The following is a 507,831-nucleotide window of genomic DNA, read 5'->3' as shown; positions in this document are numbered from 1 at the left end:
TTATAACGGTTAGATACATTTGTATGAGAGGAGCTTATAACGGTTAGATACATTTGTATGGGAGGAGCATATAACAGTTAGATACATTTGTATGGTAGGAGTTTAAAACGGTTAGACACATTTGTATGGGAGGAGTTTGTAACGGTTAGATACATTTGTATGGGAGGAGCATATAACGGTTAGATACATTTGTATGGGAGGAGTTTATAACGGTTAGATACATTTGTATGGGAGGAGTTTGTAACGGTTAGATACATTTGTATGGGAGGAGCATATAACAGTTAGATACATTTGTATGGGAGGAGTTTATAACGGTTAGACACATTTGTATTGGAGGAACATATAACGGTTAGATACATTTGTATGGGAGGAGCATATAACGGTTAGATACATTTGTATGGGAGGAGTTTATAACGGTTAGACACATTTGTATGGGAGGAGCTTATAACGGTTAGATACATTTGTATGGGAGGAGCTTATAACGGTTAGATACATTTGTATGGGAGGAGCATATAACAGTTAGATACATTTGTATAAGAGGAACATATAACGGTTAGATACATTTGTATGGGAGGAGCATATAACAGTTAGATACATTTGTATGGGAGGAGTTTGTAACGGTTAGACACATTTGCATGGGAGGAGCTTATAACGGTTAGACACTTTTGCATTGGAGGAGTTTATAACGGTTAGACACATTTGTATGGGAGGAGTTTGTAACGGTTAGATACATTTGTATGGGAGGAGCATATAACAGTTAGATACATTTGTATGGGAGGAGTTTGTAACGGTTAGATACATTTGTATGGGAGGAGCATATAACAGTTAGATACATTTGTATGGGAGGAGTTTATAACGGTTACACACATTTGTATTGGAGGAGTTTGTAACGGTTAGATACATTTGTATGAGAGGAACATATAACAGTTAGATACATTTGTATGGGAGGAGCATATAACGGTTAGCTACATTTGTATAGGAGGATATTGTAACGGTTAGACACATTTGTGTCGCCGGAAGCCTTATTTCTACTTTTATCCATCGTAAGGCCGCCCCTCCATTGTCTGCATGTAATGAGTTGTACGTGCTACCCGTACCTGGCTTAACGCCTAATTCACCGGCTTACAACCTGTGACGTCACGGAAATTTGAACGCACAGTCAATTGTCACCTGTCAGCCTGGTAGGATTGGCCGACAGCACTCAACACTTTTCTCATGTTGACGTTTCATGGTACAGGTAAGCACTTCCCTTATATATGCCTTCTACATCTGTACTTTATTGCTTGTGTATCAATTATATCGAATATAGTACTTAATAACCAATCAATTAATGTAACTTCAAGATAGTGAAGAATCGATCGCGTATATTGTAAACATCGCGCTAATCGCTATTACTAACTTAATCACTGCACTAGCATAGCACGTAATACTTTATGTACATGTATGTTTCATATTTTAATAACATATTATACCAAAAACACAATTTTATGGATTTTATGGATAGGTGTGACGTCAGCATATTGTCTCATTATAAAAGCACTCTATGCATAGCCATTGCCTATTTCACTCCTATCATTATTATATATACACATGCACAAAAGTTAAGCGCCACCCACCATATTTGTGAGCTGTTACTTTTGGCACTTAATGATGACTATTATAACGAGATGTACGATTGTTATAAGCCGTATATGTAAACCTCATTGTCCCCAAGCAAGTTTATCATGTGTTCCAAAAGAATATGAGCAGAAAGGAATTTTACCGAAGACCAGAAATTGAAGGATTACAAAACATTGAAAAACTTTTTTTGTCATGTAGCATACCATATCAGGTGTCACATAGACACCCTAGGGAGTGCAGAGTCTATTGCAAGACAGAAACGTCAGTAACGTGTGTATGATCCACGGACATTGACCACAGCTTCAACCCTACGCCTCATACTCATTACAAGTCGTTGAATGCTTCTCTGAGGCAAACGGATCCATTCTTCATGAAGTGCGGCTTCAAGCCCAGCGAGATGATGAACTGGGGGATCACGATGTCTGATTTTCCGGCCAAGAATGTCCCAGAGATGCTCAATCGGATTAAGATCCGGACTACAGGCCGGCCAAGGAAGAGTGGCAATAGCTTCTTGACGCAAATAAGCCCAAACTGCCCGAGATCTGTGTGGTCTGGCATTGTCGTCCATGTAAACAGGTCTTGTCTGAAAAGGATGGTTATCAAAATGAGGGACTACCACTGGACGAAGAACGGCATCTTGGTATTGTTGGCCATTCAGGTTTCCACGAATTGTCACCAGCGGAAGTTTGCAGCCGAAGGAAACACAACCCCATATCATGACAGACCCCCCGCCACATGCTAAGGTCTTCTGGATGTTCCTTGGTGCAAAACGAGTGTTACGTTGCCTCCAAACGCGTAATCGACCATCAACAGTTCGTAGCAGCATTCGACACTCGTCAGACCAATGGATCCTTCTCCAGTTGGCCAAGTTCCATCGACTACGGGCACGACACCATATCAGACGATTCCGCATGTGCCTCTCAGTCAGTTGAGGACGTTTTACTGGTCTTCTGGCGTTATAACCAGCCGCTTTTACGGTCATTGTCGAGAGTCTGATGGGTAATCCACTGCAGTCTTAAATCTGTTGAAGTGGCAAATGGATTTCGTCTGACTATCCTGAAAAGACGTCTATCCTCTCTGTTAGAGGTCTTTCTTTGCCTACCAGACCTATGCCTGTCATTGTCATGGTTTGACCATGTTTGACAATCAAACGAGTGATAACACTGTGATGACGACCCATTTGTCTTGCAACGGTTAGACATATCTGTATGGGAGGAGTTTAAACGGTTAGATACATTTGTATGGGAGGAGCTTCTAACAATGTATGACACATTTGTATACTAGCCACATAAAGAAACTGTGCACGGAGAAAATATATTCTGGATTGAAATACAACACAGCAAGAACAAAATGATGCAGACGCTGTAGCAGCTGAATGATCGGACCATAAGAAAATGTCAACGGGACCTGAACAACATCTGTTACGATGACGTCAGAAGATCAAAATGGAGTAGGGGGTCAAACGACAAAGTCACAAAGTCAATAACGGGTATGACCACCCTGTGCGTGAATCACAGCAGTGCATCGGCGACGCATGGAGTCCACCAAATGGGCATGGAAGGCCTGGGGAATGGCCTGCCATATCCTCCTCAAATCCTGTGCCAAGTCACGGACGTTATCTGGAGGATGTGGAAGACGACGCAGACGGCGCTCCATTTCATCCCACACATGCTCTATTGGGGAGACATCGGGAGAATTTGCAGGCCATGGCAGTAACATGACATTGTTATGGTGAAGGAAATCCACTGCGACCCAAGCCGTGTGAAGACGAGCGTTGTCCTGTTGAAATGTCAATCCCGGTCCATGGGCAGGAAAGGAATGACCACAGGCCTCAGAATCTGATATCTGTAGCCAACACCGGTGAGATTGCCCTGAACAACCACTAAAGGGGTTCGGTGCCGTGCTGTTATCCTACCCCAAATCATCACAGAGCCACCTCTAAAACGATTCCTCTCCACAATACAGTTGCGTGCATAACGTTCTCCCAAATGCCGGTAGTCACGTTGGCGCCCGTCACTGTGGGAAATGTTGAACCTCGATTCGTCTGTAAAGACAACATTTCTCCACCATATTCGAGGTTGGCGAACATGATTTCGACACCATCTTAGACGGTTGACTCGATGACGGTGTGTCAGAATGGGACGTATGGCAGGGCGTCGTGGTCGAATCCCGTACTGACGTAAACAGTCCAGGAATTGTCTGGGATGTCGTTACGGCCGTTTGGAACCTGTGTCGGAGATGTGTAACTCGAATCCATCTGTCCTGTCTTGGCGTCGTTACTCGGGGACGTCCTGAACGTGGGTGGTCGGCAACGTCATTTGTGTTCTGATAACGCCTCAACAATGCCGATATCGTGTTACGATGGCATTGGAAATGTGTTGCCACCTGTTGTTGCCTCATTCCCGCTCGGATCATTCCAATGGCTTCATGACGCTGTGCAGCTGTCAATCTTGGCAAGATTTGCTTGTGATATGCTTGTGTCTGCGCCTGAGAAGTTTTGAATTTTTGAATGACCACAGATCATGCTTTCCAAAGTGACAGCGAATTTTGAGTTGCACATGCTGTGTACAGCTGTACAGGATGCACGTGCAGTAACACATTGCACGTCCATAGGCCCCCATCAATGACGTCATATCGCATGGCACGTGCATGAGCGTTTGAATGTCTCCAATAATTGCTGTGTTCAAACCTATATTTCATATATGAACGGTGTGCTCTTATATCTATATTTTCTCCGTGCACAGTTTCTTTATGTGGCTAGTATATAAGGGGTACTTATACCTGGCATATGGGATTGTTATGGATGAGCCTAAAGTTCACACGAGATTGTGTGGGAGGAGTTTACAAGTGCTGGACAAGATTGTGTGGGAGGAGTTTATTACTGACAGACGAGATTGTGTGGGAGGAGTTTACAAGTGCTGGACGAGATTGTGTGGGAAGAGTTTATTACTGACAGATGAGATGGTGTGGGAGGAGTTTACAAGTGATGAACGTTATTGTGCGGGAAGAGTTTATTACTGACAGACGAGATTGTGTGGGAGGAGAGTATTACTGACAGAGGAGACGGTGTGGGAGGAGTTTACAACTGCTGGACGTTATTGAGTGGGAGGAGTTTATTGCGAACAGACGAGATTGTGTGGGAGGAGTTTATTTCGGACAGACGAGATTGTGTGGGAGGAGTTTTTTTCGGACAGACGAGATTGTGAGGGAGGAGGAGTTTATTGCGAACAGACGAGATTGTGTGGGAGGAGTTTATTGCGAACAGACGAGATTGTGTGGGAGGAGTTTTTTTCGGACAGACGAGATTGTGTGGGAGGAGTTTTTTTCGGACAGACGAGATTGTGAGGGAGGAGTTTATTGCGAACAGACGAGATTGTGAGGGAGGAGTTTATTGCGAACAGACGAGATTGTGTGGGAGGAGTTTATTGCGAACAGACGAGATTGTGTGGGAGGAGTTTTTTTCGTACAGACGAGATTGTGTGGGAGGAGTTTATTGCGAACAGACGAGATTGTGAGGGAGGAGTTTATTGCGAACAGACGAGATTGTGTGGGAGGAGTTTATTGCGAACAGACGAGATTGTGTGGGAGGAGTTTTTTTCGGACAGACGAGATTGTGTGGGAGGAGTTTTTTTCGGACAGACGAGATTGTGAGGGAGGAGTTTATTGCGAACAGACGAGATTGTGAGGGAGGAGTTTATTTCGGACAGACGAGATTGTGTGGGAGGAGTTTTTTTCGGACAGACGAGATTGTGAGGGAGGAGTTTATTTCGGACAGACGAGATTGTGTGGGAGGAGTTTATTTCGGACAGAAGAGATTGTGTGGGAGGAGTTTATTTCGGACAGACGAGATTGTGTGGGAGGAGTTTTTTTCGGACAGACGAGATTGTGTGGGAGGAGTTTTTTTCGGACAGACGAGATTGTGAGGGAGGAGTTTATTGCGAACAGACGAGATTGTGAGGGAGGAGTTTATTGCGAACAGACGAGATTGTGTGGGAGGAGTTTATTGCGAACAGACGAGATTGTGTGGGAGGAGTTTTTTTCGTACAGACGAGATTGTGTGGGAGGAGTTTATTGCGAACAGACGAGATTGTGAGGGAGGAGTTTATTGCGAACAGACGAGATTGTGTGGGAGGAGTTTATTGCGAACAGACGAGATTGTGTGGGAGGAGTTTTTTTCGGACAGACGAGATTGTGTGGGAGGAGTTTTTTTCGGACAGACGAGATTGTGAGGGAGGAGTTTATTGCGAACAGACGAGATTGTGAGGGAGGAGTTTATTTCGGACAGACGAGATTGTGTGGGAGGAGTTTTTTTCGGACAGACGAGATTGTGAGGGAGGAGTTTATTTCGGACAGACGAGATTGTGTGGGAGGAGTTTATTTCGGACAGACGAGATTGTGTGGGAGGAGTTTATTTCGGACAGACGAGATTGTGTGGGAGGAGTTTTTTTCGGACAGACGAGATTGTGTGGGAGGAGTTTTTTTCGGACAGACGAGATTGTGAGGGAGGAGTTTATTGCGAACAGACGAGATTGTGAGGGAGGAGTTTATTGCGAACAGACGAGATTGTGTGGGAGGAGTTTATTGCGAACAGACGAGATTGTGTGGGAGGAGTATTTTTCGTACAGACGAGATTGTGTGGGAGGAGTTTATTGCGAACAGACGAGATTGTGAGGGAGGAGTTTATTGCGAACAGACGAGATTGTGTGGGAGGAGTGTATTGCGAACAGACGAGATTGTGTGGGAGGAGTTTTTTTCGGACAGACGAGATTGTGTGGGAGGAGTTTATTGCGAACAGACGAGATTGTGTGGGAGGAGTTTATTGCGAACAGACGAGATTGTGAGGGAGGAGTTTATTTCGGACAGACGAGATTGTGTGGGAGGAGTTTTTTTCGGACAGACGAGATTGTGAGGGAGGAGTTTTTTTACTTGAGATGGAATTGTGTTGGAGGAGGCTATTACGAACAGATAATATTTTAAGGGAGAAACACGTGAGGAATTTTACATATTACACAAATAGGAAGAGTGACAGATGGGAAGGCGTTTTATTCTGACGACTCTTTCTGGATCAGATGGACATGTTAACGGGCCCATTTCTACAGATTGAGATGCCTTTCGATCAGTTGTCCTACAAGTGCAGCTAGCGCCTTGACAATGAGCTCATGTGAGAACTAGCAGTTTCTATGAGAACATGTACCCGTCATATGTTGTCGACAACAGCACTCAGATGTGTTCTCCAGGGTACAGCTAAATGTTCATGTGTAAGTGAGTAGCTGGGTGTAACGCCGCTTTGAACAATTCCAGTTATATCACGGCGTCTCAAATGGAGGAAAGCCTGAAGTGATGCGGGTTACCACTTTGGTGAAAGACACCAGCATGGGTGAAAAGGGGCAATCACTGACAGATGGGAGTTCACTGCATCAATGACTGATGTAGTCACGAGATTGACAAGGCCAGATCTGCTACGTATAACCTCATGTCTATTTTACTCAACCATAATGAGAAAGGTGTGTCAACTTATCACAAATGTCTTCTGCAGATGTGTAGCAGTGTAGAGACACACAGAGAGAGGTCATCATGTTTGAACAGCCTGTCTGTGGTAAAGGTCGGAAACATAAATGAAGGTCATCTTGTTTGAACAGTTTTTACACTGTGGTGAAACAGAGAGAAAGTTCATCATGTTTGAACAGTCTTTACACCGTGGTGAAAGTCAGAAACAAATAGGAAGGTCATCATGTTTGAACAGTCTCTACACCGTGGTGAAGCTCAGAAACATCAATGAAGGTCATCATGTTTGAAAAGTCTTTACACCGTGGTGAAAGTCAGAAACAAATAGGAAGGTCATCATGTTTGAACAGTCTCTACACTGTGGTGAAGGTCAGAAACATCAATGAAGGTCATCATGTTTGAACAGTCTTTACACCGTGGTGAAAGTCAGAAACAAATAGGAAGGTCATCATGTTTGACCAGTCTTTACACTGTGGTGAAGGTCAGAAACAGAGAGAAAGTTCATCATGTTTGAACAGTCTCTACACCGTGGTGAAGCTCAGAAACAGAGAAGAAGGTCATCATGTTTGAACAGTCTCTACACTGTGGTGAAGGTCAGAAACAAATAGGAAGGTCATCATGTTTGAACAGTCTCTACACCGTGGTGAAGCTCAGAAACAGAGAGAAAGTTCATCATGTTTGAACAGTCTTTACACCGTGGTGAAACAGAGAGAAAGTTCATCATGTTTGAACAGTCTTTACACCATGGTGAAAGTCAGAAACACAGAGGAAGGTCATCATGTTTGAACAGTCTCTACACCGTGGTGAAAGTCAGAAACAAATAGGAAGGTCATCATGTTTGAACTGTCTTTACACTGTGGTGAAGGTCAGAAACAGAGAGAAAGTTCATCATGTTTGAACAGTCTTTACACTGTGGTGAAACAGAGAGAAAGGTCATCATGTTTGAACAGTCCCTACACCGTGATTTAGGTCAGAAACAAATAGGAAGGTCATCATGTTTGAACAGTCTCTACACTGTGGTGAAGGTCAGAAACAAATAGGAAGGTCATCATGTTTGAACTGTCTTTACACCGTGGTGAAGGTCAGAAACAAATAGGAAGGTCATCATGTTTGACCAGTCTTTACACTGTGGTGAAGGTCAGAAACAAATAGGAAGGTCATCATGTTTGACCAGTCTTTACACTGTGGTGAAGGTCAGAAACAAATAGGAAGGTCATCATGTTTGAACAGTCTTGACACTGTGGTGAAGGTCAGAAACAAATAGGAAGGTCATCATGTTTGAACAGTCTTTACACTGTGGTGAAGGTCAGAAACAAAGAGGAAGGTCATCATGTTTGAAAAGTCTTTACACCGTGGTGAAGCTCAGAAACAGAGAAGAAGGTTATCATGTTTGAACAGTCTTTACACTGTGGTAAAGGTCAGAAACAAATAGGAAGGTCATCATGTTTGAACAGTCTTGACACTGTGGTGAAGGTCAGAAACAAATAGGAAGGTCATCATGTTTGAACAGTCTTTACACTGTGGTGAAGGTCAGAAACAAAGAGGAAGGTCATCATGTTTGAAAAGTCTTTACACCGTGGTGAAGCTCAGAAACAGAGAAGAAGGTTATCATGTTTGAACAGTCTTTACACTGTGGTAAAGGTCAGAAACAGAGAAGAAGGTCATCATGTTTGAACAGTCTCTACACCGTGGTGAAGCTCAGAAACAAATATGAAGGTCATCATGTTTGAACTGTCTTTACACCGTGGTGAAGGTCAGAAAGAAAGAGGAAGGTCATCATGTTTGAAAAGTCTTTACACCGTGGTGAAGCTCAGAAACAGAGAAGAAGGTTATCATGTTTGAACAGTCTTTACACCGTGGTGAAGGTCAGAAACAAATAGGAAGGTTATCATGTTTGAACAGCCTGTACACCGTGGTTTAGGTCAGAAACATCAATGAAGGTTATCATGTTTGACCAGTCTTTACACTGTGGTGAAGGTCAGAAACAGAGAGGAAGGTCATCATGTTTGAACAGTCTTTCACCATGTTGAAGGTCAGAAACAGAGAAGAAGGTCATCATATTTGAACAGCCTGTACACCGTGGTGAAGGTCAGAAACAGCAATGAAGGTCATCATGTTTGAACAGTCTTTACACAATGTTGAAGGTCAGAAACAGAGACCTGCGAGGGTACAGGGTGAAGTACAACTCTGTGGCTGCGAGGCTATAGGTTGAAGTACAACTCTGTGGCTGTGAGGCTATAGGTTGAAGTACAACTATGTGGCTGCGAGGCTATAGGGCGAAGAACTACTCTGTGGCTGCAAGGCTATAGGTTGAAGTACAACTATGTGGCTGCGAGGCTATAGGTTGAAGAACTACTCTGTGGCTGCGAGGCTATAGGGCGAAGAACTACTATGTGGCTGCAAGGCTATAGGTTGAAGTACAACTCTGTGGCTGCGAGGCTAAAGGGTGAAGTACAACTCTGTGGCTGCGAGGCTATAGGTTGAAGTACAACTCTGTGGCTGCGAGGCTATAGGGCGAAGAACTACTCTGTGGCTGCAAGGCTATAGGGCGAAGTACAACTCTGTGGCTGCGAGGCTAAAGGGTGAAGTACAACTCTGTGGCTGCGAGGCTATAGGTTGAAGTACAACTCTGTGGCTGCGAGGCTATAGGGCGAAGAACTACTCTGTGGCTGCAAGGCTATAGGGCGAAGTACAACTCTGTGGCTGCGAGGCTAAAGGGTGAAGTACAACTCTGTGGCTGCGAGGCTATAGGTTGAAGTACAACTCTGTGGCTGCGAGGCTATAGGGCGAAGAACTACTCTGTGGCTGCGAGGCTATAGGGCGAAGTACAACTCTGTGGCTGCGAGGCTATAGGGCGAAGAACTACTATGTGGCTGCGAGGCTATAGGTTGAAGTACAACTCTGTGGCTGCGAGGCTATAGGTTGAAGTACAACTCTGTGGCTGCGAGGCTATACGGCGAAGAACTACTATTTGGCTGCGAGGCTATAGGTTGAAGTACAACTCTGTGGCTGCGTGGCTATAGGTTGAAGTACAACTCTGTGGCTGCGAGGCTATAGGGCAAAGTACAGCTCTGTGGCAGCGAGGCTATAGGGCGAAGTACAACTCTGTGGCTGTGAGGCTATAGTGCGAAGAACTACTATGTGGCTGCGAGGCTATAGGGTGAAGAACTACTCTGTGGCTGCGAGGCTATAGGTTGAAGTACAACTCTGTGGCTGCGAGGCTTTAGGTTGAAGTACAACTCTGTGGCTGTGAGGCTATACGTTGAAGTACAACTATGTGGCTGCGAGGCTATAGGGCGAAGAACTACTATGTGGCTGCGAGGCTATAGGTTGAAGTACAACTCTGTGGCTGCGAGGCTATAGGTTGAAGTACAACTCTGTGGCTGTGAGGCTATAGGGCGAAGAACTACTCTGTGGCTGCGAGGCTATAGGGCGAAGAACTACTCTGTGGCTGCGAGGCTATAGGGCGAAGAACTACTATGTGGCTGCGAGGCTATAGGGCGAAGCACAACTCTGTGGCTGCGAGGCTATAGGTTGAAGTACAACTCTGTGGCTGCGAGGCTATAGGTTGAAGTACAACTCTGTGGCTGCGAGGCTATAGGGCGAAGAACTACTCTGTGGCTGCGAGGCTATAGGGCGAAGAACAACTCTGTGGCTGCGAGGCTTTAGGGCGAAGAACTACTCTGTGGCTGCGAGGCTATAGGGCGAAGAACTACTCTGTGGCTGCGAGGCTATAGGGCGAAGTACAACTCTGTGGCTGCGAGGCTATAGGTTGAAGAACTACTCTGTGGCTGCGAGGCTATAGGGCGAAGTACAACTCTGTGGCTGCGAGGCTATAGGTTGAAGAACTACTCTGTGGCTGCGAGGCTACAGGGCTAACAACTACTATGTGGCTGCGAGGCTATAGGGCGAAGAACTACTCTGTGGCTGCGAGGCTATAGGTTGAAGTACAACTCTGTGGCTGCGAGGCTATAGGGCTAAGAACTACTATGTGGCTGCGAGGCTATAGGGCGAAGAACTACTCTGTGGCTGCGAGGCTATAGGTTGAAGTACAACTCTGTGGCTGCGAGGCTATAGGGTGAAGTACAACTCTGTGGCTGCGAGGCTATAGGGCGATGTACAACTCTGTGGCTGCGAGGCTATAGGGCTAAGAACTACTATGTGGCTGCGAGGCTATAGGGTGAAGAACTACTCTGTGGCTGCGAGGCTATAGGGCGAAGAACTACTATGTGGCTGCGAGGCTATAGGGCACAACTCAGGGGCTGCGAGGCTATAGGTTGAAGTACAACTCTGTGGCTGCGAGGCTATAGGGCGAAGAACTACTCTGTGGCTAGGAGGCTATAGGGCGAAGTACAACTCTGTGGCTGCAAGGCTATAGGGCGAAGAACTACTATGTGGCTGCGAGGCTATAGGGCGAAGCACAACTCTGTGGCTGCGAGGCTATAGGTTGAAGTACAACTATGTGGCTGCGAGGCTATAGGTTTAAGTACAACTCTGTGGCTGCGAGGCTATAGGGCGAAGTACAACTCTGTGGCTGCGAGGCTATAGGTTGAAGTACAACTCTGGCTGCGAGGCTATAGGGCGAAGAACTACTATGTGGCTGCGAGGCTATAGGTTGAAGTGCAACTCTGTGGCTGCGAGGCTATAGGTTGAAGTACAACTATGTGGCTGCGAGGCTATAGGTTGAAGTACAACTCTGTGGCTGCGAGGCTATAGGTTGAAGTACAACTCTGTGGCTGCGAGGCTATAGGTTGAAGTACAACTCTGTGGCTGCGAGGCTATAGGTTGAAGTACAACTCTGTGGCTGCGAGGCTATAGGTTGAAGTACAACTCTGTGGCTGCGAGGCTATAGGGCGAAGAACTACTCTGTGGCTGCGAGGCTATAGTGCGAAGAACTACTATGTGGCTGTGAGGCTATAGGGCAAAGTACAACTCTGTGGCTGCGAGGCTATAGGTTGAAGTACAACTCTGTGGCTACGAGGCTATAGGGCGAGGAACTACTCTGTGGCTGCGAGGCTATAGGGCGAAGAACTACTATGTGGCTGCGAGGCTATAGGGCGAAGTACAACTCTGTGGCTGCGAGGCTATAGGGCGAAGAATTACTCTGTGGCTGCGAGGCTATAGGTTGAAGTACAACTCTTTGGCTGCGAGGCTATAGGTTGAAGTACAACTCTGTGGCTGCGAGGCTATAGGTTGAAGTACAACTCTGTGGCTGCGAGGCTATAGGGCGAAGAACTACTCTGTGGCTGCGAGGCTATAGGGCGAAGAACAACTCTGTGGCTGCGAGGCTATAGGGCGAAGAACTACTCTGTGGCTGCGAGGCTATAGGGCGAAGAACTACTCTGTGGCTGCGAGGCTATAGGGCGAAGTACAACTCTGTGGCTGCGAGGCTATAGGTTGAAGAACTACTCTGTGGCTGCGAGGCTATAGGGCGAAGTACAACTCTGTGGCTGCGAGGCTATAGGTTGAAGAACAACTATGTGGCTGCGAGGCTATAGGGCTAAGAACTACTATGTGGCTGCGAGGCTATAGGGCGAAGAACTACTCTGTGGCTAGGAGGCTATAGGGCGAAGTACAACTCTGTGGCTGCAAGGCTATAGGGCGAAGAACTACTATGTGGCTGCGAGGCTATAGGGCGAAGCACAACTCTGTGGCTGCGAGGCTATAGGTTGAAGTACAACTATGTGGCTGCGAGGCTATAGGTTTAAGTACAACTCTGTGGCTGCGAGGCTATAGGGCGAAGTACAACTCTGTGGCTGCGAGGCTATAGGTTGAAGTACAACTCTGGCTGCGAGGCTATAGGGCGAAGAACTACTATGTGGCTGCGAGGCTATAGGTTGAAGTGCAACTCTGTGGCTGCGAGGCTATAGGTTGAAGTACAACTATGTGGCTGCGAGGCTATAGGTTGAAGTACAACTCTGTGGCTGCGAGGCTATAGGTTGAAGTACAACTCTGTGGCTGCGAGGCTATAGGTTGAAGTACAACTCTGTGGCTGCGAGGCTATAGGTTGAAGTACAACTCTGTGGCTGCGAGGCTATAGGTTGAAGTACAACTCTGTGGCTGCGAGGCTATAGGGCGAAGAACTACTCTGTGGCTGCGAGGCTATAGTGCGAAGAACTACTATGTGGCTGTGAGGCTATAGGGCAAAGTACAACTCTGTGGCTGCGAGGCTATAGGTTGAAGTACAACTCTGTGGCTACGAGGCTATAGGGCGAGGAACTACTCTGTGGCTGCGAGGCTATAGGGCGAAGAACTACTATGTGGCTGCGAGGCTATAGGGCGAAGTACAACTCTGTGGCTGCGAGGCTATAGGGCGAAGAATTACTCTGTGGCTGCGAGGCTATAGGTTGAAGTACAACTCTTTGGCTGCGAGGCTATAGGTTGAAGTACAACTCTGTGGCTGCGAGGCTATAGGTTGAAGTACAACTCTGTGGCTGCGAGGCTATAGGGCGAAGAACTACTCTGTGGCTGCGAGGCTATAGGGCGAAGAACAACTCTGTGGCTGCGAGGCTATAGGGCGAAGAACTACTCTGTGGCTGCGAGGCTATAGGGCGAAGAACTACTCTGTGGCTGCGAGGCTATAGGGCGAAGTACAACTCTGTGGCTGCGAGGCTATAGGTTGAAGAACTACTCTGTGGCTGCGAGGCTATAGGGCGAAGTACAACTCTGTGGCTGCGAGGCTATAGGTTGAAGAACAACTATGTGGCTGCGAGGCTATAGGGCTAAGAACTACTATGTGGCTGCGAGGCTATAGGGCGAAGAACTACTCTGTGGCTGCGAGGCTATAGGTTGAAGTACGACTCTGTGGCTGCGAGGCTATAGGGTGAAGTACAACTATGTGGCTGCGAGGCTATAGGGTGAAGTACAACTCTCTGGCTGCGAGGCTATAGGGCGAAGTACAGCTCTGGCTGCGAGGCTATAGGGTGAAGTACAACTCTGTGGCTGCGAGGCTATAGGGCGAAGAACTACTCTGTGGCAGCGAGGCTATAGGTTGAAGTACAACTCTGTGGCTGCGAGGCTATAGGGTGAAGTACAACTCTGTGGCTGCGAGGCTATAGGGTGAAGTACAACTCTGTGGCTGCGAGGCTATAGGGTGAAGTACAACTATGTGGCTACGAGGCTATAGGTTGAAGTACAACTCTGTGGCTGCGAGGCTATAGGGCGAAGAACTACTCTGTGGCTGCGAGGCTAAAGGGCGAAGAACTACTCTGTGGCTGCGAGGCTATAGGGCGAAGTACAACTCTGTGGCTGCGAGGCTATAGGGTGAAGTACAACTCTGTGGCTGCGAGGCTATAGGTTGAAGTACAACTCTGTGGCTGCGAGGCTATAGGTTGAAGTACAACTCTGTGGCTGCGAGGCTATAGGTTGAAGTACAACTCTGTGGCTGCGAGGCTATAGGGCGAAGAACTACTCTGTGGCTGCAAGGCTATAGGGCGAAGTACAACTCTGTGGCTGCGAGGCTATAGGGCGAAGAACTCCTATGTGGCTGCGAGGCTATAGGGCGAAGTACAACTCTCTGGCTGCGAGGCTATAGGTCGAAGTACAACTCTGTGGCTGCGAGGCTATAGGTTGAAGTACAACTATGTGGCTGCGAGGCTATAGGGCGAAGAACTACTCTGTGGCTGCGAGGCTATAGGGCGAAGAACTACTCTGTGGCTGGGAGGCTACAGGGCGAAGTACAACTCTGTGGCTGCGAGGCTATAGGGCGAAGAACTACTATGTGGCTGCGAGGCTATAGATGAAGTACAACTCTGTGGTTGCGAGGCTATAGGTTGAAGTACAACTATGTGGCTGCGAGGCTATAGGTTTAAGTACAACTCTGTGGCTGCGAGGCTATAGGGCGATGTAGAACTCTGTGGCTGCGAGGCTATAGGGCGAAGAACTACTATGTGGCTGCGAGGCTATAGGGCGAAGAACTACTCTGTGGCTGCGAGGCTATAGGGCGAAGAACTACTATGTGGCTGCGAGGCTATAGGGCACAACTCAGGGGCTGCGAGGCTATAGGTTGAAGTACAACTCTGTGGCTGCGAGGCTATAGGGTGAAGTACAACTATGTGGCTGCGAGGCTATAGGTTGAAGTACAACTCTGTGGCTGCGAGGCTATAGGTTGAAGTACAACTCAGGGGCTGCGAGGCTATAGGTTGAAGTACAACTCTGTGGCTGCGAGGCTATAGGTTGAAGTACAACTCTGTGGCTGCGAGGCTATAGGTTTAAGTACAACTCTGTGGCTGCGAGGCTATAGGTTGAAGTACAACTCTGTGGCTGCGAGGCTATAGGTTGAAGTACAACTATGTGGCTGCGAGGCTATAGGTTGAAGTACAACTCTGTGGCTGCGAGGCTATAGGGTGAAGTACAACTATGTGGCTGCGAGGCTATAGGTTGAAGTACAACTCTGTGGCTGCGAGGCTATAGGGTGAAGTAGAACTCTGTGGCTGCGAGGCTATAGGGTGAAGTAAGACCAATAATCGACAAGACAATTGGATTCGAACAACACACCTACGACATCGATTCCAGCCAGCAACAGTGACTGCAAGAAGCATCCCTGGCCTTCGACGAATATCTTCACAAACCGTACGTCGTCGCCTCAGACATGGGAGTATACAAAACGTAACTTTATATAAGTTTCACATTGCATCTCATCAAAGTGAAAGACACTCCATTCTTACAGATGGATCTTGTCGGTCCCCTTCAAGAGACCCCAAAAAGGTAAGCAAATACTAAGAATATGTTCTTTGTCCATATTACATAATTTAGTCTGGCGTGAGTACGAGAAGCCTTTTAATAGGTGATGTTTTGAAAGTCGAAAATATTTCACCACAAGCCTAAAATATGAAGTTAATGCTGAAAAGCTCCACACACGACGAGGACAGAGTGCGGTGCTGCAGCATGCCACCCTAAAAGTACCTAGTAGATTCTACAATTCCTCAAGCAGGCTTTCTCCTTGTAGTAAATCTTGCTACCGCGATATCATTCTTTTGAACTCACTCAAATATGGCAGTTGCATGTTAAATCTACATTTATTTAAATTCTTTGTTAAACTGTCACAGGTGCAAGACATTTATAATACATTAAAACTCAATTTAGCTCAACTGTCCGTCGGAAATGTGTCTGTGCGTATGGGACAAATTCCACGCAAGTAACATCTCCCAGTATTTCTGTTTTCAGTCCGATTTTGTAAGGAAACTATTACATTGGGCGTTTACTAGAACCTGGCCTCAAGGCGCAATAAATATTTAATTCCCACTGATAGGATCCTATAACGCACTTTATTGTATAAAACATGTTTCAAAAGAGATTATCATCCGGTTTTCCGTGAACCAGCGGGTCATAATATTTTTATCACTTAGGTCAAACCGGAGATTAATTAACCTTGTATATTTGTCCGTAATTTAAAAGAAAACATGATAACTTTAAGAGAATTATATTTCAAGTAAAAACAGCAGGTTTGGCGCGTGAAATGATTTTACTGGGACAAACGACAGTAATTGCTCTTCGATGCCTCTCTTCCTGTATCTTCTATTTCTTAAATATGTTTATATAATATATAAATCAGGTGTTATAGATATGAAACATGTCTGATATATATGTATGAAACATATTATATTTCGCATTTTCATTCAACCTAATTCTTTATTTCAGGCAACAAGTATATTGTTGTCATCACGAATATCTGACCAAATTGGCTAAAGCAGAAGCAGTGGAGAACATATCGGCCGACACTATCGTAGACATTCTGAAGCGCTTCATATGTCGAGTTGGGGTTCCAGAGACTTTTATTACTGACCAGGGTCGTGCATTCTGCAATACGCTGAATGATGGTCTGTGCGATCGTTTTGGAATTTTGGAATAGATCACAAGATATCATCCCCGTACCACCCACAGACAGGGGGCCGATCTGAACGTTACAACAGAACGCTATGTAATAGCCTTGTAAAGTACACAAATGAGGCACACGATGACTGGGACATGCATCTTCCTTATGTGCTTTTTGCCAACAGGTCATCACCACAGACATCAACTAAGAATGAACCATTCTTTCTGGTTTACGGTTGAAAGGCAAGGTTGCTTGTTGAGTTGGATAATCTTTGTGACATTGGATCAGTAGAAGCGGATGATGTCGCAGCAGATGTACTTAACAAAAGGATGTATCGTCTTCGTGAAAAGAAAACAATAATCAATGGTTGCAATTTGAAATTGTACAAAGAATCGGAACTAGCAAAGGACAAGTGAACTACAGCGGAAAGGAACAAACTCTTCCCCCAGGAATCACGCCAGAGTACAGAAATGCAATCGAAGCTCTCTTTCAAGAAAAGTGAGTGAGTGAGTTTGATTTTACGCCGCTTTTAGCAATATCCCAGCAATATCACGGCTGGGGACACCAGAAATGGGCTTCACACATTGTACCCATGTCGGGAATCAAACCCGGATCTTCGGCATGATGAGCCAACGCTTTAACCACTAGGGTACCCGACCGCATTCATTAGAATATTGAGGATGATATTCAGCAAGGTTGGCAGGTCGGGGAGCCTACTGATACACAAAGCTCCCCGGATGTCAGTACCACAACGTCTCGTGCATCAGCAAAACCCAATCACGTCGACTGCGGTCCAAACTCCCTCTTATCCAGTTGGCCCATACTCGCAAAGGGAAAAAGCAAGCTTGTTTGGCGTGAGTGTCAAAAACACTCCATAATGAAACCTCTCCAACTTTACTGCCTGCAAAAGCATCACCAAAGGATGTTGTTCGCATGCCAGGTGACGGAAACTGCCTCTTCGTTCATTAAGTTTTGCAGTTTTTGGACGCCAGAGTCTTCATGGCATTCTCCGAACTTCCGCTGTACAGTTTAAAGAGTCCTACGCACATCTTTCGGATGATACATCTATCACTCCAATAGAAGAGTATATTAAAGAAGTAACATGGTTCCGGGCCGGATACAACTATTTAATGTGATTGTGATCTTATTCCCATCATGCTGTTCCCCGTAAGCACTCCGTAAGAACTATAAAAACGTATTGCATGTGCGTTCATTACTTTTCATTCCAAATCATTCATTGACAACATCGTTTGACAGGTGGGACAGAGCGCTATTTTGTGAACCCCCTAGACTATCACACGTATTCTCTGACGAGTTCAACTATACTCACACGCAAAAGAAACGCAAGTGGTTTTAAGCAAATAGGTAACAAACACGGAACCATAAATTGATACGAATTTTAGCATGTAGTGAAGCCTGGTGGTGGTATCAATATTTTTGGTTGCATTTTGGAAGCACCGAGTAAAAACGCAACATAAAAAACGAATCGCCAAAACGCACTATTTCAATGAATATGTGGGTATCATGCACCCATTTCTCGCGAAATCGAAAATGCACGAACTGTCACGAAATGTAGTGGGTATATGCTGTGGCCGATTCTTGGACCTAACACTCCTTGGTCAACAATGCCACGCCTAACTCAAATTCAGAGAAACCAGGCTATCGGACGTTTGGAAGCTGGAGAGTCTGTCCAAGATGTTGCCCGTCATTTCAACGTTAACATAACCACAATTTACCGTCTCCTGCATCGATACAATGCTACACAGAGTCACAGACCACAGATGACCTTCCTCGGAGCGGTCGTCCTAGGGTCAACACACCTCGACAAGATCGGCAGATTACCCGTCAACACCAGCGACATCCTTTCCTAACTGCAAGTGAAAGTGCTCGACAGACCATTGGAACACATAATCGACACATTAGCCGGGACACTCTGATCCGACGTCTCCGTTCTAACAACCTCAGATGTTGCCGACCAGCACGTCGTCCTGTTCTCCAACCACGGCATCGACAAGCACGACTTCAGTGGGCACAGGGTCATCGCAATTGGCGTCATCGTGAGTGGAGGTCGCTTTTGTGTCTTCCATGCAGACGGAAGAGTCAGAATTTGGCGGCGTCGAGGTGATCGTTTCGCTGACAGAAACGTTGTGGAAAGGGATCTATGGGGTGGACCTAGCGTCATATATATATATATATATATATATATATATATATATATATATATATATATTCTTCATTCCTCCATAGGAGAGTAACAAACATATAAATACAGCATTTACAAGTGTACGAAAACAGGCATTCTTATGTTATGTCTATCCCTGCTCACATGTCAGAACATCAAATGTTTCTTCACAAGGTCTATATATTTCTTCAATTGGAAGAGACCTTTGATTGCAGCTTTTGCAAAGTTCTCTACCGTCTCTGGATTTGCTAGGATCGGGGGCATACATGCTAGGAGACAGCAAACTAACTCAATTTCCTGCTTGTTATGAAGAGCCACGCTGACTTCCACTGGACAAGTGTCGACTATGCTACACCACAAATTGTCTCTGAGTTGCTCTGTCTGTGGACATATACACACAACATGAACGAGCAAGTCCTGGTGGGCAAACTTACACATGTCACACACACCCTGGACTTTCCAAGGTCTCCAGAGTGCGCACAAGTGGATCACGAAGGTTGCAGCTTGTTTCAGATCTGGATTTCTTCTAGCAATTTCCCATGCTTTGTGAGGGGAGATAACCGGATGAATTTGTTTAAAATGCATTAGGTCTGGATCAGAGTTTATGCGTCTTTTCCAGGCTTCAAGATCATTCGCTTTAATGGCATCTTTCACAACTTTCTTCCAGGTATGACAGCTGGGGAATGTACCATGGGTACTAAAGCTGCTCAGGAATTGCTCAAGATTATATTTAGACATGATACGTTTAATGTCAGGAACATAACCCAGGGAAGCGGTAGAGCAATAGTAATTTGAGAGGGAAAGCCTAGTACTGAAAATTCTTCTCGGAAGGAACGTTATTCTGCTATTGCATAGGTTCCCTAGAAACAGAAGTTTTCTCTTGTCTATTTCAGATTCCAAGGGGGTCCAGCCAATCAGGGCATTACAAATATCAGACCGTGTGCTTCGAGGGAGACCTTGTGCAATTTTTAATGCAGCTCTCTGGGCACGCTCTAATGATAACAGTTCAGCTTTGCTTAAGCCACACCACAATTCACATCCATACAGGGCTCTTGGTACATAGACATTCTTTAAGATGTTGGAACTCACTAGAGGGTTCAGTCCTCTTACGTGGACTCCTGTTCTTAACAACGCCATTGTGGTAGACCTCATCTTTGAGCAGGCATCTAATGTCCGTTCCCAGGAGCTGTATTCCGAGTCAAGTAAAATTCCAATATGTTTAATTTCTCTTGTAGTAGTGATTTCTGTATACAATGTTATAATGATGTTAGCGGCACTTGATGGGCCAAAGGTCAATAATTTGCGCTTTGACGGAGAAAATGTAAACCTCCATTGCCCACTGTATGTTTCACAAATAGACACCATTTCTTGAACATCATCAACACTTTTTCCAGCAGGACAGCGCCCGTCCCCATGTTGCCAGAGCTACCATGGTCTTTCCGCAACAACACATCATCCGTGTTCTACTGTGGCCAGCCCTCAGCCCTGATCTGAACCCCATCGAACACTTGTGGGATCTTGTCAATCTTGCCCTATTAGTATTTCTTGTCTTTACTGTTGAAAATAAATAACATGTATACTTGCGTTTCTTTTGCGTGTGAGTATATAATTCCAATTGAATCCCTGACGTTCTGTTTTGAAAATATCAGAGACCGTACTGAGGTGAATTAACCATAAACTTGGTTGGCAATATTTAATAATCCCAACTTGTGACACGGCCCCAACGTGTATTGTGAGGGGAAAACGGTTCACATGCGAAAATCTTCCCGAAGTTTGTCGAAGATAAATTATATTCTCTTTGTCTCGAAAGGTCAACGCTCTATGGAGATGGACGGTTTACAAGTCCGTGAGACGGGGGATGTGTCTGAGGGGGGCGTATCCAAAGGTAGTCAGCTGAGGGAGCCGGGCCAGTGACTCAACTGCGAGTTCTGATTCAGAGTTTGAGTGGGAACGTGATGTTGCAAGACAATTTAACGTCCACAGAAACACCATTTGGTGTTTATGACAACGTTGGCAACAGACGAATTCAGTCAGAGGCCATCCTCGAAGTGGCAGGCCACGCGTAACCAATAATCGACAAGACAATTGGATTCGAACAACACACCTACGAAATCGATTCCAGCCAGCAACAGTGACTGCAAGAAGCATCCCTGGCCTTCGACGAATATCTTCATAAACCGTACGTCGTCGCCTCAGATGTGCAGGTATTGTCGCCAGAATACCCGCCAGACGTCCCATTTTGACAGGAAACCACCGTCACGCACGTCTACAGTGGTGCAGACAGCGTCTACGCTGGACGGCTATGCAGCGGGGACAAGTTCTATTCACTGACGAGTCTCGTTTTCACCTCAGCCACAGCGATGGACGGATTCGAGTATACCGACGTCGAGGTGAACGTTACGTCAATCATTGTGTCATGGAAGAAGATCGGTTCCGGGGCGGCAGCGTTATGGTATGGGGTCGGATTACAGCAAGACAGAGGACCCGTTTGGTAGAGGGAAATATCAGGACTTGTTCAGGATTCTCTTCAACAAAACAACGTGAATGTCATCCCCTGGCCGGCTCGCTCCCCTGATCTCTCACCAATCGAGCACATGTGGGAAGAGATGGATCGGCGCCTTCGACGTCAACCACGTGTTCCACAGACACTCCAGGAACTTCAAAATATGCTCCAGCAGATATGGACAGATATCCCACAGGACGCCTGGTCCCTTCCATGAGACGGAAGATGTGTTGCTTGCATCGCAACCAGAAGTGGACACACACGCTATTGTTTTGTAAATTGATATTTTGGCATGTTCATGTTTTTTATGAAATCACGCATTTTCTGAAGTCAGTATGGCAAATTAAACCATTTGAATACTTACAGGAGTCTTTTATCTGTTGCAAACCGAAATTGTTTCAGATTTGGTAAAAAACATAACATTGCATTAAATCTTATTCAATGTCACAGGAACTTTTGTTGAAATAACATGTACTTTTTGCGGCCAAATAAAGTTTTTAATAAAACTGTGCAGTTTTGTCGTGGCTTGATAAGGAGGGTGATTGTCATTTTCATAACAAAATTCAGGAGAATCACTTAGTGTCAACTACACTGGGTTCAGGTGCTCCGATTCTGGGACTTGGCTGAGTGGCTCTCATCGTGTCCCCATACTGCTGTTAATTGTTTTCAGCTACCTGTCTGATGTAGCTTGAAGTTCATGACAAACACACCCACCGGCATAGACAACCTGTGCAGTATCTAATCCTTGCACATGTTTGCGGTACACTTGACGGTGTGAAAGCCTAGTATATTTTTCTCTGCTGTCAGATCGCCTAGATGTCAGTGAAATGAACATCTTATAAATCTGCCACGTAACATCGCTACTTCTTAAGGAACAATGGCATCACTTCACTGACGTCATCAACCAATGAATGACATTACCTGCAGCAAATGGCCTAAAACTAAAAAAAGCGACAAACCCTTTCCATATTCCTAAGACATGATAGTAAGATTCCGACTATATCATGAGCATGTGTTTATGAATGACTATCATGATACCAGGTGTTGTTTGAGCAAATGCAGCAGTTAAACAGTGTGCCAAAACGCACCCAAACCAATTTTGAAATAAACATGAAAATATTGATTAAGTTCAGGCTGAACGTAAGTGTGATTCGACTGGTTGTGAGTAAGTTGTGTGGTATAATCATCAGGGGCATCTTGTGCTAATGTTTCGTCCAACGAGGGAATTTAGAATAGACTTGTGTTAAAACAACTTAGTTACGGGGTAATCAGAAATATATGTTCATATATAAAAGTGACCTTAAACCGCAATTGCTGGGAAAAGATGTTAAAATAGTAAATAGTGATACCTTAAAAGTTGTAACTTGTTTCCAGGGAGTTATGTTTTGATTTACGGGGTTGCCTTCACTCAATTTACACTTAAGGTAAAGTATCAGAAACAAATCTATTAATCTATCGATGCATCACATTCTTTAGAAATTCAACCTGTTTTTTGTAAGATGACATCACAAATCACTACCTCTCATACCAGTCAAAACAAAAATGGGAAAACACTCAAATTGTCTTTTTCTTTACCCTGTTCACAGAAGATTTAGTTCAAAACAGTATCCTTCTTGAGTTACAAGTCCTTTACACAAAACAAAGAAGACAAAATGCAATAAAAACGAAATTATTTTATTATTTTTTAAAGTAAAACGGACACACGATCCGCAGCAGAAGTTTCTTGTTAGAGCACTTCTTTCTTACCACAGACCAGTGATAAAGACAAACAGACGGTCCCCCTGACCTCTCCCCGGGTCAGTCTGACCACGGAGAGTGGGCACGGCCAGGGAAACCTGTGGCTAATGTTTTCTTCACATCTAAGCCTTGAAAATGTAAAAGTAACATATAGGACCATTCCAGGTAAAGGCCAGCAGACCACTGCCTCGATACAGTAGAGCTGATGTTCACACAATCAGGTGATCAGCTCCGAGGCCAGCAGACCACTGCCTCGATACAGTAGAGCTGATGTTCACACAATCAGGTGACCAACTCTGGGAGACTTACAAATCAGCCTAACCTCTCTGATACTTAAATTATCACAGACACAAACATTTATAATGATTCACAAAAAAGCATCTTAACAATATTAAAAAAAGGTAAAAACGCAACAATTACTTAGGAAAATATTCCAATCTAAAGCTTCCTCCTCCACTACAAGCACTGTGCTGTGGACTGTTGAGTGTCTGTCCGTCCGTCCGTCCGTCCATCCGGCGGCCATCTGCCTGCAAACTTGTGCTAACAACACCAACTACAACACCAACAGGAGAGGTGCTGAGGCCAAACAATAAAATATATATGTTCCCGGTAACCAGACCGACCAATCATGTCACTTGAAGCCTGAACTTGTCTGTAATTAGTTGTAAAGAAAATTTATGTCAAGTTGTACTTCTTAATTTTGCCTAAACACAGTATAACACACACTGTGCTGATCACACACAAAAATGGAAATAAATATTTTTCCTTTTTGACTGAAATGTAACTAAATGTTTTTTAAATGGCTTAAAAAGAAAGTTTTTCTTAAATAACTGACCAATGAAAGCAAGTGGGAGACTATACAAAGCTTATTTGAGGAGAGCACGTTCTATAGCTATACTCAATCACAAAATGAAGCCAACTACGTGACCCGAGCTGGGTACTGATATGTTACTCAATGCCACACCAGGCATTACAATCTAGTTCTCTAGTCAATAACAAAGTATTCATCAGTGTCAGTAAAATAGCATCATATTAAAACTTATCAGTTGTGTCCAACTCTAAGAACAGTTCACATACTGTTAAAGAAGTAGGACATATCATCTGTCCTGGTATTACAACACACCCATGGACTGAGGACATACCCTGCTGGTTTAACAGGGTAACTTGAGTATCAGAGAGGCTACAATGTACATACAACAAGCATCGGTCTCTGTAGGGACGTGTATGGGTCAGAGCTCACACTGTCTGCTGATGGAAGTGACACACTTCCAGTGAGAGAGTTGTACTCTTGTAAAGACAGCTGCATTCCTACTTCTAAAGAGCTCCATTCAAGCCTATGAATACAGGTCATTGTACATTCTTGTGTTGTAACAGAGTTGATGAAATTACAGAAAAATGTCTTTGCAAGAGACTTGGAGAAGCTGCAATAAAGGGTGTGACTTCTGTTGCTGCCTCAACTGTTCAGAAGTGGAGCTCTGATCCCACACACGCATGTCAATAGTTCAAGTCTTGTCTCCTCCTCCTCACCAGGTAGACAGGAGTAACTGTGTAGCATCCAGTGCATAAGAACATACAAATTCAAGAACTTCCTGGAATTGTATAATCGTGTAGTTTGTGTGACTGACAGTTACGACACAGAACAGACTGCTCTTCACATAACCTGCCTGTCTGGTGTGGGGGGTGAATGTCAAGGTCAAGGAGGCTCCGTCATCAACCCAAACAAGATGGGGATAACCAGGGGAGGCAACTCCTGTATCAGGTGATAGTCCCAGTGATGGTGAGCGTCGCTACAAATCGCATGACTTGCCTTCATAGTTGGGTGTCAAGATCCAGGGCCACAGTTGAGAGCCTGACTGGATATACAGATTGCAACTCCAGCTGGAGTTTCATACATGTCACACATATATTTCACATTGGGTAGCCTGGATCAGTTTCATCACAATGATCCTTCTCTGAAATCAGGTTGACACATCACACTCACATAGGGCATGATCACCAACAAATTATTTCTTATTATTCTGTAAAACACATAAGGATTTCAATGTTGTGCATGTGTGTGTGTATTCTGATCAAGGCCACCCGTTACAGTGTGTCTCTCAGGCACTGATAACCTTCTAAAACATCACACATGATAAATCATTACATAATTGTAACACAGTAGCAGTATGTTGAGCCATTCCACACCAATCATTCTGGAAAGCAGTTCAAAAGTATGACATCAGATTTCAACCTTAATTCCTCAGGGTGCATGCGTGCGTGCTCGCACTGGAGGGGTGAGTGGGGGAGAAAGATATATTTCCATTCACAACAAATCAACCTTGCAGGGCTCTCAAAGACCAAGTCAATACTTATAACAGCTCTATTTGTCCTATTCTCCCTCTGTCAGTGAATAGCGTTATGCCACGTTGTGCCGTGCTTCCAGAGACCCAGACACTAGGATTTGGGTGTTTTTTCTCTCTGATATTTACTTTGAGCACATCAACATATTCACGGAGGTGTGTGTGCATGAGTGCATGCATCTCTTCAATTTCAAATTAACTGACATCAAACTTTTGGACTGCTTTCAAACCAGACTGCACCACAAGACAGCGATGACTGCTGATCCACCTGTGTACACAACAACTGGAATTCATCAGGACTGCATCAGTGAAAGGTCGGTCAAATGTTTGAGCAGTATAATAAAAAAATAACTATGTTTCTCAAATCCATAACCCGAGGAACACCTTAGATATACTTGATTATCATGACCACTCCTCCTGTGAACAATCCTTCACAGATGCTAACATAGAGTGACCTCCCTTGAAAATTAAACATATATACAAACAGCACTAGTATAGTTGAACAAGCAGTATCTGGAGACATTCTGACTCTGACAAGACGATGAGGGAGCTACAGTTATGACACTTGCTACTGATAGATACACATCTATTCACTTAAAGCCAAAGCCACCTACACAGTCCACATTTCACTACAGCTAGAGACATGTCTCTTCACTCAACATCAGCGAGCTACAGTTCACATTTCCTTGTGTGGACATGAGATAACTATGCAATAACCTAGATACAAGTAGCACACATAAAGAAAACTACTGAGTCCTTAACACTGAACGATTGCTAATCATTCGAGTAGTTCCAATGAAATTCTAGGTGGGTTTTAAAGGAGGTATATCATACACTACACCACATGTTACAATATCTGTATTTAGGTGGTAGGATAATACACATGATAAGAGGGCAACAAAACAAACCAACAAACAGCAAACACTTGGTGGGGGAGTTCAAGTCTAGTTCTGAAGACAAAGGTAGCTTACTCTTGGTGATGCACTGCTCCGTATCACTGCTGCCGCCAGAGTGATAAAGGAAATGTTTGCTCCATGGCTCAAATTAAACTATACTGTAAAGTATTCCAAAGAACTGAAATTTTGTCTAGTTTTCCACCAGTGAGATTTAGCTAATGTCACAAGTTTGAAATCACTTATAATTTGATAATGGTCAAGGTATATTTGTCTGGTTCCATCAATTAAGCCTAGACAAAGTTATAGAACATATGTAATGTGGCAACAGATCTACACATTAGATTTTATCTCTCCTAACTTACTACCATAAATGTTGAAATAAACTTATTGGGTGAGATCTACACTGGGCTAAGTAAGTGTTGGCAGCAATGGTACAGAGAGCAAACAGAGCAGTGTAACACTCCGAGGAGCTGCTGGGAATGCTATAAAGGGAGGTCACTCTAAGTTGTGTTACAGTTTAGTTGTCAGTGTTCTTAGGGTTGTCTCCCTCTGGGGGGAGGAACTGGCCCCAACCTGTGCCGGCTGTGTTGGCTGTGGTGGCCTTGGGGCTCCAGATGGCCATGTCAACAGTCGGGCTGAACGGACTGAACGTTCCAGCGTTGGAGATCTGAACAATAAGGTGCATCAGTTCATATGTGTAAGTGCTCCATTAATTGAGTAATCAAGTCTGCATACAGTATTTAAGACATTTCAAGTCAGCATGTGGAATTTGAAAAGATTCAGATAAAATCAGTAATGGAGAACAAACTCATCTGAGCTGTTCATATTAGTGAGTGAGTATGATTTTACGCCGGTTTTAGCAATATTCCAGCAATATCACGGCGGGGGACACCAGAAATGGGCTTCACACATTGTACCCATGTCGGGAATCGAACCCGGGTCTTCGGCGTGACGAGCGAACGCTTTAACCACTATGCTACCCGACCGCCCCCTGTTCATATTAAACTGAAGTGGTTATATTATTTTCAAACACATAGTATTGGCAATCATTGACAATTGTTTGATCATAAGGCGACACTTTTTTAATTTCTTGGTTTACGGATGCGCCGCTCTTTCAAAGTCCAAATGTTAAAAAAAAAAAAAAATGAAAATTACCCTTTTTTTAATTACCGCCGATCTTTTCGACAAAAAGTTCAAACAAAAAAAGATTTATTTTCCTCGTCGAGCGTAAAGCAAAGGGAAGCCACTCTGATATTTATTGCTGGGATCCTTCTCTAATACCATCAAAGCTTGTCAACGCAAAGCGCAGTGGTGACCAGTTTAACTATTTCAACACTGTTGGCCGTTCAAAACCACAAGTCACACCGCACGGTAGACCGTCCAAGCCATGTCAAAATAGTTTATAATTATATTAACCTACTTGTCATATCATTCATTTATTAAATCTATCACATTTCACCATGTCTGAAATACGTATTCCATTTGATTTTATCATTTTTTTATCAATAGATTAAAAATATATTCACTTCATATCTTGACACTATTTCCCGCAATGTTATTGAAAATATAATTCTCGGACACACTTAGACAACGGGTCCTCATCGAACATGTCAAACAGCAAAATAAAGACGTTTCACGTTCTGAAACGTCTTTATTTACAAAATAATAAAATCATCAAAAATATATCTATAAAGTTGCCAAACTGACATCTTATTTATTATTTCCAACTTTTCGTGTGATCGCATATCGTAAGTCAAATGACATCTTGGCTCGGACACGATGTCTTAATGCCAAAATATATGCATAAGAAATCTTTGTCACAGCTCGTAACCTAGCTCTATGCATCCTTAAAGTTCCATATTTTTAATATAGATCGCGATTTCATGCTAAAACGTTCAGAAAACATGATTTAACCCAAACCTTTCGCCAAAGTCTGAAAATTACCGTTGCTGTAATTTGATTGGCTGCCTTAGGTCACATGCTTAAATTTGACCAATCACGAACCTTGTAGCAGATTTTGTCAGCGAAACAATATAAGTTTTTTTTAATGTATACTGACATGGCAGGACGTATGTGTTATTCATACGAAGCTTTGAAAACGGAGGTGTTTCCTCATGTTAGTGAGCGGACAGCCACTATCATCGGGAAATGGGTGATGACAGATATTATTTGAAATTCTTTTTAAAATAATGTTCCAACAACGTAAACAAATGAAAATAATAAAAGAAATAGGTAAGTGGATTTTATGACTTCTTAAATTTGCCGAAAAAATCGTTAAATTTGCGCTAAATTTGGATGATATGAATATTTTAGCTTACATTATTTTTTATTTAAAACAAACTTTATATAGTTGTTCATGAATTATTTAAATAATGTAATACACATAACTTTCATATTTATAAACAATAGGATTAATTAGACCTTTCAAATAGTGTATGGCCAAACATGTAGTAGTAAAGATGTTAATTTCAGAAGATAATTCCTTGATAAATGTTGGTTTCATCTATCACACAACAGTCTCTGGGAACTTGGTGTCACAGCAGTAATCTTCTGGTTGGCTGGTGTTGAAAGAGTTCAACGTTGCCCATGCATTTGCTGCCAAAATAGCAGCGTCTTTCATGCATTTCCATGAATATTGTTATGTTGCCATCCTTGCACAAGCTGAGTGCCAAATAAAAGGATCTTGAAAAATTGAGGTATTTTACTTTTATTACGCCAGGATATTTTTTTTCATACCTACCTAACTTTTTAGGACAAAATTTAGGTAAAAAAAAATGTGAGAGGCTTTTTTTTTTTTTTAAATTGGCCTTCCTCACTTTTGAAATGAGTTTGAAATCCGTAAACCAAGTAAAAAATCCGTAAAAAAAGTGTCGCCTAACACTCAGCAAAATTCCAGCTATATGACAGTGACCTATATATAATTGCATCTGGACCATACAGCATTGGTTGCTGGAGAACTATTCTAACCTGGAATCCCACGGGGAGACCAGCATTGGTTGATATCATGAGTAACATCACGTGTTGTTGGGTCATGATGACATGCAATCATGGAGCCTGACAACCCTATGCATTTTAGTTGTCTCTTACGACAAGCTACATAGTGCTGAGGATCTATCCTAACACCAGGGGTCCTGCTGGCTGAAGAGGGTGTGGTCCAGGCTGACAGACTAGTCTTACCTGTGGGCTGGAGTTTCCTGAGTATGTCGGCTCTGGGTACACCACCTCGTTCTCCATGGCAGACGAGGAGGATGTGCTGGGATTGTTGGACCAGATGGAGGTCAGGTTGTTCCAGCCGCTGGTGGCCGAACTGGTCAGCGCATTCCAGAAACCACCGGCCTGAAACAGCAGGAGGGATGATTGTAACACAGTACACCCACTAATCTGTTGTTGTGGCCATATTGAGGGGGTGTTCTAGTACTTACATTGGCACTGGGATGGAGGTGTTCTAAAAAACTGTCGGAAATGCTAGAAAACTGCTTTTTGCCTGTTTGAAAAGGGTATAATATTTCACAGATTGTTGTTATTGAAATATCGAGTAACTACCAATCGACCTGGGAGGGGGTGCTCTAGTTCTTACATTGTCACTGGGAGGGGATGTTCTAGTACTTACGTTGTCACTGGGAGGGGATGTTCTAGTACTTACGTTGTCACTGGGAGGGGGTGTTCTAGTACTTACATTGGCACTGGGAGGAGAGTCTGTGGCCACGGACCAGGCGTTCTCCAGTGGGTTGTACTCGGAGTCCCACAAGCTGTCACTCCTGACAGGAGGAACATCAAAGCCAGGCCAGTCTTCACCTACATTACACAGTAAGATGGACATGAGTGTTTCTCCATTGGTTGCTGTAACCACACTGTTTCTCAACACAGGCTCAACATGTGATAGACAGAATGCAAATAGGTGTCACAGATGCAGTTAAGGCTTAATAAACAGTTCTCAAACATGGTGACACAGGTGAGTGGCTGCACTGAAACTGCTTTGAACAGTGTGTTACTTATCATGGTTATATCAAATATTGTCAGACTAATGTTGGGAGCAAAAACGCTTGCTAGACTTGAGTGAAACCAGAGACAGGTGCCGACACTTGAGTGAAACCAGAGACAGGTGCTAGACTTGAGTGAAACCAGAGACAGGTGCTAGACTTGAGTGAAACCAGAGACAGGTGCTAGACTTGAGTGAAACCAGAGACAGGTGCCGACACTTGAGTGAAACCAGAGACAGGTGCTAGACTTGAGTGAAACCAGAGACAGGTGCTAGACTTGAGTGAAACCAGAGACAGGTGCCGACACTTGAGTGAAACCAGAGACAGGTGCCAACACTTGAGTGAAACCAGAGACAGGTGCCGACACTTGAGTGAAACCAGAGACAGGTGCCGACACTTGAGACTACCCAAGGTACGGTATTGCAGCGAATTGCGGAAAATCTGAAATTCAAACCCACAACCAGTGGCTCCCTGCCGGCTAAGACAACCAGTGGCTCCCTGCACGGTTAAGACAACCAGTGGCTCCCTGCACGGTTAAGACAACCAGTGGCTCCCTGCACGGTTAAGACAACCAGTGGCTCCCTGCACGGTAAAGACAACCAGTGGCTCCCTGCACGGTTAAGACAACCAGTGGCTCCCTGCACGGTTAAGACAACCAGTGGCTCCCTGCCGGCTAAGACAACCAGTGGCTCCCTGCACGGCTAAGATAAATATAGGCTCCCTGCAAGGTTAAGACAACCAGAGGCTCCCTGCACGGCTAAGGCAAAAAGAGGCTCCCTGCACGGTTAAGACAACCAGAGGCTCCCTGCAAGGTTAAGACAACCAGAGGCTCCCTGCACGGCTAAGGCAAAAAGAGGCTCCCTGCACGGTTAAGACAACCAGAGGCTCCCTGCACGGCTAAGACAACCAGTGGCTACCTGCATGGCTAAGACAACCAGTGACTACCTGCACGGCTAAGACAACCAGTGGCTCCCTGCACGGCTAAGACAACCAGTGGCTACCTGCACGGCTAAGACAACCAGTGACTACCTGCATGGCTAAGACAACCAGTGGCTCCCTGCACGGTTAAGACAACCAGTGGCTCCCTGCACGGCTAAGACAACCAGTGGCTCCTTGCACGGCTAAGACAACCAGTGGCTACCTGCACGGCTAAGACAACCAGTGGCTCCTTGCACGGCTAAGACAACCAGTGGCTCCCTGCATGGCTAAGACAACCAGTGGCTCCCTGCACGGCTAAGACAACCAGTGGCTCCTTGCACGGCTAAGACAACCAGTGGCTCCCTGCACGGCTAAGACAACCAGTGACTACCTGCATGGCTAAGACAACCAGTGGCTCCCTGCACGGCTAAGACAACCAGTGGCTACCTGCACGGCTAAGACAACCAGTGGCTCCCTGCACGGCTAAGACAACCAGTGGCTACCTGCACGGCTAAGACAACCAGTGGCTACCTGCATGGCTAAGACAACCAGTGGCTCCCTGCACGGCTAAGACAACCAGTGGCTACCTGCATGGCTAAGACAACCAGTGGCTACCTGCACGGCTAAGACAACCAGTGGCTCCTTGCACGGCTAAGACAACCAGTGACTACCTGCATGGCTAAGACAACCAGTGGCTCCTTGCACCGCTAAGAGAACCAGTGACTACCTGCATGGCTAAGACAACCAGTGGCTCCCTGCACGGCTAAGACAACCAGTGGCTCCTTGCACGGCTAAGACAACCAGTGGCTCCTTGCACGGCTAAGACAACCAGTGGCTCCCTGCACGGCTAAGACAACCAGTGGCTCCCTGCACGGCTAAGACAACCAGTGGCTACCTGCACGGCTAAGACAACCAGTGGCTCCCTGCACGGCTAAGACAACCAGTGGCTCCCTGCACGGCTAAGACAACCAGTGGCTAACTGCATGGCTAAGACAACCAGTGGCTACCTGCATGGCTAAGACAACCAGTGGCTCCTTGCACGGCTAAGACAACCAGTGGCTACCTGCACGGCTAAGACAACCAGTGGCTACCTGCACGGCTAAGACAACCAGTGGCTACCTGCACAGCTGAGACAACCAGTGGCTACCTGCATGGCTAAGACAACCAGTGGCTACCTGCATGGCTAAGACAACCAGTGGCTACCTGCACGGCTAAGACAACCAGTGACTACCTGCATGGCTAAGACAACCAGTGGCTCCTTGCACGGCTAAGACAACCAGTGGCTCCCTGCACGGCTAAGACAACCAGTGGCTCCCTGCACGGTTAAGACAACCAGTGGCTACCTGCATGGCTAAGACAACCAGTGGCTACCTGCATGGCTAAGACAACCAGTGGCTCCTTGCACGGCTAAGACAACCAGTGACTACCTGCACGGCTAAGACAACCAGTAGCTACCTGCATGGCTAAGACAACCAGTGGCTCCCTGCACGGCTAAGACAACCAGTGACTACCTGCACGGTTAAGACAACCAGTGGCTCCCTGCACGGTTAAGACAACCAGTGGCTCCCTGCACGGCTAAGACAACCAGTGACTACCTGCACGGCTAAGACAACCAGTGGCTCCCTGCACGGTTAAGACAACCAGTGGCTACCTGCACGGCTAAGACAACCAGTGGCTCCCTGCACGGCCAAGACAACCAGTGGCTACCTGCATGGCTAAGATACCCATTGGCTTCCTGCACGGCTAAGACAACCAGAGGCATCCTGCACGGCTGAGACAACCAGTGGCTCCCTGCACGGCTGAGACAACCAGTGGCTCCTTGCACGGCTAAGACAACCAGTGGCTACCTGCATGGCTAAGACAACCAGTGGCTCCTTGCACAGCTAAGACAACCAGTGGCTACCTGCACGGCTGAGGGAGGTAACGCAAATCCAACAACTTGGCCAAGCAGTCAGAGACTTACCCTTGTTGAGCATCTTGAGCTGATGTTCTCTGTATCGGCGGCGACGTTCTGCCATCAGCTGTTGCATCATGGATGGCTGCTTGGGAATCTGCTCCATTGGGTTTGTGTAGCCTGCAACCACACAATACAAACCTCACAAACAAACCTTGTGACAAAAATGTCATCTTTACCCCATACACTATGTTTAACTTTGCTCAAGTAGATCAAGGCCTAGTGAGGGCAACGTACTACATACCCTGTCCTGGCTTGTTAACAACACAGCAGTCTGCTACTTAGACACTTTTTAAAAGCAAGAGACTGGCAACCCATATTTTAGTTGTACAAGTTTAGCTGATACAAGTCCAGTCCAGTTGTTATTCTATGACAGCACAGCCTCCCATATTGTCTTCCTCAAGTCTTACCATTCCCTGTGAAGCCGTACTCTTGCTGGCCAAAGGAGTCGATGCTGGCCGACTGGGATGTGAAGGGTGCTGAGGAGTTCTCCTCAATGGTGGTCAGGCCAAAACTGCCACTGCAACACGAGGGGACGACATGACAACACATCATACATCTAGAGGAGAGGACCAGTTAACATCACACATCAAGGGGAGAGGATCAGTTACCATAACACATCACACACCTACATGAGAGGATCAGTTACCATAACACATCCCACATCTACATGAGAGGATCAGTTACCATAACACATCACACACCTACATGAGAGGATCAGTTACCACCACACATCACACATCTACATGAGAGGATCAGTTTCCACCACACATCACACATCTAGAGGAGAGGATCAGTTACCATAACACATCACACACCTAGAGGAGAGGATCAGTTACCACCACACATCACACATCTAGAGGAGAGGACCAGTTACCATAACACATCACACACCTAGAGGAGATGATCAGTTACCATAACACATCACACACATAGAAGAGAGGATCAGTTTCCATAACACATCACACACCTACATGAGAGGATCAGTTTCCATAACACATCCCACATCTACATGAGAGGATCAGTTACCATAACACATCACACACCTACATGAGAGGACCAGTTACCACCACACATCACACACCTACATGAGAGGATCAGTTACCATAACACATCACACACATAGAGGAGAGGATCAGTTTCCATAACACATCACACACCTACATGAGAGGATCAGTTACCACCACACATCACACACCTAGAGGAGAGGATCAGTTACCATAACACATCACACACATAGAGGAGAGGATCAGTTACCATAACACATCACACACATAGAGGAGAGGATCAGTTACCATAACACATCACACATCTACATGAGAGGATCAGTTACCATAACACATCACACACATAGAGGAGAGGATCAGTTACCATAACACATCACACACCTACATGAGAGGATCAGTTACCATAACACATCACACACATAGAGGAGAGGATCAGTTACCATAACACATCACACACCTACATGAGAGGATCAGTTACCATAACACATCACACACATAGAGGAGAGGATCAGTTACCATAACACATCACACACCTACATGAGAGGATCAGTTACCATAACACATCACACACATAGAGGAGAGGATCAGTTACCACCACACATCACACACATAGAGGAGAGGATCAGTTACCATAACACATCCCACATCTACATGAGAGGATCAGTTACCATAACACATCCCACATCTACATGAGAGGATCAGTTACCATAACACATCACACACATAGAGGAGAGGATCAGTTACCACCACACATCACACACATAGAGGAGAGGATCAGTTACCATAACACATCACACATCTACAGGAGAGGATCAGTTACCATAACACATCACACATCTACATGAGAGGATCAGTTACCACCACACATCACACATCTAGAGGAGAGGATCAGTTTCCATAACACATCACACACCTAGAGGAGAGGATCAGTTACCACCACACATCACACACATAGAGGAGAGGATCAGTTACCATAACACATCACACATCTACATGAGAGGATCAGTTACCATAACACATCCCACATCTAGAGGAGAGGATCAGTTTCCATAACACATCACACATCTACATGAGAGGATCAGTTACCATAACACATCCCACATCTAGAGGAGAGGATCAGTTTCCATAACACATCACACACCTAGAGGAGAGGATCAGTTACCACCACACATCACACACACAGAGGAGAGGATCAGTTACCATAACACATCACACATCTACATGAGAGGATCAGTTACCATAACACATCGCACATCTACATGAGAGGATCAGTTACCATAACACATCGCAAACCTACATGAGAAGATCAGTTACCATAACACATCACACACATAGTGGAGAGGATCAGTTACCATAACACATCGCACATCTAGAAGAGAGGATCAGTTACCATAACACATCACACACCTACATGAGAGGATCAGTTACCATCACACATCACATACCTACATGAGAGGATCAGTTACCATAACACATCACACACATAGAGGAGAGGATCAGTTTCCATAACACATCACACATCTAGAGGAGAGGATCAGTTACCACCACACATCACACACATAGAGGAGAGGATCAGTTACCATAACACATCCCACATCTACATGAGAGGATCAGTTACCACCACACATCACACATCTACATGAGAGGATCAGTTACCATAACACATCACACATCTACATGAGAGGATCAGTTACCATAACACATCACACACCTAGAGGAGAGGATCAGTTTCCATAACACATCACACACCTACATGAGAGGATCAGTTACCATAACACATCACACATCTAGAGGAGAGGATCAGTTACCACCACACATCACACACATAGAGGAGAGGATCAGTTACCATAACACATCACACATCTACATGAGAGGATCAGTTACCATAACACATCCCACATCTAGAGGAGAGGATCAGTTTCCATAACACATCACACATCTACATGAGAGGATCAGTTACCATAACACATCCCACATCTAGAGGAGAGGATCAGTTTCCATAACACATCACACACCTAGAGGAGAGGATCAGTTACCACCACACATCACACACACAGAGGAGAGGATCAGTTACCATAACACATCACACATCTACATGAGAGGATCAGTTACCACCACACATCACACATCTAGAAGAGAGGATCAGTTACCATAACACATCACACACCTAGAGGAGAGGACCAGTTACCATAACACATCACACACCTACATGAGAGGATCAGTTACCATAACACATCACACATCTACATGAGAGGATCAGTTACCATAACACATCACACATCTAGAGGAGAGGATCAGTTTCCATAACACATCACACATCTACATGAGAGGATCAGTTACCATAACACATCACACATCTACATGAGAGGATCAGTTACCATAACACATCGCACACCTACATGAGAGGATCAGTTTCCATAACACATCACACATCTACATGAGAGGATCAGTTACCATAACACATCACACATCTACATGAGAGGATCAGTTACCACCACACATCACACATCTACATGAGAGGATCAGTTTCCATAACACATCACACATCTACATGAGAGGATCAGTTACCACCACACATCACACATCTACATGAGAGGATCAGTTACCATAACACATCACACATCTACATGAGAGGATCAGTTTCCATAACACATCACACATCTACATGAGAGGATCAGTTACCATAACACATCGCACACCTACATGAGAGGATCAGTTTCCATAACACAGCACACATCTACATGAGAGGATCAGTTACCATAACACATCACACATCTACATGAGAGGATCAGTTACCACCACACATCACACACCTACATGAGAGGATCAGTTACCATAACACATCGCACACCTACATGAGAGGATCAGTTTCCATAACACATCACACATCTACAGGAGAGGATCAGTTACCATAACACATCACACATCTACATGAGAGGATCAGTTACCATAACACATCGCACATCTACATGAGAGGATCAGTTACCATAACACATCGCAAACCTACATGAGAAGATCAGTTACCATAACACATCACACACATAGTGGAGAGGATCAGTTACCATAACACATCGCACATCTACATGAGAGGATCAGTTACCATAACACATCACACACCTACATGAGAGGATCAGTTACCATCACACATCACATACCTACATGAGAGGATCAGTTACCATAACACATCACACACATAGAGGAGAGGATCAGTTTCCATAACACATCACACATCTAGAGGAGAGGATCAGTTACCACCACACATCACACACATAGAGGAGAGGATCAGTTACCATAACACATCCCACATCTACATGAGAGGATCAGTTACCACCACACATCACACATCTACATGAGAGGATCAGTTACCATAACACATCACACATCTACATGAGAGGATCAGTTACCATAACACATCACACATCTACATGAGAGGATCAGTTACCACCACACATCACACACCTACATGAGAGGATCAGTTACCATAACACATCGCACACCTACATGAGAGGATCAGTTTCCATAACACATCACACATCTACATGAGAGGATCAGTTACCATAACACATCACACATCTACATGAGAGGATCAGTTACCATAACACATCGCACATCTACATGAGAGGATCAGTTACCATAACACATCGCAAACCTACATGAGAAGATCAGTTACCATAACACATCACACACATAGTGGAGAGGATCAGTTACCATAACACATCGCACATCTAGAAGAGAGGATCAGTTACCATAACACATCACACACCTACATGAGAGGATCAGTTACCATCACACATCACATACCTACATGAGAGGATCAGTTACCATAACACATCACACACATAGAGGAGAGGATCAGTTTCCATAACACATCACACATCTAGAGGAGAGGATCAGTTACCACCACACATCACACACATAGAGGAGAGGATCAGTTACCATAACACATCCCACATCTACATGAGAGGATCAGTTACCACCACACATCACACATCTACATGAGAGGATCAGTTACCATAACACATCACACATCTACATGAGAGGATCAGTTACCATAACACATCACACACCTAGAGGAGAGGATCAGTTTCCATAACACATCACACACCTACATGAGAGGATCAGTTACCATAACACATCACACATCTAGAGGAGAGGATCAGTTACCATCACACATCACACACCTACATGAGAGGATCAGTTACCATAACACATCACACATCTACATGAGAGGATCAGTTTCCATAACACATCACACATCTACATGAGAGGATCAGTTACCATAACACATCACACACCTACATGAGAGGATCAGTTACCATAACACATCACACAACTACATGAGAGGATCAGTTTCCATAACACATCACACATCTACATGAGAGGATCAGTTTCCATAACACATCACACATCTACAGGAGAGGATCAGTTTCCATAACACATCACACATCTACATGAGATGATCAGTTTCCATAACACATCACACACCTACATGAGAGGATCAGTTTCCATAACACATCACACACCTACATGAGAGGATCAGTTACCATAACACATCACACATCTAGAGGAGAGGATCAGTTTCCATAACACATCACACATCTAGAGGAGAGGATCAGTTACCATAACACATCACACACCTACATGAGAGGATCAGTTACCATAACACATCCCACATCTACATGAGAGGATCAGTTACCATAACACATCACACACCTACATGAGAGGATCAGTTACCACCACACATCACACATCTACATGAGAGGATCAGTTTCCACCACACATCACACATCTAGAGGAGAGGATCAGTTACCATAACACATCACACATCTACATGAGAGGATCAGTTACCACCACACATCACACACCTAGAGGAGAGGACCAGTTACCATAACACATCACACACCTAGAGGAGAGGATCAGTTACCATAACACATCACACATCTACATGAGAGGATCAGTTACCATAACACATCACACACCTAGTGGAGAGGATCAGTTACCACCACACATCACACATCTAGAGGAGAGGACCAGTTACCATAACACATCACACACCTAGAGGAGAGGATCAGTTACCATAACACATCACACACATAGAAGAGAGGATCAGTTTCCATAACACATCACACACCTACATGAGAGGATCAGTTTCCATAACACATCCCACATCTACATGAGAGGATCAGTTACCATAACACATCACACATCTACATGAGAGGACCAGTTACCACCACACATCACACACCTACATGAGAGGATCAGTTACCATAACACATCACACACATAGAGGAGAGGATCAGTTTCCATAACACATCACACACATAGAGGAGAGGATCAGTTACCATAACACATCACACACATAGAGGAGAGGATCAGTTACCACCACACATCACACACCTACATGAGAGGATCAGTTACCACCACACATCACACACATAGAGGAGAGGACCAGTTACCACCACACATCACACACCTACATGAGAGGATCAGTTACCACCACACATCACACACCTAGAGGAGAGGATCAGTTACCACCACACATCACACACCTACATGAGAGGATCAGTTACCACCACACATCACACACATAGAGGAGAGGACCAGTTACCATAACACATCAACAGGAGAGGATCAATACCAATCACACATCACACACCTAGAGGAGAGGATCAGTTACCACCACACATCACACACCTACATGAGAGGATCAGTTACCACCACACATCACACACATAGAGGAGAGGACCAGTTACCATCACACATCTAGAGGAGAGGATCAATACCAATCACACATCACACACATAGAGGAGAGGACCAGTTACCATAACACATCAACAGGAGAGGATCAATACCAATCACACATCACACACCTACATGAGAGGATCAGTTACCACCACACATCACACACATAGAGGAGAGGATCAGTTTCCACCACACATCACACACATATAGGAGAGGATCAGTTACCATCACACATCACACATCTACAGGAGAGGATCAGTTACCACCACACATCACACACCTACATGAGAGGATCAGTTTCCACCACACATCACACACATAGAGGAGAGGATCAGTTACCATCACACATCACACATCTACAGGAGAGGATCAGTTACCATAACACATCACACACATAGAGGAGAGGATCAGTTACCATAACACATCACACACCTACAGGAGAGGATCAATACCAATCACACATCACACACCTACATGAGAGGATCAGTTACCACCACACATCACACACCTACATGAGAGGATCAGTTACCACCACACATCACACACATAGAGGAGAGGACCAGCTACCATAACACATCACACATCTAGAGGAGAGGATCAGTTTCCATCACACATCACACATCTAGAGGAGAGGATCAGTTACCATAACACATCACACATCTACATGAGAGGATCAGTTTCCATCACACATCACACATCTACAGGAGAGGATCAGTTTCCATCACACATCACACATCTACAGGAGAGGATCAATACCAATCACACATCACACATCTACAGGAGAGGATCAGTTACTACACATCTACAGGAGAGGATCAGATACCATCACACATCACACATTTAGAGGAGAGGATCAGATACCATCACACATCACACATCAAGGGGAACAACACATAAGCGATAATAATGCTGCTCATACTAGTAGTCCTTACTTTTACTGGGTCTGGAAACTGAGGACATTTTGTCATTATTGCTACCTCACTGTTCTGCCGAGGCTGCGACCTCGCAATTATGCCCCCATAAGGTAGAATTACTGTACTAAAAAGTCTTATTTTACCTAAACTAACCCACCTTTTCTCAACACTACCTAATCCAAGTGAAAGGTTTATAAAAGAACTCGAAACACTGTGTTTTCGTTTTATATGGTAAAATAAACCAATAAAATAAAACAAAATCAGTAGAAATAACATGATGAAACATTATGAAGAGTGAGGTTTAAGAGTGCCTGATATTAGAAATACAATCAGTGCTCAAAAGATATCTTGGATTAAATCCACATCCACACTCTAAACTTACAACTCTTTTGATTAATAACATAACTCCAACTCAAATTGATTTTCTGCAAAAATGCCAATTCTATATTTTGCAAAGGGTTATCAATGATAGGACAAATGCTTTCTGGAAAGATGTTCTGTATGCATGGGGACACTTAATAGAAAAAAGGAAACTCTTTCAAAGATTAAAAATATATATTATCACAACCTTTATGGCAAAATACGAATATAAGAATCGGGAACACTCCGGTATACTATAGTGAGTGAGTGAGTATGGTTTTACGCCGCTTTTAGCAATATTCCAGCAATATCACGGCGGGGGACACCAGAAATGGGCTTCACACATTGTACCCATGTCGGGAATCGAACCCGGGTCTTCGGCGTGACGAGCGAACGCTTTTAACCAGTAGGCTACCCGACCGCCCCCCGGTATACTATAAACATTACTTGGGAAAAGGCATTAATCTTGTAAATGATTTGATAGACGAGAACGGAAATTTTCTAGACCTTTTAGACCTAAAACATGTATAGGACTGTAAAACACATTTTCAGGAATATTCTAGTCTTATCCAAGCAATAAAACAATATCTAAAGTGTTAGAGTATAGCCCTAACATCTAAGTTACATCTGCCCTTAATACCATATTACCTTGAAAACTAGGGTATTTTATGATATATTAAATAAAGTATCCAACAATATGATATCCCAAAAATACATTCAGAGATAGGAACTAGATCTTGGCCTTAACATGACGGAAAAAGATTGGCAAACGATTAATCGTAGCCCCCACAGATGTAATTTGTCCTCAAAACAAAAATGGTTCCAATACAGTATTATTCATAGAATTATACCAACAAACAAGTTACTGTACAAAATGGGATATGAAGAATCATTTCTTTGCAATTTTTGTAAACAAGAAAAACAAACCTTAGTGAACATGTTCTTTGAGTGCAAAATTGTAAAACATATCTGGAACAACCTTACAAAATGGATCAAAGACAAAACTGGAATAGAACAAAAAAATTCAAAATTGACAATTTTATTAGGATATCAACAAAAACAAAATGATGCATTAAACCATATTATAACTGTAACAAAGCAAAACATATTCAAATCAATCATTTCCGACTCCATACCAAATTTCAACACATCAAACAAGAAATGACCGATTCATATTACATCGACAGAAATACATCATATTCACAATGTAAATACACACAGCTCATGACATTTTGGTCTCTCTGTCACCACCAATTCGTTTAAAACCACGAACTTGCACAATCCAACAATATGACACTGGAATAGTTTTTGTTTGTTATCATCTATATATATATACTTTGTAACTTGTATGTATTTAAGATTGCATGTGAACTATATTCTGTAAACATATTATTTGTGTACTCCAAAAAGAAATAAAATCATAAAAACACAAGGGCAAAAGTGAGCGTGGCTCACTAATACCCCCGACCCGCCTAGCGTGTCAGTAGTTTCAAATTAAATAGTGGATAGGGTTTGGGTTTGAAAATCTTTTTTTCCTAAAAAAAATGGAAAATTAATAAAAACAATTTTTTTCTTTTGACTGCACCCCTCCATATGACACAGATTATATGTACTAAGTTTGAGATGAATCCACTGAATAGTTTAAGAGAAATCAAGCGGACAAAGTTTTCGGACGGACGGAACCTTGGTATAAAAATAATGTTTTGATTGGCGCATAATATTTCCACTCAGTGGGACATTGGGCGATTCATGTAGCTAGGTTTATGTTATATGATTCATGTAGCTAGGTTTATTTTATATAATAATGGGGGCCACTGACTGTGTCAAAACATATTTTACATCACAGCTGTTTCAATTATTGAATGTAAAATGTTTCATTTTGCTGCCTGCGCTACTCTTTGGCTAAAAGTCTCAAATGGTCCAATTAGAATCAAGCATACACATTTGTGAAAATATAGTAGTCTATGGACGGTGTTTGGGTGTTCTTCACCGTAACTAATAAAACATGGCTGAACAGCAAAATCTGAGAGCAGACTCGGAAAATTGTTCAGAGAAAAATCAATAATAAATTTCTTTTCATTGTCAACACAGCCTAAAAACTATCATCTGATAATGTAAAAGATGTTTCTGCTTTGAATGAGAGCAGTATTGCAGAATCAACAACCACAGAGTGAGTGACAGTGACAGACTGAGAATGAGCCTCGCTTTGCAACTACACACAGTTACAGCATAACTCAGCAAGAAATACTATGACATGTTAAGAGATGGAGATATTTAGGGCTTACATGGTGTCCGGGGATGGGGGACCACCGCTCCAGGGGTTCCTGGTCTTGTTGGTCGGTGACTTGGAAGCTCCGTTCTTGATCCCAATAGGTCCTGAAGCAATAGGTCCTGAAACAGTCCAAATCAAGTCAGTCAAGTCAGGGCTGACAGTCACTATGGCTTACATAACCAGAAGGAATTGGCCCACTTCATCTGACACACAGACCTTTGGAAGGGATGTTTCCATCAATGTCATATTATTACAATAATACTCCTATTAAACGCCACTATTGATCAACTCCTCACACAAATTAGAAAATACATCAAAATTGTAGAGCGACAAACAATGGTAGTCTGGCAGTGAATTCACCTCGATAATGACGCACAAGACAGATACACACCTGGGAGGCCATTCTCACCAAACGGTGAGAACCCTGTAGCTCGCTTGTCACCAGCAGTGGATTGTTTGCCCTTGGCCTTGTTGGTGTTGGAGTCGCTACTGCTGTTGCTGACGATGCTGCTGTAGCTGCTGGAGCGACTGGAGCTGGTGAGTGCCTCGGGGGAGAAGCCGTTCAGTTGGCTGCTGGTGCCACCGTTACTGGCGCTACCATTACTACCCAGACTCTTGATGTGCTTCTGGGCAAAGTTCTCGGTCTGTATGGACAGCTCTGTGAGGTCACCTTACAGATTATCAAGAAATGTGTTACCATGGTTACTGGTACCACTGTGTAATCATAAATGAAAACGTTCATAATGGTGGTGGTTAAGGGAAAACAGTAATAAAGGGTTTAAACTTAATGCCAATAATAAGATACAGGTGATTCGGAAAAGAATCTGCAGAATTACAACATATACAAATGTGTGAGTGACACAGAGAGGGACAGAGTACTGTGCTTGGGGCGCCATGGAACAATGACACAACAGGACTGGTAGAGGCTGTCAGCCAAAACAGAAAGGGGTGAGGATAAAGTTATTCAACTCAATGTGTTAGTACAGCTAATGATTAAATATGTCAATGTTCATAGAATCTGTCACTCCCTGACATCACAGCTTGACAATCAACAGTTGGTGGGGAGGAAGTGTTTTGTGGGTGGAGGTGTGGTGAGAGTATTTTGGGAGGGTCCTCTCTCTGTGCGTGAGTGAGTGTGTGTGTGTGTGTGTGTGTGTGTGTGTGTGTGTGTGTGTGTGTGTGTGTGTGTGTGTGTGTGTGTGTGTGTGTGTGCATGTGTGTGCGAGTGTGTGTGCGCGAGTGTGTGTGCGTGTGTGTGTGTGTGTGTGTGTGCGAGTGTGTGTGCGCGAGTGTGTGTGCGTGAGTGTGTGTGCGTGAGTGTGTGTGTGTGCGTGCGTGAGTGTGCGTGCGTGCGTGCTAGCGTGTGTGTGTGTGTGCGAGAGTGTGTGTGTGTGTGTGTGTGTGTGTGTGTGTGTGTGTGTGTGTGTGTGTGTGTGTGTACACGGAGATGGTCGTGTTGTAAGGGTGTTGAAGGAGTGATCATGTGGTGCTGACTTAAGTGTGGTAGGTATGTGGTGCAGGCATGTGAGTATTTTAGAGGGGTTGTGTTGGTGTGGGGGGTATCGGGGTGTTGTGTTGGTGTGGGGGGTATCGGGGCGTTGTGTTGGTGTGGGGGGTATCGGGGTGTTGTGTTGGTGTGGGGGGTATCGGGGTGTTGTGTTGGTGTGGGGGGTATCGGGGTGTTGTGTTGGTGTGGGGGGTATCGGGGTGTTGTATTGGTGTGGGGGGTATCGGGGTGTTGTGTTGGTGTGGGGGGTATCGGGGTGTTGTGTGGGTGTGGGGGGTATTGGGGTGTTGTGTGGATGTGGGGGGTATCGGGGTGTTGTGTGGATGTGGGGGGTATCGGGGTGTTTGGTGGGTGTGGGGGGTATCGAGGTGTTGTGTGGGTGTGGGGGGTATCGAGGTGTTATGTGGATGTGGGGGGTATCAGGGTGATGTGTGGATGTGGGGGGTATCTGGGTGTTGTGTGGATGTGGGGGGTATTGGGGTGTTATGTGGATGTGGGGGGTATCAGGGTGATGTGTGGATGTGGGGGGTATCAGGGTGTTGTGTTGGTGTGGGGGGTATCTGGGTGTTGTGTGGATGTGGGGGGTATCAGGGTGTTGTGTGGATGTGGGGGGTATCAGGGTGTTGTGTGGATGTGGGGGGTATCGGGGTGTTGTGTGGATGTGGGGGGTATTGGGGTGTTGTGTGGATGTGGGGGGTATCAGGGTGATGTGTGGATGTGGGGGGTATCAGGGTGTTGTGTGGATGTGGGGGGTATCTGGGTGTTGTGTGGATGTGGGGGGTATCAGGGTGTTGTGTGGATGTGGGGGGTATCTGGGTGTTGTGTGGATGTGGGGGGTATCAGGGTGTTGTGTGGATGTGGGGGGTATCAGGGTGTTGTGTGGATGTGGGGGGTATCGGGGTGTTGTGTGGATGTGGGGGGTATTGGGGTGTTGTGTGGATGTGGGGGGTATCAGGGTGATGTGTGGATGTGGGGGGTATCGGGGTGTTGTGTTGGTGTGGGGGGTATCAGGGTGTTGTGTGGATGTGGGGGGTATCAGGGTGTTGTGTGGATGTGGGGGGTATTGGGGTGTTGTGTGGATGTGGGGGGTATCAGGGTGTTGTGTTGGTGTGGGGGGTATCAGGGTGATGTGTGGATGTTGGGGGTATCAGGGTGTTGTGTTGGTGTGGGGGGTATCGGGGTGTTGTGTGGATGTGGTGGGTATCGGGGTGTTGTGTGGATGTGGGGGGTATCAGGGTGTTGTGTTGGTGTGGGGGGTATCGGGGTGTTGTGTTGGTGTGGGGGGTATCAGGGTGTTGTGTGGATGTGGGGGGTATCGGGGTGTTGTGTGGATGTGGGGGGTATCAGGGTGTTGTGTTGGTGTGGGGGGTATCGGGGTGTTGTGTTGGTGTGGGGGGTATCAGGGTGTTGTGTGGATGTGGGGGGTATCAGGGTGTTGTGTTGGTGTGGGGGGTATCAGGGTGTTGTGTTGGTGTGGGGGGTATCGGGGTGTTGTGTTGGTGTGGGGGGTATCAGGGTGTTGTGTTGGTGTGGGGGGTATCAGGGTGTTGTGTGGATGTGGGGGGTATCAGGGTGTTGTGTTGGTGTGGGGGGTATTGGGGTGTTGTGTTGGTGTGGGGGGTATCAGGGTGTTGTGTTGGTGTGGGGGGTATCAGGGTGTTGTGTTGGTGTGGGGGGTATCAGGGTGTTGTGTTGGTGTGGGGGGTATCAGGGTGTTGTGTGGGTGTGGGGGGTATCAGGGTGTTGTGTTGGTGTGGGGGGTATTGGGGTGTTGTGTGGATGTGGGGGGTATCAGGGTGTTGTGTTGGTGTGGGGGGTATCAGGGTGTTGTGTGGATGTGGGGGGTATCAGGGTGTTGTGTTGGTGTGGGGGGTATCGGGGTGTTGTGTTGGTGTGGGGGGTATCAGGGTGTTGTGTTGGTGTGGGGGGTATCAGGGTGTTGTGTGGATGTGGGGGGTATCAGGGTGTTGTGTTGGTGTGGGGGGTATCAGGGTGTTGTGTTGGTGTGGGGGGTATCAGGGTGTTGTGTTGGTGTGGGGGGTATCAGGGTGTTGTGTGGATGTGGGGGGTATCAGGGTGTTGTGTGGATGTGGGGGGTATCGGGGTGTTGTGTTGGTGTGGGGGGTATCGGGGTGTTGTGTTGGTGTGGGGGGTATCGGGGTGTTGTGTTGGTGTGGGGGGTATCGGGGTGTTGTGTTGGTGTGGGGGGTATCGGGGTGTTGTGTTGGTGTGGGGGGTATCGGGGTGTTGTGTTGGTGTGGGGGGTATCAGGGTGTTGTGTTGGTGTGGGGGGTATTGGGGTGTTGTGTGGATGTGGGGGGTATCGGGGTGATGTGTTGGTGTGGGGGGTATTGGGGTGTTGTGTGGATGTGGGGGGTATCAGGGTGTTGTGTGGATGTGGGGGGTATCGGGGTGTTGTGTGGATGTGGGGGGTATCAGGGTGTTGTGTTGGTGTGGGGGGTATCGGGGTGTTGTGTGGATGTGGTGGGTATCGGGGTGTTGTGTTGGTGTGGGGGTTATCGGGGTGTTGTGTGGATGTGGGGGGTATCAGGGTGTTGTGTGGATGTGGGGGGTATCCGGGTGTTGTGTGGATGTGGGGGGTATCAGGGTGTTGTGTGGATGTGGGGGGTATCAGGGTGTTGTGTGGATGTGGGGGGTATTGGGGTGTTGTGTGGATGTGGGGGGTATCGGGGTGTTATGTGGATGTGGGGGGTATCGGGGTGTTGTGTGGATGTGGGGGGTATCGGGGTGTTGTGTGGATGTGGGGGGTATCAGGGTGTTGTGTGGATGTGGGGGGTATCGGGGTGTTGTGTGGGTGTGGGGGGTATCGGGGTGTTGTGTGGGTGTGGGGGGTATCAGGGTGTTGTGTGGATGTGGGGGGTATCGGGGTGTTGTGTGGATGTGGGGGGTATCGGGGTGTTGTGTGGATGTGGGGGGTATCGGGGTGTTGTGTGGATGTGGGGGGTATCGGGGTGTTGTGTGGGTGTGGGGGGTATCAGGGTGTTGTGTTGGTGTGGGGGGTATCTGGGTGTTGTGTGGATGTGGGGGGTATCAGGGTGTTGTGTGGATGTGGGGGGTATCCGGGTGTTGTGTGGATGTGGGGGGTATCGGGGTGTTGTGTGGATGTGGGGGGTATCAGGGTGTTGTGTTGGTGTGGGGGGTATTGGGGTGTTGTGTGGGTGTGGGGGGTATCGGGGTGTTGTGTGGATGTGGGGGGTATCGGGGTGTTGTGTGGATGTGGGGGGTATCGGGGTGTTGTGTTGGTGTGGGGGGTATTGGGGTGTTGTGTGGATGTGGGGGGTATCAGGGTGTTGTGTGGATGTGGGGGGTATCGGGGTGTTGTGTTGGTGTGGGGGGTATCGGGGTGTTGTGTTGGTGTGGGGGGTATCAGGGTGTTGTGTTGGTGTGGTGGGGATGTGATGCTTGTATGGTGTGAGTGTTGTGGTGTTTTGTGGACATGAGCGTGGGTGGTGGGTATGGAGGTACAGATATTATATGAGTGTTACGTGGGAGTAGGCGTAGTGGTGTGGGCATGGTGGGTAAGGGGGTGCGGTATGGGTGTGGGCATGGGTGTGGGCGTGGGTGTGGTAAGTATCAGGGTGTTGTGTGGGCGTGGGCATGGTGGGTAATGGAGTGTTGTGTGGGTGTGGGAATGGTGGTGCAGGTATGGTGTGAGTGTTGTAGTGGTGTTGTGTGGGTGTTGGCATGGTGGGTAACGGGGTGTGTTATGGGTGTGGGCGTGGGTGTGGTAGGTAACTGGGTGTTTTGTGGGGGTGGTGGGTAATGGGGTGTTGTGTGGGTGTGGGGATGTGGTGCAGGCATGGTGTGAGTGTTGTAGTGGTGTTGTGTGGTGGGTATTGGGGTTCTGTGGGTATCAGGCTGTTGTGTGGGTTTGGGGAAGAGGGATTGTAAAACGGTGGGCTTTAGAAGGTCTCTTTTGAGTGGAAGAAATTCAAAATAACATTTTTAAGATTTTAAAATAATACATTACTTTTAAAGTACATTTAAAATTGAAAGACTGATTTAGCTCCATATCTTAAACGTTTTCATTCAACATGTGCTATAAACCGGCCACAGGAAGGGATTTCAAAAATTGTTCTCTGGAGCATAATTCTGAATGTAGTTGTAACATGTCTACGAAGTGTAGTTATCTAACCAGGCGTGAGTGTGGCACTGGGGAAGTCCCACGATGGAGGCGCATGGAAATCTTTGTCAGGGTCACTGCTGTCGCTGGCCGTTGTGTGCAACAAAGTGTCACCTAGGTAACAACATAGCAACCAATCAACATGCAGAGCAGTACACAAAACTAGATCGGTATAAAGCATGCACAACACGGAGCAAGTGACAGTAACAACACACGCTGTCAACACGATTCATCAGTTAGCCACTACAGAAACAAGGTCAAGGCTATTCTATGAACTGGTCAGGGTTCAAAGGGCCACATGAACAATGTTAGAGCCATTTCACAAAAGGGGTGGCAAAGCAAACCAAATAGAAGGGGTTGACAGTGTTCAGACAAGCAACCCTTGAATTTTCATGCTTAATTTTGAAAACTGGCCTTTTTAATGGGATTATGTCTGCTTTAATGAAGAGAATAAATGCAATAATTCATTTTGAAAGGAAAAACAAATGTTTGGAAGACATTGTGCCAGTCCTGAGCAGATCCAGAATACTGTTGACCTAAGCAGGTACATCTCCTCACTATCATCATCCTGCCATATCTCAGTACAGAGAAACTCATGACCTGAATCTAGACATGCACTGGTGGACTGACTGGACAGAGTGGAACACCTAGACAGTACACAATAGTGTGTGTATCTCCTAGACAGTAGACAGTAGTGTGTGCAACTCCTAGACAGTAGACAGTAGTGTGTGTATCTCCTAGACAGAAGACAGTAGTGTGTGCAACTCCTAGATAGTAGACAATAGTGTGTGTATCTCCTAGACAGTAGACAATAGTGTGTGTATCTCCTAGACAGTAGTGTGTGTATCACCTAGACAGTAGACAGTAGTGTGTGCAACTCCTAGATAGTAGACAGTAGTGTGTGTATCTCCTAGACAGAAGACAGTAGTGTGTGCAACTCCTAGATAGTAGACAATAGTGTGTGTATCTCCTAGACAGTAGACAATAGTGTGTGTATCTCCTAGACAGTAGTGTGTGTATCACCTAGACAGTAGACAGTAGTGTGTGCAACTCCTAGATAGTAGACAATAGTGTGTGTATCTCCTAGACAGTAGGCAATAGTGTATGCAACTCCTAGACAGTAGACAGTAGTGTGTGTATCACCTAGACAGTAGTGTGTGTATCTCCTAGACAGTAGACAACAGTGTGTGTATCTCCTAGACAGAAGACAGTAGTGTGTGCAACTCCTAGACAGTAGACAGTAGTGTGTGTATCACCTAGACAGTAGTGTGTGCAACTCCTGGACAGTAGACAACAGTGTGTGTATCTCCTAGACAGTAGTGTGTGCAACTCCTAGACAGTAGACAGTAGTGTGTATCACCTAGACAGTAGATAGTAGTGTGTGTGACTCCTACACAGTAGACAATAGTGTGTGTATCACCTAGACAGTGATGTGTGCAACTCATAGATAGTAGACAATTGTGTGTGTATCTCCTAGACAGTAGACAACAGTGTGTGTATCTCCTAGACAGAAGACAGTAGTGTGTGCAACTCCTATACAGTAGACTGTGTATCACCTAGACAGTAGTGTGTGCAACTCCTAGACAGTAGACAACAGTGTGTGTATCTCCTAGACGGTAGTGTGTGTATCTCCTAGACAGTAGACAGTAGTGTGTATCACCTAGACAGTAGATAGTAGTGTGTGTAACTCCTAGACAGCAGACAGTAGTGTGTATCACCTAGACAGTAGATAGTAGTGTGCGTAACTCCTAGACAGTAGACAATAGTGTGTGTATCACCTAGACAGTGATGTGTGCAACTCCTAGATAGTAGACAATAGTGTGTGTATCACCTAGACAGTAGACAGTAGTGTATGCAACTCCTAGACAGTAGACAGCAGTGTTTGTATCTCCTAGACAGTAGTGTGTGTAACTCCTAGACAGTAGACAATAGTGTGTGTATCACCTAGACAGTGATGTGTGCAACTCCTAGATAGTAGACAATAGTGTGTGTATCACCTAGACAGTAGACAGTAGTGTATGCAACTCCTAGACAGTAGACAGTAGTGTGTGTATCACCTAGACAGTAGTGTGTGCAACTCCTAGACATTAGACAACAGTGTGTGTATCTCCTAGACAGTAGTGTGTGTATCTCCTAGACAGTAGACAACAGTGTGTGTATCTCCTAGACAGAAGACAGTAGTGTGTGCAACTCCTAGACAGTAGACAGTAGTGTGTGTATCACCTAGACAGTAGTGTGTGCAACTCCTGGACAGTAGACAACAGTGTGTGTATCTCCTAGACAGTAGTGTGTGCAACTCCTAGACAGTAGACAGTAGTGTGTATCACCTAGACAGTAGATAGTAGTGTGTGTAACTCCTACACAGTAGACAATAGTGTGTGTATCACCTAGACAGTGATGTGTGCAACTCCTAGATAGTAGACAATAGTGTGTATCTCCTAGACAGTAGACAACAGTGTGTGTATCTCCTAGACAGAAGACAGTAGTGTGTGCAACTCCTAGACAGTAGACTGTGTATCACCTAGACAGTAGTGTGTGCAACTCCTAGACAGTAGACAACAGTGTGTGTATCTCCTAGACAGTAGTGTGTGTATCTCCTAGACAGTAGACAGTAGTGTGTATCACCTAGACAGTAGATAGTAGTGTGTGTAACTCCTAGACAGCAGACAGTAGTGTGTATCACCTTGACAGTAGATAGTAGTGTGCGTAACTCCTACACAGTAGACAATAGTGTGTGTATCACCTAGACAGTGATGTGTGCAACTCCTAGATAGTAGACAATAGTGTGTGTATCACCTAGACAGTAGACAGTAGTGTATGCAACTCCTAGACAGTAGACAGTAGTGTTTGTATCTCCTAGACAGTAGTGTGTGTAACTCCTAGACAGTAGACAATAGTGTGTGTATCACCTAGACAGTGATGTGTGGAACTCCTAGATAGTAGACAATAGTGTGTGTATCACCTAGACAGTAGACAGTAGTGTATGCAACTCCTAGACAGTAGACAGTAGTGTGTGTACCACCTAGACAGTAGACAGTAGTGTATGCAACTCCTAGACAGTAGACAGTAGTGTGTGTATCACCTAGACAGTAGTGTGTGCAACTCCTAGACATTAGACAACAGTGTGTGTATCTCCTAGACAGTAGTGTGTGTATCTCCTAGACAGTAGACAGTAGTGTGTGCAACTCCTAGACAGTAGACAGTAGTGTGTATCACCTAGACAGTAGATAGTAGTGTGTGTAACTCCTAGACAGTAGACAATAATGTGTGTATCACCTAGACAGTGATGTGTGCAACTCCTAGATAGTAGACAATAGTGTGTGTATCACCTAGACAGTAGACAGTAGTGTATGCAACTCCTAGACAGTAGTGTGTGTATCTCCAAGACAGTAGACAGTATTGTGTGTATCACCTAGACATCAATGTGTGCAACTCCTATACAGTAGACAATAGTGTGTATCTCCTAGACAGTAGACAATAGTGTGTGTATCCCCTAGACAGTAGACAGTAGTGTGTGCATCTCCTAGACAGTAGACAGTAGTGTGTGCATCTCCTAGACAGTAGTGTATGTATCTCCTAGACAGTAGACAGTAGTGAGTGTATCACCTAGACAGTAGTGTGTGTATCACCTAGACAGTAGACAATAGTGTGTGTATCACCTAGATAGTAGACAATAGTGTGTGTATCACCTAGATAGTAGACAATAGTGTGTGTATCACCTAGACAGTAGACAGTAGTGTGTGCAACTCCTAGATAGTAGTGTGTGTATCACTTAGACAGTAGACAGTAGTGTGTGTATCTCCTAGACAGTAGACAATAGTGTGTGTATCTCCTAGACAGTAGACAATAGTGTGTGTATCACCTAGACAGTAGACAGTAGTGTGTGCAACTCCTAGACAGTAGACATTAGTGTGTGTATCTCCTAGACAGTAGACAATAGTGTGTGTATCTCCTAGACAGTAGACAGTAGTGTATGAATCATCAAGAAAGTAGGCAATCATATGTGTAAGTTCTAGACAGTAGATAATAGTGTATCTCCTAGACAGTAGACAATAGTGTATGTATCACCTAGAAAGTAGACTATCACATGTGTATCACCTAATCAGTAGACAATAGTGTGTGTATCACCTAGACAGTAGTGTGTATATCCTTAACAGTAGACAATAGTTTGTGCATCTCCTTGACAGTAGACAATAGTGTGTGTATCACCTAGACAGTAGATATATGTGTGTGTGTGTATCTCCTAGACAGTAGACAACAGTGTGTGTATCACCTAGACAGTAGTGTGTGTATCACCTAGACAGTAGACAAAAGTGTGTGTATCTCCTAGACAGCAGACAATAGTGTGTGCATCTCCTAACCTAACCATATCAGATAAACAGTAGACAATATTGTACTGTGTACTGTTGACAGATAATATGTGTAACTAATTTCCCATACATAAGCCCAGTCACTTTATTTCCCAAAATCAGCCCAGTCATTTTACTCCCCATATATATAAGCCCAGTGAAACATGATGTCAGGGTGACAATGTGTTCACTGAAGTCTTACAGTCACTGAACACACGGTTTGTTCCCAGTACTGAGGTGAGACAAGAAGCGGACAACATTGACAGTGTTAGTGAGATGGCAGTTCCTACCCTTCGAGCTGCTTCGTGTTGTCTTGGATGGCCGCTTGTTCTTGCCGACCGAGTCAGCTGATGCAGTCGAGTCCTTCGTCTTGCGGGTCTCCAGACTGTAGGGCAGCTCCAGGGTGCTGTGGGAGACAGAGGGAGATTGCTTAGACAGGGGTCCCTCCCAAATCTACACATCCCCTACATGATGAGATGTTGATCTATTCTGTTTAATGGAGTCTCTTTATTGTACAAATATAAAATTGCAGAACTGTAATGGTAAAGTCAAACAATCTTTCAGCAAATTGATAACAGGAAGAAGATAATAAACTCCTGAAAGGTTATTTTTTTATAATAGCAGCAGTATTTGAGACATAGTGGACGAGTAAAGTGAAGGGACATCAGGTATAGGCTTCACTAATCACAACCATGCAAACTAGTACCAGGATCTTCTGCATCACAAGCCCATGATTTACCCACTTGCTAGACCACTTGGCTAGACCACAAGGCTACACTGGACCACAAGACTACACTGGACCACTAGGCTAGACCACAAGGCTACATTGGAGCACATGGCTACACTAGACCACTAGGCTAGACCACAAGGCTAGACCACAAGGCTACATTGGAGCACATGGCTACACTAGACCACAAGGCTACACTAGACCACTAGGCTAGACCACAAGGCTACACTAGACCACAAGGCAACACTAGACCACAAGGCTAGATTACAAGGCTACAAATGACCACAAGGCTAGACCACTAGGCTACACCACAAGGCCCGGCCACAAGGGTAGCCAGCAAGGCTTACACTAGATCACAAGAATAGACCACAAGGGTAGACCACAAGGCTACACCGCTAGGCTAGATCACAAGGCTAGACCACAAGGCTAGGCCACAAGGGTAGACCACAAGGCTAGACCACAAGGCCCGGCCACAAGGGTAGACTACAAGGCTTACACTAGATCACAAGAATAGACCACAAGGCTACACCGCTAGGCTAGATCACAAGGCTAGATCACAAGGCTAGACCACAAGGCTACACCTCTAGGCTACACCTCTAAGCTAGACCACTGACCTTGGTCTCAGGATGTTTCCCCCAAAAGTCTCTTTTGGGTTGACACGAATCTTTCGATGACCTCTTGATTTGGAGGTCAACTCAAACTCCTCCTCCTCATTATAGTCATCGTCAAGGATAGCAGGAACTGCCCGATCCATGGGTCGGAGTTTAGTCTTGGATCTCTTCACTAGTGGTACAAGGGGCTCGGGCGTGGAGTCTCGAGCACTGGAATTCTGGAAATTAAGGAAGAAATACCATGAACATGATAATGAAAACAGCCGACACTCCAAACTCTCATGTGGATATCCTGTGTTGGGACGTTCTTGATCATTGCTATCAAACTGAAGTAGTATCTGGTATTGAAATTCTTTGTACATGATACACACATAATTATAGTAACTTTGGTCAAAGCATTGAACAGAAAAAAAATTACTGGTATAAATAATTTTTCCAAGTGGTTAAACCATTTGCTTGTCAAGCAGAAGATCCAGGTTCAATTCCCCACATGGGTAATATGTGTGAAGCCCATTTCTAGTGTCCCCCGCCATGATATTGCTGGAATATTACATAAAGCGGCACAAAACCGTACTCACTCACTCACTCCAGACAATCAAGCTGACCATCTGATGGCCAGGTTTCTGTACCAACAGGCTACAGGGGGTGTTCATGTGTTATCACTAATGGTGAATGTGTCAAGTCGACCTCTATCTGTGGTGTACACTGTGAACAGTATTCTGAGGCACAGATGGCCGGGGTTTGTCCTTATATGTTATCACTCTTTGGGCCAGAAAACATTTCTACCACAAGGGCAACAGGGTTGTGCTCCTACCTTCTCCTCAACATCTCCAGCGGAGGAGTCGGTGGTGGTGGAGGAGATCTCATCCCGGTCGTCTGTCAGGGAGTTCTCCCGCTGGGGCAGCAGGACTTTGTCCTTGAGAAGGTCCCGCTCCAGGCGAGTCCTGTTCTTCTTCTTATTCTTCATCTTACCGAGCTTTAGCTGGCTCACATCCTCTTTTATTTCTGTGATGTCATCAACAGCACGTTCTCCTTGGTCAGTGCTGGACGACCGGTCCCATCGGTATGACCCTTGGCGGATCTCCGCACTCGGGGGGTCACTAAGGTCGATATCGGTACGTTTCTGTTCTGGAATGGTCATATCTTTATTACGGTCTCCGGATCTAGTCGGCAGGTGCCCATCGGCCGAGTTCGAATCCTGATTCCGTCTGGATGTAGATCTGGATTTTTTCATTCTGTGTGGTGGTATGGATTTCTCTGGGGCCACAGCTTCCTGTGGTGGGGTTGGGGTTGGGGTCGGGGTTGGAGTGGGGGTTGGTGGTTTGTCTTTATCAATGGTCTGTGGCTTCGCACTGGTAATTACTGACACAGACTTTGCCTCTCGCTCACGTGAACTCTGTCTCTCAACATGAGATCGCCGTGAAAAGAGTGATATTTTTCGTGGAATGAGATTTCTGAGAACACTGAGAATGCTGCCGATGAAAGGTTCTCGCCGTGCCTGCTTGTACTCCAAGTGGCCGTTGATCTCGATCATCTGCCGTCCTCTCATGTCCGCCGTTAAGTGAGGTGGGGGTGGCTTGGGAGAGATCGACAAGCCAGCTACGTTACGTAAATCAAAAACCTTCCCTTTGTCGAATGACTGCGCCGTGTTGACCCGGAGCTTACGTTTGAGAATGTCTGCCACAATGATCCGATCTGCTTCAAAGTATGCTGCCACAAGGATGCAGACAAGAAGGAAGTTCATGACGCACACGATGGAGTAGTACAGCACTGGCTCCCAGTTGGGGCGGGGCAGCGCTGCAGAACACTTGGACAGGAGGTGGGGGGGTACTGTTGCCTGTAGCGTATAGTTAGCAGGGGGACCTAAACTTGTGTGAACTGTCAGGGACCTCCGGATTCGTGACATGGTAAAATCCGGGGTGAAGCTGCAAATAACAAACTACAGCAGTGAGAACAATGCCTGTTATGTATACAGTGCTAACACTAAGATTAAACACATGTCTCATGACAAAGGATAGGGAACTACACCATAAAAACCATGTGCATTTTTCATACCATACAATTTTTTCCCACTCTTTATGTTGACAGTGAGTGAGTGAGTGAATTACAATTACATGTCATACATGTGTGGTAGCAGCCACAAGTGATGCAGGTCTTAGATGTTTACTATTTGGAAAAGCCCATGAGCATGGGTATGGTGTTGACAAACCAAGGGTCACAATCATTGGGACGCTGAAACATAGCATACCGGAGGGATGCCTCTCTGCACATACGCCCCCCCCCTCACAAAGGAGAGAAAGATTGACATTTGGAATCTATCACTCATGATCAGCCGCTCCAAACACAAATGTGCCCCCTGTGCTCCCAGGTCAAACAACAATCTTGTGGACCGACATGGAGGATGACATTTGTCCTGCGTGCTACACAGGATCTTCAGCATTACGTTGTACTTACGCAATATCTATTTTTCTGCTAGTATTTGGAGGCATTTCAAATCCTTCACAGTCTAGAATTTTGAAGCCATAGCCTTCACAGGGTGAACCATTGATGCTGAATCCCTGGACGTAGAATGGCAGTTCTCCCGTGTTCCGCAACGTGAATGTCCGCCGTACTGTAAAATGTGGCACCATGCTCTTGCTGGGCTTTTTCTCTGAAACTGCAAGAACCATGGTCAGATGGTAAAGAAGAAAATTAATTCATATGCCACAGAAAAACAACTTAATCTTGGAACTCTACAATCAACTACAGAACTTTTTATTAAAAAAACAGTTCACCATTGTTTTCTGAAGAACAAAAAGTTTGAAATATTCTGCATGCTGAGGACTTGAGTCCAACTACTATGTTCTGACACTGTTCATGCTTGTATCACACTTACTGAGGACTTGAGTCCAACTACTATGTTCTGACACTGTTTATGCTTGTATCACACTTACTATCACAGTTTTTCAAATGTTTTTCATTCATGTCGAACATGAGGGGCGAGTGCGAGCCCGGCTTCCTGTTGCTGAATCTCATCTCCCCCCGACACCCCTGGCCCTGCACCACCACTGTGTCAATGATGGTCAGGTTGTTTCTGTAACACAATGTAGGACACAACTCAACACAACCTACATGGATACAGCACAACTCAACACAACCTACATGGATAGGAGACACAACTCAACACAACCTACATGGATAGGAGACACAACTCAACACAACCTACATGGATAGGAGACACAACTCAACACAACCTACATGGATAGGAGACACAACTCAACACAACATACATGGATAGGAGACACAACTCAACACAACCTACATGGATAGGAGACACAACTCAACACAACCTACATGGATAGGAGACACAACTCAACACAACCTACATGGATAGGAGACACAACTCAACACAACATACATGGATAGGAGACACAACTCAACACAACCTACATGTATAGGAGACACAACTCAACACAACATACATGGATAGGAGACACAACTCAACACAACCTACATGGATAGGAGACACAACTCAACACAACCTACATGGATAGGAGACACAACTCAACACAACATACATGGATAGGAGACACAACTCAACACAATATGAATGTATGGAGACACAACTCAACACAACCTACATGGATAGGAGACACAACTCAACACAACATACATGGATAGGAGACACAACTCAACACAACCTACATGGATAGGAGACACAACTCAACACAACATACATGGATAGGAGACACAACTCAACACAATATGAATGTATGGAGATACAACTCAACACAACCTACATGGATAGGAGACACAACTCAACACAACATACATGGATAGGAGACACAACTCAACACAACATACATGGATAGGAGACACAACTCAACACAACATACATGGATAGGAGACACAACTCAACACAACCTACATGGATAGGAGACACAACTCAACACAACCTACATGGATAGGAGACACAACTCAACACAACCTACATGGATAGGAGACACAACTCAACACAACATACATGGATAGGAGACACAACTCAACACAACATACATGGATAGGAGACACAACTCAACACAACATACATGGATAGGAGACACAACTCAACACAACCTACATGGATAGGAGACACAACTCAACACAACCTACATGGATAGGAGACACAACTCAACACAACATACATGGATAGGAGACACAACTCAACACAATATGAATGTATGGAGACACAACTCAACACAACATACATGGATAGGAGACACAACTCAACACAACATACATGGATAGGAGACACAACTCAACACAACATACATGGATAGGAGACACAACTCAACACAACCTACATGGATAGGAGACACAACTCAACACAATATGAATGTATGGAGACACAACTCAACACAACCTACATGGATAGGAGACACAACTCAACACAACCTACATGGATAGGAGACACAACTCAACACAACCTACATGGATAGGAGACACAACTCAACACAACATACATGGATAGGAGACACAACTCAACACAACATACATGGATAGGAGACACAACTCAACACAATATGAATGTATGGAGACACAACTCAACACAAAGTACATGTATAGGAGACACAACTCAACACAACATACATGGATAGGAGACACAACTCAACACAACATACATGGATAGGAGACACAACTCAACACAACATACATGGATAGGAGACACAACTCAACACAATATGAATGGTTGGAGACACAACTCAACACAAAGTACATGTATAGGAGACACAACTCAACACAACATACATGGATAGGAGACACAACTCAACACAACCTACATGTATAGGAGACACAACTCAACACAACATACATGGATAGGAGACACAACTCAACACAACCTACATGTATAGGAGACACAACTCAACACAACATACATGTATAGGAGACACAACTCAACTCAACCTACATGTATAGGAGACACAACTCAACACAACGTATTCTAATCAGGTGATCATGTGGATGCTCTATACCATTCAACATGTGTTCAGAGAAGCATATTTGTTTTCTGCTAAAAATCTGAATGTGAAAAGGCAGTTCTGAATGGAGAACAATAACAGCTGTAGTAGTGTTGTGAATATTTTACAACACGGTCTTTGAATCAGTTACAAAAGGATTTCACTTTAGCTGTGGCTTCATGTTATGTGTCTGACACCAAGCCTTACAGTAAAGCCTTCATGTTATGTGTCTGACACCAAGCCTTACAGTAAAGCCGCCTGTAAAGATCTGTCCAAGGTCACCAGTTTACTAATGGAGGATGAGTAGTACTGCAACGTAGTACTGACATTAACAGTACTTACCTTATTAGTATGATGGATGTTCTGGAGTAGTCATCCTTGGGCTGGAAACCCACTCTGACCTTCAACTTGGCCCCCGGTTGGAGTACAGAGGCTATGGAGTGTTTGTGTGCCTTCACTCCCAACAAGTTCTCCACCGACTTGCGTAGTCCAGGGATTGGATTCTGAGCATTATCCTGGAAAGGGACAAAGCCTCACACTTGCAGTAAGAGTAAGTGAGCATTGAGCAGTGACGTGTCCAGCCTACTAGTACATTATGAAGGGTATTCTGGCGGACAACATAGACATGTAGGTATCTCCATAAAGACAAACGTCTCATTGTTCATGTCTCATCAATACAACAAGAAGACGAAGTCGTTTATATTGCCCGCCCACTGTCCAGTCTTAAAGACCATGATATGCGCAATCAAATGTGTAAATTATCAGTTTGTCTGCCTGCTTGTGGAAGGGGTTGAATACAGGAGCTATTGTATAACACCTCCATAACACTTTGTACAACTATCTGCTTTAGTAAGACTGTAATAATATACAAAGGTCATAATCATCTTCCAGCATGTCATCATCCTTGATCACTGCACAATTCACTCATTTAGATATCATACATTGTATTGTAGAGCCTTGTTATACAGGCAGGTATTTTTGCAGCCCTACCCTTTAAAGGTAGTTACCAGAGTAAGATACACGGTACAGATAAGGTACTAAAGTTTTGAGCATGCTGACCCCTAAAACCTGGTGAATTTCTAACACATGAATCCTTTTACAGCCTTGTTTGTTGCAGTGTCTACTTGTGTGTCATTTAATTTAAATAAGAAAACTAGACATAATTTTAACATCTTTAGACCAAAGACTCTACAACAGCCATAGAATAGACTGATATTGTACAAAGTTTCAAGGAGAAGTACATAACAGAACTGAACTAAAATTGTTAAGATTGCTTCAATTCAAGTCTAGATTTATAAAATTTATATCAAAACAAATTAATTTGGGGAATCATAAATAGTAAAAAGCACATCTACACCATACGGTGAATGTGTTTACCAAGTTTCATAAATAATTTTCCAGTCCTGCTCTGGAAATGAAACCCACTGCTTTCATTCATTTCAGAGACGAAGTCCAAATTAATAAAATTTATATAAAATAAAAGTAAAATTTGAAGGAATCATAAATAGCAAAAGTCATATCCACACTATATGACATGATGACACACTATCAGCCACAGTAACCAGTCTGACAACCTGATACATTTATGACAAACTCAGGTTACCTGGGCCCAACAACCCACCCAGGGGTATTGTGAGGCAAGGACTGTGAGGCAAGGATTGTGAGGCAAGGACTGTGAGGCAAGGACTGTGAGGTAAGGATTGTGAGGCAAGGACTGTGAGGCAAGGAATGTGACGCAAAGACTGTGAGGCAAGGATTGTGAGGCAAGGATTGTGAGGCAAGGACTGTGAGGCAAAGACTGTGAGGCAAGGATTGTTAGGCAAGGATTGTGAGGCAAGGACTGTGAGGCAAAGACTGTGAGGTAAGGATTGTGAGGCAAGGATTGTGAGGTAAGGATTGTGAGGTAAGGACTGTGAGGCAAGGATTGTGAGGCAAGGATTGTGAGGTAAGGATATTGAGGCAAGGATTGTGAGGCAAGGATTGTGAGGCAAGGATTGTGAGGCAAGGATTGTGAGGCAAGGAATGTGAGGCAAGGATTGTGAGGCAAGGACTGTGAGGCAAGGATTGTGAGGCAAGGACTGTGAGGCAAAGATTGTGAGGCAAGGAATGTGAGGCAAGGGTGGTGAGGCAAGGAATGTGAGGCAAGGATGGTGAGGCAAGGATGGTGAGGCAAGGATGGTGAGGCAAAGACTGTGAGGCAAGGACTGTGAGGCAAGGAATGTGAGGCAAGGATGGTGAGGCAAGGATTGTGAGGCAAGGATTGTGAGGCAAGGATTGTGAGGCAAGGATTGTGAGGCAAAGACTGTGAGGCAAGGAATGTGAGGCAAGGATGGTGAGGCAAGGATGGTGAGGCAAGGATTGTGAGGCAAAGATTGTGAGGCAAGGATGGTGAGGCAAGGATGGTGAGGCAAAGACTGTGAGGCAAGGATGGCGAAGCAAGGATTGTGAGGCAAGGATTGTTAGGCAAGGATGGTGAGGCAAGGATTGTGAGGCAAAGACTGTGAGGCAAGGAATGTGAGGCAAGGATGGTGAGGCAAGGATGGTGAGGCAAGGATGGTGAGGCAAAGACTGTGAGGAAAGGATGGCGAAGCAAGGATTGTGAGGCAAGGACTGTGAGGCAAAGATTGTGAGGCAAGGAATGTGAGGCAAGGATGGTGAGGCAAGGATTGTGAGGCAAGGATGGTGAGGCAAAGACTGTGAGGCAAAAACTGTGAGGCAAGGATGGCAAAGCAAGGATTGTGAGGCAAGGATGGTGAGGCAAGGACTGTGAGGCAAGGATGGTGAGGCAAGGACTGTGAGGCAAGGATGGCAAAGCAAGGATTGTGAGGCAAGGATTGTTAGGCAAGGATGGTGAGGCAAGGACTGTGAGGCAAGGATGGTGAGGCAAAGACTGTGAGGCAAGGATGGCGAAGCAAGGATTGTGAGGCAAGGATTGTTAGGCAAGGATGGTGAGGCAAGGATTGTGAGGCAAAGACTGTGAGGCAAGGAATGTGAGGCAAGGATGGTGAGGCAAGGATGGTGAGGCAAGGATGGTGAGGCAAAGACTGTGAGGAAAGGATGGCGAAGCAAGGATTGTGAGGCAAGGACTGTGAGGCAAAGATTGTGAGGCAAGGAATGTGAGGCAAGGATGGTGAGGCAAGGATTGTGAGGCAAGGATGGTGAGGCAAAGACTGTGAGGCAAAAACTGTGAGGCAAGGATGGCAAAGCAAGGATTGTGAGGCAAGGATGGTGAGGCAAGGACTGTGAGGCAAGGATGGTGAGGCAAGGACTGTGAGGCAAGGATGGCAAAGCAAGGATTGTGAGGCAAGGATGGCGAAGCAAGGATTGTGAGGTAAGGATTGTGAGGCAAGGATTGTTAGGCAAGAACTGTGAGGCAAGGATGGTGAGGCAAGGATTGTGAGGTAAGGATGGTGAGGCAAGAACTGTGAGGCAAGGATTGTGAGGCAAGGATTGTGAGGCAAGGATTGTGAGGTAAGGATTGTGAGGCAAGGATGGTGAGGCAAGAACTGTGAGGCAAGGACTGTGAGGCAAGGATTGTGAGGCAAGGATTGTGAGGCAAGGATTGTGAGGCAAGGATTGTGAGGCAAGAACTGTGAGGCAAGAACTGTGAGGCAAGGATGGTGAGGCAAGGATGGTGAGGCAAAGACTGTGAGGCAAGGACTGTGAGGCAAGGATGGCGAAGCAAGGACTGTGAGGCAAGGATTGTGAGGCAAGGATTGTTAGGCAAGGATTGTGAGGTAAGGATGGTGAGGCAAGGATTGTTAGGCAAGAACTGTGAGGCAAGGATGGTGAGGCAAGGATTGTGAGGTAAGGATTGTGAGGCAAGGATTGTGAGGTAAGGATGGTGAGGCAAGAACTGTGAGGCAAGGATTGTGAGGCAAGGATGGTGAGGCAAGAACTGTGAGGTAAGGATCGTGAGGCAAGGATTGTGAGGCAAGGATGGTGAGGCAAGGATGGTGAGGCAAGGATGGTGAGGCAAAGACTGTGAGGCAAGGATTGTGAAGTAAAGATTGTGTAGCAAGGATTGTTAGGCAAGGATTGTGAAGTAAAGATTGTGTAGCAAGGATTGTTAGGCAAGGATTGTGAGGCAAAGATTGTGAGGCAAAGATTGTGAAGCAAGGATTGTGACGCGTTAGATCTGTACAGGATGACTTACATTATACTCCTCCAAGTCCTGGAGAGTGAAGGTGTCTAAGTCTTCTGTTTCTATAAAGTCTGTAAGGTCAGCTGATAATCTGGAATAGTCATGGTTACCATAGTTACACGTCACAGAAATGGTTACTATAGTTACACAGCAGAAAAGGTCATATATTGCAGACATTTCGTACAAAAAAAATATTGTTCACTTAAGTGTAACTTACTGGGCACACAACCGATGTCAGTGTGACACATTGCTGGTACACTGTTACCTTCATCAGTCTATCCTACTGATACTGCATCGAGTGATCACTTCAGATCAATATAAGGTAACTTTTAAAAAGAGTTTCCAAGAAAGTTGGAGCAGTAAGCAACAAAAGTAATAACCCAATTACTGTGACTGAGATGTTGCTGGCTCCACATGGTGAGACTTACTTGTAGTTGAGTAGATCCAGGATGGTGTGGGGGTTTGGGTACAGAGGAAGGGGCAGGATCTGCATTAAAACTGGCAGGTCTCCCGTGTTCTCCACTATAAAATCTGATACCTGGAAGACAAAACATCTCTGTAAGTTGAAGCAAATTGTGAATTTCAGTCTTTAAACAGCTCACAAGTAAAGGATAATGTCATTCAGGGCAGGTCAGTCTATTCTTTTCATATTGAAGATGACCCTTTGTAAACTCAATGATAAAGTTTATCATAAATGTCTCTGATGACATGATGAGAATTCAACAAAAATACGTCTGCTGATTCCAGACACGGATCAAATGATGATAAACTTGATCTTTAAAACGACTCCAATGTGATGCCCTAGGACACTGCCTAAGTGTAACTGCCATGTTGCTTAACTGTTTAAATCTCACGCTGCCTAACCTTGTATCTATCATGCTGCCTAACTGTGTATGTATCATGTTGCCTAACTGTGTATCTATCATGTTGCTTAACTGTTTAAATCTCATGCTGCCTAAAATTGTTTCTATCATGCTGCCTAACTGTGTATCTTTCATGCTGCCTAACTGTGTATCTATCATGTTGCCTAACTGTGTATCTATCAAGCTGCCTAACTGTGTATCTATCATGTTGCTTAACTGTTTAAATCTCATGCTGCCTAACTGTGTATCTATCATGCTGCCTAACTGTGTATCTATCAAGTTGCTTAACTGTTTAAATCTCATGCTGCCTAACTGTGTAGCTATCATGCTGCCTAACTGTGTATCTATCAAGTTGCTTAACTGTTTAAATCTCATGCTGCCTAACCTTGTATCTATCATGCTGCCTAACTGTGTATCTATCATGTTGCCTAACTGTGTATCTATCATGCTGCCTAACTGTGTATCTATCATGCTGCCTAACTGTGTATCTATCATGCTGCCTAACTGTGTATCTATCATGTTGCCTAACTGTGTATCTATCATGTCACCTAACTGGGTAACTGTCATGCTGCCTAACTGTGTATTTATCATGTTGCCTAAAACTGTGTATCTATCATGTTGCTTAACTGTTTAAATCTCATGCTGCCTAAAATTGTTTCTATCATGCTTCCTAACTGTGTATCTATCATGTTGCCTAACTGTGTATCTATCATGCTGCCTACCTGTGTATCTATCATGCTGCCTAACTGTGTATCTATCATTTTGCCTAACTGGGTAACTGTCATGCTGCCTAACTGTGTATCTATCATGTTACCTAACTGGGTAACTGTCATATTGCCTATGGGTGCTACTTACTGATATGTTGCCTATCTGCGTCAAGGGAAACTTGATCTTGCATTTCCGCACTAGGGATGGCCAGTGCAGATGTGCCTGAGCCGAGAATAAAAACCCCCGAACTTGGTTTGTGTCTAACTCTATTGTAACATTTGCTCTGAAAGAGAAACAAAACATCGTTATCACATTAGTGCATCAAACATTTCAACAAGATGAGGATCTGGTATCATGACATTGAAATGATCTCACATTTGAAACAAAATAATCCATTCCTTGGGGATTTTCCCTTCTGCATTTTGTAGTGAGGGTCGAAGAGGTGACTCTGGTGGAAAGTGGATTCTGTCTTGTGGGATTGAACTGGCAATAAGGTTTGTTTGTTTGTTTGTTGTTTTACGCTGCACTCAGCATTATTCAAGCGAAATGACAGCGGTCTGATATCATGAGCATCAATCTATGCAATCGAGATGCGATGACATCAACCAAAGCAGCGAGTCTGACCACCTGATCCTGTTAGTCCCCTCTTACGAAAGGAATAGTCACCTCTTACGGCAAGCATGGGTTGCTGAAGACAATCAGTTGCTGAAGCAGTACAAGAAACACTTTAACTTCTGCATTTCCAAGTTTCTCCAAGTCCCTACTCACGTATTTTCTTCTGAGAGTTCCAGTTCCTCCCACTTCTGCTGCAGTCGTGTGTATAGATACTGGTCTGTGTCCGCGACCTCCTTGTCCAGCGACAGGCCCAGCAGCCACTGGTGTCCAGCTGTAACACAACAGTCAGGTGTGTCTAGTCATATGGACGTATTGTGCAGCAACTGAGTGACAGTCACCAAGCCTAACCACCTGAAGAATCTCAGTCAACTTTTACATGCTTACTGTGGTACGTCAGTCAAGTTTAAAGCCACAATCGATCATATTACAGCTATATGATTGTTGCCTGTAAATAATCAGGTCTGGACCAGACAAACCAGTGATTGACATTCTGAGCAACAATCCACACTGTTTGGGTACAATTAGGAGATAAATCTACTGTGTTTTGAATTGATGTAGTCCCACTGTAGAGTAGATACCTCTTTATTTTAATTTTGAACCACGCACTAAAGTATCTACTCTACAATTGGACTACATCAAATTTCAAAACACAGAGGTTTATCTCCATTCTACCATGACGGCAACAGCACTTTGAAAACGGTGCTCTCTTGCAACGCGTAACAACACAGGTACACAGGTCCGCAATCTGAGATCATTCCGAAAAGTGGTCACACGTAGTTATAAATGTAACAATTATTACTAAAGTTCAAGATTAAAAATGCCATAATCGTGAGTAGTTCAAAATAAGTGTTCAAAACACATAGTTTTTCAAAAGAAGTTGACAAATAACACTCCAAACTTAGTCCAAAGGCAGATGTTTTAATTTCTACCAACCTGTGGTACACTGTTTCCGCTGACCCTGTCTTTTCTCGGAATTTAGCGAGAGAGGTTATTTCTTGGAAATCGAACATGCCATCATTTCTATTATAGGGGTGACAGGTTGTAGAAAAAGGTTTTAAAATGCTCAACGAATATATTTCTACAACAAACTTTATGAATTAACATTCTGTTATTTATTTAACATGTGTAAGTGTTATTAGTTAGTTAGCAATCACCCCCAGTAAACAATAATAAAATCAAAATAAATGCTTCTCCACCCCGAACTTGGATGTGGCAGAACTTGACCTACATCACGGTTACTCACACCTCACAGATGTCAATGGCTGACAATCTTGTATTTACATTCTCCGTAACTAGATCTAGTTAAATGAAGCAAGATGACAACCCCGATCTATGATGTGGTTCAACATTAACCTGTTTGATTTACAGGGATTGATCGAGCCTGCTGGCACAATATCATTACCAATGGAACTGAATATGACTGAACAGTCGCTTTTTAGGCTGCAGACGAGGCGGATATTTTGAAACGAGGAATCTGCATGGTGTGACCTGTCAATTTCAAGATTTCACGGATCCAAAGCCAGATAGTGACAGAACTTAGACATTTGTGGCCCAGAAATAGTACGTTGTGTATGATTTTCTGAATTGTGCGTGTTTTGAAATGAATTTCATCAAGTTTTGATAAGCTGTCACTTCAGTTGGGACATTGTTTTCGTGGACTTTCGAAGGGGAGTGTTTTCTGATGGACTTTCAAATCCCCTCCGGCCAAATTCTAACGGTGGTGGTTGACGGAGATGTCAATGGATATCGATCACAAAAAGGTTTGTTAACACCATGTTGTCATGATTAAAATATCTTCAAACACATTCTATTATGTTATATTTTACTGTCATTGTCGGTTGTTTCAATAATGAAATTACCTGTTCATGGGTTACAGAAAAAGTCACACAATTTTTTCTCAACAAACTTTATTAGATATCACTCTTTCACTTATTTTGAATGTGTGAATCTTTGAATTATACCTCCCCACCCTGAACTGAGAACCGTCCTAACGTATCCTGGTTGTCACTACACTGCACTCTCAGTTATGGCTGCCAAAGAAATTGTTAACCGTAACAGTGCTGTTAAAGTATGGCAGGAAACCAGAAGACAACCCAGTACTGTGAGTGTGATGCTGTTCAATATTAACATGTTGACTAACTATCCCTGCTGGTGTGATGTTGCTACCACCTTGGAGAAGGGCTGAATACCACCTTTTTTGAGCCGAAGAAGAGTCAATTATGACTGAAGTGACAATTATATGACACGAGGGACTGTTCGTTTCTGTGCCCTGTCAATTTCATTATTTCACGTTGTGGCCCTGACAAGTGATTAGTGTATGTTTTGCTCAACTTCGCCTCTTCTGAAACTGATTTCATCATTTTGGACAAACTGTTGTGGCCAAGTGCCTGTGCGGTGTACCAGTGAGTGTTTTTGAGTTTTCGTGGTCTTTGGAAGAGAGCAGTGTTTTCTGGATGTAATTTTGAAACATACTGTTTAAATGAAGCAACGGGACAGGAAAGGGTACCAGTGGCATATATGCGTGATTTTGACATCCATCCATTGACATCTCATCGTCAAACCAGTCAGGGTTAACCTCTTGCAAGTCAAAATCATCACCAAAAACATCCGTAAGCAATCCGAGATCGAATGATGGGTTATCGGCAGCCTTCTTTTATGGGTTGATATGTAGGCTATCGATATCGATGTATACATATGCACGATTTTTGTGTGAAAAGGCTTAATCTATTTGAAGGGGGTTTCTGAAGCAAAAAGGAAACCTCTTTTTAACCAATCAGAATCAAGCATTCAACAATGTCATGGTAGAATGACACCAAGTCAATGAATCTGATCACTTTTATTAAATTGACTCCTACTACAAGCATAGGTCTCCAGGGAACTAGTCTAAACAGGAGTCCTCTCTGCAGACCAGCCTGCATAAAGGGAACAATGACACCCCTACAACCAAGTCCCCTGACCACCTAACCCAATATAGTGTCTGGTCAACTAGCAATGGAGTGCTGGGGACCTGGTGTGACCCAGAGTGGACCAGTCGTCTAAGACGCCGCGATTCGCTGTGCAGAGTTGCGTCCCTTGGGCACACCAGAAACCTATGATTGTGGGTTTGAATCCCAGTTCGCCCCGATTATGCTTCTAGGTTTGTCAGCACAATACCCATGCTCATGGGTTTCACCGAAGTGGCAAATGTCAGAGACCTGCATCACTTCGGGCTTTCCTCCCACATTAAGCTGACACGCCTTGATATAACAGGAATACTGTTAAAAGCGGCTTTAAACCAAACTCACTCAAATACTGCTGGACTGTACAATAAACAGGAGACCTGGTTTGACCCAGGTTCTGAAAGACTGCTGGACCGTACAATCAACAGGGGACCTGGTTTGACCCAGGTTCTGAAAGACTGCTGGACCGTACAATCAACAGGAGGCCTAGTTTGACCCAGGTTCTGAAAGACTGCTGGACCGTACAATCAACAGGAGACCTGGTTTGACCCAGGTTCTGAAAGACTGCTGGACCGTACAATCAACAGGAGACCTGGTTTGACCCAGGTTCTGAAAGACTGCTGGACCGTACAATCAACAGGAGACCTAGTTTGACCCAGGTTCTGAAAGACTGCTGGACCGTACAATCAACAGGAGACCTAGTTTGACCCAGGTTCTGAAAGACTGCTGGACCGTACAATCAACAGGAGACCAATGCAAACACTGGTGAGGCTCAAACTCTCGACAACACTCGACACCTTGCAGCAACTTCCTACTTACCAGGTACGTATGTTGGTAAACCAACGTAACAATCTTCTTGGCAACCCCTTTTAGGGTCAAAATAAATTTTTCCAACCTGAAAAGACACAAAGCACAAAATCACAGCGACATATCAACTTTTCATAAACTATTGAACGCTACAGAAAAACAGGACTCAAGGGTCATTTACATTTATGAGGACATATTCCTTCCAACAGGGAAATTTCCAGGATATGAACGAGGGAGACTAATGGCACTCACAACATTATGCTCGTGGAGCTGAAGTAGAACTGTGTTGTGGTTCTAGGGAACAAGACTACTCACAACATTATGCTCGTGGAGCTGAAGTAGAACTGTGTTGTGGTTCTGGGGAACAAGACTACTCACAACATTATGCTTGTGGAGCTGAAGTAGAACTGTGTTGTGGTTCTGGGGAACAAGACTACTCACAACATTATGCTTGTGGAGCTGAAGTAGAACTGTGTTGTGGTTCTAGGGAACAAGACTACTCACAACATTATGCTCGTGGAGCTGAAGTAGAACTGTGTTGTGGTTCTGGGGAACAAGACTACTCACAACATTATGCTTGTGGAGCTGAAGTAGAACTGTGTTGTGGTTCTAGGGAACAAGACTACTCACAACATTATGCTCGTGGAGCTGAAGTAGAACTGTGTTGTGGTTCTGGGGAACAAGACTACTCACAACATTATGCTCGTGGGGCTGAAGTAGAACTGTGTTGTGGTTCTGGGGGACAAAGTAGAACCTCCTGTCTGCAGGCTGGAACATCACCTGGGTCACCTCCATGTACTCACTGAATGTACTGTGTATCTGTAGCACTTTGTAGGGAATTTTACCCTGCAACAAAAACACACATCAGAAGATGGCAAATCCTCCCAGCCCCAACAAGAGCAAAAGGTTAATATATGTTGTTTTCAAGTTATGCTCAAGAAATGAAATACAGATGGATACACAGCTAGACAATGACCCTATTCCTCCATTCCTCCTCATTATATGTCGTGGAGGGTGAGGAGAATTACATCCATGTTCAGTTTGTTTGCTGTTGAACTGCAGTCTGCAATATTCTAACTGAATGAGAAGATAATCTTTAACTTAGGAATACTTGGATTTAATCAAAGACTGAAAGACTTTCTACTTACAGGGTAAACCTTATCAAAAACAAATTTGTCTGGAATGGCATGAAGGCTCCCCTCAGCTGTACGCAGAGTCACTGGTATAAAAATATCCTGAAAAAAACCACAAGTAGTTCATGAATAGTGTCTTACACCCACAGTACACAGTGATGACAACACTGCCTTACACCAGCACAGTGATGATGACACTGCCTTACACCAGCACAGTGATGACAACACTGCCTTACACCAGCACAGTGATGACAACATTGCCTTTCACCAGCACAGTGATGACAACACTGCCTTACACCAGCACAGTGATGACAACACTGCCTTACACCAGCACAGTGATGATGACACTGCCTTACACCAGCACAGTGATGATGACACTGCCTTACACCAGCACAGTGATGACAACACTGCCTTACACCAGCACAGTGATGACAACACTGCCTTACACCAGCACAGTGATGACAACATTGCCTTTCACCAGCACAGTGATGACAACACTGCCTTACACCAGCACAGTGATGACAACACTGCCTTACACCAGCACAGTGATGACAACACTGCCTTTCACCAGCACAGTGATGACAACACTGCCTTACACCAGCACAGTGATGACAACACTGCCTTACACCAGCACAGTGATGACAACACTGCCTTACACCAACTCAGTGATGACAACACTGCCTTACACCAGCACAGTGATGACAACACTGCCTTACACCAGCACAGTGATGACAACACTGCCTTACACCAACACAGTGATGATGACACTGCCTTACACCAGCACAGTGATGACAACACTGCCTTACACCAGCACAGTGATGACAACACTGCCTTACACCAGCACAGTGATGATGACACTGCCTTACACCAGCACAGTGATGACAACACTGCCTTACACCAGCACAGTGATAACAACACTGCCTTACACCAGCACAGTGATGATGACACTGCCTTACACCAGCACAGTGATGATGACACTGCCTTACACCAGCACAGTGATGACAACACTGCCTTACACCAACACAGTGATGACAACACTGCCTTACACCAACTCAGTGATGACAACACTGCCTTACACAAGCACAGTGATGACAACACTGCCTTACACCAGCACAGTGATGACAACACTGCCTTAAACCAACTCAGTGATGACAACATTGCCTTACACCAACTAAGTGATGACAACATTGCCTTACACCAACTAAGTGATGACAACACTTCCTTACACCAACTAAGTGATGACAACATTGCCTTACACCAGCACAGTGATGACAACACTGCCTTACACCAGCACAGTGATGACAACACTGCCTTACACCAGCACAGTGATGACAACACTGCCTTACACCAGCACAGTGATGACAACACTGCCTTACACCAGCACAGTGATGACAACACTGCCTTACACCAACTAAGTGATGACACTGCCTTACACCAGCACAGTGATGACAACACTGCCTTAAACCAACTCAGTGATGACAACACTGCCTTACACCAACTAAGTGATGACAACATTGCCTTACACCAACTAAGTGATGACACTGCCTTACACCAGCACAGTGATGACAACACTGCCTTTCACCAACTAAGTGATGACACTGCCTTACACCAGCACAGTGATGACAACACTGCCTTAAACCAACTCAGTGATGACAACACTGCCTTACACCAACTAAGTGATGACAACATTGCCTTACACCAACTAAGTGATGACAACACTTCCTTACACCAACTAAGTGATGACAACATTGCCTTACACCAACTAAGTGATGACACTGCCTTACACCAGCACAGTGATGACAACACTGCCTTAAACCAACTCAGTGATGACAACACTGCCTTACACCAACTAAGTGATGACAACATTGCCTTACACCAACTAAGTGATGACAACACTGCCTTACACCAACTGAGTGATGACAACATTGCCTTACACCAACTAAGTGATGACACTGCCTTACACCAGCACAGTGATGACAACACTGCCTTAAGCCAACTCAGTGATGACAACACTGCCTTACACCAACTAAGTGATGACAACATTGCCTTACACAAACTAAGTGATGACAACATTGCCTTACACCAACTAAGTGATGACACTGCCTTACACCAGCACAGTGATGACAACACTGCCTTAAACCAACTCAGTGATGACAACACTGCCTTACACCAACTTAGTGATGACAACATTGCCTTACACCAACTAAGTGATGACAACACTGCCTTACACCAACTAAGTGATGACAACATTGCCTTACACCAACTAAGCGATGACAACATTGGCCTACACCAACTCAGTGATGACAACACTGCCTTACACCAGCTCAGTGATGACAACACTGCCTTACACCAGCTCAGTGATGACAACACTGCCTTTCACCAACAGGGCACACAGTGATGACAACACTGCCTGACACCAACTCAGTGATGACAACACTGCCTTTCACCAACACAGTGATGACAACACTGCCTTACACCAACTCAGTGATGACAACACTGCCTTTCACCAACACAGTGATGACAACACTGCCTTACACCAAGTCAGTGATGACAACACTGCCTGACACCAACACAGTGATGACAACATTGCCTTACACCAACTCAGTGATGACAACACTGCCTTACACCAACTCAGTGATGACAACACTGCCTTACACCAACTCAGTGATGACAACACTGCCTGACACCAGCACAGTGATGACAACACTGCCTTACACCAACTCAGTGATGACAACATTGCCTTACACCAACACAGTGATGACAACACTGCCTTACACCAACACAGTGATGACAACACTGCCTTACACCAACTCAGTGATGACAACACTGCCTTACACCAACACAGTGATGACAACACTGCCTTACACCAACACAGTGATGACAACACTGCCTTACACCAACTCAGTGATGACAACACTGCCTGACACCAGCACAGTGATGACAACACTGCCTTACACCAACTCAGTGATGACAACATTGCCTTACACCAACACAGTGATGACAACACTGCCTTACACCAGCTCAGTGATGACAACACTGCCTTTCACCAACAGGGCACACAGTGATGACAACACTGCCTGACACCAACTCAGTGATGACAACACTGCCTTTCACCAACACAGTGATGACAACACTGCCTTACACCAACTCAGTGATGACAACACTGCCTTTCACCAACACAGTGATGACAACACTGCCTTACACCAAGTCAGTGATGACAACACTGCCTGACACCAACACAGTGATGACAACATTGCCTTACACCAACTCAGTGATGACAACACTGCCTTACACCAACTCAGTGATGACAACACTGCCTTACACCAACTCAGTGATGACAACACTGCCTGACACCAGCACAGTGATGACAACACTGCCTTACACCAACTCAGTGATGACAACATTGCCTTACACCAACACAGTGATGACAACACTGCCTTACACCAACACAGTGATGACAACACTGCCTTACACCAACTCAGTGATGACAACACTGCCTTACACCAACACAGTGATGACAACACTGCCTTACACCAACACAGTGATGACAACACTGCCTTACACCAACTCAGTGATGACAACACTGCCTTACACCAACACAGTGATGACAACACTGCCTTACACCAGCACAGTGATGACAACACTGCCTTACACCAGCACAGTGATGACAACACTGCCTTACACCAGCACAGTGATGACAACACTGCCTTACACCAGCACAGTGATGACAACACTGCCTTACACCAACTAAGTGATGACACTGCCTTACACCAGCACAGTGATGACAACACTGCCTTACACCAGCACAGTGATGACAACACTGCCTTTCACCAACTAAGTGATGACACTGCCTTACACCAGCACAGTGATGACAACACTGCCTTAAACCAACTCAGTGATGACAACACTGCCTTACACCAACTAAGTGATGACAACATTGCCTTACACCAACTAAGTGATGACACTGCCTTACACCAGCACAGTGATGACAACACTGCCTTTCACCAACTAAGTGATGACACTGCCTTACACCAGCACAGTGATGACAACACTGCCTTAAACCAACTCAGTGATGACAACACTGCCTTACACCAACTAAGTGATGACAACATTGCCTTACACCAACTAAGTGATGACAACACTTCCTTACACCAACTAAGTGATGACAACATTGCCTTACACCAACTAAGTGATGACACTGCCTTACACCAGCACAGTGATGACAACACTGCCTTAAACCAACTCAGTGATGACAACACTGCCTTACACCAACTAAGTGATGACAACATTGCCTTACACCAACTAAGTGATGACAACACTGCCTTTCACCAACTAAGTGATGACACTGCCTTACACCAGCACAGTGATGACAACACTGCCTTAAACCAACTCAGTGATGACAACACTGCCTTACACCAACTAAGTGATGACAACATTGCCTTACACCAACTAAGTGATGACAACACTTCCTTACACCAACTAAGTGATGACAACATTGCCTTACACCAACTAAGTGATGACACTGCCTTACACCAGCACAGTGATGACAACACTGCCTTAAACCAACTCAGTGATGACAACACTGCCTTACACCAACTAAGTGATGACAACATTGCCTTACACCAACTAAGTGATGACAACACTGCCTTACACCAACTGAGTGATGACAACATTGCCTTACACCAACTAAGTGATGACACTGCCTTACACCAGCACAGTGATGACAACACTGCCTTAAACCAACTCAGTGATGACAACACTGCCTTACACCAACTAAGTGATGACAACATTGCCTTACACCAACTAAGTGATGACAACACTGCCTTACACCAACTGAGTGATGACAACATTGCCTTACACCAACTAAGTGATGACACTGCCTTACACCAGCAAAGTGATGACAACACTGCCTTAAGCCAACTCAGTGATGACAACACTGCCTTACACCAACTAAGTGATGACAACATTGCCTTACACCAACTAAGTGATGACAACATTGCCTTACACCAACTAAGTGATGACACTGCCTTACACCAGCACAGTGATGACAACACTGCCTTAAACCAACTCAGTGATGACAACACTGCCTTACACCAACTTAGTGATGACAACATTGCCTTACACCAACTAAGTGATGACAACATTGCCTTACACCAACTAAGCGATGACAACATTGGCCTACACCAACTCAGTGATGACAACACTGCCTTACACCAACTCAGTGATGACAACACTGCCTTACACCAGCTCAGTGATGACAACACTGCCTTACACCAGCTCAGTGATGACAACACTGCCTTTCACCAACAGGGCACACAGTGATGACAACACTGCCTGACACCAACTCAGTGATGACAACACTGCCTTTCACCAACACAGTGATGACAACACTGCCTTACACCAACTCAGTGATGACAACACTGCCTTTCACCAACACAGTGATGACAACACTGCCTTACACCAAGTCAGTGATGACAACACTGCCTGACACCAACACAGTGATGACAACATTGCCTTACACCAACTCAGTGATGACAACACTGCCTTACACCAACTCAGTGATGACAACACTGCCTTACACCAACTCAGTGATGACAACACTGCCTGACACCAGCACAGTGATGACAACACTGCCTTACACCAACTCAGTGATGACAACATTGCCTTACACCAACACAGTGATGACAACACTGCCTTACACCAACACAGTGATGACAACACTGCCTTACACCAACTCAGTGATGACAACACTGCCTTACACCAACACAGTGATGACAACACTGCCTTACACCAACACAGTGATGACAACACTGCCTTACACCAACTCAGTGATGACAACACTGCCTTACACCAACACAGTGATGACAACACTGCCTTACACCAACACAGTGATGACAACACTGCCTTTCACCAACACAGTGATGACAACACTGCCTTTCACCAAGTCAGTGATGACAACACTGCCTTACACCAGCACAGTGATGACAACACTGCCTTACACCAGCAGGGCACACAGTGATGACAACACTGCCTTTCACCAGCACAGTGATGACAACACTGCCTTACACCAACACAGTGATGACAACACTGCCTTACACCAGCAGGGCACACAGTGATGACAACACTGCCTTTCACCAAGTCAGTGATGACAACACTGCCTTACACCAACTCAATGATAACATGTTTTACACCCCAATTCAAGCACAATCATGTGAGATCAAGAATGGGATTCGCACATTGTAAGTATTCTTATCCGCCTCAATCGGTGATAATGAAGTTCCATCACAACAGTCCGGAAATATCAAAGTCTCAGCCAGACAAGCAGCAGTTGATGGCACAAGCAATGATCCACACCACACTTTGCAACCAATCGACCCTCATTATAATCAACTCTCAAGAGATGTCTTGATGAGAGCATGTTCCTACCTGAAATTGTGTGACTATCAACACCTCGGCTGCATACGCCCCCTCCTCGTTGGGCGCAACAACATTAACACTGAACACAGCAAAGTGGTAGGGCTTGATCACCAGCTGCAACAGACAAACATGGTCTCAGTTTGACTAGTCTTGACATCCCCTAGAGTAAGCAAGCTTACTGGACCAAGAGCCAAGTTACTCAGGCTCAATACAGGTGAGATGATAGGGATGTAATGTAACATTCAAGATTATTGTGAGTGTGTGTGCATGTGTGATAGTGCTGGCACATAGAGATCCATGCTGCAGTTTTACATGGCTTCCCCACTCAGACAGTCCGCTTCTTATCCCCTATTCCTTGTGCCAGGAGATGTAACAAATACAATCTGTTAACATCTCTTGGTATGACACCCTCTGAATGAAATGTTCAACCATAATTAATCAAAACAGCGTGATTGTGTTGTGTTCATTTTGAAAACATCAGTTAGGAACAGAAATAGTGGACATCCTGTTGGAAGATGTGACAGATTTCTGTACAGTCAGTGTGGATGCGCCTTGTGACTCACCGGATCTGTGTCTATCTCTGACTTGTTGTGTACCCGGGTGAGGGTCGTCCCGTTCCCTCGCTCCATACCAAGGATCTCGACGGTGGTACGGTTCATGTTGGAACTAAACTCACCCACCACAACCTGCACACAAACACAACGGGTGAACAAACTACACACTACATACTCTGTACAGCTAAATGTTTGCCAGCCATGCAGATGTTTACTTGCATTTCACACTGCGTGCAGAGATAACCCAGGTGATGCTGGCATCTTGATCAGCAGCCCCAACATTGTAATGTTTGTACCACAACTCCAGGAAATGTAGGTCACTGACAGTCTAATGAGGCTAACTCGGCATTTATAGTTCCCTGAAAATTCCTGACAGTCTACCATGCCCAGACATCTCCTGACAGTCTACATTTCCCTGACATCCCCCGACAGTCTACAATTCCCAGACACCTCCTGACAGTCTACATTTCCCAGACATCTCCTGACAGTCTACATTTCCCTGACATCCCCCGACAGTCTACAATTCCCAGACATCTCCTGACAGTCTACATTTCCCTGACATCCCCCTACAGTCTACATTTCCCTGACATCCCCCGACAGTCTACATTTCCCAGACATCTCCTGACAGTCTACATTTCCCAGACATCTCCTGACAGTCTACATTTCCCAGACATCTCCTGACAGTCTACATTTCCCTGACATCTCCTGAAAGTCTACATTTCCCAGACATCTCCTGACAGTCTACATTTCCCAGACATCTCCCGACAATCTACATTTCCCTGACATCTCCTGACAGTCTACATTTCCCTGACATCTCCCAACATTTCTACATTTCCCAGACATCTCTATATTTATTCCCCTGCTAATTTCTATACTCACATCCACTGGGTTGTCGTTGCGCACAGTAAAAATCATACTTCGACTTTCTCCTACTCCCATAGTACCGAAATCAAGTTGCCCTTTGAACTTCTCTGGCCGATGATGTATAACCTGAAAAGGACATCACATGCAGTAAACATCACATCAACAACAAAAACACAGTAAGTAGTATAGGTAATGGGGGTTCTGGACCACTTCCACTGTAGCTGGATTTATATACCTATACTGCTACTACAGATGGAATTTTTTATGTCAAAATGAATTATGTGATTTAATGATAGTCATGAGATTAAGTTAAATTGGCTCCAGTTCACCACCACCTGGGGCCAATGATATAAATTTTTATAGGTAATAAGGGTTCTAGCTCACTTCCACTGTAGCTGGATTTGTATTAAACGAAATATCAATATTAATTAATAATGGATAAAATTTACTATAGCCCACAAGGATATTGGAAAGGTGTAGGAGCAATAAAAAAATTAGCCACCGCGGCTAAGGTATCTAAAGATGTGGCCAAGGATTGGTTAAAGAAACAAGCGATGTGGCAAATATATTTACCAGCACCGCGTTATATACCGAGGAAGAAGTTTGATATTTTTACAACGAATGAAGTTCATCAGGCTGACCTCTTGTTTCTTCCCCACGATAAGGTAAAACGCAAAACGTATAAATACGCTTTAACAGTAGTGGATGTGGCTAGTCGATACAAAGAGGCTGAGCCATTAACATCGAAAGAATCAACAGAGGTAGCTAATGCACTGAGTCGCATATATAAACGCGGACCGCTAAAATGGCCTAAGCTATTTCAAGTAGATCCCGGTCGCGAGTTTATGGGATCGGTAACTAAACTGTTAACAAAGAACGATGTCAAAATCGTCCGTGGTGAAAGAGAGGCCCACCGCAGTCAAGCTATCGTCGAAAGATTTAACAGGACATTAGCGGAACGTTTGTTTGGCTATCAGTATGGGATCGAAATGAAATCCGAGCGATTGAGATCAACCGAATGGGTGACACGATTATCAGCTGTTGTATCAGCGCTGAATAATGAAGTAACGAGATTAATAGGGAAGAAACCATCCGATGCTATTAAAATGAAATCCGTGACTTCCAAATCTTCAGCACCGAGGAGAGGTAAAGAACGAAAACTTCCGGATAGAGTAAGGGTAAGATATTTATACCAGGCCGGTGAACTCGAAGGAGGCCTACGTCGCGCAACCGATCCCATATGGTCCCTTAAGACGTATAACATTAGTCAATTGGTTACGAAAGAAGGAGAGCCTATTCTTTATTATCTTCAAGATGGACCGGGTAGGGCATTTGTACGAGAAGAGTTGTTCATAGTTCCCGACGGTACGGTATTACCACCATAACCATAAGCATAGGTATTTACACCATCATTATCAATCCATCTCTTTGTATCTAAGGGGGATAATGATGTCTTGTTCATTCTTAATCCATCTATCCTATGATTGTAACTTCTTAAAGAGTTCATCTCGTGTTTGAACGTTCTACCGTTAAATAATGATTCTTTATACTGTTCGTGTTTGATATGCTTTTTTACAACATACTTCTTAATGCCCTTAGCTTTTCTTATCTCTCCATTATCGGACTTCTTTATAGAATACATCTTAGGTCTTAATCCCACATACTCCGCTATAGGGGTCCCAGCACATTCATCCTTCATCTTACCTAACACCTTTTTATTTACAACGCTGTGCAGTGGATTATCTTTTGGGTAATCGCTCGTGTCGTACATATCTATTTTTTCTGCCATATCTTTATACACATCCTCGGTTTGTATTTCCATCAACAAAGAATCTGTGTCGGTATATAACACCTCGCATCTATCGCCGTATTGCTTCTTAAGTTCGTTGTAATAAAAGTCATACATTAAGTGTTTTGACAAGTCAAGAATACTCATACCGACGTACACCGGTCTGTTGAATTTTATATTACTCTTCTGCATATGCAACGCGGCTAAGTCGTTATCGAATATCTTGCTTCTGTTAAAAGCCGGACTGGCTATAAGTTTCCTGAGTCTTTCTTCCTCATCAGATCTGACTAATTTAACATCAACACGCTTCCTTAGATTCTCCATAGTTTTACCAAATACCGAGTTATTCATGAGCTTATACAGATTCTTTTCGAAATCGCTGGTAGCTATCTTTCTTAAATCTGTGTTCAACCTTATATAGGGCTCCATCCAAGGGCTTTGATCAAACTTTAGAACTCTGTGTATTTTCTTAAGTTTCATACCTAACGATAGATACAACTGGAGATTTCTGTAGTGAACTATATATTTTGTTTTATCCATCAAATTTGGTATGAGTTTTTCTACGTTAGCTAACCTACTATTACCCATCAAGGAGCGTTGATATTCCGACATCCAATCTTTATTAACCATTAATCTTTCGGGAGCTAGCGGATAACTGTTATGATCTTTATGTAACGAACTTGGATATTCCAAGTCAACTTCTAGTATGTACCCTTTATTCGCTTCGATATTATGGATATCATCGACCCATTCAAAACCACCCATGGGTAAAGGTTGACTCATAGCCCATCCGTACAAATTGTTGGCGTCGAGATATAATATGTGTGTGTTGGGTTTACTGGGATCGTATCCTTCCACTAATTTATTATTAGCCTTAGAATACCTTTTAGCTGTCATCGATATACCACCTCTTAATCCTTTCTCAATAAACAAGTGCATATCGTAATCTGTGAGTAGTTTTAGTTCTACGCCGGTCTTCTTCAACAATGCATCCCACGATAGTCCTGGACTGGAATAGTACCATGCCAGGTCCAAGCCGTATTGTTTGAAACATGTCTTTCTAAATATCTCGAATATATCGGCTAGTAACAGTACATCAGTTTTTAAGTACAGATCGTGATAATCACCTAAATTCTTACAACCTAATTTATCCCAGACCGTCAGAGCGTGTTCATAATCAGCATCTGTTATTCTAGATTCTGTTAAGTTACTATAGAATGATTCGAGGGGTGGTAATTCAGTTTCTTCGAATCTAGACCAACCATCCATATATTCGTAAGGATATACACCTTTTCTCAGCAACAAATGACGAGTTATCTTATCGGTATATTTATTTGTTATCGTGAAGTCATCGGGATTGTTCGCATTAGCTAAATTGTCCAAGGAAGATAACAGAAATTGTACGGAGTCTATGAATCTAAGCCCATTACACGAGAACGATATGTATTTTTCCATATTATTAGGAATGCATGTTAAACCGCCGTCGGTCTTTGAGATAGCTTGCATAATGAGATGTGAATCGTATCCCCTAAGGTTATGAAACACAACGGGGATGGGTATTGTTTGAGAGTTCATTTTTAGTTTCAAGTTACACTCGTTATGAGCGGCTCCCCGATAATTACCCGTGACGTGACAATGATCTCTTACAGAATCCCCATCCAGGGGTTTATTACAAACGTGACAACTCGTTGACTTCTTATGGGTACTCCAATCATCCCTCGTCATACGCATGGGTATCTTACACGATAATTTTTCCCTGATTATTCTCTCTTCATTTTGTAGATATTCTAGGAACTTTCCCGCTGCATCGGGACCTCTGTAAATCACAGGAGTGTTTGTTTTCCCATCATACCTTACAACTATATATCCAAACCCACAAGGAGTATGTTCTTGAGTTTTGTACGTAAAACTACTATCTTGATTATTGTGTTCAGTATTTTCTATGGGTTTGATAAGCGCTTCGAAGTCGGCGTAAATTACGTACGGTACTGGCATTTGATTACAATAATGTTCAAATTTTAATATATTTTTTCCCTCTTTAGGCATATCGATCCTGATAGCAGTCTGTCCAACACCTCTACAGTCTTCTTTATGCGCTTCTAATAGATCTTGTCTGCTGTACCCATGTAGGCATCTTTCACAGAAATATTTCTTTTCTTTATGTTTTGTTTGATCGTATAGTAGCCTGTTTAAACTCTTTATCCACGTATAATGATATTTACCATCTTTTTCGATCAGAAATGAATTGATTCTGGGAATATTTTCCAGAGCGGAGCTTATCCTGTGTACAACAATTCCTTCAGAAGAATGTCCGAAAACATTTATAGCTAAATTATTTTGCTTTTCCACCTTATCAATTTGTGATATTGGTGTAGGTTCGTCTATACCATCGAAGTTGAGTCCATCGTTTTTGGGATAGCTAGAAGGTCTATCTGGATGCTTGTCTACGGGGAACAATGCAGATCTTATCATCATTCTTAAACAGTCATCGGATTTATTTTTTACGTTAATTATGGCTTTTTTCTTCTTATAATACGGGGGTAAATCTATATAAGATCCACCTTTGAAGGGCATATAATTTGCTATATCTAAATATAAACTATTGATTTTATCCACTCCCCAACCCGAACCTCTATTAGTCCAGCGTTCTAAAGTTTCCTGTATTCTCTGAATTGATGTATCTAATGATGTGTTTATAGCATCGGATTCGGTTAAAACTTCTTGATTGCTACGGAAATATGGTTCGGTATATTCGGTGCTATCATCTGTGTTACTTTTACTCAATGTCATTTTAATCGTCAGCTGGTATTTTATACTATGTAAATCATCTAATTCCTCGTTAATTTTACTCGATATGATGGGCTTAATATCGTTAACATCCATGTTGGAATTAATATCCATCTTCCAACCTCTTAGATATTTACCAACACCGGTGGATGTGGGTACAAATATTAATTCTTTTTGTTCCAGTAAAGCGATCAATTCATCTCTTCTCATTCGAGAATAACCTCTCAACCCACTGTTTCTCGCTCGAACTTTGAGTTCTCTAACAGTCTGAGGTTTGTTGTATTCCAAACCGAGTAAGGTAAACAATTCAGCTTTTCTCATTCGAGAATATCCACGTAGACCACGTTGCTTTGCCATAGCCTTCAACTTTCTGACAAAAACCATTGTGGTTGAATATACAAAATGATTCATTTGTCTAAATGGTTATACGTATTCTCCCCAACCTATTCCTCTCATTGATATAATCTCTCTTCCTAGCATAAATAATCTGCTTCCTGACCTTATCAGCACCGTGACTATTACATAAACTGTAACTACATTTGACTCCAATCCCACATACAGAACAAACGTAATTTTTAAACCCCTTTCTGATGTTATAAGCGTGAGTGCCACAGTAAACACCCACCGATGGCTTCTGACATTGAATCGATTTCCCCATGAGTGTATATTTGCATAGATTCATGATTATACACATATCATATCATTTGTCTAAATGTATGGTATAGCTGAAAATCAATACAGCAGTCAACCCCATAATCACAAATGTGACCTCGCGGTCTTTCTGAGCCTCTGACGGTGTATAAAACTGACTCATTGTTGGTCTAGGTATTGGGTCTAGTTTTTTCCCATAAACGAGGAAGTATTCGTGCATGGCAGATTCAACATCCTTAAACGTTTGAATTGATCATGAATGTCCTTCCTTTATCAGTTGTTCATGAATAAAGTCTAATCTCTTCATTCTCTGCTGTGTATATTGTAACTGAGCTGCTTGGTATTGCTCTAAAGCTTCATTATGTCGTTTACGCTCCTCTTCAACTTCTTTAGCGTTTGATTCCCTCATACTAGAAAATAAAAAATTACTCCCTGAAAAAGCTAGAGCATTAACAACAGCTCCACCGACCATCATCGCAATTGATGCCATATGTATAATAATATAAAATATTCAAATGTTTAATTACTTCATTATGTCTTCCGGGATAAGTCCTTGTTTGATTAGCATATCCTTTGTTGCCATAGCTAATCCAATATCCAGAATGGCCATACCAATGTCATATCCATTAAAATCTAGCTTGGGAGGTGTGGCTTTAGTAATCATTTTAGCCATACGGGCATATCCAATGGCCAAGCCGGTGACCACCGCTGAATGATACGTCGCGTTTACCAACATTTTACCGTCTGTAGCTGGAGTAGTCATGCTTCTTATAGCATTATATGAGGACTAACCTCTAATTGTTGCGGCGGGGGTGACGTTTTCTCTTCTCCAGACTTATAAAAGAACCATACAACCGCTATACCAACAACTCCTACTAGTGCCCATGTTTTAATCGGATTAATATTTGAATTATTTATTAATTTCGCTTTGCGCGCCAGCCCTCCCTTTCTTCCTGCGGCTATTTTCAAAGGATTCTTTGTCACTCTGGGTTGTTTTTTTGTATTCACATGTTGTGTTTTCTCATTCACTGGTGGTTCCTCATTCACTTGTTGTTGTGTTTCCACAATCTGTTGTTCCTCGTTCACAATCTGTGGTGTCACCTGTGTCTCCATTATTATTAAGTGGGCACGTATGTTTAAATTGACAATACCTAGCTGTTATTAAAGCTGTGGATGAATGGAGCTAAGAACATTCCATATCTATGATAAAACTCACAGCTCACTGGGCTTATAGCGTGTTCGATGAATGGGTCTTTCTCTAGAGATTCACATAAATACATGCGATGTTCTGCTGGGATGGGGAGAAATGTACTAGCTATGGTCGTGTATAGTTGTAATATAGAAGACCCTATCGTTTTAGTCATGGTAGCTCCCAATCTAGACTCGTAACGAGCGTACAGTTTTTTAATTTCTTCGTCTGTCATGTTATCAATTTTTTCGATGGTATAATTTTCTCCCAAATATTGGGAACATTTTCCACCGGCTACCAAAGCCGCGAGTCTTTCTCTATGTTTATCTGTAACTACTTCAGCATGTTGATGTGTTTTTTGATCTGCATCAGATTCTTTGAGCATTTGTTCGATGAGTTCGTCGCATTCCATAATGTAATACCTAAGGAGATATTTAAGTTTAACATAATGTAATATGACATATCCAATACAACCTGTAATAATGAACTGTTGCGAAAGAATGAGGATTTCGAACCACATTTTATGTAATATTAACCGCTAATGTTCAATTTGCTACATTTGCTATAATTTTGCTACATTTTGCTACATTTTGCTAAGCAATTGTATAAGCAGCTGGTTGATCGGTTTTTAATACGAGTTTACAGTGCTTCGTTGCCGCTAACACTTTTCTGACTTTATCTCGTTCGCCCTTGGTATAAATGACATCATTTTCGCGTAGACATTCCTCGAATGAATCTCGGTCTTTGCAATGAAAGAGTGCTACCCATTTGGTCTGCTCTCTGAGATCTTTCAGTACAGAGTTGTATTTTTGAGTAAGTACCCAAACGCTATGTTGAGTATGCCGACCGGAGAATGCTAAATACGAAAGCATATCTTTCTTTTTTGTGAGTTCTTTACTCGCGCTGCAGTCATCTATTACGAAAAGGGTCGATTCTCCTTTGTATTTTTCGTGACATACTCGGAGGCAGTCTTGTAATCGATCGCCTGGATCGACTCTGTGTACCCCATTGTCATTCATTACCCAATCTCTCGATAGGTATGTTTTATTAACGCTTATAGTCGGGCATAGAATAATGATATGATCGAAAACGTCCTGATAATGACTTTCTAAAATATCTAGAATAAAGGCTGTTTTTCCACAGCCCGTTTGCCCACATATGATGGCGCAGTGTGGATCTTTAGGTAAAAGATTATCAATAGATTGCTTGCACGAATCTCCCATTCTGTATATTAAGTTGCGCATCCATAATCACGTACAAATATATGTTTAATTTACCAGCTGATTCCTGAAGCTTTGTTATCTGTATGGTGGCACCCTCGCTAGCATTTTCTATTCTCCTCCCACTACCGTGTAGTTGGTCATCGTCCGTTGTTCGCATGTCTAGCCATAGCGCGTACTTCGTGGTGAGGTATTCACCCATCGATACACTCCCGAGAGACAGATCTTTCACGACCGCGTTAACTTCGGGAGAACGTTTTATAGAAGGAAGTTTTTTAATCTCATCCCACTGGTGATACGCTAGCATTCCTTGGCTATATAGTTGATTAGGAACTCCCTCGATAGTCAATTCTACTTTTGTAATCTTAGGATTGTAGAACTTCTCGGTATTTCTTTTAAACACATCGGAGGGGTCCTCGAACAACATTAAAATACCCTTCAACGACCTCGTGGGGACGTTTAGATTGATATTCCACATCGTATCTTTTTTATCCCTCGTGATCTTTCGGTGTCGCAGCACGCGATCGTACAAAATAGCTAAACTTCCCGAATACTGATTACGAATTTGTCTGGCTAATTCGGGATCCGTTATCATATCGTACTCCAGAGAGATATTATCAATGGAATATCTAGCATCTACATTAACAGATCTGATTACTCTACCATAATCATTAAAAGTGAGTTCGTATTCTAACCTATCACCTAGGGATGCTTGATAAAAGGGCATGTGGGAATCTAGTAATTCAAAGTCTAGGGGAACATAGAATCTGTTACCTAATGCGTCGGCAACAGCCTTATCTTTTTCGTTGGTATCAACACCATTTTCAGCACCCACGCGCAGTCTCAATGTGTTCTTATTACAAATACCTTGGTACTGTAAGTTTTCCCGCTCTTTATCCGTTCTCCAGAGATCCATGTAGCAATAGTATACATCACTATCGTCGATACTCAAAACCTCATTACCACTAATTTTAATGGCGATTTTCTTAACGATAGCACGACCTATGTTTTGAACGGGCTCCCTGTTAACGTCTGTAGAAGTCAAACTAATCGTAAATGCTAGTCGGACAGTTCCCGGAACTAACACATCGTGTGCGCCGAGATTAGGAAAGCGAACCAGAAGGGTTTGATTCTGATCTATGGTACTAGGGTTATTAGTTATAGTTACAGACTGACAAATTGCTTTGACCCCTAATGGATCTCGAAGTCTACGTTGTGGGTTTAACTTGCGTCCATATTGCGAAGACATTGTTTATATTGAAATTATGTACCTTATGTTTAATATAAAAATGGATAATTTTGAACATAATGACTTTGATCTAAGTACCTTTGATGACTTTGATAACCCAATCGAAGAGGGTACTGATGAAACCAACTTTGGTGCCACGAATCTTAACGATGAACTTTTACAATCGTCCGTCAATGATTATTATGATGCCTTAAAAGAAGATACCCCAATAGGTCGTGACTATTCAAAGTTTGAGATAGATAGTAAAGGAATATTGCGACTGCGTGGCGCTCTGGATATTGATCTTATGCATTCTCGTACTCGTAAGCCCCTAGCCTTGTCTACGATAGCTGCTAAACACGGCATCAGCACTGTTCGTGATAAATTAGGTTTTGTGGACTACCGACGACTTTCCGCGAAGACTACTAAGGTTCTTCGAACCGTGCGTACTGAACTCGTTAATACAGATGATTTGGAAGCTGCTTCGATGGTGGCCTCGGACAGACTCGGAGAAATCTTAGATACCTATTACGATAATTCCACGTTACAGGTACCATCCTCTGAGTTCAGTATTAGGGAATTACGAGGTCTTGACAAGGCAATGCGAACAATGCGGGGAGAACTCATCAATAATATAGCCAAGATATCCGAAATCGACAAGCATATAGCTCAAGAGAAAACAAAACTCAAACAGGCGGGCGATGAGTTCAGTAGACGCCGCGTAGCGGAAAGATTGCGTAACTTAGAAGACGAAAGATCGGCCCGCCTCGAAGCAGCTTCCAGTAATAGAAAGGCACTTCGTTCGCAAATCAGTCGTATTCGAGAAACTATCGATCAAGTCCTCAACGATGACACTACACTGGCCGATAAAATTAAAACATTGTTCAGAGAACAGGGAATAACCATTGCCAGTATTTTAACCGCGTTGGGTTTTATTATATCGACTTTGACTCTCTCGTTAACAGGTGGTGGTACAGGTGGAGGTACACCACCCAGCGATAAAAACGGTATAAAAGAGTGGATAAAAAAACATTTAAAAGCATTAGGTTCAGCACTGGGAAAGCTCGCTGAGAAAGCCGCGGCCGCACTTCCTGGTATAATAGGGAGTATAGTTTCCTGGCTATTGAATTTATTAGCTAAGACCACCACTTGGCTTAGTCAAAACTTGTGGGGGCTGATCGTGGCAATTGCAGGGCTGTTGTACGTATTCGCTAAGAACTATTTAACCAAATCATGAGTAAACCAACCGAGACTCCACCCACTACAAGCGCTGTTTTTTCATCGATATGTTGTTGATTTTTAGCCTCAATATGTGGTGGTACTTGTGCGTGTGCATTAGTAGATGGTTGTGCGATAGTTGGTGTTTGTGGCTTGACTATTCCCTTTTCGTCCGTGATCGTTTGCGTTATTAATTCGACGTTAATATCTGAATTAATACCTGGTTTTTGTTGATCGGTAGCGATAACAATTTTATTATTATAACCTATCACTTGACCGATCTTAAGTTCCATATTACTCGGAGACATGTATAGTCCCGGTGCATAAACAAAGTCCACTTTGGATTGAGCGTACTGTAATGCATCTTGAAAACGTTTTATAGACGATGGTATGTCAACTGGTGAATTAATGGCGTCCTCCACGTTTGCGACAAACTGTTTTTGCGCATCGAGCGCCGTCCCAGAACCGATAATGGATGTTCGTGTTTGCGATTGTGCACCGAGAATTGCCCATACATAAGTTCTTATTGATTCATTAAATCTTACAAATCCTGGGTTAGTAAAATTATTTTCCGTTTTATCATTAAGAAATTCATTCCAAGCGTCTCCAGGTGGTTGCTCAACCTTTTGGATGGTGAAAGCAACACCACCCTTAAAGTTAATACGATCATCTCTCCACTCGTTACTTGAGAGAGCAAAGCTCGGAAGGAGCCGACCCCTTTTCAGTAAATCATCGCTGACTTCTTTAACAGAGTGTGCACCAGCGTACGGAATACCTAGACCATGGTTTGCTCCTTTAATACGCCAATCTTTACTCGTAGAAACATTAAATTCATTACAAATACGTTCATACACCCCCCTATTATACGGATTATTTGATACATTCCACGCTCGATCTTGTGGTAATGGAGCATTAATTTCTTTAAGTATACGTCTAATCTGATAATACACATGAAATAATAAAACAGACTTATTTAGCATATATCCTGGAGCATTAACAGATACACCACATCCCGTTGTGGCACACCATATGGCAAAGTTTAACTGATTCTGCCAAAATTGCATCGGATTGTGAAACCAATCGTGCACCATTTTATCGCTAGTTGCCGTGACCCTGTACTTTTCAAAGATATCTGGGAATTTAACGAAAAATTCAGCACCGGAGGCAGTTACTATAATCGATTGATTAGTAATATATCTCGATTTCATATTTAAATTATGATATAGTATCATTGTATATTTAATATGTATGTTACACTCCCAGGAATAACAAATGGTCAGTCTATTGAACTGCTTCATACTATCGATAACTCGGATGGACAACTCGAAGTAGCTCTATGCGATGTAACGTATTACCCACGGTGGACCAATATAAATGCTGCGAAAGAAAATAATGAATTATTAATAGTTGAAAATGATATTCCTAAATTCATTACTATACCTGATGGGTATTACAGCGTATGCTCACTCAATGATGAATTTTTTAAACCTAATGGATCTAGTCTCACACAAAATGAGGCGAATGGGAGACTGAAATTATACCCTGGAGAAAAAAAAAGTGTATTTCCTTACAATAACTTAACAAATACACTTGGATTTACACAAATATTAAAAATATCCAATACATTAAAAGATGGAGAGACATTACCCGATTTAGTTCCCTATAAAGAGTTGTGCATCCATCTTGATCAAATCAGTACAACAAATAATATTCAACTAGAAAGTCCTTCAACTCTGCTTAGAAGTGTTCCAGTGAAAGATGAAAAATATAATAGCGGTAGAACGGAATCTTTCTCATCATTACAATATAAAAAATTGAAGCGGGGTATTATTTCAGACTTCAAAATTTCTGTATTAGATGTAAAACATCAACCTGTACATATAGGATACTTAAGCGTAACACTCCATATTATAAATAATGGTTGATGCATCAGGCCCTGGAACAGTAAGACAATGTAATACAATTGCGCTTTCCGATCTCGGAGACACGGAAGGATTTGGTAAACCTGGTACCAATGGTAAGTTATACGCTTTACACTTACACGATAATGTATACAAGCGGAAAGAAGTCACATTCACGGGTAATCTAGAAGATTTAAGCGATGTCGATGTAAGTAGACTCCTTAAAAACACTTCGTACAATATTACTCGCAACGATGATAATAAATGGACTATGATCGAAGCAAACATCGAGTGGCTACTGAATATCATCATTACCCCACCTTATGTGATGATGGGTAAGGGACATAATTTAACTAAGATAATAAATAGTGGCATCGTACTCGCGGCTTATATCCCATCAAAACGAAAAAGTGTGTTGGTTACTCCCCTGCCAGAAAACCCAGGTCATATGATATATAGTCGTCCGGCCTTAAAAAACATTAGTTTAAATTTGGTTACTGAATTCGAAGATATTAAAGTTAACCTGAGTGCAATACCTAATATTTCTACGCTTATTATTGAAGTCTTGTTCGGAGATGTACCGGTAGATGCCTTCGAAATATTACCAGGTCTATCAATTAAATGGCTTAAGAAACACCAACGTCAACGTTGCAGTATTATTCATATCGGAGCATCACCCGTTGCAACCCTCGAGGGGGTCCAAATTATTAAAAGTGGTAGTATTTCTCTTACTAAGATATTCTTGCCGTATAATATACATTTGATAAGATTGATGTATACTATCAAAACATTTAAGCAAGACCAATTAAAGACTATTATATGATCATAATATACACTATGAGTTTATATCCAGCGCTCGGTGAAGCATTTGAAAAGATGGAAACTGTTGATGGATTTCGATTACATCAAATAAAAGACATAAAACATCGAATAGGGAAGGATAGGGAGTTGAGACTTGGATTGTATAAAAAGTATCGCAAAGTCGTGAATGCTCTGGATGGAGTTGACACCGCGCTTGTAGTATCTGGTATGGGACTCGGTGTAGCGGGTATCGGTTTACTATCAACTATAATCGCCGCACCTATCGTGCTCGGCATGGAAATAACCGCTGGAGTCTCGGGACTGGCAGGAATAGCGATAAGATTCATTTCTCGTAGGTTACAAAAGAAAGCATTAAAACACGATAGTATTCGGATACTCGCCGAAGCAAAGTTGAACAGCATTGAGGATCATATTTCAACAGCAATGGCCGATTGTAAGATATCCGAGGATGAGTTTCGTTTAGTGCTGTCGGAACTCACCAAATACAATGCAATGAAGCAGGAGATTCGATCAAAATCTCGTAAGACCAGTGGTATTAGCGAAGACGAGAAAAAAAGGTTCATAGAACAGGGGAGGCAACAAGCGCGTCAGTTATTCCGTGTCAAAACCAAAGAACTGGTTGGAGATTAAAAATAGATTGCTTACTATCGTTTGATCACATTTAGACTCATCGTTGAATCACATTATCATTTTAACATAAAAAATTCCTCCTATAGTAGCAGTATAGGTAATAAATCCAGCTACAGTGGAAGTGAGCTAGAACCCTTATTACCTATAAAAATTTATATCATTGGCCCCAGGTGGTGGTGAACTGGAGCCAATTTAACTTAATCTCATGACTATCATTAAATCACATAATTCATTTTGACATAAAAAATTCCATCTGTAGTAGCAGTATAGGTATATAAATCCAGCTACAGTGGAAGTGGTCCAGAACCCCCATTACCTATACTACTCAGTAAGACAAACCCCCAACATACAGTGAGACAACCCCACAACATACAGTAAGACAAACCTCCCAGGATACCGTAAGACAAACACCCCCCCAAGGATACAGCACAACAAACCTTCCAGCATACAGTAAGACAACCCCCCCAGCTTACAGCACAACAAACCTTCCAGCATACAGTAAGACAACCCCCCCAGCTTACAGCACAACAAACCTTCCAGCAAACAGTAAGACAAACCCCCCAGGATACTGTAAGACAACCCCCCCCAGCATACAGTACAACAAACCTTCCAGCAAACAGTAAGACAAACCCCCAACATACAGTAAGACAACCCCCCCTCCAGTATACAGCACAACAAACCTTCCAGCAAACAGTAAGACAAACCCCCAACATACAGTGAGACAACCCCCCCCCCAGCATACAGTACAACAAACCTTCCAGCAAACAGTAAGACAAACCCCCAACATACAGTGAGACAACCCCTCCCCAGCATACAGTACAACAAACCTTCCAGCAAACAGTAAGACAAACCCCCAACATACAGTAAGACAACCCCCCCTCCAGTATACAGCACAACAAACCTTCCAGCAAACAGTGAGACAACACCCCAGGATACTGTAAGACAACCCCCCCAAGGATACAGCACAACAAACCTTCCAGCATACAGTAAGACAAACCCCCCAGGATACTGTAAGACAACCCCACCCCCCAGCATACAGCACAACAAACCTTCCAGCATACAGTGAGACAAACCCCCCAGGATACCGTAAGACAACTCCCCCAGGATACTGTAAGACAACCCCCCCCCCCCAGCATACAGCACAACAAACCTTCCAGTATACAGTAAGACAAACCCCCCAGGATACTGTAAGACAACCCCCCCCCCCCAGCACACAGCACAACAAACCTTCCAGCATACAGTGAGACAAACCCCCCAGGATACCGTAAGACAACCCCCCCAGGATACTGTAAGACAACCCCCCCCCCCCCAGCATACAGCACAACAAACCTTCCAGCAAACAGTAAGACAAACCCCCGAGGATACCGTAAGACAATCCTACAATCCTACAGTGAGACAAACCCCCCAGGACACCGTAAGACAATCCTACAATCCTACAGTAAGACAAACTCCCCAGGATACCGTAAGACAACCCCCCCCCAGCATACAGCACAACAAACCTTCCAGCAAACAGTGAGACAACCCCCCAGGATACCGTAAGACAATCCTACAATCCTACAGTAAGACAAACTCCCCAGGATACCGTAAGACAACCCCCCCCCCCCCCCCCCCCCCCAGCATACAGCACAACAAACCTTCCAGCAAACAGTGAGACAACCCCCCAGGATACTGTAAGACAACCCCCCCCCCCCCCCCCCAGCATACAGCACAACAAACCTTCCAGCATACAGTAAGACAACCCCCCAGGATACTGTAAGACAACCCCCCCCCCCCCAGCATACAGCACAACAAACCTTCCAGCAAACAGTAAGACAAACCCCTAACATACAGTGAGACAAAACCCACAGCATACAGCACAACAAACCTTCCAGCAAACAGTGAGACAAACCCCCAACATACAGTAAGACAACCCCCCCCCCCCAGCATACAGCACAACAAACCTTCCAGCAAACACTAAGACAAACCCCTAACATACAGTGAGACAAACCCACCAGGATACAGCACAACAAACCTTCCAGCAAACAGTGAGACAAACCCCCAACATACAGTAAGACAACCCCCCCCCAGGATACAGCACAACAAACCTTCCAGCAAACACTAAGACAAACCCCTAACATACAGTGAGACAAACCCCCCAGGATACAGCACAACAAACCTTCCAGCAAAGAGTGAGACAAACCCCTAACATACAGTAAGACAAACCCCCCAGGATACAGCACAACAAACCTTCCAGCAAACAGTGAGACAAACCCCCCAGCATACAGCACAACAAACCTTCCAGCAAACAGTAAGACAACCCCCCCCTCCAGTATACAGCACAACAAACCTTCCAGCAAACAGTAAGACAAACCCCTAACATACAGTAAGACAACCCCTCCTCCAGTATACAGCACAACAAACCTTCCAGCAAACAGTAAGACAAACCCCTAACATACAGTGAGACAAACCCCCCCCAGGATACAGCACAACAAACCTTCCAGCAAACAGTGAGACAAACCCCTAACATACAGTGAGACAAACCCCCCTCCAGTATACAGCACAACAAACCTTCCAGCAAACAGTAAGACAAACCCCTAACATACAGTAAGACAACCACCCCTCCAGTATACAGCACAACAAACCTTCCAGCAAACAGTAAGACAAACCCCTAACATACAGTGAGACAAACCCCCCCCAGGATACAGCACAACAAACCTTCCAGCAAACAGTGAGACAAACCCCTAACATACAGTGAGACAAACCCCCCAGGATACAGCACAACAAACCTTCCAGCAAACAGTAAGACAAACCCCCAAGCATACAGCACAACAAACCTTCCAGCAAACAGTAAGACAAACCCCTAACATACAGTGAGACAAACCCCCCTAGGATACAGCACAACAAACCTTCCAGCAAACAGTGAGACAAACCCCCAACATACAGTAAGACAACCCCCCCCCCAGGATACAGCACAACAAACCTTCCAGCAAACAGTGAGACAAACCCCCAACATACAGTAAGACAACCCCCCCCAGGATACAGCACAACAAACCTTCCAGCAAACAGTGAGACAAACCTCCCAGTATACAGCACAACAAACCTTCCAGCAAACAGTGAGACAAACCCCCCAGTATACAGCACAACAAACCTTCCAGCAAACAGTGAGACAAACCTCCCAGTACACAGCACAACAAACCTTCCAGCAAACAGTGAGACAAACCCCTAACATACAGTGAGACAAACCCCCCAGGATACAGCACAACAAACCTTCCAGCAAACAGTAAGACAAACCCCCCAGCATACAGCACAACAAACCTTCCAGCAAATAGTAAGACAAACCCCTAACATACAGTGAGACAAACCCCCCTAGGATACAGCACAACAAACCTTCCAGCAAACAGTGAGACAAACCCCCAACATACAGTAAGACAACCCCCCCCAGGATACAGCACAACAAACCTTCCAGCAAACAGTGAGACAAACCCCCCAGCATACAGCACAACAAACCTTCCAGCAAACAGTAAGACAAACCCCCAACATACAGTGAGACAAACCCCCCCAGGATACAGCACAACAAACCTTCCAGCAAACAGTGAGACAAACCCCCAACATACAGTAAGACAACCCCCCCCCCCCCCCCCCCCCCCCAGCATACAGCACAACAAACCTTCCAGCAAACAGTGAGACAAACCCCCAACATACAGTAAGACAACCCCCCCCAGGATACAGCACAACAAACCTTCCAGCAAACAGTGAGACAAACCTCCCAGTATACAGCACAACAAACCTTCCAGCAAACAGTGAGACAAACCCCCCAACATACAGTAAGACAACCCCCCCCCCAGGATACAGCACAACAAACCTTCCAGCAAACACTAAGACAAACCCCTAACATACAGTGAGACAAACCCCCCCAGGATACAGCACAACAAACCTTCCAGCAAACAGTGAGACAAACCCCCAACATACAGTAAGACAACCCCCCCCAGGATACAGCACAACAAACCTTCCAGCAAACAGTGAGACAAACCCCCAACATACAGTAAGACAATCCTACAAGCATACAGTAGGACAAACATCCTCTATGTTATACTGTCATCAATTCCAATTGAGTGGATTGATGCTCATGATGTCAATCAATGGATTGTCTGGTCCAGACTCGATAATTTACAGACCGCCTTCATATAGCTGGATTATTGCTGAGTGCGGTGTTAAACAACAAACAAACAAACAAACATGTTATACCCAACATAACATACTGGTATATATATATATATCGATGCTGTATAAAATGTAAGAACATGGTACATAATGATGTAGTGTTACATGTAACATCCTGTATATAGCAATGTTATAACACATGTAATATCCTCGCATAAACTGATGTTAAATCACATGTAATATTCCGGTTTAATGTGCCCCTACCTTGAACAGCCCGTTATAGACGATGATAGGAATCTGGAAAGTGGATGCATTTGAGTGTATAGTGAGCACTGTGTTGAAGTGCAGCTGCGTCTCGTTGGGATGGAACTTGACCAGGAAGGGCGTGGCCATTTGCTGGGGTTGCAGCAACACAGGCTGAGTAAAGTTGAAGATCTGCAACAGACACACCAAGTGTTGTCATGTATTGTCCTGTATTGTTGTGCATTGTCATGTATTGTCATGCATTATTGTGCATTGTTGTTCATTGTCATGTATTGCCGTGTATTGTCATGCATTGTCATGCATTGAAAATCTACTGATACACATGCTTTTGATTTCTTCATCATAACTTCAGATAATCAAGTGTATTATCAATGTTAACCAATAATATTTCAAATTCTAAATGATGTATTGTGATCGGTCCATAGATAACTGCAATGTATGATAGTCAAGAGTGAGTCAAGAGTTAAGATGTTTTTATGTACTTAAGGCCTCCGGCCTATATACAAAACAAGAGAACAAAAAGACAATATCAGTGTGTACAACACAGCTATAGAGTTGTGCTGCATACAATACATCTGTGCAGGTAATGTTACAAAGGGGGTACACAATAATATTACAAAGTGATGTCACAATACCATAAACTTCTTGTGCCGAGAGAGAGCATGATGAACAAGTATGATAGTCTGATCAAGCACTACATCCCAACTAGATTCACCTGTATGACATGTATGCACTTACAGAAAAGAACTGGGCTACGTCAGCAGGAAGTGTGACGTTGAAGATGACTATGGAGAAATTGAAGGTGTTTGTGAACATCATCGGCCGTGTGACGTTCTTCAGGGCTTTTGCACTAAAGTAGTAGGTGGTGTTGACATTGTATACCAGTGACCTGCAACACAACCACCCATGTAAGACTCATGCACAGGACTGACACATCAGGCGGACTCATTAGACTCACATGTAGTACTCACACATACCAGTGACCTGCAACACAACCACCCATGTAAGACTCATGCACAGGACTGACACATCAGGCGGACTCATTAGACTCACATGTAGTACTCACACATACCAGTGACCTGCAACACAACCACCCATGTAAGACTCATGCACAGGACTGACACATCAGGCGGACTCATTAGACTCACATGTAGTACTCACACATACCAGTGACCTGCAACACAACCACCCATGTAAGACTCATGCACAGGACTGACACATCAGGCGGACTCATTAGACTAACATGTAGTACTCACACATACCAGTGACCTGCAACACAACCACCCATGTAAGACTCATGCACAGGACTGACACATCAGGCGGACTCATTAGACTAACATGTAGTACTCACACATACCAGTGACCTGCAACACAACCACCCATGTAAGACTCATGCACAGGACTGACACATCAGGCGGACTCATTAGACTAACATGTAGTACTCACACATACCAGTGACCTGCAACACAACCACCCATGTAAGACTCATGCACAGGACTGACACATCAGGCGGACTCATTAGACTAACATGTAGTACTCACACATACCAGTGACCTGCAACACAACCACCCATGTAAGACTCATGCACAGGACTGACACATCAGGCGGACTCATTAGACTAACATGTAGTACTCACACATACCAGTGACCTGCAACACAACCACCCATGTAAGACTCATGCACAGGACTGACACATCAGGCGGACTCATTAGACTAACATGTAGTACTCACACATACCAGTGACCTGCAACACAACCACCCATGTAAGACTCATGCACAGGACTGACACATCAGGCGGACTCATTAGACTAACATGTAGTACTCACACATACCAGTGACCTGCAACACAACCACCCATGTAAGACTCATGCACAGGACTGACACATCAGGCGGACTCATTAGACTAACATGTAGTACTCACACATACCAGTGACCTGCAACACAACCACCCATGTAAGACTCATGCACAGGACTGACACATCAGGTGGACTCATTAGACTAACATGAAGGACTCACATGAAGGACTCACACACTGTACCCACACACAGGTCTCACATGTAGGTCTCACACGTAGTACTCACACGTAGTACTCACACATAGTACTCACACGTAGTACTCACACGTAGGTCTCACACGTAGTACTCACACATAGGTCTCACACGTAGTACTCACACATAGGTCTCACATGTAGTACTCACACATAGGTCTCACACGTAGTACTCACACATAGGTCACACACGTAGTACTCACACATAGGTCTCACATGTAATACTCACACGTAGTACTCACACATAGGTCACACATGTAGTACTCACACATAGGTCACACATGTAGTACTCACACGTAGTACTCACATATAGGTCTCACATGTAGTACTCACACATAGGTCTCACATGTAGTACTCACACATAGGTCTCACATGTAGTACTCACACGTAGTACTCACACATAGGTCTCACACGTAGTACTCACACATAGGTCTCACATGTAGTACTCACACATAGGTCTCACATGTAGTACTCACACATAGGTCTCACATGTAGTACTCACACGTAGTACTCACACATAGGTCTCACATGTAGTACTCACACATAGGTCTCACATGTAGTACTCACACATATTCAGCGATAGAAACTAACATTTTTACTCCAATAGTCCTTATATTGATAACATATAGCAAAAACCTTAAAAAAGGCAAATTTTAACTCGTAACTATTGGGCAGTTTTGGTAGGACAACAGGACTAGTGCCAATTTCTACTATTTCTATATTACTCACACATAGTACTCATATGCAGGTCTCATGTAGACCAACACAGCTGTTTCACGTACATAGTAGACCCACACAGCTGTTTCACATACATAGTAGACCCACACAGCTGTTTCACATACATAGTAGACCCACACAGCTGTTTCACATACATAGTAGACCCACACAGCTGTTTCACATACATAGTAGACCAACACAGCTGTTTCACATACATAGTAGACCAACACAGCTGTTTCACATACATAGTAGACCAACACAGCTGTTTCACATACATAGTAGACCCACACAGCTGTTTCACGTACATAGTAGACCAACACAGCTGTTTCACATACATAGTAGACCCACACAGCTGTTTCACATACATAGTAGACCCACACAGCTGTTTCACATACATAGTAGACCAACACAGCTGTTTCACATACATAGTAGACCAACACAGCTGTTTCACATACATAGTAGACCAACACAGCTGTTTCACATACATAGTAGACCCACACAGCTGTTTCACATACATAGTAGACCAACACAGCTGTTTCACATACATAGTAGACCAACACAGCTGTTTCACATACATAGTAGACCCACACAGCTGTTTCACGTACATAGTAGACCAACACAGCTGTTTCACATACATAGTAGACCAACACAGCTGTTTCACATACATAGTAGACCAACACAGCTGTTTCACGTACATAGTAGACCCACACAGCTGTTTCACCTACATAGTAGACCAACACAGCTGTTTCACGTACATAGTAGACCCACACAGCTGTTTCACATACATAGTAGACCAACACAGCTGTTTCACATACATAGTAGACCAACACAGCTGTTTCACATACATAGTAGACCCACACAGCTGTTTCACGTACATAGTAGACCCACACAGCTGTTTCACATACATAGTAGACCAACACAGCTGTTTCACATACATAGTAGACCAACACAGCTGTTTCACGTACATAGTAGACCCACACAGCTGTTTCACATACATAGTAGACCAACACAGCTGTTTCATATATAGAAGACCTACACAGCTGTTTCATGTATAGTAGACCTTCACAAATGTTTCATGTTGAGTAGACCAACACAGCTGTTTCATGTATAGCAGACCAACACAGCTGTTTCATGTATAGTTGACCAACACAACTGTTTCATGTATAGTAGACCAACACAACTGTTTCATGTATAGTAGACCAACACAGCTGTTTCATGTATAGTAGACCAACACAGCTGTTTCATGTATAGGAGACCAACACAACTGTTTCATGTATAGCAGACCAACACAGCTGTTTCATGTATAGTAGACCAACACAGCTGTTTCATGTATAGTAGACCAACACAACTGTTTCATGTATAGTAGACCAACACAGCTGTTTCATGTATAGTAGACAAACACAGCTGTTTCATGTTTAGTAGACCAACACAGTTTCATGTTTAGTAGACCAACACGGCTGTTTCTCATGTATAGTAGACAAAGACAGTTTCATGTTTAGTAGACAAACACAGTTTCATGTTTAGTAGACCAACACAGTTTCATGTTTAGTAGACAAACACAGCTGTTTCTCATGTATAGTAGACAAAGACAGTTTCATGTTTAGTAGACCAACACAGTTTCATGTTTAGTAGACAAACACAGCTGTTTCTCATGTATAGTAGACAAAGACAGTTTCATGTTTAGTAGACAAACACAGTTTCATGTTTAGTAGACCAACACAGTTTCATGTTTAGTAGACAAACACAGCTGTTTCTCATGTATAGTAGACAAAGACAGTTTCATGTTTAGTAGACAAACACAGTTTCATGTTTAGTAGACCAACACAGTTTCATGTTTAGTAGACAAACACAGCTGTTTCTCATGTATAGTAGACAAAGACAGTTTCATGTTCAGTAGACAAACACAGTTTCATGTTTAGTAGACCAACACAGTTTCATGTTTAGTAGACAAACACAGCTGTTTCTCATGTATAGTAGACAAAGACAGTTTCATGTTTAGTAGACAAACACAGTTTCATGTTTAGTAGACCAACACAGTTTCATGTTTAGTAGACAAACACAGTTTCATGTTTAGTAGACCAACACAGTTTCATGTTTAGTAGACCAACACAGTTTCATGTTAAGTAGACAAACAGTTTCATGTTACAAGAAGAGACTGGAAACGTTCCTACCCATGCAGGACATTTGCCCGGAAGGGGATTATCAGTTTGTGGAAGTTGTTCTTTGTTCTGATGACAAGTTTCCCAGACCACTGCTTCGGGTGAAATGCTTTGACAGCTGGAAAGAAAAAATGTTTATTCATAATACAGCTGTTTATCATAAGCCATAACAAGACCAGATTGATGTATTAGGACCATCATGTTCAATGTCAGGCACCTCTACTGACATTAGGATCACTTCAGTAGAGGCGACTACCTATGCTTTAAAGCAAGCCCTTGTGTGAGGTTTACTGCAGTATATAGATTAGTTTAGCCTGCTGAATTGTTTTCACACTTCTTACCCCTACCTGCTGCATTAATTTCAAGGGGGTGGGTGATTTCGAACAGTCGGTGCTTCATAAAACAAAGGCCAATTGAAGAATTACTTGACACATTTGTTCCTGATAGAAAACTACACATTACTATATAAAAATACCCCGATATTTTCAATCATACCAGGGTCAAGACCAAAGTGAACACAAACTTTGCAGAAATACGAACAAATTGATGTTAAGCATTGGCAGCGATCACGAAGAAATATAAAACATCAGAGTGGAGACTGCTACCCAGGTCAATCATAGTAAACAGTTGATGAAAGATATTAAATTATGTAATTTCTGATGAATCTTTTTCGGAATATATCGACGGTAGTTTGAGAAACTTTTGCATATTTTGCCTCAATGTGTGAGATGCGGTACGTGCTTCTGGTTTCAGCAACGACTGTTAAATTGTGAGTATTTTTGCATTATTTTTCTACTGAATGGTTTTCCTATAATGTATATAAGTTCAGATTTTGCGTATCATAAAATATTTTGTTTGTTGACTTTGTTCAACTGAACAAGTTGCGAGTTAGGCCACGCCCCAAACATGTTTCTTATGTTGGTCGGCTTGTCAACAACAGGCCAATGTCAGAAAGTTTATCAAACGAAATATTTTGCAAACTTGATAAAAATGAGATTTCTTTTACAAAGATATATACACCCATGTTACTAATGATAGAAAACTAGGTTATATAAAACTGAAATGGTTGTAATAGTATTACAGGATCTACGCCGCTTTTAGCAATATTCCTGCAATATCACGACGGTGGACACCAGAAATGGGCTTCACACATTGTACCCACGTCGGGAATCGAACCCGGGTCTTCGGCGTGACGAGCCAACGCTTAAACCACTACCCGACTGCCCTGTCGCTGATGAGCACCCAGATCACTGTTGGAAGCCGACACTGGCAGGAGGGTTCCACATAGGTAACCATGGTAACACACTATTGTGTGACGTGCTTCTAGTGTGACAACTCATCGTTGTGACGTGCTACTTGTGTGACAACTCATCGTGGTATGTGACAAGTGCTACTTGCGTGACAACTTATCGCTCTATGGACATGTGCTTCTTGTGTGACAACTTATCGTGGTATGTGACATGTGCTACTTGTGTGACAACTCCCCATTGTATGTGACAAGTGCTATATGTGTGACAACTTATTGCTCTATGGACATGTGCTACCTGTGTGACAACTCACCGTTGTATGTGATATGTGCTACCTGTGTGACAACTCACCGTTGTATGTGATATGTGCTACCTGTGTGACAACTCACAGTTGTATGTGATATGTGCTACCTGTGTGACAACTCACAGTTGTATGTGATATGTGCTACCTGTGTGACAACTCACCGTTGTATGTGATATGTGCTACCTGTGTGACAACTCACCGTTGTATGTGACAAGTGCTATATGTGTGACAACTCACCGTTGTATGTGATGTGCTACCTGTGTGACAACTCACAGTTGTATGTGACAAGTGCTATATGTGTGACAACTCCCCATTGTATGTGACAAGTGCTATATGTGTGACAACTCACCGTTGTATGTGATATGTGCTACCTGTGTGACAACTCACAGTTGTATGTGATATGTGCTACCTGTGTGACAACTCACAGTTGTATGTGACAAGTGCTATATGTGTGACAACTCACCGTTGTATGTGATATGTGCTACCTGTGTGACAACTCACCATTGTATGTGACAAGTGCTATATGTGTGACAACTCCCCATTGTATGTGACAAGTGCTATATGTGTGACAACTCACCGTTGTATGTGATATGTGCTACCTGTGTGACAACTCACCGTTGTATGTGATATGTGCTACCTGTGTGACAACTCACCGTTGTATGTGATATGTGCTACCTGTGTGACAACTCACCGTTGTATGTGATATGTGCTACCTGTGTGACAACTCACAGTTGTATGTGATATGTGCTACCTGTGTGACAACTCACAGTTGTATGTGACAAGTGCTATATGTGTGACAACTCACCGTTGTATGTGATATGTGCTACCTGTGTGACAACTAACAGTTGTATGTGACAAGTGCTATATGTGTGACAACTCACCGTTGTATGTGATATGTGCTACCTGTGTGACAACTCACCGTTGTATGTGATATGTGCTACCTGTGTGACAACTCACAGTTGTATGTGATATGTGCTACCTGTGTGACAACTCACAGTTGTATGTGATATGTGCTACCTGTGTGACAACTCACCGTTGTATGTGATATGTGCTACCTGTGTGACAACTCACCGTTGTATGTGACAAGTGCTATATGTGTGACAACTCACCGTTGTATGTGATGTGCTACCTGTGTGACAACTCACAGTTGTATGTGACAAGTGCTATATGTGTGACAACTCCCCATTGTATGTGACAAGTGCTATATGTGTGACAACTCACCGTTGTATGTGATATGTGCTACCTGTGTGACAACTCACAGTTGTATGTGATATGTGCTACCTGTGTGACAACTCACAGTTGTATGTGACAAGTGCTATATGTGTGACAACTCACCGTTGTATGTGATATGTGCTACCTGTGTGACAACTCACCATTGTATGTGACAAGTGCTATATGTGTGACAACTCCCCATTGTATGTGACAAGTGCTATATGTGTGACAACTCACCGTTGTATGTGATATGTGCTACCTGTGTGACAACTCACCGTTGTATGTGATATGTGCTACCTGTGTGACAACTCACCGTTGTATGTGATATGTGCTACCTGTGTGACAACTCACCGTTGTATGTGATATGTGCTACCTGTGTGACAACTCACAGTTGTATGTGATATGTGCTACCTGTGTGACAACTCACAGTTGTATGTGACAAGTGCTATATGTGTGACAACTCACCGTTGTATGTGATATGTGCTACCTGTGTGACAACTAACAGTTGTATGTGACAAGTGCTATATGTGTGACAACTCACCGTTGTATGTGATATGTGCTACCTGTGTGACAACTCACAGTTGTATGTGACAAGTGCTATATGTGTGACAACTCCCCATTGTATGTGACAAGTGCTATATGTGTGACAACTTATCGCTCTAAGGACATGTGCTACCTGTGTGACAACTCACCGTTGTATGTGATATGTGCTACCTGTGTGACAACTCACCGTTGTATGTGATATGTGCTACCTGTGTGACAACTCACAGTTGTATGTGACATGTGCTACCTGTGTGACAACTCACCGTTGTATGTGATATGTGCTACCTGTGTGACAACTCACCGTTGTATGTGATATGTGCTACCTGTGTGACAACTCACCGTTGTATGTGACAAGTGCTATATGTGTGACAACTCCCCATTGTATGTGACAAGTGCTATATGTGTGACAACTCACCGTTGTATCTGACAAGTGCTATATGTGTGACAACTCCCCATTGTATGTGACAAGTGCTATATGTGTGACAACTCACCGTTGTATGTGATATGTGCTACCTGTGTGACAACTCCCCATTGTATGTGACAAGTGCTATATGTGTGACAACTCACAGTTGTATGTGATATGTGCTACCTGTGTGACAACTCACAGTTGTATGTGACAAGTGCTATATGTGTGACAACTCACCGTTGTATGTGATATGTGCTACCTGTGTGACAACTCACCATTTTATGTGACATGTGCTACCTGTGTGACAACTCACCGTCGTATGTGATATGTGCTACCTGTGTGACAACTCACCGTTGTATGTGACAAGTGCTATATGTGTGACAACTCCCCATTGTGTGTGACAACTCACCGTTGTATGTGACATGTGATACCTGTGTGACAACTCACCATTGTATGTGACATGTGCTACCTGTGTGACAACTCACCGTTGTATGTGATATGTGCAACTGTGACCTGCCTCCCTGGGTCTGGCTGCAGCTTTATAGGTCGGAAGTCTATGCTAACAGCATCGTTGCTAGGCGACACATTCACACTCTGTGAGAGAGAAGACATTGAGAGTACAGGTGAAGGAGGGTACACAAGCTCAACCAACAGAACGAGTCATAAATAGATGATTCATCCAAACTGTGACGCAACATGGGAAATCTCAACCATTCTTTGTTTATAAGTATTTACCTTGGGCTAAGGGGTACAGAACATACTAATGCCCTTATGTCTTAACTGCTTCAGTTCAGTGATCCAACATGGCAGGACTAACCTGGACTACTTCAGGTACTCCCGGAGATACTACAGGTACTCCCGGAGATACTACAGGTACTCACGGGGACCTCTACTACAGGGATGCACGGAGATAAGGGGACCTCTACTACAGGGATGCACGGAGATATGGGGACTTCTACTACAGGGATGCACGGAGATATGGGGACTTCTACTACTGGTACTCATGGAGATATGGGGACCTCTACTGGAGGTACTCACAGAGATATGGGGACTTCTCCTGGAGGTACTCACAGAGATATGGGGACCTCTACTGGAGGAAATGGAGATATGGGGACTTCTACTACAGGGATGCACGGAGATATGGGGACTTCTACTGGAGGTACTCATGGAGATATGGGGACTTCTACTAAAGGTACTCATGGAGATATGGGGACTTCTACTGGAGGTACTCACAGAGATATGGGGACTTCTACTACAGGGATGCACGGAGATATGGGGACTTCTACTACAGGTATTCATGGAGATATGGGGACCTCTACTGGAGGTACTCACGGAGATATGGGGACGTCTACTGGAGGTACTCATGGAGATATGGGGACTTCTACTACAGGTACTCACGGAGGTATGGGGACTTCTACTACAGGTACTCACAGAGATATGGAGACTTCTACTGGAGGTACTCACGGAGATATGTATAGGTTTTGCTCCTGTATTGATGAGGTTCAACTTCACAACTTTGGGTTTGTCGAGCGTCCTCAAAATACCAAAATCTATCATCTCTATCGGTGAGTATATGCCTGGCTCTGGAAGGACAAACAGGATGTCATCACTCAAGATGTAGTAGAACTTGCCATTCATGGGTCACATGAGAAATGTTGTTGAACATTGCACTGAGCAATTTTCCAGTCACATCCTGATCTTGGCCTATCAAGATCTGGGCGTGGTCCAGTCAGTCCCATGACAGTATGAGGAACAGTATGAGGAACAGTATGAGGAACAGTATGAGCAACAGTATGAGCAACAGTATGAGTAAGTGAGTTTAGTTTTACGTTGCTTTTAGCAATATTCCAGCAATATCATGGCAGGGGATATCAGAAATGGTCTAAACACATTGTACCCATGTCGTAAATTGAATGAGCTACAGTATGAGCAATAGTATGAGCTACAGTATGAGCAATAGTATGAGCAATAGTATGAGCTACAGTATGAGCTACAGTATGAGCAATAGTATGAGCTACAGTATGAGCAATAGTATGAGCTACAGTATGAGCTACAGTATGAGCAATAGTATGAGCTACAGTATGAGCTACAGTATGAGCAACAGTATGAGCTACAGTATGAGCAATAGTATGAGCAATAGTATGAGCAATAGTATGAGCTACAGTATGAGCAATAGTATGAGCTACAGTATGAGCAATAGTATGAGCTACAGTATGAGCTACAGTATGAGCAATAGTATGAGCAATAGTATGAGCTACAGTATGAGCAATAGTATGAGCTACAGTATGAGCAATAGTATGAGCTACAGTATGAGCAAGAGTATAAGCTACAGTATGAGCCATAGTATGAGCTACAGAATGAGCAATAGTATGAGCTACAGTATGAGCCATAGTATGAGCTACAGTATGAGCAAGAGTATGAGCTACAGTATGAGCAATAGTATGAGCAAGAGTATGAGCTACAGTATGAGCAATAGTATGAGCTACAGTATGAGCTACAGTATGAGCAATGGTATGAGCTACAGTATGAGCAATAGTATGAGCTACAGTATGAGCTACAGTATGAGCCATAGTATGAGCTACAGTATGAGCTACAGTATGAGCTACAGTATGAGCAATAGTATGAGCTACAGTATGAGCAATAGTATGAGCTACAGTATGAGCAATAGTATGAGCTACAGTATGAGCTACAGTATGAGCAAAAGTATGAGCTACAGTATGAGCAATAGTATGAGCTACAGTATGAGCAATAGTATGAGCAATAGTATGAGCTACAGTATGAGCAATAGTATGAGCTACAGTATGAGCAATAGTATGAGCTACAGTATGAGCAATAGTATGAGCTACAGTATGAGCTACAGTATGAGCAATAGTATGAGCTACAGTATGAGCTACAGTATGAGCAATGGTATGAGCAATGGTATGAGCTACAGTATGAGCAATAGTATGAGCTACAGTATGAGCAATAGTATGAGCTACAGTATGAGCTACAGTATGAGCCATAGTATGAGCTACAGTATGAGCTACAGTATGAGCTACAGTATGAGCAATAGTATGAGCTACAGTATGAGCAATAGTATGAGCTACAGTATGAGCAATAGTATGAGCTACAGTATGAGCTACAGTATGAGCAAAAGTATGAGCTACAGTATGAGCAATAGTATGAGCAATAGTATGAGCTACAGTATGAGCAATAGTATGAGCTACAGTATGAGCAATAGTATGAGCTACAGTATGAGCAATAGTATGAGCTACAGTATGAGCAATAGTATGAGCAATAGTATGAGCTACAGTATGAGCTACAGTATGAGCAATAGTATGAGCTACAGTATGAGCTACAGTATGAGCAATAGTATGAGCTACAGTATGAGCAATAGTATGAGCTACAGTATGAGCAATAGTATGAGCTACAGTATGAGCTACAGTATGAGCAATAGTATGAGCAATAGTATGAGCTACAGTATGAGCAATAGTATGAGCAATAGTATGAGCTACAGTATGAGCAATAGTATGAGCTACAGTATGAGCAATAGTATGAGCTACAGTATGAGCAATAGTATGAGCAATAGTATGAGCTACAGTATGAGCTACAGTATGAGCAATAGTATGAGCTACAGTATGAGCTACAGTATGAGCAATAGTATGAGCAATAGTATGAGCTACAGTATGAGCTACAGTATGAGCAATAGTATGAGCTACAGTATGAGCTACAGTTTGTGCCATCAGGGCGACACAGAGATACATGACAAGCCATCACTTGATTAACTCCCCTTTATCTCACTTTTAACAAGATTCAAATTGCCACTGTTTCTAGACACAGAATTCAGAGTTGAACATGACTGGAGTGATGAAGTATAAATTGTGCTTTTTGTAATTTAAGATGTTATTGATTGAAATGACAGCATGGATCTATCGACAAAAGCATATCATCAGTATCAATTACGCTTACCATAGATAGAATTACAGACAGTTGTTCAAAGAACACAATACATTTAAGGCTTGTGAAAAAGTTAATGATTCTAATGATTATAATTTATCATCCTTGTTTATCATATTTTCTAAACCTCATGCAGTTAAAAAGCAAAATAATTTAGTCCTTCTGTGACTGTTGCTACTTGTCTTAAGCCAATGTCTAGTGAATTTACTCCATCTGCTCACAAAGATGGTAAACGACAATTTAGGGCAATAATAGTAAATAAACATGGTCAAATGAATTGAATGTCTCATTTATGGTGGAGAAACACCTTAAATTGTAGGACACCATACCAAGACGTCAAAAACTCATTTTGAGGCTCTATTTCATATCTGACAACACATATTAATATCGGACAATGAATGCATCAGGGTTCTAGTTTCTGTATCATTACATTTCTGATAATATTGCTGTATCAACATGTTTATATGTATATATGTTTATTTTCAACTTGACACTCTGTGTTGCAGACTTGACAGCGGACCTACCTGACGACACCTCCACCTCCACCGGCAGTATCAGCATCTCGGAGTCACTCTCCTGGTTTGTTTTTATCCTGATAAATGCTGTGTGGTTGTTTTCTACTCGACCCACAAAGTTGGCCCGCATCACAGGCTTAGTCTCAAATGGCTGTAATTCCTGTCAAGGTTATCAAAGGAGAGAACTATCAAGGTCAAATGGCTGTAATTCCTGTCAAGGTTATCAAAGGAGAGAACTATCAAGGTCTAATGGCTGTAATTCCTGTCAAGGTAAATAAGGGAGAGAACTATCAAGGTCAAATGGCTGTAATTCCTGTCAAGGTTATCAAAGGAGAGAACTATCAAGGTCAAATGGCTGTAATTCCTGTCAAGGTTATCAAAGGAGATAACTATCAAGGTCCAATGGCTGTAATTCCTGTCAAGGTAAATAAGGGAGAGAACTATCAAGGTCAAATGGCTGTAATTCCTGTCAAGGTAAATAAGGGAGAGAACTATCAAGGTCAAATGGCTGTAATTCCTGTCAAGGTAAATAAGGGAGAGAACTATCAAGGTCAAATGGCTGTAATTCCTGTCAAGGTAAATAAGGGAGAGAACTATCAAGGTCTAATGGCTGTAATTCCTGTCAAGGTTATCAAAGGAGAGAACTATCAAGGTCAAATGGCTGTAATTCCTGTCAAGGTAAATAAGGGAGAGAACTATCAAGGTCAAATGGCTGTAATTCCTGTCAAGCTTATCAAAGGAGAGAACCATCAAGGTCTAATGGCTGTAATTCCTGTCAAGGTAAATAAGGGAGAGAACTATCGAGGTCAAATGGCTGTAATTCCTGTCAAGGTTATCAAAGGAGAGAACTATCAAGGTCTAATGGCTGTAATTCCTGTCAAGGTAAATAAGGGAGAGAACTATCAAGGTCTAATGGCTGTAATTCCTGTCAAGGTTATCAAAGGAGAGAACTATCAAGGTCAAATGGCTGTAATTCCTGTCAAGGTTATCAAAGGAGAGAACTATCAAGGTCTAATGGCTGTAATTCCTGTCAAGGTAAATGAGGGAGAGAACTATCAAGGTCTAATGGCTGTAATTCCTGTCAAGGTAAATAAGGGAGAGAACTATCAAGGTCTAATGGCTGTAATTCCTGTCAAGGTAAATAAGGGAGAGAACTATCAAGGTCTAATGGCTGTAATTCCTGTCAAGGTAAATAAGGGAGAGAACTATCAAGATCAAATGGCTAAAATTCCTGTCATGACAATCAAGGGATAGAACTATCAAGGTCAAATGGATGTAATTTCTGTCAAGTTAATCAAGGAAGAAAACTATCAAGGTCAAATGGCGAAAATTCATTTTTAAACACACTTTTAAACATTTTGAAAGGATGAATCAGACTGCTTTTGGCAAATGCCTGAAATACTAAAACACATTTTTTTTTTAAATATCACAATTAAATTTTTTTTACCCATAATTCTTTTGATGCCTCTTTTGCTCCTGACGGGAGTTCTAGATGTAAGTCTCCTTCACTAGAAAACATCTCCAGCACCTGGGGACAGAGAGAGATGGAGACGATGAGCAGGTGCCCTGACCAGGTGCCACTGACAATAGGTCCTACTTGGCATTGGCCATACACCCTGTATTTAAGGGCTACCTTGGACCCTTAAAACTTCAGGACGCTGGCTTACTGTGTGAGGAAATGGGCCCCACTAGGACAAGGTTATGATTATCAGGTAACTGAAACTATCATAAGGAGTGAGTGAGTGAGTGAGTGGGTGATTTCTACTGCAGCATGTCAGTCTAATGAGGGGCGAAACCCCTGATGACATGTATGTCAAAGACACTACAAGGAACCCAAACATTTTGCTGACAAAACCTTGAAACATTATCTGGTTGAACTGGGATTCAAACCCACATGAAAATAGGTTTCTGTCATGCCCACGCTGCACAGCTAGTTGCGCGTATTAGACAACTGAGGCACTTCGTAAACTATCAAGGTTATCTATCGTCTAAAATAGGCGCCAAGTCTATTATTTCCATCTATTGCTACGTTTAAATATCAAAGTTAGGGGTGGATTTAGATTTGAACATTATTCAATCATATCACAGCGTGTCAGCTTAACGTGCGAGGAAAACCTGAAGTGATGCATGATTCAGACATTCAATACTTTGGTAAAACCAACGAGCAACTCTGCACAGTGAAATTGCGTTGCCTTATACGATAGGGCGCCCTGTCTCCCCATGCTGCATGAAAGTATAGATGATGTGGCATTGGCAACAAAACGATGTACCACTCACCTGTAGCCTTCTATTATGAGGATTATGCATTTGAATTAAAGGAGAAAAACTACTGTTGATGGGTACTCTGGCTCCGAGGTACGGCCTCAGGCGATACGGGTTGGGAATACCAACACCAAAAACCTGAAACATAGTGTGAGATCAATGTCAGAACATGGGTCAATCTGGAGTAACAAGTGTGAGATCAATGCGAGAACATGGGTCAATCTGGAGTTACAAGTGTGAGATCAATGCGGGAACGTGGGTCAATCTGGTGTACCAAGTGTGAGATCAATGTCAGAACGTGGGTCAATCTGGTGTACCAAGTGTGAGATCAATGCGAGAACATGGGTCAATCTGGAGTACCAAGTGTGAGATCAATGCAGGAACATGGGTCAATCTGGTGTAACAAGTGTGAGATCAATGCGGGAACGTGGGTCAATCTGGAGTAACAAGTGTGAGATCAATGTCAGAACATGGGTCAATCTGGAGTTACAAGTGTGAGATCAATGTCAGAACATGGGTCAATCTGGAGTACCAAGTGTGAGATCAATGCAGGAACATGGGTCAATCTGGTGTAACAAGTGTGAGATCAATGCGGGAACGTGGGTCAATCTGGAGTACCAAGTGTGAGATCAATGTCAGAACATGGGTCAATCTGGAGTACCAAGTGTGAGATCAATGTCAGAACATGGGTCAATCTGGAGTAACAAGTGTGAGATCAATGCGGGAACGTGGGTCAATCTGGTGTACCAAGTGTGAGATCAATGTCAGAACATGGGTCAATCTGGAGTAACAAGTGTGAGATCAATGTCAGAACATGGGTCAATCTGGAGTACCAAGTGTGAGATCAATGCAGGAACATGGGTCAATCTGGAGTTACAAGTGTGAGATCAATGTCAGAACATGGGTCAATCTGGTGTAACAAGTGTGAGATCAATGCGGGAACGTGGGTCAATCTGGAGTACCAAGTGTGAGATCAATGTCAGAACATGGGTCAATCTGGAGTACCAAGTGTGAGATCAATGCAGGAACATGTGTCAATCTGGTGTAACAAGTGTGAGATCAATGTCAGAACATGGGTCAATCTGGTGTAACAAGTGTGAGATCAATGCGGGAACGTGGGTCAATCTGGAGTACCAAGTGTGAGATCAATGCAGGAACATGGGTCAATCTGGAGTACCAAGTGTGAGATCAATGTCAGAACATGGGTCAATCTGGAGTAACAAGTGTGAGATCAATGCGGGAACGTGGGTCAATCTGGAGTACCAAGTGTGAGATCAATGTCAGAACATGGGTCAATCTGGAGTACCAAGTGTGAGATCATTGTCAGAACATGGGTCAATCTGGAGTTACAAGTGTGAGATCAATGCGGGAACGTGGGTCAATCTGGAGTACCAAGTGTGAGATCAATGTCAGAACATGGGTCAATCTGGAGTACCAAGTGTGAGATCAATGTCAGAACATGGGTCAATCTGGAGTACCAAGTGTGAGATCAATGTCAGAACATGGGTCAATCTGGTGTAACAAGTGTGAGATCAATGTCACAACATGGGTCAATCTGGAGTACCAAGTGTGAGATCAATGTCAGAACATGGGTCAATCTGGAGTACCAAGTGTGAGATCAATGTCAGAACATGGGTCAATCTGGAGTAACAAGTGTGAGATCAATGTCAGAACATGGGTCAATCTGGTGTACCAAGAGTGAGATCAATGCGAGAACGTGGGTCAATCTGGTGTACCAAGTGTGAGATCAATGTCAGAACATGGGTCAATCTGGAGTAACAAGTGTGAGATCAATGTCACAACATGGGTCAATCTGGAGTTACAAGTGTGAGATCAATGTCAGAACATGGGTCAATCTGGAGTACCAAGTGTGAGATCAATGTCAGAACATGGGTCAATCTGGAGTACCAAGTGTGAGATCAATGCGGGAACGTGGGTCAATCTGGTGTACCAAGTGTGAGATCAATGTCAGAACATGGATCAATGTCAGAACATGGGTCAATCTGGTGTACCAAGTGTGAGATCAATGCAGGAACATGGGTCAATCTGGTGTAACAAGTGTGAGATCAATGCGGGAACGTGGGTCAATCTGGAGTACCAAGTGTGAGATCAATGTCACAACATGGGTCAATCTGGAGTTACAAGTGTGAGATCAATGTCAGAACATGGGTCAATCTGGAGTAACAAGTGTGAGATCAATGTCAGAACATGGGTCAATCTGGAGTACCAAGTGTGAGATCAATGTCAGAACATGGGTCAATCTGGAGTACCAAGTGTGAGATCAATGCGGGAACGTGGGTCAATCTGGAGTTACAAGTGTGAGATCAATGTCAGAACATGGGTCAATCTGGAGTACCAAGTGTGAGATCAATGCAGGAACATGGGTCAATCTGGTGTAACAAGTGTGAGATCAATGTGGGAACGTGGGTCAATCTGGAGTACCAAGTGTGAGATCAATGTCAGAACATGGGTCAATCTGGAGTAACAAGTGTGAGATCAATGTCAGAACATGGGTCAATCTGGAGTACCAAGTGTGAGATCAATGTCAGAACATGGGTCAATCTGGAGTACCAAGTGTGAGATCAATGTCAGAACATGGGTCAATCTGGTGTAACAAGTGTGAGATCAATGTCAGAACATGGGTCAATCTGGTGTACCAAGTGTGAGATCAATGTCAGAACATGGGTCAATCTGGTGTACCAAGTGTGAGATCAATGTCAGAACATGGGTCAATCTGGTGTACCAAGTGTGAGATCAATGTCAGAACATGGGTCAATCTGGAGTAACAAGTGTGAGATCAATGTCAGAACATGGGTCAATCTGGTGTACCAAGTGTGAGATCAATGCGAGAACGTGGGTCAATCTGGTGTACCAAGTGTGAGATCAATGTCAGAACATGGGTCAATCTGGAGTACCAAGTGTGAGATCAATGTCAGAACATGGGTCAATCTGGAGTTACAAGTGTGAGATCAATGTCAGAACATGGGTCAATCTGGAGTACCAAGTGTGAGATCAATGTCAGAACATGGGTCAATCTGGAGTACCAAGTGTGAGATCAATGCGGGAACGTGGGTCAATCTGGTGTACCAAGTGTGAGATCAATGTCAGAACATGGGTCAATCTGGAGTAACAAGTGTGAGATCAATGTCAGAACATGGGTCAATCTGGTGTACCAAGTGTGAGATCAATGTCAGAACATGGGTCAATCTGGAGTACCAAGTGTGAGATCAATGTCAGAACATGGGTCAATCTGGAGTACCAAGTGTGAGATCAATGCGGGAACGTGGGTCAATCTGGAGTACCAAGTGTGAGATCAATGTCAGAACATGGGTCAATCTGGTGTACCAAGTGTGAGATCAATGCGGGAACGTGGGTCAATCTGGAGTTACAAGTGTGAGATCAATGTCAGAACATGGGTCAATCTGGAGTACCAAGTGTGAGATCAATGTCAGAACATGGGTCAATATGGAGTACCAAGTGTGAGATCAATGCGGGAACGTGGGTCAATCTGGAGTAACAAGTGTGAGATCAATGCGGGAACATGGGTCAATCTGGTGTACCAAGTGTGAGATCAATGTCAGAACATGGGTCAATCTGGTGTACCAAGTGTGAGATCAATGTCAGAACATGGGTCAATCTGGTGTACCAAGTGTGAGATCAATGTCAGAACATGGGTCAATCTGGAGTACCAAGTGTGAGATCAATGTCAGAACATGGGTCAATCTGGAGTACCAAGTGTGAGATCAATGTCAGAACATGGGTCAATCTGGAGTACCAAGTGTGAGATCAATGCGGGAACGTGGGTCAATCTGGAGTTACAAGTGTGAGATCAATGTCAGAACATGGGTCAATCTGGTGTACCAAGTGTGAGATCAATGTCAGAACATGGGTCAATCTGGAGTACCAAGTGTGAGATCAATGTCAGAACATGGGTCAATCTGGAGTACCAAGTGTGAGATCAATGTCAGAACATGGGTCAATCTGGAGTACCAAGTGTGAGATCAATGTCAGAACATGGGTCAATCTGGTGTACCAAGTGTACCAACACATATTATTTATAAGCCTTTGAGGTGTGGATATGTCAAATATACCCATCTGATATGTTCGGTGTGTATGAGTGAGTGAGTGAGTATGGTTTTAAGCCGCTTTTAGCAATATTCCAGCAATATCACAGCGGGGGACACCACAAATGGGCTTCACACATTGTACCCATGTCGGGAATCGAACCCGGGTCTTCGGCGTGACGAGCGAACGCTTTAACCACTAGGCTACCCGACCGCCCCTCGGTGTGTATGAATGTATCTTAGTGAACCTATGGAGGTGTGGATATATTGTCACCTTCAACCTGTACTTCAACGAGCCTATGGAGGTTGGATAGTTAGATATTATGGACTTATATCAGGGTGGGGATATCTGGGTTAGAACAAAATTCAAAAGCATAACTAACCTGGATAAAGATAAAATGCCTTGCTTGGAAAAGTTAAACAGTGGGGAAATTTGTACTAGTCCCAGGCTAGTGGGCTCCCACCTGTTATTCTAATGAGCCTATGAAGATGTGGATACATAAAGTGTTCTCACCTGGTATTTTAATGAGCCTATGGAGGTGTTGATACATAAGGTATTCTCACCTGGTATTTTAACGAGCCTATGGAGGTGTGGATATGTAAAGTGTTCTCACCTGTTATTCTAATGAGCCCATGGAGGTGTGGATATGTAAAGTATTCTCACCTGGTATTTTAACAAGCCTATGGAGGTGTGGATATGTAAAGTATTCTCACCTGTTATTCTAATGAGCCTATGGAGGTGTGGATATGTAAAGTGTTCTCACCTGTTATTCTAATGAGCCTATGGAGGTGTGGATATGTAAAGTATTCTCACCTGGTATTTTAACAAGCCTATGGAGGTGTGGATATGTAAAGTATTCTCACCTGGTATTTTAACAAGCCTATGGAGGTGTGGATATGTAAAGTATTCTCACCTGGTATTTTAACGAGCCTATGGAGGTGTGGATATGTAAAGTATTCTCACCTGTTATTCTAATGAGCCTATGGAGGTGTGGATATGTAAAGTGTTCTCACCTGTTATTCTAATGAGCCCATGGAGGTGTGGATATGTAAAGTATTCTCACCTGGTATTTTAACAAGCCTATGGAGGTGTGGATATGTAAAGTATTCTCACCTGGTATTTTAACAAGCCTATGGAGGTGTGGATATGTAAAGTATTCTCACCTGGTATTTTAACGAGCCTATGGAGGTGTGGATATGTAAAGTATTCTCACCTGGTATTTTAACGAGCCTATGGAGGTGTGGATATATAAAGTATTCTCACCTGGTATTTTAACAAGCCTATGGAGGTGTGGATATGTAAAGTATTCTCACCTGGTATTTTAACGAGCCTATGGAGGTGTGGATATATAAGGTATTCTCCACATTCCCTTCCTGTCTGGCCAGAAATACGACATCAAATGTAGTGTTTCCCCCAGGGGGAACAATCTGAAAACAACACTTGTGACATTACACACATCTGACAGAACACCAGTAGAAACTTACTGCTTTGGTCTACCGTATATGACCGCGTATAAGCCGAATTTTGAGGACCAGAAAAATGATTCTGTAGAAAGGGGTCGGCTTATCCACGGGATACACTTTCATGATAGTATTTTTCAGATCGTATTTTTAGATCCGTCAGAAACATCGCCTGAATGACGGTCCGAAGAATACAACTTCCCGAAAGTTTGGAAGTTGCCACGACCAGAGCCGCCATTATTGTTATAAATTATCAATAAAGTCATTATTATACACCAATGTTGTCATTATTAAAAAAATGTTATGCATGTATCTACTTCCGATGATAAGTTTTCAATTGAATGTTCAAAGTTTATCGTTCTTTATAAACTCCACAATCTTTACATGTAACAATATATGTAATTCACAGCTATAATATTTAATCCCCAGATGAAATTGCCAATAGCTATTATGTACGTTTTGCCAAGTTCATAAATTGATAGTTAACAAGTGTCTACCTTTATTGAAAGAGGCAAATAAACAACTGTAATGGCGAGTTATTCCGTTCGCCATTTGCAAAAAACATGTGATCAGCTGTTTCCTGTGACGTCACAAACGGTGACCACTGTGATTGCTTCCTGTTGTTTAAAAAGCAACACGGTACACAAGGAAATGAGCACTGATAATAATGGGCCGATTGGTATTGTCATGTTGTTTACACAAACATTTTCAAGTTGTAGGTGCTTAGCGATCGTGTTGGGAGTAGGGACTTAATTCCTTTGTTTTCGAGAGATTAGTTTAATAAACTGGAGAAGCCTGTGAGTAAGTGATGTTCATTCAATGTGTTCATAGTTTATTTAATTCAATTGGATTAACATACAATAGTGGTATAAAGGGGGTATAAAAGTTGGTATATTTTTACTAACTGACATTCTCATCATGAGTTTGAAATGAAAACGCCATGCTTACGATGCTGAATTCAAACTGCAAGTCTTCGCTCTAGCTGATATATTTTCTCACGGATTCATAATTCTATATACACCGATTCACAAAATGGCGCTTCGTTGTTGATGGCAACATATATCGATCATTATGAGATTAAGAAAGACAAGAGAACCAGCTTCCCACATTATGAAAGTGGATGACTGGTTTGTTAAATCTTTATTAGAAATAATAATGATTTTTTCAATATAATAACAACTTTTTTTCATCTTATATTTTTGAATATCTGCGAGAATCAGCACATGTCTTGCAGTCCGACTTCGCAGTGTTTTTTGCCTTTCACTTCCTGGTTCGGCTTATCTGCGGGTCATATCATTTTCTTTCGTATTTCAATGGTCAAGTTAACACCTCGGCTTATCTACGGGGTCGGCTCATTTGCGGTCATATACGGTACTAGTTCTTATCATGACAACATATAGCAAAACCCTCAGTAATGGCAAATTGCTACTAGTCTGTAAGATGCCAGTTTGGCAAGGACTATAGGACTAGTGCCAATTTCTAATGCTGTACACACACTTGACATTAAACACACTGGATATAACATACACCTGACATTAAACACACTGGATATAACACACACCTGACATTAAACACACTGGATATAACATACACCTGACATTAAACACACTGGATATAACACACACCTGACATTAAACACACTGGATATAACATACACCTGACATTAAACACACTGGATATAACATACACCTGACATTAAACACACTGGATATAACATACACCTGACATTAAACACACTGGATATAACACACACCTGACATTAAACACACTGGATATAACACACACCTGACATTAAACACACTGGATATAACATACACCTGACATTAAACACACTGGATATAACATACACCTGACATTAAACACACTGGATATAACATACACCTGACATTAAACACACTGGATATAACATACACCTGACATTAAACACACTGGATATAACACACACCTGACATTAAACACACTGGATATAACATACACCTGACATTAAACACACTGGATATAACATACACCTGACATTAAACACACTGGATATAACACACACCTGACATTAAACACACTGGATATAACATAGACCTGACATTAAACACACTGGATATAACATACACCTGACATTAAACACACTGGATATAACATACACCTGACATTAAACACACTGGATATAACATACACCTGACATTAAACACACTGGATATAACATACACCTGACATTAAACACACTGGATATAACACACACCTGACATTAAACACACTGGATATAACACACACCTGACATTAAACACACTGGATATAACATACACCTGACATTAAACACACTGGATATAACATACACCTGACATTAAACACACTGGATATAACATACACCTGACATTAAACACACTGGATATAACACACACCTGACATTAAACACACTGGATATAACACACACCTGACATTAAACACACTGGATATAACATACACCTGACATTAAACACACTGGATATAACATACACCTGACATTAAACACACTGGATATAACATACACCTGACATTAAACACACTGGATATAACATACACCTGACATTAAACACACTGGATATAACATACACCTGACATTAAACACACTGGATATAACACACACCTGACATTAAACACACTGGATATAACACACACCTGACATTAAACACACTGGATATAACATACACCTGACATTAAACACACTGGATATAACATACACCTGACATTAAACACACTGGATATAACATACACCTGACATTAAACACACTGGATATAACACACACCTGACATTAAACACACTGGATATAACACACACCTGACATTAAACACACTGGATATAACATACACCTGACATTAAACACACTGGATATAACACACACCTGACATTAAACACACTGGATATAACATACACCTGACATTAAACACACTGGATATAACATACACCTGACATTAAACACACTGGATATAACACACACCTGACATTAAACACACTGGATATAACACACACCTGACATTAAACACACTGGATATAACACACACCTGACATTAAACACACTGGATATAACATACACCTGACATTACATAACGTGTCATAGGTTAACCATTGACTTAAACCATACAGCTGTTTTAAGACTGATATAGTTCTGGTAGAGTAGTTCCAATTAATTGCAATTCACTATATAAACTTGTATCAAAAACAAGAGAATATCAGACTTCTATCAGTAGGAGTGTAACTTGCTTTCAAACATATAATCAAGAAATAAAGTGAAGGAAACACACTTACTTTATCTTGAAAAAATGAGCAATGAAAATGCACTGTACTGCCTGATATTGACACTAAGTGTAAACTATTTTTAGGGTCATTATTTTGAACTATGACTCTTTCCATACGCGGCATTCCAACTGGCCTGAAAAAAATAGAACATCAGTCTGTAGAGCATTGTCATGTTGTCCAGAGAGTTAGCATACAATACATCAGCAAGTCTGGCCCGTGATGGGGAAACCATAAAGGGACATAGGGCACATGCTACAATGTTTATCATGGTGTCAAAACAATTGAACTCAAAACATGATATCTGTCCATTCTATGCTACATAATATATAATACTCATACCTGACCAAGGATGCGATGGCACCCCATATGATAGTATTGATACATATGACAAGACATAGCACCCCATATGATAGTATTGATACATATGACAAGACATAGCACCCCATATGATAGTATTGATACATATGACAAGACATAGGCCCCCATATGATAGTATTGATACATATGACAAGACATAGCACCCCATATGATAGTATTGATACATATGACAAGACATAGCACCCCATATGATAGTATTGATACATATGACAAGACATAGCCCCCCATATGATAGTATTGATACATGTGACAAGACATAGCTCCCCATATGATAGTATTGATACATATGACAAGACATAGCACCCCATATGATAGTATTGATACATATGACAAGACATAGCTCCCCATATGATAGTATTGATACATGTGACAAGAAATAGCTCCCCATATGATAGTATTGATACATGTGACAAGATATAGAACCCCATATGATAAACATTAAAAGATATAGCCCCTATATGTTACATTTGACAAGATATAGCCCAGCATGATACATATAACAAGTATAGACCCTGATATGATTCATATGACACCATATAGAGCCTCATATGATAAACATGACAATATATAGCCCTGCAGGGAGGGGGGAGGGGCGTGGGGGGAAAGAAGAAGAGACTTCTTATGAGTGAGTACAATCTTTCTTCCCCCAGCTACTTCCAACAACTTATTTCTTCACTAATCAGTGTAATCACCATGAAACAGTCTATTTATTGTAAATCAAACTAATAACAGACACTTTTTGACATATGGTTTTTTTCCACAAACTATTTTGCACCTATTGACATTTCACACAGACACAGCGGTCCTTTTTTAAACTGAAAATCTAAACAAACTATTCATTTTTTTCCTCCACTGCCATAAAACTATTCATTTTGGTCATATTTCTGATCAAACTTTTCATATAAAAACAAAATCACCCTCACACCCCCTGAAATCCAATGGGTGCTCCCTAAATGACAGCTGATGAAGGAACTGTACAAATATGTGAGGAAGTCAACTCACTGTTGTTGAAAGTCCAGCATAGCAGGATCCAATCTAATGCTACTGGAAAAAAGTTTATCATCTTGAATTCTGAAACAAAAATACAAATTATTTACTTCTACAATTTCAACATTAAACACAAACTTGGAGAGTGAGAGTGAGTGATTGTATCTTCAGGCTTATCTCATTATATCTTCAGGTATATCTTAGTATATCTTCAGGTATATATGGTATATCTTAGTCAAGCCTCAAAGTTTAAATTTTTAACAAGTAGCCATATGGCTCAGGCATTTTTTTTCCAGGTAGCCAGTGGCAAAACCAAGAAGTCAAGCCAATATTATAGGTAGCCAAAAGCATTTGGAATTATCTTTTATCAAATAACTTTTTATAATATGTACAAGTCATTGTGCTAGTCTTGGAATTGTATATTAGTTGAAATTGTACTTGATTTGTGTTATTTGTGACTCGAACAATGATGCAATTTATGCAACTAGATTATGTAGGTATATCTTTGCTTATCAAATGAGCACTTCCATGTATATCTTAGTGTACTTTCAGGTACATCTTAGTGTTCAGGTATATCTTAGTATATCTTCAGGTACATCTTAGTGTTCAGGTATATCTTAGTATATCTTCAGGTACATCTTAGTGTTCAGGTTTACCTTAGTATATCTTCAGGTACATCTTAGTGTTCAGATACATCTTAGTGTACCTTCAGGTATATCTTAGTGTACCTTCAGGTATATCTTAGTGTATCTTCAGGTACATCTTAGTGTTCAGGTACATCTTAGTGTACCTTCAGGTATATCTTAGTGTTCAGATACATCTTAGTGTATCTTCAGGTACGTCTCAGTGTTCAGGTTTACCTTAGTATATCTTCAGGTATATCTTAGTGTTCAGATACATCTTAGTGTACCTTCAGGTTTACCTTAGTATATCTTCAGGTACATCTTAGTGTTCAGATACATCTTAGTGTACCTTCAGGTATATCTTAGTGTATCTTCAGGTATATCTCAGTGTTCAGGTACATCTTAGTGGACCTTCAGGTACATCTTAGTGTTCAGGTTTACCTTAGTATATCTTCAGGTACATCTTAGTGTTCAGATACATCTTAGTGTACCTTCAGGTATATCTTAGTGTATCTTCAGGTACATCTCAGTGTTCAGGTACATCTTAGTGTTCAGATACATCTTAGTGTACCTTCAGGTATATCTTAGTGTTCAGGTATATCTTAGCGTTCAGGTACATCTTAGTGTTCAGGTATATCTTAGTGTACATTCAGGTACATCTTAGTGTTCAGGTATATCTTAGTGTACATTCAGGTATATCTTAGTGTTCAGGTATATCTTAGTGTTCAGATACATCTTAGTGTACCTTCAGGTATATCTTAGTGTTCAGGTATATCTTAGTGTACATTCAGGTATATCTTAGTGTTCAGGTATATCTTAGTGGACCTTCAGGTATGCATGGTACATCTTAGTGTTCAGGTATATCTTAGTGTACTTTCAGGTACATATTTCCATGTATTACACACTAATTATTGAGGTGGGGACAAACTAAAATACTGTTGTGTTTCTCAGGTAATCATACCTTATGACCTGCATTGTCCCACCAAGAAACATCATCACAACGTTTAACCCCTGCCCCCAAAACATACCAAACCATACAATAAATATTGACAAAAATCCACACAAACCAGTAACAGAAATAACTATTGACATGTAATTCCTTTCTGATTTTCACAGACCATCTCTACCTGTCAGCGACATCTGCGCAGTGTAAAACAGTATTGAACATGGCGAAGGTGCCGACATATCCCCGTCTGCAGGTTTACAGCACTTGATCCCCGCAGAGAGTAGCTGTGCAGCCAGGAATTAGCACTACTCCTGCTGAGAGAGATATGACATCCACTTGACTTGTCATAAAATACAAAACAGACGTTCTTTCCCGACACTAGACGAGGCACACTCCTGAACATGTCTACAGATCACTGGACTGGTAGAGAGAGACATATTCTCTTACTGGGATTGACATTCCTTGTTTGACATTTAAAATATTGCAATTCAAAATGTCAGCAAGAAAAGAAATATTAATTACCTATACAAAATCACTATTTCCATCCATTTGTCGAGAGCTAACAAACAAAGAACATTTTTCCATCATATACAGAGTTACCTAGAGAGGCATTGCAAGTTTGTGAAATAGTGCAATGTCTGTACAGAGGCACTGTGAGGCAAGTGTCTGTACAGAGAAACTGTGAGGCAAGTGTCTGTACAGAGAAACTGTGAGGCAAGTGTCTGTACAGAGAATCTGTGAGGCAAGTGTCTGTACAGAGAAACCGTGAGGCAAGTGTCTGTACAGAGAATCTGTGAGGCAAGTGTCTGTACAGAGAAACTGTGAGGCAAGTGTCTGTACAGAGGCACTGTGAGGCAAGTCTGTACAGAGAAACTGTGAGGCAAGTGTCTGTACAGAGAAACTGTGAGGCAAGTGTCTGTACAGAGAAAGTGTGAGGCAAGTGTCTGTACAGAGAAACTGTGAGGCAAGTGTCTGTACAGAGAAACTGTGAGGCAAGTGTCTGTACAGAGGCACTGTGAGGCAAGTCTGTACAGAGAAACTGTGAGGCAAGTGTCTGTACAGAGGCACTGTGAGGCAAGTCTGTACAGAGAAACTGTGAGGCAAGTGTCTGTACAGAGAAACTGTGAGGCAAGTGTCTGTACAGAGGCACTGTGAGGCAAGTGTCTGTACAGAGAAACTGAGGCAAGTGTCTGTACAGAGAAACTGTGAGGCAAGTGTCTGTACAGAGAAACTGTGAAGGCAAGTGTCTGTACAGAGAAACTGTGAGGCAAGTGTCTGTACAGAGAAACTGTGAGGCAAGTGTCTGTACAGAGAATCTGTGAGGCAAGTGTCTGTACAGAGAAACCGTGAGGCAAGTGTCTGTACAGAGAATCTGTGAGGCAAGTGTCTATACAGAGAAACTGTGAGGCAAGTGTCTGTACAGAGGCACTGTGAGGCAAGTCTGTACAGAGAAACTGTGAGGCAAGTGTCTGTACAGAGAAACTGTGAGGCAAGTGTCTGTACAGAGGCACTGTGAGGCAAGTGTCTGTACAGAGAAACTGTGAGGCAAGTGTCTGTACAGAGGCACTGTGAGGCAAGTGTCTGTACAGAGAAACTGTGAGGCAAGTGTCTGTACAGAGAAAGTGTGAGGCAAGTGTCTGTACAGAGAAACTGAGGCAAGTGTCTGTACAGAGAAACTGTGAGGCAAGTGTCTGTACAGAGAAACTGTGAAGGCAAGTGTCTGTACAGAGAAACTGTGAGGCAAGTGTCTGTACAGAGAAACTGTGAGGCAAGTGTCTGTACAGAGAAAGTGTGAGGCAAGTGTCTGTACAGAGAAACTGTGAGGCAAGTGTCTGTACAGAGAAACTGTGAGGCAAGTGTCTGTACAGAGGCACTGTGAGGCAAGTCTGTACAGAGAAACTGTGAGGCAAGTGTCTGTACAGAGGCACTGTGAGGCAAGTCTGTACAGAGAAACTGTGAGGCAAGTGTCTGTACAGAGAAACTGTGAGGCAAGTGTCTGTACAGAGAAACTGAGGCAAGTGTCTGTACAGAGAAACTGTGAGGCAAGTGTCTGTACAGAGAAACTGTGAAGGCAAGTGTCTGTACAGAGAAACTGTGAGGCAAGTGTCTGTACAGAGAAAGTGTGAGGCAAGTGTCTGTACAGAGAAACTGTGAGGCAAGTGTCTGTACAGAGAAACTGTGAGGCAAGTGTCTGTACAGAGGCACTGTGAGGCAAGTCTGTACAGAGAAACTGTGAGGCAAGTGTCTGTACAGAGGCACTGTGAGGCAAGTCTGTACAGAGAAACTGTGAGGCAAGTGTCTGTACAGAGAAACTGTGAGGCAAGTGTCTGTACAGAGAAACTGAGGCAAGTGTCTGTACAGAGGCACTGTGAGGCAAGTGTCTGTACAGAGAAACTGTGAGGCAAGTGTCTGTACAGAGAAAGTGTGAGGCAAGTGTCTGTACAGAGAAACTGTGAGGCAAGTGTCTGTACAGAGAAACTGTGAGGCAAGTGTCTGTACAGAGAAACTGTGAAGGCAAGTGTCTGTACAGAGAAACTGTGAGGCAAGTGTCTGTACAGAGAAACTGTGAGGCAAGTGTCTGTACAGAGAAAGTGTGAGGCAAGTGTCTGTACAGAGAAACTGTGAGGCAAGTGTCTGTACAGAGAAACTGTGAGGCAAGTGTCTGTACAGAGGCACTGTGAGGCAAGTCTGTACAGAGAAACTGTGAGGCAAGTGTCTGTACAGAGGCACTGTGAGGCAAGTCTGTACAGAGAAACTGTGAGGCAAGTGTCTGTACAGAGAAACTGTGAGGCAAGTGTCTGTACAGAGAAACTGAGGCAAGTGTCTGTACAGAGAAACTGTGAGGCAAGTGTCTGTACAGAGAAACTGTGAAGGCAAGTGTCTGTACAGAGAAACTGTGAGGCAAGTGTCTGTACAGAGAAAGTGTGAGGCAAGTGTCTGTACAGAGAAACTGTGAGGCAAGTGTCTGTACAGAGAAACTGTGAGGCAAGTGTCTGTACAGAGGCACTGTGAGGCAAGTCTGTACAGAGAAACTGTGAGGCAAGTGTCTGTACAGAGGCACTGTGAGGCAAGTCTGTACAGAGAAACTGTGAGGCAAGTGTCTGTACAGAGAAACTGTGAGGCAAGTGTCTGTACAGAGAAACTGAGGCAAGTGTCTGTACAGAGAAACTGTGAGGCAAGTGTCTGTACAGAGAAACTGTGAAGGCAAGTGTCTGTACAGAGAAACTGTGAGGCAAGTGTCTGTACAGAGGCACTGTGAGGCAAGTGTCTGTACAGAGAAAGTGTGAAGGCAAGTGTCTGTACAGAGGCACTGTTTGGCACAGTGAGGTACACACACACCCAGTCATGTTGCCCAGTCTGTGGTGTACATGAGGAGATACCCTAGAGAGCAAGTGTCTGACATTCAGAGCTAACCATGCAGGTCACTCATTACTTCCAATAACAGTGCTATCAGTCTCCCCTGACAGATATTCGACAGCAATTGTATCACAAAATCTTATCACTCAAATATCAATGATGCCCTGTTTGCCATGTCGGATCAAATTTCAATATACTTATTGTATTAACAGGCATCATTATCCCCGTCAGTACAGCTCTACACCAGCACTGTCAGTATTACACTGTCAGTACAGCTCTACGCCAGCACTGTCAGTATTACACTGTCAGTACAGCTCTACACCAGCACTGTCAGTATCCCCCTGTCAGTACAGCTCTACACAAGCACTGTCAGTATTACACTGTCAGTACAGCTCTACACCAGCATTGTCAGTATTACACTGTCAGTACAGCTCTACACAAGCACTGTCAGTATTACACTGTCAGTATTACACTGTCAGTACAGCTCTACACCAGCACTGTCAGTATCCCCCTGTCAGTACAGCTCTACACAAGCACTTTCAGTATTACACTGTCAGTACAGCTCTACACCAGCACTGTCAGTATCCCCCTGTCAGTACAGCTCTACACCAGCACTGTCAGTATTACACTGTCAGTACAGCTCTACACAAGCACTGTCAGTATTACACTGTCAGTACAGCTCTACACAAGCACTGTCAGTATTACACTGTAAGTACAGCTCTACACTAGCACTGTCAGTATTACACTGTCAGTATCCCCCTGTCAGTACAGGTCTACACCAGCACTGTCAGTATCCCCCTGTCAGTACAGCTCTACACCAGCACTGTCAGTATTACACTGTCAGTACAGCTCTACACTACCACTTTCAGTATTACACTGTCAGTACAGCTCTACACCAGCACTGTCAGTATCCCCCTGTCAGTACAGCTCTACACTACCACTTTCAGTATTACACTGTCAGTACAGCTCTACACCAGCACTGTCAGTATTACACTGTCAGTACAGCTCTACACTACCACTTTCAGTATTACACTGTCAGTACAGCTCTACACCAGCACTGTCAGTATCCCCCTGTCAGTACAGCTCTACACTACCACTTTCAGTATTACACTGTCAGTACAGCTCTACACCAGCACTGTCAGTATTACACTGTCAGTACAACTCTACACCAGCATTGTCAGTATTACACTGTCAGAACAGCTCTACACAAGCACTGTCAGTATTACACTGTCAGTACAGCTCTACACCAGCATTGTCAGAATTACACTGTCAGTACAGCTCTACACTAGCACTTTCAGTATTACACTGTCAGTATCCCCCTGTCAGTACAGCTCTACACTAGCACTGTCAGTATCCCCCTGTCAGTACAGCTCTACACTACCACTTTCAGTATTACACTGTCAGTACAGCTTTACACCAGCACTGTCAGTATTACACTGTCAGTACAGCTCTACACTACCACTTTCAGTATTACACTGTCAGTACAGCTCTACACCAGCACTGTCAGTATCCCCCTGTCAGTACAGCTCTACACTACCACTTTCAGTATTACACTGTCAGTACAGCTCTACACCAGCACTGTCAGTATTACACTGTCAGTACAACTCTACACCAGCATTGTCAGTATTACACTGTCAGAACAGCTCTACACAAGCACTGTCAGTATTACACTGTCAGTACAGCTCTACACCAGCATTGTCAGAATTACACTGTCAGTACAGCTCTACACTAGCACTTTCAGTATTACACTGTCAGTATCCCCCTGTCAGTACAGCTCTACACTAGCACTGTCAGTATCCCCCTGTCAGTACAGCTCTACACTACCACTTTCAGTATTACACTGTCAGTACAGCTCTACACCAGCACTGTCAGTATTACACTGTCAGTACAGCTCTACACAAGCACTGTCAGTATTACACTGTCAGTACAGCTCTACACCAGCATTGTCGTATTACACTGTCAGTACAGCTCTACACTAGCACTGTCATTATCCCCCTGTCAGTACAGCTCTACACTAGCAGTCAGTATTACACTGTCAGTACAGCTCTACACCAGCACTGTCAGCATCCCCCTGTCAGTACAGCTCTACACCAGCATTATCAGTATTACACTGTCAGTATTACACTGTCAGTACAGCTCTACACTAGCACTGTCAGTATTACACTGTCAGTACAGCTCTACACAAGCATTGTCAGTATTACACTGTCAGTACAGCTCTACACTAGCACTGTCAGTATTACACTGCCAGTACAGCTCTACTCTAGCACTGTCAGTATTACACTGTCAGTACAGCTCTACACCAGCATTGTCAGTATTACACTGTCAGTACAGCTCTACACAAGCATTGTCAGTATTACACTGTCAGTACAGCTCTACACCAGCATTGTCAGTATTACACTGTCAGTACAGCTCTACACAAGCACTGTCAGTATTACACTGTCAGTATTACACTGTCAGTACAGCTCTACACCAGCACTGTCAGTATTACACTGTCAGTATTACACTGTCAGTATTACACTGTCAGTATTACACTGTCAGTATTACACTGTCAGTATTACACTGTCAGTATTACACTGTCAGTACAGCTCTACACCAGCACTGTCAGTATCCCCCTGTCAGTACAGCTCTACACAAGCACTGTCAGTATTACACTGTCAGTACAGCTCTACACAAGCACTGTCAGTATAACACTGTCAGTACAGCTCTACACAAGCACTGTCAGTATTACACTGTCAGTACAGCTCTACACAAGCAGTCAGTATTACACTGTCAGTACAGCTCTACACTAGCACTGTCAGTATTACACTGTCAGTACAGCTCTACACCAGCACTGCCATTATCCCCCCATCAGTACACCTCTACACCAGCACTGTCAGTATTACACTAACTTGTGTTGGAGATCAGTGGTTGTAATTGGTTTGTCCTTATCACTAAAATAAACATTTAATTCTTTCAGCTCTTCATATGTTAAGTAAATGTTTAGGTGGACAGATTCAGAAAAGAAAAATATTTACTTGATTGTGGGGTGCAACAATTGTCTGAACACTCAGCCAGCTTCTAGGACATATTGATATTTGAAATCACTTGGACAATACTCTGCATGCTCAGTGCAAATGGGTCATTTGAGACAGTAGATGGGGTGACTGCCGCTTACAGCATCACCCTCAACTGTCATAATCTGAGATCACAATCCTCTATATTTCCATATCATGTTTGTTACTTGACATTGAATCACATTAAAGGTAACTTGCAGCCTTAAAATATAACACAACCACACTCACTCACTCACAACAACTGGGAGTGGGCCACACAGAGGCTAGGTGTTCCAGGTGTTCCAGGTGTTGTGATGTCAGGGAGTGTGGTTGTGATGTCAGGGAGTGTGGTTGTGATGTCAGGGAGTGTGGTTGTGATGTCAGGGAGTGAGCCTCACAGAGGCTAGGTGTTCCAGGTGTTGTGATGTCAGGGAGTGTGGTTGTGATGTCAGGGAGTGTGGTTGTGATGTCAGGGAGTGTGGTTGTGATGTCAGGGAGTGAGCCTCACAGAGGCTAGGTGTTCCAGGTGTTGTGATGTCAGGGAGTGTGGTTGTGATGTCAGGGAGTGTGGTTGTGATGTCAGGGAGTGTGGTTGTGATGTCAGGGAGTGAGCCTCACAGAGGCTAGGTGTTCCAGGTGTTGTGATGTCAGGGAGTGTGGTTGTGATGTCAGGGAGTGTGGTTGTGATGTCAGGGAGTGTGGTTGTGATGTCAGGGAGTGAGCCTCACAGAGGCTAGGTGTTCCAGGTGTTCCAGGTGTTGTGATGTCAGGGAGTGTGGTTGTGATGTCAGGGAGTGTGGTTGTGATGTCAGGGAGTGAGCCTCACAGAGGCTAGGTGTTCCAGGTGTTGTGATGTCAGGGAGTGTGGTTGTGATGTCAGGGAGTGAGCCTCACAGAGGCTAGGTGTTCCAGGTGTTGTGATGTCAGGGAGTGTGGTTGTGATGTCAGGGAGTGTGGTTGTGATGTCAGGGAGTGAGCCTCACAGAGGCTAGGTGTTCCAGGTGTTGTGATGTCAGGGAGTGTGGTTGTGATGTCAGGGAGTGTGGTTGTGATGTCAGGGAGCGTGGTTGTGATGTCAGGGAGTGAGCCTCACAGAGGCTAGGTGTTCCAGGTGTTGTGATGTCAGGGAGTGTGGTTGTGATGTCAGGGAGTGTGGTTGTGATGTCAGGGAGTGAGCCTCACAGAGGCTAGGTGTTCCAGGTGTTGTGATGTCAGGGAGTGTGGTTGTGATGTCAGGGAGTGTGGTTGTGATGTCAGGGAGTGTGGTTGTGATGTCAGGGAGTGAGCCTCACAGAGGCTAGGTGTTCCAGGTGTTGTGATGTCAGGGAGTGGAAAGTCCATGATGAGCATCTGTTGCCGACTCCCAACATGCAGGACGCCCTCTGGCTGACCTCTGAACCTTCATGGCAACATCTGGCTACAGTGTGCAGAAAACAACTGTCCTCAAGCTGAGTCATCAGTTCTCCATAACAATGTCTCTCCATAGTCGCTCAGGCACATGCTAACTCACGCCAGGAGAGTTTTCAATAATCTCTATCAATATAGGAGATAAAAATGTTACGTTTGTTTGATGTCTAATGCCCAACTCAGGCATATTTCAGCTGTATGACGGCAGCATGTGAGTCTATAAGAGAGTCTGCATGGACAATCCAATGATTGTCATAGCAAGAAATGATTGATAATGCTGTGGCACGATGACACTCAATCAACCATGAGTGAGTGAGTGAGTGAGTGAGTGAGTGAGGAGTGAGTGAGTGATTGAGTGAGTGAAGTTTGACACTGCTTTTGGCAATATACCAGCAATATCATGGCAGGGGACACCAGACAACGGGACCCGTGAAGATTCTGGGGTAGAATAGGTCTTCAGCAACCCATGCTTGCCGTAAAAGGCGACTAACGGGATCGCGTGGTCAAGCTCGCTGACTTGGTTGATGCATGTCATTGATCCCAATTGCGTGGATCGATGCTCATGATATTAATCACTGGATTGTCTGGTCCAGACTTGATTATTTACAGACCGACGCCATATAGCTGGAATATTGTTGAGTGCGGCGTTACCAACACACCAACCACCAACCAACCAGACATGGGTGTCGGGAATCGAATGCCGGCCAAGTGCCAGCTGTTTTTTCTGTATTAGTGAGTGAGGAGTGAATGGCCGTGAGGGGCTTCACTTGACACAGTACTTCAGTTACATCACAGCATGTCAGGTAAAAACTGCAGGTGTATACCACTTTGGTGAACATGGGGAACATGGTGAAACAGATGATCATGGGTATGGCTAATTGAGCATGGTTTTATCAGTACACTACAACATGAAATACTAACGATTACGCATCACTTTATGTTTGGAAAATACCTGTACATTGCGTTTTTCAAAATCATGCATATTGTCATCTTGTTGGCAGTCTACAAACCGTGATAAGTCGAATTATGAAATTCAGAAATTATCAACGGGGCCCTGTTCCACAAAGCGATCTTAGTGCTACGTCCATCGTTAGCCAGTGTTAAAGTATGGGAGTTACGATCACCTTAGCGCTAAGATGGCTTTGTGGAACGGGGCCCTGATTCCTGTGATAGAGAAAGAGAAACGATTCTCAACCAGCTCCCTGCATAAAATCTGTCTATATTGCATGAGTTGTGATCATAGCAACATCCAACCAAATGTCAGAGGACTATGAAGTTGTCAACAATGTGCAGGGTGTGTATGATGTATGTGTCCATCTCGGACTTCATAACAGAAAACATGATGAGAAAATTGAACATTGTGAAAGAGGTGGTGGAAACCAGACACTTAATGGCGCACAAATGGTGACAGCATCCACCGAAAATGCAATCTAATGCAAAGTTTTCACAAAGATCCACAGCCGACAGAGCAACACGAAAAACCTCAACCTCAACCCAAATTATGATTGGAAGTTTCCTTGAATATGACTGGTGAATCTTGTACACCTGAGTTAAACACTACTTGGTGAATCTTGTACACCTGAGTTACACACTACTTGGTGTATCTTGTACACCTGAGTTAAACACTACTTGGTGTATCTTGTACACCTGAGTTACACACTACTTGGTGTATCTTGTACACCTGAGTTACACACTACTTGGTGTATCTTGTACACCTGAGTTACACACTACTTGGTGTATCTTGTACACCTGAGTTAAATACTACTTGGTGTATCTTGTACACCTGAGTTACACACTACTTGGTGTATCTTGTACACCTGAGTTAAATACTACTTGGTGTATCTTGTACACCTGAGTTACACACTACTTGGTGTATCTTGTACACCTGAGTTACACACTACTTGGTGTATCTTGTACACCTGAGTTACACACTACTTGGTGTATCTTGTACACCTGAGTTAAATACTACTTGGTGTATCTTGTACACCTGAGTTAAACACTACTTGGTGAATCTTGTACACCTGAGTTACACACTACTTGGTGTATCTTGTACACCTGAGTTACACACTACTTGGTGTATCTTGTACTCCTGAGTTAAACACTACTTGGTGTATCTTGTACACCTGAGTTACACACTACTTGGTGTATCTTGTACACCTGAGTTACACACTACTTGGTGTATCTTGTACACCTGAGTTACACACTACTTGGTGTATCTTGTACACCTGAGTTACACACTACTTGGTGTATCTTGTACACCTGAGTTAAACACTACTTGGTGTATCTTGTACACCTGAGTTAAACACTACTTGGTGTATCTTGTACACCTGAGTTACACACTACTTGGTGTATCTTGTACACCTGAGTTACACACTACTTGGTGTATCTTGTACACCTGAGTTACACACTACTTGGTGTATCTTGTACACCTGAGTTACACACTACTTGGTGTATCTTGTACACCTGAGTTAAACACTACTTGGTGTATCTTGTACACCTGAGTTAAACACTACTTGGTGCATCTTGTACACCTGAGTTACACACTACTTGGTGTATCTTGTACACCTGAGTTAAATACTACTTGGTGTATCTTGTACACCTGAGTTAAACACTACTTGGTGAATCTTGTACACCTGAGTTACACACTACTTGGTGTATCTTGTACACCTGAGTTACACACTACTTGGTGTATCTTGTACACCTGAGTTAAATACTACTTGGTGAATCTTGTACACCTGAGTTACACACTACTTGGTGTATCTTGTACACCTGAGTTACACACTACTTGGTGTATCTTGTACACCTGAGTTAAATACTACTTGGTGTATCTTGTACACCTGAGTTAAACACTACTTGGTGAATCTTGTACACCTGAGTTACACACTACTTGGTGTATCTTGTACACCTGAGTTACACACTACTTGGTGTATCTTGTACACCTGAGTTACACACTACTTGGTGTATCTTGTACACCTGAGTTAAATACTACTTGGTGTATCTTGTACACCTGAGTTACACACTACTTGGTGTATCTTGTACACCTGAGTTACACACTACTTGGTGTATCTTGTACACCTGAGTTACACACTACTTGGTGTATCTTGTACACCTGAGTTAAATACTACTTGGTGTATCTTGTACACCTGAGTTACACACTACTTGGTGTATCTTGTACACCTGAGTTAAATACTACTTGGTGTATCTTGTACACCTGAGTTACACACTACTTGGTGTATCTTGTACACCTGAGTTACACACTACTTGGTGTATCTTGTACACCTGAGTTAAATACTACTTGGTGTATCTTGTACACCTGAGTTACACACTACTTGGTGTATCTTGTACACCTGAGTTACACACTACTTGGTGTATCTTGTACACCTGAGTTACACACTACTTGGTGTATCTTGTACACCTGAGTTAAATACTACTTGGTGTATCTTGTACACCTGAGTTACACACTACTTGGTGTATCTTGTACACCTGAGTTAAATACTACTTGGTGTATCTTGTACACCTGAGTTACACACTACTTGGTGTATCTTGTACACCTGAGTTAAATACTACTTGGTGTATCTTGTACACCTGAGTTACACACTACTTGGTGTATCTTGTACACCTGAGTTAAACACTACTTGGTGTATCTTGTACACCTGATTTAAACACTACTTGGTGCATCTTGTACACCTGAGTTACACACTACTTGGTGTATCTTGTACACCTGAGTTACACACTACTTGGTGTATCTTGTACACCTGAGTTACACACTACTTGGTGTATCTTGTACACCTGAGTTACACACTACTTGGTGAATCTTGTACACCTGAGTTACACACTACTTGGTGTATCTTGTACACCTGAGTTAAACACTACTTGGTGTATCTTGTACACCTGAGTTACACACTACTTGGTGCATCTTGTACACCTGAGTTAAACACTACTTGGTGAATCTTGTACACCTGAGTTAAACACTACTTGGTGTATCTTGTACACCTGAGTTACACACTACTTGGTGTATCTTGTACACCTGAGTTACACACTACTTGGTGTATCTTGTACACCTGAGTTACACACTACTTGGTGTATCTTGTACACCTGAGTTACACACTACTTGGTGTATCTTGTACACCTGAGTTAAATACTACTTGGTGTATCTTGTACACCTGAGTTACACACTACTTGGTGTATCTTGTACACCTGAGTTACACACTACTTGGTGTATCTTGTACACCTGAGTTACACACTACTTGGTGTATCTTGTGAACCTGAGTTACACACTACTTGGTGTATCTTGTACACCTGAGTTACACACTACTTGGTGTATCTTGTACACCTGAGTTACACACTACTTGGTGTATCTTGTACACCTGAGTTAAACTCTACTTGGTGTATCTTGGGCTACATACAGCACGTCCTTTTTGAGCTTGTTATAAGGAAGCAATGCTGTTGCATCATACCCCTGCTTGGATGGCTGGATTCACTTCCTTGTTGCAACTCCACCGCCCCCATCAACTCAGTTCCTGGTATTCCTGCTTATGAAGTGTTTTGTCAAGCCTGTCAGTCCTATTGATGCAGGGAGAAGGATGAGGTACAGGCTGACTGCACAGTATGTATGTCAATGCACATAGACAGGGTGTATTTTCTGTAGTATGACCGCAAAAGTGAAACAGTGTCCCCCGATAATGTTGAAACTGTGCACCTAGGTCATAGTGACATCAGATGACGACATAAAGAAAGTGGCCCTGGTTCTATAACATTTGTATATCCATGTTGACACTGTACCCTGAACCTGTTGTTGTCTGTATGATATATAACATTGTATATCAATGTTGACACTGTACCCTGAACCTGTTGTTGTCCGTATTTATAACATTTGTATATCCATGTTGACACTGTACCCTGAACCTGTTGTTGTCCGTATTTATAACATTTGTATATCCATGTTGACACTGTACGTTGAACCTGTTGTTGTCCGTATTTATAACATTGTATATCCATGTTGACACTGTACGTTGAACCTGTTGTTGTCCGTATTTATAACATTGTATATCCATGTTGAAGCTGTACCCTGAACCTGTTGTTGTCTGTATGATATATAACATTGTATATCCATGTTGACACTGTACCTTGAACCTGTTGTTGTCCGTATGTTATAACATTGTATATCTTTGTTGATGTTGTACCCTAAACCTGTTGTTGTCCGAATTTTTATAACTATGCATATCATTGTTGACGCTGTACCCTGAACCTGTTGTTGTCCGAATTTTTATAACTATGCATATCCATGTTGACGCTGTACCCTGAACCTGTTGTTGTCTGTATGATATATAACATTGTATATCTTTGTTGACGCTGTACCCTGAACCTGTTGTCTGTATGATATATAACATTGTACATGTGTATATCCATGTTGACACTGTACCTTGAACCTGTTGTTGTCCGTATGTTATAACATTGTATATCCATGTTGATGCTGTACCCTGAACCTGTTGTTGTCTGTATGATATATAACATTGTATATCCATGTTGACGCTGTACCCTGAACCTGTTGTTGTCTGTATGATATATAACATTGTATATCCATGTTGATGCTGTTCCTCAAACCTATTGCTTTGGGCCTCATAAAACACTGGGCTACCCCTTCAAGAAGGTTTTCTTTCTGCCTTGAACTTAATTTGTATTTTAAATATATCTACGCCCATAACAAACATGTGTACAATGAAAATGTCCTGCTTGAAGACAGGATATATATATTGTTCCCATACAAGTTGTTGAAAAGAATGTATACCAGAATGAAACCAAGCAATTCATAAATTTCACAAGCATCAAAAGAACATTTCTCATAAAATCTATATTTTAATTCAATTTGGGTGGAATATTTCTTATCAAGTGCCAAAGGCTATACAAGTTTGAAGTTATTTGAGGTTATCCTGGTAAATGAAAGTAAAGAATCTCAAAATTATATAATTAAAATTGTTGCACAAATCAGTTTTGAAAGCCTATCAGAGTTAAGTTAATAACAATGAAAAGGTGAATGTACATGGTGTGTACATTCTCCCCGCAAGATCCCGACATCTGAGGCAGCTGGGGTGCATGCCTGGGTCCTTCCTATACACAGTACTCTGCACACCTCACTACACATGGCCTGACACCTGAGGCAGCCCTACTACAGCACCTGCTGTCTGTCTCCCTGTGTAACACACCCTCTCCTGTGTCTGTCTCCCTGTGTAACACACCCTGTCCCGTGTCTGTCTACCTCTGTAACACACCCTCTCCTGAGTCTGTCTACCTCTGTAACACACCCTCTCCTGAGTCTGTCTCCCTGTGTAACACACCCTCTCCTGTGTCTGTCTACCTCTGTAACACACCCTCTCCTGTGTCTGTCTACCTCTGTAACACACCCTGTCCTGTGTCTGTCTACCTCTGTAACACACCCTGTCCCGTGTCTGTCTCCCTCTGTAACACACCCTCTCCTGTGTCTGTCTACCTCTGTAACACACCCTGTCCTGTGTCTGTCTCCCTCTGTAACACACCCTGTCCTGTGTCTGTCTCCCTCTGTAACACACCCTCTCCTGTGTCTGTCTCCCTCTGTAACTCACCCTGTCCTGTGTCTGTCTACCTCTGTAACACACCCTCTCCTGTGTCTGTCTCCCTCTGTAACTCACCCTGTCCTGTGTCTGTCTACCTCTGTAACACACCCTCTCCTGTGTCTGTCTACCTCTGTAACACACCCTCTCCTGTGTCTGTCTACCTCTGTAACACACCCTGTCCTGTGTCTGTCTACCTCTGTAACACACCCTGTCCTGTGTCTGTCTACCTCTGTAACACACCCTGTCCCGTGTCTGTCTACCTCTGTAACACACCCTGTCCTGTGTCTGTCTCCCTCTGTAACTCACCCTGTCCTGTGTCTGTCTACCTCTGTAACACACCCTGTCCTGTGTCTGTCTACCTCTGTAACACACCCTGTCCTGTGTCTGTCTCCCTCTGTAACTCACCCTGTCCTGTGTCTGTCTACCTCTGTAACACACCCTGTCCTGTGTCTGTCTACCTCTGTAACACACCCTGTCCTGTGTCTGTCTCCCTCTGTAACACACCCTGTCCTGTGTCTGTCTCCCTCTGTAACACACCCTATCCTGTGTCTGTCTACCTCTGTAACACACCCTGTCCTGTGTCTGTCTCCCTCTGTAACACACCCTGTCCTGTGTCTGTCTCCCTCTGTAACACACCCTGTCCTGTGTCTGTCTACCTCTGTAACACACCCTGTCCTGTGCCCATCTCCCCCTCTGCTCTTGTCAACACTGACAGTTGGTTGGTAAATAGACCAACACAATGATATCGTTGTCCTCACACCTCAGTCTGCAGTAACTGTGCAGTAACACTACAGCCCATTGTAGCAGTGCAGCCTTCTTTCGACTATGAATCATTTTGTCTACAGCCAGTTCGGATACAGTAATAGTGGTAAGGTGGGGTTATTCCACTACACTACAATCCCATCCCTCACTTGATAATGGACAGGTTCAACCTCAACAAGACTAGAGAACATCCTTAATACAATCAACATGATCAAAACTTGAAACAAAGACGAATAATTTAAAGTATCCTGCTTGTAAGACTAAGTACTCCTTGACTTAAACATCATTTATTAAGAAGCTTAGCTACGCCTTCTCTTGGGTAGATTTCAGAAAAACGCTGGTGAGTCAAGAAACTATCAGATGTGTTGTTATTAGATATATAAGTGCTTTATTTATTCACAGTTTGCACAATCTGTAAGAATGGCCAACCCTCAGTATGTTGCATCGTCGGCGCCGGAAAACAACACCTGCCAGACCTGCCAGAAATGTGGATGAACACTGCAGATGGTCAATGCTTCCATACATAACAGAGTGGATGACAAGATCTCCCCACAGTTGACAACCTTATGCACATGCTTCAGTTGGATGAACTGCTCTCTGGACTCACCATAACACACAGGGACCAAGAACCAGTGCTACAGAACTTAGAAAGAGCTGAAAGGAACAAAACATGCCCAGTATCTACACAGTGCAAGACCTCCTCCTCACAAGAGACAGGACAGGGAAATTGACCAAAGGTTGCAGAGGCTGAAAGGCCACTTTGAGGGAGGTGTGAAGTCCCCTTTGGAATTCCTAGATGCTGCAGGACATTCATTGAAACTTGGTTGAACTGTGATTCATCTACTGCTGCAGTACAGAACTAGTATAAGTGTTATTACTGTTATGTGTATTACTATGTATTACTATGTATTACTATTATCAGTACACAACTCTAGTATTCTTGTTGCTTGTTAGTTATACAATGTTAAATTTGGGCATTGTATCTCATCTTTCATGAGCTGTTCTACTATGTTTCCAAAGGGGTTAGCTTATTACCCCTCTTATCACTGGTGCATAACATTGTTGTAATAACTCTGTACACAAATGAACCATGGATGAAAGTGGGTGCCCCCATTGAAGCCAACAGTGTGGAAATTTCCAGTTACTGCTACATAAAGCAGTGAAACAGACACAACAAATCTAACAACATTTAACAGTGTTGAGTGTCAAACCTGTCAAAATGAATAGCTCAAAATACAAAGAAAGCCTTAGCAGTATCATTTTCAAAAATCTGTATACACATGATACATGAAGTATATGTTTAAGAGTTTTTAATTTTTTATGTTGCAAACTTAGATACTGCAGTTGTGGCCTCCTTTCTGTCACGCCTTGTCTGATGAGTTAGTTAGTGAAAGAGTCTGGGTAACTTTTGACAGTTTTACATATAAAGATACTGTGGTGAAACCCTCAATTTGAGAGGGGGGGGGGGGGGGAGACGAGGCCAACGACAACACATACTGACAGTGATAAGGTACGGCCCCGGTTTGAAGAGCTGTGGAACACATACTGATATGTTTCATGCATTTGTCACGCCCTAAAGTCAATAACTGCTTCACAGATATCCACAGCTAAAGTCCAAGTAAAGAAGAATGTCAACTGGTCTAAATCTAAGGAAACACATTTGTGATGTGTATCTTTGTTGAATGTAGTGACCTATGTTCATCACATCCACCCACCTACATCACGAAACAAAGGCCAATATTTTCTCAGCTACGGTAATGGCAATCACTGGTTTAGGATGCATTCCATGTTTAACAGTAACCCGGATCAGATCAGTGGGTAAAACTGCATCCCATCCTGTTGCAGATCATAGCCTGATATGAAACACTTGTCTAGTGTGAGCACCAGTCGGTAGAAATTGTGTATAACACTATCTGTAGACAGATGGGCCTATTGGCTGCTAATCACAAGTCACGTCCGTAAATGGAATTACCACTGCAGGCATATTGTATGAATCTGTGGGGTTTAATTGAAGTAGTTACTCTGACCAGTGCTGTGTATCCACCAGCAAGCGGTCAATCAGGGGAGACAATCAGTGGCTATAAATACTGCTGATTGCACTCAAACTAATGGCCTAGATGCTGACCAGGAGGACGAGAGAACGTGTAATGAACCAGTCCACTACAAGGCATCTGATTGGTCTACAGAGATACCCATCAAGCAAAGACTTGCTGCACTGTGTCAATGTGCGCAGTTGACACGCTACGACAATTTATTGATGTCAAGGAGTGATAAGACCAGTACCGTAGCAGAATGAAAATGGTTCGGGTCGCCTATCCTCACGCCAGGCACTGAATCAATACACTGTTACGGCAAGAGTAAATCAATCTACACAAAACAATTTGCACATCAATGTCTCCCAAGACAAACAATGGAAACAGTATAACACAGTATGGGCAGTGGTCATTGCTGCTTCACAACCCCCTCACTCACTCACAGCGTCACTCAGCTGTACAAAAACTATCTCCTTAATGGAGGGGATCGTCAGTCGACTGATACCAAAGTGAAACTTGTTAATATTGAAAACTATTGATGTTTGCTCTGTAAAACACACAGGCAATATGGTGATCAGGGAAAATGGCACCAGTAAATAATCATAAATACATGATCATATTGTTATAATTACAGTTTAAGATGCAGGGATCAGAAAGGATATTTTCCTCTCCAGCTGAAACATCTTTGCAATGGAGCGTGGTCCATAATTAGGGGGTGTTTATGGGGGAAGCCATCAGATCATAACAAATTTGAAGTCACTAAAATTCGCAGATATTCGCCGATCCGCGGAAAGTTCTCATCCCTGCAGATGGTTGTCGGTTACCAGTCACTGACTGATAAATTTCAATTCAACAGATGGTTTGTTTAAATAGTCTGACTTTTCTTGTCAGATAGAAATGCTGAGCAAGGCGTCACATGTTTCGCAATTTCATAATTAAAAAGTAAATTAAGGATTAGTCCTACTTACAGATTTAACAAAACAATGCACAGCCATCAAAAAGAGCAGAGCGTGTCTTTGCATGATACTTTCTATATAACATAGGGAAACTGTCAGGAAGTGTCAGGTAATAATAGTGACTTAGTCAAGTGCATTTCTCATCACGACACTCATTGCCAGATTATATATATTCATCCAATCACGAACGGTATTGCATTGATTTGTTGTTATGGTTCATCCACCATTTTTGTTGATTTGACTTTATGACTTTTGCCAATGACTTATCATATTTCTAGGGTCAAAGTCATTGACCAATATACAGTTTTTTGTGTCAAAATCACTGTAATTAAGTGAAAAAGACTGACAACACAGTATTTACACTGCCACTAGCCTGATGGCCAAGACTTGTGAAAGTAGATAATGTACATGATGTATGTAGACAAGCCAAGCCACTCTCTCCATGTCGTCATGTCCCATGTATCTTAATGAGTTGTGGACTAGTACCTGTGGTGTTGACCCAGCTAACTCAGGAGATTCCCTGTAACAATTGTATGACTTCACGCTTGAGTCAGTGAAACACATGGTTTACATTCAACAAGTGTCAACTTGTGCTACATCTAACTTTGGACTCCATACTGGCAGGTATCATGGATCGGCAGAGGGAGATATTACCTCCTCTGCCAATATCCATTCAGGTTGTAATTTTCATTTCCCATGAATATTCAAAGGTAGCTAATTTTTAAAAGAAATTCATGAAAAAATACGAAAGCCAATGTAATATCACTGGTAAATATTTCACTGCTGTCAATAAAATGTACAAACACAAAATATCATGAATTTTTCATAATGACACTAAGTTTTATCCTTGTAACAGTGAAGTAAGGCAAGGCCAAACATGCTGCCATTTCTCTTTGCCCTTTACCTAAATGACCTTGAGTCATTGAGGTCAGATAATGACATTATTTGTCTGTAAAAAGTAAACGATAATGTTTTAAAAGAAATTCGTAGGTGTATTAAGATTTTGGTAATTCTCTTTGCCAATGATATTTTCCTTATGTCTGAGACACCTTCTGATTTGAAACTTTGTTCAAAAGCCTTTGAAAATTTTTATCATTGGAAACTGAAGGTGAATAATGCAAAAACTAAAATTATTGCTTTCGCTAAATGATCTTTTTAAAAAAAAAAAAAAAAAAAAAATATTGAAAAAAAATATGCCTTTTTTTTTGCATTCCATTTTCAAGCCATTAATCTGACTAATCTGCCAGTGCAATGTTTGATAATTTTAGAACAATATGGTTGTAAGGAGTACCAAATCACTGTGAAACTGGTTCAACCCATATTGTTGTCTGGTTCTGAAGTCTGGGGCTTTGAAAATTCTGTTACATTGGAATCTATCAGGAATGAATTCTCACACCATCAGGACACACTGCAGTGTTGCCCAGAGCAGACATCTGATTGTAAGCAATGGCCCAAGCCATCAGGACACACTACAGTGTTGCCTTCAGCAGACATCTGATTGTGATCAATGGCCCAAGCCACCAGGACACACTACAGTGTGGCCCAGAGCACACATCTGATTGTGATCAATGGCCCAAACCTTCAGGACACACTACAGTGTTGCCCAGAGCAGACATCTGTTTGTGCTCAATGGCCCAAGCCATCAGGACACACTACAGTGTAGCATTCAGCACACATCTGATTGTGATCAATGGCCCAAGCCATCAGGACACACTACAGTGTGGCCCAGAGCACACATCTGATTGTGATCAATGGCCCAAGCCATCAGGACACACTATAGTGTAGCCTTCAGCACACATCTGATTGTGATCAATGGCCCAAGCCATCAGGACACACTACAGTGTAGCCTTTAGCACACATCTGATTGTGATCAATGGCCAAAGCCATCAGGACACACTACAGTGTTGCCTTCAGCACACATCTGATTGTGATCAATGGCCCAAGCCATCAGGACACACTACAGTGTAGCCTTCAGCACACATCTGATTGTGATCAATGGCCAAAGCCATCAGGACACACTGCAGTGTTGCCTAGAGCAGACATCTGATTGTAAGCAATGGCCCAAGCCATCAGGACACACTACAGTGTTGCCTAGAGCAGACATCTGATTGTGATCAATGGCCCAAGCCATCAGGACACACTACAGTGTTGCCTAGAGCGGACATGTGTTTGTGATCAATGGCCAAAGCCATCAGGACACACTGCAGTGTTGCCTAGAGCAGACATGTGTTTGTGATCAATGGCCAAAGCCATCAGGACACACTACAGTGTTGCCTAGAGCAGACATGTGTTTGTGATCAATGGCCAAAGCCATCAAGACACACTACAGTGTTGCCTAGAGCAGACATCTGATTGTGATCAATGGCCAAAGCCATCAAGACACACTACAGTGTTGCAGGCCCCCCAGAGCCGCCATCTGTGTGTGAGCAATGACCCATACCATGTCTGTCTGATGTAAGACAATGATAATCGGACATGATGATTACAAGGTCCTATCCTGATATGGTGATATCATGTGTACATAAAAATGTGATAAAATAGATACTGTAAATATTGTAAAGAAAATCATGCACATTTGTCAGATAAGTTCAGCACTTTTCTGCTCTGTTGGAAATCACCTTGTCTAATGGAAGAAGACAATCAGAAGGAATATCTCAAGGGGTTGTGACAGTGGCTACTTCCTGTGACCGTCCAAGTGCTGAATGGCAACACAGCCAGTTTGAAGACATCACCTGAGGTCCCTAGCCAGGAGTTGTTTAGACAACATAGGCCGTGTTCTGCTGAGTCTCACCAGATTAAGGCTATAACTTATTGATTGACACATAAAACTTACTGTCAGTGTGTCAATGGATGTGTTCATGTAGCTGGGTGTTTTTATATCAATACAGGGGTCACTGTCTCAAACATGTTTTACATCACTCACACACGGATGTTTCAGTTATTGAAAGAAAACTTCCTGTTTTTCATTGCATTATGTGTCTCACTCTTCCAGTAGAGGACGTACTGTGTACGTGAGATGGGTCAGTGAGCAATGGATTTCTGCATGTAGCACAAAAATGTCTACAAGTATTATTTAAGAAAACAATAAAACAAAATTAAGTCCAGTTATTGATTATTATACCAGTTATTAAATGACATGAAATGTCAGGAAAAATATTAAATGGTCAAATTGGGAGAAAAATGTGCGTAATTTGAGCAAAATGTTCTGTTTTTGACATTGATTTTCTCCTATGTACATATTTTTCAGAAACTTACATGTAGTATTTTTGAAAAGCTTATTTATTGTACTTGTAGAGTTACAAAATATATGTCATGTTTCAAGCACACCAACGCACACCTGTTTGCCATCACGTTGAAACATGTTTACTTTCTTCGAAACTGTGCGTACCTTCTCACGTACAAGTGACTGGTTGACAAGCCAATAAAGGGAGGTAACCGATGCCTACTACTATCAGCATCTTTCATTGGCGAATAGTCTCACATGGTCCAAATGGAATTTTGTTAACACATTTTTGCAAATATAGTAGTCAAAAGAATGATTTTTATCAGTTCCTTAGTGTTAACTAATCGACCCTGGCTGAATAGGAAAATCTGAGAGCAGACAGATGGAAAAAGTTCAGAGATAGACTGATCTTAAAATTCTTTTCGTTGTAACAACTATTGCAGAATCAACGAACACAAGTAACTTTAGTGATACACAGAATGATTAACGTGGTGCAGAAATGACAGATATCGCAGAAATCTGAGTTTACAGAAATTAGCTTTATAGTGGCTCTTTGTTGTGTTAACCTGGACAAGTGACACTCTAATGATCGGAGTTGAGAGTTGTTAATAACAGTGCACAGTATAACTTAATTTGTTAAAGTCATACCCAAACTTGTACTAGTTCAAGGACTCGAGAATGGTGACACTTGAACCCTCCGCATTGTCTGAGGTGTGATAAACCCACAAGTAGTCGTAACTGTAGATAAACCAGGACAACTTGGTCACAGCGTTTCATTGTCACATAACAGCATGCAACATGAGTCCTAGTGATGTACAGTCATCCCGGACAATGGTAATGCACACCTGGACATGGTCCCGGTCCTAGAGATGTACAGTCATCCCGGACAATGGCAATGTACACCTGGACATGGTCCCGGCCCTAGAGATGTACAGTCATCCCGGACAACGGCAATGTACACCTGGACATGGTCCCGGTCCTAGTGATGTACAGTCATCCCGGACAACGGTAATGTACACCTGGACATGGTCCCGGTCCTAGTGATGTACAGTCATCCCGGACAATGGTAATGTACACCTGGACATGGTCCCGGTCCTAGTGATGTACAGTCATCCCGGACGATGGTAATGTACACCTGGACATGGTCCCGGTCCTAGTGATGTACAGTCATCCCGGACGATGGTAATGTACACCTGGACATGGTCCCGGTCCTAGTGATGTACAGTCATCCCGGACAATGGCAATGTACACCTGGACATGGTCCCGGTCCTAGTGATGTACAGTCATCCCGGACAATGGTAATGTACACCTGGACATGGTCCCGGTCCTAGTGATGTACAGTCATCCCGGACAACGGTAATGCACACCTGGACATGGTCCCGGTCCTAGTGATGTACAGTCATCCCGGACAATGGTAATGTACACCTGGACATGGTCCCGGTCCTAGTGATGTACAGTCATCCCGGACAATGGTAATGTACACCTGGACATGGTCCCGGTCCTAGTGATGTACAGTCATCCCGGACAATGGTAATGCACACCTGGACATGGTCCCGGTCCTAGTGATGTACAGTCATCCCGGACAATGGCAATGTACACCTGGACATGGTCCCGGTCCTAGTGATGTACAGTCATCCCGGACAATGGCAATGTACACCTGGACATGGTCCCGGTCCTAGTGATGTACAGTCATCCCGGACAATGGCAATGTACACCTGGACATGGTCCCGGTCCTAGTGATGTACAGTCATCCCGGACAATGGCAATGTACACCTGGACATGGTCCCGGTCCTAGTGATGTACAGTCATCCCGGACAATGGTAATGTACACCTGGACATGGTCCCGGTCCTAGTGATGTACAGTCATCCCGGACAATGGCAATGTACACCTGGACATGGTCCCGGTCCTAGTGATGTACAGTCATCCCGGACAATGGTAATGTACACCTGGACATGGTCCCGGTCCTAGTGATGTACAGTCATCCCGGACAATGGCAATGTACACCTGGACATGGTCCCGGTCCTAGTGATGTACAGTCATCCCGGACAATGGCAATGTACACCTGGACATGGTCCCGGTCCTAGTGATGTACAGTCATCCCGGACAATGGTAATGTACACCTGGACATGGTCCCGGTCCTAGTGATGTACAGTCATCCCGGACAATGGCAATGTACACCTGGACATGGTCCCGGTCCTAGTGATGTACAGTCATCCCGGACAATGGTAATGTACACCTGGACATGGTCCCGGTCCTAGTGATGTACAGTCATCCCGGACAATGGCAATGTACACCTGGACATGGTCCCGGTCCTAGTGATGTACAGTCATCCCGGACAATGGTAATGTACACCTGGACATGGTCCCGGTCCTAGTGATGTACAGTCATCCCGGACAATGGCAATGTACACCTGGACATGGTCCCGGTCCTAGTGATGTACAGTCATCCCGGACAATGGCAATGTACACCTGGACATGGTCCCGGTCCTAGTGATGTACAGTCATCCCGGACAATGGTAATGTACACCTGGACATGGTCCCGGTCCTAGTGATGTACAGTCATCCCGGACAATGGCAATGTACACCTGGACATGGTCCCGGTCCTAGCGATGTACAGTCATCCCGGACAATGGCAATGTACACCTGGACATGGTCCCGGTCCTAGTGATGTACAGTCATCCCGGACAATGGTAATGTACACCTGGACATGGTCCCGGTCCTAGTGATGTACAGTCATCCCGGACAATGGCAATGTACACCTGGACATGGTCCCGGTCCTAGTGATGTACAGTCATCCCGGACAATGGTAATGTACACCTGGACATGGTCCCGGTCCTAGTGATGTACAGTCATCCCGGACAATGGCAATGTACACCTGGACATGGTCCCGGTCCTAGTGATGTACAGTCATCCCGGACAATGGCAATGTACACCTGGACATGGTCCCGGTCCTAGTGATGTACAGTCATCCCGGACAATGGTAATGTACACCTGGACATGGTCCCGGTCCTAGTGATGTACAGTCATCCCGGACAATGGCAATGTACACCTGGACATGGTCCCGGTCCTAGCGATGTACAGTCATCCCGGACAATGGCAATGTACACCTGGACATGGTCCCGGTCCTAGTGATGTACAGTCATCCCGGACAATGGCAATGTACACCTGGACATGGTCCCGGTCCTAGTGATGTACAGTCATCCCGGACAATGGCAATGTACACCTGGACATGGTCCCGGTCCTAGTGATGTACAGTCATCCCGGACAATGGTAATGTACACCTGGACATGGTCCCGGTCCTAGTGATGTACAGTCATCCCGGACAATGGCAATGTACACCTGGACATGGTCCCGGTCCTAGTGATGTACAGTCATCCCGGACAATGGCAATGTACACCTGGACATGGTCCCGGTCCTAGTGATGTACAGTCATCCCGGACAATGGTAATGTACACCTGGACATGGTCCCGGTCGGCTTCAACTCAAACCTGCATGGCAATTAGCATAACCCCACACAGGCTGTTGCTTGGGATTATAGGAAGTAGAACATTGTTGCTGCAGAGGAAGAAGCCATGCAAAATGTGTGGTGCTAACATCATATCAGTTTTGATCTTTCAGAGTGTGGCTCATGAGTTTTGAAAATGACCCAATCTTTATATTCTACCAATCAAAAGTTTAGACTCACCAGTGTAAATGTAGCCACTCACTATACTCAACTGTTCCAAACCAGATAATGCCAAATATTCTAAACTGTTTTACAGGTACTGTTAACACATGAACTGATGTGGCGTAAAACCAAATCTGTAACGGTGAAAAGATTAGAGTTTTGAGTTCATTAATTGATAAAACTCAGTGAAATGTCGCAAATTTTTAAACAAAACTTCGCACCAAAACGCAGCTGTTCACATGCACGATAATGCACGTGTTTTAGCAGCAATTTGACGCGGGTTACTCGTGCAATTCATCTTTATAAGGATTGCAGTTTGCTCCTCTGAGTTAGTGGAGAAATTCTTCTGTGATGCAAGCATGGGTAGAGGGAGAAGTCTCCGTATTGAGCAACGACATCAAGCCTTGGCACTGATACAAGATGGCAGATCACAACGGTATGTTGCCAGACGTCTTGGCATCTCCCAAAAGGCAGTTTCCAACTTCTGGGTACGCTTTCAACAGACCAACTCCGTCCAGGATCGACCTAGGTCGGGTAGGCCCAGGGTAACATCACAGCAAGATGACCGATACGTCTGTTTGCTGGTTCTCAGGGGCAGACACATTACAGCCACAGCAGCCAATAAGGCTTTCCTACAGGACAATGTGTATCTGTATCAACAATACGCCGCCGATTAAGTCACTACGGACTGTGGGCACGTCGTCCAGCTGTAACACCACCTCTTACACCACGCCACCGTCAGAACAGACTGAATTGGGCAAATGGACATTTACGCTGGGGTCCCCGCAGATGGGCAAGGGTACTTTTCTCCGACAAATCAAGGTTCAATCTGCATTTCAACGATGGTTTGGATCCCAGTCTACAGACGTCAGGGAGAGCGGTACGCTGACGTTGCTGTTGTGGAGCACGATCGGTTTGGAGGTGGATCCGTTATGGTCTGGGGAGGTATCACCATGACTGGAAGAACTGATTTACTGGAACTGGAAGGACATCTGACTGGGCAGAGATACAGGGACGAGATCATCATTCCCATTGTGCTTCCATTCTTAAGGGCCATGCCAGGTCACACGGTTTTCCAAGATGATAATGCCAGGCCTCACAGAGCTCGCATCGTGACAGCTTGTTTACAACAAAATGGGGTGAATCGAATGGATTGGCCAGCATTATCGCCCGATATGAACCCCATTGAGCATGTTTGGGATCTGCTGGGACGGCATGTTTATGCCAGAGTTCCTCCCCCTGCTAACCTTCGCCAACTTCGCAATGCATTGTTAGAGGAGTGGCAAAACATTCCCCAGCGGCAGATTGGACTGTTCATTCGTGGTATGCAACGTCGATGCAATGCCTGTGTTAGAGCCAGGGGTGGTCATACCTGTTATTAACTTTTGAAATTTCAGTTTTGTATGGTACTAGCCAATACTGCATTCAGGTTCACTAATCATCACTGAAGACCTAAATGTATGATTTTGTTATTTTTTATTGTTAGCTTTCACAAATATGATTTTCCTACGAGATGTAGTGAGTGGTTTCAGTGAGTCTAAACTTTTGATGGGTAGTATATGTTGAAGGGGCCTCTCTCCCAACTTGTTCACAGATCACTCCTCCAGTAGACACTACCATGCTTGGTACTTTATTGTCTGGATGAGACAAATAAACAGTTCTCCCATGAATTTCATCGTAACCATGGCAACTTAGTATTTCAGTCATATCTAACACTTGAAACGATCATTAATGAACATGATAAAAACATGAGTATTTAAAAAGATGTGAAAGTGAAGCCGGAAGTATTGTCTGAGTACAATCCAGGAAACTCCCTGCCCTGGCGCCGCACAATGACTGGCGAACTGGGCTGACACTTGCCACCAGTTTCCTGTCTAGTCCAAGCTAAAGTACATAATAGATGGTCAATGTCTACTTACTATGCTTACATCGTGTAACAAACAATAAATGAAGAGAACATCAACACCAATGTATTATGAAATAATATGTAATTTGATTCAAATGAAAAAAATTCTAAACTTACTAACTTTGTTCAAAAGTCTTAGCATGTCTGCAGTATGCTCAGTCAACAGCCACTTCCACAAAAGAATGACAAAGTTTGCAGCCTGAACAGACAATACAAGCACCCCAAGTACATTTAGCATGTTGGAAATTTAGCTAGTGGTCATGTGGTCAGCAGACAGGTCACAAATCAGGTGAAGTTAAGCAATGTGGGTCTCGGAGAGCAGTTGGACAGGTGACCGCATTCAGCAGCTTGACTCCTAAGAGTTTCTAGGACTTCAGTCATGCACCACTCTGAAGCATATGTAGCAGATGTGGTGTCTCCTTGGGCAAGTGACTTTTCGAAATGTGCCTCTGTTCACCATGCAGCGAATGGGTACCAGGTAGGATGATATGGTAATGTGGCTGTTATTTACCTTCTAGCCCCTTAGAGATAGCTTAACATGATGAAAACAAGTTTGTATGAGGAAAACCACTGTTACCAGTTGATATGATATGAGTTGAGCTGAGTAGCTGAGACTCCCTGCAGCCGTGCAATCAATCAGGACCTGGCAAACTAATGGTTGACAACTACAATGAGTAGTGACTCCTGGGAGTGGGGTACGATGACAAACCTTCTATGACCATCTGATCCTCTCTGGTGACAAAAAGCTGATATCCATCTGATTCTCACGAGTCGGCTCTCAGGACGCACATCATTGCTGATGAAATAGAGATTATCACCGCGTTTAAGATTAGTGCACTTATATAGCAATGTGCATGCATGCACTTGTCACAAACTACTGGTTTTATAGAGCTAATTCTTTGAGATACCATGCCAGGTAGGGTGATTTAAAGTACTCCAGTAGTCTTTTGCTTCAACTCAGCCAGGATCCAACCACAGGCCTTTCTCTGTCCACGTAGATGCTCTATCCACTACACTATGAAGGGGTCTCAATCGATTAAGACAATCTGGCATGCACCAGTTCCATTGAACTTTAACAGGTATCCGTTGTCAGGCTGTCAGTTGTGATATCAGCAAGCAGGATAGTCGCAGTGATTGGGCAGAGCATGGACAGTTTACAGTAGCCTTGTATGGCTAATCCATGATTGGACTGAACGGTTCAGTGACGGAGCAGTTCTGTAGCCCTGTATGGCTGATCCATGATTGGACTGAACGGTTCAGTGATGGGGCAGTTCTGTAGCCCTGTATGGCTGATCCATGATTGGACTGAACGGTTCAGTGACGGAGCAGTTCTGTAGCCCTGTATGGCCAAATCATGATTGGACTGAATGGTTCAGTGATGGGGCAGTTCTGTAGCCCTGTATGGCCAAATCATGATTGGACTGAATGGTTCAGTGATGGGGCAGTTCTGTAATCCTGTATGGCTGATACATGATTGGACTGAATGGTTCAGTGATGGGGCAGTTCTGTAGCCCTGTATGGCTGATCCATGATTGGACTGAATGGTTCAGTGATGGGGCAGTTCTGTAGCCCTGTATGGCTGATCCATGATTGGACTGAACGGTTCAATGATGGCGCAGTTCTGTGGCCCTGCGTGGCCAAAACATGATTGGACTGAACGGTTCAATGATGGGGCAGTTCTGTAGCCCTGTGTGGCCAAAACATGATTGGACTAAATGGTTCAGTGATGGGGCAGTTCTGTAGCCCTGTATGGCTGATCCATGATTGGACTGAACGGTTCAATGATTGGGCAGTTCTGTGGCCCTGTATGGCTGATACATGAATGGACTGAACGGTTCAGTGATGGGGCAGTTCTGTAGCCCTGTATGGCTGATCCATGATTGGACTGAACGGTTCAATGATTGGGCAGTTCTGTGGCCCTGTATGGCCAAAACATGATTGGACTGAATCGTTCAGTGATTGGGCAGTTCTGTAGCCCTGTATGGCCAAAACATGAATGGACTGAACGGTTCAGGGATGGGGCAGTTCTGTAGCCCTGAGTGGCTGATACATGAATGGACTGAACTGTTCAGTGATGGGGCAGTTCTGTAGCCCTGTGTGGCCAAAACATGATTGGACTGAACAGTTCAGTGATGGGGCAGTTCTGTAGCCCTGAGTGGCTGATACATGAATGGACTGAACTGTTCAGTGATGGGGCAGTTCTGTAGCCCTGTATGCCTGATACATGAATGGACTGAACGGTTCAGTGACAGGGCAGTTCTGTGGCCCTGTATGCCTGATACATGAATGGACTGAACGGTTCAGTGACAGGGCAGTTCTGTGGCCCTGTATGCCTGATACATGAATGGACTGAACTGTTCAGTGACAGGGCAGTTCTGTGGCCCTGTATGGCTGATACATGAATGGACTGAACATTTCAGTGATAGGGCAGTTCTGTAGCCATGTATGCCTGATACATGAATGGACTGAACTGTTCAGTGACAGGGCAGTTCTGTGGCCCTGTATGGCTGATACATGAATGGACTGAACGGTTCAGTGATGGGGCAGTTCTGGGTATCGAGAGTTTGTTAGCATGGTGTAGGTGTTCCAGGAAGGCAGCTTGATTTCTCTTGTTTGACAACACTAGACATTACAACAGCAGGTCTGACAAGTCTTTCCTCTTGAGTGAGACTAACTGACTATCCCACGATAAACCCAATGATCATATCAGTGTCCAAGTGACCAATCAGAACAGCCCAGGGCTGCAGATAGCTCATATCTTACACAGTTCACAATCTATTGGCAAACTTCGGCCAGTCACACTGATAACAGTGAAAACTGTTATCAATAGTCCCCCTACCCTGATACACACAATGTAGCTAACATACAATACAGCAATGAATATGTTCCCCACAATCTGTCCGTGTCCTGCTGCTCTGTGACAGTGTGGCCTGTTTCTTGTTCCTTGTTGACTTACTCCTGTATATTGTTTGTTGTTTCATGTGCAATGTTACTGGTTCACTGGACTGCTCGCACTCGAACATACTGGTACAATCAGTCTTATGGTCCCATAGGTCTAAATTTAGTTGGTACATAAGCTATTTTACCAGTAAATTACTGGCAATTACTGACAAATGGAAACACTTTGTGTGTCATGATGCGTATTGTTCAATGTTGTGTCATGTGTCATGCTCTGTATTGTTCAATGTTTTGTCATGCTGTGTATTGTTCAATGTTGTGCCATGTGTATTATTCAATGGTGTGTTGTGTCATGCTGTGTATTGTTCAATGTTGTGCCATGTGTCAAGCTGTGTATTGATCAATGTTGTGTCATGCTGTGTACTGTTCAATGATATGCTGTGTCATGCTGTGTATTGTTCATTGTTGTGCCATGTGTCATGCTGTGTACTGTTCAATGTTGTGTCATGTGTCATGCTGTGTATTTTCAATGTTTTGTCATGCTGTGTATTGTTCAATGTTGTGTCATGTGTCATGCTGTGTATTGTTCAATGTTTTGTCATGCCGTGTATCGTTCAATGTTGTGCCATGTGTATTATTCAATGGTGTGTTGTGTCATGCTGTGTATTGTTCAATGTTGTGCCATGTGTCATGCTGTGTATTGATCGATGTTGTGTCATGCTGTGTACTGTTCAATGATATGCTGTGTCATGCTGTGTATTGTTCATTGTTGTGCCATGTGTCATGCTGTGTACTGTTCAATGTTGTGTCATGTGTCATGCTGTGTATTTTCAATGTTTTGTCATGCTGTGTATTGTTCAATGTTGTGTCATGTGTCATGCTGTGTATTGTTCAATGTTGTGTCATGTGTCATGCTGTGTACTGTTCAATGTTGTGCTGTGTACTGTTCAATGTTGTGCCATGTGTTGTGCGGTGTATTGTTTAACGTTGTGTCAAATAACTACTTCATTAGTCTGAGTCTCATTGCTGTTTCATAGGTGATATCAACACAACTGAAACATTGGTGGGAGATAAGTGCTTCCACCATGTCATGTGCAACAGGAGAAATAGTACTGGGTGGGATATAGTGGTCAAGCCCAGGTCATTCAGTGACCAGTAATTGCAAGTGCGTCTGTGCAGTGAAGCGTGCCAGGCTCCATCAGCTCCTGGGATGAGCAAACAGATTCCTGCCAGCCAGCCAGCATGCTGTCAGTTATGATGGAGCTGTCAGATACCTATGTACTCTCTCAGCCTTGGCCCGCCATCACATAAACCCTTGTGTTACTATTAATACAAGTAAATCCCATCACATGAACCCTCGTGTTACTATTAATACAAGTAAATCCCATCACATGAACCCTCGTGTTACTATTAATATAAGTAAATCCCATCACATGAACCCTCGTGTTACTATTAATACAAGTAAATCCCATCACATGAACCCTCGTGTTACTATTAATACAAGTAAATCCCATCACATGAACCCTCGTGTTACTATTAATACAAGTAAATCCCATCACATGAACCCTCGTGTTACTATTAATACAAGTAAATCCCATCACATGAACCCTCATGTTACTATTAATACAAGTAAATCCCATCACATGAACCCTCGTGTTACTATTAATACAAGTAAATCCCATCACATGAACCCTCGTGTTACTATTAATACAAGTAAATCCCATCACATGAACCCTCGTGTTACTATTAATACAAGTAAATCCCATCACATGAACCCTCATGTTACTATTAATACAAGTAAATCCCATCACATGAACCCTCGTGTTACTATTAATAAAGTAAATCCCATCACAAGAACCCTCGTGTTACTATTAATAAAGTAAATCCCATCACAAGAACCCTCGTGTTACTATTAATACAAGTAAATCCCATCACATGAACCCTCATGTTACTATTAATACAAGTAAATCCTTTCACATGAACCTTCGTGTTACTATTAATACAAGTAAATCCCAACACATGAACCCTCGTGTTACTATTAATACAAGTAAATCCCATCACACGAACCCTCATGTTACTATTAATCTCATTCTCAAGAACAGCAGAATTAGACGGACTCCCTACGATAAACTTATGCGCAATGTCCACAAATCAAATAGAAAAGAATGACACCGCCATCATGTTCTGGGGCTGTAAGTGGGATTCAAATGGGTTGCCAGAACTGAGACGAAGGGGATGAATGATATTATACACTGTATTTGCAGACACTTGACAAAGGGGGAAGAGTTCTTATTAAAAGCACACACAAGTTAAATCTGTTCTTAGAGATGTCAATGACGTCAATGAAGCTAAAGAAATTGACAACAGTAGCACAAGGATGTTATATACCCCTTGTACACTGCTGAATTACACATTGGTCAAGGAAGACATCAATATATGCTTGATGGTTTGTAGGTGGAAGATAGAGTGATGAGACAATACATTTCCTACACAAGCTCCCTGAAGCATGACGTTGCTACACCAGCTGTACACAGGCCATCTCAAACAAATATTGGTACACATCAAGGTCAGGGTCATAAATTTGCTCGTGGGGTTGCACGAACACAACTTCCCCTGAAAGTAGTCGACTGCTCTCAAAAGTATTTCAGGCATATCATCTTAATGTAGGAAGCAATACATGTGACCACATTGGTGATACGCATTCATGAGCACATTTGTAACCTGGATCCAATCAGGTTTCAGCTCATCTGTGTATTGAGATTGGTTCAATGTTTGCAACAAGGGTTTCAGCTCATCTGTGTATTGAGGTTGGTTAAGTGTATATATGCAACAAGGGTTTCATCTCATCTGTGTATTGAGATTGGTTAAGTGTATATATGCAACAAGGATTTCAGCTCATCTGCGTATTGAGATTGGTTAAGTGTATATATGCAACAAGGGTTTCATCTCATCTGTGTATTGAGATTGGTTAAGTTTATATGCAACAAGGGTTTCAGCTAATCTGTGTATTGAGATTGGTTCAGTGTTTGCAACAAGGATTTCACACCATCTGTGTATTGAGATTGGTTAAGTTTATATGCAACAAGGGTTTCATCTCATCTGTGTATTGTGATTGTTCCGCACACTACATACAGTACATATCAACAACATTTGACATTGTATGCACCAATGTGTTGCTAACAGATCTATATTAGCCAACTGATGTATGTTTCAATTCATGGACAAATATTACAAACATCATTAAGAGAAACTACTTACGAAAGCGGGTCTGGAAACCCATGACCTGGTTTTATCTGAAATGGAAAAAATCCTGTTCATCATCCTGCTCATCACGGTTGAATCCTAGGGCATATGTCAACCTACGTCTACATGTACACAAGGATGTCTTAGTACTGCTATGGACTGAAAAAAATCTCGCAATTTCTTTGCTATTTCTGGTGGATACGGGTCAAAGGAGCACCAGTGAGGTGGACACCTATCATGCAACATGTTAAGAGGGTGATCACCAGGTGGAAACAGCTGGCTGATCATCTGGGTCAATCATGTCAATACACACACTTGTATGTTTGGATAGAAAATAATTAATACAAGATACATGTATATCAACATGTATTTTCTAGAGATGAATATTGCATGGTATCTTGCGATACGATTTATATCATGATACAGAATGGTGATACTACTGGTATCACGATACACCACATCAAAAAGTAAGAAATGATGAAATCACTGAGATACAGCTCTAAAACATCTCTCTTCATACATATATTTATTATTATCTCAAAAACATTAACAAAGAAAGCCACAAGAACTAAACAGTTTTAAATGAAGGGATGGTTATTCAGTGTAACAATTATTCGGCATGTCCTCAGCCACCATGTTCTCAGTATCTGCCATGATTACTAGTGGCACTGTGCTGCTTTTGCCATTATAGGAGCTAACTCTATTCTTTCTGTTCTATTTATAGAGTATCGCAATCTCACAAGTATCATCTGTACCTGAGTATCGAAGATATCGTAGATATCTGTGAATTGTTACACTCACTTACAGCCCTAGTGTATCGTAGATATCTGTGAATTGTTACACTCACTTACAGCCCTAGTGTATCGTAGATATCTGTGAATTGTTACACTAACTTACAGCCCCAGTATTTTCAATACAACACTGGAGGGCAAGGTCTTCCTTTCATCTGGAGACAATCAATGTTCTCCTGCAAATTGTTGCAACATAGGTTTTCAAAACATGATAAATTCTTACTTTTATATCAAGACTGCAGTGTCAGAATTTAACACAAGCCCACTAGCCTGGGGCTAGTACAAATGCTTGCAGGTAAGTACAAATTTCCCAATTTCTCCATTGTTTTAACATAACAAGGGCATTTTATCTTTACCCTTGCTAGCAAACCTTCTGAGTTTAGTTCTAACCCTGAAACAGCGGGCTTTCTTTCCAAATACCACTCTTAATAGTCTTATTTATACATGATTGAAAAGACCACTATAACAGTTGACACTAATGTTAACAGTAATAGCAAATGTTAAGATTCAAATACATGGAGACTAGTATTGGGAAGTTAGAATTACAAGGAAACAAATGAAAAGATAAAAGTGTGTCCTGTAGCCCACAACCAGGATGTAACTGCATTACGAGTAACACCACTTTCCTGATAACTACTCACTACTATCAGCCTAGGGGCACTGCTTCCTGAGATGCCGAGGGGGAAATAGAAATGAAAGCATCTGGCGATCTCACTTTCAACATTACAATTCAGACGTAAAGAATCCACATGGATATGAAACCACAGCAGGCTGATACACCGATAGGGAAAGAGAAACAACTCAGAGGCCATAACAACAGTGGTGGTCAACATGGTCATTCTAACAATAAAATCTTTCAAAACATGTACAGGTTACAATGACCCTAACTATTAATTTGTTGTGTTTTTTTCCTGGATAAATCCCTGGAATGACACAGGTTATGTTCATGGTGTTGTTGTTACTGAGCTGTTGTAATGACCCCGAGTTAACACAGAGCCACTATGCTGACACCTTCACTGCAAAAACGGGACATTTTACTTTCAATGGTCATAAAAGAGAAGGTCATTCTACTGAGCTTGCAATACTCCCAAATACAAATTTATTTATGAGAATAACAATTAAAAATCCAACCAGATTTGTGTGATTAATGAAATGTTACCATGGTTACCATCTAGTATGTATTGTATCAAGGCACGAGTACAAATACGGACATTCATAATGATAAATACTACCTTTGAGTACCTGAAAAATGACTAACATACCTGGGAAAATAACAAACCCTGACCACTAGCCAAACTCAATGGCACTATATTACAAATATCCTAGAGGCAAAAAGGAAATATGATATTTCAAATATTTTATTCATATTTTCATCATTTGGATGAGCATTGTGAAAATATAGCTGTTTTCCAAGTAAATTAGAGCAGTGTGCAGCAATAAACACAAGAAGTAAACAAAATTGGGAGAGTATTTAAAGTGTCAAGTGACACATACAGGATTTGGATTGTGAATCGTCCTGCTCCTTGTCTCGCTTCGTAAGTCATCTATTGTAGCCCAGACAAAGAGCCTCTATACAACAAGTAGTGGCGGAGAACACAATGTCTGTATTCTTCAACAGAGAAACACTACTTCCTCTCATTTCTCCCTGAATGCAAGTGACAATCAAGGCCAAACATTTTCTCTTTCCAAATTCAGTCAGTATGACGGATATCATGATAAACAATAATGTTATCCATTGCAAGACTTGATGGGGATTTCATCATGGTGATCTCATCTCACCTCGTCTACATCCCAAACTGGGTTTACTACGTACAATCACCCCTAAATCTCTTAACTGGATCTTGAGATCCACATAATGTATTCCACAGCTTACAACACATGTACAATGCTAAATTAAACTGTTCTGAGTGTTTATGATGACATTTCTACATTCCTGAAAATGTTCAATCATTGATAGTCTAGGCATGAAAGATAGTTGGAGACCATAAGTTTAAACTGTTTCAAAGTTACCAACAAAAAGCAAGTGCTGCAACATGAGATCAAGCAAGCATCTATGTCAGATGAATAAGTTGGAAGTGAAGAATGAAAAGAAGTGACCAGCGTGAGCTATGAATGGATCCGACGCGTGAACACCAGTGCACAGAGACACAAGACACCATTTAAACTACTTGATCTGTTTCAGTTATGAAAGGTCAATAAGTGACAAACAAGCTATCTGTTTTCAATTCAGGACATAGAAACAAACGAGTCAAGGGCAGTGAATGACACACACTTGAACCGTATAAGGAAGTATTTCTCCAACATTCCCAGTAGACAAATTAACTCTTTGTAATGCTTTACAAAATATTCTTGCAACAATTTTCCCCCTAACAGTATCAAATTTTGTGAAATTAGACCAGATTCAGACCTACACAGAACACAGAACAAAATTTAAAACAATCCAAAACAGATCTAAATTGAAAGGGAAATCAACTGGATCTATCAAATTTGGTGCATACAGAACATTCCGTTCAAGGCAATAGAGTCAGTGAGTTGTGTGTAACTGTAACCGCGCTTTTAACAGTATCCCAGTTATATCACGGTGTGTCAGCTTAATGTGGGAGGAGCATGAGGAAAGCCCGAAGTGATGAGGATCATAGACGTTCACCACTTCTGTGAAACCCACGAGCACGGGTTTGGTGCTGACAAACCTAGAAACATAATCAGGGCGAACCGGGATTTGAACCCACAATCATAGGTTTCTGGCGTGCCCAAGGGACGCAACTCTGCACAGCGAATTGCGGCACCTTAGATGACTGGGCCTGTTACACAAAATGTTTGCGCACATCTTTCCAAACAAAAAATCCACTGAGATCTAGCATTCATTTTGTCAGCATGGCTTGTGTCCATGTTTATTATCAATATTATCTTTAGTCACAGTACTCTTGTCATCCAAAATTGGGTCAGACAATTGCACCAGGAAAAGGCTGAAACTCTCCATGAGAATCTATCTATTTTTAGCTACACAATATACTGACTTCAGATCAAGTTCAAACATTATGCATCCAAACGTTGAAATACACTCATGACAGTAGATGATAGTGATACTCACTTCTAAAGGTATTCCACTAATATCACCCACAATGTAGGTCAAATGTTTGTCTGTTTGGATGAACGCTGGGGAGAAAGAAAAAGTCCATTATTTATGGCAAAAGGGGTATACATGTAAACGACAATGTTAATGAGAACACTGGAATATACGGTGAACTGTCAGTGTACGGAGATGTCATTGCAGTAGCGTAAGTGACCGTTCTTTATAGACAAGCTGTTCTGCTCGAACGCGTTGTAGAATCTATTTCCGGCATGGTCACATTAACAATAAACACATCAAAATATGGCAATATCACCACAGATTTTGCTTCATCGATCAGTCAGTGTGAAACCTGACACATTATTGTCATAAACTCAAATTCATGTTTCACATATGTCATCACAATCAATGTCATTTTTGGGACAAACACATTGTTGTGTTCGCGACAGTCCCGCATGTAAACACAAGCGCAACCTCACAGCATTAATACCCTGTTTTCACCATCCAGACATAATGTTTCGGGTTTTATTCTGTGTCTTACCTTGGCTGTGACTTTCTACTGCATCTACATATGTTGAAGAAGGTTGTAAAGTTTGTAATAGAAGAAAAAAATGTAAAAAATCTAGCACTTTGTCTGTAACGTGAATATCCAACCGCGCCATGCTTGCCTAACTCAGCTCTCGAATGTCAATATCTGACGTTTTCAAAGAACGACACCAACAGGGCCTCAAATGTCATTATGATATCTCTAGAAATCACAATAATATTTGTGCAATCATAATACAATGTCTCCGACGCTGCGTTTTATAGTTATACAGTCATCCTCAGAGCTACCTGGATACGAAACTAAGCGATACATAGCACATTATAACAAGTGTGAGGCGTATTATGATTGGTCGTTCTCTTGGTTACACGACCTGAGTCACTTCCGGTGAATGGCGATACGTATAGGCTACATACGTAAGATTTCAGCTCATTTGGCAGTCGGTGTACAGTCAGTTATTTCCTTGTTGACAGTACTGGTAGAGAACATTGCCTATTTCATGTTCACATAAAATATTATTGTACGTGTTGAATAATTACCACCTCAAAGGCTTAACATAAATGAAACATTGAAAACTGATATATTCTTTACCATTTTCCAGGAACCACGCATGATGGAACATGGGTGTGCATGATATCTATGAAACCAAGATTAGTGCGTGCAGACATACATATATACATGGTCAATATTGAATAGCATTTTTTCATATTTAGTTTCAAGTTCATTAATTGCCCCGAAAAGTAAAAAGTAGTCAAGTTACCAAATAAGGAACATAACATAATTAGATTTTGGCTTTCAGCTCATATTGATATCCACCGTGTTATCGGTTTTCGGACACAAGAAACATTCGTAGTTTTCTCTCTAAACACATGAACAAGTGTAAAACCTCCGCCCCACATGTTGCTATGCTACACCCCACATTATAGTGTGAGTAATCGTTGCGATAAACATGGCCATCTGAAAACATGTCTTCTGAAAACCTTTGATCTGACAAAATTCAGTGTTGGCTTATGCAGATTATGCCACTTGTCTTTATCCATCCATCCATCCATCTGTCCCTCCATCCATCCATCTATCCATTCATCTGTCCTTCCTTCCATCCATCCTTCCATCCATCAATCCATCCACTACTACTGAATAAATAGCTCTTTTCAAAATAAATTGAGCATATCCATGTCATTTTCACATATTAGCAAAACTGAAGCAAACATTTTGTAATTAACAAAGGTCCCAACTGTATGAACAGGAAGAGTCCCTCTTGTTTTCGTCATTCTCCCAACTTTGCATCAAACATGATGGATAGCATTTAAACATTTTGTTTTTTCAAGATCAGTTTTCTTCCATTTGTGTCAAAACATTTCTGACAGCAATTACCTCTTCTGAATTTACAACATGGCATTGCATTGATAGGCCTACCTTTAGAATACAGTACCACAAACATTTTTAAAACATGACAATTCCCTGTGAAGTAATTTGTAGTATTTTGTTGCCAGTCACACTGGCGAAACAATGCCATGTGACGTCAGGGGTTATTAAGTGTGCATAAGCTCCTCCCAGTGATCTATCATCTCTACATGCAATGTCATTGAATACACCCAGCGATGTTGAGAGTTTTCAATATTTGTTTACTAAATATAGCCTGCACATCTTATAGGAATCGCAAATTTATGAAAGCCTGGTTTGTTTGTTGTTTAACGCCCCGATCAGCAATCAGCAATGTTCCATTGACTGATCAGACAGTCCAGTGACTGACATCATGAGTATCTATCTATGCAATTGGGATACGATGACATGCATCGACTAAGTCAGCGACCCTGACCACCTGATCCTGTTAGTTGCCCCTTATGAAAAGCATGGTTGCCTCTTATGGCAAGCATGGGTTGCTGAAGACCTGTTTTACCCCGGATCATCACAGTGTTCATATCAAGTACCCTATTACGGTCATTATGATTGGGTACCCCTTTCCGATCAAACACCCCTTCAAGATCCTCAGGGTTGGGCACGCTTTTGCGATACTCAATTAGTTGTGAGGTTGGGTATGGGTCAGCTATCACTTTTAACAAATTAAGCCCCTCTAAATTGTGGAAACTTCAAACAATTTGTAGCAAGTTTCGACTTTAACAGAGGAAATGGTCACTTTGCATGCATGTAAACAATCAGGTCTGATGACTTGGTGCTCGAGCACTAGCTATTTGTGATAGCATTCATTGTCCCAGTGTAAAGTGTTGACCAATGAGATTAATTCATTAGTCGGCTTTGAAGCTTCAAGGTGGCAGCGCAAGTTTAAGCCTCTAAGCAATGCTAATGGAAATCCAAAAAAGTACGCCAGATAAAGTGCACTACTCCTTAAAATGATGTTGTTATTATTTTACATCCTGTTTGTTAAAACAGTTAAATGTTATGAAGTAAGGATGCATGTGTGTATTTTCTCATATATGAAATAGAAAGTATCTAGAAGTACAACAGGAAACTTCCCAAGGGCTTTGGGGCATTTTGACTTTATGTATGGAAGTAGATGCAAATGTGTTCTGGCAACTTGTCAGGGGGTGTTATTCTGTCCATGGTTCTTTTTACAATAAAGAGGAATTATGTTCTAATGGCTGAAATGGCAGTGAAAATGATATTCTGGTACTCTATACTCTAATGTGCTGTACTGGGCATCATGGACATGGGCACAACAGTTTCCTCCATTGGTTGAAAGTTTGACAACGTCCAACCATGTGACACAGAGCAACAACCAATCATATTACCACGATCGGACCATGGAGGATCCACTGGAATGTATCAATGTATGAATGGAGGGGTTGTAAATGACAACAAAGAACAAACTGTTGCGTGAATGAAAGATGTTATTTATAAATGTACGAAATATGATAACTTTGTGCAGAATTGCACAGCTCAACTGTGTCATGAAGAAAAGAAAATGACAACATCTAACAAACTAGAGTGACCTCCCTTTGGTATTACTTCTCCATGCTCCTCACAGCCATACCCTGTTCGCGGAGCTCTCTATACTATCGCTGCCACCAGTCAAAACTCCCCACAGCCATACCCCGTTCGCGGAGCTCTCTATACTATCGCTGCCACCAGTCAGAACTCCTCACAGCCATACCCTGTTCGCGGAGCTCTCTATACTATCGCTGCCACCAGTCAGAACTCCCCACAGCCATACCCCGTTCGCGGAGCTCTCTATACTATCGCTGCCACCAGTCAGAACTCCTCACAGCCATATCCTGTTCGCGGAGCTCTCTATACTATCGCTGCCACCAGTCAAAACTCCCCACAGCCATACCCCGTTCGCGGAGCTCTCTATACTATCGCTGCCACCAGTCAGAACTCCTCACAGCCATACCCTGTTCGCGGAGCTCTCTATACTATCGCTGCCACCAGTCAGAACTCCTCACAGCCATACCCTGTTCGCGGAGCTCTCTATACTATCGCTGCCACCAGTCAGAACTCCCCACTGTGATAGGAGGCACTACAACCATGCTTGGAGTTGAGCCCACAGCCGACTGACCGTTATGTTTACAAATAAGTGATGACTGCCATGACCCCAAATACTCTACTCCCTGCTAAATGATTTTCTTTCTTTGTCAATTTGAATTTCTGATATAGTAAGAATGTAAGTGGAAAGATTTTTTTGTTCGTCTGCAACCTCGAACAAATCTGATCAAACTAACAAGTAGGTAAATTCATCTAGGAAATATGGTCAGTCATAAATCTTTTAAAAATTCACTGATTGCATTACCAATTACATAGCTTGGTATTGTACATGTACACCTCAACAATAGCTTGGTATTGTACATGTACACCTCAACAATAGCTTGGTATTGTAAATGTACGCCTCAACAATAGCTTGGTATTGTAAATGTATGCCTCAACGATAGCTTGGTATTGTAAATGTACACCTCAATGATAGCTTGGTGTTGTAAATGTACACCTCAACGATAGCTTGGTATTGTACATGTACATCTCAACAATAGCTTGGTATTGTAAATGTACGCCTCAACAATAGCTTGGTATTGTAAATGTACACCTCATCGATAGCTTGGTGTTGTAAATGTACACCTCAACGATAGCTTGGTATTGTAAATGTACACCTCAATGATAGCTTGGTATTGTAAATGTACACCTCAATGATAGCTTGGTGTTGTAAATGTACGCCTCAACAATAGTTTGGTATTGTAAATGTACACCTCAACGATAGCTCAGTATTGTAAATGTACACCTCAATGATAGCTTGGTATTGTAAATGTACACCTCAATGATAGCTTGGTATTGTAAATGTACACCTCAATAATAGCTTGGTATTGTAAATGTACACCTCAACGATAGCTCTGTATTGTAAATGTACACCTCAACGATAGCTTGGTATTGTAAATGTACACCTCATCGATAGCTTGGTATTGTAAATGTACACCTCAATGATAGCTTGGTGTTGTAAATGTACGCCTCAACAATAGTTTGGTATTGTAAATGTACACCTCAACGATAGCTCAGTATTGTAAATGTACACCTCAATGATAGCTTGGTATTGTAAATGTACACCTCAATGATAGCTTGGTATTGTAAATGTACACCTCAATGATAGCTTGGTGTTGTAAATGTACACCTCAACGATAGCTTGGTATTGTACATGTACATCTCAACAATAGCTTGGTATTGTAAATGTACGCCTCAACAATAGCTTGGTATTGTAAATGTACACCTCATCGATAGCTTGGTGTTGTAAATGTACACCTCAACGATAGCTTGGTATTGTAAATGTACACCTCAATGATAGCTTGGTATTGTAAATGTACACCTCAATGATAGCTTGGTGTTGTAAATGTACGCCTCAACAATAGTTTGGTATTGTAAATGTACACCTCAACGATAGCTCAGTATTGTAAATGTACACATCAATGATAGCTTGGTATTGTAAATGTACACCTCAATGATAGCTTGGTATTGTAAATGTACACCTCAATAATAGCTTGGTATTGTAAATGTACACCTCAACGATAGCTCTGTATTGTAAATGTACACCTCAACGATAGCTTGGTATTGTAAATGTACACCTCATCGATAGCTTGGTATTGTAAATGTACACCTCAATGATAGCTTGGTGTTGTAAATGTACGCCTCAACAATAGTTTGGTATTGTAAATGTACACCTCAACGATAGCTCAGTATTGTAAATGTACACCTCAATGATAGCTTGGTATTGTAAATGTACACCTCAATGATAGCTTGGTATTGTAAATGTACACCTCAATAATAGCTTGGTATTGTAAATGTACACCTCAACGATAGCTCTGTATTGTAAATGTACACCTCAACGATAGCTTGGTATTGTAAATGTACACCTCATCGATAGCTTGGTGTTGTAAATGTACACCTCAACCATAGCTTGGTATTGTAAATGTACACCTCATCGATAGCTTTGTGTTGTATATGTACGCCTCAATGATAGCTTGGTATTGTAAATGTACACCTCAACGATAGCTTGGTATTGTAAATGTACACCTCAATGATAGCTTGGTATTGTAAATGTACACCTCAATGATAGCTTGGTGTTGTAAATGTACGCCTCTGATAGCTTGGTATTGTAAATGTACGCCTCTGATAGCTTGGTATTGTAAATGTACACCTCATCGATAGCTTGGTGTTGTAAATGTACACCTCAACGATAGCTTGGTATTGTAAATGTACACCTCATCGATAGCTTTGTGTTGTAAATGTACGCCTCAATGATAGCTTGGTATTGTAAATGTACACCTCAATGATAGCTTGGTGTTGTAAATGTACGCCTCTGATAGCTTGGTATTGTAAATGTACACCTCAACGATAGCTCGGTATTGTAAATGTACACCTGAATGATAGCTTGTATTGTAAATGTACACCTCAATGATAGCTTGGTATTGTAAATGTACACCTCAATGATAGCTTGGTATTGTACATGTACACCTCAACAATAGCTTGGTATTGTAAATGTCCGCCTCAACAATAGCTTGGTATTGTAAATGTACACCTCATCGATAGCTTGGTGTTGTAAATGTACACCTCATCGATAGCTTGGTATTGTAAATGTACACCTCAATGATAGCTTTGTGTTGTAAATGTACACCTCAACGATAGCTTGTTATTGTAAATGTACACCTCAATAATAGCTTGGTATTGTAAATGTACGCCTCAACAATAGCTTGGTATTGTAAATGTACACCTCAATGATAGCTTGGTATTGTAAATGTACACCTCATCGATAGCTTTGTGTTGTAAATGTACACCTCAATGATAGCTTGGTATTGTAAATGTACACCTTCAATGATAGCTTGGTATTGTAAATGTACACCTCAATGATAGCTTGGTATTGTAAATGTACACCTCAACAATAGCTTGGTATTGTAAATGTACACCTCAATGATAGCTTGGTATTGTACATGTACACCTCAATGATAGCTTGGTATTGTAAATGTACACCTCAATGATAGCTTGGTATCGTAAATGTACACCTCAATGATAGCTTGGTATTGTAAATGTACACCTTCAATGATAGCTTGGTATTGTAAATGTACACCTCAGTGATAGCTTGGTATTGTAAATGTACGCCTCAAAAATAGCTTGGTATTGTAAATGTACACCTCAATGATAGCTTTGTGTTGTAAATGTACGCCTCAACAATAGCTTGGTATTGTAAATGTACACCTGAATGATAGCTTTGTGTTGTAAATGTACACCTCATCGATAGCTTTGTGTTGTAAATGTACACCTCAATGATAGCTTGGTATTGTAAATGTACATCTCAACGATAGCTTGGTATTGTAAATGTACACCTCAATGATAGCTTGGTATTGTAAATGTACACCTCAATGATAGCTTGGTATTGTAAATGTACACCTTCAATGATAGCTTGGTATTGTAAATGTACACCTCAGTGATAGCTTGGTATTGTAAATGTACGCCTCAAAAATAGCTTGGTATTGTAAATGTACACCTCAATGATAGCTTTGTGTTGTAAATGTACGCCTCAACAATAGCTTGGTATTGTAAATGTACACCTGAATGATAGCTTTGTGTTGTAAATGTACACCTCATCGATAGCTTTGTGTTGTAAATGTACACCTCAATGATAGCTTGTATTGTAAATGTACACCTCAATGATAGCTTGGTATTGTAAATGTACACCTCAATGATAGCTTGGTATTGTACATGTACACCTCAACAATAGCTTGGTATTGTAAATGTCCGCCTCAACAATAGCTTGGTATTGTAAATGTACACCTCATCGATAGCTTGGTGTTGTAAATGTACACCTCATCGATAGCTTGGTATTGTAAATGTACACCTCAATGATAGCTTTGTGTTGTAAATGTACACCTCAACGATAGCTTGTTATTGTAAATGTACACCTCAATAATAGCTTGGTATTGTAAATGTACGCCTCAACAATAGCTTGGTATTGTAAATGTACACCTCAATGATAGCTTGGTATTGTAAATGTACACCTCATCGATAGCTTTGTGTTGTAAATGTACACCTCAATGATAGCTTGGTATTGTAAATGTACACCTTCAATGATAGCTTGGTATTGTAAATGTACACCTCAATGATAGCTTGGTATTGTAAATGTACACCTCAACAATAGCTTGGTATTGTAAATGTACACCTCAATGATAGCTTGGTATTGTACATGTACACCTCAATGATAGCTTGGTATTGTAAATGTACACCTCAATGATAGCTTGGTATTGTAAATGTACACCTCAATGATAGCTTGGTATTGTAAATGTACACCTTCAATGATAGCTTGGTATTGTAAATGTACACCTCAGTGATAGCTTGGTATTGTAAATGTACGCCTCAAAAATAGCTTGGTATTGTAAATGTACACCTCAATGATAGCTTTGTGTTGTAAATGTACGCCTCAACAATAGCTTGGTATTGTAAATGTACACCTGAATGATAGCTTTGTGTTGTAAATGTACACCTCATCGATAGCTTTGTGTTGTAAATGTACACCTCAATGATAGCTTGGTATTGTAAATGTACATCTCAACGATAGCTTGGTATTGTAAATGTACACCTCAATGATAGCTTGGTATTGTAAATGTACACCTCAATGATAGCTTGGTGTTGTAAATGTACACCTCAACGATAGCTCGGTATTGTAAATGTACACCTCAACAATAGCTTGGTATTGTAAATGTACACCTCAATGATAGCTTGGTATTGTAAATGTACACCTTCAATGATAGCTTGTATTGTAAATGTGCACCTCAACAATAGCTTGGTATTGTAAATGTACACCTCATCGATAGCTTGGTGTTGTAAATGTACACCTCAATGATAGCTTGGTATTGTAAATGTACACCTCAACAATAGCTTGGTATTGTAAATGTACACCTCAACAATAGCTTGGTATTGTAAATGTACACCTCAACAATAGCTTGGTATTGTAAATGTACACCTCAACAATAGCTTGGTATTGTAAATGTACACCTTCAATGATAGCTTGTATTGTAAATGTACACCTCAACAATAGCTTGGTATTGTAAATGTACACCTCAACAATATCTTCATTCAAATCATTAGTTCCCTTATATTTTGTTGGTGGTAAGTTACAGAGCATTATCAGTTGCAGAAGCCCTAAGTCTGGTCAAATGCTCTCCTTCAAAGGGCAGTTAAAAGCAGACATTTAATAGGCTTCTGCCGATGATAAGGCTCTGAAAAACAACATTACCCTCATAGTACAAGAATAATAGAGGACCCCACGTTTTAGATCTCTTCTCATTGAAATACGAACATTTTCTTTATTGTAACAATTTCTTGAATTAAAAAGAAGTAGCTATAAAAAATATGGTCATGTACATTTGGAAGTTTCCTCTGTGTGAGTGGAGAGACCGACTCGTGCCCATCCTCCTGCAGCATCTGATGGACATTAATTACAACAAACGTGGGGAATGTTGACAAGAGAGCCAAATGTAACGCACAAACACTTGTATTTAGTTATTTTTCTGCATAGATAATCAAAGTTATGGGAAAAATCTTCGCCAGTAGCCCCTGCCTGGAAGTTAAAAACATCTTTACTCCAGGCTACATTTAGGTAGCGTTAGTGTCGGGTTGCCCTCACATGGGTAAAACTTGAGCCCGGGGTCACAGGTGAGAATCTCTCCTGTTTAGGATTACATACTGGCTGTCACTGGAGATACCGCTTGTGTGAAAGTAAACAACATCTCTAAGGACATACTGCTTTCCTGACCACCGATGACATAAGTGTTGGATTGGGGTTTAAAAGTTCAAATTTAAGATTAGTCATTCTATTTGAAGAACCTTTTTCTTCGAAAACATTTATTTCATTTCATGTCCTCAGTGTCATGTCATTGCATTCTTTGCTTGGTGAGAGTGTGACTGAGTGAGTGCAAGGTCAAACTAGGACATCACTTTGGACAGACTGGTGGTATTTCTCAACACATTTCGGTCTTGCCAACTTTTATTCAATTTTCCATTTTGTACCCCAAAAATTGCCAGTCCGTTCGACTTTGTGTTTTGAACTTAGAAATGCACATAATTCACTTTTTATGCAGTGATTTCTATAAATTAACTCGGCCACAAGGGTTTCTGTCAAATAGGAAAAGAGTGTTTTGATCTTTTGTTGCGAGGTGACTCAACTCTACATGTAAACTGGTCTCTAACATTAAATGGTCTTTTGTGCATAATGCTTGACAAGGATATCAATTAATAAAATGAACATCACCCGCATCTTTTGGTATCAATTGTCTGGGATGCAGGCCCAAATAATGATAACATAGAAGGACATCGCCTACAAGCCCCACATTATTCTCGCCTTCAGGATACCCTTAGTATTAGACAAATTAAATTTCATTGTTTTAAAGTTTTAAGTATTAATTGGTGATATAATATTCTGAAATGTAATTCAGTTGTGTGTTTGTGTGCCCAGTGCTTGTTTCTGTTGCACTTTCCATGTCCTGGATTCCGGTTAACCCTTTCAGTGCTGACCTTGTTTCTCTGTGAGTCTTTCAGTATAAGTTTCCCATTAACCAGTCCAAGACAAATTCTGCGGTAAAATTATCAACTTTCTGTGGCTTAACTTACACATTTTTTTACTTATCCTGCATTAGTCCTTAATGCATATTACTGCTTGTTTGTGACAGAGTAAAGAGCTGTGTGAGGGTCTTTGCTTGAAGAAGTTGCTCCAACTAGCTGAGAGGCCAACCCATCACGCAGCTCCCACGTGACCAAAGGAAGTGACGTCACGGATCCTCACATTACTCTTGTCACTTGATGAATGAAGACCTGTTTTTTTGCTGTAGCATAAACTGATTCAAACCCTCACATGTTTGCTATTTGAGTTAATGTTTTTTGTCTTTGTGTTGTGCCTACGGTTTGTATTTTGTACATTCTATGTTTGATAAACATGCGCATAACGTTATTAGACACTTACTGGCGTTTTCACAAAAGAAAACATATTGCCAGGTGTCTTGTTGTTCCCAGTGGCCATCTTGAATATTTTACGTGGCCAGCAGTTAATGAACTGGTTTGCGTTCTATATTCTTTTTGCTTGGTACCCCACAATTGGCGTATCCTCGCAAGTATTGTTTGTTTTGTTGTATGTTATGTTACATTTGTCGTAATATTTGTTTCTTAAACCCACACAGTGGGATAAACAAATTATAGCATACATACTCGGGCGGGGACGCATTGTGATTTTACACTGCTTCATTGCAGATATCATGCTCTCCTGCACAAAGTGCCAGCGTAATATGTCGGCGTGGGATCCTCACCCCCTGTGCCTTAATTGTACATCTCAATGCCTCCAGGGTCACCAATGTAAAGACTGTTTACTGCTTTCACCCACAACTTTCAGTCAGTACCTCCGTGTGTGTAAAAAATGCAGAACACAGCAGGCCAGGAAACACCGGCGCACGATGTCAGACCTCTCCAAGAATTCGCCTACAAGATCGGCCATCTCAGATGACTACCCACCGACCTCTACCTTGATGTCGGACCCCACGGTCGCAGTCTCCACCCAGAGCATTCTGACGACCACAACAGCGTCTATCTTTACAGCAGCGACTACCTTGATGCCCCACGTGGCGCTCACATACCAGACGGCGCTTATGCTATCCTCCGGACAGACGCTCGGTCTCCCACAGGTGCCCCCGCCTACGGCAGAGACGCCCATGATAGACGCCTCTCTCCTTCAGTACATTCAGTACTTACAGGCCAGACAGCCATCGATGCTATATCATCCCATAGCGCCTCTGCAGACACCTCCTCAAGCGCCCTTTCAGCTGGTGCCCATCTACACAGCGCCTATACAGACGCCCACGCCTCTACGTCCACCGTGGCGGCCGACCTCACAGAAGCCTACCTCTCGTCACTCAGCGGACTTAGCTTCCCCAAGTATGTCTTCACGTCGGAGTGACAGCAGTGACAGCAGATCTTATCGACAGGGTCCACCTGGCGTGTCCACCTTATTTCAGGATGACCACGCTCAGGCTACTGCGATCCCTAATCCAGGCACAGGAGGCGCTCAGCAGCCTGGATATCCAGGACGCCTACCTACATGTCCCTATACATCCCGAAGACTGGAAATTCCTCTGCTTCTTCCTCATGGGAGTCAATTATCAATGGGCGGTCCTCCCATTTGGAATTTCTTCAGCCCCGTGGCTATTCACACGGCTTACCAAGCTGATAGCCTCGTACCTCCATCACTGGGACATCCAGTTCGAGGCGTACATAGACGACTGCCTACTGGACCATCGGGACACTGTCACTCTACTCCGCCACAGGGACTTCATCCTCTGGCTGGGGTGGAAGATCAACCCCAGAAAGTCAGAGTTGACACCCTCCAAGCTCCTTCAGTTCATCGGGGGCCTCTTCCAGACGGATCTCGATCTCATCTCTGTACCCAAAGAATGGTGGGAGCGCATGCAGGCGCACCAGCTCTCCACCTACCACGCACTCTGGGCTAATGGCAAGTCCTCCTGGGCCTCCTAACCTCAGCGCAGAGGAAGGCTCCAACTGCACCCAGTTCAGATGTTCCTGGCGCCCTACATCAGGCGCCAGGACCCCTCCGTATCCATCGTCCTCCAGGATCATCTCAAGCAGCCGGTGGTGGACGATGGAATCGAATGTCTTAGGCGGCGTCTCCTTGACAGGGCTTACAACCTCTCTGCACCTATTCGTAGACGCGTCCCTACAGGGATGGGGCACACACCTGGAGGGACAGCGTCTATCAGCGTCTATGGCACATCAACAACCTCAAACTGCAGGCGCTTATCTTGACCACCGCTCACTGCAACCAGGCCCTCAGACACGCCTGGCTCTCCATCTCGATGGACAACATCACCGTCGTATGGTGCCTTCTGAACCAAGGAACAACTCATTCAACTTCGCTCCTTCAACAGACGTTCCGATTGTTTCACCTGGTGGATCATCTGGGGATTCAGTTCCAGGTCCAACACATCCCGGGCTGCCAAAACAGCCTAGCTGATGCTCTATCTCGGCCAGGCAGAGTGGCTGCCACTGAGTGGAAACTTCACCCAGACGCCTTCGCTCTTGTTTGTCGAGACCACGGTCTCCCTAACATAGACCTATTCGCCACCAGCCAGAACTACCAGATCCCGACCTACATATCTCCAGTCCTGGATCCACTGGCTTGGGCCTGGGAAGGACTAAAAGCGTACGCTTTTCGCCACCTGTACTCTTTCCCAAAGTCGTCCAGAAGATCAGATCGACACGGAACCTCGATCTGACTTTGGTTGCCCGCTGGTGGCCAGCGAGGGCTTGGTTTGTCGACCTCAGAGAGCTGTCCAACGCCAACCAACTGCCACTCCCAGATTGGCAGAATCTGCTGATCCACCCTCACAGCAGACAGCCATACCCAGGACCAGACAGGTTATGTCTTCACGTCTGGTCCATTTACAGAGAGCACTGAACGCCAAAGGCTACTCCGCCAGAGCAGCTAGGGCCATCACGATGGCACATCGCCCAACCACCAGGAGCCTCTATGATGACAAGTGGCAATCCTTCAAGGGCTTTTTGCAGGGGCAAGCAACAAGACCCCACATCTGTATCGCCTCAATTCCTGGCCAAGTTCATGCTCCATCTATGTCACAAGCGTAAGCTCAAGGGCAGTACCATCATGACCTACCTTGTGGCGCTCAACTCCGTCCTGGCAGTTCCAAAAGATTGACGCATGACGAAAATCCCAAAACTCCAGGCACTGCTCCGCTCATTCAGGCTGGAAGACCAAAAGGCGAAGTTCTGTCCCCCAGCTTGGGACTTTCAAGCCACTCGAAACGTCCTCATTCTACAATCTGACGAATAAGACGGTCTTCCTACTGGTGCTCGCCACATCAGCCCGTGTCAGTGAGCTACATGCCCTGGACGTCACACGGGTCCGCTTTGAGCCGGGAGCACACGGAGCCGTGCATCTGGGCCTGTGCTAGGACTTCATTGCAAAAAATTGGCTCCCAGGCCAGCCCGATAGATTGTTCCTCATCCCCCCTTTCATCGATTGTGGGCGCGGAAGATGAACTAGGGACCCATGCTACATCTGTAGACAACGACGACACCTCTTCATACTGGTATCTGCGACCTCGCGAGCGGAAGTCAGCTGCAACACTATCACCCTCTGGCTACGAGCCATCATCCTCCAGGCCTACGAGGCTGTGGGATCCAACAACCTGCATGAGATCCGGGTGGTCACCTCCACCATGGCGCTACACAGCAACTGCTCTCTACACGCCATCATGGAGGGATGTTTCTGGCGATCCAACACGGTCTTCGCCAGTCTCTACCTGCAAGACGTCGCATTGGAGGATGTGCAAGGCACGCACAGCTTTGGTCCGTTAGTAGTGGCCCAGCAGGTCACCACTACTACACGTCATTGACCACGCCTCCAAGTCCAGAGCCGGCTTCTCGACCATCCCTGGCGTGAGCCCTGGACTAGAAGGCTCATGCCTCATTTGCATACGGCTCGGTGCTCCAGTCTTGACCTAACCGAGCCGTTTTGTCAGGCTGCTCAGTACAAGGACACAACGCATACCTGACTCTTCCCTTCCATGTAATGGTCATCCAGGCCGACCATGCAGCTGAAGACGGGGTTTCCCATGCATGGAGTGGTCACCTGATGCCGACCACACAGCCGAGGACGGGCTCAGGGAATGGGAGGTTCCCATACATGGAGTGGTCACCCGAAGCTGACCATACAGTCAAGTATTGGCTAGGGAACAGTCTCTGGAAATAAAGATGAAAGTCCACATCTGAAGGTATTCCCTCCTTCGGTTCCGTCCGATAAAGATGCATTAAGGATAACATGCAACTATGGAGACCTCGCTTGTAAAAGCCCTCATTTTGCGTCTCAAAACAGGACTTGACTTCAGAAATCAGTGTTTCATCATCTGTGAAATGTTTTCCCTTCTAAAAGGACTTCATGGTTGGAAAGAGGTAGAAGTCAGATGGTGCAAGGTCAGGAGAGTAAAGAGGATGTGGAAGGATTTCATAGCCACAGAACCGCGCTTCTGTCTGGGCATATGAGAGTTGTGTACTGGAGCATTGTCTTGCAGGAGACGGACACCCTTGGTCAGCATGCCACGCCTCTTAAGCTTGATAGCGTCCCGCAATTTCCGCAGCAGTGAAGCATAATAAGCTCCTGTAATTGTGGTACCCTTTGCCAAGAAATCCATCATCACTAGTCCGTGCTGGTCCCAAAACACCGTGAGCATGACCTTGCCTGCAGAGGGTTGGACACGTGCCTTCTTTGGGGGTGGTGACTCCACATGCTTCCATTGCATCAGCTGAACTTTAGTCTCAGGATCATAGTGATGGACCCATGTTTCATCCTGTGTGATAAGTCTGTCAAAAAAGTTTGCCTGTTTTTTTTGGCACATGTCCAAAAGATTCTTTGAGCAATTGACTCGTTCCTGCTTTTGGAAATGTGTGAGCAACCTGGGACTCCCATCGTGCAGACACCTTATGCATGTTCAAATTGTCATGGATGATTTTTTCCACAGACCCTACACTGATCTTGACATCTTGTGCTAACTGGCGAACAGTTATACGTCAGTCTGCCAAAATGGCGGTCTCCACTTGATGGATAGTGTCCTCATCAATGGCTGAATGGGGGCGACTAGGAATGGCAGCTGTTTCCACAGACGTCCGACCACACTTGAACTGGCGATGCCAGTGCTTAACAACGTCATATGATGGGGCATCTTCCCCATAAGTTGCTTTCATTTCATCGAAAGTTTCTTTTGGTGTGCGACCTTACAAATATAAAAACCTAATCACTGCTCGGTATTCTACTGGCTCCATTGTCACACCCTACTCGATCATAACACCTGTAAAAGTGGTAAGATTAATAGTTCGGTGCTGCAAATTCAGACATAACCCATAGATACATGTATCAATACACATGTGAAATTTCAACCAAATATGAAAACCCAAAGTGGTTTAGGGGAAATCTTTAATGAACACCTCCTGCATTACTGCGTCTAAAGGGACCCACGCATCGCAGATCTACCTCCCCCCGATGCCTTCCGATGTTTGGGACTCCAGAGTAATGTGAGGATCCGTGACGTCACTTCCTTTGGTCACGTGGGAGCTGCGTGATGGGTTGGCCTCTCAGCTAGTTGGAGCAACTTCTTCAAGCAAAGACCCTCACACAGCTTTTTTCTCTGTCAAGAACAAGCAGTAACATGCATTAAGGTGTAATGCAGGATAAGGATACAAATGTTAAAAATATCTCGGATTTACTAGATTTCTACTGTAAATTCTGTGGTAAAACAACTAACTCGCCCTCAAAAATATCTATGAACTCATTTTTCAAAAACTCAAAATGAAATGCCACAAACTGTCATTATAAACCGTTATCATTGGAAAAGACATACAATATGCATAGTGTCCCTGATATCTATTTCTTGTTAGGTGTAAGGATGGTTTGTGTTGTCATTATACCACAGGAACATTTAAACGTGACAATTATTCATTTCAAATTGTATTGCAGGATTCATAGTTTGTATTATTTAATCACTTCTTAACTCTTTGGGCAGTATTTGAGCAAAATTTGATTGAAAATCTTGAAAATAGTTAAAATTAGTGTATTGATTGATTAAGAAAAGTAAAATTCCATGATTTTTCTGTAATTCTGCAGTGAGTTACATTTTCTGCAAATCTTTCCTTGATCTTGGAATCGCAGAGTTTGTTTGGGACTAATTAACCCTTACACAGCTGATCTAGTTTCACTTTGACTCTTCCAGTTCAAGTTTCCATTAACCCTTACACAGCTGATCCAGTTCAACTTTGACTCTTTCAGTGCTCAGCATCGCGCCTGTCGTCTGCTTCCAATGTTGGCTGAACTATGGACTAGCTTGTGGTGTCACTTGTATTTTCTGGCCAGACCCATGATCAAGTGGATCCTGCGGAAAGTGACAGGGAAATGTGAACTGTTAAGAATAACATATGGCGAGAGCGCGGGAGCAGGGAGGACCAAAAGAATAGGTGATGGACGGACGCTTACCTTTGTGATTAGAACATACAGAAAACAGATGATGGACGGACACTTACCTTTGTGATTAGAACATACAGAAAACAGGTGATGGACGGACGCTTACCTTTATGATTAGAACATACAGAAAACAGGTGATGGACGGACACTTACCTTTGTGATTAGAACATAGAGAAAACAGGTGATGGACGGACACTTACCTTTGTGATTAGAACATAGAGAAAACAGGTGATAGACGTACGCTTACCTCTATGATTAGAACATAGAGAAAACAGGTGATGGACGGACCCTTGCCTTTGTGATTAGAAGATACAGAAAACAGGTGATAGACGTACGCTTACCTTTATGATTAGAACATACAGAAAACAGGTGATGGACGGACGCTTACCTTTGTGATTAGAACATACAGAAAACAGGTGATGGACGGACGCTTGCCTTTGTGATTAGAACATACAGAAAACAGGTGATGGACGGACGCTTGCCTTTGTGATTAGAACATACAGAAAACAGGTGATGGAAGGACGCTTACCTTTGTGATTAGAACATACAGAAAACAGGTGATGGAAGGACGCTTGCCTTGTGATTAGAACATACAGAAAACAGGTGATGGAAGGACGCTTACCTTTATGATTAGAACATACAGAAAACAGGTGATGGACGGACACTTACCTTTGTGATTAGAACATACAGAAAACAGGTGATGGAAGGACGCTTACCCTTATGATTAGAACATACAGAAAACAGGTGATGGACGGACGTTTACCTTTGTGATTAGAACATACAGAAAACAGGTGATGGACAGACACTTACCTTTGTGATTAGAACATACAGAAAACAGGTGATGGACGGACGCTTGCCTTTGTGATTAGAACATACAGAAAACAGGTGATGGACGGACGCTTGCCTTTGTGATTAGAACATACAGAAAACAGGTGATAGACGTACGCTTGCCTTTGTGATTAGAACATACAGAAAACAGGTGATGGAAGGACGCTTACCTTTATGATTAGAACATACAGAAAGGCACATGCAGAAACCCTGAATCAATTATTATAGAATTGAATGTTGTCATTTGATGGATATGTTTAATGACATATAGTCATTATGTGAGAAAACCTTTATTTTCTGATCTGTGTTCTAATGATGCCTCCATTCTATGACATACTGTTTATGGCACACCGTGGCTGTCTGACAGTGATTTTATTTGTTACAGAAAAGTCACTCAAGCAATCCCATCAGCCAGCACTGAAACAAATCCTGAGTGATGGCAGCCTGGACATCACTGAAGCCGTGAAGGAGGTGCTTAGACTGAAGTCCATTGTACCCGAGGTACATCCCAAGTAAGTCTGATATACCTTTGGTACACCCAGATTAAATGTATGGACTGTGGGCTGTGTGTGTCTTCAGGTACAGTAGTGATGTATTGACAATGGGCTGTGTGTGTCTTCATGTACAGTAGTGAAGTATTGACAATGGGCTGTGTGTGTCTTTAGGTACAGTAGTGAAGTATTGACAATGGGCTGTGTGTGTCTTCAGGTACAGTAGTGAAGTATTGACAATGGGCTGTGTGTGTCTTCAGGTACATTAGTGAAGTATGGACAATGGGCTGTGTGTGTCTTCAGGTACATTAGTGAAGTATGGACAATGGGCTGTGCGGTCTTCAGGTACAGTAGTGAAGTATGGACAATGGGCTGTGTGTGTCTTCAGGTACAGTAGTGAAGTATTGACAATGGGCTGTGTGTGTCTTCATGTACAGTAGTGAAGTATTGACAATGGGCTGTGTGTGTCTTCAGGTACAGTAGTGAAGTATGGACAATGGGCTGTGTGTGTCTTCATGTACAGTAGTGAAGTATTGACAATGGGCTGTGTGTGTCTTCATGTACAGTAGTGAAGTATTGACAATGGGCTGTGTGTGTCTTCAGGTACAGTAGTGAAGTATGGACAATGGGCTGTGTGTGTCTTCAGGTACAGTAGTGAAGTATTGACAATGGGCTGTGTGTGTCTTCAGGTACAGTAGTGAAGTATGGACAATGGGCTGTGTGTGTCTTCAGGTACAGTAGTGAAGTATTGACAATGGGCTGTGTGTGTCTTCAGGTACAGTAGTGAAGTATGGACAATGGGCTGTGTGTGTCTTCAGGTACAGTAGTGAAGTATTGACAATGGGCTGTGTGTGTCTTCAGGTACAGTAGTGAAGTATTGACAATGGGCTGTGTGTGTCTTCAGGTACAGTAGTGAAGTATTGACAATGGGATGTCTTCAGGTACAGTAGTGATGTATTGACAATGGGCTGTCTTCATGTACACTAGTGAAGTATTGACAATGAGCTGTGTGTGTCTTCATGTACAGTAGTGAAATATTGACAATGGGCTGTGTGTGTCTTCAGGTACAGTAGTGAAGTATTGACAATGGGCTGTGTGTGTCTTCAGGTACAGTAGTGAAGTATTGACAATGAGCTGTGTGTGTCTTCAGGTACAGTATTGAAGTATGGACAATGGGCTGTGTGTGTCTTCAGGTACACTAGTGAAGTATTGACAATGGGCTGTGTGTGTCTTCAGGTACAGAAGTGAAGTATGGACAATGGGCTGTGTGTGTCTTCAGGTACAGTAGTGAAGTATTGACAATGGGCTGTGTGTGTCTTCAGGTACAGTAGTGAAGTATGGACAATGGGCTGTGTGTGTCTTCAGGTACAGTAGTGAAGTATGGACAATGGGCTGTGTGTGTCTTCAGGTACAGTAGTGAAGTATTGACAATGGGCTGTGTGTGTCTTCAGGTACAGTAGTGAAGTATTGACAATGGGATGTCTTCAGGTACAGTAGTGATGTATTGACAATGGGCTGTCTTCATGTACACTAGTGAAGTATTGACAATGAGCTGTGTGTGTCTTCATGTACAGTAGTGAAATATTGACAATGGGCTGTGTGTGTCTTCAGGTACAGTAGTGAAGTATGGACAATGGGCTGTGTGTGTCTTCAGGTACAGTAGTGAAGTATTGACAATGAGCTGTGTGTGTCTTCAGGTACAGTATTGAAGTATGGACAATGGGCTGTGTGTGTCTTCAGGTACACAAGTGAAGTATTGACAATGGGCTGTGTGTGTCTTCAGGTACAGTAGTGAAGTATGGACAATGGGCTGTGTGTGTCTTCAGGTACACAAGTGAAGTATTGACAATGGGCTGTGTGTGTCTTCAGGTACAGTAGTGAAGTATTGACAATGGGCTGTGTGTGTCTTCAGGTACAGTATTGAAGTATGGACAATGGGCTGTGTGTGTCTTCAGGTACAGTAGTGAAGTATGGACAATGGGCTGTGTGTGTCTTCAGGTACAGTAGTGAAGTATTGACAATGAGCTGTGTGTGTCTTCAGGTACAGTAGTGAAGTATTGACAATGGGCTGTGTGTGTCTTCATGTACAGTAGTGAAGTATTGACAATGGGCTGTGTGTGTCTTCAGGTACAGTAGTGAAGTATGGACAATGGGCTGTGTGTGTCTTCAGGTACAGTAGTGAAGTATTGACAATGGGCTGTGTGTGTCTTCAGGTACACAAGTGAAGTATTGACAATGGGCTGTGTGTGTCTTCAGGTACAGTAGTGAAGTATGGAAAATGGGCTGTGTGTGTCTTCAGGTACAGTAGTGAAGTATTGACAATGAGCTGTGTGTGTCTTCAGGTACAGTAGTGAAGTATTGACAATGGGCTGTGCGGTCTTCAGGTACAGTAGTGAAGTATTGACAATGGGCTGTGTGTGTCTTCAGGTACAGTAGTGAAGTATTGACAATGGGCTGTGTGTGTCTTCAGGTACAGTAGTGAAGTATTGACAATGAGCTGTGTGTGTCTTCAGGTACAGTAGTGAAGTATTGACAATGGGCTGTGTGTGTCTTCAGGTACAGTAGTGAAGTATTGACAATGGGCTGTGTGTGTCTTCAGGTACAGTAGTGAAGTATGGACAATGGGCTGTGTGTGTCTTCATGTACAGTAGTGAAGTATTGACAATGGGCTGTGTGTGTCTTCAGGTACAGCAGTGAAGTATTGACAATGGGCTGTGTGTGTCTTCAGGTACAGTAGTGAAGTATTGACAATGAGCTGTCTTCATGTACAGTAGTGAAGTATTGACAATGGGCTGTGTGTGTCTTCAGGTACAGTAGTGAAGTATGGACAATGGGCTGTGTGTGTCTTCAGGTACAGTAGTGAAGTATTGACAATGGGCTGTGTGTGTCTTCAGGTACAGTAGTGAAGTATGGACAATGGGCTGTGTGTGTCTTCAGGTACAGTAGTGAAGTATGGACAATGAGCTGTCTTCATGTACAGTAGTGAAGTATTGACAATGGGCTGTGTGTGTCTTCAGGTACAGTAGTGAAGTATGGACAATGGGCTGTGTGTGTCTTCAGGTACAGTAGTGAAGTATTGACAATGGGCTGTGTGTGTCTTCAGGTACACAAGTGAAGTATTGACAATGGGCTGTGTGTGTCTTCAGGTACAGTAGTGAAGTATGGAAAATGGGCTGTGTGTGTCTTCAGGTACAGTAGTGAAGTATTGACAATGAGCTGTGTGTGTCTTCAGGTACAGTAGTGAAGTATTGACAATGGGCTGTGCGGTCTTCAGGTACAGTAGTGAAGTATTGACAATGGGCTGTGTGTGTCTTCATGTACAGTAGTGAAGTATTGACAATGGGCTGTGTGTGTCTTCAGGTACAGTAGTGAAGTATTGACAATGAGCTGTGTGTGTCTTCAGGTACAGTAGTGAAGTATTGACAATGGGCTGTGTGTGTCTTCAGGTACAGTAGTGAAGTATTGACAATGGGCTGTGTGTGTCTTCAGGTACAGTAGTGAAGTATGGACAATGGGCTGTGTGTGTCTTCATGTACAGTAGTGAAGTATTGACAATGGGCTGTGTGTGTCTTCAGGTACAGTAGTGAAGTATTGACAATGGGCTGTGTGTGTCTTCAGGTACAGTAGTGAAGTATTGACAATGAGCTGTCTTCATGTACAGTAGTGAAGTATTGACAATGGGCTGTGTGTGTCTTCAGGTACAGTAGTGAAGTATGGACAATGGGCTGTGTGTGTCTTCAGGTACAGTAGTGAAGTATGGACAATGAGCTGTGTGTGTCTTCAGGTACAGTAGTGAAGTATTGACAATGGGCTGTGTGTGTCTTCATGTACAGTAGTGAAGTATTGACAATGGGCTGTGTGTGTCTTCAGGTACAGTAGTGAAGTATTGACAATGGGCTGTGTGTGTCTTCAGGTACAGTAGTGAAGTATTGACAATGAGCTGTCTTCATGTACAGTAGTGAAGTATTGACAATGGGCTGTGTGTGTCTTCAGGTACAGTAGTGAAGTATAGACAATGGGCTGTGTGTGTCTTCAGGTACAGTAGTGAAGTATGGACAATGAGCTGTGTGTGTCTTCAGGTACAGTAGTGAAGTATTGACAATGAGCTGTCTTCATGTACACTAGTGAAGTATTGACAATGGGCTGTGTGTGTCTTCAGGTACAGTAGTGAAGTATTGACAATGGGCTGTGTGTGTCTTCAGGTACAGTAGTGAAGTATGGACAATGGGCTGTGTGTGTCTTCAGGTACAGTAGTGAAGTATTGACAATGGGCTGTGTGTGTCTTCAGGTACAGTAGTGAAGTATTGACAATGGGCTGTGTGTGTCTTCAGGTACAGTAGTGAAGTATGGACAATGGGCTGTGTGTGTCTTCAGGTACAGTAGTGAAGTATTGACAATGGGCTGTGTGTGTCTTCAGGTACAGTAGTGAAGTATTGACAATGGGCTGTGTGTGTCTTCAGGTACAGTAGTGAAGTATTGACAATGAGCTGTGTGTGTCTTCAGGTACACAAGTGAAGTATTGACAATGGGCTGTGTGTGTCTTCAGGTACAGTAGTGAAGTATTGACAATGGGCTGTGTGTGTCTTCAGGTACACAAGTGAAGTATTGACAATGGGCTGTGTGTGTCTTCAGGTACAGTAGTGAAGTATTGACAATGGGCTGTGTGTGTCTTCAGGTACAGTAGTGAAGTATTGACAATGGGCTGTGTGTGTCTTCAGGTACAGTATTGAAGTATGGAGAATGGGCTGTGTGTGTCTTCAGTAACAGTAGTGAAGTATGGACAATGGGCTGTGTGTGTCTTCAGGTACAGTAGTGAAGTATTGACAATGGGCTGTGTGTGTCTTCAGGTACAGTAGTGAAGTATTGACAATGGGCTGTGTGTGTCTTCAGGTACAGTAGTGAAGTATTGACAATGAGCTGTGTGTGTCTTCAGGTACACAAGTGAAGTATTGACAATGGGCTGTGTGTGTCTTCATGTACAGTAGTGAAGTATTGACAATGGGCTGTGTGTGTCTTCAGGTACAGTAGTGAAGTATTGACAATGGGATGTCTTCAGGTACAGTAGTGATGTATTGACAATGGGCTGTCTTCATGTACACTAGTGAAGTATTGACAATGGGCTGAGTGTGTCTTCAGGTATAGAAGTGAAGTATTGACAATGGGCTGTCGTCATGTACAGTGTTGAAGTTCCTGAGTGAGCACCATGGATTGAGACCAGACATTTAGATTGCCTCTCAAGACCAGCTTCTGTACCTAGGGTTAAGTTTTAATTCTGTCTGACCATCACAAGAGGAGACTGGATAAGCAATGGGGAGGGCCACCATGTTTGTTTGTTTGTTTGTTGTTTAACGCCGCACTCAGCTATATTCCAGCTATATGACGGCGGTCTGTAAATAATTGAGTCTGGACCAGACAATCCAGTGATTGACATCATGAGCATCGATCCACGCAATTGGGATACGATGATATGCATCAACCAAGTCAGCGAGCATGACCACCCGATCCCGTTAGTCTTACACACATTTTTGTTTAAATGTGTATTGTTTATTAAAGGACTGCCACAGAAATGGGACAAAAAGTGTAGATAAAGCTCAAAGAGTTATCCCCCTTGAAGCTGTCAGATGATTTTACTGGTCATCGTACAACAGACACAAGGAGAACATGTAACCCCTAACCCTAACCCTAACCCCTAGCAAGTTGCATAGTGTGTCTATGTACAGCTTGTCTGTGTGTGTTTCAGCTTCCAGCGATGTTTCAGCGTGTGTGTGTGTCAGATCTGTGGCTACAGGAGGCTGCTGCAGCAGGTCGAGCATCACAGGAAGACCAAGTACAGCACCACAGACAAACAGCACGAAGACAAACTCATGCTGGTAACTGACTCACTGATTGTGTGTGTGTGCAATTACCTGACCAGATTGTAACCATGTGATAAATGATGATCTTTATCAATAGCAAAACAGATATTTTAGGTAAAGGACACGTTGTAATTTTTGCAACATGCAACTATCTTTGTTCAGTAATCATCACATTATTTAAGTCTATAGCAACCTAAGTTGGTCATTAGAGGTGACTTTGTTGACTGTGTTGTCAGGCTTGGTGACTGTGTGGTCAGGCTTGGTGACTGTGTGGTCAGGCTTGGTGACTTGTGTGGTCAGGCTTGGTGACTGTGTGGTCAGGCTTGGTGACTGTGTGGTCAGGCTTGGTAACTGTGTGGTCAGGCTGGGTGACTTGTGTGGTCAGGCTTGGTGACTGTGTGGTCAGGCTTGGTGACTTGTGTGGTCAGGCTTGGTGACTGTGTGGTCAGGCTTGGTGACTGTGTGGTCAGGCTTGGTGACTTGTGTGGTCAGGCTTGGTGACTGTGTGGTCAGGCTTGGTGACTTGTGTGGTCAGGCTTGGTGACTTGTGTGGTCAGGCTTGGTGACTGTGTGGTCAGGCTTGGTGACTGTGTGGTCAGGCTTGGTGACTGTGTGGTCAGGCTTGGTGACTGTGTGGTCAGGCTTGGTGACTGTGTGGTCAGGCTTGGTGACTTGTGTGGTCAGGCTTGGTGACTTGTGTGGTCAGGCTTGGTGACTGTGTGGTCAGGCTTGGTGACTGTGTGGTCAGGCTTGGTGACTTGTGTGGTCAGGCTTGGTGACTGTGTGGTCAGGCTTGGTGACTTGTGTGGTCAGGCTTGGTGACTTGTGTGGTCAGGCTTGGTGACTGTGTGGTCAGGCTTGGTGACTTGTGTGGTCAGGCTTGGTGACTGTGTGGTCAGGCTTGATGACTTGTGTGGTCAGGCTTGGTGACTGTGTGGTCAGGCTTGGTGACTGTGTGGTCAGGCTTGGTGACTTGTGTAGTCAGGCTTGGTGACTGTGTGGTCAGGCTTGGTGACTGTGTGGTCAGGCTTGGTGGTTTGTGCAGTCAGGCTTGGTGAGGTCAGGCTTGGTGACTGTGTGGTCAGGCTTGGTGAGGTCAGGCTTGGTGACTGTGTGGTCAGGCTTGGTGAGGTCAGGCTTGGTGACTTGTGTGGTCAGGCTTGGTGAGGTCAGGCTTGGTGACTGTGTGGTCAGGCTTGGTGACTGTGTGGTCAGGCTTGGTGACTGTGTGGTCAGACTTGGTGACTGTGTGGTCAGGCTTGGTGACTGTGTGGTCAGGCTTGATGACTGTGTGGTCAGGCTTGGTGACTGTGTGGTCAGGCTTGGTGACTGTGTGGTCAGGCTTGGTGACTGTGTGGTCAGGCTTGGTGACTGTGTGGTCAGGCTTGGTGACTTGTGTGGTCAGGCTTGGTGACTGTGTGGTCAGGCTTGGTGACTGTGTGGTCAGGCTTGGTGACTGTGTGGTCAGGCTTGGTGACTTGTGTGGTCAGGCTTGGTGAGGTCAGGCTTGGTGACTGTGTGGTCAGGCTTGGTGACTGTGTGGTCAGGCTTGGTGACTGTGTGGTCAGACTTGGTGACTGTGTCGTCAGGCTTGGTGACTGTGTGGTCAGGCTTGATGACTGTGTGGTCAGGCTTGGTGACTGTGTGGTCAGGCTTGGTGACTGTGTGGTCAGGCTTGATGACTGTGTGGTCAGGCTGGGTGACTGTGAGGTCAGGTTTGGTGATTTGGTGAATGTGGATCATGCTCATGGAGTTTCTGGTCAAGATTTGAATATTTTCAGGTTGCCATCATAGAGCTGAAATATTGAGTGTGTCAAATGTTGAATGAGTTACGTCTTCTCCCGACAGCTGTGGACGTCGCTAATGCCGACCACCAAGCTTGAGTCCCGGGTCAGCAAACAGTGGACTGATATCGGCTTCCAGGGGGAGGATCCTGCCACGGACTTCAGGGGGATGGGCCTGCTTGGTCTGGACCAGCTTCTGTGAGTAAGATGCAGTCAAGTCCATCAGCACTGGATAAAGAATGCTGTGTGACACATTGGAGTGTGTTCTTTGGAAAATGTTGTTGAATGTGAAATCTACTTTACTTTTCACTAGATATCTGTTCTTGAGGTATTGCACCATGATGTTTTTAGTTGATTTTATTCAATTTTATGAGCTGAATTGTCTGCATTCTGCTGATCAAGTTGGTTCAGTTGTTGTGGCAGCTGAGCATGTGATGTCATCCAGCGTATTGTGACAACGAAGGCCCTAATCACCCAAGACTGTCATTGCTGTGAAGTTTGGCTGTAACTACTGATCCTTCTCAACTCTGAAGTGATACCATTAGTGTTTATAACTTTGTTATTAAGGTAGCTAAGAGGCATAGGAATATCTGCATTGGGCATGTTGTCACCCCTTTCTAGATCTCTACCTACTTGTTGATATGCCTCATCATGTACTTTACTTTCAGGTATTTCATCAAGGAATATCCTGACATTGCACAAAGTCTTCTCTCCCAGTCTCACCATCCACAATATGGGTAGGTTGTCTCCCCTCTCTGTTCCACCATCTACAGTATAGGTAAGTTGTCTCCCCTCTCAGTCTCTCCAAACACAGCCGGAAAACTAGAGGCCCATTTCACAAAGCAGTCTTACTTCTTGGGACTGTTGATACTCTCATACTGTATGCAAGACATGACCTCTACGACTGCCTTTTGGAATGGTGCCCACGGGCTGCACACCATGACTGGAGAGAAGAAGAATGTTTAATCAGCTTGTCGCAACCAATCAGATACTGACTGTGGGGTTATAATGAGAAGCACTGGGTGTGGTTCTTTGCACACCTGGTCAGTAGTTAAAAGGTTTGACATGCATCACTTCTGGCTTTCATAATGCAGAATGAAAGCCAACCCTCTCCATATGTTGCTTGTAGGCATTTCTTCATGTGTTGCCTCTAGTGATTAACATTGGTGTTTTGTGTTTCAGCTTCTCCTTTGCAATACTCGGCATCAACTTCACGGGGATGTGTTACGACCTGCTCAAATCTCGCAAACTGAGGACACATTTCTACAACCTGACTGAGGAGGCTGCCACTATGAAACAGTTCAATGAAATCTACTGTAAGTCAGCATTTGGGGAGGAAGGGAGGGAACTATTAGCAAATTTAAAGGGGGACCATGCTCCCCAGTCTGTATGGAGTTTATCATTAACCACATAACACTCACTCACTCACTCACTCACTCACTCACTCAAATCACCCACCCACCCACCCACCCACCCACCCACCCACTCACTCACTCACTCACTCACTCACTCACTCACTCACTCAAATCACCCACCCACCCACCCACCCACCCACCCACTCACTCACTCACTCACTCACTCCTGAATATTTATCTTCAAATTGCTTATGTTAAGAAGATAGATATACATAGACTCCATCCTCCACAGGTTGCCTGTTTCACGACTTCATCCAGTTCTGGTTCAAGGAGAAGCCGAGGGACATCATGGAGTTCGGTCGACTTCGCGACATGTTCCAGAAGCTGTTGGTCCGACAACTGAGAGACAAACATTTTGTGTTGAGGGCCACATTTCAGTCCCCTGGGGAGGAGGCGTCATGATGTTGCCTGGGGAGGAGGCGTCATGATGTCCCCTGGGGAGGAGGCGTCATGATGTTGCCTGGGGAGGAGGCGTCATGATGTTGCCTGGGGAGGAGGCGTCATGATGTCGCCTGGGGAGGAGGCGTCATGATGTCGCCTGGGGAGGAGGCGTCATGATGTCGCCTGGGGAGGAGGCGTCATGATGTCGCCTGGGGAGGAGGCGTCATGATGTTGCCTGGGGAGGAGGCGTCATGATGTTGCCTGTTGGAACATTAGGAACATAACATTTTCATATTTCCATATTTCCAGCATATTTTTACTTGAATTAAACTTTTGATAAGAATATATTTAAGTAGATTTGGTATTACATGTTTTGTCTATAGGAATCGTCTTTTGTTTATGAACTGAGACACATGACACCGTGACATTATTGTGAGGAAGATTCACTTTGTAGAAGTCAATAGATGTCGAAACAAATATGTGATGGAGACAAAGGAGACAATACCTGCATGATTTCTGCACTTATGATCGTCATATGTTCAATGGCATGAGAGCCATCACAAAGCTGGAATATTTTGAGTGCAGTGTTAAACAACAAGCTGGCAAACAATGGCTTAATTCAGATGTTTCGATTTTGTGAGTCATTTTTATCTTTGCATGTCAAAGCAAATGTCTCAAATAGCCACTGTGCACAATGAAACATCATGTGATCTGTGACATGACAGACTTGTGGACAAGTTTAACTGCGCCAGTCAGGCCACAACAAATTAAATATTATCATATGGCCACGTTGTTCATAGTTTGTCATCAGGTTCTATTTTCTTGGTGCTTTAATGTTTCCATATAATTTCTAGAATATATTTTGTCAGAATAATTAGGGTTGCAGGAATGGTGTCCTGTTTCCCTGAGTAAAGGGAGTAAAGTGAGTAAAGGGAGTAAAGTGAGTAAAGGGAGATGAGATGTATGTGCAGTATGATCATAATGGTTTGCTACTGTGAGCTGTACGATGTACCATGTTGCCATAGTGAGAATATTTATGTGCAATATGATCATAATGGTTTGCTACTGTGAGCTGTACCATGTACCATGTTGCCATATTGAGAATATTTATGTGCAATATGATCATAATGGTTTGCTACTGTGAGCTGTACGATGTACCATGTTGCCATATTGAGAATATTTATGTGCAATATGATCATAATGGTTTGCTACTGTGAGCTGTACGATGTACCATGTTGCCATAGTGAGAATATTTATGTGCAATATGATCATAATGGTTTGCTACTGTGAGCTGTACGATGTACCATGTTGCCATAGTGAGAATATTTATGTGCAATATGATCATAATGGTTTGCTACTGTGAGCTGTACGATGTACCATGTTGCCATAGTGAGAATATTTATGTGCAATATGATCATAATGGTTTGCTACTGTGAGCTGTACCATGTACCATGTTGCCATAGTGAGAATATTTATGTGCAATATGATCATAATGGTTTGCTACTGTGAGCTGTACGATGTACCATGTTGCCATATTGAGAATATTTATGTGCAATATGATCATAATGGTTTGCTACTGTGAGCTGTACGATGTACCATGTTGCCATATTGAGAATATTTATGTGCAATATGATCATAATGGTTTGCTACTGTGAGCTGTACGATGTACCATGTTGCCATAGTGAGAATATTTATGTGCAATATGATCATAATGGTTTGCTACTGTGAGCTGTACGATGTACCATGTTGCCATAGTGAGAATATTTATGTGCAATATGATCATAATGGTTTGCTACTGTGAGCTGTACGATGTACCATGTTGCCATAGTGAGAATATTTATGTGCAATATGATCATAATGGTTTGCTACTGTGAGCTGTACCATGTACCATGTTGCCATAGTGAGAATATTTATGTGCAATATGATCATAATGGTTTGCTACTGTGAGCTGTACGATGTACCATGTTGCCATAGTGAGAATATTTATGTGCAATATGATCATAATGGTTTGCTACTGTGAGCTGTACGATGTACCATGTTGCCATAGTGAGAATATTTATGTGCAATATGATCATAATGGTTTGCTACTGTGAGCTGTACCATGTACCATGTTGCCATAGTGAGAATATTTATGTGCAATATGATCATAATGGTTTGCTACTGTGAGCTGTACCATGTACCATGTTGCCATAGTGAGAATATTTATGTGCAATATGATCATAATGGTTTGCTACTGTGAGCTGTACGATGTACCATGTTGCCATAGTGAGAATATTTATGTGCAATATGATCATAATGGTTTGCTACTGTGAGCTGTACGATGTACCATGTTGCCATAGTGAGAATATATATGTGCAATATGATCATAATGGTTTGCTACTGTGAGCTGTACGATGTACCATGTTGCCATAGTGAGAATATTTATAGAAGTGAATTTACCAGTAAGTTGGGAAAGTGATCAGTGATCTCACCATCTTCCCGAGGGAAGAGAGTTGACTGACTTTAAAAGTCCAGTTTCCACCCTTGCCGAACTAGGCTGGAATTCCTGGGCTTGATCATAGTGTCACCAGTGGCTATTACGAGTTATGTTCCTTCTAGGCCGTCATATAGCTGGAATATTGCTGAGTGCGGCGTTAAACAACAAATAAACAAACAAACAAATCTATGCCTCTCCTATGGACCATTTAGATTCCACCTTTCGTATCACTTGCATTTGCTTCAAACAAAATGTCGGTGCACAGTCAAGATGATTTAATCTATGTTGTGATAAAATGGGTCTTACATCGCGAAGTGCATCAAAAAACATGAAAAGATTTGGAAAATATCTGTTGACAACGAGTTGGCGGTGCACAAACTTTGCAAATCCTGCAGTCGAGCGAAATCTGCGTGACAGTTCACCAAGCGGATTTTTGATTTCGTTGCGAGATTTTGATTGGACTATGCATAGACTCGTTAGTCCAGCCAAAATGTATCTCCATAATACCAGCCTAGTTAGGCAAGGGTGGAAACTGGACTTTTATAGTCAGTTTACTCTCTTGCCTCGGGAAGATGGTATCTCACATTCTGGAGTATACGCTGTGTGTCCTTCTTGCATCTCCAAGGTTAAAAGAATTGATTATTTGAGCTGTTATAGGAGGGGATATATCTTCAGAACACAATGTGCTGAAAGAAATGTGGAAGTTGTTACTATTATTTTAATATTGTAGTTGTCAGAATAGTAATGTTAGATGATTTTAGGAGAGACAAACTCAGAAAGTGCTTCAACCTTGTAATGTCACCTTATGAATGTTGTCAGCTTGGAAGGGGATATAATCTATGTGAACATCATCACATATCTGTCTACAAAGGGGAGATAATCCCTGTGAATTTCTTCATATGACCCTGTCTAGAAGGGGAGATAATCCATGTGAATATCGTGATGTAAGTTTAGCCTGCACTCCACCATCCTATACCAGTGCACTATAAAATGGTCATCAGCATGTTCATTGCCATCTGATGAAACTCATATCAGCTATATGGCTGTTATAATGCCGATGTGACGTTAAATGTTAACTCACTCATTCAAAGATCAGCATTTAGTGGTGGGAACATCATGGTGAAGGGAGGCATCACTTCCCATCACAGGACTCTAGTGGTCATTGATGGCAATGTGATGGAACATGACAGGAACATGACAGGAACATGACAAAGTAATTTGTCCTTCAAACCCGTGAATGTCACATCACTGTACAGCAGGACAGTGCTCACCTCACGCTGTTCGTGTAGTCGCAAACTGCATTGGACAACAGAACATCGCCACACTCCCTAGGTCTGGTGTTTCGCGAGATCTGTCTGCCATCAAACTTGGGATGAAATGAAGTGTCGTTTATGACGACTTCCAAACCAACCCATGCTGGTCCAGCTGTGACAGTCCTTGGTCCAGATCGGGAATGACATCCTACTAGCCTTCCTCAACCATCCTGTGTGGTCAATGAGCCGCATTGTCCAGCTTGTGTCAATGCTAATGGTTGGTATAAGCTATACTAACTTGTGAACTGACAACTGACCCCACGCCACTTTCAGCCTGAGATGACGTTACAGAGGACATGTGTTGACACTGTCAGGATGAAGTCATGGTTCAGGGACATCAGCGTGTTGTACTGTTGCAAATTCCTTCCTTGTTTACATTTATTCATTATTTCCCATGACAGTCGGTGATCCACAGAAACCTTTTTCTGCAAGTATATTTCCATTCTATTGTGATATAGCAGTACCAATTTACGACCATACCTTGGTTTGGGAAGTGACGTCACCATCTCATCTCCATCTTGCTTGTCAGTATGTTTCCACGTGAGTTTAACTCCTCCATTGCATGTCTATTTGTTGTGTGTGTTGTGTTTGAATCATACTCCCAATGAAGCCATGGTAGTGAATGTAGGTTATTTAGTCAGGGATGGCATTCCACTTGAGGCTCAGTTCCAGTAATGGTCATTCCACAGGCTCCAATTGCTCCTTCAATATGTTTCTCTGTTGCATGTGTTTTTGTTAAGTTCATTGTTACTTCGTGAAGAACTTGGCTAGGAGATACTTCACAACTCTACTGGGTGCCGTGATAGAGTACATGTTTGTGTTCTAGACTGCCAGAGGCATTTGTAAACTTAGGTTATAGTGTTGACTGCAAGTCTAACAGTCACACGACAGTGAGGCTTGCAGCTGGGTGAGAGGAAACATCGTTGTGGACTAAGCCCTACCATGACTGTTGTACTTGACAGGTAGAGAAGATTTCAGGTAACGTCAGAACTGATGAATCATATGTGAAGGAGTACTGAGTGACGCAGCAAGATGGTGTAAGGAAGTCAACACAGACAGCTTATCATGGCGCCCTGAAAATAATTACGAGTAAATGGTTGATGGCTTGCGCTTGATCCCACACTTTCAAAGTGTAGGTGTGGGTGATCCATTTCTCATCCATGTTGCCCGAGATGTAGCTGGGTAAAGATTCCCAACTCTGGCACCTTCTTGGAGATTCAATGTTGGACCGTGTAGATGTTTGATGGTATTTAGATGGAAGCTACCATTAACTCCTTGTTTTGCTTCATGTCTTACCGGCAGGTTTCTATGATGGATTTTGTCATATTTTGCTGACTTGTTACTTGGCCCGGTGTGGAGTTTACTATGTTGCCCCACACATACACTGTATAGCCAGTCTAGTACTACTGACTATAAACGTCATCATACAGTCTTTCAATAAAAATGTTTAAATAGTTTTTTGGCGTTGTTTATTTTATGTTGGTTAAAATTATGTATCCTAAAAACAGCCGGGGATTACAAAATATTTTTTTTTAATAAGGGTCGTATCAGAAGTTCCAGATGAATCCCTTGAAATAGGAAAAATGACTAGATTCTAGTATGCAGCCACAGAGGTAATACCCTAAGCATTTCAAATATACATTTGCAACTTGGGGAAACATTCTGCGCACACTTAGGCCAGCTTAAATGTATGTTCTAGGACTTGTTTTTTCTTTCTCTTTAACCCATTTCTCGCCCTTGGCCTTTCTTTTTGTGTATTAAGATTACTGCCCAGGCTCTGCTCCTCCCGCAGATACCATACTGTCAGTAGTTTCTGACATTATTCTTGAAGTATAAGGGGATATGGATAAAGTGAAACATCACTCAAAATTGGGATTTTTTCATAACTTCAAATGACTATAAAATCATTATTTTGTTGGTTTTGATTTAGTTTAAAGATACCGTCGAATACAAATTTCCAAGACCCTTCCAAATATTTATACCACATGGTATGGTTTCCTAAAGGTGTCACGTGACCAGTCCCTAATGCATAATGGTCGGAAATTACGTTTGAATCCTGTTAGGACAATATGTCCAAAATATTTGAAAATAAGAGTCATGTGAAAAGGAATAATTCATTAGCGAGTCTTGTGGCATGGAGTGAGTGTAGGCAACCTCATACAGGACAACTGTAAGGACATCTCATTCTCGCCTTAAATAATAGTTGATCACAGCTTGAATAGGCCACACCTGAAGCAATCTGAACTTGGAAGACTAACTAGATATCACTAACCTGCTGTGACATACCAGCCGACGGTGGCATCACTTGTCAGCTGTGGCATTACTATTCAACAGACTGTGACATCACCAGTCAGCTGTGGCATTACTATTCAACAGACTGTGACATCACCAGTCAACTGTGGCATTACTATTCAACAGACGGTGGCATCACCAGTCAACTGTGGCATTACTATTCAACAGACTGTGACATCACCAGTCAGCTGTGGCATTACTATTCAACAGACTGTGACATCACCAGTCAACTATGGCATTACTATTCAACAGACTGTGACGCAACTCAGCACAGCAAATACAGCAAGGTATAGGACTAGATGACCCCAGTAGGACCCCTGTTGACCCATAAAGATCTGGGGTCGGTCTTCAGCAATCCATTCTTGCTGTTAAAGTCGACTATGCTTGTCCAAAGAGGCGACTAACGGGATCGGGTGGTCAGGCTCGCTGACTTGGTTGATGCAGTTGCGAAGATGCTCATGATGTCAATCACTGGATTGTCTGGTTCAGACTTGATTATGTACAGACCGCCGTCATATAGCTAGAATATTGCTGACTGCGGCGTTTATTAACAAAAAAACAAAGAAAGGGCCCCGGCAGGGGCGTCAAGACGAGTTAAGGCCATCGAGTTAAGGCGTTCTGAATCACTTGAACATTGTCTGTCTCCTACTATGTCACAGCTAGAACGGCTTGGAGTGATGAGTGATTCAATCCGACCTTAGCAATATTCCAGCCATATTGCGGCTGAGAGACAACAACAATTTCGCAGATTATAACCATGTAGGGGTTCGAACCCGGACTTTCAGGAGCCAGACCGTCAAGCACAAGGCAAAAAGTCTCAAGGAGAGGCATGGTCCTGCATACTTCATTCTTTGTGTCTACCTGTGTGTGGGATGCAGTCATGCTACTTGCCTCACGACGTTTAAACTGCCCACACAAACGCCCTTATTCAAATCTATTTATAGTGTGTACACCCTTTGTACAGAATATGGGAGAGACAGCAGTCTCACATGATCAACCAACCAATAGATGTTTGTGTTTTAATAGTAACTGTTTAGTGGACAACATTCCAACAAGTCGAATCCTAGTCTATGTCAGAATGACAGCTAGTCAAGGACTACGCTTGCTCCGCGGCCGGAACTGATGCACCATGGAAATATTTATGAGGGGAGTGACTCTTTGTAATAGAATATTTAATCTGTTGAACATACCAAGGTGAAGGTCAGTCAATAAGCTGTCACGAGTAGAACAGGGTAGAGTGGGGCAACACTGTCAACCAGCTGGTAGGTATATATTTTCTGTGAAACGACAGAGTAGGTGTAACTCTTCCACAGTCTCACAAGACAGACATTGTGTCCTTGTGTGTGGTGTAGCTAGAGGGAAACATCACATGTACATGTAATACTGAACGTTGTTTATAGTTGGGCAGTAATCGTGTGATCGAGACATGGATCGATCAGCGTTACCTCGAATATCGATCTCCTCAGTCACGCTTGGGTGAATGTAAACAGCGCGCTAGGCCCACAACTCCACTGGAGTACAACAGTCGCAGTGTAACGCGGTTCAGTGTGTATAAGAACATCGGACATTTTGCCAGAATAGAGATAAGCTACACACACTGAAGCAGGAAGCTGTGAAGCTCGGACGAACGTCCCTGATGTAGGAATCTAGGTCATGCTAATTTCATCAATTTATCACACACATATACACCACAGGACCATGTAATAATAAACTGTGAGTTTTGTTGTTATTATTATTAGTTACATAGTCCTGTGCGCACACATACACACTAATACACACAGACACGCACACACACACACACACACACACACACACACACACACACACACACACACACACACACACTAATACACACATACTAATACACACACACACACGCACTAATATATACACACACCCACTCTCTAACGCCCACACTAAAACACACATACATACACACAAACTAATACACACACACACCAACACACATACACACACCAACTAACACACACACAAATACACTCACATACACACATAAACACTAATACACACACACTAATACACACATGCACACACTCACTAACACATACACATACACACACGACCCGTGAAGATTCCGGGGTAGAACAGGTCTTCAGCAACCCATGCTTGCCGTAAAAGGTGAGTATGCTTGTCGTAAAAGGCGATTAACGGGATCGGTTGGTCAGGCTCGATGACTTAGTTGATGCATGTCATCGATCTAAATTGCGTGGATCGATGCTCATGATATTAATCACTGGATTGTCTGGTCCAGACTCGATTATTTACAAACCGCCGTCATATAACTGGAATATTGCTGAGTGTGGCGTTAAACAACAAACCAAACCAAAAAAACTAATATGCACATACACATACACACACTAATATACACATACATACACGTCATCAGAATACTACACGATGACATACAACACTGAAACCTCTCTATAGTTAACATGTCACATACCAACACACTACACAACAGTGAACAATCTCTCTACAGTTAACATGTCACATACCAACATACTACACAACATTGAACCATCTCTCTATAGTTAACATGTTATAAACCAACACACTACACAACAGTGAAACATCTCTCTATAGTTAACATGTCACATACCAACACTCTACACAACAGTGAACAATCTCTCTATAGTTAACATGTCACATACCAACACACTACACAACAGTGAAACATCTCTCTATAGTTAACATGTCACATACCAACACACTACACGACAGTGAAACATCTCTCTATAGTTAACATGCCATATACCAACACACTACACGACAGTGAAACATCTCTCTATAGTTAACATGCCACATACCAACACACTACACGACAGTGAAACATCTCTCTATAGTTAACATGTCACATACCAACACACTACACAACAGTGAAACATCTCTCTATAGTTAACATGTCACATACCAACACACTACACAACAGTGAACAATCTCTCTACAGTTAACATGTCACATACCAACATACTACACAACATTGAACCATCTCTCTATAGTTAACATGTTATAAACCAACACACTACACAACAGTGAAACATCTCTCTATAGTTAACATGTCACATACCAACACACTACACAACAGTGAACCATCTCTCTATAGTTAACATGTCACATACCAACACACTACACAACAGTGAAACATCTCTCTATAGTTAACATGCCACATACCAACACACTACACGACAGTGAAACATCTCTCTATAGTTAACATGTCACATACCAACACACTACACGACAGTGAAACATCTCTCTATAGTTAACATGTCACATACCAACACACTACACGACAGTGAAACATCTCTCTATAGTTAACATGTCACATAGCAACACACTACACGACAGTGAAACATCTCTCTATAGTTAACATGCCACATACCAACACACTACACAACATTGACACATCTCTCTATAGTTAACATGTCACATACCAACACACTACACAACAGTGAAACATCTCTCTATAGTTAACATGTCACATACCAACACACTACACGACAGTGAAACATCTCTCTATAGTTAACATGCAACATACCAACACACTACACAACAGTGAAACATCTCTCTATAGTTAACATGTCACAAACCAACACACTACACAACAGTGAAACATCTCTCTATAGTTAACATGCCATATACCAACACACTACACGACAGTGAAACATCTCTCTATAGTTAACATGCCACATACCAACACACTACACGACAGTGAAACATCTCTCTATAGTTAACATGTCACATACCAACACACTACACAACAGTGAAACATCTCTCTATAGTTAACATGTCACATACCAACACACTACACGACAGTTAAACATATCTCTATAGTTAACATGCCACATACCAACACACTACACAACAGTGAAACATCTCTCTATAGTTAACATGTCACATACCAACACACTACACGACAGTGAAACATCTCTCTATAGTTAACATGTCACATACCAACACACTACACAATAGTGAACCATCTCTCTATAGTTAACATGTCACATACCAACACACTACACAACAGTGAAACATCTCTCTATAGTTAACATGTCACATACCATGTTAATGTTAAATTGATCTACACATATTGCTGTTACAATGGCAATGTTACACTGTTTTACACATATTGTTGTTGCAATGAGAATGTTACACTGTTCTACACATATTGTTGTTACAATGGCAATGTTGCACTGTTCTACACATATTGTTGTTACAATGGCAATGTTGCACTGTTCTACACATATTGTTGTTACAATGGCAATGTTACACTGTTCTACACATATTGTTGTTACAATGGCAATGTTACACTGTTCTACACATATTGTTGTTGCAATGAGAATGTTACACTGTTCTACACATATTGTTGTTTCAATGGCAATGTTGCACTGTTCTACACATATTGTTTTTACAATGGCAATGTTGCACTGTTCTACACATATTGTTGTTACAATGACAATGTTACACTGTTCTGCACATATTGCTGTTACAATGGCAATGTTGCACTGTTCTACACATATTGTTGTTACAATGGCAATGTTGCACTGTTCTACACATATTGTTTTTACAATGGCAATGTTGCACTGTTCTACACATATTGTTGTAACAATGGCAATGTTACACTGTTCTACACACATTTTTGTTACAATGGCAATGTTACACTATTCTACACATATTGTTGTTACAATGTTAATGTTAATTTGTTCTACACATATTGTTACAATGTTAATGTTAATTTGTTCTACACATATTGTTACAATGGAAATGTTTTACTGTTCTGCACATATTGTTGTAACAATGGAAATGTTACACTGTTCTTCACATGCTGAAAGTAATGTTTAAGTTACAATACCATCATTTACTAGAATAGGTCAGTATATGTTCCGGTTACCAAGGCAATGTTACATTCTACAGTTACTATGGCAACAAACAGACTCCTGAGTCCCAGCCAGGCAAGCGAGTAGACACACCTGGCATCCCAGGACATTCTTCTGTGGGGCAGGTCGGTGATGAGTGGAGCCACCCCAACAACAGGTAGTACACACCATGGTGATTTCATCGTTAAAATTGCCTCATCATAGATGATCTATTGTTTTCATTTATGGTATTATGTAAGGGTATATTAGTTTGTTTAAATAATTATTTACTAGTTCGAAAGGATGCATTTATTGAAGTGTCATCCATACAACGTGTGGGACAGATGGTCGAGTACTTCTCTGTGCGTCCCTCAGGCGTGAAGACACCTAAGATCGCGGGTTCGAATCCCATATTCGCCCTGACAGTGTTTCCACTTTTGTCATAACTATTTCTGTGTTCGTGTCTTTTTACAAAACTGGCTAACGTCTAAGATCTGCATCATTTCGGCCTTTCATCCCACATAAAGCAGACACGCCGTGGTATAACTGGAATACTGTTCAAAGCGGCGTTAAAACCAACTCACTCACTTACCCGCTTCATCTATTATCCACAGTGATAGTAAGTGGCGACTTGGTCGCTTTGTTCGTTGGCTTGTCATGCTGAGGACCTTGGCTCGATGTCCGACATAAGTGCAGCCATGAGAAGCCGTGACATGGCTGGAATATTGCTGAAAGCTTCAGTGAGACAAACTCATCGATACGTCCGTGCGCTATTGTGTCACTATTGTGTCTCTAGATTGTCTGATTCATCAGTTGATTGTCTGGTCAGGACTCGATTGTTAACAGGCCACCGTCGTATCGCAGGAGCACTGTCCGGCGCCAGTCAAGAAACAAACACCTACGTTTTTATGCAAATTGAAGCGAGTGCTTCCGATAGGGCAAGACATGTTTAGCCTTATTACTGACTTTCAGTGACCCATTCATGTATCTTTCACAGCTATTTGCCTTTTACGCCCCATTGAAACGGTTTCGTCGGATAATCGAGACTGGTTATTTTCTGACGTTGACGTGTCATGTCTATATTTTCTTGCGCCAGGTACATGCCGAGCCTGTTTCTCCGTGGAGAAGAAATACAAGGAGAGGAGTGGAGACCCTAACTTCTTCCTACTGCATGCTGAGCGTGACGTCATCACCGCGCCCAAGTCTGACAAGGAGAAGAAGAAGAGGAAGAAACTGCTGCAGGATCAGCTGGAGAAGAGAGTGGCCGCCTTGAGGAACACAGTTGGAGGAGTTGTCATTGTCCACCTACACGGCCAGGCCAGCACTGACAGATACCTCGAGTACTTTGATGAGTTCATTGGTAACCCGTTCTCCGAACTTCTTGAAGATGGTAGACTCTTTGTTGAAACATACGTGCGCCACTGGCTGTCCACTCTTCCCGGATTTGAAGATTTCTATGATTTCGTGCATATAAACGTGTGCAAGACAGCAGGTGTTGCTACTGTCGATTTCTGCACAAAGACCTGCAACGATTTTGAAAAGAAGAATCCGTCAGTTTTAAATATTCTATCGATTCTGTCGCGAACGTTTTATACAAAAGTGCACCAGCCTCAGATCCGAGGTATTCCACTTCCGGCGGAAGTCGACAGTCTGCACGAGAACAGAGCAATTGAGTTGAAAACCTTTATGAACCCAGAAGCTGAAAAGGACGTGGTTCAGTTTGTTGATCATGTTTGGTTCGACCTGAAACTGCGAGAAAACCTCACATCTCTGACGAAGGTGGAACACGGAGGGTCATTCTACGTTGGGATTACAGAGGAAAAGAACAAGGATACTACATACAAAACAAAGACACCTAAAATACTTGGCTTTCATGTCAGTTTTCCACATGAGAACATCACAGAACATATACAGCAGAAAATAGCAGAACATGTTACAGTTTTACAGTTGAATGGACTGTTTGAAGATGCTCCCTCTGATCTGATTAATATTGCGTTTCATGAAGTTCGTGACAGCCATCCTCGGAAGTTTGTGTTGGAGATTGCAGTGAGGCACTTTGACGGTATTGTGTTCTATGACAAAGAGGGACCCCGGACCTACCTCATAGATCACGGGAACATCGTCAGGATGACTCGGATGGAGTGGCTGCACAGGGTCAGGTGTCGCCTGCCGCCATGGATCATATAAAGAATTCTCACTGAAAATAGTGGCTATTTTTAACATCTTCTTTCTTCCAACAATATTTTTACGCTTCTCTCAAAGTGTAATATTAATACTTATTGACAGACAGGACTTCACCGTACGTTTAATTCACGAACGAGACAGGTTTAGTCTACAGTAACTGATACTACCAAAGCTACTAGGCAAGCCCAATGATGTCGACCTCGACCGAGAGCTCTGAGCATCCGTATCAGTCCGACGGAGAGATTCCCTGCTGCTTCACGAAGAGTTATGACTCCACGTGTTCCGAGGACAGCGAGAAGAACACCCCAGGTCAGTTGGTGTTCTCTGTACTTATAACTAGTATTTTAGCAATTTCCTTTCACAAGTGTGATTTCTTTTGATTTGAACTGGTTCAAAAAGTGAAAAGAATAATCGTCGCACAGTACCAACTGGACCATTTTGTAATTTGATATGAAGTCAGTGCTCCCTCTGTTCATTGATTGTTGATTTGGTTCAGATACCCGGGATGCATGGCACCACCTGCCTCCAGATTCCTTCAGTGAGACGGACATCAGCTGCATCATCAACCAGATACACAGCAATGAGGAACCGGAAGGTAGGAGTCAGTTATGTTTAACGCCGCTTTTAACAGTATTCCAGTTATATCACTGCGTGTCAGCTTAATGTGGGAGGAAAGATCAAAGTGATAGGGTATGGTGTTGACAAACCTAGAAACATAATTGGGGCGAACCCACAATCGTAGGTTTTCGAGTCCCCCGGAAGGAAGACGACATGATAACACATATGAAAGTTCACATTAGTTGGTTAAGTCAACCAGTCAATCTCCCTCAGAAACCTCAGTTGGTTTCAAGTTACAAACAAGCGGCAATGGTGAAATTTGATTTTACGTCGCGTAATGATTATTGCACTTATATAGCGACTTGCATGCACGCGCGCTCGCGTGCATGTGTATAGCTGCCTGTAATAGTCCAAACGTATGCCGGTTTTATAGTGGAGACGGCCAGTTGCAAACAATGGTAATTATGTTCATTGCAATGTTATGTATGGAACATACCACTTGAGGTGTTGCTATAGATACATCACTATATGCGTGATCATCAGTACTGGCACCATCTATACAGAGAACCGGATACTATATTCATAAAACTACTTTACTTTGTTTCAGATTGGGTACATGTGTACCCAAAGGGGGCTGAACTTTACTTGGAGCCCATGATATTCAACAACATTAAAAATCTAGCACGTGGTAAAGGGAATTTCGTATACATCAGTTCTGGGTTGATGAAAGATTTGAGGATCTTGGACAAAACTCGAGTCCCACACAGCGTCATATGTGACATCTGTGTTTTCATACCAGAGAAACCAGTCACATTGTTGACATTTGTTGCCACGGACAACAGACTTAGTGACGTGTACAGCTACACTTCCTGTCTGGCGAGGGCCATGACTACAACAGTGAGGAGGGGGAGTCTGGCCTCCTTCCAGATGGTGCATGGCGTGGTCGCACCACAGACATGGCGGTCAAGCAGCACATTCAGTGACAGCATAGAGGAACTGGTGTCAGCCGCCAGAAGGACAGCAATTCCACACTCCATGGACAACAGTCAGTCTCACTGCATTACTGCACTCAAGCAGTTCCTTGAAATGATCAAAGACAACACAGCTGTGAGGGTGGGCAGCAGTCCACCTGGGAGTCCAGTGCAGGATGGTATGTATGTGATAGTCAGTGAATATATTCCATAGGGAGTGAGGGTAGTTGGCGTGACGCTGCTCTGGGCTGCGTATCGTTTATATCACAGTGTGTCAGCTTGTTGTCAAAGTGTAATCGATGGGGATTACAGATAACAATGCCTGTCGTACGAGATCACCTATGGATCGGGTTGTTGTGTGTCATTGTACACTGATAACGTTGGTTGATAATCATAATATCAATCAGCGGATTGTCTGTCCAGATTCGACCCAAAAACAGGTGTGATGCCAACAGCCCAGGGCCCTAATGTGGGGCTGATCGGTGATCATGACATTGCCTCAGAACAACTGGTCGCGCTTGTCCCTTAAATAGTGAAAATAATTTGATAAACATTTACATATTTTGTAACTTATTCGGCATTAAAACGTGATTACATAAAGTCTGATATTTACTAAGTTACCAATGGCCAAGGACTTGTTTCCCATCCACTTAATAAACTTTAGTCACTCTTGCCAGTGATTTATTATTTCTAGTTCTTAATAATATTGTATCTTCATTTCATGCACAGAGTCTTCATGTTTGAGCCCAGTCGTAACCCGAGCCTACGAGATGACCATTGATGTCCTACAGAAACAACGCCATGCTGTAGTGACAGGCGGACCAGGCGAAGGAAAGACAACAGTAGCCCATATGCTCTGCAGGCTGTATCAACAGCAAGGATATCAAACCTTCTTCTTCCAAGACTTTGAAGAAGCTGATTTAACTATCATATCTGAAGTTAAAGTACCATTTCTGTTGGTAATTGATGACATGTTCAAAAGCGAAAATTCAGTTGAACATCAGAGCTTTCTGAAAAGTTTTGAAAAGCATATTGAGGATAATGATGTTATTCTAGTGATGGTGTGTCAATTGTACTACTTTAAGAAGGCACAGACAATGTTTCAGACGTACTTGCTCGGGGATGGCTGTGCCATTGACATCACAGATATCAACTCCACCGGCCACAGAAGCACATGTGTTGAACGCTACCAGCTCCTGCAAAGTATGGGTGTTAATGTTACTTCCTCTGAGCTGATAAAAATATCCAATATCAAAACCTACACACCTGGATTCCCTGCTATTAGCAACGACTTTCCAACAGAGACAAGATCAGACCCAATTCATTACTTTTCCTATCCCCATAGATACATCAGAGGTCAGATCTGCTGTCTGCTCCACCAATCGCCTTGTGTAGCAGCAGCATTAATATTGCTGATCATCAATGGAGGGGCAATTAGAAGGAACTCAAAGATTCGTGAAGAGCTCCTTGAAGCCATCAAGACCGTATGCCAAGGCTCATCTGAAGAAACTATCTTTGATGAACTTCAGTTCCTATCAGGATCATTTCTTACCACCAGTGATGGGTTTATAACCTTCCAGAACCATGTCGTATATGATGCGTGTGTATTTGCTGCAGCTTTACAGTATCCAGAGGTTTTGTGGAACAATTGTAGCATTCAGTATTTGTCCCAAGTAAATTGGCCTCTAACTGAACTGAATACTGATATTCTGATATCAAAGCAGAACTTACACCATTTCATACATGATTTAGGTGACAGATTACGGAAAAGACAGTTTGAAATGGTTTTGAAAAGTCCGTTACTGGCATCAGAAGAAAATGTTGATTTTCTCATTGCTTGCATTGGAACAAACATAGAAGAGGTACTTTACTCGGTCGATGTGAGTAGGAAGGGAAACCTCCTCTACTGGACTGGTCACTCACTGAATCATTACATGACACAACTTCTCCTGCGTCATTCTGAGATGTCATCAGACATAGTACAACATGCTCTTTCCACCTGTATTTGTTTACAGAAAACACATGTCTTCTCATATCTCTGGAACATGTTAAAACACAATTTAAAAAACTTTGACCAAAGTGACATTGATCGTCAAGACGGCAATGGTCAGACCCTACTGTACTCCTCTGTGAGGACAGCTGAAAATGATATGGTCAAGTTCATATTGAAGGAAGGTGCAAGTCCAATGGTGCAAGATAACATGGGCAGCAACTCTCTCCATGAGGCATGTAGGCTTGGTAAATCTGATATCTTAAGAAGTCTTGTAGCTGTCAAAGGCACCAACATTAATGTGAAAGACAGACACTCAAGGACGCCTTTGATGATTGCAGCCTTGCATGGACACTATGAGACCTTCAGGATACTTTCATGTATGGAAGGTTGCGACAAAGCATGTGTCGATCATGACGGAAACCATGTCCTACACTTGGCCTGTTTGTCTGGGAATAAAAAAATTGTTCAATCTATTATAGCCTCTGTTGATGTGGATGTCAACCAGAGAGGCCAAGATGGGAAAACACCACTGATGATTGCAACAAGTGAAGGGCATGGTGATATATTTGATGTCCTGATCAACGCAGGCTGTCAGACAGACATAGACATGAGTTTAGTGCCCACTGAACAAGGAATTGCAAAATATAGGCACAATGCTGTCTCAAAGCACCAAGGGAAGGATGGACCTGTCATCAGCAAACTTGCCGATCATCAGCATGCTCAGGGGATATTGCACAGGTTAGCAAACAATGGACACTATCAACTTCTGCAATTTCTGCTGTCAAAAGATACATTTAATCTAGATTGTACAAACTCCATCGGAAGAACACCAGTCATGACAGCAGTCGTGGCTGGTCACCAAGCAGTGTATGACCTCTTTGTTAGCAAGGGGTGTTCTCTTGATGTGACAGACAAGGATGGTTGCAATATCCTTCATCTAGCATGCAAGACAGGTAGCCATGTTCTTATTGAGATAATCATGAAATGTCACGCTATTGATGTCAATTGTAAGGATGAGACTAACAAGAGTGCAGTGATGCATGCAGTTGAAGGAGGACATCTGGAAGCCTTTAAGCTATTAAGAGACAAATGTGACCTCCTTTGCATAGATAATGATGGCAACAGTTTGCTACATCTCGCCTGCATCGGTGGGTGTGTAGATATTGTTGAGCTTCTGATGACATCTGGTAGATTTGACATAGACTCCAGGAATCAGCGTGGTAGGACCCCTGCAATGGTTGCTGCATACGCTGGCCATAGTGAAATATATAGCGATTTGAAGAGGAGAGGATGTGACTTGGATAAATTAGATACCAAGGGTCTTTCATGTTTTTGCTGTGCTTGCATGGGTGGTAACATTGACATCGTTTCAGATATGTTGTATCACAACAGATTGTTTATGCATCACCGAGATACTCAAGGCCGCACGCCAACTATGCACGCTGCAGAACATGGGCATGTGAAGGTGATGGTCTTTCTACTGGATAATGGGGGAGATGTTTCAGAACAAGACGATAATGGCAACACACTTCTCCACATTGCGTGTTGTACAGGTAATGAGGGGATTGTGAAAGCTTTTTTGAGTGGGAATACTGACATCAACCGACGAGGTCACTTGGGGAGGACACCAATCATGATGGCAGCTATGAAGGGTCACAAGAGGGTGTTCAACCTCTGCCTGAAACAATCTTGTGCCTTATCCACAAAGGATTACAGTGGCAACAACCTTCTACATGCGGCATGTATTGGAGGACATGTTCAGATTGTTCAATGGCTTTTGTTACAAAACATGTTTGACATAAATTCGAGAGGTGAATCAGGAAAGACACCACTGATGATGGCAGCTGAACGTGGGTATGTTGAAGTCTTCAATCTGCTGGTAAAGGAAGGATGTGATCACAACCTTTTGGATGAAAGAAGTAACACGACCCTTCATGTGGCATGCGCAAGCGGTAATGTTATAATAGTGAAATACCTCCTCTCACAGTGTGGCCTGGAGGGGGACTGCAGAGGGGAGACAGGGAGAACGCCAGCCATGTGTTCAGCGATTGGTGGTCATAAGCAGTTGTTGACACATCTGGTACAAACAGGGGCGAACCTGTCTCTCACAGATGATGACAATAATAACAGCTTTCATCTTGCATGCCTTGGGGGAAGTGTGGAGGTATGTAACCTTCTTCTACATCTAGCCGTTGATGTGTGTGATCTTGCATCAAGGGGACGAAATGGCAGAACGCCAGTTATGATGGCAGCATCCAAAGGTCATTCGGGAGTTTTCGAGCTACTTATAAGTAAAGGGTGCAAACTTTCAGAACTAGATGATAACCATGACAGCATCCTCCATTTGGCGTGCCTGGGTGGCAACGTAGCAATTGTCCAGTACCTGCTGCTGCAAGGAATCGTTAACCTAAACAGTAAAGGACGGCACGGAAGAACCCCATTGATGCTTGCAGCATGGAAGGGGTTTACCCAAGTGTACTTCTTGCTTGTAAGTAGAGGGTGTGATCTTACAGGTGAAGATGAATATGGAGACAACATCCTACATCTGGCATGTCGAGGTGGTAGAGCAGACATAGTGGAGCATCTGATCTCTCACCGACATGGGGACCTTGAGAGCAGGGGCCAATATGGAAGAACGCCCGTGATGATGGCAGCAGGGAAAGGATGCAAACAGGTGGTAGATTTACTCATTGACAACATATGCGACCTCACTGCCGTGGACAGTAATGGAAACACTGTTCTTCATCTCGCTTGCCTCAGTGGTAAAGCTTGGTTTGTCAAATATCTCCTCTCTAAGGCCACGGTGGATGTGTTACAGGAAAACGATTCTCAACTCTCCCCAGACAGCTTTGCGAGGTACTGCGGTCAGAAGGGGGTGTTCACGATGCTTTTGAGATGCTCCCATTCGGCCTAGTGATGTAAGTGCTGCAAACCGATAACATGGCGTGGAGCAGAATGCTAACAGACGGTTTGCACGTGTGTTTTGTAGTGTATTTATTTAAAATAGATTGGCAATTGGTCTGCATGTTGGCAGATATATGCTGTCTCCTTTTGGACTGTGAGTAATACCACATTTGCTCGCATTTGACTAGCCGTTGCAAGATGTATGATTTCTCTGTTAGAAGGTATTAAACGTTACAACGTTCATGGAATCCGGCATCCTGCTACTTCGACGTGGCAACTGAGACGAGGCAACTGTCACGTGGCAACTGAGACGTGGCAACTGTAACGTGGCAACTGAGACGTGGCAACTGTCACGTGGCAACTGAGACGTGGCAACTGAGGCGTGGCAACTGTCACGAGCAACTGAGACGTGGCAACTGAGACGTGGCAACTGAGACGTGGCAACTGTCACGTGGCAACTGAGACGTGGCAACTGTGACGTGGCAACTGTGACGTCAGTGTGCACCCATAATCAACATCAAACATTGATGTCATGTTTTTGTTTTCTTGTACAATATGTCCGCGTGTTTTGTTCATGTAAAGAATTGACTTACCTTGGGACGGGTGCCGCTGGTGAGGAAGGAGACATTCATCTTTTCGCGAACACCTGGTGTCATCACTTATACCAGGATACTCTAAATAGTGATTCATAAACTGTTATAATACAATCGGAATTCCACAGCAGTTGCAATGTTACAATACAGTCGGAATCCCACAGCAGCTGCAATGTTACAATACAGTCAGAATCCCACAGCAGCTGCAATGTTACAATACAGTCGGAATCCCACGGCAGCTGCAGTGTTACAATACAGTCAGAATCCCACAGCAGCTGCAATGTTACAATACAGTCGGAATCCCACAGCAGCTGCAGTGTTACAATAAAGTCAGAATCCCACAGCAGCTGCAATGTTACAATACAGTCGGAATCCCACAGCAGCTCCAATGTTACAATACATTCAGAATCCCACAGCAGCTGCAATGTTACAATACAGTCGGAATCCCACAGCAGCTGCAATGTTACAATACAGTCGGAATCCCACGGCAGCTGCAGTGTTACAATACAGTCGGAATCCCACAGCAGCTGCAATGTTACAATACAGTCAGAATCCCACAGCAGCTGCAATGTTACAATACAGTCGGAATCCCACAGCAGCTGCAGTGTTACAATACAGTCGGAATCCCACAGCAGCTGCAATGTTACAATACAGTCGGAATCCCAAAGCAGCTGCAATGTTACAATACAGTCGGAATACCACAGCAGCTGCAATGTTACAATACAGTCGGAATCCCACAGCAGCTGCAATGTTACAATACAGTCGGAATCCCACAGCAGCTGCAGTGTTACAATACAGTCGGAATCCCACAGCAGCTGCAATGTTACAATACAGTCGGAATACCACAGCAGCTGCAATGTTACAATACAGTCGGAATCCCACAGCAGCTGCACTGTTACAATACAGTCGGAATCCCACAGCAGCTGCAATGTTACAATACAGTCGGAATCCCACAGCAGCTGCAATGTTACAATACAGTCGGAATCCCACAGCAGCTGCAATGTCACAATACAGTCGGAATCCCACAGCAGCTGCAGTGTTACAATACAGTCGGAATCCCACAGCAGCTGCAATGTTACAATACAGTCGGAATCCCACAGCAGCTGCAATGTTACAATACAGTCGGAATCCCACAGCAGCTGCAGTGTTACAATACAGTCGGAATCCCACAGCAGCTGCAATGTTACAATACAGTCGGAATCCCACAGCAGCTGCAATGTTACAATACAGTCGGAATCCCACAGCAGCTGCAATGTCACAATACAGTCGGAATCCCACAGCAGCTGCAATGTTACAATACAGTCGGAATCCCACAGCAGCTGCAGTGTTACAATACAGTCGGAATCCCACAGCAGCTGCAGTGTTACAATGGCATGACATAAGGCTGGCTTGATTGTGTATATTTCCGCCAATGCTGAAGATATCAAATTTAGGTGTGTTATCATCAGGAGTTACATGTGGACCCACAGAAGAACTCGTATATTTAAAGATGCTCGATCATTTAGTGAAATAAGTGAACTTTATCAAGCTGAGATATGAGGGTAATCATTATTTGATAATGTATCACTATAATGAATTTGCAGATTTTTCTGATTTTATCGGTTACCATGACGTCACAATCAAAATTAATGACATCACTAATCCCTCTGCATCTGAAGCTGGTTGGCTGATTCTGCACTCAAGACACTGCATATTACTGTATGCAAACTAAAAAACTGGGGAACTGATTCTGGGTGATAGAATAGAATAAAATAGAATAGTATAGAATCCTGGAGAAGCTGCTCAGTTACGTCTCCCCAGGTCCCTGATATGGTGGCCTGACTTTGGTTGCTGGTTACCTACAGCCCGTTTTCATATTTTGTTGCTGAATAATAATTTATTCTTTGAAATGTTCTCAAACTAGTTTTAAGTAAAATCTGTGATAATATAATTATTGTACTCTACTTCGGCGTCATTTTTTATAATTCTGTATATTTGTTATTAATGTATTTAACTTTCTCTCGTCACGATATGGTTGGAATATTGCCGATATGACGTTATATTCTAACTCACTCACTTACTTTTCAGTGACGTAAGCTTGTTCGTACTTTTGTTTAACATTTATTTCACATTAAGTGGCAGGATTTTACAACAGCCCCTACAGGACCAGGTGGCTGGTCTGACAAGTCGCAGTATGTGCAGACTTGGTACACAATACAAATTACAACATTTAAAAAAACTGACACAAAATGGAAGGGCAGTTGGACAGTTTAACAAATAATGTATTGGTTCCGGCACTTCACATCTGTCACATTTATTACTGGTCTTGATACTAAGTTCATGTAAACATATGCTAAAGGGTCTTGATACTAGGTTCATGTAAACATATGCTACAGGGTCTTGATACTAGGTTCATGTAAACATATGCTACAGGGTCTTGATACTAGGTTCATGTAAACATATGCTACAGGGTCTTGATACTAGGTTCATGTAAACATATGCTAAAGGGTCTTGATACTAGGTTCATGTAAACATATGCTACAGGGTCTTGATACTAGGTTCATGTAAACATATGCTACAGGGTCTTGATACTAGGTTCATGTAAACATACGCTACAGGGTCTTGATACTAGGTTCATGTAAACATACGCTACAGGGTCTTGATACTAGGTTCATGTAAACATATGCTACAGGGTCTTGATACTAGGTTCATGTAAACATATGCTAAAGGGTCTTGATACTAGGTTCATGTAAACATATGCTACAGGGTCTTGATACTAAGTTCATGTAAACATATGCTAAAGGGTCTTGATACTAGGTTCATGTAAACATATGCTACAGGGTCTTGATACTAGGTTCATGTAAACATATGCTACAGGGTCTTGATACTAGGTTCATGTAAACATATTCTACAGGGTCTTGATACTAGGTTCATGTAAACATATGCTACAGGGTCTTGATACTAGGTTCATGTAAACATATGCTACGGGGTCTTGATACTAAGTTCATGTAAACATATGCTACAGGGTCTTGATACTAGGTTCATGTAAACATATGCTAAAGGGTCTTGATACTAGGTTCATGTAAACATATGCTACAGGGTCTTGATACTAGGTTCATGTAAACATATGCTAAAGGGTCTTGATACTAGGTTCATGTAAACATATGCTACAGGGTCTTGATACTAAGTTCATGTAAACATATGCTAAAGGGTCTTGATACTAGGTTCATGTAAACATATGCTACAGGGTCTTGATACTAAGTTCATGTAAACATATGCTACAGGGTCTTGATACTAGGTTCATGTAAACATATGCTACAGGGTCTTGATACTAAGTTCATGTAAACATATGCTACAGGGTCTTGATACTAGGTTCATGTAAACATATGCTACAGGGTCTTGATACTAGGTTCATGTAAACATATGCTACAGGGTCTTGATACTAGGTTCATGTAAACATATGCTACAGGGTCTTGATACTAGGTTCATGTAAACATATGCTACAGGGTCTTGATACTAGGTTCATGTAAACATATGCTAAAGGGTCTTGATACTAGGTTCATGTAAACATATGCTAAAGGGTCTTGATACTTGGTTCATGTAAACATATGCTACAGGGTCTTGATACTAGGTTCATGTAAACATATGCTAAAGGGTCTTGATACTAGGTTCATGTAAACATATGCTACAGGGTCTTGATACTAGGTTCATGTAAACATATGCTACAGGGTCTTGATACTAGGTTCATGTAAACATATGCTAAAGGGTCTTGATACTAGGTTCATGTAAACATATGCTACAGGGTCTTGATACTAGGTTCATGTAAACATATGCTACAGGGTCTTGATACTAAGTTCATGTAAACATATGCTAAAGGGTCTTGATACTAGGTTCATGTAAACATATGCTACAGGGTCTTGATACTAAGTTCATGTAAACATATGCTACAGGGTCTTGATACTAGGTTCATGTAAACATATGCTACAGGGTCTTGATACTAAGTTCATGTAAACATATGCTAAAGGGTCTTGATACTAAGTTCATGTAAACATATGCTACAGGGTCTTGATACTAGGTTCATGTAAACATATGCTAAAGGGTCTTGATACTAGGTTCATGTAAACATATGCTACAGGGTCTTGATACTAGGTTCATGTAAACATATGCTACAGGGTCTTGATACTAGGTTCATGTAAACATATGCTACAGGGTCTTGATACTAGGTTCATGTAAACATATGCTACAGGGTCTTGATACTAGGTTCATGTAAACATATGCTACAGGGTCTTGATACTAGGTTCATGTAAACATATGCTACAGGGTCTTGATACTAGGTTCATGTAAACATATGCTAAAGGGTCTTGATACTAGGTTCATGTAAACATATGCTAAAGGGTCTTGATACTTGGTTCATGTAAACATATGCTACAGGGTCTTGATACTAAGTTCATGTAAACATATGCTACAGGGTCTTGATACTAGGTTCATGTAAACATATGCTACAGGGTCTTGATACTAAGTTCATGTAAACATATGCTACAGGGTCTTGATACTAGGTTCATGTAAACTAAGCTACATGGAAATATCCTGTGAAGATTATTTAATTGAAGTTGTCTATTTGTTTTCGATTACCAAACCGCTAATATTTTCAAATATATACAAATCAATATCTACACTGATTTGGCTGACTAAATACGAATACCAATACTTTGCTTTTACCGGTACGTCAAATATAGCTACTCCATTATTTTTGGAGCGTCATCAACATCATCTTGATAAGATAATTTTCTTTAAAATAATATTCTGTCCAACTGCCCGTAGTACAGCGTCTCTATACATCCTGTATTTATGATTACTGATGACAATATTATATCTGTGAAGCAGGTATTCCTTGGTATGGAAGTGACCGGCACTGTCAACTAATTGTCTGATTAAAGTAATTATTTGTCAAAAACACTCTTTTTTTAACAATTATCTTCTTCTTATTCCATATGATATTAATATAAAGATTTTTTTCTTTCATATTGACACTGTTCCATGTATGCAAGATGTCGGTATAGAAATTGTGAATTTTTATAGGAAGATTTGATAGTTACAATGTAGCAGGAACGGGAGAGAGCCGACGGCATCAAACTTTTGCTTAATAAGGAAATTCCAAAAGCTGCCATTTCTTAAATATCTTGTCAGCCAAACTAATTTCAATGCTTTATTAAACAATTCAAAGTTAACTCTTCCATTATTACATTCTTGAATCAATTTTATTCTTGCTTTCTTTTTCTACTGTACTATTCCAAATAAACTTTAAAATCTTCCTATTGATTAATTGATTAAAAATTTCTTTTGGAAAACTTTCTTTTGCTTGATGTATAAGACAATAGATGCCTTTGGATTTACTTAAGAGATCCTGCCGTACAGGGTAAGATTTGTAGTTTGCTAGCGTGTAAACCGTTCCTGAATTATTTTAAGAGGATTATCAATATTTTCCTCCTTACAAAAAATGCTGTTTTTATGAAGCATTATCCAGAGATATTTATACCGACTGAACTTCTTGACACCATATGGAACATTGAACACAGATTCAGATACACGTAACAATTCATTCTTTTTCCAAGTTCAGTTTAAGACCAGCATGACAAGTTTGTGTTTAATAAAACGCAATTGCATGTCTCACTGAACGTATATCTTTTAGCAGCGGTGTCGAGCCAATCCCCATATTAACCTTATTACCAGATTTAAGTCCCTTGATTCCCCTTAACTTCCTGAATTATTCGCTGATTACTTCTATACATAAAATAAAGATATGGGGACTGAACGGGCAGCCTTGTCGGGCTCCTCTATAATTTGGAAAACCTTTTGTTCTTTTGTACCTTTATAATACACACGAGTTTGAGTTTTGATAACACAGAAAACCCAAGTTTATATACCTATCTGGAAATCATAAGAGAATGTGTGATGAACTGATATTCTATGGAATCGAAAGCTTTTTCAAAGTCTAGAAAAACATGTAGCCTTCGTCTTCATAGGTGGCAATCACATCAGACACTAATCTGATATTGTCATGTATAACCCGTCCGTCTTCATAGGTGGCAATCAGATCAGACACTAATCTGATATTGTCATGTATAACCCGTCCGTCTTCATAGGTGGCAATCAGATCAGACACTAATCTGATATTGTCCGTCTTCATCAAGGCAGACTGAGACTCGTCTATCAAATTTGGAAGAATAGCTTTTTGCGAATATTTTATAATCCAGATTCCTACGTCACGATTTGGCTGAAATATTGCCGACGTTAAATATTAACTCGCTCATTATAATCCAGATTCAAAAGCTGTGAACAACTCTCTTTCATCTATGTCTATACTTAGCTTGTATATGTCGGACTGCTGAATGGTAGGAAGTTCTTGATAAAGTTATTGATAAAGAATTTTATAAAAAAGGTTACATGAAGTTCTTGATAAAGAATTTTATAAAAAAGGTTAGAGAAACGTCAGTTTCAGACTGCTGTAATTTTGAAATCACTTTCTTACATTGTCTCCGTGGATTTCACTCAACTCGCCCTTGCCCTGATGAATTCACCCCCAGCTTTGTAGTGTATACAAGTTCTAACTCCTTTTTACATTCCTCGTATGCAATGAAACATCAGCGTTTTTATCAGTCTGCAAACGATGATCAAGCATAGCTTTATCAGTTCGGATACTTGCAGTAACACTGCAGTCTTCTGTATCTTTCATCACCTGGTGAAACTAACCAAAAGTCTGTTCGGGAGTGGGTCTGATTGTCTTGTTTCCATGATTAGGATCTTTTCTCTAATAATTGCATATATCTGTTATATCAAATTGTTCAATATTATCATGTAAAACCAGGCTGCTTCGATTCGACCTGCTTTACCTTTCACTGGGTGGGAACAGAACAGTGTTAAAGTCTTCTTTAAAACTGGTTTAATAATCTGCTTAATAAACACAGCTTCATGATCTGATACAACTTGTTATATACTTGGCACTTGAGGTAGATAAAACGTCCTTCAGTATCTGTTTCCTTGTCTGTTATTTGTATTAAAGATTTATTGATGAACATGGCGAATCCACAGCTGACACTTTTTCCATGAGAAAATAAACTGTCACTGTCCTCAATGATACTATGTGTTCCCTGTAGCAGGATAACATCGGCACGTTGTTCTTTAAGGCACATAAGCATTTCTTTTCGTTTTCGCTGCACCAAATACCTCTTACATTTAAGGTGAAAGTTTCAGCTTAGGCGTCAAAGACTATCAGTAACAATAAAACTACAGAGTAAAACTGAATTACATAGAACTCGACACTCTAAATATCACAGTGATAGGGACAAAAACCAAAGTGAGTGAACCGCTCGTAAAAGAAATATCTAGCGCTGCCTACTAAATCATCATGTAAAAGAAACCTTGTTGCTTATAGAATCACATTGGTTTGATCTAACTGAAAGGGCGAACTGCAACAGCCATACACGAGGACATTGTGTCAACGTGTGGGACTGATGCTCCTTCCTTTGCCACTGTTAAGACGTGGGCAGCGGAGTTAAAGAGTGGAAGAGAGAGACTCGAACATGATCCAGGACCAGGAAGACCTTCAACTGTCGCCATGGAGGAAAGTGTTGACAAAATACAGGATATGATCATGCATGATCGACGACTCACAACACGTCACATGGCCAATACATTAGGCATCTCCCACGAGCAAGTTGAGAACATTCTGTGGGATGACCTGGGCTCCAGGCTTCAGACACGCTCATCCCATCTCGTGAGACTTAACACCGTTTTGAGGCAAACTCAACTGACTTTGTTAGGAGTCACTATAATTGAGCCTCGGATTCACAACTATCGGCCCCCGACTAAACTACACCAGCGGAAACATACTTCTCCTCCTCGAAGAAGGCACAGTTTGTTCCATCAGTTTGCAAGGTGATGGCTTCGGTTTTCTGGGATTCCAAAGAAATCCTGTTATGGACTACCTTCCGAAAGGTCAGACTATTAGTGTCCAATATAATGCTAACCCGCTTAGGCACATGTGCGTGAACAATCAAGGCTAAACGTCGTGGAAAACTTACTAAATGTGTGTTGTTCCTCCAGGACAATGGAACAATGGAACAAGTCTGTTGTCGACGACTGAACTTCCTCTGTGCTCACCAGGCACCCTCATATTTCCACCTCTTCACAAGCTTGAAAAAAGAACTGCCTGCCAAGCATTTTGCAAATGATGATGTTTCTACTGTGGAGGCCTTTTGACATCACAAGGATAAGGCCTTGTACATCACCAAGAGGAAGCCTTGTACATCACCAGGGGGAAACCTTGTACATCACCAAGAGGAAGCCTTGTACATCACCAGGGGGAAACCTTGTACATCACCAAGAGGAAGCCTTGTACATCACCAAGAGGAAGCCTTGTACATCACCAGGGGGAAACCTTGTACATCACAAAGAGGAAGCCTTGTACATCACCAAGAGGAAGCCTTGTACATCACCAGGGGGAAACCTTGTACATCACAAAGAGGAAGCCTTGTACATCACCAAGAGGAAGCCTTGTACATCACCAAGAGGAAGCCTTGTACATCACCAGGGGGAAGCCTTGTACATCACCAAGAGGAAGCCTTGTACATCACCAGGGGGAAGCCTTGTACATCACCAGGGGGAAGCCTTGTACATCACCAGGGGGAAGCCTTGATCATCACCAAGAGGAAGCCTTGTACATCACCAGGGGGAAGCCTTGTACATCACCAGGGGGAAGCCTTGTACATCACCAAGAGGAAGCATTGTACATCACCAGGGGGAAACCATCTACTAAACCAGGAGGAAGCCTTCTACACCACTAGAATGAAGCCTTCTACACCACCAGAAGAAAGCCTTCTACACCACTAGAAGGAAGCCTTCTACACCACCAGAAGGAAGCCTTCTACACCACCAGAAGGAAGCCTTCTACACCACTAGAAGAAAGCCTTCTACACCACCAGAAGGAAGCCTTCTACACCACCAGAAGGAAGCCTTCTACACCACTAGAAGAAAGCCTACTACACCACCAGAAGAAAGCCTTCTGCACCACCAGGAGGAAGCCTTCTACAACACCAGAAGAAAGCCTTCTACACCACCAGAGGGAAGCCTTTTACACCACCAGAAGAAAGCATTCTTCACCACCAGGAGGAAGCATTCTACACCACCAGAAGGAAGCCTTCTACACCACCAGGGGAAGCCTTCTACACCACCAGAAGGAAGCCTTCTACACCACCAGAAGGAGGCCTTCTACACCAACAGAAGAAAGCTTTCTACACCACTAGAAGAAAGCCTCCTACACCACCAGAAGAAAGCATTTTACACCACCAGAAGGAAGCCTTCTACACCACAAGGAGTAGGCCTGCTACACCACCAGGGGAAGCCTTCTACACCACCAGAAGGAACCCTTCTACACCACCAGAAGGAAGCCTTCTACACCACCAGAAGAAAGCATTCTACACCACAAGAAAGAAGCCTTCTACATAAGCAGAAGAAAGCATTTTACACCACTAGAAGAAAGCCTTCTACACCACCAGAAGGAGGCCTTCTACACCACCAGAAGAAAGCATTCTACACCACTAGAAGAAAGCCTTCTACACCACCAGAAGGAAGCCTTCTACACCACCAGAAGGAAGCCTTCTACACCACTAGAAGAAAGCCTTCTACACCACCAGAAGGAAGCCTTCTACACCACCAGAAGGAAGCCTTCTACACCACTAGAAGAAAGCCTTCTACACCACAAGAGGAAAGCCTTCTACACCACCAGGAGGAAGCCTTCTACAACACCAGAAGAAAGCCTTCTACACCACCAGAGGGAAGCCTTTTACACCACCAGAAGAAAGCATTCTTCACCACCAGGAGGAAGCATTCTACACCACCAGAAGGAAGCCTTCTACACCACCAGGGGAAGCCTTCTACACCACCAGAAGGAAGCCTTCTACACCACCAGAAGGAGGCCTTCTACACCAACAGAAGAAAGCTTTCTACACCACTTGAAGAAAGCCTCCTACACCACCAGAAGAAAGCATTTTACACCACCAGAAGGAAGCCTTCTACACCACAAGGAGTAGGCCTGCTACACCACCAGGGGAAGCCTTCTACACCACAAGAAGGAAGTCTTCTACACCACCAGGAGGAAGCCTTCTACACCACCAGAAGGAAGCCTTCTACACCACCAGAAGAAAGCATTCTACACCACAAGAAAGAAGCCTTCTACATAAGCAGAAGAAAGCATTTTACACCACTAGAAGAAAGCCTTCTACACCACCAGAAGGAGGCCTTCTACACCACCAGAAGAAAGCATTCTACACCATCAGAACGAGGCCTTCTACACCACGAGAACGAAGCCTTCTACACCACCAGAAGGAAGCCTTCTACACCACAAGAAGAAAGCCTTCTACACCACGAGAAGAAAGCCTTCTACACAGCCAGAAGAAAGCCTTCTACACCACTAGAAGAAATCCTTCTTCACCACCAGGGGAGCCTTCTACACCACCAGAAGGAAGCCTTCTACACCAACAGAAGAAAGCTTTCTTCACCACCAGGAGGAAGCATTCTAAACCACCAGAAGGAAGCCTTCTACACCACCAGGGGAAGCCTTCTACACCACCAGAAGGAAGCCTTCTACACCACCAGAAGGAGGCCTTCTACACCAACAGAAGAAAGCTTTCTACACCACTAGAAGAAAGCCTTCTACACCACCAGAAGAAAGCATTTTACACCACCAGAAAGAAGCCTTCTACACCACCAGAAGGAAGCCTTCTACACCACAAGGAGTAGGCCTGCTACACCACCAGGGGAAGCCTTCTACACCACAAGAAGGAAGTCTTCTACACCACCAGGAGGAAGCCTTCTACACCACCAGAAGGAAGCCTTCTACACCACCAGAAGGAAGCCTTCTACACCACCAGAAGAAAGCATTCTACACCACAAGACAGAAGCCTTCTACATAAGCAGAAGAAAGCATTTTACACCACTAGAAGAAAGCCTTCTACACCACCAGAAGGAGGCCTTCTACACCACCAGAAGAAAGCATTCTACACCATCAGAACGAGGCCTTCTACACCACGAGAACGAAGCCTTCTACACCACCAGAAGGAAGCCTTCTACACCACAAGAAGAAAGCCTTCTACACCACGAGAAGAAAGCCTTCTACACAGCCAGAAGAAAGCCTTCTACACAACTAGAAGAAATCCTTCTTCACCACCAGGGGAGCCTTCTACACCACCAGAAGGAAGCCTTCTACACCACCAGAAGAAAGCATTCTACACCACCAGAAGAAAGCGTTCTACACCACCAGAACGAAGCCTTCTACGTCACCAGGAGGAGGCCTTCTACACAAGCAGAAGAAAGCCTTCTACACCACTAGAAGAAAGCATTCTGCACCATCAGAAGAAAGCCTTCTACACCACTAGAAGAAAGCCTTCAACACCACCAGAAGAAAGCCTTCTACACCACTAGAAGAAAGCCTTCTACACCACTAGAAGATATCCTTCTACACCACCAGGGGAGCCTTCTACACCACCAGAAGGAGGCCTTTTACACCAGCAGAAGAAAGCATTCTACACCACCAGAAGAAAGCCTTCTACACCACCAGAAGGAGGCCTTTTACACCAGCAGAAGAAAGCATTCTACACCACCAGAAGAAAGCATTCTTCACCACCAGGAGGAAGCCTTCTACACCACCAGAAGGAAGCCTTCTACACAACCAGAAGGAAGCCTTCTACACCACCAGGAGGAAGCCTTCTACACCACCAGAAGGAAGCCTTTTACACGACCAGGAGGAAGCCTTCTAGAACACCAGAAGGAAGCCCTGTACACCACCAGAAGGAAGCCGTCTACACCACCAGAAGGAAGACTTCTACACCACCAGGAGTAGGCCTTCTACACCACCAGAAGGAAGCCGTCTACACCACCAGGAGGAAGACTTCTACACCTCCAGGAGTAGGCCTTCTACACCACCAGAAGGAAGCCGTCTACACCACCAGAAGGAAGCCGTCTACACCACCAGAAGGAAGCCGTCTACACCACCAGGAGTAGGCCTTCTACACCACCAGAAGGAAGACTTCTACACCACCAGGAGTAGGCCTTCTACACCACCAGAAGGAAGCCGTCTACACCACCAGGAGGAAGACTTCTACACCTCCAGGAGTAGGCCTTCTACACCACCAGGAGGAAGACTTCTACACCTCCAGGAGTAGGCCTTCTACACCACCAGGAGGAAGACTTCTACACCACCAGGAGTAGGCCTTCTACACCACCAGGAGTAGGCCCTGTACACCAACAGAAGGAAGCCGTCTACACCACCAGGAGGAAGACTTCTACATCTCCAGGAGTAGGCCTTCTACACCACCAGAAGGAAGCCGTCTACACCACCAGGAGGAAGACTTCTACACCACCAGGAGTAGGCCTTCTACACCACCAGAAGGAAGACTTCTACACCACCAGGAGTAGGCCTTCTACACCACCAGAAGGAAGACTTCTACACCACCAGGAGGAAGATAATTAGAATGGTCAATGATACAGGACAGATTACGTGTGCAGACTGCGTGTGAAAGGAAGGTGAGGGAGATAATACTTTATGGGGGAAAAGAAACAAAAGGATGATTTATTATGATGTTGAAACATCAACACTGCTTGTTCTTTGCATGGAGAAGGCAACGAGCGAGGAGATAATGAAACCGAACACCTCTATTCTGTACTAAAGGTTGGTGAGTTTGTTTGAGACTGTTTCAGACAGCGCTACTAGACATACTATATATTTTCTTCGAAAGGGCGAGCAAAACAACTTATGTTGGACCCGAACACGTGATTGTAAAGACCATCCAGCATGCCTCGTTAACGATGTCGTCCGTGTATAAACCATTTGTTTCAACATGGTCGCCCCTTCCCACACTCAGTACAGAGATAACCATGTGTTCCATGAGGTGGCGGGCCACCATCTCACACCATCATCGCGTGTGGGGGGTCCCAGGCGCTCAACTGATACCTGTCAGGCAATGCGAGCAGTGCACAGATGGGTGGATACACGCTATTGTATAACATGCAGCTGAGTCTCTTGTATATCTGCCCACAGGTGACGGTGTGGCTTTTTATTATTTCACAATATCAATTTTCAAGTAGTGTACGCGATGGTTCATTTTATAGATTATCCATATGAGTTCGGAGAGATACAATCGTTATATTGATTATTTTCACCTCGTGCTTAGTGTTTATTCCAGTATAACGTTTCCTAAAGAAGGCAAACAAAACATGCGTTAATATCAGCTCTATGTGTTGCCTTCCATCCCCACATTGTCCCGTCACCACCTGTGTTGCAAACCGTTATTCACAGGTGTAATGATAAAGACGTGTGATCTTATTTATGTACATGAACATATAACTTAGCATTGTCATTATTAATGTTATATACTGAACCGCAAAAGAAACGTCACCCCAAGTAACATTGCATGAAAAGTTGTCATTTTAAATATCTGGGTAATTTTTGTCAAAGTTTCTAAAATTTAACATTACCTTGTCCGGAAAAATGAAATTTGATGAAAAAAACAAACAAAGCAGATGACAAGAAAACCGATCGTCGAAATGCATCACGGCAACGGCCATGGTAACCCGATGCACGTGACCTTTAAAAACCCACCCAGATCGGATAACATTCATTCGTTATTGAATTGCTACCACATGCCAAGATTGACAAGCAATCAGGAACAAGCCCTTGGACGATTGCAAGCAGGACAAACCGCCCGGAAAGTAGCCAATGCATTTCAAGTCCACCTAAGGACCATATACAGGCTCCAGCAACGATACCAGACCACTAACACTATAGAAGACCAACCACATAGTGGAAGACCAGGGATCACCACCCAACGTCAGAATCGTCAGATTGTGAGACAGCATCTTCAAGATCGCTTTGTTACTGCTGCGGAAACTGCTCGATAGACCATGGGGACACACCAGCGACACATTAGCGCGGACACCGTGCGTCGACGATTGACGAGCAGACATCTCCACTGTCACAGACCACACCCAGGAACCATTCTAAAACCACGTCATCGCCCGGACCGTCTTCAGTGGGCAACGCAACACCAGCATTGGCGCCACCAGCACAGGTGACGAGTCCTCTTCTCAGACAACAGCCGCTACTGTATCTCAACAGCAGATGGCAGAGAGAGAGAGAGAGAGAGAGAGAGAGAGAGAGAGAGAGAGAGAGTCTGGCGACGCCTTGGGGAACGTTACTCGAATGCTTGTGTTGTTGAGAGAGACTCGTGGGTAGATCCAAGCATCATGGTCTGGGGTGGAAATGATCTTGCACAGAGGTTCGGCCCTGTGGTCTTCCAGAACATCGGTCCTGGGAGAGGCAATGGTGTCACAGCAGCTCAGTACATTGATCAAGTCTTGAAACCACACGCCATACCTCATTTGGCACGTCGCCGCAACCACGAGTTTCAACATGATAACGCCCGTGCCCACACTGCGAGAGCAACAAGAGACTTCCTCCAGCAGAATGGCATCCGAACCATGCAGGAGCCTGCCCTCAGTCCCGATTTAAATCCCATTGAGCACCTGTGGGAAGAGATCCAAAGACGGTTGAATGATGTCCGACCAAGGCAGACAACTGCAGCTGAACTGCGTCAGGCGTTCCTCAGAGTGTGGGCTCAAGTGCCTATGGCCTTCATCAACCGCCTCATCCATTCCATGTATCGACGTTGCACGGCAGTCATCAATGCAGATGGCGGACACACGAGATACTGACTTGTGATGTCATTTTCTCAGAGACTAGTGTTGTGTTTCTCTAAAAGAACATTTGACACATAAATTTCAACCTTGATGATCAGTTTTGCCAAGTTACATCTTTTTAATATGTCTCAAAATATGTTTACTGTATTTGGACAAATAAACTTTCTCATATATCTATCCATGGAGACGTTTCTTTTGTGGTTCAGTATATAAACTGAGGGGCAAAAGAAACTATACCTCTCACTTCATTTTATCATAATTTTGATTTTCAATTGAAAATATCTTAAGTTCGCAATAGTCCAGGGAGCTTTGACACAAAGAAACTTCTATGTGGTATTAAATTTATGGTTCTATATTAAAACAAAAAAAGTTCGCTTAATACACAACCACTGATTGGTTTCTTAGACTTGTTATCTTTGATAATCATTACACCTACTCTTTTTTCAGCACAAAATAACATTTCAAGCAGGGTAGAGTCACGTGGTTGCAAATTCATTTCTTACCCCAGTCTTCATTGGACCAATTTATTTTTACCCAATATTACCCTGATTACCTTTTAGAAACTGTCGCAGGATTGAGTGACTTTAAATAGACACATAATCATATTTAACAACACTTCTTTCTTTCGACCCTCAGTTTGTTTATTTATGGGATAGGGTTTAGGGGGCATTTTGGCTTCGTTAAATACAAAACAAATACTGGTCGATGTCCTGTCACCATAATAATGAATATAATATTATAAAATGATATTCCAGTTTGTCTCTGTTCCCAGATCAACGTGTTGGTGTAGAAAAGGATACTTTGATAAGTTGTCCGGCTGTTGCTTCATGCTGTAACTGTAGACGACGTGGAGATAGAGAGGTACTACTGTTATACAGGAGCTTATATAGACCGGCTCACTGAGCGCCGTGTTGCTGGACTGGCAAGACCCGTGGTGAGTACAAACTCCTGGTTTTGAAACTCTCTGACAATAAGGGGGTGGTGGGGTAGCCTAGTGGTAAAAGCGTTCGTTCGTCACGCCGAATACCCGGGTTCGATTCCCCACATGGGTACATTATGTGAAGCCCATTTCTGGTGTGATATTACTGGAATATTACTAAAACGCGGCGTAAACTCATACTCATTTACTCTCACAATAACATGTTGGTTGGCACGTGCTATATACACTTTCAGTTTGCCCAATTTCAGTTGAGAGAGTGAGTGAGTTAAAATTTAGAGATACATCGACAGTGTTTCAGCCATATTGTGACTAGAATACGTTATACGTTGATATAATATAATAGCATATTAAAACCTGTCAACGATCCACAGTATGACATCTAGCATATCACACTTTTGTTTTTGAACTAGTATCAGTGCATTAACTAGTTTGGACTTATTATTGGATATTACAACATAAAACCGGGCTGATGATCGTCAGCAACTGAGGGTAGATCACCACACCAAGGACAATGGGGATCTACTCTGCTACCTGCATTGTACCTAATCTCAGTTGAAGAAGTAAGCACTCTTTTCAGAATTCTTGAAACATTTAGGATATTTCGATTCAGTCAGACATGAGGTCGGGCGTGGAGGTGCGAGGAATCTTGGAAGGAATGAGATGTAAAGTTTTCAGCTGGCCAAATACTGTGTGCATGTTATCACGTAAACGTAAATCGAACCTGTGATATCTTTTATGAGTGAGTGAGTGAGTGAATGAGTCGGGTATTACGCCGATATTGACAATATTCCTGTTATGTCACGGCGTGTCAGCTTAACTTGGGAGGAAAGCCCGAAGTGATGTCTCAGACGTTTAACATTTTGGTGAAACCCACGAAAACCTAGAAACACAATTGGGACAAACCTGGAATCTTTTAAGAGATAAATATAGATAGACATATCCTATTCGCACTGTACTTTGTTTCGGCATAGTCCTAGACTGGAGTCAACCTCTCCCACGGTGACTGCCTGTGTCGGCGTGATACTGACTGTAGCTGATAGAAGCCCTCTGGTAGACTAGGTCATCGCTGCAATCATAGTTTATTAATGATGTTCTGTTTAAACATAAGCAGTATCATATATTATTTCCTATTTCAGATCAGAATGATGTACTTGATTGTGATCAGTGTGTTAGTAGCCCCTCTCTGTGCAGTGAATATAGGTAAGTCAGATCAGAATGATGTACTTGGTTGTGGTCAGTGTGTTAGCCCCTCTCTGGGCAGTGAATATAGGTAAGTCAGATCAGTATGATGTACTTGGTTGTGGTCAGTGTGTTAGCCCCTCTCTGTGCAGTGAATATAGGTAAAACAGATCAGTATGATGTACTTGGTTGTGGTCATTGTGTTAGCCCCTCTCTGGGCAGTGAATATAGGTAAAACAGATCAGTATGATGTACTTGGTTGTGGTCATTGTGTTAGCCCCTCTCTGGGCAGTGAATATAGGTAAAACAGATCAGTATGATGTACTTGGTTGTGGTCAGTGTGTTAGCCCCTCTCTGGGCAGTGAATATAGGTAAGTCAGATCAGTATGATGTACTTGGTTGTGGTCAGTGTGTTAGTAGCCCCTCTCTGTGCAGTGAATATAGGTAAAACAGATCAGTATGATGTACTTGGTTGTGGTCAGTGTGTGAGTAGCCCCTCTCTGTGCAGTGAATATAGGTAAAACAGATCAGTATGATGTACTTGGTTGTGGTCAGTGCGTTAGCCCCTCTCTGTGCAGTGAATATAGGTAAGTCAGATCAGTATGATGTACTTGGTTGTGGTCAGTGTGTTAGCCCCTCTCTGTGCAGTGTATATAGGTAAAACAGATCAGTATGATGTACTTGGTTGTGGTCAGTGTGTTAGCCCCTCTCTGGGCAGTGAATATAGGTAAGACAGATCAGAATGATGTACTTGGTTGTGGTCAGTGTGTGAGTAGCCCCTCTCTGGGCAGTGAATATAGGTAAAACAGATCAGTATGATGTACTTGGTTGTGGTCAGTGTGTTAGCCCCTCTCTGGGCAGTGAATATAGGTAAAACAGATCAGTATGATGTACTTGGTTGTGGTCATTGTGTTAGCCCCTCTCTGGGCAGTGAATATAGGTAAAACAGATCAGTATGATGTACTTGGTTGTGGTCAGTGTGTTAGCCCCTCTCTGGGCAGTGAATATAGGTAAAAGCAGATCAGTATGATGTACTTGGTTGTGGTCAGTGTGTTAGCCCCTCTCTGGGCAGTGAATATAGGTAAAACAGATCAGTATGATGTACTTGGTTGTGGTCAGAGTGTTAGCCCCTCTCTGGGCAGTGAATATAGGTAAAACAGATCAGTATGATGTACTTGGTTGTGGTCAGTGTGTTAGTAGCCCCTCTCTGTGCAGTGAATATAGGTAAAACAGATCAGTATGATGTACTTGGTTGTGGTCAGTGTGTTAGCCCCTCTCTGGGCAGTGAATATAGGTAAAAGCAGATCAGTATGATGTACTTGGTTGTGGTCAGTGTGTTGGCCCCTCTCTGGGCAGTGAATATAGGTAAAACAGATCAGTATGATGTACTTGGTTGTGGTCAGTGTGTTAGCCCCTCTCTGTGCAGGGAATATAGGTAAAACAGATCAGTAAGATGTAGTTGGTTGTGGTCAGTGTGTTAGCCCCTCTCTGGGCAGTGAATATAGGTAAAACAGATCAGTATGATGTACTTGGTTGTGGTCAGAGTGTTAGCCCCTCTCTGGGCAGTGAATATAGGTAAAACAGATCAGTATGATGTACTTGGTTGTGGTCAGTGTGTTAGTAGCCCCTCTCTGTGCAGTGAATATAGGTAAAACAGATCAGTATGATGTACTTGGTTGTGGTCAGTGTGTTAGCCCCTCTCTGGGCAGTGAATATAGGTAAAAGCAGATCAGTATGATGTACTTGGTTGTGGTCAGTGTGTTGGCCCCTCTCTGGGCAGTGAATATAGGTAAAACAGATCAGTATGATGTACTTGGTTGTGGTCAGTGTGTTAGCCCCTCTCTGTGCAGGGAATATAGGTAAAACAGATCAGTAAGATGTAGTTGGTTGTGGTCAGTGTGTTAGCCCCTCTCTGTGCAGTGAATATAGGTAAAACAGATCAGTATGATGTACTTGGTTGTGGTCAGTGTGTTAGCCCCTCTCTGGGCAGTGAATATAGGTAAAACAGATCAGTATGATGTACTTGGTTGTTGTCAGTGTGTTAGTAGCCCCTCTCTGGGCAGTGAATATAGGTAAAACAGATCAGTATGATGTACTTGGTTGTGGTCAGTGTGTTAGCCCCTCTCTGGGCAGTGAATATAGGTAAAACAGATCAGTATGATGTACTTGGTTGTGGTCAGTGTGTTAGTAGCCCCTCTCTGTGCAGTGAATATAGGTAAAACAGATCAGTATGATGTACTTGGTTGTGGTCAGTGTGTTAGCCCCTCTCTGGGCAGTGAATATAGGTAAAACAGATCAGTATGATGTACTTGGTTGTGGTCAGTGTGTTAGTAGCCCCTCTCTGTGCAGTGAATATAGGTAAAACAGATCAGTATGATGAACTTGGTTGTGGTCAGTGTGTTAGTAGCCCCTCTCTGTGCAGTGAATATAGGTAAAACAGATCAGTATGATGTACTTGGTTGTGGTCAGTGTGTTAGTAGCCCCTCTCTGTGCAGTGAATATAGGTAAAACAGATCAGTATGATGTACTTGGTTGTGGTCAGTGTGTTAGTAGCCCCTCTCTGTGCAGTGAATATAGGTAAAACAGATCAGTATGATGTACTTGGTTGTGGTCAGTGTGTTAGCCCCTCTCTGTGCAGTGAATATAGGTAAAACAGATCAGTATGATGTACTTGGTTGTGGTCAGTGTGTTAGTAGCCCCTCTCTGTGCAGTGAATATAGGTAAAACAGATCAGTATGATGAACTTGGTTGTGGTCAGTGTGTTAGTAGCCCCTCTCTGTGCAGTGAATATAGGTAAAACAGATCAGTATGATGTACTTGGTTGTAGTCAGTGTGTTAGTAGCCCCTCTCTGTGCAGTGAATATAGGTAAAACAGATCAGTATGATGTACTTGGTTGTGGTCAGTGTGTTAGCCCCTCTCTGTGCAATGAATATAGGTAAAACAGATCAGTATGATGTACTTGGTTGTGGTCAGTGTGTTAGCCCCTCTCTGGGCAGTGAATATAGGTAAAAACAGATCAGTATGATGTACTTGGTTGTGGTCAGTGTGTTAGTAGCCCCTCTCTGTGCAGTGAATATAGGTAAAACAGATCAGTATGATGTACTTGGTTGTGGTCAGTGTGTTAGCCCCTCTCTGAGCAGTGAATATAGGTAAAACAGATCAGTATGATGTACTTGGTTGTGGTCAGTGTGTTAGCCCCTCTCTGGGCAGTGAATATAGGTAAAACAGATCAGTATGATGTACTTGGTTGTGGTCAGTGTGTTAGTAGCCCCTCTCTGTGCAGTGAATATAGGTAAAACAGATCAGTATGATGTACTTGGTTGTGGTCAGTGTGTTAGTAGCCCCTCTCTGTGCAGTGAATATAGGTAAAACAGATCAGTATGATGTACTTGGTTGTGGTCAGTGTGTTAGCCCCTCTCTGTGCAGTGAATATAGGTAAAACAGATCAGTATGATGTACTTGGTTGTGGTCAGTGTGTTAGCCCCTCTCTGTGCAGTGAATATAGGTAAAACAGATCAGTATGATGTACTTGGTTGTGGTCAGTGTGTTAGCCCCTCTCTGTGCAGTGAATATAGGTAAAACAGATCAGTATGATGTACTTGGTTGTGGTCAGTGTGTTAGCCCCTCTCTGGGCAGTGAATATAGGTAAAACAGATCAGTATGATGTACTTGGTTGTGGTCAGTGTGTTAGCCCCTCTCTGGGCAGTGAATATAGGTAAAACAGATCAGTATGATGTACTTGGTTGTGGTCAGTGTGTTAGTAGCCCCTCTCTGTGCAGTGAATATAGGTAAAACAGATCAGTATGATGTACTTGGTTGTGGTCAGTGTGTTGGCCCCTCTCTGGGCAGTGAATATAGGTAAAACAGATCAGTATGATGTACTTGGTTGTGGTCAGTGTGTTAGCCCCTCTCTGTGCAGTGAATATAGGTAAAACAGATCAGTATGATGTACTTGGTTGTGGTCAGTGTGTTAGCCCCTCTCTGGGCAGTGAATATAGGTAAAACAGATCAGTATGATGTACTTGGTTGTGGTCAGTGTGTTAGCCCCTCTCTGAGCAGTGAATATAGGTAAAACAGATCAGTATGATGTACTTGGTTGTGGTCAGTGTGTTAGTAGCCCCTCTCTGGGCAGTGAATATAGGTAAAACAGATCAGTATGATGTACTTGGTTGTGGTCAGTGTGTTAGTAGCCCCTCTCTGGGCAGTGAATATAGGTAAAACAGATCAGTATGATGTACTTGGTTGTGGTCAGTGTGTTATCCCCTCTCTGTGCAGTGAATATAGGTAAAACAGATCAGTATGATGTACTTGGTTGTGGTCAGTGTGTTAGTAGCCCCTCTCTGTGCAGTGAATATAGGTAAAACAGATCAGTATGATGTACTTGGTTGTGGTCAGTGTGTTAGTAGCCCCTCTCTGTGCAGTGAATATAGGTAAAACAGATCAGTATGATGTACTTGGTTGTGGTCAGTGTGTTAGCCCCTCTCTGGGCAGTGAATATAGGTAAAACAGATCAGTATGATGTACTTGGTTGTGGTCAGTGTGTTAGCCCCTCTCTGGGCAGTGAATATAGGTAAAGCAGATCAGTATGATGTACTTGGTTGTGGTCAGTGTGTTAGTAGCCCCTCTCTGTGCAGTGAATATAGGTAAAACAGATCAGTATGATGTACTTGGTTGTGGTCAGTGTGTTAGCCCCTCTCTGAGCAGTGAATATAGGTAAAACAGATCAGTATGATGTACTTGGTTGTGGTCAGTGTGTTAGTAGCCCCTCTCTGGGCAGTGAATATAGGTAAAACAGATCAGTATGATGTACTTGGTTGTGGTCAGTGTGTTAGTAGCCCCTCTCTGTGCAGTGAATATAGGTAAAACAGATCAGTATGATGAACTTGGTTGTGGTCAGTGTGTTGGCCCCTCTCTGGGCAGTGAATATAGGTAAAACAGATCAGTATGATGTACTTGGTTGTGGTCAGTGTGTTAGCCCCTCTCTGAGCAGTGAATATAGGTAAAACAGATCAGTATGATGTACTTGGTTGTGGTCAGTGTGTTAGTAGCCCCTCTCTGGGCAGTGAATATAGGTAAAACAGATCAGTATGATGTACTTGGTTGTGGTCAGTGTGTTAGTAGCCCCTCTCTGGGCAGTGAATATAGGTAAAACAGATCAGTATGATGTACTTGGTTGTGGTCAGTGTGTTATCCCCTCTCTGGGCAGTGAATATAGGTAAAACAGATCAGTATGATGTACTTGGTTGTGGTCAGTGTGTTAGTAGCCCCTCTCTGTGCAGTGAATATAGGTAAAACAGATCAGTATGATGTACTTGGTTGTGGTCAGTGTGTTAGTAGCCCCTCTCTGTGCAGTGAATATAGGTAAAACAGATCAGTATGATGTACTTGGTTGTGGTCAGTGTGTTAGCCCCTCTCTGGGCAGTGAATATAGGTAAAACAGATCAGTATGATGTACTTGGTTGTGGTCAGTGTGTTAGCCCCTCTCTGGGCAGTGAATATAGGTAAAACAGATCAGTATGATGTACTTGGTTGTGGTCAGTGTGTTAGTAGCCCCTCTCTGTGCAGTGAATATAGGTAAAACAGATCAGTATGATGTACTTGGTTGTGGTCAGTGTGTTAGCCCCTCTCTGAGCAGTGAATATAGGTAAAACAGATCAGTATGATGTACTTGGTTGTGGTCAGTGTGTTAGTAGCCCCTCTCTGGGCAGTGAATATAGGTAAAACAGATCAGTATGATGTACTTGGTTGTGGTCAGTGTGTTAGTAGCCCCTCTCTGTGCAGTGAATATAGGTAAAACAGATCAGTATGATGTACTTGGTTGTGGTCAGTGTGTTAGCCCCTCTCTGGGCAGTGAATATAGGTAAAACAGATCAGTATGATGTACTTGGTTGTGGTCAGTGTGTTAGTAGCCCCTCTCTGGGCAGTGAATATAGGTAAAACAGATCAGTATGATGAACTTGGTTGTGGTCAGTGTGTTAGTAGCCCCTCTCTGTGCAGTGAATATAGGTAAAACAGATCAGTATGATGTACTTGGTTGTGGTCAGTGTGTTAGTAGCCCCTCTCTGTGCAGTGAATATAGGTAAAACAGATCAGTATGATGTACTTGGTTGTGGTCAGTGTGTTAGTAGCCCCTCTCTGTGCAGTGAATATAGGTAAAACAGATCAGTATGATGAACTTGGTTGTGGTCAGTGTGTTAGTAGCCCCTCTCTGTGCAGTGAATATAGGTAAAACAGATCAGTATGATGTACTTGGTTGTGGTCAGTGTGTTAGTAGCCCCTCTCTGTGCAGTGAATATAGGTAAAACAGATCAGTATGATGTACTTGGTTGTGGTCAGTGTGTTAGCCCCTCTCTGGGCAGTGAATATAGGTAAAACAGATCAGTATGATGTACTTGGTTGTGGTCAGTGTGTTAGCCCCTCTCTGGGCAGTGAATATAGGTAAAAACAGATCAGTATGATGTACTTGGTTGTGGTCAGTGTGTTAGCCCCTCTCTGGGCAGTGAATATAGGTAAAACAGATCAGTATGATGTACTTGGTTGTGGTCGGTGTGTTAGTAGCCCCTCTCTGTGCAGTGAATATAGGTAAAACAGATCAGTATGATGTACTTGGTTGTGGTCAGTGTGTTAGCCCCTCTCTGAGCAGTGAATATAGGTAAAACAGATCAGTATGATGTACTTGGTTGTGGTCAGTGTGTTAGCCCCTCTCTGGGCAGTGAATATAGGTAAAACAGATCAGTATGATGTACTTGGTTGTGGTCAGTGTGTTAGTAGCCCCTCTCTGGGCAGTGAATATAGGTAAAACAGATCAGTATGATGTACTTGGTTGTGGTCAGTGTGTTAGTAGCCCCTCTCTGTGCAGTGAATATAGGTAAAACAGATCAGTATGATGTACTTGGTTGTGGTCAGTGTGTTAGCCCCTCTCTGTGCAGTGAATATAGGTAAAACAGATCAGTATGATGTACTTGGTTGTGGTCAGTGTGTTAGCCCCTCTCTGGGCAGTGAATATAGGTAAAACAGATCAGTATGATGTACTTGGTTGTGGTCGGTGTGTTAGTAGCCCCTCTCTGTGCAGTGAATATAGGTAAAACAGATCAGTATGATGTACTTGGTTGTGGTAAGTGTGTTAGCCCCTCTCTGAGCAGTGAATATAGGTAAAACAGATCAGTATGATGTACTTGTTTGTGGTCATTGTGTTAGCCCCTCTCTGGGCAGTGAATATAGGTAAAACAGATCAGTATGATGTACTTGGTTGTTGTCAGTGTGTTAGTAGCCCCTCTCTGTACAGTGAATATAGGTAAAACAGATCAGTATGATGTACTTGGTTGTGGTCAGTGTGTGAGTAGCCCCTCTCTGTGCAGTGAGTATAGGTAAAACAGATCAGTATGATGTACTTGGTTGTGGTCAGTGTGTTAGCCCCTCTCTGGGCAGTGAATATAGGTAAAACAGATCAGTATGATGTACTTGGTTGTGGTCAGTGTGTTAGCCCCTCTCTGGGCAGTGAATATAGGTAAAACAGATCAGTATGATGTACTTGGTTGTGGTCAGTGTGTTAGTAGCCCCTCTCTGGGCAGTGAATATAGGTAAAACAGATCAGTATGATGTACTTGGTTGTGGTCAGTGTGTTAGTAGCCCCTCTCTGTGCAGTGAATATAGGTAAAACAGATCAGTATGATGTACTTGGTTGTGGTCAGTGTGTTAGCCCCTCTCTGTGCAGGGAATATAGGTAAAACAGATCAGTAAGATGTAGTTGGTTGTGGTCAGTGTGTTGGCCCCTCTCTGGGCAGTGAATATAGGTAAAACAGATCAGTATGATGTACTTGGTTGTGGTCAGTGTGTTAGCCCCTCTCTGGGCAGTGAATATAGGTAAAACAGATCAGTATGATGTACTTGGTTGTGGTCAGTGTGTTAGCCCCTCTCTGTGCAGTGAATATAGGTAAAACAGATCAGAATGATGTACTTGGTTGTGGTCGGTGTGTTAGTAGCCCCTCTCTGTGCAGTGAATATAGGTAAAACAGATCAGTATGATGTACTTGGTTGTGGTCAGTGTGTTAGCCCCTCTCTGTGCAGTGAATATAGGTAAAACAGATCAGTAAGATGTAGTTGGTTGTGGTCAGTGTGTTGGCCCCTCTCTGGGCAGTGAATATAGGTAAAACAGATCAGTATGATGTACTTGGTTGTGGTCAGTGTGTTAGCCCCTCTCTGTGCAGTGAATATAGGTAAAACAGATCAGTATGATGTACTTGGTTGTGGTCAGTGTGTTAGCCCCTCTCTGGGCAGTGAATATAGGTAAAACAGATCAGTATGATGTACTTGGTTGTGGTCAGTGTGTTAGTAGCCCCTCTCTGTGCAGTGAATATAGGTAAAACAGATCAGTATGATGTACTTGGTTGTGGTCAGTGTGTTAGTAGCCCCTCTCTGTGCAGTGAATATAGGTAAAACAGATCAGTATGATGTACTTGGTTGTGGTCAGTGTGTTAGCCCCTCTCTGTGCAGTGAATATAGGTAAAACAGATCAGTATGATGTACTTGGTTGTGGTCAGTGTGTTAGCCCCTCTCTGGGCAGTGAATATAGGTAAAAACAGATCAGTATGATGTACTTGGTTGTGGTCAGTGTGTTAGCCCCTCTCTGGGCAGTGAATATAGGTAAAACAGATCAGTATGATGTACTTGGTTGTGGTCGGTGTGTTAGTAGCCCCTCTCTGTGCAGTGAATATAGGTAAAACAGATCAGTATGATGTACTTGGTTGTGGTAAGTGTGTTAGCCCCTCTCTGAGCAGTGAATATAGGTAAAACAGATCAGTATGATGTACTTGTTTGTGGTCATTGTGTTAGCCCCTCTCTGGGCAGTGAATATAGGTAAAACAGATCAGTATGATGTACTTGGTTGTTGTCAGTGTGTTAGTAGCCCCTCTCTGTGCAGTGAATATAGGTAAAACAGATCAGTATGATGTACTTGGTTGTGGTCAGTGTGTGAGTAGCCCCTCTCTGTGCAGTGAGTATAGGTAAAACAGATCAGTATGATGTACTTGGTTGTGGTCAGTGTGTTAGCCCCTCTCTGGGCAGTGAATATAGGTAAAACAGATCAGTATGATGTACTTGGTTGTGGTCAGTGTGTTAGCCCCTCTCTGGGCAGTGAATATAGGTAAAACAGATCAGTATGATGTACTTGGTTGTGGTCAGTGTGTTAGTAGCCCCTCTCTGGGCAGTGAATATAGGTAAAACAGATCAGTATGATGTACTTGGTTGTGGTCAGTGTGTTAGTAGCCCCTCTCTGTGCAGTGAATATAGGTAAAACAGATCAGTATGATGTACTTGGTTGTGGTCAGTGTGTTAGCCCCTCTCTGTGCAGGGAATATAGGTAAAACAGATCAGTAAGATGTAGTTGGTTGTGGTCAGTGTGTTGGCCCCTCTCTGGGCAGTGAATATAGGTAAAACAGATCAGTATGATGTACTTGGTTGTGGTCAGTGTGTTAGCCCCTCTCTGGGCAGTGAATATAGGTAAAACAGATCAGTATGATGTACTTGGTTGTGGTCAGTGTGTTAGCCCCTCTCTGTGCAGTGAATATAGGTAAAACAGATCAGAATGATGTACTTGGTTGTGGTCGGTGTGTTAGTAGCCCCTCTCTGTGCAGTGAATATAGGTAAAACAGATCAGTATGATGTACTTGGTTGTGGTCAGTGTGTTAGCCCCTCTCTGTGCAGTGAATATAGGTAAAACAGATCAGTAAGATGTAGTTGGTTGTGGTCAGTGTGTTGGCCCCTCTCTGGGCAGTGAATATAGGTAAAACAGATCAGTATGATGTACTTGGTTGTGGTCAGTGTGTTAGCCCCTCTCTGTGCAGTGAATATAGGTAAAACAGATCAGTATGATGTACTTGGTTGTGGTCAGTGTGTTAGCCCCTCTCTGGGCAGTGAATATAGGTAAAACAGATCAGTATGATGTACTTGGTTGTGGTCAGTGTGTTAGTAGCCCCTCTCTGTGCAGTGAATATAGGTAAAACAGATCAGTATGATGTACTTGGTTGTGGTCAGTGTGTTAGTAGCCCCTCTCTGTGCAGTGAATATAGGTAAAACAGATCAGTATGATGTACTTGGTTGTGGTCAGTGTGTTAGCCCCTCTCTGTGCAGTGAATATAGGTAAAACAGATCAGTATGATGTACTTGGTTGTGGTCAGTGTGTTAGCCCCTCTCTGGGCAGTGAATATAGGTAAAAACAGATCAGTATGATGTACTTGGTTGTGGTCAGTGTGTTAGCCCCTCTCTGGGCAGTGAATATAGGTAAAACAGATCAGTATGATGTACTTGGTTGTGGTCGGTGTGTTAGTAGCCCCTCTCTGTGCAGTGAATATAGGTAAAACAGATCAGTATGATGTACTTGGTTGTGGTAAGTGTGTTAGCCCCTCTCTGAGCAGTGAATATAGGTAAAACAGATCAGTATGATGTACTTGTTTGTGGTCATTGTGTTAGCCCCTCTCTGGGCAGTGAATATAGGTAAAACAGATCAGTATGATGTACTTGGTTGTTGTCAGTGTGTTAGTAGCCCCTCTCTGTGCAGTGAATATAGGTAAAACAGATCAGTATGATGTACTTGGTTGTGGTCAGTGTGTGAGTAGCCCCTCTCTGTGCAGTGAGTATAGGTAAAACAGATCAGTATGATGTACTTGGTTGTGGTCAGTGTGTTAGCCCCTCTCTGGGCAGTGAATATAGGTAAAACAGATCAGTATGATGTACTTGGTTGTGGTCAGTGTGTTAGCCCCTCTCTGGGCAGTGAATATAGGTAAAACAGATCAGTATGATGTACTTGGTTGTGGTCAGTGTGTTAGTAGCCCCTCTCTGGGCAGTGAATATAGGTAAAACAGATCAGTATGATGTACTTGGTTGTGGTCAGTGTGTTAGTAGCCCCTCTCTGTGCAGTGAATATAGGTAAAACAGATCAGTATGATGTACTTGGTTGTGGTCAGTGTGTTAGCCCCTCTCTGTGCAGGGAATATAGGTAAAACAGATCAGTAAGATGTACTTGGTTGTGGTAAGTGTGTTAGCCCCTCTCTGGGCAGTGAATATAGGTAAAACAGATCAGTATGATGTACTTGGTTGTGGTCAGTGTGTTAGCCCCTCTCTGTGCAGTGAATATAGGTAAAACAGATCAGTATGATGTACTTGGTTGTGGTCGGTGTGTTAGTAGCCCCTCTCTGTGCAGTGAATATAGGTAAAACAGATCAGTATGATGTACTTGGTTGTGGTCAGTGTGTTAGCCCCTCTCTGAGCAGTGAATATAGGTAAAACAGATCAGTATGATGTACTTGGTTGTGGTCAGTGTGTTAGCCCCTCTCTGGGCAGTGAATATAGGTAAAACAGATCAGTATGATGTACTTGGTTGTGGTCAGTGTGTTAGTAGCCCCTCTCTGGGCAGTGAATATAGGTAAAACAGATCAGTATGATGTACTTGGTTGTGGTAAGTGTGTTAGCCCCTCTCTGGGCAGTGAATATAGGTAAAACAGATCAGTATGATGTACTTGGTTTTGGTCAGTGTGTTAGTAGCCCCTCTCTGTGCAGTGAATATAGGTAAAACAGATCAGTATGATGTACTTGGTTGTGGTCAGTGTGTTAGCCCCTCTCTGGGCAGTGAATATAGGTAAAACAGATCAGTATGATGTACTTGGTTGTGGTCAGTGTGTTAGCCCCTCTCTGTGCAGTGAATATAGGTAAAACAGATCAGTATGATGTACTTGGTTGTGGTCAGTGTGTTAGTAGCCCCTCTCTGGGCAGTGAATATAGGTAAAACAGATCAGTATGATGTACTTGGTTGTGGTAAGTGTGTTAGCCCCTCTCTGGGCAGTGAATATAGGTAAAACAGATCAGTATGATGTACTTGGTTTTGGTCAGTGTGTTAGTAGCCCCTCTCTGGGCAGTGAATATAGGTAAAACAGATCAGTATGATGTACTTGGTTGTGGTCAGTGTGTTAGTAGCCCCTCTCTGTGCAGTGAATATAGGTAAAACAGATCAGTATGATGTACTTGGTTGTGGTCAGTGTGTTAGCCCCTCTCTGAGCAGTGAATATAGGTAAAACAGATCAGTATGATGTACTTGGTTGTGGTCAGTGTGTTAGTAGCCCCTCTCTGGGCAGTGAATATAGGTAAAACAGATCAGTATGATGTACTTGGTTGTGGTCAGTGTGTTAGTAGCCCCTCTCTGTGCAGTGAATATAGGTAAAACAGATCAGTATGATGTACTTGGTTGTGGTCAGTGTGTTAGCCCCTCTCTGGGCAGTGAATATAGGTAAAACAGATCAGTATGATGTACTTGGTTGTGGTCAGTGTGTTAGTAGCCCCTCTCTGGGCAGTGAATATAGGTAAAACAGATCAGTATGATGTACTTGGTTGTGGTCAGTGTGTTAGCCCCTCTCTGGGCAGTGAATATAGGTAAAACAGATCAGTATGATGTACTTGGTTGTGGTCAGTGTGTTAGTAGCCCCTCTCTGTGCAGTGAATATAGGTAAAACAGATCAGTATGATGTACTTGGTTGTGGTCAGTGTGTTAGCCCCTCTCTGAGCAGTGAATATAGGTAAAACAGATCAGTATGATGTACTTGGTTGTGGTCAGTGTGTTAGTAGCCCCTCTCTGGGCAGTGAATATAGGTAAAACAGATCAGTATGATGTACTTGGTTGTGGTCAGTGTGTTAGTAGCCCCTCTCTGTGCAGTGAATATAGGTAAAACAGATCAGTATGATGTACTTGGTTGTGGTCAGTGTGTTAGCCCCTCTCTGGGCAGTGAATATAGGTAAAACAGATCAGTATGATGTACTTGGTTGTGGTCAGTGTGTTAGTAGCCCCTCTCTGGGCAGTGAATATAGGTAAAACAGATCAGTATGATGAACTTGGTTGTGGTCAGTGTGTTAGTAGCCCCTCTCTGTGCAGTGAATATAGGTAAAACAGATCAGTATGATGTACTTGGTTGTGGTCAGTGTGTTAGTAGCCCCTCTCTGTGCAGTGAATATAGGTAAAACAGATCAGTATGATGTACTTGGTTGTGGTCAGTGTGTTAGTAGCCCCTCTCTGTGCAGTGAATATAGGTAAAACAGATCAGTATGATGAACTTGGTTGTGGTCAGTGTGTTAGTAGCCCCTCTCTGTGCAGTGAATATAGGTAAAACAGATCAGTATGATGTACTTGGTTGTGGTCAGTGTGTTAGTAGCCCCTCTCTGTGCAGTGAATATAGGTAAAACAGATCAGTATGATGTACTTGGTTGTGGTCAGTGTGTTAGCCCCTCTCTGGGCAGTGAATATAGGTAAAACAGATCAGTATGATGTACTTGGTTGTGGTCAGTGTGTTAGCCCCTCTCTGGGCAGTGAATATAGGTAAAAACAGATCAGTATGATGTACTTGGTTGTGGTCAGTGTGTTAGCCCCTCTCTGGGCAGTGAATATAGGTAAAACAGATCAGTATGATGTACTTGGTTGTGGTCGGTGTGTTAGTAGCCCCTCTCTGTGCAGTGAATATAGGTAAAACAGATCAGTATGATGTACTTGGTTGTGGTCAGTGTGTTAGCCCCTCTCTGAGCAGTGAATATAGGTAAAACAGATCAGTATGATGTACTTGGTTGTGGTCAGTGTGTTAGCCCCTCTCTGGGCAGTGAATATAGGTAAAACAGATCAGTATGATGTACTTGGTTGTGGTCAGTGTGTTAGTAGCCCCTCTCTGTGCAGTGAATATAGGTAAAACAGATCAGTATGATGTACTTGGTTGTGGTCAGTGTGTTAGTAGCCCCTCTCTGTGCAGTGAATATAGGTAAAACAGATCAGTATGATGTACTTGGTTGTGGTCAGTGTGTTAGCCCCTCTCTGTGCAGTGAATATAGGTAAAACAGATCAGTATGATGTACTTGGTTGTGGTCAGTGTGTTAGCCCCTCTCTGGGCAGTGAATATAGGTAAAAACAGATCAGTATGATGTACTTGGTTGTGGTCAGTGTGTTAGCCCCTCTCTGGGCAGTGAATATAGGTAAAACAGATCAGTATGATGTACTTGGTTGTGGTCGGTGTGTTAGTAGCCCCTCTCTGTGCAGTGAATATAGGTAAAACAGATCAGTATGATGTACTTGGTTGTGGTAAGTGTGTTAGCCCCTCTCTGAGCAGTGAATATAGGTAAAACAGATCAGTATGATGTACTTGTTTGTGGTCATTGTGTTAGCCCCTCTCTGGGCAGTGAATATAGGTAAAACAGATCAGTATGATGTACTTGGTTGTTGTCAGTGTGTTAGTAGCCCCTCTCTGTACAGTGAATATAGGTAAAACAGATCAGTATGATGTACTTGGTTGTGGTCAGTGTGTGAGTAGCCCCTCTCTGTGCAGTGAGTATAGGTAAAACAGATCAGTATGATGTACTTGGTTGTGGTCAGTGTGTTAGCCCCTCTCTGGGCAGTGAATATAGGTAAAACAGATCAGTATGATGTACTTGGTTGTGGTCAGTGTGTTAGCCCCTCTCTGGGCAGTGAATATAGGTAAAACAGATCAGTATGATGTACTTGGTTGTGGTCAGTGTGTTAGTAGCCCCTCTCTGGGCAGTGAATATAGGTAAAACAGATCAGTATGATGTACTTGGTTGTGGTCAGTGTGTTAGTAGCCCCTCTCTGTGCAGTGAATATAGGTAAAACAGATCAGTATGATGTACTTGGTTGTGGTCAGTGTGTTAGCCCCTCTCTGTGCAGGGAATATAGGTAAAACAGATCAGTAAGATGTAGTTGGTTGTGGTCAGTGTGTTGGCCCCTCTCTGGGCAGTGAATATAGGTAAAACAGATCAGTATGATGTACTTGGTTGTGGTCAGTGTGTTAGCCCCTCTCTGGGCAGTGAATATAGGTAAAACAGATCAGTATGATGTACTTGGTTGTGGTCAGTGTGTTAGCCCCTCTCTGTGCAGTGAATATAGGTAAAACAGATCAGAATGATGTACTTGGTTGTGGTCGGTGTGTTAGTAGCCCCTCTCTGTGCAGTGAATATAGGTAAAACAGATCAGTATGATGTACTTGGTTGTGGTCAGTGTGTTAGCCCCTCTCTGTGCAGTGAATATAGGTAAAACAGATCAGTAAGATGTAGTTGGTTGTGGTCAGTGTGTTGGCCCCTCTCTGGGCAGTGAATATAGGTAAAACAGATCAGTATGATGTACTTGGTTGTGGTCAGTGTGTTAGCCCCTCTCTGTGCAGTGAATATAGGTAAAACAGATCAGTATGATGTACTTGGTTGTGGTCAGTGTGTTAGCCCCTCTCTGGGCAGTGAATATAGGTAAAACAGATCAGTATGATGTACTTGGTTGTGGTCAGTGTGTTAGTAGCCCCTCTCTGTGCAGTGAATATAGGTAAAACAGATCAGTATGATGTACTTGGTTGTGGTCAGTGTGTTAGTAGCCCCTCTCTGTGCAGTGAATATAGGTAAAACAGATCAGTATGATGTACTTGGTTGTGGTCAGTGTGTTAGCCCCTCTCTGTGCAGTGAATATAGGTAAAACAGATCAGTATGATGTACTTGGTTGTGGTCAGTGTGTTAGCCCCTCTCTGGGCAGTGAATATAGGTAAAAACAGATCAGTATGATGTACTTGGTTGTGGTCAGTGTGTTAGCCCCTCTCTGGGCAGTGAATATAGGTAAAACAGATCAGTATGATGTACTTGGTTGTGGTCGGTGTGTTAGTAGCCCCTCTCTGTGCAGTGAATATAGGTAAAACAGATCAGTATGATGTACTTGGTTGTGGTAAGTGTGTTAGCCCCTCTCTGAGCAGTGAATATAGGTAAAACAGATCAGTATGATGTACTTGTTTGTGGTCATTGTGTTAGCCCCTCTCTGGGCAGTGAATATAGGTAAAACAGATCAGTATGATGTACTTGGTTGTTGTCAGTGTGTTAGTAGCCCCTCTCTGTGCAGTGAATATAGGTAAAACAGATCAGTATGATGTACTTGGTTGTGGTCAGTGTGTGAGTAGCCCCTCTCTGTGCAGTGAGTATAGGTAAAACAGATCAGTATGATGTACTTGGTTGTGGTCAGTGTGTTAGCCCCTCTCTGGGCAGTGAATATAGGTAAAACAGATCAGTATGATGTACTTGGTTGTGGTCAGTGTGTTAGCCCCTCTCTGGGCAGTGAATATAGGTAAAACAGATCAGTATGATGTACTTGGTTGTGGTCAGTGTGTTAGTAGCCCCTCTCTGGGCAGTGAATATAGGTAAAACAGATCAGTATGATGTACTTGGTTGTGGTCAGTGTGTTAGTAGCCCCTCTCTGTGCAGTGAATATAGGTAAAACAGATCAGTATGATGTACTTGGTTGTGGTCAGTGTGTTAGCCCCTCTCTGTGCAGGGAATATAGGTAAAACAGATCAGTAAGATGTACTTGGTTGTGGTAAGTGTGTTAGCCCCTCTCTGGGCAGTGAATATAGGTAAAACAGATCAGTATGATGTACTTGGTTGTGGTCAGTGTGTTAGCCCCTCTCTGTGCAGTGAATATAGGTAAAACAGATCAGTATGATGTACTTGGTTGTGGTCGGTGTGTTAGTAGCCCCTCTCTGTGCAGTGAATATAGGTAAAACAGATCAGTATGATGTACTTGGTTGTGGTCAGTGTGTTAGCCCCTCTCTGAGCAGTGAATATAGGTAAAACAGATCAGTATGATGTACTTGGTTGTGGTCAGTGTGTTAGCCCCTCTCTGGGCAGTGAATATAGGTAAAACAGATCAGTATGATGTACTTGGTTGTGGTCAGTGTGTTAGTAGCCCCTCTCTGGGCAGTGAATATAGGTAAAACAGATCAGTATGATGTACTTGGTTGTGGTAAGTGTGTTAGCCCCTCTCTGGGCAGTGAATATAGGTAAAACAGATCAGTATGATGTACTTGGTTTTGGTCAGTGTGTTAGTAGCCCCTCTCTGGGCAGTGAATATAGGTAAAACAGATCAGTATGATGTACTTGGTTGTGGTCAGTGTGTTAGCCCCTCTCTGGGCAGTGAATATAGGTAAAACAGATCAGTATGATGTACTTGGTTGTGGTCAGTGTGTTAGCCCCTCTCTGTGCAGTGAATATAGGTAAAACAGATCAGTATGATGTACTTGGTTGTGGTCAGTGTGTTAGTAGCCCCTCTCTGGGCAGTGAATATAGGTAAAACAGATCAGTATGATGTACTTGGTTGTGGTAAGTGTGTTAGCCCCTCTCTGGGCAGTGAATATAGGTAAAACAGATCAGTATGATGTACTTGGTTTTGGTCAGTGTGTTAGTAGCCCCTCTCTGGGCAGTGAATATAGGTAAAACAGATCAGTATGATGTACTTGGTTGTGGTCAGTGTGTTAGTAGCCCCTCTCTGTGCAGTGAATATAGGTAAAACAGATCAGTATGATGTACTTGGTTGTGGTCAGTGTGTTAGCCCCTCTCTGAGCAGTGAATATAGGTAAAACAGATCAGTATGATGTACTTGGTTGTGGTCAGTGTGTTAGTAGCCCCTCTCTGGGCAGTGAATATAGGTAAAACAGATCAGTATGATGTACTTGGTTGTGGTCAGTGTGTTAGTAGCCCCTCTCTGTGCAGTGAATATAGGTAAAACAGATCAGTATGATGTACTTGGTTGTGGTCAGTGTGTTAGCCCCTCTCTGGGCAGTGAATATAGGTAAAACAGATCAGTATGATGTACTTGGTTGTGGTCAGTGTGTTAGTAGCCCCTCTCTGGGCAGTGAATATAGGTAAAACAGATCAGTATGATGAACTTGGTTGTGGTCAGTGTGTTAGTAGCCCCTCTCTGTGCAGTGAATATAGGTAAAACAGATCAGTATGATGTACTTGGTTGTGGTCAGTGTGTTAGTAGCCCCTCTCTGTGCAGTGAATATAGGTAAAACAGATCAGTATGATGTACTTGGTTGTGGTCAGTGTGTTAGTAGCCCCTCTCTGTGCAGTGAATATAGGTAAAACAGATCAGTATGATGAACTTGGTTGTGGTCAGTGTGTTAGTAGCCCCTCTCTGTGCAGTGAATATAGGTAAAACAGATCAGTATGATGTACTTGGTTGTGGTCAGTGTGTTAGTAGCCCCTCTCTGTGCAGTGAATATAGGTAAAACAGATCAGTATGATGTACTTGGTTGTGGTCAGTGTGTTAGCCCCTCTCTGGGCAGTGAATATAGGTAAAACAGATCAGTATGATGTACTTGGTTGTGGTCAGTGTGTTAGCCCCTCTCTGGGCAGTGAATATAGGTAAAAACAGATCAGTATGATGTACTTGGTTGTGGTCAGTGTGTTAGCCCCTCTCTGTGCAGTGAATATAGGTAAAACAGATCAGTATGATGTACTTGGTTGTGGTCGGTGTGTTAGTAGCCCCTCTCTGTGCAGTGAATATAGGTAAAACAGATCAGTATGATGTACTTGGTTGTGGTCAGTGTGTTAGCCCCTCTCTGAGCAGTGAATATAGGTAAAACAGATCAGTATGATGTACTTGGTTGTGGTCAGTGTGTTAGCCCCTCTCTGGGCAGTGAATATAGGTAAAACAGATCAGTATGATGTACTTGGTTGTGGTCAGTGTGTTAGTAGCCCCTCTCTGTGCAGTGAATATAGGTAAAACAGATCAGTATGATGTACTTGGTTGTGGTCAGTGTGTTAGTAGCCCCTCTCTGTGCAGTGAATATAGGTAAAACAGATCAGTATGATGTACTTGGTTGTGGTCAGTGTGTTAGCCCCTCTCTGTGCAGTGAATATAGGTAAAACAGATCAGTATGATGTACTTGGTTGTGGTCAGTGTGTTAGCCCCTCTCTGGGCAGTGAATATAGGTAAAAACAGATCAGTATGATGTACTTGGTTGTGGTCAGTGTGTTAGCCCCTCTCTGGGCAGTGAATATAGGTAAAACAGATCAGTATGATGTACTTGGTTGTGGTCGGTGTGTTAGTAGCCCCTCTCTGTGCAGTGAATATAGGTAAAACAGATCAGTTTGATGTACTTGGTTGTGGTAAGTGTGTTAGCCCCTCTCTGAGCAGTGAATATAGGTAAAACAGATCAGTATGATGTACTTGTTTGTGGTCATTGTGTTAGCCCCTCTCTGGGCAGTGAATATAGGTAAAACAGATCAGTATGATGTACTTGGTTGTGGTCAGTGTGTTAGTAGCCCCTCTCTGGGCAGTGAATATAGGTAAAACAGATCAGTATGATGTACTTGGTTGTGGTCAGTGTGTGAGTAGCCCCTCTCTGTGCAGTGAGTATAGGTAAAACAGATCAGTATGATGTACTTGGTTGTTGTCAGTGTGTTAGCCCCTCTCTGGGCAGTGAATATAGGTAAAACAGATCAGTATGATGTACTTGGTTGTGGTCAGTGTGTTAGCCCCTCTCTGGGCAGTGAATATAGGTAAAACAGATCAGTATGATGTACTTGGTTGTGGTCAGTGTGTTAGTAGCCCCTCTCTGGGCAGTGAATATAGGTAAAACAGATCAGTATGATGTACTTGGTTGTGGTCAGTGTGTTAGTAGCCCCTCTCTGTGCAGTGAATATAGGTAAAACAGATCAGTATGATGTACTTGGTTGTGGTCAGTGTGTTAGCCCCTCTCTGTGCAGGGAATATAGGTAAAACAGATCAGTAAGATGTACTTGGTTGTGGTAAGTGTGTTAGCCCCTCTCTGGGCAGTGAATATAGGTAAAACAGATCAGTATGATGTACTTGGTTGTGGTCAGTGTGTTAGCCCCTCTCTGTGCAGTGAATATAGGTAAAACAGATCAGTATGATGTACTTGGTTGTGGTCAGTGTGTTAGTAGCCCCTCTCTGGGCAGTGAATATAGGTAAAACAGATCAGTATGATGTACTTGGTTGTGGTAAGTGTGTTAGCCCCTCTCTGAGCAGTGAATATAGGTAAAACAGATCAGTATGATGTACTTGTTTGTGGTCATTGTGTTAGCCCCTCTCTGGGCAGTGAATATAGGTAAAACAGATCAGTATGATGTACTTGGTTGTTCTCAGTGTGTTAGTAGCCCCTCTCTGTGCAGTGAATATAGGTAAGACAGATCAGAATGATGTACTTGGTTGTGGTCAGTGTGTGAGTAGCCCCTCTCTGTGCAGTGAATATAGGTAAAACAGATCAGTATGATGTACTTGGTTGTGGTCAGTGTGTTAGCCCCTCTCTGGGCAGTGAATATAGGTAAAACAGATCAGTATGATGTACTTGGTTGTGGTCAGTGTGTTAGTAGCCCCTCTCTGTGCAGTGAATATAGGTAAAACAGATCAGTATGATGTACTTGGTTGTGGTCAGTGTGTTAGTAGCCCCTCTCTGGGCAGTGAATATAGGTAAAACAGATCAGTATGATGTACTTGGTTGTGGTCAGTGTGTTAGCCCCTCTCTGTGCAGGGAATATAGGTAAAACAGATCAGTAAGATGTAGTTGGTTGTGGTCAGTGTGTTGGCCCCTCTCTGGGCAGTGAATATAGGTAAAACAGATCAGTATGATGTACTTGGTTGTGGTCAGTGTGTTAGCCCCTCTCTGTGCAGTGAATATAGGTAAAACAGATCAGTATGATGTACTTGGTTGTGGTCAGTGTGTTAGCCCCTCTCTGTGCAGTGAATATAGGTAAAACAGATCAGAATGATGTACTTGGTTGTGGTCGGTGTGTTAGTAGCCCCTCTCTGTGCAGTGAATATAGGTAAAACAGATCAGTATGATGTACTTGGTTGTGGTCAGTGTGTTAGCCCCTCTCTGTGCAGTTAATATAGGTAAAACAGATCAGTAAGATGTAGTTGGTTGTGGTCAGTGTGTTGGCCCCTCTCTGGGCAGTGAATATAGGTAAAACAGATCAGTATGATGTACTTGGTTGTGGTCAGTGTGTTAGCCCCTCTCTGTGCAGTGAATATAGGTAAAACAGATCAGTATGATGTACTTGGTTGTGGTCAGTGTGTTAGCCCCTCTCTGGGCAGTGAATATAGGTAAAACAGATCAGTATGATGTACTTGGTTGTGGTCAGTGTGTTAGTAGCCCCTCTCTGTGCAGTGAATATAGGTAAAACAGATCAGTATGATGTACTTGGTTGTGGTCAGTGTGTTAGTAGCCCCTCTCTGTGCAGTGAATATAGGTAAAACAGATCAGTATGATGTACTTGGTTGTGGTCAGTGTGTTAGCCCCTCTCTGTGCAGTGAATATAGGTAAAACAGATCAGTATGATGTACTTGGTTGTGGTCAGTGTGTTAGCCCCTCTCTGGGCAGTGAATATAGGTAAAAACAGATCAGTATGATGTACTTGGTTGTGGTCAGTGTGTTAGCCCCTCTCTGGGCAGTGAATATAGGTAAAACAGATCAGTATGATGTACTTGGTTGTGGTCAGTGTGTTAGCCCCTCTCTGGGCAGTGAATATAGGTAAAACAGATCAGTATGATGTACTTGGTTGTGGTCAGTGTGTTAGTAGCCCCTCTCTGTGCAGTGAATATAGGTAAAACAGATCAGTATGATGTACTTGGTTGTGGTCAGTGTGTTAGTAGCCCCTCTCTGTGCAGTGAATATAGGTAAAACAGATCAGTATGATGTACTTGGTTGTGGTCAGTGTGTTAGCCCCTCTCTGTGCAGTGAATATAGGTAAAACAGATCAGTATGATGTACTTGGTTGTGGTCAGTGTGTTAGCCCCTCTCTTGGCAGTGAATATAGGTAAAAACAGATCAGTATGATGTACTTGGTTGTGGTCAGTGTGTTAGCCCCTCTCTGGGCAGTGAATATAGGTAAAACAGATCAGTATGATGTACTTGGTTGTGGTCGGTGTGTTAGTAGCCCCTCTCTGTGCAGTGAATATAGGTAAAACAGATCAGTATGATGTACTTGGTTGTGGTAAGTGTGTTAGCCCCTCTCTGAGCAGTGAATATAGGTAAAACAGATCAGTATGATGTACTTGTTTGTGGTCATTGTGTTAGCCCCTCTCTGGGCAGTGAATATAGGTAAAACAGATCAGTATGATGTACTTGGTTGTTGTCAGTGTGTTAGTAGCCCCTCTCTGGGCAGTGAATATAGGTAAAACAGATCAGTATGATGTACTTGGTTGTGGTCAGTGTGTTAGTAGCCCCTCTCTGTGCAGTGAGTATAGGTAAAACAGATCAGTATGATGTACTTGGTTGTTGTCAGTGTGTTAGCCCCTCTCTGGGCAGTGAATATAGGTAAAACAGATCAGTATGATGTACTTGGTTGTGGTCAGTGTGTTAGCCCCTCTCTGGGCAGTGAATATAGGTAAAACAGATCAGTATGATGTACTTGGTTGTGGTCAGTGTGTTAGTAGCCCCTCTCTGGGCAGTGAATATAGGTAAAACAGATCAGTGTGATGTACTTGGTTGTGGTCAGTGTGTTAGTAGCCCCTCTCTGTGCAGTGAATATAGGTAAAACAGATCAGTATGATGTACTTGGTTGTGGTCAGTGTGTTAGCCCCTCTCTGTGCAGGGAATATAGGTAAAACAGATCAGTAAGATGTAGTTGGTTGTGGTAAGTGTGTTAGCCCCTCTCTGGGCAGTGAATATAGGTAAAACAGATCAGTATGATGTACTTGGTTGTGGTCAGTGTGTTAGCCCCTCTCTGGGCAGTGAATATAGGTAAAACAGATCAGTATGATGTACTTGGTTGTGGTCGGTGTGTTAGTAGCCCCTCTCTGTGCAGTGAATATAGGTAAAACAGATCAGTATGATGTACTTGGTTGTGGTAAGTGTGTTAGCCCCTCTCTGAGCAGTGAATATAGGTAAAACAGATCAGTATGATGTACTTGTTTGTGGTCATTGTGTTAGCCCCTCTCTGGGCAGTGAATATAGGTAAAACAGATCAGTATGATGTACTTGGTTGTTGTCAGTGTGTTAGTAGCCCCTCTCTGGGCAGTGAATATAGGTAAAACAGATCAGTATGATGTACTTGGTTGTGGTCAGTGTGTTAGTAGCCCCTCTCTGTGCAGTGAATATAGGTAAAACAGATCAGTATGATGTACTTGGTTGTGGTCAGTGTGTTAGTAGCCCCTCTCTGGGCAGTGAATATAGGTAAAACAGATCAGTATGATGTACTTGGTTGTGGTCAGTGTGTTAGCCCCTCTCTGTGCAGGGAATATAGGTAAAACAGATCAGTATGATGTACTTGGTTGTGGTCAGTGTGTTAGCCCCTCTCTGTGCAGTGAATATAGGTAAAACAGATCAGTATGATGTACTTGGTTGTGGTCAGTGTGTTAGCCCCTCTCTGGGCAGTGAATATAGGTAAAACAGATCAGAATGATGTACTTGGTTGTGGTCAGTGTGTTAGTAGCCCCTCTCTGTGCAGTGAATATAGGTAAAACAGATCAGTATGATGTACTTGGTTGTGGTCAGTGTGTTAGCCCCTCTCTGTGCAGGGAATATAGGTAAAACAGATCAGTAAGATGTAGTTGGTTGTGGTCAGTGTGTTAGTAGCCCCTCTCTGGGCAGTGAATATAGGTAAAACAGATCAGTATGATGTACTTGGTTGTGGTCATTGTGTTAGCCCCTCTCTGTGCAGTGAATATAGGTAAAACAGATCAGTATGATGTACTTGGTTGTGGTCAGTGTGTTAGCCCCTCTCTGGGCAGTGAATATAGGTAAAACAGATCAGTATGATGTACTTGGTTGTGGTCAGTGTGTTAGTAGCCCCTCTCTGTGCAGTGAATATAGGTAAGACAGATCAGAATGTTGTACTTGGTTGTGGTCAGTGTAAAGACATGTAAATACATGTTAAGACATGTAAGGACATGTAAGGACATGTAAAAACATGTAAGGACATGTCAAGACATGTAAGGACATGTAAAGACATGTTAAGACATGTAAGGACATGAAAAGACGTGAAGACATTTTACCAAATTCATTTCACACAGCGAAGTGACGAGGTATGGTGTTTTTTATTTCAAATTTAATGTAATATATTCTGCTAAATTGGGAGAACACGATTAAAGATGTCATAACAATATCTTGAACATAGAAATGCCATTCGAGACGAAAATGCCTAATTTTTAAAATGACAATCAATTTGTGTTTTAGTTGTTTTGAGATTGCTTTTTCTGCCCAGGCCTACCGGGAAAGTTTGCTCCTCCTGTGATGAAGCCTGGTTTTGGAAACAAGGCCAAGCCCGTCATCCGGCCCTTCTTTGCCCCCATCTCCATCAGCGGCACCGAGTAGTAAGTACAGACTCACGTCACCTTGGATACATCATCAGTATCTGTAAGTTATATCCGCTTGCTAGACTGCCTGTCATTCGTCACCACTCGCCCCTTTCCGTAACCCGCAAGAAGACTCGTCCCCCTAACGATGAATGTCATGTGCGAAAATACAACAAATCCATCAGAACGCGCGTATGACTTCAATTACTTAGGTCAAAGAATCTCTCAGGAATAATTTTTGAATTTATATATATCTTGCATTTAAAAATATACCCAAGATGCATTCCAATGTTTCCAACTATACTATATGATAACGTAAGTCCCGATGTGTTTTCAATAGCATCTGGAATAAATATGATATATGGAGGAAATAAACGTGAATCATTGAGGCAACGGGTTTACAAATCTTTTAGCAATGTCCGTTTGCGCTTAGACGGAACCCAGTGGACTAGACAGGCACGAGTCGCTATTCGGCTTGTCCCGGAATAACACGAGTTGGTCACGAATGGAGACAGGCACGAGTCGCTATTCGGCGTGTCCCGGAATAACACGAGTTGGTCACGAATGGAGACAGGCACGAGTCGCTATTCGGCGTGTCCCGGAATAACATGGGTTTGTCACGAACGGGGCCTGCCCGTGTGACCAGTACATGGCATTCGGGTCTACTCGGTGCATTCCGTTACGTTCTTTACCCCGGCAGCAATGGAGTAGTGATAGTGCAAGATTTCGTTGTAAACCTCGAACCGATTGAAAACTCCTTACATAGTTCATTCAACATAACTGCCGAATTCAAGACAAAAAAACTCTATGGGTAAGAGAAATTAGGAATTGTATACCGATGGATGTCAAAGAACATTTAGCTCCAAGTCCAGACTGGCCCCAGATTGTGTTGCGTGATGTGTGATGTACACGACAAGTAGTGAAACTAGCGAGTCCTGCTTTACTATGGACTCCCCCAATGAAACGTTTGTTTGTTTGTTGTTTACCGCCGCACTCAGTGGTAGTCCCGCCTGTAAGTAATAGAGCCTGGACCAGACAATCCAGTGACTGACATCCTGATCGTTGATCTGTATGAACCAAGTCACCGCCCGATCTCGCCAGTCGCCTCCTACTACAAGCATGGACTGCTGAAGGAAAGCTATTCTAACCCGGCTTCCCTATCACGTGGTGCAGGTGCGCTGATGTAGAGTTTCATTATACAAGGAAGTGTGGCGGTTTTCAAAGCCCATTCATGTTTCCCCTCTGTGACTTGACTGGAGTAGGTTTAATCTCACTCACTCACTCACTCACTCACTCACTCACTCACTCACTCACTCACTCACTCACCCACTGTCAAGCAACCCATGCTTGTCGTAAGAGGCGAATAACGGGATTGGGTGGTCAGTCTCGCTGACTTGGTTGATCCACATCACTTGGTTGTCCAATTGCGTTGATTAATGCTCATGATGTCAATCACTGGATTCTCTGGTCCAGATTCGCCGTCATATAGCTGAGTGCTGCGTTAAATTCTCACCCCAAAAGCCATCCATTCACCCACCCTCTCACTAACTCACTCCACAACAGTGTCGGGGGATGATGATACGGTGGTGTATATGTCATATCTGTCACTACTGTCACGTGACTGTCCACACAGCAAACTGAGCGGTGCGACCCTCATCTCCAAGCTGGCCTTCTTCACCAAGTTTGACACAAACAAGAACTACGTTTTGAGTGATGAGGAGGTCAATGTCGCCTTCAGCACAGTAGACGCCAATGGTGAGTACAGTACCTGTTTCCATTCGCTATCGTCATGATTGTGTTCCGAATGCATAAAACATCGGAGGTAAAACTAATGATATTTCAGGAACATTTTCAATTTATATTTGTTTTGATGCAATCTGTTTATTGCTTGTGAAGACATTACTTATATGACCCTAATATAGCAGGGGGGTTCGCCCCGATTATGTTGCTAGGTTTGTCAGCACCATACCCGTGCTCGTGGGTTTCACCGATGTGGTAAACGTCTGAGACCTGAATCACTTCGGGACTTCCTCCCACATTTATATTTGTTTTGATGCAAATTGTTTATTGCTTGTGAAAGATATTTGAGACATTACTTATGTGATCCTAACATAGCGGAGACAGGTCCTCTCTGGGGGAACCGGCGTGGACCATCATGCCTTGCACGTGCTACATCTCCTGATGATGGTGTCGTTGTTTAGTCATGACCTACAACACATCGACGTCATCCTCACGTGCATGTTGCTGTTGGTTGTTCAGTGTAAGGTGACGCGATAGCCATCGTTTGTCTGAACACTCGGGTCGAACGTCTTTGAATTGTCTCCGCCATCATGTGCAGGGGTTTCGTCTAGCCTTTCATTCAGAAATGATAAACCCATGAAATGTGTACATGGTGTTTTTATTAATTTAACAAGTAGTTGACTTGTTTATTGGTATCAAGATTACTTTTATGGGTCAAAATCTCACAGCATTGCTAAAGCTAGATACACCTTAGTGTGATGCTATTGCTACAGCGAGTCAGTGATACACCTCTGTATGATGCGATTGCTACCGCTAGTCAGTGATACACCTCTGTATAATGCGATTGCTACAGCAAGCCAATGCTACAGCGAGTCAATGATACACCTCTGTATGATGCGATTGCTACAGCTAGTCAGTAATACACCTCTGTATGAAGCGATTGCTACAGCTAGTCAATGGTACACCTCTGTATGATGCGAATACCGTCATCAATGTCATAGACTCATGTACTGCCTGAACAGAAATCTCAGATAAATGAGCCACGTGGCACTCTATAAACAGGCGATGGTGTTCTGGATGCTGGCGAAATGAGCGGCTTCAACTTGAACACCCTGATGGTGGCTGCCGACGCCGACAACGACGACAAGGTTACACCAGAGGAGTTTAATGGCCTCTTCAGCAACATGGATATTGATGGTAAGTTCTTGGCTATTGTGTGTTACCTGAAACACATGTGGATCTGTCCTCTGTCGTACATATTGGGGACGTCACTGTGGATCTGTCCTCTGTCGTACATGATGGGGACATCACTGTGGATCTGTCCTCTGTCGTACATGTTCAGGACACCACTGTGGACCTGTCCTCTGTCGTACATGTTCGGGACGTCACTGTGGATCTGTGAGTGATGTTACCATCGACTGTCTGTGGCGATGTTACCATAGACTGTCTGTGAGTGATGTTACAAGAGACTGTCTGTGAGTGATGTTACCACAGACTGTCTGTGAGTGATGTCACCAAAGACTAAGCGAGAGTGACGTTACCACAGACTAAGCGAGAGTGATGTACCACAGACATAGTGTGAGAGTGATGTTACCATAGACGGAGAGTGAGTGATGTTACCATAGACTAAGCGAGAGTGATGTTACGACAGACTGTGTGTGAGTGATGTTACTGAAACAGAGTTAGTTTTTACACTAAAACTGATCAAAACCTAGAATGCTTTCGGGGGGAATTAGCCACGGGATCAACACACCTTCAAAGACAAACAGAGAGAGGTTCTCAGGCAAAGCAGGAAATCTTTATTAAATGTTTTCATCATCATCAAGCATATAGACATAGTCAGACAATCTCCTTCATCATCAAACACAAAGACATAATCAGACAAATAATGAAGCAGTGATACAAAAACTGTTAAGATATTCTTTGTCATATAATAGACATGCGTTAATAAACAATTGCTTGTTATGTGATCTCACTTTGAGAACAATGCATTAACTTCAGAGACGTCTCAGTACCTATTCAAGTTACAGCCTAATATAACATTGCATAAGATTACGTAACACATTTATAATTAAAATACCATTTGTAAAATAATAACAAAGTGTAAAGTGTAAGCTCAACTCATTGGATATTCATTTATATTATAGCAGTAAACATTTGATATAATGCAGACCTTATAATCAATTCACATTAAATTACTCATTGATAATTACTCATAATGTTTGGTCTATATATTTAAGGTGCTCATAAATAACATCTGAACAATGTTTACAAAAGCATTCATATGAAAGATTATAACAACACCTTTCTTGAACAAAGACATGTCTGATAACTTATTTTACATTAAATACGGTACATGTGTCGTCATGAACTATAGCTGATTCAGGTGTACACTTCAGAGATAATAGCGAATACAAGATTTAATACGGTAAATAATACTGGGACCTGCATTCAATGACTGAATACATTATACTAAACTCAGATAACAGCTATGCGCAAAAATGATTAAATACGGTACGTGACGTCACTGCCGAGCGCTGGTGAGTGTGCCGTTATATAACAATGAGCGGTGCCGCCTGTGCATGCCGCGCTATGCGGGCCGAGCTTATACAAATCACACATGAATGAACACCGTATTTGAAACTTGAAATATATATGAATTAAAACTGATTATTAGTGAACGTATATTCTATTGTGAATGTTTATGAACCTTATTGGAGATTTCGCCAAACAGAGAAATTGCTTGTGAACTGTAATTTAGAAATGGATATAAACACTGCTATAGGAAAGCCTGTTTCATTATAACTATTCTACAACATAAAACTACTACGTTATCTGTAGCGTCCAAATTATGCTAAAAGTATAGCATCTGAGATATTCTATACAGCGTCCATTCATCTTACCGAATGGAAGTAATATGCATAAATTGGAAAACATAAATTTATCAGGCATTGCTTAATTTGTGTGCATTTATCTAGAACAGAAGTTACGTTCGAGTATTGTGGTCTAGTGCTATGCCCTCACAAAGTAGTTACCTAATAAGAAATATTTTGGGCTACAGATAAGAATAATATACTTTGCTGTACTTGCACTGATCTGGTTTTGTATATAAAGAATATATTTGATGCATGAACATCGGATATAAGTTATATTCTTGAACCGTATTTATCAGGCATAAGAACGCAAACAAATATACATAACGTAAATTATATCGAGTAACTGGATCATGTTAATGCATATTGACGCATTTAACGTTGTTGCATTATAAAACCACTCTACTAACGATACAGCATACAATAAGGTAAATAACACGACACACATATGAATAGTGGTCCTACCGATACATGGACAAATAATTCATACATTATTATAATGCACGCTGTTCACATTAAAACATGATAATTATGAAGCATCCACGACACCTGTGATTACTAATTACAAATGTATTTGCCTAGTAGTTTTAACCCGATAAGTAAACATGTGGGATACGAACGCTGATTGTGGAATAGTAATATTTCTACATGCGACGCACGCATATAAAGTACTGTAGTTAATTTGTGTCAGTAAAACTTGAATAATATGCAGCTTAGATTCGCACGGCATTTCGAATACATAGAGTATAAGTTCATTGTTCAAGCAAGATATTCATACAAAATTAAAGACAATTTTAAAAGACAATTTTAAGCAAAGTTCAACCTAAATGCCAAAGTAACAAGTAAAAGTGACTTACCTTCAAAGACAAACAGAGAGAGGTTCTCAGGCAAAGCAGGAATGACTAACAGTCGATTTCCCCCTATATTTATACCTGAGACCTCCTTTGTTAATCTGAAGGCAAGTCTACACGAGCATGTCCAGTTTGAAATTTGAGACTTTGGACTAATAAAGACTGGACATGTTATACAATTTTGTATGATGGGTTTGGTCTGTTAATAGCCAAAGCCCACGGTCAGTTTGGAAAGTTGCGTAATAGAAGATTATAAATGCCGATAGAATCACTCAGCTCGTGTTTGGTTTCGCGTTTTCAATTTTCTAGTTTGGTCAGTTGACGCTAAATAGCTGATAACGGTACACTGGTAAGTGCCGAACGCGCTGACCACTACTAGTTGTTATTCAACATGTAATTAAAGCCTCGCCCGCCGACCTGATCGTGGCGGCGTAAATCTGAAGTGCCAGATGTTGTTATGCAATTTCTTATCGCTAGTATGTACCAACAGGTCTTAAATGGTTAACCGACAACTTATGAATTGAAGGCGAATTTCACAAAAAGTTGAATAAAATATAGCAATTTTAGCACTGTTACATTACCACAGACTGTTTTTGAGTGATGTTACCATAGACTTAGCGAGAGAGATGTTACCACAGGCTTAGCGAGATTGATGTTACAACAGACTGTATATGAGTGATGTCATCAAAGACTAAGCGAGAGTGACGTTACCACAGACATAGTGTGAGAGTGATGTTACCATAGACTTAGCTAGAGAGATGTTACCACAGGCTTAGCGAGATTGATGTTACAACAGACTGTATATGAGTGATGTCACCAAAGACTAAGCGAGAGTGACGTTACCATAGACTGTCTGTGAGTGATGTCACCATAGACTGTCTGTGAGTGACGTTACCATAGCCTGTCTGTGGGTGATGTTACCATAGACTGTCTGTGGGTGATGTTACCATAGACTGTCTGTGAGTGAGGTTACCACAGACTGTCTGTGGGTGATGTTACCATAGACTGTCTGTGAGTGACGTTACCACAGACTGTCTGTGAGTGACGTTGCCACAGACTAAGCGAGAGTGATGTTACCACAGACATAGTGTGAGAGTGATGTTACCATAGACTGTTTTTGAGTGATGTTACCATAGACTTAGCGAGAGAGATGTTACCACAGGCTTAGCGAGATTGATGTTACAACAGACTGTATATGAGTGATGTCACCAAAGACTAAGCGAGAGTGATGTTACCACAGACATAGTGTGAGAGTGATGTTACCATAGACGGACAGTGAGTGATGTTACCATAGACTAAGCGAGAGTGATGTTACGACAGACTGTGTGTGAGTGATGTTACCACAGACTGTTTTTGAGTGATGTTACCATAGACTTAGCGAGAGAGATGTTACCACAGGCTTAGCGAGATTGATGTTACAACAGACTGTATATGAGTGATGTCACCAAAGACTAAGCGAGAGTGATGTCACCATAGACTGTCTGTGAGTGACGTTACCACAGTCTGTCTGTGAGTGACGTTACCATAGACTGTCTGTGAGTGATGTCACCAAAGACTAAGCGAGAGTGACGTTACCACAGACTAAGCGAGAGTGATGTTACCACAGACATAGTGTGAGAGTGATGTTACCATAGACGGACAGTGAGTGATGTTACCATAGACTAAGCGAGAGTGATGTTACGACAGACTGTGTGTGAGTGATGTTACAACAGACATAGTGTGAGAGTGATGTTACGATAGACGGACAGTGAGTGATGTTACCATAGACTAAGCGAGAGTGATGTTACGACAGACTGTGTGTGAGTGATGTTACCACAGACTGTTTTTGAGTGATGTTACCATAGACTTAGCGAGAGAGATGTTACCACAGGCTTAGCGAGATTGATGTTACAACAGACTGTATATGAGTGATGTCACCAAAGACTAAACGAGAGTGATGTCACCATAGACTGTCTGTGAGTGACGTTACCACAGACTTAGTGTGAGAGTGATGTCACCATAGACTGTCTGTGAGTGATGTCACCAAAGACTAAGCGAGAGTGACGTTACCACAGACCAAGCGAGAGTGATGTAACCACAGACTTAGTGAGAGTGATGTTACCATAGACTGTATATGAGTGATGTCACCAAGTGTCTGTGAGTGACGTTACCACAGACTTAGTGTGAGAGTGATGTCACCATAGACTGTCTGTGAGTGATGTCACCAAAGACTAAGCGAGAGTGACGTTACCACAGACCAAGCGAGAGTGATGTAACCACAGACTTAGTGTGAGAGTGATGTTACCATAGACTGTATATGAGTGATGTCACCAAAGACTCAGCGACAGTGACGTTACCACAGACTAAGCGAGAGTGATGTTACCACAGACTTAGTGTGAGAGTGACGTCACCATAGACGGAGAGTGAGTGATGTTACCATAGACTAAGCGAGAGTGATGTCACCATAGACTGTCTGTGAGTGATGTCACCAAAGACTAAGCGAGAGTGATGTTACCATAGACGGAGAGTGAGTGATGTTACCATAGACTAAGCGAGTGTGATGTTACCACAGACTGAGTGCGAGTAATGTTACCACAGACTGTGTTTGTGATGTTACCACAGACTGAGTGCGAGTGCTGTTACCACAGACTGAGTGCGAGTGATGTTACCACAGACTGTGTGTGTGATGTTACCACAGACTGAGTGCGAGTGATGTTACCATAGACTGAGTGCGAGTTATGTTACCACAGACTGCGTATGTGATGTTACCACAGACTGTGTGTGTGATGTTACCATAGACCGTGTTTGTGTGATGTTACCACAGACAGAGTGCGAGTGATGTTACCACAGACTGAGTGCGAGTGATGTTACCAAAGACTGAGTGCGAGTGATGTTACCATAGACTGTGTGTGTGATGTTACCACATACTGTGTGTGTGATGTTACCACAGACTGTTTTTGAGTGATGTTACCATAGACTTAGCGAGAGAGATGTTACCACAGGCTTAGCGAGATTGATGTCACAACAGACTGTATATGAGTGATGTCACTTAAGACTAAGCGAGAGTGATGTTACCATAGACTGTCTGTGAGTGACGTTACCACAGACTGTCTGTGAGTGACGTTACCACAGACTAAGCGAGAGTGATGTTACCACAGACTGTCTGTGAGTGACGTTTCCACAGACTGTCTGTGAGTGATGTTACCACAGACTAAGCGAGAGTGATGTTACCACAGACTTAGTGTGAGAGTGATGTTACCATAGTCTGTTTTTGAGTGATGTTACCATAGACTTAGCGAGAGAGATGTTACCACAGGCTTAGCGAGATTGATGTTACAACAGACTGTATATGAGTGATGTCACCAAAGACTAAGCGAGAGTGACGTTACCATAGACTGTCTGTGAGTGACGTTACCACAGACTTAGTGTGAGAGTGATGTCCCCATAGACTGTCTGTGAGTGATGATACAACAGACTGTATATGATTGATGTCACCAAAGACTAAGCGAGAGTGACGTTACCATAGACTGTCTGTGAGTGATGTCACCATAGACTGTCTGTGAATGACGTTACCATAGACTGTCTGTGGGTGATGTTACCATAGACTGTCTGTGGGTGATGTTACCATAGACTGTCTGTGAGTGACGTTACCACAGACTGTCTGTGGGTAATGTTACCATAGACTGTCTGTGAGTGACGTTACCACAGACTAAGCGAGAGTGATGTTACCACAGACATAGTGTGAGAGTGATGTTACCATAGACTGTTTTTGAGTGATGTTACCATAGACTTAGCGAGAGAGATGTTACCACAGGCTTAGCGAGATTGATGTTACAACAGACTGTATATGAGTGATTTCATCAAAGACTAAGCGAGAGTGACGTTACCATAGACTGTCTGTGAGTGACGTTACCACAGACTTAGTGTGAGAGTGATGTCCCCATAGACTGTCTGTGAGTGATGTCACCAAAGACTAAGCGAGAGTGACGTTAGCACAGACATAGTGTGAGAGTGATGTTACAATAGACCTAGCGAGAGAGATGTTACCACAGGCTAAGCGAGATTGATGTTACAACAGACTGTATATGAGTGATGTCACCAAAGACTAAGCGAGAGTGATGTTACCACAGACATAGTGTGAGAGTGATGTTACCATAGACTTAGCGAGAGAGGTGTTACCACAGGCTTAGCGAGATTGATGTTACAACAGACTGTATATGAGTGATGTCACCAAAGACTAAGCGAGAGTGATGTTACCACAGACATAGTGTGAGAGTGATGTTACCATAGACGGAGAGTGAGTGATGTTACCGTAGACTAAGCGAGAGTGATGTTACGACAGACTGTGTGTGAGTGATGTTACCACAGACTGTTTTTGAGTGATGTTACCATAGACTTAGCGAGAGAGATGTTACCACAGGCTTAGCGAGATTGATGTTACAACAGACTGTATATGAGTGATGTCACTTAAGACTAAGCGAGAGTGATGTTACCATAGACTGTCTGTGAGTGACGTTACCACAGACTGTCTGTGAGTGACGTTACCACAGACTAAGCGAGAGTGATGTTACCACAGACTGTCTGTGAGTGACGTTTCCACAGACTGTCTGTGAGTGATGTTACCACAGACTAAGCGAGAGTGATGTAACCACAGACTTAGTGTGAGAGTGATGTTACCATACTCTGTTTTTGAGTGATGTTACCATAGACTTAGCGAGAGAGATGTTACCACAGGCTTAGCGAGATTGATGTTACAACAGACTGTATATGAGTGATGTCACCAAAGACTAAGCGAGAGTGACGTTACCATAGACTGTCTGTGAGTGACGTTACCACAGACTTAGTGTGAGAGTGATGTCCCCATAGACTGTCTGTGAGTGATGATACAACAGACTGTATATGAGTGATGTCACCAAAGACTAAGCGAGAGTGACGTTACCATAGACTGTCTGTGAGTGATGTCACCATAGACTGTCTGTGAATGACGTTACCATAGACTGTCTGTGGGTGATGTTACCATAGACTGTCTGTGGGTGATGTTACCATAGACTGTCTGTGAGTGACGTTACCACAGACTGTCTGTGGGTAATGTTACCATAGACTGTCTGTGAGTGACGTTACCACAGACTGTCTGTGAGTGACGTTACCACAGACTAAGCGAGAGTGATGTTACCACAGACATAGTGTGAGAGTGATGTTACCATAGACTGTTTTTGATTGATGTTACCATAGACTTAGCGAGAGAGATGTTACCACAGGCTTAGCGAGATTGATGTTACAACAGACTGTATATGTGTGATTTCATCAAAGACTAAGCGAGAGTGACGTTACCATAGACTGTCTGTGAGTGACGTTACCACAGACTTAGTGTGAGAGTGATGTCCCCATAGACTGTCTGTGAGTGATGTCACCAAAGACTAAGCGAGAGTGACGTTAGCACAGACATAGTGTGAGAGTGATGTTACAATAGACTTAGCGAGAGAGATGTTACCACAGGCTTAGCGAGATTGATGTTACAACAGACTGTATATGAGTGATGTCACCAAAGACTAAGCGAGAGTGATGTTACCACAGACATAGTGTGAGAGTGATGTTACCATAGACTTAGCGAGAGAGATGTTACCACAGGCTTAGCGAGATTGATGTTACAACAGACTGTATATGAGTGATGTCACCAAAGACTAAGCGAGAGTGACGTTACCATAGACTGTCTGTGAGTGACGTTACCACAGACATAGTGTGAGAGTGATGTCCCCATAGACTGTCTGTGAGTGATGATACAACAGACTGTATATGAGTGATGTCACCAAAGACTAAGCGAGAGTGACGTTACCATAGACTGTCTATGAGTGATGTCACCATAGACTGTCTGTGAGTGACGTTACCACAGACTTAGTGTGAGAGTGATGTCCCCATAGACTGTCTGTGAGTGATGTCACCAAAGACTAAGCGAGAGTGACGTTACCACAGACATAGTGTGAGAATGATGTTACCATAGACTTAGCGAGAGAGATGTTACCACAGGCTTAGCGAGATTGATGTTACAACAGACTGTATATGAGTGATGTCACCAAAGACTAAGCGAGAGTGACGTTACCACAGACATAGTGTGAGAGTGATGTTACCATAGACTTAGCGAGAGAGATGTTACCACAGGCTTAGCGAGATTGATGTTACAACAGACTGTATATGAGTGATGTCACCAAAGACTAAGCGAGAGTGATGTTACCACAGACATAGTGTGAGAGTGATGTTACCATAGACGGACAGTGAGTGATGTTACCATAGACTAAGCGAGAGTGATGTTACGACAGACTGTGTGTGAGTGATGTTACCACAGACTGTTTTTGAGTGATGTTACCATAGACTTAGCGAGAGAGATGTTACCACAGGCTTAGCGAGATTGATGTGACAACAGACTGTATATGAGTGATGTCACCAAAGACTAAGCGAGAGTGATGTCACCATAGACTGTCTGTGAGTGACGTTACCACAGTCTGTCTGTGAGTGACGTTACCATAGACTGTCTGTGAGTGATGTCACCAAAGACTAAGCGAGAGTGACGTTACCACAGACTAAGCGAGAGTGATGTTACCACAGACATAGTGTGAGAGTGATGTTACCATAGACGGACAGTGAGTGATGTTACCATAGACTAAGCGAGAGTGATGTTACGACAGACTGTGTGTGAGTGATGTTACCACAGACATAGTGTGAGAGTAATGTTACGATAGACGGACAGTGAGTGATGTTACCATAGACTAAGCGAGAGTGATGTTACGACAGACTGTGTGTGAGTGATGTTACCACAGACTGTTTTTGAGTGATGTTACCATAGACTTAGCGAGAGAGATGTTACCACAGGCTTAGCGAGATTGATGTTACAACAGACTGTATATGAGTGATGTCACCAAAGACTAAGCGAGAGTGATGTCACCATAGACTGTCTCTGAGTGACGTTACCACAGTCTGTCTGTGAGTGACGTTACCATAGACTGTCTGTGAGTGATGTCACCAAAGACTAAGCGAGAGTGACGTTAGCACAGACTAAGCGAGAGTGATGTTACCACAGACTTAGTGTGAGAGTGATGTCACCATAGACTGTCTGTGAGTGATGTCACCAAAGACTAAGCGAGAGTGATGTTACCACAGACATAGTGTGAGAGTGATGTTACCATAGACGGACAGTGAGTGATGTTACCATAGACTAAGCGAGAGTGATGTTACGACAGACTGTGTGTGAGTGATGTTACCACAGACTGTTTTTGAGTGATGTTACCATAGACTTAGCGAGAGAGATGTTACCACAGGCTTAGCGAGATTGATGTGACAACAGACTGTATATGAGTGATGTCACCAAAGACTAAGCGAGAGTGATGTCACCATAGACTGTCTGTGAGTGACGTTACCACAGTCTGTCTGTGAGTGACGTTACCATAGACTGTCTGTGAGTGATGTCACCAAAGACTAAGCGAGAGTGACCTTACCACAGACTAAGCGAGAGTGATGTTACCACAGACATAGTGTGAGAGTGATGTTACCATAGACGGACAGTGAGTGATGTTACCATAGACTAAGCGAGAGTGATGTTACGACAGACTGTGTGTGAGTGATGTTACCACAGACATAGTGTGAGAGTGATGTTACGATAGACGGACAGTGAGTGATGTTACCATAGACTAAGCGAGAGTGATGTTACGACAGACTGTGTGTGAGTGATGTTACCACAGACTGTTTTTGAGTGATGTTACCATAGACTTAGCGAGAGAGATGTTACCACAGGCTTAGCGAGATTGATGTTACAACAGACTGTATATGAGTGATGTCACCAAAGACTAAGCGAGAGTGATGTCACCATAGACTGTCTGTGAGTGACGTTACCACAGTCTGTCTGTGAGTGACGTTACCATAGACTGTCTGTGAGTGATGTCACCAAAGACTAAGCGAGAGTGACGTTACCACAGACTAAGCGAGAGTGACGTTACCACAGACTTAGTGTGAGAGTGATGTCACCATAGACTGTCTGTGAGTGATGTCACCAAAGACTAAGCCAGAGTGACGTTACCACAGACCAAGCGAGAGTGATGTAACCACAGACTTAGTGTGAGAGTGATGTTACCATAGACTGTATATGAGTGATGTCACCAAAGACTAAGCGACAGTGACGTTACCACAGACTAAGCGAGAGTGATGTTACCACAGACTTAGTATGAGAGTGACGTCACCATAGACGGAGAGTGAGTGATGTTACCATAGACTAAGCGAGAGTGATGTTACCACAGACTGTTTTTGAGTGATGTTACCATAGACTTAGCGAGAGAGTGAAGTCACCATAGACTGTCTGTGAGTGATGTCACCAAAGACTAAGCGAGAGTGATGTCACCATAGACGGAGAGTGAGTGATGTTACCATAGACTAAGCGAATGTGATGTTACCACAGACTGAGTGCGAGTGATGTTACCATAGACTGTGTTTGTGATGTTACCATAGACCCAGTGCGAGTGATGTTACCACAGACTGAGTGCGAGTGATGTTACCACAGACTGAGTGCGAGTGATGTTACCACAGACTGTGTGTGTGATGTTACCACAGACTGAGTGCGAGTGATGTTACCACAGACTGTGTGTGTGATGTTACCATAGACCGTGTGTGTGTGATGTTACCACAGACAGAGTGCGAGTGATGTTACCACAGACTGAGTGCGAGTGATGTTACCAAAGACTGAGTGCGAGTGATGTTACCATAGACTGTGTGTGTGTGATGTTACCACAGACTGTGTGTGTGATGTTACCACAGACTGTGTGTGTGATGTTACCACAGACTGAGTGCGAGTGATGTTACCATAGACTGTGTGTGTGATGTTACCACAGACTGTGTGTGTGATGTTACCACAGACTGAGTGCGAGTGATGTTACCACAGACTGAGTATGAGTGATGTTACCACAGACCGAGTGCGAGTGATTTTACCATAGACCGAGTGCGAGTGATGTTACCACAGACTGAGTGCTTGTGATGTTACCACAGACTGTGTGTGTGATGTCACAAAAGACTAAGCGACAGTGACGTTACCACAGACTAAGCGAGAGTGATGTTACCACAGACTTAGTGTGAGAGTGATGTTACCATAGACTGTATATGAGTGATGTCACCAAAGACTCAGCGACAGTGACGTTACCACAGACTAAGCGAGAGTGATGTTACCACAGACTTAGTGTGAGAGTGATGTTACCATAGACGGAGAGTGAATGATGTTACCACAGACTGAATGCGAGTGATGTTACCACAGACTGAGTGCGAGTGATGTTACCATAGACCGAGTGCGAGTGATGTTACCACAGACTGAGTGCGTGTGATGTTACCACAGACTGTGTGTGTGATGTTACCACAGACTGTGTTTGTGATGTTACCACACAATGAGTGCGAGTGATGTTACCAAAGACTGAGTGCGAATGATGTTACCACAGACTAAGTGCGAGTGATGTTACCTTAGATTGTGTGTGTGATGCTACCACAGACTGAGTGCGAGTGATGTTACCACAGACTATGTGTGTGATGTTACCATAGACCCAGTGCGAGTGATGTTACCACAGACTGAGTGCGAGTGATGTTACCACAGACTGTGTGTGTGATGTTACCACAGACTGTGTGTGTGATGTTACCACAGACTGAGTGCGAGTGATGTTACCACAGACTGTGTGTGTAATGTTACCATAGACCGAGTGCGAGTGATGTTACCACAGACTGAGTGCGAGTGATGTTACCACAGACTGAGTGCGAGTGATGTTACCACAGACTAAGTGCGAGTGATGTTACCATAGACTGTGTGTGTGATGTTACCACAGACTGAGTGCGAGTGATGTTACCACAGACTGTGTGTGTGATGTTACCATAGACCCAGTGCGAGTGATGTTACCACAGACTGAGTGCGAGTGATATTACCACAGACTGTGTGTGTGATGTTACCACAGACTGTGTGTGTGATGTTACCATAGACCGAGTGCGAGTGATGTTACCTCAGACTGAGTGCGAGTGATGTTACCACAGAGTGTGTGAGTGATGTTACCACAGACTGTATGTGCGATGTTACCACAGACTGAGTGCGAGTGATGTTACCACAGACTGAGTGCGAGTGATGTTACCACAGACTGTGTTTGTGATGTTACCATACACCGAGCGCGAGTGATGTTACCACAGACTGAGTGCGAGTGATGTTACCACAGACTGAGTGCGAGTGATGTTACCATAGACTGTGTGTGATGTTACCACAGACTGAGTGCGAGTGATGTTACCACAGACTGTGTGTGTGATGTTACCATAGACCGAGTGCGAGTGATGTTACCACAGACTGTGTGTGTGATGTTACCACAGACTGAGTGTTAGATGTTACCACAGACTGAGTGCGAGTGATGTTAACACAGACTGAGTGCGAGTGATGTTACCACAGACTGAGTGCGAGTGATGTTACCACAGACTGAGTGCGAGTGATGTTACCATAGACTGTGTGTGTGATGTTACCACGGACTGTGTGTTTGATGTAACCATAGGCTGTGTGTGTGATGTTACCACAGACTGTGTGTGTGATGTTACCACAGACTGAGTGCGAGTGATGTTACCACAGACTGAGTGCGAGTGATGTTACCACAGACTGTGTGTGTGATGTTACCATAGACCCAGTGCGAGTGATGTTACCACAGACTGAGTGCGAGTGATGTTACCACAGACTTAGTGTGAGAGTGATGTTACCATAGACGGAGAGTGAATGATGTTGCCACAGACTGAATGCGAGTGATGTTACAACAGACTGTGTGTGTGATGTTACCATAGACCGAGTGCGAGTGATGTTACCACAGACTGTGTGTGTGATGTTACCACAGACTGAGTGTTAGATGTTACCATAGACTGAGTGCGAGTGATGTTAACACAGACTGAGTGCGAGTGATGTTACCACAGACTGAGTGCGAGTGATGTTACCATAGACTGTGTGTGTGATGTTACCACAGACTGTGTGTTTGATGTAACCATAGGCTGTGTGTGTGATGTTACCACAGACTGTGTGTGTGATGTTACCACAGACTGAGTGCGAGTGATGTTACCACAGACTGTGTGTGTGATGTTACCATAGACCCAGTGCGAGTGATGTTACCACAGACTGAGTGCGAGTGATGTTACCACAGACTGTGTGTGTGATGTTACCACAGACTGAGTGCGAGTGATGTTACCACAGACCGAGTGCGAGTAATGTTACCTCAGACAGCGTGTGAGTGATGTTACCACAGACTGAGTGCGAGTGATGTTACTATAGACCGAGTGCGAGTGATGTTACCACAGACTGAGTGCGTGTGATGTTACCGCAGACTGTGTGTGTGATGTTACCACAGACTGTGTGTGTGATGTTACCACAGACTGAGTGCGAGTGATGTTACCAAAGACTGAGTGCGAGTGATGTTACCACAGACTGAGTGCGAGTGATGTTACCACCGACTGTGTGTGTGATGTTACCATAGACCCAGTGCGAGTGATGTTACCACAGACTGTGTGTGTAATGTTACCATAGAACGAGTGCGAGTGATATTACCACAGACTGAGTGCGAGTGATGTTACCACAGAGTGTGTGAGTGATGTTACCACAGACTGTGTGTGCGATGTTACCACAGACTGAGTGCGAGTGATGTTGCCACAGACTGTGTGTGTGATGTTACCATAGACTGAGTGCGAGTGAAGATACCACAGACTGTGTGAGTGATGTTACCACAGACTGTGTGAGTGATGTTAACACCGACTGTGTGTGTGATGTTACCACAGACTGAGTGTGTGATGTCACCATTGACTGTGTGTGATGTTACCACAGGCTGAGTGAGAGTTATGTTACCACAGACGGAGTGTGAGTGATTATACCACAGACTGTGTGAGTGATGTTACCCAAGACTGAGTGAGAGTTATGTTACCACAGACTGAGTGTGAGTGATGTTACCTCAGACTGGGTGAGAGTTATGTTACCACACTGTTGGTGAGTTCCTCTGTGTGAGTTGTATTAGCTCTGTGTTAGTTGTATTACCGCTGTGTGAGTTGTATTACCGCTCTGTTAGTTGTATTACCGCTGTGTGAGTTGTATTACCGCTATGTGGGTTGTATTACCGCTGTGTGAGTTGTATTGTCACTGTGTGAGTTGTATTACCGCTGTGTGATATGTATTACTGCTGTGTGGGTTGCATTACCGCTGTGTGAGTTGTATTACCGCTCTGTTAGTTGTATTACCGCTGTGTGAGTTGTATTACCGCTGTGTGGGTTGTATTACCGCTGTGTGAGTTGTATTGTCACTGTGTGAGTTGTATTACCGCTGTGTGAGATGTATTACTGCTGTGTGGGTTGCATTACCGCTGTGTGAGTTGTATTGTCACTGTGTGAGTTGTATTACCGCTGTGAGTTGTATTACCGCTGTGTGAGTTGTATTACCGCTGTGTGAGTTGTATTACCGCTGTGTGAGTTGTATTACCGCTGTGTGAGTTGTATTACCGCTGTGTGAGTTGTATTGTCACTGTGTGAGTTGTATTACCGCTGTGAGTTGTATTGTCACTGTGTTAGTTGTATTACCGCTGTGTGAGTTGTATTACCGCTGTGTGAGTTGTATTACCGGTGTGTGAGTTGTATTACCGCTCTGTTAGTTGTATTACCGCTGTGTGAGTTGTATTACCGCTGTGTGGGTTGTATTACCGCTGTGTGAGTTGTATTACCGCTGTGTGGGTTGTATTACCGCTCTGTTAGTTGTATTACCGCTGTGTGAGTTGTATTACCGCTGTGTGGGTTGTATTACCGCTGTGTGAGTTGTATTGTCACTGTGTGAGTTGTATTACCGCTGTGTGAGATGTATTACTGCTGTGTGGGTTGCATTACCGCTGTGTGAGTTGTATTGTCACTGTGTGAGTTGTATTACCGCTGTGAGTTGTATTACCGCTGTGTGAGTTGTATTACCGCTGTGTGAGTTGTATTACCGCTGTGTGAGTTGTATTACCGCTGTGTGAGTTGTATTACCGCTGTGTGAGTTGTATTGTCACTGTGTGAGTTGTATTACCGCTGTGAGTTGTATTGTCACTGTGTTAGTTGTATTACCGCTTCGTAAGTTGTATTACCGCTGTGTGGGTTGTATTACCGCTGTGTGAGTTGTATTGTCACTGTGTGAGTTGTATTACCGCTGTGTGAGTTGTATTACCGCTGTGTGAGTTGTATTACCGCTGTGTGAGTTGTATTACCGCTGTGTGAGTTGTATTACCGTTCTGTGAGTTGTATTACCGCTGTGTGAGTTGTATTGTCACTGTGTGAGTTGTATTACCGCTGTGTGAGTTGTATTACCGCTGTATGAGTTGTATTACCGCTGTGTGAGTTGTATTACCGCTGTGTGAGTTGTATTACCGGTATGTGAGTTGTATTACCGCTGTGTGAGTTGTATTGTCACTGTGTGAGTTGTATTACCGGTGTGTGAGTTGTATTGTCACAGTGTGAGTTGTATTACCGCTGTGTGAGTTGTATTACCGCTCTGTTAGTTGTATTACCTCTGTTCGAGTTGTATTACCGCTGTGTGAGTTGTATTACCGCTGTGTGAGTTGTATTACCACTGTGTGAGTTGTATTACCGCTGTGTGAGTTGTATTACCGCTGTGTGAGTTGTATTACCACTGTGTGAGTTGTATTACCACTGTGTGAGTTGTATTACCACTGTGTGAGTTGTATTACCGCTGTGTGAGTTGTTTTGTCACTGTGTGAGTTGTATTACCGCTGTGTGAGTTGTATTACCGCTGTGTGAGTTGTATTACCGCTGTGTGAGTTGTATTACCGCTGTGTGAGGTGTATTACCGCTGTGTGAGTTGTATTACCGCTCTGTTAGTTGTATTACCGCTGTGTGAGTTGTATTACCGCTGTGTGGGTTGTATTACCGCTGTGTGAGTTGTATTACCGCTGTGTGAGTTGTATTACCGGTGTGTGAGTTGTAATACCACTGTGTGAGTTGTATTACCACTGTGTGAGTTGTATTACCGCTGTGTGAGTTGTATTACCGGTGTGTGAGTTGTATTACCGCTGTGTGAGTTGTATTACCGCTCTGTTAGTTGTATTACCGCTGTGTGGGTTGTATTACCGCTGTGTGAGTTGTATTACCGCTGTGTGAGTTGTATTACCGGTGTGTGAGTTGTAATACCACTGTGTGAGTTGTATTACCACTGTGTGAGTTGTATTACCGCTGTGTGAGTTGTATTGTCACTGTGTGAGTTGTATTGTCACTGTGTGAGTTGTATTACCGCTCTGTTAGTTGTATTACCGCTGTGTGAGTTGTATTACCGCTGTGTGAGTTGTATTACCGGTGTGTGAGTTGTATTACCGCTCTGTTAGTTGTATTACCGCTGTGTGAGTTGTATTACCGCTGTGTGGGTTGTATTACCGCTGTGTGAGTTGTATTGTCACTGTGTGAGTTGTATTACCGCTGTGTGAGTTGTAATCCCGCTTTGTGGGTTGCATTACCGCTGTGTGAGTTGTATTGTCACTGTGTGAGTTGTATTACCGCTGTGTGAGTTGTATTACCGCTGTGTGAGTTGTATTACCGGTGTGTGAGTTGTATTACCGCTGTGTGGGTTGCATTACCGCTGTGTGAGTTGTATTGTCACTGTGTGAGTTGTATTACCGCTGTGTGAGTTGTATTACCGCTGTGTGAGTTGTATTACCGCTGTGTGAGTTGTATTTTCACTGTGTGAGTTGTATTACCGCTGTGTGAGTTGTATTACCGCTGTGTGAGTTGTATTACCGCTGTGTGAGTTGTATCACCGGTATGTGAGTTGTATTACCGCTCTGTTAGTTGTATTACCGCTGTGTGAGTTGTATTGTCACTGTGTGAGTTGTAATACCGCTGTGTGAGTTGTATTACCGGTGTGTGAGTTGTATTACCGCTGTGTGAGTTGTATTACCGCTGTGTGAGTTGTATTACCGGTGTGTGAGTTGTATTACCGGTGTGTGAGTTGTATTACCGGTGTGTGAGTTGTATTGTCACTGTGTGAGTTGTATTATCGTTGTGTGAGTTGTATTACCGCTGTGTGAGTTGTATTACCGCTGTGTGAGTTGTATTACCGCTGTGTGAGTTGTATTACCGCTGTGTGAGTTGTATTACCAGTGTGATTCAGTAACGTTTGGCCTGGTGGTTGTTGGTGTAAGCTATTGGTGTAAGTGTAAGGTTATTACCTTCCAGGTAACGGGAGTCTGTACGTCGGGGAGGTGTACGCCTATCTCAAACACAGTGAGTACTTACTACCATACTTCAATACATGTCCTCAGCAATTGTCCCCTGTCTAACGTACAGGGGACACAACGTCAGATATAGCCATCAGGCTCTACAGACTTTAAACGAATCACAAAAATACAGGAAACTACTCCATGGTGATAATAATGTGTTCTTAAACTGTTTAGGGGATGAAGATATCCACGGGATTGTTGATTATGCGATCAATCTTTCGCTGTGGAAGTTTTCATTGATTGATTGTTGAATTACATTGATATATAGCTTCGATGTTTATTCACCAAAATATTCAATACCAATCAGGCATGCATTTTTTTCTTCTTCATTTGAGCTTTATGTACATATTACACAATGCAATGCTATCAGTTATATCGAACACACACGTGGGATTGGTAGCCGGCAAAATGTCCGTGTACCTTATCTTTATCGTATTTCTGTTTTATTGTAGAGAACTTCCTTTAATCCTTCACCTTTAAACCAACATCTACACGATGTCAGCAATCAGCTTGGCTAGAAACCGTCTTCATATGGTGATACATGACGAAGACATTTCCCAGCACCATATATTACCAAATACCATGTATTACCCAGCACCATGTATAACAACCCATATATAATAGGACAATAAATGCACTACAAGATGTTACTTTTGTTCTCTTTTTAATAAAAACATAAGCAACAAAACTCGTTCCATTCTCAGGAGAAATCTCTGCTTAACGCAGAGTCCTTTGAAGGATTCCGACATCCCGAGCACAACTGCTGCAGTCCTCAATATCACACACACAACTGTCAGCCATCGCATCCAACAATAACCTGCAGCCACCCTAAACACCAGAAACACCTGGTGTCAACCCATTCACAGAATCCTACAAAAACTGCTGCCGTTATAAAACACCACGCAAACATCTGGTGTCAACCCATCCACAGAATCCTACAAAAACTGCTGCCATTATAAAACACCACGCAAACATCTGGTGTCAACCCATCCACAGAATCCTACAAAAACTGCTGCCATTATAAAACACCACGCAAACATCTGGTGTCAACCCATTCACAGAATCCTACAAAAACTGCTGCCATTATAAAACACCACGCAAACATCTGGTGTCAACCCATCCACAGAATCCTACAAAAACTGCTGCCGTTATAAAACACCACGCAAACATCTGGTGTCAACCCATCCACAGAATCCTACAAAAACTGCTGCCGTTATAAAACACCACGCAAACATCTGGTGTCAACACATCACAGAATCCTACAAAAACTGCTGCCGTTATAAAACACCACGCAAACATCTGGTGTCAACACATCCACAGAATCCTACAAAAACTGCTGCCGTTATAAAACACCACGCAAACATCTGGTGTCAACACATCCACAGAATCCTACAAAAACTGCTGCCGTTATAAAACACCACGCAAACATCTGGTGTCAACCCATCCACAGAATCCTACAAAAACTGCTGCCGTTATAAAACACCACGCAAACATCTGGTGTCAACCCATCCACAGAATCCTACAAAAACTGCTGCCATTATAAAACACCACGCAAACATCTGGTGTCAACCCATCCACAGAATCCTACAAAAACTGCTGCCATTATAAAACACCACGCAAACATCTGGTGTCGACCCATCCACAGAATCCTACAAAAACTGCTGCCGTTATAAAACACCACGCAAACATCTGGTGTCAACCCATCCACAGAATCCTACAAAAACTCCTGCCATTATAAAACACCAGAAACATCTGGTGTCATCCCATCCACAGAATCCTACAAAAACTGCTCCCATTATAAAACACCACGCAAACATCTGGTGTCATCCCATCCACAGAAACCTACAAAAACTGCTGCCATTATAAAACACCACGCAAACATCTGGTGTCAACCCATCCGCAGAATCCTACAAAAACTGCTGCCGTTATAAAACACCACGCAAACATCTGGTGTCATCCCATCCACAGAATCCTACAAAAACTACTGCCATTATAAAACACCACGCAAACATCTGGTGTCATCCCATCCATAGAATCCTACAAAAACTACTGCCGTTATAAAACACCACGCAAACATCTGGTGTCATCCCATCCACAGAATCCTACAAAAACTGCTGCCGTTATTAAACACCACGCAAACATCTGGTGTCATCCATAACGTCACTCAAATAACCGATATCTTTCAAAACATCCCATAAATAACTAATTCCATCCAAAAATCCAGAACCAATGGCATCAAAAATGTCATTCAAATAACTGGTGTCACCGAAAAGGTGACTCTAATAACCGATGTCATCCGAAACATTTCTCAAATAACCAACGTTATCCAAAACATCACTCAAATTACTGGTGTTTTCCAAAATACCACTCAAATAACCAACAATATCCAATGGGTGGTTCAAATGATCAGCGTTATCCTAAACATCACTTAGATAACCAGCGTTATCCTAAACATCACTCAGACAACTGGCGTTATCCAAAACATCACTCAGATAACCGGTGTCAGAAAAAAGGTGACTTTCATAATCGGCGTTATCCAAAACATCACTCAAATAACCAGCATTATCCAAAATATCACTCAGACAACTGGCGTTATCCAAAACATCACTCAGATAACCGGTGTCATAAAAAAGGTGACTTTCATATTCGGCGTTATCCAAAATACCACTCAAATAACCAGCATTATCCAAAATATCACTCAGACAACTGGCGTTATCCAAAACATCACTCAGAGAACCGGTGTCATAAAAAAGGTGACTTTCATATTCGGCGTTATCCAAAATACCACTCAAATAACCAAGGTTATCCAACGGGTGGCTCAAATGACAGGTGTCATCCAAAACATCATTTCAATAACGGCCTTATCCAAAACATCACTTAAAAAAACGGTGTTATCCAAAAGGTGAGTTTAATAACGGGTGTTATCCAAAACATCACTTTAAAAACCGGTGTTATCCAAAAGGTGAGTTTAATAACGGGTGTTATCCAAAAGGTGAGTTTAATAACGGGTGTTATCCAAAACATCACTTTAAAACCGGTGTCATCCAAAAGGTGAGTTTAATAACGGGTGTTATCCAAAACATCACTTTAAAAACCGGCGTTATCCAAAAGGTGAGTTTAATAACGGGTGTTATCCAAAAGGTGAGTTTAATAACGGGTGTTATCCAAAACATCACTTTAAAAACCGGTGTTATCCAAAAGGTGGGTTTAATATTGGGTGTTATCCAAAACATCACTTTAAAAACCGGTGTCATCCAAATGGTGAGTTAAATAACGGGTGTTATCCAAAACATCACTTTAAAAACCGGTGTCATCAAAAAGGTGAGTTTAATAACGGGTGTTATCCAAAACATCACTTTGAAAACCGGTGTTATCCAAAAGGTGAGTTAAATAACGGGTGTTATCCAAAACATCACTTTAAAAACCGGTGTCATCCAAACGGTGAGTTTAATAACGGGTGTTATCCAAAACATCACTTTGAAAACCGGTGTTATCCAAAAGGTGAGTTAAATAACGGGTGTTATCCAAAAGGTGAGTTTAATAACGGGTGTTATCCAAAACATCACTTTAAAAAACGGTGTCATCCAAAAGGTGAGTTTAATAACGGGTGTTATCCAAAACATCACTTTTAAAACCGGTGTTATCCAAAAGGTGAGTTTAATAACGGGTGTTATCCAAAAGGTGAGTTTAATAACGGGTGTTATCCAAAACATCACTTTAAAAACCGGTGTCATCCAAAAGGTGAGTTTAATAACGGGTGTTATCCAAAACATCACTTTTAAAACCGGTGTTATCCAAAAGGTGAGTTTAATAACGGGTGTTATCCAAAACATCACTTTAAAAATCGGTGTCATCCAAAAGGTGAGTTTAATAACGGGTGTTATCCAAAACATCACTTTAAAAACCGGTGTCATCCAAAAGGTGAGTTTAATAACGGGTGTTACCCAAAACATCACTTTAAAAACCGGTGTCATCCAAAAGGTGAGTTTAATAACGGGTGTTATCCAAAACATCACTTTAAAAACCGATGTTATCCAAAAGGTGAGTTTAATAACGGGTGTTATCCAAAACATCACTTTAAAAACCGGTGTCATCCAAAAGGTGAGTTTAATAACGGGTGTTATCCAAAACATCACTTTTAAAACCGGTGTTATCCAAAAGGTGAGTTTAATAACGGGTGTTATCCAAAACATCACTTTAAAAATCGGTGTCATCCAAAAGGTGAGTTTAATAACGGGTGTTACCCAAAACATCACTTTAAAAACTGGTGTTATCCAAAAGGTGAGTTTAATAACGGGTGTTATCCAAAACATCACTTTAAAAACCGATGTTATCCAAAAGGTGAGTTTAATAACGGGTGTTATCCAAAACATAACTCGAATAACCGGCGTTATCCTAAACATCACTCAAATAACCAGTGTTGTCCAAAACATCCCCCAAATAATCGGCGCTATGCAATGGGTGGCTCAATTGACTGGCGTTATCAATAACACCATTCCAATAACCAACATTTTCCAAAACATCACTCAAATACCCAGCATTTTCCAAAATATTATTCAAATAAGCAGTGTTATCCAAAATACCACTCAAACAAACAGCGTTATACAATGTGTGTCTCAAATGACTGGCGTTATCCAAAACACCACACAAATAACCGGCCTTATCCAAAACATCACACATATAACCGGCCTTATCCAAAACACCACACAAATAACCGGCCTTATCCAAAACATCACTCAAATAACCGGCCTTATCCAAAACATCACACAAATGTGTTAAACCAAATACCACACAAAAAACCAGCGTTAACCAGATCAACAAGAAGGGGGCACAAGTGGTGCCCATGGGGATGTCTGCTTGTTGCCAAATGTCTGACCCTCAATATTACACAGATGTTATCAATGAGGACGTCCAGTATTTTTCACACATTGTTTCCTTATTTAGCTTGCCTTGGACCTTTGAAGATAGCCCTGTACCTGTGTGTGTGTCTACACGTTTTGATGAGACAATTATTCTTCAATTACGTATCTTTTATTATTCAAAGTATAATGTTTTTAACGAAGAGAAGTATGCGAACAATATCCATTAACGACTAATGACGTCACTGTTCCCAAGCACCTCCTGTATCCAATCACTGGTGATGGGAGGATGTTATCGTACAGCACGACACAGACACGTTACTGAGGCCGCAATTAGGGGAGACTCCTAGAGCTCAGTCGACTGGCAGGAAGGACTCTCAGTATGCTGATTGTAGGCTTGGCCATGCTGCAGACCCTCCTGGCGGGTCAAGGTAAGGCCGACGTGGTGCTGGAGGAGTACCCGGGTTTTATATTTACAGTTGGCCTGTTGGGATAATCAAATAGAAGAGACAAAACTCATGTCCACAACCATAAGAGCTCTCTGAAAGCAGAGTCCATTGAACGATTCTGACTATATCTTTGTGTTTAGACATGTTTTTGAGCTTAGAGTTTTTAACCGAACATCCAGTGAAGGTTATGGATTGGAACGTTGTCCATTGTCGGTCCCTCTGTATTTTGGCTTTCATTAACGTGAAATAACAGGATGATGGCTAGCACCGTGAAAGGGTTACGTTTAAATACATTGCGTTAAATAGCCATCAAATCTGTTGTCAGAAATTATAAAATGGTGACATCTTGGACAAATCTTGGTCAATGAGGATAATGAGAAGCAAAATGAGAAATTAAAACGTAAACTATTTTAAAAGTGGTTGTACAAAACGATTATCACAGTGAGTCATCTATTGTTCACTTATTGTTGTGTTGATGCTACAGTTTCGTGCTCTTTAGGCGTCACTCTCTGCACTCAAATTTGGTCATCCTTGAAAATGTTATGAAAACACTGGCATATTAGATACTGTTGTTCTACATGTAATGACTCCACAACTGGCAACCCAGCATCCAGGTCATACTGTACATACTTGATATATAACTACTATGAGTGCTGTGAGTGAGTGTAGGTGTACCACGCCTTTAGCCATATTGCACTAATATCACGGCGGGGGACACCAACACGGTACCTCGGTGGGGATTCGAACCCGTGCCTTCGGCGCAACGAGCAAACGCTTTAAACGCTAGGCTACCCTACCTTCCCTCAGTTATTATGATACACATTTTGCATTTAATGGTTCACATCATACAAAGGTTAGCTCACAAGAAATTCACCTGGTAAGCAACAATCGATATGAATTTCAATGTTTATATATTTTCAATTTGTTTGAGCCCAGTTATATAAATACTCGGCAACAAAAGTTCAAGTGACACCCTTTCCAATCGATGGCATACAAGAAAAAACTTCCTGGTGTTCAAATCGGATACGAAAATATGAAAACATACAGCACAAACGCAACCTCAGCAGGTTGTTGATGGCAAAACGTGTCTTCCATGCAGCAACCATGCACCATATACAAACCAGGGTTGAGATTCGGTATGCTTTGTTTCTGCTTCTCTTGACAACTGTAACATGGAAAAACATTAAATTTCAATCATTATTTGAAGTTTGGAGATGACACGTCTATCTGAAAATGACGCTTGAGAGCCACTGATATGCTCGTCAGGAACGTCGCAGCGTCGTCCGCCAAGATCGTTGGATTCGAATCACTCATCTGCGAAATCGGTTCCAGCCTGCAACAATCACCGTGAGAACCATCCCTGGCCACTGACTATACATCGCCGTCTTTGGCGTTACGGGATTGTAGAGAGGAGACCAGCCAGACGCCCTGTTCTCACCAACAATCACCGTGAGAACCATCCCTGGCCACTGACTATACATGGCCGTCATTGGCGATACGGGATTGTTGCGAGGCAGACGCCCAGTTCTCACCAACAATAACCGCTGATTGCGTCTGCAGTGGTGTAGACAGCGACTGCGTTGGACGGCGTTTCAGTGGAGACAGGTTCTGTTCACCGACGAGTCTCGTTTTCACCTCTCCCACGGCGATGGCCGAATACGAGTATACCGGCGTCGCGGTGAACGTTACGCTCAGAACTGTGTTGTGGAGGTAGACCGTTTGGGAAGAGGCAGTGTTATGGTGTGGAGAGGAATCACCGAGAGACTGAGAAGACGTTTGAAAGAGATCAATGGCAATTTGAACGAGCATCGAAACCGTGACGAGGTCATCCAGCCTATCGTTGTGCCGTTTTTGAATCAACATGGACCTGGCATGATTGTTCATCTTTTCAGTACATTGTTTGAGTAGTTCATTGCAAGTGTATTTGGTATGTTTGGGCTGTTTGTATACTAGCCACAACTAGTTGAACGTGATAGGGGTCCAAATGGAAACAGAAATGGAACAGGAGGAGTACCGAGCTGTCATCAAGTTCTTGACTTTAGAGAAATGTACTCCCCAAGAAATTCATGACCGCATGTCACAAGTGTATGGGGAAAAGTGCCCTAGCTATTCCGGGAACAAGCCTTGATGATGACCCGAGGTCTGGACATCCCTCAACTTCCATCAATAAAGATTCAACCAAGGAGATAGAAAGGCTTATACTGTCAGATAGACGTATTACCATTGCTGAACTTGAGGAAGACACTGGTCTAAGCCATGGATCCATTGAAACCATTATCCATGAACATTTACAGAGGAAAAAGATATCTGCTCGTTTGGTGCTAACGTTTCTAAATTCTCATCTTAAGGAAAAACAACCTGACATTGCCAGGGACAATTTAGAGCTGATTGAGGATGATTTCTTTAAATTCAAAAACTGATTGGTAAGGGGTGATGAAACATGGGTCTACCACTAAGATCCCGAGTCAGATTGGTAACGGGTGATAAAACATGGGTCTACTACTAAGATCCCGAGTCAAAACGTCAATCCATGGAATGGCACCATTCCACTTCTCCGGCATCAAAGAAATTTAAGTCTTCAAGATCAGTGAAGAAAGTTATGGCCACTGTATTCTGGGATGCAAAGGGTGTGGTCCTTGTTGATTACTTAAACAGTCAAAAGACTTACCGGTGCCTACTATGCTGATTAGCTTTGTCGCCTGAGAGATTCTATCAGCAAAGCGGCGAGGAATACTGACAGCTGGGGTTCTACCCCTTTATGACAATGTCTCTTCTCACATTTCTTGACTTGCAAAGGCTGCTGTGCGACAATGTTGGTTCGAAGAGCTTCATCCATACCTGACAGACCTTGCACCAAGTGATTTCCCCCTGTTTCACAGAAAGCGCTGTGACGACAAAGATGACCTCAAAGCTGCCTTGAATGTTTTTTTGCAGGGTAGCTTCAGAAAACTTCTTACTGACTGGAATTAAAAAACTCCACTATCGACATTAAGTGTATTGAAAAGCAGGGAGATTATGTTAATAAACAAATACAATAAAAAACACTTTCACAAATGTTGGTTTGGTTTGTTAGGCTTATAACTTTTTGTCCAGCCCTCGTATCACTCCATCAATTCCTGTTTCTGAGAACATGGACGAAAGTTTAGGTTTATATCTTCTTTAAGCCACTGGGAACACCTGTATGTTCCCTTTCAGGAGATACCTACCGATACATCAGTAAGAAAGGCAACTACACCCAGGGACGGCAATACTGTCAGGCTTATTCCCTTGACCTTGCCACGGTGGCGTCGAAGCACGACCTGAAGTTCATTAAGACCACGTACTTCCCGACAAGGTAAGCAGAAACTGTTTGTCCTATCAAGTCATCTTCCATACTGACATTTAAAAGATGAAAAACTCATAAGTTAAATTTCACTCCCGTCAGCCCGCTTTACAAATATGCTTTAGTTAGAAAATGTTAATAAAAGCGTAACACCCTTTCTACATTCAAGGGATTGTTCGATTCCGACTATATGGAACATATATGAATGGATCACTATCAAGTAGTGACACCAGGTGTTCGCGAAATGCTGAGTGTATCCTGCCCCTCTGGTGGCACAAAGTATAAAACGTCAATGCCAGAGAATAACCAGTCTCGATTATCCGCCGAAACAGATTCCTTTGGGCCAAATAATTTTGAAAATTATATGAATGGACCACTGAAAATCAGTGATGATTCCAGGTGTTCGGGAAAAGGGTAGGCCTGAAACACATGCAAAGGCAAGTCAATTACTGGAACTCTTATCAAACGTTAAACGAATTGTTTAATAGGCATTACTTAGAAGTTAAGGGATGACAAAGTAGACACAATTTATGGATAACAACTTCTTTAATTTCTTAAAGGCGACGTTTCGATATAGATCCTTATACCGTTGACAACAGTCTTACTTGACAACGATATGAGGATCTATATCGAAACGTGGTTGCCTCAGCATAAACAATGCAAAAGAATGAAGAATCTGAAACCTGGTGGCGCGTTCAATGTGTGCAGTGATGTATTAAGAATACATTACGGCTGTAAGTTACCAAATGGCACAGGTGTCATTAGTTAGTCTTGCAAAACCAGGAATGTGAAACTGAATCCAGCTACAGCAGTTGATCGAAAATGTCAAAATGCATTTGTCCTACATATTAATTTTTGTCAAATATTAATTTTATCAGAACATGACAGCTCATGTCTGTATCAAATGATACATATTTGCTAAAATTGTAAGCAATTATTCTTATAATGTGAGATCGAGGCGACAATTAGGCAAGAAGTAGGGATTGTGCTTCCCTCCTTGCTGACATATTTTTCATGAATATATGAATCAGTTTCCTGCGGATTGGCAAAGTCAAAACAAAGGAATCTTGCCAAGATGTTTAACTTAAGCTTCATGTATATCGATGATCTGATATCGTTCAGTAACCGTCCAATAGCCAATTCCCTTCCACTGATTTACCCACTCTGAACTGGAAATAAAGGAGACCAGTGAGACCGCCTCATCTGATTCATATTTAGGGCGATATCACACAACAACAGTACACAGCAACAGTATACAACAACAGTTTAAAGAAACATCATCAAGCAACAGTACACAGCAACAGTACACAGCAACAGTACACAGCAACACTACACAGCAACACTACACAGCAACAGTACACAACAACAGTACACAGCAACAGTATACAGCAACACTACACAGCAACACTACACAGCAACAGTACACAACAACAGTACACAGCAACACTACACAGCAACAGAACACAGCAACACTACACAGCAACAGTACACAGCAACACTACACAGCAACAGTACACAGCAACAGTACACAGCAACACTACACAGCAACAGTACACAGCAACACTACACAGCAACAGTACACAGCAACACTACACAGCAACAGTACACAGCAATAGTAAGCAGCAACACTACACAGCAACACTACACAGCAACACTACACAGCAACAGTAAGCAGCAACAGTACACAACAACAGTAAGCAGCAACAGTACACAGCAACAGTATACAGCAACACTACACAGCAACACTACACAGCAACAGTACACAGCAACACTACACAACAACAGTACACAGCAACAGTATACAGCAACAGTACACAACAACAGTAAGCAGCAACAGTACACAACAACACTACACAGCAACAGTACACAGCAACAGTACACAGCAACACTACACAGCAACAGTACACAGCAACAGTACACAGCAACACTACACAGCAACAGTACACAGCAACAGTACACAGCAACAGTACACAGCAACATCACACAGCAACAGTACATAGCAACATCACACAACAACAGTACATAGCAACATCACACAACAACAGTACATAGCAACATCACACAACAACAGTACATAGCAACATCACACAACAACAGTATATAGCAACATTACACAGCAACAGTACATAGCAACATCACACAGCAACAGTATACAACAACAGTTTAAAGAAACATCATGAAGCCACAGTACACAGCAACAGTACACAGCAACACTACACAGCAACAGAACACAGCAACAGTACACAGCAACAGTACACAGCAACATCACACAGCAACAGTACATAGCAACATCACACAACAACAGTACATAGCAACATCACACAACAACAGTACATAACAACATCACACAACAACAGTATATAGCAACATTACACAGCAACAGTACATAGCAACATCACACAGCAACAGTACATAGCAACATCACACAGCAACAGTACATACCAACATCACACAGCAACAGTAAATAGCAACATCACACAATAACAGTACATAGCAACATCACACAGCAACAGTACATACCAACATCATATAGCAACAGTACATACCAACATCATATAGGAACACTGCATAACAACATTCTTTAGCAACAGTACATAGCAACATCATATAGCATCGGTGCGAGTATAGCATCAGTCCAGAGCAACAAATTCACGTTTTTCACAGAATACCCGTGTGTTTATACTGTACGCCAACTAATTGGCCAGAACATGTCTCACCCATGGACTTCTGTACCGTGTTGTAGAACGTCTCTTTTTTGGTTGGGCGCACATTACAATGGCACCTCGTTCATCTGGCCTGGTGGAGCACCAGTGCTTCACGCGAACTGGGGACACAATGAACCAAACGACCTGGAGACTGACCATTGTGTTGCCGTCAGTAGTGGAATGCTCACCTTGTACACTCGCAAATGTGAAGAATCTCACCCCTCGATGTGCGGAAAAAACGGTAATATTTGCAACAATATCTCCTAAGTCAACGCTTCCAGACAAATATTTATTTGAGAACAAACTTATTTTCTAGTGTTTTGGAAAAGATTTGTTTCTTCAAAATGATACCTGTCAGCCCTAGGGAAAGGAAATGGTAGGCCTCTTCGGGAAGTTGGACCGATACCAGGGCAGGAATTCATGGCATGTAGACGAACGGACTTAAAAGAATCTACAGCTACACACACACAACTATCAAAGAATAAAGTAGTCTAAAGATACCAATAAGACTATCTAAGAATAAAGTAGTCTAAAGATACAAATAAAAGTATCAAAGAATAAAGTAGTCTAAAGATACAAATAACACAATCTAAGAATAAAGCAGTCTAAAGAAACAAATAAAAGTATCAAAGAATAAAGTAGTCTAAAGATACAAATAAAAGTATCAAAGAATAAAGTAGTCTAAAGATACAAATAAGACTATCTAAGAATAAAGCAGTCTAAAGATACAAATAACACAATCTAAGAATAAAGCAGTCTAAAGATACAAATAAAAGTATCAAAGAATAAAGTAGTCTAAAGATACAAATAAGACTATCTAAGAATTAAGTAGTCTAAAGATACAAATAAAAGTATCAATGAATAAAGTAGTCTAAAGATACAAATAAGACTATCTAAGAATTAAGTAGTCTAAAGCTACAAATAAAAGTATCAAAGAATAAAGTAGTCTAAAGATACAAATAAGACTATCTAAGAATAAAGCAGTCTAAAGATACAAATAACACAATCTAAGAATAAATTAGTCTAAAGATACAAATGAGACTACAGGAACAACGGTCAACCTGGCCACAAATACATAGTCTTTCTATGGCATTTAGAAGTGAAACACATAAGGAAGATGGATGTCACGTGATGAAGTAGTTAGTATATACTCCGAAACATTGTTTTCCTCATAATTAAAAAGTTCACATCCATAAATTATCTTCCTTACAGCTATCTAGAATAACGTATCACATCGCCACAAATACAATTATCGAGGAATAACGTATCACTTGGCCATAAATACAATTATCGAGGAATAACGTATCACTTGGCCACAAATACAACTATTAAGGAATAACGTACCACTTGGCTACAAATACAACTATCAAGGAATAACGTATCACTTGGCCACAAATACACTTATCTGGGAATGATATATCACTTAGGCACAAATACAACTATTAAGGAATAACGTATCACTTGGCCACAAATACAATTATCGAGGAATAACTTATCACTTGGCCACACATACAATTATCGAGGAATAACGTATCACCTGGCCACAAATACAATTATCGAGGAATAACGTATCACTTGGCCACAAATACAACTATTAAGGAATAACGTATCACTTGGCCACAAAAAACAACTGCCTAGGAATAACGTATCACTTGGTCACCAATACAATTATCGAGGAATAACGTATCACTTGGCCACAAATACAACTATTAAGGAAGAACGTATCACTTGGCCACAAAAAACAACTGTCTAGGAATAACGTATCACTTGGTCACAAATACAATTATCGAGGAATAACGTATTACTTGGCCACAAATACAATTATCGATGAATAACGTATCACTTGGCCACAAATACAATTATTGATGAATAGCGTATCACTTGGCCACAAATACATCTATTAAGGAATAACGTATCACTTGGCCACAAATACAACTATTAAGGAAGAACGTATCACTTTGCAACAAATACAACTATCTAGGAATAACGTATCACTTGGCAACAAACACAATTATCTAGGAATAGCGTATCACTTGGCAACAAATACAACTAGCTAGGAATAACGCATCACTTGGCCACAAATACAACTGTCTAGGAATAACGTATCACTTGGCCGCAAATACCATTATCTAGGAACAGCGTATATCCTGTCCGCAAATACAACTGTCTAGGAATAACGTATCACTTGGCCACAAATGCAACTGTCTAGGTACAGCGTATCACTTGGCCACAAATACAACTATCAAGGAATGACGTATCGCTTTGCCACAAATACAGTTATCTAGAAATAATGTATCACTTGGCCACAAATACAATTATCAAGGAATAGCGTATCACTTTGCCACAAATACAGTTATCTAGAAATAATGTATCACTTGGCCACAAATACAATTATCAAGGAATAGAGTATCACTTTGTCACATATACAATAACTATCGAGGAATAACGTAACACTTGGCCATAAATACAACTGACTAGGAATAACGTATCACTTGGCCGCAAATACAACTGTCTAGGAATAACGTATCACTTTGCCACAAATACAACTATCTAGGAATAATGTATCTCCTGTCAACAAATACAATTATCTAGAAATAATGTATCACTTGGCCACAAATACAATTATCAAGGAATAGCGTATCACTTGGCCGCAAATACCATTATCTAGGAACAGCGTATATCCTGTCCGCAAATACAACTGTCTAGGAATAACGTATCACTTGGCCACAAATGCAACTGTCTAGGTACAGCGTATCACTTGGCCACAAATACAACTATCAAGGAATGACGTATCGCTTTGCCACAAATACAGTTATCTAGAAATAATGTATCACTTGGCCACAAATACAATTATCAAGGAATAGCGTATCACTTTGCCACAAATACAGTTATCTAGAAATAATGTATCACTTGGCCACAAATACAATTATCAAGGAATAGAGTATCACTTTGTCACATATACAATAACTATCGAGGAATAACGTAACACTTGGCCATAAATACAACTGACTAGGAATAACGTATCACTTGGCCGCAAATACAACTGTCTAGGAATAACGTATCACTTTGCCACAAATACAACTATCTAGGAATAATGTATCTCCTGTCAACAAATACAATTATCTAGGTATAGCGTATCACTTGGCCACAAATACAACTATCAAGGAATAACGTATCACTTGGCCACAAATACAGTTATCTAGAAATGATGTATCACTTGGCCACAAATACAATTATCTAGAAATAATGTATCACTTGGCCACAAATACAATTATCAAGGAATAGCGTATCACTTGGCCACAAATACAACTATCAAGGAATAACGTATCACTTGGCCACAAATACAGTTATCTAGAAATAATGTATCACTTGGCCACAAATACAATTATCTTGAAATAGTGTATCACTTGGCCACAAATACAAATATCAAGGAATAGCGTATCACTTGGCCACAAATACAATTATCTAGAAATAATGTACCACTTGGCCAAAAATACAATTATCAAGGAATAGCGTATCACTTTTCCACAAATATAACTGTCCAGGAATAACGTATCACCTGCCCGCAAATACAACTGTCTAGGAACAACGTATTACTTGGCCACAAATACAATTATCGAGGAATAACGTATCACTTGGCCACAAATACAACTATCTAGGTATAGCGTATCACTTGGCAACAAATACAACTATCAAGGAATAACGTATCACTTGGCCACAAATACAATAATCTAGGAATAGCGTTTCACTTGGCAACAAATACAATTATCTAGGAATAGCGTATCACTTGGCAACAAATACAACTGTCTAGGAATAACGCATCACTTGGCCACAAATACAACTGTCTAGGAATAACGTATCACTTGGCCGCAAATACCATTATCTAGGAACAGCGTATATCCTGTCCGCAAATACAACTGTCTAGGAATAACGTATCACTTGGCCACAAATGCAACTGTCTAGGTATAGCGTATCACTTGGCCACAAATACAACTGTCTAGGTATAGCGTATCACTTGGCCACAAATACAACTATCAAGGAATAACGTATCACTTTGCCACAAATACAATTATCTAGAAATAATGTATCACTTGGCCACAAATACAATTATCAAGGAATAGCGTATCACTTGGCCACAAATACAATTATCAAGAAATAGCGTATCACTTGGCCACAAATACAATTATCTAGAAATAATGTATCACTTTGCCAAAAATACAATTATCAAGGAATAACGCATCACTTGGCAACAAATACAACTATCTAGGAATAACGCATCACTTGGCCACAAATACAACTGTCTAGGAATAAAGTATCACTTGGCCGCAAATACCATCGTCTAGGAATAGCGTATATCCTGTCCGCAAATACAACTATCTAGAAATAACTTATCACTTGGCCACAAATAAAACTATCTAGGAATACAGTAGTCTAAAGCTACAAATACAACTGACTAGGAATAACGTATCACCTCGCCGCAAATACAATTATCTAGGTATAACGTATCACTTGGCCACAAATACAATTATCTAAGAATAGAGTATCACTTGGCCACAAATACACTTATCGAGGAGTAACGTATCACTTGGTCACAAATACAATTATCTAGGAATAGAGTATCACTTGGCCACATATACAATAACTATCGAGGAATAACGTATCACTTGGCCACAAATACAACTGTCTAGGAATAACGTATCACTTGGCCACAAATACAACTGTCTAGGAATAACGTATCACTTGGCCACAAATACAACTGTCTAGGAATAGCGTATCACTTGGCTACAAATACAACTATCAAGGAATAACGTATCACTTGGCCACAAATACAACTATCTAGGTATAGCGTATCACTTGGCTACAAATACAACTATCAAGGAATAACGTATCACTTGGCCACAAATACAACTATCTAGGTATAGCGTATCACTTGGCTACACATACAACTATCAAGGAATGACGTATCACTTTGCCACAAATACAATTATCTAGAAATCATGTATCACTTGGCCACAAATACAATTATCAAGGAATAGCGTATCACTTGGCCACAAATACAATTATCTAGAAATAATGTATCACTTGGCCAAAAATACAATTATCAAGGAATAGCGTATCACTTTGCCACAAATATAACTGTCCAGGAATAACGTATCACCTGTCCGCAAATACAACTGTCTAGGAACAACGTATCACTTGGCCACAAATACACTTATCGAGGAATAACGTATCACTTTGCCACAAATACAATTATCTAGGAATAGAGTTTCACTTTGCCACATATACAATAACTAACGAGGAATAACGTATCACCTGGCCACAAATACAACTATCTAGGAATAATGTATCTCCTGTCAGCAAATACAATTATCTAGGTATAGCGTATCACTTGGCCACAAATACAACTATCAAGGAATAACGTAACACTTGGCCACAAATACAGTTATCTAGAAATAATGTATCACTTGGCCACAAATACAATTATCTAGGAATAGAGTATCACTTTGCCACATATACAATAACTATCGAGGAATAACGTATCACCTGGCCACAAATACAACTGTCTAGGAATAACGTATCACTTGGCCACAAATACAACTGTCTAGGAATAACGTATCACTTGGCCACAAATACAACTGTCTAGGAATAGCGTATCACTTTGCCACAAATACAACTATCTAGGAATAATGTATCTCCTGTCAACAAATACAATTATCTAGGTATAGCGTATCACTTTGCCACAAATACAATTATCTAGAAATAATGTATCACTTGGCCAAAAATACAATTATCAAGGAATAGCGTATCACTTTGCCACAAATACAACTGTCCAGGAAAAACGTATCACTTGGCCACAAATACACTTATCAAAGAATAACGTATCACCTGGCCGCAAATACAACTATCGTGGAATAACGCATCACTTGGAAATACAATTATCTAGGAATAACGTATCATTTGGCCACAAATACAACTGTCTAGAAATAACGTTTTACTTGGCTACAAATACAACAGTCTGGGAACAACGTAACACCTGGCCACAAATACAACTGTCCAGGAACAGACGAGATTTACAAGCTTGTCCAACGCCTCCCAATCGTGGGGTCACCAGTAGCCTTTCTCTTCTAAAGGTTTGTTGTAGGAAGGGTTTCCTTGTCCAAATCTTCAAATGATACGAGGGTTGGCTTAACTGTTCCTGCCTGACAATGATGGACTGGGTTGATGGAGCAAACTGCTAATTATAGTTCAACATACTCCCTCCGAGGTCCACTAGCTTCTCCACAGCAGAACTGACGTCATCATCATTTTCATAATGCCTGACAGATAGTTCTTTTTTCAAGTTTGTGAAAAGATGGAAATCTGATATTCAATGAGTTCAAAGCTACATGCATGCATTGCAGCCATGACAACACAATTCGTGCACACATATACATTGTCCTGTTGGAACAACACACCTTCAGAGAGTTTTCCACTACGTTTAGCCTTGATATTCTCTTTGAATTAATATTTTACATCGCATCAGCAATATTACAGCTATATAACAATGGAAACGAGGTCAAGCTGTCGACAAAAGACAGTAAAACAGTAAAGTAAATCAGTTTTAGAAATACAACACACCTGAGCAAAATTATAAACAATATACAACAGATAAAGTCTTATCAATTAAAACCATTCGACTGACCCCCAACATCTAAGGTAGGCCACCTTACAGGGAATCATGGGGTCTTTGCTTTCTGCAGGATTTGGTCACCAGTGGCTTCATATATATATATACCTACGTTATGACACATACGCCATTTTTGTAAAGGTTTCTTTTTAGTAATACACATGTGGTCTGTGCAGAGCCTATATGCAAAGTGGCGTACTTCTCGAGGATAACAAGGAAACAGGGGAGCCTCAAGCTTTCATCGACTTATTCCACGAGACACGTCTCTGACACCGAATGCGGAAATATATGTCTGGAACTGAAGAACTGCACTCACTTCTCAATGAATGGGACTTGGTGCCAGCTGTATGACAACTCTTCCGAGAAAACCAGGTACAACGTTGACTTGGAGATCTGGAGAAAAAATTAATCCTTCTGCTTGTCTCCGCCGGTAAAACGAGATGTTTTGGGGATCACGTTACATATGTTTTAAAACTTGCTAATTACTGAAACTGCTATCTTGTGAAATATATTTATTCACAGACGTAGCAACACTAGTATACTGACATATTGTAATAATCAAAATTGTTAAAACACCCTATAATAAAGAATGAAAAAGCATTTATAAATTCTTGCTTTATTTCGAAATATGTGAGATGAGGGGAAAACACAGTGACATCTCTTCCCGTCACGGGAAGGTCAGGTGTGTCCTGTAACTAGTGTTGACGGTGGAGAGTGCATCCTGTGATGGGGAAGTGAAGATTGAATGTCAGGTGTGTCCTGTAACTAGTGTTGATGGTGGAGAGTGCATCCTGTGATGGGGAAGTGAAGATTGGAGGTCAGGTGTGTCCTGTAACTAGTGTTGATGGTGGAGAGTGCATCCTGTGATGGGGAAGTGAAGATTGGAGGTCAGGTGTGTCCTGTAACTAGTGTTGACGGTGGAGAGTGCATCCTGTGATGGGGAAGTGAAGATTGGAGGTCAGGTGTGTCCTGTAACTAGTGTTGACGGTGGAGAGTGCATCCTGTGATGGGGAAGTGAAGATTGGAGGTCAGGTGTGTCCTGTAACTAGTGTTGACGGTGGAGAGTGCATCCTGTGATGGGGAAGTGAAGATTGAATGTCAGGTGTGTCCTGTAACTAGTGTTGATGGTGGAGAGTGCATCCTGTGATGGGGAAGTGAAGATTGGAGGTCAGGTGTGTCCTGTAACTAGTGTTGACGGTGAGAGTGCATCCTGTGATGGGGAAGTGAAGATTGGAGGTCAGGTGTGTCCTGTAACTAGTGTTGACGGTGGAGAGTGCATCCTGTGATGGGGAAGTGAAGATTGAATGTCAGGTGTGTCCTGTAACTGGTGTTGATAGTGGACACTGCATCCTGTGATGGGGAAGTGAAGATTGTAGGTCAAGTGTGTCCTGTAGCTGGTGTTGATGGTTGACAGTGCATCCTGTGATGAGGAAGTGAAGATTGAAGGTCAGGTTTTTCCTGTAACTAGTGTTGATGGTGGAGAGTGCATCCTGTGATGGGGAAGTGAAGATTGAAGGTCAGGTGTGTCCTGTAACTAGTGGTGATGGTGGAGAGTGCATCCTGTGATGGGGAAGTGAAGATTGAATGTCAGGTGTGTCCTGTAACTGTGTCCTGTAACCTGTGACTTACTGATACATTGCAATGCTAATAGAATGGCCCTGAAGGAAACAAACAACTTTTTGGCTGTAGATTCGTGCAACGTTATCACTCCAGCTTAAATGCAATTAACCAAAACTTGCTATCCATGAAGCTGTATTTTTTTCTTATTATTCTGGAAAGCCAATGTTAAAGTTAAAATAGCCCTCACTTCTGCAGAAAAAATAGAACTTCCATCTGCAGCTGATACTTTTCACTTCTTTCGACTCCTCAGTATAGCTGCAGATGTAAGAAGGGTACTAGTATCTCTCATAGCTTGTTGATATGGCAAAGAATGAATATGAACTTCTTTCCAGCTTTGTTAAATCGAGATTGACAGTGGGCTGTATACATTGCCACAGAGGTATTGCCGGTTTTTGACATTAAGCAGTTGCAGCAAGATTTACATGAGCTTCATTGATATGAGGTTTCGTACGAATACCAAGAGGTAGAACTGTTTTCGGCGTATTGAAGTACAGACTCGGATATTGGGGTTGAAACACGCGATTAAAAACTGGATTAGAAGGATTTGCCTCACGTTTAGTAATATGTAAAAGCTTTTACCCTTCTTCAAAGTCTGCTTGCACATGATCACTCATCACAGGTGAAGTTCTGAAAACACCTAGACATAATGTCAGAACCTGAAGGTGCATGCTATCCAGCAACTCGTAAATACGACTTGCGAGCTGAACCATATATGAAATATCAATTATCTAGTATAGATCTGACTAATGCTCTGTAAAGATGAAATAGTGTTTCTGTATCACCGCCACGTGTTATATAAACATTCTGACACAACCTTAAGTATATCCACAGCCTTCAAACAATTCGTTTTGAGATTCTTAAATGGGATATAAAGGATAATTTATTATGAAATTGGTCTCTTTGACAACTTTCATTGGTGTTTTATATAACAACTTATATTTTTAGACCCGTGAAGATACGGGGCAGAGTAGGTCTTCAGCAACCCATGCTTGCCGTAAAAGGCGACAATGCTTGTCCCAAGAGGCGACTAACGGGATCGGGTGTTTAGGCTCGCTGACTTGGTTGATGCATGTCATCGTATCCCAATTGCGTGGATCAATGCTCATCACGTCAATCACTGGATTGTCTGATCCAGACACGATTATTTACAGACCGCCGTCATATAGCTTGAATATTGCTGAGTGCGGCGTTAAACAACAAACACACAATGAAACATGTTTTCGGGCTTTCTAAAAAGCAAACGAAGCCACCATAACATCCCGTTCACAATTCTGGTGTTGTCACTGTCTGCAGTGACAGTATATGCGAATACATACACTGAATGCAATGCAAATGTCAAAAGATTCATTCCATTCCAGTACGTACACTATTTGTTCCGTCTGATGTTACGTTTGTCCTAATACGTCCAATGTTTGCCCTGTGTGATGTTACGTTTGTCTCAGTATGTACAATGTTTGCCCCGTCTGATGTTACGTTTGTCTCAGTATGTACAATGTTTGCCCCGTCTGATGTTACGTTTGTCTCAGTATGTACAATGTTTTCCCCGTCTGATGTTACGTTTGTCTCAGTATGTACAATGTTTTCCCCGTCTGATGTTACGTTTGTCTCAGTATGTACAATGTTTGCCCCGTCTGATGTTACGTTTGTCTCAGTATGTACAATGTTTGCCCCGCCTGATGTTACGTTTGTCTCAGTATGTACAATGTTTTCCCCGTCTGATGTTACGTTTGTCTCAGTATGTACAATGTTTTCCCCGTCTGATGTTACGTTTGTCTCAGTATGTACAATGTTTGCCCCGTCTGATGTTACGTTTGTCTCAGTATGTACAATGTTTGCCCCGCCTGATGTTACGTTTGTCTCAGTATGTACAATGTTTTCCCCGTCTGATGTTACGTTTGTCTCAGTATGTACAATGTTTGCCCCGCCTGATGTTACGTTTGTCTCAGTATGAACAATGTTTGCCCCGCCTGATGTTACGTTTGTCTCAGTATGTACAATGTTTTCCCCGTCTGATGTTACGTTTGTCTCAGTATGTACAATGTTTGCCCCGCCTGATGTTACGTTTGTCTCAGTATGTACAATGTTTGCCCGCCTGATGTTACGTTTGTCTCAGTATGTACAATGTTTGCCCCGCCTGATGTTACGTTTGTCTCAGTATGTACAATGTTTGCCCCGCCTGATGTTACGTTTGTCTCAGTATGTACAATGTTTTCCCCGTCTGATGTTACGTTTGTCTCAGTATGTACAATGTTTTCCCCGCCTGATGTTACGTTTGTCTCAGTATGTACAATGTTTGCCCCGCCTGATGTTACGTTTGTCTCAGTATGTACAATGTTTGCCCCGCCTGATGTTACGTTTGTCTCAGTATGTACAATGTTTGCCCCGTCTGATGTTACGTTTGTCTCAGTATGTACAATGTTTTCCCCGTCTGATGTTACGTTTGTCTCAGTATGTACAATGTTTGCCCCGTCTGATGTTACGTTTGTCTCAGTATGTACAATGTTTGCCCCGTCTGATGTTACGTTTGTCTCAATACGTACAATGTCTGATGCACGAAGCACATACCGCTTCATGACCTGTTCGCGACACAGTATGTCACCATTTCGCAGTGAATAAATCTGGGAATTCCTGGTGTTCTTTCTAAAACAACACGCATGAAAACGCAACTATGTTGCAGTTAGTGTTTTTACCTCGTATAAGCTTATGTATGTAAAACGTAACACCAAAACACTTCCTGTAGTTTACACTTGCCTCGTGCAGTAGCACCACACACCTGCGTAGAATGTCAATCCTAATGTTCACACTTTTAAGGAAGGTGGATTAATTTCTGTGCCCCATTATTTCTGTTAATCTTGCTGGTTCTTATTGCTATCATCACAAGATGTCATTTACTTCATTTCATTCATTGTTTGTGTTTGAGATCATGGTGAGTGATGTGGGGTCTCCAACGCGGGGAGCGCCTACGGGCTATTGGCATGCATGTGATGTGGCCAATATGTGATTAGCAGACTCCGGACCATCAACCACGTTCAGGGCGTCCACGGTCAACGACAAGAGTACAGGATCCATTGATCCGAAACCAGGCTCTACAAGATCGAGACGGGGGTAATCGTCGCTGTTCACGGGTCATGTTTTCAGATCAGCCCCGATTCACTTTGCACTTTCTTGACAGGCGTGGTCGTGTCTGGCGACGTCGAAATGAACGTCAAGCCAATCTCATCCTGAGACCTCATGACAGATTTGGAGTTGGATTGGTTATGGTGTGGAGTGGCATCACTATGCCTGCATGACCGAACCCCACTTCATATTGTGCAAGGAACGGTCACTGGACAGTACTATCGGGACAACATACTGGCACTCTATGTGGCAAGTCGTGTGGGTCGACGTTTTATCTTCCAGGACGACAACGCCCTTGCTCACGGTGCACAAATCGTCGATGTTCACCTCCAGCAGCACAACACCCATAGAATGCCATGGCCAGGAATGAGCCCAGATCTTCCCCTATTGAACACGTCTGTTACTTGTCATTCAACATCATTGGCCGCCGACCACGTTGGCAGAACTTGGCCAGGCGCTACAAAAGGGGTATGACAGACTCCTTCAAATCGCCACTGGGAGACTCATACGCAGTTTACCTTGTCGAATGAATGAATGTTTGACAAATCGTGACGATATTTATTAAGCACTACTTATCCCAAAACGTCAACTGAGATTTCCTGTCATACTCCTGTCGTCCTTCAAGATCGTTGGCGGTCATAACATCTACTATCATACTTCACGACCTGTTATAAAGTGTTCCCAATTCGTTCTGTTCACTGGATAAAAAAATATCTTAGGATTTTGGAAATTAGGAGTTATTTCTGAGTATCCCCTACTTTTTGTGAAGAGCATATGTTCATTAATCACACTTTATATCAAAATTGAAATTATGATGAAATTATAATGGTCTTGTTTGGTTTTAGTAGGACGATAGAGTGTTAGAAACGAAGCAGATGTTCCGCTATCTCAGCCCTGATGGTGCAGCAGGTCCAGTACAGTTTAGTGTGTGTGAATGTGTGGAAGGGTGTGAAGAGTTAATGACAAGCGTTACGACAGATGACGTTCAGAGTCTCGTACCAGGTTTTCCAGGTTTTCAGCTAAATGTTTCCCAGTTTATCAATAAGACTGAAATCAGTTATTTTGTGAAATTACTAAACATTTTAGCCATATCGCGAAATAACTAGTAGGGTTAGTCATCTAATAAAATGACTTATTTTTCAGGTGATTTCGTGAAATTATTGAGCAATTTCCAGAAGAAATTGAAAATTTAATTATAAATTGTATATTTATATACTTATTCTATCTCACACTATGCATTTCTCTTTCTTCTTCGATTCTGAGTGGAAACGTATCTGAAAATACAATTTATAATAAAATTTTCAAATTTTAAAACTTATCCTATCTGACACTATGCATTTTATCCCACGGTCGGATGGTGGGGCGCAACTCCCTTGTCTATAGATCACAACCGTAGGATATTTACCAGGAAGCTGGAACTTAACAGTGGTACAATACTTAATACAGTAACACAGTTAAGTGTCGTAAGACAAAAAAACAAAAACAAAACAAAAACAACAACTCCTAGACAGGATAAGAAGAACACTCTCAAAGAATGTTGAGATCCTGATACGTGAACAATTGAAACACAATAAGTGGGGTACAATATGTGTAACATGTTCAAACGTAAGAAGCGTAATCGCATGTCTAAAACGAACGAGTACGACTTATATTCGAGAGAGTATGCATCTAGTCGTCAAATCTACAAGACAGGGTATTCCTATCTCCAGAGGACGATAGGTTGGACCGGCTCGGCATCTCTTTTATAGCTTCGTCAAACCCTCAATCATCTCAGTGATTGAATTGATGGGTAAAAAACGGGAAGAGGAAATGAATGACAATATCCATAAAAGGATCATCGATCCGTTACTCAACACACATACCTAAAGTAGAGGTGTTTGAAACAAGGGATCGGGACACCGAAATCGGCCGTGTCTAATGACGACTTCAGGTTGAAGACCAAGGTCTCTACAGACGAGTGATTATATCCTCCAACCGGATACTCAGTCTGGGAAGCCCGAATGAATACAATAAACACCAATAATCATGACAAATGTTTATTATAAATAGAGATGGATGTAATGTAATGAAAATCTGGTTATACATCTCCCTATCTGCGCAGGTGTGTCTTGGAGATCTGTTGTGCGAGTACCAAGGGTCCAAACTGGTGAAGGCCTTGAACGTCCGTCACTGAGATGTCTCGGAGGTAATTGGATGCGAACACGGTATCGGATTTCCAAAAACATCCCTCCATAATTGCGGTCAAGGAGCAATTACTATGAAGTGCCATGGTGGAAGCGACAGCACGGGTTTCGTGAGGATTAGGTGCGACTGGAGCAGGTAGATCAGTGAAGGTGAAAAAGGCTCGAAGGATCACTGAGCGTATCCAAAACGAGATTGTGGTACGGGATACCTCCGTAATAGCTGCCGCAGAGAGCGGGATGAATAACCTCTTACGTAATCGACGAAGTGGTTTCGCCGCTTCCAGATAGATTCGAAGTGCACGTACCGGACACAAAGATATGTCTTCGTCACGGTTTAAGAGGGCAGTCAACGGTGGGATACTGAATAGTCGATCGGGTTGACCAGGGAGTTTATTTTTGGCGATGAAATCTCATCGTAGTCCCCAAAATACTTTCCCATGTGCAGTTTGTTCGAAACGCACTCTGTTGACGTCTAAAGCGTGAATTTCACTCACTCGAGCCGCCGTTGAGTGTGGTCAGAAGGAAAACTGTCTTCAAAGAAATGTGTTCGAAATCTTTCTCGGCGAGAGGTTCGAACTTGGCCGAAGTTAGATGTCGAAGTATGATGTTTAGATCCCAAGTTGGTGGTCGGAAACGTGATGTTTAAATTTGTTCCGCCAACTTGTACGATCTGATCAATGATTGTAATTCGGCGATTGTAGAAATCTTAGTGCCCATTGTAGTTGCGATGACAGAATTGATCGCAGCTAAGTAGGTAGCCAGAGTCGAACCTTTTAGTTTATGAGATGATTGAAGATAGTGAAGGTATTCAGCAATTTGTTGCGGGGATGCCGTGGCAGGTGTGGAAATGTCATGTGAATGACAATACGATTCAAATACCTTCCATTTATGGTCATATAGTGCTTTAGTAGATGACCTGTGCGCCCCCGCAATGGTCTTTGCCACTCGTTCAGAATAATCTTTAGGTATCAATGATTTCTGTAAATGCGCCAAACGCATAGATTGAGGGTTGTTGGCGACGGATGACGGAGCTGAGTGTGTGGTTGATGCAGAAGATCGGCACTTAGAGGTAGATGGTAAAATTGTCTGTCTGCGAGACGAGTGAGCGTTATGAACCAACTGCGTGTTGGCCAGTAGGGCGCGGCCAAAAGCAGAGTGAGGCGATTGGTCATGGTTATCTTGTGTAGAACCCGATGTAGAATGCCGGTTGGGGGAAAGGCGTAAGCATGTAGTCCTTCCCATGGGATTGCTGACGCATCGTGGTCCCAGGCTAGGGGGTCTGTGATAGGAGATACGAACCGGGATAGCTGAGTATTGAAGCGGGTTGCGAAGAGGTCGACGTCTTGGGCACCGAAATAACTGGCAAATAGACTGAAAAATCACGGGATGTAGACGCCATTCCGTGGGAGATGGTTTGTCGGGTCGGGACAGGGAGTGGGCTATGATGTTGGCGATGCCAGGAATATGTCTTGCTTGAACTTGAATGTTGAGTGAGTCGATCAGTTTGAAGAAGTCGAGTGCTAGAGATAGAAGTGACGTTGACTTGGTGGTTCCCATCTTGTTTATGTACCACATGACCGAGTGTGGAGGACTGAAAAAGTGTCGACCAATGAGACACTGCCAGAATCACTGCTTTGAATTCTAGATCGTTGATGTGAAGCTGACTTTCTTCTAATGACCACCGCCCTGCCACTTGTAGGTCTTGGCAATGAGCTCCCAATCCGACGGTTGAGGCGTTGACGAACAGGTGGAGGGTCGGGGTGAATGGTTGCAAGGCGACTCCTTCGCAGACATTTGATGGAGTTAACCACCATTTGAGGTGTGGGTGTAGATGGTTCGGAAGAGTGATAAGGACCTGACAATCATCGTCCTGAAGGAAGGGCTTGAGGAAGCACTGGATTGGCCATAAGTGAAGTTGACCTCTCTTGGTGAGGGCTTGTGCTGATGTTAGGAGACCGAGAAGTTGTTGCCATTGACGTCAGGAAAGTGGCTGTTTGAGTGCCAATGGAACGAGGCGTTGGATTTTCTCCCAACGATCTTGGGGGACAAACATCTTGCCCAGACTCGTGTCGAAGAGGGCTCTGATGACTGTTGATGATCCAACCTAGTTGATGAAGTAGGCGTTGAGAAAAATCGAGGTGATGAAGTAGAGTGTTCGAATCCTTGTTGGCTTGAATGCAGTCGTCGATGTACGTTTCGAAGACTATGCCTCGAGTGTGTAAGAACTTGTAACGCTTTGTGAGGCGAGTAAATAACCGGTGGGCTGAAGAAATTCCAAATGGGAGCACTCACAATTGGTAGTGTTGGCCTTGGAACACAAACCGAAGAAAATGGCGGTGCTCTGGCAGGATAGGGACGTGTAAGTACGCGTCTTGTATATCTAGGCTGATCATGAAGTCGCCGGGATGAATAATCGTTCGTAGTAGAGCGATTGATGTCATGCGAAAGTGTGGAGGAGTCTCTAGGTATAGTTTGTTGAAGGTTTTCATGTTGAAGATGAGAGGTAGTTGAGGACTGTTTTTCTTGGAACCAGAAAAATTGGAGAATAGAACCGTGGTGTCATTGGCCGAGTGACCAGACACTCTATTGCGTTAACGTGTTTATGGCGTCTATGAGAACTGGAAGTTGTGTGGCTGGATACAGATGTTGAGGCGGTTTGCACGTTGTCGGAGGTGTGGTGGCAAGAGGTAGAGAATAGCCTGTTTGTAGGAGACTAGACACATATGGGTCGTCTAGGATGGTCCAGTTTAAAGCGAACGTGCCTAGTCTTCCGCCTACAGGAGACGAGAAAATCGGAATGGCTGGAGTCGGAAGGTCCCAGTCGTTCTACTGTTGTAGTGAGTCATTTGGGGTAGGTGTCTCCTGACTTAGGAGTTAGAGTTTCCTTTAGTCCCTGAAAAGGAGTTGGTGCGTCCGCCTGATTTCCCTCCTCGCTGATGTTGGCGTGCTCGGCCACGGCCACGAAAAGAAGCAGACCTATTACTCAAAACTTCTCTAAGGTCTTGTTGAGAAGGAGTAAAGGTTGGTCGTCTTCGGTCTTTCTTTTGTTCTTCCAGTTGATTTCTCTGGAGACGAAGTAAGTCAACAGTGACTTGCAGGGAAGTGTCTCTTTGGACTTCATGGGCGACCTCCTGATTGCGCCCAGCAATAAGGGATGGTGTTGACCATGGCATTTGGTACAGCCTGTTCTTAAATTGATCATCCCATGAGCAATGTTGTAACACCCCACGTCTACCAAGAGTAGTGATAGATCCCACATGGTGAGCAAGGAGGTCTAGTATAGCTGTCGTTTTATCCTGGATGAGGGTCACAGCACCTCGAAAACAGGATTCTTCCGAGGAAGATGCATGAGCTAGAGCCGATGAAAGTGCTTCAGTTGCTGATAAAATAGTGGAGACCAACGGGAGGGTCCTTCGAACAATGGTTTCGAGGTGAAGCGGGTCCCTATCATTCACTGAAGAAGCTGAGTACGGACGCTTAGGAGCTAATGTTGCGATGTCACCATCTAATTCGGGAGCAATCATAGACAAGCCATGAGTCCCTGCATCTGGCAATACAAACCGTGGACGGCAAAAGGATCCAAATGCTTTGTCTAAATTGGTGGCCATATCCTGTAGGACTGGTCTCGGAGGGAGTGTGATGTTCGGCGACAAGGCTGAAGGCACAACAATTGATGATCATATCTCCAAATACTGTGTACTCGTTAGTCTACAGCATATCTACAGCATATTTCGAAATACTGTGTACTCGTTAGTCTACAGCATATCTCAAAATACTGTGCACTCATTAGTCTACAGCATATCTCCAAATACTGTGTACTCGTTAGTGTACAGCATATCTCCAAATACTGTGTACTCGTTAGTCTACAGCATATCTCCAAATACTGTGTACTCGTTAGTCTACAGCATATCTACAGCATATCTCCAAATACTGTGTACTCATTAGTCTACAGCATATCTACAGCATATCTCCAAATACTGTGTACTCGTTAGTCTACAGCATATCTACAGCATATCTCCAAATAATGTGTACTCGTTAGTCTACAGCATATCGCCAAATACTGTGTACTCGTTAGTCTATAGCATATCTCCAAATACTGTGTACTCGTTAGTCTACAGCATATCTCCAAATACTGTGTACTCGTTAGTCTACAGCATATCTACAGCATATCTCCAAATACTGTGTACTCGTTAGTCTACAGCATATCTCCAAATACTGTGTATTCGTTAGTCTACAGCATATCTACAGCATATCTCCAAATACTGTGTACTCGTTAGTCTACAGCATATCTACAGCATATCTCCAAATACTGTGTACTCGTTAGTCTACAGCATATCTCCAAATACTGTGTACTCGTTAGTCTACAGCATATCTCCAAATACTGTGTACTCGTTAGTCTACAGCATATCTCCAAATACTGTGTACTCGTTAGTCTACAGCATATCTCCAAATACTGTGTATTCGTTAGTCTACAGCATATCTCCAAATACTGTGTACTGATTGTGAGATGTAGTTTTATGACCAGAGTCTGTACATATATGTTATGTGCAATGTCTGGGATGGTCAGGCAGCCTGGTGACAGGTACTTATAATCTGATCCACTTTGTCGCCTCTTATTCCATAGATGGGAAACCGGAATCTCCACGGCCATATTTTCTAAAATCTGTAGAAACAGCTTCTATGATTTGTGGAAAAATATTGAGTGAACCCTAATGTTGCCCAAGGGAATTGCGGCGCCTTAGACAGGTGTGCCACCCATGTCCTTATATAGAGAACTTATGGGCTATCACAATTATTTCTCAAAATTTGCCAAAGTTTCTTAACACAGCAGGCATTTCTTATTGAAATAATTGACAAAACTAAACAACATTAGGCCACAAATAATATTTATTAGTAATGTGTACATACATTTCCTATGTGTTCTAATGTGCGGGTATTCTAAAGTGGCACGATATTCGTCTCCTAAAGAATAATTGCCACAAATACACTGTACATCTACATATGAGATACCAGCCCGTCTTCCAACAGGGAGGCGACGGTCAGCGGCAGTAGGGTATTGCAGGAACAACAACATGGACACAAACCCTGACCCTAACGGTCAGCAGTAGGGTGTTGCAGGAACAACAACATGGACACAAACCCTGACCCTAACGGTCAGCGGCAGTAGGGTGTTGCACGAACAACAACATGGACACAAACCCTGACCCTAACGGTCAGCAGTAGGGTGTTGCAGGAACAACAACATGGACACAAACCCTGACCCTAACGGTCAGCGGCAGTAGGGTGTTGCACGAACAACAACATGGACACAAACCCTGACCCTAACGGTCAGCAGTAGGGTGTTGCAGGAACAACAACATGGACACAAACCCTGACCCTAACGGTCAGCGGCAGTAGGGTGTTGCACGAACAACAACATGGACACAAACCCTCACGGTCAGCGGCAGGGTGTTGCAGGAACTGTGTCCCAACTACTCGTAGATAAAATGGGATGAAAGCTACCTTTGAACCCATTGACCCAATAATCTTCAATCATTTTGCACATTTATTTAGCGAATATTCATGTTTATTTTCACGAGTTCATCCAGAGTTGCCAGACACTAATTGTTTCATAACACGTTCTGCATCTCTGGAAAGAAAACGCATGATACTGTTTATTTTCACGAGTTCATCCAGAGTTGCCAGACACTAATTGTTTCATAACACGTTCTGCATCTCTGGAAAGAAAACGCATGATACTGCTCTGTGTTTATGTTCCACCAGAAACAACTGAGAACCGCGATGGTACGGACAGTCTGAAGCAGCGAATAGCTGTTGTTAAAGAAGAGTATCAGGACAGTGTTCTAACACTGTGTGGAGACATGACTTCTAGAACGGGTAACTTGAATGACTTTACTGAGGATGACTCAGTTGACCGTCTACCGATGGAGGAGGACATTTCCTGCCCTGTGGAATGAATCCCACCTGTACGAACAAACAGGGAAACTATTATTAACAATTATGAAACAAATTATTTGAACTTTTTATTGTCAATGGAAGATTGTCAGACGCTTCAGTGGATTTTACTTTCATAGGGGCAACTGGTTCGAGTACCCCCTACTATATGTGTGTTTCATCAGATGTATTTCCCAATGTATCTGTCTTCACTGTAAAACACGTACTGATTCACATCATCTCCTCCTCGTACTAACTTTACCTTTATTTAGTGAAGGAGTTAGTTATACCATCACGATACTGTGATGAGCGTGTTATCTACAGGATCTGAGAGAGTGAAGTATAAATGGAATACTACATTCAAGCAAACTTTCGTTGGACAGATTGTATTCTGGAGCAGTGTGACAGGTTTGTGGAAATAGTTTATGAAACCTTAGACACTGCTGTATGTAGTCTTGTTGATAATTTCACATCCAGCGGATCATTGATGAGATAACGTCAAAACTGAAGCCGAGTATACTCTGATAAATTACATTTCTCAACATGTGATTTCTTTTTTTTGTTTAGCGCCGCTTTTATCAGCATTCCAGTCATATCACGTCGTGTCAGCTTAATGTGGGAGGAAAGCCCCAAATGATGCAGGTCTTAGACGTTTACCAGTTCCGTGAAACCTACAAACACGGGTATTGTGCTGACAAACCTAGAAACATAATCGGGGTGAACCGGGATTCGGACCCACAATCATAGGTTTCTGGTGTGCCCAAGGGACGCAACTCTGCACAGCGAATTGCGGCGCCTTAGACGACTGGGCCACCCGTGCCCTCTGATATATTACAACTTAAGTGGTTTGATTACGAATGTGTTGAGTTAAGAAATATTAAATATGAACATCTAAATGCGTTCCGTTTTAGCCCAAATAGAGAAAACTGTCATGTAAAGAAAAAAAGCCCAAAAATACGTTTAAGAATAATTGTCGTCAAAAAGTTATGGATTTTAAATTGAATATTAGTGACAAATTACCTGAAGCAGCAGATACACACGATTGTAAGAGCTTTTGGAAATTAGTGTAGAAATATATTTTTTAAAAGTCGTAAACATGTAAAAAAAAATACCAGTTCACGTTTGGCAGGAACACTTTAATAATCAGCTAAACACACAGTTTAGTCTGGAGGTGGAGCGTTTCTTATCAATACATGGACATACATTTACTGATTGTGAAAAGTGTCTGCAATCTGATGATCTGTCATCAGAGATTACATTTTGTGAAGTACCATATGCAATCGATAATCTAAAAGCTGATAAACCTCCAGGAGATGATGGTATCCTCTCAGAGATGACGGTATGCCCTCAGAGTTCTTTTCATATGCCACAGATACATGTATACTGATTAAAGGGAATTTCCTAGTGCTTGGGCTGCATGTATTATATACCCATACATATGAAAGGCAACACAGAAGACCCTTATAACTCTAGAGAAATCTCATTACTTACCACCATGAGTAAGATATGTGCTTATATACTAAATTAGAGATTAGATACTTTCATTGAAGATAAAGATATTATTGGAGAATACCAAGGTGGGTTAAAACAACATTCCACCGCAGACAACATATATATTTTACAGTCACTGGTATAGAAACACATTGCCCCTAATAAAGATAGATTTTACTGCGCTTTCGTAGACTATAAGGAAGCATTTGATATGGTGATTAGAAATAAAGTGATGTTTCTGCTATTAAACAATGGCATTCAGTGAAATTGGTTCTAGGCCAGGCGATGGTGTGTTCATTTCAGAGGAAATGTACAACAGAATTTCTCTATTATTTGCAGATGATTTAATACTTGTAGCAGATACTACTATAACATTACAAAGACGAGTGTATCTCTTGTAAGGATACTGTGAAAGATGGGGAATGGAAATAAAAACAAAAACAAAAACAACTAATAATATGATTTTCAGAAAGAAAGATGGACATATGATATTGTATCACTTCCCACTTAAGCCTGTTACCTCCTGTAGATATCTGGGTCTAATGATAACTCTAAAGCAAATTTGGACTAAAGCTTATAATACCCTTGCAGAACAGGCAAGTAAAGCACTATACACTCTTAAAAGAAGTAACGCACAGGTAGTATGTAGTTCACTGAACCTGACTACACAAAAAATCGGGTATATAAATTAGATATATGTTATTGATATTCGACAAACGGTGCGTCACAATGCAACCATTGTCAATTTGCAATGTCTTAAACGGCATTGTTTTCACACTTGTTCAAAAATGTCATGGAGGAAAACAGTGAAGCGAAATGCACGTGCAAGTGATGGCATTCGTAACTCGTGGTAGTGGCTACAGAAAGGCAAGCATAAGCCAGTAATTTGTTATTCAATTGTCAACATTTTTCAAGTTTGAAAACCATCGCTGCCGATCGCAAAATTCTCATAGAACGTATCCAATGAGAGGAATTGCAGTCTTCTGTTGCACGCCACTTTAACATCCGCCAGAGCACCATTTGCCGCCTTTGTGACCGATACACACAGTTCGATTCCACTGCAGACCGTCCGAGAATCGGCCGACCAAGAGTTTCCACCCCTGCACAGGATCGCTGCATTCGACTGTTCCACTTACGTCATCGCAATGACACAGTTTGTGGAGGATATCGGACCAGACTGACAGGAACCATCGTTGCGAGACTGGAATCCGACCCAGAAGACCAGTTATCGTCCCTGTTGTGCAACAGATTCATCCACAGCGACGCTTGCGTTGGTGCCATACCGTACAGCCTTGGAATTTGAGAAACTGGAGACGAGTGTGGTTTAGCGATGAATCACGATTTCTTCTTCACCGACGAGATGGAAGACCACGTGTTTATCGTCGTCGAAATGAACGTTGTGCCCCACATTGTGCACGTGAATTTGACAAATGTCGGTGACTTGCCCTGGCCGTCGAGATCTCCAGATGAACCCAGTTGAACACCTCTGGGATGATCTCGATCGACGTCTACGTCAACGTCAGAACACGCTGCAGACACTCCCACAACTGGACAACGCGTTACAAGCAGTATGGCGCAGAATTCCGCTGGACAGAATTTGTATACTTATCCAGCCAGTACCAAAAAGATGCAGAGCAATCTGGTTGCCTTATGTGACATGACAATGAACAGTTTTCACAGCCTTTGTACAACGACAACATGTGACTATCGAGCTCCCAAATTTCACATGTGTATCTATTATATTAAATTAAATATATTTACTTTATTAGGTACAATAAATTTACTAAAAATCTACCTGTGCGTTTCTCTTTTTTAAGAGTGTATGCCATCCAAACGCTGTGCGTAAATAAAAGATATCTGTTGATAATGCCTTTCAAATATTTGACACAAAAATTGCACCGATATTGATGTGTTGTAGCTGTGGGGATACACTAAAATAAAATAAATAGAAATTGTCCACAGAAAACTTTGTAAATACGTTTTGAATATAATTTACTCCTTGCCAAATACTGTTGCATATGGTGAGTGTGGCAGATATCCACTATATACAATATATAATGTCATATGTATCAAATATTGGTTACGTGTTTTATCTATGCCATCCTACAGACATCCGCACCAGTGTTATTGAATGCTATATGATACCTCTGATAGGAAATACTTAAATTGGTTTCTCATATTAGACATTTGCTGTTTAGTTACGGTTCCGGCTTTGGGCCAGGGAGTTGGTACTGAAGCAGCATTATCTTTGTCCTGAAACAACATAACCTTGACCGTGATGAGACACAAAACTGCCATTCACTTCTCACAGATAAACGACAAATTCAACCATGAAATCAGGACTTCAGTTTGAATTGTATATCCAAAATATTTATGTACTTAATTACAGAAAGGCCTGGTTAAAGTTTTGAAGTGGATATAAAACCTTAGGTATTCAAAACGTACGTGAAGGTAAATATAACGTATAGGTGCTGAAGACTCTGTCTGCACGCACTGTAAATGTCCAGGAAATGCACCTTTGTTTTGTCTGTCCTCTGTATACCGTTGCACGTACTCATTGTAAAGTTTTAACAAACAACCAGGCCCACGGTATGATGTCCGTAATTAACTGTAAAATACTTGAGAATTTCATCCGTCAAAATATATGTATATTGTATTTAAAACTAGAACGGAAACGTAATGTTATCCAATGCCATGATGCACTGTATGATATACATGTATGTAATATGGTTCATATGGCCCTGAAAAACAATAAACTGAACTGAACTGGTTTTACCAATAACGGTACAATTGCATCATGGTTTCCCTAAATAACCAAGTACATTTTTTCAGAGAAATTAGTTTCAAGAAAGTGTATCCATTTAAGCCTATGGCTATCAAAATAAGTGTCAGTGTACATGAATTTCAATAGAAATAAAAAGCATATTTTATTACATTCGAGGGAAAATGTAACGATTCGTTTAAGTAATTTTATATAAAGCTTCCCCGTCAACCCCCCCCCCCCCCCCCCGCCCCCCCCACACACACACCCCTTCCCCCGCCCCGACACAGACACACGCACACAGACACACGCACGCACACTCTCATACACATACTCACAAACATACACACTCACACACACACACTCATAGTCAAACTCCCATACAACACACTCACTCAGGTACTCTCATACACACACAACCTCACACAAATTTACGCACACACGCAAGCACACACAAACGCACTCATATACGCTCGCGCAAGCACACATACACACACACACGTTTATATTGACACTCACACATATATACTCCCGCATACACACACATACACACATACACTCTCTATCACATACATACCAGACAAGTACCTCGACCAAACAAACGCACATAAATACACACGCACACGCACACGCACACGCACACGCACACGCACTCACACACACCCACACACATTCACACACACTCATACACACAAACATCCATAAACTCATACAGACACACCCACACACATATATTCTCACACACATACACTCAGACACACACAAATAAACACACACACATTCGCACACACACATGTACACACACACTCAAATACACACTCACACTCATACACATACATACGAAGTCAAAGATCAACGAAATTAATTGCATGTAAGGCCTCCGGCCCCTATAGAAGAGAGTTACAAATAAGTAGTTTTACATATTTGGATATGTACTCATGTTTAACAAATTGTTTCTGAGAGAAATTGCATATATAATTAACATATACATGTATAGTCAGTTTTGGTTTGACAGTATCATCTTTTGAAGAAAGGAGAGAAATAAAAGCAGATACAGGATAATTTGACAGATAGCGTTCTGGTATAAACTTGTTTCTTAGGTCACAACAATAAGGACATACAAAAGTCAAATGAATTTCATTTTCTATAGCTGAATGTCATACTTCGACTTTTCAGTGGACATTTTTCTTCCTTCATTTATTATGAGATCTAACAATCCGAGCCTAAATTGAATAAATGGACGTCGAAGGGTTCTTGATGTTAATGTTGATAAGTATTTTTCTGGTTGAATAAGACTCTTAAAGGTTCTGTACAAGTCATACCTTGAACTGTTTTCTAGAGTAGAATGCCATTCCCAATGAAACATATTTATAGATTGTTCAGGAAATTGTTTTTAAAAGAGTTTGGGTTAACCATACAAACCGTAGCCATGAGAAAACAAAATGTTTCTAATATGTGATGCCCATGTCGACTAGATGTACAAGCATATTATAAGCAAGTTTGGGGATTCGGCGTTCACGCACTCCAAGAATATAAATTTTTCATCTTCACTCACAGAAGCGCTCATAAAATCGACCGTGTCACCGGTGTCGGATCTATTACATCCGCATGGTATATATGATCCGGGCCTCGGCCATCGTCCTATGCAAGTTGCCTATTCGATGATGTTTCAATTGCAGCTTGAGTGACTCTGCCTCGCCTGCGTTTGGGTGTTTCCTGTTGAGTACGGGTGGTACTTTCTCGAGATTTTGTCACAAGTTTAGGTTTCTTAAAGTACCCAAAATAGCCGGTGTCTTTAAGAGCATTCAGTTGTTGACGCTGGCATGTGGTCGCTTGAAATTCCAAGCCCGTTTTCCTTAAGCACGGGCCTAGCTTGCCGAGCTGGAAACCCTGATATCAGAAGCTTGGCAGTTATTGGGCGTGGTTTATCCGCGTTTCGACGTCTTATTCCAAGGCGATGGGCACGGTAATGCCAGATGGTTGCCACGTTTTAAAAGTTACGTGTTCGTTAAAAGTTGACATCACCGTTTCCGTGCAAGCCATCGATTTCTCACCTTCTGCTTCGGGTACACCATGGAGAATGACATTATCACGTCTGCTAAATGATTCCAGTTAGTCCATATCGTCATCAATCTTAGATAGACGTTCTACGACAGTTTCAATTTTATAAGTGACAGCATCAATGTCAGTATACATAATGTTATGATTATGTTTCAAGTCGTGAATATCAGATTTGATTGGTGTTACTGTTATCTCAAGTGACCACATTTAGAACTGATTGCGTTCACTCCCTGTAATTTGCGAACTTAACTCCGATTTAACGTCGCGCAGCTCCGATAGGATAGAATCTCTTACTTCGTCTAGAGAGATAGGTCCCGGGTTTGTTTCAACGTCGTTTGAACAGATCATGACGTGTGATAACCCCCACGGGCAGCGCGTCGACACCGAGACGACACTGAGACGACACTGAGACGACACCGAGACGACACTGAGACGACACTGAGACGACACCGAGACGACACTGAGACGACAGCGAGACAACACTGAGACGACACTGAGACGACACTGAGACGACACCGAGACGACACTGAGACGACACCTTTCACGTAGCGTCACTTGTCGAGTTCCCCATCGGGTGGACAAACGTGCCGAATCTGGCTCTATATACACATCAATCGATACCATGTTAATGTCAGGAGTGTTGAACACATACCAAGTTATCTCCTAGTGTTGGAAGTGTAGTATTTGCGTCCTAACTTGGCATGAAAAAAATTCAGCTCGACATTACATGGTGTTGTAACTGAAAGGGACAAACTCAAACTGATACAGACACAGACACACTCATACACACAGACACAGACATACTCATACACACAGACACACAAACTCATACACACAGTCACACACACTCATACACACAGACACAGACATACTCGTACACAAAGACACTCATACACACACACACACACACTCATACACACAGACACAGACACTCTCATACATACAGACACACAAACTCATACGAACAGTCACACACGCTCATACACACAGACACATACACACTCATACACAGAGACACAGACATACACATACACACAGACACATACACACTCATACACAGAGACAAAGACATACACACAGACACATACACACTCATACACACAGACACACACAAACTCATACACACAGACACATACACAGAGACACAGACATACACATACACACAGACACAGACATACACATACACAGACACATACACACTCATACACAGAGACACAGACATACACACAGACACATACACACTCATACACACAGACACACACAAACTCATACACACAGACACATACACACTCATACATACAGACAAACAAACTCACACTCACAGTCACACACACTCATACACAGAGACACAGACATACTCATACACAGAGACACAGACATACTCATACACACAGACACAGACATACTCATACACACAGACACATACACACTCATACACAGACACAGACATACTCATACACAGAGACACAGACATACTCATACACAGAGACACAGACATACTCATACACAGAGACACAGACATACTCATACACACAGACACAGACATACTCATACACACAGACACAGACATACTCATACACACAGACACAGACATACACATACACACAGACACACACACACTCATACACACAGACATACTCATACACACAGACACAGACATACTCATACACACAGACACAGACATACTCATACACACAGACACAGACATACTCATACACACAGACACAGACATACTCATACACACAGACACAGACATACTCATACACACGGACACAGACACACACATACACACAGACACAGACATACTCATACACACAGACACAGACATACTCATACACACAGACACAGACATACACACACACATACACACAGACACAGACATACTCATACACACAGACACAGACACACACATACACACAGACACAGACACACACAGACACACGCATACACACAGACACACATACACACACAGGTTGGACAATGTAACAACCCGCCTGAGAATGTATCTGACTTTACTGGCGACGTTTTTCCTCAAGAGGAACAGTTACCACTTAAAAATCGCAAGTCAGGTGACAATGCTACCAATAGATTTGGAAGAATATTACTTAATTTGTGTTATACTTTTGATATATATATTCTCAATGGTCGCGTCAACTGACCAGTAACTCACTTAGTGTCAGTATTAGTATATAGTGTATAGAATACATAGTGTAGTTAGTACTAGTATCAGCATTGGCTATTTGTGTCAGTATTAGTATATAATACTTTTCCCTCGATATGCCAAGGAGAGGCACGGGCCACCGAGCCGTGGATGCCCGTGCCTATAATAAAAACAGAAGATGAGATTCGGTTAAATGGCCGATGGTGTGCAGGTACTAGTGGGCTACAAAACTGCTAGTTGGGTATACCAAAATGCTACAGTTGCCAGAGCCACTAGCGTGACCAACGTCGATTCACAGCTAGCGCTGCTGGCCTGAGACTGCTACTGCTGTCCGGCCCCCACGGTAGCATATTTAACCGCTACCATTGCTTGGCAACTCCCACGCTGCCAAAAGCAGCTCGACGCTGTTGGCCTAAGTCAGACTACCGCTGCCCGGCCCCAGGTAGCCGGCCAAAGCAGATCCCACTGCCCGGCCCCATTAGCAAAACCATTGTGCGACTACCGGCGCGGACCCAACTGTCAGCTACAGCTTGACAAGACGACTTCCGCCGCCGGGCCCATATACGTGGCAATTGTTTGCCCCAACGTATGTTATTTTATGAATCCGTGTTTAGTATTTAGTATTAGTATTTAATATTAGTATTTAGTATTAGTTTGCAGTATGGGTTTTAGGGATTTTAATGAAGATTTGATACTGCACCTTTTTACTTAGTTATGCTTGGGTCACTTCCCAATCTCATTAAAATCAGATCTTAGTTCTCGCTACCGCTAAACAAAGATCTGAGGACATCCTATTAGCTAGCGGTCACGTCAGAACGATCTTTCATCCGATCAATCAGAGCATCGCTTACCAGATTATGAAAGTGACAGTGTGATTTCTCATCATGCAACCTCGAAAACTTTAACTCCGAACGATAGTTACGGGTTTAACGACTGAATCCATACAATCTAGACCATCTATAAGCAATTCCAGAATATTCTTTCGTTCAGGTTTGAAATTTGTAATCGAGAATTTGTCAAAATATGTTTCGAAGCGTAATCGCCAGTTTGAAATTAGTGCCGTAAAGCAGGAGGAAGCTGCCTTCTGATTGGTCATTCCATTGGTCGGTCAATGTTCGCACAAGGACGGTCTGACATGACCCGTAATGGGATGTCCTCAGATCTTTGTTTAGCTGTAGCGAGAACTAAGATCTGATTTTAATGAGATTGATTGGTCACTTCCCTATCAGCTCCGTTGTGTCAGCCAGGGCAAATGTTCTGCTTGAGTGGTTGACCCTATTGTTTTTCTTAGGGTCAGCTTTGCATGCTTTTTAACCCTCACTTGCACCTCAGTCACTACACAGACAAGTCACTGACAGACGAGTGGGCACATTATACAGATTTGGTAAAGTCAAGGTATGTTTCCAATTAAATACGTAAACATATATAAATCTATCTTTTCATAAATAAGATTATATATACAGGTGTACGTTAAATAAGGTATTTGTTATGTTATCAATGTCTGATTCTCCTGGACAGGGTGTTGTTTGAATATGTTTATGAGGCTATTATCATATATGTGTTAAATGTATTGTAAGTGTGTGGACATTTATGATAATTTTAGGATGTTTAGTAATTTATTGTGTTTTATGATAGTGCTATGTTCAGATCTGTAACTATGTATAAACAGTAGCAGTGATTTGATAATAGTGTCCACACAGGCAAGAGCATTGTGTAGGGAAGCTAGTTTTATAGTACTTTTAGAATCATTTCGATATGTTTAGGTATTTTGATGTCACTGTAGCCCTGGCCATGTAGTCGTGGCAGACTAAAGTGTAACCTACACCTACAGGCCATACTTCTGGTATGTTTACTTATCACAACATGTGAATATATATTATTATTATGTTTATCTATTGATTACGTTTTACACGACCCAAGAAGTGTTTTGATTTGACGTATGATTATACTGTATGTATGTATAATGTAATTCTGATGACGTATCATGTTCTGAAGTATACATATCCTCTATACATGTATAAGGTAATCCTAATGAAGTATCATGTTCTCATTTTAATTGTCATAATTTACAAGATTCTTATTGAGTGTTATTGTGCATTTCAGGGTGTATAAAAAGTATACCACACATACTCGTCATCCAATAAAACGAATCACACCCGTAGCCGTGTTTTCACATCATTCAGCGATGCACACACACACACACACACATTCTGCTCGCTTATATCTGAGCAGGGTTCAAGTGTAAACGATTATTTTATCGCTGGAGTTGACGCTTTTCAGCTAGTGGAGTCATTGTATGTAAACGAGAGGGTTGAATCGGGTCATATGCCAATAGAAGTGTCTCTCATACATCAAGAAAGGCCACTGACAATTTTTAATCAGCAACTTTCAGATATATGTAGTGATAATTACAAATACACCTGGAATCCAACTCTAGCTAATGTAAACATGCCCCCCAGTAGCCTGTGTTAGAAGCGACACAGCTCGTGGATATAAGCATTGATCGCGCCCTCGAATCATTTGTCTAGGTTGTTTTAAAAGCAGCCGAATGTTTGACAAAACGTAAATTTACAGGCGCTTCTAGTGGCTTTTTTATATTCACCTGTTAGCGAGCAAAGTTTCGAACTCGCAAAACTTTGAGGCATTTTCGGAAAAGCAAATCTGTTCAAAATAGGCGTCTTTATTGTGTTGAAATACATAAATACAAGAGCATTTGTAGGCAGACAAAACAAGCTTATCAAGTAAAAAAGCAGATATGTTAAAACAAACAACAAATAACCCTTCTGTATTTTTAGGGTACTTAGCGGTATCCTCTGTACACTGTCATTTGAACACTATCAGTCAGAACATGTGGTTTACATATTTCAGTGAAATGTTTCAGTCCGACAGTATATACCTCAAGGATAATCAGATTAATATTGAAGACCCGCCTTTAGATGAAATTGGTGATATTATCCTAGAATCGCCTATTACAGAGGAAGAAATAGAAAAGGCTTTTCATCATATACAAAATGGCAAATCTGCGGGTATAGATGAGATTTTGATTGAAATGTTAAAAAGTACATCAGACAGTTTTATGCCATTTATTTCTTGCCTCTTAAAAAGATCTACAACTCTGGTATATTTCCTTCAGTTTGGACCCAGTTTATTATAGTACTGCTACATAAGAAGGGAGATACGAAGATTCCAGACAACTACAGGGGAATTTCACTATAAAGTGTTATAGGCAAGACATATACGGGTGTTCTTAATAACACACTTTCCAATTGGGCAGAACTAAAGGACAAAATACCAGAGTCGCAGACAGGTTTCTGATCTGGGTATTCCACCACCGATCGTATTTTTACTTTACACTCTATTATGGAAAAGTGTTTGATTAAAAAGAGGAAAAAAATAAATGTTGCATTTATAGACTTTAAGAAAGCATTCGACTATGTAAAAAGAAATAAACTATGGTACTGTTTGCAATGTTATGGCCTTGGTGGGATTTACTCTTCTGTTAAATCTTTTATTAGACAAACTTCCTCATGCTACGATTTCTTTGACTGTCCAAATGGTGAACGCCAAGGTTGCACACTTAGCCCTTTGCTATTTTCTCTATTTATAGGGGAACTTTCAAAAGCTATAAATGAAAAAGGTAAACCTGGCATACAATTATTTCCAGATATTTATGAAATTTTGTTACTGTTATTTGCAGATGACGTCTTCCTTGTCTCAGAATCTATTGCGGGTTTACAGACTCAGCTTAACATCCTTGGGGTTTTCTCAGGTACATGGGGATTAACTGTTGACATACACCAATCAAACGTAGTTGTTTTCAGAAGGGGAGACACCCTATCTGCCAAGGAGAAATGGACATAAAAAGACACACCCCTGCCCATAGTGAACAGTTATAAGTACTGAGGTGTAATATTTTCTTTCACCTTTCAAGATGACAAAGTGTATTGCTGATCTTGTAAATCGTGGAAAACGGGCTTTAATGGAAATAAATATAAATTTGAATGAAAATAGGAATGATTGATCAAAAACTATATTCTATAATATTTGATATACAGGTATTACCAATACTTTTATATGGGTCAGAAGTATGGGGTTACCAGCGGTATGATAAATTAGAACGAGTTCATCTTTTGGCATGTAAAAGTTTTTTTATGGTGGGAAAACAAACGCCAAATGCCATTGTCTATGGTGAATGTTGTCGCTACCCGCTTTAATGCGCAGGTCCGTATTATAAAGTATTGGTTAAAATGAACCCGAATGCACGAAGGGCGTATCCCAGGCAAAGTATATAACATGTTGGTGTATTTCGACAACATTGGTCGTAATACTTGGGTAGCATCTGTTCGTAACATTTTATTTTCGCATGGTGTGATTTGTATGGTTAATCCAGTCTTTTGGGGACAACATAGCTTTCATTGGGGTATTAAAAACGTGTCTTGTAGATGAATTTCGTCAAAACTGGATGTCAACACTCAAAATGTGTAATGTATAAAGAATATAAAACACTGTTTAAACCTGAAAGATATTTGAGTATTTACAATAGCAAACATGTACACAGTGTTTTTATTAAATTAAGATGGAATGTTTTAACTTAAAAATCTATTGAATCATGTTTACGCACGTGTCCTGTTTGCAATATGTCTGTTGAAGATGAATATCATTTCGTATTGATCTGTAAACATTACACTGAACTGCGTATAGTTTATTTGCCAGAACTGTATTGGAAATTTCCAACTATATATAAATTCAAAATTTGTTGTGTACACCTTAGGATGAGTAATTAAAACGTCTGTAATATTATGTATATTATGCATACAAAAAAAGACATCAATTCATAAAATCCATTTAATGCGCTTCACATTGTATTATTGGCATTGCATGTCTTGTATATGGGCCAAAGGCCGACACACAAATAAACTAATTTTGACTTTTTAACGTTTGACACACACACTCACACAGTATGTCACACACGAAGTGGTTCTTCACTTGACGGATCCTAATCTTCTAGGAAACTGTAAGTGTAAATGTTCCACTGACATGTAAAGGTCAGTTATGCCCCCGTCCTTTTGTAAAACAAAGTACAAAGCTATGGCGGCTTGCTCAACAAGGGTTTAAGGCGCCTGTATGTTTTTACTTATTTTCTGAAAAATGATTCCCAAATATTGAAATATTTCCTCAAAATCCAAATTTGAATCTTGTACTCATAATGTTTTTTTGGGTGTCTCTTTTATTTCCACCAACCACCATTACTTTTGTTTCCCGATAAGAACTGTTAGTTTCCATAACTCACAAATGTCCTTCAACATGTCGATCATGTATTGCACATCGGGGACTTTGTAACCAAACTACTATGACCATCAAATAACACGAGCACCAACATGATGGCAGCGCCAATATAAAAGTCCCACGTGCCAGAATCAGGTTTGATGCCTGTAGAATTGCAACTCAATAAATAATTTTCAAGATGAAATGGATACTATATGGTACAGATGTAATATGTTCCCCTTGCCTCACTTCAAAAGCACCCTTTACCTTCCCACGTGATTTTATGCTTTGGTACATACTGAATATCAAACTAAAACATTTCCCACCAATACCATACTGTCAAATCTATTGCCACAGACCTGATCCCCACACATAGTAAAATGTATTTTCAAAATCAATAAATGTACAAAATAACACCTACTGTCGAGATTTCAGGACAACAAGTAAACAATGCAAACAACGTCTGTGGTTGACAAGCAGCTTGACCTTCACTGATAGAATTGAACAACGTACCTACACAGCCTCAGGAATAAAACCAAGAGCATTATTTGGCTGATCTATGCTACGCTTGCGTGTATATGAGGGAAATAACCAAATAAAAACGAAAAATCCTTTCTGTAAGTATAATTAACCTTTAATAAACGCAGACTCCATCGTACAATTCCGACTGTATCTACTAAAGGCAGAGTCCATCATACAATTCCGACTGTATCTACTGAAGGCAGAGTCCATCATACAATTCCGACTGTATCTACTGAAGGCAGAGTCCATCATACAATTCCGACTGTATCTACTGAAGGCAGAGTCCATCATACAATTCCGACTGTATCTACTGAAGGCAGAGTCCATCATACAATTCCGACTGTATCTACTGAAGGCAGAGTCCATCATACAATTCCGACTGTATCTACTGAAGGCAAATTCCATCATACAATTCCGACTGTATCTACTAAAGGCAGAGTCCATCATACAATTCCGACTGTATCTACTAAAGGCAGAGTCCATCATACAATTCCGACTGTATCTACTGAGGGCAGAGTCCATCGTACAATTCCGACTGTATCTACTGAAGGCAGAATCCATCATACAATTCCGACTGTATCTACTGAAGGCAGAGTCCATCATACAATTCCGACTGTATCTACTGAAGGCAGAGTCCATCATACAATTCCGACTGTATCTACTAAAGGCAGAGTCCATCATACAATTCCGACTGTATCTACTGAAGGCAGAGTCCATCATACAATTCCGACTGTATCTACTAAAGGCAGGGTCCATCATACAATTCCGACTGTATCTACTGAAGGCAGAGTCCATCATACAATTCCGACTGTATCTACTGAGGGCAGAGTCCATCGTACAATTCCGACTGTATCTACTAAGGGCAGAGTCCATCATACAATTCCGACTGTATCTACTAAAGGCAGAGTCCATCATACAATTCCGACTGTATTTACTGAAGGCAGAGTCCATCGTACAGTTCCGACTCTATCTACTGAAGGCAGAGTCCATCATACACTTCCGACTGTATCTACTGAAGGCAGAGTCCATCATACAATTCCGACTGTATCTACTAAAGGCAGGGTCCATCATACAATTCCGACTGTATCTACTGAAGGCAGAGTCCATCATACAATTCCGACTGTATCTACTGAGGGCAGAGTCCATCATACAATTCCGACTGTATCTACTAAGGGCAGAGTCCATCATACAATTCCGACTGTATCTACTAAAGGCAGAGTCTATCATACAATTCCGACTGTATTTACTGAAGGCAGAGTCCATCGTACAGTTCCGACTCTATCTACTGAAGGCAGAGTCCATCATACACTTCCGACTGTATCTACTGAAGGCAGAGTCCATCATACAATTCCGACTGTATCTACTGAAGGCAGAGTCCATCATACAATTCCGACTGTATCTACTAAAGGCAGAGTCCATCGTACAATTCCGACTGTATCTACTGAAGGCAGAGTCCATCATACAATTCCGACTGTATCTACTGAAGGCAGAGTCCATCATACAATTCCGACTGTATCTACTGAAGGCAGAGTCCATCATACAATTCCGACTGTATCTACTAAAAGCAGAGTCCATCATACAATTCCGACTGTATCTACTAAAGGCAGAGTCCATCATACAATTCCGACTGTATCTACTGAAGGCAGAGTCCATCATACAATTCCGACTGTATCTACTAAAGGCAGAGTCCATCATACAATTCCGACTGTATCTACTGAAGGCAGAGTCCATCATACAATTCCGACTGTATCTACTGAAGGCAGAGTCCATCATACAATTCCGACTGTATCTACTGAAGGCAGAGTCCATCATACAATTCCGACTGTATCTACTAAAGGCAGAGACCATCATACAATTCCGACTGTATCTACTAAAGGGAGAGTCCATCATACAATTCCGACTGTATCTACTGAAGGCAGAGTCCATCATACAATTCCGACTGTATCTACTGAAGGCAGAGTCCATCATACAATTCCGACTGTATCTACTAAAGGCAGAGTCCATCATACAATTCCGACTGTATCTACTGAAGGCAGAGTCCATCATACAATTCCGACTGTATCTACTGAAGGCAGAGTCCATCATACAATTCCGACTGTATCTACTAAAGGCAGAGTCCATCGTACAATTCCGACTGTATCTACTAAAGGCAGAGTCCATCATACAATTCCGACTGTATCTACTAAAGGCAGAGTCCATCATACAATTCCGACTCTATCTACTAAAGGCAGAGTCCATCATACAATTCCGACTGTATCTACTGAAGGCAGAGTCCATCATACAGTTCCGACTGTATCTACTGAAGGCAGAGTCCATCATGCAATTCCGACTGTATCTACTGATGGCAGAGTCCATCATACAATTCCGACTGTATCTACTAAAGGGAGAGTCCATCATACAATTCCGACTGTATCTACTAAAGGCAGAGTCCATCATACAATTCCGACTGTATCTACTGAAGGCAGAGTCCATCGTACAATTCCGACTGTATCTACTAAAGGCAGAGTCCATCATACAATTCCGACTGTATCTACTGAAGGCAGAGTCCATCATACAATTCTGACTGTATCTGCTAAAGGCAGAGTCCATCATACAATTCCGACTGTATCTACTAAAAGCAGAGTCCATCATACAATTCCGACTTTATATACTAAAAGCAGAGTCCATCATACAATTCTGACTGTATCTACTAAAGGCAGAGTCCATCATATAATTCTGACTGTATCTACTGAAGGCAGAGTCCATCATACAATTCCGACTGTATCTACTAAAGGCAGAGTCCATCATACAATTCCGACTGTATCTACTGAAGGCAGAGTCCTTCATACAATTCCGACTGTATCTACTAAAGGCAGAGTCCATCATACAATTCCGACTGTATCTACTAAAGGCAGAGTCCATCATACAATTCCGATTGTATCTAATGAAGGCAATTCCGACTGTATCTACTGAAGGCAGAGTCCATCATACAATTCCGACTGTATCTACTAAAAGCAGAGTCCATCATACAATTCCGACTGTATCTACTAAAGGCAGAGTCTATCATACAATTCCGACTGTATTTACTGAAGGCAGAGTCCAGCGTACAGTTCCGACTGTATCTACTGAAGGCAGAGTCCATCATACAATTCCGACTGTATCTACTAAAGGCAGAGTCCATCATGCAATTCCGACTGTATCTACTAAAGGCAGAGTCCATTATACAATTCCGACTGTATCTACTAAAGGCAGAGTCCATCATACAATTCCGACTGTATCTACTAAAGGCAGAGTCCATCATACAATTCCGACTGTATCTACTGAAGGCAGAGTCCATCATACAGTTCCGACTGTATCTACTGAAGGCAGAATCCATCATGCAATTCCGACTGTATCTACTGAAGGCAGAGTCCATCATACAATTCTGACTGTATCTACTAAAGGCAGAGTCCATCATACAATTCCGACTGTATCTACTAAAAGCAGAGTCCATCATACAATTCCGACTTTATATACTAAAAGCAGAGTCCATCATACAATTCCGACTGTATCTACTAAAGGCAGAGTCCATCATATAATTCCGACTGTATCTACTGAAGGCAGAGTCCATCGTACAATTCCGACTGTATCTACTGAAGGCAGAGTCCATCATGCAATTCCGACTGTATCTACTAAAGGCAGAGTCCATCATACAATTCCGACTGTATCTACTAAAGGCAGAGTCCATCATACAATTCCGACTGTATTTACTGAAGGCAGAGTCCATCGTACAGTTCCGACTCTATCTACTGAAGGCAGAGTCCATCATACACTTCCGACTGTATCTACTAAAGGCAGAGTCCATCATACAATTCCGACTGTATCTACTGAAAGCAGAGTCCATCATACAATTCCGACTGTATCTACTGAAAGCAGAGTCCATCATACAATTCCGACTGTATCTACTGAAGGCAGAGTCCATCATACAATTCCGACTGTATCTACTAAAGGCAGAGACCATCATACAATTCCGACTGTATCTACTAAAGGCAGAGTCCATCATACAATTCCGACTGTATCTACTGAAGGCAGAGTCCATCATACAATTCCGACTGTATCTACTGAAGGCAGAGTCCATCATACAATTCCGACTGTATCTACTAAAGGCAGAGTCCATCATACAATTCCGACTGTATCTACTGAAGGCAGAGTCCATCATACAATTCCGACTGTATCTACTGAAGGCAGAGTCCATCATACAATTCCGACTGTATCTACTAAAGGCAGAGTCCATCGTACAATTCCGACTGTATCTACTAAAGGCAGAGTCCATCATACAATTCCGACTGTATCTACTAAAGGCAGAGTCCATCATACAATTCCGACTGTATCTACTAAAGGCAGAGTCCATCATACAATTCCGACTGTATCTACTGAAGGCAGAGTCCATCATACAGTTCCGACTGTATCTACTGAAGGCAGAGTCCATCATGCAATTCCGACTGTATCTACTGATGGCAGAGTCCATCATACAATTCCGACTGTATCTACTAAAGGGAGAGTCCATCATACAATTCCGACTGTATCTACTAAAGGCAGAGTCCATCATACAATTCCGACTGTATCTACTGAAGGCAGAGTCCATCGTACAATTCCGACTGTATCTACTAAAGGCAGAGTCCATCATACAATTCCGACTGTATCTACTGAAGGCAGAGTCCATCATACAATTCTGACTGTATCTGCTAAAGGCAGAGTCCATCATACAATTCCGACTGTATCTACTAAAAGCAGAGTCCATCATACAATTCCGACTTTATATACTAAAAGCAGAGTCCATCATACAATTCTGACTGTATCTACTAAAGGCAGAGTCCATCATATAATTCTGACTGTATCTACTGAAGGCAGAGTCCATCATACAATTCCGACTGTATCTACTAAAGGCAGAGTCCATCATACAATTCCGACTGTATCTACTGAAGGCAGAGTCCTTCATACAATTCCGACTGTATCTACTAAAGGCAGAGTCCATCATACAATTCCGACTGTATCTACTAAAGGCAGAGTCCATCATACAATTCCGATTGTATCTAATGAAGGCAATTCCGACTGTATCTACTGAAGGCAGAGTCCATCATACAATTCCGACTGTATCTACTAAAAGCAGAGTCCATCATACAATTCCGACTGTATCTACTAAAGGCAGAGTCTATCATACAATTCCGACTGTATTTACTGAAGGCAGAGTCCAGCGTACAGTTCCGACTGTATCTACTGAAGGCAGAGTCCATCATACAATTCCGACTGTATCTACTAAAGGCAGAGTCCATCATGCAATTCCGACTGTATCTACTAAAGGCAGAGTCCATCATACAATTCCGACTGTATCTACTAAAGGCAGAGTCCATCATACAATTCCGACTGTATCTACTAAAGGCAGAGTCCATCATACAATTCCGACTGTATCTACTGAAGGCAGAGTCCATCATACAGTTCCGACTGTATCTACTGAAGGCAGAATCCATCATGCAATTCCGACTGTATCTACTGAAGGCAGAGTCCATCATACAATTCTGACTGTATCTACTAAAGGCAGAGTCCATCATACAATTCCGACTGTATCTACTAAAAGCAGAGTCCATCATACAATTCCGACTTTATATACTAAAAGCAGAGTCCATCATACAATTCCGACTGTATCTACTAAAGGCAGAGTCCATCATATAATTCCGACTGTATCTACTGAAGGCAGAGTCCATCGTACAATTCCGACTGTATCTACTGAAGGCAGAGTCCATCATGCAATTCCGACTGTATCTACTAAAGGCAGAGTCCATCATACAATTCCGACTGTATCTACTAAAGGCAGAGTCCATCATACAATTCCGACTGTATTTACTGAAGGCAGAGTCCATCGTACAGTTCCGACTCTATCTACTGAAGGCAGAGTCCATCATACACTTCCGACTGTATCTACTAAAGGCAGAGTCCATCATACAATTCCGACTGTATCTACTGAAAGCAGAGTCCATCATACAATTCCGACTGTATCTACTAAAGGCAGAGTCCATCGTACAATTCCGACTGTATCTACTGAAGGCAGAGTCCATCATACAATTCCGACTGTATCTACTGAAGGCAGAGTCCATCATACAATTCCGACTGTATCTACTGAAGGCAGAGTCCATCATACAATTCCGACTGTATCTACTAAAAGCAGAGTCCATCATACAATTCCGACTGTATCTACTAAAGGCAGAGTCCATCATACAATTCCGACTGTATCTACTGAAGGCAGAGTCCATCATACAATTCCGACTGTATCTACTAAAGGCAGAGTCCATCATACAATTCCGACTGTATCTACTGAAGGCAGAGTCCATCATACAATTCCGACTGTATCTACTGAAGGCAGAGTCCATCATACAATTCCGACTGTATCTACTAAAGGCAGAGTCCATCATACAATTCCGACTGTATCTACTGAAGGCAGAGTCCATCATACAATTCCGACTGTATCTACTAAAGGCAGAGACCATCATACAATTCCGACTGTATCTACTAAAGGCAGAGTCCATCATACAATTCCGACTGTATCTACTGAAGGCAGAGTCCATCATACAATTCCGACTGTATCTACTAAAGGCAGAGTCCATCATACAATTCCGACTGTATCTACTGAAGGCAGAGTCCATCATACAATTCCGACTGTATCTACTGAAGGCAGAGTCCATCATACAATTCCGACTGTATCTACTAAAGGCAGAGTCCATCATACAATTCCGACTGTATCTACTGAAGGCAGAGTCCATCATACAATTCCGACTGTATCTACTAAAGGCAGAGACCATCATACAATTCCGACTGTATCTACTAAAGGCAGAGTCCATCATACAATTCCGACTGTATCTACTGAAGGCAGAGTCCATCATACAATTCCGACTGTATCTACTAAAAGCAGAGTCCATCATACAATTCCGACTGTATCTACTAAAGGCAGAGTCCATCATACAATTCCGACTGTATCTACTGAAGGCAGAGTCCATCATACAATTCCGACTGTATCTACTAAAGGCAGAGTCCATCATACAATTCCGACTGTATCTACTGAAGGCAGAGTCCATCATACAATTCTGACTGTATCTACTGAAGGCAGAGTCTATCATACAATTCCGTCTGTATCTACTAAAGGCAGAGTCTATCATACAATTCCGACTGTATCTACTGAAGGCAGAGTCCATCATACAATTCCGACTGTATCTACTAAAGGCAGAGTCCATCATACAATTCCGACTGTATCTACTGAAGGCAGAGTCCATCATACAATTCCGACTGTATCTACTAAAGGCAGAGACCATCATACAATTCCGACTGTATCTACTAAAGGCAGAGTCCATCATACAATTCCGACTGTATCTACTGAAGGCAGAGTCCATCATACAATTCCGACTGTATCTACTGAAGGCAGAGTCCATCATACAATTCCGACTGTATCTACTAAAGGCAGAGTCCATCGTATAATTCCGACTGTATCTACTGAAGGCAGAGTCCATCATACAATTCCGACTGTATCTACTGAAGGCAGAGTCCATCATACAATTCCGACTGTATCTACTGAAGGCAGAGTCCATCATACAATTCTGACTGTATCTACTAAAGGCAGAGTCCATCATACAATTCCGACTGTATCTACTGAAGGCAGAGTCCATCATACAATTCCGACTGTATCTACTAAAGGCAGAGTCCATCATACAATTCCGACTGTATCTACTAAAGGCAGAGTCCATCATACAATTCCGACTGTATCTACTGAAGGCAGAGTCCATCATACAATTCCGACTGTATCTACTGAAGGCAGAGTCCATCATACAATTCCGACTGTATCTACTAAAGGCAGAGTCCATCGTACAATTCCGACTGTATCTACTGAAGGCAGAGTCCATCATACAATTCCGACTGTATCTACTGAAGGCAGAGTCCATCATACAATTCCGACTGTATCTACTGAAGGCAGAGTCCATCATACAATTCCGACTGTATCTACTAAAGGCAGAGTCTATCATACAATTCCGACTGTATCTACTGAAGGCAGAGTCCATCATACAATTCCGACTGTATCTACTAAAGGCAGGGTCCATCATACAATTCCGACTGTATCTACTGAAGGCAGAGTCCATCATACAATTCCGACTGTATCTACTGAGGGCAGAGTCCATCATACAATTCCGACTGTATCTACTAAGGGCAGAGTCCATCGTACAATTCCGACTGTATCTACTAAAGGCAGAGTCCATCATACAATTCCGACTGTATTTACTGAAGGCAGAGTCCATCGTACAGTTCCGACTGTATCTACTGAAGGCAGAGTCCATCATACACTTTCGACTGTATCTACTAAAGGCAGAGTCCATCATACAATTCCGACTGTATCTACTAAAGGCAGAGTCCATCGTACAATTCCGACTGTATCTACTGAAGGCAGAGTCCATCATACAATTCCGACTGTATCTACTGAAGGCAGAGTCCATCATACAATTCCGACTGTATCTACTAAAGGCAGAGTCCATCATACAATTCCGACTGTATCTACTGAAGGCAGAGTCCATCATACAATTCCGACTGTATCTACTAAAGGCAGAGACCATCATACAATTCCGACTGTATCTACTAAAGGCAGAGTCCATCATACAATTCCGACTGTATCTACTGAAGGCAGAGTCCATCATACAATTCCGACTGTATCTACTAAAAGCAGAGTCCATCATACAATTCCGACTGTATCTACTAAAGGCAGAGTCCATCATACAATTCCGACTGTATCTACTGAAGGCAGAGTCCATCATACAATTCCGACTGTATCTACTAAAGGCAGAGTCCATCATACAATTCCGACTGTATCTACTGAAGGCAGAGTCCATCATACAATTCTGACTGTATCTACTGAAGGCAGAGTCTATCATACAATTCCGTCTGTATCTACTAAAGGCAGAGTCTATCATACAATTCCGACTGTATCTACTGAAGGCAGAGTCCATCATACAATTCCGACTGTATCTACTAAAGGCAGAGTCCATCATACAATTCCGACTGTATCTACTGAAGGCAGAGTCCATCATACAATTCCGACTGTATCTACTAAAGGCAGAGACCATCATACAATTCCGACTGTATCTACTAAAGGCAGAGTCCATCATACAATTCCGACTGTATCTACTGAAGGCAGAGTCCATCATACAATTCCGACTGTATCTACTGAAGGCAGAGTCCATCATACAATTCCGACTGTATCTACTAAAGGCAGAGTCCATCGTATAATTCCGACTGTATCTACTGAAGGCAGAGTCCATCATACAATTCCGACTGTATCTACTGAAGGCAGAGTCCATCATACAATTCCGACTGTATCTACTGAAGGCAGAGTCCATCATACAATTCTGACTGTATCTACTAAAGGCAGAGTCCATCATACAATTCCGACTGTATCTACTGAAGGCAGAGTCCATCATACAATTCCGACTGTATCTACTAAAGGCAGAGTCCATCATACAATTCCGACTGTATCTACTAAAGGCAGAGTCCATCATACAATTCCGACTGTATCTACTGAAGGCAGAGTCCATCATACAATTCCGACTGTATCTACTGAAGGCAGAGTCCATCATACAATTCCGACTGTATCTACTAAAGGCAGAGTCCATCGTACAATTCCGACTGTATCTACTGAAGGCAGAGTCCATCATACAATTCCGACTGTATCTACTGAAGGCAGAGTCCATCATACAATTCCGACTGTATCTACTGAAGGCAGAGTCCATCATACAATTCCGACTGTATCTACTAAAGGCAGAGTCTATCATACAATTCCGACTGTATCTACTGAAGGCAGAGTCCATCATACAATTCCGACTGTATCTACTAAAGGCAGGGTCCATCATACAATTCCGACTGTATCTACTGAAGGCAGAGTCCATCATACAATTCCGACTGTATCTACTGAGGGCAGAGTCCATCATACAATTCCGACTGTATCTACTAAGGGCAGAGTCCATCGTACAATTCCGACTGTATCTACTAAAGGCAGAGTCCATCATACAATTCCGACTGTATTTACTGAAGGCAGAGTCCATCGTACAGTTCCGACTGTATCTACTGAAGGCAGAGTCCATCATACACTTTCGACTGTATCTACTAAAGGCAGAGTCCATCATACAATTCCGACTGTATCTACTAAAGGCAGAGTCCATCGTACAATTCCGACTGTATCTACTGAAGGCAGAGTCTATCATACAATTCCGGCTGTATTTACTGAAGGCAGAGTCCATCATACAATTCCGACTGTATCTACTAAAGGCAGAGTCCATCGTATAATTCCGACTGTATCTACTGAAGGCAGAGTCCATCATACAATTCCGACTGTATCTACTGAAGGCAGAGTCCATCATACAATTCCGACTGTATCTACTGAAGGCAGAGTCCATCATACAATTCTGACTGTATCTACTAAAGGCAGAGTCCATCATACAATTCCGACTGTATCTACTGAAGGCAGAGTCCATCATACAATTCCGACTGTATCTACTAAAGGCAGAGTCCATCATACAATTCCGACTGTATCTACTAAAGGCAGAGTCCATCATACAATTCCGACTGTATCTACTGAAGGCAGAGTCCATCATACAATTCCGACTGTATCTACTGAAGGCAGAGTCCATCATACAATTCCGACTGTATCTACTAAAGGCAGAGTCCATCGTACAATTCCGACTGTATCTACTGAAGGCAGAGTCCATCATACAATTCCGACTGTATCTACTGAAGGCAGAGTCCATCATACAATTCCGACTGTATCTACTGAAGGCAGAGTCCATCATACAATTCCGACTGTATCTACTAAAGGCAGAGTCTATCATACAATTCCGACTGTATCTACTGAAGGCAGAGTCCATCATACAATTCCGACTGTATCTACTAAAGGCAGGGTCCATCATACAATTCCGACTGTATCTACTGAAGGCAGAGTCCATCATACAATTCCGACTGTATCTACTGAGGGCAGAGTCCATCGTACAATTCCGACTGTATCTACTAAGGGCAGAGTCCATCGTACAATTCCGACTGTATCTACTAAAGGCAGAGTCCATCATACAATTCCGACTGTATTTACTGAAGGCAGAGTCCATCGTACAGTTCCGACTGTATCTACTGAAGGCAGAGTCCATCATACACTTTCGACTGTATCTACTAAAGGCAGAGTCCATCATACAATTCCGACTGTATCTACTAAAGGCAGAGTCCATCGTACAATTCCGACTGTATCTACTGAAGGCAGAGTCTATCATACAATTCCGGCTGTATTTACTGAAGGCAGAGTCCATCGTACAGTTCCGACTGTATCTACTAAAGGCAGAGTCCATCATACAATTCCGACTGTATCTACTGAAGGCAGAGTCTATCATACAATTCCGACTGTATCTACTAAAGGCAGAGTCCATCATACAATTCCGACTGTATCTACTGAAGGCAGAGTCCATCATACAATTCCGACTGTATCTACTAAAGGCAGAGTCCATCATACAATTCCGACTGTATCTACTGAAGGCAGAGTCCATCATACAATTCCGACTGTATCTACTAAAGGCAGAGACCATCATACAATTCCGACTGTATCTACTAAAAGCAGAGTCCATCATACAATTCCGACTGTATCTACTGAAGGCAGAGTCCATCATACAATTCCGACTGTATCTACTGAAGGCAGAGTCCATCATACAATTCCGACTGTATCTACTGAAGGCAGAGTCCATCATACAATTCCGACTGTATTTACTGAAGGCAGAGTCCATCATACAATTCCGACTGTATTTACTGAAGGCAGAGTCCATCATACAATTCCGATTGTATCTACTAAAGGCAGAGTCCATCATACAATTCCGACTGTATCTACTGAAGGCAGAGTCCATCATACAATTCCGACTGTATCTAATGAAGGCAATTCCGACTGTATCTACTGAAGGCAGAGTCCATCATACAATTCCGACTGTATCTACTAAAGGCAGAGTCCATCGTACAATTCCGACTGTATCTACTGAAGGCAGAGTCCATCATACAATTCCGACTGTATCTACTAAAGGCAGAGTCCATCATACAATTCCGACTGTATCTACTAAAGGCAGAGTCCATCATACAATTCCGACTGTATCTACTGAAGGCAGAGACCATCATACAATTCCGACTGTATCTACTAAAGGCAGAGTCCATCATACAATTCCGACTGTATCTACTGAAGGCAGAGTCCATCATACAATTCCGACTGTATCTACTGAAGGCAGAGTCCATCATACAATTCCGACTGTATCTACTAAAGTCAGAGTCCATCGTACAATTCCGACTGTATCTACTGAAGGCAGAGTCCATCATACAATTCCGACTGTATCTACTGAAGGCAGAGTCCATCATACAATTCCGACTGTATCTACTGAAGGCAGAGTCCATCATACAATTCCGACTGTATCTACTAAAGGCAGAGTCTATCATACAATTCCGACTTTATCTACTGAAGGCAGAGTCCATCATACAATTCCGACTGTATCTACTAAAGGCAGGGTCCATCATACAATTCCGACTGTATCTACTGAAGGCAGAGTCCATCATACAATTCCGACTGTATCTACTGAGGGCAGAGTCCATCATACAATTCCGACTGTATTTACTAAGGGCAGAGTCCATCGTACAATTCCGACTGTATCCACTAAAGGCAGAGTCCATCATACAATTCCGACTGTATTTACTGAAGGCAGAGTCCATCGTACAGTTCCGACTGTATCTACTGAAGGCAGAGTCCATCATACACTTCCGACTGTATCTACTAAAGGCAGAGTCCATCATACAATTCCGACTGTATCTACTAAAGGCAGAGTCCATCGTACAATTCCGACTGTATCTACTGAAGGCAGAGTCTATCATACAATTCCGGCTGTATTTACTGAAGGCAGAGTCCATCGTACAGTTCCGACTGTATCTACTAAAGGCAGAGTCCATCATACAATTCCGACTGTATCTACTGAAGGCAGAGTCTATCATACAATTCCGACTGTATCTACTAAAGGCAGAGTCCATCATACAATTCCGACTGTATCTACTAAAGGCAGAGTCCATCGTACAATTCCGACTGTATCTACTGAAGGCAGAGTCTATCATACAATTCCGGCTGTATCTAATGAAGGCAATTCCGACTGTATCTACTGAAGGCAGAGTCCATCATACAATACCGACTGTATCTACTAAAGGCAGAGTCCATCGTACAATTCCGACTGTATCTACTGAAGGCAGAGTCCATCATACAATTCCGACTGTATCTACTAAAGGCAGAGTCCATCATACAATTCCGACTGTATCTACTAAAGGCAGAGTACATCATACAGTTCCGACTGTATCTACTGAAGGCAGAGTCCATCATGCAATTCCGACTGTATCTACTGAAGGCAGAGTCCATCATACAATTCCGACTGTATCTACTGAAGGCAGAGTCCATCATACAATTCCGACTGTATCTACTGAGGGCAGAGTCCATCATACAATTCCGACTGTATCTACTAAAGGCAGAGTCTATCATACAATTCCGACTGTATTTACTGAAGGCAGAGTCCAGCGTACAGTTCCGACTGTATCTACTGAAGGCAGAGTCCATCATACAATTCCGACTGTATCTACTAAAGGCAGAGTCCATCATACAATTCCGACTGTATCTACTAAAGGCAGAGTCCATCATACAATTCCGACTGTATCTACTAAAGGCAGAGTCCATCATACAATTCCGACTGTATCTACTGAAGGCAGAGTCCATCGTACAGTTCCGACTGTATCTACTAAAGGCAGAGTCCATCATACAATTCCGACTGTATCTACTGAAGGCAGAGTCTATCATACAATTCCGACTGTATCTACTAAAGGCAGAGTCCATCATACAATTCCGACTGTATCTACTGAAGGCAGAGTCCATCATACAATTCCGACTGTATCTACTAAAGGCAGAGTCCATCATACAATTCCGACTGTATCTACTGAAGGCAGAGTCCATCATACAATTCCGACTGTATCTACTGAAGGCAGAGTCCATCATACAATTCCGACTGTATCTACTGAAGGCAGAGTCCATCATGCAATTCCGACTGTATCTACTGAAGGCAGAGTCCATCATACAATTCCGACTGTATCTACTAAAGGGAGAGTCCATCATACAATTCCGACTGTATCTACTAAAGGCAGAGTCCATCATACAATTCCGACTGTATCTACTGAAGGCAGAGTCCATCATACAATTCCGACTGTATCTACTAAAGGCAGAGTCCATCATACAATTCCGACTGTATCTACTGAAGGCAGAGTCCATCATACAATTCTGACTGTATCTGCTAAAGGCAGAGTCCATCATACAATTCCGACTGTATCTACTAAAAGCAGAGTCCATCATACAATTCCGACTTTATATACTAAAAGCAGAGTCCATCATACAATTCTGACTGTATCTACTAAAGGCAGAGTCCATCATATAATTCCGACTGTATCTACTGAAGGCAGAGTCCATCATACAATTCCGACTGTATCTACTAAAGGCAGAGTCCATCATACAATTCCGACTGTATCTACTGAAGGCAGAGTCCATCATACAATTCCGACTGTATCTACTAAAGGCAGAGTCCATCATACAATTCCGACTGTATCTACTAAAGGCAGAGTCCATCATACAATTCCGACTGTATCTACTAAAGGCAGAGTCCATCATACAATTCCGACTGTATCTACTAAAGGCAGAGTCTATCATACAATTCCGACTGTATTTACTGAAGGCAGAGTCCAGCGTACAGTTCCGACTGTATCTACTGAAGGCAGAGTCCATCATACAATTCCGACTGTATCTACTAAAGGCAGAGTCCATCATACAATTCCGACTGTATCTACTAAAGGCAGAGTCCATCATACAATTCCGACTGTATCTACTAAAGGCAGGGTCCATCATACAATTCCGACTGTATCTACTGAAGGCAGAGTCCATCATACAATTCCGACTGTATCTACTGAAGGCAGAGTCCATCATGCAATTCCGACTGTATCTACTGAAGGCAGAGTCCATCATACAATTCCGACTGTATCTACTAAAGGGAGAGTCCATCATACAATTCCGACTGTATCTACTAAAGGCAGAGTCCATCATACAATTCCGACTGTATCTACTGAAGGCAGAGTCCATCATACAATTCCGACTTTATCTACTAAAGGCAGAGTCCATCATACAATTCCGACTGTATCTACTGAAGGCAGAGTCCATCATACAATTCTGACTGTATCTGCTAAAGGCAGAGTCCATCATACAATTCCGACTGTATCTACTAAAAGAAGAGTCCATCATACAATTCCGACTTTATATACTAAAAGCAGAGTCCATCATACAATTCTGACTGTATCTACTAAAGGCAGAGTCCATCATACAATTCCGACTGTATCTACTAAAGGCAGAGTCCATCATACAATTCCGACTGTATCTACTGAAGGCAGAGTCCATCGTACAGTTCCGACTGTATCTACTAAAGGCAGAGTCCATCATACAATTCCGACTGTATCTACTGAAGGCAGAGTCTATCATACAATTCCGACTGTATCTACTAAAGGCAGAGTCCATCATACAATTCCGACTGTATCTACTGAAGGCAGAGTCCATCATACAATTCCGACTGTATCTACTAAAGGCAGAGTCCATCATACAATTCCGACTGTATCTACTGAAGGCAGAGTCCATCATACAATTCCGACTGTATCTACTAAAGGCAGAGCCCATCATACAATTCCGACTGTATCTACTAAAGGCAAAGTCCATCATACAATTCCGACTGTATCTACTGAAGGCAGAGTCCATCATACAATTCCGACTGTATCTACTGAAGGCAGAGTCCATCATACAATTCCGACTGTATCTACTAAAGGCAGAGTCCATCATACAATTCCGACTGTATTTACTGAAGGCAGAGTCCATCATGCAATTCCGACTGTATCTACTGAAGGCAGAGTCTATCATACAATTCCGACTGTATCTACTGAAGGCAGAGTCCATCATACAATTCCGACTGTATCTACTGAAGGCAGAGTCCATCATACAATTCCGACTGTATCTAATGAAGGCAATTCCGACTGTATCTACTGAAGGCAGAGTCCATCATACAATACCGACTGTATCTACTAAAGGCAGAGTCCATCATACAATTCCGACTGTATCTACTGAAGGCAGAGTCCATCATACAATTCCGACTGTATCTACTAAAGGCAGAGTCCATCATACAATTCCGACTGTATCTACTAAAGGCAGAGTACATCATACAGTTCCGACTGTATCTACTGAAGGCAGAGTCTATCATACAATTCCGACTGTATCTACTAAAGGCAGAGTCCATCATACAATTCCGACTGTATCTACTGAAGGCAGAGTCCATCATACAATTCCGACTGTATCTACTAAAGGCAGAGTCCATCATACAATTCCGACTGTATCTACTGAAGGCAGAGTCCATCATACAATTCCGACTGTATGTACTGAAGGCAGAGTCCATCATACAATTCCGACTGTATCTACTGAAGGCAGAGTCCATCATGCAATTCCGACTGTATCTACTGAAGGCAGAGTCCATCATACAATTCCGACTGTATCTACTAAAGGGAGAGTCCATCATACAATTCCGACTGTATCTACTAAAGGCAGAGTCCATCATACAATTCCGACTGTATCTACTGAAGGCAGAGTCCATCATACAATTCCGACTGTATCTACTAAAGGCAGAGTCCATCATACAATTCCGACTGTATCTACTGAAGGCAGAGTCCATCATACAATTCTGACTGTATCTGCTAAAGGCAGAGTCCATCATACAATTCCGACTGTATCTACTAAAAGCAGAGTCCATCATACAATTCCGACTTTATATACTAAAAGCAGAGTCCATCATACAATTCTGACTGTATCTACTAAAGGCAGAGTCCATCATATAATTCCGACTGTATCTACTGAAGGCAGAGTCCATCATACAATTCCGACTGTATCTACTAAAGGCAGAGTCCATCATACAATTCCGACTGTATCTACTGAAGGCAGAGTCCATCATACAATTCCGACTGTATCTACTAAAGGCAGAGTCCATCATACAATTCCGACTGTATCTACTAAAGGCAGAGTCCATCATACAATTCCGACTGTATCTACTGAAGGCAGAGTCCATCATACAATTCCGACTGTATCTACTAAAGGCAGAGTCTATCATACAATTCCGACTGTATTTACTGAAGGCAGAGTCCAGCGTACAGTTCCGACTGTATCTACTGAAGGCAGAGTCCATCATACAATTCCGACTGTATCTACTAAAGGCAGAGTCCATCATACAATTCCGACTGTATCTACTAAAGGCAGAGTCCATCATACAATTCCGACTGTATCTACTAAAGGCAGGGTCCATCATACAATTCCGACTGTATCTACTGAAGGCAGAGTCCATCATACAATTCCGACTGTATCTACTGAAGGCAGAGTCCATCATGCAATTCCGACTGTATCTACTGAAGGCAGAGTCCATCATACAATTCCGACTGTATCTACTAAAGGGAGAGTCCATCATACAATTCCGACTGTATCTACTAAAGGCAGAGTCCATCATACAATTCCGACTGTATCTACTGAAGGCAGAGTCCATCATACAATTCCGACTTTATCTACTAAAGGCAGAGTCCAACATACAATTCCGACTGTATCTACTGAAGGCAGAGTCCATCATACAATTCTGACTGTATCTGCTAAAGGCAGAGTCCATCATACAATTCCGACTGTATCTACTAAAAGCAGAGTCCATCATACAATTCCGACTTTATATACTAAAAGCAGAGTCCATCATACAATTCTGACTGTATCTACTAAAGGCAGAGTCCATCATACAATTCCGACTGTATCTACTAAAGGCAGAGTCCATCATACAATTCCGACTGTATCTACTGAAGGCAGAGTCCATCGTACAGTTCCGACTGTATCTACTAAAGGCAGAGTCCATCATACAATTCCGACTGTATCTACTGAAGGCAGAGTCTATCATACAATTCCGACTGTATCTACTAAAGGCAGAGTCCATCATACAATTCCGACTGTATCTACTGAAGGCAGAGTCCATCATACAATTCCGACTGTATCTACTAAAGGCAGAGTCCATCATACAATTCCGACTGTATCTACTGAAGGCAGAGTCCATCATACAATTCCGACTGTATCTACTAAAGGCAGAGCCCATCATACAATTCCGACTGTATCTACTAAAGGCAAAGTCCATCATACAATTCCGACTGTATCTACTGAAGGCAGAGTCCATCATACAATTCCGACTGTATCTACTGAAGGCAGAGTCCATCATACAATTCCTACTGTATCTACTAAAGGCAGAGTCCATCATACAATTCCGACTGTATTTACTGAAGGCAGAGTCCATCATACAATTCCGACTGTATCTACTGAAGGCAGAGTCTATCATACAATTCCGACTGTATCTACTGAAGGCAGAGTCCATCATACAATTCCGACTGTATCTACTGAAGGCAGAGTCCATCATACAATTCCGACTGTATCTAATGAAGGCAATTCCGACTGTATCTACTGAAGGCAGAGTCCATCATACAATACCGACTGTATCTACTAAAGGCAGAGTCCATCATACAATTCCGACTGTATCTACTGAAGGCAGAGTCCATCATACAATTCCGACTGTATCTACTAAAGGCAGAGTCCATCATACAATTCCGACTGTATCTACTAAAGGCAGAGTACATCATACAGTTCCGACTGTATCTACTGAAGGCAGAGTCCATCATGCAATTCCGACTGTATCTACTGAAGGCAGAGTCCATCATACAATTCCGACTGTATCTACTGAAGGCAGAGTCCATCATACAATTCCGACTGTATCTACTGAGGGCAGAGTCCATCATACAATTCCGACTGTATCTACTAAAGGCAGAGTCTATCATACAATTCCGACTGTATTTACTGAAGGCAGAGTCCAGCGTACAGTTCCGACTGTATCTACTGAAGGCAGAGTCCATCATACAATTCCGACTGTATCTACTAAAGGCAGAGTCCATCATACAATTCCGACTGTATCTACTAAAGGCAGAGTCCATCATACAATTCCGACTGTATCTACTAAAGGCAGGGTCCATCATACAATTCCGACTGTATCTACTAAAGGCAGAGTCCATCATACAATTCCGACTGTATCTACTGAAGGCAGAGTCCATCATGCAATTCCGACTGTATCTACTGAAGGCAGAGTCCATCATACAATTCCGACTGTATCTACTAAAGGGAGAGTCCATCATACAATTCCGACTGTATCTACTAAAGGCAGAGTCCATCATACAATTCCGACTGTATCTACTGAAGGCAGAGTCCATCATACAATTCCGACTGTATCTACTAAAGGCAGAGTCCATCATACAATTCCGACTGTATCTACTGAAGGCAGAGTCCATCATACAATTCTGACTGTATCTGCTAAAGGCAGAGTCCATCATACAATTCCGACTGTATCTACTAAAAGCAGAGTCCATCATACAATTCCGACTTTATATACTAAAAGCAGAGTCCATCATACAATTCTGACTGTATCTACTAAAGGCAGAGTCCATCATATAATTCCGACTGTATCTACTGAAGGCAGAGTCCATCATACAATTCCGACTGTATCTACTAAAGGCAGAGTCCATCATACAATTCCGACTGTATCTACTGAAGGCAGAGTCCATCATACAATTCCGACTGTATCTACTAAAGGCAGAGTCCATCATACAATTCCGACTGTATCTACTAAAGGCAGAGTCCATCATACAATTCCGACTGTATCTACTAAAGGCAGAGTCCATCATACAATTCCGACTGTATCTACTGAAGGCAGAGTCCATCATACAGTTCCGACTGTATCTACTGAAGGCAGAGTCCATCATACAATTCCGACTGTATCTACTGAAGGCAGAGTCCATCATACAATTCCGACTGTATCTACTAAAGGCAGAGTCCATCATACAATTCCGACTGTATCTACTAAAGGCAGAGTCCATCATACAATTCCGACTGTATCTACTAAAGGCAGAGTCCATCATACAATTCCGACTGTATCTACTGAAGGCAGAGTCCATCATACAGTTCCGACTGTATCTACTGAAGGCAGAGTCCATCATGCAATTCCGACTGTATCTACTGAAGGCAGAGTCCATCATACAATTCCGACTGTATCTACTAAAGGCAGAGTCCATCATACAATTCCGACTGTATCTACTAAAGGCAGAGTCCATCATACAATTCCGACTGTATCTACTGAAGGCAGAGTCCATCATACAATTCCGACTGTATCTACTAAAGGCAGAGTCCATCATACAATTCCGACTGTATCTACTGAAGGCAGAGTCCATCATACAATTCTGACTGTATCTGCTAAAGGCAGAGTCCATCATACAATTCCGACTGTATCTACTAAAAGCAGAGTCCATCATACAATTCCGACTTTATATACTAAAAGCAGAGTCCATCATACAATTCCGACTGTATCTACTAAAGGCAGAGTCCATCATATACTTCCGACTGTATCTACTGAAGGCAGAGTCCATCATACAATTCCGACTGTATCTACTAAAGGCAGAGTCCATCATACAATTCCGACTGTATCTACTGAAGGCAGAGTCCATCATACAATTCCGACTGTATCTACTAAAGGCAGAGTCCATCATACAATTCCGACTGTGTCTACTAAAGGCAGAGTCCATCATACAATTCCGACTTTATCTACTAAAAGCAGAGTCCATCATACAATTCCGACTGTATCTACTGAAGGCAGAGTCCATCATACAATTCCGACTGTATCTACTAAAGGCAGAGTCCATCGTACAATTCCGACTGTATCTACTGAAGGCAGAGTCCATCATACAATTCCGACTGTATCTACTAAAGGCAGAGTCCATCATACAATTCCGACTGTATCTACTAAAGGCAGAGTCCATCATACAGTTCCGACTGTATCTACTGAAGGCAGAGTCCATCATGGAATTCCGACTGTATCTACTAAAGGCAGGGTCCATCATACAATTCCGACTGTATCTACTAAAGGCAGAGTCCATCGTACAATTCCGACTGTATCTACTGAAGGCAGAGTCCATCATACAATTCTGACTGTATCTGCTAAAGGCAGAGTCCATCGTACAATTCCGACTGTATCTACTAAAAGCAGAGTCCATCATACAATTCCGACTTTATCTACTAAAAGCAGAGTCCATCATACAATTCCGACTGTATCTACTGAAGGCAGAGTCCATCATATAATTCCGACTGTATCTACTGAAGGCAGAATCCATCATACAATTCCGACTGTATCTACTAAAGGCAGAGTCCATCATTCAATTCCGACTGTATCTACTGAAGGCAGAGTCCATCATACAATTCCGACTGTATCTACTAAAGGCAGAGTCCATCATACCATTCCGACTGTATCTACTGAAGGCAGAGTCCATCATACAATTCCGACTGTATCTACTGAAGGCAGAGTCCATCATACAATTCCGACTGTATCTACTAAAGGCAGAGTCCATCATACAATTCCGACTGTATCTACTGAAGGCAGAGTCCATCATACAATTCCGACTGTATCTACTAAAGGCAGAGACCATCATACCATTCCGACTGTATCTACTAAAGGCAGAGTCCATCATACAATTCCGACTGTATCTACTGAAGGCAGAGTCCATCATACAATTCCGACTGTATCTACTGAAGGCAGAGTCCATCATACAATTCCGACTGTATCTACTGATGGCAGCGTCCATCATACAATTCCGACTGTATCTACTAAAGGCAGAGTCCATCATACAATTCCGACTGTATCTACTAAAGGCAGAGTCCATCATACAATTCCGACTGTATCTACTGAAGGCAGAGTCCATCATACAGTTCCGACTGTATCTACTAAAGGCAGAGTCCATCATACAATTCCGACTGTATCTACTGAAGGCAGAGTCCATCATACAATTCCGACTGTATTTACTGAAGGCAGAGTCCATCATACAATTCCGACTGTATCTACTGAAGGCAGAGTCCATCATACAATTCCGACTGTATCTACTAAAAGCAGAGTCCATCATACAATTCCGACTGTATCTTCTAAAGGCAGAGTCCATCATTCAATTCCGACTGTATCTACTAAAGGCAGAGTCCATCATACAATTCCGACTGTATCTACTAAAGGCAGAGTCCATCGTACAATTCCGACTGTATCTACTAAAGGCAGAGTCCATCATACAATTCTGACTGTATCTGCTAAAGGCAGAGTCCATCATACAATTCCGACTGTATCTACTAAAAGCAGAGTCCATCATACAATTCCGACTTTATCTACTAAAAGCAGAGTCCATCATACAATTCCGACTGTATCTACTAAAGGCAGAGTCCATCATACAATTCCGACTGTATCTACTGAAGGCAGAGTCCATCATACAATTCCGACTGTATCTACTAAAGGCAGAGTCCATCATACAATTCCGACTGTATCTACTGAAGGCAAAGTCCATCATACAATTCCGACTGTATCTACTAAAGGCAGAGTCCATCATACAATTCCGACTGTATCTACTAAAGGCAGAGACCATCATACAATTCCGACTGTATCTACTAAAGGCAGAGTCCATCATACAATTCCGACTGTATCTACTAAAGGCAGAGTCCATCATACAATTCCGACTGTATCTACTGAAGGCAAAGTCCATCATACAATTCCGACTGTATCTACTAAAGGCAGAGTCCATCATACAATTCCGACTGTATCTACTGAAGGCAGAGTCCATCATACAATTCTGACTGTATCTGCTAAAGGCAGAGTCCATCATACAATTCCGACTGTATCTACTAAAAGCAGAGTCCATCATACAATTCCGACTTTATATACTAAAAGCAGAGTCCATCATACAATTCTGACTGTATCTACTAAAGGCAGAGTCCATCATATAATTCCGACTGTATCTACTGAAGGCAGAGTCCATCATACAATTCCGACTGTATCTACTAAAGGCAGAGTCCATCATACAATTCCGACTGTATCTACTGAAGGCAGAGTCCATCATACAATTCCGACTGTATCTACTAAAGGCAGAGTCCATCATACAATTCCGACTGTATCTACTAAAGGCAGAGTCCATCATACAATTCCGACTGTATCTACTAAAGGCAGAGTCCATCATACAATTCCGACTGTATCTACTGAAGGCAGAGTCCATCATACAGTTCCGACTGTATCTACTGAAGGCAGAGTCCATCATACAATTCCGACTGTATCTACTGAAGGCAGAGTCCATCATACAATTCCGACTGTATCTACTAAAGGCAGAGTCCATCATACAATTCCGACTGTATCTACTAAAGGCAGAGTCCATCATACAATTCCGACTGTATCTACTAAAGGCAGAGTCCATCATACAATTCCGACTGTATCTACTGAAGGCAGAGTCCATCATACAGTTCCGACTGTATCTACTGAAGGCAGAGTCCATCATGCAATTCCGACTGTATCTACTGAAGGCAGAGTCCATCATACAATTCCGACTGTATCTACTAAAGGCAGAGTCCATCATACAATTCCGACTGTATCTACTAAAGGCAGAGTCCATCATACAATTCCGACTGTATCTACTGAAGGCAGAGTCCATCATACAATTCCGACTGTATCTACTAAAGGCAGAGTCCATCATACAATTCCGACTGTATCTACTGAAGGCAGAGTCCATCATACAATTCTGACTGTATCTGCTAAAGGCAGAGTCCATCATACAATTCCGACTGTATCTACTAAAAGCAGAGTCCATCATACAATTCCGACTTTATATACTAAAAGCAGAGTCCATCATACAATTCCGACTGTATCTACTAAAGGCAGAGTCCATCATATACTTCCGACTGTATCTACTGAAGGCAGAGTCCATCATACAATTCCGACTGTATCTACTAAAGGCAGAGTCCATCATACAATTCCGACTGTATCTACTGAAGGCAGAGTCCATCATACAATTCCGACTGTATCTACTAAAGGCAGAGTCCATCATACAATTCCGACTGTGTCTACTAAAGGCAGAGTCCATCATACAATTCCGACTTTATCTACTAAAAGCAGAGTCCATCATACAATTCCGACTGTATCTACTGAAGGCAGAGTCCATCATACAATTCCGACTGTATCTACTAAAGGCAGAGTCCATCGTACAATTCCGACTGTATCTACTGAAGGCAGAGTCCATCATACAATTCCGACTGTATCTACTAAAGGCAGAGTCCATCATACAATTCCGACTGTATCTACTAAAGGCAGAGTCCATCATACAGTTCCGACTGTATCTACTGAAGGCAGAGTCCATCATGGAATTCCGACTGTATCTACTAAAGGCAGGGTCCATCATACAATTCCGACTGTATCTACTAAAGGCAGAGTCCATCGTACAATTCCGACTGTATCTACTGAAGGCAGAGTCCATCATACAATTCTGACTGTATCTGCTAAAGGCAGAGTCCATCGTACAATTCCGACTGTATCTACTAAAAGCAGAGTCCATCATACAATTCCGACTTTATCTACTAAAAGCAGAGTCCATCATACAATTCCGACTGTATCTACTGAAGGCAGAGTCCATCATATAATTCCGACTGTATCTACTGAAGGCAGAATCCATCATACAATTCCGACTGTATCTACTAAAGGCAGAGTCCATCATTCAATTCCGACTGTATCTACTGAAGGCAGAGTCCATCATACAATTCCGACTGTATCTACTAAAGGCAGAGTCCATCATACCATTCCGACTGTATCTACTGAAGGCAGAGTCCATCATACAATTCCGACTGTATCTACTAAAGGCAGAGTCCATCATACCATTCCGACTGTATCTACTGAAGGCAGAGTCCATCATACAATTCCGACTGTATCTACTAAAGGCAGAGTCCATCATACAATTCCGACTGTATCTACTGAAGGCAGAGTCCATCATACAATTCCGACTGTATCTACTAAAGGCAGAGACCATCATACCATTCCGACTGTATCTACTAAAGGCAGAGTCCATCATACAATTCCGACTGTATCTACTGAAGGCAGAGTCCATCATACAATTCCGACTGTATCTACTGAAGGCAGAGTCCATCATACAATTCCGACTGTATCTACTGATGGCAGAGTCCATCATACAATTCCGACTGTATCTACTAAAGGCAGAGTCCATCATACAATTCCGACTGTATCTACTAAAGGCAGAGTCCATCATACAATTCCGACTGTATCTACTGAAGGCAGAGTCCATCATACAGTTCCGACTGTATCTACTAAAGGCAGAGTCCATCATACAATTCCGACTGTATCTACTGAAGGCAGAGTCCATCATACAATTCCGACTGTATTTACTGAAGGCAGAGTCCATCATACAATTCCGACTGTATCTACTGAAGGCAGAGTCCATCATACAATTCCGACTGTATCTACTAAAGGCAGAGTCCATCATACAATTCCGACTGTATCTACTAAAAGCAGAGTCCATCATACAATTCCGACTGTATCTTCTAAAGGCAGAGTCCATCATTCAATTCCGACTGTATCTACTAAAGGCAGAGTCCATCATACAATTCCGACTGTATCTACTAAAGGCAGAGTCCATCGTACAATTCCGACTGTATCTACTAAAGGCAGAGTCCATCATACAATTCTGACTGTATCTGCTAAAGGCAGAGTCCATCATACAATTCCGACTGTATCTACTAAAAGCAGAGTCCATCATACAATTCCGACTTTATCTACTAAAAGCAGAGTCCATCATACAATTCCGACTGTATCTACTAAAGGCAGAGTCCATCATACAATTCCGACTGTATCTACTGAAGGCAGAGTCCATCATACAATTCCGACTGTATCTACTAAAGGCAGAGTCCATCATACAATTCCGACTGTATCTACTGAAGGCAAAGTCCATCATACAATTCCGACTGTATCTACTAAAGGCAGAGTCCATCATACAATTCCGACTGTATCTACTAAAGGCAGAGACCATCATACAATTCCGACTGTATCTACTAAAGGCAGAGTCCATCATACAATTCCGACTGTATCTACTAAAGGCAGAGTCCATCATACAATTCCGACTGTATCTACTGAAGGCAAAGTCCATCATACAATTCCGACTGTATCTACTAAAGGCAGAGTCCATCATACAATTCCGACTGTATCTACTGAAGGCAGAGTCCATCATACAATTCTGACTGTATCTGCTAAAGGCAGAGTCCATCATACAATTCCGACTGTATCTACTAAAAGCAGAGTCCATCATACAATTCCGACTTTATATACTAAAAGCAGAGTCCATCATACAATTCCGACTGTATCTACTAAAGGCAGAGTCCATCATATAATTCCGACTGTATCTACTGAAGGCAGAGTCCATCATACAATTCCGACTGTATCTACTAAAGGCAGAGTCCATCATACAATTCCGACTGTATCTACTGAAGGCAGAGTCCATCATACAATTCCGACTGTATCTACTAAAGGCAGAGTCCATCATACAATTCCGACTGTATCTACTAAAGGCAGAGTCCATCATACAATTCCGACTTTATCTACTAAAAGCAGAGTCCATCATACAATTCCGACTGTATCTACTGAAGGCAGAGTCCATCATACAATTCCGACTGTATCTACTAAAGGCGGAGTCCATCGTACAATTCCGACTGTACTTACTGAAGGCAGAGTCCATCATACAATTCCGACTGTATCTACTAAAGGCAGAGTCCATCATACAATTCCGACTGTATCTACTAAAGGCAGAGTCCATCATACAGTTCCGACTGTATCTAATGAAGGCAGAGTCCATCAGGGAATTCCGACTGTATCTACTAAAGGCAGGGTCCATCATACAATTCCGACTGTATCTACTGAAGGCAGAGTCCATCATACAATTCCGACTGTATCTACTAAAGGCAGAGTCCATCGTACAATTCCGACTGTATCTACTAAAGGCAGAGTCCATCATACCATTCCGACTGTATCTACTGAAGGCAGAGTCCATCATACAATTCCGACTGTATCTACTGAAGGCAGAGTCCATCATACAATTCCGACTGTATCTACTAAAGGCAGAGTCCATCATACCATTCCGACTGTATCTACTGAAGGCAGAGTCCATCATACAATTCCGACTGTATCTACTAAAGGCAGAGACCATCATACCATTCCGACTGTATCTACTAAAGGCAGAGTCCATCATACAATTCCGACTGTATCTACTAAAGGCAGAGACCATCATACAATTCCGACTGTATCTACTAAAGGCAGAGTCCATCATACAATTCCGACTGTATCTACTAAAGGCAGAGTCCATCATACAATTCCGACTGTATCTACTAAAGGCAGAGTCCATCATACAATTCCGACTTTATCTACTAAAAGCAGAGTCCATCATACAATTCCGACTGTATCTACTGAAGGCAGAGTCCATCATACAATTCCGACTGTATCTACTAAAGGCAGAGTCCATCGTACAATTCCGACTGTACTTACTGAAGGCAGAGTCCATCATACAATTCCGACTGTATCTACTAAAGGCAGAGTCCATCATACAATTCCGACTGTATCTACTAAAGGCAGAGTCCATCATACAGTTCCGACTGTATCTAATGAAGGCAGAGTCCATCAGGGAATTCCGACTGTATCTACTAAAGGCAGGGTCCATCATACAATTCCGACTGTATCTACTGAAGGCAGAGTCCATCATACAATTCCGACTGTATCTACTAAAGGCAGAGTCCATCGTACAATTCCGACTGTATCTACTAAAGGCAGAGTCCATCATACAATTCTGACTGTATCTGCTAAAGGCAGAGTCCATCGTACAATTCCGACTGTATCTACTAATAGCAGAGTCCATCATACAATTCCGACTTTATGTACTAAAAGCAGAGTCCATCATACAATTCCGACTGTATCTACTGAAGGCAGAGTCCATCATATAATTCCGACTGTATCTACTGAAGGCAGAATCCATCATACAATTCCGACTGTATCTACTAAAGGCAGAGTCCATCATTCAATTCCGACTGTATCTACTGAAGGCAGAGTCCATCATACAATTCCGACTGTATCTACTAAAGGCAGAGTCCATCATACCATTCCGACTGTATCTACTGAAGGCAGAGTCCATCATACAATTCCGACTGTATCTACTGAAGGCAGAGTCCATCATACAATTCCGACTGTATCTACTAAAGGCAGAGTCCATCATACCATTCCGAATGTATCTACTGAAGGCAGAGTCCATCATACAATTCCGACTGTATCTACTAAAGGCAGAGACCATCATACCATTCCGACTGTATCTACTAAAGGCAGAGTCCATCATACAATTCCGACTGTATCTACTGAAGGCAGAGTCCATCATACAATTCCGACTGTATCTACTGAAGGCAGAGTCCATCATACAATTCCGACTGTATCTACTGATGGCAGAGTCCATCATACAATTCCGACTGTATCTACTAAAGGCAGAGTCCATCATACAATTCCGACTGTATCTACTAAAGGCAGAGTCCATCATACAATTCCGACTGTATCTACTGAAGGCAGAGTCCATCATACAGTTCCGACTGTATCTACTAAAGGCAGAGTCCATCATACAATTCCGACTGTATCTACTGAAGGCAGAGTCCATCATACAATTCCGACTGTATCTACTGAAGGCAGAGTCCATCATACAATTCCGACTGTATCTACTAAAAGCAGAGTCCATCATACAATTCCGACTGTATCTTCTAAAGGCAGAGTCCATCATTCAATTCCGACTGTATCTACTAAAGGCAGAGTCCATCATACAATTCCGACTGTATCTACTAAAGGCAGAGTCCATCGTACAATTCCGACTGTATCTACTAAAGGCAGAGTCCATCATACAATTCTGACTGTATCTGCTAAAGGCAGAGTCCATCATACAATTCCGACTGTATCTACTAAAAGCAGAGTCCATCATACAATTCCGACTTTATCTACTAAAAGCAGTGTCCATCATACAATTCCGACTGTATCTACTAAAGGCAGAGTCCATCATACAATTCCGACTGTATCTACTGAAGGCAGAGTCCATCATACAATTCCGACTGTATCTACTAAAGGCAGAGTCCATCATACAATTCCGACTGTATCTACTGAAGGCAAAGTCCATCATACAATTCCGACTGTATCTACTAAAGGCAGAGTCCATCATACAATTCCGACTGTATCTACTAAAGGCAGAGACCATCATACAATTCCGACTGTATCTACTAAAGGCAGAGTCCATCATACAATTCCGACTGTATCTACTAAAGGCAGAGTCCATCATTCAATTCCGACTGTATCTACTGAAGGCAGAGTCCATCATACAATTCCGACTGTATCTACTAAAAGCAGAGTCCATCATACAATTCCGACTGTATCTACTGAAGGCAGAGTCCATCATACAATTCCGACTGTATCTACTAAAGGGAGAGTCCATCATACAATTCCGACTGTATCTACTGAAGGCAGAGTCCATCATACAATTCCGACTGTATCTACTAAAGGCAGAGTCCATCATACAATTCCCACTATATCTACTGAAGGCAGAGTCCATCATACAATTCCGACTGTATCTACTGAAGGCAGAGTCCATCATACAATTCCGACTGTATCTACTGAAGGCAGAGTCCATCATACAATTCCGACTGTATCTACTGAAGGCAGAGTCCATCATACAATTCCGACTGTATCTTCTGAAGGCAGAGTCCATCATACAATTCCGACTGTATCTACTAAAGGCAGAGTCCATCATACAATTCCGACTGTATCTACTGAAGGCAGAGTCCATCATACAATTCCGACTGTATTTACTGAAGGCAGAGTCCATCATACAATTCCGACTGTATCTACTGAAGGCAGAGTCCATCATACAATTCCGACTGTATCTACTAAAGGCAGAGTCCATCATACAATTCCGACTGTATCTACTAAAAGCAGAGTCCATCATACAATTCCGACTGTATCTACTAAAGGCAGAGTCCATCATACAATTCCGACTGTATCTACTGAAGGCAGAGACCATCATACAATTCCGACTGTATCTACTAAAGGCAGAGTCCATCATACAATTCCGACTGTATCTACTGAAGGCAGAGTCCATCATACAATTCCGACTGTATCTACTGAAGGCAGAGTCCATCATACAATTCCGACTGTATCTACTGAAGGCAGAGTCCATCATACAATTCCGACTGTATCTACTAAAGGCAGAGTCCATCATACAATTCCGACTGTATCTACTGAAGGCAGAGTCCATCATACAATTCCGACTGTATCTACTGAAGGCAGAGTCCATCATACAATTCCGACTGTATCTACTAAAGGCAGAGTCCATCATACAGTTCCGACTGTATCTAATGAAGGCAGAGTCCATCATACAATTCCGACTGTATCTACTGAAGGCAGAGTCCATCATACAATTCCGACTGTATCTACTGAAGGCAGAGTCCATCATACAATTCCGACTGTATCTACTGAAGGCAGAGTCCATCATACAATTCCGACTGTATCTACTGAGGGCAGAGTCCATCATACAATTCCGACTGTATCTACTAAAAGCAGAGTCCATCATACAATTCCGACTGTATCTACTGAAGGCAGAGTCCATCATACAATTCCGACTGTATCTACTAATGGCAGAGTCCATCATACAATTCCGACTGTATCTACTAAAGGCAGAGTCCATCATACAATTCCGACTGTATCTACTAAAGGCAGAGTCCATCATACAATTCCGACTGTATCTACTGAAGGCAAAGTCCATCATACAATTCCGACTGTATCTACTAAAGGCAGAGTCCATCATACAATTCCGACTGTATCTACTAAAGGCAGAGACCATCATACAATTCCGACTGTATCTACTAAAGGCAGAGTCCATCATACAATTCCGACTGTATCTACTAAAGGCAGAGTCCATCATTCAATTCCGACTGTATCTACTAAAGGCAGAGTCCATCATACAATTCCGACTGTATCTACTTAAGGCAGAGTCCATCATACAATTCTGACTGTATCTGCTAAAGGCAGAGTCCATCATACAATTCCGACTGTATCTACTGAAGGCAGAGTCCATCATACAATTCCGACTGTATCTACTAAAGGCAGAGTCCATCATACAGTTCCGACTGTATCTACTGAAGGCAGAGTCCATCATGCAATTCCGACTGCATCTACTGAAGGCAGAGTCCATCATACAATTCCGACTGTATCTACTAAAAGCAGAGTCAATCATACAATTCCGACTGTATCTACTAAAGGCAGAGTCCATCATACAATTCCGACTGTATCTACTAAAGGCAGAGTCCATCATACAATTCCGACTGTATCTACTAAAGGCAGAGTCCATCATACAATTCCGACTGTATCTACTAAAGGCAGAGTCCATCATACAATTCCGACTGTATCTAATGAAGGCAATTCCGACTGTATCTACTGAAGGCAGAGTCCATCATACAATTCCGACTGTATCTACTAAAGGCAGAGTCCATCGTACAATTCCGACTGTATCTACTGAAGGCAGAGTCCATCATACAATTCCGACTGTATCTACTAAAGGCAGAGTCCGTCATACAATTCCGACTGTATCTACTAAAGGCAGAGTCCATCATACAATTCCGACTGTATCTACTGAAGGCAGAGTCTATCATACAATTCCGACTGTATCTACTAAAGGCAGGGTCCATCATACAATTCCGACTGTATCTACTGAAGGCAGAGTCCATCATACAATTCCGACTGTATCTACTGAAGGCAGAGTCCATCATACAATTCCAACTGTATCTACTGAAGGCAGAGTCCATCATACAATTCCGACTGTATCTACTGAAGGCAGAGTCTATCATACAATTCCGACTGTATTTACTGAAGGCAGAGTCCATCGTACAGTTTCGACTGTATCTACTAAAGGCAGAGTCCATCATACAATTCCGACTGTATCTACTAAAGGCAGAGTCCATCATACAGTTCCGACTGTATCTACTAAAGGCAGAGTCCATCATACAATTCTGACTGTATCTGCTAAAGGCAGAGTCCATCATACAATTCCGACTGTATCTACTGAAGGCAGAGTCTATCATACAATTCCGACTGTATTTACTGAAGGCAGAGTCCGTCGTACAGTTTCGACTGTATCTACTGAAGGCAGAGTCCATCATACAATTCCGACTGTATCTACTAAAGGCAGAGTCCATCATACAGTTCCGACTGTATCTACTAAAGGCAGAGTCCATCATACAATTCTGACTGTATCTGCTAAAGGCAGAGTCCATCATACAATTCCGACTGTATCTACTAAAAGCAGAGTCCGTCATACAATTCCGACTTTATCTACTAAAAGCAGAGTCCATCATACAATTCCGACTGTATCTACTAAAGGCAGAGTCCATCATACAATTCTGACTGTATCTGCTAAAGGCAGAGTCCATCATACAATTCCGACTGTATCTACTAAAAGCAGAGTCCATCATACAATTCCGACTTTATCTACTAAAAGCAGAGTCCATCATACAATTCCGACTGTATCTACTAAAGGCAGAGTCCATCATACAATTCCGACTGTATCTACTGAAGGCAGAGTCCATCATACAATTCCGACTGTATCTACTAAAGGCAGAGTCCATCATACAATTCCGACTCAATCTACTGAAGGCAAAGTCCATCATACAATTCCGACTGTATCTACTAAAGGCAGAGTCCATCATACAATTCCGACTGTATCTACTAAAGGCAGAGACCATCATACAATTCCGACTGTATCTACTAAAGGCAGAGTCCATCATACAATTCCGACTGTATCTACTGAAGGCAGAGTCCATCATACAATTCCGACTGTATCTACTGAAGGCAGAGTCCATCATACAATTCCGACTGTATCTACTGAAGGCAGAGTCCATCATACAATTCCGACTGTATTTACTGAAGGCAGAGTCCATCATACAATTCCGACTGTATCTTCTGAAGGCAGAGTCCATCATACAATTCCGACTGTATCTACTAAAGACAGAGTCCATCATACAATTCCGACTGTATCTACTGAAGGCAGAGTCCATCATACAATTCCGACTGTATTTACTGAAGGCAGAGTCCATCATACAATTCCGACTGTATCTACTGAAGGCAGAGTCCATCATACAATTCCGACTGTATCTACTGAAGGCAGAGTCCATCATACAATTCCGACTGTATCTACTAAAAGCAGAGTCCATCATACAATTCCGACTGTATCTACTGAAGGCAGAGTCCATCATACAATTCCGACTGTATCTACTAAAGGCAGAGACCATCATACAATTCCGACTGTATCTACTAAAGGCAGAGTCCATCATACAATTCCGACTGTATCTACTGAAGGCAGAGTCCATCATACAATTCCGACTGTATCTACTGAAGGCAGAGTCCATCATCCAATTCCGACTGTATCTACTGAAGGCAGAGTCCATCATACAATTCCGACTGTATCTACTAAAGGCAGAGTCCATCATACAATTCCGACTGTATCTACTGAAGGCAGAGTCCATCATACAATTCCGACTGTATCTACTGAAGGCAGAGTCCATCATACAATTCCGACTGTATCTACTAAAGGCAGAGTCCATCATACAATTCCGACTGTATCTACTGAAGGCAGAGTCCATCATACAATTCCGACTGTATCTACTGAAGGCAGAGTCCATCATACAATTCCGACTGTATCTACTGAAGGCAGAGTCCATCATACAATTCCGACTGTATTTACTGAAGGCAGAGTCCATCATACAATTCCGACTGTATCTTCTGAAGGCAGAGTCCATCATACAATTCCGACTGTATCTACTAAAGGCAGAGTCCATCATACAATTCCGACTGTATCTACTGAAGGCAGAGTCCATCATACAATTCCGACTGTATTTACTGAAGGCAGAGTCCATCATACAATTCCGACTGTATCTACTGAAGGCAGAGTCCATCATACAATTCCGACTGTATCTACTGAAGGCAGAGTCCATCATACAATTCCGACTTTATCTACTAAAAGCAGAGTCCATCATACAATTCCGACTGTATCTACTAAAGGCAGAGTCCATCATACAATTCCGACTGTATCTACTAAAGGCAGAGACCATCATACAATTCCGACTGTATCTACTAAAAGCAGAGTCCATCATACAATTCCGACTGTATCTACTGAAGGCAGAGTCCATCATACAATTCCGACTGTATCTACTGAAGGCAGAGTCCATCATCCAATTCCGACTGTATCTACTGAAGGCAGAGTCCATCATACAATTCCGACTGTATCTACTGAAGGCAGAGTCCATCATACAATTCGACTGTATCTAATGAAGGCAGAGTCCATCATACAATTCCGACTGTATCTACTGAAGGCAGAGTCCATCATACAATTCCGACTTTATATACTAAAAGCAGAGTCCATCATACAATTCCGACTGTATCTACTAAAGGCAGAGTCCATCATATAATTCCGACTGTATCTACTGAAGGCAGAGTCCATCATACAATTCCGACTGTATCTACTAAAGGCAGAGTCCATCATACAATTCCGACTGTATCTACTGAAGGCAGAGTCCATCATACAATTCCGACTGTATCTACTAAAGGCAGAGTCCATCATACAATTCCGACTGTATCTACTAAAGGCAGAGTCCATCATACAATTCCGACTGTATCTAATGAAGGCTATTCCGACTGTATCTACTGAAGGCAGAGTCCATCATACAATTCCGACTGTATCTACTAAAGGCAGAGTCCATCATATAATTCCGACTGTATCTACTGAAGGCAGAGTCCATCATACAATTCCGACTGTATCTACTTAAGGCAGAGTCCATCATACAATTCCGACTGTATCTACTGAAGGCAGAGTCCATCATACAATTCCGACTGTATCTACTAAAGGCAGAGTCCATCATACAATTCCGACTGTATCTACTAAAGGCAGAGTCCATCATACAATTCCGACTGTATCTAATGAAGGCTATTCCGACTGTATCTACTGAAGGCAGAGTCCATCATACAATTCCGACTGTATCTACTAAAAGCAGAGTCCATCATATAATTCCGACTGTATCTACTGGAGGCAGAGTCCATCATACAATTCCGACTGTATCTACTAAAGGCAGAGTCCATCATACAATTCCGACTGTATCTACTGAAGGCAGAGTCCATCATACAATTCCGACTGTATCTACTAAAGGCAGAGTCCATCATACAATTCCGACTGTATCTACTAAAGGCAGAGTCCATCATACAATTCCGACTGTATCTAATGAAGGCTATTCCAATGTATCTACTGAAGGCAGAGTCTATCATACAATTCCGACTGTATTTACTGAAGGCAGAGTCCATCGTACAGTTTCGACTGTATCTACTGAAGGCAGAGTCCATCATACAATTCCGACTGTATCTACTAAAGGCAGAGTCCATCATACAGTTCCGACTGTATCTACTAAAGGCAGAGTCCATCATACAATTCTGACTGTATCTGCTAAAGGCAGAGTCCATCATACAATTCCGACTGTATCTACTAAAAGCAGAGTCCGTCATACAATTCCGACTTTATCTACTAAAAGCAGAGTCCATCATACAATTCCGACTGTATCTACTGAAGGCAGAGTCCATCATACAATTCCGACTGTATCTACTGAAGGCAGAGTCCATCATACAATTCCGACTGTATCTACTAAAGGCAGAGTCCATCATACAATTCCGACTGTATCTACTGAGGGCAGAGTCCATCATACAATTCCGACTGTATCTACTGAGGGCAGAGTCCATCATACAATTCCGACTGTATCTACTAAAAGCAGAGTCCATCATACAATTCCGACTGTATCTACTGAAGGCAGAGTCCATCATACAATTCCGACTGTATCTACTAAAGGCAGAGTCCATCATACAATTCCGACTGTATCTACTGAAGGCAGAGTCCATCATACAATTCCGACTGTATCTAATGAAGGCAGAGTCCATCATACAATTCCGACTGTATCTAATGAAGGCAATTCCGACTGTATCTACTGAAGGCAGAGTCCATCATACAATTCCGACTGTATCTACTAAAGGCAGAGTCCATCGTACAATTCCGACTGTATCTACTGAAGGCAGAGTCCATCATACAATTCCGACTGTATCTACTAAAGGCAGAGTCCATCATACAATTCCGACTGTATTTACTAAAAGCAGAGTCCATCATACAATTCCGACTGTATCTACTAAAGGCAGAGTCCATCATACAATTCCGACTGTATCTACTAAAGGCAGAGACCATCATACAATTCCGACTGTATCTACTAAAGGCAGAGTCCATCATACAATTCCGACTGTATCTACTGAAGGCAGAGTCCATCATACAATTCCGACTGTATCTACTGAAGGCAGAGTCCATCATCCAATTCCGACTATATCTACTGAAGGCAGAGTCCATCATACAATTCCGACTGTATCTACTAAAGGCAGAGTCCATCATACAATTCCGACTGTATCTACTGAAGGCAGAGTCCATCATACAATTCCGACTGTATCTACTGAAGGCAGAGTCCATCATACAATTCCGACTGTATCTACTGAAGGCAGAGTCCATCATACAATTCCGACTGTATCTACTGAAGGCAGAGTCCATCATACAATTCCGACTGTATCTACTGAAGGCAGAGTCCATCATACAATTCCGACTGTATCTACTGAAGGCAGAGTCCATCATACAATTCCGACTGTATCTACTCAGGGCAGAGTCCATCATACAATTCCGACTGTATCTACTCAGGGCAGAGTCCATCATACAATTCCGACTGTATCTACTGAGGGCAGAGTCCATCATACAATTCCGACTGTATCTACTGAAGGCAGAGTCCATCATACAATTCCGACTGTATCTACTAAAGGCAGAGTCCATCATACAATTCCGACTGTATCTACTGAAGGCAGAGTCCATCATACAATTCCGACTGTATCTAATGAAGGCAGAGTCCATCATACAATTCCGACTGTATCTAATGAAGGCAATTCCGACTGTATCTACTGAAGGCAGAGTCCATCATACAATTCCGACTGTATCTACTAAAGGCAGAGTCCATCGTACAATTCCGACTGTATCTACTGAAGGCAGAGTCCATCATACAATTCCGACTGTATCTACTAAAGGCAGAGTCCGTCATACAATTCCGACTGTATCTACTAAAGGCAGAGTCCATCATACAATTCCGACTGTATCTACTGAAGGCAGAGTCCATCATACAATTCCGACTGTATCTACTAAAGGCAGGGTCCATCATACAATTCCGACTGTATCTACTGAAGGCAGAGTCCATCATACAATTCCGACTGTATCTACTGAAGGCAGAGTCCATCATACAATTCCGACTGTATCTACTGAGGTTAGAGTCCATCATACAATTCCGACTGTATCTACTGAAGGCAGAGTCTATCATACAATTCCGACTGTATTTACTGAAGGCAGAGTCCATCGTACAGTTTCGACTGTATCTACTGAAGGCAGAGTCCATCATACAATTCCGACTGTATCTACTAAAGGCAGAGTCCATCATGCAATTCCGACTGTATCTACTGAAGGCAGAGTTCATCATACAGTTCCGACTGTATCTACTGAAGGCAGAGTCCATCATGCAATTCCGACTGTATCTACTGAAGGCAGAGTCCATCATACAATTACGACTGTATCTACTAAAGGGAGAGTCCATCATACAATTCCGACTGTATCTACTAAAGGCAGAGTCCATCATACAATTCCGACTGTATCTACTGAAGGCAGAGTCCATCATACAATTCCGACTGTATCTACTAAAGGCAGAGTCCATCAAACAATTCCGACTGTATCTACTGAAGGCAGAGTCCATCATACAATTCCGACTGTATCTACTAAAGGCAGAGTCCATCATACAATTCCGACTGTATCTACTAAAGGCAGAGTCCATCATACAATTCCGACTGTATCTACTAAAGGCAGAGACCATCATACAATTCCGACTGTATCTACTAAAGGCAGAGTCCATCATACAATTCCGACTATATCTACTAAAGGCAGAGTCCATCATACAATTCCGACTGTATCTACTGAAGGCAGAGTCCATCATACCATTCCGACTATACCATGAGCATGTGCTTATGAATCAGTATCAAACAGCGATGGTACCAGGTGAAAAGGTGAACATATCCTGCCAAATCGGTGGCACCCGTCACAAACACATGCTAAGGCAGGTAAAATGCAGAATTACATCGGGCTTCATTTTTGTCACTTACACGCCGAATTGGGAAATGTCTTCCAAAACATTTTTTGGATACTCTAGTAAGGCCTTGAAGCATCTGAGCAAAGATTGTATGGCGCTCTTTGAAACCTTCGTAGTTAGAGCATGTTCGATCCTCCGATCTCAAGGACATGTAAATAATGGAACAAGGGGAAAAGGTTAGTTTTATTACTGACATCAAACATAGTAATAAATACACGACATACAACTCCTCCAAACCCCCATCACTTGCAACTGTACACACTGTTGCTGCGACAACCAAAGCCTGGGTGAAACTCGGATGTAGCTCGCCTCTCGTAGACCCAGTGTTCAAACGCATTGGACTTCCTGTCGCCATGCAAGTTGAGTAGTAATGGTGACACACCCGGGCCCACTTGCACAAAGCGATCTTAGCGCTAAGACTATTGTAAGCCTATGTTGAAGTATTGGAGTTACGATCATCTTAGCGCTAAGATCGCTTTGTGCAAGTGGGCCCCAGACTGAAGGCAAACGTCCACCCGCCTCCCGTAAACGAGTGTCCACTATGGTCAGCAGGGCGACATCCACAAACACCCAGCAAGGTGTTACATCGGTGAAGTGATTGACCATGGTGCCGTTGTAAAAAGCGGTCTTAGCGCTAAGGTGAGCGTTACTCCCATACCTTATGACAGACTTACGACAGTTGTAGCGCGAAGGTGGAGAAGGGAAAGCTGAAGTCATAAATATCTGCCTTCATCTTCTTAATACGATCCACACTGAACGTGTCTCTAAAGCTCTTTGCATGTCGAGGGTCCCATTGACGCACAGTGTCACACGTGTCAACTCCTAGGTCACACTGACCTTACATTCAACAGTGACTGATAGTTTAACAAACAAAGCATTGTGTATGTTTAAGGCAAGTGGATCAAACTCTTATATGAAATTCAAAACGTCAACGACAGAGAATACCGAGACTCGACGACTAGTACCGGCCGAACATATCCCACAAGGCAAAGAGATGAAACCTATATAAATGGATCACTGAAAATCAATGATGACTCCAAGTGTTAGGGGTTATGACGTCCTACCGGTAGCACCCGCCAATCACACAGTTTGCATAAACTTGTAAGTGTTGGTATGTTGCCTGACGCCGCACCCAGCAAAGTCAGTGATGCTACAAGACACATCGGCTGTACATACAACCTGGTCCACAGCGCTTGCACACACACACACACACACACACACACACACACACACACACACACACACACACACACACACACACACACACACACACACACACACACACACACACACACACACACACACACACACAAACACACACACACACACACACACACACACACACAAACACACACACCCGCCTCACCCCCCCCCCCCCCCCCCCCCCCCCGCCTCAATCTCACCAAAATGGTATTTTCTGACAAATATTTCAAACCAGTTTTAAACCATGATTATTAGCCTGTTTCGTCTCTCCATTTGGCAATTATTTATTCTCTTTCTCCAGAATATTCACACAGGTCCTGTGGTATGGCGCCAGCACAATACATGTCATGAGCTGTATGAAACACAACAACACATACTGCTCCAGTTCCTGCAACAAACTCACCGACTCCTCATACTGGGGATATTGATTGATGATGTGATAGTGTAGTCAGTTGCTTGCTTTGAAACAAGGAGAGTTTCCGGGGTCGTATGGCGTGATCCAAGTACACAATACCACTACTCATACTACTAAATAGGAACATAAACGAAGACTTAATAGATAATACGTGTTTTTATTTAGTATCATGGATGGCTTCCTCTATTGCCCCTGACCTCATAGGAATGTTTATGTTATAATAAATAACCAGGGATAGCATTATTAAAAATAACAAACATCTTCACAATCAATCTTTATAATGAAGTCACACTGTTGTTCTTGTTTTTGTTATAATAAATAATCAGGGATAGCAAAGTCATAAATAACAAAAATCTTTAAGATCAAATCTTTATAATGACGAAACCCGAAATTCAACGGTCATTCCGTACTTGCATTTGAAACAAGCAAAACTGACGCAACTATAGGTCATTATGCAAAATTATATAAGGGTAATATATCATTTCTTAACAAAGGGTAATATATCATGTCTTAATAAAGGGTAATATATCACGTCTTAATGAAGGGTAATATATCATGTCTTAACAAAGGGTAATATATCATGTCATAACGAAGAAGTAATATATCATGTCTTAACGAAGGGTAATATATCATGTCTTAACACAGGGTAATATATCACGTCTTAATGAAGGGTAAAATATCATGGCTTAACGAAGCGTAATATATCATTTCTTAACAAAGGGTAATATATCATGTCTTCACGAAGGGTAATATGTCATGTCTTAACATAGGGTAACATATCATGTCTTAACGAAGGGTAATATATCAAGTCTTAACGAAGGGTAATATATCACGTCTTAACGAAGGGTAATAAATCATGACTTAACGAGGGTAATATATCATGTCATAACGAAGGGGTAATATATCATGTCTTAACGAAGGGTAATATGTCATGTCTTAACATAGGGTAACATATCATGTCTTAACGAAGGGTAATATATCATGTCTTACCGAAGGGTAATATATCACGTCTTAATGAAGGGTAATATGACATTTCTTAACGAAGGGTAATATATCATGTCTTAACGAAGGGTAATATATCATGTTTTAACAAAGGGTTACATATCATGTCTTAACGAAGGGTAATATATCATGGCTTAACGATGGGTAATATACCACGTCTTAATGAAGGGTAATATGACATTTCTTAACGAAGGGTAATATATCATGTTTTAACAAAGGGTAATATATCATGTCTTAATGAAGGGGTAATAAATCATGGCTTAACGAAGGGTAAAATATCATGTCTTAATGAAGGGGTACAATATCATGTCATAACAATGGGTAATTTATCATGTCTTAACGATCGGTAATATGCCATGTCTTGAAATCATATTTTCATAGTCAGGGGATAATATCTTTCTTCTTAATCCACAAACATTTGCATAGTATTCACTTAGTAGTGTTTTGGCGTAGACATGGCGTGCTGTGGGGTATAATGCGTCAGGGTGTTGGTAGAAATAACCACATTCGATTGATCAGAATTGATCTGAGGTGAATGGGCGTGGCTTAGTTGTGGTTTCGGAAATGCACGTGGGCGGCCTCACTGTCAGAAACAACCAGATGTTGTGACACGTTCTAGCTGGGGCATTACCAGGTGACGCGAGCTCCGCTTGGCCAAACACTGATAGCAGAGTGTAGTGTGATTTTCTAATGTTGACATTAAACTGGTGTGATGTACTGTACCGACACCACCAGAAAATCACGACTTCCTTCTGGTTTAAAAAATTAAATCCATTGTCTGGTGTCATATCCTGTTTGACTTTTCCACGACTGCTCTATCGTGTTACGTGAGAGATTTGGACACCGCCAAACATTCACACCTTTCCACGTATTTCAATAAAAGAAGTGTCATTTATTATCTACCAGTATATCTAAATAGCATTTACATTTAGATCAATTGTTGACAGTATTTCCAACTTTCCTATAAAGTGCAGCTGAAACATGGACCTGTCACCACACTCTTGGTACGACTCATCATGGCGGGGTTTCTCCAGATCGCAGTATGGCTCTTCATCGTGGCTGTTGCCTGCACTCCAGCGGACGGCTATAGATCTAGAAGAACATGCAGCTCCAATATGAGGTGGGTCAAGTGATGGTTCACATCCTCAACTAACTGCTATCATGTTCTTCCTATTAACATTAGAGATTATATTAACGTTAGAGACGACATCAACATTAGAAAATATTAGAGATCACATTACTGATCATATACAATAATCTGCTGTGAAAGTGGTTCAGAAGTAATGTCAATGTCTACCGCTCCAAACACCCACCCCACCCCAGCACTGCATTCATCGCCGTTACAGAGAAGTCATATCATGTCTACCGCTGTTCACCCCATCCCGTCCACACCCCTCCCTTCATTCCCGTTACAGAGAAGTGATGTAATGTCTACTGCTGTTCACCCCACCCCAGCCCACCCCTCCATTCATCTCCGTTACAGAGAAGTGATATAATGTCTACTGCTGTTCAACCCCACCCCACGCCACTCCAGCACTCCATTCATCCCCGTTACAGAGAAGTGATGTAATGTCTACCGCTGTTCACCCCCACCCCACCCCAGTACTCCATTCATCCCCGTTACAGAGAAGTGATGTAATGTCTACCGCTGTTCACCCCACCCCAACGCCACCCCTCCATTCATCTCCGTTACAGAGAAGTGATGTAATGTCTACCGCTGTTCATCCCCATCCCACCCCACCCCAGCACTCCATTCCCCGTTACAGAGAAGTGATGTAATGTCTACCGCTTTTCACCCCCGCTCCACCCCACCCCAGCACTCCATTCATCCCCGTTACAGAGAAGTGATGTAATGTCTACCGCTGTTCACCCCACCCCAGCCCAACCCTTCATTCATCTCCATTACAGAGAAGTGATATAATGTCTACCGCTGTTCAACCCCACCCCACGCCACTCCAGCACTCCATTCATCCCCGTTACAGAGAAGAGATGTAATGTCTACCGCTGTTCATCCCCATCCCACCCCACCCCAGCACTCCATTCATCTCTGTTACAGAGAAGTGATATAATGTCTACCGCTGTTCATCCCCATCCCACCCCACCCCAGCACTCCATTCATCTCCGTTACAGAGAAGTGATGTATTGTCTACCGCTTTTCACCCCCACCCCACCCCACCACTCCATTCATCCCCGTTACAGAGAAGTGATGTTATGTCTACCGCTTTTCACCCCCACCCCACCCCACCACTCCATTCATCCCCGTTACAGAGAAGTGATGTAATGTCTACCTCTTTTCACCCCCACCCCACCCCACCCCAGCACTCCATTCCCCGTTACAGAGAAGTGATGAAATGTCTACCGCTGTTCAACCCCACCCCACCCCACCACTCCATTCATCCCCGTTACAGAGAAGTGAGGAAATGTCTACCGCTGTTCACCCCAGCCCACCCCACCCCTCCATTCATCTCCGTTACAGAGAAGTGATGTAGTGTCTACCGCTGTTCACCCCCACCCCACCCAACACTCCATTCATCCCCGTTACAGAGAAGTGATGTAGTGTCTACCGCTGTTCAACCCCACCCCACCCCACCACTCCATTCATCCCCGTTACAGAGAAGTGATGTAGTGTCTACCGCTGTTCAACCCCACCCCACCCCAGCACTCCATTCATCCCCGTTAGAGAGAAGTGAGGAAATGTCTACCGCTGTTCACCCCCACCCGAAGCCACCCCAGCACTCCATTCATCTCCGTTACAGAGAAGTGATGTAATGTCTACCGCTGTTCAACCCCACCCCACCCCACCACTCCATTCATCTCCGTTACAGAGAAGTGATCTTATGTCTACCGCTGTTCAACCCCACCCCACCCCAGCACTCCATTCATCTCCGTTACAGAGAAGTGATGTAATGTCTACCGCTGTTCAACCCCACCCCACCCCACCACTCCATTCATCTCCGTTACAGAGAAGTGATCTTGTGTCTACCGCTGTTCACCCACACCCCAGAACTCCATTCATGTCAGTTACACAGAAGTGATGTAATGTCTACCGCTGTTCACCCCACCCCACCCCACCCCAGCACTCCATTTAACTCCGATACAGAGAAGTGATGTAATGTCTACCACTGTTCACCCCCACCCCACCTCACCCCAGCACTCCATTCATCTCCATTACAGAGAAGTGATGAAATGTCTTCCGCTGTTCACCCAACCCCACCTCAACACTCAATTCATCTCCGTGGCAGAGAAGTGATGTAATGTCTACCGCTGTCAACCCCCACCCAACCCCACCACTCCATTCATCTCCGTTACAAAAAAGTGATGAAATGTCTACCGCTGTTCACCTCCACCCCACCCCACCCCACCCCAGCACTCCATTCATCTCCGTTACACAGAAGTGATGAAATGTCTACCGCTGTTCACCCCCAACCCGACGCCACCCCAGAACTCCATTCATCTCCGTTACAGAGAAGTGATGTTATGTCTACCGCTGTTCTCCCAACGCCACCCCTCGATTCATCTCCGTTACAGCGAAATGATGTTATGTCTACCGCTGTTCACCCCCACCCCATCCCACCCCACCCCAGCACTCCATTCATCTCCATTACAAAGAAGTGATGTTATGTCTACCGCTGTTCTCCCAACGCCACCCCTACATTCATGTCCGCTACAGAGAAGTGATGTTATGTCTACCGCTGTTCACCACACCCCACCCCAACCAAGCACTCCATTAATCTCCTTTACAGAGAAGTGATGTAGCGTCTACAGCTGTTCACCCCCACCCCACCCCTCCATTCATGTCCGCTACAGAGAGGTGATGTTATGTTAATCGCTGTTAACCCCATCCCAGCACTCCATTCATCTCCGTTACAGAGAAGTGATCTAATGTCTACCGCTGTTCAACCCCACCCCACCCCACCCCAGCACTCCCTTTATCTCCGTTACAGGGAAGTGATGTAATGTCTACAGCTGTTCAACCCCACCCCAGCACTCCATTCATGTCCGTTACAGAGAAGTGATGTTATGTCTACCTCTGTTCACCCCCACCTCACCCCAGCACTCCATTCATGTCCGTTACAGAGAAGTGATGTTATGTCTACCTCTGTTCACCCCCACCTCACCCCAGCACTCCATTCATCTCCATTACAGAGAAGTGATGTAATGTCTACCACTGTTCACCCCACCCCACCCCACCCCACCCCAGCACTCTATTCATCTCCGTTACAGAGAAGTGATGTTATGTCTACCGCTGTTCACCCCCACCTCATCCCAGCACTCCATTCATCTCCATTACAGAGAAGTGATGTAATGTCTACCGCTGTTCACCCCACCCCACCCCACCCCACCCCAGCACTCTATTCATCTCCGTTACAGAGAAGTGATGTTATGTCTACCGCTGTTCACCCCCACCTCATCCCAGCACTCCATTCATCTCCGTTACAGAGAAGTGACGTAATGTCTACCGCGATTCACCCCAGCCCAACCCACCCCTCCATTCATCTCCGTTACAGAGAAGTGACGTAATGTCTACCGCTGTTCACCCCATCCCACCCCACCCCTCCATTAATCTCCGTTACAGAGAAGTGATTTTATCTCTACCGCTGTTCACCCCCACCCCACCCCACCCCACCCCAGCACTCCATTCATCTCCTTTACAGAGAAGTGATGTAATGTCTACCGCTGTTCACACCACTCCACCCCACACCACACCAGCATTCCATTCATCTCCGTTACAGAGAAGTGATGTTATGTCTACCGCTGTTCAAATTCACCCCGCCCAGCACTCCATTCATCTCCATTAAAGAGAAGTGATGTAATTTCTACAGCTGTTCAACCCCACTCAACCCTCCATTCATGTCCGCTACAGAGAAGTGATGTTATGTTAACCGCTGTTCACCCCACGCCACCCTCCATTCATCTCCGTTACACAGAAGTGATGTAATGTCTACACCTGTTCACCCCCACCCGACCCAAGCACTCCATTCATCTCCGTTACAGAGAAGTGATGTAATGTCTACCGCTGTTCACCCGATCCCACCTCAGCACTCCATTCATATCCGTTACAGAGAAGTGATGTCATGTCTACAGCTGTTCAACCCACCCCACCCCAGCACTCCATTCATCTCCGTTACAGAAAAGTGATGTAATGTCTACCGCTGTTCACCCCAGCCCACCCCAGCACTCCATTCATCTCCGTTACTGAGAAGTGATGTAATGTCTACCACTGTTCACCCCACCCCACCCCACCCCACCCCACCCCACCCCACCCCACCCCACCCCACCCCACCCCAGCACTCTATTCATCTCCGTTACAGAGAAGTGATGTTATGTCTACCTCTGTTCACCCCCACCTCACCCCAGCACTCCATTCATCTCCATTACAGAGAAGTGACGTAATGTCTACCGCTGTTCACCCCAGCCCACCCCACCCCTCCATTCATCTCCGTTACAGGGAAATGATGTAATGTCTACCGCTGTTCACCCCCACCCCACCCCTCCATTCATGTCCGTTACAGAGAAGTGATGTTATGTCTAAGTGTTATGTTCACTGCAATGAAAATGTCTCTTTTCTCAAGTTCAGAAAACTCAGTCTTTCACACTGAAGTATATACTAAAATGATTTTCTCTGACTTTTAAACATGAATGTACAGTATGCACCACGATCACGTGCCTAGAACTGTGTCACCTCTTCAAGACATACCATGATTTTCTCTGAAAGGAGGAGTGTTTGTGTCCTGACATTCAGCTGTCCGATGTTTTCGCCTTATCTTAACATGATACTAAAATGGACATTTGGTATGCGCTATCGTCTATCCTTTGAAGCATGCTCAAGCAGCGTACCAATGCATGAAAATTATAAACATCCAATATACGATGCTTGACTGGATTATAAATACTGTTATGCAGGACATCCATTAGGCCAGTGTTTGCAGCATCTTTAAGGTATAGTTAAACTATGCAGGTCTCAATAGGAATCAAACACTTGGCACGCTGAATATTTGTGCGTGTCAAACATCTGACTGATCATCTACAGCGAAGAACACACACACACCATGTTAATGTCAGGAGTGTTGAACACATACCAAGTTATCTCCTAGTGTTGGCAGTGTAGTATTTGCGTCCTACCTTCGCATATATTTTGAAAAATAATTCAGCTCGACATTACATGGTGTTGTCACATCAAGGGAAAAACAGATACGGACACAGACATACTCATACATACACACACAGACACACTCATGCACACAGACACACACATACTCATACACACAGACACACTCATACACACAGACAGACATACTCATACACACAGACACACACACACACTCATACACACAGACACAGACATACTCATACACACAGACATACTCATACACACAGACACAGACACACTCATACACACAGACACAGACAAACTCATACACACAGACATACTCATACACACAGACACACAGACACACTCATACACACAGACACAGACATACTCATACACACAGACATACTCATACACACAGACACAGACATACTCATACACACACACACACACACACACACACACACACACACACACACACACACACACACACACACACACACACACACACACACACACACACCACCACACACACACCACACACACATATGCACACTTACACATTGGAACACCTACACACACACTCACACAAACACAGACACTCACACACAAACCCGAATTACCCATAAGCTTCGGTATTATTTTGGAAGGTAAGCTGTTTAATGTCAAGAATTCATGATTTCTCCTGCTGTGTTTCCAGGTGCACCTGCAAGGCCTACTGCGGGAGTATGGTGGTACGTAATTTCGGGACGATCTACAGATGCACGTCCTGCCGTAGCTGCCAGTCTTACTGTGCCTCCCGCTGTGCAAGCAAAGTCTCCCGCTGGGCCAGATACAGTTGCGGGGGCGCCTCTACCGGGGAAAGGATCAAACCCTATTTCTACTTGTCTGGATACAGCAAAGGCTTCTACTCCAGCACCTATGTCTGTAGAAGGACTCACTACTATGGCTAGTCGAGACATTGATCTAATGACGCCTGCACGGTCATGGCTAATGTAATCCTCAATTCCGAAATAAACCTGCAAGCGAGCAATAATCGAGTAATGTTTTGAATTAATACTATGCAAGCGCAAACAAGTAAATGTTCCAAAAGTCAACCAAAGATTGGTCCAACTGAGCTAGGGTTACCGCTGGTACTGGACCTGTCCTAGGTGTCGATCTACCTCATCCCAGTCATGTTCTGTAGGGGAGAGGTCTGGAGAAATAGGCGGTCATGGCAGTACGGCGATATTAGTTTGTCTTAAAAAGTCTGTCACAAGACGTGCAACGTGTGGGCGGACATTATCCTACTGCAACGTTCCTGCATTTCCACAAAGGGTGGAACATGATCGCGAACGATGTCGTCTCGATAGTGTACGCCCTTAAAATTAAACTCATTGACAATGATGAATTGTGTTATCCAAAGACTTGTGATGCCACCCAATACTATTACACTTCCACCCCAAAACTGACGACGTTGAGTAACGCAACCGTCGCTAAAACGTTCTCCTCCACGCCAGTAGAACCTTGTTGTCCAGATGTAACGTGGACGCATCTGTGAACAGTGTACTGTCCAAGTCTTGTCTCAGATACTGTCAGCACCAAGCTAGACGTGCCTGACCGTGACTTGGAAGTAAAGCCGGGCGTATTCGATGGATGTCGGGCCGGATGGTGTGCTCCTTCAACCGGTTTCGTACGGTTCTGCCACCAAGTGGTCTCAACCCAGGAATTGTCCGAGCTGCCAATGTGGAAGTATGTTATAGATTCTGTAGATGCACCAACCGAATATCGTTGTCTTGTTGACGTGACGTCACACGTGGACGACCGGCCCGTGGCAAGTCATGGGTGTTTTTCGTACTATACAGAATGTCTCCAAAGAGATAATATTATGTTTTGATGAACATTAAAATGTCTGACAACTTAGTTTTGCGCCATTCCTGTTTGCAGCATACCTGTGGCATGGCGTGAGCGTTATGAACGGTCAAACAGAAGTGTTTTTTGAGCACCTGACAGCTAAACAGTCATTGTGTGCTGTTCACACTAATTAACACGAGTATGAGTATCATGCGCCTAACAAACACGCAAACATCCAAATTGTGCGCATTGAAATAATATGCATTTGCACAATGTGAATCGCGACCTTAAAGTCGAGGAGATGTCTTCCTGAAGATCCAGTGCAAGATGCATTACTCAAAGTCAGAATAAATTGATTTTTTTTTAACGATATTCCAAGCACATTTACTTTTTCCGTAAGTATGTAAGCATCAGTAACTATGTGTACGGGTGTCCTATTCCGCTGGTAGAACCTCTCTCAAACACACGCAAACACCCACGGGAACATAAGTACAAGTCATAATAGGCAATTGCATGAAACATGCGTCAGTGATGCGTCAAATTTGGAAATGTCCACTACGTGTCTTCCATAAAACCTTTTTGAAATCTTTACTGAGGCCTCTGCAATTGGGTAAATCTCATATGAAAGCATATACATATACTCACACGCAAAAGAAACGCAAGTCGAGTATGCAGTATACATGTTATTTATTTTCAACAGTAAAGACAAGAAATACTAATAGGGAAAGATTGACAAAAAAATCACTGAAGACAGTTTTATGGATTAAAAGGCTGATGACATAATTGATTTTTTCAAATGTTAAGGGCTTACACAGTTTCGGGTCAATACCCAAAATGTCAGTCAATACCTGGTGTGACCACCATTAGCATATTGATCACTGCCACACATCTCCTGTGCATTGAGTGGATCCTGCACACATCCAGAGCAGCTGTGCGTAGTTAATCGGCAGTTGTAGGGACTGGGCGCACATTGTGTAGACGCCTTTGAACCTCATCCCACAAGTGTTCGATGGAGTTCAGATCATGGCTGAGGGCTGGCCACGGTAGAACACGGATGTTGTGTTGTTGCAGAAAAGCCATGGTAGATCTGGCAACATGGGGACGAGCGTTGTCCCGCTGGAAAATGTGTTGTTGATGTTGTGCAAAAAATGGAACAACGTGGGGTCTGATCACTTGGTCGATATACCGCTGAGCAGTGGCGCCGGGTCCCCGACCTTGACCAACATTCAGAAAGCACATTAAGTCCAATCCCTGCCCATATCATGACGCTAGGTCCACCCCATCGATCCCTTTCCACAATGTTTCTCTCAGCGAAATGATCACCTCGACGCCGCCAAATTCTGACTCTTCCGTCTGCATGGGAGACACAAAAGCGACTTTCATCAGAGATGATGACACGCCTCTACTCACGATGACGCCACATGCTATAGAGTGAACCACAGGCTACATAGTGAACCACAGTCACAGAGTGAACCACCAGGCTACAGAGTGAACCACAGGCTACATAGTGAACCACAGTCACAGAGTGAACCACCAGGCTACAGAGTGAGCCACAGTCACAGAGTGAACCACAGGCTACATAGTGAACCACAGTCACAGAGTGAACCACAGGCTACAGAGTGAACCACAAGGCTACAGAGTGAACCTCCGGGCTACAGAGTGAACCACAAGGCTACAGAGTGAACCACAAGGCTACAGAGTGAACCTCCAGGCTACAGAGTGAACCACAAGGCTACAGAGTGAACCTCCAGGCTACAGAGTGAACCACAAGGCTACAGAGTGAACCTCCAGGCTATAGAGTGAACCACAGGCTACATAGTGAACCACAGTCACAGAGTGAACCACAGGCTACAGAGTGAACCACAAGGCTACAGAGTGAACCACAAGGCTACAGAGTGAACCTCCAGGCTACAGAGTGAACCACCAGGCTACAGAGTGAACCACAGTCACAGAGTGAACCACTGGCTACAGAGTTAACCACACCGAGTGAACCACAGGCACAGAGTGAACCACCAGGCTACAGAGTGAACCACAGGCTACAGAGTGAACCACAAGGCTACAGAGTGAACCTCCAGGCTACAGAGTGAACCTCCAGGCTACAGAGTGAACCACAGTCACAGAGTGAACCTCCAGGCTACAGAGTGAACCACAGGCTACAGAGTGAACCACAAGGCTACAGAGTGAACCTCCAGGCTACAGAGTGAACCTCCAGGCTACAGAGTGAACCACAGTCACAGAGTGAACCACCAGGCTACAGAGTGAACCACCAGGCTACAGAGTGAACCACCAGGCTACATAGTGAACCACCAGGCTACAGAGTGAGCCACAGTCACAGAGTGAACCACAGTCACAGAGTGAACCACCAGGCTACAGAGTGAACCACCAGGCTACAGAGTGAACCACCAGGCTACATAGTGAACCACCAGGCTACAGAGTGAGCCACAGTCACAGAGTGAACCACAGTCACAGAGTGAACCACCAGGCTACAGAGTGAACCACAGTCACAGAGTGAACCACAGTCACAGAGTGAACCACAGTCACAGAGTGAACCACCAGGCTACAGAGTGAACCACCAGGCTACAGAGTGAACCACCAGGCTACAGAGTGAACCACAGTCACAGAGTGAACCACCAGGCTACAGAGTGAACCACAGTCACAGAGTGAACCACAGTCACAGAGTGAACCACCAGGCTACAGAGTGAACCACCGGGCTACAGAGTGAACCTCAGTCACAGAGTGAACAACAGGCTACAGAGTGAACCACAGGGCTACAGAGTGAACCACACCGAGTGAACCACAGGCACAGAGTGAACCACAGGCTACAGAGTGAACCACCAGGCTACAGAGTGAACCACCAGGCTACAGAGTGAACCTCAGTCACAGAGTGAACAACAGGCTACAGAGTGAACCACAGGGCTACAGAGTGAACCACCGGCTACAGAGTGAACCACCGGCTACAGAGTGAACCACCAGGCTACAGAGTGATTCACCAGGCTACAGAGTTCACCACACCGAGTGAACCACATGCACAGAGTGAACCACTGGCTACAGAGTGAACCACCAGGCTACAGAGTGAACCACCAAGCTACAGAGTGATTCACCAGGCTACAGAGTTAACCACACCGAGTGAACCACAGGCACAGAGTGAACCACAGTCACAGAGTGAACCACCATGCTACAGAGTGAACCACCAGGCTACAGAGTGAACCACAGTCACAGAGTGAACCACAGGCTACATAGTGAACCACAGTCACAGAGTGAACCAGAGGCTACAGAGTGAACCACAGGCTACATAGTGAACCACAGTCACAGAGTGAACCACAGTCACAGAGTGAACCACCATGCTACAGAGTGAACCACCAGGCTACAGAGTGAACCACAGTCACAGAGTGAACCACAGGCTACATAGTGAACCACAGTCACAGAGTGAACCAGAGGCTACAGAGTGAACCACAGGCTACATAGTGAACCACAGTCACAGAGTGAACCAGAGGCTACAGAGTGAACCACAGGCTACATAGTGAACCACAGTCACAGAGTGAACCTCCAGGCTACAGAGTGAACCACAGGCTACAGAGTGAACCACAAGGCTACAGAGTGAACCACCATGCTACAGAGTGAACCACCAGGCTACAGAGTGAACCACAGTCACAGAGTGAACCACAGGCTACATAGTGAACCACAGTCACAGAGTGAACCAGAGGCTACAGAGTGAACCACCAGGCTACAGAGTGAACCACAGTCACAGAGTGAACCTCCAGGCTACAGAGTGAACCACAGGCTACAGAGTGAACCACAGTCACAGAGTGAACCACCAGGCTACAGAGTGAACCTCCAGGCTACAGAGTGAACCACAGTCACAGAGTGAACCTCCAGGCTACAGAGTGAACCACCAGGCTACAGAGTGAACCACAAGGCTACAGAGTGAACCACAAGGCTACAGAGTGAACCTCCAGGCTACAGAGTGAACCACCAGGCTACAGAGTGAACCACAGTCACAGAGTGAACCACTGGCTACAGAGTTAACCACACCGAGTGAACCACAGGCACAGAGTGAACCACAGGCTACAGAGTGAACCACAGGCTACAGAGTGAACCACAAGGCTACAGAGTGAACCTCCAGGCTACAGAGTGAACCTCCAGGCTACAGAGTGAACCACAGTCACAGAGTGAACCTCCAGGCTACAGAGTGAACCACAGGCTACAGAGTGAACCACAAGGCTACAGAGTGAACCTCCAGGCTACAGAGTGAACCTCCAGGCTACAGAGTGAACCACAGTCACAGAGTGAACCACCAGGCTACAGAGTGAACCTCCAGGCTACAGAGTGAACCACAGTCACAGAGTGAACCTCCAGGCTACAGAGTGAACCACCAGGCACAGAGTGAACCACCAGGCTACAGAGTGAGCCACAGTCACAGAGTGAACCTCCAGGCTACAGAGTGAACCACCAGGCTACAGAGTGAACCACAGTCACAGAGTGAACCACCAGGCTACAGAGTGAACCACAGTCACAGAGTGAACCACAGTCACAGAGTGAACCACCAGGCTACAGAGTGAACCACCGGGCTACAGAGTGAACCTCAGTCACAGAGTGAACAACAGGCTACAGAGTGAACCACAGGGCTACAGAGTGAACCACACCGAGTGAACCACAGGCACAGAGTGAACCACAGGCTACAGAGTGAACCACCAGGCTACAGAGTGAACCACCAGGCTACAGAGTGAACCTCAGTCACAGAGTGAACAACAGGCTACAGAGTGAACCACAGGGCTACAGAGTGAACCACCGGCTACAGAGTGAACCACCGGCTACAGAGTGAACCACCAGGCTACAGAGTGATTCACCAGGCTACAGAGTTCACCACACCGAGTGAACCACATGCACAGAGTGAACCACTGGCTACAGAGTGAACCACCAGGCTACAAAGTGAACCACCAGGCTACAGAGTGATTCACCAGGCTACAGAGTTAACCACACCGAGTGAACCACAGGCACAGAGTGAACCACAGTCACAGAGTGAACCACCATGCTACAGAGTGAACCACCAGGCTACAGAGTGAACCACAGTCACAGAGTGAACCACAGGCTACATAGTGAACCACAGTCACAGAGTGAACCAGAGGCTACAGAGTGAACCACAGGCTACATAGTGAACCACAGTCACAGAGTGAACCACAGTCACAGAGTGAACCACCATGCTACAGAGTGAACCACCAGGCTACAGAGTGAACCACAGTCACAGAGTGAACCACAGGCTACATAGTGAACCACAGTCACAGAGTGAACCAGAGGCTACAGAGTGAACCACAGGCTACATAGTGAACCACAGTCACAGAGTGAACCAGAGGCTACAGAGTGAACCACAGGCTACATAGTGAACCACAGTCACAGAGTGAACCAGAGGCTACAGAGTGAACCACAGGCTACATAGTGAACGACAGTCACAGAGTGAACCACCAGGCTACAGAGTGAGCCACAGTCACAGAGTGAACCACCGGGCTACAGAGTGAACCACAGTCACAGAGTGAACCACCAGGCTACAGAGTGAACCTCCGGGCTACAGAGTGAACCACCAGGCTACAGAGTGAACCACCAGGCTACAGAGTGAACCACCAGGCTACAGAGTGAACCACCAGGCTACAGAGTGAACCACCAGGCTACAGAGTGAACCTCCGGGCTACAGAGTGAACCACCGGGCTACAGAGTGAACCACAGTCACAGAGTGAACCACCAGGCTACAGAGTGAGCCACAGTCACAGAGTGAACCACCAGGCTACAGAGTGAACCTCCGGGCTACAGAGTGAACCACCGGGCTACAGAGTGAACCACCAGGCTACAGAGTGAACCTCCGGGCTACAGAGTGAACCACCAGGCTACAGAGTGAACCACCAGGCTACAGAATGAACCACAGGCTACAGAGTGAACCTCCGGGCTACAGAGTGAACCACCAGGCTACAGAGTGAGCCACAGTCACAGAGTGAACCTCCGGGCTACAGAGTGAACCACCAGGCTACAGAGTGAACCACAGTCACAGAGTGAACCACAGTCACAGAGTGAACCACCAGGCTACAGAGTGAACCACAGTCACAGAGTGAACCACCAGGCTACAGAGTGAACCACAGTCACAGAGTGAACCACCGGGCTACAGAGTGAACCACCAGGCTACAGAGTGAACCACCAGGCTACAGAGTGAGCCACAGTCACAGAGTGAACCTCCGGGCTACAGAGTGAACCACCAGGCTACAGAGTGAGCCACAGTCACAGAGTGAACCTCCGGGCTACAGAGTGAACCACCAGGCTACAGAGTGAGCCACAGTCACAGAGTGAACCACCAGGCTACAGAGTGAACCACAGTCACAGAGTGAACCACCAGGCTACAGAGTGAACCTCCGGGCTACAGAGTGAACCACCAGGCTACAGAGTGAACCACCAGGCTACAGAATGAACCACAGGCTACAGAGTGAACCTCCGGGCTACAGAGTGAACCACCAGGCTACAGAGTGAGCCACAGTCACAGAGTGAACCTCCGGGCTACAGAGTGAACCACCAGGCTACAGAGTGAACCACAGTCACAGAGTGAACCACCAGGCTACAGAGTGAACCACCAGGCTACAGAGTGAGCCACAGTCACAGAGTGAACCTCCGGGCTACAGAGTGAACCACCAGGCTACAGAGTGAACCACAGTCACAGAGTGAACCACCAGGCTACAGAGTGAACCACCGGGCTACAGAGTGAACCACCAGGCTACAGAGTGAACCACAGTCACAGAGTGAACCACCAGGCTACAGAGTGAACCTCCGGGCTACAGAGTGAACCACCAGGCTACAGAGTGAACCACCAGGCTACAGAATGAACCACAGGCTACAGAGTGAACCTCCGGGCTACAGAGTGAACCACCAGGCTACAGAGTGAACCACCAGGCTACAGAATGAACCACCAGGCTACAGAGTGAACCTCCGGGCTACAGAGTGAACCACCAGGCTACAGAGTGAACCACAGTCACAGAGTGAACCACCAGGCTACAGAGTGAACCACCGGGCTACAGAGTGAACCACCAGGCTACAGAGTGAACCACAGTCACAGAGTGAACCACCAGGCTACAGAGTGAACCTCCGGGCTACAGAGTGAACCACCAGGCTACAGAGTGAACCACCAGGCTACAGAATGAACCACCAGGCTACAGAGTGAACCTCCGGGCTACAGAGTGAACCACCAGGCTACAGAGTGAACCACCAGGCTACAGAATGAACCACCAGGCTACAGAGTGAACCTCCGGGCTACAGAGTGAACCACCAGGCTACAGAGTGAGCCACCAGGCTACAGAGTGAACCACCAGGCTACAGAATGAACCTCCGGGCTACAGAGTGAACCACCAGGCTACAGAGTGAGCCACCAGGCTACAGAGTGAACCACCAGGCTACAGAATGAACCACCAGGCTACAGAGTGAACCACAGTCACAGAGTGAACCACCAGGCTACAGAGTGAACCACCAGGCTACAGAGTGAACCACAGTCACAGAGTGAACCACCAGGCTACAGAGTGAACCACCGGGCTACAGAGTGAACCACCAGGCTACAGAGTGAACCACAGTCACAGAGTGAACCACCGGGCTACAGAGTGAACCACAGTCACAGAGTGAACCACCAGGCTACAGAGTGAACCAGAGGCTACAGAGTGAACCACCGGGCTACAGAGTGAACCACAGTCACAGAGTGAACCACCAGGCTACAGAGTGAACCACAGTCACAGAGTGAACCACCAGGCTACAGAGTGAACCACAGTCACAGAGTGAACCACCAGGCTACAGAGTGAACCACAGTCACAGAGTGAACCACCAGGCTACAGAGTGAACCACCAGGCTACAGAGTGAACCACCAGGCTACAGAGTGAACCACAGTCACAGAGTGAACCACCGGGCTACAGAGTGAACCACCAGGCTACAGAGTGAACCACAGGCACAGAGTGAACCACCAGGCTACAGAGTGAACCACCGGGCTACAGAGTGAACCACAGGCACAGAGTGAACCACCAGGCTACAGAGTGAACCACCAGGCTACAGAGTGAACCACCGGGCTACAGAGTGAACCACCAGGCTACAGAGTGAACCACCAGGCTACAGAGTGAACCACAGTCACAGAGTGAACCACCGGGCTACAGAGTGAACCACCAGGCTACAGAGTGAACCAGAGGCACAGAGTGAACCACCAGGCTACAGAGTGAACCACCAGGCTACAGAGTGAACCACAGGCACAGAGTGAACCACCAGGCTACAGAGTGAACCACCAGGCTACAGAGTGAACCACCAGGCTACAGAGTGAACCACCAGGCTACAGAGTGAACCACCAGGCTACAGAGTGAACCACAGTCACAGAGTGAACCACCAGGCTACAGAGTGAACCACAGGGTTACAGAGTGAACCACCGGCTACAGAGTGAACCACCAGGCTACAGAGTGAACCACCAGGCTACAGAGTGAACCACCAGGCTACAGAGTGAACCACAGTCACAGAGTGAACCACCAGGCTACAGAGTGAACCACCAGGCTACAGAGTGAACCACAGTCACAGAGTGAACCACCGGGCTACAGAGTGAACCACCGGGCTACAGAGTGAACCACCAGGCTACAGAGTGAACCACCAGGCTACAGAGTGAACCTCCGGGCTACAGAGTGAACCACCGGGCTACAGAGTGAACCACAGTCACAGAGTGAACAACCAGGCACAGAGTGAACCACCAGGCTACAGAGTGAACCACCAGGCTACAGAGTGAACCACCGGGCTACAGAGTGAACCACCGGGCTACAGAGTGAACCACAGTCACAGAGTGAACCACCAGGCTACAGAGTGAACCACCGGGCTACAGAGTGAACCACCAGGCTACAGAGTGAACCACAAGGCTACAGAGTGAACCACCGGGCTACAGAGTGAACCACAGTCACAGAGTGAACCACCAGGCTACAGAGTGAACCACCAGGCTACAGAGTGAACCACCAGGCTACAGAGTGAACCACCAGGCTACAGAGTGAACCACCAGGCTACAGAGTGAACCACCAGGCTACAGAGTGAACCACCAGGCTACAGAGTGAACCACCAGGCTACAGAGTGAACCACAAGGCTACAGAGTGAACCACCAGGCTACAGAGTGAACCACCAGGCTACAGAGTGAACCACCGGGCTACAGAGTGAACCACCGGGCTACAGAGTGAACCACAGTCACAGAGTGAACCTCCGGGCTACAGAGTGAACCACCGGGCTACAGAGTGAACCACAGTCACAGAGTGAACCACCAGGCTACAGAGTGAACCTCCGGGCTACAGAGTGAACCACCAGGCTACAGAGTGAACCACAGTCACAGAGTGAACCACCAGGCTACAGAGTGAACCTCCGGGCTACAGAGTGAACCACCAGGCTACAGAGTGAACCACCAGGCTACAGAATGAACCACAGGCTACAGAGTGAACCTCCGGGCTACAGAGTGAACCACCAGGCTACAGAGTGAACCACCAGGCTACAGAATGAACCACCAGGCTACAGAGTGAACCTCCGGGCTACAGAGTGAACCACCAGGCTACAGAGTGAGCCACCAGGCTACAGAGTGAACCACCAGGCTACAGAATGAACCTCCGGGCTACAGAGTGAACCACCAGGCTACAGAGTGAGCCACCAGGCTACAGAGTGAACCACCAGGCTACAGAATGAACCACCAGGCTACAGAGTGAACCACCAGGCTACAGAATGAACCACCAGGCTACAGAGTGAACCACCAGGCTACAGAGACAAAGACAAAATTCTTCTTTCTATAGCAGCAATGGTTTCCGGTTGGGTGGCATCTGAAGGCCTGACTGACCTTGGGTCATCGTCTATGGACTCCCTACCCCTTTTAACTGTAGAGACCAACGGCAAACTGTGGAATAGTCAGGAGCATCCTTACCCATCACTTTATATATGTGATCATGGATTTCTTTTGCTTTGCATCCCTCCTTGCTAAGAAACTTTATTACAGCGTGTTAGTCATGTTTGAGAGAATCGGGTAGCCTATTGGTTAAAGCGATCGCTCGTCACGCCGAGGACCCGGGTTCGATTCCCGACATGGGTACAATGTGGGAAGCCCATTTCTGGTGCCTCCCGCCGTGATATTGCTGGCATGTTGCTAAAAGCAACGTAAAACCAAACCTACTCTTCTTGTGGGAATTGGTCACTTTTTCCAAACTTAGTTCACCATCACCATACATGATACTTCTCAAACTGATTGCTGATGCTATTGGACGGTTCTTGTTTTGGTCCCTTGTATCTCTTCTTCCGATTCTGTGTATGGCTTTAAAACCCATGTCTTTTTTCCAGTTCATCTTTCAAGAATCCTTTCACTATTTCTTCATTCTCCAGGATGCCACTGATGATCACATTTTCGGCCATTAACCTACATTTCAGTGCTATTATTAAAACGAGAGTCAGCTCGCTGAGCAGAGGCACCACTGTACACGACCAACCCACACAACAACACAAGACGTGTGAATAAAAACTCAGTTTATTAGACAGCCACAGACTCGTATATATAATCAGTCAGCAATAGAATGTTCACAAACAATTATTTAAGAAGATTTACAATTAGCTATAGAGGTATGTATATGCGAAGAACATTTACATTTGATGAGCATGATATGGAATCATTACACAAGATATATACATGTACAACATTAGTCACGATACATATTCCTGGGTACACAGCGTAATACAACAGTTTACATATGATTGAATATAGTATACCCGACACACTCTAGCTAATACATTACCCGGCTGGGCATTCACACACGATACATTCAGTTCAGCCACAATACCTGTTCAGTTACATAACATACTTGCAGGTATTGTCAAGGGTAATAGCATATAGTTAAGATTTAACACAGTACAAGATAGTAACGTTTCTTACCTGAGTGAATAAACAGTCAGTTTATTTGACAGCCACAGAATGATTTGTGACGTACTGTCGTCCGTATTTATACCTATTCTAGCTACTACAGATAATCTCATTGACTGATCAAACTGACGATAAAGTTGTTATTGCGCTATCTAGACAAAATTATATAATTTAATTTGACCGAGGCATTGATGATAAGGGTGTTTATGAGTGAAGTTTAGTAAGAATAATAGTTTATCAGTTGTTAATATGCATATTGTTATTGTATAGCTGTCCATGTTTCCGTTGCCTTCAGTTTTATAACATGTTCATCACGATACATTAGGATTACTGATTTACTTTTGTGAACTTCCGTATCTATTGCAGTGCAGTTACATTGGTCGATGAATCACAACTAACACATCCTGTACCGTGATGACACTGACGTGTAATATCAGACACTGAGGTGAGAATCTCTATACCATCACTGCATATGCAAAACACCAATGTTGTCAGTTCCCAGGTTCCCGGATTTAGTCTACTTTGACTGTTGTTCTCTTCCACACCACAGTACCAGTGCTGGGCTGTCAGAAAGGAAGTGATGTCACTGTACATCCGACACCAGGTGCCCCCTAGCGAGTAAAACATGCAGTAATTCAGCTTCGAGCAATCCTTTGCGCATGCCCGAGATGACGTCCGCTGTTTGATTAACGTAGCATTGCTAAGCAGTTCCACCCCTTCACGCCACTTTTTGAAGGAAATTAACTTCGAATCTGGTGTCGAACCTGAAAACAAACACAAACTGTATTTACCACACAGACGATACTGTCGGTTTTCGGCGACCGATTTACAGAAAAATATTTCTCCTTTGACAGGCATTTAGAAGTTGGAGTACAGGCGTGTCTGACCTGGGAGAGGGTGCGGGCGTGTCTCACCTGGGAGAGGGTACGGACGTGTCTCACCTGGGGAAGGTAACAGGCGTGTCTAACCTGGGGAAGGTTACGGACGTGTCTCACCTGGGGAAGGGTACGGACGTGTCTCACCTGGGGAAGGGTACGGACGTGTCTCACCTGGGGAAGGTAACAGGCGTGTCTCACCTGGGAAAGGGTACGGACGTGTCTCACCTGGGGAAGGTTACAGGCGTGTCTAACCTGGGGAAGGGTACGGACGTGTCTCACCTGGGGAAGGTTACAGGCGTGTCTCACCTGGGGAAGGGTACGGACGTGTCTCACCTGGGGAAGGTTACAGGCGTGTCTCACCTGGGGAAGGGTACGGACGTGTCTCACCTGGGGAAGGGTACAGGCGTGTCTCACCTGGGGAAGGGTACGGACGTGTCTCACCTGGGGAAGGTAACAGGCGTGTCTAACCTGGGAAAGGGTACGGACGTGTCTAACCTGGGAAAGGGTACGGACGTGTCTCACCTGGGGAAGGTTACAGGCGTGTCTCACCTGGGGAAGGTTACAGGCGTGTCCTACCTGGGGAAGGTTACAGGCGTGTCTCAACTGGGAAAGGGTACAGGCGTGTCTCACCTGGGGAAGGTAACAGGCGTGTCTAACCTGGGGAAGGTTACAGGCGTGTCTCACCTGGGAAAGGGTACGGACGTGTCTCACCTGGGGAAGGTAACAGGCGTGTCTCACCTGGGGAAGGGTACGGACGTGTCTCACCTGGGAAAGGGTACAGGCGTGTCTCACCTGGGAAAGGGTACAGGCGTGTCTCACCTGGGAAAGGGTACGGACGTGTCTCACCTGGGGAAGGTTACAGGCGTGTCTCACCTGGGAAAGGGTACAGGCGTGTCTCACCTGGGGAAGGTAACAGGCGTGTCTAACCTGGGGAAGGTTACAGGCGTGTTTTACATGGGAGAGGGTGCGGGCGTGTCTCACCTGGGGAAGGTAACAGGCGTGTCTCACCTGGGGAAGGGTACGGACGTGTCTCACCTGGGAAAGGGTACAGGCGTGTCTCACCTGGGGAAGGGTACGGACGTGTCTCATCTGGGAGAGGGTACAGGCGTGTCTCACCTGGGGAAGGTAACAGGCGTGTCTCACCTGGGGAAGGGTACGGACGTGTCTCATCTGGGAGAGGGTACAGGCGTGTCTCACCTGGGGAAGGTAACAGGCGTGTCTAACCTGGGGAAGGGTACGGACGTGTCTCACCTGGGGAAGGTTACAGGCGTGTCTCACCTGGGGAAGGTTACAGGCGTGTCTCACCTGGGGAAGGGTACGGACGTGTCTCACCTGGGGAAGGGTACGGACGTGTCTCACCTGGGGAAGGTTACAGGCGTGTCTCACCTGGGGAAGGGTACGGACGTGTCTCATCTGGGAGAGGGTACAGGCGTGTCTCACCTGGGGAAGGCTACAGGCGTGTCTAACCTGGGGAAGGGTACGGACGTGTCTCACCTGGGGAAGGTTACAGGCGTGTCTCACCTGGGGAAGGGTACGGACGTGTCTCACCTGGGGAAGGTTACAGGCGTGTCTCACCTGGGGAAGGTTACAGGCGTGTCTCACCTGGGGAAGGGTACGGACGTGTCTCACCTGGGGAAGGTAACAGGCGTGTCTAACCTGGGAAAGGGTACGGACGTGTCTAACCTGGGAAAGGGTACGGACGTGTCTCACCTGGGGAAGGTTACAGGCGTGTCTCACCTGGGGAAGGTTACAGGCGTGTCCTACCTGGGGAAGGTTACAGGCGTGTCTCAACTGGGAAAGGGTACAGGCGTGTCTCACCTGGGGAAGGTAACAGGCGTGTCTAACCTGGGGAAGGTTACAGGCGTGTCTCACCTGGGAAAGGGTACGGACGTGTCTCACCTGGGGAAGGTTACAGGCGTGTCTCACCTGGGGAAGGGTACGGACGTGTCTCACCTGGGGAAGGGTACGGACGTGTCTCACCTGGGGAAGGTTACAGGCGTGTCTCACCTGGGGAAGGGTACGGACGTGTCTCATCTGGGAGAGGGTACAGGCGTGTCTCACCTGGGGAAGGCTACAGGCGTGTCTAACCTGGGGAAGGGTACGGACGTGTCTCACCTGGGGAAGGTTACAGGCGTGTCTCACCTGGGGAAGGGTACGGACGTGTCTCACCTGGGGAAGGTTACAGGCGTGTCTCACCTGGGGAAGGTTACAGGCGTGTCTCACCTGGGGAAGGGTACGGACGTGTCTCACCTGGGGAAGGTAACAGGCGTGTCTAACCTGGGAAAGGGTACGGACGTGTCTAACCTGGGAAAGGGTACGGACGTGTCTCACCTGGGGAAGGTTACAGGCGTGTCTCACCTGGGGAAGGTTACAGGCGTGTCCTACCTGGGGAAGGTTACAGGCGTGTCTCAACTGGGAAAGGGTACAGGCGTGTCTCACCTGGGGAAGGTAACAGGCGTGTCTAACCTGGGGAAGGTTACAGGCGTGTCTCACCTGGGAAAGGGTACGGACGTGTCTCACCTGGGGAAGGTAACAGGCGTGTCTCACCTGGGGAAGGGTACGGACGTGTCTCACCTGGGAAAGGGTACAGGCGTGTCTCACCTGGGAAAGGGTACAGGCGTGTCTCACCTGGGAAAGGGTACGGACGTGTCTCACCTGGGGAAGGTTACAGGCGTGTCTCACCTGGGAAAGGGTACAGGCGCGTCTCACCTGGGGAAGGTAACAGGCGTGTCTAACCTGGGGAAGGTTACAGGCGTGTTTTACATGGGAGAGGGTGCGGGCGTGTCTCACCTGGGGAAGGTAACAGGCGTGTCTCACCTGGGGAAGGGTACGGACGTGTCTCACCTGGGAAAGGGTACAGGCGTGTCTCACCTGGGGAAGGGTACGGACGTGTCTCATCTGGGAGAGGGTACAGGCGTGTCTCACCTGGGGAAGGTAACAGGCGTGTCTCACCTGGGGAAGGGTACGGACGTGTCTCATCTGGGAGAGGGTACAGGCGTGTCTCACCTGGGGAAGGTAACAGGCGTGTCTAACCTGGGGAAGGGTACGGACGTGTCTCACCTGGGGAAGGTTACAGGCGTGTCTCACCTGGGGAAGGTTACAGGCGTGTCTCACCTGGGGAAGGGTACGGACGTGTCTCACCTGGGGAAGGGTACGGACGTGTCTCACCTGGGGAAGGTTACAGGCGTGTCTCACCTGGGGAAGGTTACAGGCGTGTCTCACCTGGGGAAGGGTACGGACGTGTCTCATCTGGGAGAGGGTACAGGCGTGTCTCACCTGGGGAAGGCTACAGGCGTGTCTAACCTGGGGAAGGGTACGGACGTGTCTCACCTGGGGAAGGTTACAGGCGTGTCTAACCTGGGGAAGGGTACGGACGTGTCTCATCTGGGAGAGGCTACAGGCGTGTCCCACCTGGGGAAGGGTAGAGGCGTGTTTCACCTGGGGAAGGTAACAGGCGTGTCTAACCTGGGGAAGGTAACAGGCGTGTCTAACCTGGGGAAGGGTAGAGGCGTGTTTCACATGGGAGAGGGTGCGGGCGTGTCTCACCTGGCAGAGGTGGGAATCAGTTGAAAACAGAGGACGTTCAAAGACTTCAAAGACACAATAATGTATTGCAGCCATTGAAACGACAGACTTGTGCCCATGTGAACAAGACACTTTTTGAGACTTTTCCACGACATTTAGCATTGATATTCACGCGCATTTGCCTGAGCAGATTAGCATAAATATTGGCCTTTGATGGTTTGACCTTTCGGAAGATAGTCCACAAGCAGGATTCCTTTGGAATCCAACAACCGGAACCCATCACCTTGGCAACTGATGGACCAAACTTTGCCTTCTTCTTCGGTGGAGAAGTTAGATTGTTCCGCTGCTTTGATTGATGTTACTAACCAGTTGGGGGTAGAGATTACTTTCCAACTTTCAAAGAACTCCTGGTTTTATGTAGTTAATTAAACTTATTTAATAAGTGATATTTATTAATGTCCTCATCGCTGTAACAGTATATTTACTAAACTTGTAATAATGTAGCAGTTTAGTGAATGTCTTTTACGAATCAACAAACACATACTACGGGGTTGAGGTCTTTATTGGGATGCGATGAGTTTGATCAAGGATCTAGATATCATACACCCTGAAACACATAATTACACAATAAATAATAAGTAAAACATTATCATTACTGCCAGATACATAGCATAGGCTTATTACAAGTAAGTATTTACATATATCAGTCATCCATTAAACACAAGATAGACTGAACCTTAAACGATTATACTAGAACATATACAGTAATATACATGATCCACAATACCGACATTCAAGGGAGATAACTTTGACTTTCTTTTGACTATAATATATACACAATATATATACATAAAGCTTACACATTCTGCATAAACATATACAATACTTTAAGACAGAAATTAATGATATGATCTTACATTAAATGTGGTCATCACAATTAGATTACATTGTAAGTCTCAGACAAATATAAATAACACAATGCATACCCTCTGGGTGATACAAGGGTGTAGATCCCAACTGCCACACGTATGGCAACACCATAGATGATCTGAATAAACATTACATAGACTAAAACACTACTTAACATTAAATATATTGAACAAAGTAATACACACATTTTATTTACAATGATTTGCATGTATCATCTCTGAATCTGTACATTACAAAGCTTATTAAAACACTCTTGAAGTAAAACACTTTCACACATATTCCATTGAAGTGATAGAATACATTTTAGTGATAAAGTATGGGTGTTTAGCTTATCTTATGCAGATTTAAATATTTAGACATAATCAACATTTATGTTAGATTACATGCATTTAGTTTACTTCATATAACATTTTAAACATACTGTATTATTTCAATACAACACAGGATAGAGATTATAACCATTTAACTCACCTGATTTAATATTATCTCTGTATCCTTTGCTGGTCTGAGCAGTTCTGTCAGTTCATATGCTGAGAGAGTATGCAGTGTAATCAAAGCATGCAGTTTAACAATAGGTGTTAGCTTGGCCAATCAGCAAATGAAGCTTCTGGCCATGGGGCAGTTAGTAGGTAAGACAGGTCAGATACACTTTGTTATAGCTGACTGAAACTGACAACTAGTTATATATAATAAACATACGTAAAAACCTAAAATGAAATTAAAACAAATATATACAAAAACTACATCGGCCACATTTACACCACTTGAATAAATGCTGGTTTCTTGGTCATTTTGCTCTCCCTGATGACAGCTACTGACTACAATTTGCAATATAATGTAATCAAGTGACATACACAGTAAAGGTGAAAGATAATATATAATCATTTGCAGTGGCATTTTAAAGTATAGAGTTAGACAACTGGCATCCGATGTTTAATCGTTGATATAGTCAGTTTAACCCCGGAGCGCCGAGGGGGTTTAACTGACCATTTCAACAATTGAAACATCGACATACAAGTGGTACAAACTATTTAAACCATATCTTACATTAATTCAAAAACCCTAGCGTCTCAAGAACTTTATACATAACTCTGAGAACACTGTGTGAGTCGGCCCTGCGAGATGCACGTGAAATGTGTTCCCGCAGCCTTTTGCTCGTGCATCTCACTATTAGCAACTCGGGTTATGAAATGCGTGTCCCCGGGCAAGCTTTCAATTCATATAACACAAACATGAGAACATTCATCATACACATAAAAATGACTTGCCCATGTTTATGGGCTAATAATTTGCAATCATATCCCTGATCAAGATGAGAGTAATTTGTAGCCTGGCAAACTTAACTAACATCCCTTTAGATCAGGCTGTAAAGTTCATAACTTTGTCAGTGATGAAAATATATCACTAACAACAAGGCCAATATATAGCTGACACTCTGACTCATAATCATCTCATTGTTCCGTGACTCTGCCCAAGGCGGAAGCGATGTCACGTGTCCTTAGCACCTTCTCTCCATCGTGTGGAATCTACCAAGCAAAATAGTAAATTCGCAGTTTACTAACCTTCTGGTCACTGTTACTAATTAAGTTACTTGAATTCACTGGACTTTTTCTCAGTGTAGTCTTTGACCACCCATAATCATTTCATTTATTTTATCAAAATTTTCCTCACTGGTGGCAATTGAAGGTCTTCCTGATCTTCACATCTTCCCGAGGCAAGAGAGTTAAATGACTTTAAAAGTCCAGTTTCCACCCTTGCTGAACTAGGCTGGTATTATGGAGTTACATTTTGGCTGGACTAACGAGTCTATGCATAGTCCAATCAAAATCGCGCACCGAAATCGAAATCCGGTTCGTTAACTGTCGTTCAGATTTCAGTCGATTGCAGGATTTGCAAAGCCACCGCCAACTCGTTGTAAGCAAATATTTTCCAATTTTTTTCATGTTTTTAATCAAGGTGCTCACGTGATTTGATGCATTTCGCGATGTAAGACACGTTTTATCACGATATTGATTATCGATCAGATCGTCCTGACCGGGCGCCACCATTTTGTGCGAAGCAAACGCAAGTGATACGAGAGGTGGAATCTGATTGGTCCATATGAGAGGCTTAGAAGGGACATAGCTGGTAATAGCCACTGGTGGCGCTACGATCGAGCCCAGTAATTCCAGCCTAGTTCGGCAAGGGTGGAAACTGGACTTTTATAGTCAGTTAACTCTCTTGCCCCGGGAAGATGGATCTTTAAGGCTCTCTTATTCCTCTAAACACCTCCTTATAGTGGCAAAGGAAGGAGTATCATCCCCCCATGTCCGCAAGGATGGCTGTTGGAGTTAACCCTTTCAGTTGGAGATACTTGTTGACAGCACAGAAGCCAATTTGTTTATTTTCATCTACAAAGGATACGCTTTGATGCCTGCACAAATATGGTGTCTGGTTGTCTATTTGGTTCAAATACAGCCTGTAAGCATGGTAAGTATTGTACTTAATACATACAGACTGTAAGCATGGTAAGTATTGTACTTAATACATACATACTGTAAGCATGGTAAGTATTGTACTTAATACATACATACTGTAAGCATGGTAAGTATTGTCCTTAATACATACAGACTGTAAGCATGGTAAGTATTGTACTTAATACATACAGACTGTAAGCATGGTAAGTATTGTACTTAATACATACATACTGTAAGCATGGTAAGTATTGTACTTAATACATACAGACTGTAAGCATGGTAAGTATTGTACTTAATACATACAGCCTGTAAGCATGGTAAGTATTGTACTTAATACATATAGCCTGTAAGCATGGTAAGTATTGTACTTAATACATACATACTGTAAGCATGGTAAGTATTGTACTTAATACATACAGCCTGTAAGCATGGTAAGTATTGTACTTAATACATACATACTGTAAGCATGGTAAGTATTGTACTTAATACATACAGACTGTAAGCATGGTAAGTATTGTACTTAATACATACATACTGTAAGCATGGTAAGTATTGTACTTAATACATACAGACTGTAAGCATGGTAAGTATTGTACTTAATACATACAGCCTGTAAGCATGGTAAGTATTGTACTTAATACATATAGCCTGTAAGCATGGTAAGTATTGTACTTAATACATACATACTGTAAGCATGGTAAGTATTGTACTTAATACATACAGCCTGTAAGCATGGTAAGTATTGTACTTAATACATACATACTGTAAGCATGGTAAGTATTGTACTTAATACATACAGGCTGTAAGCATGGTAAGTATTGTACTTAATACATACATACTGTAAGCATGGTAAGTATTGTACTTAATACATACATACTGTAAGCATGGTAAGTATTGTACTTAATACATACAGCCTGTAAGCATGGTAAGTATTGTACTTAATACATACATACTGTAAGCATGGTAAGTATTGTACTTAATACATACATACTGTAAGCATGGTAAGTATTGTACTTAATACATACATACTGTAAGCAAGGTAAGTATTGTACTTAATACATACAGACTGTAAGCATGGTAAGTATTGTACTTAATACATACATACTGTAAGCATGGTAAGTATTGTACTTAATACATACAGCCTGTAAGCATGGTAAGTATTGTACTTAATACATACATACTGTAAGCAAGGTAAGTATTGTACTTAATACATACATACTGTAAGCATGGTAAGTATTGTACTTAATACATACATACTGTAAGCATGGTAAGTATTGTACTTAATACATACATACTGTAAGCAAGGTAAGTATTGTACTTAATACATACAGCCTGTAAGCATGGTAAGTATTGTACTTAATACACACAGCCTGTAAGCATGGTAAGTATTGTACTTAATACACACAGCCTGTTAGCATGGTAAGTATTGTACTTAATACATACATACTGTAAGCATGGTAAGTATTGTACTTAATACATACATACTGTAAGCATGGTAAGTATTGTACTTAATACATACAGCCTGTAAGCATGGTAAGTATTGTACTTAATACATACATACTGTAAGCATGGTAAGTATTGTACTTAATACATACAGCCTGTAAGCATGGTAAGTATTGTACTTAATACATACATACTGTAAGCAAGGTAAGTATTGTACTTAATACATACAGACTGTAAGCATGGTAAGTATTGTACTTAATACATACAGCCTGTAAGCATGGTAAGTATTGTACTTAATACATACATACTGTAAGCATGGTAAGTATTGTACTTAATACATACAGCCTGTAAGCATGGTAAGTATTGTACTTAATACATACATACTGTAAGCAAGGTAAGTATTGTACTTAATACATACATACTGTAAGCATGGTAAGTATTGTACTTAATACATACAGCCTGTAAGCATGGTAAGTATTGTACTTAATACATACATACTGTAAGCATGGTAAGTATTGTACTTAATACATACAGCCTGTAAGCATGGTAAGTATTGTACTTAATACATACATACTGTAAGCAAGGTAAGTATTGTACTTAATACATACAGACTGTAAGCATGGTAAGTATTGTACTTAATACATACAGACTGTAAGCATGGTAAGTATTGTACTTAATACATACATACTGTAAGCAAGGTAAGTATTGTACTTAATACATACAGCCTGTAAGCATGGTAAGTATTGTACTTAATACATACATACTGTAAGCATGGTAAGTATTGTACTTAATACACACAGCCTGTAAGCATGGTAAGTATTGTACTTAATACACACAGCCTGTAAGCATGGTAAGTATTGTACTTAATACATACATACTGTAAGCATGGTAAGTATTGTACTTAATACATACATACTGTAAGCATGGTAAGTATTGTACTTAATACATACAGCCTGTAAGCATGGTAAGTATTGTACTTAATACATACATACTGTAAGCAAGGTAAGTATTGTACTTAATACATACATACTGTAAGCATGGTAAGTATTGTACTTAATACATACATACTGTAAGCAAGGTAAGTATTGTACTTAATACATACAGACTGTAAGCATGGTAAGTATTGTACTTAATACACACATACTGTAAGCATGGTAAGTATTGTACTTAATACATATAGCCTGTAAGCATGGTAAGTATTGTACTTAATACACACATACTGTAAGCATGGTAAGTATTGTACTTAATACATACATACTGTAAGCATGGTAAGTATTGTACTTAATACACACAGCCTGTAAGCATGGTAAGTATTGTACTTAATACACACAGCCTGTAAGCATGGTAAGTATTGTACTTAATACATACAGACTGTAAGCATGGTAAGTATTGTACTTAATACATACATACTGTAAGCATGGTAAGTATTGTACTTAATACATACATACTGTAAGCATGGTAAGTATTGTACTTAATACATACAGACTGTAAGCATGGTAAGTATTGTACTTAATACATACATACTGTAAGCATGGTAAGAATTGTACTAAATACACACAGCCTGTAAGCATGGTAAGTATTGTACTTAATACATACAGACTGTAAGCATGGTAAGTATTGTACTTAATACATACATACTGTAAGCATGGTAAGTATTGTACTTAATACACACAGCCTGTAAGCATGGTAAGTATTGTACTTACTACATACAGACTGTAAGCATGGTAAGTATTGTACTTAATACATACATACTGTAAGCATGGTAAGTATTGTACTTAATACATACAGCCTGTAAGCATGGTAAGTATTGTACTTAATACATACATACTGTAAGCAAGGTAAGTATTGTACTTAATACATACAGCCTGTAAGCATGGTAAGTATTGTACTTAATACATACAGCCTGTAAGCATGGTAAGTATTGTACTTAATACATACATACTGTAAGCAAGGTAAGTATTGTACTTAATACATACAGCCTGTAAGCATGGTAAGTATTGTACTTAATACATACATACTGTAAGCAAGGTAAGTATTGTACTTAATACATACATACTGTAAGCAAGGTAAGTATTGTACTTAATACATACAGCCTGTAAGCATGGTAAGTATTGTACTTAATACATACAGGCTGTAAGCATGGTAAGTATTGTACTTAATACATACATACTGTAAGCATGGTAAGTATTGTACTTAATACATACATACTGTAAGCATGGTAAGTATTGTACTTAATACATACAGCCTGTAAGCATGGTAAGTATTGTACTTAATACATACATACTGTAAGCAAGGTAAGTATTGTACTTAATACATACAGCCTGTAAGCATGGTAAGTATTGTACTTAATACACACAGCCTGTAAGCATGGTAAGTATTGTACTTAATACATACATACTGTAAGCATGGTAAGTATTGTACTTAATACATACATACTGTAAGCATGGTAAGTATTGTACTTAATACATACATACTGTAAGCATGGTAAGTATTGTACTTAATACATACAGCCTGTAAGCATGGTAAGTATTGTACTTAATACATACATACTGTAAGCATGGTAAGTATTGTACTTAATACATACAGACTGTAAGCATGGTAAGTATTGTACTTAATACATACATACTGTAAGCATGGTAAGTATTGTACTTAATACATACAGCCTGTAAGCATGGTAAGTATTGTACTTAATACATACATACTGTAAGCAAGGTAAGTATTGTACTTAATACATACATACTGTAAGCATGGTAAGTATTGTACTTAATACATACATACTGTAAGCATGGTAAGTATTGTACTTAATACATACAGGCTGTAAGCATGGTTAGTATTGTACTTAATACATACATACTGTAAGCATGGTAAGTATTGTACTTAATACATACATACTGTAAGCATGGTAAGTATTGTACTTAATACATACAGACTGTAAGCAAGGTAAGTATTGTACTTAATACATACAGACTGTAAGCATGGTAAGTATTGTACTTAATACATACAGACTGTAAGCATGGTAAGTATTGTACTTAATACATACATACTGTAAGCATGGTAAGTATTGTACTTAATACATACAGGCTGTAAGCATGGTAAGTATTGTACTTAATACATACATACTGTAAGCATGGTAAGTATTGTACTTAATACATACAGACTGTAAGCATGGTAAGTATTGTACTTAATACATACAGACTGTAAGCAAGGTAAGTATTGTACTTAATACATACAGACTGTAAGCAAGGTAAGTATTGTACTTAATACATACAGGCTGTAACCATGGTAAGTATTGTACTTAATACATACATACTGTAAGCATGGTAAGTATTGTACTTAATACATACAGACTGTAAGCATGGTAAGTATTGTACTTAATACATACAGACATCAGCATGGTAAGTATTGTACTTAATACATACAGACTGTAAGCAAGGTAAGTATTGTACTTAATACATACATACTGTAAGCAAGGTAAGTATTGTACTTAATACATACAGACTGTAAGCATGGTAAGTATTGTACTTAATACATACAGGCTGTAACCATGGTAAGTATTGTACTTAATACATACAGCCTGTAAGCATGGTAAGTATTGTACTTAATACATACAGACTGTAAGCATGGTAAGTATTGTACTTAATACATACAGCCTGTAAGCATGGTAAGTATTGTACTTAATACATACAGACTGTAAGCATGGTAAGTATTGTACTTAATACATACAGCCTGTAAGCATGGTAAGTATTGTACTTAATACATACAGGCTGTAACCATGGTAAGTATTGTACTTAATACATACAGACTATAAAAGGTGCACTGTACATCCTTCATAGGTAGGCTCAGAACTTTTCAGTCACTCCTAGACTCCTGGCTCAGCAAGAGAACACCACAATTGATGGAGTGGTCAGGCTCGGGGACTTGTTGGATGTCATAAAGTTTTTCTTCTTCATATACCCAAGCATAAATTTCATTCGCAAAGTAAGTTGTAAAATGGGTTTAATATATGGTAGGTATTCAAATGTTTACCTTGAATCACCGGAAGTAGTCCAGTCAGGTACACCAAGCACGTCCACACGCGGGGATCTCCTCCTCCCGTCATCACCGAGCACCTTGTGTGTGCCACAACCACCACACCTTCACAATCTGTGCTGATCACCCGCTACCCGCTAGTATCACCGAGCACCTTGTGTGTGTCACAACCACCACACCTTATCAATCTGTGTGACACAACCACCACACCTTCACAATTTGTGGCGATCACCCCCACCCGCTAGTATCACCGCGCACCTTGTGTGTGCCACAACCACCACACCTTCACAATCTGTGTATCACAATCACCACACCTTCACAATCTGTGTGACACAACCACCACACCTTCACAATCTGTGCTGATCACCCGCTACCCGCTAGTATCACCGAGCACCTTGTGTGTGTCACAACCACCACACCTTCACGATCTGTGTATCACAATCACCACACCTTCACAATCTGTGCTGATCACCCGCTACCCGCTAGTATCACCGAGCACCTTGTGTGTGTCACAACCACCACACCTTCACAATCTGTGTGCCACAACCACCACACCTTCTCAATCTGTGCTGATCACCCGCTACCCGCTAGTATCACCGAGGACCTTGTGTGTATCACAGTCACCACACCTTCACAATCTGTGCTGATCACCCGCTACCCGCTAGTATCACCGAGCACCTTGTGTGTGTCACAACCACCACACCTTCACAATCTGTGTGCCACAACCACCACACCTTCACAATCTGTGCTGATCACCCGCTACCCGCTAGTATCACCGAGCACCTTGTGTGTGCCACAACCACCACACCTTCACAATCTCTGTGACACAACCACCACACCTTCGCAATCTGTGCTGATCACCCGCTACGCGCTTATATCACCGGGTTAAAAGACGCCGACAGATCGATACCGTCTTGAGACAGGTCTATGTCATGCAGGGTCCTGCGTATCTCTGATTCCACTCTCTACCAAATGAGTGATATCTTCTTTCAGCTGTTTCATGTCTGTAAATAATCCCGTTTGTGCCAGACACGCATATTACCGAGTTATTTTATTTTTATTTTAATCTATCAACAAATCAGAACATAATTGTCTCGAGCATTAATGAGGTTAACCTTCGATATTAGCGATGTACAAATTGGTAAGTTGTGTGATCACATGAAATTATAGGACACCGATTAATACATAACTGCACAGAACTGTGTTCAAAACCTGCCACATTTAATTTTCGTCAGCAAACAAATGCCTTAGGATCCGAATCAAACACAAAGAGATGAATAAAAAACAGTTATATAATCATGTATATATTTGCATCAGAATAGAAATGAAGTCATGAGTGTGGTAGCCCGCTGGTAAAAGCGTTCGCTCGTCACACCGAAGGCCCCAGTTCGATTCCCCAAATGGGTGTTTGAACATGTCTAATGATGCAGCAGTGGAAAGTACTGCTGCACACTCGCGAAAACGTCGATATCAGTCGATACACTAGGAGATTTTGTGCATTCTGATTTAGCTCCTCCTGAGACATTGATGACTGGTAAAGATCAACTGGGACTTAATTTCTGGTTTTCGGTGGTCATATATTTTTCCAAGCTATTTTGCCAGTTTACGTCCAATGGAATCGGTGTATAATCGAGACTGGTTAAGTTCTGGCGGTGACGTTTAATATTTACACAGAGAGGTCGCATACACGAGTCTTTTATACTTATTTTCATTCTTTTAAATCATAACTTATATTTACATGTAAAAACATATTTTTTTCTACAGGATTGATAAAAGCAGTGACGACCATAATGTAAAGAGAATGAAAATGAATACCATATTGTATCGTACTACATAGACAACATTATGTGGATGTTTGTGGGTGGGTATGGACGGGTGTGGTTGTGGGCGGGTGTTGGCGGGTGTGAATAGGTGTGGGCATAGGCGGGTGTGGATAGGTGTGGGTGTGGGCGGTTGTTGGCGGGTGTGAATAGGTGTTGGAGGGTGTGGATAGGTGTGGTTGTGGGCGTGTGTGGTTGTGGGCGGGTGTTGGTGGATGTTGGCGGGCGTGGGCGGGTGTGGATAGGTGTGGGTTTGGGCGGGTGTAGGTGGGTGGGTGTGTACGGGTGTGGGTGGGTGTGGATTGGTATGGGTGAATAGGTATATTGTGGGCGGGTGTGGGTGGGTGTGGATGGGTATGGGTGAATAGGTGTATTGTGTACGGGTGTGGGTGGGTGTGGATGGGTATGGGTGAATGGGTGTATTGTGGGCGGGTGTTGGTGGGTGGGTGTGTACGGGTGTGGGTGGGTGTGGATGGGTATGGGTGAATGGGTGTATTGTGGACGGGTGTGGTGGGGGTGGGTGGTTAGGGGTGCGTGGGTGGATGGAGGGGGAGTGCCAGGGATTTTATCGAAAAAAATAAACAGTCCCAAAAAATGCTTGAAAAGAATAATTGTTTCAGGCTCTTGACAAAGAAGACATAATTATTGTCAGCCACAAAATATGCTTAGTGGCAAGAGGTTTTTAAAAATAAAATGTTCATAGTTTTTATTTTTAAACATATCTGGTGTTACAGCTGTAGCTGAAACAATGCCAATGGCTGTCTTCCTGTCTGGTGACGCGTGCAACCTCCGACCTCGGACGTATTCTGTTTGCATGTTATCGTGATTTGAAACCTCTAATTATGTTCGTTTGTCAAGGTAGACTAATCTTTACCTTTACCATGGGCACCGATGTGTTGCTTCTTATTACCCTAAAATTTAGGCCTTTGATAGAGTCAGTGATCTTGTTCACTGTAGTCCCGCGACTCCTCCGGGGAGAATATAAATCACCGGTACCCATGTTTGTCCCACAAAAATCAGATGGCTGATTGTGCGATATCGTAAATCGTCGGAAAGTGGCTTGCTATACACATAGGGACTGCCTGTACACAGGTAGTCTTATATACATTGCTTAGAGTGGCGTAAATATCTTGCACCCAAACACACATGATAGATTAAACTCGATGCTTTAACATCAAGGTCGTACTGCATGCACGTGGTCTGAAGGTGGTGGTGCAAGCACGTGGTGTCAAGGTGGTACTCCATGCACGTGGTGTCACGTTGGTACTAGAAGCAAGTGGTCTGAATGTGGTACTCCATGCACATATTGTCAAGCTGGCACTGCATGGACGTGGTATAAAGGTGGTACTGCATGCACATATTGTCAAGCTGGCACTGCATGAACGTGGTATGAAGGTGGTACTGCATGCACGTTATGTCTTGGTGGTGCTGCAGGCACGTGATCTGAATGTGATACTGCGTGCATACGTGCTCCTGCATGAACATGGTGTCAAGGTGGTACTGCGTGCATGTGATTCGAAGGTGCAACTGCATGCACGTGGTCTGAATGTGGCACTGCATGTACATGGTGTCAAGGTGGTACTGCATGCACGTGGTGTCAAGGTGGTACTGCATCCACGTGGTGTAAAGGTGTACTGCATGCACGTGGTGTCAAGGTGGTACTGCATGCACGTGGTCCCGAATGTGATACTGCATGCACATATTGTCAAGCTGGCACTGCATGCACGTGGTCTGAAGGTGGCACTGCATGTGCATGGTGTCAATGTGGTACTGCATCCACGTGGTGTCTAGGTGGTACTGCATGCACGTGGTCTGAAGGTGTCACTGCATGTGCATGGTGTCAATGTGGTACTGCATCCACGTTGTGTCTAGGTGGTACTGCATGCACGTGATGTAAAGGTGGTACTGCATGTACGTGGTGACAAGGTGGTACTACATGCACGTGGTGTAAATGGGTACTACATCCACGTGGTGACAAGGTGGTACTACATGTACGTGGTGTCAATGTAACACTGCATCCATGATGTGTCAAGGTGGTACTGCATGCACGTAGTGTCAATGTGGTACTGCATGCACGTGGTGTAAAGGAGTACTACATGCACGTGGTGACAAGGTGGTACTACATGCACGTGGTGTCGATGTTGAACTGCATGCACGAGGTGTCAAGGTGGTACTGCATGCACGTGGTGTAAAGTGGTACTACATGCACGTGGTGACAAGGTGTTACTACATGCACGTGGTGTCAAGGTGGTACTGCATTTACGTGGTGACAAGGTGGTGCTGTTTGCACGTGGTGTCAAGGTGGTACTACATGCACGTTGTGACAAGGTAGTACTGCATGCACGCGGTGACAAGGTGGTACTACATGCACGTGGTGACAAGTTAGTTCTGCATGCACGTGGTGTAAAGGGGGTACTACATGCACATGATGACAAGGTGGTACTGCATGCACGCGGTGACAAGGTGGTACTACATGCACGTGGTGACAAGCTAGTTCTGCATGCACGTGGTTTCAAGGTGGTACTGCATTTACGTGGTCTGAAGGTGGTGCTGTATGCACGTGGTGTCAAGGTGGTATTGCATGCACGAGGTGACAAGGTGGTACTGCATGCACGTGGTGACAAGGTAGTACTACATGCACGTGGTGTCAAGGTGGTACTGCATTTACGTGGTCTGAAGGTGGTGCTGTATGCACGTGGTGTCAAGGTGGTACTGCGTGCATGTGATGTAAAAGTGGTACTACATGCACGTGGTGCCCAGGTGGTACTGCATGCACGTGATGTCAAGGTGGAACTGCATGCATGTGATGTTAAAGTGGTACTACATGCACGTGATGTCCAGGTGGTACTGCATGCACGTGATGTCAAGGTGGTACTGCATGCACGTGGTGTCCAGGTGGTACTGGTGCACTTGGTGACAAGGTAGTACTACATGCACGTGGTGACAAGGCGGTACTACATGCACGTGGTGACAAGGCGGTAATACATACACGTGGTGACAAGGCGGTACTACATGCACGTGGTGACAAGGCGGTAATACATACACGTGGTGACAAGACGGTACTCAATGCACGTGGTGTCAAGGCGGTACTACATGCACATGGTGACAAGGTGGTACTGCATGCACGTGGTGTCAAGGTGGTACTGCATGCACGTGGTGTCAAGGTGGTACTACATGCACGTGGTGTCAAGGTGGTACTACATGCACATGGTGTCAATGTGGTACTGCATGCACGTGGTGTAAAGGGGTACTACATGCAAGTGGTGACAAGACGGTACTACATGCACGTGGTGTCAATGTGGTACTGCATGCACGTGATGTAAAGGGGTACTACATGCACGTGGTGACAAGGTGGTACTACATGCACGTGGTGTCAATGTGGTACTGCATGCACGAGGTGTCAAGGTGGTACTGCATGCACGTGGTGTAAAGGTAGTACTGCATGCACGTGGTGTCAATGTGGTACTGCATGCACGAGGTGTCAAGGTGGTACTGCATGCACGTGGTGTAAAGGTAGTACTGCATGCACGTGGTTTACAAGGTGGTACTACATGCACGTGGTGTAAAGGGGTGCTACATGCACGTGGTGACAAGGTGTTACTACATGCACGTGGTGTAAAGTGGTACTACACGCATGTGGTGACAAGGTGTTACTACATGCACGTTTTGTAAAGGGGGTACTACATGCACATGTTGACAAGGTAGTACTACAAGCACGTGGTGTCAAGGTGGTACTGCATTTACGTGGTCTGAAGGTGGTGCTGTATGCACGTGGTGTAAAAGTGGTACTACATGCACGCGGTGTCCAGGTGGTACTGCATGCACGTGATGTCAAGGTGGTACTGCATGCACGTGGTGTCCATGTGGTACTGCATGCACGTGATGTCAAGGTGGTACTGCATGCACGTGGTTTCAAGGTGGTACTGCATGCACGTGGTGTCAATGTGGTACTGCATGCACGTGATGTCAAGGTGGTACTGCATGCACGTGGTGTCAATGTGGAACTGCATGCACGTGGTGTCAAGGTGGTACTGCATGTACGTGGTGTCAAGATGGTACTGCATTTACGTGAAATCAAGGTGGTTTGTTTGTTTGTTTGTTTTTGTTTGTGATTTAACGCCGCACTCTGGACCAGATAATACTGTGATTAATATCATGAGAACAGACCTACGTTGGGAATCCGATCCCGTTAGTCGCCGTTAGTCGCCTCTTACGACAAGCGTTAGTTGACCTATTCTAACCCGGATCTTCACGGTTCAAATCAGGATGGCATCGACCAGGAAGATTTTTTTCCGATTAATCCGACACCTTGACATGACGTGAAATTACAAGATTCCGTATGTGTAGATTTGTTGGGTTTTTGTTGTTGTTGTTATGTTGTTGTTTTTGTTTATTTTGTGTTGTTTTGTGTGTGTTTGTGTGTTTGTGTGTTTCGTGTGTTTCGTGTTTTTCGTGTAAATGCTATTTAAATATACTGGTACATAAGAAATGACACTTTCACTGTTCCGTGTATTGTTATTCCTTTCTTGAAATAAGTGGAAAGTCGGTAGTTTTTGGAGGTGTCCAAGTCTCTAACTTGACACGAAAGATCTGTTTTTATTGAAAGCAATTCCTAAATATGTATAAGAATCTGTTATTTCGATTATTTTATTTCCAAATCAAAAGTCAAGTTTACTTTTCCTGAAGGTGCCAGAACCAAAGATTACTATCAGTCACTGAAGAGGGAGGTCAGGGTGACCCTCAGAAATATTTACTGTTTTTTTTTCAAAATATAAGAAAGACTTTTCAACATCACGTTCAGTAAGTGCCGAACAAGTCTAACCTGTTTGAAAGATTCAACGATCCATCACCCAAGCCAAAACATCAGTATTTTCTTCAATCAAAGCCAAAGCCTCAACATCCAATTCTTTTCCTCAACCAGGTAGGTTATCAAACTCGTTAGAAATACACACATTGTAAGAAAAACGGTGTCTGACGGATGCTTGTGTTGTAATCTATATACTCTCAAAGGGCGAGAAATAAAAGTCACTATTATTGTTACTGTAACATACGGATGTAAGAAATGTCCATGTTTCATTTGCAGTCAGCCCATCCCTAATGTGAAAAGTCTGCAGGGATGTGAAATCTCCGTGGAAACGCGGAACATCGCGGTCTCACCTTGTATATGCACCCGGAACAAGTGTATATATGGTGCAATGTATGCATTACCAGCTAACGAGGAAGCACACTTTCAGTAACGATAACCACGGCGATAACCCCGAACAGTTGTACAGGTGGGAACAACATGTTGATATATGTTGGGGTTCTTGTGTGTCACGACCGGGTTGGCAGCATCCTGTTTGCAATGTGTGAAAGTACATTATGATGATGGTGTCGTACATATTGATTTATATCAAACATATTCCAGTCCATCCCTATAAAACAGCACACAGAGTGAACCGAGACAGTGCCGAACTCTGGAACAAGTCGCCATGGCTGCCTGTTTGCGCGTGCTGACAACCCTCGTCCTCCTTTTGGCGCTTTCAACCTCAACCAGCGGCTGGTTCTTCAGGAGAATCAAACTACACGATACCAAGAAGTAAGTTCACTTAGTTACCAATGGTGCTCCAGGAAAGCTGGTGTAATATCTATCGACAAATATATATTAATTGTTGTCCTACATGTTTCAGTTATATTTCCCTTAAGACAGGAGCTGCAGGAGAACAAGTTATGTGTTGTCATTATTGCATGAATTCCTTCACATGTGTTGTTGTACACTAGTAAATCTCACCTCCTTAAGCTTATATACAGTATGCCGGGTTTAATATCTATATACATCTATATAGGGTGGCTTTCTTTACATCCAGAGGTTCGAAATGTGCCGGATTTAGGCGTTTCTTCATGAGGGATTTAAACCATAGTAGCCCCCAATATTTAATATGTATGAAACTACAGAAAATAATTATTTCTAAAAACTTCATTTGGGTTACTAAATTTCTCCAGAAAATACAAAACTGCCTTTTCGTCACGGATACTTTGGTGTTTTTTTGTAAGGAACTCTTGACAACAGCATTATAATATTCCATAAGAAAACTGCATATCAAAAAGTAGTGTTCCCAATGCGTTCATTACTCTCATGGAGGCACGGGTGTCTAGGGCGCCGCCATTCGCTGTGCGTCCCTTAGGCACGCCAGAAACCTATGACATTTTGGAACTTTTAAGTTATTTCCGAGTGGCCTTATTTCTTTTTAAGAGAACAGTACACATGAATTATATGATACAGTACACATGATAGGAAGAATATGAACGAAAACACGTTGACATATCTTGAAACTGGAAGCTCTCACGAGTTAAAACACCAGCTGAATCCCCACCATGTGTCCCGGGAAATGTAGACACTAGTGTTAACCCTGCAATAATTCTGCACAAACACGTTTAACGTAGACTACAGATCAGCACTAATCTGGCCGTAGGAAATGATGACCTGGAGGGTTTCCAAAAATGGGTCAGTTTTTAAAAATAAGTGCATAAAAATATTATACACCTTTTTATCAGTACATTCTAATATAACAAAAATTATATGTACGCATTTCTTCACTGCAACAATTCTTTGACCAAACTCACAATTCCAACACGGCATACTTGTCTGTGTCTACATCTCGCCTAGAGCGGTATTTCAGCGCACAGCGTCCAATTGGCATCCTTTGCTTATCGTGTGTTAATGTTGCGAATGAAATGACGCCCTACACCAAGTAGAAATCTCAATTAAGCGCGTACTAACGTATATGTATTTCATTGTTCCAAGTCTGCTTCCCCGTGTCTCTCCAGACAGTTTCCCAGTCTCTCGTCAGACTCAGTTGACGGCCTGTAAACCTCCAGTGACCCCATCCCCGTGTCTCTCCAGACAGTTTCCCAGTCTCTCGTCAGACTCAGTTGACGGCCTGTAAACCTCCAGTGACCCCATCCCCGTGTCACTCCAGACAGTTTCCCGGTCTCTCGTCAGACTCAGTTGACGGCCTGTAAACCTCCAGTGACCCCATCCCCGTGTCACTCCAGACAGTTTCCCAGTCTCTCGTCAGACTCAGTTGACGGCCTGTAAACCTCCAGTGACCCCATCCCCGTGTTACTCCAGACAGTTTCCCGGTCTCTCGTCAGACTCAGTTGACGGCCTGTAAACCTCCAGTGACCCCATCCCCGTGTCACTCCAGACAGTTTCCCGGTCTCTCGTCAGACTCAGTTGACGGCCTGTAAACCTCCAGTGACCCCATCCCCGTGTTACTCCAGACAGTTTCCCAGTCTCTCGTCAGACTCAGTTGGCGGCCTGTAAACCTCCAGTGACCCCATCCCCGTGTTACTCCAGACAGTTTCCCAGTCTCTCGTCAGACTCAGTTGACGTCCTGTAAACCTTCAGTGACCCCATCCCCGTGTTACTCCAGACAGTTTCCCAGTCTCTCGTCAGACTCAGTTGACGGCCTGTAAACCTCCAGTGACCCCATCCCCGTGTTACTCCAGACAGTTTCCCAGTCTCTCGTCAGACTCAGTTGACGGCCTGTAAACCTCCAGTGACCCCATCCCCGTGTTACTCCAGACAGTTTCCCAGTCTCTCGTCAGACTCAGTTGGCGGCCTGTAAACCTCCAGTGACCCCATCCCCGTGTTACTCCAGACAGTTTCCCAGTCTCTCGTCAGACTCAGTTGACGTCCTGTAAACCTTCAGTGACCCCATCCCCGTGTTACTCCAGACAGTTTCCCAGTCTCTCGTCAGACTCAGTTGACGGCCTGTAAACCTCCAGTGACCCCATCCCCGTGTTACTCCAGACAGTTTCCCAGTCTCTCGTCAGACTCAGTTGGCGGCCTGTAAACCTCCAGTGACCCCATCCCCGTGTTACTCCAGACAGTTTCCCAGTCTCTCGTCAGACTCAGTTGACGGCCTGTAAACCTCCAGTGACCCCATCCCCGTGTTACTCCAGACAGTTTCCCGGTCTCTCGTCAGACTCAGTTGACGGCCTGTAAACCTCCAGTGACCCCATCCCCGTGTCACTCCAGACAGTTTCCCGGTCTCTCGTCAGACTCAGTTGACGGCCTGTAAACCTCCAGTGACCCCATCCCCGTGTTACTCAAGACAGTTTCCCAGTCTCTCGTCAGACTCAGTTGGCGGCCTGTAAACCTCCAGTGACCCCATCCCCGTGTTACTCCAGACAGTTTCCCAGTCTCTCGTCAGACTCAGTTGACGTCCTGTAAACCTTCAGTGACCCCATCCCCGTGTTACTCCAGACAGTTTCCCAGTCTCTCGTCAGACTCAGTTGACGGCCTGTAAACCTCCAGTGACCCCATCCCCGTGTTACTCCAGACAGTTTCCCGGTCTCTCGTCAGACTCAGTTGACGGCCTGTAAACCTCCAGTGACCTCATCCCACTGTCCTTTCATCTCATAAAATCCCAACTTGTGTAAAGTTAAGTGTGGAGGACATTTACAATTTGACGCATCCGGTGACAAAAATTTCCGATGCAATTTTCTATTTTATCTTGTACCATGTGTTCGGGTGTTTTTCAGGTGAACAATTGACTTGCCTTTGCATGTGCTTGTGACGGGTGTCCCTTGTGGTGTAGGATTCGCGAACACCTGGTACCATCGCTATTTGATAATGATTCATGATATAGTCGGAATCGTACAACGGACTTTTTGTAGAGGTTTTTGTCGCTTTTATTCGGGCTTAACGATACTAGCTTCAAACTGGCGATTTCTATTCCAGACTTGGCTTTGAAAAATATTTCCCATTGATGCGAGAGATAGACGATGATTTGACGGTCGTACAGCTTGTAACTATCGTTCGGAATAACTCGTGTTAACCTTTTCGAGGTTGGATGATTAGAAACACATTCCCACTGTCATTTTTGCGATTTCTAATCGACTCTCCGATTGGCCGTTTGAAACATTCGTTCTCATGTGACCTGTAACTGGATGTCCTAAGATCTTTGTGTAGTGGTAGCGAGCACCAAGATCTGATTGTAATGTGATGGAAGAAAATGACACTCCCACGAGACACTCTCACTGAGAGTTGCATCTGACCTTGCAGTGCCCGTACTTTACAGGTTCTATGTGTTTCGCTGTTTCATTGGTTACATTGTTTCTGTTGGTTCTTTGTTTCTGTTGTTACATTCTTCAAGTTGATTCGTTGTTTCTGTTGGTTCGATGTTTCTGTTGAATCGTTGTTTCTGTTGTTGCACTTTTTCTGTTGATTCGTTGTTTCTGTTGTTACATTGTTTCTGGCGATTTGTTGTTTCTGTTGTTACATTGTTTCTGTTGTTAGATTGTTTCTGTTGTTACATTGTCTCTGTTGGTTCGTTTTTTCTATTCATTCATTGTTTTCGTTGTTGCATTTTTTTTCTCTTGGTTCGTTGTTTCTGTTAAATCGTTGTTTCTGTTTTACATTGTTTCTTTTGATTGGTTGTTTCTGTTTTTAGATTGTTTCTGTTGGTTCGTTGTTTCTGTTGTTACATAGTTTCTGTTGATGCCTTGTTTCTGTTGTTACATTTTTTCTGTTGATTCGGTGTTTCTGTTGTTACATAGTTTCTGTTGATTCGTTGTTTCTTTTGTTACATAGTTTCTGTTGATGCGTTGTTTCTGTTTTACATTGTTTCTGTTGATTCGCTGTTTCTGTTTTTAGATTGTTTCTGTTGATGCGTTGTTTCTGTTGTTACATAGTTTCTGTTGGTTCGTTGTTTCTGTTGTTTCTGTTGATGCGTTGTTTCTGTTGTTACATTGTTTCTGTTGATTTGGTGTTTCTGTTGTTACATAGTTTCTGTTGATGCGTTGTTTCTGTGGTTACATAGTTTCTGTTGATGCGTTGTTTCTGTTTTACATTGTTTCTGTTGATTCGTTGTTTCTGTTGTTACATAGTTTCTATTGATTCGCTGTTTCTGTTGTTACATAGTATCTGTTGATGCGTTGTTTCTGTTTTACATTGTTTCTGTTGATTCGCTGTTTCTGTTTTTAGATTGTTTCTGTTGGTTCGTTGTTTCTGTTGTTTCTGTTGATGAGTTGTTTCTGTTGTTACATTGTTTCTGTTGATGCGTTGTTTCTGTTGTTACATAGTTTCTGTTGATGCGTTGTTTCTGTTGTTACATAGTTTCTGTTGAATCGTTGTTTCTGTTTTACATTGTTTCTTTTGATTCGTTGTTTCTGTTGTTTCTATTGATTCGGTGTTTCTGTGGTTACATAGTTTCTGTTGATGCGTTGTTTCTGTTTTACATTGTTTCTGTTGATTCGTTGTTTCTGTTGTTACATAGTTTCTTTTGATTCGCTGTTTCTGTTGTTACATAGTTTCTGTTGATGCGTTGTTTCTGTTGTTACATAGTTTCTGTTGAATCGTTGTTTCTGTTTTACATTGTTTCTGTTGAATCGTTGTTTCTGTTGTTACATTGTTTCTATTGATTCGTTGTTTCTGTTCTTGCACTGTTTCTGTCGAGTTGTTGTTTCTGTGGTTACAAAGTTTCTGTTGGTACGTGGTTTCTGTTGATTCGTTGTTTCTGTTGTTACAAAGTTTCTGTTGTTACAAAGTTTCTGTTGGTACGTTGTTTCTGTTGTTACCTTGTTTCTATTGATTCGGTGTTTTTGTTGTTACATAGTTTCTGTTGTTGCACTTGTTCTGTGTTGTATCCTTTCTGTTGATTTGTTGTTTATGTTGTTACATTGTTTCTGTTGATTTGTTGTTTCTGTTGTTACACTGTTTCTGTCGATTTGTTGCTTCTGTTGTGACATTGTCTCTGTTGGTACGTGGTTTCTGTTGATTCGTTGTTTCTGTTGTTACAAAGTTTCTGTTGGTACGTTGTTTCTGTTGTTACATTGTTTCTTTTCATTCGTTGTTTCTGTTGTTATATTGTTTCTTTTGATTCGTTGTTTCTGTTTTTAGATTGTTTCTGTTGGTTCGTTGTTTCTGTTGTTTCTGTTGATTCGTTGTTTCTGTTGTTACATTGTTTCTGTTGGTTCGTTGTTTCTGTTGTTTCTGTTGATGCGTTGTTTCTGTTGTTACATAGTTTCTGTTGAATCGTTGTTTCTGTTTGACATTGTTTCTGTTAATTCGTTGTTTCTGTTATTACATAGTTTCTGTTGAATCGTTGTTTCTGTTTTAAAATGTTACTGTTGATTTGGTGTTTCTGTTGTTTCATAGTTTCTGTTGAATCGTTGTTTCAGTTTTACATTGTTTCTGTTGAATCGTTGTTTCTGTTGTTATATTGTTTCTATTGATTCGTTGTTTCTGTTCTTGCACTGTTTCTGTGGAGTTGTTGTTTCTGTTGTTACATTGTTTCTGTTGTTACAAAGTTTCTGTTGGTACGTGGTTTCTGTTGATTCGTTGTTTCTGTTGTTACAAAGTTTCTGTTGTTACAAAGTTTCTGTTGGTACGTTGTTTCTGTTGTTAGATTGTTTCTTTTGATTCGTTGTTTCTGTTGTTACATAGTTTCTGTTGATTCGTTGTTTCTGTTGTTACATAGTTTCTGTTGTTGCGTTGTTTCTGTTGTTACATAGTTTCTGTTGATTCGTTGTTTCTGTTGTTACATAGTTTCTGTTGATGCGTTGTTTCTGTTGTTACATAGTTTCTGTTGAATCGTTGTTTCTGTTGATTCGTTGTTTCTGTTATTACATAGTTTCTGTTGAATCGTTGTTTCTGTTTTACAAAGTTTCTGTTGATGCGTTGTTTCTGTTGTTACATAGTTTCTGTTGAATCGTTGTTTCTGTTGAATCGTTGTTTCTGTTTTACATTGTTTCTGTTGAATCGTTGTTTCTGTTGTGACATTGTTTCTATTGATTCGTTGTTTCTGTGCTTGCACTGTTTCTGTCGAGTTGTTGTTTCTGTTGTTACAAAGTTTCTGTTGGTACGTGGTTTCTGTTGATTCGTTGTTTCTGTTGTTACAAAGTTTCTGTTGGTACGTTGTATCTGTTGTTACATTGTTTCCTTTGATTCGTTGTTTCTGTTGTTACATTGTTTCTTTTGATTTGTTGTTTCTGTTTTTAGATTGTTTCTGTTGGTTCTTTGTTTCTGTTGTTTCTGTTGATGCGTTGTTTCTGTTGTTACATTGTTACTGTTGATTCGTTGTTTCTGTTGTTACATTGTTTCTGTTGGTTCGTTGTTTCTGTTGTTGCACTTGTTCTGTGTTGTATCCTTTCTGTTGATTCGTTGTTTCTGATTGTTCGGTGTTTCTGTTGATTTGTTGTTTCTGATGTTACACTGTTTCTGTCGATTTGTTGCTTCTGTTGTTACATTGTCTCTGTTGGTGCATTCTTTCTATTCATTCATTGTTTCTGTTGTTGCATTTTTTCTGTTGATTCGTTGTTTCTGTTGTTGTATTCTTTCTGTTGATTCGTTGTTTCTGTTCTTACATTGTTTCTGTTGATTCGTTGTTTCTCTTGTTACATTATTTCTGTTGCGTCATTGTTTCTGTTGTTATATTGACACTCTGGGTTCGTTGTTTCTGTTGAATCGTTGTTCATGTTGTTAGATTGTTTCTCTTGGTTCTTTGTTTCTGTTGTTAGATTGTTTCTGATTGTTCGGTGTTTCTGTTGATTTGTTGTTTCTGTTATTACACTGTTTCCGTTGATTTGTTGCTTCTGTTGTTACATGGTCTCTGTTGGTTCGTTGTTTCTATTCATTCATTGTTTCTGTTGTTGCATTTTTTCTGTTGACTCGTTGTTTCTGTTGTTAGATTGTTTCTGTTGTTGAATTTTTTCTGTTGACACGTTCTTTCTGTTGTTAGATTGTTTCTGTTGTTACATTGTTTCTGTTTATTCGTTGTTTCTGTTGGTTCTGTTGATTTGTTGTTTCGGCTAATTCGTTGTTTCTGTTGTTGCGTTGGTTCTGTTGCTTCTGTTGTTGTATTCTTTCTGTTGATTCGCTGTTTCTTTTAATTCATTGTTCCTGTTGTTTTGTTGTTTCTGTTGCATTTTTTCTGTTGATTCGTTGTTTCTGTAGTTGTATTCATTCTTCGTTGTTGATGTTGTTAGATTGTTTCTCTTGATTCGTTGTTTCTGTTGTTACATTGTTTTTCTTGGTTTGTTGTTTTTGTTGTTGCATTGTTTCATTGTTTCTGTTTCGTTGTTTCATTGTTTCTGTTTCGTTGTTTCAGTTGTTTCTGCAAGGCTGTCAACAACCACAACTACGGACAAGTCTTGAAAGACTTTGGCTCCATCCAACACAGCCGGTGTTTTGTCCACTGTTCGTGCAGCTCCAAGGCACTCATCACATGTGGTACGGAGTGTGACCGGAAGGTCAAGGAGTGGGCGTGTGACCACGGGTGTGGTGGACTTTCGGCCGGTACAAAGGTCCGGGCATCCTACAAAGCCAGCGTGTGTAACACCGGAATTGCGGCAGACGTTTACGTTTGTGGCCAACAAAACAACTGTCATCGTGGCTAGGTGTCCCCAGCTCCAGTGTCTCTGACCGATGCTGATGTGGAACCGGAAGACCTGAAAAATAAAAGCAGTTAAATTGCAAATATCTTTTACTCATTTTTCAACAGTAGATCTGCTTACAATATGTGACCCGTGAAGATCCGGGGTAGAATAGGTCTTCAGCAACCCATACTTGCCGTAAAAGGCAACTATGCTTGACCAGAGAAGCGACTAACGGGGTCGGGTGGTCAGGTTCGCTGACTTGGTTGATGCGTGTCATCGTATCCGAATTGGGTGGATCGATGCTCATGATGTCAATCACTTGATTATCTGGTCCAGACTCGATTATTTACAGATCACCGTCATACAGCTAGAATATTGCTGAGGGGCGGCGTTAAACAACAAACAAAAACCAACCCGGACTCCCCACAACCATGTTCAGTTCCCCACGTTGCCACATCTGTCGCCAATTATTGGTCGTAAAACTGACTCACGCGAGATTCACACGAGATTCACACGAGACACGTTTGACACATAGAGGGCAAACCTAACTTCAATGTCAACTAGTGACCTTCACCTTGGATCACGAATGGTACTACTTGTGTGATGGAACATATTCTCTGGTTCCGTCTTCGTGACAGCTACTTATAAGAAACCCTTGTAGACATGGCGATTGTAGTGTAACATATATACATCTCATCTGACTGTGTTAGAGGTCTGCCATTCCCTCACAGTATTATCAGTGACAGAACTTGTATAATTCTCAGGAAACCTCTACCTCTATTACATCATTAGGGCAAGCCTGTATTTTGGCTGATATCACACACAAAACTAAACTTTCAAATTTTCAACAGAAGTCCTCTTCACTCTCAACTCTACATTATTAGTCGCATCCCTAATAGCACTTTAGACTACTACTTCCATGTGCAAAGGCGGGAAAACCGTCACTTCTTACTTGTATGTTCTCCCTTTAGTCCATGAGCCAGACCCCTGAAATTAATGTTTGTCTACCAAATAGAGGGACAAATTACCATTGTGGTTTTCAGATAGCCTGATGTCCATGCCACATGAAATCACGTGATGGACATCCCCTTGTCCAGCTAAATGTCATTTTGGCCGCCATTTTCAAGATGGCCGCCATTTTTAACAATTTGCTCCAAATTTCAGAAATAAGCATGAAAAACAGGGTTTACAATTCCTAGACAACTTTTTTTTAAATGAAATGTGTCAGGCAAAAATCTATTGGTTTTTTATATTTTTCATTATTCAAAGATATTACGAAATTTTAACTTCAATGTTATGACTTTACATAGCCTTAAAATTTTGTGATTGATCACAGTTGTTTGTTGCATTTGTAATAATTAGTGATCACAGAAATAACATTGTTTTCTTGCATTGAAAAGCTTGTTTTCCTTGCTCAAAATTTACACACAAATTTCTGAGTGCTGACCCAATGTGTGATGAAATCTCTGCATTTCATTTAATACAAAACAAAATTAAATTTTGCAGATATAACCATAATTAAAATAAACATTATCTGTATAAAACCCTGCAAGAATAAAAAAAAACAATATTTTGTTTCATATGAAGTTTAATTACTCAGAAATTGTGCAACACAAAAAATAATTCCCCATTAACATCTGAAACTACTGTCTGTTGTCAGTTAACCGATAAATACAATGCAGGACATTGTTGCTACTGTTACTGTTGACAAAGTAATAACGCCAAAGCACATTCTTCTTCCATGGGTAATCAAAACTCTGACAGGTAATGTTGAGCTGATCAAAACTTTAAATCACTTGGGACACTCTTGTTCATACTCAACCTTGGAGGAGATTGACACTGCGCTGTGTATTGACAAGATGGAACACGTAGACATTGATGAAGTACCTCTTCCAGCAAGCATCCATCAGTCTGTTCCAACTGTACTTGCTTTTGACAACATTGACAGACAAGAGGAAGTACGAAGTGGACCAGGGACATCACATTGTGTCAATGGCATAACAGTTTAGCCAACTTCTCTGACATGTATGCAACCCAGATCAATAACCAATGTGGACAAAAAGAAAGCGGCAAACAATTGAGCCTTCTGATCAACTACTTCCTACCTACACTGTGGGGAAAAGGGAAGGTCCACCAAAAATTGTGCCAGCTGACCTTTCTACTGAATTTGAAGTCGCAAAAACAGGTACACACCAGCAAAACTTACTCTGGAGTCTTGTCAGAATGCATGATCCAACAAATCAGACAATAAGTTCTTGGACAAGATATAACATAGTGACAAGAGATGACATGGAGGTATTCGCTGATACAGTTGGTTACTTGCCCACAATTTACACACTTGTAGCTGCTTCAACTCTAGCACTTATGTTGTCACACTATTTCTTGTCCGTTTCAGTTTAAGTAGTCAATTTTACTACTATATATTCTACGAGAAGTAGCTATTGGTTATATCTTGGGGACACATTTCACATGAGTATCAGTAGGTGTTTGGTGTGTTGTGATTTCTATAATGGTGTCTTCTGCTCCACCTTCCGCGTGTCAGAAGTGCGGCCGCTCTATGATCTCAGGGGACCCACACACTTCATGCTGGAAGTGCAGAGATATCAATTGCACTGAAGATCATCCAGGGAGGCCTTCTCCACAATATTAATGACTGATAACATCAATCAGGCCAGGAGAAAGAAAGCGGCAAAAAGGAAAGTGGACGCAATTATGTTGATTGACACGTCGTCAGCTACTCAAGACATCCCGACACTCCCTACGTCCCCCAAGACATCCCGACGCTCCCTACGTCCCCCAAGACGCCCTGACCCTCCCTACGTCCCCCAACACTTCCCGACACTCCCTACGTCCCCCAAGACATCCCGACACTCCCTACGTCCCCCAAGACATCCCGACGCTCCCTACGTCCCCAAAGACAGCCCGACACTCCCTACGTCCCCCAAGACATCCCGACACTCCCTACGTCCCCCAAGACGTCCCGACGCTCCCTACGTCCCCCAAGACATCCCGACACTCCCTACGTCCCCAAAGACAGCCCGACACTCCCTACGTCCCCCAAGACATCCCGACACTCCCTACGTCCCCCAAGACGTCCCGACACTCCCTACGTCCCCCAAGACATCCAGACACTCCCTACGTCCCCCAAGACATCCCGACCCTCCCTACGTCCCCCAAGACATCCCGACGCTCCCTACGTCCCCTAAGACATCCTGACACACTGATTTGGGACAACCTATGTCTGCAGAACATTTGATTCCAAAGGCTGATTACCCTGTAGCCATGACATGTATGTCTCCATAACTGAATTGTCATTATTTATAAGACACTAATCCCCGTTGTTAATCCTCACCAACATTTCATTGTATTTTGACTGTCAGTCAGCCTGGACTACCATATCACTTCCCATTAATTACTGATATTTGTAGTATGGCATTTATTGCCTTAATTGATCATCCCCTGAACTGTGTCGGTTCATCACACCCATAAGTCTCATGACCAGAGCAACGTCATTGTCTCTTCGTCTGTCCATTGTTGTCAATTACTATATATGTCTTACAATTACACTGTCAGTCAAACCCCACACCCCAACATATCGAACCACAGATCATTATACAACAACCCACACAACCTAGCACAAAACAACAAACCAAAACCACCAAAAAAAACCCTCCCCCAAACAAACCAAACACCCAATACTTTCACCAATAGACTCCATTTTAAAAAGGCTGACTGGCAAACATTTACTAAATTATGTAATCAAATAAACATCCATGACATCCATAACACAGCCAATGACATATTCAACACAAACCTTACCTCTACAATCCACAAAATAGGGATTCAAATTTAACACCCAAAAACCATTGGCTTACTTTTCAAAAACAGACACATGCCAAATTTAACAACCAAACTAACACTTAACAATGAAATTTTCACCTTAAAAAAAAGCAAAAGTCCTGGGAATCACTTTTGACCAACAATCAACCTAATGAGAGCCATCAGCAGCTCTGACTGGGGCGCTGACAAACAAACATTGCTTAACATATATAAAACACTTATCCAACCCAAAATAGACTATGCTGCTCCGGTCCTCCACTCTATCACAGAAAATCTAGAAAAAGAACTAAACACCATTCAATATAAAGCCCTCAAGACAGCCCTGGGGACTTGAACTGCTACCTCCCTCAATACACTCCAAATCATATCAGACATCACATCCATACAGGTAAGAATAACAATTTACAATACTCAATTACTGGGCTGGGGCCCAACATAACCCAATCTACAAACAAATCACCAACAAATACCTAAATCTAAGACCTGCAACACTCAAAAAGTTCAGAAACAACCACAACTTAGCCCCTATCTCACCCAGCTCTACAAACTCATGAAAACTCACAAACTAGAAAACATCAAACACACACCACTCACTAACACATATACAAATGATAAACCCCCACCTGAAACAGACACAACACTACATAAAACATTCATCAACCAACCCGAGCTCACAAACATCAGACAAAGCAACAATATCAAACAACTATATACAACAAAACTGTCCAAAACATATACACATATACACTGATGCTTCACAAACAAACAAAACATATACACTGATGCTTCACAAACAAAATATACACACATATACACTGATGCTTCACAAACAAACAAAATATACACACATGTACACTGATGCTTCACAAACAAACAAAATATACACACATATACACTGATGCTTCACAAACAAAATACACACACATATGCACTGATGCTTCACAAACAAACAAAATATACACACATATACACTGATGCTTCACAAACAAACAAAACATACACACATATACACTGATGCTTCACAAACAAACAAAACATACACACATATACACTGATGCTTCACAAACAAACAAAATATACACATATATACACTGATGCTGCACAAACAAACAAAATATACACACATATACACTGATGCTTCACAAACAAACAAAATATACACACATATACACTGATGCTTCACAAACAAACAAAATATACACACATATACACTGATGCTTCACAAACAAACAAAACATACACACACATACACTGATGCTTCACAAACAAACAAAACATACACACATATACACTGATGCTTCACAAACAAACAAAACATACACACATATACACTGATGCTTCGCAAACAAACAAAACATACACACATATACACTGATGCTTCATGAACAAACAAAACATACACACATATACACTGATGCTTCACAAACAAACAAAATATACACACATATACACTGATGCTTCACAAACAAACAAAACATACACACATATACACTGATGCTTCACAAACAAACAAAATATACACACATATACACTGATGCTTCACAAACAAACAAAATATACACATATATACACTGATGCTTCACAAACAATCAAAACATACACACATATACACTGATGCTTCACAAACAAACAAAACATACACACATATACACTGATGCTTCACAAACAAACAAAATATACACACATATACACTGATGCTTCACAAACAAACAAACATACACACATATACACTGATGCTTCACAAACAAACAAAATATACACACATATACACTGATGCTTCACAAACAAACAAAACATACACACATATACACTGATGCTTCACAAACAAACAAAATATACACACATATACACTGATGCTTCACAAACAAACAAAACATACACACATATACACTGATGCTTCACAAACAAACAAAATATACACACATATACACTGATGCTTCACAAACAAACAAAACATACACACATATACACTGATGCTTCACAAACAAACAAAATATACACACATATACACTGATGCTTCACAAACAAACAAAACATACACACATATACACTGATGCTTCACAAACAAACAAAACATACACACATATACACTGATGCTTCACAAACAAACAAAATATACACACATATACACTTATGCTTCACAAACAAACAAAATATACACACATATACACTGATGCTTCACAAACAAACAAAACATACACACATATACACTGATGCTTCACAAACAAACAAAATATACACACATATACACTGATGCTTCACAAACAAACAAAACATACACATATATACACTGATGCTTCACAAACAAACAAAACATACACACATATACACTGATGCTTCACAAACAAACAAAACATACACATATATACACTGATGCTTCACAACAAACAAAACATACACACATATACACTGATGCTTCACAAACAAACAAAATATACACACATATACACTGATGCTTCACAAACAAACAAAATATACACACATATACACTGATGCTTCACAAACAAACAAAACATACACACATATACACTGATGCTTCACAAACAAACAAAATATACACACATATACACTGATGCTTCACAAACAAACAAAACATACACATATATACACTGATGCTTCACAAACAAACAAAACATACACACATATACACTGATGCTTCACAAACAAACAAAATATACACACATATACACTGATGCTTCACAAACAAACAAAATATACACACATATACACTGATGCTTCACAAACAAACAAAACATACACACATATACACTGATGCTTCACAAACAAACAAAATATACACACATATACACTGATGCTTCACAAACAAACAAAACATACACATATATACACTGATGCTTCACAAACAAACAAAACATACACACATATACACTGATGCTTCACAAACAAACAAAATATACACACATATACACTGATGCTTCACAAACAAACAAAATATACACACATATACACTGATGCTTCACAAACAAACAAAACATACACACATATACACTGATGCTTCACAAACAAACAAAATATACACACATATACACTGATGCTTCACAAACAAACAAAATATACACACATATACACTGATGCTTCACAAACAAACAAAACATACACACATATACACTGATGCTTCACAAACAAACAAAACATAACAGGGCCAGGCATACAAGTCACTCAACTAGAACCAATCACCACAAACGTCCTATATACCAACTATACACACACTAACACAGCTGAACTACAACCATACAAGGTGCTTGCCATCAAACTAAACTATCTAATAAAAAAAAAAATTCTAATCATTTCAGACTCTTGAGGCTCAATAACCCATGCCAAATTCAAAACAAAAACTCAAAATCCTGTCCTGACATCATAAATAACATTATAGACATAAACTCCAAACCTTACAACAAACAACAAAACAATAACACTAATCTGGGTACCTGCACACGCTGACATACATGGAAACCAATCAGCAGATACAGCAGCCAAACTAGCATCCACACACCCATCCCCTTCAATTAACTTTAGTACTAGTAAAGCCGATATCAAATCACTTATTAGAAAAAGCATAAAAATCTCAATTTCCAAATTAATATTCAAAACTGTAAATCCACATGGATAAAGTCCCTATTGACTAAACCAGTCATAAAATTCCGCAATTTTACAAAGTCTATACTTTCGGATAAAATCATAAATAGAATATTCAGCGGCCAAGTTAACCTATATGAACAACTTAATAATCAAAACAGACTCCCACACTCAAACTGCACACATTGCAATACTCCAGAAAACCTAAACAACATCTTCAACCTCTGCCCCCAATCCAAACAACAACAAATAGAACTATACAACTCCCTTCCCCCACAATACAAAAAAAATATAATTCTACTACTACAACCTTGCAACGATACAGCCATATATTCACATATGGCAAAGTTTTTAAAAACAACAAGCCTACAAAACAGACTTTAGACCAGTCCCAACAAATTGCCAGCAACAAGCACAACAATTCCACATCTTTCAAGTTTCGGATCGGGATCGAAATTCTAAGCGTGGATTGTCTTCTAAGACAGAATAGGTCTTCAGCAACCCATGCTTGCCGAAAAAGGTGACTATGCTTGTCGTAAGAGGCAACTAACGGGATCGGGTGGTCAGGCTCGCTGACTTGGTTGAAGCATGTCATTGATCCCATCGATCGATGCTCATGATATTAATCACTGGATTGTCTGGTCCAGATCGATTATTTACAGACCGCTGTCATCTAGCTGGAATATTGCTGAGTGCGGCGTAAAACAACAAACCATCCAACGAAACTCAAGACACCATGGCTATGCTGCAGCGACTTTTTGCGCAGAAGTAATCCTCCATGGAAAATATACTCAGTCAAATTACACATTTTTAAAAGTAATCCAATATATGATATACAACGGACAAATGTATCAGAGAAGGTAATTGTTAATCATTAATGTCCAAAAAAGGATTTTAATTAACGGTGGTAACCATAATTTGTTCCAAGCACCTACGGTATTCGGTAATAACATCAACCGTTTAAATCACAAGTCCCAAGCACGAGAATCTGATGGCACACAAGTTCAGTAGGGTGTATGGCCACCATGTGCGTTGACAACTGCCACACAACGCCTCCGCATGGACCTTGTGATGCTTGTGAACGCCATTGTTGCTGCAAAATGGTGCCAAGATCTTGCAAATTCTGTGGTTGGTTCTGGAGAGTGCGCAGACTTCTGCCAAGAGCATCCCAGACGTGTTCGATGGGATTGAGGACGGGAGACCTTGACGGCCAGTCCATGATGTTGACTCCTGCATTCTGAAGGAAATTCCTTGTAAAAATTGCTGTGTGGGATCTGGCATTGTCGTGTTGGAAGATCGAACCGGGTCCATGTGCTGCCATAAAAGGCAGAAGTTCTGGTGCCAGTACCTGGTCGCGTTAAGCAGCAGCGTTGAGGTTGCCACGGATGACAAGAAGCCTGGAACGTGCATTGCCACAGAAAGCACGTGCACCCCACACCATGACACTTCCGCCTCGAAATCTGTCAACTTCCTGTACACAACACTGGGCGTAACGTTCATGACGGCGCCTCCACACCCTCGCCCTACCATCAGCAAATCGAAGATTAAATCGGGATTCATCACTGAAGACGACTTGATTCCAGTTCCTCTGAGTCCATCGTAAGTGTCGCTGTGCCCACAATTGACGTTGACATCTGTGTAATTGAGTCAGAATCGGCCCGCTGTATGGCCGTCGTGCTTGAAGGTGAGCAGTTCTCAGACGGTTTCGAACAGTTTGCGCACTCAGTCAACCCCTAAACAGTTCATTCCTGGTTGATGTAGCCGTCAAAAATCGGTTACGGAGGTGACGTAAGACAATCTGACGATCCTCTGCATGTGACCTCACGCGTCGTCGACCTGGCCGAGGGCGATCAGCGGTGGTACCCGTTTGCTGTAGATGTGTCTGTAAATCATAAACAGTCCTTCAACTACAACCCATAGTCCTTGCGACTTCAGCTACGGACGTTCCCGTCTGCAACATGCCGATGACACGTTCACGTTGCACATTTGAAAGGCGTGGCATGACAAATGGCCGTAAAGACTTTTGTTTTCTTGTGTTTTTCTTTTTCTGTTAATGACTGCTAACAAGTATGGCTGAAAACACGTGCGGTATTATGGCCACGTGACCAGTTGCACGTGAAAAAACACTTTTGCCACTATAGTGCTGTGCACATGATTTTGATCGATTCACCTACACAAAAACGGGTGTTATCTGAAGACAATAAGTGGCCATTACTGTTTAAATACACAATAAGGGCCCACAATGATAACTGGTCAAAATGTTAAAATTTTAGGATTCTGAAGTTTTTAATTTGGTTCATTATATTTTTGAATCCCGTTTGTCAACTTTGTCTACAGAACACACGCAGTAGTGAGTGAGTGAGTGAGTGAGTGAGTGAGTGAGTGAGTGAGTGAGTGAGTGAGTTGGGTTTAACGCCGCTCTTAACAGTATTCCAGTTATATGGGAGGAAAGCCCGAAGTGATGCAGGTCTCAGATGTTTACCACTTCGGTGAAACCAACGAGCACGGGTATGGTGCTGACAAACCTAGAAACATAATCGGGGCGAACCCACAATCTCACATTAAGCTGACACACTGTGATATAACTGGAATACTGTTAAAAGCGGCGTTACACCCACCAACTCACTCACTCATTCATCAATTCCAGTCGGAAATGACACCTACGCAAGACATCGTCTACATCGGAGCTTGTTTCATACTGAACACGGGATATCTCTCTCCTCTGGACATCACCAAGGCCCTGTCTCAGCCACGTCTTTCGATCTAATGGGGGATGTCCCTGCTCGGGAAATTAACCTCACTTCAGAATATGACTCACAGGGGCAGACTGCAGTTACGACCTCTTCAATCGTTGATCAGTGACGTACGGTACCTATATCTGGACACTCTAGTGTCCCTCCCAACATATCTATGTCCACAGACATGGTGGATAGGGAGCCCAAATGGATGATCTCGAGATCCAAGGCTCTTGCACTTCGACGGAGAAGAAGCTATCTTCAAGCACAAGATACTCCTATCCTGGCTTTTGTTCAGAGACTGAGACAAGAGCTCTGCACAATGCCTTCACTCACTTTTACCTAGGAGATGTGCACTTTAGGGGATAGTTTCATTAGCTCCACAGGCTGTAATTAGGCATAGGTTTTCCCTCCTTACATGAGGTGAGGATTTTACCAGCAGCTACTCAAAGTCAGTACACCTTTATTTAATAGCTCCAGAAGGACACCTCATATGTCCACATGTATCACCCAGTGACCGGAAATGACTTCACAATCGGAAGAATTGATACCAGAAGTGACGTCATAAATGACACAAAATATACCGGAAGTTGGACCGTAAGGGACGTCATTATGGCTTTTAGGAGACAGGAAATGAAATCTGGAATGGAAATGGCGTCATTTAGACCGGAAGTGGTTACACCTGTAAGAATGGGACCAGAGGTGACGTCAGTACCTAAATTAACCAGATAATGATGTCTAAGAAGGTTCTGGAGGCAATCACTGACAAAAATATCAGCAATATTACTTTAGTTTAAGTGAAGGTATCACATATTGTCTATTTATTCTATTGAACGATTTGAACAAGGATAACTATGAACACACAATACCCTTTAGAAAGTGGTCAAATGTAACAAATGTTATATTTGGGATAACACTTTCTTAGTAAAGTACAGATTCTCGTACTTTTTTGGGTTGAGTCCCGCATTCGGCCATGGGAGCCGTGCCAATTTACACTTGTTAGAGGGTTACACAAAGCATGTGATCTAGACTACCAGTTGTAGGACTTTCATTTTTGTGGAAGCCTCAGAGGCTGAGTGGGTTAGATCGCTGACTTTGTGTGCTAGCGATTAGGTGCTTCACGCTGGTGGTGTGGGTTTGAATCCTGGACGGGACTCAACCCAAAAAAGTACGAGAATCTGTACTTGGCTAAGAAAGTGTTATCCCAAATATAACATTTGTTACATTTGACCACTTTCTAAATGGCATTGTGTGTTCATAGTTATCATTGTTACTAATTCTAAAGATACTACGTCTGAACTTCTCCCTCCCACCTCCCAGAACATCTGTCTCCAGTGATTCATGTTTCCAAAGAAGAGAGGATTTTCCTGTCTTTGCACATGGAAGAGGTAGTCCAAAGTGCTATTACGGATACGAATAATAATGTATAGCTGACAGTGAAAATGTTTTGTGTGATTGCAGCCAAAATACAGGATTATGGCAAAGATGTTTTCGAGGTAGTATTCTTAGAATTATTAACAATGATAACTATTGTTTTGATATCCCAGTCTACTGTCTATTAACCTGATCTGAAGATGGTTCCTCTGAAATGTTAAATCAAACACTCAACACAACCTGGGCAAACCCAGTTGATCCTGGCACTGACAAGGGATGCAACTCTGCACAGCTTCCTGGCTTATCTATATGATCACTCAAGCAATGGGAAGTTTTAAAATAAATTTTATTCGTAACAACAAAAATAATTTTACCACACACACAAACAGGTTGATGTCACATGCTGATGCCAAAAAGCAAAGTAAATGAATGAATACACTATAGACCAAGACTAATGCACACACAAAAATCAATATATTCAACAAAACAGTCAATATAATTTCAGTCCTATTTCATAACAAATTGACTTTTTAATCATTAATTGTCCAGTGTTTGGTCCACCATGGCAACACAACGGGGTCCAGGAGAGATGTTGCATATTTGTGAAACCTGATGAAATAACTGTAAGCCATACTAGAGAATCAATGAGAATGAATCAAACTGCCTAATTAGCAAACTGTGTGTACATCAAAAAAGGGAAGTGTATTCAAGATAAAGATGTAAATTTTGTAACAAACAGTCCAAAGAACAGTTTAACCCATGGTGAGTTTGAGTCTAAAATCAGCCCAAGAACACATGAACCAGTTGCTGCTGATGCCATTGGTTGCTGCTGATGACAGTGGTTGCTTCTGATGACAGTGGTTGCTTCTGATGACAGTGGTTGCTGCTGATGACAGCGGTTGCTGCTGAGGTTGCTGATTAACACTTGAGTTTGTTGTTTGTTGGCTGGGCATGCCTGACTCAATCTGGACCAGCTTGTAGCAGTACAACACTACGTGGGGTAGTTGTTACTGCACCACTGACTTATCCAGAAACACCGCCTATCAGGCCACTTTTATGAAAAACACAAAACTAAGCTAAAACAATGTTCCATTTCTCCAGGAGCAGGAAGATAGATACACTACCTTTTCCGGCTAAAACAATGTTCCATTTCTCCAGGAGCAGGAAGATAGATACACTACCTTTTCCGGCTAAAACAATGTTCCATTTCTCCAGGAGCAGGAAAATAGATACACTACCTTTTCCGGCTAAAACAATGTTCCATTTCTCCAGGAGCAGGAAGATAGATACACTACCTTTTCCGGCTAAAACAATGTTCCATTTCTCCAGGAGCAGGAAAATAGATACACTACCTTTTCCGGCTAAAACAATGTTCCATTTCTCCAGCAGCAGGAAGATAGATACACTACCTTTTCCGGCTAAAACAATGTTCCATTTCTCCAGGAGCAGGAAGATAGATACACTACCTTTTCCGGCTAAAACAATGTTCCATTTCTCCAGGAGCAGGAAAATAGATACACTACCTTTTCCGGCTAAAACAATGTTCCATTTCTCCAGCAGCAGGAAGATAGATACACTACCTTTTCCGGCTAAAACAATGTTCCATTTCTCCAGGAGCAGGAAGATAGATACACTACCTTTTCCGGCTAAAACAATGTTCCATTTCTCCAGGAGCAGGAAGATAGATACACTGCCTTTTCCGGCTAAAACAATGTTCCATTTCTCCAGGAGCAGGAAGATAGATACACTGCCTTTTCCGGCTAAAACAATGTTCCATTTCTCCAGCAGCAGGAAGATAGATACACTGCCTTTTCCGGCTAAAACAATGTTCCATTTCTCCAGGAGCAGGAAGATAGATACACTACCTTTTCCGGCTACTTCCTCACCTTCTCTGCCCAAGAAGGTGAGCATCTGGCCAATAAACACAGGATCAGGTGCATTACAATCAACAAATACACAATAGTCATACTGCATTGATGAGAAAGAGAAACACAGAAGATACAATATTAACATGATCATGTTCATAAAAAATGATGAAATGAATAAATAAAATAAATTATAAAATAATTAACCCACCAAAAGAATAAGGAAAGAAAATGTTAAAAATCATAACAAAGGTCTGTTTAGATATCGCCATGGTCATGGTTTATTGTAAATAGGAGGACTATTGTATGTCAATGGTAGGGATATTATTTCAATGAAAGACACAGGAATGTCAGATAGGTCCCCACCAAAGCCTGAGTAGTTTATAGTCTGTCCTATCAAACCAAGTCATGAAATATACCAAATGCATGCACTACCCGTGCAGTCAGTTGTATGAGACACAATCAGATGAATACAATGAGACACTAGTGCTTACAGAAGTAACTGAAGCACACATAAAATCCCAACCCTTTCCCAAACAATTATCTGATTAGAAGCAACGATGTCAGACAATGTGAATTGTCACAGAGCAATGTCAAGATGTCACAGAGCAATGACTAGATGTCACAAAACATGTCACAATGGCAATGGCACACTACCACCACAGTACAATGGCACAGTATTCAGAACAATGACAGTCACAGAACATGGAACAAAAGAGAAATGCACTGCCCTAAAGTCTCCAAACAATAGTAATGTCACAGAGCATCGTATCACAGAACAATGGTAATGTCACAGATGGTAATGTCACAGAACAATGGTAATGTCTCAGAACAATGGTAATGTCACAGAGCATTGTATCACAGAACAATGGTAATGTCACAGAACATTGGTAATGTCACAGAACATTGTGCCACAGAACAATGGTAATGTCACAAAACAATGGTAATGTCACAGAACATTGTGCCACAGAACAATGGTAATGTCACAAAACAATTGTAATGTCACAGAACATTGTATCACAGAACAATGGTAATGTCACAGAACATTGTGCCACAGAACAATGGTAATGTCAGAGGACAGTGGTAATGTCACAGAGCATTGTGCCACAGAACAATGGTAATGTCATAGAACATTGTGTCACAGAACAATGGTAATGTCACAGAGCATTGTGTCACAGAACAATGGTAATGTCACAGAACAATGGTAATGTCACAGAGCATTGTGCCACAGAACAATGGTAATGTCACAGAACAATGGTAATGTCACAGAGCATTGTGCCACAGAACAATGGTAATGTCATAGAACAATGGTAATGTCACAGAGCATTGTGCCACAGAACAATGGTAATGTCATAGAACAATGGTAATGTCACAGAACATTGTGCCACAGAACAATGGTAATGTCATAAAACAATGGTAATGTCACAGAACAATGCTAATGTCACAGAACATTGTGCCACAGAACAATGGTAATGGCATAGAACAATGCTAATGTCACAGAACAATGCTAATGTAACAGAACATTGTGCCACAGAACAATGGTAATGGCATAGAACAATGCTAATGTCACAGAACAATGCTAATGTCACAGAACATTGTGCCAAAGAACAATGGTAATGTCACGGAACAATGGTAATGTCTCAGAACAATGGTAATGTCACAGAGCATTTTGTCACAGAACAATGGTAATGTCATAGAACATTGTGCCACAGAACAATGGTAATGTCACAGAACATTGTGCCACAGAACAATGGTAATGTCACAAAACAATGGTAATGTCACAGAACATTGCACCACAGAACAATGGTAATGTCACAGAACATTGTGCCACAGAACAATGGTAATGTCAGAGGACAGTGGTAATGTCACAGAGCATTGTGTCACAGAACAATGGTAATTTCACAGAACATTGTGCCACAGAACGATGGTAATGTCACAGAACATTGTGTCACAGAACATTGCGCCACAGAACAATGACACAAAACACTGTGGCACAATGGCCTCTGTGGGCCGGAGCAGTAGATGACAGACGGCGGCTTACACCAGGTGACAGACCATCAGATCCTCTCTCTTCCACGCCACAACAACTGAGATCAACATGATATACCAGATAACTGTTTCCAAGAACATTTTGATCAAAGAGCTGCCCAAACAATTAAAAACATAAAAATTCAACAAATAATAAACATGGTGAACCTTGTACAATGAATGCCTGTCCAATGTGACCATAACGTACAACCTTCACCTGTGGAATACATCTAACGTGGAGAATAAGACAAGCTTAGATCCTCAAAGCATGTAGCAATCTGTATCTCCTTTCATGTCACAACATAAGACCTGCTGGGCTGGTTCCAGATTGGTTATCTCTGCTACATGCAGGTGTACTCGCTACATTTAAGTGTACTCGTGACATAAAGGTGTACTCATTACATGTAGATGTACTCGTTACATGTAGGTGTACTTGCTACATATCAGTGTACTCGTTACATGTAGGTGTACTCGCTACATATCAGTGTACTTGTTACATAAAGGTGTACTCATTACATGTAGGTGTACTCGCTTCATGTAGGTGTACTCGCTTATGTAGGTGTACTTGCAACATAAAGATGTACTCACTACATATAAGTGTACTCATTACATAAAGGTATACTCATTACATGTAGGTGTACTCAATACATGTAGGTGTACTTGCAACAGAAAGGTGTACTCACTACATGTAGGTGTACTCGCTACATGTAGGTTTACTCATTACATGTAGGTGTACTCGTTACATGTATGTGTACTCGCTACATATAAGTGTACTCGTTACATGTAGGTGTACTCATAACATGTAGGTGTACTCGTTACATGTAGGTGTACTTGCAACATAAAGGTGTACTCACTACATGTAGGTGTACTCGCTACATGTAGGTGTACTCATTACATGTAGGTGTACTCGTTACATGTATGTGTACTCGCTACATATAAGTGTACTCGTTACATAAAGGTGTACTCATTACATGTGGCCGTACTCATTACATGTAGGTGTACTCGTTACATGTAGGTGTAATCCTTAAATGTAGGTGTACATGCTACATGTAGGTGTACTCACTACATATAGGTGTACTGGTTACATGTAGGTGTACTCTTTACATGTAGGTGTACATGCTATATGTAGGTGTACTCATTCCATGTAGGTGTACTCACTCCATGCAGGTGTACTGGATACATGAAGGTGTACTCTTTACATGTAGGTGTACATGCTTCATGTAGGTGTACTTGCTACATGTAGGTGTCCTCGTTACATGTAGCTGTACTCGATACATAAAGGTGTACTCATTACATGTAGGTGTACTCGTTACATGTAGGTGTACTCGCTTCATGTAGGTGTACTTGCTACATGTAGGTGTCTTCGTTACATGTAGCTGTACTCGATACATAAAGGTGTACTCATTACATGTAGGTGTACTCGTTACATGTAGGTGTACTCTTTACATGTAGGTGTACATGCTTCATGTAGGTGTACTTGCTACATGTAGGTGTCCTCGTTACATGTAGCTGTACTCGATACATAAAGGTGTACTCATTACATGTAGGTGTACTCGTTACATGTAGGTGTACTCTTTCCATGTAGGTGTCCTCGCAAATGTAGGTGTCCTTGCTACATGTAGGTGTACTCGCTACATGTAGGTGTACTTGCTGCATGTAGGTGTACTCGCTACATATAGATGTACTCGTTACATGTAGGTGTCCTTGCTACATGTAGGTGTACTCGCTACATTTTGTTGTACTCGATACATATAGGTGTACTTGATACATGCAGGTGTACTCGTTACATGTAGGTGTACTTGCTACATGTAGGTGTACTCGATACATATAGGTGTACTTGATACATGCAGGTGTACTCATTATATGTAGGTGTACTGGGATGCTGGAGTGAGTGAGTGGAGTCTAACATGGGAGTCAGCAGCTACATGAACAATCCGATACATATGATCATGTGTATATGGATTGGTTACCATGGTAATAGCAGTCATTTGGAGTACAAAATGTTTGTAGACAAATATGCACTTCAAGTGATGCCGACACTTTCTGTATATAATGTAACTTATTACTTATTTATTATGTATAAACGGGCCACAGGGCCAACAAACATCTTGAATCTTGACTAACAGTCCTCAAACAATGAGTGAAAAGTAAGGAATATCATGTCAGGAACTCTACAGTAAACTCGATGTCCCCGTGTCTGTGTGTAGGTGAAGCAGCAGGTGGACAGCACGACAACAGCATTCTCTGAACCCTCCACTTTCATGTGTCAACATTTTCTTGTTAACTTTGTGCCAAATTATCCCAAATCTATAACCATGTGTAGGCATTTCAACTAAGGCCAGATGTTTGTATTTCTTGGATTCCAGATTTCTGTGGAGAAAACCCTGGATGGTCAAACGAAAAAAAAGACATTTCAATTTCTTAATTGTTCTTGAAAGTATTGTTTTCCATAAAGGTATGAATTTGTCCAGTAGGGGCGACTGGTTGTCTCTAGACACACTAGACATACTTTGTGTACCAAGCTAGCTATTCAAAACCACCTGTACAACATATTGCATATATATGAAAGTAAACAATGTAATATAAAGTCATCAGAGCCAAATTCTATCCAGTGAAAGAAGCTTACTGTTGGCTTCAGTATTGAATCACAGGGACAAGCTACATCTTGTACCTGGACCGAGACACGAGACAGGAGGAGGGCCCTGTTTGGCCAGCAGCATTGGTTTTCTCAGACAACTGAGTAAAACCTTTAGATATTGTTCTGAAAGTTATAAGATAGTTCACATAAATGTGAAACAGACTTTATTCACTTCAATAGTCGCATGTTTGGAACACTCAATACTTAACCAAACATAGAATGTGTCTAAAGGAGGGAATTTAGAGGTTTTCCGGAAATTCTTTTCTAATACTGGATCAGCTAGTCTTTGAACAACGCTGATTTTCAGATGAGATGTACATAGAAACAGTACATACCGGTACATATGGCACAAACTCACCTTGGTTCACAGGCTTGTTCATACTATTACCCCGTTCACACGCGCCGCTATACATGTGTGTATATGTGCATACTATTACCCCGTTCACACGCGCCGCGATACATGTGTGTATATGTGCATACTATTACCCCGTTCACACGCGCCGCGATACATGTGTGTATATGTGCATACTATTACCCCGTTCACACGCGCCGCTATACATGTGTGTATATGTGCATACTATTACCCCGTTCACATGCGCCGCGATACATGTGTGTATATGTGCATACTATTACCCCGTTCACACGCGCCGCGATACATGTGTGTATATGTGCATACTATTACCCCGTTCACACGCGCCGCGATACATGTGTGTATATGTGCATACTATTACCCCGTTCACACGCGCCGCTATACATGTGTGTATATGTGCATACTATTACCCCGTTCACATGCGCCGCGATACATGTGTGTATATGTGCATACTATTACCCCGTTCACACGCGCCGCGATACATGTGTGTATATGTGCATACTATTACCCCGTTCACACGCGCCGCGATACATGTGTGTATATGTGCATACTATTACCCCGTTCACACGCGCCGCTATACATGTGTGTATATGTGCATACTATTACCCCGTTCACATGCGCCGCGATACATGTGTGTATATGTGCATACTATTACCCCATTCACACGCGCCGCGATACATGTGTGTATATGTGCATACTATTACCCCGTTCACACGCGCCGCGATACATGTGTGTATATGTGCATACTATTACCCCGTTCACACGCGCCGCTATACATGTGTGTATATGTGCATACTATTACCCCGTTCACACGCGCCGCTATACATGTGTGTATATGTGCATACTATTACCCCGTTCACACGCGCCGCTATACATGTGTGTATATGTGCATACGTGTGTGGAAATACATACGTGAGTATACTTGTCATGTGAACGCTTTTACTAATGTGTGTATATTTACACCAGGAGCAAATTTGCATCATGTCTGGAGCAGGTGCAAATATAAATGTAAATTTGCACTGTGTGTGTATGTTGCAATGTGAATGTTTATGTTAATGTAAGAGGATGATCTAATTGATATCTGTTCTTTTGCAAACACCAAACAAATTGCCAACAGTTGCTAACTTTTATGTGTAAATACAGATTTGAGTGGACGGTGTTTTCTTCTGGTTTCAAGGAGTCATAATTAAATTTACGTTGTGTTCATTGAAATTCCTGTATTCTGATTAGCTGAATTGGTCACGTGTTATTGCATTCATTTCCCAATCGAAAAACCAATGTGCAAACTTTTGTAAGAATCCGCTACGCGGATTCATACAGTTTGCACATTGGTTTTTCGATTCATACCTCAATGAACCGAAAAAAATACACAGTCAATCCTTAAAGAATTTTGTGTATAAATTAAATCATACACGTTGCTTCTTGCGAAAATTTTTGGTGAAGTAACTCTCTTCTCATTGGAAAACAACCTGTTTTGTGTTGAAAGTCGTGAACAGACTGATGACTATGTGTGCCTTACACAATTTACATACTTTATTTACACACCTAAGATGCTTTTCATGTGAACGCATAATAAATTTACATATTCACATATTACACATGTGTAAAATTACTGATGTGAGTAAATGTTGGGCATGTGAACGGGGCGTCAGAACAATAAGAGCTGTTCCCTGAACACATCTGACAATTGGGAAAACCTCTATTTCAATCCTTCTAAAAGTTATTACTGCCTAGAGATCACATAGCAAACCAATATTCTTTTACTTATCTGCACAAAAAAGGCAAATTGCTCATTCAGAAGAAACCTTCATAATAAAACAAGATATCTGACACAAAAAAAGAAATATCAAAACCCATGATTTGACAAAAACTTCAGAAAGACCGCCATCGGCAACACCCTGGCTGAAACTATCACTATAAATGTACAGGGAATGTTCCTGAATGGTAGATACGGTTCTCCAGTGCAGACAGAAAGGTTCTGTGTGAGTCCGGGTAATATATATATACTTCCTATTATTTCCTATAGTGACACCTCAATCAAAGAGGACGGCACAGACAGCCACTAGCGCCACCTAGTGGTAGAATCAGTCATCTGGAGGAAGGGCATCTGGGTGGACGAACTTACAAAGGTCAAGGTCATCTGCTACAAACCGCACCTTGCTGGCGGTGACATCATTCAGCCTGAATAAAAGTAAAAAAAGTCATGCGATACCATGGCAACAAATCTGGGATACATAAGTATCTCCAAGAGATCTTGAATTAGGTCATCATGGCAGACAGAAACTCTAAAATTGTATTAATGTTGCTATGTCAACATAAAAATGTTAGGTATTGACATATCTCAAGAAACAGCTTATGTGATAGTGACCATGACAACACAATCAATTGAGAAATCGATACATCTCAGGAAGACTGTATGGGATAATTACCATGACAACAAGAAAGTTATATAGTAGTACTCTTAAGGGGACAAATTGGGCCTATACACATTTTTATACAAACCTTTTTTTGAAACTGTAAGTTACATGTGTCAACATGTGAAGTCCTATACTAATCCACACCATCGGCTCTCTCGCATGTGACTACCAGTCAGATGTGACTGGCAAGCCTGACAGATGACTCACATGTGACAAACCAGTCTGACAGATGACTCACATGTGACTGGCCAGCCTGACAGATGACTCACATATGACTAGCCAGTCAGACAGATGACTCTCTTGTGACTAGCAAGCCTGACAGATGACTCACATGTGACTAGCCAGCCTGACAGATGACTCACATATGACTAGCCAGTCAGACAGATGACTCACATGTGACTAGCCAGCCTGACAGATGACTCACATGTGACTAACCAGCCTGACAGATGACTCACATGTGACTGGACAGCCTGACAGATGACTCACATGTAACTAGCCAGTCAGACAGATGACTCACATATGACTAGCCAGTCTGACAGATGACTCACATGTGACTAACCAGCCTGACAGATGACTCACATGTGACTAGCCAGCCTGACAGATGACTCACATGTGACTAACCAGTCAGTCAGATGACTCACATGTGACTAGTCATGTGACAGTCGTCACAGCAACACATTACATATCATGGTCGTATAGTCCATGTGACAGTCGTCATAGCAACATGTTACACATCACAGTCGTATAGCCCATTTGACTGTCACCATAGCTACACAAAAATGTTACATACCATGGTCCTATAGCCTATGTGACTGTTGCCATAGCTACACAAGAATGTTACATACCATGGTCCTATAGCCCATGTGACTGTTGCCATAGCTACACAAGAATGTTACATACCATGGTCGTATAGTTCATATGACAGTCGTCACAGCAACATGTTACACATCACAGTCGTATAGCCCATTTGACTGTCACCATAGCTACACAAGAATGTTACATACCATGGTCCTATAGCCCATTTGACTGTCACCATAGCTACACAAGAATGTTACATACCATGGTCGTATAGCCCATGTGACTGTTGCCATAGCTACACAAGAATGTTACATACCATGGTCCTATAGCCTATGTGACTGTTGCCATAGCTACACAAGAATGTTACATACCATGGTCCTATAGCCTATGTGACTGTTGCCATAGCTACACAAGAATGTTACATACCATGGTCCTATAGCCCATGTGACTGTTGCCATAGCTACACAAGAATGTTACATACCATGGTCCTATAGCCAATGTGACTGTTGCCATAGCTACACAAGAATGTTACATACCATGGTCGTATAGTTCATATGACAGTCGTCACAGCAACACGTTACATATCACGGTCATATAGCCCATGTGACTGTCGTCATAGCAACACGTTACATACCACGGTTGTATAGCCCATGTGACTGTCGTCATGGCAACACGTTACATACCACGGTCATATAGCCCATGTGACTGTCGTCATAGCAACACGTTACATACCACGGTCGTATAGCCCATGTGACTGTCGTCATAGCAACACGTTACATACCACGGTCGTATAGCCCATGTGACTGTTGTCATAGCAACACGTTACATACCACGGCTGTATAGCCCATGTGACTGTCGTCATAGCAACACGTTACATACCATGGTCGTATAGCAGCCCAGCAGCCTGAGAACATCATGGGGGAGTTGATGATGAGGCAGACGCCGAGACGCTCGGGGTAGTTCTTGCTGAGGAGCCAGATGAGGTTCTTGATGAACTGGTAGTCCATGCAGCTGAGGGTGAAGCCCTTGAGGTCGAAGATGATGCACAGACTGTCAATGACATCCTCATTACACTTGTTACAGGCTGTTTCCTGGAAACACACACATGCTGCACATTGCTATTGTTGTTGTCTTATGTCCTGGAAACACACACATGCTGCACATTGCTATTGTTGTTGTCTTATGTCCTGGAAACACACACATGCTGCACATTGATATTGTTGTTGTTTTAAGTCAAGTCAGCAACATCCCAGATTTCCCACAGTGACCTTGGCTGATATGAGCCATATCCCACACCGTCGGGAAACACTGACACCATCAACCACCAACCCTTATCACCTGATCCAGGAGCTGGGGCCTCGTCTGTGTCGCTCCCGTCGGCTACATTCATTTCTGAACAAACCACAAATCCCTTCAAGTAATCATATAAAATCTCTGATGTAAGCAGAGTCCATTGTACAATTCCCACTGTGTCATAAACAGGGGATGAGGACTAACTACCAAGACTCATAACACCAGGTGTTCGTGCAGAGGTGGGTGTATCCTATCACAAACACATGCAAAGCCAAGTCAATTATTTACCTGAACCCACAAGTGATAGAAGTTGCAATAGGGAAAATGCGTCGGACGTCATTCTTGTCACTGTTGAGCCAAATTTGGAAATGTCCTCCACATGTCTAATACAAAACATTTTGAAAGCTTTACTGAGACCTTGAATGCTCTAACCCTGAACAACTTTTGACCAATCAGGTGTAGGAATTACAACATCTATTGTCCTAATCTCAATCGCATCAGAAGAAAATCATCCTGTATTAAGTGATATAACATTGAGAACACTTCACACATACAGGGTCGCTTGTTGTGTTCCACAAGCTGAACCAACCGACCTTGTGTTTGGTGGAAACGCAGGAAACTGCAATGTGAGGATGAACAAGGGGTCATACGTACCAGGATGTAGACGATGAATCGTGTAAACTTGTCAATGTCTCTCTCGTACACATTGTGTTTCCTGGCAGCGACATGCACAACAGGTCTGAAACACAATCCACAATGTGACATGTATATGAGTGAGATGGGTCAACACAGCCTTGAACACTATGTCACAGTGTGACATGTATATGAGTGAGATGGGTCAACACAGCCTTGAACACTATGTCACAGTGTGACATGTATATGAGTGAGATGGGTCAACACAGCCTTGAACACTATGTCACAGTGTGACATGTATATGAGTGAGATGGGTCAACACGGCCTTGAACACTATGTCACAGTGTGACATGTATATGAGTGAGATGGGTCAACACAGCCTTGAACACTATGTCACAGTGTCAGATCGACGCAGGAGGAAAGCCCAAGTGATGCAGGTCTAGAGGTTTACCAACAGAAAACAGTGTCATCACCATCTCCTGCCATGGGGCACATTACAATTTTGTTTGTTTATATAGCAGTGAATATAAACTATAAAAAAAGAGTCCTTTAACGCTTCAAGAAAAAATAGGCACTTGGGACACTTTATGTCATCAGAAAAAATTATTAAATGTGAAATTAATACACACAAAAGGTTTCTTCTTTGGAAAAAATAACTAAGTCTTGATGCGTATCTCTTTGAATAGCAAACTTGCACAAAGTATAATAAAATGGATCAAGGTCCGTAAAGAAATAATTTACCAATTTTCGAACTTAGTCTTGCATAAAACTTTTATTCAAGTAACTTGAGTAGTTTCAGGAAAATGTTGTCCCCACTTCATGCAGTATTCACTAAGTTGTCCCCACTTCATGCAGTATTCACTAAGTTGTCCCCACTTCATGCAGTATTCACTAAGTTGTTCCCACTTCATGCAGTATTCACTAAGTTGTCCCCACTTCATGCAGTATTCACTAAGTTGTCCCCACTTCATGCAGTATTCATTAAGTTTTCCCAACTTCATGCAGTATTCACTAAGTTGTCCACACTTCATGCATTATTCATTAAGTTGTCCCCACTTCATGTAGTATTCACTAAGTTGTCCCCACTTCATGCAGTATTCACTAAGTTGTCCCCACTTCATGCAGTATTCACTAAGTTGTCCCCACTTCATGCAGTATTCACTAAGTTGTCCCCACTTCCTGCAGTATTCACTAAGTTTTCCCAACTTCATGCAGTATTCACTAAGTTTTCCCAACTTCATGCATTATTCACTAAGTTGTCCCCACTTCATGCAGTATTCACTAAGTTGTCCCCACTTCATGCAGTATTCACTAAGTTGTCCACACTTCATGCAGTATTCACTAAGTTGTCCCCACTTCATGTATTATTCACTAAGTTGTCCCCACTTCATGCAGTATTCACTAAGTTGTCCCCACTTCATGCAGTATTCATTAAGTTTTCCCAACTTCATGCAGTATTCACTAAGTTGTCCACACTTCATGCATTATTCATTAAGTTGTCCCCACTTCATGTAGTATTCACTAAGTTGTCCCCACTTCATGCAGTATTCACTAAGTTGTCCCCACTTCATGCAGTATTCACTAAGTTGTCCCCACTTCATGCAGTATTCACTAAGTTGTCCCCACTTCCTGCAGTATTCACTAAGTTTTCCCAACTTCATGCAGTATTCACTAAGTTTTCCCAACTTCATGCATTATTCACTAAGTTGTCCCCACTTCATGCAGTATTCACTAAGTTGTCCCCACTTCATGCAGTATTCACTAAGTTGTCCCCACTTCATGCAGTATTCACTAAGTTGTCCCCACTTCATGTATTATTCACTAAGTTGTCCCCACTTCATGCAGTATTCACTAAGTTGTCCCCACTTCATGCAGTATTCACTAAGTTGAAAAGCACGAAGCAAAGGGCCATAACTCTGTAAAATAAAATGAATTTACGACACTAATTTTCAAACACATTTGAGATCCTGACCAGTAACATCCATGTGTAAAGTTTCATTTTTCTGACGTTCCTTCTTCCTCACACATCACACTGTCACACATCACATTGTCACACATCACACTGTCACACGTCACACTGTCACAAATCATACTGTCACACATCACACGGTCACACATCACACGGTCACACATCACATTGTCACACATCACACTGTCAAAAATCACACTGTCACACATCACATTGTCACACATCACGCATCACACGGTACAAATCACACTGTCACACATCACACAGTCACACATCACCCTGTCACACATCACACTGTCACACATCACCCTGTCACACATCACACTGTCACACATCACACTTCAAACTGTCACACATCACACTGTTACACATCACACTGTCACACATCACACTGTCACACATCACATAGTCACACATCACACTGTCACACAGTCACACATCACATTGTCACACATCACAGTGTCACATTGTCACACATCACACTGTCACACATCACACTGTCACACATCACACTGTCACACATCACACTGTCACACATCACACTGTCACATTGTCACACATCACACTGTCACATTGTCACACATCACACTGTCACATTGTCACACATCACACTGTCACATTGTCACACATCACACTGTTACACTGTCACACATCACACTGTCACACATCACACTGTCACATTGTCACACATCACACTCACATTGTCACACATCACACTGTCACACATCACAGTGTCACACTGTCACACATCACACTGTCACATTGTCACACATCACACTGTCACACATCACACTGTCACACATCACACTGTCACATTGTCACACTGTCACATTGTCACACATCACACTGTTACACTGTCACACATCACACTGTCACACATCACACTGTCACATTGTCACACATCACACTCACATTGTCACACATCACACTGTCACACATCACACTGTCACATTGTCACACATCACACTGTCACATTGTCACACATCACATTGTCACACATCACACTGTCACACTGTCACACATCACACTGTCACACATCACACTGTCACATATCACACTGTCACATTGTCACACATCACCCTGTCACACATCACATAGTCACACATCACACTGTCACACTGTCACACATCACACTGTCACACATCACATTGTCACACATCACACTGTCACATTGTCACACATCACACTGTCACATTGTCACACATCACATTGTCACACATCACACTGTCACACATCACAGTGTCACACATCACACTGTCACACATCACACTGTCACATTGTCACACATCACACTGTCACATTGTCACACTGTCACATTGTCACACATCACACTGTCACATTGTCACACATCACACTGTCACATTGTCACACATCACACTGTCACATTGTCACACATCACATTGTCACATTGTCACACATCACACTGTCACACATCACACTGTCACACATCACACTGTCACACATCACATTGTCACACATCACACTGTCACACATCACATTGTCACACATCACATTGTCACACATCACACTGTCACACATCACATTGTCACACATCACACTGTCACACATCACATTGTCACACATCACACTGTCACACTGTCACACATCACACTGTCACACATCACACTGTCACACATCACATTGTCACACATCACACTGTCACACTGTCACTTATTACATTGGTCTACCCCTTACTGCAGAACTATAACTGATAATATATACTCAACAACAAAAGTTCCTGTGACACCAATATTTTAGTGTATTTTTCAAACAAGTAAAGTTTGGTTTTCAATATTGAAGAACATATATGGAATCAAGTCACAAAAAAGGCAACTGCTACAGAAAAGCATGCATTCCATGCAAAAGTTGACTTTTATGCAAGCCCCATGCATTTCACTACCCAAGAAAGGGTATCAAAACATGTGAGTTAACGGGATTCCATATGCATTGTTTAGCATCGTGCTGACAACAACCACTCAGAAAAACAACAAAATTACGCAATTATTCAACATTACGAAATGCCATTGGTATGCTTGAAGCAGGATCGAGTGATGTTGCAAGACAATTTAACGTCCACAGAAACACCATTTGGTGTTTATGGCAACGTTGGCAACAGACGAATGCAGTCAGAGACCATCCTCAGAGTGGCAGGCCACATGTAACCAATAATCGACAAGACAACTGGATTTGAACTACACACCTACGAAATTGATTCCAGCCGTAAACAGTGACTGCAAGAAGCATCCCTGGCCTTTGACGAATATCTTCACAAACCGTACGTCACCGCCTCAGATGTGCAGGGATTGTCGCCAGAAGACCCGCCAGACGTCCCATTTTGACAGGAAACCACCATCAAGCACGTCTACAGTGGTGCAGACAGCGTCTACGCTGGACGGCCATGCAGTGGGGACAAGTTCTATCGTTTTCACCTCAGCCACAGCGATGGACGGATTCGAGTGTACCGACATCGAGGTGAACTTTACGTCAATCATTGTGTCATGGATGAAGATCGGTTCGGGGGCGGCAGCGTTATGGTATGGGGTGTGATTACAGCAAGACAGAGGACCCGTTTGATAGTGGTAGAGGGAAATCTCAATGGATAGCGCTCCCGCGACAAGATCATCGGACCTGTTGTTCTACAATTTTTGTGTCGTCACGGCCCAGGCATTACCTTTCAACATGACAACGCCCGGCCTCATATTGCTCGACTTGTTCAGGATTCTCTTCAACAAAACAACATGAATGTCATCCCCTGGCCGGCTCGCTCCCCTGATCTCTCACCAATCGAGCACATGTGGGATGAGATGGATCGGCGCCTTCGAGGTCAACCATGTAATCCACAGACACTCCAGGAACTTCGAAACATGCTCTAGCAGATATGGACAGATATCCCACAGGACTTTGTGCGACGCCTGGTCCATTCCATGAGACGAAGATGTGTTGCTTGCATCACAACCAGAGGTGGACACACACGCTATTGATTTGTAAATTGACATTTAGGCATGTTCATGTTTTTATGAAATCACGCATTTTCTGAAGTCAGTATGGCAAATTAAACCATTTGAACACTTACAGGAGTCTTTTATCTGTAAAAAACATAACTTCCAATTAAATCTTATTCAATGTCACAGGAACTTTTGTTGTTCAGTATATATTGTCCCTTTCATCAAATCATTCAAACCAATGAAGTATTTCTTTGATCAGAGAATCTTCGTAAACCTGCAAATAATACAAGAAGACAGTTCAAATCTTCAACCACTATCTCTGCTGTAAGACAAAAGGACATCACCGACACCAGAAGCTGCTTACCTCCCCTTGGAGTCTCTCTGTCGCAGGATGTGCACTTTGCCTGCGGCGAGTTCATTCATGACATCTTCATCCTCCGGTGTCAGTTTCGCCACGCCAAACTCTCGGCGCCACTTATTGCACTTCAACAACTGCTTGAACGCAACATCAACGTCGCCAAAAGCTTTCAGGAACCGTCGTAATGAGGAGTCTGTGTGAGCCTGGGGAAACATGGGCTCAAGTTACCTCTCTAATGATGAACTGCAAACTATAGCCCCTATGTTGACAGCTGGGCAGATATAAAGTATACACAGAAGGGTGTGTATAAAGTATAAATGGAAGGGTGGATATAAAGTATAAACAGAAGGGTGGATATAAAGTATAAACAGAAGGGTGGATATAAAGCATAAACAGAAGACCGGGTATAAAGTATAAACAGAAGGGTGGATATAAAGTATAAACAGAAGGGTGGATATAAAGTATAAACAGAAGGGTGGATATAAAGTATAAACAGAAGGGCAGATAAAAAGTATAAACAGAAGGGTGGATATAAAGTATAAACAGAAGGGTGGATATAAAGTATAAACAAAAGGGCAGATATAAAGTATAAACAGAAGGGTGGATATAAAGTATAAACAGAAGGGTGGATATAAAGTATAAACAGAAGGGTGGATATAAAGTATAAACAGAAGGGTGGATATAAAGTATAAACAGAAGGGTGGATATAAAGTATAAACAGAAGGGTGGATAAAAATTATAAACAGAAGGGCAGATATGAAGTATAAACAGAAGGGTGGATATAAAGTATAAACAGAAGTGTGGATATAAAGTATAAACAGAAGGGTGGATATAAAGTATAAACAGAAGGGTGGATATAAAGTATAAACAGAAGGGTGGATATAAAGTATAAACAGAAGGGTGGATAAAAATTATAAACAGAAGGGCAGATATAAAGTATAAACAGAAGGGTGGATATAAAGTATAAACAGAAGTGTGGATATAAAGTATAAACAGAAGGTTGGATATAAAGTATAAACAGAAGGGTGGATATAAAGTATAAACAGAAGGGTGGACATAAAGTATAAACAAAAGGGTGGACATAAAGGGTTTGGCAGTGGGGAAGATATAAGAGATAACACAGATTGGCAGTAGGGAAGATATAAGAGATAACTCAGATTGGCAGTAGGGAAGATGTAAGAGATACCTCAGATTGGCACTAGGGAAGATATAAGAGATAACACAGATTGGCACTGGGGAAGATATAAGAGATAACTCAGATTGGCAGTAGGGAAGATATAAGAGATAACTCAGATCGGCACTGGGGAAAACATGGCACTGGGGAAGATATAAGAGATAACTCAGATTGGCAGTAGGGAAGATATAAGAGATACCTCAGATTGGCACTAGGGAAGATATGAGATAACTCAGATCGGCACTGGGGAAAACATGGCACTGGGGAAGATATAAGAGATAACTCAGATTGGCACTAGGGAAGATATGAGATAACTCAGATCGGCACTGGGGAAAACATGGCACTGGGGAGGATATAAGAGATAACTCAGATTGGCAGTAGGGAAGATATAAGAGATACCTCAGATTGGCACTAGGGAAGATATGAGATAACTCAGATCGGCACTGGGGAAAACATGGCACTGGGGAAGATATAAGAGATAACTCAGATTGGCACTAGGGAAGATATGAGATAACTCAGATCGGCACTGGGGAAAACATGGCACTGGGGAGGATATAAGAGATAACTCAGATTGGCAGTAGGGAAGATATAAGAGATACCTCAGATTGGCACTAGGGAAGATATGAGATAACTCAGATCGGCACTGGGGAAAACATGGCACTGGGGAAGATATAAGAGATAACTCAGATTGGCACTAGGGAAGATATGAGATAACTCAGATCGGCACTGGGGAAAACATGGCACTGGGGAGGATATAAGAGATAACTCAGATTGGCAGTAGGGAAGATGTAAGAGATACCTCAGATTGGCAGTAGGGAAGACATAAGAGATACCTCAGATTGGCACTAGGGAAGATATGAGATAACTCAGATCGGCACTGGGGAAAACATGGCACTGGGGAGGATATAAGAGATAACTCAGATTGGCAGTAGGGAAGATATAAGAGATACCTCAGATTGGCACTAGGGAAGATATGAGATAACTCAGATCGGCACTGGGGAAAACATGGCACTGGGGAAGATATAAGAGATAACACAGATTGGTACTAGGGAAGAAATGAGATAACTGAGATTGGCAGTAGGGAAGATATAAGAGAAAACTCAGATTGGCACTGGGGAAGATATAAGAGATAACACAGATTGGCAGCAGGGAAGATATAAGAGATAACTCAGATTGGCAGTAGGGAAGATATAAGAGATAACACAGATTGGCACTGGGGAAGATATGAGATAACTCAGATTGGCACTTGGGAAGACATAAGAGATAACACAGATTGGCACTACGGAATATATGAGAGATAACACAGATTGGCACTGGGGAAGATATAAGAGATAACACAGATTGGCACTAGGGAAGATATGAGATAACTCAGATCGGCACTGGGGAAAACATGGCACTGGGGAAGATATAAGAGATAACTCAGATTGGCACTAGGGAAGATATGAGATAACTCAGATCGGCACTGGGGAAAACATGGCACTGGGGAGGATATAAGAGATAACTCAGATTGGCAGTAGGGAAGATATAAGAGATACCTCAGATTGGCACTAGGGAAGATATGAGATAACTCAGATCGGCACTGGGGAAAACATGGCACTGGGGAAGATATAAGAGATAACTCAGATTGGCACTAGGGAAGATATGAGATAACTCAGATCGGCACTGGGGAAAACATGGCACTGGGGAGGATATAAGAGATAACTCAGATTGGCAGTAGGGAAGATATAAGAGATACCTCAGATTGGCACTAGGGAAGATATGAGATAACTCAGATCGGCACTGGGGAAAACATGGCACTGGGGAAGATATAAGAGATAACTCAGATTGGCACTAGGGAAGATATGAGATAACTCAGATCGGCACTGGGGAAAACATGGCACTGGGGAGGATATAAGAGATAACTCAGATTGGCAGTAGGGAAGATGTAAGAGATACCTCAGATTGGCAGTAGGGAAGACATAAGAGATACCTCAGATTGGCACTAGGGAAGATATGAGATAACTCAGATCGGCACTGGGGAAAACATGGCACTGGGGAGGATATAAGAGATAACTCAGATTGGCAGTAGGGAAGATATAAGAGATACCTCAGATTGGCACTAGGGAAGATATGAGATAACTCAGATCGGCACTGGGGAAAACATGGCACTGGGGAAGATATAAGAGATAACACAGATTGGTACTAGGGAAGAAATGAGATAACTGAGATTGGCAGTAGGGAAGATATAAGAGAAAACTCAGATTGGCACTGGGGAAGATATAAGAGATAACACAGATTGGCAGCAGGGAAGATATAAGAGATAACTCAGATTGGCAGTAGGGAAGATATAAGAGATAACACAGATTGGCACTGGGGAAGATATGAGATAACTCAGATTGGCACTTGGGAAGACATAAGAGATAACACAGATTGGCACTACGGAATATATGAGAGATAACACAGATTGGCACTGGGGAAGATATAAGAGATAACACAGATTGGCACTGGGGAAGATATAAGAGATAACACAGATTGGCACTGGGGAAGACATAAGTGATAACTCAGATTGGCAGTAGGGAAGATATAAGAGATAACAGAGATTGGCACTGGGGAAGATATAAGAGATAACACAGATTGGCACTGGGAAAGATATGAGAGATAACACAGATTGGCACTAGGGAAGATATGAGAGATAACACAGATTGGCACTAGGGAAGATATGAGAGATAACACAGATTGGCACTGGGGAAGACATAAGAGATAACTCAGATTGGCACTACGGAAGATATAAGAGATAACACAGATTGGCACTGGGGAAGATATAAGAGATAACACAGATTTGCACTGGGGAAGATATAAGAGATAACACAGATTGGCACTGGGGAAGATATAAGAGATAACTCAGATTGGCAGTAGGGAAGATATAAGAGATAACTCAGATCGGCACTGGGGAAAACATGGCACTGGGGAAGATATAAGAGATAACACAGATTGGCAGTAGGGAAGATATAAGAGATAACTCAGATTGGCAGTGGGGATGTATTAATTTGGGACAGCTGAATAGATATTAAGGAGCAATAGGATAAAATGAACATGATCAAGGATAAAAGGAAGGACGGAGTGTTGGGCAGATTAAAGGGATTGACAGTCCTTCACTCAGATACAGTGTATAACAGTAGCATAGATATAAGGGTTCAGCTGAAGGCAACATACAGGTAAGATATAAGGCAGATACAAATTATCGACAATAAGGTCCATGTAAAGGATTGACAGTAGGGCAGATACAAAGGATCAACAATATAGTCTATGTAAAGGATTGACAGTAAGGCAGCTACAAAGGATCAATAATATAGTCTATGTAAAGGATTGACAGTAAGGCAGATACAAAGGATCAAAAATATAGTCTATGTAAAGGATTGACAGTAAGGCAGATACAAAGAATCAATAATATAGTCTATGTAAAGGATTGACAGTAAGGCAGATACAAAGGATCAAAAGAGAGTCCATGTAAAGGATTGTCAGTAAGGCAGATACAAAGGATCAAAAATAGAGTCCATGTAAAGGATTGACAGTAAGGCAGATACAAAGGATCAAAAATAGAGTCCATGTAAAGGATTGACAGTAAGGCAGATACAAAGGATCAAAAATAGAGTCCATGTAAAGGATTGAAAGTAAGGCAGATACAAAGGATCAATAATAGAGTCCATATGTACAGGATTGAGTAGTAAGGTAGATATGACATATGACCGACAATAAGGTCAATGTAAAGGATTGACAGTAAGGCACATACAAATTATCGACATGTAAAGAATTGACAGTAAGGCGGGTGCAAAGGATTAAACTTACCTGTGATGGATCTGCTTCAAACAGAATCTGAATACAAAATCAGAAGGTAACATATACTATAAGTGTTATAACTCTGGCCTATCAAAACAACAATTGACAACATATATGGTGGTTTGATCTCCGGACGCATCATACCAAACAACATTAAAAGATGGTTCGTTTTGTAACCCTGCCTTGCTCTCGGCATTAAAGGTCTAAAACAAGGACTGGTCAGCTCGATGTCAGTACACGGTGTCTTAGTGGCGTATTCATGTTAAACTGGTCAGCTCGATGTCAGTATACTGTTTCTTAGTGGGGTATTCATGTTAAACTGGTCAGCTCGATGTCAGTATACTGTGTCTTAGTGGGGTATTCATGTTAAACTGGTCAGCTCGATGTCAGTACACTGTGTCTAAGTGGGGTATTCATGTTAAACTGGTCAGCTCGATGTCAGTACACTGTGTCTAAGTGGGGTATTCATGTTAAACTGGTCAGCTCGATGTCAGTATACTGTGTCTAAGTGGGGTATTCATGTTAAACTGGTCAGCTCGATGTCAGTACACTGTGTCTTAGTGGGGTATTCATGTTAAACTGGTCAGCTCGATGTCCGTATACTGTTTCTTAGTGGGGTATTCATGTTAAACTGGTCAGCTCGATGTCAGTACACGGTGTCTTAGTGGGGTATTCATGTTAAACTGGTCAGCTCAATGTCAATACACGGTGTCTTAGTGGGGTATTCATGTTAAACTGGTCAGCTCGATGTCAGTACACTGTGTCTTAGTGGGGTATTCATGTTAAACTGGTCAGCTCGATGTCAGTACACTGTGTCTTAGTGGGGTATTCATGTTAAACTGGTCAGCTCGATGTCAGTACACTGTGTCTAAGTGGGGTATTCATGTTAAACTGGTCAGCTCGATGTCAGTACACTGTGTCTTAGTGGGGTATTCATGTTAAACTGGTCAGCTCGATGTCAGTACACTGTGTCTTAGTGGGGTATTCATGTTAAACTGGTCAGCTCGATGTCAGTACACTGTGTCTAAGTGGGGTATTCATGTTAAACTGGTCAGCTCGATGTCAGTACACTGTGTCTTAGTGGGGTATTCATGTTAAACTGGTCAGCTCGATGTCAGTACACTGTGTCTTAGTGGGGTATTCATGTTAAACTGCAACATGGTGCCACAGTGGGCTAGCGCTAATACAACAACATTAGTGCCGGGTAATACAAGCACACACACACACATTCCTGATCACATGACACGCTGAAGTTTATGTTTTTCTCTCAGAGTAGATCCAAACATATGTTGGTTCACATCACATAGAAAAGTCCAGACAACTCAGCCCCCTCCCCTCCCCCCAAGATCCCACACATCATTCTCACACCATTGTGTGCAACAGGGGTCCGGAAATTTTAAAATCCCAATCGGACATTTGCATTTAGGCCACGCCCCCTTCAAATAGCGTATTTTAGTACGACTTTTCACACACATTACAAGTTTACGTATTCATAATATGATGAATTATGAATTGTTTCAATTTAAATTGTTTAATTCACCGGACAATTAATAACAAATAATATCATTTTAGATTTACATGGAAACGTTTGTTTCTGTTATAACAACGATCTGTTAACGTAGTGAACGGTCTAATTAATATTCATGAGTTATATTCATGAGTCTGCTCAAGTGTACGCGTTGTAACATTTGGATCGAGACTATTATCCCATATTTGGTTATCACGTGACTTCACGGGAAAAGTTTTTTTTTAAACTAAAGATTTTTTTAAAAACAAGACAGATAATTTAATCACAAATACTAAAATATCGTTGGTAGCAATAGTTATTTGAATACTTTTTTCATCTGTACTTAATTATTGACCATAAAAAAATTGGATATCGATCGTCCGAGAAAGCAAAATGGCGGTCAATCAAGATTCAATATACGACTAGCTACTGAAAACAATAAAATCTGCAAATCCTCATTGTATGTCAACCAAGTGAAAGTCGTTAGCCACGACTTACAAAATGATCGTCCAGACTTTGAGGGTTTGGCAGATCCGTTCGACTGATCTGCATCGGTCGACTGGCTGTCGTCACTCTTTCGTTTCTTGTCTGAGGTTACGCATCGTAGCATTGCGAGGATAATGAGGTACATCGATGATGCAAGGTATTAATGTACAGTTGTAAACACCTTTCACTCAAATTAACAAGATGTTCTCAGTAATTAATCCTCGGTTAATCAGTGTCAACTCAGTTTATTGCCTATTACAGTGATTGACCGATTGGACTATCATGTAGGTACGATGTATTTACAGCAATCAAAACAAACAAAGCTTGTCAGTGTAGTTAATCTTCATTGTGTTGCAACTGCAGACAGAAACTGCTCAGTCCTAACTGTTGATCATGTCCGGTCAAAATTTAAGAATGTCCGGACAATACTTTTTAAAATGTCCGGTAAGCAATATTTTAAAACGGACATTTGAGATTCCCAATAGGACATGTCCGGCGCATATGACGGTTTCCGGACCCCTGGTGTGCAACTCCTTTCAAGAACTACAACATTTCTCTGCATGGTTCAGTACGTTCAACTACATAGTAATTATTACAGCACAGCAGGAAACAGGTGCAAATACTACCTATACATGATTAGGGCCAGTCACCTGCGACGCTGGGACCACATTTCACATACTTCCCTTTTAAAATAAAGCATGGTCAGATGGGACAGATGGCTGAAGGTACTAAGTACATGTATTACATATCCACAGTAAGGGCTGACAAGCAGTAGGACAGGGCCCTGAAGCAGTATAACACTGCTATTACCATCAGCTGTGAGGATTATGTCCTGTCCAGTGGGAATAAGGCTAATTGAAGCAATACTTGCTAATTGATCTGATCTGTCCTGCCATGTTGGCCACAACCTATGTACAGAGAAGCCGTGGAGAGTGTGATGCCATCACAGTCGTCTGCCCCCAGACACTATGGCTGCCCCCAGACACTACGGCTGCACAGTGTTCTGGGGCAGCCCCCAGCACTGACAATGTCTACCTGCCCCATGCCTTGTTTCACTGTGAAAGACACATCAAATATTCTTTGTTTGTTTGTTTGTTTGTTTGTCGCCACACTCAGCATGGTTGTGGGGAGTCCGGGTTGGTTTTTGTTTTTTGTTTAACGCTGCCCCTCAGCAATATTCCAGCTATATGACAGTGGTCTGTAAATAATCAAGTGTGGACCAGACAATCCAGTAACTGACATCATGAGCATCGATCCACTCAATTGGAATTTCGATGACATACATCAATCAAGTCAGCAAGCCTGACAATCTGATCCCGTTAGTCGCCTCTTACGACAAGCAAAGTCGTCTGTTATGACATGCATAGTCGCCTGTTTCAGTTTCAGCACTGTTTCGTCACCCCTTCACAAATGCACTGTGCTCGTTGCTAACTCAGATTATTAAATGCATGTCCATGGCCATATCCCTCCTTGTCAGACTGGGCCTTGGCCACAGCCCTACTTGTCAGACTTGGCCTTGGCCACACCCCTACTTGTCAGACTGGGCCTTGGCCACACCCCTACTTGTCTGACTGGGCCTTGGCCACACCCCTACTTGTCAGACTGGGCCTTGGCCACAGCCCTACTTGTCTGACTGGGCCTTGGCCACACCCCTACTTGTCTGACTTGGCCTTGGCCACAGCCCTACTTGTCAGACTGGGCCTTGGCCACACCCCTACTTGTCAGACTGGGCCTTGGCCACACCCCTACTTGTCAGACTGGGCCTTGGCCACACCCCTACTTGTCAGACTGGGCCTTGGCCACACCCCTACTTGTCAGACTGGGCCTTGGTCACACCCCTACTTGTCAGACTGGGCCTTGGCCACACCCATACTTGTCAGACTGGGCCTTGGCCACACCCCTACTTGTCAGACTGGGCCTTGGTCACACCCCTACTTGTCAGACTGGGCCTTGGTCACACCCCTACTTGTCAGACTGGGCCTTGGCCACAATCCTACTTGTCAGACTGGGCCTTGGCCACACCCCTACTTGTCTGACTCGGCCTTGGTCACACCCCTTCTTGTCAGACTGGGCCTTGGCCACACCCCTACTTGTCTGACTGGGCCTTGGCCACACCCCTACTTGTCAGACTGGGCCTTGGCCACACCCCTACTTGTCAGACTGGGCCTTGGCCACACCCCTACTTGTCTGACTGGGCCTTGGCCACAGCCCTACTTGTCAGACTGGGCCTTGGCCACACCCCTACTTGTCAGACTGGGCCTTGGTCACACCCCTACTTGTCAGTCTGGCCCTTGGCCACAATCCTACTTGTCAGACTCGGCCTTGGTCACACCCCTTCTTGTCTGACTTGGCCTTGGTCACACCCCTACTTGTCTGACTTGGCCTTGGCCACACCCCTACTTGTCAGACTGGGCCTTGGCCACACCCCTACTTGTCAGACTTGGCCTTGGCCACAGCCCTACTTGTCTGACTGGGCCTTGGTCACACCCCTACTTGTCAGACTGGGCCTTGGTCACACCCCTACTTGTCAGACTGGGCCTTGGCCACAATCCTACTTGTCAGACTGGGCCTTGGCCACACCCCTACTTGTCTGACTCGGCCTTGGTCACACCCCTTCTTGTCAGACTGGGCCTTGGCCACACCCCTACTTGTCTGACTGGGCCTTGGCCACACCCCTACTTGTCAGACTGGGCCTTGGCCACACCCCTACTTGTCAGACTGGGCCTTGGCCACACCCCTACTTGTCAGTCTGGCCCTTGGCCACAATCCTACTTGTCAGACTCGGCCTTGGTCACACCCCTACTTGTCAGACTTGGCCTTGGTCACACCCCTACTTGTCTGACTTGGCCTTGGTCACACCCCTACTTGTCAGACTGGGCCTTGGCCACACCCCTACTTGTCAGACTGGGCCTTGGCCACACCCCTACTTGTCTGACTTGGCCTTGGCCACAGCCCTACTTGTCTGACTGGGCCTTGGCCACACCCCTACTTGTCTGACTTGGCCTTGGCCACACCCCTACTTGTCTGACTTGGCCTTGGCCACACCCCTACTTGTCAGACTGGGCCTTGGCCATACCCCTACTTGTTACACCTTTGGTCATACGTTGTAGGCAGATGTTTCACATGACCAGTTCCATCAGGCTCCCTGCAAGTTCCACATCTTCAGCTCTGCATATTTCCATGTCTCACTGGACATCTCCAACACATGGTAGAAAGTGGTATTTTTCTTCAAACAACTTTCCGAAATGTCTTTTCTGTGAGATAGTACATTCACTGTAGTCCATGCAGTAACATTGTCATCAGCAAGAATGTAATAATAGGCCATTTATATTGCGCATATTTCCACACCACTCAGGGGCATGCTCAAAGCGCTTTTATTACCCTGGTCACTTGATCAATGTGAACTCAATCATTTTCAGCTCCCTGGGGAGTATACAACCCAAGCTGCCTCCTAGGTGCTTGAAGGTTAACCACCACATTGCCATCTCACCCTACCTGGTACCCATTCACTGCTGGGTGAACACATTTAAGTCACTTGCCTAAGGAGACACCACATCTGCTACATATGCTTCAGTGTGGGGCAAGACCGAAGTCCTAGAAACTCTCAGGAGCCAAGCTGCTGAATGCGTTCATCCATCTGCGCGACCGATGTTGCTTAATTTCACCTGATTTCTGCCCTGTCCACTGTGCACAGGACCACGAGCCACCATTTGCTAAGGCAACTCACGTTTTCGTCAAATTTAAATATAAAAAAACATTTCCTCTTAGCTAAGAGATTTTCAACAAACAATCAATTATCTGATCTCTGCCTTTACCCAAAGGAGCCATGGTTCAAATCGTAGTTCGACACAGTTATGTCATAGTCAGATGTGATAAATCCTGTACTTTTATTTCCAGTGGCTCTTGATTTGCATACATAAAACTACATCTTGATTGAGCGAAAACAAAAATAAGAAGAGACATGAAAGAAAACGAACTGCTTTGCCCAATCATCCTGCATTAGATGCAGCAATATTCCAGCTATATGATGGCCGTCTGCAAATAGTCATCCTTGGACCAAGACAATTCGGTGAATGATATTGTGAGCGACAATCGCTGCAATAGAGCTATGATGACACATTGCCAACCAAGGCACCGAGTCTGACATTCCAACTATTTGGTCACCTCCTACTGCTGGCATAGGTTGCTGGGGACCTGTTCTAACCCGGAGTCCCCAAATGGTGCCTGACAGGAATGGAGGACCACATCTCTTGTCACATGTATGATATTGTATAATATTGTCTCCTTCATGATGGCAGAATTTCTGCAACACGGCTGATGGTCCTGATGGAGTGGTCATTGGTCAGTTCTGCCTTCACTACATCAACAATATCAAAGCTTTGTCCAACCATTGTCTCACAGGCGTCAGTAAAACACTAGTGTGAAGTTGTCTCAAAGGCGTCAGTAAAACACTAGTGTGAAGTTGTCTCACAGGCGTCAGTAAAACACTAGTGTGAAGTTGTCTCAAAGGCGTCAGTAAAACACTAGTGTGAAGTGCCCAGTAGGACAAGTACAAGTCTTCTCTCCATTTTGAAAAAAAATATTTATTCTTTTTCACTCAATGGACCAAACAAGTGTCCTGCCTAAAAAAACAAAAGAACACCGAGTGGCACAAATCTTTCCTATTTCTGGAAATGTGAAGCCCATTTCTGGCTGTGATATTGCTGGAATATGGCTGGAATATTGCTAAAAGTGGCAAAAAGCCATACTCACTCACTCACTCACTCACTCACTATTTCTGGAAAAATCAAAGTGAAGATTGGGTGGAGTAAATATCATTGTTACACTTTGTAGGACAAATCTTCCCAAAACTCAGTACACAACACACAGCACATTAAACATTCATGGTATCTGAGCAACTGTGAAGCTACGGAATGTGCCAGACTTCAAACACACTGTCACTCCATCGTGTCTTGTCCTAAAGGACACTATAGATACCACTTGATTGCTTATCTACAAACTAGAATCCATCTTGTACACTCTGTAATCATGACTTGAATAGTTGTCCACAAACCAGCAATCCATCTTGTACACTCTGTAATCATGACTTGAATCTGTAATCATGCCTTGAATAGTTGTCCACAAACCAGCAATCCATCTAGTCTGGTCCTGATGTTTGTTTGTTTGTTTGTTGCTGTCAAACACTGCATTCAGCAATATTCCAGTTTTATGAAAACGGTCTGTAAACTATTGAGTCTGGACAAGACAATCCAGTGATTGACATCATGAGCCTCGACCTATGCAATTGAGATACAATGACATGTTTCAACCAAATCAGCCAGGCTGACCACCCAATCCTGTAACAACAAGCATGGATTGTTTTCTCAGTAATCTTCAGAATGTATTTGCTTTCAATCTTGGCTAATTATCCTGAACCTCTGAAGACACATATGTAACTGTGTCTATGGCAACCAAACTTTGTAACAAAAGCCCCATGGATCAAGGAATGGCGTTTTTCCTTAAGTAACAAGCAATCTTTCTTGTTATGTTCTAATGGATCTTCTGTTGGTACAACTTGAATACTGATCTACAAACTAACTATCCATCTTGTCTTGTTCTAATTGACCTTCTATGCATACAACTTGAATACTGATCTACAAACTAACTATCCATCTTGTCTTGTTCTAATGGACCTTCTGTTGATACAACTAGAACTGATCTACAAACTAACTATCCATCTTGTCTTGTTCTAATGGACCTTCTATGCATACGGCTTGAATACTGATCTACAAACTAACTATCCATCTTGTCTTGTTCTAATGGACCTTCTATGCATACAACTTGAATATTGATCTACAAACTAACTATCCATCTTGTCTTGTTCTAATGGACCTTCTGTTGATACAACTTGAATATTGATCTACAAACTAACTATCCATCTTGTCTTGTTCTAATGGACCTTCTGTTGATACAACTTCAATACTGATCTACAAACTAACTATCCATCTTGTTATGTTCTAATCGACCTTCTGTTGATACAACTTCAATACTGATCTACAAACTAACTATCCATCTTGTCTTGTTCTAATGGACCTTCTGTTGATACAACTTGAATATTGATCTACAAACTAACTATCCATCTTGTCTTGTTCTAATGGACCTTCTGTTGATACAGCTAGAATACTGATCTACAAACTAACTATCCATCTTGTCTTGTTCTAATGGACCTTCTATGCATACAACTTGAATACTGATCTACAAACTAACTATCCATCTTGTCTTGTTCTAATGGACCTTCTATGCATACAACTTGAATATTGATCTACAAACTAACTATCCATCTTGTCTTGTTCTAATGGACCTTCTATGCATACAACTTGAATACTGATCTACAAACTAACTATCCATCTTGTCTTGTTCTAATGGACCTTCTATGCATACAACTTGAATATTGATCTACAAACTAACTATCCATCTTGTCTTGTTCTAATGGACCTTCTATGCATACAACTTGAATACTGATCTACAAACTAACTATCCATCTTGTCTTGTTCTAATGGACCTTCTCTTGATACAACTTGAATATTGATCTACAAACTAACTATCCATCTTGTCTTGTTCTAATGGACCTTCTATGCATACAGCTTGAATACTGATCTACAAACTAACTATCCATCTTGTCTTTTCAAATGGACTTTCTATGCATACAGCTTGAATACTGATCTACAAACTAACTATCCATCTTGTCTTGTTCTAATGGACTTTCTATGCATACAGCTTGAATATTGATCTGTGTTTCTGCCAAACCTCAACAAAGGAGAAAGATGCATGTTTCCGTCTACTTACGGGTTTAATTATCAGAATAAATCAGGTTAACATAAATACACACATCAATCAATACAGCTCAACAAAAAGGAGGGATATGTCAGTGGTGTGACAACAATCTCAATATCTCGTTCCTGGATGGCTCATATTTGAAGGAAGGGATCTGTACAGCTCGTCATTCTGAAGAAGAACTCCTCATGGAGAGAGAGAGACAAGCATCTGTCCTAAGCCCTTACAGCCCTTAGACATCCAAGATCTACCACTGCCATCAGGCTATAAAAGTGTCATAGAGTTGAATCCCTCAGAGTGAAAAGCATCACCACATCCTTACCTTTTCCCACTATATAACAGAAACAATCTCAAATGAATTACATTGATCACATAAGTATCATCTTCTTCTATCACTTTGGCTGTTTAGCAAATGTTCTTCTGCTTGGCCCAGGTATTGATGCATACCATCTGACAACTGATAACATCCTCCTCTAGCTCAGCAGCACTTCCTGTACCGCACATCCTATTACTGCCCTCGACGCCATCCTCATCCAGGCAGCCTCCTCAGCCTCCTCAGTCCAACTACAAATATCTCCAATCTCCAATCTGTCAATCTACATCTATTTCTGAATTCCCCCTTCCAGCGTCCGGGGGCATGTGAGGGGAAATCTGGGAATCTGGAAAGCAGGCGGAGGAATCAATGCCCCCCCCCTCCCCCAACCTTGTGGTCTGTGGATCAGTGGGATTCAAGTGTCCATTGCATGCTGTGTGTTGCTAGCGGTGTGTGGATCAGTGGGATTCAAGTGTCCATTGCATGCTGTGTGTTGCTAGCGGTGTGTGGATCAGTGGGATTCAAGTGTCCATTGCATGCTGTGTGTTGCTAGCAGTGTGTGGATCAGTGGGATTCAAGTGTCCATTGCATGCTGTGTGTTGTTAGCGAAGTGTGGATCAGAGGGATTCAAGTGTCCATTGCATGCTGTGTGTTGCTAGCAGTCTGTGGATCAGTGGAATTCAAGTGTCCATTGCATGCTGTGTGTTGTTAGCAGTCTGTGGATCAGTGGGATTCAAGTGTCCATTGCATGCTGTGTGTTGCTAGCAGTCTGTGGATCAGTGGGATTCAAGTGTCCATTGCATGCTGTGTGTTGTTAGCAGTATGTGGATCAGTGTGATTCAAGTGTCCATTGCATGCTGTGTGTTGCTAGCAGTCTGTGGATCAGTGGGATTCAAGTGTCCATTGCATGTTGTGTGTTGTTAGCGGTGTGTGGATCAGTGGGATTCAAGTGTCCATTGCATGCTGTGTGTTGCTAGCAGTCTGTGGATCAGTGGGATTCAAGTGTCCATTGCATGCTGTGTGTTGCTAGCAGTCTGTGGATCAGTGGGATTCAAGTGTCCATTGCATGCTGTGTGTTGTTAGCGGTGTGTGGATCAGTGGGATTCAAGTGTCCATTGCATGCTGTGTGTTGCTAGCAGTCTGTGGATCAGTGGGATTCAAGTGTCCATTGCATGCTGTGTGTTGTTAGCAGTGTGTGGATCAGTGGGATTCAAGTGTCCATTGCATGCTGTGTGTTGCTAGCAGTCTGTGGATCAGTGGGATTCAAGTGTCCATTGCATGCTGTGTGTTGCTAGCAGTCTGTGGATCAGTGGGATTCAAGTGTCCATTGCATGCTGTGTGTTGTTAGCAGTCTGTGGATCAGTGGGATTCAAGTGTCCATTGCATGCTGTGTGTTGCTAGCAGTCTGTGGATCAGTGGGATTCAAGTGTCCATTGCATGCTGTGTGTTGTTAGCAGTCTGTTGATCAGTGGGATTCAAGTGTCCATTGCATGCTGTGTGTTGCTAGCAGTCTGTGGATCAGTGGGATTCAAGTGTCCATTGCATGCTGTGTGTTGCTAGCAGTCTGTGGATCAGTGAGATTCAAGTGTCCATTGCATGCTGTGTGTTGTTAGCAGTCTGTGGATCAGTGGGATTCAAGTGTCCATTGCATGCTGTGTGTTGTTAGCGGTGTGTGGATCAGTGGGATTCAAGTGTCCATTGCATGCTGTGTGTTGCTAGCAGTCTGTGGATCAGTGGGATTCAAGTGTCCATTGCATGCTGTGTGTTGTTAGCAGTCTGTGGATCAGTGGGATTCAAGTGTCCATTGCATGCTGTGTGTTGTTAGCAGTCTGTGGATCAGTGTGATTCAAGTGTCCATTGCATGCTGTGTGTTGTTAGCAGTCTGTGGATCAGTGGGATTCAAGTGTCCATTGCATGCTGTGTGTTGCTAGCAGTCTGTGGATCAGTGGGATTCAAGTGTCCATTGCATGCTGTGTGTTGTTAGCAGTCTGTGGATCAGTGTGATTCAAGTGTCCATTGCATGCTGTGTGTTGCTAGCAGTGTGTGGATCAGTGGGATTCAAGTGTCCATTGCATGCTGTGTGTTGCTAGCAGTCCGTGGATCAGTGGGATTCAAGTGTCCATTGCATGCTGTGTGTTGCTAGCAGTCTGTGGATCAGTGGGATTCAAGTGTCCATTGCATGCTGTGTGTTGCTAGCAGTCCGTGGATCAGTGGGATTCAAGTGTCCATTGCATGCTGTGTGTTGCTAGCAGTCTGTGGATCAGTGGGATTCAAGTGTCCATTGCATGCTGTGTGTTGCTAGCAGTCTGTGGATCAGTTGGATTCAAGTGTCCATTACGTGTTGTGTGTTGCTAGCAGTCTGTGGATCAGTGGGATTCAAGTGTCCATTGCATGCTGTGTGTTGCTAGCAGTCTGTGGATCAGTGGGATTCAAGTGTCCATTGCATGCTGTGTGTTGTTAGCAGTGTGTGGATCAGTGGGATTCAAGTGTCCATTGCATGCTGTGTGTTGCTAGCAGTGTGTGGATCAGTGGGATTCAAGTGTCCATTGCATGCTGTGTGTTGCTAGCAGTCTGTGGATCAGTGGGATTCAAGTGTCCATTGCATGCTGTGTGTTGCTAGCAGTCTGTGGATCAGTGGGATTCAAGTGTCCATTGCATGCTGTGTGTTGCTAGCAGTGTGTGGATCAGTGGGATTCAAGTGTCCATTGCATGCTGTGTGTTGCTAGCAGTCTGTGGATCAGTGGGATTCAAGTGTCCATTGCATGCTGTGTGTTGCTAGCAGTCTGTGGATCAGTGGGATTCAAGTGTCCATTGCATGCTGTGTGTTGTTAGCAGTCTGTGGATCAGTGGGATTCAAGTGTCCATTGCATGCTGTGTGTTGCTAGCAGTCTGTGGATCAGTGGGATTCAAGTGTCCATTGCATGCTGTGTGTTGCTAGCAGTCTGTGGATCAGTGGGATTCAAGTGTCCATTGCATGCTGTGTGTTGCTAGCAGTCTGTGGATCAGTGGGATTCAAGTGTCCATTGCATGCTGTGTGTTGCTAGCAGTGTTTGGATCAGTGGGATTCAAGTGTCCATTGCATGCTGTGTGTTGCTAGCTGTGTGTTGCTAGCAGTGTACCCAAACAGAACATCCCCGCACAGCATTAGAGTCAATTACACAACTGTGATCAAGTGTATCCTGAGACTGCTGCATTGACATGGGAGATTAACAGCCTCTTGTGTTCTCAGATCTACAGTGACTGTCAACAGTGATACAGAAGATGGCGGATGTCAGTAATTTACGACATAACGATATTAAACAATCAGCTGGCTGTGATGTTTGCACCTCGGCATGAAGTTATCATATACACTGGGGAACAAGCCGATTAAACTCGGAATGTGTTACAAATTGCAGCGCCATCTGGCGTTCTATCGAAGATAGTGACAATAGATATATCTGTGACTGTACATACATCTGTGACTGTACATACATCTGTGACTGTACATACATCTGTGACTGTGACTGCCCCTCTTGGTCAATGGAAGTTATTTCTAAAAGGTTGCTACAAACGTCCCCTCTTTACATGGATCTTGCCATTGTTAAACTACCACAGCTTCCCAGCGTTCACTACAGTTGATTGTGCCTGAGTTATTTATGAACAATACCCCAGCACAGCCCTGCCTGATCAGAAAGCTGCATGTGGAGGGACTCTCCAAGTGCGTGATGGATTGAGCAAGGCAGTCCAAGTGTGCTTATAGATTGGCCAAGATATTCCCATGACAGAAAACATTATCCGTGCAACTGATAGAGTTTAGCACAAGCCAATAAACCAACTACTCCAAGGCAGTGTGCCTGATGTTTCTTCACCCTGCTGAATTTCAAACAATTTCAGGGAATTCTTTCATGTTACCAGTATTCAGAAAAATCACCCAAATCAAAAACATGTCTTCAGACAACCTTCCTTATTTAAATAATAACTACTGATATATACAGTATATCAATATACATAGTTGTAACATCTTTACTGTAGTAATTAATTTGATCAATTAATTAAATATATTTGAAGTAATTGCAAAAAACAATGAAACATGAATCATGAACCTGTCTTTTAATTAAGTCACTTCTCATTTTTAACGACTGGTATTACTTTCTTGATTATTTTCTATGATCTCAATGAAGAAACACAACATTGGTTATTAACGTGCTCAGCTGAGTGGTGGTGTCCACATAGAACATGGCAGCCTCTCCACCACCTGCCTCACCACATCAGTAACAGGTCATCATCACATCATCACAGTGATTGACGTAATCACCAATGTTTATCATACATAAACCCCGATATTCATCAGCTAAAAGCCTGTGTGTCTGTTCCTAGAGGAAGTGCCCGGATTACCTCCAGAAGTAGCACATGCATAATCTGGGCCAGGGCTGTACGTGGGTGGACTAAACACCAGACACCACTTGACGATATCAACAGTTATTATAAGAACCAATCATATTTTTCTGCCTTGTGATGAGAATAACATGGTTGGCCTCAGCGTCTGTTTCTCCGATGGAAGTCGATATCTGAGCATTGAGCAGAGTGGCCTGTCAAATGTCGGCCAGCAAGGTGTCAGAGATGTTGCATAGCTGATGTCCGACTACCACACCCTGTGTTCCCTGCATGATGCCATCCATAGACACAGGTCAATACTTGGTGGAATAATTTACCACTGATTTCTTCAAGTTGTGTTTGATGAGCTTTCTTGATGACAAGTTTCAGATGTGAAAAGAGTATGACCGTGAGGTGCACACCCTGATATCATAAGTCCTAAAGTTGGTGAGGTGTGACTGTGGCTGTGTCATGTTGGAGGTGACCGTGAGTTCTCAAAGACATATTCCTGTGATTTGAGCAATTGTTCAAAGGAACATTTATGTAAAGCAGCACTGCATTTGATTCAAGCAGTTTCTGAGATACATATTTCATTTTTGAAGAATTACCAACAATGGCAGATCATAAAATCACACAGCCTGGCAGAGAGTGCTGATATCCTCATCTGTACAAATCAGTGGGATATTCCTAAAAATGAAAGTTTCTTTTCATGATTAAATCTGAGCACCATTGTAACAATAATGATGCCTGAAAAGTGAAACAGAAGACTTTCTCTTTGCTGCTCAGGACTAGTCACTTCCCACTCGAAACTGTCAATGTGTGATTTTGCATCAAAATGTAAATATGAAATGTAGATTATGTAATGAATTTAATGAGACTGACCAACACATTGTCAGTGGATGCCCAGCTTTGGCACAAACACAGGGCTTGTGGTTTTGACACAGAGGTCAATCCATGGTACGACCCGGAATATGTTGAGGGCGTCATGGAAAATGATAAATACAAAATTCTTTGGAATAGGCCTGAGAAGTCCCATTCGCTATCTGGGCTGCGTGTAAAAGGGGCAAGGGCCCTGAGCTGAAGATGAGCTTAACCAGCCTGACTGTGCCAGGATCACCCAAACCCTCTTTGCTGCAATTATCTCTTAATCTCTACATAATCATCATCATCATCATCATCATAATAATAATGAGGCCATTTATATTGCGCATATTTCCACACCATTCAGGGGCAGGCTCAAAGCGCTATTGTTACTCCGGTCACTCGATCAGTGTGCACTCACGAATCATTCTCAGTTCCCTGGGGAGTATACAACCCAAGTTGCCTGTTAGGTGCAAGAAGGTTAAGAACCACATTGCCATCTCATCCTACCTGGTACCCATTCACTGCTGGGTGAACAGAGGCACATTTCAAACAGTCATTCGCCTAAGGAGACACCCATGTGCTTCAGGGTGGGGCAGGGCCCAGACAGGAGAAACACCAGTAATGCTACATATCCCCCCAACAGGCCAGCTCTCTAATACGTCTCAGCCGTTCAGTTTCAATGAAAGAAAGGTTTACAACAATCTCATTAAAATCAGATCTTAGTTATCGCTAAACAAAGATCTGAGGACATTCCATCACGGGTCACGTCAGAACGACCTTTCATCCGACCAATCAGAGCATCACTAACAAGATCATGAAAGTGACAGTCGGAATGTGATTTCTGATCATGCAAACTCAAAAACATTTAACACGGGGTATTCCGAATGACAGTTATAGGCTTTATGACTGAATCCATACAATCTAGGCCATCTACTAGCCATTCCAGAATGTTCATTTGTTCCGTTATGAAATTTTTAATCGAGAATGTCAAAATATGTTTCAAAGTGTAGTCACCAGTTTGAAATTAGTGCCGTAAACCACGAGAATGCTGTCTTCTGATTCGCTAATATCAACTTCTTGTCAATGATTCCATTGGTTGGTCAAAATTCGCGCAAGGCCGGTCTGACATGACCCTTAATGGGATGTCCTCAGATCTTTGTTTAGCGGGAGCGAGAACTAAGATCTGATTTGAATGAGATTGAGGTTCACAATTTTATAGAAATAACAATTGTTTCCATGCCAGCACGGATTCACTGACTCTCTCACTCACTCACTGTAGATTGGTCTGTATTCCAGCATGACCTAACTCGCAGTCTTCACCACACAAATAACAAATGGCAGTGTAATTACAATGTTCTCTACTCAATCAGCGCCAAGCTGCATGCAAGTTGGCGCCAATGTATTTATACATCCAAGTGAACCAAGGTCCCTCATGTTTACAGTCTTAACATGACATAAATTCAAGGAAAGTTTAAATTCAAAATACAAATTTAACAAAATGACAAGACCACGTGTCTGGACATCTCAGAGTCAACGAGACCACTGAGGCCAAGAGTTTGGAATATATATACAATGACAGCCATTGCTGTAAGAGATATATTCTTTAACTTCCAAAAAGGAAGAAGTTGTAATTTTCAAATTAAAAATACATATTAAACTAATTACAAAATACACATTAAACTAGCATTTCAATCCACTTGTCCTTATAATGATAAATTATAGCAAAACCCTTTAAAATGGAAAATGTCTACTTGTCCTTATGATACCTTAACTATTGGACAGTTTGGCAAGGACTGTAGGACATGTGCCAATTTCTAACGTAGTAGTTAGACCATTTTCGCCATTTTTATGAAGTCTGGGTGATTAATTGATTGTGAAATCGCTGCATTTTCTTGAATGTTCTAAAAGTGCTCATCAGAGCCGAGCACTTAATCAATTCTGTACCATCATGATCAACTTGTCTATAATCCACAAACAGCCTACTGGTGACTATTTCTACCGAGACGAACATCGAGTGTGCTCCCACACCATGTGGAGACAATCACTGGGGACATGGTGGTCGGGGGAACAAGGGCAGGAATCAATAGTCCCGGCCATGTGGGGGAATGAGAACACTATCCTGGCTTCTAATCAGATTCTTTGCAAGACTTCACTCCGGTAAACACTGCCAGAGCAGAAATCTTCAATTGAAAATGGCAACAGTCGATGTGCCAACATAGTTATTGCATTAAACAAACGAGGCGTATGCGTGAAACATTGTCAGGACTCCAAGTTATGTTACAGCAATTTTTAATATACTCCATACTTCTGAACCCAATATGTGAGAAACAGTTATTTATCAGCATCACAAGAACTGTGTTTACAGAAACATTGTCTCCATATTTTTATCATTAAATTGATTCACAGTACTGCATTGTGTGATGCTGACAAGGCAATGTTCTCACGCTTCTCCCGACCCTTCTGTTGAGCTTAAGTTACCTTGTTTCTACGAAGGTTTTACCATTGTGACAAACACAATCCAAACACTCTCAGTCACTGGAGAAAGAGGAAAACATCCCCTTACAATCTCATTAAAATCAGATCTTAGTTTTTGCTACCGCTAAACAAAGATCTGAGGACATCCCATTACGGGTTACATATGTATATCCCCCTTACATCTGTATACCATCCTTAACATCTGTATATCACCCCCTTACATCTGTATATTATCCTTAACATCTGTATATCACCCCCTTACATCTGTATACCATCCTTTACATCTGTATATCACCCCCTTACATCTGTATACCATCCTTTACATCTGTATATCACCCCCTTACATCTGTATATCACCCCCTTATATCTGTATATCACCCCCTTATATCTGTATATCACCCCCTTACATCTGTATATCACCCCTTATATCTGTATATCACCCCTTATATCTGTATATCACCCCCGTACATCTGTATATCACCCCCTTACATCTGTATATCACCCCTTACATCTGTATATCACCCCTTATATCTGTATATCACCCCTTATATCTGTATAGTTCCCCCTTATATCTGTATATCACCCCCTTATATCTGTATATCACCCCTTACATCTGTATATCACCCCTTATATCTGTATATCACCCCCTTATATCTGTATATCACCCCCTTACATCTGTATATCACCCCTTACATCTGTATATCACCCCTTACATCTGTATATCACCCCCTTATATCTGTATATCACCCCTTATATCTGTATATCACCCCCTTACATCTGTATATCACCCCTTACATCTGTATATCATCCCTTATATCTGTATATCACCCCCTTACATCTGTATATCACCCCTTACATCTGTATATCATCCCTTATATCTGTATATCACCCCTTACATCTGTATATCACCCCTTATATCTGTATATCACCCCCTTATATCTGTATATCACCCCCTTATATCTGTATACCACCCCTTACATCTGTATATCACCCCTTACATCTGTATATCATCCCTTACATCTGTATATCACCCCTTACATCTGTATATCACCCCTTATATCTGTATATCACCCCTTACATCTGTATATTACCCCCTTATATCTGTATACCACCCCTTATATCTGTATAGCACCCCCTTATATCTGTATATCACCCCCTTATATCTGTATATCACCCCCTTATATCTGTATACCACCCCTTATATCTGTATAGCACCCCCTTATATCTGTATATCACCCCCTTATATCTGTATATCACCCCTTACATCTGTATATCACCCCTTATATCTGTATATCACCCCTTACATCTGTATATCACCCCCTCATATCTGTATATCACCCCTTACATCTGTATATCACCCCTTACATCTGTATATTACTCTTTACATCTGTATATCACCCCCTTACATCTGTATATTACTCTTTACATCTGTATATCACCCCCTTACATCTGTATATTACTCTTTACATCTGTATATCACCCCTTACATTTGTATATCACCCCTTACATCTGTATATCACCCCTTACATCTGTATATCACCCCTTACATCTGTATATTACTCTTTACATCTGAATATCACCCCTTACATCTGTATATTACCCCTTACATCTGTATATTACTCTTTACATCTGAATATCACCCCTTACATCTGTATATTACTCTTTACATCTGAGTATCACCCCTTACATCTGTATATTACTCTTTACATCTGAATATCACCCCTTACATCTGTATATCACCCCTTACATCTGTATATTACTCTTTACATCTGAATATCACCCCTTACATCTGTATATTACTCTTTACATCTGTATATCACCCTTACATCTGTATATCACCCCTTACATCTGTATATCACCCCTTACATCTGTATATCACCCCTTACATCTGAATATTACCCCTTACATCCGTATACCATGGAGACAACTGGACACAGGTTCTGACATAGGGTCAGGTGGTATACATGTACAGTTGGTCTGACCCTGTCAGCAGATGAGTGGTTGGTAGATGTGTTACCACGGTTACCTTGCATCTGTCCTTCAGCTCCTCAAAATCCTTCTCTGTGACTTCTCCTGGAACTGGCATCGGCCCATCCACCGGTGATCCAGTGTCCGCCATTACACTCCACACGCCTCCACTCTACCCTGTAGCAGAGAACAATACATAGATACACCCAACTCTACCCTGTAGCAGAGAACAATACATAGATACACCCCACTCTACCCTGTAACAGAGAACAATACATAGATACCCTCCACTCTACCCTGTAACAGAGAACAATACATAGATACCCTCCACTCTACCCTGTAGCAGAGAACAAGACATAGAAATACTCCACTCTTTTCCACTCCACCCTGTAGCAGAGAACAATACATAGATATATTCCACTCTCCTCCACTCTACCCTGTAGCAGAGAACAATACATAGATACTCTACTTCTCCACTCTAGATGCTCCAGATGAGGACATTACCCTATGTTCATCAATTTTAAATTTAAATTGAAAAAAGATTAAAAAAAAGAAAAATCTGTTAATAGCAAAGGCACCACTACATAACCTGCTTGATAGATGTAAACACTTTTGAGAAGCTAAGTTGTATGGTTCGGGAGATATGGTCCGGACAAGAGCACTACCCTCAAATTTCCTAAGTTCATCATATTTCCATGGAAACGACAAAAATAAAAAATTCTAAAAATCTCTAAATAGCAAAAGGCACTACTACTGAGCATGACTAGTAAGTGTACCAAGTTTTGTGAAGCTAGGTTGTACGGTTTAGGAAATATGCTCCGGACAAGAGCACTACCCTCAAATTTCCTAAGTTCATCATATTTCCATGGAAACGACAAAAATAAAAAATTCTAAAAATCTCTAAATAGCAAAAGGCACTACTACTGAGCATGACTAGTAAGTGTACCCAGTTTTGGGAAGCTAGGTTCTACGGTTTAGGAAATATGCTCCGGACAAGAGCACTACCCTCAAATTTCCTAAGTTCATCATATTTCCATGGAAACGACAAAAATAAAAAATTCTAAAAATCTCTAAATAGCAAAAGGCACTACTACTGAGCATGACTAGTAAGTGTACCAAGTTTTGTGAAGCTAGGTTGTACGGTTTAGGAAATATGCTCCGGACAAGAGCACTACCCTCAAATTTCCTAAGTTCATCATATTTCCATGGAAACGACAAAAATAAAAAATTCTAAAAATCTCTAAATAGCAAAAGGCACTACTACTGAGCATGACTAGTAAGTGTACCCAGTTTTGGGAAGCTAGGTTCTACGGTTTAGGAAATATGCTCCGGACAAGAGCACTACCCTCAAATTTCCTAAGTTCATCATATTTCCATGGAAACGACAAAAATAAAAAATTCTAAAAATCTCTAAATAGCAAAAGGCACTACTACTGAGCATGACTAGTAAGTGTACCAAGTTTTGTGAAGCTAGGTTGTACGGTTTAGGAAATATGCTCCGGACAAGAGCACTACCCTCAAATTTCCTAAGTTCATCATATTTCCATGGAAACGACAAAAATAAAAAATTCTAAAAATCTCTAAATAGCAAAAGGCACTACTACTAAGCCTGACTAGTAAGTGTACCAAGTTTTGTGAAGCTAGGTTGTACGGTTTAGGAAATATGCTCCGGACAAGAGCACTACCCTCAAATTTCCTAAGTTCATCATATTTCCATGGAAACGACAAAAATAAAAAATTCTAAAAATCTCTAAATAGCAAAAGGCACTACTACTAAGCCTGACTAGTAAGTGTACCAAGTTTTGTGAAGCTAGGTTGTACGGTTTAGGAAATATGCTCCGGACAAACAATGATTACAGACAGACAGACGGACAGACGGACGGACGGACGGACATACTGATGGCTATATCCCCCCGTCATTATATGTCGGGGGGATAACAATACCTGGAGAGCAGGAAATACATTTTAAATGGTAAATCATCATGTCTAGTGATGTTTTATATCAAATTTCATACTTTTATTGACCAAGTTTGTTATACCTGTTTATTCACCTGAATTCGCTGAAGGGATACCACATGGGGTTTTTTTTAAAGCGCATATTAACATGAGATACATCTTTTTTTACACAATGAATCACAAATAACTTCTATTTTAAACTTTTTTGAAACTCTGAAATGTAAAGGTAGATCGTGTTAGGTAGGCAGAGCATTTTTACTGTGTTGTTGGTCATCTACCACCTATGACTCGACCTTCATTAAACTCCTGATCATCTATAATACTCATCAATTATTTGGACCCCGAAGGTGGCGTTGTAGCGAAGGATCACTGTATGCATAAATTCAACTCAAATATTGATTTTCAGAACTGTTAGTCAACTGATACCATGCTTGTGTCAGTGGCCATCACTGGGATTGTCTCAACTGATGCCTTGTGTCAGTGGCCATCACTGGGATTGTCTCAACTGATGCCTTGTGTCAGTGGCCATCACTGGGATTGTCTCAACTGATGCCTTGTGTCAGTGGCCATCACTGGGATTGTCTCAACTGATGCCTTGTGTCAGTGGCCATCACTGGGATTGTCTCAACTGATGCCTTGTGTCAGGGGCCATCACTGGGATTGTCTCAACTGATGCCTTGTGTCAGTGGCCATCACTGGGATTGTCTCAACTGATGCCTTGTGTCAGTGGCCATCACTGGGATTGTCTCAACTGATGCCTTGTGTCAGTGGCCATCACTGGGATTGTCTCAACTGATGCCTTGAGTCAGTGGCCATCACTGGGATTGTCTCAACTGATGCCTTGTGTCAGTGGCCATCACTGGGATTGTCTCAACTGATGCCTTGTGTCAGCGGCCATCACTGGGATTGTCTCAACTGATGCCTTGTGTTAGTGGCCATCACTGGGATTGTTTCAACTGATACCATGCTTCTGTCAGTGGCCATCACTGGGATTGTCTCAACTGATGCCTTGTGTCAGTGGCCATCACTGGGATTGTCTCAACTGATGCCTTGTGTCAGTGGCCATCAATGGGATTGTCTCAACTGATGCCTTGTGTCAGTGGCCATCACTGGGATTGTCTCAACTGATGCCTTGTGTCAGCGGCCATCACTTGGATTGTCTCAACTGATGCCTTGTGTCAGTGGCCATCACTGGGATTGTCTCAACTGATGCCTTGTGTCAGTGGCCATCACTGGGATTGTCTCAACTGATGCCTTGTGTCAGTGGCCATCACTGGGATTGTTTCAACTGATGCCTTGTGTCAGTGGCCATCACTGGGATTGTCTCAACTGATGCCTTGTGTCAGTGGCCATCACTGGGATTGTCTCAACTGATGCCTTGTGTCAGCGGCCATCACTGGGATTGTCTCAACTGATGCCTTGTGTCAGTGGCCATCACTGGGATTGTCTCAACTGAAGCCTTGTGTCAGTGGCCATCACTGGGATTGTCTCAACTGATGCCTTGGGTCAGTGGCCATCACTGGGATTGTCTCAACTGATGCCATGCTTGTGTCAGCGGCCATCACTGGGATTGTCTCAACTGATGCCTTGTGTTAGTGGCCATCACTGGGATTGTCTTAACTGATGCCTTGTGTCAGTGGTTATCACCGGGATTTTGTCTAACAATCAATAACAGATGAAACAGTGAATACATGTACATATATTTCAGGGGTGGGGGTTTTCAAAGACCAGTTAATTTCCCTACTTTGGCAGGTTTTTTAGTAACCCCGATTTAAGGATTGGCAGACCTAGACAAGTGCTTAATTTTCAAACTTGTTGAGCAAAATCTGATTTTGATAACTGATTTCTTCCTGACACTCATTTAGTATTGAAAACCTCCCAGTAGGTTTGTTTGTTTGTTTGTTTGTTGTTTAATGCCGCACTCAGCAATATCCTAGCTATATGATAGAGGTCTGTAAATAATCGAGTCTGCACCAGACAATCCAGTGATTGACATCACGAGCATCGATCCACGCAATTGGGATATGACATGCATCAACCAAGTCAGCGAACCTGACCACCCGATCCCGCTCCCATAGTAAGTTGCCTTTTACGGCAAGCTTGGGTTGCTAAAGACCTATTCTACTACAGATCTTCATGGGTCCCCAGTAGATAGTCACAGGACATGTAGTTAGGAAAACAGCATTCTGATCCATGCTAAACAGCTCTTCAGTTTTCAATACTTTTTCTACAACTGACAATTATTTTCACAGGATCACCTTAAAAAGTTGTATTGTCCTTTCAGCAATATTTGTGCAAGAGCAGGATACACCAAGAAAGAGTTTCCTCAATAGTACCCATGGGGAATCAAACCTAGATATAACCATGACAACCTAGATATAACCATGACAACCTAGATATAACCATGACAAGCAAACACTTCAGAAACTAGCCTGCACCGCCATGCTTGTTGCTGACACCGTGACCTTGATCTCACCTGACCCACTGACCAACTTTCAGGAATATGACATCACCTGACATCTTGGCTGACACTAATCAACCTGCTACATGACAATTATTACCTTGTTATGTCACAAGTATTGATCAGTCTCACAAACAACAAACCGACAGAAGGTCACACTCGTGTTTCACAGTATAACAGCATCAGATTTCCTGTCAAGGTTTCTTCCCATCTTAATTACTGCATAGTAAGTGAGTGAGTTGGGTTTAACGCCGCTTTTAACAGTGAGTGAGTGAGTGAGTGAGTGAGGTTTTACGCCGCTTTTAGCAATATTCCAGCAATATCACGGCGGGGGACACCAGAAATGTGCTTCACACATGCCTTGTCGAACCCGGGTCTTCGGCGTGACGAGCTAACGCTTTAACCACTAGGCTACCCGACCGCCCCCGCTTTTAACAGTATTCCAGTTATATCGTGGCATGACAGCTTCATGTGGGAGGAAAGCCTGAAGTGATGCAGGTCTCAGACGTTAACCAACCTCGGTGAAACCCACTAGCACGGGTATGGTGCTGACAAACCTAGAAACATAATCAGGGCAAACCGGGATTCAAACCCTCAATCATAGGTTTCTGGCATGGGACGCAACTCTGCACAGCGAATCGCAGCGCCTTAGATGACTGGGCCACCCGTGCCCCATACTGCGTAGTACGTGGAGAATAAAATGAGAAAGACTGAAGCCAGTGTCATTTTGTTAAAATAAAGTGCTAAAGTAAATATTTGTGTCTGTTTTGATAAATGTAATCTTGCTTCACTGAATTTAACATTGAAAATCACCAAATGACACCGACCGATCCACTTCATTGATCCATCAGTCCATTGGTCCATCGGTTGGGATGATCCAATCATCAATCCTGATTTTACAACCAGTTCCCTACACTACTAATTATTAAACAAGTTTGTGAAACATATCTTAGGTGACATTTCTTTTATCAATATTGCCACCAATGTCATTGTCATCCCGGGTGTCAGTTCCCTTATCTTTGTGCTGCTGTCATTGTTATCCTGGGTGTGAGTTCCCTTATCTTTGTGCTGCTGTCATTGTTATCCCGGGTGTCAGTTCCCTTATCTTTGTGCTGCTGTCATTGTCATCCCGGGTGTTAGTTCCCTTATCTTTGTGCTGCTGTCATTGTTATCCCGGGTGTTAGTTCCCTTATCTTTGTGCTGCTGTCATTGTCATCCCGGGTGTCAGTTCCCTTATCTTTGTGCTGCTGTCATTGTCATCCCGGGTGTGAGTTCCCTTATCTTTGTGCTGCTGTCATTGTCATCCCGGGTGTCAGTTCCCTTATCTTTGTGCTGCTGTCATTGTCATCCCGGGTGTGAGTTCCCTTATCTTTGTGCTGCTGTCATTGTTATCCCGGGTGTTAGTTCCCTTATCTTTGTGCTGCTGTCATTGTTATCCCGGGTGTTAGTTCCCTTATCTTTGTGCTGCTGTCATTGTCATCCCGGGTGTTAGTTCCCTTATCTTTGTGCTGCTGTCATTGTTATCCCGGGTGTTAGTTCCCTTATCTTTGTGTTGCTGTCATTGTCATCCCGGGTGTCAGTTCCCTTATCTTTGTGCTGCTGTCATTGTTATCCCGGGTGTGAGTTCCCTTATCTTTGTGCTGCTGTCATTGTCATCCCGGGTGTCAGTTCCCTTATCTTTGTGCTGCTGTCATTGTCATCCCGGGTGTGAGATCCCTTATCTTTGTGCTGCTGTCATTGTCATCCCGGGTGTTAGTTCCCTTATCTTTGTGCTGCTGTCATTGTACAGTTACCATGGTTACATTGTACAACTGCAGAAATTGTGGCTTCAGTATGCATAAACTCATAAAAACTCACCATCAAAGTGAGTGAGTGAGTGAGTTTAATTAAAGTCACGTCGGCAATATTTCAGCCATAATGTGACTTGAACAAGTTATACAATGGGTATAAAAACTGTCGACGAGGGACTCACCATCAAAGACTTTGGTAATAATAAAGTACAGATTACTGCGTAAGTGATACAACCACACCATCAAACATGAGGGTGGACAAAAGACTTGTGCTTACAGCATAATTTCCAAAAGAGCATCGCCACAACCTTTCACGGATCCATTATTGTAATGAGTACAGACTCCACTCCACACAAAGCTGAATCAGGGAACGGTATTCTTGGTTTCCATAATGAGCTGCTAATTCTTCCCCTCCATACAGCAGACATCACACGCGGAACGGAATTACACTCAAACATAAATGCATCTATCACATTGACAATTTCCCGTCTTTCATAAGATTTTTTTCACTTTCTATAATAGACACAAGAAATTGGCACAGTAGACTTGTATTAAATTAATAACACCTTAGAATCAAATTCTTTTTTAAAATGACCCTTATTATTCTTTAATCAGACGTATTGATTTCTCCAATCACCCTGTGATCAACACAGAGTGAAATAGCAGCAGTAGATAATGAGCAGCAATCAATGAACGATGCCATCCTTGCTGCTTTTTATTCAACTGAGCTACCGGCATACAAGTAGGTCACACAGAGTATATCAAAAGTGTTGGCCAGTCACTGTTGCCTTGACCACCAGACTTAAGGAATGGTAAAGGTATATACAAGACAATAATGCCCAGTTGAGGCAGACAACTCCATTTTCATTCAGTGTGAACATAATGGTGGACAGGATGTGTAAATAGAAATTGAATTGACTTCTCTGTCCTGGTTCGAAATAATGTCAACAGTATTGGCCACATTTGCCGTTTCAAGTGTCCTCTAATTTCAAATATTTTTGGTAGAATAAATAGAGAATCTCACCCGAGTGTCTTTTTATATCAAATATATCAACACGAGTTGATAAAAGTGGTATTTTCCACTTTAGTCAACGAGTACACTAGTTGTACACTAGAGTACACTAGATGTACACTAGTTGTAGGTCTATCATGGTATGTCACTTATTCAAAAAGGATAAAAAACCCTGAAGCCATGCTCCTCTTGCTTATAATTCTCCTGCTGTTGTCTCTCCACCACTGAACCCTGAGACACTACTTATACATATCAGTTATGTACATACACAGTCATCAGTTAGGCCATACATATCAGTTATGAACATACACAGTCATCAGTTAGGCCACACATATCAGTTATGAACATACACAGTCATCAGTTAGGCCACACATATCAGTTATGTACATACACAGTCATCAGTTAGGCCACACATTTATTTTTGATTTCATGGGCCTACCATGGGGCCTTGTCTCCTAGATGGTGACTAGATAATATCTAGGTGATGACTAGATGATGACAAGATGTGACAAGATGATAACATGATAGTGACTAGATGATGATGAAAAGATGACTAGGTGATAACAAGATGGTGACTAGGTGGTGACTAGATAATATCTAGATGATGACTAGATGATAACAAGATGGTGACAAGATAATATCTAGATGATGACTAGATGATAACAAGATGGTGAATAGATGGTGACTAGATAATATCTAGATGATGACTAGGTGATAACAAGATGGTGACTAGATAATATCTAGATGACTAGATGATAACAAGATGGTGACTAGATGGTGACTAGATAATATCTAGGTGATGACAAGATGGTGACTAGATAATATCTAGATGATGACTAGGTGATAACAAGATGGTGACTAGATAATATCTAGATGACTAGATAACAAGATGGGGACTAGATGGTGACTAGATAATATCTAAATGATGACTAGATGATAACAAGATGGTGACTAGATGGTGACTAGATAATATCAAGCTGATGACTAGATGATAACAAGATGGTGACTAGATGATGACTAGATGATGACAAGATGTGACAAGATGATAACATGATAGTGACTAGATGATGATGAAAAGATGACTAGGTGATAACAAGATGGTGACTAGATGGTGACTAGATAATATCTAGATGACTAGATGATAACAAGATGGTGACTAGATAATATCTAGATGATGACTAGATGATAACAAGATGGTGACTAGATAATATCTAGATGATGACTAGATGATAACAAGATGGTGACTAGATGGTGACTAGATAATATCTAGGTGATGACAAGATGTGACAAGATGATAACATGATAGTGACTAGATGATGATGAAAAGATGACTAGGTGATAAAATGGTGACTAGATGATAATAAGATGATAAAAATATGGTGAAAATATGGTGGCTTCATGATGACTAGATAACAAGATGGTGACAAGATAACCAGATGACGACAAGAGGATGACTAGATGATGACTAGAGAAAACAAGATGGTGACTAGATGATAACTAGAGGAATACTAGATGATGACAAGATGATGACTTGATGATAACATAATGGGGACCAGTTGATGACAAGATTATGGCTAGATGATAACAAGATTATGACTAGGTGGTGACAAGATGTGACTACATGATAACTAGATTAAAACAAGATGGTGACTAGATGATGACAATGACATAATGATGACGAGATGATGACGAGATGATGACAAGGTAACACTACACAAGATGTCACCTGGAGTCTTGTCATTAAGAGAAAAGTATCAACAAAGACTCATCCCTTTTGCTATTCGTCTCTTTAACCTCTCTTCTTGTGAGTTGTGAAGACCTGCAACACAAATGACAGCATCTCCTGTGAGGCCTCTGATTGGCTGCACAATCATCCTCGTGAGCCGTAGAGAACCAATGTAGAGGATGCTGATGACACCAGGTGAAGTGGAAGCTGCAGCCAGGCAAGACTGAAGAAAACTGAGAGATGCAGGGAGAACGATGGTGTGCTAGCCTTTATTCACAACTATGTGACTGTTTGACATTCAAGACCTGACATTTTGTGCGTTTATGGACCTAATACCGCAAGCGATGGAGTGCACACTTGGTGCACATCACTTAATATGTCAGGTCTCTCACATAAATAACTGCAGAAAGTTCAAATTCTTATCCTACAATTGGTAAAAACATATTCAACTTACAAATTAGGTCTGGAGGTACTCAAGTGATGCCAAGGATTTATCAACTCCGGCCCTGTCTGCAGGAAGTGGCAGTACAACTTCCCAGTGCATATTGCCCTGGTCACATCTAATATTAGGGCTTTGTAGAGGAGACTTGTACTTCACTGATAACAAGACCAGCAAAGGGGAAAAGGCTAAATGTTTAGTTTAACATTCTTAGAATGTGACTTCAAAACAATAAGAACTTTAAAAAATCACAAGTTTGAATAAAATAAAGTAAAAATTCCAAATTTGCCTGCTAAGGTCACTAATAGTTTGGAACGTATCAAAATCCCTGCTGAGTAAGTATTTGAATGTAGGGACTCCCTAAATGTAGGGACTCCCTAAATGTGCCACTTTTAACATCACAGTTCTAACAAGGGCCTCAGTGATGTTCTTGCTTCATTGTGGACACTGTGTGCCATGAGGAGTAACTGTACTGGGCCTCTGTACTGGGCCTCTGTACTGGGCCTCTGTACTGGGTCACTGTACTGGGTCACTGTACTGGGTCACTGTACTGGGTCACTGTACTGGGCCACTGTACTGGGTCACTGTACTGGGTCACTGTACTGGGTCACTGTACTGGGTCACTGTACTGGGTCACTGTACTGGGCCACTGTCCTGGGTCACTGTACTGGGCCACTGTACTGGGCCACTGTACTGGGTCACTGTACTGGGCCACTGTACTGGGCCACTGTACTGGGCCACTCTATTGGGTCACTGTACTGGGCCTCTATACTGGGCCTCTGTACTGGGCCACTCTACTGGGTCACTCTATTGGGTCACTGTACTGGGCCACTGTACTGGGTCACTGTACTGGGTCACTGTACTGGGCCACTCTACTGGGTCACTGTACTGGGTCACTGTAATGGGTCACTGTACTGGGTCACTGTACTGGGCCACTCTACTGGGTCACTGTACTGGGTCACTGTAATGGGTCACTGTACTGGGCCTCTGTACTGGGTCACTGTACTGGGCCACTCTACTGGGTCACTGTACTGGGCCACTGTACTGGGTCACTGTACCAGGCCTCTGTACTGGGTCACTGTACTGGGTCACTGTACCGGGCCTCTGTACTGGGTGACTGTACTGGGCAACTGTACTGGGCCACTGTACTGGGTCACTGTACTGGGTCACTGTACTGGGCCACTGTACTGGGCCACTGTACTGGGCCACTCTATTGGGTCACTGTACTGGGCCTCTATACTGGGCCTCTGTACTGGGCCACTGTACTGGGTCACTGTACTGGGTCACTGTACTGGGCCACTCTACTGGGTCACTGTACTGGGTCACTGTACTGGGTCACTGTACTGGGCCTCTGTACTGGGTCACTGTACTGGGCCTCTGTATTGGGCCTCTGTATTAGGCCTCTGTATTGGGCCTCTGTACTGGGTCACTCTACTGGGTCACTGTACTGGGCCTCTGTACTGGGCCACTCAACTGGGTCACTGTACTGGGTCACTGTACTGGGTCACTGTACTGGGCCACTCTACTGGGCCACTCAACTGGGTCACTGTACGGGGTCACTGTACTGGGCCACTCTACTGGGCCTCTGTACTGGGCCTCTGTACTGGGTCACTGTCCTGGGTCACTCTACTGGGTCACTGTACTGGGTCACTGTACCCGGCCTCTGTATTGGGTCACTGTACTGGGCCACTCTACTGGGTCACTGTACTGGGCCACTGTACTGGGTCACTGTACCGGGCCTCTGTACTGGGCCACTGTACTGGGTCACTGTATTGGGCCACTGTACTGGGTCACTGTACCGGGCCTCTGTACTGGGTCACTGTACTGGGTCACTGTACTGGGCCTCTGTAATGGGTCACTGTACTGGGTCACTGTACTGCGTCACTGTACTGGGTCACTGTACGGGGTCACTCTACTGGGTCACTGTACTGGGCCACTCTACTGGGTCACTCTACTGGGTCACTGTACTGGGTCACTGTACGGGGTCACTCTACTGGGTCACTGTACTGGGCCACTCTACTGGGTCACTCTACTGGGTCACTGTACTGGATCACTGTACTGGGCCACTCTACTGGGTCACTGTACTGGGTCACTGTACGGGGTCACTGTACTGGGCCACTCTACTGGGCCTCTGTACTGGGCCTCTGTACTGGGTCACTGTCCTGGGTCACTCTACTGGGTCACTGTACTGGGTCACTGTACCCGGCCTCTGTATTGGGTCACTGTACTGGGCCACTCTACTGGGTCACTGTACTGGGCCACTGTACTGGGTCACTGTACCGGGCCTCTGTACTGGGCCACTGTACTGGGTCACTGTATTGGGCCACTGTACTGGGTCACTGTACCGGGCCTCTGTACTGGGTCACTGTACTGGGTCACTGTACTGGGCCTCTGTAATGGGTCACTGTACTGGGTCACTGTACTGCGTCACTGTACTGGGTCACTGTACGGGGTCACTCTACTGGGTCACTGTACTGGGCCACTCTACTGGGTCACTCTACTGGGTCACTGTACTGGGTCACTGTACGGGGTCACTCTACTGGGTCACTGTACTGGGCCACTCTACTGGGTCACTCTACTGGGTCACTGTACTGGATCACTGTACTGGGCCACTGTACTGGGTCACTGTACTGGGTCACTGTACTGGGCCTCTATACTGGGTCACTGTACTGGGTCACTGTACTGGGCCACTCTACTGGGTCACTGTACTGGGTCACTGTACTGGGTCACTGTACTGGGTCACTGTACTGGGCCTCTGTACTGGGTCACTGTACTGGGTCACTGTACTGGGCCTCTGTACTGGGTCACTGTACTGGGTCACTTTACTGCTTCACTCTACTGGGTTTTAACAGTTTTAACAGTTTTAAGTTTCCATCTGTCAAGGAATGTTGGAACAGGTAACAAGGAGCTGGCATCTAAAGGTGAAGCAGTGGAAAACACTGACCAGAGATTGTCAGAGTGCAAGCAGATATTAAGACAATCTTGAAATTTTCTTCTTACCACAAATGTCATGACAGTTATATTTGTGTGTAGATCTTTGGGGATGCCAATGAAACTAACTTAATATTTCCCAGAAGAATTTACATGTATTTGTTCAATCAGATAGTTGGAGATTTTAGGTTACTAGATAATCACCAAACTTCCCCCTTACATTCTTACTGTACCAATTACAAAGCAGTGGAAACAAACATGACGAAATAGAAACTCAAACTGACAAACATGAATGCAGTTTATCTGGGGTAAGAGTATTTGGCATTGCTACAGTCATCACTTGTTTGTAAACATAAGGGTCAGTCGGTTGCAAGTTCAGCTCCTTGCATGGTTGTAGGCACCTAGCACAGTTGGGAGCAGTGGTTGGTGGCAGTGATAGTATCGGTGTTCCCGCTGGCTTATGCAACTGCACATCCTGGTAGACTGGTGGCAGTGATAGTATCAGTGTTCCCGCTGGCTTATGCAACTGCACATCCTGGTAGACTGGTGGCAGTGATAGTATCAGTGTTCCCGCTGGCTTATGCAACTGCACATCCTGGTAGACTGGTGGCAGTGATAGTATCGGTGTTCCCGCTGGCTTATGCAACTGCACATCCTGGTAGACTGGTGGTAGTGATAGTATCGGTGTTCCCGCTGGCTCATGCAACTGCACATCCTGGTAGACTGGTGGTAGTGATAGTATCGGTGTTCCCGCTGGCTTATGCAACTGCACATCCTGGTAGACTGGTGGCAGTGATAGTATCGGTGTTCCCGCTCTCTTATGCAACTGCACATCCTGGTAGACTGGTGGCAGTGATAGTATCGGTGTTCCCGCTCTCTTATGCAACTGCACATCCTGGTGGACTGGTGGCAGTGATAGTATCGGTGTTCCCGCTGGCTCATGCAACTGCACATCCTGGTAGACTGGTGGCAGTGATAGTATCAGTGTTCCCGCTGGCTTATGCAACTGCACATCCTGGTGGACTGGTGGCAGTGATAGTATCAGTGTTCCCGCTGGCTCATGCAACTGCACATCCTGGTAGACTGGTGGCAGTGATAGTATCGGTGTTCCCGCTGGCTTATGCAACTGCACATCCTGGTAGACTGGTGGCAGTGATAGTATCAGTGTTCCCGCTGGCTCATGCAACTGCACATCCTGGTGGACTGGTGGCAGTGATAGTATCAGTGTTCCCGCTGGCTTATGCAACTGCACATCCTGGTGGACTGGTGGTAGTGATAGTATCGGTGTTCCCGCTGGCTTATGCAACTGCACATCCTGGTAGACTGGTGGCAGTGATAGTATCGGTGTTCCCGCTGGCTTATGCAACTGCACATCCTGGTGGACTGGTAACTCTGAAGATTACCAGTCCCCCCAAATGTTTGTCAGTCACACCTTTCAACAAATGGAAAACATATGAAAATTACCTGGTTTTAATTCTTTAAACATGTTAAACAACATGTTCAATGCAATGACATCATCTCTGCAGTGAAGATATGGGGAAGAATAGGTCTTCAGCAACCCATGCTTTCTGTAAAAGGTGACTATGCTTGTAGTAAAAGGCGACTAACGGGTTCGGGTGGTCAGGCTCGCTGATATGGTTGATGCATGTCATCGATCCCAATTGTGTGGATCGATGTTCATGATGTCAATCCCTGGATTGTCTGGTCCAGACTCGGTTATTTACTGACCGCCGTCATATTGCTGGAATATTGCTGAGTGCGGCGTTAAACAACAAACAAACAAACAAAAATCTCTGCAGTAACATAGTTAGATCTACACGTCATTCACACAAAGTTCTGTCTCAATTTTCTCTATTTAAATATTTCGAGACGAAGTTGCTACAAATAAATATTTTACCTCGAAGCAAAGCAAAATGTTATTTCCTTGCACTCAAAAGACCTTGTCCACAGGGACTGGCAGTCACATGAATTACCGGTCAAGGCCCAACATTGCCAGTAAAAAACCTGGTAATAGCCAGTAAATGGGAAGACTGAGCATAGAGACCTCTGTGGACGTGCTTATAACTGCTGGGACATACTCATATATCGGAACTAGCACGTGCTGCATCAGTGGTTGACAGTCAGATGGAAAAGTGGCTGCAGTACAATCTCCGAGTGGGAGAACCAGTCTGCAGGACTGGCTTAGAGCTGTCTCGAAGTCTGTGTGAGTGTGTCAAAGGATTTCATAGTCAGCCCACTGAGAATCCATACTGTCTGATAGCATGGACATCATACTCAAATACTGTATACTGACTCCGATCTTAATGTTTTATATCCCACTAAAGCCGAGTGGCAGGCAGAGAAACAAGTACCATCTAATTAACGTCTTGAAATGACACAACCGGGAATCGAACCCCTGACCCTCAACTTTGGGAAAACGCTCCACCAACTAGATGATGGAGGTGGTCCGAGCAGGAATAGAAACTAGGACATGAGACCTGATAATCTTCTAATATATTACTACAGGATCGTCATGGTCGCTATACCAAACACTGAAAGCACTACAACTATGCCCTGATGTTAAACTGTGACACCCATAAGTTTAATGTCCAACCATAAAGACAATTAGACAAGCATATAGAATATCACACCCCAAAATAAGGTCACACTCAACATGAGGTCACTCTCCAACATGAAGTTACACTCAACATGAGGTCACACTCCAACATGAGGTCACACCCCAACATGAGGTCACACTCCAACATGAGGTCACACTCCAACATGAGGTCACACTCCTTCACAATCAAAGTGAAGCTGTATCAACTGAACATTAATAAAATTAAACATGATGAAAACAGGTTATGTTTGACAACACATTTCTCATCAATTAAACCACAGCCAGATGGCCACAGATCAATATTCCGCTTATGCTTCCTGTACCAAGTTGTCGGCCTCCACTGACTGCCACTGTTGTCTGTACAGTGGAAACACAGGAGTGACGAGCAGTTAGAAGGTGATTTGTCACATTATGCATACAACCCACTTACCTGGTAGACACTCTCCCAACATGGTTGCTACTCCAGGACAGAACACAGCTACCAGTCTCACTACATCAACATCCTACTCAGAAGCCTCTCACTGATAACATGTAAATAACTGACAACTTCATTGCAGCTTTAGGAATTAATACTGACAAATATCCCACATTATATAAACTGTGTATCCCACGTCAGCTGACAATGTGATAAACTGTGTATCCCACATCACCTGATAATGTTATAAACTGTGTGGGGCGGTCGGGTAGCCTAGTGGTTAAAGCGTTCGCTCGTCACGCCGAAGACCCGGGTTCGATTCCCGACATGGGTACAATGTGTGAAGCCCATTTCTGGTGTCCCCCGCCGTGATATTGCTGGAATATTGCTAAAAGCGGCGTAAAACCATACTCACTCACTCACTCACTATAAACTGTGTATCCCACATCAGCTGACAATGTTATAAACTGTGTATCTCACATCAGCTGACAATGTTATAAACTGTCTATCTCACATCAGCTGACAATGCTATAAACTGTGTATCCCACATCAGCTGACAATGTTATAAACTGTGTATCTCACATCAGCTGACAGTGTTATAAACTGTGTATCCCACATCAGCTGATAATGTTATAAACTGTGTATCCCACATCAGCTGACAATGTTATAAACTGTGTATCCCACATCAGCTGACAATGTTATAAACTGTGTATCCCACATCAGCTGACAATGTTATAAACTGTGTATCCCACATCACCTGATAATGTTATAAACTGTGTATCCCACATCAACTGACAATGTTATAAACTGTGTATCCCACATCAGCTGACAATGTTATAAACTGTGTATCCCACATCAGCTGACAATGTTATAAACTGTGTATCTCACATCAGCTGACAGTGTTATAAACTGTCTATCTCACATCAGCTGACAATGTTATAAACTGTGTATCTTACATCAACTGATAATGTTATAAACTGTGTATCTCACATCAGCTGACAATGTTATAAACTGTCTATCTCACATCAGCTGACAATGTAATAAACTGTGTATCTCACATCAGCTGACAATGTTATAAACTGTCTATCTCACATCAGCTGACAATGTTATAAACTGTCTATCTCAAATCAACTGACAATGTTATAAACTGTGTATCCCACATCAGCTGACAGTGTTATAAACTGTCTATCTCACATCAGCTGACAATGTTATAAACTGTGTATCTCACATCAACTGACAATGTTATAAACTGTGTATCTCACATCAGCTGACAATGTTATAAACTGTCTATCTCACATCAGCTGACAATGTTATAAACTGTCTATCTCACATCAGCTGACAATGTTATAAACTGTGTATCTCAAATCAGCTGACAATGTTATAAACTGTGTATCTCACATCAGCTGATAATGTTATAAACTGTGTATCTCACATCAGCTGACAATGCTATAAACTGTGTATCCCACATCAGCTGACAATGTTATAAATTGAGTATCCCACATCAGCTGACAATGTTATAAACTGTGTATCCCACATCAGCTGACAATGTTATAAATTGAGTATCCCACATCAGCTGACAATGTTATAAACTGTGTATCCCACATCAGCTGACAATGTTATAAACGGTGTATCCCACATCAGCTGACAATGTTATAAACGGTGTATCCCACATCAGCTGACAATGTTATAAACTGTGTATCCCACATCAGCTGACAATGTTATAAACTGTGTATCAGCTGACAATGCTATGAATACATCCCACAGAAACTGAAACAGAAACTGATCGTGCTATAACAGAGGTATGACACTTTCTCAGTCAGAGCAGATGAAACACACAGTCAATACTAGGGCACACTTCCTGATGGAGGCCAGCGTGGGCGCAGTCCGGTGTGTGTGCAAACATGATCAAACATGATCAAACATGACCACCGTTAGACCAGAGCAAACATGACATATGCAGATCATGTAAAGTGGCTTTGTGGCGTACAGAATGTATGTTGCCTAGCAACAAAGAAAGCATGGAGTCAGTGATTATTGCTTAACGTCAAATCAGCGATATTGCAGCTATTCGCAAGCAAAATATCCAAGTAAGAATGGACTGAATCTTGTTTCATTTTTAAATGATATCCTTGATCTATATGTAAAGATAGGTAGAAAAGTAAAAAAAATAATTTAAATGGGTTCATTTGAAGTTAATTTCATTAAAGAAATCCTCTTTAGATAAATTTCAGAAAACCAAAAGCATATTTCAAAATAAAAACTGTTTCTATTTAACTCAAACTTTTGTTCTAAATTACTTTTTCATAACTGTCCATTAAATTAGTAGCAAACTGGTCTTGTATAAGCCATGTAAGCATTGTTTCAAAATGTTCAAGGCTTTTTTGTCTTAAATGTGAGCCATGAAACAAATATGAATTCACTTTGAAACTTTGGCCCAGGTCGTCATTCAGGTAGTGATTCAAACAATTCTGGAACAACTGAGAAAAACTGCTGAAGAGACACAAAAATCAATTGTTCCAGCTCGGGGTGAAACGAGACAGCAAGGTCACGAAAGGATACGTATCGTGATATGCATATTTACATCAAATTACATTAAAACTTCTTGACAATAAATATTTCAGAGCATATTTTCCAAAGGAAAAGCTAGCTGCAGACACATGTTCAAAGTGGCTATATTTAGTAGTGAACTTGAAACACTAATTACAACACATTTTGCTATATCTGACTGTCAAAAACGCCAGGGGTCATTTAACGAGTAGGAAGTAATATATTTCAGCAAGTGTATCATCGTGTATTGATACAGAGAAAAACGTTTCGCACATGAAAACTCACAATGTACCGGTGCAGCGATGTATCGTTGCACCCCCAGGTCAAGGACAAACATTGACTCCAGCATGCAAGACCTAATTGTGTTGCCACCCGAGTGTAGAGCTAGTCACACATGGCAAGGTGAGACAGTGAAGCTGTGCTCAACTGGATAGATCAACTTGTCCTTGTAAAAGTATTGCACTTACTTCAGATTTGACAATAAACAAAGCATGTTAAATATGTTGGGAGAGCCCATTTTACAACACATCAACTTTTCCATTGTGGATGATACAGAAGACTTCCAAGTTCCCGCGAGTCTGAGATGACTAACTTGTGCTGAGGAGAAGTAACATTCCAATGATGTCCTCGATCGCTGTTCCAATACGGATAATTGGAATCAATCATGAAATCTAAAACAATATTCCGGTCACCATTGGGACAGATAAAGGATCATAACCAGGGTGGATATGTTATAAGGATGATACAATCAGCTGATCCTGGCATGACTAAGGGATGCAACTCTGCACAATTGATGGCACACTACAATGAATGCCAGGTACAATGTGCAATCTCATTAAAATCAGATCTTAGTTCTCGCTATCACTAAACAAAAATCTGAGGACATCCCATTAAGGGTCACGTCAGAACGACCTTTCATCCGACCAATCAGAGCGTCGCTTACCAAATCATGAAAGCGACAGTCGGAATGTGTTTTCTAATCATGCAACCACGAAATATTTAACACGGGGTTTTCCGAACGACAGTTACAGGTTTTATGATTATATCCATACAATCTAGGCCATCTATAAGCCATTCCAGAATGTTCTTCTTATCAGTTTTAATTTTTTAAATTGAGAATACGTCAAAATATGTTTCGAAGCGTAGTCGCCAGTTTGAAACTAGTGTCGTAAAGCTTGAGAAAGCTGCCTTCTGATTGGCTAATGTCGATTTCTTGTCAGTTATTTCATTGGTCGGTCAAAATTCGCAAAAGGTCGTTCTGACATGACCCGTAATGGGATGTCCTCAGATCTTTGTTTAGCGAGAACTAAGATCTGATTTTAATGAGATTGGCACGATGTGTGGGCTTTGTGATAAACATTAACTTGTAATAAATTCTTAAACATTGAGTCATAACCAGATTATTACAACAACAATATGCCTGTTGTGACACTGAAACAAATGCAAATCTGATGCAGGCCATTTAATATTAATGTATAAACTTCGCTTCAATATAAGTTATGAGAGAGAGAGAGTGAGCATGGTTTAACACTTCTTTTAGCAATATTCCAGAAATATCACAGCGGGTCAGACATTACAAAATATTAAGTTGGCGTTTATTATCAATGACTGATCACTAAGGATATACAGATCATGTAAAATATAGTATCATAAATAATGAAATCCTGAATTGATTTTGTGGCAAGCAGTTATACTAAAGTGCCTCCTGTACTGATAATACAGGGGTCAACACAATATCCAACTATTCACATTTCTCACCAGAAGGTGATGCCAAATAACAAGATTTTTGAAGAAAACACCCATCTCAAAGCAAGGGACCAGTATACAAGTCTAACCCGTCCAGAACCCGTATACAAGTCTAACCCGTCCAGGACCAGTATACATGTCTAACCCGTCCAGGACCAGTATACATGTCTAACCCATTCAGGACCAGTATACATGTCTAACCCGTCCAGGACCAGTATACATGTCTAACCCGTCCAGGACCCGTAAACAAGTCTAACCCGTCCAGGACCAGTATACAAGTCTAACCCGTCCAGGACCAGTATACAAGTCTAACCCGTCCAGGACCAGTATACAAGTCTAACCCGTCCAGGACCAGTATACAAGTCTAACCCGTCCAGGACCAGTATACATGTCTAACCCGTCCAGGACCAGTATACATGTCTAACCCGTCCAGGACCAGTATACAAGTCTAACCCATCCAGGACCAATATACAAGTCTAACCCGTCCAGGACCAGTATACAAGTCTAACCCGTCCAGGACCCGTATACATGTCTAACCCATCCAGGACCCGTATACAAGTCTAACCCGTCCAGGACCAGTATACATGTCTAACCCGTCCAGGACCAGTATACATGTCTAACCCATCCAGGACCAGTATACATGTCTAACCCATCCAGGACCAGTATACAAGTCTAACCCGTCCAGGACCAGTATACAAGTCTAACCCGTCCAGGACCAGTATACATGTCTAACCCATCCAGGACCAATATACAAGTCTAACCCGTCCAGGACCAATATACAAGTCTAACCCGTCCAGGACCAATATACAAGTCTAACCCGTCCAGGACCAATATACATGTCTAACCCGTCCAGGACCAGTATACATGTCTAACCCGTCCAGGACCAGTATACATGTCTAACCCATCCAGGACCAGTATACATGTCTAACCCGTCCAGGACCAGTATACAAGTCTAACCCGTCCAGGACCAGTATACATGTCTAACCCGTCCAGGACCAGTATACAAGTCTAACCCATCCAGGACCCGTATACAAGTCTAACCCGTCCAGGACCAGTATACAAGTCTAACCCGTCCAGGACCAGTATACAAGTCTAACCCGTCCAGGACCCGTATACATGTCTAACCCGTCCAGGACCAGTATACATGTCTAACCCGTCCAGGACCCGTATACATGTCTAACCCGTCCAGGACCATTATACATGTCTAACCCGTCCAGGACCCGTATACATGTCTAACCCGTCCAGGACCAGTATACATGTCTAACCCATTCAGGACCAGTATACATGTCTAACCCGTCCAGGACCAGTATACATGTCTAACCCGTCCAGGACCCGTATACAAGTCTAACCCGTCCAGGACCAGTATACAAGTCTAACCCGTCCAGGACCAGTATACAAGTCTAACCCGTCCAGGACCAGTATACAAGTCTAACCCGTCCAGGACCAGTATACATGTCTAACCCGTCCAGGACCAGTATACATGTCTAACCCGTCCAGGACCAGTATACAAGTCTAACCCATCCAGGACCAATATACAAGTCTAACCCGTCCAGGACCAGTATACAAGTCTAACCCGTCCAGGACCCGTATACATGTCTAACCCATCCAGGACCCGTATACAAGTCTAACCCGTCCAGGACCAGTATACATGTCTAACCCGTCCAGGACCAGTATACATGTCTAACCCATCCAGGACCAGTATACATGTCTAACCCGTCCAGGACCAGTATACAAGTCTAACCCGTCCAGGACCAGTATACAAGTCTAACCCGTCCAGGACCAGTATACATGTCTAACCCATCCAGGACCAATATACAAGTCTAACCCGTCCAGGACCAATATACAAGTCTAACCCGTCCAGGACCAATATACAAGTCTAACCCGTCCAGGACCAATATACATGTCTAACCCGTCCAGGACCAGTATACATGTCTAACCCGTCCAGGACCAGTATACATGTCTAACCCGTCCAGGACCAGTATACATGTCTAACCCGTCCAGGACCAGTATACAAGTCTAACCCGTCCAGGACCAGTATACATGTCTAACCCGTCCAGGACCAGTATACAAGTCTAACCCATCCAGGACCCGTATACAAGTCTAACCCGTCCAGGACCAGTATACAAGTCTAACCCGTCCAGGACCAGTATACAAGTCTAACCCGTCCAGGACCCGTATACATGTCTAACCCGTCCAGGACCAGTATACATGTCTAACCCGTCCAGGACCCGTATACATGTCTAACCCGTCCAGGACCATTATACATGTCTAACCCGTCCAGGACCCGTATACAAGTCTAACCCGTCCAGGACCAGTATACATGTCTAACCCATCCAGGACCAATATACAAGTCTAACCCGTCCAGGACCAATATACAAGTCTAACCCGTCCAGGACCAATATACAAGTCTAACCCGTCCAGGACCAATATACATGTCTAACCCGTCCAGGACCAGTATACATGTCTAACCCGTCCAGGACCAGTATACATGTCTAACCCGTCCAGGACCAGTATACATGTCTAACCCGTCCAGGACCCGTATACATGTCTAACCTGTCCAGGACCCGTATACATGTCTAACCCATCCAGGACCAGTATACAAGTCTAACCCGTCCAGGACCAGTATACAAGTCTAACCCGTCCAGGACCAGTATACAAGTCTAACCCGTCCAGGACCCGTATACATGTCTAACCTGTCCAGGACCCGTATACATGTCTAACCCATCCAGGACCAGTATACAAGTCTAACCCGTCCAGGACCAGTATACATGTCTAACCCGTCCAGGACCAGTATACATGTCTAACCCGTCCAGGACCAGTATACATGTCTAACCCGTCCAGGACCCGTATACATGTCTAACCTGTCCAGGACCCGTATACATGTCTAACCCATCCAGGACCAGTATACAAGTCTAACCCGTCCAGGACCAGTATACAAGTCTAACCCGTCCAGGACCAGTATACAAGTCTAACCCGTCCAGGACCCGTATACATGTCTAACCCGTCCAGGACCCGTATACATGTCTAACCCATCCAGGACCAGTATACAAGTCTAACCCGTCCAGGACCAGTATACAAGTCTAACCCGTCCAGGACCAGTATACATGTCTAACCCATCCAGGACCAGTATACAAGTCTAACCCGTCCAGGACCAGTATACAAGTCTAACCCGTCCAGGACCAGTATACAAGTCTAACCCGTCCAGGACCCGTATACATGTCTAACCCGTCCAGGACCAGTATACATGTCTAACCCATCCAGGACCAGTATACATGTCTAACCTGTCCAGGACCAGTATACATGTCTAACCCGTCCAGGACCAGTATACATGTCTAACCTGTCCAGGACCCGTATACATGTCTAACCCATCCAGGACCAGTATACATGTCTAACCCGTCCAGGACCCGTATACATGTCTAACCCGTCCAGGACCAGTATACATGTCTAACCCATCCAGGACCAGTATACATGTCTAACCCGTCCAGGACCAGTATACAAGTCTAACCCGTCCAGGACCCGTATACAAGTCTAACCCGTCCAGGACCAGTATACAAGTCTAACCCGTCCAGGACCAGTATACAGGGTCTAACCCGTCCAGGACCAGTATACAAGTCTAGCCCATCCAGGACCAGTATACAAGTCTAGCCCTTCCGTTAAGTAATGTTATTGACCCTGTAGCCTGTACACTCTCATCTATTTTCCTGAGAAAAGAGAGTTAAATGACAATAAAAGTCCAGTTTCCACTCTTGCGGAATATGGATGGAATTCCGGAGTTCCAGAGTATCATTTGGCTGGACTAACGAGTCAATGCATAGTATAACAACAGGGCTAGAAATGCAATTTTTGCCAAGTGTGCCACAAGGCACAAGGTATAAAATTTAGGTGTGCCTTGGGAAATCATGGGGTGCCCAGCCAATTATTTGTTACCTTTCAGCATTAAAGTTTTTAACAACCATTAAAGTGTTTGTTGTTTATTTGTGTCTCTTTGTCAGTAGTTCAATCAAAATGTTAATAAATTCATGTAATTGTAAGTAAGTGAGACATCTGTGATCTTAATAGTATGTTTAAGTTAAAGTGAGTTACAAACTTACTTTACTGACTTCCATTTAATGACTGTGACAGACAAGCCCCATCTGAAGTAAAATCCACTTAGATCTACCTATTTCTGTTTTATTTTCATTGTTTACGTAATTCGAAAATCATTTTTAAAAGAATTATAAATATTTTCTGTCATCACCCATTTTCCAATAACAGCGGCTGACCGCTCAGTAACATGAAGAAATACCCCCGTTTTCGAGGCTTCGTATGAATAACACGTTCGTCGAAGAATGGCATATGACACATAGCTGGAAAGCTTATTCCTTCATCTACACGCTCGAATCATCACCTGGGTTTTTTCCGTAGTTATAACAAGAGATTTCATTTGATTAAAATTAGTTTCTAATGACGCTTTCTTGCCGAAATCTGCTACAAGTTTCGTGATTGGTCAATTTTGAGCATGTGACATAAGGCAGCCAATCAAATTACAGCTGTGATACCAAGTTCGTGTTTGATAAATTTCAGAAGTTGGCGAAAGATTTTTGTTAAATCGTGTTGTTCGGAACGTTTTAAGCAGGAAATCACGATATATATTAAAAATATGGAACTTTTTGAATGTATCATGCTAGGTTACAACTGTGACAAAGATTTTTCATGCATATATTTTTACATTAAACATCGTGTCCGAGCCGAGAATTCAAGTCGACGAAAGCCGAGATGTCATTTGACTTACATTACACGCGATCGCACGAAGGGATGGAAATAATAACTGAGTTGTAATTTTGATTACTTTTAGATATATTTTTGTTGATTTTATTTATTACTTTGTATAATATATTTAAAGATTTGTTTAAAACGTCTTTATTTTGCTCTTTGACATGTTCCATGTGGACCTGTTGTCGAAATGTGTGTTCGAGAATTTTATTTTCAATAACATCCCGGGAAATAGTGAATAATTTTTTAATTTATCGATAAAAAATGATAAATTGAAATGGAATACGTATTTCAGACATTGTGAAATGTGATAGGTTTATTAAATGAATGATATTACATGCGATGGCACGCAAAATACGGTTAATTTCGAGCCCTGAACAAGCTAGACATCAGCTTCATAAAAAACAAGGATTTCAATCAATTGCAGGATTTGCAAAACATGTATACCGTCAAATGGGCGTCGACAGATATTTTTCCAAATCTGTTCATGTTTTCAATCAGGTAGTTCAGGTTATTTGATGAGCTTCACAAAGTAAAACCTGTTAATTTAATATAGATCTTGATTATCGATCAAATCGTTGTTGGTTGGGCGCCACCATTTATTTGATGCAAATGCAAGTGATATAAGAAGTGGCATCTGATGGGTCAATACGAGGGACATAGTAGGGAGATAACTCGTAATAGCCACTGGTGGCGCAACAATCGAGCCTGGAAATTCAAGCCTTGTTCGGCAAAAGTTGAAACTGGACTTTTACAGTCAGTTAACTCCCTTGCCTCGGGAAGATGCCCCTCATCACACACTTCCCGCAATGAGAGTTCATCACCACCTGACCCTGCCAGCCACAGATTGAGTTATCCCCCTTGATGCACTGAACATGAAGATGGTTGTTTGTGCTGGTTGTATAACGCAGCACTCCATGAATTACAAGCTATATGACATGGCCTGTAAATAATCGGTCAGACCAGACAAACAAGTGACTAATGTCATGAGCAACATCACACAGTGTCGGGTACAATGGCAGGAAATCAGTGAAGTCACCGAGTCTGACCACACAATCCATACAGTTGCCTCATTTACTTATCACAAGAATCCATACAGGGTTTGAACATGTTGAAAGTTGACATGAAGTTAGGATATTATGATGTCACTGATTTGGAACATTTGGCCTTGCCAAAGATATGAAAGAGTACTGCATTCTGACAGCCATTTTGCAGTTTTCAAGTGAATATACTGAATAGACACCTGACCAACAAGATGCAGAACAGAGAGCTCATTTCATGCTGAACAACTCACAGCTTCAAGTTACCGATACCTTCAAGCAACACATTACCCCCTGCCTCAAATTACCACGACAGACTCATCAATGACCCATGTGAAAAAATAATGACCCCCATTTGTGAGTGCTCTAGTCCCCTTGTCCAGCCCTGTACTTACTGTTACAGCATCCAGCTCGGCTCTCATAATCTAACTGTTGTCTGTCAATGCCAGGGACCAAGCAAACAGCATGCTTCCAACATGGACATGTTGGGCGATTCAAATGTTTTTCATTACCACTAAGTCTAGACTTTGATCCTCTAATGTGTCTACAGCATCATGTTGAACTTCGCATCAAGCAATACAAATTTGATAAATGTTAAACAAGTCCAGAAATTTAGAACTGTTATATATAAGTCAATTCACCCCATATCATAGCTGTAATTGAAGACTGGTAATTTCTATTATGATAAATACTCAGCATTCATTCATCACCAAAGTGATGTCACCACCACAACCTCTCCCAACTTAGACCAGGATTGCTCTCGCTCTTCTGTGTAATTTGACCAGACAGTTAGTTAGTTTCATGACATTTTAATAAGGCTTGTAAGTTAATGAAGCTAGAAGTTAGGGGTTACCCAGAAGAACACAGACATGATACACAAGATATATGATGTGATTTTCACACCCCTCTAATCTGGCTACACAGACCCTGGCTTCTGACAACAAGACTCACACCCCTCTAATCTAGCTACACAGACCCTGACTTCTGACAACAAGACTCATACCCCTCTAATCTAGCAACACAGACCCTGACTTCTGACAACAAGACTCACACCCCTCTAATCTAGCTACACAGACCCTGACTTCTGACAACAAGACTCACACCCCTCTAATCTAGCAACACAGACCCTGACTTCTGACAAGAAGACTCACACCCCTCTAATCTAGCAACACAGACCCTGACTTCTGACAACAAGACTCACACCCCTCTAATCTAGCAACACAGACCCTGACTTCTGACAACAAGACTCACACCCCTCTAATCTAGCAACACAGACCCTGACTTCTGACAACAAGACTCACACCCCTCTAATCTAGCAACACAGACCCTGACTTCTGACAACAAAACTCACACCCCTCTAATCTAGCTACACAGACCCTGACTTCTGACAACAAGACTCACACCCCTCTAATCTAGCTACACAGACCCTGACTTCTGACAACAAGACTCACACCCCTCTAATCTAGCTACACAGACCCTGACTTCTGACAACAAGACTCACACCCCTCTAATCTAGCTACACAGACCCTGACTTCTGACAACAAGACTCACACCCCTCTAATCTAGCTACACAGACCCTGACTTCTGACAACAAGACTCACACCCCTCTAATCTAGCTACACAGACCCTGACTTCTGACAACAAGACTCACACCCCTCTAATCTAGCTACACAGACCCTGACTTCTGACAACAAGACTCACACCCCTCTAATCTAGCTACACAGACCCTGACTTCTGACAACAAGACTCACACCCCTCTAATCTGGCTACACAGACCCTGACTTCTGACAAGACTCACACCCCTCTAATCTAGCTACACAGACCCTGACTTCTGACAACAAGACTCACACCCCTCTAATCTAGCTACACAGACCCTGACTTCTGACAACAAGACTCACACCCCTCTAATCTAGCTACACAGACCCTGACTTCTGACAACAAGACTCACACCCCTCTAATCTGGCTACACAGACCCTGACTTCTGACAACAAGACTCACACCCCTCTAATCTAGCTACACAGACCCTGACTTCTGACAACAAGACTCACACCCCTCTAATCTAGCTACACAGACCCTGACTTCTGACAACAAAACTCACACCCCTCTAATCTAGCTACACAGACCCTGACTTCTGACAACAAGACTCACACCCCTCTAATCTAGCTACACAGACCCTGACTTCTGACAACAAGACTCACACCCCTCTAATCTAGCTACACAGACCCTGACTTCTGACAACAAGACTCACACCCCTCTAATCTGGCTACACAGACCCTGACTTCTGACAAGACTCACACCCCTCTAATCTAGCTACACAGACCCTGACTTCTGACAACAAGACTCACACCCCTCTAATCTAGCTACACAGACCCTGACTTCTGACAACAAGACTCACACCCCTCTAATCTAGCTACACAGACCATGACTTCTGACAACAAGACTCACACCCCTCTAATCTGGCTACACAGACCCTGACTTCTGACAACAAGACTCACACCCCTCTAATCTAGCTACACAGACCCTGACTTCTGACAACAAGACTCACACCCCTCTAATCTAGCTACACAGACCCTGACTTCTGACAACAAAACTCACACCCCTCTAATCTAGCTACACAGACCCTGACTTCTGACAACAAGACTCACACCCCTCTAATCTAGCAACACAGACCCTGACTTCTGACAAGAAGACTCACACCCCTCTAATCTAGCTATACAGACCCTGACTTCTGACAACTAGATTCACACCCCTCTAATCTGGCCACACAGACCCTGACTTCTGACAACAAGACTCACACCCCTCTAATCTAGCAACACAGACCCTGACTTCTGACAACAAGACTCACACCCCTCTAATCTAGCTACACAGACCCTGACTTCTGACAACTAGACTCACACCCCTCTAATCTAGCTACACAGATCCTGGCTTCTGACAACAAGACTCGCACTCCTCTAATCTAGCTACACAGACCCTGATTTCTGACAACAAGACTCACACCCCTCTAATCTAGCCAACCAGACCCTGACTTCTGACAACAAGACTCACACCCCACTAATCTGGCCACACAAACCTCACTCCCACTTAGTCCCTCTGAATCACACATTCAAAAGGACCACTACTCCAAGGGAAACAATTATTTTTTATCAATATTACAACTATAAATATCTAGACAGTATCACTGTCAGGAGTCCCACTTTCCACTGTACATTGTGAGATACATCAATGACAGACCCATGCATATACTGGTGGGTAAATTCTACAGACACCACATTACAAGCATACATATGATACACAACACAACACAACATACACAACCACATATGATTTGTAATTTTACTTAATTAGTTAACTACTTTGGTTTCTCAGCAATTGAGGAAGAACCCAATCTCTAAATTACTGACATGTTAAACATATTGACATGCATTCAAAATATAGTCCAGAGAGACTTTAGTTTCAGCAAAAAGAAACAGGGTAATTGAATTTCATTCACAAATATTTTGACTATATATGTTCATCTGGACCATGTTAGTAAGTTTAGGTTCTATACTTTTACTGCTGAATCTATACAAACTGCATTTCAGAGTATAGTTACTGAGATGAATAATCCACTGCCATGTACAACTATACATGTTGTAGCACATTTACTGACCAGTGTTAAAATGTCCATTGTCATGTTGCATTAGCCATGGTGGACATCGTTCATGACATATTTTTTATATGGATACTCCTTATTTTTAATGCATCAACATCAGACAACTATCTTATCAACGTGAGCAATACATGTAAACAGAAATATGATGAATTATTTATGACTATAGATCGACTGACGTGGTCGCTGCGACAATGCCAGTAACGAAAGGCAAATACTATAATTCATTTGAAGTCTACAATTAAACATAACGTCCTTGCTTGTGTAACCACCCTCCACTCTTTTCCCATTTACCTTGAACTTCAAAACGAGTACACTTTTCACAGCAAGTAGATTCTAGATGAAGTTAATGTGCACACCAGTAACAGCGGTTACGCCAACGGCAACGCTCTGTGCGCCGCTTCAGCAATCCATATGGGTATGTATAGTTATGTCTACAACATACATTCCTGTCAAATATCTCGCAAAAGGCAATGTGTCATTTCTGATAGCTAAACTTACCTGACGACAACAGCTGTTGATGGTTTCCAGCACCTGGTAAAAGTCAATATGCCTCTCACACCGCCTGTATCGATCTATCGCGCACCTGTCAAACGTTAGTCATTGAGAGTTACCTCTCCGTTATTTACGACAGGGGGCAGAAGAGTAGTTCCGTTTTTAAAGCATGATGTCCTAAAATAAAGAAAATATTTTTTTTCACATTGAATGCATATATTTCTGAGATTTTTGTCCACTAAAGCATCTAGTCTACATTAACATAATTCAAACATGAATAGTTTATATAAGCAAAGTTATAACATATTTTATAAAGTCCCAAGAAATTACATATAGAGAACATCGCGCTGAATGTTTTGATTTTGCTCCACGTGCAGTCGAGTCGGTATCAGCATGTGCAATTGCTGACGAGTTAAATGTTGTTATTTTTTTTTACCGGCTACATTTATTAGAAGAGGCACACTATGGAGGCGAGACTGGTACGGCCACAAGCTGGAAAACCTTCGACGAAAATCATAGCTGGTGAGCGAGTTTTGAAATGGTCATAGCAGCTCTCAAAGTTGCATGTCAGTCTGTGATCACAGTCAACAGGTCCGCGGATCTTGGAAACAATGTCACTCGAAGTTATATACGTCAATCGGAGTATGTCTCGTACCGCATTCGGTAAAACAAACACTTATTTACGATATATCAGCTGTGAAACATTTACCATTTTGTCTCCAATTATTGGCGCCGTTCTGTGATCATCTTGCAATGTTATTGAATGAGTGAGTTGGGTTTTACGTCGCTTTCAGTAGTTTTACCAATATTCCAGGAATATCACACCATAAATGGGCATCACTTATTGTAGCCATGTGGTGAATTAAACCCATGTCTTCAGTGTGACAATCAAACACTTTAGCACAGACACACACACGTGTACACTCAAGAATATTTTTAAGCCTTTAAAAACGTTTTAATCAATGTCACAGTGGATAATGATACATAAAAAAGGTGGTAAAATGCATACTGCATGGTTGTAATGTACACCTGGATATTCCAGGGCATTTTCAATTCAAACCCTGACAGAAATTAGTACAACCCAGATAAATTATGTTTACCAATTAGGGCAGGGATGGGTGACTAGGGTGCCGTGGTTAGTCATGTGATAATATTGTTTAATGGCAAAAATTATTTAGAACTCTATGGTTACACTATAAGTGACAAAAAAAATTCTGATTATACACATTCCTTCTGACTTTATATGTTTGCATATTGATATAACTTCAGTCAACTTCAGTGTATGCATGACCAAATTGGATTATACATGTATATATCTAAATTTATTTTGACAGGAGTACGGTCAAATGTTTCCCAATCAGACATTTTGTACCTCTCTCTTGAAACCTACAGCGGGTACCCGGGTAGGGTCGGGTAATAGGGGGTTGGGTACCAGGGAAGTAAATTTGGAGCCCAGCCCAGCCCTATTACCAATGACACCAGATGAAATATTTACTGTTTACCATGTTATTAGATTTTTTAATAATTATCATGATTATGGCTGTGTATTCTGTAAACGACTTTGAACAATGTGCATAGTACATTGTTTGAAGTCCATTTTTGGAGTCTCTCAATTTGATATGACTGGAATATTGCCAAGCAATGCGACTAAAATATAACAAATGTTATATTTGGGATAACTCTTTTTTTGTAAAGTACAGATTCTTGTACTTTTTTTGGTTGAGTCCCGTCTGGGATTCGAACCCACACTGCACACAAAATCGGCAATCTAACCCCTTTAGCCACTTATTACTCCACAAAAATGAAAGTCTGACAACTGGTAGTCTAGATGACGTACTTTGTGTACCCCTCTGACAAGTGTAAATTGGCATGGCTCCCATGGCTGACTACCAGCTGTCGGACGTTCGTTTTTATGGAAGCCTCGGTGGCTGAAGGGGTTAGATCAACAGAGTAAACATATAAACTGTTTGTTGTTTTAGGGTGCTATTTGTTGTTTGGATAAAGGTAAGGATATGCATTATTCCACTGGGGATGGGGTGGGGGGAGTCGCATTGATTTTGAGTCACATTTTAGGCTAGGGGTCAGCAGTCATATTAATTTTTTTTTACAGCCAAGTTTGAACATGGCCACCTAAAGAAGGGGATGTTTAAGAAGCTTCACTACAGCTACAGAGAGATGGCAGACAGAGACTCCCAGTCAAGGGAGGCAACGCAGAAGATCTTGGTGAGACTTGCCATGTTGATATCCCTATTTGTCAGCCATCTGAACAGGACAGTCTTGGTTTAAGGCAACCTGCCAACACCCTGTCACTGGATCACATTGCTGGGAACAGATAGAGAATCTCACCTTTCTTTTGATATCAAATATATAAACACGAGTTGATAAAAGTGGAAAAAACTCTGAGTGTTGATATATTTGATATCAAAAGACACAAGGGTGAGATTTTATTTATCATCCAAAATCATTCTTCCAACTTTTTCAGTTTGTAGACAGTAATAACCAGTGTGTTAGTGTAAAAGGTACTGCTGACAGCTTCAGTAACAGAGCTATTAGTGATGTCATTTGACTGTGACGTCATGATAACCAATGACATCACAATGGTCTGCAAAGCATTGTGATGTAATTTCATTGCAGCGATATCTACAACGTTTTTGACAGTCCGCCTGTCATAACGTTTAGAAGTGTAGTCAGATGTACACACAGCGACAAAACGAAACAAGGTAACAATTCAAACATATTTCGGCCAAATCCAACTATTTCAATTTGTGGAGAAGGTTTCAAGCCGCAGAGGTCTACAAGCACAGATATGGCTACTGATTCCGCTTGGCTAGGCCTCGTGCCCTAGCAAAATTGTTTCGAAATTTATATCTCCAAAGTTGCCAAAACTTATAAAATGCCTTAGCTACATCACAGTTAGACACTGATTTTCAGTATGTTAAACTGTTCTTTTGATAATGATAGCAATTATCCCTGTAGTTTATCCAGATTCCTGATGGTTAATTCTGACCCGATCGCCGAATGACGAGGGCGACGCCATGTTTGTTTATAAACAGTGAAAGTAGTCCCTACTTGACCTTTGATATTTGCATCTCTATCCGCATATGACCCCAACGAATATCGTTTTTATCCGTTGGCTTTATCCTGCCGAGAAACCTACCTATTATATGATAAATATATACATGTATATCAGGAGTCGAGTAGGAATAGGAACATGTATATATAGTCTTAACTGGTGCACGCAACCACTCACAAATCATGACAATGGGTTTTGATACATTTTGTATACTGAAATATTTTTTGTGATTAGATATACCTAATAGCATTAGTACCGATGTACCGATATTTCAATTCTAGTCATATTATTAAGGACTTGTATCTGTGTTCACGACGGCTACTTGTCACCAGACCAGGGTAGTTGGATGTCCTTCCATTGTGTATGAAACTGAGACTGCTCCATGACATGGAGGACAGACAGGTGTTGATGGCAGTTACAGCAAAGTTTGTTACCGATAAATTAAACCCTGAAACAATCGTAAAACATTCATTAGACAAAATATAAATATATGCTGACATCAAATATTATACATCATGTTATAACTGCTAATAGATAAACTTACATTACATTAACACTTAAATAATCCTGTATTATAAACATATTTAACCTGCATATATACTTATATATGGATATCATATAAATAGAGTATCATAAGCGTGACATGATACATTTACTGTCATGTATTCATTCAATGTACAATATATATAAAACCTAGTTCATCAGTCCAGACACATGGTACTGCACAGGTAACACAGCTACATCTGCACAACAAATAAATGAATATATGTACACACTGTGCAGAACAATCTAATAGCAGCAATATTACTACCAACAGATACATTGAGTTATTGCAGAGTAACTTAAAACATTTCTAAAATGTAATAGTAAAACCCTGATTCATTCCTACATTATACATTCACACATTACACATTCGTATATAGAGGTTATCACGCGAGTGTGTTTGGGGATGGTAAATATCCTGTATTAGGAATGACCATTGTATTCAGCGAGCCCCGCCCATTGTTGTTGTAGGTGGGCAGAAGAAATTAGTTTTCCAATCCAATGACACAGAATCCTGATCAGTTTTTGTATTATCCCTTGTTTATGTTTGGTTGTTGTTGTTGTTTGTCAGACAATACCAGCCAAGGAGAAGCTGTCCTATGTCGGCCATAGCAACAGCAAGACTGAAGACTCAGCATCCAAGTGAGTAACAACATGATGTGGTAGAGGGTGGATCAAGGCACATGGTGTGGTAGAGGGTGGATCAAGGCACATGGTGTGGTAGAGGGTGGATCAAGGCACATGATGTGGTAGAGGGTGGATCAAGGCACATGATGTGGTAGAGGGTGGATCAAGGCACACGGTGTGGTAGAGGGTGGATCAAGGCACATGATGTGGTAGAGGGTGGATCAAGGCACATGATGTCATGGTAGAGGGTGGATCAAGGCACATGGTGTGGTAGAGGGTGGATCAAGGCACATGATGTGGTAGAGGGTGGATCAAGGCACATGATGTCATGGTAGAGGGTGGATCAAGGCACATGGTGTGGTAGAGGGTGGATCAAGGCACATGATGTGGTGGTAGAGGGTGGATCAAGGCACATGATGTGGTGGTAGAGGGTGGATCAAGGCACATGATGTCGTGGAAGAGGGTGGATCAAGGCACATGGTGTCGTGGTAGAGGGTGGATCAAGGCACATGGTGTCGTGGTAGAGGGTGGATCAAGGCACATGGTGTCGTGGTAGAGGGTGGATCAAGGCACATGGTGTCATGGTAGAGGGTGGATCAAGGCACATGGTGTCATGGAAGAGGGTGGATCAAGGCACATGGTGTCGTGGTAGAGGGTGGATCAAGGCACATGGTGTCGTGGTAGAGGGTGGATCAAGGTACATGGTGTCGTGGTAGAGGGTGGATCAAGGCATATGGTGTCATGGAAGAGGGTGGATCAAGGCACATGGTGTCGTGGTAGAGGGTGGATCAAGGCACATGGTGTGGTGGTAGAGGGTGGATCAAGGCACATGACGTGGTAGAGGGTGGATCAAGGCACATGACGTGGTAGAGGGTGGATCAAGGCACATGGTGTCGTGGTAGAGGGTGGATCAAGGTACATGGTGTCGTGGTAGAGGGTGGATCAAGGCATATGGTGTCATGGAAGAGGGTGGATCAAGGCACATGGTGTCGTGGTAGAGGGTGGATCAAGGCACATGGTGTGGTGGTAGAGGGTGGATCAAGGCACATGACGTGGTAGAGGGTGGATCAAGGCACATGACGTGGTAGAGGGTGGATCAAGGCACATGGTGTCGTGGTAGAGGGTGGATCAAGGCACATGGTGTGGTAGAGGGTGGATCAAGGCACATGGTGTGGTAGAGGGTGGATCAAGGCACATGGTGTGGTAGAGGGTGGATCAAGGCACATGATGTGGTAGAGGGTGGATCAAGGCACATGGTGTCGTGGTAGAGGGTGGATCAAGGTACATGGTGTCGTGGTAGAGGGTGGATCAAGGCATATGGTGTCATGGAAGAGGGTGGATCAAGGCACATGGTGTCGTGGTAGAGGGTGGATCAAGGCACATGGTGTGGTGGTAGAGGGTGGATCAAGGCACATGACGTGGTAGAGGGTGGATCAAGGCACATGACGTGGTAGAGGGTGGATCAAGGCACATGGTGTCGTGGTAGAGGGTGGATCAAGGCACATGGTGTGGTAGAGGGTGGATCAAGGCACATGGTGTGGTAGAGGGTGGATCAAGGCACATGATGTGGTAGAGGGTGGATCAAGGCACATGATGTGGTAGAGGGTGGATCAAGGCACATGACGTGGTAGAGGATGGATCAAGGCACATGACGTGGTAGAGGATGGATCAAGGCACATGATGTCCTGGTAAAGGGTGGATCAAGGCACACGATGACGTGTTAGGGGGTGGATCAAGGCATATGATGTCATGGTAGAGGATGGATCAAGGCACATGATGTAGTGGTAGAGGGTGGATCAAGGCACATGATTTCCTGGTAGAGAGTGGATCAAGGCACATGATGTCCTGGTAGAGGATGGATCAAGGCACACGATGTCGTGGTAGAGGGTGGATCAAAGCACATGATGTCCTGGTAGAGGGTGGATCAAGGCACATGATGTCCTGGTAAAGGGTGGATCAAGGCACACGATGTCGTGTTAGGGGGTGGATCAAGGCACATGATGTGGTGGTAGAGGGTGGATCAAGGCACATGATGTCGTGGTAGAGGGTGGATCAAGGCACATGATGTGGTGGCAGAGGGTGGATCAAGGCACATGATGTTGTAGAGGGTGGATCAAGGCACATGGTGTCGTGGTAGAGGGTGGATCAAGGCACATGATGTCGTGGTAGAGGGTGGATCAATGCACATGATGTGGTAGAGGGTGGATCAAGGCACATGGTGTCTTGGTAGAGGGTGGATCAAGGCACATGATGTCTTGGTAGAGGGTGGATCAAGGCACATGATGTGGTAGAGGGTGGATCAAGGCACATGATGTCGTGGTAGAGGGTGGATCAAGGCACATGATGTCGTGGTAGAGGGTGGATCAAGGCACATGATGTCGTGGTAGAGGGTGGATCAAGGCACATGATGTGGTAGAGGGTGGATCAAGGCACATGATGTGGTAGAGGGTGGATCAAGGCACATGGTGTCGTGGTAGAGGGTGGATCAAGGCACATGATGTGGTGGCAGAGGGTGGATCAAGGCACATGATGTCGTGGTAGAGGGTGGATCAAGGCACATGATGTGGTAGAGGGTGGATCAAGGCACATGACGTGGTAGAGGATGGATCAAGGCACATGACGTGGTAGAGGATGGATCAAGGCACATGATGTCCTGGTAAAGGGTGGATCAAGGCACACGATGACGTGTTAGGGGGTGGATCAAGGCATATGATGTCATGGTAGAGGGTGGATCAAGGCACATGATGTCGTGGTAGAGGGTGGATCAAGGCATATGATGTCGTGGTAGAGGGTGGATCAAGGCACATGATTTCGTGGTAGTGGATGGATCAAGGCACATGATTTCGTGGTAGTGGGTGGTTTAAGGCACATGATTTCGTGCTAGTGGGTGGATCAAGGCACATGATGTCGTGGTAGAGGTAATAAAGGATAAAGGTAAATGACCTGGACCCAAGTCAATGGCAAAAGTAAAAACGTCAAGTAAGCAAAACACAAACTTTCTTATGCCACGTGCTCACAAATAAACAAAACTGGTGAAGAGCATGACAACAAATCAATGCAATACCATTCATGATTGGATGAATATATATACAATCTGGCCAATGAACGTCGTGATAAGAAAAGTGCTTGACCAAGTCACTATAGCTCCTGACGGTTTCCCTATGATATAGAAAGTATGATGCAAAGACATACGCTGCTCAGAATTTCAATTACTCTTTTTGATGGCCGTGCATTGTTTTATTAAATCGATACTGCAAGTAGGACTAATTCTTACTATTTACTTTTCAATTATGAAATTGTGAAACATGTGGCGCCTTGCTTAGCATTTCTATCGGTCAAAAGACTGACTACTTAAGCAAACCATCTGTTGAATTGAAATTTTATTGGTCTATGACCGGTTACCAACAGCCATCTGAAACGCTGAAAGGGAGATAATTCATAACACAATTGATCTTGGAGTCATATCAATGTTAAACAGGTTTTGAGGCCATTGTATCAGTTTTTCAATTATTATTATCATGGACTTTTTGTAATAATATGACAAATTGAGTATGGGATTTAGCATTGAGATGTGTATATCTGAAAGCTGGAAAATCAACATCATGGTTTCACATAGCAAATATCTTACCTCTGGCATCGTCATGATAACTGAGAGTGCTGACGTAGCAGATGCTAATTGTGGTTTCTTGTAGGATTTTAACAGATGTCACTGTGGGTGGTTTTTGCTGTTTTTAACAGATTATTCTAACACCGTGTTGCATGTCTGACAGAGTGTCGTGTGTATGCTAGGTACTACTTGGGATGTCTGGACACAAGAACAGGGAAACTGACGATCCATGATGCCGAAATGTTTCACATGAAGCCGACATTTGAAGGTAAGTAAGGCATGGAGTCATTGCATTGTGGTATCAGACAGCTATTGCCCAAAGATATTGTATATGAACCCCAGCATTATATTATTTTTAGGACATAATCCTATTAGTTCAGAAGGTGTTTTCTGACTTCCTGTTAGTTATCAAGCCGGGTCAATCTGACCTGTTAAACTGAGGTTGACCTGGTCGTTTGTCAGTGATGTGCATTAAGGCGTCACAGTTCTTGTGTATGCTTGCAGTATTGAAATATCACAGATGGTTTCTTATGATAAAGGACTGCATCTTCATGTTCATTTGAGTGTGCCTTGCTGGGGGGAAAAAATCAATTTGATTTTTAAAAAAATTCTCATGAGTTCAGAGCACCTTCTGAAGATGATTTATAATAAATATATAGGTGGAAGGTCATCATATATAATGATTTATTTATGTTTTGTCTTTCCCAACCTTAAGTTAAGCTTTTTTGCTACCCACAGATAGCAAGAAAGAAGAGCTTGTATTTGACACCCCTCTCTCATTTGTCCAGCAGGTGAGAATATTATATTCATGTTTGTGGCAGGTGCTCATTCCACACTATGTATCAACCTCCCATCTTGGCAGAGAAGTTAGTCACACTATGTATCAACCTCCCATCTTGGCAGAGAAGTTAGTCACACTATGTATCAACCTCACATCTTGGCAGAGAAGTTAGTCACACTATGTATCAACCTCCCATCTTGGCAGAGAGGTTAGTCACACTATGTATCAACCTCACATCTTGGCAGAGAAGTTAGTCACACTATGTATCAACCTCCCATCTTGGCAGAGAAGTTAGTCACACTATGTATCAACCTCACATCTTGGCAGAGAAGTTAGTCACACTATGTATCAACCTCCCATCTTGGCAGAGAAGTTAGTCACACTATGTATCAACCTCACATCTTGGCAGAGAAGTTAGTCACACTATGTATCAACCTCACATCTTGGCAGAGAAGTTAGTCACACTATGTATCAACCTCCCATCTTGGCAGAGAAGTTAGTCACACTATGTATCAACCTCCCATCTTGGCAGAGAAGTTAGTCACACTATGTATCAACCTCCCATCTTGGCAGAGAAGTTAGTCACACTATGTATCAACCTCCCATCTTGGCAGAGAAGTTAGTCACACTATGTATCAACCTCCCATCTTGGCAGAGAAGTTAGTCACACTATGTATCAACCTCCCATCTTGGCAGAGAAGTTAGTCACACTATGTATCAACCTCACATCTTGGCAGAGAAGTTAGTCACACTATGTATCAACCTCCCATCTTGGCAGAGAAGTTAGTCACACTATGTATCAACCTCACATCTTGGCAGAGAAGTTAGTCACACTATGTATCAACCTCCCATCTTGGCAGAGAAGTTAGTCACACTATGTATCAACCTCACATCTTGGCAGAGAAGTTAGTCACACTATGTATCAACCTCCCATCTTGGCAGAGAGGTTAGTCACACTATGTATCAACCTCACATCTTGGCAGAGAAGTTAGTCACACTATGTATCAACCTCCCATCTTGGCAGAGAAGTTAGTCACACTATGTATCAACCTCCCATCTTGGCAGAGAAGTTAGTCACACTATGTATCAACCTCACATCTTGGCAGAGAAGTTAGTCACACTATGTATCAACCTCACATCTTGGCAGAGAAGTTAGTCACACCATGTATCAACCTCCCATCTTGGCAGAGAAGTTAGTCACACTATGTATCAACCTCACATCTTGGCAGAGAAGTTAGTTCTAGTGCACTTAACAAGGGGGCATGTTGACATATACTACTCAAAAGAGGTTACGGAACATCCAAGTTTTTCATCATCACAGATTAACTTTCGTCAAAAGCTTGAAGTGTTCTTTAACTTCTTTAGAGTTGTATATGTCAATAAGACGCTCATGAGATTTACAAACTCCATCCATTGTACATGTTACATTGTACATGTTGTAAGGTTGTACCATATCAGGGTTATGCAGTACAGAATTAAGCTTCAGTTATGACAAATCATATAAGTTGTGGTCAAGATGCGTCAATCCAAGCATGGCAACAGCATATATAGCTCAGTTGTCGCTCTATAACACTGTTAGACTCCCAGTTAATGTAATTAATGCTGGAATGGGTGGACACTGCTAATGACTTGCCATTATCGTCAAATGTGCGTGTGCAGAATGACCGACTGAATGCAGCCTTCGGGTCAACAAAAAAGAAACGAGCTGTGAAAGCCAAACAGAAGTTTAACGAATTGACCGGTGAAGCCTTCAACACCTCGATGGACAATGCCATCGGACATGCGGTCACTCAGTCGGACGTACTGGACTCCCCAGGTGGGTGTGTCATGTCATGTGATGAACATCTCTCTGAGGCAAGGGAGTTAACTGACTATAAAAGTCCAGTTTCCACCCTTGTGGAACTAGGCTGGAATTCTGGGCTCGATCTTAGCACCATCAGTGGCTATTACAAGTTATGCCCCTTCTATGTCCCTCCTATTGACCAATCAGATTCCACCATTCATTTCACTTGCATCTGCTTGAAACAAAATGGTGCTGCTCAGACAAGACAATCTGATAGATAATCAAATTCTACATTGTAATATAACATGAAAAGATCTGGAAAATATCTGTTGACAGTACTCATGCTTTTCAAATCCTTCCATCGCCCGGAATCTGCGTGGCAGTTTTACAAACCAGATGTGGATGTTTGATTGAACTATGCATAGATTTGTTAGTGCAGCCAAAATATAACTCCATAATTCAAGCCTAGTTCAGCAAGGGTGGAAACTTGACTCTTACAGTCAGTTAACACCCTAGCCACGGGAAGATTTGTAGTGAACAAAAAAAACCATAGGAAATTAGTGACTTGTGTGTATTGTAAGGGTGTTATTTTACCTTATCCTGCCTCATACTAATTGCTTTTTTCTCTCTAAGTTCTAAAAGGTAGTGGAAACTTCCTGAACTGTGTTCCAGAAAAACAGCTCACCCAAATGCACCCCTGGCCAATGCATATGCACTGGAAACAACACTACCTTCAGGAAATAGAGAGAGATAGGCAATTAGTTTGAGTTAGGATAAGTAAATGATTTGTTAACTCTAAATAAATACATTTTTCCGCTCCCAATGTTTTCACACGAACTCACATCTTTTAGTTGCCATTCCTTCTTCATCTGAAACCATCCTTCCACCGTATGACCGCAACGCTGATTGTCCAGAAAATGTTTACACAGCTGATGCAGGTGAGTGATGCGCCCATGGCTGCGACTGTCCAACTGTCCTGAGGTTATGTATGAGAGTTATGATCATCTTACCACTTAGTGTTACTTCTGTCGTGAGGCTATGTTAAAGTATGGGGCTACGATCATCTTACCACTAAGTGTTACTACTGTCGTGAGGCTATGTTGAAGTATGGGGCTACGATCATCTTACCACTAAGTGTTACTACTGTCGTTAGGCTATGTTGAAGTATGGGGCTACGATCATCTTACCACTAAGTGTTACTTCTGTCGTGAGGCTATGTTAAGGTATGTGAGTTACGATCATCTTAGCATTAAGTGTGCCACTGCCGTTAGGCTATGTTAAAGTATGGGGCTACGATCATCTTACCACTAAGTGTTACTTCTGTCGTGAGGCTATGTTAAGGCATGTGAGTTACAATCATCTTAGCATTAAGTGTGCCACTGTCGTTAGGCTATGTTAAAGTATGGGGCTACGATCATCTTACCACTAAGTGTTACTTCTGTCGTGAGGCTATGTTAAGGTATGTGAGTTACGATCATCTTAGCATTAAGTGTGCCACTGTCGTTAGGCTATGTTAAAGTATGGGGCTACGATCATCTTACCACTAAGTGTTACTTCTGTCGTGAGGCTATGTTAAGGCATGGGAGTTATGATCATCTTACCACTTAGTGTTACTACTGTCGTGAGGCTATGTTAAGGTATGTGAGTTACGATCATCTTACCACTAAGTGTTACTACTGTCGTGAGGCTATGTTGAAGTATGGGGCTACGATCATCTTACCACTAAGTGTTACTACTGTCGTTAGGCTATGTTGAAGTATGGGGCTACGATCATCTTACCACTAAGTGTTACTTCTGTCGTGAGGCTATGTTAAGGTATGTGAGTTACGATCATCTTAGCATTAAGTGTGCCACTGTCGTTAGGCTATGTTAAAGTATGGGGCTACGATCATCTTACCACTAAGTGTTACTTCTGTCGTGAGGCTATGTTAAGGTATGTGAGTTACGATCATCTTAGCATTAAGTGTGCCACTGTCGTTAGGCTATGTTAAAGTATGGGGCTACGATCATCTTACATCTTAGTGTTACTTCTGTTGTGAGGCTATGTTAAGGCATGGGAGTTACGATCCTCTTGGCATTAAGTGTTACTACTGTCGTCAGGCTATGTTAAGGTATGTGAGTTACGATCAGGTCTCCTGTCAAAATAGGTCTCCAGCAACCCATGCTTGTCCCCCGTAAAGATCCAAGGTAGAATAGGTCTTCAGCAACCCATGCTTGTCCCCCGTGTACTAAATATCAGTAAGATATCTGAGTAAAATACATCAGAAAGATATATCAGTCAGATAAATCGGTAATTTATTTATATCTTTAATTATTCAGTTTATTCAAGATTTTAGAAATATTGCAAGAACCAAATTTTGGAATGAAAAATTCCATCTGCCTCACCAGGGAATAATTACAGGCTCAGCGAGTCATACAGGAGTTACCTCCCCTTGACATATTTTAGTAGTGAAATGGAGCTTGGTTGTACTTTCAGTGATAACCCCTCAGCTGTTGACGGCTCTGAAATCTCCAGCTGAGAAGTTCTTCACACGTACCCAGGCCCAGCTAGCTGAATGGACGGACACGAAAGAGTGAGTCCTGGTGTGCTGAGATACCTGGCGTGCAGTACCCACAATGCTCTGTTTATATGCCTATGGTGCAACACCAGTGAATGACACAAGTCAAAATCAAACTGGCCGAGGAGCTAGTTACCTTTCACTAACAGACCCGTGAAGATCCGGGTTAGGATAGGTCTTCAGCAATCCATGCTTGCCGTAAAAGGCGACTGACATGATCGGATGGTGAGGCTCGCTGATTTGGTTGGTGCATGTTATCATATCCCAATTATGTAGATCGATGCTCATGATATCAATCACTGGATTGTCTGGTCCAGTCTCGTTTATTTACAGACCACCGTCATATAGCTGAAATATTGCTGAGTGGAGTGTTAAACATCAAACAAAACCTTCCACTAACACTATACCACAGCAGAGATTAGCGGTTCTCATTTCAAGAGTACGAACTGAAAACTGAACTAACATTTATAAGTGCAATAGGAGTTATACAAAACCCAGGTACAATAATTATTTAGCCAATACGGAAAAAATAGCAATGAGAGAGATTCGTTTAGCACATTGTTCATATTGAATTGCATGTTCAGACTTTAAGGTTAAAAAGAAGAAGTTACAAGACAGGCAGAATAGAGGGATTGAAAGATTACTGGCCTCCCTAGATAACTACCTGGCCACGGGGTAGTGTGCAGGCAGCTGTTTTGGTGTTGTGCAACACCCACAATTCTCTGTGTAGGAACCCTGGGTATTACCCACAATTCTCTCTGTAGGTACCCTGGGTATTACCCACAATTCTCTCTGTAGGTACCCGTGGTACATCCTGGAACAGTTGAAGGTGATGCCGTCTGACGATGGCCGGCGCTGGCAGAAGGCGAAGTGCCTGGTGTATCTGCAGTACTTGTTGACGCTCTACAAGTACAAGCCAGCCAACTTCAAGAAACACAGTGAGTTCAAGCTAGCTTTATCTTACTGTTGATGTCTCTGTCAACATGGGCAAGTTAGCCACTCTTGAAAATAGTAATAATATCTATATCCATCGATAAGACATGCAGTGTATTTGTCACTGGCTGTCAGACATCCTCCATATGTAATGTATATATCAGGCTTCATCTCGTTATTAACCTCCCTCCATCTGGTGTCAGGTCTCAGCACACATGGCTGTCACAAGTCACAAGTGTCCGTCTCTGTGTTTCTGCCTGCTGAGTGTCAGGTCTCATCACACGTGGCTGTTAGGTTCTGACTGTCACGAGTGTCCGTCTCTGTGTTTCAGACTGTCTGCCTGCTGAGTGGCAGGTCTCAGCACACGTGGCTGTAAGGTTCTGACCGTCACGAGTGTCCGTCTCTGTGTTTCAGACTGTCTGCCTGCTGAGTGTCTGTCTCTGTGTTTCAGACTGTCTGCCTGCTGAGTGGCAGGTCTCAGCACAAGTGGCTGTAAGGTTCTGACCGTCACGAGTGTCCATCTCTCTGTTTCAGACTGTCTGCCTGCTGAGTGGCCCGAGGTCGTGAAGAAGCAGCTGTTGTCCCAGTTCACCACCATGTCCGTGGGCAACAAGGCTCAGAAAGCAACCAGGTGGCTACAGATTCAAGAAGCATTTGGGTTTTTTAAAATTTGGGAATATTTTTCTGTTATTTTGGTTCGAAATATTCTTGGCAAGTGATGTCCTGGAGGAAATAGGTTGAGTCAGGGACATCAGCGTCAGCATCTGCGTCCACTAACCTATAGCAAGGCCTGGTTTTCACCCTTGTCCTTTCAAGCCTATTTTTCTTAGTTTGATTGTGGCGCCACCCCATGTAGGGCACAAGTTGTGTCCCTTGTTATGACCTGTCCATTCACGATGCTGTTCTCATTACAAATGGCTTCACAAAGATGAATAATACCACAGCAGACTACCTGATCAATAATATAACAAACCTGACAGACAATCTAGATGACAGAATGCTACCACAAAAATACTTTTTGCTAACGCGTTTTGCTCTTACAGTAACAGAGGCAAACGGACTACACAGCAACAAGTAGCACTGCACTGCACATGATACACCCAGCAGGGGTCACCTACAGACAATCTAGATGGGGTCACCTACAAGGAGCATCTCAGTCACTGCAATAAGCCACATTTCTAGTTAAAATTCAATGAAGTTTACACTTAAAAATATAAAAGTACTAGGACGCTTTGACTGAAAACTTGGAAAGACCCTGAAAATATGAAGTGAAATCTTGTGGTTGGACTACGGATTGTGTAATAGACCTGGCTCATGGGAGCCTGTTCACACAGAAAGGCAAGGGTAAACTAGACTTCAGTATCGCTTAGTGGACACTCTTGCCTCGGGAAGGTGATCCATGTTGTCAGTTCCTGTTCTTGTCTGCAGATATTTCCCTGCTCGCTTGAAGGACAAGCTGCTGTTGTACATTCTTGCTGTGTCGCTGATCATAGAACACGCCAGACTTGACCCGTCGCTGTTGGTGCAGGACTTGGCAGTGGCAGACAGGAGGTAGGAGGCTCTGCACTGTACCTGGCCATGTTTTTACAATTGGAAGTAAAATAAGAATAAGTTTATTCATTTGTACTCCAGGGCTGTATCTTTGATTGATCAGAAAATTTACAGACATGACTACAAAGATCTAACATTGCTGTTTTAAATAATAACTTGATGTGTACCTCTATAAAGCCCAGTTGTACTACGTTGTCATTAGACTTGAAGTCATGTCACAATACTGGAAATACCTTTTGCTTCCTCATCATGTGTGGCGAGGCGAGGGACATGTCGTAGGAGGTCATAGTGGACGTGTAACCAAAGCTATTGATTGACACTGGATATGCATGGTGGTGTGAAATGATTTTTGAAACATCTAGAAATGGAGGCAAGGCTGCTTCTGTTTCTTGCAAACAACTTTCTAGTTTTTCGAAAATGTAACCAACTAACCTGAACAATGTTTTTTCACACCTACCATGGCTACCCAGTTTGATCAGGTACCAACATTTTCACCAACCTTAACAAGAAATGTATAGCCTTAGGCTATTGTTTATCTACAAGTTCTGATTGAGTTTCAACTGTTGATATTTACAGGGTGTCTCAGTTCTACCGCGCCCTCGGCTGCGCTGTGGCGACCCAGAAGAAGAAGGAGCAGGGAGAGCCGCTGGTGGTGCTGAAGCTGCCCCTGAAGCTGCCCACAGAGTCCAAGCCCGTCACCAGGAGGGGCGGCCGGAAGAGGAACTTGAAGCTGTGACCTCATTGACGACAATTATTCTTAAACATATTTTTGGGCTTTTTTTCTTTACATGACAGTTTTCTCTATTTGGGCTAAAACGGAACGCATTTAGATGTTCATATTTAATATTTCTTAACTCAACACATTCGTAATCAAACCACTTAAGTTGTAATATATCAGAGGGCACGGGTGGCCCAGTCGTCTAAGGTGCCTCCATTTGCTGTGCAGAGTTGCGTCACCAGAACCCTAAGATTGTGGGTTCGAATCCCGGTTCACCCTGATTATGTTTCAAGGTTTGTCAGCACCATACCTGTGGTCATGGGTTTCACCGAAGTGGTTAACGTCTGAGACCTGCATCACTTCGGGCTTTCCTCCCACATTAAGCTGACACACCGCAATATAACTGGAATACTGTTAAAAGCGGCGTTAAACCCAACTCACTCAGTCATTGTCATGGAACTTGTACAGTGACCCATTTGCTGAATAAATGTACAGATGATGTTGCTCTGTGTTTTTGTATTTTGTCAGGTATTATTGTGATGATCAGCCACTGTGGCCATGGCGGACCTCTCATTTGGATCAATGGTTTATTGTTTGTGTCTGTGTCTGACTCTGCCCTTGCCTTTTGATTTGAAACAGTGGGATGTCGGGGACAATGGATTAAAGGAATCTTTGGAAATATTTTATACTTTTGATACATGTCGAGTTAAAAGTTAGATAATAATTTCTAAATTGACATGCCTTGCAGTTTATGTCACAGACCATGTTGACCAAAAGTCGCATCCGCAGGACCATTACAACTACTGCAACTACACGACTACAATAACTAACACATTTATTACAAAACAACAACAGCAACAACAACAACAATAATTACACTACACGACAAACTAATCAACAACCATGACAACCACAACACCTACCACTACAAACAGTACCGTATTTTCTTGAGTATAGTGCGCACCCAAGTATAATGCGCACCCAAGTATAATGCGCACCCCCCTCTAACGGATTCAGCATTTTTTATAAAACAAATGAATTACATCGTACCCCTTCAGCGAATTTGCTAAATGAACGGGTGTGTTTTTTGGGGGGGAAAAGTGTGCACTATACTCAAGAAAATATGGTAGTTCATGTCCAGAACTACGACAACTACAACTACAACTACTGCTACCACTACTGTATATAGAGAGTCAACTTGTCACGTCATTTTGGTTTTAGGCAATAGCACGACACAGGACAGCCATGTACTGCTGTATTCATTATATTGAGAAGGTTTCTGGTCATATTCAAATATAACCATGAAGGAAAAAAATGGGACATTTTGATCTCACACAGGTATCAGTCCCCACAAACCCAGACGTACAGTGAGGTCTGTTGTCATGGAGATATACATATACGGTGGTTGTATTGTTTGGTGTTGTCACTACGTAACTTGTATACAGTGAGTGTTGGAACCGCATAATCAACAGATTGAAATTCCATAATCAAGGCTTCATTTTGGATCTGTGATTATGAATGGTTTGCATGGTATCTGCAACATTTCAAAGAGTTGGCCCTCCCTTGTCCACACAAATAATGGTGGTGTCAACAGGGGGCGTGGGACACGAAGTGACTGAAAGACAAATCAAACACCAGGAAGAGTTATCCTCCCTTCACAGCTTGATCCAGGTGGTCATCTGATCCTCACAATTGAAAGCCAAGTGAATGAATTTTCTAAGGTACGATATTTGTTTTAAAGATTAGACTGTAATGGTAAGTGATTATACCTTTGCTTTTTACTATATTTCCGTGGTTTCTGTCCGGGCAATCTATCCATGATGATCAGTTATTTCAGTTGTGAAGGGGACTAGACTTTATTTAATTATATCAATTTAATCAAAGACCATCTATTTGCCATTCCACAATGTTCTTTTGTTCAGGTTTCAAATTTGTAATCGAGAATTTGTCAAAATATGTTTCGAAGCATAGTCACCAATTTGAAATTAGTGCCGTAAAGCATGAGAAAGCTGCCTTCTCATTGGCTAATGTCGACTTCTTTTCAGTCATTCCAATGGTCGGTCAAAGTTCGCGCAAGGTCTGTCTGGCGTGACCTGTAATGGGATGTTCTCAGATCTTTGTTTAGCGGCAGTGAGAACTAAGATCTGATTTCAATGAGATTGGTTGATGGTACTGTATTGCTGGACGGTACAGAAATGCGTGTCAACCAAGCTAAGTGCCATATCAAATCGGCCCAGACTCAGTTTTTCATGGAGAGGCTATCAGAACGACCACTGCATCAAGTTTATGTGCAGTGTGTTGTGAAGATCAGCAACACTGCAGAGTCCTTCGCTTGGATGAAGTCGGCTGGCCTGAAAAGTGAAACCGAAGGCTTTCTGTAAGCTGCTCAGGACCAGTCACTTCCCACTCGAAACTGTCAATGTGTGATTTTGCATCAAAATATAAATATGAAATGTTGAATATGCAGTGAATCTAATGAGACTGTCCAACACATTGTCAGTGGCACAAACACAGTATCTTAAGCAACACAATTGTGTGGCTCGACCATATTATTACCGACTTTGCCATGATTGTGGTTTTGAAACAGAGGTCCATCCATGGTATGACCCAGAATATGTAGAGGGCATTATTGGAAATTATGAATACAAAATTCTTTGGAATAGGCCTGTGTAAAGCCTCAGACATACCCAGGCCAACAATCCTGATCTTGTCATTTTTCCAATGAAATCATTTATATTATTGACTTTCTGTCCTTTTTGACTCAAACATGATTGACAAGATTCAGGAAAAACATGGCAAATATTCAGACCTCACTTTCAAAATGTCATGCTTGCATCCCAAGTACCAAGTTGTCTGACTCCCCATTGTTCTGGGTGCCTTAGGGTTTGGTACCTCCCAATCTGTTGACTGACACTGGCAGAGTACCCCAAGTAGGCAATGCCTGCCATTTCCTCAGGCAAATCCTCAGAGTGGAGAGAGAAACATTAGTGCAGGGGAATAGGTGTGCAGTATTGAGCCCCCTTAAAATCCTATAAATATTTTGTTTACAAAAAGATTGAAAAGTGTGAGTAAAAATACTCTCTGGACTTGTCACCTCTCAGTGCAGTGTCTCTACCTGATGTTTGTAGATGACCTCAGTAAAAGGTCAAGGTCACTTTGAATGTGATGATATTCTTCCCAAATGTGTTTTGTTCAAGGTGATTTGAAAGTTTTGTAAATAATCGAGTCTGGACCAGACAATCCTGTGAATGACATCATGAGCATCGATCCATGCAGTTGGGACACGATGACATGTATTAACCAAGTCAGCAAGCCTGACCACCTGATTCTGTTAGTCGCCTCTTACGACAAGCTTAGTCTGTTATGGCAAGCATGGGTTGCTGAAGACCTGTTCTACCCCGGATCTTCACGGGTTTGTTTTGGAAGTGTTCGGGTGTGATTGATTATTGTGTACTGGATGACCATTTTGTCCTCCTACTTCATTAGTTGCTCGAGGATACTTGAAGGACGAAGATGCAGTGAGGGTTTTGGGCCTTGCTCTACAAAGTGATGTCAACACTACAATTGTTGTAAGTCTACAAGTTACGATCATCTTAGCGCTTTGTTGAACGGAGCAGAAATGGTCCCAGAGCCTACTGATGGACCAACAGAGGGATCTGGTGGTCAGGCTTGGCGACGTGGCTGACTGTGTGACATCACACACACTCACTCACTCACTCACACACACACACACACACACACACACACACTTGGCTGACTGTGTGACATCACACCCTTGTTGCACATGTTTTCAGTCATTGGTTTGCAGACAACTGCTGTGATACAGATTTAATACATCTTCCCGAGGCAAGAGAGTTAACGGACTATAAAAGTCCAGTTTCCACCCTTGCCGAGTTACATTTTGACTGGGCTAACGAGTCTATGCATAGTCCAATCAAAATCGCGCACCAAAATCGAAATCCAGTTCGTGAACTGTTGTGCAGATTTCGGTTGATCGCAAGATTTGCAAAGCATGTGCATCGGCAACTCGTTGTCAGCAGATATTTTCCAAATCTTTTCATGTTTTTAATCAAGGTGCTAATATGATTTGATGCTTTTCGCGATGTAAGACCCCTTTTATCACAATATAGATCTTGATTATCAATCAGATCGTCCTGACTGGGTGCCACAATTTTGTGTGAAGCAAACGCAAGTGATACGAGAGGTGGAATCTCATTGGTCCATAGGAGAGGCTTAGAAGGGACATAACTGGTAATAGCCACTGGTGGCCTAAGATTGAGCCCAGTAATTCCAGCCTAGTTCGGCAAGGGTGGAAACTGGACTTTTAAAGTCAGTTAACTCTCTTGCCTCCGGAAGATGGATTTAATATTGATGACTCAGGGGCCTTCAACAGCACTTACCCCCTCCTTGAAGGACACAAGATGTTTAAAGTCAGAATTTGCATAAACTGGAAATCCTTAAAAACTTTCACTGAACTTGCACAGATGGATTTTGAAAGACATATGATATATACTACTCATGTTGATTGCGATATGTTTATCTTTCCATCAGACACAACATTTATTCTCATAATATGACAAATATTACCCCACAAGATGCATAAGGAATGTAGTGACACTTCTTTATAGGACAAGATGGCGGACAAGCCCATACAGAGGTTAAAGCTGTCCTCCATCACCATGAAGGACCTGTCTGCTTGTCTGTCTTGTTGCTCTGCCTCATATGGGGACACACACAATCTGCTGTGAGAGAGGAAGGTTGGGGGTTCCATTCCCGATCATATCATGCCAGAAGACGTTAAAAAGACGTTAAAAGATGGTACCTGGCGAAGAAGATACAACTAGGACTGGTAAGCTTGGAGACAATATACTGTGTCTGAGTGGGGTATCCATGTTAAACTGCTGTAGGCTAGCACTATAAACCCAGCATTAATTTGGACTAGTACAAGCAGCCACACACACACACACTCACACTCACACTCACTCACACACACTCACACAGACACATACTCACACACTCACACACAGACACACACTCATAATAATCATCATGATGCACTGATCACACTGTCTCACAGTCTTGTGATCTCAACAAGAAGACAAAGCACTGTCATCGCATGACAACAATCTTTATTCAAACATTAAATTGTACAGCAAATTCATTGGCAGTAACATGTGTATAGAATCAAGTTGGCAGTTACATGGAAATATGACAATCCTGAAAAGACAGCAATACGAGTGAACTTGCAAACTGTGTTAGGAAGACTCGAACAGGAACAGAAGCTCACATTGACATTCAGATATGAATATAGACGTACAAATACAGGACATGTACATTCAGACAGGAACAGTGACATTCAGAGAGGAAGAGACATTCAGATAGGAACAGAGACATTCAGACAGGAACAGAGGCATTCAGACAGGAACAGAGGCATTCAGATTGGAACAGAGGCATTCAGACAGGAACAGAGGCATTCAGACAGGA

At 42.9% G+C, this 507,831-nt stretch overlaps 11 protein-coding genes across 17 annotated transcripts; 8 read left to right on the top strand and 3 right to left on the bottom strand.

Annotated features, from left to right (window-relative positions):
* Nucleotides 1-23,277: 23,277 nt before the first annotated feature.
* On the bottom strand, nt 23,278-161,797 carry LOC124125241 (transmembrane protein 131-like). Of its 2 annotated transcripts, XM_048381119.1 has the most exons (38): nt 161,492-161,797; nt 160,972-161,036; nt 157,105-157,139; nt 122,462-122,530; nt 121,091-121,214; nt 117,667-117,780; nt 112,304-112,426; nt 111,474-111,554; nt 110,036-110,186; nt 107,040-107,158; nt 106,061-106,169; nt 101,876-101,981; nt 97,679-97,829; nt 96,941-97,111; nt 79,117-79,227; nt 78,247-78,369; nt 77,693-77,797; nt 71,282-71,368; nt 70,827-70,979; nt 70,146-70,221; nt 66,541-66,658; nt 65,920-66,055; nt 64,630-64,739; nt 64,214-64,292; nt 60,400-60,572; nt 58,015-58,154; nt 57,536-57,737; nt 55,896-57,006; nt 55,085-55,299; nt 54,034-54,149; nt 49,407-49,508; nt 44,135-44,413; nt 43,757-43,862; nt 33,859-33,968; nt 33,458-33,568; nt 30,273-30,391; nt 29,774-29,932; nt 23,278-27,263 (listed from the first exon to the last, which is right to left on the bottom strand). In XM_048381119.1, the coding sequence occupies exons 1-38, from the start codon at nt 161,610-161,612 to the stop codon at nt 27,114-27,116; spliced, it is 5,730 nt and encodes a 1,909-aa protein (XP_048237076.1). In that variant the 5' UTR covers nt 161,613-161,797; the 3' UTR covers nt 23,278-27,113. The 2 variants fall into 2 exon arrangements, with proteins under 2 accessions (XP_048237076.1, XP_048237078.1); XM_048381121.1 differs by lacking the exon at nt 49,407-49,508.
* Nucleotides 161,139-190,622, top strand: LOC124125244 (ELMO domain-containing protein 2-like). Of its 3 annotated transcripts, none has more exons than XM_046488513.2 (8): nt 161,139-161,158; nt 177,819-178,003; nt 179,224-179,350; nt 185,070-185,199; nt 187,033-187,166; nt 187,637-187,705; nt 188,151-188,284; nt 188,616-190,622. In XM_046488513.2, the coding sequence occupies exons 2-8, from the start codon at nt 177,850-177,852 to the stop codon at nt 188,783-188,785; spliced, it is 918 nt and encodes a 305-aa protein (XP_046344469.1). In that variant the 5' UTR covers nt 161,139-161,158; nt 177,819-177,849; the 3' UTR covers nt 188,786-190,622. The 3 variants fall into 3 exon arrangements, with proteins under 3 accessions (XP_046344469.1, XP_046344470.1, XP_046344471.1); XM_046488514.2 differs by lacking the exon at nt 161,139-161,158 and adding an exon at nt 161,870-161,910; XM_046488515.2 differs by lacking the exon at nt 161,139-161,158 and adding an exon at nt 161,876-161,972.
* Nucleotides 190,623-195,889: 5,267 nt separating this feature from the next.
* On the top strand, nt 195,890-271,232 carry LOC124125236. Of its 4 annotated transcripts, XM_046488509.2 has the most exons (8): nt 195,941-196,107; nt 224,422-224,583; nt 225,726-225,789; nt 249,785-249,893; nt 251,509-251,630; nt 252,678-252,812; nt 270,544-270,591; nt 271,040-271,232. In XM_046488509.2, the coding sequence occupies exons 3-8, from the start codon at nt 225,732-225,734 to the stop codon at nt 271,051-271,053; spliced, it is 486 nt and encodes a 161-aa protein (XP_046344465.1). In that variant the 5' UTR covers nt 195,941-196,107; nt 224,422-224,583; nt 225,726-225,731; the 3' UTR covers nt 271,054-271,232. The 4 variants fall into 4 exon arrangements, with proteins under 4 accessions (XP_046344463.1, XP_046344465.1, XP_046344464.1 ...); XM_046488508.2 differs by lacking the exons at nt 195,941-196,107; nt 224,422-224,583; nt 225,726-225,789; nt 249,785-249,893 and adding an exon at nt 250,459-250,686; XM_048381068.1 differs by lacking the exons at nt 195,941-196,107; nt 224,422-224,583; nt 225,726-225,789; nt 249,785-249,893 and adding an exon at nt 250,668-250,686 and having other exon boundaries at nt 251,439-251,630.
* Nucleotides 202,072-210,862, top strand: LOC124125235 (serine/threonine-protein phosphatase 6 regulatory ankyrin repeat subunit A-like). Its single transcript, XM_046488505.2, has 4 exons — nt 202,072-202,209; nt 202,397-202,495; nt 203,066-203,608; nt 204,159-210,862. Exons 1-4 carry the CDS (start codon nt 202,089-202,091, stop codon nt 208,334-208,336), a joined length of 4,941 nt encoding a protein of 1,646 aa, XP_046344461.2. The 5' UTR covers nt 202,072-202,088; the 3' UTR covers nt 208,337-210,862.
* Nucleotides 271,233-275,773: 4,541 nt separating the features above from the next.
* On the top strand, nt 275,774-301,466 carry LOC125372090. Its single transcript, XM_048381045.1, has 5 exons — nt 275,774-275,877; nt 279,091-279,229; nt 281,961-282,163; nt 289,709-289,825; nt 301,273-301,466. Exons 1-5 carry the CDS (start codon nt 275,829-275,831, stop codon nt 301,464-301,466), a joined length of 702 nt encoding a protein of 233 aa, XP_048237002.1. The 5' UTR covers nt 275,774-275,828.
* A 56,201-nt stretch (nt 301,467-357,667) lies between these two features.
* On the top strand, nt 357,668-363,825 carry LOC125372101. Its single transcript, XM_048381107.1, has 2 exons — nt 357,668-357,821; nt 363,493-363,825. Exons 1-2 carry the CDS (start codon nt 357,718-357,720, stop codon nt 363,743-363,745), a joined length of 357 nt encoding a protein of 118 aa, XP_048237064.1. The 5' UTR covers nt 357,668-357,717; the 3' UTR covers nt 363,746-363,825.
* A 32,218-nt stretch (nt 363,826-396,043) lies between these two features.
* LOC124125256 lies at nt 396,044-404,090 on the top strand. The gene is made up of 2 exons (XM_046488525.2): nt 396,044-396,202; nt 403,722-404,090. Exons 1-2 carry the CDS (start codon nt 396,096-396,098, stop codon nt 404,008-404,010), a joined length of 396 nt encoding a protein of 131 aa, XP_046344481.1. The 5' UTR covers nt 396,044-396,095; the 3' UTR covers nt 404,011-404,090.
* Nucleotides 404,091-406,638: 2,548 nt separating this feature from the next.
* Nucleotides 406,639-407,205, top strand: LOC124125257 (IgA FC receptor-like). Its single transcript, XM_046488526.1, has one exon. The coding sequence runs from the start codon at nt 406,639-406,641 to the stop codon at nt 407,203-407,205; it is 567 nt and encodes a 188-aa protein (XP_046344482.1).
* An 8,659-nt stretch (nt 407,206-415,864) lies between these two features.
* LOC124125253 (CRAL-TRIO domain-containing protein C3H8.02-like) lies at nt 415,865-486,299 on the bottom strand. Its single transcript, XM_048381010.1, has 7 exons — nt 486,180-486,299; nt 456,677-456,795; nt 437,849-437,875; nt 432,856-433,052; nt 427,599-427,683; nt 426,531-426,742; nt 415,865-424,617 (listed from the first exon to the last, which is right to left on the bottom strand). The coding sequence occupies exons 2-7, from the start codon at nt 456,767-456,769 to the stop codon at nt 424,521-424,523; spliced, it is 711 nt and encodes a 236-aa protein (XP_048236967.1). The 5' UTR covers nt 456,770-456,795; nt 486,180-486,299; the 3' UTR covers nt 415,865-424,520.
* LOC125372089 (repetitive proline-rich cell wall protein-like) lies at nt 469,208-471,695 on the bottom strand. The gene is made up of 2 exons (XM_048381043.1): nt 471,605-471,695; nt 469,208-470,256 (listed from the first exon to the last, which is right to left on the bottom strand). Exons 1-2 carry the CDS (start codon nt 471,693-471,695, stop codon nt 469,208-469,210), a joined length of 1,140 nt encoding a protein of 379 aa, XP_048237000.1.
* A 220-nt stretch (nt 486,300-486,519) lies between the features above and the next one.
* On the top strand, nt 486,520-502,539 carry LOC124125255 (DNA-directed RNA polymerase I subunit RPA49-like). Its single transcript, XM_046488524.2, has 12 exons — nt 486,520-486,695; nt 488,284-488,396; nt 490,361-490,431; nt 494,206-494,291; nt 494,762-494,814; nt 496,464-496,620; nt 497,439-497,525; nt 499,064-499,160; nt 499,944-500,083; nt 500,613-500,709; nt 501,507-501,629; nt 502,206-502,539. Exons 1-12 carry the CDS (start codon nt 486,638-486,640, stop codon nt 502,363-502,365), a joined length of 1,242 nt encoding a protein of 413 aa, XP_046344480.1. The 5' UTR covers nt 486,520-486,637; the 3' UTR covers nt 502,366-502,539.
* Nucleotides 502,540-507,831: the final 5,292 nt, after the last annotated feature.

The sequence above is a fragment of the Haliotis rufescens genome, unplaced genomic scaffold, assembly GCF_023055435.1.
Source record: "Haliotis rufescens isolate VD_foot unplaced genomic scaffold, xgHalRufe1.0.p SCAF_35, whole genome shotgun sequence".
In the NCBI taxonomy this organism is placed as follows: domain Eukaryota; kingdom Metazoa; phylum Mollusca; class Gastropoda; order Lepetellida; family Haliotidae; genus Haliotis; species Haliotis rufescens.
This window is presented reverse-complemented; position numbering and strand designations above follow the sequence as displayed.

Bases quoted from the DNA above. Each gene is read 5' to 3' on its own strand.
- LOC124125241 (XM_048381119.1), bottom strand. From the start codon at position 161,612: ATGGCGCGGTTGGATATTCACGTTACAGACAAAGTGCTAGATTTTTTA. The intron at 97,830-101,875 runs GTAGGAACGTTT...GTTGTGTTGCAG, and splicing joins CGGGCAAATGTCCTGCATGG to GTCACTGGTATACAATGTCA. The intron at 33,569-33,858 runs GTAAGACTTGAG...GTGTGGTTGCAG, and splicing joins GTACGGCTTCACAGGGAATG to GCTACACAAACCCAATGGAG.
- LOC124125244 (XM_046488513.2), top strand. From the start codon at position 177,850: ATGTTGGCTGAACTATGGACTAGCTTGTGGTGTCACTTGTATTTTCTG. The intron at 179,351-185,069 runs GTAAGTCTGATA...TGTGTGTTTCAG, and splicing joins GTACCCGAGGTACATCCCAA to CTTCCAGCGATGTTTCAGCG. The intron at 187,706-188,150 runs GTAGGTTGTCTC...TTTGTGTTTCAG, and splicing joins TCTCACCATCCACAATATGG to CTTCTCCTTTGCAATACTCG.
- LOC124125236 (XM_046488507.2), top strand. From the start codon at position 199,870: ATGAGTGGAGCCACCCCAACAACAG. The intron at 199,895-200,812 runs GTAGTACACACC...TTCTTGCGCCAG, and splicing joins TGGAGCCACCCCAACAACAG to GTACATGCCGAGCCTGTTTC.
- LOC124125235 (XM_046488505.2), top strand. From the start codon at position 202,089: ATGATGTCGACCTCGACCGAGAGCTCTGAGCATCCGTATCAGTCCGAC. The intron at 202,496-203,065 runs GTAGGAGTCAGT...ACTTTGTTTCAG, and splicing joins CAGCAATGAGGAACCGGAAG to ATTGGGTACATGTGTACCCA. The intron at 203,609-204,158 runs GTATGTATGTGA...TTTCATGCACAG, and splicing joins TGGGAGTCCAGTGCAGGATG to AGTCTTCATGTTTGAGCCCA.
- LOC125372090 (XM_048381045.1), top strand. From the start codon at position 275,829: ATGCTGATTGTAGGCTTGGCCATGCTGCAGACCCTCCTGGCGGGTCAA. The intron at 275,878-279,090 runs GTAAGGCCGACG...GTTCCCTTTCAG, and splicing joins GACCCTCCTGGCGGGTCAAG to GAGATACCTACCGATACATC. The intron at 289,826-301,272 runs GTCAGGTGTGTC...ATGTTCCACCAG, and splicing joins TGGGGAAGTGAAGATTGGAG to AAACAACTGAGAACCGCGAT.
- LOC125372101 (XM_048381107.1), top strand. From the start codon at position 357,718: ATGGCGGGGTTTCTCCAGATCGCAGTATGGCTCTTCATCGTGGCTGTT. The intron at 357,822-363,492 runs GTGGGTCAAGTG...CTGTGTTTCCAG, and splicing joins ACATGCAGCTCCAATATGAG to GTGCACCTGCAAGGCCTACT.
- LOC124125256 (XM_046488525.2), top strand. From the start codon at position 396,096: ATGGCTGCCTGTTTGCGCGTGCTGACAACCCTCGTCCTCCTTTTGGCG. The intron at 396,203-403,721 runs GTAAGTTCACTT...TCGTTGTTTCAG, and splicing joins AAACTACACGATACCAAGAA to TTGTTTCTGCAAGGCTGTCA.
- LOC124125257 (XM_046488526.1), top strand. From the start codon at position 406,639: ATGACTGATAACATCAATCAGGCCAGGAGAAAGAAAGCGGCAAAAAGG.
- LOC124125253 (XM_048381010.1), bottom strand. From the start codon at position 456,769: ATGGCGGACACTGGATCACCGGTGGATGGGCCGATGCCAGTTCCAGGA. The intron at 437,876-456,676 runs GTAACCGTGGTA...TTTTGTATTCAG, and splicing joins AGCTGAAGGACAGATGCAAG to ATTCTGTTTGAAGCAGATCC. The intron at 433,053-437,848 runs GTAAGTTTAATC...ATGTTTCCCCAG, and splicing joins TTGAAGCAGATCCATCACAG to GCTCACACAGACTCCTCATT.
- LOC125372089 (XM_048381043.1), bottom strand. From the start codon at position 471,695: ATGTTGGAGTGTGACCTCATGTTGGAGTGTGACCTCATGTTGGGGTGT. The intron at 470,257-471,604 runs GTTGGAGAGTGA...CACTGCCACCAG, and splicing joins CATGTTGAGTGTAACTTCAT to TCTACCAGGATGTGCAGTTG.
- LOC124125255 (XM_046488524.2), top strand. From the start codon at position 486,638: ATGGAGGCGAGACTGGTACGGCCACAAGCTGGAAAACCTTCGACGAAA. The intron at 494,292-494,761 runs GTAAGTAAGGCA...TGCTACCCACAG, and splicing joins CATGAAGCCGACATTTGAAG to ATAGCAAGAAAGAAGAGCTT. The intron at 497,526-499,063 runs GTGAGTGATGCG...TTGTACTTTCAG, and splicing joins TGTTTACACAGCTGATGCAG to TGATAACCCCTCAGCTGTTG.